General features: G+C 33.0%; 7 protein-coding genes across 12 annotated transcripts; 2 read left to right on the forward strand and 5 right to left on the reverse strand.

Moving 5' to 3' along the window:
* Nucleotides 1-17,381: 17,381 nt before the first annotated feature.
* On the reverse strand, nt 17,382-46,120 carry LOC124359567 (gastrula zinc finger protein XlCGF57.1-like). Of its 4 annotated transcripts, none has more exons than XM_046812430.1 (6): nt 45,838-46,120; nt 43,946-44,326; nt 41,066-41,182; nt 38,392-38,462; nt 36,231-36,287; nt 17,382-19,213 (listed from the first exon to the last, which is right to left on the reverse strand). In XM_046812430.1, the coding sequence occupies exons 1-6, from the start codon at nt 45,864-45,866 to the stop codon at nt 18,132-18,134; spliced, it is 1,737 nt and encodes a 578-aa protein (XP_046668386.1). In that variant the 5' UTR covers nt 45,867-46,120; the 3' UTR covers nt 17,382-18,131. The 4 variants fall into 4 exon arrangements, with proteins under 4 accessions (XP_046668386.1, XP_046668385.1, XP_046668389.1 ...); XM_046812429.1 differs by having other exon boundaries at nt 36,231-36,285; nt 38,387-38,462; XM_046812433.1 differs by lacking the exon at nt 17,382-19,213 and adding an exon at nt 24,952-26,966 and having other exon boundaries at nt 45,838-46,118.
* Nucleotides 46,121-71,841: 25,721 nt separating this feature from the next.
* LOC124359568 (diuretic hormone 45) lies at nt 71,842-355,203 on the reverse strand. The gene is made up of 7 exons (XM_046812434.1): nt 355,093-355,203; nt 336,469-336,529; nt 89,511-89,550; nt 81,101-81,356; nt 79,120-79,346; nt 78,007-78,090; nt 71,842-72,173 (listed from the first exon to the last, which is right to left on the reverse strand). Exons 4-6 carry the CDS (start codon nt 81,344-81,346, stop codon nt 78,024-78,026), a joined length of 540 nt encoding a protein of 179 aa, XP_046668390.1. The 5' UTR covers nt 81,347-81,356; nt 89,511-89,550; nt 336,469-336,529; nt 355,093-355,203; the 3' UTR covers nt 71,842-72,173; nt 78,007-78,023.
* Nucleotides 112,782-177,024, forward strand: LOC124361067. Its single transcript, XM_046815100.1, has 3 exons — nt 112,782-112,972; nt 175,709-175,941; nt 175,994-177,024. The coding sequence occupies exons 1-3, from the start codon at nt 112,782-112,784 to the stop codon at nt 177,022-177,024; spliced, it is 1,455 nt and encodes a 484-aa protein (XP_046671056.1).
* A 46,056-nt stretch (nt 355,204-401,259) lies between the features above and the next one.
* On the reverse strand, nt 401,260-422,621 carry LOC124359569. Its single transcript, XM_046812435.1, has 6 exons — nt 422,364-422,621; nt 415,800-415,866; nt 410,694-410,869; nt 409,086-409,247; nt 405,669-405,823; nt 401,260-404,885 (listed from the first exon to the last, which is right to left on the reverse strand). Exons 1-6 carry the CDS (start codon nt 422,398-422,400, stop codon nt 404,796-404,798), a joined length of 687 nt encoding a protein of 228 aa, XP_046668391.1. The 5' UTR covers nt 422,401-422,621; the 3' UTR covers nt 401,260-404,795.
* A 5,834-nt stretch (nt 422,622-428,455) lies between these two features.
* Nucleotides 428,456-455,312, reverse strand: LOC124359570 (presenilins-associated rhomboid-like protein, mitochondrial). 2 transcript variants are annotated; one of them, XM_046812437.1, is made up of 9 exons: nt 454,886-455,312; nt 453,550-453,754; nt 449,196-449,299; nt 443,353-443,515; nt 441,225-441,320; nt 440,022-440,146; nt 438,028-438,129; nt 431,914-432,011; nt 428,456-428,592 (listed from the first exon to the last, which is right to left on the reverse strand). In XM_046812437.1, the coding sequence occupies exons 4-9, from the start codon at nt 443,495-443,497 to the stop codon at nt 428,502-428,504; spliced, it is 657 nt and encodes a 218-aa protein (XP_046668393.1). In that variant the 5' UTR covers nt 443,498-443,515; nt 449,196-449,299; nt 453,550-453,754; nt 454,886-455,312; the 3' UTR covers nt 428,456-428,501. The 2 variants fall into 2 exon arrangements, with proteins under 2 accessions (XP_046668393.1, XP_046668392.1); XM_046812436.1 differs by having other exon boundaries at nt 449,192-449,299; nt 454,886-455,302.
* Nucleotides 455,313-457,429: 2,117 nt separating this feature from the next.
* Nucleotides 457,430-493,986, forward strand: LOC124359571 (isocitrate dehydrogenase [NADP], mitochondrial-like). Of its 2 annotated transcripts, none has more exons than XM_046812438.1 (10): nt 457,430-457,589; nt 457,722-457,838; nt 473,339-473,451; nt 477,212-477,356; nt 477,567-477,901; nt 478,144-478,247; nt 479,252-479,409; nt 485,052-485,145; nt 485,478-485,588; nt 490,179-493,986. In XM_046812438.1, the coding sequence occupies exons 2-10, from the start codon at nt 457,736-457,738 to the stop codon at nt 490,369-490,371; spliced, it is 1,356 nt and encodes a 451-aa protein (XP_046668394.1). In that variant the 5' UTR covers nt 457,430-457,589; nt 457,722-457,735; the 3' UTR covers nt 490,372-493,986. The 2 variants fall into 2 exon arrangements, with proteins under 2 accessions (XP_046668394.1, XP_046668395.1); XM_046812439.1 differs by having other exon boundaries at nt 457,451-457,609.
* Nucleotides 493,987-495,945: 1,959 nt separating this feature from the next.
* On the reverse strand, nt 495,946-504,705 carry LOC124361068 (photoreceptor-specific nuclear receptor). Its single transcript, XM_046815101.1, has 6 exons — nt 504,594-504,705; nt 500,080-500,235; nt 499,472-499,567; nt 499,232-499,366; nt 497,945-498,208; nt 495,946-496,218 (listed from the first exon to the last, which is right to left on the reverse strand). The coding sequence occupies exons 1-6, from the start codon at nt 504,703-504,705 to the stop codon at nt 496,001-496,003; spliced, it is 981 nt and encodes a 326-aa protein (XP_046671057.1). The 3' UTR covers nt 495,946-496,000.
* Nucleotides 504,706-516,336: the final 11,631 nt, after the last annotated feature.

Genomic DNA, 516,336 nt, shown 5'->3' on the forward strand with positions numbered 1-516,336 from the left:
CCTTGAATGTTTTGGTGGAGAATAGTTAGACTGGAGCTGTTTGTAGTGGTTTTAGTTCTAAAAAATTGGAGTTTGTTTTGTTGAGGGGGCCTGAGTGCTCGGTGATAACAGTATTTTTTGTTTCAATATGTAGAGATATCGAGTCTTGTGTTTTTGGCTGTTGGATGAGGAGCTGATGCGTTGATGTTGGAACCGGAGGGACGCCGTTGACTAGCAACGAGTCGCTTAAGGCCTCTTTGTGATTTTAACCCTTCGTTATGCATTCTTTATAGAAGCCTATATGCTTTACAAAAAATGATTCATAAGATTCCTCCTTTAGCTTTACTTTGGCATTTATGGGGGGTTTCTTGTTCCACTTCACTTTAGAGTAGGAGTTTTCTAATGTTAGTTCGACAGTATTGGTTTTTTGCATAGCTTTTGCTACTTGTAAAGAGACGCTGTACAAAGTGCTGGAAGGTGATGTCTCTCCAGTATCATTTAGCTTTTTGTTGCAGGTTTTTACTACATCTGAATTCTGGACATAATTATTTGATGTCTTTAGACTGTACAGTCTGGGGTTGAGGTTGGGTTTTTAGTTGTTCAACAATCCTTTCTACTTTGTCTTGCCTCAGTTTCAGTTGGGTCAGCTCTGTTAGGAGAAAAGAGTTGGGGGTCAAAGTTTGAATTGATGGGGTATTAGCAGTTTGAACTAGTATGGGCTCAGTTTGGGTTTCGCAGTGTGATAGTTGTTTTGAATTGTCATCCAACTTCTGTAGTTGTTTTTTTAAGGACGTTATGACACTGTCTTGTTTTTTAATTTTATTTTCATAATCGTCAATGAGAGCCATTTGATCTTTGTCATGATCCTCAAATATCCGTTGAATGTTTGCAAACTGATCTTTTCCGTTTTCAACTTGCTTGTCTGCGTCTGCAATTATTTGCTGCAAATTTTCAATCTTTAAGATAAAGTTTTCTTCCTTATGTTCATGTTCTTCAATTATTCCTTCAAGACTGGTGAGTTGCAGCTTAAGTTTAAGGTTCTCATCTTTCAGTAGGTTATTTTTCTCTAGAAGCATTGCTCCTATTTTAGCAGCCATTTGTAGATTATTTTCATCATCCTGCAAGTCATTTTGAAGCAGACTCCTCTCTAGTCCTTCCAGAGGTTCACTAGATGTGTGAACTTGAATTTCTTTTGGCGTTTCATCTATACAACAATGGTTTTTTATTCTGTCAGTTTTTAGGGTATTTCCTGTTTCTTTTGTACTCTGAATATTTTCTAAATAGTATTCTTCAGCTTCTATGAGGGTTTGGTTGAATTTGTTATTCCTTGTACTCTGAGTTTTCTTCTGTCCATATTTATGTATGTTTTCCGCATACAGCCAGATATCAGTTTCTCTAGCCTTGACAATATCTTTAGTTCCAAAACATGTGACTTTGTATTTTGGTGTCTTTGTGGTTTTGTCAATTTCATTCACAAGTGCAGGCCATTCTGGGTATCCTTTTACTTTGACAAAGACCACATCACCAGTTAAAAATTTTGTATTGTCCTGTGAGTACATTACAGTATGTGTCATGTCAGAAAAGTTTATATTTCAATTTAATACATAATAACAATAACATGGGTACACAATTATTTCAAGAGATGATTCTAGCAATAATAAAATTATTATTATTATTTTTTTAGTCAATAAAAATTAAAATGCATAAATAAAGAAGATATGCAGTTGTTAAATTACAACTTGTCTGGATGTTTTTAATGTAATTCATTAAGGTTTAAGATTGCCCTCAGGCAGTACTTGTCTGCCAGTGCACACAGACTGACAGTCGCTATAATGTGTCAGCAGTCACATAAGTGTGATATGTAGTAGTGTAGTGTCTCAGATGAATATTTCCAAACAAATCACTCAAAGTGGGAGTTCATGTTAAGAGCGGATAAGCCCTCCAGGCAATGATTTATGATATTGTTGGATGTGATCTAGACTGGTTTGCACAGGTGTTCCAATACGTCACTATCTGATCTCCAACTGACTAACGTAGTATTTCCTTTTTGTTCCAGTCGTATTTTATTTTACTATTAATAGCAGTTTAATTTTTCTTTAAAAGTTATTTATTTAAAAGTGTGCTCCATTAAGTTTTGAAAATTATATTGATGTTTTCATATTATTGCAATCAGTTGAATGTGTCTATTCTTCTTCATTCAAGCAGACAAAAAACTGTCACAAAACCATGTGGGTTTTGTAACATTTTTTTTTGTGAACCTTAAATTTTATAACAGAGAGTAAGAGTTAGATTTTATTAACTTTGGCAGAGAGGCCTGATCAACCTGGAAAATCCATATAAGCTGGCTATTAAACAGCTGCAGCTCCAGCTGGCCAAACAACAATTGACTACTACTTCCTGTTGGACTTTGTTACTGACTGTCAGGCTTCACGAGGCTTATCCTCTCTCTCTCATGGCGCCCTCGGATAGTACCGTTAACAGTTAACTCTACTACGCCGTTAACTTGTGAAAACCACACCTACCCTTCCCACCCCCTAGACTGAGCAAACTGGGACCGCTACATTTGGCGCTGTCAACGTGGGACCTGGCTTGTGTGGGGACTAAATATATTTGTGATTTTTTTTTGTTCTGATGGTGATTGATATGGACATTATGGTTGGTTAACTTGTTGTATATTGCAACACTTTTGTCGGTACTCGTAATTATTAGTGGTTTTGTTTACTGACTGTTACACCTCTATTATCTTTTCTTAAATTGTGTGAGTGTTCGTTTTTCACTTTGGAATTTGGTTTCTGCTGTCACCATGAATGCATATTATTTACGTCGTCATGAAAATGAATATGAGTTGAAACTTAGAGGTTTAGCTACTACAGGAAATGCAAATGAATTGAGATCCAGGCTCTCTCAAGCTTTTCTTGATAATGTTGAGATTAAGGAAGATGTTATTAGTAATCTAAATGCTGAAACCGAACTTGAAGAATGCGAGGAAAAATTCAATGACCTGTCAAAGCTAGTTGAAGATTATGAAGGAAATACAAAAGACAATGAATATCGAAGACTTTCTGCCCGCCTTTGGCATCTTTACTTGCGAGTGGAGCGTATACCTGTGGATCTGGACTGGGATAAAGACACAGCGGAGGAGCTGGACGGTGCTGAAGAAAAGAAGGCAAGTGAAGATACGTCAGTGAATACTGCGAAAGAAGGTGGCACTTCCCAAGGTGCCAATACAGAAACTCCACCCTCTCAAGGAAATGTAAATCGGAAGAATATCGCACAAGAAAAGCACCTTCCCCCTCTTGGACATGCTGGACAAGGAAAATCTACTATGGTTGGAAATAGGAAACTGAAACCTGATGAGTCATGTATAGAGGCAGAAACTGCAAAGCCTATACCAGTCTTCAAATGGGGTTTACAGTTTAGTAATGGTCCTGGCCAGAGCATTGGTGCATTTTTGCAGCGGGTTGAGGAACTTCGTCATGCTCGCGGAGTTTCTGAAGCTCAACTTTTTAGGTCAGCAGTTGATTTATTTACCGGCAATGCTTTAATTTGGTATCGGTCGACCGTGGGCAGAGTCAATTCCTGGGAGCAATTGTGTATGGAGATGAAACTTGTTTTTCAGACGCCGGATTATGACGATATGTTGCTGCAGGAGATTATGAACAGAACTCAAGGCGATCAAGAGCATATTGATCTTTTCATTGCTTCTATGGAGGGTCTTTATGGTCGTTTGTCAAATCCAATTCCGGAACCCATCAGGCTTCGTCAGATTCTTAAGAATCTAAATCATTATTTGCAGGACAAACTCTGTATGTTTGTGATCTCTTCTATTGATGAACTCCGACAAATGGGACGTAAGGCTGAGCTGGGAAGATTGAGAACTACAAATAGTAGGCCTCCTCCTAGGCCAGACACTGTCTTAGAACCTGATCTAGCTTACTCTCGCACTGATAATCGCAAGAATTCCTCAAATCATCAAGTTCATGCACTTAATAAACCTACGAGTTTTGCCCCAAGGAAGTCCAAATGTTGGAATTGTGGTGAGGAAGGCCACATGTACAGTAATTGTCCTAAAGGGAGGCAACTTTTCTGCTATGGCTGTGGGCATGCTGGTTATCGCAAAACAACCTGTCCTAAGTGTAGTTCAAAAAAACGGGGTACGAAGGGAGCCTCCTCGGGCATCTTAGGAGTACCTCCCTTATCTCATTTACCGTCAACCAATAAGTTGTCCAATTGTGATTTGGCTTCATTGCCTAAAGGTATAAATTTTCTGATTGAAACTTCCGCTAATGATCCGCGACCTTATCTACCAATTCGAATTTTTGGATTTAGTTGCAAAGCATTGTTAGATTCTGGAGCTTCAAATACAGTGATCGGAAGAGACCTGATGTGGATTTTTGATAAGTTCCCGGCAAAAATTCGGCCATTGTCCAACCAATTTGTAGAAACTGCTGACCACCAGAAACGTAAGATTATTGGAAGAGCCAACATTCCTATTACTCTCGCTCATAAAACAAAACATTTATCTGTCATTGTTGTACCTTCTCTATTTCAAACAATTATTTTGGGGATAGATTTTTGGAATGCTATGCATATTGTTATGGACGCCTATGAGAAGTCCTGGGAATTTTCTGAGAACCCACCAACACGAGGACAGATATGTGCAATTGGTCTACAAGACTCTACCGTATTGACTACGTCACAAAGGGAAGACTTAAATAATCTTTTGGAGAAGTACTTTTGCAATCAAGGAGAGAAATTAGGAAGAACCCATTTAGTGCAGCATAAAATTGACACTGGAGATGCTTCTCCCATAAAGCAACGCTACTATCCCATGTCTCCCGCTAGATTGCAGCTTGTGTATGCCGAACTTGATAAAATGATTGAACTGGGTGTTGTAGAACCTTCAAGAAGTGCTTGGTCCTCCCCAATCATACTTGTGGACAAACCTGATGGTGGTCAAAGGTTTTGCGTCGATTTCCGGAAAGTCAACTCAGTCACTTGCAGAGATGCTTACCCCTTACCTCATGTCACTTCGATTTTGGATCGCTTAAGGGATGCCCAATACTTGTCTGCGTTGGATATCAAAAGCGCTTACTGGCAGATTCCCCTTGAAGCTTCAAGTAAAGAGAAAACTGCCTTTACAATCCAAGGAAGAGGTCTTTTCCACTTTAATGTTCTCCCATTTGGACTCCACAATGCACCAGCCACCTGGCAACGATTGGTTGATAATATATTAGGGATGGACTTGGAACCTTTTGTCTTTATCTACCTTGATGACGTAATAATAGTCACACAGACCTTTGAGAAACATCTTGAAATTCTGGAAGAAGTCTTCAAGCGGCTAGCAGCAGCTAATCTAACCTTAAATCAAGACAAGTGCCGATTTTGCCAACCTGAACTTCGATATTTGGGCTATATTGTCGATGCTAATGGCCTGAGAGTTGACCCTGAAAAGGTGAAAGCCATTTTGGAAATTCCTACCCCTCGCTCAGTGAAGGAAGTCCGTGCATTCTGCGGTACTGCAAGTTGGTATCGGAGGTTTATCCCAAATTTTGCCTCTCGTCTTTATCCTCTTACTTCAATGCTGAGGAAACATAACAACTTTAAGTGGACCATTGAAGCTCAGAATGCTTTTGAAGATATAAAGGGTAACCTTGTAAAATCTCCAATCCTTTCTTGCCCAGACTTTGGGAAGGAATTTACCATTTCTTGTGACGCTTCGGCTGTTGGTGTTGGAGCGGTACTCTCCCAGATGTCAGAGGAAGGAGAAAATGTGATTGCCTATGCAAGTCGGACATTGAGCAAAACTGAGCAAAAGTTTTCTGCTACAGAGCGGGAGTGTTTGGCCGTCATTTGGTCAATTGAAAAGTTCCGCCCTTATATAGAAGGAGTTCACTTTGTTGTTGTAACTGACCATCACAGTTTGTTATGGCTTCATAATTTAAAAGATCCTCAAGGAAGATTGGCACGGTGGGCATTACGTCTTCAACCTTTTAACTTCACTTTGCTGCATCGCAAAGGTAAAGAACACGTCGTTCCGGATCTTTTATCTAGGAACCCATTAGAATCTGTACCTGCAGAATTTATCGTTGATTCCCTCACTAACTGTTTTCCGATTGGGGACAAGTGGTATCTGAAGATGATCGACTCAGTAAAAGAAAAGCCTGACCTTTACTCTTCATGGAAAGTTGTCGATAATCAGCTCTGGAAGTGTGTCCCTTCATCTACTTCGGTTGGTGATGAGCAAGAAGATTGGAAGCTAGTTGTACCCAAGGATCAGCGTGGGAAACTCTTCAAACAATTTCATGACGCCCCTACATCTGGACACTTGGGCACGTATAAAACCTACCACAGACTCTTACAGAAGTACTATTGGCCTAAGATGAGGAAGGACACCGCAACATATGTCTCTCGCTGTAGGGTGTGTCAGCAAGCTAAGTCGGCTACCTTAAAGCCAGCAGGACTTATGGGGTCTCAGAGAGTAGTGGACCGACCGTGGCAGACAATAAGTCTGGATCTGATGGGACCTTTTGTAAGATCATCAAGAGGTTACAAGTACCTGATGGTAGTGGTGGATTACTTCAGCAGGTATACCCTTCTGTTTCCATTAAGAGCAGCAACTGCAAGACTTGTTGCTAAACATTTGGAGGAAGATGTATTCTTGGTATATGGGGTTCCTAACATTGTGATTTGCGACAATGGATCTGAATTCACTGGTCAACCATTTCGAGATTTGCTCAAGGAATATAAAGTGAAGAGTATCTACACTCCTAGTCATCATCCTCAAGCAAACCCAACGGAGCGGGTGAACCGAACTATAGGGAACATGTTGAGATCTTATGTTGGGGATAATCACCGCAATTGGGATATTAAGTTACCTCAGATAGGGTGTGCCCTACGAACGGCAGTACATGAGACCACTGGTCATTCTCCAGCCTTTCTTGTATTCGGACATGAGATCAACTTATCGGGTGAGGGATCTGGGAATCTTGGTGAAGAAGATTTGCCTCAGCTTTCCGATGCAGGTGATCACCTCCAGAAACTGACGCGCTTGAATGAAGTTTTTAAGGAGATCAAAGAAAGGCTGAAGAGGGCACATGAGATTAATGCTCAACGATACAACCTGCGGAGGAGAGAGCAGCAGTTTAAAGCAGGTCAACTTGTATGGAAGAGGAACTTCACCCAAGCGGATGCAGTCAACTACAAGTCATCCAAACTCTTTCAAAAATTTGTTGGGCCTTACCGAATTAAGAAGAAAATATCTCCAGTGACCTATCAGCTCCAATCAGAAGATGGGCAATTCATGGGCACCTGGCATACCTCGGACTTAAAACCTTATCTTCAGTAACGGATGAAAATTTGGGAAATTTTCTCATGAGAGAGGGGGTGGTGTAACATTTTTTTTTGTGAACCTTAAATTTTATAACAGAGAGTAAGAGTTAGATTTTATTAACTTTGGCAGACAGGCCTGATCAACCTGGAAAATCCATATCAGCTGGCTATTAAACAGCTGCAGCTCCAGCTGGCCAAACAACAATTGACTACTACTTCCTGTTGGACTTTGTTACTGACTGTCAGGCTTCACGAGGCTTATCCTCTCTCTCTCTCATGGCGCCCTCGGATAGTACCGTTAACAGTTAACTCTACTACGCCGTTAACTTGTGAAAACCACACCTACCCTTCCCACCCCCTAGACTGAGCAAACTGGGACCGCTACAGTTTTTCACTGTATTGAAACTTGTTTCATTTAAGTGAGTTTAGATGGAAAATGTAAATATAGCTAAACAAAATTACTTACTAGAAATATACTTTCTTACTTAGTTGTAGAATATTTACTGTCTAATATGATGTTTATTGTCACCATTCTTTAGAAAAACCACCAAATATGCAGACACATAGATCACTGTTTCACTAGATTTCACAAGAAAAAATAAACTGGTAGTCCCATTCTAATGTTTTTAAGGATTGGACCATTTTATGACCAATAAATAATTTTGGAAGTTACGCATTAAAACTTCGAGAAAATGCCAGAAAGTAAAGAGCAGATACAGTTAACTTCGTTACTATAACTTACCTCAGTAATGCTAATGTTTTTGCATAAATTCGGAATGACATTCCTGTTGTAAGCAATATGGATATATAATAACTGTTACTGAACTTTGCAGAGTTTTAATTTCACTAGCAACAATTTTTACTAAATCAAATGCATGAGAGAAGTTAGAGGGAGAATGTGTTTGGCTTCAATGAAGCACCTAAAGTAAGATCATGTAAGGATCTTTTTATCTTGGCATGGTGATGTTTTGCTCACTATTTAGATGGAGATTTTATCAATGCATGAGACTTTTGTTGTGATGTTATTGATGATTTGCTACATCAGGCTTTTACCGATTAGCATAAACTTAAAACGTTTTTGTAGTGTTGTACAAAAATTATAAAATTCCTCCAAGCTAATCATTTTAACCAATACCCGCAAAATACTTGTTAATTTCGACTGATGAAAAAGCTATATTCCAACAATCTGTATCATTGTCCAACAACCTTCTGCCATAAAAGAAATACAAAAAGATATTTAATTTCTTTCTCGTGTAAGTACATTTTTTTGTTCTTAAAGTGTCATTTAGTTAATATGCGTTTTGCATTAAAACACTTGTGCATTTGTTGTATAAACATATATTTGTTTAAAGCAGTTTTCCTTTGTTATCTCTTTTATCTTACGGTTTCTCTATGAGGATTTTTATTTCACACTTTCTTGTTATGGATTAGTCTTATTGCAGGTGTCTACTTCTCGGACAGTATTGCATGTTAAAACATTGCTAACTTCATCAACTATGGTTATTGGTTCAATCTCTTTCCAATCTGAATCGTAAGGCATTCCAATAAATTTTGACAAGTCAGTGTTCACAAGGTCTGTAAGCAATAAATGTCTATTTAGACCTGAACTCATTGTACAGAAGATCACTGTACACAAACTCATGATCTGTACTTTCTCATGAGTCAATAATTATATGTGTATCATATGGTGGAACTTTGTATGTTTTGACGCTTATTACTGAATAATGTGATATATTAATGTTAAAAACTTCTATGTGATGCGAGTGGTTTCAGTTATTAGTTTTATCATGGTTAATGGTCTCGTACAAACTCCTTAATAAACAGAATATTTACATAGAGACCACCCAGGTTAATGGAATTCTTTATGGTCAAAGGAACAGACCATCCACACTGGAACAGATTGCGGATATTTGAGGCCATGAAACACTGATTACTTGGATGGTAACAGTAAAAAGGCTTAAGAAAGTGATAAAAGAGACAAATTTTCAGAAAAAATACTGATTGCTTCTATAGTTCAATTTTAAATAAAAAAAGATGTCCACAACATCTATCCACTTTTCTTGTTTTCTCATTGTTTTTATTTATTTATTTCTTAAAAACATTACAAAATTATAAATTTAACTAAACATTATTATAAACTAGTATTATTTTTACTATATCATCACTTACCTAAAGATTCAGGTTTTTTATAATGAACTGTGTTATAAGGGATGATTTGCACTTTTGCAGGACCAATATAACTACTTTGTTATAAGAACCAATCCAGAAGCTTTTGCAGTTTCATTCTTTTTTAATGTCAATGTAGTTTTTATTGTTCAAAATTTCCTTAGCTTTAATCGTAAGCTATTGCACAGCTCAAAAATTGTCTTGGTCTTCTTTTTCTGTTCAATTTATTTCTTTTACTCGTGATAACTTTTCTTCTGCCTCCAATTGTTTTTCTCTTTCTAATTCTTTAGCCCTTGTTCTTTCCTCTTCATCTTTCATTCTTTCTTTTTACAAAAATAACTAATGAGTAGAAACTTTAGCGAACTTAAGTAGTTCTTTGGGAATAACATTGTTATGACGTTTGTTGTAAAATTTTCAAAACACTTTCCACATTTAAATAGGCTTCCAGTGTCCACATAGGCATTTGTGATTTTTCATCTGACATAATGTAGCCGGAGGTAGAGAAATTCCTTCCTACATCTGCATGTCCATTTGAAAGAGTTAATAGGAAATTTCAAACTTCCATAGCTGTTTATTGACTTAAAATTTGCTCCAGTGGATGTGAATGGGAACATTTTTTAGATTCGTCTCATTTAAATCAAACTTCGTTTTCTCACACAGGCTCAGCTCCCATTAATTTTGAAGCCAACAATGTCAATATTTTTCAAGGATAAATAATTTAAACTTTTGTTACAACACACCAATTTTTAGATTCAAATCTGCTTTTGAATTAAAAATACACAAAATGTTTCAAATAAAAGATCCCTTCCAAGTTATAATAACCTAAGCTTTATGAAGAAACTGACAGAAACACCACTTTTGAGTTCTTCTTTTATCTTCTCCCACCTACTTTTTTTGCCCAATTAATTTTCCCTAATTCAACATTGAAAAATGTTTTGACATAAATTTGTCCAAGTAATTTAATTATTTTGTCCTTTTTACTCATAGAACTGAGTAATAAAATAATCAGGTAATTTCTTTAAACAACATGCATATCAGAGGGTTTTCTTTCTGGAAACAAAAGATTGAATCTGTCATATATTTTGGCACAACTCAAAATGAGCAAAACCTCTGCTTTCATTGTTTATTGACTGAACTGTGTTTGATATTTTCCTGTATTCATCATGTACTTAAAAAATACCCCTCAACTGCAGGGTATTGTTTTATTAAACGCTCATATTACTTCTGCAGACTTAACCACCTTGAAGGCACATGTTTTACAAATCTGTGATGTGGAATATTTTGTTTAGCTTGAATGGCTTTACAATTTTCTAACTTTGATCGCCAGCTAAAAAAATGGTGAAGTTGAAGGCAAAGATCAGCTACATCATCTCCACATTATCCTAGTCCTTTGCTGAAAGCATTGTGTACAATATGAATGTTAAAAGTGCCAATATTTACAAGGTTTTTATTATATTCAAGTTTTGTTGTCCTTTGGCCTATACGTTTTTATGTTAAAATTTGGTTTATCACTATGAAACATCAAAAGTTTGTTTAAATCTAGCTTGGCATTTGTTACACTTACAAATAGATTTCCAAAAATATCAATGGCTTCAGATTTCCTGTGGAAAATGTTCTAAATGATGGCATACAATTCTGTTCTGGCTGTTCAACCAATATCAGATCATAGATTCTAGTTCTTTTGAGTTTCTAACAATTGTTCTTTCATCAAACAATAAAAATAGTGGTTTTCAAAATTCTAGAATTTGTATATTTTTACCAAGTAAATATCTGAATTTAGTACGACTCATAGTAAAAAACTCATATTAGCTCTCACAAGAGAAAATATTTTGAAAAATTCCTGCGTAATCATATGATTTAGCAGAATAATTACTTACAACACACTTTATCACCCACTTTAGTTCAGCAACTCGGTTTCCTTCAGCCACATTGTAAGATTGAGACAATCTCGAGATACTTGAGACCTGGGGCTCTCAGAAAAGAAATGTGCTTCTTATATTAAAAACTTTACTAAAAAAGAAGGCTACCTGGAAGATGTTAACAGTGAAAGAAAACCAAACAAAGAAGAAAGTTCAGGCTTTAGTTTTATTATTTACAAAGATCAAAGAATAGAAAACCCTATAGATACTGCCAAACACTTTAACCATTTCTTCTCAACAATTCCCATCACCAAAACCTCATCAATATCTACAAATCAAAACCCCACTTACTTCATTGAACTTACATAAATTGAAGAAACTATTGTATTACAGGCTCATTGAAACCAAAATCCTCTTCTGGTTGAAATGGAATATCTTCAAGAATACTAAAATTTTATAATCATGAAGTGGCAACACCTCTTTTGTACATTACACGATTATCTTTACTTCATGCCTCCTTTCCACCTAGAATGAAAGTAGCTAAAGTTATTCCTCTACACGCACAAAAAAAAGTAAATATTTACTTGAAAAATACACAAAAATTTCGTTGATATAATTTGATTCCACAATCATTGAGAAATTGTGCTTGCTAGATTGTTTAACCATGTACAATTAGACAACCTCCTGTTAGAGAAGCAACATGCTTTTATCAAAGGAATGTGCAGTATAACAGCGATAGTTGGACTTTTAAATAGTAAATAACATTGAGTCTAGGAACATGCTGGTGGGGATACAGGGCAATCTATTAAAGCATTTAACTGCCTAAACCGTTACATGAGTTATCAAACTATTCAATCTGGGAGTAAAAAATACAGTTTTTTCATGGTTTTCTGTTTACCTAGAGGGCATACTGTAGGTGTTCAGGTGGCTCAGACATCCATTGCAATTCCAAGATCTAGTGATCTAACTTATGAACCATAGTTTACAAGGTTCATTTTAGGTCCTGTCTTGTTTAATAATCCTGTATTTTATTTACTAATGATCTGTTAAATATTGTAAATTCCTATAGAAACTTGATAAGGTACACTGATGGATGCTTTATTTATGCTTTTAACTGACAAAACTAAACAAAGTCCTACAAACACAAGACTGTGTTTACAAGTGTTTCTTATGAAAAACTGTTTCATCTCAAACTATTCTAAACATGTTAAAACTTCGATTATCGGAAATAATAATAAGGGCTGAAAATGTTTAGGGTAACCCACATTTCCAATAATAAAAGGTTTATGTATTAAGGTTATGAAGAACTTCTGGGAAATATACATGGGTATACTCAAATTACAACATTAATGTACTGTTTTTGTAATATGTATAGAACAAGAATAATAGTTTACAGAACTTTTACAATATCACATTTTGCTCCTGAAAAAATCAGGGGTAAAAATAAAAGACATTCACATTTCTACTATAAGACAAGCACTGAGCAATAACAGGGAAACGGATTTTGTTGCTGCCAGCAGGATTGGTGAGTGTGACACTGACATCCCAAGATGTTGAAGGGGTGGAGGCTGCAGTTTAGGGGAATGTAGTGATGATGAATGATCTGCTGACAGTACAGTTTTGACTGGATGCATGGCAAGTGAAAGCTAGGATGGTATTGAGAAAGGTTTTTATTGCTCTTTTTTGCGAACATTTTCCTGGCGGTTGAGGTGCTGTCCTCTTTGACACCCCTCGCAATAAATATTGTGTGTATAATATTAGGGTTGCCATTTGCTCAAAATAGTTTGTTCTTTCTGTAGCTACTTGATTCAAGACTAATGGAACTGTTTTCACTACTTCTTAATTCGTTTCTGATAACCTGGATTTCCGAAATCAGGGTTTTACCATAATAATTATGTTTTAAATGTCAAAAGTAATTCTTTTATCAATGTAAAAAATTACAATATAAATATATTATATTTTTAATACAAACAAAAATATATATGTAAATATATTAAAGAATATTTCTTTTTCACATCACATAGATTTATAGGCTCCTCCTCCCCTAATAATACAAAGCTCTCCGAGCACACTTGATGTTTTGTTCAATTATACAAAAGTGTTAACCAATTGTTTGACAATTTTGTAATAAAGTGACTAGTTACTACCACCCCTGCTACAAAGTGTTGATGCATTCAAGCACTCATAAATCAACTTTTCAAAACACTAACTGCTTTTTCTTTTTTGAATAGCATCCATGACTACCAAGGTTCTCTTTCATTGTATGTTCTGCGTCAAAAAAGCCACATCAAAATATACAAGTCTTTAATTGTTCATTAAAGCTACTAACTTATACTGATATGATATCTTGTATAACAAAAACACAAACAATTAATATAACATAAGATTTATTGTTTTACCTGAACAACAGGTCTGCCATGCTGTGAGGTGCCTCACACTTACCCCAGCTCTTGTTATACACACATCCATCATTATAACCCTTAACAATACTATTAGTACCATTGTGTATATGAACAAAATTAGGCTGGTTTGTCATATAATTCACTTCATAAGGTTATATTTTATATTAATTAATTTTTCACACAGTATACTCATTCCTCTTCTGATCTTTTAATGTTATCCCATCATCACTATTCACTTTCTGTTTAAAACTTTTAGGATCAGCATAATTTCTATTTTTGGACAACATGTAAGTTAAAAAAGATATTCAAATGGTTAAAAATGTTAAATTTCATTCTCTTTATAGAAAATCCAAAAGAAATCTGGGGAAACATTTACCAAAGATAATTCAAAAATAAATTGTATGGAAAACAAAACAATGTGGTGAAAAAGACCAGCCAGTTACTTTACGTGTAAGAACAACCAACTGTACAAAGGAGTATTTCATATTAAAACAAAGTTAAAATGGCAAAAATAAACAGCACATTCACTCCAGAGCTTACACAAGCTGACAATGTTGCTCACCTCAAGACTGTACACTGTACTGCTTAGGAGCCAAAGTATGTTTATCATCTTCAGTGCACGATGAGTAACAAGTCACTTTTGCCACATTTAATGAGTATGGGAAGTAAAAAATATTGTTATCCTTACTCTGGTACATTTTGTGTATTTCATCAATTTGTTGTATTTCCCAAAATAAATTTTTCTTACAGATAAATAACATTTCTAATATTGCCACTAGTAATCCACCCCACACCGGTAATAACTTTAATAAGTTATAACCAAATGTTCAGTTCAACCTTTCTCACCCTGAGTATTTAACCACTGCTATTTGCAGCTCTATTTGTTCACATTATACATTTTAGTAATAACTGTGAACAAGAGCATATGAAATACTCAGTTGTTCATAATGATTTAATAGCATTTTGGCTAGAATAGCTTAATTATTTGGAACGTTACAGACTTTATTATTAAATGGACTAAGCAGTTTACAGGGCAGTGGCAATGGTTGACCTCTGATATCCTCTGTAACAGTACTGCAGTAGCTTGTGCTTTTTGTATCTACAAATAGTATAATGAGGAATACAATTATACTGTCTACCACAGTATAAATATTTTTTTAAAGAGAAAATGTTCTGGTTAAAATATTTGTATAGCTCATTTGTTTTTTAAGTAGCCAACTATGATTTCTTCAAATACATGTTACAGTTCTGATCAACACCAGTTTTTTGACTGTATTCTCAAAGGGTTGAATACAGGGTTGAATATAAACTCACTTCTCGGGATTTGTTACAATACTTCTGACATTATATGGGACAGAATATTTAATATGAGTGATATTTTGTGTTTTGTACAATTTATTAAGAACCCAACAAGAGTCTTCTTGAAATTGAGTTATTGTTTCTCAGACTATCTGTCTTATATTATTAATAGAAAGATCCTAGAGACTTGAAACATGGTACATAGGTTTCTCGTGATCCAAGGTTTGATCTATTGATTTTGAGGTCATAAAGTCAACAAGCAGTCCGTCTGTCTAACTGTGGGATCACTGTCAATATAACGGTTTTATAGACTTTGAAACTTGGTATATGGGTTCCTCTTGGTCCGAAGAAGAACCCTTTTTATTTTGAGATCACAAGGCCAAAGTGCAGTCTGTCTTCTGTGCGATAACGTTTGATAGAAAGATCCTGTAAAGACTTTAAACTTGGTTTATAAGTTACTTTTGGTCTGAGGAGGGGCTCTATTAATTTTAAGGTCAAAAAGAAAAAGGGTGATCTGTTTGGATATGCTTTACTGCTTACGTTACATTCTATGGGTTCCTTCGATACTCTGTTGTATTGGTTTATTAGATGTACGAGGCATGTTTTTAAAGTAAGTACCGTTTTTAAATTACGCCGCCGCAGTGCTGCAGTTGCCGTTTAGCGTATCGCATAGTGTAGCTACATCAGTTGGGAAGCCACAAACGCCATTATGACGCCGTTTGATCGAGTCTTCGTTTGTTTACGTGATTTTAAAATGCTGCCGACTATTGAGAATCCCACCGACTGTGAAGTGCGTGCTGTGATTCGTTTTCTGTGTGCTAAAGGCATAGAAGCAATTGACATTCATCATAAAATCATTGAGGTTTATGGTGAAATTAGGTCCTTCAAAAATGGCCGCACAAACGTTCATGATGAGGAACGAAGTGGGCGACCTCCAATTATTACCGATGATCTCATTCATAAAGTGGACTGTAAAGTGAAAGAGAACAGACGGTTCACAATTTCGTCCTTAGCTGAAAAATTTCCTGCTGTATCAAGAAGTGTTCTCTACGAAATTGTGTCCGAACGTTAAAATTACCGGAAACTGTGTTCACAGTGGGTACTGAAAATGTTGAATGATGAGCACAAAACCAAACGATTGGGCAGTGCATTGAGCTTACAGTAACGAGGACGATGATTTTTTAAGCCATATCGTTACAGGCGATGAAATGTGGGTAGCATACGTTACACCAGAATCAAAACAACAGTCAATGGAATGGCGGCATTCAACATCCCCTAGGAAAGTCAAATTCAATCAAACAATTTCTGCCCAGAAAATCATGTGCACTGTCTTTTGGGACAGACAGGGTGTGTTGTTGGTCAATTTTATGCTTTGTGGTGAAAAGATTATGCAGCCGCGTACTGTGAAACTTTAAAAAAACTGCGCTGTGCAATTCAAAACAAAAGGCTGGCATGCTGAGTGCAGGCGTCGCTTTGCTCCACGATAATGCTCGTCCACATTCAGCAAATCGAACGCAAGAGCTCATCACTTCATTTGGCTGGGAACAATTGGACCATCCTCCATACAGTCCCGATCTAGCGCCTAGCGACTACCATTTGTTTCTGCACTTGAAGATGCATTTTGCGGGGAAGCGTCATTCCAATGATGAAGAAGTAACAACGTCTGTACAACAGTGGTTGTCCAGTCTGACGGCAAGCTTCTTTGACGACGGCATACAAAAGCTGGTCCCAAGATACGACAAGTGCCTTAATAATAATGGAAATCATGTAGAGAAGTAGAGGAAAGAATGCTCTTTCAGGTAAATAAAGTTTTATTTGAAAAATTTACTTGTTGATTTTTTTTATATCAAAACGGTACTTACTTTAAAAACATGCCTCGTACATTTTGATTTACTACGATTTGAATAATTTACTAGTTCAAAAGTTAAGAGAACATGTTGAATTTTGTTGTATATTCCATACAACTATTAAATATAATACCACTTCCTTCGAGAAGTTGTTTCTTTATTTAAAGATAACTTCATAGAAAAAAATCAGTCAATGTGCTGTTGTGCAAGAAATCATTAAGCCAGATGATGTCAAATTTTGGCTATATAAGTCCATCCAACACAACAATTAAGATTTTACACTTCTTTATTGGTATTATTGGAACATTCTTCTCCAAGAATATAAAAGAAACAGACTTGACAGTAGTCTAATAAAAATAAAATATGAATCAGTAATATCAAATATTTACTAATACTGAAAATAATAAAACTTAACAATAACAAATTCAGTAACAAATAAATAATTATTGATTTGTAAAATAAATTATAACACTTTAAGTTATAGAAATTAACACAGATATTAAATAAAAATATTTAACATTACTAAAAATTATACATAATATTTTAACATCACAAATTAATTTTTTGATTGTAACATTAATTTTTATCGTCTGTATATAAAAGTAAATTTGGAAGAATAATTCACTTCATGTATTAATAGCCATGAATAACATGCACTTGATTCTAATTTACAAGCTATCCAAATGACAGTAAAAGAAGTGATTTTTTACACATATCTTGAGATCCATTAAATTCATTTTAAAACTGTTGTAAATATTTCTTATATTTAAAAAATTCTTGGACCTCATAGCTCTTAGTAATTTTTATTGAATTTACTATTATTATATTTACATTGTATATTGAATCTGAAGAGAAAACTTAATAATATACATAAATATACTTATATTTGGTATCATAATTTACATATACAGTCATTCAAATGTGCACCATATTGATTAACTATACAATGTTGATAATAAATAATAAAACTAAACAGACTAGAGAAAAATTCCTTAATATAAAGTAATCTTAAATAAATAAAGAAATCACATCATGTTGTAAAGCTAACATATTTGTTAATTATTCTAATCATTTTAGTGGATTATATTAATTTGAATATTCCTTTAGAAGGAAATAAAAAAAGACTTTCAGATATTTCATATAACATTACAATGATTTTTGAAACATCTGTTTAGAAAAACTGAAAAACATAATCAATGTTGCTTCACAAATCCCTTGTTTGAAAACTAAAAATTATATTATAGATATTAAAACTGATCTACACCAATAGAGGAACAAAGCCTATCACCATGTATATTTGATATGTGATTTTGAAGGGATTTTGGCTGTGAACATTTGAAATCACACAATATACAAACATATGGCTTTTCACCTGTATGTACTCGCATATGGGACTTTAAATTATAAGACTTGCGACAGCGGTAGCTACACAGCTCACATTGGAACGGCTTTTCTCCAGTGTGGATGAGCTCGTGACTACGGAGGTGTTCCATACGGGCAAATTTGGTGTCACAGAAGCGACAGGAGTGAGGTTTGTCACCAGAGTGAGACAGTAAGTGTTGTTTTAGAGTGCTATTTTGTGCACACTTATAATCACATAAGTTACACATATAAGGCTTCTCGTTCGTGTGGATCCGTATGTGTTCTTTGAGAACTTTGGATTGGTTACATTTATAGCTACAGATGGCACAGGAGTACGGCTTCTCCTGAGTGTGGATGCGGATGTGCTGTTTCAAGTAGCTGCTCCTGGCACACGAAAAGTTGCAGTAAGTGCAGGCGAACGGCTTCTCTCCCGTGTGTGTCCTCATGTGGTCCCGGAGATGACCTGCGTGCATCGCTTTGTAATTACACTGATCACACGGGAACGGCAGGTCACCGGTGTGTGTCCTCACGTGTTTCTTTAATGTACTCGGGTTTGCGCACTTGTATTCACAGCCCTCCATCTCACATTTGTAAGGCATCTGTCCCGTGTGAATACACATGTGGTCAACTAAGGACCTCGCATGTGCACATTTGTAATCACATAAATTGCACGCATACGGTTTTTCTCCCGTATGTTGTCGCATATGGTTTTTCAATTCATTTGATTTTACAAATTTACGGGGGCATTCAGAACAAGCAAAGTTTTTCTCATTGGTGTGTTTCCTACAGATATGTTCTTTTAATGAGGCAGACCGTTTACATGTATGACCACAAAAAACACACAAAAACCTCTTCTCATTACTGTTTACCACTGGTTTCTTGGGTTTTACAATTTTCTCACTATTCTGGCTCCGCTTTCTAAGTTTATTGGTTTGACTCTTACTGGCTGTCTTCTTCTTACGCTTTCCTGTAATAGAATTTGTAATATTATTATTTAGGATAAGACCAAGGGCAAATTATGATATACAATATTATTTTTATTTAAAAAATCAGTTATACATTTTGATATGACAAATTTAAGTATGTAAGTTTTCAATACATTTATACAGTTATACATTTCACTAAGTTATTAATGTTTTACAATGTTTTGAATAACTGCTAAAAATTTACTTCCAGGAGCAACAGTTTGTTTCAAGAATCTTCAACAGTATGCTGGTTAAAGAACATATAAAATTACCTTATAAATTGTTATACACTCCCATGTTACCTTATCTAAATACTTATACAGCCGCATGTGTAACTCACTCACTGACTGATGGATAGATACAAATTCTAACATAGTTCTAGAAGTGCTGGAAACTTGAAATTTGGCACGCAGGTACCTTTCACAATATGACCCGGAGGAAAAGTCTGAAAACCGGGAATTTTTAATTTTAAACCCCTCAAAAAAATTAAAAACCGGTTGAAACTGGTTAAAAACTGGTGTAGTTTTTTGCTTTCGAGCCGTCTAGTGACTAAACCGTTGGTAGTAGCTCAAATCTAATTTTTAAGGGGTTTTAGCAAATTTTATGATCTACAGAATGGGCACATTATACTTCCCTGCATCTCTACCGGTCGACCCTAAACATGCTCTCAAATTCGAAAATATTGTCAAATTTTGACGATTTTCGCTTGTAGATTTTTGTTTGAGGCTCTGTAGCGTCTAAACCGTAGGTTGTAGCTCGGATCTGATGGTTAATCGTTAGTGGGGAATGAAGTGCTCTACAAAAAAGGTCTAGTCACTTTTTGTCCTATCTCGTGTGGTTAAGCGTCAAAACGCGGGAACGTTTGACATTCCAGAGAGTTTTTTGCTTAAAATAAAGTTTCGAGCCTGATAGTGGCCGAACGGTAGGTCGTAGCTCAAATCTGATTGACCCATCAAATTAGGAAATTGGGCGATCTACATAAAAGGACCAGTGACTTTTTGCTCTAACTCCAGTGGTTCAGCCGAAAAACGTGATTATGTGCAATTTTTTTGTAATTTTTACGTGAAACTTTTGTTTTCGGGCTCGATAGCGGCGAAACCATTGGTCTGAGATCGAAATAAGACAAGCGTTAAAGTTAGGAAATGAGGTGATCTACAAAAATGTGCCAGTAACTCTTTACTCTATCTCCATTGGTTTGGCCGCAAAACGCGTTTTAAGTATTGGTTTTTTAAGTTTTACGTGACATTTTTAAACTGCCCAGTGCAGCCTTTTGTCCTAAGCTCTGTACTGCCTAAATTATAGGTCGTAGCTTAAATCTGATGGCATAATCGAAAGACAAAATTAAATTTCTGACAAGAAATGTGCAGTCACTTTTTGTCATATCTCTAACGGTTATCTAAATACTTATACAGCCGCATGTGTAACTCACTCACTGACTGATGGATAGATACAAATTCTAACATAGTTCTAGAAGTGCTGGAAACTTGAAATTTGGCACGCAGGTACCTTTCACAATATGACCCGGAGGAAAAGTCTGAAAACCGGGAATTTTTAATTTTAAACCCCTCAAAAAAATTAAAAACCGGTTGAAACTGGTTAAAAACTGGTGTAGTTTTTTGCTTTCGAGCCGTCTAGTGACTAAACCGTTGGTAGTAGCTCAAATCTAATTTTTAAGGGGTTTTAGCAAATTTTATGATCTACAGAATGGGCACATTATACTTCCCTGCATCTCTACCGGTCGACCCTAAACATGCTCTCAAATTCGAAAATATTGTCAAATTTTGACGATTTTCGCTTGTAGATTTTTGTTTGAGGCTCTGTAGCGTCTAAACCGTAGGTTGTAGCTCGGATCTGATGGTTAATCGTTAGTGGGGAATGAAGTGCTCTACAAAAAAGGTCTAGTCACTTTTTGTCCTATCTTGTGTGGTTAAGCGTCAAAACGCGGGAACGTTTGACATTCCAGAGAGTTTTTTGCTTAAAATAAAGTTTCGAGCCTGATAGTGGCCGAACGGTAGGTCGTAGCTCAAATCTGATTGACCCATCAAATTAGGAAATTGGGCGATCTACATAAAAGGACCAGTGACTTTTTGCTCTAACTCCAGTGGTTCAGCCGAAAAACGTGATTATGTGCAATTTTTTTGTAATTTTTACGTGAAACTTTTGTTTTCGGGCTCAAAATTAAATTTCTGACAAGAAATGTGCAGTCACTTTTTGTCGTATCTCTAACGGTTAAGCCACAAAATGCCTTTGAAGTCAAAAGTTTGAATTAATTTGGAAAAGTAGATAAAGTTTGTCAATTTTTCACTCCCAAACCAGTAATCTTAAGCTCGGACATAACATTTCCCCGGTAACATTACCCTCTGGGAATTTCCTGGCATGGCTATATTAACTCCTGAGCAACCCTGTAAAATTGGCACACGTGTGTCATTAACCCCGGTAACATTTACCCCCCTCCGGCGACTTCATGGTATGACCAGATAACCTCCTGAGTAAATTAAACCTCCTGATGTGTTAACTCCCCCGGTAACATTATACCCCCCCAGGCAATTTCCTGGCATGACCTCACGTCCGAATTTTACCAATCACCAAATCTCTTCACCCCCCTTGGGAAGTTCCTGTTATGACCAGATCACCCCCTGATGCCTTAACCCCCGGTAACGTTACAACCCCCCCAGGGAATTTTCTGGCATGTCCTCATGTCTGAATTTTACCTATAACCAAATCTCTTAACCACCATTGGGAAGTTCCTGGTATGACCAGATAACCCCCTGATGTCTTAACCCCTGGTAAAGTTACAACCTCCCCCAGGGAATTTCCTGGTATGACATAATGTCCGAATTTTACCTATCACCAAATCATTCTTATCCCCGAATTTGGCTAATACACGAAAGGGGGCCTGGGGGCGTAGCCCCCAGCGAGCCGAAGGCGAGTAACTTGTTATACACTCCCATGTCATGGGTATATACAGGTTATTATAAAATTGTCAAGTTTAGCAAGTGTCTTACTATTGAATATAAAATAATGTAAACACAATCACAACCATTAGACACAAATGTTTCAATAAAATTCATAAATAGTCTCTGAGAATACATACATACTATTCTGAATTTAAACTATGATTATAATGATTGTAGGAAATATTTAAGATATATGAATTAAATATATTGTGAATATATAACATAAAGCATAATGTATATAGAATAAAACTAGATTTAGTTCTGAATTAAAAGAACAATTAAAACATATAAAAATCCATGTATAATATATTAATATACAAACTGAAAAACTTTGACATAGGCTAACTAATATTATGAGAAAAAACAAAATCTAAAAAGAATATGGCAGAAAAATATCAAATTCTAGCTTTCAGATTTTCTAGCTTTTTTGTTCAAAAAGAAAATCCCATTCTTCTTATACTTTAATTTATACTGTAATCCCATACCTACACTGTAATTTATAATTTTATTTTTTAAGTAAATAGTGAATTAGGTTATGACATAATACATCACAAACTAATGATGATTAGTTTAAAAAATTAAACAATATATAAGCCCAGTTATAAAACCTTGAATGATTACTTCGAAAAGTCATAAAATGTACCATAAAATCTAAATAAGGTGTACTTGATTTGACAATCTGGTTGTAGAAATATAGAATATATATATATATATATATATATATATATATATATATATATATATATATATATATATATATATATTGTAGGGTTTACAGTGTTGTTAGAAGTACGCACAGTGCACGGATCAAATTTATGTTGTTTATTTTATTTAAGGGGGGATATATTACATATTCAAGAGAATGTGTATTTATAACATAAATAGCTCAGTACATTCATTATTTATTAATACTATATTATTGTATACTTACAAACACTCAAATGCACATGTAGTAGGTTTTTCACAACAATAACAAGTTTAATTAAACAATTAGGTCAATGCAGTAAATTGGTTGACAGTCGATAAACATATTTATAACCCTTAAAAAAGTTTATTTTAGAATGTAAGAAAAATAATAAATGAACATTGTAATCTCCACTGATTGGTACTTTCAAAGCACAAACTTAAAACCTTGCCATTATAGTGTTTTTTTTTTTTAAACAAACTGTTGAATATTGGTTAGGATTAAAATCTGAAGAAGTGGTTGCTTGAAATTGAAAAAAAGTCTTAATATTGTATGGACCATTGTGTTGCTTTCTTGATGACCTATTCGAAAGATTACAGGCTGATGGAAAGGTCTTTAAATGAGCTTTATAATATTTACTACTTTTTATATGATAAAACATTTAATATTGGCTTGATGTGTGAGGAGAGGTAGAAAATTATATTCCTAATACATGCATTAAGGCTGTTATTTATTTGTATTGGATACTAAATATTATTTTGATCACCCCTTCTCCATTACCTCTTCTAATGAATGGTTTAATGTTCATTTTGTGACCTTTCACTTCCTCGTTTATCTAGGTTTTTTTCAGAGTTTCACCAATAAAAAACTAATAAAGAAAATAATTAAAATTTTAGATTTGTAAAAATAAGTTTAGTGTAATTGAATATTAAACCTTTCACCACACTGGCTATCATGTCAGTAGTTAAGTCAGCAATAAATTGAAAACCTTAAGATGTCAAAACTAATTATATAAAAAGTTATTATAAATGATAGACAATTTGTAGACCTTTTGACTCTTTTGATTTTTCAAAGTTCGTTGTAAGAAATACCCATAAAATTGATGGTGGCAATGACGACCACCTAATATTTTCTCAGTTGCATGGATTCATACTAATTAATTACTCAACACATGTGTGGTTCAGCTTAACATTTGATATTACAATATCCTAACTGTACCAAGTTGTGAAACCCTCAAAACATATTACTGTAATAAATATTAGTATTATAAAAAAACCTAACAGTATTCTCAAAAACATTATAGTATTTGGTTCAGTAGGCAAAATACAAGCTGGGATGAGATAAATAAAATTCTTTGGTTTAAATTGTATAAATATTGAAAAAATAAAAAAAAATAATAATTTATTTAAAATATTCAAACTATTACATTAGTTAGATATTTCTTGTAAAGACTGACATTAAATAATTTAAATTGAGTATAGAAAATGGTCCATTAATAGAATTTTGTATTCTGTTAGTGATAATTAAATGTGTTATACTATTACTACAAGTATTAAATTATGGTTTCACGTTTTATAATTAATAATTATAATGCTTGACAAATTTTTGTTGCACTGTAATGAAGCCATTATCAATTTCATAATATCTTTAATTGTTAATTTGTAAATATATTTTATTTTTATTAGCATCATGTTTTTTTCTTAGTATAACACAACGATATTGAGACCTTGTCTATTGCATAATTGTACTTAATAACATACAAATTTTCTGAAAGCAGCGTGCTGCAAACCACATGTGCCTGAAAGACTAGGGACTCAAAGTGGTTGTTTTAGGGCAAGTGAAATACCACGAACTGAGTTTATTTGTCACAGTATCATGAGCAGAAAAATCTAAAACTTATCTTAGATCAACGTACTACTGTAATTTAATAAGTATGATTCAAGAAATGCGAATTTAATATAATATCTCATAATTAATATGATGTGCGTGTAGTTAATTTAATAGTACAATAGAGTGAGAGGATTTTAACATTTTTCTTTAAATGCCTCTTTAAAATTATTTTTAAACATGATAATCAAAACAGGAATTAATGAGGCAATTAATTGTCAAATAATATTTATTACAATTTACTTTAAACAAATGTACTCTAATTAGACAACAATACAATAAAACTAATCAAAATTATTAAAATAACTTAAAACAACAACATGTTAACTGTAAAGTCTACCAATTTATTAGTCACAAAATACACCTAGAGCACCTGCTCGAAAATAGTCCAATGGTAGCTGATTTGTTTAAACCCCCCTCTAAGCTTTGTGCCAGTTCTAGGTGTACGGAAAATTACTGATCCAACTCTGATGCCACAAAAAATCATCAACTGCTACTGTAAACAATATATGTAAATTTGATTTCATTTATCTGTTTCATTGACAAGATGTAAATGAAGTAGACAGTATACAACCATAGCCAAGTCATAGTAGGGACAGCTAGTGGTTAACAGCAATAGGGCAACACTGTCTCAAATGTCATCGGACTATTTTCTAGCGGGTTAGTGAGATTTGTAATAATAATACGAGTTACTTGTATAAAATATTTTAAAAATGTAATATAATAACATAAATATAATGTAAACATATTTTGGTATGTTACTAATAAATAATATATTTTCAACTAAATATTAACTCTGTAAAACTAATTTACAAGAAATAAATGCATTTTATTAAAAGTTGTTACACTTTATAAACTGTTTTTGTACTTATGCGAACGTTCAAGTATTTATTAAACTTCAGATGACGTGTAGAGTAAACATTAAAAGGGACAGAAGAATGATGCCACCAGAGCACTGGCAAACTTGGAGCTACTAAATGCTCAGTCAAAAGAAGAAATACAATAGTAGTAACCAAAAGAGGAAATAACAGTGGTGATTTGGTAAAAAAATCTTTACAACAAACACAGTTTATTGATTATTAGTTCAAAAGATTTTCAATGTTAGTAACTATGTGCAGAGATATTTCTAAAAGTTAATACACAGTTTCGAGGCAAATTCATTAAAAAAAGTCTATTTACTATATTTGGTTTCAACAAAAACATTGATAAGTTAACTGATTATAACTTGACTAGTTCAGTTTGACTTAGAAAGTAACCAATATATCTGTCTATGGAATCACCAGTCTAGCTATGTTGTTTTTGTGTATTTAGTTGTATCCTCTTTTGAATGCCATCTCTTCTTGTGATGAGTAAGGTTCCGCATACGATTGAAACTTCTATTACACAGTGTACAGTTATATAAATTCTGATCTGTATGTTCAACTAAATGACGTTTTAACGATCTTTCCTGTCTAAATCTCGCTTCACACATTGTACATGCATACGATGATGCATTTGAATGCACATTTTTTATATGGCTCTTCAACAGATCTCTTTCGTAGCTTTTATAATCACACTTTTCACAAAAGAACTGTTTATCTCGTGCGTGCCTTTTTAAATGTGCTTTATAGTTCCTTAACAGTTTACCCTTGTAATTGCAGAGTTCACAGGCGTAGGTTTTCTCCTCATGATGACTGGCAATATGGCGTTTCAATAATGTACTGTACGCACATTTGTAACTGCACTGGTTACACTCGTACGGTTTCTCTCCCGTGTGTACTCTCAGGTGATCCTTGAGTGTACCTTGGTTCCGGGCTCGGTAGTCGCAGTGAGGACACGGAAATGGCCTCTCATCGGAGTGAGTACGACTGTGCCTCAGGAATTCACTCTCCTTGGCGAACTTGCGGTCGCAGAGTTTACATGAGAACTGCGCCATGTCCGTGTGATACACTGTGATGTGCTGCATAAGATAGCTCTTATATCGGAACTGTTTATTGCAGTGTAGGCAGTGTTGGATCCTGTCCCCAGTGTGTTTGTGGATGTGCTCGATCAGTGAGCTTCGTTGTGAAGTTTTATAACCACAAAGTAAACATTCAAAGTTCCTATAGTGTACTCTACCACTTTGTGAATCTATAACTTTTTCATTTTTCCTCCTAACAATGAAGTCAGATGCCAAAAACTTCTTTGATGCCTTCGGAGATTTTATGTCAATATTTTCTAACCTCGAGCTTGACGCTTTATTATTATCTGAAATAAAAGTGCCTATTGTTATAATATAGAACTAAATCAGATAATAGTTATCAACCTAAAATAAGCCAATTTATTAATTTGTTAAAAACATAAAGAAATTAAATACAACTAAGCATTGTTTGTTTGTTAAAGATTGTGAATTAAAGAGAGTATTAGTTTGTTAATGTTAATCATGTAGGGATAGATTTACTGCTTGAATCTCTCTCATTTACACTTTTCACATGAACCGTCTCTTTCAAATCTCATCATAAACCGTTTTCTTCTTCAAGAATTCTTAAATAAAATCTTAAATAAGAATTCTCTGTCTGTGTTATGAGACAACTCCAACTCACTAATAATAAAACTTAATCCTAACGGTTATGCACTTGTCATGACTATCATCCATGTTTACCAGTTCAAACCGAGGCAAAACAATTATAAAACAAATAAAACCTATTATATATCTGATTTAAAATATTTAAGCATTGCATTGGAGACCCATTTTCAGTAGAGAAATGTTTAACAGATTCTGGCTGTGCCAGACAAGTTCACTCACTTATAAAAGTTAATGGAGAGGAGTGGATATTGTAAAGTGATTGGCAGAACTGAAAAAATCAGCAATCAATATGATTTCTTTATATTGCCATAGGCTGCCAACTTTTTCATAATATAATGCTGTCTTCTTTGTTGAAGCTGTGTTCGATTATTGATAGCCTCTTATCATCTTTGAATTTAAAAAACCTTATTCCTTGGTATCGAACTTTCATTTATTACATTATTTTGCATATATTTTGTTTTGTCTGTCTGAATGTGATCATGAACTGGTAAAGATATAATTCAAAATCATGGGTCAACTTGTTACCTCAATGTACACTGAGCCACAACTAAATAGAATTTCATTGACTTCAAGTGCACCAAGTACAGTTGTACTGATCCCACACAACTCTTAATATATTGAGCATTGAACACAGTTCTGATATATTTAAATTTCCAACATTTTTTATCAATAATCATTACTATGAAAGTGAAAGGAAGATAAGTTATATTAAAAAGTTCTTCAATTTGATTTAAATATAACAGTGGTTCATTCTGATTTATACATTTTTTATTTGTTTTTTGGACTTATACTCCTGTTAGATTATATTCTTTAAAGAATATAGGTTATCTAAGAAAAGAGGATTAGATTATCAAAATGTTGGCATCCTGTGCTAAAAAAAGCCATAATGATTTGAGCTCCGCCAATCGCAATACAGTACTATCCCTCCACTCATTTTTAGTGCATCATAAGTTCAGTGAGTTGTATTTTACGATCTCTTGATTGAAGATGACTCTCCCCAGTTAAGATAACAGCACAAAATGCATTTGTTAAACCAGTAGAAAAGTTCAAAATCAGAAAGTCAAAAACAACGGAATGCCAACTTTGTTTAATTTAGGTTATAATTAAAATATCTAACTATTCATCTTTTTGGGATGGGGAAAAAGATGGACCCCTAATATATTTCTTTTAAGGAGATCATAACCCTTTGCCACGGTTTGGCATTATATGATCTCATTATGTTGTTGGAAGTCCATATAAGGTATGGCAACAGTTGTCATGCTGTTTTATGGGGCTAAAACTCATTAGAGAACATTTTTAAAAGTTATTTTTCTCTAAACCTACTGTAATAATATTATCATACTTAAAAAATTATTTTATTGCATAACTATTTGTTAAAAAAGTAAATTTGCAGTGTTTTTATTTAATATTTCAATTAAATTTTCCAATTTTGCAATTGTTTTACAATGTATTTAGCTATGCAGTGCTTTTGACATATTCTCCCCTAAGTATTCTGAGTAAAGTTAAAATTGAGACTCTTATTTTTACTGTATTTATTTTCCAACTAACAGAAAAAACTAGAGAAAGAACGTCTCTGGATAATTAATATTATTAGTTTATAATAGTTTATTTTTGTAAAAATAACTCAACTAATACCCGATCATAGAGGTCTGCCACAATCTAGCCTATTGAGTCACAACTCTCTGAGTCAGTTTTTTCATCACAAACCCATACCAATAAATTTATGTGAGCATCTAAAATGAATTGTCGTGTCTGTCAAAAGTAAAAGGACACTACCAAAGTACTAATACGTATACTCTAGTACTTAAACCTTTGCTAAATTTAATAATGGTATGCTATTATCATATAGCAAAAGAAAAAAAAATTGTTGATGCAAATTAAACCTCTCTCTCTCTCTTTAATACAGCGGAGTCCACAGAATTTTTTCTGTTTATAAAACTCACTTAAAAAATAGAAAAAAAATATACAACACAAGAAAGGATAAAGCTAGACAAATGGTTTTAGGCACATAAATAACCTACTAGTTAAGAAATGTTTAGCTGGTCTAAATTTTTTTAATTTGTGACAAGTCTGTCACAAGGTTAAATTTGAATTTTTAAAAAACTTCCCAATTAACTTAAAAACAGTGTAAACTAAGATTTGACATCTGTTCATAGAACACAAAGTTCTAAAAACTGTTTTAAGCAGTTATACAAACTCATGAAATCCAGATCTACATGGCTGTGAAGTTTTAATTTTAAGTTGATACATTATAACACTAGGAACTTTTAAGTAGAACATTTTCAAAGGAAATCAAATTTAACCTCGTGACAGATTTATCACAATTCTTTAAAACTTTTTCCAGCAAAACATTCCTTAAATAATAGCCTATTTATATGCCTAGAACCATTTGTCTAGTTTTGTCCATTCTAGAGTTAAATATGTTTTTATACTATTTCTTTTCTTTTTTAGGTGTATATTTCAAACAGAAAAAATGTTGTGGAATCCACTGTATTAAAGATATGAGGTCTAATGCGCAAAAAGAAATTTGTCATGAGCTATTGACAATAGCATAACATAATTAGATTTACCAAATGTTTAAATACTAGAACCTATGTATTGGTATTTTGCTAGTATCCTTACACTTTTGAAAGGCACTGTATAGTGGGAAATCTGAATGAGAGAAGAAAATGTGGCAAATGCACTAAAATGAAATATTATGTTAGTGGCACGTCAATCCTAAAAACGATTAAGGGGTTAAGTCAGATCTGGGAAACTCAATTAATCCTAGTCATTACTTCACCATTGTGAAGAAGTTACAAATGCGTGTTGTTTTAGCCCACTTACTAATTTAACCACATAAAGGAGAGTTATGGTATTATCTTTCATAACAATCTATAGAAGAGGTTCCAATTTATAATCCAAATAATAAACAATAAATATATCCTCTTTGCTTGTGTAAAATGAATGCAGTAAACGGACATTTTCCCTCCTTGAAATTAAGCCATGAAAAAGAAAACAAATATGAATATTTCTTTGCTTTGTGTGAAGAGCTGTGACGACTGAATAAACAGCAAAAGAAAGATTTTTCTTCTTTGTATTGATGCACACAAAATGCAGATTGTAGGAACTGTTTATTTTATATAAAATATTCTATTAAATGCTTGCAAACAGATTATTTAGGAGTGTTATTTTTTAATTTCAAAATACCAATGATATTATTTACGAGGGTAATAATTCGGAAAGTAAGCTCCGTTTTTTTATTTTAAAAAAACCACAACAGATTTTTTCATAAAACTTGTTTTATTTGATTCCTGACATCAATTACTATTTTTCTACATAATTTCCACTTTTGTTTAAACACTTGTCATAACGATCTACAAGTTTTTGAATGCCGGTGTAATAGAAGTCGGCCGCCTGCGACGATAACCAGTCTTGTTAACCACTTTAACCGGTGACTTCGAGTGACGTCACCCCATCGACTGGCGTTTCGTTTCTGGGGTTATGTGGGAAACCCATGTCTCGTCACCCGTCACAATGTGGTCTAAAAGGTTATCACCTTCCTGATGATATTGGATAAAAAATTCAAGAGCAATACCCATTCTTCTTTTTTTGTGTTCCTCAGTAAGCAGCCTGGGAACACAACGTGAGCACAATTTGCGAAAATCCAAAATTTTAAACAATGTGCTCACGTTTGGAAATTCTATTGCTAATGGAGAAACAGTAAATCGCTGATCTTCACGAATTTTTTCATCGACGGCTTTCACCAAATCTTCGGTGATCACTGACGGCCGACCTGATCGTGGTTCGTCATGGACATTTTCCCGTCCATCTTTAAAACCTCTCACCCACTTCCGCACTTAGCTGTCACTCATTGCATTTGGACCGTACACTTCACTTATCTGTCGATGAATATCCGCTGCTGAAACGTTCCTTGCTGTCAAAAACCGTATCACAGACTGTATTTCACAGTCGGCGGGACGTTCAATAGTTTTAAACATTTTAAAAAGGCACAGACAACAGCAGACTACAACGATTTCACTGAAAATGGCGTCGTTCTGCGCGCAATGCATGTCGGGAGTCAGGGCGCATGCGCATTTCGCTGCTCGCTTACTGTTTGTCTGGTTAACGCGAATCGGACCTTACTTTCCGAATTACCCTCGTATTTTACAATATTATACTTTGAAACAAAAATAAATCACTAATTACAAGGACAAAAGCTTGAAAGATGAAGATACAATAAGTTTACTTTGGTTTACAAGTTGGTAACGTTAAACATGGTCTTATATCTGCCAATTAAAGTAATTGTTGTAACTTAGTACATGTTCCAGCTGTCTGTATCTCTTGTCTGTGTTTCTTGTTCACAAATATCGTTCTCTTGAAATGTTTTAGTCCTTATGTGTTGTTTTGCAGTTCCTAAAGCATCGTAAGTGTTCTGAATTAATAAGTTAGATCATATTTAGTAACAGTTTTCTATTTTTACAGGAAACTATTGAGAAACTTTCTCATGTTCACCTGACATATTTAGTCTAATTTTTTTCTAAATTGTGATTCTTATTATATTATTTTGCAACTAATTAGCAAAGGCATACTAAGAATTGTCTATTTATAGTAAATTCATTTCCTCACTGATTTTTAGACATTTGGTTTTTTTTAATAATAAGCATCTACTAAATAATTACCTTTAAAAAATAAAACATAATTAACCTGTTTCATAACTGTTTTGTTTTGCGTCTAATTCGTGCTGATCCAAATAATCCCATTTCATGGTAAAAACAATGACACAATAGTATACCACTTAAATGGAACAAAGGAATCCTTGTTTCCAAAGAAACAATGAAAGTACATAAAGTTACAGAAGTGTTGAACAAAATAAATACAAACAACCGGCCTGTATCAGACTACAATCCACATGATAATCGCGGCTATAAACCAACACACCTGATCTGGAAATTACTTTTTCAAAGTGCTTGGAAGCAACTAGTTGTCACAAAGTTGATTATTTAGATTGTATCAACTTATATGTTAAGATTTATTTCTATTCGGCTTTCAGTGAAATATTCTATCTATTGACACAATAAGTGGCAGTTACACAGTATGCAGGTCTACCCCGCTCTGCGAGTGTTAACGGTTAAGTAACATGGAGAAATTAATTTAATATTTAACGTAAATGGAAAATTACCTAACCGGGACAACGCACAGTATCTTGGAACAACGCATCATATTTATTTTAGTTCCCAGAAAATCCGTGAGAATGAATGAGAGTGCTTGTTTGGTCTTCCCTTGTAATGCTAATGGCGTGACACATCGAAACAGTTGTTGCCAGTCACAACATTAGTTTTTGTTGGCTTTGACTGCCTGCACGCACATTTTAGTCTGCCGTCTCTATGCCCGAAGCAGGTAAACTCGCTTGTGAAAGGCAACAGCTGTTCACGCATTGTTTGTACACACCTTACATACTGTAAAGGTGTACTGGAATAAGTGATTATTTGCTTTGGTTTTGTGACTTATCCCAGTTATTAGTATTACTATTATAAGTATAACTTAGTGTGTGGAGCTTTTAATACATGGTGTGTTAAATATTACTTAAGGCACTAACTAGCATCTGTGTGTTTGTACAAATATAGATAACAAATGTAATGTAATGATTTACCAAAAGATGTGTTGCTATGAAAAATAAATGCTACAAACACAATAATACATCGTGTTTATCTTACAAGAAATGCGTTTTATAAATATAAACTGATTTGACACCTTTTAAAAATATATTTCATTAATTACTAATAAATGTAGCACATTGTCATTATACGAAAAAAAGAATATTTTGTTAATTATAGCAATGATTAACTGATGATAGATTATTACTATATGATGTCATTATTTAAAATAATACATGTCTATTTATTATAACTAAAACCTAAATGGTCAAAGTAAAATTTTACAAAGGAATATTCATAATAGAAAAATAATGAAAACCCAAACATAAACACATTATTTGTAGCAGTTGTGGAGTTATAATGTATTATAAAACGAGAGTGGCCTAAAATTGAATTACCACTATATATTTTGATATATAATAAAATATATTTGGAAAACCCTTGTTCAAAGAGAATTGAGTATTTCAATATGACTAGTAACAGACAGGAGTTTCATGTTTTCATAATGGGATTGTTATTACATTACCTGGTGATTGTAATGTAACAAGTTTTACACAAAATGAATAAATCTGATACATCATTAAAAATATATTTTTTGTGTGTGTAGTATTGTTGGATTACAAAATGGTCTGCCTAGTTCTGGTTTATAAAACACAATTTTAATTTTAAATATGTAACAAAGAGTATTTGTTTTTTCAAATATAAACACAATGATTTTTTATTTGTGTGCTTTTTTTAGTGGCGTACACTTTACACAGTATTGTAGTATATAATCTTTAATTCAAAATGAAATACAGTTGAGTCTCACATAAAATGACTACCAACTATACTATCTAAACTTCTGAGTTAACCAAGGTATCAAAAAACTTGCACAAAGCATTATACAGTGATGTAGGGCAGTTCAGGTATCATGTTAATAATGCATTCACCATTTTACCATTATTTACCACAATGGCAAAAAGTGATGGCTTTAGTGTGTACTGGTATGCATGTTCAAAACACATTCATAATATTGCATTTCAACTATAATGTCCTGTAATTTTGTAAATTATAATAGTGACAGCCTCCACAAAAAACGAAAACAATAAGATTTTTAATATTACAAAACCACTTTACTGCATGGTATGTCTTTTACACACTTGTTACTTTGCAATAAAGAGCAGAAACTATATATTTTTATAGACAATGTTTTTGTGCAGAACCTTAACCCTTTCCGCTCGTATGTCGGACGTTGTCCGACATTGCTATTTTGCCGTTCCGCTCGTATGTCGGACGCCATCCGACATTGCAGTGACGTCAGCTTTACTTTATTTTTAGCCGGCCTACGATGTTTCCGATTGGTGCTGCGATCGCACAGCATTCTCAGGAACTAATAAATTACAGCTGAACTACGATTGGTCGGCTGCTGATTTATTTTGCTTTGTCATTGTAGTCACGTTTCCTAACCAATTTTCAGATGCGTTCGCATTAGTGACTCGATATGTCATTACCAAGAACCTCTTTTCTTTCTGATTCAGAAGTTATTGCTGAATTACTTAATTAAGGCAAGGATAATCAAATAAACATACAAAAGCCAACAGTTATCTGTCAGTATAACAAATATATGGGTGGCTTGGACCAAGCAGACCACTATATTGCTTCCTACAAATTTCCCCGTAAATCTCTGAAGTAGTGGAGAAAGCTATTTTTCTGGATGTTGGAAGTGGGAATAGTAAATAGCTTTCTCTTGTTCAACACGAATAAACAAAACCATGGAGAAAAAACAATTCAACACAGGAATTTCAGAGAAATCCTTATCACTGAACTTGTAGGCCATGTCCGTAACCTATGAGTTTGAAGCGGGGTCGTCCTTCATCAGTAGAAAAAGAAGAAAGGCTAAACAAACAACCTCACTTTCTTGCAGCTCATCTAACAAAAAAAACTAAAGACTGTGCTGTTTGTAGCAATAGAAAGGTGCCAGGAGGAAGAAAGGAAACACTTTACTATTGTAAAACATGTTCAAAAAATCCTGGTCTTCATCCTGCAGAGTGTTTTGAACGATACCATACCATGCTAAAATATAAAACTTATTAGTGTAATTATCAAATTTTATATCTCTAAAATATAAATTAGAAATAAAATAAAATTATTATACAATATAATAATGTATATACTTTATTGACTTCCAGTTTGCTAAAAATGGGTTTTTACTGAAAATATGCTAAAATAAATACGAGCTGAGGGGGCAGACTAGTGAAAAAAATCCGAGTGGAAAGGGTTAAATCAAGTATAAATATAACTGAATAAATGTAGTTACAATTTTACTAATCATTAATAATTTACTATTTAAATTTTAACAGTCTCATCCTAGAATAGTGAGTCTGCAGCTATACACTTTCTTGATACTACCAGTTATGTAAACAGTATTGAAAATTTGAGTAAACACATAGTGTTAACATATAGCATTTTACTTGGTCTCATTTTATACATAATAAATTAAATAAACATAGGTTATCAATCTTGATTTAATTTGGTACTGTTGGTAAAAGCTATTTGCCAAATATGAGACACAACTTTTATGCGAGTGCAGATTTTCAATATTTTGCACTAATATATAAGAAAAGTCATACTCAGTACTTACTTTTTGGAAACTTGGCCAGTTACACTTGTTCCTATTTACATAGCGAACAATAAAAAAGTAGCATAAAAACATATTAAGATCAAAGGATTAAAATTTTTTTATTAACAGTAAAAGAACTAAGGAACAAAAATATTTTGTATATTTTCTTTATTTAAAATTTTCAACATATTTTACTAGCCAAATAAATATTTTAAGTCATATCCTCCTACTTATCTCCCAACTCGAAAATACAAAAATTATCCCATTATATATATATTTTTTTAAAACATTGTGAATTATTGTGGAACAGTACACAAATACCAAACTTAAAAATATTTTACTCTCAGTTAAAAAAAATTATGTCAGTTATACAGGTACTCACTTTTTTTTAAACTTTGTATGTTTGTTCCTATGTACATAAGGAAATTATTTTTTGTTTAAAGATTTTAATATGTTTTATCATTCAAATATATAGGCCTATTAAAAGTTATAGCCTACTTTTCCCCCTGCATAATAAAAATCATCTCATTATGTTTATTTTAAAAAAAGTTATGAACTATTTGGCTAAACATTATACAAACAAGTTCTTGGCACTGACAGCATCACTCTTTAAGAAGTGCTTGGCATACTAAGAGTTAAGATGTATTAATTTTTTCTTTTTCAAGACACCATATGATTTAATATATTAGTCTGTGACAATTTGCTCTTACCATGTGAATTTCCAAGCGTAGAACCAGCTCCTTTTCTCTCAGTCTTGTCTGAATCCTACATAACAAATGTACTTTTTAATGTACTCAATCACATTAAAGAAATGTATAAAATTAACACTAAAAATTCAAATGATTAAGTTTTCCATATTTTTCTCCAGAACATGTCTTGTGGGACCAGCAATAATTGTACCTGCTGAGAATGGGAGAAACACTGTCACATAGTGTCGCTATCCAGTGGGGAATAGAAACACTGTCACATAGTTTCGCTATCCAGTGGAGAATAGTAGAAACACTGTCACATAGTTTCGCTATCCAGTAGAGAATAGTAGAAACACTGTCACATAGTGTCGCTATCCAGTGGAGAATAGCAGAATCACTGTCACATAGTTTCGCTATCCAGTGGGGCATAGTAGAATCACTGTCACATAGTGTCGCTATCCAGTGGAGAATAGAAATACTGTCACATAGTTTCGCTATCCAGTGTAGAATAGTAGAATCACTGTCACATAGTTTCGCTATCCCGTGGGGCATAGTAGAATCAGTGTCACATAGTTTCGCTATCCAGTGGAGCATAGAGAATCACTGTCACATAGTTTCGCTATCCAGTGTAGAATAGTAGAATCACTGTCACATAGTTTCGCTATCCAGTGTAGAATAGTAGAATCACTGTCACATAGTTTCGCTATCCAGTTTAGAATAGTAGAATCACTGTCACATAGTTTCGCTATCCAGTGGAGAATGGTAGAATCACTGTCACATAGTTTCGCTATCCAGTGGAGAATAGCAGAATCACTGTCACATAGTTTCGCTATCCAGTGGGGCATAGTAGAATCACTGTCACATAGTGTCGCTATACAGTGGAGAATGGTAGAATCACTGTCACATAGTTTCGCTATCCAGTGTAGAATAGTAGAATCACTGTCACATAGTTTCGCTATCCAGTGGAGAATGGTAGAATCACTGTCACATAGTTTCGCTATCCAGTGGAGAATAGTAGAATCACTGTCACATAGTTTCGCTATCCAGTGGGGCATAGTAGAATCACTGTCACATAGTGTCGCTATCCTGTGGAGAATAGAAACACTGTCACATAGTTTCGCTATCCAGTGGAGAATAGTAGAAACACTGTCACATAGTTTCGCTATTCCGTGAGGCATAGTAGAATCACTGTCACATAGTTTCGCTATCCAGTGGGGCATAGTAGAATCACTGTCACATCGTTTCGCTATCCAGTGTAGAATAGTAGAATCACTGTCACATAGTTTCGCTATCCCGTGGGGCATAGTAGAATCAGTGTCACATAGTTTCGCTATCCAGTGGAGCATAGAGAATCACTGTCACATAGTTTCGCTATCCAGTGGAGAATAGTATAATCACTGTCACATAGTTTCGCTATCCTAGTAGAGCATAGTAGAATCACTGTCACATAGTTTCGCTATCCAGTGTAGAATAGTAGAATCACTGTCACATAGTTTCGCTATCCAGTGTAGAATAGTAGAATCACTGTCACGTAGTTTCTGTTGTGCCTCATTGAGTCCAGTTGTGTACCTTCCTAGTTTATCTTTAGTTATAATTTCTCACTAATTCACTGTGGTTTTTTATCTGTTTCAGAACAGTAAAATAGTAAAAGCAATGTCCAGATTCTATTTGTTTACATTTATCTGATGCTACATTCTCTTATTTAGTTCATTAACTTTTACATAGTTGATGGACGTGATATTTATGGATTGCAAGTGACAATTAGAGGATACATTTTTGTGCAAAATTGTGAGATTTTGTGAATGAATAAAGGTATGGTAATTCCGATAATGATGAACGATTTTGCAGATAAAGACTGTGTAGGCTAACAGCGGCACTGTGACATGGCATATAAAAAAACAAAAACGTTTTGATTCATTGTCTGATAAGTTTTTATTATGTATTTTTAATTGTCTAAAAATATTTTAAAATGTTTGTTTGAAAAAACAAAGGTTTTACTTTGAAAATTATAGCCTATCCACTTTAGGAAATCTAACATACCAAACAAAACAAAACAAACCCCACTCTTTACTAATAGTTGCGACGTGACTACTGTAAAAAACCCACATACTAGTAATCAGTAAAAGGTCAAACAATTTTTAATATTACATAAAAGTTTAGATGTCTAATAAACAAACCTCATCATCATCATCATCATCTTCTCCATAAGATACTTCTGCTAAGTGGTAGGCCCCTCCATCAGAGTCGTTATTCCTGTGAAATATTTACATTTAATAATAATAATGATTTTCCTATGATAAAAATGTCTAATCACTATGATTAATACTGAATTATTAATATTTCTTGTTGATAGTTTTAACCAAACTATCAATACTTTCTTATTAAACTTCATCAGCCCTGCTTCAATACTGTTGCACTGGGCAAAGAAGACTAATTTTTCTCTCATGTATAAGTATTTTACATTGTAATCTATTGTTTTAGAACACTGACTCTTAAATCCTTGTATATTTGCTCTTAAGCTAATATAATAAGATAAACTGAACAGATGAACAAAATTAAATGGAGATGAAAACGGTTATACAACATCATTGGATGTGGTCAGGGAGCATAGAACAAATACTGTTTATATAAGAATACAACATAATGTTTTGTAAATTTTATATATGATTTTAATATGGAAAGGAAATTGATCAGCAACCTTGCTACTTTTGGTGGAGGTTGAAACTAGAGGGAGGAAATTGTTAAGAAGACCAAATGATAAATTTGTATCTCTTTTTAACCGTTACCTTCCCATTTTACTCTGTAGCTTTAAAACGGAAAAAAGGAGGATAGGGCACAGAATGAAAAAGTTTTGCCACAATTTTCACGAAAGGTGGCTGCAGAAAGAGCTGTACTTTCTTCTGCTATATAAATTATCAATAATTTTGAACAATTAAATACAAACATTATTAACCCTATCTCAAAACTTATGTTACATTGCTTACTGTTTTTGAAAATAGGTTGATCTCTAAAGAAATAATATCTTTTATGGGTAAACATAATCTTACGACTTCATTTATACTTATGTAAGCATGGTAGTTAAAACAAAAATAAAATGAAATAGTACATTTGAATCTTAAGTTATTTACGTATGTACAACATATACAAAGTTTCATTTTTCGTACAGTTACTGGAATCTAGTCTGTGTTTGTGGCCTCTCTGTCGTACAAGTCTGCAAAGTGTTTGAGCAGATGGTAGGACTTAGGAACAAAGAAATGGGGTTTTTCGAGTTTTTACACTCACATACGGCAAACAAGCGGAAGATTGTGTTGGGGAGTTTTTCGAGTTTCCGAGCAAGGCAAAATACATCACCAGATAGAACAACAACCTCTCTGTCTGACTCACAAAATTGTGAGAAACATTTACTAGGATATCACGTCTGCTGTATGGTCTATCAGGTTTACCTCAATGTCAGAATAAACTTCGTCGTCACTAGAAATAGGATGATCCAAAACGAGCTCTCTCAGATCACATAATTGGTCTCAAGAGCTTTTATCCAAAAGGAATATCTAAAACTATAAACTAAGAAAACTAACCCACAGTAATAACAACACTAAAACACCATAAAATAAAATTTTCCACTAATACTATTAGATATGTAACTTAAAACACAAAACCTGGCACTTGCTTCGGTTTAATAACAACAACATGGATGATGCATCAACGCAGCTGACATGTATTACGTTCTCATCAGCTGTCCGTTGAGAACAAGGTTCGATGTTGTACGATAATCGAAGTAAGAACAATAAATTGGTACTTTAGTAAATACTCTGCCAGAATATATAAAATACCAATCATTTATGTGACCTAAAAATTTAATTAACTGTACATGCCTACTTTGGCGACGAATATTCACTGTGGAAAAATCAGACGGACCTTAAGTGATGAACATTCTTTTCATGTCAGCTGTGGGGTTTATCACAATTCGTGTACAGATAGAGATAAGAATGTAAGATTAAATGTCCTTTCTAGTCTCTCTCATGCATTTATGAAACAGCAGAATAATTGTTCTAAGTACAGTCAGTTAGTAATAATTATTGGTAGGAATCAGTTTAGAAACAATCACAATTTAAAAAAGACATATAAATTGTGATATGTTTAATGTTTGTCACATATTGTTTATATTTGATCATTTTATTTACAATTATTTTCCATGTTCAAATTTTAATAATTAAAAGCTTAACTTTCACGGTTTATAGTTTGTCTTTATTTTACCACAATTTTAATTACTTGACTTAAGATTTTGAGAATGTTCTAAATGGAAGAGGTTGGAATGTTCCACTGGTATTATTGAGGACAGCTTAAAACTACTAGACGAATTTAATTTTTACCTATACACACATCTTCTGCTGTCCTACACGACAATTATTCTTCTCTAGTTTCTTCTTATTACTATTATTGAATATAAAACAATTATTGATACAGTTATTATTCATACTATTATTGCACAGTTTATTACATTTAATTTATTATTTCACACTTTCTCTTAGTTGATACAGTTTATTTTGTTTTTCCTTTTTAAGAATTTCATAGTTTCTATTAGGGTAGAAAATATACTTCACTTGTTTTTTCTTGTTAAATTAATGTGTTTTGTAGTATTAGTATTTTAAATATTAAAATTTAACAAGAGACCCATCTCAATAGATGTCACATCTAGCTAAATGCTGTAAAGTTGGTTGCTAACTTGGGTTTACTTCATGAATTTGTTTTTGTAACAATTGTTAGATATGCCAAAATAAAACGCACTTTCTTCTTATTATTAAAGAAATAATATTGAATAAATCCCAATTTCAAGAGAAATTTAGATGTTTACTTACATTTCAGCTTCACTTTCGTCTTCCACACCATCATTCTCTTCTTGACTGTCAGAACCTTCGGACTCAGAATCCTTCTCTGCAACATCCTCCTCCTTTTTAATTATTGATGAAGGAAGCCTAAAATAGAACACACAATACATATCATATGTTATCCAATACAATGTATCAAAAAGGAGTTTCTTTTTCAACTAAATTATGTTACACTAGAATGGTTCCTGTAGTACCATAAATTATGTACTGTACTGGTTCTAGAGCATTATAAGGTGACTGCATCTTGTAGCTTTCGTTGCTATAGGACTTAAGCATCTGATACATTCCTTCCTGTTAATGATCCCAGACTATGAGAGGTATTGTCTCAAAGTTCTCTATCTTCACAAGCTTGTAGTCTCTCATCGGTCTTGACCTCTGGGAGTTAATGAATTTAAAACTCTTTGACTCTTGTAATGCATTGCCGTCAAATTAGGTATAGAAATATTTTTACCCTAGAGCTCCTCTAGAAATGATCCACTAAAAGAGCACAAAGCAAGAGATCTAATGGTGATGTAAACAACACGGGTGCCCATAGAAGGTGCTGTGAATTATTACAATGGAAAAACATTATTAAAAGATACATCATCTCCTTTTTTGAAACAATTTTCATAAATAGATTGATTGATATTAGATTAACTGAAAAATATGTTCACTAACTACTTATCAAAATTGTAGTGCTATTTGAACAGTGCCTTCTGAAAGATGGTAGTGCAGTGAGTGAGTATTCTATGAATGTAGAGAGACTTCAGACCCTCACGAACGACAAGGCAGAGTAAATAACTCAAGGACATTTCTAAATACTCATCATTAAAGTATAGTTTTCACTCTGTGTGTTAGGATGTTGGTGCAGCATTGAGCATGAGTATCCAGTAGTACGCAGGCATTTCGAGGCTTATCAGCAAACACAGGCAGGCCACATTAAACCGAACCCACAGTAATCCGAACGCTGCATTACTTTGAAGAAATTTTTTAGCCTCCACCAAATGAAATATTACCAAGTTAAAATCAGAACATTTTTGTAGTAAGTATATACCCTTTATATTTTTTTGCTTGACTGCTATAAATAATACAAATACTATGGTTAGTTTGATTCGACTACACAGCATGTTAGTTGGTCAATATTGACTACTACCTGTAGCCTATGTGTTGTCCCTAGGGTGTTAATATTGTAGCTCGTCACTTACCTTTCACTTCATGCCTTCTTTTTTAATCACAAGATTTTCTCCATTAAAGTGGCTTTATTATTTTTCTCAATTTTATATGCCTAATTGGTTTATTTTAGTTTACCACTTTAACTAAAACTACAGAAAAATCATAAACTAGGCACTATGTTTGTTTACAATTAAAATTCTTTAGTTTAAATTAATTTTTTTATTACTTCTTTTAAAAGCCATTATTAACCGAGGTACTGGTGACATTCACCACAATATATTCCATTTATGTAAAAATTTATGGTAATAATATCCATATATATATATACATACATTATAATTTATATACATTTATTGAGAATCTATTTATGTACATCTACACCAAGTACGACTTATATATTAAATAAACATTAGTGATCGTCTGTTTACCGTTGAGCAGCTAACGTCCGCACATACATCCAGCAGATACACTGGTGTTGACAAATGTAGAGATAAAAAACACAAATTTCAATTAAAATATTATTTATATACTATGTAACTTTGTTACTATGTGTTTCTAATTGTTTTTATACACAAAGAACTACAAAAACACCTTCTAGCGCTTGGTAAATTGCATACTGCTCACCAGTTGAACATAAATAGTAATTTGATTATCTATCTCCATTTCCTCGTATAGAACTATAAAAATGTGTTAGCGATTACCAATTTGTGTACTGCCGATCAGCTGTCGAATGACTTACTTATTCGAGATTCAGCTTCCACATATCATTAGTGATATTGTAAAGTCGTGATTTTCCAAGAATATTTTAAGCACTCCGATTAGTATTGGAATAGAGTGAAAAGAGCCGCGGTATCGAGAATATAAATTGATCTGTCCCTAGTAAAAATTCCAGGCATGTTATAAACATGCTTTTCTAGATTCCCATCGTTGATGGCAGCCCTGGTTACAGTCCCGCGAACATATCATGGCTACAAATATATCCCACTGCTGGCAAATATATAAAGAATGCATCAGGAAGTTATCTGTTATGGAAGTTCTCGAAGTGCGGTTAATTCGCGATCTGTACAATAAGTAGACACCAGTAATGAACAAAACCTTCCATAATTGCCCCCAGAATACGAACACGATTAAAGTTATCAATTATACTGGCTCTTAAATATTGTGTTTGCCTTTATAATGCAAGAATGGAATCCCATCACAACACAACCATAAAGTAAATGAACACACAAAATGCTGTGGTTCAAGTCACAACATGTTCGTTAGATTAATTTTAGTCATGGACTTCAAAACACATCATGATGTAAGGCTCCTCATACAAGTTGGAATGTTTGGTTTGAACAGTTCTAATTGTCCGAGACCGATCGTCATGTGTGCGGAAAAATCATTCAGATAAATATCTGATCGGAGAACTGATGGGATTTCGAACAGCCGGCGTTCAGCCATAGCAAAGAAAACCCCTCTATCTTGATTTATACCTCCAATCTGACAAACTAGCAAAATGTACCCGTTTGGAAAACCGCACTCAGGTGTAATAGATATCAATAGAGATGCAACATCTATGTGTTATGTGTTTGTTATATACACATAACAAGAGAAATAACTTTTTTAAATAAAGAAACTTTCTTCATTGTTATGAATGTGTTAAGGCAAATATTTGTTGAACTACAAGTAAAATTAGAAACTAAGTTTTTTTCATACCAGACTAAATGTTCTTCACAGGACTCTTCTTTGACTGAATGATTACTGGAACTGCCAGGAAGAGATTCATTTATCGAAGCGTTTACTTCAACTTTAGTATTCAATAATACAGAGTTTCCTTCAGATGATTCTTCTTTGACTGAATAATTACTGGAGTTTACAAGTACAGATTCGATGGCCAAAGACTTATCTTCGACATTGAGTCTTGATAAATGCTCAGTGCTTGACAAATCTTGTATAACCAAAGAATTTTCTTGTTTGTTTCTTGATTTATCCTGTTTAATTGTAAGCCTGTCAGAATCCGTAGGTACTACACTAGATGTTTCTTCTTTACAAGTAGACTCAATAGAGCCTTTGTTATCACTTACTTCCGTTACAAACCTGGAAAACAAAACAACAAAGATCATTCCTGGATGTGATGTCTATATTTGATTTATTTCAATGCTTTTAATTAATACAAGTCTACAGCAAAGTGCCATGACATTAGGGCAAAGAATATATTTCTTTTCATTTGTGCCAATTCAGTGGCAAAAGTTTACTGTGAAAATTTGATTTAGGTATCAAAATTCATTTTTATTAATGGATTCATAATTAACAAACTTTCAACAAATACAAACTTGGTTATATAGAGTATAACCTCAATGTTGTTGCTAGCTTTACAAGAATAAATATTACTGATCATTCCTACCCGTTGTAATAAACAAACATCACCAGTTGTTACTCTAAATAATGATGTACATTTGTTTTCATTTGTATGGTTTGCAGACAGCATATAAATCAAACAAACAGTAGTGGCCAAAACTACGTCATAACGGGAAAAGCTAGTGGTCAGTAGTGATATACCATGCCGGCATCAAATGTTATCACACTATTTTGGTACACTATTTATTGAATTTTGAGGTAAAACATTCAATAAATCTTTTCTAAAGCAATAAAAATAAACTTTTCTATTTTTAAGAATGCAGTCTAAGTACGGTACCATATTACAACATAAAAAGATTAAATGGACTGTAACATATCTCAATATAAAACAAATTTAATTGTGATCGCATATGTTTTACAGTACAAATTGTTGTATCCCAGAGTCATTAAACTAATTACAATATTGTTATGTATTAAAATAACTAAAGGGTAGAGTACGATAAGCGGACCCGGTATTTTATATCGAAGAATGTAATCATCGATACCTAACATTCGTATCTCAAATCCTAGACTATCAATCAATATAAGTATACTCCTCAATACAATCATGTTTTATATTAAAATATTAATTTAATATTTACAGTGATTAAACAAATTATTATAACAAAAATTATGAAAACTGAAGACAACCATATTTGCTCCTCTCACAGTTACAGTTGTTTCTACCCCACAAATTTCACATAATGGGTTTTTCGGTATGAGTCCGTGTATTTTTCTAAAATTGACTGCCACTTTTAATGATCAAATGTTACTTATGGAAAATTGAAATATTACCTTACCTGTATTATTTGAAAGTGTTTACAGCTGTTGATATAGATTATTTAAGTTAACTGTTCAAAATAATTAATCGGTATCGATTGTTATGGTCAAGTAATATCGTTTGCCAATTTCAATATAAAAAACCGGTCTGCTTATCGTACCCTCCCCTAACTAAACATAAAGTTAACTACACAAAAAAAATGATAACGGTGAAAAAGTATAGGCTATGGAATGATAGATGTTTACTTCCTACTGGTCTATGGACAACTAAACTAGGTACTGAAAGGTTAAGTTTCGTAGCAGCCCTAAACTTTAACTATATTAACCGATTTCTTTGAAAATGGAAAATAAACTTAATACGTTGTGAAAGATTCAATTTTACCGATTGATAATAGAATTTTATTTGAGATATCACTAACACTACGTTTCACCTGTAGCAAGTTAATTCTTTTTCTCCCATTAAGTAAATTGATACTTATTTCTTTTTGGGTTTTTTTTTACAATATTATGATCACTTAGTTAACGAAAGGCCTCTCATTTTCTAATTTACAGCCAGCAGATTTCTAACTAGAACACCATTTCATTAGCACTGACATACAAGATTGATACAATATTCCAAACGTAAAACGACTGACTGACAGAAGTTATCAGCCAGCAATCAATAGCCTAATAGCCTACACCTGCAAGCTGAAGCTACACTGTGGAAATCATAGACCATAGAAAATATTATAAGAAACCATTCACTTCACAGCGCTCATTTTTGTGATAAGAAGTAAAAGTTGCAAAGAAATAAGAAGATGTTTGAATCAACTTGTTACTATTAATGCAAAATTATTACTATTATCGTTAATATATTGTATTATCTAATAACGTGAGGAGAGCAGATATAAATTAAGCTGAATATGACAAAACTTTATAAACACATACATCTTTGACTTTAAGGGGGAATGGGCTTTCCATCCACTTGAGGATTTTGTAACAGAAATTTTTTGTGGTAAAGCTAGTTCTGTGCAGCTAGTTCTAAATAGTTCAGGTAGTCAAAATATTCAATGATAAGGAGTTGATGATTGTATAATTGTTAAAAAGTATAAGCATTGAAAGAGCCAGTCTTCCCGTATATGGGTGATTTTTTTCTTCCCTTATTTAAATGATCGATCATGTTCCTCATTAATAAACGACAATAATACAGTAAAAGACCCGTTTCCACTGAATAAGACGCGTATCTCTTAAAATTCTCGATATAGTTCATTAAAAACAAAAACAAATTGAGTTGTAATTGTTAAGTTCAAATATTAACCAAATTTTAGGTGAATAATATTAAAATACATTTAGTATTTACTGAATATGGTGAAATAGCATAAAACTGCCATTACTGCAAGTATCTAATACCCAAGTATCTAGTCTGATTCTACTCAGTGTGGTGATCTTAACTCGTCTGGTTAGATTAGGTACCGTACGTTACACTGAACCATAGAATGTTGTAGCAGTATGATCGGAAGCATTATACGTTATCACAACATTCTGTAGCCTTTAAGTGAAAAGTAAAAATTGTTAAGTCAAAGTTGAGGCTGTCTGCGAAGGCCCCCTTTTATCAATCAGCCTTGTTATGGGCGCAAGAAAAAACAATATTGAGCTTACAAGAAATTTGAATCCCTCTATTTTAATTAGAAAAATCTGACATACTGCTTGTTGTTTTACATTCTTTGAAACATGAAACCCAAAATTTTAGTTGGGTTGTTAGTGTGACGTACAATATCATTCAAGGTATGTTAAATATCTCACCTGAAATGTTGTCATATCGCTTAAGAAATAATCTCTTTCTGCTACTGTCCTTTCACACGTCATCTTAGACCAATACTACTTGAGGGAGTACAGTATATAAGGATCTCCACTCATCCGTGGAGGATAAATATTTGATGTATATTCTCAGTATGAGAAGTCATCCGTTGTTGGCACCAACAGTTTTTATGTCTACTAGGTAGGAATTTCTTGAATTTGTTTGGTAAATGGTTTTGTAGAGGCTAAAAGGAGGTCTGGGCTTCTTCACATTGCTTGGCGATGAATGTGCTAAGAATGTCACAATGAACAACTAAGTACAGAGAATACACACAAGTTTCATTGGAACAATTCATAACGTGATCCGCCGGCCAAACCAATTACTACTACGAGCACTGATTAGATCTACCACAGAGCTAGGAACTTTTGTTGAACGGTTCTAGTTATTTACATCAGTAAGATGGCTAGGTTTCCTAATTGTTTTTGTTCTTAAATCCTACCGAATCGGAAGTTCTAGGTTAAAACTGCATCCACTACTGAGGATTACGGTTGCTTTGTTGGAAGCCAGTACGTCGTTTGATAGTGTGACCCAACTCACTTGGGTTAGTAACACTGCTAGAATGTCAGTGGATTACAAGGGTACGTTCCCTTTTAAAGTGACAAGCCAAATATTCCTATGATAAGCAATGTTCACTAGAAGATACTCCAATTGCCAGATATATTTTAGAATAATTTGAGTTTAAGTTTGAATAAGTGTTTCCGTGCCCTCAAGTCAAAGGGTAAAGCAGTTTTTTATATTTACTAATGGAAAAAACTTAAACATTTATGTAATAATTTATGATGTTTTATTTTAAAGTTTCAATTTAAGTTTCAACTTAAATTCCATTTTATGACGCATGCAATGCAATTGTAACTATTGTTAATGCAATAAAGAGTATTATTATTATTATTATCATTATCAAAGGACAGGATATGTCAGAGTTCAAGAGCTCACAAAGTTTGGGAAAATAAGCTCCAGGGTGTAGGAGCTTCCTATATTTCAGAGTGTAGTTTACATCAAAGAAGCTTTCAGTGCCAGGATTGTCAAGTGTCTGTCCTGTCCTACTAACTGCAAAGAAAATCCACCTGAACGTTCTAGCAAGGGAGCCAAAAGTTCTTGTATTGTAAGGAAATTTATAAAAGTACAACTGTAAATAATTGACTATTTTGAGAGAAACGTCTAGAAAGCAAAGTTAGCACATTGCACAAGTTTTAACAGAGTAATAACATAATATTTATGAATTACAATTTAGCACCATTAGGTAGATGATGGATACTAGAAGCACCCGTTTCTGGAGAGCTGGGTTGGGTAACATAACGAAAGAGTGGTTGTAGACAACATTTTGGAACCAACTTTAAAGTGGGCTTTCATTCTACTTTTTTATTCTTTAAGCATGACCAACTGTATACGGTTTGCGCTCTTACAACAAACAGTAAACAGGAATTCGATACTCAACATTTGATATAAGGAAAAATATCTTGGAAAACTACCCCTAGTCAAGACAAAATCTTGACAATAGTCTAAAAGTACTTAACAGTAATACCATCTCGGACGTTTATAAACATGTATTACGTCAAAATATCATAAGCAATCTGCATATAGCCTTACAACTAATAGACAAGTGCGCCGGACTCGACACTCAATATTTGCTCAGTATTGCCACCTCTAAGGAAAACTATTACTGTAAATGTTTCTCAATAAATAATAGTGCTGGAAAATTGTCCCAAATGTTTGAACTTCACAGTTCCGTTGATTATTTAATTTTCTTGCCATTATTTGCATGAAGGCCTATCGATGGCACGGTTGCGATTCGGATTTGGTGAGATCTGTTTTATATGTCTCAAACTGGATTTTTAGCCCTAAAATTAGAAAGTGAGACAGTTTTTACAAGTACTAGTTGAATCACTCGAACTTATATGCAAAATAACCTGACATTTGAGTACACAGATCCAAATAAATCTGTAGTATGTGAACTATTCTAGGTCAGTGGGGAAGAGTCATAAAGTTGAAGTCAGTAACATTCTTAGTAAGAGCACATAACACATATGTGCTTCTACATATGTTGGATTCCTACGAGTATTTTGAAAAGGAAGTAGGAATATTTCAAGTACATACACATTTCATTCTTAATACATAACTTCAACATAATAGTACATATTAGATTTTGAAGAAGCACAAACATTATAATATTAACGATTAGTTTAATTCCCTAAAAGGACAGATATTGCTACTTCGCGGGTCCCCGGCTCTCAGGCTTTATACCCTCCATTTGGTAGTAGAGTTTAATCTCCTACACTGGCCTGGATGTTACTCGAAGAGAGAGGAAAGTTCTCAACCTTTAACTGAGTACGTTGTAACACAATGGCAGCTGAAATATGCTGTCTATCTGTGTATAAAGAGACGAAGCAACGTCGAAACACTTTCAGTGGGCGGTGTATCTATCTATGTCTTTGTTATAACTTGGTTTCCCAAGCAAGCCAAAGTTGTGTAGCAATTGAGTAACACCCACTATGTCCTAGCAGTCAACTAAATGGGATGGGGTATAGCTTTTGAAGGAAACAATCCGTATCAACTCTGAGGAGTTAATTCAACTTAGATTACGAAAAAACTATGTCTAGTGAGTAAGAGGACCACTCGAGCACAACTGGGCAAGGAAGGTTTTCTTCCTATGTAGCATGAGCTGCGGGTGCTAGAGCTGCGTCGGCACGTGCTGACAAAGTTACCACACTGATGTTCTATGTAAGTCCAGTTTATTGGTCTGTAGAGAAATTCCCATGCAGATTCTGTCCATGTGTTGGGTACGGCTGTTACTTCCTCAAGTCGTAGGTTGAGGAAGTCCCAGATGGGACACAAGCTCTTGAAATTCTTTATAGCGTTTCGAGATGTCTGTCTCTCGTCAGTCGTGCGATGAAGCGCGAGACCCTAGGATCACGGGCGGAGTATCTGCGAAATATAATAGTTGGTAGTCATAGCCAGGAAAGTTTATTCGTTCTAGGGAAGAATGAATATATGGAAACGTAATTTAAAATCTATATCCTCGCTCTCCAAACTCTGTTTGCTACATCATCCTGTTTCTTTGTTCAGTCTAGGAATTTTATAAATTACTAGCGGGCCCGGCGCGCTTTGCTGCGCATTTCAATAATTTTTTGCAAAAGTTGCCCGCGGCTTCGCACGCAATTTCCCGTTGAAAACAGTACACTATATTCACTTATTCTTTTTCTATCACATTCTAAACATTGCTGAGATAATTGATAGTCGTTCCATCGTGAGCCTCTTGGGCGTATTATGAAGGTATGTACCATATTCCTGCCTCTATCTAGCTGTTACCCACGGCTTCGCACGCAAATCTTAAGAACCGAAGTCCTTATATTACTTAGTAAATTTTTTTTTACTATAATAAATTTTAGATTAAATTAGTTATATCTCCGATGCCACGATTGAGCTTGCTTTGTTGTCTCGATCGAGAGAATATGTACACACGGAGTTTTGAGAACCATACTTCTGTCAAAAAAAACAACTAAGGTTGATTTTTAACATTCTTTATATTTGTAGCCAACGTAAGATAGTAATTATGATATCTGCATTACTCTTCTGATCAAGCATGAGCATGGTTTATATTAAATAAATATTGCAGTTAAAGGTGAATTTTTACGTCAAATTTGAATTGTATTATCTGGATAGTAAAGTCTATGTTTAACAGTGATTGCAAAAACAGTTTAAACAAAATTTGTCGTTTCTCTTAAGCTTACTCTATGCTTTAAAACTATAAGTGTAATATATGTTTACAAAGAACAGCTGATTAAAAATTTGAAAAGACGTTAACATATGTTTGCTGCAATGCATTTCTTATGGGTATTTCTGTAACCAGTGGGGCGGAATCCTGAATCGGGAAAGGGATGGGCATAGCTTATAAACCTTCTCCGTGGAAAAATACATATACGTACAAATTTTCATCATGATCGGTCCAATAGTTCACGATTCCATAAAGGACAAACATACAAACATTCATTTTTATATATATAGATTGTTATATAACTAATAGTATCGTATCCCTTGTCATCAGTATCATATTTATAGTTTTTAGTTAACCTTTTAGGTAGTTGTTATGGCCCTGTTGTATAATTTATTCCTGAAAAAGTTTCCTCCTGGTTTCAATCCAATAATTTTGAATTAATAACACTTGTAAAATATAAATAGCGTGTAAATGACCAATATAAAACTCATTAAAACTTGTTACAGCTTCAAACTTAAATTTGGTTCATGAAATTCATTGAAACTTGTAATTTAGTCTACAACAAAACTACATTTCTCATTAATGTCAAATCAAATCATGTATTTCCATTAATCATTCGTATGAAATAAAGATAATCAATTACAATTTTTATTTGAATAACAATAATACAACACTATCAATAATATTATAATACAGATAAGTTAAGTTAGTTTAGGTTAGATTAAATAATAAGATATTTATTATTTATATAATGAATATATTTTCATCACAGTTTAAAACTCTTGAATACTATAAAATATACATTGTTCTATATTCAGATAATAATTTATTACTGATACTATTGAGTGGAGAGAACTGAGCAGGTCATTGATGCAATGAGCCTTCCTCACAGCGTGTTTTTATTATATATATATATATATATATATATATATATATATATATATATATATATATATATAAAATACGTTTTTTTTGGATTAACAGAATGTTTGAAATTGCAGTGAAACTGCCCTATAAAACCACATGCAATGTGTGATTGAAATAATCCAAAATAAGGTATTCTCAAATCTTCCACAGAGACAATCTTTTAATTTTCATAGAAAATAACTGACACGAGAAATCCGTTTGCAGATATTTCAATATGTTCAGATCAATTTAGTTTACCGTCATCAGTGAAGATACCTAACAGTTTCTCTGATCTTGCAGCACGCTGAGTCTGATTCAAACTAATAAAAATATTGACGGTGAAATCCAAATATTTGGCTTTTTGAACTAAATATAATTATTATAACTTATGTGCAGTGCTGTGTGTTTCATAATTAATATATTTATAGAGTTTGATTTTGTATAATTAGATTATGATTTACTTCCAATTTCCAACATACATTTTATTTTTGGTCGAAAATAGACTATTAGGCGATCTTTTATTTTGACATCAAATGCTCCTGGGGGAGGGACAGGTCCCGTTCCTCCCCCTCCCCACCGGCGACCCCTGATGGAGGCAAGAGTACACATGGCAACAAATTTGATAGCTGTTTTGCTCAGCAATAAGAAAATGTATAAAAAAAAGTCCTATAGTCATGGTAAGGACCAAAATTTAAAATTATGAGACCCGTAATATTTGAAGATACAAGGGGGTAAGTTATCAAAAAATAGTTTATTTTTATTTAGCTTGTCATAATTATGAAAAAATAATAAATAGGGCTATAAGAACTAAAACAGAGAACCTCAAAAATCTGTACGTAAATCTTGTGAAGTCATACATCAGTTGGTTAGTATGTTTGGCTTACAGGATAAACGAAATTGTGTGTGAGTATTTACATACAACAATTAGAAGGTTTGTATAATTAATTTGCAAGCCCAATTAGTGTAAAAAAGAAAACAAATTTCTTATCATTAGGATGGTAATACACTGAAATACACCCAAAATGTAATGCACAAGCACAAGGCGTAGCATTGTATTGTAAGTGCTTAATAAAAACGTAACAATCTGGACCTAAAACGAAATGTTCTAATAAAACTGTGAAGTGCACAGCCAGACTATTGCTTACGATTGACTTTAAAAGGTTTAATGTGTTTACAAAATATATACTTCTTTTTCTTTCTTTTTCCTTCCACAAAACAAATGGTTATTGATTTAACGTTTTCCTTTGTTGTGATAGGTTTTATATGTCCAAACTATACTCCATTAATACTTAAATCTTATTTAGAACTTGTACCATGTTTCCTTGTCTGAGTTGCTAAACTTAAAACAAATCAAGCAAACTCGGATTAAAAAGTGTTTTAAAGATCTAAGTTATCACTTATTCTTGTTTCAAGTTTAGAATTTTAAGCTTGAGTATATAAACTTATACCCACAAGGTCATTTCAAGCTTAAACAGATGTATCTTAAACAAGCTTAATCAATGGAAACAGGCTCATTTTCAGTATGTTAGAAACCAATTTTGTGCGCTTAAAAATCTATCTTAAAAGTTGAACGATTGAAAGCAGATTAATTTTATGCTTGTTTCAAGGCTGTGTGTGCTGCGTGCTAATTTCTATCACCTCAATAGAAAGTTAGAAAATGTAATAAAAAGAGTGGTAACATAGTTGGTCACATAGTTCATGTTTAACAACGCATCAAAAGTAATATCATACATACATATATGATAAACTATATATATATATATATATATATATATATATATATATATATATATATATATGATATAGATACTGTATACGTATACAACAACATTTTATGATAAACTCAATGAAAGGTTTATTTTTCTTATTCACATGTATCATCTATATGATATAGAACGTATATAGAACGTATAAATCTATATTTATACGTTCTATTTACATAACAATTTATATCACACTACATTATGTTATATATATATGAACATGAATTAACTGTGGAAGCAAATTAATTTATTTAAAAATAAACTTTAAAACATTTATCAATCTAATAGTATAACTACACATTTTTGGAAATATTCAAAAACATTTACACATTATACATTTTAAGAAATTTTAATACTAATGTTTGTATTATAAATTGTACAAAAGCCTTTCAAACATAGAATATATAGCATCCATTCTTTTAAGCACTTTTTTCAACACCACCCCTGCAACAACAGAATGAAATAAAAATAATACGAGGTTAAAAACAATAGGAGAATTGGCCATTCAGGTTTACATTTTAATCTTGATACCAATTTAGATTAAACAAACACTAAAGGGTTTTATCAGGCAGCCATATGAATAATTTATTTCAGAAAGAAGTGTTGTAAATGAATATGGAATTGTAAGTTCAAATTGAATTTATTACAGGCTGTCCATATGAGTCTTGAGTCTTTGGAAAATAAGTGATGTAAAAATTAAAAAGTACATAAAATGCTTTAAGATGTGAGAGCTTGAGTAAAATAAGCTGTTTCTCATGTCTATTTGTATAAAATTTAATGTAAGAATCAGAATTTAGAACTGTAATTGTTACATTTCAAAATAGCAAGCCAAACCAAAAGTAGACTGACAGCAGGCTCTGACTTGAAGCCACCTAGAGTCACTGGCGTGCACGCGGGGTGCCACAGGTGTACAGGCATCTGCCAATAAGTTGATTTTTTGTTACATAACTTTTGTGCAAAAACTATACTATTATTGAATTACAAGAGTCAGACTCGCCGGTAGCGGTTTTACGTATTTTATTGTTATGTTTGTAATGCAAGGTTCCTCCATGTCCTTACTGCCCCTCCTCGTCACTACTTGAGTGGTGTAGAGTTCACTGAAAAATATTACTGTGGTTTGTATAAGTTCTATTTTTAAAAACAATGCTGCAAAATTCACAATTTTGAGTATAATTTTTAAACATTTTCCGTGGTTGGTCCCGGACTCCTCTTCTTGTAGAAATACCCCCCTCCACCAAAACGCCCAGTATGTCAGGCACCTCTAAATGACGAAACCTGCGCACGCTTTTGCCTAGGGTCTAACTCTCCAAGATAAAACTGATGTAATAACCCTGAACATATATAGTTTGACCAATGAAAATCAGACACATTTACAAGTCAGTATTTAGTTTTATTTTAATTATAATCCCTCTGAATGAAGTACCGTCTATCTTATTATTGACAAGAAAAATCCCTTAATTTTGACAATAATAGACTAATAATACATAAATGTATATAGAAATTAAACTATTCTACAGATTAATTATTAAATGCTGAGATTAGCAAACTAGTACAGCCATAGTGTGCAATTATATTCAACTTATACCACAACGTACTCATGGCCTACTCTAGTCGTCAAAGCTTGTTTGGTTTACTGGACAACAAGAATTGTGACATGGAATTTATAAGAACAATTGTTTTTAGCAGTAACTTCATTTTTTTAACTTTTTTAAAACAGTGAGAGCATCACTGAGGTATAACAGAAGAATTTTTTATTTCATTTGAAAAACACTAAATATAGGAGTCCTAGACAAATTTTGATATACATACCCTAATCATATTATGAAAAAGTTTAACCCAGTATAACTACAGAAATTGAATTTTTTATATAAAGTTCCTCTAGAACACAAATATATAAAACATATTTCTGATATAAGAATGAAATCTTATACCTTTCAAAAATCCCATACTTTGTTTGTTGAAGCATCATGTAGCTTTACACGATATCTTCAGTTGAAGAAAGTTAAATTATCTTCTTAATAAAGAAGCACATGTACATATTGAAAATACGTAAAATCACGGTAAAATCATAGCACCGTTTAAAAGTTATATTAATCAACAGGTTATAATCTACACTCTGATTTTCATCTTTGTGAAATAATCATAAGGTCATATGATGTATACGTTTATGGCTACTTGTATTAGTACTTAAGATTATAGTTAAAATTATTGTTATTGTAGTAACTTATTTTTAGGTGGTAGTTTGTCTGTACAAATATTCAAGTACAATCCTCGATCATCGGCGATTTCAAGGAACGGTATCGGAAGCCCAGTACTTATTTTACTTGTCAGTAAAAGGTTTGTCACAAGGACCGATGTCGTAGGATAGGTTGCAAAAGAACGAAGAGTACAATGGTTCCAGGGTACCAAATGGTTGCCAACTACTATAAACTTATTGTTGACAATAAAACCAATGGCACCAATAAAGTAATAACAACATTCTAGGAAACCAGTCGGTTGCACGCCAAAGGTCGTGGTGACCAAGGCATATCCCACTCTCTCTTGTTCCGTTAACAGAGAGTAGGGTTACAGGCTTGTTATAAACTACTAGCTGTTTCCCGCGGCTTGGCACACTTTTCGTAAGCTTTGCCCGTGTATGTGAACTTCTGGTTTAATTGAATTATATTTACAACGCCGATGTAGAGTTTGCCTTGTTGCCACGATCAAGAAAATATGTTTATGTTTATAGCCATTGTGCACGTACATGTACTTTGTTATAAAGTGGTCTAACACTCAAACTTTAAGTTCAATCAGAAATGTATCTTAAGACAAATATACATAATAACTTAGCGCCTTCAATTAGTGTTTGGCTATGTAATATACGTAACTGTCTCGTAATTGCAGTTTATAGTGTGCAGGCGCTTTGAAACCTTTTATCTTTTGCAGAGCCGCTTGGTGGTGAGTTACATCAATGGGCATAGTTTATAAACCTTCTCCGTGGAATACGTATGCATACAAATTTTCATAATGGTCTGTCTAATATTTTGCGATTCCATAAAGGACAAACACACAAACATTCATTTTTATATACATATAGATAATAATATTTAGAAAAATAAGTTGAATAAAGATTAACTGGTGACGAAATTTGTTTTATTGTCATAACAGAAGATTTGAATGCTCTCCAACAGGTAAATAGATTTACAAAATATCTTATTAATAACTGAAATGGCTACAGTATATTATTGTACTTATGAAGGGTAATCCATATTGATGCATCAATTTTAAAGAACCTCTTCCTATGGTTGGCAGTAATGAAAAACATAGCACCAGTATAAATATAACAGATAACAATGAGCGTAAAATTAGTAAACATCTTCAAAAAGAAAAAGTTATTTTGCAGGCAATAAGACAGAAACTTGCACAACATATAAAGACTATCTGTGTGCTTTCAGATGGCTCAAAAACAAAAGATGGCACGGGGTCTGCCTTTTATATTCGGCTCCTCAATATATCAGGTCAATACGCTTTAAACCCGTATTCGTTTAGGTATACAGCCGAACTAATAGCAATTTTAAAATGTATTAATATATAAATAATTTAGACTTTAATCATTTTGTTATATTGAAAGACTCGCAGACAGCAGTAAGCGCTATAGAAAAGAGCTTTGAAGGTTTATCGAAACAAAATCTAATCTTTTAAATAATATTAAAAGAAACATAGTGCCCTGCAGTGGGTTCCAAGTCATATAGGTATTTCAGGTAATGAAAAAATTGACAAATTAGCAAAAGAGGCAATCAAAGATGGCACTAAAATTGAACAATTACATATATCCATAAACGATTTCAAAGCGTACCAAAAATAATTATACTTCTCAAAAAGTAACGATCTGTTTATAGTAGTAAATAAAGCCCGATGGTATAAAGAGGTTGTTGAAACGATGCCAAAATATTCATGGTTCTAAAATGTTTAAATGAAAAGATGGAAAATAACCAACGTTCTAAGATTAAGATTTGGTCACGACAATAATTAAAAATCTATATACTATTGGTCAGTACTTTACTTCACTATGTCTGAGATGTGCTTTAGGTCATAGTGAGACTTTGGAACATACATTTTTTACGTGACCTGCATTATGACCATGCTAGAAGCCAAGGTTAAAAAAAATGAAGAATAAGTACGAGATGAATTTTCAAAACTTAGCTAAAGTTCTCTAGTCAAACAATTTAGACATTTTTAAAGAATTACTTGAATTTTTGAGCTCAATTAATAAACTTATTTAAGAAAAAATAACTCTCTGCAGACTGGTAACATAAATGTAACTAGGATAAGATGTTCCATCCAAGGAAGTATGGTGGACCCTTAGCGAGAAGTTATCCTAGATCCTTACAGGACTCCTACGTCAAGAAACAAATAGCACATTGAGGCGGCATGGGATTTCCCGAAGCCTATTAACCTAGAGCTAACAATTAGAGAAGAAAAGGAAAAGTTTGTTGTTTGCACATTTTAATCATTTGTTTAAATTATGATCTATGAAGTGCTTGCATTTTTGCAAACATATTGTAAAATATTCGTAATAAACATTCAACGAGAGATTTAAAAACTCATTGGGTGTCTAGGCAGTTTAAAAGTTTCTTTTAACTAAATTTAATACTTAAACTAGATCTAGCTTATTTAAATAATCTTACGATCTAGCAGAATGATGTTTAGGAGATATCAACACCTACCAAAGCTATATGTCATGTAAGAAATCGTCAGAGAATATCTACACATTAGGTAGATGACGATTTAGGGTCAAAATTACAAATTTGGAAGGCCAAGTCAAACGGGGAAGTAAACAAGTATAAATTTAACGTTGTACATGAATATTTTGTTTAGTTTTTCTTTAGTTCACCTTCCTCTTAGTGCAGCCTCTACAATCTGACACTGTTAAAGACTGATTCCTTGAATCTGGAGCCATGTTCGTCTGAAGAGATCGAATAAAGCCGATAACGAAGTCCAAAACGAACAATTCACATCGTTTCGGCATCATAGACACCTAGATTACAAAATATAAAATATAGTGTAAACCAGGTAAATTGACATGCTCATTGTCTCATCAGGTGAACCGATGTTACTGACACGATCTCTAAGCACGGTAGGGCAACCGAGTTTTCTACACACAACGAAGCCATGGTGGGAAGGGTTGATTTAATATAAATGTTTAGTTTAGCCCCAGTTCAGACAAGGTGAACTGGAGGTAAACTCATCATTCATATAACGAGGCATTGTATTTCAATCTCAGAGAACCTAGTTTGTTTTAAGTTTGAGAATGTTTCTAAATTTGAACTTAAAGGGCTAAGTTGTTCAAACAAAGCCTGGGTGCTGTTCGAGTGTGGTTCCGGAAATTTCAGTATTTACAATATAAGCAGTAACTTTGATAAACACGCTTCCAACAGAAATGTGTTTCAGTGCTACGTCTGTGGAAAATACACACTCAACTTTCACATAGGTTTGAAATGTGTAAATTATGAACGAAAGTTGTCTGTTTCTCAAACGTTTGTATGCAAAACCGCAATGATTTAATTTATATTATAATTTAAAAAATCACAGTTTCGTAATGTAATGAGCTTGCAAAAATATACTTAACGAACTTCAACGATTTTAAAAGAGTATTTAAAAAAAGTAGAATAAATAATGTTCAGAATTATTTTATATTGAGAGCACCATAAACTGAAACGAAAGAGAAAGTGATATAAATAGGTAACGCACAGAATGACAAGATGAACGCTGGAAGGTACAATAATTACTACTACCTAAATAACACATTCTTCTACTTGGAATACATACCACCTGACTACAAACAGAGCCTGTACCTTTGTTGATAGTTGTATTCGTCCTAAAGAAGTTCACCATAACTCTGGTCGGGAATCTCTTACGCAGGCCAGTACTGTGAGGCGATCCCACCCAAGAGATTGTGTTAGACGAGAAGGTGATGTTATTGACAAGAAAGTTTTGTTATTAACCACGACAGTGCACTTCTGTGGCAACGCCACACTGGTAACAGGTTATCTCCGTATTTGACACTGCCAAAGTAAGTCACTGACACCCTCAGCAGTTTCTATTTTCAATTTCAAAACTAATCTCAATGAAACTAAAAGTTTTTTCTGAGAAATAATAAAGTTTTTAAGTAAGTCAATAAATAAACGATTAAATATTTCATCCTTGAATACCATATTTCATAGAAAAAGAAATTATAAATAATTAACACCAACTTTGCAAATACACATCTAGAATTGACTGAATATTACCTATTTATATATTTGTATCGCAATATAGGAATGCCAGTTGGTTTAAATATGGTTCAAAATTTGGTAAAAAAGCAATCCAAATACACTAGCTTATCACATAATCAATACATTTTATTTTTTTATAAATGATTTATTAGGATTACAAAAAATAACTACGTAAGTTTTCTGTGAATTGAAAAAGCTGATAAGGTGAATGTTTTACTTCACAAGACATGCACACAAGCATTGTTGGCCAAAACCTATGATTAAACCAAAGCATGTCCTAATTTGTGAATGGTAAGATATTGCTATTTTATTACAATTTTGCCATCATTTTAACTATATTCAAAGAAACTGGTATTCCAATACATTAAAAAATATTTAGAGAAGAGTAATAATCAGTCAATTCTTAACAGATTCTGACAAATTAATAATTTATTTGAATATGATTTAAGCTACACCATTGAAATTTGGTACACCTGTTAGTAATCCCCTTAAACATAATTGTAAAAATACCAATACTATGTTAAAAAGTAATGGAATGTTTCAACTTTCAATGACGTATATAGCAGAAAATTTAAGTTTTACTAAATCAGCTATTCTTTGTAGTTATATTTTTTAATACTACAATTAATCTGTAATTTACCATTTAAAATTCCAGAAAAATGTAGAAGCATTTAAAATCCTTAAAATCGGTATGGATTTAGAGCAAAGGGTTATAATATATGTTACAAAGGAATGTATCTTGTATCTTGAGAAACGCGATCCAGGCTTGGGAATTTTTGCGACCTTTCTAATGCATTCAATCGGGTTAAACACGAGATCCTATGAAAAAAATGTGCTGTCTTTGGTGTTCAGGACTTGCCTTCATACTTCCAATCGTTCACAATTTGTTGATCTTTTGGGAATCCGGTCGGCTTATGAGGAGTTTCATTGTGGAATGCTACAGGGAAGCGCTCCTGGGACCTTTATTATTTCTTATATATTATTTTTATTGTGGTATTAATAAGATTGAATAGAGTATTTCATTATTGAAACCACTTTATATGCGGACAACCCTACTTTGTTGTTTGGAGCAATCAAGGGTGTCTGAGACAACCCAAGAGATCAAATAATGGCTGTCAAAGTACAATTTACACCTTACCATCCGCAAAACCTATTTTTCAATTTTTGACTAGAAATAAAATGCACTCCCCATAACTTTCTCAGATACTGGAATCAATTAAAAACCATCAGTACAGTTTTTGTGATTACCTCTTAAAAGCAGTTTTCTCGTATTTTCAGCCTCTGTGTGTCGTAATAATTTCACATTTAGGACTTGGTATCCACCACAGGACAGAGAAGCTCTGACAATGGTTTAATCGAATCATGGATGCTTCTCAAATGTAGCGTCTCATGTACAGTATTATTAGGCGGATTTTCTCACGTATTCAAAGTTTTCTTGGACAAGAAGAGAGTTCTTAAAATCCTTACTGGCCGATTACCTTGGACTTTTTGTAGAGGGTTTTTTAGTTCCCTCGGACTTCTGTCTTTTTATTTTCGATTTCTTTCTAAGGCCGTTGTGTACATAGTGATGATAAGGTCTGGCACTTTCAGTAAGGAAGGTTTCATTTTCTAAAGTTTATTATTACAACAAGCTTTATTTGGACGTGAAACGTTCGCAATACTTAAAAATACTAAGACTATCCATATGCACGTCCAATGAATAAATTTTGTGAATACACAAAAGTGAATAAATCTTGTAATAAAATTATAACAACACGGAACATAAAAATCTTGCTTAGATAGTATCCGCTAGTATCATCCTTTCCGGCTTAGTCGGAAGAAAGGTAGATTTCACATGTGGCTGTTAACAAACCATGTCAAAATATCAAACCATAGATACCAATGATCAGTTTAGATGTTTAATTTTGCAAAATACTGATGGGGCGGTAACTCTCAAGGTTGTCATACTAATATACGCCCGCGTTTGGATTCGTATTTTGACATCTCGTAAGCTTTGATGGTGGAAGCGGAACAAAACTTTAAGAAGTGTAACAGCACTAAGAGTGTGCACAGTTATTGTCATTATTTCTAAGTAATTTCAATAAAACTTGGTACAATTCTGCGTAATATCCCTTGGACGAGCTTGTAAGCCATTCAATTAAAAGTTTCTGTGTAGCATTTGTTTTTATTTGTTCGTAAAGCATACGTTCTGTGTTATATAGGTAACAAAAGGCATTTAATTACTTCACACTTATAGGAACTGATTAAGTTCTTATAAATTTAGATATCTTGTAAGGTTTAAGTTGGTGGAGCTTCCAAAATATTAAACATACTAATACGAGAGCCATCAAAGAGTAGTCATGGCTACATTATTGAAATAACAATTTTAAAACAATCAATTTGATATATTTAAGTGAATGCCTCACGCCAAATGTACCATTCTTTCTTTCTATTCCTCTGGAAGAGATATGCTCAAATTGATGGGATCTAACTAAAAGCCTGTTTTGAGATTCACATCAAATAATGAGCGGAAGCAGACCGTTAGAGGCAGAGTCAGCAGAATCAGCCAATAAGTATTATGCGGTGCAAATGCCATGTTGATTTATAGCTGCGACGGTGCTTGTCCAATACCATCTAGAACACGTAGAGTGAGTATTCGGAAAAATACTGTATACATGTGAGTATGCATACAAAAAACAGTAGTACTTCTAGCAGCTGAACTTAAGTTCTTTAAAAATGGCGCATGTTCGCCACATTTGAAGCTGTATTCTTCTATAGTTACTTAAAATATACTGGGCAAAGAAGCTTAAATGGTGAACACTAAATCTTAGAAAAGGTTCTGAAAAATAGTGTAACTTATAATACACATTACAAAGTTAATACTACCCTAACGATCAGCCAATACATGTACTGTAAATTTAGTTAAAAAAGGTTTTTGTGTAAATTATTAAAAGTCCGGGATTAAAATAATGTTGATGTAATGTCATTTATACGTACATTTAGTTACTTGACAGTGTTTCAATATCAAGTGAGCCTCCAATGAAAGTGTTTATAATTTGTCGTAAGTGAATGGGAGCTGAGTTCAGTAGTATCCTGAGTTTGACAAGTCAAGAGGATCATATCAGAGCGGTACGGGCGGGGCTGCTCAGCGTGTGTTTGGTTTCTTGTCACACAGATACGTCAACTAATGGACTCACTGATTATTTCTACAAGAAAATATTTAAGTAACTATTACAGCCAACTAAATATATCATGATTATCTGACTCATCAACGGTATAAATGTTTTATTAACAATAAAATACAGTGTAATGACTCGTATACTATATCGCTTGTGAACCTATCACAAACTAATTTTATGTTTTTGTTGGAAAATAACATTTAAATAGATTCTAATGAATCTGTGAATATTAATACGATAGAGATATAAACAATGACTGATCCTGCTTCCACTCCATTTGTAATTAATTCACGAACAAAATTATTGGTGGCAATAAAATATATTTAAAGTTTCCAATACTCATTCTAACTGAAATAATTAACATTTCAACTAATACGAACGCGTTATAATATACCATATAATATTTCGGTCTGTAAATGTTTGAAATAATGTAAATACTCGTTCTTGAAATGTATATTTTTATTGAATTAAAGCTTACCTTACAGTTCGCATTACAATCCGTGTAAATTGTGACATTAATATATATCATGACTAATGATCAGGTTTACTCGTACTTATAATAATGATAATGTTTTTTAAATTGTAAATTCTTATATAGTTAAATAAAAACGTCGTTTACTAAGAGTTTCAATTACAGAGTTTACAGGTTGAACAATAACTTAGCCTACTACTTAAAAAGTTTACTAATACTTTTTTTTAGTTATGCTAATTGTAGTGAGCATAAAGCCACTTTTCAAGATGCTCCGTGCCTTAAATATTTAGTACTTCTAAATATATATATATATATATATATATATATATATATATATATATATATATATATATATATATATATATATATATATATAAATATATTTAGTATATTTTAAGATTAACAGTATCTTTTACTCTATGATTAATAGCATCTAAGTCTTATGCTTACACTAATTATAATAGGTCACAATTTTGACTACGAATGTTTGCAGGGTAATTGTTTCCTGTCACAGTATAGTGTGGAGAGATATAATTTCATTACTTGTTAATTCTGCTGACATTATTTAAACAAAAATAATTTAAATTTAAGAAAATGAAAGTTACTAAAAGCCAACACCACAAAATGTTTTAAGACGGTGCCAAATTAAAAAAAATGTATTAGACAATTAGTACCAAAGTATAAATTATGAACATTTCCTCCTTATTTTTCCCCAAACGATTGGAATATATAAACAACGTTATTTATCTTGCTTCTGTGAGGTAAATTATGGTATTTAAAAGAAAAATACATCCCAGTAACTTATTCTTGTTCGTTGCTCCATGTAATGTTACAAAGAATTCCTAGAGAATTGTAATTTGGAACCTTGATGTAACCTAAGAAGATTCCTACAGCAATTTTGAGGTAACAAACACTGATTTGAAAACTTCCAATCTCCGCACTAAACTCTCTCTTTCAATGCTCCAGACGGATTCGACATTGACTCCAACATAGACTATAATTAATTACTAAAAATAAATACTGTGTACAATGATAGGTTCCCTAGCAATTGTGAGATCAGTTACAGTAATAAGAACGAAACTCGACAACTAGTTCTGTTTGGTTTCCCCATATCTTGTTTCAAAGTACTACTTGAGAAGTATCATCTGGGAGCCAAATGCAGTCTATGAAGCTGCCCATAACATCTCTGATGTAACATTTAAATAATCCAATCTCCGCACTCAAGTCCTGCCTCATCGCTCCAATATGAATTCCACATTCCCTCCATCAGGATCGTTACTAGGACGGTCAACATGTACAAAGATATATTACCTGACGTCTGTGAAGTAAGTTATGGTAAAATCGCATCTTGACATCACAATTCGTTTCGTTACTGAGCCTCATGTTTAATTATCATTGCACCTCATGACTCGTAGAGGATCATTATCTTGAACCCTAATGTAGACTAGGAAGCTTCCCCAGCAACTCTGAGGTAATATAATTTATAGTGTTTTGGAAAATTCCATGCCCCTTAAATCAAACCCATCTCGTTTACTCTAAAGCGCATTTTTGATATTGGCTCCAATAGAGTAAATTAGATATGATCGATCATGAATACTGAATAATAATGTAATAATATACCACTATGAAAATCATAAAAATTAAGTGTATACTAAAAATACTTTTGATTAATATGTTTTAACAGTTAACCCATCCTATTATACCTCACTTTGAAGGTTCTGATAAATGAACTGTGAAAATAAGAGGTCTCTAGGTTAACTCTATTAAACATACCGTTCAATGGAATTTAAAATATTACCTTTGTTCAAATTCTACTCATTTTGGACATGTTTGTTAGAAATATGAGTTATTGCTATAATTGATTTAGTTTATCAAATGCTGTAGTTTTAAGGTATTACTCGATTGGATTCAATTTTTGGGTTTTCCTCCTACCACCTATTTTGGAGGAAGTGAGAGTACTGTTCAAATATATCACATACGTCTTCATGTGATGTCTTTTCATATCCACAGTGAAGATTTTAAAATGTTTAAGCTATTTTAAAAGTGAGTGTGGGTCTTTTGAGATACCCGATATACAAGGGGTTTTAAATTTCAGAAATATTCTAAAATATTCTAGAGATTAGCAAATCAAACAGTAAAGAAGTTTAATTGGATACTTGTTATGAAGCGCACGAATAATATCTAGCTAGTTTTCTTGCCACAATATGATGTTTATATCAGGATGAAAGATCGTATACCATGAATAATATTGTAATTAAAAAATTACAAAAAAATGTGACAAAGTCCGTACCGGCGGCAGTAGTAGTTGGGCCCGGTTGCTCGATGAAGTCAATATATATTGTCAGCCTCGCACTCTATACGATACGTCGTAGATTTAAAATTAAAAGATTTATTCTGTTTATCACAATTGTACTATATCTTCGGAATCGCTCCAGTAGTATATGCGATACTGTTCACAAGCTATGTCTGACAGCAAGACATTTCCAAGAAGAAAAATCTATCTACTACAAAAGTTCTGCGTGTGCTAAGAAAAGTATTGAAAAACATCGTATGTATCAATTTGTTAATTTGGCACCAAAAAGATGTATAAAACATTAAATCACAGTAAATAAATCATAAATATGGAATAAATAAAAATAAATAAGATTGTATGGACATTAGAAATGATTATAAATATACAATTAATAATTTACTTCAAACCACGCAAAGGCAATTAGTTTATTTGATATGAAGAACAATTTTATTTGTTTTTTTATGTAAATAATTTTGTCAGTATGGTGTTGAAATAAGCAATTAAAAATGTGCTCTATAAATATGTTTTATTAACTCTCTTGTTATCTTCGTACGCTGTCCTGACACTATATCACGATGAAAAAGTAACCGATTACTAAAAGTGGTTATTAATTTTCCCAACAGACAGGTCCAGAAACAATACTCAACCCCTCTCATCCCTTGTAATTAGGCAGGGTCGGTACGAAGGTGGTAGGAACATAATCGTCCTACGCAGTTAACATGTTTTGTCTTGGCAGTCACAAGTTGGTATTTTATTATATGAATAGGTTTTTAATTAAAGGTCATGGAATCCGATAGCTTGCATATTAGATATTATTGTTGTATGTGGTACTTTTCCATTCATCACATTTATCGGGTCTTGAAAGTAACTCGCAAAAATTTGTTTTAGAAGAGTTGTTAAGCAAAGAGGACCCATGAAGAAATAAAAGTAGGTGCAGACAGGAAACGAAATATATAGTAAATGTTTCGTCACGAAACTGACCTGTTCCAGGTGGTAGATATGCCCAGATCTAATTTTGCCAGCACCATCTATAGCACTACTAGTAGGGGATTTTTGATAGTTCACGACTGGCTGCTGACGTCATTAGGGAGCTAAGGTCTGTGTTAAAAACTAAAAGTGATAATGGAATCTATCTCAAGTGGATATCGCACAAATTTTGAAAAATACTATTAATATGTCATATCTATGTCGATTTGTATGGAATCCTATGAGTTCAACAATGCGCGAAGTCCTGATTCATGGTTGAGCTTAATGTAGAATGCCTTGCTGCCTACGCGTAGGGCAACTATCAGAATACGCAGCAGAAGAATACCCATTTTAGGTCATATCACCTAAAGTATGCTCGAATGTTCACTAGGGACTGTTGCAATCAAGACATCTACAACAAAGCTTGATTTTTTAGCTATAAAATGTATTTAGTTCCTGCCCATCCAAATGGGGTTCATGGAGAAGTAAGAATAATGAGTATCAACTGAAAATAACTATAAGTGTATTTTATCGTAAATTTATAATATAGCTGTATAAATAACAGGTATTTTTTTAATAAGCCACCAGTGTGAATTGGAAACTTTTATTTATCATTAACACTTTGAAATACGTATAAACCTTTGTGTTTCTAGAGACATTTAAAGATACACATTTCTAACACTTATAACAGCTGTCGTCATCCTAGAGTATGGTGGTTACAAATTGTTTTATTATGGAACATCCAGAACTGAATGTATGAACGGGAAATAAGATTTATCCGTGTAAAGAGCATTTCCTTAGATTCAAAGTATTTGAATAGAAAATGGTGCTGTGTTCAATTGCTGTGAACATTTATTTATCAATTTTTTGTTCTTTTAGGATAAGAAGCTTATACATTGCACTTGGTCCTGTAATAACCTTAGCGCTGCTTTCGGAGTGACAGGATATTCAGGACGTGTAAGGTTAGGGAGTGGAGGACCCGTTATGTCTAGCCGGAAGAAGGGGAGGCCAGCTCTGAACCAGCCTCTCCAGTCGAAGTAGGCAGGGGGTAGCACACCCTTGTGGAGGCTAGCAAGAACCTCTGAGGTAGGGAACAAACCCCACCAACTCCAACAGTCATCTCTCACTAAACCTATCGAATTTCCCTTGAACCCCAGAATCTCGACATTTGCGGTTAGTGATGTGCCGCTCCTGGACATCCATAAGGTTGCCCAGATTTAAGTGATACATCGGTTTTTGCTGCGCCCAACTGGAAGGTATAAACCAGCCAGAAGTGAGTCCTGCTGGGTTAAACTTTTATTTACTTTAAACCTTTTTAGCTACTAAGTTTTTTTAGAAAAAGAACGTATTAATTTTTAAATACATATTTACAAATATTTGAAAACGAATTTTGAAAAGAAAACTTTGATTTCTTTTCTGAAATTTTAGACCTTAGATTTAGCGTCTAATATATTAAAATGGACGCCTTTTTAAAAGTGTTTCTTCAATGTTAAACTCTAAAATAAATCTCAACAATTTGTGCTCTAATATCTCCGTTATTAAGCTAAATATGAGAAAGTGCAAAGAACAAAAAAGTCTCAAAATTGCTTTTTGCATGGATATTAATAATAAAATATAGGAGTGTTCTATGAAAAAACCAAGTTTAATTTTCAACATTTTGAAATATATAGTTTTCAGTTCTCATTCATAGTAAGCAATACCACTTGGTGGCAGATTTAAAAGCCATTCTGCCTATACTTTTCTAATATACCTAATGGAGCAAATGTTTAAAATGATCTTTTTTATCACAAGGATTATACTCATGAAATATATTATATAAATAAAATTACTGTGCATTAAATTATAAAACATAAAAAAATAAAATAAACTTATATTAATACGCATTTTTGTGTGTAAATTTAGGATTTGTATTAAAAACAGAATAGTCCATTAAATTATTTTGGCTGCCTAAATCAGCCAAATCAACTTATGTGTGTAAACGTTTATTACCTACAATTAAAAAGCTATCAACCTTGGGAGTTAGTCGCAGTCGACAGGGACCTTTTCCAAGGAGTTCACAACTGAAAACTGATATCCTGGTGATAACTGATTTGTTCACCCGTTGGGCAGAAGCATTTGCTATCCCAGAAGCAACGACAGCTCGAATTTTGTCAACTTTGAAAGCAGAGATCTTCAGTCGTTACGGGTATCCTCGATATCTGATAACAGATAATGGTACCCAATTAATTTCTAGGTTATGGCAGAAAACGCTCGCAGAATGGAAGTTAGAACATTGAACAATTTCTATATACCATCCTCAGGCGAATCCAACTGAACGAAGGAATCGAGAACTTAAGAAATTGTTGCATATTCATCCAATAGACAAAAAACAAAACCTGGGACCAACAACTTCCACAGCAGGTCACCCTCCTGCGGAGTTGTTGATTGGAGAATCGATGCACAAAACAAGGATGATGACGTTAATATGATGGATTGGCAGAGAATGAACCAGGAAAAATGTCAAAGGAGACAAAAACAAGCACAAGCTAAAATTTAACACGTAAAAAAGATGATATTGCAGAGGAACGTAGCTTAAAACCTGGCGACTTGGTCATACGACGTAATCACGCCCTCAGCAATAAGGTGGATATCACAAAAAAGCCAAAATTGGATTGAACTTATTCGCGTGAATCAGAAATTAGGAGAGGCGTATAGATGTTTGAAGCGACTGAAAATCAATATCCATACCATCGTTTTGAAAGTGGTGGAGATGACTTTTCACTCAGTCAGTAACATGGATGGTGAGGAAGAAGACGGAGAATCTGATGTACAATATCCTTGATACAATCTCCGACCAAGGGTGAAGTGAAATATACGGACTTGAGTTAAAGACTGCAGTTATTCAACGAATTGGTATTGTATATATTAATTCACTAAGTTTGGGTGTTATACAGGTGATAGTGACGTAGCTACATTATAATAAGGTATTAGGATAACATCCCAAACTTAGGGTTTTAATGTGTAATATAAACAGCTGAGCATCGTTGAACAGCTGAGCGTAGATTGGCAGTTCTTGACATTGCAATCTATTGTAATGTTGTGTTGTGTTTCAAAGTTGTATTGAATAAGAATGTTGCTACCAATATTGATATTCTTGTTTATAGAAGTCGTGTAAGTTAAAGTTAATTAACAATACCCGACTAAAAAGGATAAAAGTATATAGGATAATATCAAAGATAGAGCACTAAATTATGAAGATTGTAATCTTCCTCTTTTCAGTCAACACCTGAATTTAAGTCCTTTGATCGCCAGGTAATGATTTTAGTAATGTTCGCTGTGACAAATCTAATCCGAAATCCTTAATGGTAGGAATTTAAATCCTACCAACAATAATTGGCTCTCTGATATTAATGATGTAATTAATGTAGTTGATTTCACCAGCAGCACTCAGTGTCTCTGATTATTGTCAGTATTGCCACGCTGTCTCCAGACAAACATTCAACGACGATATTAAACTATTTATTCTACCGTAAAATAGTAATTATGTTATTACAAAGAATGCAGAACCATTATATTCTAAATATTTGATTAAAGCAATCGGGTGATCGGATGAATTGATTCAATTTATTCAGACCAGATTTATATAATAAGCAAACAAAGGTTGTTGAAAGCGGTATTGTGGTAAGAAATCAATTTTGTTATTGTTGCCAATCAGCTGGCCAAACCCTTGTATTGTGTAGCCAGCTCTCGTCGTTAACTAAGCAGATTACATTGGAAATGAAATAAAATTGAGTGTGTGTGTGTGTGTAAAATTAATTTAAAAAGTCTCATATCATATAATAGAATCAGCGGGACATTTTAAAAACAACCTTTACTTAATACGATTCTTTTTATTTGTTCATCTTAAGATATTTACATTCTATTTGACACAAAAGACTTCTTACAATATATTTTTTTTTATATATCAAATGTTTCAAATTTTATGCACACTGAAGGGACTTTGGGAACTATAAGAACTACAGCAAAGATTAAATGGACAAAGTTGTGCGCAAAAAGACCCACAAAGCAATGTGGTTAAATGAATGATTCGTTGCGTCGCCGTTTTTTTTTATTTTATTTTATTTTTTTATTTTATTGCATTATCCATTATGTACAACTTGTATATTATCATTTATCATTATGCATAACTTCAACAGTGGTTGCATTGACGTTTTCTTAGAAAAAGTTACTGGCAATATTTTGTAGTATATATGTATGCTTACTTTGACATTGTAGTTAGAAGAAATTTCGTGCACAGCGTAGTGATCCCGTAGCAGTCGTGCCTAACTAACATTTTGCCTAATAAATAATTAACAAACTGTTAGAAATGTTAGAAATATAGAAAATGTTATGTTGCCTCTAATTGCTCTTTTTTTAATCAAAGCCTTTAAAGTTATATGCAATCAGACCTATAACATACTGGAATCTTACTTTAGTTCCTTCTGCATAACAAATTAAATTCTGCTTCTATTGTTGGAGTAAAGTACATTATACTCTATTAAGAAAAATTGAAACCGTTAATAATTTACTTTTTTTACATGATATTTTCCAGGAACTCTCTTAAACCTTGTCTTGACATACAATATTACTAATAATCAATAGCGTGTTTATAATATTATAAAGCTATCATACATTATGAATCTATATCTAGTTTTATGAATAGGCTTTGAACAGATAAACCAATTAAGTTGTCATTTAAGACTTGTGTGAAGCCAATTAGAATCCATTTTTATTCTTGATTTTTATTAAATTATAATACACATATTATACTTCAATTACAGTTTTATTAATTCTTTTAGTTCGTTATAATTAAACGAGAAAGCTACAATATATGTTTAGTTCATACTTGACTTAACATTTTGTGATATGTAAAGAAAAGTTTATCATCTCTCACTATTGGTGACTAGTGAGGGTTACAACTTTACTTCGCAATACAAAAATTCTATACTCTACAAAGTTAAAAGTGTATTTTAATTTACGGTAGCAATTTGTTTACGATCACTAACATAAATACCTTTATTAAGGTGGGTTCAAGGATAAAAGTACTATACACAAATTGTTTGAAATTATACTTCAAACATTTTATTTCTCCAGGTACAATCTTTTTACAATATCACATAAACAAAAATACGCAATACACAAAAATATTATCATATATCCATTAATAAATAAACATATAAAATAAATATATATTTATATTGTATCATTTAGCACAACTATGAAAAATATCCACATATGGGAATGGGTGAGAAGCTTCGTTAAAACCTTACTCTATAAATACAAATAATTTGATCAATAAATGTACATTAACACTACTTACAATAGAAGCTAATTTACAGATACAAAGAAACGTATCAAATGCTGAGGTGGGGTCGACGAAAACTGCGCCTGCAACAGACACGGGCAGTTGAGTTTTCATGGGACATTTAACAGGCAGAGGTCAGTCAATTACACGTATTTTTCTCCTGTTTTCTGACAGTAAAATGAAATTGCTCTGTAACATGCACGGGTCGTTGGGCTGTCACGGACATTTAATAGGATGAAGCCAGTCAATTACACGTATTTTCTCCAGATTTCTGACAGCAAAACTGCTCCTGCAACATAGACGGTCAATTGAGCTGTCATAGAGATTTTACAGGCAGAAGCCAGTCAATTACACGCATTTTCTCCAGTTTTCTGACAGCAAAACTGCTCCTGCAACATAGACGGTCAATTGAGCTGTCATAGAGATTTTACAGGCAGAAGCCAGTCAATTACACGTATTTTCTCCAGTTTTCTGACAGCAAAACTGCTCCTGCAACATAGACGGTCAATTGAGCTGTCATAGAGATTTTACAGGCAGAAGCCAGTCAATTACACGTATTTCCCCCTGTTTTCTGACAGCAAAACTGCTCCTGCAACATAGACGATCAATTGAGCTGTCATAGAGATTTTACAGGCAGGAGCCAGTCAATTACACGTATTTCCCCCTGTTTTCTGACAGCAAAACTGCTCCTGCAACATAGACGATCAATTGATCTGTCATAGAGATTTTACAGGCAGGAGCCAGTCAATTACACGTATTTTCTCCAGTTTTCTGACAGCAATACTGCTCCTGCAACATTCACGGTCAATTTAGCTGTCAGAGATTTTACAGGCAAAAGCCAGTCAATTACACGTATTTTCTCCAGTTTTCTGAAAGCAAAACTGCTCCTGCAACATAGACGGTCAATTGAGCTGTCATAGAGATTTTACAGGCAGAAGCCAGTCAATTACACGTATTTTCTCCAGTTTTCTGACAGCAAAACTGCTCCTGCAACATAAACCGTCAATTGAGCTGTCATGGACATTTGATAGTCAATTTACATGTGTAGGGGAGCCCAAGCTGGGATTTTGCGCGTTACTCGAGCGCGCCAGATAATCATGTAGGGAAAAACCTTGTACCCTGTAATGTACCACTACCATGTATGAACCCCTAATATAGGGGCGTGCGTTGAGAGCAATTCGACAGATTTGTAAAAAAATACGATGCTCAGAAAAACCGTCAGATTAAGACAAGGTAAGTTAAGTGCATAAAGAACCGTGTATATTTCAATAATATGACGATTTGAGCGTGGCAAAAAGAAATGGGTGAGTCACAAAGTTGTACAGTAACATCATCTTGAAACAGGCAAGCACGGTTGAATTTTATTTGATTTTGAAGGAAATCTTATGGGTTATGGAAAAAATATAATCTGTTCATTTTTTATGGGGCGATGTAGCTAAAACCATCTAAAGCGTACAGCTGCTGAGAACTGTATTTACTGTAGAACTACAGCTCCACATCTCTCTCTCTCTCTCTCTCTCTCTCTCTCTCTCTCTCTCACTCTCTAACGCCATCCCCACACTACCGTCTGCCATCATGATACCGTCTCAGCTGATCACATTAACATGTTTGCTGTTGTAGACTTTAGAATCTGGTAACCTTTGAAATTACGCTTTGATTTGTTTGTGTATTAAAACGATTTTGTGAATTTAATGCAATAAGTTTGACATCATTACAACAATGAGTGATGTGTGAAATGTGTACTTTGTGGAGAAGAAACGTATGAAAAAATAAACAATTTTACATAGAAAACCTTAATAAAGTATAACTATTTTGTTATATCATAAAGTGAAACCATTTCGAAGAAAAAAATTATGCTACGGTCGAAGTTTCTAATGAAACATCTTGAAACGATGGCTATCATGTCCAGTTTTACAAACTTTTTAAAGCTATAAAATACCGTCCGATTTTCAATGGAAAAATGAAGTTACACCTGAAAGTGCACAGAAATGTGATGATGCACCAGATATTGCTCAAGAAAGCCCAAACCATCTATTTTTAGCACTTCCACAATGCAGACTGATGGTGCAACAGTAGGCGAGTAAGTATTAATGTAATAGATTACCAAATAGTACATTGAAAAGTTACATTTGGGTTTGCATTTTTTAGAGGACGCAATTTTATTTTTTAAACTCAATATATTAGGGGGTTAGTAAAAGCTTAATTCCAAGTTTGTAGGGTCTCATAAAGGACCCTCACACCCTTATGGTTTGCAGGGGTCATAAGGTACTCTTGTCTCTCGGCCGCCAACGCCATCTTGAGTGCAAACGGGGTTTTATTTATTTTACAAAATATTGTTTTTACAAAAAAACTTTTTTTTAAATTTTTTGCTGCTAATAATTTTCTATAACTCTACTCATGTAACTTTTTGCCGTAAAATGAAAATTATTGAAGTTATTAACAAAAAATGCGAATATTTTGGGACAAATTTATAGTTTTATATCAATAGAATTGTACATATATATGTACATTGTTTTATTAAATCCAGTAATAAAACAATTGTCAGATTACTAATGTTCCTCCATGTAATTATCAAATTATAATTTAGGACGACTAGTACACCCAGTTGAACCGTCTGTATAAAAGTCTGACGTGCTCGAGTATTTCAATGTTGTATTGTTTTACATCTTCAAAAATCTGTCTTGACTTTTGGTAGCGTCGGAATTGTCAGACATTTAAATAGGACACTTTTTTGAGTTCACTTAACATTCCCTCTAAATGTTCGACACGCTCGAATACATTTTTTTCTTTCTTCCTATCTCTTTTTACGACAACTTTCCGCTCACTACTCGTCAGATTAATAACTCTCGGTTATCAGAAAGACATAGCGCGTATACGCTATGAATGTCTGACACGCTTGAATATTTCCACGTGACTGTTTTTCTTACATTTTTTTAAATTTGTACACGTTCACATCCCCAATAAAATGGGAAACTTAACATAAACGTTTTGACTTAGGGCCTAATTTTCACAATCTAATAGGCAATCCATGACGCTTTAATAACTGCATATTAAGCACACCAGGCTCCCCTACAATAATAATAATAATACAAATAAAAATAATAACAAGGGCAGTTAAGCTGTCAAGGAAAATTTAAGGTGTAAAAAAGTCAGCAAATTACATGTATTAATTAGCCTAGTCACTTGACAGTAAAGCTGCGCCTGCAACAGACACGGGAAGTTGAATTGTCATTGTACATTTAACAGGCGAGGAGCACTCAATCTGATTTTATGCTATCATTATATTTCTACTTTACAAACCAAACACTATTATTAAAATTGGAACGTATAAATTATAATTAATGTGGACTTGTGTTTTCCAAAATGTCTTGTCTATTTTCTTTAATTGTTAAAAATTACAGTTTTGGGAATTATACAGGTGAGTCTTCACTTCTGCGAGTACAATGAGCATACTCGCAATACAACCCATTAAGAGTCTTAAACTACAACGCCATAAGCCAATTAGCTTTTATCTAAAGTGTTGCAATCATTTTCCTAATTTGCTATTGCTTTTTAATAAAACATGTTCTTATCACAATCCTTTGTGATACATTTCTGAAGAAAGGAATATAGAGGCATTTAAAAAATAATTATATGACGAGTTTAAAATAGTATTTACGCGTCGTACAATTAGGTCCGAATAAATACGATTGCATTATTACATTAACTATGGGAAATATGATAAAAAGTTTTGATTTACATAATTGTAGTTTTCTTAAGTATAATTTTCAAGTATTTTTCTGAAATCAAATTTAGTTTGAAATGCAATTTTCCTAATTAATAAATCATTTAATAAGTTGCAACTAATCTACTCGTATACGCTGTAAAAAATCACGTTCTTAAATTTATCAGCCGTTTGTGTTTATAATCGTTTTATCTTCGCATGGTTACAACATTTTTACATTTTCTATTTTAAACGCCAATAATTATACTAACATTTTTCAAAAATTGTATTCCATGTTTCATTACAAGTTTGGTAGTTCACCATGTATTATTTTTAAACGTTGTATCCAAAGAATTGGCACAGTTGAAGGAGAATTTGTTTCTAAAACACATTTCTAACGAAAAGTAGTTTCTTGTTTCCTCAAACGATTGTTAAAGTTGAACAGAAACGATACTGTAGACGTTATTGCCAGTTTCTGCACGTGTAGTTGTGTCTTGTGTTTTGTGGTCGTTACGTTCATGAAGGGGTTTACTTTGTATAGGCTACGCTTTTAAAATTATACTTTTTATTGAAAGGGAGTAATAAGTACACATCTATAATCACTGGTGTAGCTTTTTATTAAAAAAAAAGGAGAACAGATACCCTTCCTTGATCATTCTTTATAGAGAATTCACTAGACTCTACTAACAAAATAAAAATGAGGCTAACAATCTGACTTACCAATTGATTTATATAAACAGATGTTTTTTTTTTGTAGACAGTGTAACCGGATTATTTCGTGACATGTTACGTTATGTCTACGTTATACAGACTCTAGATATGAAATATGTCTCTCTTGTAAATTATTCAATTTTTTATAGTTGCTTTTTTATGTAAGTTCCAGGTTTTATGTGGTTCTAGCCAAACACTCGGACTGACGTTCTTTTAACGTTCGCTGTTTTTCTTAGATTTTAAAATGTGCACAATTTAAATTTACTGTGAATTTAACTTTAGGTTTTCAATTTTTAGTTGATTAAGAGAACATTTCTCGTATTGGCGTATCATTGTTCTAAAAACAAACAACCAAATGATGTGTAAAATAATTCTTTTTAACACGGTAAGTCCGTATGCAAATCTGTAGCGTATTCGATACTTTAATCACATTCTATACTTTTGAATGTTTTTCTTATATGAAATATTTGTAATGTATCCACTCGTAGGAATAGAAACTATTTTGAAATCTACTCTAAAATATGTATTTTTTAACGGACCATGGTTTTAAAACGTAGTGAAGAAGGTAACTCCAGCAAGCATCAAGAATAGGTTCTAATTATAACTGAATCTAAAGTTTAAATAATTTATTCAAACGTAAGCTGCAGATAGATCATCATATTATTTCTCTACTGTTAATTAAACAGTTAAAAACCAAATGAAGTGGATAATTTAATTGGCTTCGGCTAAATAAATAGCCCCGAGGGATGCAGGAGAATCACAAGCGTCGACTAAATCTATTATAACTTGAAAACTTTAAATGAGTTTAGTCAATTATTATCTGAGTTAAATGGTTTCTTTGTTTCAGTAAATTATGAATACGAGCTTAACGATGCATGATTTCACTTATATTATGTATAAGTAAAGTGTTGCATGCATGACTAATTATAATCTTTATCACTTTTTATATGAACACTTTGATCCAAGGATTGGATTCACCCACGTGTAGTTGACGTATTAAATTATGTTGATCCTAAGTGATGATATGTTACTAATATTTAGTGTTTAGTGCCAAGAAAATGGTCGCAATCTCGACATAAGTCACATCTTCGCCATGGTTCCCTGTAGACATCCATGGTTGTCCAAAACTCAAAAGGCGACCTACCTTTTGCACATATAAACATAAATTTATATATACAAGGTGGGATTGCGTCACTCTACGTGTCACTAAACAGACTTCGTTATGAATGAGGGGCATGTCATGGAAAATTGTTATCACTATTAAACTCGATCTTCCATTTGTAGAAATTAAATTTGATGCAAAATTAAAGTTCAATAGTTGAATTTTTTTCTCGAGATATCCCCCTGACAAATAGGCTTCACTATCATTTTTTGAAATAGTAAAAAAATTAGCCACCCTAAAACTAATTGCACTATCTTAATGCCATACTAGTAGCAGTTATAAAATAAGTACAGATTAGGTGAAGCCAGATATAATACTGTACAGTGGTTCTGATACTGACGGGAGCATAGCGGGTGTCTACGAAGCGCTCGACCAGCGAGGCGGCGACGCAGCCTGTCCACTTGTTACTTCACCAGACACCAGTCTGCAACATACCAATATTCGTGTTTTAATGTTTTGTACTTTCAACTACCAAGAGAATTAATACGTGGTGTGTTTATAGAACGTAAGAGTGATAGACGGGTCAAACGCTCTACAGGGTATTCACAAACTTTTGTGGCTGATAGTACTTATTATTTGAAACAAGGTCACATAAACGTAGGTCGAGAAATGTCTCGTTTAGCAGCTAGTTGTATTTTTATTAAAAATATTATCAACTCTAAAACTAGTTAAGCGTAAAACCCAAATTTTGGCACACAGATTTGAATAAAAAAAGAGACAAGCAAAGAAAAATTATTGTGCTATTTTCTTTTAAATTTATAAAATGGTGTCTGTTGCACATTTTTAAAGTTAAATAAAAAACCGGTACAGTCATAAAATATTAACTAGACATCAACTAATTTAAAAATTTCATTAAAATTCCAACGGTACTTGTTTCAACGAAATCAGGCAATGCATAAGCGATCACGACCACTTTAAAGGCAGACTTGAACAAGACGCTTACAAACCATAGGATCCAGTTAGATATGAAACTCCCAGAATTTGAGTAAGTCTTTCACACTCCAGGGGGGAGGTTTCTCAACTCTGATCGAAAGCTGCAATTACTAAATTTGACCAGGAAGATCGCAGGAATGTATTACAATGTATCCCTGCTAAACCATCTTCCATGCCTGTCTCTAGAAGAGCATATTATTCTCTCAAGTTCTAAAAAGAAAGTAAAGGGTGGGACAGTTATATAGTTTATAAGTATGTCAACGCATTCTTCGATACTATTTTATATAAATACAAGTACATCCTCGTATATAAATGAAGTAAATGATTTTTTGCATTGAAAAAAATAAGTAGAAAAAGATCTTTTTAGTATTATTTCCCACTTAACGAATAACTGATACATGTATCGTTCCCTGATACATGCATCAGGATCCTAGAAAAAGGAATAGGTAGGTTCTTATCACTAACCACACTATATTTATTGTTTAAACTGGTGTAATAAAATGACGGAATATTTTTTCACCTGTTTGCTGCATCCTCGAGACTGTCCTCGTCCTGCTGGGCGGACACGGATCGCTTGCCGATGGTTTTGAGCCACTTGCGGTTCTCCGCTATCTTCTCCTCAGACTGACGCATGCGGCGACGCGCTATCTCCAGTAACAGTCGCTGCCGCAGCACATCCAGAGGGTTGACGATGGAGAGGGAAGGGCCGCCGCCCAGTCCGGTCCGCTTGAGTCGCCGTTTATTCTCCTACAGTTACCGGTAAAGTTAGTATTAACCCTGTTGATTATATTAGTACTGATCAGACAATGTGGTGTACAGTATATGTTTAATATTGGGAAACACTGAATATAATGACAATTTGGGTCAGTACTAAACGGGCATCTTCATACTGGTAATGTTTTTTGTAAGAAAGTTGAATGAATAATAGCTTAATCCCTAGCAGTTATTAAACAAGTGAAAATGTATGTTGAAGTAAAAATTCCCCTAGAGGTAGCATCTAGAACATAACGATTTTCAACTGATAATATTAAGTGTGTAGGTAGTTGGTGAATTTCCTAAGTGTCTTATATTTCAGATGAACAGGTAAGAACTGTAATGTATATTACACTAAGGGTGTTTTCGTTCTCAGAAGCAAAATAGCAACTCAAATTTATCCATTATTTGCAGCCAAAATAAAATAAAATACACAGTTTACAACAAATTATTTATAACGAGCCTCTACAGAGCTGTAAAAAATTATTTATTTTTTACTGAGCCATTAGGATCTGGCCAAAAGTAACCGGTTAAAAATCTGGTGTAAATTTAACTTAAACAAATAATATTTAATTCCAATTAAAACTTTTAGTCTCGGTGTTCAATTCTGAAATGAGCTTAACGCATGACTTACATATTTTATAATACCTTGAACTCTGCTACAAAACTTGCAGAAATAAAAGAGCTTCGTACATATATAAAATCACTATTATAGTGAAGTAACATATGCCGATGTGTGGTTGCGTACGATTAAAGAGGTTTCTATCGGGAAGTGATTGAAGCAATGATTGATGATGACGAGGCAATCTTTCCTCGATGCGACGCGACGGCATGTCTAAAACTGTAAACAAATCAGAATTTCAATTTTAGAGCTAATCAATTGACTGCCGAAGCGAACAAACTGATACAATGGAATATCAAAGAACCGACAAAACGAAAGTATTTATCGAATTGACAGTAACTTTTTCCAGATTAGTATACTTTTTAACTTTGCTATCCTTTGACCTTTTACATTAGTAGTACTCTTCGTTGCATCAAGATAAACATATGTACCAAGTTTAAAGTCTGAAGATGTTTTCTATGGGGAGTTATCAGACACACAGACCGACAACGATATGACTCTACAAGAAGGATCTGTTGGGTTAATAATTATATAGCAATTTATTATTAGTACACATTTCTAACATCGATATTTTGATACAAGTTAAAATGTATGAATGCGAAATATCGAATTATATTTGAATTTGTGTGCGTAAAACGAGCACAAACGAAAAGAGGTCGTTTTTACAATTGGAACATTTAACATTCTTTTTTGTAGTTGAATGTTAGCAAAAAAACCCATTTCCAAGTCCCATTTTCAAAGAAGGTGTTTGCTACATTTAAGGTTAAACCATTAAGTAACAAGGATAGAGCGTGAGATCTATAGGAAAATATTTGTCATAAATCGGAATTCCTCACACACGGAGTAGTTATAAAACTAGTTTATTATTAGTTGTGAATTATTGGTGAAACGGCTGCAAGTCAAATTCAAGTCAAAGAGTTCCAAAATGGCATGAGTATTTTATACTACTATATTCAGTAGGCCATCACAAATGATCAAGTGCATAAATTATTTTATAAACGAGAAACAGTGACAGTTTTTAATATTATGCTGTTTTGTCTGTGGATAAACTCCTAAAGTCAACACCTTCCTAGGGGAGTGAAGGGATGTAACGATTGCTTCTGCACAAAGTGAAACTACAGCTTACTTGTGTTTCCTCGTCCTCTTTCTCGGTGAGCATGTAAAGTTCAGGGTCGGTGACGCCGATCCAGCCTCCCTCGGAGGGTCGGTACTTGTGGGCGAGGCGGGGAAGCAGGTAGGAAGTGGTCTCGGAGTCTGGGGTGGGTGCCCCCAGAAACTGAGCCAGGATGGGGTAGTGCTCGTCGTTGTAGGCAGCCACGCCTGTAGTCAGCGCGCACGCCACCACCACGATGTAAGGGTGCAGCACAGCCATGCGGACACCTCTGTAACAAATAACACGTGTCTTACTACTAATTGTGACAGCTGACAACTAGACATCGATGAGATAACATGAGAAAACATATAATTTTCCCAATAACATGAATAAAAACAGAAGCAGACAAAAAGTGAATCAGTATTTTAATTCACATAAAACACTAATTCGCCATCGGTTATGATGTCGTCTAGTTAGTTAATTAAATATGACTATTAAAGCCATATCATCTTCAATGTTTATTGATTTTTGGCAACTAAGTGATTTCTATATATATAAAAGGCAAAGCCACTCATTTACTAATAATTCTTCAACGTCCGATATCTAAGAAATTTGGCACACGTGTTTCTTATAACTTAAACAAAACACAAAAGCATTTATACTACAGCAACAATACTGGGGTTGAAATGGGGTGCAATCCCTAGGAGACCTATATTTTATTTTTCAACATCCAATGTCCTCTAAATATGAAATGTGACACACGTGGATCATGCTCTCAACAGACAAACGAAATATTTTTCATGAAGATCAATCACCCATACGCGTTAAATGTGTTTCAACCTCCATTTTTTACTTCTAGATATCTTACAACAATTAAATTTGATACACACGAGTCTTCCGCTTTCTACAGACAAAACAAAGCATTTCAATAAATATCAACCACTCATAGGGGCTAAAAGCGGGTTGAAACCCCTAGAAGAACTATATTTAGTTTTTTTATTTCACTTTGTACTAAAAAGGTAAAATTTGACACATACGTGTCTTAATCTCTTAATAGGTAATACTTTAAGTCGGAAATGGATTAAAATGGCAAGAAGTAGGCATATTTTGATCGAAGTCAACTTTCCAGATGTAAGTGTATATTTTCTTGACCGGCGCAACAAAGCAAACACTACTACTACGGGACCGGAAATATCTTTGACCAGAAGTAGATCATTATAACTGGAAGTAGACGCTTTGTGATTTAAGAAGGTTTTTCAAAACAATGTATGAATATAAATTCCTGATCGATAAAAAAAAAAAAACACAACTACGACCCCGGGAATAATGTAGACCACAAGCAAATTAGAAGGGAGTGAAAGTAGACGCTTTTTGACTGAAGAGGACTTTTCAGGCGTACATACTTGATCAAGGCAACAATAAAAACACCACAATTACACCAGAAATACTTTAGACCTGAAGAAATTGAGTAGGGCTGAAAAGATACCCTTTCTGTAAAATTAGACTTTTTAGATCCAGTATGTATGGTTTGGATAGTGGAAAGAAAACAAATTCTATGGGGTGTGAAATATAATTGATTAAAACCAGTAATGCTTCTTCACGCACTAAATCTTACATAAGAGCTAGAGAGAACTTGGCTTTTGAACTTCTTAACAATGAATTATGAAATAATAGGTGCATTAATACGTCTATTTCCGATTTAAATTATCATAGGGTTCCACCATAGAGTATCATTATAAGCAATTTCACTAAGTTTTCTACAGACTTATATTCCTCCACTCTGGTCTAAAATAGTTCGTTATATTGACATTCTTGAAGCTATTCATTCAAATATTATGGCATTTTGCAGACATGTGTTTATTCCTTTGGGAGTCATGAAACTGAACATTGCTTTTTAAAATTTAACTAAAAGTCCAATTATTTCCCAATAGATAGATTCGAATATCAGTGGTCATCTTTTATTTACAGGTGTGTTTATTGCTATTAAAAAGGGTAAGCCTTTTCCTATTGAACAAATGTTGTTCAATAGGAAATCGCGTGCAAAGCCACGGGGAACTCTTAGTTAAATATATGAGACAGTATCACACGCATCTTCAAGATTTTTTAGTTAGGAAACAAGTTTTACTAATGATAACAAGATTTCGGAGTTAAGATTTTTCATGTTACAAAAACGTAAAACACTGATTTAGAGCTGGTAATTATCACCTTCTTCAGATGTCAAAATTTAAGATATAAAATTAGGAATGCACGAATGAAATTATGAAATCGAAATTTTGTGGCGAGAGTCACGATAAAATCATACTTGAGAAAAGAAAGGTTGTCATAAGCAAATATTTACCTGACACCCAGCACCAAAGTCCAGAGAAGCACATACACAATACTACACACACGGCACATTACAAGCATATTGATGTAACACATGATGCTTACACCACGGCACGTGTTGCATCATGAAGGCACGACCGACCGCGTGGCTTCTAAAAAGACAAAAAACAGGAGGGCAAGAGTTTGGTGGGGGGAGGGGGAATAGGCAGATGCGTTCAACTCTTCTTTACAATCAATAAATGTTTTTAGACCTACCTGGAGCTGTTTGTTCTGGAAGTCTTTGTCGCTTTCGAAACCTCACATTTAAGGTTCCATTTTTACTGTAAGAACTCACAATTATGCAGACCGAGCAACTTCATTTCTTATGCTTCGACTGTGAGTACTTGTTGGGTACTGCACCGAAAGAAGCACTAGTCAAGGTACATCGTGCTTGTTAAGCAGAGTAAGTTTCACTTTAAACGTCAACATATTCGATAAGTATCAACTCAGATAAATAGATAAATGATATTCAATGTTATTTAGTTCTTTTCAGTTTTAAGTATTAAACTGTAGTTAAAGTGATTTACTCACATTGCTATGGCTATTCAAATTTTGTTCTATATATTGTAAATTACGTGCTTATCTATAATATGATATAAAAATATAATTGTGTAAGTGTGCGCACGCGCGCGCTTGTGTATTACTCAATCACGTAAAATTACAGGACAGATTTTACTGAAATTTTACGTGGATATTCTTAGGGTCTCTGGTTAACATATAGGCCTGTTATTTTTTCAAAAATCCCTCTGGGCTACATCACACTGGTCTTTAAAAATGCGAAGAATTCCATCTTGGTGATCGCCCGATTCGATTAGTGAAATTGGCGTAGGACGTATGTTGTAAGTTTGGATGTGGTGTGAGTGTTAAAATTTTTAGAATAAATTATGAAATTTGCCATACAATGTGCAATTGTTACGAGTAATACAAAATGGTAATAATTTGGTTTGGCCTATAAAGTTGTATTACAAAAAAACAAATATTATTAATCGAAACAGCCTGTTAAATCATATCTATCGTCCATCAATGAGCTGGAAACAATGAATAATTCAACAGCTCTACAGGATATGATTGTTGATCACGTACTGGTTGGTCGGTTATCAATATAAATTTGTCAACGAAGGCATAATTGGCTTTATCTTACTGAGTCCTAGACTTTTCTTAAAGAGACTTTTACAAATCAGACGTTGCTGGTTGAAAAATAAATTATTCTATAAAGTTATGGATGGTATTTAATTTTGTGTTTCAAAACTTTAGCAAATGGTTTATGGTCAAAATCATTTAAAAAATTAACCTTTCGCTGAGATATTTTCATCTTATTTCCTTTATGTAATTATTTTTCTTGTACACATTGATTGCACTTTGCATTTGTTTTCATCTGTAAAACTGATTAGTTTATTTTGAATACTACGTATATTTTGGTCAGAATTATTTATCTTAATGTATACTTCTTGCGCTAACAAGCACCTATGTAACCATTGGGTACCTCGTATGTGTCATGGTCAGCTATTGGTGTAAAGCCAATGTGTAGTGAACGTGTTGCATTTTAGTTTTAAAGTTTTCTATTTGTCGTCATCTGGCGCCAAAACCAAAAACATGAGTTTAATAAAGAAATTGTAAATGTTTTAGATTATAAAGTTTGTAGCATTTATGAAATTAGAACGCTGTTAAAATCATAAATTATACATGTTTTTTGTGCTAGTTCGTTATATGATAATAAAATAAAATCTATGTAAAAATATTTAAAATACCAGAACCAAGTTACAAAATCACACGACTAGTTGTGACATAAAACGTTTTTAACAAGTTTCCAAGATACAGTTTCATTTTTCCGGACGTAACATTTTCTGTTTACACAACTTCTTTATATTTCACCAGACTTATAAATAACTTAAGGCTTCTCTAACAATGAGATCGTTGTTATGCGATTCTCTTCAAAAACGATTCTTTGTGTGGACTGATTTGTTATTCGTAAATTCATTTCAGCATCTATTTCAAGAACTATGGAAATGCAATGTCAAAGAGAAGCTTTTGTTTGTACGATACATACTAGATCATACAATCAAAAGTATTTAATTATATGTTATGAAGGTTTGAGTGATAGTGTCACAAGATCCAACACGAAGTTATAAACTCAAATTATAACTTACTATACATTTTCAACACTTCATTTTCTTAATTTATGAAAACGTGTAATAACAATTAGCCAATTGGAGCTAACGTTAGTGTTCAGCATACACGAATTTCCAGACGCAAGCGATTGGCTTACTCGAAGTCCAGGAGGAGGTAACAGCGCATTGCCTGGGGATTCAATATCTTTTTAAATTACTTTTCCAGTGGCCGGGATTAATCCCGGGTTTAATTCGTTCTCATTTATCAGCCGTCTCTAGAAAGTTTCTCCAGCTGCACTTTCCAGACATTACGTTGCACTGGTCAGAATCTCAAACGGTAGACAGGTTCCTATTTTTACCACTAGAGTAATTTATGTCTACTACTATTTATTACCAGGTCAAGGATGATGTAAGGAATCGTTCATGGCTTTAATAAAACAAATTTGAAAATTTGCTTCAGAATTATTCAGTGATATCACATCATTAACTTTGTGATTCGACCTTTATTAACTGTGCTAGTCACACGTTTATTAATTAGTGGCAATGTCAAATCATGTGAAGAAGTCATAGAAATATTTACTAATCACTTTGTTTTTATGAGATAAAATGGTGAAAGTTTATTCATAGGTATAAGCCACTTTTAAGATGAATGTTGGAAAGAAAAATCAACTTTTATTCTTAAGTTTTAGACAGTTTTACTTTTTTAACCTTTTCACTTAAAAACAAAAAAGTTTTATACTAACAAAAACTATGAACTAATAACGTCGGAAAATATTTCCAGACCTTACGTACATTAGATCCAAATTAATGTTTAGGTAAACAACTGTCTTGCACCATTATTTTCTTCAAAAAGACGAAAATACTCGTACGTTGCAAAAACTCCACACCACTTGCCGTAGACTCTGCGTAAGGGAAAATAGCGAACAGGCTGTTTATTACTTATACAAAGTTAAGCCGGTAATATAAGGAAAACATGGTGACACCTGGTGGTCGGTTGTTGTAACAGGAAGTCTGTAGGAAATGTCCCTGTGAGTAAAACAAAGGGGCGTGAAGTAAGACAAAGGTGATTTCCCCAAGGGCCCCTGACAATACATTTTGCCCCTCAGGGATAGTTTAGCCCGGTCAACTTGTGGTCTAACCTATTGCTTCGACGGGAGGAATTCGATTGATGTCCATACAGAAGGTTGTCATTCCTAAAACTATAATAAAGTAAACAAACCATTTTTATTCTTTATGAATGAGTACTATATAGTTTGTACATAAAGGTAAATCTTGGATTTGCTTATTAACTTACTGACGCATTTCTTACATCTTATTTGGCGAGATAATAGAAGGTTCAGACAATCTTAAACCTCAATAGAATTGAGCAATATTGTACGATATATTTAGTAAAGATTAACCAGAGTTCCAAATATCACATTATGATTTTTTTATCGTTACCACATCTGCTAAAGTGTATGTGACGATAATGATTAATCAACTCTCCAAGAGTAATGTATTTTTGTTTATCTCAATTTCTTCTCTACATTATTGACTTTACAGTCCTCGTGATAAAATAAGACTATTCATAAGTACGGGTGGTCACTTTGGATGCAGGCACAAAGACTTGAAGCCAATTCTGCATGAGTGACAATTCCATGGTTGTGTATTTTGTGTTTGAGAGTATCAAATGAATGCTAAAATGCAGTTAAATAGAGTATTGGATTTAATTGTGTGAGAAATCCTCGAATTATGGTATGGCCTGAAAATTCATTAATATAGAAATTTAGTACCTTACAGTTTTACTAAGAATAATAATCTGTATATTTCATGTCGTGACTTAAATTTTGCTGACTCTGGTGAATATATTCTCCTTCTATAGAAGGAGTCATGAACGATCTACTCAGAAGCAGAACATAATACTGATTATGAGATATTAGGACTGTTGTGACAATCCTGGGGTTTTCATAACATCCAGATCCCTTCCTGTACATCTCTTGCTTTATTGTTATCATGACTCTTATAGGTGGTAACCTTCTGTCTTCTTTTCTTTCTTATTGAGGATTCCTTCTCCTTCCTTTATTTACTGCTCTGTTTTGCATTTCAGCACTAAACTGTCGGACGTCTCATGCTGAAGGGTTTTTTAATGGAGCCTATGAAATAACTGACGATTTCTCACAGTAGCTTGATTATGCAGGGGTTTGGGCTGGATGAGCCTGCAATTCTTTAGTTACGCCATAACACTATGGAAACAACCAACAAAAATATACTTGATAACCTCAATCTTACTCTAAATATTCCTCTTGTTTACAATCCCTTTTCTCCTAACTATGGCCAATAACTTTCTCAGTCACAGGTAACCGTCATAATGCCATTCTCATCGATAAGCAATCATTACTAAGAACTTGACGTTGTAGAATCTTTTCACAAAACCATAACATCAACACGATGCAGAGCATCTCTAGGTCTTTAAAAATTCACCGCAGTTGTTTTTTCAAAGGGTAATGCTAACAATATCTGCCACACATTCTGTGAAAAGGAAATTCACCAGGTATTCATAGAAACTTGTATTGTGTATTCGGGATTGCTGGCCTACCTCTGCTCACGATACTAATATGTACTGCAAGTCTTTGAAACTAATACAGAGTTTATAACTGAAACTGGTTTCCAGTATTTATTGTGCGTAGAGTTTTGTTCTACAGACTTCATTGGGTTAAAGCACAACTTGAAGAGGAGTAAGAGACCTAACAGTTTGTATTGTCTCCCATATTACTACTTGTACCGTTATTGAGAGGCTTCGAGTTCCTGGAGACAAAATATCCATTTAATTGATGAGACACTTATACACGCGCATAAGGAACTCCCAATTTCAACAGTAAGGAAGGAATGCAAATGCATTCTTGAAACTACTTATACATAAATGCCTCTCGCAACAATGAATGAATTGCACGTCTGAAATATACAACCTCTCTCTGACCAATGCCACACAATGCTTCAATTAAATAGGTAGTTGCTCTTCATATAGAAATAATAACTATAGGAATCTTTGTATGATATGTAGATTTTAGTATGAGAAAATATGTCTGCTAGGCTGTTATCATTGTGTATAGTGATGTAATAAGTAAAAGCTGCTGCCAGTATTAGCCAGGCATATCTTCTTCATGATTGTATTTTGGTAAAGGAGGCAACTTTATAAACTATCGTAGGCTTGAAATATAACTTTTAAGTCCTAACTACGCCTTAGGAAAATTGGTTTAACATTTGTTTTCAAAAACAATGCAAAAAATATGATTTTTATAGTGGTTGCAACCGCATTGCAACCAGTTACGGGTGGTTGATCTTCATGACAAGTCTTTCAGTTCAGCATAAAACACATGTGGTTCAAATCTTGATATCACCGTAGGATATCAGGGGGTTGAACCCCAAATATATTTCTTCTAGGGACTGCAGCCCTATTTCAACCTCTTTATGAAATTTATTTGATTTAATATTTGTTAGTTCTGACGCACGTGTATCAAATTTCATCCCTCTAGACATTGAAATTTGAAAAAACTAAAAGACAGTTCTTTTTAGGGTCGCAAACGCATTTAAACCTTTGATTTTAAATGTATTAAGACAGGAAAAAATATAATCTAAGAAAAATTATTCTGTCTAAATTCAACCCTATCGATACAATCCAATTGGATCCCTCAAAACTAGCAAGGGTGACGATCGATTTCATCCTTACGACACAACTCCTATCGTTTTTTTAAATCCAGATTGTATGCTTATACAGTATTCTTGCCTCCTAGACCATCATATAAAGAGAGATTGTAAATTCTATCTCTTATTTATTTACAAAATAAAAATATATACATACTTTGAGATCAAACATAATTTGACAGTATAACAACATTATAAGTATTGTAATGTGATTGTACTAAATTTACTTAGTGACAAACATACATTATGTACAAATGTTAAAACTATTCAATTACTAAATTTCTACTTACGTGAAAATAATCAGTTGTGTATACAATAAGTTGGCTCTCTCTGAAACAAAGTAAACCACCATATAAATATTAAATTTATATTGAGCGATTTTGAATATTATTTTAAGACATCAAAACACACACATAACTATAAAATGAACTGTAGTGACTGTGAAAGCTATTATATTGGGCAAACTGGAAGAAATTTTAATAAAAGTTTTAAAGAACACATACAAGCTTTGAAAACAAATAAGATGTCTACAATAAAATCAGATTTTGCTGAACACTTATTGGAAACTGACCATAAAACTACACACATATTGAAAAGAACATGGAAATTTTAGATATCGAAAGGAAAGGAGAGAAATTAAACACAAAAGAAGAATTACGTATCTATCTAAATTATAATAAATACCCTAATAACATTATAAATAGTAATCTAAAAATTGGACAAATCCAATTTTTGAACAAATTAAAATATTAAATACAGATTACTGATAAAAACTTACAACTGTATCATTTAAATTTAACATATGTTTAAAAGGTCCACACGGGTTTATTTAATTGTTTATTAGTTATTTAGAAGTTAATGTACACTGATGATGGTTAAAAACCGAAACACGTGTATATCAATAAAAAGATTTTTTAAAAGGTCTTATATATATATATATATTAGTTACTTTTCACTACATTAATATATATATATATATATATATATATATATATATATATATATATATATATATATGTTTAAATTTACAGTACTGAAATAGGTTAAGTTATAATTTATGTCTTTATGATGCAATCTTTTGGTAAGAAGATATCTTTATTGGTGTATTTCGACAGCCTGTCTATTTCACATTCACTGCAATCAAGCTGAAGTTGCATGCAAATTTCAAGTCCATAGATCTATTAGATCTCTAGTCATCGTGCGGACGAAGAGTCAGACAGAAATTTCGCCAGACCCTTGAATGGATAGTTTTTACCAAAGCTAAGCCAGTAAAATACACTGTAATATATTAGAATAAGAAGTAGTTTTTATGTTTTATCTTAACTAAAAATACAGTTTTAATGATAATAGCAAGTTCATAGTGTTTCGATAACTTGAAAGTCTTAAATAAATGGCTCAAATTTATAGTTATTTTAAAGTACTTCAAGATTGTTTTGATTACAGTTCTACAATACCAATATAATAATAAAAATAATGTAGTTCTACAATAAAGTGCCAATTAATACAATTCTACGCCAGATTACAGTATTATACACAATATTGATTTTGATTAAAACAAAACAAAAATATTTGCAGGAGCTTTGTGTTCTTACTAAGAGAAGAACTCGCTTGTCAGTAACTATTTCTTTATTATTATTATGAGTCTTTAAAGTCGGATTTTGTCTGGAACGATCTCGTAGCGCTGGAAATAAATATTTGTTATTTATTTTACGAGTAGGCAGAGCATGGCAGGGTGAGTGATTGAGCTTTTCTTTGATTATAGTTTTAATTTTAGAGTCACACAAATTACAATTTTTGTTGCAGAAGTGTACAAAATATATTAATTTTAATTGTTACTCAGTACGAGTTTAAATTTGGAACAAAAGAATATATAAATAGATTTAACACGGTTTATAAAATACATATATTATTCCTATACAAAATTATGGCCGTTCTAAGTTTGGGATTTTACAAAATATTCACAACTCACATTGTAAAACAAAAGTACAGAATATAAAATTCTAAAGTGCATACTCATATCCTTATATTGCAAAATTGCAGGAATTTATACACCAGCCATTGTGTAAAGAAGGGACATCTAAGTTGAAGATAAACTTGCAAAAAACTTGCTGTTGCTGCTCGTACAAATTAATTGCCCCCTAATTAATTGGGATAAGATGTTTATAATTGGGAAGTACCCTTGGTTACTTTGTGTATGCCTTTTAGTGTGATGGAGTTACGTGGTTGGAATTGACTACTCAAAACTTTTAAGTTACCTCTGCTTTTAATTTTACGCTAAAGGATAATTTAATGAATACTTGTACTTAAAACAACCTATAAAACAGACTAAGATAATTTATTTCATTTTGAGCATTAAAAAGTGGGCATTAAATAGAAAAACTCAATATTTAGGTTCACATAAAAATCTATTTGGCACCTAACAGGCATGTTACTTAACATGTAACATATCTATCTTATTGATACAACAAACCGATATTGGACTATTAAAACAGTATTAAACTATGGAGAGGTCATAGTTGATGAGCTTCAGCTAATTCTACTTTAAATCGTCATCATGAAACACAATACCCCGTTAAATAAATACAACTATGTTTATCCGTGTATCTCATTAAGATTCTTAATTAATACTGTTGCTTGTTTAATTCAGTAGCACTATTCTTGTCAGTGATGAGTTCGTTGACGATTACTGAGTGACGAAGTGACATAGACGGCATCAGTCCTAGAGAAACAATCCTGAGTTACCTGAGCCTAACCCCACATGTAAAGCCGGCTCATCATTCATTAAACACCGCACACGCACTTCCCTTTGGGAACAGATTGCAACCTCCCGATGAGACAAAGTCAAACGAACAATAATTCCATCAGCTGGAGACAGTCAGCTTCAGAGCGTTAATTGATTTAGCAAATCGCCGCGTGTTACAATTAAGTTACCCTCTGTCGATTTCAATCTGTTCCTTTTATTCCAGAACAGTTTTATCCTTAAGTATTTAAACTTGTTCCATACTGTAGTATTTGAGGATAGATATGTAGGTCACAAAGTTCCATTTTAAATGTGCAGTTAGGAGTGTTTGGTTTAGAGTAATGTACTTATGTTGAAACTAAATTTGTACAATAAATGCAGTTCGTGCACATTTATTTGCTAATGAGCAAATGGTTTTGCTCCCTCAAGTCCTTCAAAGCTCTCTTGGTAATGATTTTAAAGTGAATTATTTTGTATATGTTACTATATGACTGTCAGCAAACTGATTTTCTACATGCGTAGTGAAGTTGGAAAAATCAGAAATTAATTTTGTTAAATATCAATAAAATGCTTGTTTTTTCATAAAATATTTCCTTTTATATTTTTATTGCCTATGCAATTTGAGTACACCATCCAAAATATCTTGAGCAGACATATGAATTAATGGTAGAAATATGCCTTGGAACCATATATAAATTATGAGACCTGTAGAATTATATCATCAGGAGCATGCATCATCAATTTGAAAGTAGCATGCGAAATGCACAATATCATTGTAAAAAGATTAACACATCTTGCAGGACAGCAGTGTACAGCATGTGTGACGTGTGGTTGCACATAGTCATATGGCCTAGTGAGTCGTATGGTCGTAGTCATATGTACGAGTTAAGCACAATCGAATTTTCATGGTTCCTGTAGAGCTACAGGGACGAGTAGAGGAGTACCCAATCCATGGAGAACTTGTGGAGGTTGACTAATAAGTAGACCGTTGCTATACAAGTCAGCAGCCCATAACCCCAACAGTTTAACAGATACATATTCTACAGAATCGGCAAACAAGGAGAGGTGACTGCAATTAAAATGGAATCGTCCAAAGAGCTTACTGATAGCGCGCTTGTCAGATATTCTGGCACGGCTCACTAGAGTCGCAGTTGTCTTCTAGTGTGGTGTTATAAACTACTCCCGGAGTATACTTCTTCAAAAGGGCATCGGAGAAGAGAATTGCCAACTCTTCTCCGTATGTTGGCAGATGTGAAATCGTCGGCAGAAGAGAGGAATGAGAGGAGAATGGGTGCATTTAATGATTAAAATCTTACCAAGTTTTAGGTTCAGATTGAAAAACGACTAAAGTGTTAAAGTTATTAGTAATTAAAATAGTTAATTATAAAGTAGTGCAGTGATACAAAAATGTGTATGAATGAGTAGTTTTTATATATATATTATTATACTTAAACACTTTTGTTATGAGCCAGGTATACGTAATTTCATAAAAATCCAATTAAGTGTATAACAAGAACAGATAAAGCTAGGGAGGAGAGCAATTATGAAAGATACAAAGTAATTGTCAAAGATGCGTCATAACTCTAATGAAAGCGCTCTATAATAAAGCAAGTAGGTACTGTAGTAATAAACTTAACTATACTGGAAAGCTTATGCTGGTAGGTTTTATTACAGTTTTAATACTTTTCAAGTATAATGTACACAATTAAATAATATAGCAATGTATTGTATGTTTTAACACGCTTAAAATTGTGTATTGTGTTTAAAATTGATTATGCTTTTAAGAAGTGTACGATAATTAATTGTTTGAACGTCAGCGAAGTCTATCACTTTGAGAGGCTAGAAAATTTAATTTCTGTATATCTGTGTGTCTCTTTATTTGTCTATTTCTCTGCTTACCCGCAAATATCTCGAAAACGGCGTTTTATATGAGTAACACTGAATTAGATGATGTTGCATGCCACTCCGAGGGATTCGGCTGAGCGTTACCGAATATTTTTACATTATCTTTTTGGGTATCCATGATGGCAACTAGAAATTAGCAAAATAGATCAATTTTGTACATGAAATAATTGCAATGATATGTGATTTTGATATGTGCCATTAAAGAGGTAATAAATAATAGAGTGCAAAGTCATAGTTATAAAATGTTGATAAGATTTGATTTCAGCGCAATCTTGCGTTCTAGTACCTAGTATCCTCCCTCCATAGTTCACCGGAAGTTGTATTATTAGGACACAGATATGAAACGTAACCCAATGAACGACAATGTGAATGATATCACATGAAGTAAGATATCTTGAGAAATGTGTCATCTGTATGTTTGAAATTTTGCATGAAACATCATTTATACATAGAGAAGATTAGTTGTAAGACGGAGCGTTATTGAAGCCAATCAATTAGTAGGCTGACACAATTTCTCTTTTGTCTGCCGGGGGATGTAAAAATTTCTTTTGTGTACGTCCGTCTATGCTCAAGATATCTCAATAATAAAATGAGCTATACATTTAAAATGTTGCACGCAACCTAAAGCCTGTTGCACAACACGATGTGTGGCGTACTCCTGCCTTGTATAATGATAAACCGTAATAGTGTTTTAAGTGAGATATGTACTATTATGAATGGACAGTATAGTTTAATTCATACAAATTATCGAGACACAACTAATTTTTATTATGCTTTAACTAATCTATCGTAGTTTTGAATAAATAGTAAATGCCACATACATAGGTTACTATTTGACCATTGCATTTTTGCAGTTTGAAAACGGCGTCCTAGATACCATTTTAAGTGTCACACACTTCTGAATTCCATCTCATGTGTTGAATTTGCATGACTTAATAAAACGTGCACTAAATCCTTGTATCGGTACATATGTCATCTTTTGGACTTGAATATTATTTTCATAACAATAGGCGTTGCTAATTTTTCTTGTGATCGTTTACTCGTATTAAAAATACCACTTTTTTGCAGAATCGATAGACCGAAAAACCAAATTGGCCAAGAGAGACAGGATTACATTACACCATTAGGTTCATGTGGTTGCTTAATTTAGTTTCTATTTCGCTTGATAGGATGTGGTCTGACTGACCGTGTCTAGTGTCCTGAGGGATTACCATTCCCACACATTATTCCAGCATCGAGTAGTCACAATCTCAATCTCGGTATACTCAATGTTAATTAATATTGCACATCTCAATCTAGTATAGGTAGAATGACTTCTAGGACTAATTAATCCTCCTAACTAATTTCAAGGAAAAACTGTAGGTCTGGATGACTTATTTGCTCCCGCTTTGCTTGAGAGGTGATAGTTCAGGTAATTGACAGGGGAATATGCAGTATGAAAATAAAGCAATGATTCTGAATGCAGGTGTCCACCCATACCATTCTGGATGTCCCACTTACGGTGGAAACCATTCTCGCTGAACATAAGTCTGTAGAGTGTTTGAAGACCATTATACTTGTGCTGTCCATATGAGGACGTAACTCTAGATGTTCGTTGGCGATATAACGGAAAGGGTATGAGCTTTCTTGTGCGGGCTTGAAGTATCTCGATCCAAAATACAAAGTGCCATAGACACAATAGAACTCCAGTCCACTTGTGGGTGAGAGAAATCGCATAAATCATATAAGATGACTAATTCTCAGACGTAGGATGACTTAGTCAGCGGGAACGGTGCTTGACTCCAGATGTCATCAGTGCGATGTTAGAGCCAGGACGGTGCTGGAAAGTGCCTTCACCGGAGAAAGCGCGCCAAATCAATTGAGTCCATGAGCGCCCATTTAATGGACAGCACAATGAATGCATTATTCCAATTCTGTCACGAATACGACATATCCCAGTGGAACCAGGAAGATCTCTCTTTCAACGGCTGTTGGATTGATACGAGGCTGTAAAGCGCTACAACCAAAGTATAGTCCAACGAAAGTACTTCATTTATACCCAGTGCCACCAAAGAAGCCCATTGAGTAATAGCCAATTGCCGATAGCACATGGTTGCCACATCGAACAGCTTGTGACTACTGTCAAAATATATCAAAGAGAATACATTTTGACGTAAGGCAATATTGTGTTTAGTTTGCTTATAAGACAGTCACCGGTGGACTATAACATTATTTCAACCTGTCTTGAACGTAAAAAAGTTAAAAGGAGTTTCTTCTTTTGCAACTTGTTAGCTCGCAAATACCCATCATACGTGTCTTTTTTGTTTTAGAGGAAATCTATTTCTTGGGGTTTTCGTGGTTTTTGTGTGTGAAGAATAATCATCCAAAGAATCGTACAGGAAGAATGGCTCTTTCAATGTTTTTACATTTTAAATTAGAATCTTCAATGCATAATTTAAAATTATATCAAATTAATTTTCCACGAACGTTTCGCAAACAGTTTGCAAACAGTTTGGTTCGTAGGTCTGGACGGACATTTTAAGAGAACTTGGGGTAAGACTTGCCCAAAAATATCTTCTTTTCCAGCAGAAAATGGAAAGATTGAATAATAGAGCTAGAAACAGGCAGCAGCTCTATTGTCTGACAGATTATCTCTGGTCAGCACACTGGGATTAGAAATAAAAGCATCTGGATACATGAAGATGATACTACAAATTAAGAGATCAGAAGAAACATAATGTGGCTACCCGTTGGAACAAATCATATTAGTAGAAATCTTTGGACAGATTTCTTCCCAAGGAAAGCGGTAGTGTGGAAAGCAGTCTCCAAGGGGAAGTATGTGAGATAATGTAATACTTATAATCAATTAATTAAAAAAAAATTCCAATAAAAAAATAAGGTTTACTCAAAAGACTATTTAAAACCGATTTATAATATATAGCAAAGCTGGCAGCTTGATCAAGTATTCATATAATTCAATATATATATATATATATATATATATATATATATATATAATATATTGGGTTTTAGTACAACCCAATCGTTGTACATTTTTAATAAAAATTAAATAAATGCACAGTATAAAGTTGAGTAGTTTAACGATTAGTTATAGAAACAAGTTTTAACGAAAAACATAGTTTAAAAAGGTTTAATATACAGACATTTTTTATTCGAATGCAAACCATTTACTTATGCTTGATAATAAATACTTATAAGTATAAGGCTTCTTATAAGATTTTCATACTAATAATTCGAGCTCTCCAAATATGTTGGAGATTTGTTCAATAATTTATTGATTCTTTATGAAAAATGCCATTAGTGTTTGCCACCTGGTGAATCCTAATTAATCTAAACTATATTTTCAAACTAATTAAAACTTATTTCAACGATTAAATTGTACTTAGTACAGAGAACTGACGTACTCATTTATGTTTATTATATGTTTTTTATCTGCTCTTTACATTATTATCATATATTCATTAATCATGTACATTTTCTGTTCTGAGAACTACAGAATGCATCTAGCAAGTAGTAGAATTGCTGGCTATTAATAGTCTGTAATGAGTTCATTGATGAGAGCATTAAAAAACCAGCCGAAGCGTGAAATGGAAAGCCAATAAAGCAGCTTTTTGTACTGGTCGATGAATATTACTGATAAAATGCAAAGCATTTTAGAATAATTTTCCATTTGTGTGATTTTGTGAGTTTTGAATTTATTTGCAATTAAATGGTTAGCTTAACTTTTCATGTATTTGCTAGTTTTTAATGGAGGAACACATTTTATACGATTTTGCATGAAGTACGAAACGTTTTAGACACTTGCAAATAATACAGCATGTTATTTTAATAATGCTTCCTTCATTTACAGAGGGAGATAATGTTGCAGAGCTGATTCCAGGTTTTGTTAATAAAATAATATATGATGAAGTAAATATTCTTAAATTTTTATCAATTATTGCCAAACCTGTTTTATTTTGTAAGATATATCAGTTTGTGAAAAGATTTAGTTTTTGTCTCGTACTACAGAAAGGACGGATAACTCAGCGCCAGATAATAAATCTTTTAAACATTTCCTAAACCGTATAGCCTCTATCGAGAATATAACATAGTCTAGAATATATAATTAAAAGCGACTACCAGGTATTGCCTAGGAAGCATCGTTTCACAATGAACAAACGGTGGGTTATTAAGGTATCTTAGAAACTCTTGGTTTACGGTTCTTTACAAAGGAAATAATTTACAAAACTTACGGTATTTTGGTTTTTTTATGAACGTTTAGGTTTTTATCAAATATTTTATACATGGGTTTAACATATTAGACATGTAATCTACAGACTGTCAAAAATTAATTCTTCATAAAGTTACAATCATCTAAAAACGGGGTTTATATTGATTAATTAAGAAATTTGCAATGAGTTATTTTGATAGAGATGAATACCAATGAGTGAAATATTATATAACTAAAATTTTGCTAAAGAATCAATTTAGTTGTGAATAACTATTCAAATAATCGGCAAAAAGTCTTTTTAAATGAACACTCTTCTCCAGTATTTTATATTCTGATCAGGTGTAAGGCGTGCTACGTTAATTGACAAAGCGGGATATATGTGGACGAGCTACATTGGAGTGTTGTATCTTTCACATTGTGACTTTATTCCTCTCCATTATATATGTATATATATAATAATATAATAAATTGAATCGAATATTGAATATTGTACAACAAAGAAATCAAACATAAGAAACGTCCCAGAATCTGTTTTCTAGTTGTCTAATTTTGAATAATAGGATGACAACAGTTCACGAGCAATAAACAAATTCATGAGCCTAAAAACCATAGCTTATAGATACAATTTTATAACAAATGTGTTAATTTAAACTTTATTTATTTAAATCCAATTTAGCTAGAGATTTGTGTTTATAATATATTGAAATATTATTCATTTTTGATTTCAATTAGTTCGTAAAATAATTTTTCACTTTTATTTCAGACGTAATATACTTAAATCATCTTTTGTACTAATATTCATTGTATATTGTATAAGACTAATAGATTTAATCAGTTTAAGTAAAAAAGTAAAGTAAAATTTGTAATTAGTTAAAGTTATTACTTACTATAATAATGTTAAATGAAAATCCAAAGATTCCAAACTTATAATAAGTAAATAAATCCAGTTTATTATAATTTTGATGTGTTGATACTTCCCGAATTAAAGCCAGGAGCTATAAACAGGTTCAGAGTTATAATAACAGTTGATAATGAAGTTTTATAGCAAACCATTACAACTTGTTGATTCTACACAGAGTCTTAAACCAAACCTCTTACCTTTAATGGACTCACCAACTCGGCACTATTGCGACTGTTACAAATGGATTCAACATTAAAATATTCTCGGTTAGAAATAAATAATAATTGACGTAATGAGATTAGGCCAGTTGACAAGTTTGACAATTTTGTAATACCCCAACTCCTCCAACAGCTTCCAAGGAGTGATTTCGAGCATATTATTGCACAATTTGTAGTGTAAAATAGCAAATTTTAATTTAATATTGACGATAAAATAGCAATAAAAGTTACAATCTCTATTCATTATTAACTGTGTTTGCATTTAGCAATTTAACGTTTTGAAAATGAGAGGTACAATGTACCTCTAAGATTCCAATTTAATCTCAAAATCACGATGAGCACAATAAATAAAATTAACTTATTTCCATGTTTAATAATGTGTTTATTTATCAAAATATTTGAGATACGAACACACATACACATGTACAAATATATATACTATTGAAATAAATTTGCTTTTTAAAATATTACACTGACATGTTTATGAACTAAGCCTGCATTGTTTTATTACACATCGATTTTATATGTTTATAGTATTATATCTAGGATTAATATTATGAATGATATGTTTACTGTTTGATTTATTTTTATATGTTTATTGTTTTATTATTTAACTATTACTGCCAATAGTTATAATAAATTTATTAAGTTTAATCAATTTAGATTTTAGAATGAGTCAAATAGTACATTACATCAATACACGTGTATTGTGTATATCAACATTTTATTCTGATTTATTATACACTAGCTGATACCCGCGGCTTTGCTCGCTTTTCGGAAGCTTTGCTGTTTCAACTGAACGTGAATAGCAATAAACATGTCAATACGTGAATCAAGTGAACGTGAAGTTCAAGTGAGTATTTCCTCGATGTAGAGTTTTCCTTGTTGCCACGATGCCAAGAAAGCTTGTCAAAAGTATATGTTTATTGCCATTGTACACGTACATGAATTTTGCACTCAAGGACATACAGATGACATACATGCATATACAAAAACTCTGCCCTAGCCTACTTTCTGGAGTACACGCCGCTTCAAGTTCACTAACAATACAATTCTTCCTGTGTATTGTATCCGATACAGAAGAGCCAAACAAATTAAATATACTAGCATCACTCTTAAGAATTTATATTTTTTGAATGGAAATAAAATTAAGAATTTTATAATATTGTGAGAGGTGTGAGCAATAAAGTCAATAAATGACCAATAAATGTTGACCTTATTTTCTCTCGTTAATCCACTCAACTTTTTTATGCATATACCTACTTTTTTCTTAGTTTTTTGCATGCTCGTTCGTGCCTCAGAGTTATTTGGGCAACGATGTTTGGATGTGTATTATATAGATTGGTTGTTATTCGCCAGTGGGAAGAATTGTTCGTTGTGCGGTGAAGGAGTCGTATACATAGTGAAATACGGGTATTACTAAAGTATACTACTAATAGTTAGTATTAATTATTATAAGTTAGTATTTGAATGTAAGTTAGTATTCAGGCAGTAACTGTTATGTTGAGCGTGATTCCTTTTTCACAAGTACTTGATATAATGTGGATCTATTTAATGGTATCTGTCAATTGATCAATTTTACGTAGCTGTGCAAACAAGTACCTTATATTAACTCGTATAATAAATTGGAAATTAACTTATCAACACAGTTTTGTTTATACTACGGTTAGTTTTAATTATCAATAATAAAAAATAATTGTATTGTTTCTAATGTGTTTATGACATGATTTGCAATGCAATTATATTATTTCTCATAGTTCGTTAAACAACAATTTAATTACTAATGACGTTCGCGGTGGAAATCTAACTTGACAAACAAGAACCAAGACGATGAGTCAAAGAGAATCTAGTACACTAGCTCTGTAAGTAAGCTCTGGCTTTTTATTAAACAACAAGCTCAGCTATTACTGCTGATTGTGAATTGTTCTTTGAGGGAGTTATCTACTTTAGACCAGTGTGGACGAATCCCTAAGTTGAAGCCCTTAGCTTTTCAGTTAACACTAATGTTGTAATAAACGATGGGGCTCGTTAATTTTAAACCGGATATAGGCATACGTTAGGTAGATATATTTAAGTTTATAATGGCTAAGAGCTTTAGATAATAAGTGAAATCACGAATGGCTCTTATTTCAGGCTTTGCACGTGTATAAGCGCTTCTAGTCTAAATGAGTGATAATTCCGATGGTGTGTTTGATTTAGCCTCATTAGCTTAATCGAGAAAATGTATAAATATATACGTATATATGTACACACACACACACACACACACACACACACACACACACACACACACACACACACACACACACACACACACACACACACACACACACACACACACACACACACACACACACACACACACACACACACACACACACACACACACACACACACACACACACACACACACACACACACACACACACACACACACACACACACACACACACACACACACACACACACACACACACACACACACACACACACACACACACACACACACACACACACACACACACACACACACACACACACACACACACACACACACACACACACACACACACACACACACACACACACACACACACACACACACATCTTTTATATATATATATATATATATATATATAAACACACACACATGCGCGCGCGCGTGTACGTAGGTTTGAAAAGCCTATATTGGTGGAAAAGCATTACTAACGGATCTTGTAATCTACTTCTGGTATAAGGTATTTCCGGTCCCATGGTTGATTTAGCGTTGGTGCTCCTGTCAAGAAAGTATATAAATGCATAGGACTAAAAATCCCATTTATGCACAAGTATGATGAAAAAAGCTTTAAGTTGGGTTTCTATAACAGTCTTTAAATGGGTAGTCAAACTTGAATAGTAACTTTGTCTTTGATATCTGCATTACACTACTGAGTAAGAAACTGTATACTTGACATTTGAACAAGTTTGCAATCCAAAATATATTTTTAATGTTATTATTTGGATAAACCATGTGCTCAACAGCAATTGCAGAAAAAGTTAAAATGAAGTCTTACTTGAAAGTAAGCTTTTCCTATGTTTTCAAGACTATAATGTTTGCACAGAACAGTTGGTTAATTTAACAGGTTCTTTAAATAAATTACTGTGTTTGCTACAATGCGTTTCAAATTAAAATTTGCGCAACTTTGGAGGACAGCTCGGCGGAGGACTGAGGTTGGACAGAAAAATCCTTTCTTAGTTTGCCTCTAGGGCACAAGATGTTTATGTACTAAATTGCATGTCTACCTTTCATGCTTTTCACTGGGTGCTGATGATCAGTCAGTCCGGATATCTCCTTTTATATACAAAGATATATCACAGTTTGTCTTGTTTATGGCTGTTATTTAGTTTATTAAAAGTAAGAAATTGTTTTATTTGGGGTAGAAAAGTTAACTTGATTGTGTTGTATATAAGTAACACAGGATTTAGTGGTCACGTGCCACAGGAGTAACACACGTTAGCCGTGAATACGAACTGACTGCGACTTTTGTGTCGTTTTGTGACCTGTATCTTAATTACTTGAAAAAAAAAATGGCATGAATTTCCAACCATTGTGTAAACAATATTTTTGGTAATTATTTTTCAAATAAAATATCTTCTATTTTATTCTATTCAGTTTGGTAATTTGTTATGAAATAACTCTGTTATTGTTACCACAGTGAACAAATTTTAGAAAAAACTTCGCAATCGTAATCAAAGTAATAAAGGAATCCAGCGACAACATGAAATATAGCGAAATGTAAAATTTGTGGAATACAGGTAAGTAAGAACTATAAGAAAGAAGAAGAAAAGTAATTACTGCTTATACAGCTGAGTGGTTCTCTCATTTAAAGCCATACAAAAGAACGTGTTCTATCCTTATTACATCCGTATAACAGAGTGTGAATAACGGCGGGGCCGGTCTTAAATCAAGTCCAAAGAGGTTCAAGTGATCGTAACCCTTTACAACTTGTGTAATAGACCGTAAACCGTACCACGGAGGCAGTGGCTCACTGTGGGTTACCGCAAGGGTCAGTTCTCCACACCACGCACTTCCTCGCTTTTTGGCTATTTAAAACGCATTTTAAATTTGTGTTGTGTTTGTGTTGTTGTGTTTTTCAATGTTTCATTATTTCTTATTCTTTATTTGCGTTTTATTTTTAAACAAATTCACATACACACACACTCCTGTAGGGTATGGAGTATCATCTACATAAACACACTTATATCTTTGTCCAATATTACTTGCAAAGCATGGTTAAATATGTAGTTGCTAATAAACGAGTAAGGGAGCAAGTGTTACTGTAAAAACAATTAAATTTTTTTAGTGAATTGTTGTGGGGCACAATGACAGCACATTGCAAAAATGAATTGCATTGAGGAACATGTACGTGTTCTTGTGGAAGTGCCGATGGCCGAGCGGTCTAAGACGTTGGACTTTGGGTCTGAGTTAGAGATAGCGCGACCAGACCTTGTACCATCGACCTTGTACTGTATGGACTCTCCCCCTTATTCTGTTTGATAAGATCCTCCCACAGGCCAGTGGCCATGAGGTCGGACAGAATAAGGCTTAAAAGGGATCGGTCTCTCCTAAAAAAATATATAATTTATTAATTGTATAATAATTATACATTTACGAGATGAAGAACATGAGAGAGTAAAGATGTAAAAAATAGTATAAGAAATATGATTTTGCAGATCCAAAAATCGAATTTGGATTTTAAGTAAACGTCCTTTTTGTACTACTCAATCAAAAGTAGTTTCCGCGGTTAGTAGAGAGTAATGTAAGAGTGTATTTAATTAAAAATTAAAACTCTTTATTAATGGTTCAATTTGCTACAAACATTGCACTAAACTGATGCGGTAAAACTAATTTAAAATATTAAAAATTATTTGAAAAGGTAAAAATATTTTAAAATTACAAAATATAAAGTTTGTTACGATTAGATCTACAAACCGAGACAAAGATTAACTACTTGAGTGACAGTAAAAAGTGTTACAAGTAGCAAAATAGTTTTTAATATATGAATAATAACGCAAACTCTAAAATAGGCAAAAAATAATTAGAACATCGTTCAAAATACAGATAATTATAATTATAACAACCCAGTCGATTTCCTATCCATTTTTGACACAATTTTATGGTAATGTTTACATACTTTATTTTGTTTAAAAAATAACCATCGTGATTAATGAACCCTAAAAAACAAATTAAGTGTATGAAACACTATTTAATTATCGAATTTAACAACTTCTTTACATAACTATTGTATTTATGGCACAATGTCAAGATACATTTGTTACTTTAACATCTGATTAACTGTAATAGATGACGTTGATGTTCAAATAAATAAAGAAAATAAGATAGCGAGTGACGTGCAAATGTGTTGCGAGCTGTAACTGAGATGGATGTTGATATGCATGAAGCTTTAACATCATTGTGTGCAAAACATGAAAAACTAAGCTATTTATGTTATGACAGTTCATACATACAGTAAAGACGTGAAGAAAAATCTAATCTAAAAAACTATTAATTTGCTATTTGAAAAACAAGAAAATAAGCAATGTAAATGTACTATATTTAAATAATATACTCTAAGGTACATATAGGCTAAGCTTCTTTTTAGAGGCGTCTTAGTTGAATTCTATATTCGGGGTTTTTAGGGAGGGTTATTGTTCATTTTACATTTAATGTTTGTAATAATCCATTTGATCACTTTTTACTTTTGACATAAATACGTTAAACTCTTTTTACTTTACACGCTTTTCTACATACATTATTCTGCAAAAGTGACTTTAGTTCTAGAAAAGAGTTTAAATATCATAAAACCATTGTTGTCACAAGATCTTTTTCAGATATTGATGTCTAAACTCAAAATACACTAATTAAAAACCATCGAGAAGTTATTCTACATTACATTTTAAATTTGATAGCAACTTTATTTTTAAGGATCATCTGAGGTCTAGTATAAAAATCCTAAAAGAGCGTTTTCTTTGCCATCAAGAGGGTTTTTAAATTAGTACCTAATTTAGAGCAACGATGGACAAACAAACTGCTATGTACATGATTGGTACCTTGTATGTGTCGTTCATTACATACAATTACAGTAACACAGCGTTGAGCTGTTTACAGTCGGTTTCTAGTTACGGCAGTCATTGTTACATCTCACAATCAAAAATTAATGCCAATTAATTATGGTTAGTTCTATTTCATTCTCGTATTACGACGTCACATGTACATATTTACTACTATACACGAATACTGTTTATTCACCTAGCTATACTTCACAACAAAACCATTGCAATAATTTAAATTACACTTGTTTATTTGCTTTTTATTTAAAGGGAAAATACAATTTATGTTTACTTAATTTATGAATTAATGGAAGTATTTCTTTCTTAGATTAAATCTTCTAGTTTAAAACTTCGACTATTGTTTTATAAATCTCAAGTATATAGAAAAACACTACCATATCTTGTGAACTAATATGATGGGAGAACATTAACTAGTGAAAACACTACTGTGTGCCCTTTATAACTTAAGCAAGCAAGTAGCAAGGTGTTCTTACCAAATTTTAAGATTGAATCAACGTATGCTATATATTACAGTATAGTTCATAGTACCTTTAAATCGGAAATTATCTGAAAACATATTATAGTATACGAGACTGTATTTTCTGGGGAAATGGGTTTTTCCTTCGTTAGCCATTAAACCATTCTTCTGATTTAGGCAAAGTTGTCCAATGATACTCCACTTCTAGTCAAGTCACATTTATATATCATACAGAGAGACATTTGAGGGTGACATACAGACATATAGCCATTATCCATTATACCATTCTTCTGATTTAGGCAAAGTTGTCCAATGAAACTCCACTTCTAGTCAAGTCACATTTATATCTCATACAGAGAGACATTTGAGGGTGACATACATCCATTAGCCATTTACCATTCTTCTGATTTAGGCAAAGTTGTCCAATGAAACTCCACTTCTAGTCAAGTCACATTTATATCTCATACAGTGATATATTTGAGGGTGACATACAGACATACAGAGTGTGTGGCTGAGACGAGGTTTTAAAATAAACACGTATTGTCAAAAATAACTGAATTAAATATAAAAAATACTCAATGAAATATATTACATTTAATAGCTTTTAAAGGTGAATTAGCCGTCAGAGCAAAGTAACGAGCAAGGAAGAATGGCGTGGTTCGGTAGAAACAGGACAATTTAATTAAATAGGCTAATGACCTGGTTAGCTCGACACCGCTGCCGTGTGGCAGACACCGCGGGGGACAGCCTCGTCGTTTTGTCAGATCTCCAAGTTCTTGTAACTAATAATTCACGTTAATTATTGTGCAAAAATTAACAATTCTCTATTAAGTCGACTCAGTGACTAGCATGATTGATAGTCACGTGATCGGCCCTATCGCTGAGCCGTGCTCTTTCCTTACTCCATATGTCGTATTTTCATATCACCTTAATTTAACGTATTAAGGTAATTACTTTGAATAAAATACAAGTAAAATGGAAGCTTTATGAGACATAAGAGAATCACTACAAGCCTGGGCTGTGGCAAAACACTCTTGTATATACTTAGTGCTGAGATACGAGTATATTGTTATTACTTCTCATTAGTATAGATGATTAATTCCTGGCGATAATAATTTTTATTCAAACTATTAATTGGCATCTCTTTACATTATTAATAAATAATAACGCCAAATAGCCAGGCATGCAATGATATGTCTTCTACTATTAATGAATAATAGAATTCGGCGATAATCATATTTATTAATTGTTATAGCCATTGTATTTTGTATACAAATCAGGCATTATTTTTATTTTTGAGTCACATAATTCATAATATTGCTGAAGCAGTTAGTTATTTTTGTGCATGTCACTTCGAAAGTAACTTTTTTAAACTGTTATTTAAACGTTGAAAGTGAATGAAAGTGTCTTGTAAACTAAACTGCATATATTTATTAGTTTTACTCGTAAGAAAATAATATAAACGTGTTTGTATGCAAGAAGGATTTCTATCTTCCCTACACCACAGTTGATATTTTAAAACACCTAAATTAACAGTCAAATTAAAGTGGTAACTTGAGTTACTTTTCAACGATCATACAACATTTGGATTTGTAAATAAGTAAGTTAAATACAAAATTATCAAAAACAAAATATACTTTATGTTATGTTATATTCAAGGCAGTGAGAACATGTAGGGTGATCCATAGAGAATGTTTAAGTTGGACACCATACTGAAATATAACGTGAACATTTTGGAATTATAAACTCATTTACATTTCACTGTAAATTGAGTCGTGTTTGATGTAGGCCTACTAACAACAAATTTAGTACATCCCGTGTGTTAATAACGATAATTGTTTATGTTCGGTTGTTAATTTTGAGTTGTATCTATTTAATGTTTTACATAATTCGTATCATATAGTCAATTTTTATATGTTTAGGAAACATTTTAACGTTATATTTCAATACAATTGAGGTTTTATTATTTAAAAATGTAAGAAAGAGCAATGTGATCTTACATTAAAAACATGTGTAAATCACAGATAGTTTTATTATTATTTCTTGCAATAAGTACTACGATAGAGATATAAAATAAATAAATACAATTTATATTAAATTATGATTATGTAATAAGAATGATTGAAAGAGTTGTGCTATGACTCCAGTACGTTGAATTAAGTGCAGAATTGTAACAGTATTATTCTTGAACTGCTTAGCACAATTTCCTGCAAGGTGTAGCAAACTGTAGAGGGTCTAGAGCGGATGATCCTCCCCAAGCCGCAGGGACAAATCCAGGCTTGAGCAGCAACCCCTAGGGACCTCTGATCCTGAGCACAATCTGTGAATCTCTCGTATTGCGTAATATCATCTGTACTTGGGACAAAATGTACAGGGGGTTCTTGACCTTGTGATAAAACACACAGTGCGGTTCCTTATTAATTGGACGTATTGAAAAAGGTAATGTTTAATGAATAAAAACTAAATATAAATGAGCTGTCTGGAAGGCGTTTCATTAATTTGAAAACCCGTAAAACGCTATAAAAATAATTTTGCATCATGTATTTCTTAGTGCATTTATTGTAACCACTTTCCAAAATAACTAAATATTTATTCAAATTCGTACATTGTGCTCAGGATTATATTGAGTTATTTTGGAAAGAGGTTACAATAAATGCACTAAGAAATATATGATGCAAGATATATAGGTGTGTTTAGGTATGCTTTATTTAGCAACTAACTATAAACGAAGTAGTTTGAGAGAGAAATTGAGCATTAAAAATGCCTTCGTCTGACGAGGAGGATGTTCTTCTTCTAGCTGCCGCTACCTGTGTTTTGTTATGTGACAGAGAACCCAGGAGGTTCTGGGTAAGGCCTTCACTTGCGTCACGAGGTGTTTATAGTGGAAGTGACCTATTCAAAGACCGTAGCTTTAGAGAGCTAACGTGTTCCAAAAGTTACGTTAAAGGTAAGGAATCGTAAAAATTACGACAGGTTTCAAAAAATGTACAAATACTTTTTATTTCACAAAAACGCCATTTAATTGCGTATAAACACTTATAATACAGCTTAGTAAACCTTTTTAAAACTATGGTTAAATCTCATCTATTAAATGGTGGACACAGCATCTTCCGCGATGCTCGGTACAGATTGGCTTGGCACATCGGCAGCAAAAGATTGACGTCATCCTACGTTTAGCTGATGGACATATTCCACAAATTGTTCGACGGGGGTGTTGGGGGACATTAACTTTGTTTGTTTGAAGAGGTGCCTTAATTATTTCAGAAATTGATTGGCGGAGTTTTCTTGGCAAGTTTGGGTAGTTCATACGGTGCTTAAGCCATGGTGTGATGAGGTCATATTGGATTTGTATTGCAAAGTTTCTCCTTGAAAGTGGTTTCGGGCCCATTTTCACCATGTTACTAGTGTAAATAACATAGGAATTTACTAGCATGATATTTATCATGCCAAAAAATACACATTATGGCCACCGCCTCGTCTTTCGGCTGCACGTCATTTGATGGCACAGTTGATCCAAAGTATCAACTGCACCTTTGGTTGCGTTGTATGTCTCAATGATTAGAGGTTTTTTGGAGTCCTTATCAATTGATGGCTTTTCATGACAAGTCGATAGAAGCAACACATTTTTGGAATTCTTGAATTTGTATGAAACCATTGTTTTTATTCCATCGAAACAAAACATACTGACAACTTGTTCTACTAACAGAACGCATAAAAAACTATTGGTAAACCTGATGATTTATGTTTCTCAACAATGTTCCTATATCTAAACGTCTTGTGTTTCCGAAACATTCCACAATGTTTATAAACACCCTTTGATCTTACCGCTTTCTACGGGAAACAAGAAACATGTGGAGAAACACCTAATTTCTGTTCCGAAACACTGTTTATAAACATTGTTCCAAGTAGTTGTTCTTTGATTTGAGGAACATTGTTCCGAAACACTGTTTATAAACACGTTTTGTTTCCAGTGTAAACGCGGCTTAATGCACATTTTTTTCTGGGTTGATCTAGATAACCACGAAAAAATTTAGAATTTGTGAGTCTCTTCCTTGTACGCAACACATTGTGTTTCCTTTGATGCTGGGCCAAAAAACGCAAAGCTGCTAAAACAAAACTTATTTCCTTTGTAATAACACATAAAAGAACCACATAATGTGAACAAGAATGTAAAATAAAATTATTATTACACCCAATGCTGCTTAATGATATATTTATTTTAGTGAAAATATTTTTTACATTCTTGTTTGCATGCTGTGTCTGCGGTCATCTGGCCAAATCTCAAAGGGAGTACTACTACATGTTGCCTTCAAAGAGTGGTTTCACAAATTCTAAATTGTTTCGGAAACGAAACATTTGCGACTCCATGTGTGATGGGCAAAACATGTTTGTATTCACTTCCTCTATTAGCCCTGAAAAAATGCGCACTTCTATTAGAATCACCTGGTATTTGTAGTTTGAGATGTTGCTATTGTTATGATTGTTAAGTATGATTTATTGCTTGTAAATGCAATAAAGCATATAAATAACGGGGAAAAACCCCTTTTCCGATAGTATCCCAATATACAGCGGCTCGTATCATCAACCTCATTCGGGATGTCACGTGCTCTTAACCTGATGTCCCCTACTATTCGGGTAACGGTAATTGGGGAATGCCCTACCTTCATATTCCATCCGCTCCGCTACACACCGGGGTATGGTGTGATATCCACACTGGCCGTTAGAAGAAATTTTCCTTTGTTCCTTTGCACCTGGATAGAAACCTCATGGGGCATTAACGGCAACCTTTCTTTATATCAGATTTATCGAAGTATCTATTTAGTTATTATGAGAGATCCCTTCTTCCTAATCTAATATAGTCTAATTAATCCCATGTGTTTTGCGTTACAGAAATATGGGTGTGTTTGATATACGGTATATGACGTAAGAAAAATAAGACTATCTCTCGTGTTCTGGAGGGATCTTAATTGCATCTTCAATGATGTAGATGACTGTATTTTATCAGTACCGTACACAATACATGAAAAAATAAAATAAAATTACTGAGAACATTCATGTTACATTTACAAATAGATTTCCAAGCCACATCTTGAAATCTAGTTGGAATCGGATAATCCTTGTGAACTCCAGCAGTCAACTGGGTACGGTAACTCAGCCGCTGACGCTCTTTAAGTTCATTTGGTACTATTTATTCACAACGGCACCGGTCTTCGGACTACAGACTGAAAACCATTAAATAACTTTACCCATACCCATGTCTTAGTAAATAATTTAATTATTAGTTCGTTCATTCGTGTATATTTATTCAACTATAAGCTAATGTCTGATATTATAATTCATTTTCATATTGTAACACATTAAAAACTATACTAGCTCGTGTACTTGTAATTATTTTCTATTTTTTCTTGATTCAGATGAAAGATATCAAAGAAAATTCTAAGTTATATTATATATTAGAAAAAACTGTTACACTCTATAAACATTGGATAAATTGCATGCCAAATGATTGTTTACAAAAATATTTATTATTCTATCTAATATTCTGGGTGAGTATAAACTTTTTTGAATTTGAGCTTGAACTCGAACATTAGTTCAGGTAGTCAAGCTCAATACTCTTGTCTGGTCCTTATTTTGAATACTAAACATATAAATTTAATTTAATATTTCACTAGACATGATTTGTTTTCAAGTTTCAGCAGATACGAAAAGATATTTAATTAGCACAAAAAAACTTTTTTTTAACTATTACAATTAACTAATATTCAAGCAAATTAATAAAGACGAATTAGACCAGAATGTATATGAACTTAGCTTTTGATTCCATGAAAAATTATTGGAATTAGTAGCTATGTACATAACACACACTTTCAGATTTAATTGTCTTATATTTGTAATAATATATGCACTATATATATATATATATATATATATATATATATATATATATATATATATATATATATATATATATATATATAAAATGAAAATCTTGTTTATTTTTTAAATTCAACCAACACTGAAATGCCTGCAAATTGTTGGCAGTGTTCTTTTTATATCAAGAATCTGAGTGCAAGATGAGAATCGCTGAAATTTTTGAGTAACTACGAACAGAATTCCCACCACAATTCTTTTAATGATTAACCTACTTGAAATTGGGTATTTTTATTCAATCTAAAAAGAATTTTTCTACATTATCATGGACGTAAAAAAGGTAAAACCATGACAATTTCTTAAAGTATAAAGCACACACACACACACGAGCGCGCGCGCGCACACACATTGCCAACAGTTGATATTGACAGTAAACACGCACACGATGTCTGGTCTCACGTGTTACGGTGTTGTCTAGGGTAAGGGAGAGAGGAAAACATACACTTTGACACATTATTACATTGTCTTCTCTGTGCCCTGAAATATTGTCGGGTGTGGCGACTCCATTGACTAGAAACAAATGTGTTTCTCAAACCACGTGTAGACACGCAGTAGCCTAGGGAAATCGCAGATTTAAAATTATTTTCAAAATTAATTTTAAACCACAGACTTTTAAAATGTGAATTTACAACTAAAACTCCGAACCATGATACACTTTTTGACTTTATATTTCGTTTGTTGTTGTCAGTATTGAACAAAACCTGCTTGTACTAAAATACAAAGATACTGAGGGTTGGGCAGAACGCGTTTGTTTGGGAGATAAGGGAGATACCTAAATGAACATCTCGAGGTGAAGAACTGAGCTTCGATTTATTAATTAAATAAAATAATAACTACTATTAGTTAACTTTAATAGTTAGTCCTAGTTAATAGTTTGGCTCTGTATTAAAATTTTGACTTGGTGATTCGAACATTGAGAATAAATTATCTGTCTTTTACCACCTTTATTATTCTAAATAGTTCATAGTTCTAGAATGATAATGCTGCATGTCTAAATAGTTCATAGGGTAAACGTGTTGAATTTTTGAAACTATATAGGAAGGAAAATTAAGGGGACCAATGAATGGAGAGTGGTCGAATAACGTGTCATGGAAAAGAATGATGAGCGAAACTCCATCCCTTCCATAATGTGCAAGAAAGGTGGGTGGGTGTTGGGTAGGCGGACAGGATGTCAGGGTATGAGCAAGACGTGTCGAGAAGGCAAGAGTGATTGGGTCATTCAGCTTATCACTGGCATCAGTGCTTCAATATTTCACGGCTCTACGACAAGAAACGTTTAGTAAACGAATGACGTACAAGACCATAGAAGACTACTCTCTTGATATTACTTATATGCGGTATCTGTTAACACATCCTATGGTCCTATGGAATAACAGTGGCTGAATTTAAATATCAAGTGAAACTATACCTTATGTTCATATTGTACTTCAGTGATGTATAAATGCAAAATAAATAATAAAATATTGCCCGCCCTCTATATTCTTGATCAAATTCCAGGCCTCCTTTCTAATAATCATTTCTGTTATTCTAATTATCATTCTCGTACACTGCTATGAAACCCTAATTAATGAAACAATGTGAATGTATCAAGTAGCAAGACATTTTGAGATAAATATAATTAGACTTTACGTTTTGCTTGAAACTTCATTACTACGCAGTCAAAAGTGAGTTTTATGACGATGTATGGCCAACGATTGTATTTGGCTGAGCGTCATTGAAGCCTATCACTTAGTAGGCTGACATAATTTCTCTTTGTTTCGGGACATGTAAATTTGTTTCTGTTTGTCATTCCTTAGGACATCTTGAGAATGAAATGAGCTTTAGACTTGATAGTGTGTATGCAAGCTCAGTGAATCCTGACACGTTGTGTGGCGTACACCTTGGTGAACTAGAGTGTCATCAGACCCAATTAAAAGTTATTCATTCCATCCAAAAATGTGAATTAAAATTTTTGGAACTATCCAAGCTTGATTATGCAAGTCTATACACTTGGTAGGCTAAACAATTTATGTAAAAGTTACTGTTTGGGAATTGAAAAACGATAGTTAAAAATTAAAAGAATGGAATCGCTTTCAATTTTCTCACTTTATATGTTGTGATAATAATCAAACGTGTAATTGTTAAGAAATTATTAAAAATAAAATATAAATATTAACTTAATTATGTTAGTTGATCAGAAATTAGGAATTGCTAAAAGAATTTATATTACCTGTTTATAATCTAATCCATTACTGAATTTAATTGGAAAGACAAAAATCAGCAAAGGTTTTCCAATATATTAACATCAGGATGTTTACAAAGGAAGAATGAATTTGCTTTGTTTCAGTATGGAAGTTGTTGAACTAGTAGTAAAAACTAGAAAACTAAATAATTTTATATTATTATTTTAAGAAGTTCTTTAAAACTTTCTTGAAGTCGTTTGTACGTGAGAAGTGCATAAATAAACAAATCGTATATCTGCGGTGTACACAAGCCGTGAGAGTCGTGAAATTCCATATTTCACGTAGAACATGTTTTAAGAAATAGGAATAATAAAATAAGAACAAGCCAATTCCTTTGTTATACTACGTCAGATAAGTATATACGAGTATATATAAGTATAATAAGTATATATATAATATTTTGCCAGATTAAGTTAAGTATGAAACAAAAAATCATAACCAATTATGGCGAGATAGATAGTAAAAAACTATATTATAAAAGTATGTACATCTATATAATAATAGATTCATCATTATTATAAAAGAGTTTTAAAAATCCTTACTTCATACATAACCGAATGATGCAATGGAATATTATAATAAATTAATATAAGGGTGTTGATGAACATCTCATTTGTGAATATCACGACTTTTCTACGAATCTTACTTACTCTGAGAATGTTTATAGGAGTATTAACAATTAATTCCAATATAGTTACAGTATTATGAATTTTTAGTTACTAAGCTATTAATATTATCATGTTTCAAGTAGCTACTATAGTAGAACTAAGCACTTCCTTTATAGTCAAATATAAAGTTCCGAAGAATGACAAGGAAAAACGCATCTACCTCCGCTTCTTCTTTCTGTGTGTTTAGTATAGGGATTATATTATACCTGAGCTGCTAAACATTATAACAATATTCTTCAAATACAAAATCTTATTAGGTAGATTTCACAAAAGCTGCCTATCACAATCGCCATTAACGGACTTCCTTGAAGATTCTTTTAATTTTGTCCTATTGTGAATATCAGAATCCAATAATACCATAATCCGAAAGTTTATATATAAATACAAGGTACAACAAAAATACCTGATGGTTTAAAAATAAAAAAAAAATATGGTTGCCTGTAAAGTCGGTTTTACGGGCGAAGATTTTACGTGACAACGTCTTTTTCTCGGTAGAATATTTATTGATATGAATATTATTAAATTGCACAATAGGAACAAGGAATTGAATGAAAATAAGAATTGCACAAATTTTAACTATAGAAATATATTTTGTTTACTAAAACATTGTACATAATTTGAAATTAATTAAAATATGTTATTGTAAATGGTAAAGTTGAATAAAACATTTACTAAAATTGGAATTTGAAATTCTTGCTAAACACAGTTAAATTCTAACTCCGCGCGTGGTGATTGGTCAGTTTAGTTCGTTTGTTTGGTCGCACTGTTATGACAGGTTAGAGGTTATAATTTGTTATTTTAAATGTTTGACTAGCAATACGCGCTGTTTCTTCTCAATCGACTGAATTACGATTGATTGCAGAGTGATTTAAACTAATAATTTACTTAACACTATCAACATTTGTCAATAGTATGACATAACCTATAAACTCAGTTTCTCAACTTTTGTGTCAATCTAACAATTAATCAATCAATCATAGTTTACGATAATGAAATATCAGTGTACAATTATTTACCTTTATTGTTGTAGTTGTTGTAAATGACGAATCTAAGCACTCCACATTTTCACGAATAAACATAGTTATCTGCTTTATCCCGTGCGGCGGACCCACAGTTATCTGCTTTATCCCGTGCGGATCCCGTGCGGCGGACCCACTGGACGGGCATCGTAACGTTACCGGGCGTTACACTTTTTCATGAGTGACTCCGAGCCGCAACCTAATTTAAGACGTTGTCACGTCAATAACAATAATAACAAGTGATACAAGATTTTTTATTGTTTATTTACATTAGGGTGTCCATGAAAATAATTTAAACTAATCAAACCGGCTAGTTTAAGATCTGAAGAAGACGCCATGATGTCCTTCTTTGACCATGCACTCTTCCAGTCTTGCACTGAAGCTTGCGAATCCCTTCTGTAACATTGCAGAAGAAATATTTGCAACCTCTTTATTTACGGCCACTTTCAATTCGACCAGTGTACGAGGTTTGTTTGTGTAATGTTCGTACGAGAGCGGTCAGTCATGCGCAAAGAAGCAACTTGTTTACGGGCCGTCCGCCGAGGACTGTCTTCCAAAGCTCATTCAATATTCTCTGGCATACGGGCTAACCTTGGACGGCTTGTCGACTTCTGTTGTAACGTTGAAACAGTAGATCTGATGTTCCTCACTCAGAGCATAATGGTGTTACGAGAAGGGACTCGGCCTCTTGGAGCCACATTAAAACGTCTACGGAACTGCCGCTGAACAACAACGCAGGAATCGCAAAAAACCACCTCGAAACTTTGCTTAGCTGACCGCTTGTGGGCTCTAGAACGCGCCTATCTTAAATACTCGCCACACACTTTTCGTCGCTCGACGCGGTCACTCGTCACTTTGCCGCTCCTTGTACTAGAAGTTACCTGCAGCCCCTTCAAACGCAATTTTGTAGTGTACTTTTATGAGCGCTAATGATACGAATGAATTATATTTCCTATGCCAATTTTGAGTTTGCCTTGCTGCCAAAATCAAGAAAGTATGTCAAAAAGTGCATTGGTATGACCATCATTAGTCTCTCATTTTTAGTGCCATAATATTACATTTTGCTTCGTTTCCCCAATCACGAAAATATACATACATACACAGGTAACAGAACCCGACTTCTGTCTAAACACAACTAAGATGGGTTGTATAACAGTCTGCATTACAGTACTAACCAAACACTGCATACTTAATATTTGCTAAAATGTACAGTTAAACGTATATTTTTATTAAAACTTTTAATTTTCTTATCTAGATACCTTCTTACTCTGTGTTCAACAGCGGTTGCAAAAAATTGTTATTACTATCAAGTTTACTCTATGTTTTCAAGTGTATGAACGGCACACTGAAAAAATTGTTAAAAGTAATTAAAATGTGGTTGTCACATTATAAATTAATGTTTACGCAGATCAGTTGATTATATTATCTACCTATCTTCCGATTGAGTCAGAAGGGATATTCTTTATTTCAATGCATCTAAGTTTTTATACAATGTAAGTTTAAATTGAAATTTACAAACAGGGATGCAGCCAGAGAGTGGAACCGTTCCGCTGTCAGAGCAGAACCCGGTCTAGCCAGCTAGCCGCTGGTGTACTAGGTTAATTGTGACAAGGTTATTAAAGATGTTTCCCATTAGCTCATTGTGTCCATGAATACTTACAACGGCAATAAGACCAGGGTACATAATATTTCTATTGAGATTATTATTATCAATTGTAATTGTCAAAGCTTTTTCTTGTTTGATAGTTGTAAGTCTCGCACAATATGGTACTGTGAAGGTGTACACCGATACTTCAAAAATAAATAGAGACGGGAGGATCAGGAACCCTTTCTTGCGAAAGGTACCTCGGTAACTTTCCCAACCTTTGATACTACAGATGATTCTAATCGCCGTCTTTTGCAATATTAAAACCATTCTTAAAGAAGGAATTTGGTGGAGTTCCCGAAAACAAAAACCCATATTTACGTATAGGAAATAGGCAGCAGAAATACACCGATCTAGGAATTTTCTTACTAAATAAGGAATGCAGGCATTTCAGTGAAAAAAATAGCGCTTGCTAATTTGGAAAACAGGTATTCAATGTGAGAACTCCATTTGAACTGTTTATCAACATGAAGCTCGAAAAAGTTTTACTGAACTCGATTCAAAGAAAGACGACTCAGTTGTTACTATGAACCTCATTTGCATTTAACCAATGCAAGAACTAAATAGTTTCAAAGTATGACAATTTTCTGTTTCCGCTATTTCGAGTTCTCCAGGGTTTAATTTGAAAGATCTGAGTACTAAATTTTCCTAATGATATAGATAATTTCATTTAGTATTACTTAAAAAATATTTATATACAGTTTTTAAAGAGTAGGTATCATTTTTTATTACTAAATTATTACATTTGCAAGTTAGATTTCGTTAAAATGTGTCATCTAATTAATATAATGTCTACTATGGTATCAATACGTTTGATATTATTTAAAATCAAATTGTATTTTTCATAACGGTTGAATGTTTAGTTTTTTCAGTTTTAGGCCTTTTGGAAGTCGCCTAGAAGAAAGCTTTGTTTTTGTTGAAATCAACAGTTGCGTTCAAGACTTTAACAGCCTCATTCTCAAAACGAGCACATCAAAGATATCATCATCTTTGCTCTTTGGCCTGTGTAGTTCTTTCACTATTTTGGCAGACTCCATACTTAAAGTCTACAGTTCAAAATTCTTTGGAATACACTTTGATCGAGGATAGACATGAAATGATCATGTTGACAATGTTTGGGCCAAAATATATTCAGGCATTTTTTGTTTTGAAGAATCTAGCCAAAATATTGCCCTACTCATGTACTGATGACGATGTATTATGGCTTGATTTACCCACGCCTTATCTATAAAATGGTACTATGTGATGCTTGTGCAAACAACCAGTTGACAAGAATATTCAGACTGCAAAAACAAGCGATTCGTATAGTCTTTCATTTGAATCTCAGAGAATCGTGCAGAGAGTCCTTCAAAATTTGCAACTGTTGACCCTGCCGTGCCTGTAAATGTTTGCAGCAATTCTGTTTTCTATGTTTAATTGTGTCAAGACAAGTGGCCAAGACCTACATTCATATGAGACCAGAGGCAGGGAAAACTACCGAACTGGCCGACACAGAACGGTGTTCATTTTATCAACAAGCTGAACAAGGCGCTCAAAACTTGTCTTAAACCCGTTTTAGCGTCGCAGGCATGTTATAATCTTAAGAAGTTTTTGGCATAAAACTGAGAGACCAGCCATTTGAGATAACACTCCGGCGCTGGAGGTGAGAAAATTTAGCGAATGATAGGAAAACGTGTGAATTCAATATTGTATTTTTTCGTTGCTTTTTATGTAGAGTGGAGGGTAAAATTTTAATATACGAGTAATTAACGCATGCTATACATGTAACCCATGTTTATGCTGTACAGAGCTTGACTATGAGTATGAGTATGACATGATAAGCTATAAATATTAAAAGTTCAATACAAACATGTAGTGTTTGTATGTTATGCAGTTTTTAGTTTTTGTAGCCAATAAAATTTCATTTTTGTACTCAGCAAATCTGTACATACCAGAATTATAACCTCAAATTGTGTTTATTAACCTGAAAATTCTGTCTGTTATACTTTGTAGGGATATCAACAAAGGGGAATTAATAACAAATTTGTAGGTTCTTCTGTTCGTTAAGTTTATAAATTAAACTTGCAAATGTATTAACTGACGTTTTATTGCTCAATGTAATAAAAATCAAGTGATCTGAAGGTGGCAATTTTCGCAGAACGTCACAAGAGCTAGATGAACTAAGACGTCAGTTGTAGAAGATTGTCAAAAACAAACACCAACTTAGGTAAACTTCTGTAATTTGTCCGGACACGAAGTTCTATTTATTAGTGTGTGGGCAGGCGAAGTTTAAACTGTCTACTGTGAGTAATATCGGATTGACTTTTCCCGGTTTGTTAGAGGAAAGTTCACTGGTTAAGAGTAACAGGATTAAGAGTGACGAAGGGAAAAGAAGAGAGAGTATTTTGGACAAGTCAGACAGGATCAAGTTAATCTTACCACTTGTCTGTCGGTCTAACGAGTCCGTGCGCGTGCCACTCGTCCCCTCACACATCATACGGCCCAGATTTCCTTTATCTCTCAGGTGCAAGTGAAAAAGAGTTTGTTTCAGCTACTAATTGGAATTTATTTCAGAAACTAATAACCACATTTTCATTTGCATAAAACATCATTATATATTACAAAATTACGGCTCTATATCTATTGCAGATCAAAGCAAACTGGTGCTTTACAAGTCATCATAGAACCTCATAGACAATAAATTCCTCCGGTTTCTGAATGAATAGGATACCCAATAAGGAGAAACCTAAATATCCACATTTCCTTATAATACCTAACAAAGCCTATTGTACAACCTCTGGAAACTTCCAGTATCTTTATATAATCCTCTTCTAGAAGCTTTTGGCTCGGGAAAACAACCATTTTATGACGTTAAATGTTCTGGACTCTGTATATTTTGTGGATTCGTGGCTTTTGAAAGATTCCTACTTTAGGAGCTTTGGGCATACGGAAATTCACGGTCTCTGGAAACTAAAAGTTAGGAAGATCCTTCCTTGGCTGTGAAATTTAGAATTGCTTAACATTGAGAACACCATACCATACGTCTGGAAGCTACTGGCGTCAGGATGTAATCTTTTAAAAGTTTCCCTTACTCTATGAAATCCAGACATCTCGAAGTTTCAAGCCATTGGGATGTTACGGCTTTTTGTATTTCGAGTGACTGAACTTAAGAATCCCTCTAGAATTCCCAACCCTAACATTTTTGGTGGGTAAAACATCCGTCTCCTGCAAATCTCCGGCCTAAAGAAAGTGCAGACCTACAGAAGCTTCAAATGTCTACTTGCTTTCTGTGTACGTGACCCCCGGGCCTTTGTGAAGACCCGGGGTCTGGAATACTCTCAGCCTCCTTCACAAAGCCTTCAAAACCTCGGCTTAAAGGGACTTATAACCTCTACGATTTCCATGCTATCAATCTCATTCGTTTAATTGAAATCATCTTGTGTCATCTAAACTCACACATGATCAGTTTTTAAAGTTATGGTGTTTAATACGTTTTGAGCATAGGAAAATAAGTGTAAATTAATAAAAAAAAACAATATTTTAATAACTTAAAGTTAATTGTCAATATGATAGACAAAATTTGCTAAAACTTAAAACATAAAGTAATGTATAAAATTGTCAAATTGTACACGTAATGTATGTGGTTGTCACAAATGTTCCCAAGAATATTCCTCATGAATAGCACAAAGTGTTATACACATACAGTGTGTCCTATATTGATGTAAACAACGAGATATATAATGAAATAAGTTTGGTTTCTACACTGAAATTACAAGTTGTAAGGTATAAATCACGAGGTAAACACATTTATACAGATGGTGAAATAAACCCACCTGAATGAAATGATTTGTATTTGCATTTTTGAACAACTCCTTGGTCGTATAAGCCACATGTGAAATCCTTTCTTTGGAGTTTGGGATACGTAATCCAGAGGGATTTGATGGTAAGATAACAAAATCTCATTCACCTGTATTCCCTCCAGCCACCCTTTAAAGCAAGCGGATCTGCGGCATGTTTTACCTCGAAAACCTCATGATATAATATTAACAAAATTTGTTTTCTAGATAACTTGAAATTAAGTACAAGTAATTTTTTCAAAACATGCTAGAAACCACGTGAAAAATAACTAAAACAATAATTTTATATGTTTAGGCTTCAATATACTAAATATTTCCTTCAACGTCTTAACAAAGGTAAGATACGTACGTTGCTGTCATCTGGAAATGTAAAATTCAAGATTGATTTACAATTGTAGTGTTTAATTTGTACAATATGATGTAATAGCTTCAAAGTTGTGTATACTCCACCATAAAACAGCCTGGCAAAATGTCTTAAAAAATAAACCACTATTCATAATTTTATGAAAAATCAGGAGTTTGGTATATGAAATTTTATTGTATATAAGTTACAATTTACAAGTTACAAGTTATAAATGTAAATACTCAACATTTTCAGCCGTTTAGTCAGACTAATTACGGTAGTTATCGTGTTCACAATTACTTCTTAAATAATGTAGTATAATATTTAAAACTTTGTATGCCCACTAGCTGAAAGATGCCCATTATCTTACGAGATATACCAAAACACCCAACATATCAGCCTACACACATACATGTTATTTTATATACATAAATTTGTAGCCTTACATGGTAGTTTTGGATTCTGGGGTTCATGATCGAAGAAATTATCTCCCGGATAGTTCGTCTTGTGACCGATTGTAATAGGCAAATTTCTATGAAATATAACTAAACAACTTTGTGCTGTCACCAGCTTTGCATAGTCATTAGAGAGATATCGAAGAGTATAAGCTTATAAGTGTTTTGTAAATGACCTAATAATTCAAAACGCAATGCACTGGCAAGAATAACCTCGAGAAATATAGATGTACTTAAGCAATAGTTTTAAAGTCAAATTGAAGTAATTACATCATTTTTAGGCACAAAAAGTGGTGGTATAGGACGTATAAAAACTGTATATTTAAATATCTTAGATTAGTAAACAATCTTTAATTATTATCAAGAAAGTCCAAGATCTTAGTCTGGCAACATTATTTTAAACAATTAGAGTTTAATCAATAACTTCATTGCTTTTACCTTGGCAAATTCCAGAGAAAATTCCAAGACTTTTTCCCGAGCCAAGGTACAAACGCTCACATTTCCACAAAAGAAAAGGTCACAGGTAAATGGAAGTAGGATTAACAGTAAAGGAAAGGAAGGAGGGGAAGGAGTGAAGTCGAGCTTGATGAAGTTAATTTCACCACTTGTTGGAGCCTTGGCCTAACGACGAGACGCACCGCTTGCTCTGTACTTGCGTGTAATAATGTATTATTTATAAAAACAAATATAAATGTAAAATATGCATGTAAAGTAAATTGTATATGTATATATTCGCTTTTTACGACATATATTGAATTTCATTGTCTCATCGAACTGAACAAATATTATTATTAACTAGTTTACTTTATTCGCCATTTATGAATTACTAAGTGTACATGCACCTTGAACAGTGCTACTGTTTTCAATTTTAATATTAAAAAATGTTCGGTATAAAAATTTAGAACATAAGAGGCTTAGAAAGAACAATTTTTACATTATATACATCAAATGCAATGGTAAGCTACCTCAAAATGTGTGGAGGAAAGTTGAACGAATTGCCGAAATCCATGAAAATGAACTAACTTCAATATTAGTTCATCCATTTTTACATAACAATAGTTTAATTTTAGATGTATATAACTGATTTTGTCTGAGCAAGAATTTTAAATTTACAATTGCACGCAAGCTTAGTACCTGCATAAGTCTAAGAATTATGCAAAATCAAATTCAATCTCACTTTGGAAACATATATTTACATAGAAAATCTGGGTATTCAACTCATAAATATTCTTTACGTACCGTGGAGACACAATGACAGATGTAAATTTACTAACAGTAAACGATGAAGTTTGGAAAATTTAATGAAGCTTTAAAACTTCACGCATTTTGTTGAACCAGGTAAACAAGATGCTTTTCATTTATAGTATGTAGCTTCTACGTAGTGCATTTTACCTTTTTATATATAACACGAAGCTTGTTTTTTCTCTTCTAGGCACTATTAAAGACAGAATTTCAGTATGGTATGTCGAGAAACCATGTTTTAAGTAATACGGGACATTATTAAAAATAAACCAAGGGAATTAAAAATAACAACAACAAAAAATATTATATGTATCGTAGCGAGGGAGTTATTGGTAATTGGTTATGGGTAAAATTCCTGGGAGGTAAATGAAATATTTGCTAATGGATTCAGGTAGCTTTCTCGAAAAAGATTTGGTAAAACTGAGTAAAACACCTCATAGGAAAATATAGAAAACCCCCACTTAAAATATGGAAAACTAAATAAAGTTAAACTCTTTTGTTCTAAATTGACAAATATGTTCTGTGTGTCTTAAATTGTTACTATCCGTTTCATTGACTTAAAGTTTTTACTAAAATTAAATGAACCATTCTGCAAAATTATTAACTGAGCAATATCCTTATTAAAGGTGTATATCTTTCACACTTAATCTATGTACGTAAGTCATTTATTGGATATATAAAAAAAATAAAACTACGTAAGTGAAGACGATGAGAATCGGATATAAGCTATACTATAAATGAATGAACCAACCGTATGACAGAGTAATATACATCAATCAAAAGATGAATAATTATGAGGCAGCCAATATGATTGTATCAGTCTGCGATTGACTGACAGGTATTTTGACCGCAATCGTTGACGTGGTCGGGATAAGGTTTGTTCAATAATATTCTAAACATAACTTCAATAACTTCTTTTAATTTTAAATGTCTTCTGGTACGTTAAAATCTGAGAAGCTAAAACCTGTTTCTATTCTTGGCCTAAGAGAGGTGATGTGTCGTACAATGCTTTACCGATGAGAACATTAGGATTAAAACATTTGAAAAAAGAATTCAAAACGTGTATAATCGGCTGAGAGTTAGCAAAGAAAAAAATTTAAAACTGCCTGTCTGTACGGACGATATTTCAAAAGCCAACTGACTTATAGACTTTTGCATGAATCTTCATTTATAAATAGGCAACATTGAGTTTGAAGACAATCCGCCGCATATGGCTGAGCGTTAGGGAATATTTTTAAATTTGCTTTGTGGGTCACTATTATGATAGAAAAAAATATGTATTATTATTTTAAAATATATTGATGTGTGTGTGTGTGTGTGTGTGTGTGTGTGTGTGTTTTACTCAATGACATAAAAACTACTAGTCCTACTGTGCAGAAAGTTTACATAGACATTTTTACTGGGCCTTGTTTGCATAAAGGCTTATTTTTGTTTCGAAAATCTTTCCTGGCTGATTATTTTTGCTATACATTTACAAAAAGTTTTGGAAACTAGATTATACTTTTATGATCACATTTACGTAAACTTCATTAACGTAAACAAAATTCCCATTAAAGCATCGGCATTAAGTACTATTATACTATACAGGGTGTTTTTGTACTTGCATCTTCATTTATAAAAAACTTATATATATACGGAGTATGCGGTAAAAATCTACTTCAATGGGGAGGTTTATATGAAAATTCAACCATGTCAAAAATTTATTTGACACTGCTGAAGTTAGGCTAGAGGTAATGATTGACGTTTGTTTGGGAACACAGATGTTTCCATACAATATGTTGCTACTCTTTTAAATACGTCTATACTCAAAGCTAGATGTCGAATACAAGATGCACTGTTATTTAATCGTCTGAACTTACCAGACAGCCCTAACCTCTTAGATAAAATTAACGTCAAGGCATAATTCGAGCTAGAGGTACTTATACGTTTGCTGTGGTTTAAATTGGTAAAAATTAGACCCTCCCTTCTCAGTCACCCATGGATCTTAACGATATAAACTGCACAGTGCTCCATGTAATATGCCGGTTCAAAGAATATTACAATATAAACCTTTTTGTGAACAAGTTTTAATTAGGCAAATCGTTTAAAAGTAGCCAAATACCTCAAAACCTTGGTCCGATTAACTTTTTGTATTCATGAGAAGGTTTCTCTTTAATTCCTATTACTTCATTAGCCACATGGGGATACAATGTTATTTGAATATTTAAATTTTAGGCTGGAAAAAGAAGGGGTGTATTGAGTGGGGGTTGACTTTTAGTGTAAACATTTTCTCCTCAAGGTATAAACAAAACTTCTAAGTTAAAAAGGACCCTGTGTATGATAGACTATGAGTCATATAGAAATTCCCAAACTAACGTACTGTACAATTGATTGAGTACACCGTTTGCTGTACAAAACTATGATTACATTGATCATGGACATTCAAACGTTAACTACATTTTAACACAATTTTCATTACTCACAAGATATTCAGGAACAAAGAGGTTCCCCCGCCTGATGCTCCCATTAATCAGCGGTTATTGGCATCAACCTCGTGGACCGGAACCGCTTTAAAACCTCCATGTGAACTTTTAGTTCATTCTACCGGAAATGATTCATGTTTTCTGTGGACTTATATATTATAGCTAATGTGATGGTCAGTAATGTACGTGAGTGATTGAAACGTTTGGGCAAAATAATGTTATTTATTTCATATCGGAGAACCGTAAATATTATATTACTTTAATTACATTTTATTCGTATGAAAATTTAAAATTCTATAAAATACCGTCATAGTATTTTAGATTGATTACATTATAATATTCTAACATTACAATAAAGAGATTTTAATTGATTAATAATACAGTAAAGAACTCACATACTTGTTTAAACATGTATTATCTAGAATACATACAGGTACAACGAAACAATCATTCGTTGAAGCAAATATTAAGCTTGTTAGTACATATAAAACATTTACGTATGTTAGGCCATGTATTGTGACTTGTTCAATTAAAACATAAATTTCTTAACATTTTTAAGCTTTGTATGAATTTATTTTGAGAGAAAACGTCTCATCTTTGCTCAGTACGTACCTATTATATACATATTGTACTAAACATTACATTTTTGTTACTAAACAAACATATGTCGTGGTTATATTGAATAGTGAATAAGTTTGCAACCTTTAAAATGACATTTTAACATTAGTGTTGCAATCGTAGTCAGTACCTTTGATTTGTTTATAGTGCATGTAACTTGCGAAAATAATGACTGATTACGTGTATGTGTGAATTTTAATAATTCACGATGTTCATTTTACGCTTCATACGACTGAAGATGGGATGCATATATTCAGAAATATGTTACCGTCAGGCTCATACTGTAAAGTATTGGAAACAAAAACTGTAATGAAGCAAATTATTTTTTAAACCGAGAACTAGAAGTCTCAACTTGTACAAACTTACCGAGAAAAGTTCAAATAGGATAGGTCAGGTAGGAATTTTAATCTCTCAATGTTTTGAAAAAGGTAAACCTCTCTATCTTCTTAATAAAGTGTCCGAAAGAGGCGTAGAGATATGGCCGATGACTAGAGTAATAATCAGTTGCTCAATCTGATCACACCAATTCCAAGAGAAGGATAATGTGAGAACTGTGGTGTCGAGTTCTGTAGTACTGCTGTAAGAGAGTATTAAGAGAAACCAATTAAATGAGAGAGACTGGAAAACTACCGGTTTCATGGAATCGCCTCGCCCATAGAGTGACACGAGTACTGGGATAAGAACTAAACGAGCGTAATGTTTACAGCGAGACTTATCTCATCATTGCTTTTATCACGAAGTAGTATATACTCTTATCGTACTCTTATATTTTCATACCGACTATATCTAGTTCTGTTCTATATTCATTATCTTAAAAGCTTAGTCTGTTCAAAAAGATTTGGATCTTCGCGTTATTTTAGCATTAGGACCGGATTGACGATCCCTTACCCACTGACCTGCAGAAATCTAGCGAACAAATCGAACAAAAATTTATATTTGGAAAATATCTAACGATTTTTGTTACATTCTGCATAGGTATTTTTACACTTGCGAATGAACATTTCGTAATTGCTTATAACATGCTTAATAACTATAAAGAAAACAACAATTTAGATTTTTCTTTTACATAAGGTGTAGGTATTACAAAATTGTTTACTACTTCCCACACTTGTTTTAATTTAAAATCTAAAATTTGTATTGATACTTTTTATTTTTCAAGGGAAATCCTTTTTCGTGCATAAAATGTTTAAGTTAAGTTAAAAATTTAAACAAGTTACGCTAAATAATAATTACGACGTGACGTTTAGGGGTCGATGAAACAGACAGAGCTTTCACTTTAAATTACTTTTTTCTTATTAACATTGGCTGAACACATACTGTATTATTGGGTTGAAGCAAAAGTCATCAATCTTACATTCTTACTTCTATGATAATTTTGATGAGATATAGGTATGAAATAGCTTTGATAAATACAATAGGGTATAGGAATATTATTACTAAGAAATGCTAGTTTCAAGAAAGAAACTTTTGGCTCATATACACGCTAGAAGGGATATGTATCCTTACTGCAATAAAAAAAGGATTCCTCTTTAGCGAAAATGATAAAAACACTTTGCTGACAATTTGATTTTTACCTTCATACACTAATAATTGTAATTAGCAATAATAGTATATTCAATTACCTTTAATCACAATTTAATTTATTTTAATTATATATATATATATATATATATATATATATATATATATATTAATTTTTTAGACAGCCAATATATCATGTATTATATAACAAAAATATAAATTTGACACGGAAATTGAAAGCAAGAAATTATAAAAGATAAATATTTACAGTATTAATCTATTCCAGGAATATGAAAATGTTATTTCAGTGTTAACCTCTCACTCATGGAATCTTTATAATTCTAACAGCTTCTAGCAGGCGGTAACTGACATTTAGTATTATACTGTATACACGGATTTACTATTAGATTCTTGGAATATTAAGCCTATCTTAAGAGTTCTATAGCGTTCTTAAACGTTTAGTTGTGAACGTGGTATATGTTTGATTTTTGTAGGAAATGTGTATATGTGAGTGAAACTTGCGTTTTACGCGTAGTCCCAATAACATTAGTGTAATACTGATTAAGATGATGTTGAAATATTTCACTATTACTCTGCCGGAATACAATAAAACACTACGGAAGGAAATAAGTAGTTTAAATTATTTTATTGCAATAAATTAATAATAGCACGAATAAATATTACTCAATGAGCAAAAAATAAGAGCATCGAGAACAACTAGTTTCTTTATAATGATCGTACTGGAATTCCAATCAAACCTGGTTTTATAAAAACTGAGTTCTTATTATCTTTTAGTCACTAGTTAAAACCGAAGTAACCTTTATACTAATAACATTGATACACATTATATCTTCTAAATAAGTACAAATAATCATTTATAAATAAAAGTCAGAGTTTAGAAATTAATATTAATTTAAGACAGTGAATTTCCCTTATTAGTAAACACCATCTTCAACGCACACACACCCAACGAAGATAATTGGAGAATTTGTCTTAGGCATTTAAATATTTTGGCTTTATATACATTCAAAATAATCAAACATGATAAAGTACAAAGGAAATTTGGGGGAAACTCTACAAGAACCTTATCCAATTCCGTCATAAACATTATCGGATTTCATCGAGAAATGCACCCTATTGTTTCAAAAATCTTATACGAATCCATCAGATGCCTTATTAAATTCCATCAGAAACCTGCACTATCTAATTCCATCAGATACACTATCTAATTATTCCTCACGATATAAGACTCGGAGAAAAATGTGTTCCAAAAGTTCAAGAAAATTAATCATCGGTGATCCTTATCTGAGGCAGCAATATCTCTAGTGAGAATAACCGAAGTCCGTAGAGATTTCTGAGACAAATTTTCATATCCACATCTCATCCTGTATTGTTTCACGAAACAGAATCTATAGTCCTCCACAAACAGGAGCGTGGTTCGGCATCGTCACTTTAATGGTCTGTCTAAACTTTCTAAAGAAGGAGTCATATTCTCTCTTACAGCTCGAGGAAGCCAAGAAAGTAATACAATCCAACTGTATATCGTTGAATGCCTTTAAGTTTGTAGCAGGACGTTTCAAGGCATTTTTTAAGTCAATAATGATATAGAATAGAATAGAATAAACTTTATTTCTCATAAATATGCACACATTCCAACATATTCAATGCAAATATACAACAAATATAAATGCAAACCACATACATAGCAAAATAATCTTGTGCATAGTACGCGATTACATAGTATATCAGTACTGACTGACCTTCACACATTAACATTCATGCCACACATACATACATACATATACCGAGAAACAAAGTATTGGCCTCCAAGGCAGAGCCTGTTTTGAGGCATTTACATAATTCATAGAAATAAAGAACTAGCATAAATAATGATTACGGGGCAATCTCCTCAAACCCATTTTGTAGCAGTATATCCGGGATACTTCAGACATTCAATATAAGCCTTTTCAATAGAAACACTCACCGGGATGGATAAATGTTTCAAAACATGTTAGTTACTACTATTTGGAGAATTTATCCTTTCTGTAACACATTCCGTATTGTTACACCATGTCGGAACTTGTGATCGCCAGATGATACGTCTACAAAACCCTAGTAGAGGCTACAGTACAACATCGGTTGGAATGACAGGGCATAGAGGAACGCGTAACACTTCTCGTAAGTTTGACATAAACCTTAAGTTGTAATAGAATAAAATACAAGGAAATCTGGTTATTTTGGGCTTAGGCAGTAACAGAGATGAGGAAAAAGTATGTAACAGCCATAGCAGCCTATGTTGCCTTGGAAGGCATGGATTACATCTCATTACAAAAGTTTTAAGCAGCAATCTTCCTTAATAGCCAGTATAAATGTAATGGTGGCACAAACGAAAGTGATGGTAAGGTGTACCAAACTTATATTGTAATATATATATATAAAGTGAGCGCTCTGTGGTGTAATGGTAGCACATTCACCCGGCAAGTGAGAGATCTGGGTTCGACTCCCGGCGGAGCAAGTACTTTTTGTGATTCAATGTTTATTGAAATTATATATATATATATATATATATATATATATATATATATATATATATAAGTAATGCATTATAAAATGTGATTTCAACTATCTGAACCACTACATTAAGCCTGTACTATAAATACCTTTACCTGGTTTTGGAATACAAATATATAATCCTTAGCCCACAAAAAATCGGGAACTTATTTTACATTATGTTAAAAGCTCTTAAAACACAGATTATAAGCTAAGAGTCAGTTTTAGAAACACAGTGAACGTAAAAGAGTTTTTGGTATTTTATATTTTTGATTTAAAATACTCATTTTGTGACAAGATTTTAGTTCTCCTTACCAACCTGATATTCAGAAGGATAACTGAAAATTAATATTTTTGTTCAAACCCAATGTTTTGCAGTAAATCAAATTGTATGTACTTGAAAGCAATCCAATTTTAACTTAAAATTTTATGGTGTTTATACAGGTTTGAAAATTGAAAGAACTAGTTCAATTTATTTATATAACTGTTCTATAGATAACATTGACCGAAGTGTAAAACAATTATCTACGAAACATTATTAGAAAAATTATTGTTATCAAAATAAATCATATTTTGTGAATGTCTTCAACAAAAATCATAATAGAGTTCATAAAGCCGATTCTAAGCGATTGCTTTCATTTTAATAACATAATCGAATTTACGGAATAGTGAATCTTTTCTCCAGAAATGTTATGCTCCATTGCATCTTTTACCCAATGCATGATGCCATTTTTCATGTTTGATCTTTAGATTTAAGAGCAGAGCCACTATACTTAAGCCCTTCGGAGATAATGCGTGCTTGTTACATGGTGATCTATCAGTAACGCCACTGTTGCATCTATCTAATGGTGTGCTGGAGGTCACCACGTATTTATAACAGATGTATAACAGATGTATAACGTATTTATATAACACGTATTTATAACAGTTGAAATGGCTACTGATAGTAGCCATTTCAACTGTTTGGCTTATAATTGGTGACAAAGGTAAGTTAGGGAAGTGATTTATAAAAACGTGGTTGTAGATATTTTTCAAACGGCGAGAGTGTATTAAATTTGAATGTGAAATTACATTTCGTTGTTCAGTATCTTTTGACATCAATCTGGCACATACAATCGTGGCTTCCCAAAAGTCAAATATTGCATATTATAAAAATACGCAACCAGTAAACATTCCGTTCCTCCAACAATTTGACACAGCAATTGGTATAGATAAACATGTACACTAAATTGTTGATCCAAGTATTGTTCATCCTACAATTATATTATGTCCTCGATTCTCTACACCAAGGCTGTTAATCCTGTAGCATTAGGCTGAATGATGAGGGTTTTCTGCAACAAGAGATTAAAGATTGGAAGTTTTTATTAAATATTTTAAATTTATTTTTTTACATTAATACATTACATTAATAACGGCAAGTTGATGTACTCATGTTTTTAAATTTATTTAATATTAGCTTGATTTTTTACTGATATTTCATTAGTAAACGGATTTATTTGGTGTAAAAATAGGGCGAACTGTAGGAAAATCTGTTCACACCCAAGAGGCTTAGGTCAACCGCGAGGAAAATTGATTTTACCTCATAGTGGTGATAGGATTTGTCGATGAACCTGATTTCATATATTTTCAATATAGTTTATGGATGACTACGCATAAAACTACACGAAAAATAGAAATACCCAGCTGCAAAATATGAAAACTATGAAAATAAAACGCACACCAAAGATTGTTAAAGTTTAAAGAACTAAAAATGTTAATACAACAATTTTGTAACTTGTGGATTAATGATTACTATTTGGATTACTATAGAGGACACAAAAAATGAGTCCTGCATTTTTAATGTGTTATCTTTTAATCTATAACCAAAATCGTTAATTAATAAATAAATATTAAAAGCCTTTAAAAAACCCCTCTTTTACCTTTAGAGTATTTTACAGATAAAATCGGAAACCCCATAATTATGTTTTATTGAACTAATTTTTGGCTTAACTCATAACTGTTTTATTGTAAGCGACAAAGTTGGACTATTGTCAGTATTATTCTTAAACATATATGTATAAAAGCACTGACCGTTAAAAACCACAGTTAAAGTATATTTGTTTAATACAACATAAAAGTTACATCACAGGATAGGCCCTAATTGAACTTTGTTTGGCTTACATAATAACTGCACAAAATCCGAATTAAAAAATAAATGTTAGTCCCAGTTTAAAAACAAGCTTACCACAATGTTAGTACTCGTAAATATAACTATTATAATTAATTCCTATAACCATAGAACATATAAGAACTTTATAAAACATCGGCATATGAACTTCTCTATAAATATAATTAATTAGTTAAATATTTTCATGCCACCGACACAGCGTAACTAACTACAGCTTAACTAACTCTAGTGTGAGCATCGTCGACCTTGAGCTATAATGAGTATTGTAAAAAAATGTTTGTTTGTCAAGTCCAAGTTTGAATGCTTCTTTCTTATATTATCTAATTCATTTATGAATGATTGACTTACTTCGGTCAAAAAGCGTTTACTACCAACGCTTGTAATCTACTTTGATGTAAAGGGGTAGAGTGAAAATCATAACTTCCAGATGTGAATTACTCTTCAATAGACTAAAATTGGTGCAGACCAAGTTCGTCAACCAGATTATGTGCAGACACATGTACGTACATACACACAAAGAACTTTTCACATCGTCCCGATAAATGGTAATAAAATTTATGATTATTTTAAATTTCTAAAATGAAATGCATGCCTATTTTGCGGTCACGTAAAGCCTAGACGTTTTGAAACCTCGTTATAGTACTTCAGAGGTATGACAATTCTGTAAATCTAATACTGAACATGGCATGCTCTTGTTTTCCAATATCTATTCCCTACATCATCATATTTTTGGTTCAGTCAAGGATTTATACAAAATTTCGACATATTTAATCAGTCGATAGGTAGAGGTTGTAGTGGAGTCATATATTTCACATATCCAAAATAAAGTAAATTGTTTAAATTGCTTAATTTTGCCATCTATAGCATACGAAATATAATACTAATGCTATAAATAACTGTTAACAGCACATCCAGACAGATACTATTTATTCATGTAAATACAAACCTGTAAAAGGTATTTTATAATGAGTAGTACTTTCGAGATAAAAATGTGTCTATGTAATATCCTGACATATAATCCTCAAATTTCGTCTAAATCTGTCCACTTCTTTTCAAACCGTCCAGACATCATTCTATACAAACATCAACCTTCGAATTTTTAATATTTTAATAGGATATGTTGTATATATAAATTTTAATTCAACAGCGAATTATTTCAGTGTGAAGAAATTTACAATTTAAATTTTGTTTGCACTGAAGCAAATGAAGGGAGTAGTAGAATGTTGAGTAGTGAAAACACCAGGGGTTACATGGATCGCAATTGCCAGACGTCTGTTGTTTTGTTTGTAATTAAAACATTCTACAAAACACAGGGATATTTCTATTATGAAAATAAAACTTTGGTCTTGATACAACTTAAAAAGTTACAAAGTTATGTTGAAAATGTTCATTCCAGTGTGTTGATGTAATCAACGTTTAAATTCATAATATTTGCATTCGAATTGTTCCTTTGCGATAATAATAAATTGTAATATTACTTATCTAACACATGATACTACTAGTAAAACACCGAATACAGTTTTATTTAAAAGTAATATTATAAAGCCGCTTCAATTATAAATAATAGTAATTTAAAAAATACTTTCTGCAGCATTTCGATATTTATTTCACAGAATTAGAGTTCAGCATATTAAGTTATACTTTCTTCTCAATTTAGATATGCATTTTGCAAAGTTAGTTTATATTAGAGCACACTTTGCGTACACTTAAGGGAGGTTACGAGTTAAAGTATTGTTTAAAGACATAGTGGTGTAAATATGACTAGTGTACAAGGACTAGTAGTGGAACAAGTTAAATGATTGTTCAAAAGTGAGTTACTTTATGAAGTTTTTTTTCGTACATAACACGATAGTGAATCCCTTAACAACCTGATTTTGTCTAGGCTGTCAAAACCCAAATTTGTAATGAGAATGGTCTACAATGAGGTATATTTGAAATTAAACTAAATTTGTTTCCTTAATAATGAAATTACTCATCCATTTTGATGGAATGATTAGCTCTTTTTGTTGGAAAAAGCTTTTGCTGTGAAAGAAATGCACAACTTATGTTACTTTAAAAGTTCCAATTATTCAGTATACAATGATTTTATTTTTATTTGGCGACATTTGTGAATCAGTTTAAGTAGAGAATATTTTCCTATCACGTAAAGAAAAAAACAATCATATTTCAGAATCATTAGGTTTGTAATTGTAAAAGTTTATAGAAATAGTACTAAAATCAATATTTCCTTTTTTTAAAATGTGCAAAAAGTTAGTATATTTATACAAATATTGTATATACTTCTAGTTTCTGAGAAAAAAGACAGACTTTTGATAAATGTTATCGTGGGTTAAAGATAAACCTATGTAAATGGGTCGGTCTTCCATATTAGTCTCAATTGGCCAAATGTTGCAATGAGAGTTTGCAAGGTATATTTTTATTAACTTATTCGTATTTTACTCATGAAGGTATTTATTTGAATATAACACTAAAACATACACACAACATTCACAAAAACTCATCCATCACTCTTGGATACACTTTTATTAATACATTGTTATATTACTATTTGTATTGTTATATTATTTTTGTGAGTATTATATTTACTATTTTTATTTTTATCTTATTATTCGTTATATTACACGTGAGCAATGTAAAATGTACCTACTAAATATTTATGGGAGAAAAGATATACAACAATATTTATTAATTTAAAATACGAGTAAATAATTGAATTTCTCAAGAAAGGATCCGCGGATGTAGGAATGGTACAGTAAAACAGCAGGTTTTTCTGGTAGTCGACTTTGATAACGGGATTGCAGTAGGGGTAATTTGAGTTGGCAATAGATCTCTCTGGCATTGTGATTGAGTAGAGGCCAATCAAAGGCGTCGGTTATAGTTAAGGTTATAGAGAAGGGTATAAAAAACCTCCGACACACGCAATTTAGTATCTTTTGATTATATTTTTGCGGTTTAATTGTTGGTATTTTCAGATTAAAAAATTATTCCTCTGCAAGTCTGCTTGGGATTTTGCGTAAGTAGCTCTTTTATGATCAAATTACGAATTTAATGTGACATTTTGTTGTCAACTAATGTTAGCTTTCTTTTACAAGGATTATTGTATATTATTTTGATACAAGGGGAAATAAGAAGATTTAAATTCCCTTAGTAATTAAAGTTTTCAAGAAAGTGCATGTCGTTGCCAGTATCCTTCAAGTGAAGTTCTTAATTTTAATATTGTTTAAACGCTACTCGCAATAACCATTTAGTATACAGCAGTCAGAATTATTTTTATACATCAAGATATAAAGTTTTAATAAATATTTTTGGGTGAAATATAGTTAAATTACAGTCTGAACTTTGGGTTTGAACCAACAATAACAGGTTGTGAAACACGTGGTACAAAGAATTCTCAGCAAGTTTTTAGTTCAGTTTTATTTAGTTTCGTTATTTTTAACTAAATTAGATTATTTTATTTTATTTAACCTTTATAGGGAAGTTAAATTGTTGGTTAGGTTTGAAACAAGAAGTTAACTTTAATTTAATTTATTTGATTTGAAAGAAGAAAATCTGTACTTGAAAAAATATTACAAGACAAGAGGTTGTTGTAATAAAATTGGTATTAAATATAAATTTTCATAACTAGATAAATAATCTTATTCAATCCCGATTTACTAAACTATTTTTAAAGTGCTTTGGTAAAGTATTGTCCTGTCTACCTACTTTAATATAGATACAATGAATTAGTTTAAACACTATTAAAGGCAGTTAAACTAATAAAACAATTATGTAAATTGATTTTGTGGAACTTTAGAATCTCTCTACAGTATTATCATTACTATATTATTGTTATTTAATGGGTAATCGCGTTTAATCGGTATTAAGGTCATTGTATTTCATACCAATTAAGCCATCTTGAATTATAAAGTTTCCTGTAATTGATATTGTCCTTAAGGTATATTTATTAAGTATATTAAAATTTTAAAATGGTATAGGTGTGGGAATAAATAAATAATACAAATATTTTAAATTGCTGTAATGTATATGTAGTTTCTTGCACAAACATAATTTTGAAGCTGTAAAAATTGAGATTCGTGTAGGCAGTCTCTCGTGTTTGTTTTAGAAAGGAATATAAAATGTTTAACATAAAAATGTATCTTTAATATAACGAATGGTTCATTTAATTCGTAGTTATGAGGTAAAGTAGAGTGTTAGGTACGATCGATACAGGGGAGAATAGTTAGGCACTCACTCTGTTTGGATGATGTTCAAGATTTACACAGAAAACACCGGACAGCACAAGCGCCCTCATAATGTTGCTGCAATATACCACCTGCATTCAACTTGCCTTGTCAGGCGCTCGAGTATACAGGCGTTTGCTGATCAAACCAAGCTAAAATCCTAGGTAAATATTTACAGACAGTTGCCGTTGCAGTAAAGTATGAACATATAAATATACATAACAAAATTAATGTTCAATGGAAATATCCGGACACATTGTTACCACAAATCTGAGAGAAAAAAGTAAGAAAAATTGTGTTGATTTAACAGCAATCACATAGTATTTGATATTGTACGTCATAATTTTGAACATTAAACAATGATAAGGGAGAATGATTGTCATAATGACTATCGTTCGGCACGACTCTATGAGTACGGAGATGATTTAATATGATTAGGGCAATTTAAAAGCAAAAATTTGCAGATGTCTGATCTGATGACACCATTTACCTTTTTCAAAGTAGATTTCTTGGAAACATTCGTGGCCAACGCTATGTCAAGTCGGTGAAATTCTGTTTCTATCAGAAACTCCCCTTTTTAATCCAACGATGCTTCGGTCACTCCAATCACTTATAAGTCTTTGGGTTAGTTTTCTGGTTCTCACTATACATAAATAATATATAAATTGTTTTCTTTGTCTGGCGACATAAATAACATTCTAGCACTTTGTATTAGTCAGCCACATAATATTTTGTTTTTGCACTGCTTTGGCTTCATACATAAAATATTTAAGTATTTTGTACTGAGTCAGTTGTCCTTTTTACTGGTCAAATCACATAATGTTATAAAAGGAAGACATATATATATATATATATATATATATATATATATATATATATATATATATATAGCAGGTATACGTATAGGTCAGTGTATATGACTGTAGACTTCGAATTTAGCATGAAGTTTAATTTCTATTTATTCAACACAGAGTTATTAATGTTGAATATCACTAGATAGGATTTGGCTAAGCGTGTGCAGTAATAATGTTACTATGCTCTTATGGGCATCCTTGATGGCAACGAGAAATTATCTGAATAAATAAATTCGTCCCATTATGAGATTTCAACATGTGATTTTAATTCATAGAGGTAAGAAAAAAATAAGGACTTTAAATCTAATGTTAAAAGTCTGTGGCAAGATTTTATTTCTACGCCCTCTTGGTTGTATTACCCTCTCCAGTTCACCAGAAATTTTATTATTCAAAAACTCAGTTATAAAAACAAAATCGCATTACATTATTATAGCGGAAAAGGGTTTATTCAATGCGAATATTGAGTTTAGCTCAATTTTACCTTTCGCTTAGTGCAGTGCGAAATCTGAAGGGATCCAAAAACGTCGGCGACAAAGACGTTCCATATCGTTCCTTGCATCGTTTGAACATCAGCTATAGTAAACATTTTGTAGTATAATCTCTATCTACTGTCAAAACGAAACAAACATCTTCGTCGCTGACTTTATTGAATCTCCAGATTCCAGGAGTCAAGTCTGCGACAATGTCAGATTTCAACCTCTGCATTAAGCGTATGGTGAAATAGAGCTTAACTCAACATTCGAAAAAAGTACTTAATGAACAAAAAATGTATCTCCAAATAAATCTCCAATACAGATGTATTGGATGTACAGATATATGTAGACTTTGAATTTGACATAAAACTTAAATTCTTTATACACAAAAATGAGTTCTATGACGTACATGTCTCACCATAGAAATCCGCTGAGCTTTATTGAAGCCTATCACTCTGTAGTCTGACACAATTTCTCTTTTGTCTGCCGTGAGGATGTAAAAATTTATTTTCTATGTCTCTCTACATAGAATGTTCTACGTCTGTACGCAGGACCTCTCGATTTTTTGCTCTATACTCGAAAATTGTAATGCAATCTCAGCAAAGCCTGCTATGCAACCCATGGTATGGAATACTCTACATTGTCTTACAAGGCCTTTTGATATCGTTGTTCTCCGACATCGTGACTAATAAGGAGAGAATGAAACTATTTAAATTGCCGCAGTTGCATAAGAATAAGAGTATTGCTCTCTTGTATCCACTTTCAGTTGGCGGAGAGCTTTTCTACACTATTTAAAACCTGAAATATTTGTAAACTGAATAATTAACATAATCCATCTGTACCAATATCCTCTAAATCGAACGCAATCTTAAAGCATGCATCAGTTACAATAGTATTATTTACTGTGAAGTTTGTTCTACTGACTGTAATGAACTAACCAGCTGTGAACCCATGTGGGGAGATAATCAGCTCAATCAATCTGTTTGCTTACGCCTAGCTAACCACTACAGCGAGTTAGCAAACATCCGACAAGGGTGATCGGCAGGAGGGGAAGAAACACGTATTTCAAGAACTGGATGGAGAGCCTGTCACTCCCATTATTGTTCTCTAAGGGATCAGACAATAGTTTCATACAAAAGCAGTAAATTCTATTGAAAATAGAGGGTTTACTTTTTACTGCTCCAATTTTTATGTATTTTTTCATCTGATAAACTCAGTAAAATACAACTTGAAGTGTTTACAGTTAATTTAAATTTACATTACATTCTAAAGGATATTGATATACTTAGTAGGGATTATTCATTTAGAGAATATAACAAAAGTGTTTAATGTTTAAAACCTACTAACAATTTTAAATGGAAAAATTGATTTAATTATTGGAAGACTAATTTCATTTTTTATAGAGAGAATTGCATTCAGAGTCACTATATTAAACGTATTTACTTTCGCACTGAACGATAAACTCTACACAATAATTGTATACAACAAAACTATACAACTCCTAGAAATTTCATGTATTTTTGAATATGGGAAACATGTATTATATAACCTAATGTTAAATTCTTCTTTACTATTTATTTAAAAACTACTATAAGCAGGTAAAAAAATTTCTTGACATATTGTCGTGGCTCTTTAACTAAATTTTAAACCTAAAATGAAATTTATAAACATTCAGAACTTTAAAGTGTAAAGTTAACTTAAAGTAAAAATTTCAGAACTTATATATGTTATGAGTAAAAATATTTTTTTTTAAGGAATTTTTTTGTAATTATGTATTTTTAATGATTATTATTGAGAAAATTCAGTTATATCATACAAAGGATGTTGAAAGGAATATGTGGTATAATTTTAAAGGAAATATATTATTCACTTGACTTATAATGTACCTATAGTTAGATAAGTTTTCTGGAAATTAAAACAAAAAGAAAATATACTGTAGTCTTTATTCAGAGAAACAGCATCAGTTCCAGGCCCATTAAGCTTTTTCATGTCTTCCAGCTTCCTCTTCTTAATTCTTGGTGTTACTCTGGCCTTTTTGGTCACCTCCTTAGCTTTTTTATCGGCCTGTATTTGCCTCATTAGATGAAACATCTTTACCTCAAGTACACAATTTGTGCCAGCCTCACCAAAGAGTTCTTGCAATAAATTTACCAAACCTAAGTAACCATAGTTTTAAGTTCCTAACAGAACTTAAACCAAACTCCTATTTTCAGTATTTTAAGTGCAAACAACACTCGTTTTGATGTCTGTGACCATAGAATATTATTAAAGAATTATTTGGACTTTGAGTCTTAAAATGCAGGCATTTCTGGAGTAGAGTTTATTTTAAAACTCTATGAAGATATGCTTCACTTTATTCATAACTGAAGAACATAAGTGAAGAATAATATATCCAACATAACATATGGTGCAAAAAACCAATTTTCAAAATGTATATTAGTATAAGAATAAACAATTTAATATCAGTAATGTGCCATACGACGTTGTAAAATTTATTTGAGTTACTTAGCAAATAGAATTATATACGAGTATGTATTGTACATCGAACTATTCATAAAATAATAAAGAACTAAAACAAAATATTAAAGTAAAATTAAATTATTTTAATTCACGTCATACCTCCATACGAAAAATTCAATATTGTTGCCTTCATCAACAATGGTTAATTTTATACTCAAGCAATAATTCTAGCAATCCGAATAACTGACGAAATAGTAGTTGCGCATTTCAAAAGATTATCAAAATACTACGACATTGAAGTAATAATCACTAATGCCTCGAGCTACGTAGTAATGGTTAGTAATCTAGCTTGTACGCTGTAACAATGTTAAAAGAGGCTAATGTGTTACGTATATGGCATGAAATCTGCAAACAGGGACTGGGATGACAATTCATAACAACTCTAAATAACAATAAAAGCGCTGGAGTGGGGGAGGGTGGCAGATAACGTCCCGCGCTGCCGCCAGCAGAATGCGCTGTCCAGCACATCAAAGAAGCTAATTACAGGCGTTTAACTGTCTATGTACTCTTCATTAACGCTCTTTGTATGTGAGCGGGTTTTACCAAGTATGACCTTGATTTTTTAAAACGTCCCCTACTTCCAAATACCTACAACTTGATTACTGGTACGGAATCTGATGTAGTATAATTTATCAACTTAGACAGTACAGAGAAAAGTTTCATTTTTTCTTTGTATGTGAGCGGGTTTTACCAAGTATGACCTTGATTTTTTAAAACGTCCCCTACTTCCAAATACCTACAACTCGATTACCGGTACGGAATCTGATGTAGCATAATTTATCAACTTAGACTGTACAGAGAAAAGTTTCATTTTTTCTTTGTATGTGAGCGGGTTTTACCAATGACCTTGATTTTTTAAAACGTCCCCTACTTCCGAATACCTACAACTCGATTACGGAATTTAATGTAGCATAATTTATCAACTTAGACTGTATAGAGAAAAGTTTCATTTTTTCTTTGTATGTGAGCGGGTTTTACCAATGACCTTGATTTTTTAAAACGTCCCCTACTTCCAAATACATACAACTCGATTACCGGTACGGAATCTAATGTAGTATAATTTATCAACTTAGACAGTACAGAGAAACGTTTCATTTTTTCTTTGTATGTGAGCGGGTTTTACCAAGTATGACCTTTATTTTTTAAAACGTCCCCTACTTCCAAATACCTACAACTCGATTACCGGTACGGAATCTGATGTAGCATAATTTATCAACTTAGACTGTACAGAGAAAAGTTTCATTTTTTCTTTGTATGTGAGCGGGTTTTACCAATGACCTTGATTTTTTAAAACGTCCCCTACTTCCGAATACCTACAACTCGATTACGGAATTTAATGTAGCATAATTTATCAACTTAGACTGTATAGAGAAAAGTTTCATTTTTTCTTTGTATGTGAGCGGGTTTTACCAATGACCTTGATTTTTTAAAACGTCCCCTACTTCCGAATACCTACAACTCGATTACGGAATTTAATGTAGCATAATTTATCAACTTAGACAGTACAGAGAAAAGTTTCATTTTTTCTTTGTATGTGAGCGGGTTTTACCAATGACCTTGATTTTTTAAAACGTCCCCTACTTCCAAATACATACAACTCGATTACCGGTACGGAATCTGATGTAGTGTAATTTATCAACTTAGACAGTACAGAGAAAAGTTTCATTTTTTCTTTGTATGTGAGCGGGTTTTACCAAGTATGACCTTGATTTTTTTAAACGCTCCCTGCTTCAAAATACCTACAACGCAGTTACGAATTTAATGTAACATAACTGATGCAATATAGATGAAGGGATAAAATTAATTGTTTGGAACACAGATATTCCGCATACAGCAATAATTGAAGTGAATTTGAATAATTTACACAAAAATATATTGCTGAGTTTTATTTGAAACAGTTTTATTAAACATAACATACTTGAAGTACGCCACATAACGTGTTGTAACAGGCTCCTCTGAGGTTGCATGCAAAATAAAAATCCATAGCTCATACACAAAATGATGACTCGAAAAATCATACTCATTTTTGTAGAAGTGGTTTCATGCAAAATTGAAAGTCTACATGTAGAAATCTCTCTCGACATATCTTACCAGATGTTTTCAGATTTTTGTTTCTACAATTGGATTTGAAATAAGTGTCTAAATAATAAAATGTAACCACCTAGTCACTATAGGATAGTGTGTGTTTTAGGACGGTTATGCTACATGTACTCACATAACACACGTTTGAATCTCTAATGGATGTATTGAGTTTGTTTACAAATTTATTTATTCTGCCATTTTATCTTTGCCATGGTTACTCATCTAAGCAATGCAAAAAGTTCGATACCGATCATTCAGGAAGCGACATGCACCATCATAGAACTAACTGTTCCTCATATAAAAATGAAGCCTCACGCACAATTTCAAGTCTGTAGTTTAGTTCGTCTTCGAGATATTGTGCGGACGGACAGACTGGTAGACAGAGGGAAAAATGTATTTCCCCACCCCAACGAGTGATACACTTCGATAAAGGTCAGCCTACAGTATAAAATTAAATACACACTACTATTAAACTATTTAGTTTTGTATTCGCTAATACCGAGTTAATACTATAAGTTTTTAAATTGGTTTCAAATTAAAGGTATTGTTGCTAAAAATGCTGTCTACGCTTGGATATTAGGTTAGCGTATAGAGCATCGATTTTACCGAGCCCTTTATTCAAGATAATCCGGGCTTAACGTGGTGGACTCTGATAGCTTTATCTAACTGATTCCAGTTGTTCTACAACATATTCGTCAGTAAGTAGTGCTCGTTACTCACACCCATGTCACCTCAAAACCTCTCCGTAACCTCTCACAGCAGTGCATCTTATATACTAAACTAACTGAAATATCATTTTGATTATTAGAAATATAACACTATCACAAATTATCACTACTCTTTCAAACAAAAACTATTAACCGTAGAGGCTTGTCGTAATATTAGCCACTTATTATACACTTTGATTGAGGTATTTTACCAGTATGTTTTTTTCTTCAATGAGAAATAGTGTATTGTATATATTTTGTATTATATATATATATATATATATATATATATATATATATATCATTGGTCTTCCCTTCATTGGGGAAGTACTTTGTTTGTTATTGTAGGTTTTAGGTAGATTTTTAATAGAAAACAACCTATATTGCAACTGCAGACATGATAGCACTGACTGAAAACTTCCACATAATTTCATCGAACATAACCCAAACCAAACACGGAATTTTTTATGTTTAAATGTACAATTATAAACTGGCAGCAGTATATTACAGATCACATCTTCTGAGGTGGTAACAGTCCAGGCTACTCCTTTTACACACTTTTTAACGAAACCAATGATAATGTTTTTTGAAACTAGGAAACAACTTATTAATATTGATACGCTAGTTGTAGATTTTGTAATACAATCCTTGAAGATTTTTCAAAAGTACTCTATCTAATATGTTTTATAAGAGTTTGAGTTATTTGTTTGTATGGTTTCAGTTTGAGTTAATTTTTTTTCATGAGTGCCAAGGCCAAAAAAGGTACTCACGATGGTAGATCTAAAAAGCTTAATGTTTAAACCATGTGTGTGTGTGTGTGTGTGTGTGTGTGTGTGTGTGTGTGTGTGTGTGTGTGTGTGTGTGTGTGTGTGTGTTTTAATATAAAACATAATCAACCAACGCACTGAAAATACATTTTAAATTTTTTCTTAGAAAATTTAAGGAACATTTTTTAAATCTAGTTAAAGTTATTTGCCATCAACGAAACAGTATTTATCGTTAGCTCCAACAATCGTTGAACTATTTTATAATTGTCGAAGTAAATTGTTCTATCGTAAATAAATGACCATTTTATGTACTCAGAGTTATTACTTAGGTACACAGTAGGTTTTATAAACTTGTAAATATTAAAGTATCATTGTTGTTAATCACCTGATTGGTGACTGGAATTAATAAAACGTCACCATTTGTAATGCATTGTGTACGATCCAATTTGTCAAACCATATATTTTGCATTTCTAAAAATTACAAACAAATTGACTGTTGATTTCGTGAAAACAGTGTCCACCAGTTTGAAATCAAAATGGATATTATTACCATGTTTCCATCATTACAGATACAATACATGTGAAAAGAATCAATTTTATAGTGTTTATAGTAAATTTTGTATACAAGTTAATATATTATTATCATTTAAAAATTACATAAGAACACATACACAGAAAATTAATTTTTATAAACACACTTTTAAGGATATATTTTTAGATTTCTCGAATAATAAAACTTAAAGTATTTATATATACTATATAAAATATATAATACATCTGTATAAAAAATGTTGTCAAGATAATTTGTGAAAGACCATGGTAGTATTAGTAGTGAAAGTGCATTTTCGAACTTCAATGCGCTTTTCCATCCAACACTGTGGATAGTTAGACGAAGTAGTGCTCGGCCGTTACGCCCCACTGCGATTGCCAATATCTCTGTCATATCCGGCACAGATTATCCAGATCAGCTCTCGGTGATTGATAATTTTAAAATTAAACTAAAAGATTGGATAAGACAGCATTATTTTGAATATGAGTTGAAGTATGTTATTGTTGAGTAAAATAAACAAAAGTAAAACAATACCGATATTAGATATGAGGGTCGAGCGTAGTTTGTACAGGAACACCGAGTATTTTAGCGTATTGGGAAGTAGCGGCAGTGGGAGGTACAATCAGTCTACTGCATCGTGATTCATAATAATAAGGGTCTGCACAGATACAATACATTGTTACCTGAAGCCACTAAGCCCTGGGCTGTGCAGTCCCTGATTTATACTGTATTTTATTACTACTAGCTGTTTCCCGCGGCTTCGAACGCCATTTTAAAAATCAAAGCAGCCTACTTAGTCAAAGCACTTATGATATAATGTGATATGGTCACCTATGAAATTTTTCAACATAAGTAGGCGTACGATCAGACACATGTTATTTTAGTGTTTATGATTAGGCGATTAGAGGTTGAGAGACTAACTCTTATATCAAGCTTTGCGCGTATAGGAGCATTTCTGGTTCAAATGAATTATACTTACTTTCGATGCCATAGCTGAGTTTGAATTTTTATCCCAGTCAAGAAAATATGTAGTACATAGATCTCAAATACCTATTTTGGTTAAAACCCGATTATTTTCGGCTATTGTGGTCTACATCAGGTCCAATATATTTCCAGTGCCATAGTTGCGTTTGCCTCGTTGTTCCGATGAAGAAAATATATTTACTTACTTAGGACCGAGAAGCCTACTTCGATCAATAAGTGCCTATTTCTGGGCGTTTAAATTCGCTTCTAGTCTATGTATTTACGGTGCCACAGTTGAGTTTGACTTATTGTCTCGATTAAGACAGTTCGTATATACACGGGTGTGTGAGTGTGTGTAGATATAGGAAAGTACTCATGTCAAGAAGTGTTGACTTCCGGTCTAAGATATTCCCATTGCCATAGTAGAATTTGTCAAGTAGTCCTGTAAATATGATATATGTAAACACGTAAGCCCACTTCAATGAAACAGCGTCTGATACAGACCGTCTAAATTAATTTCCTGTATAATGCATTTACGGTATCAAATTGCGTTTACTTTATTGTCCCGACCAAGAATATATGTACATATGAGGTAGGACTCAGAAACCTACTTATGTCAAAGAAAGGTCCACTGACTATCTTGCAATCTTGCAATCTTCTTTCGGTCTAAGATATTTCCATTGAAATAATTGAGTTTGTCTTGTCACGATGAAGAAAATATATATACACACATACTTAGAAGTAAGAAATCTACATCGTTCAAAAACATCTTATCCCTGTATAACGGGGAAATTCTTAGGAAGTTTATGTAACATTTCAATAATTATTTATGATTAGTTTTTAATTGTAGAAATCTTGTTTTTCGTACTGTAATCTAGGAACAAATTGGCTCGTTGAAGCATATTAGTGTACAAATGCCACATCACAATGTCAAAGAAACCAGCCAGTCTTGAACATGTAGACATTCTTGCACATAAACATTCACAGTTTCCCTCATGAAGGTGTGTCTTACAACAGTGTTTAGTATTTCCAATTCGTTAGATGGTTTTAATTCGTCACTGGCTCAATCTAGAATAAATTTTATACGGAATCTTTCTCTTTGTTATCTACATTAAACTACTAATCAGTCATTAGTATTATAACTAAAATGTAAAAAGTATTCCTTTGACGTATTTATCAGACATGAAATAAAATTTAAAAGTGGCAACAGCTGTTCCAGTTACATTAGAATCATGAAAAATAAATATCACCATTAAAATAATATTTAAATTAATTTAACATATACATATGGTAGTGCTATCATAAAACAGTGTTTACACAAAACAGTTGATTAGATTTATCAGGGATTTTCTATTAATATTTCGTAACTTTAGAGACCAAGATGAGATTTGTCGCTACTTTATAGACCAGTGGGGCGTAGCCCGAAAGGTGTTCGAAATAAGAATAGGCCTATTTTCATACCAGGGACACAAAGATGTCTATGTAAATTTCAGTACAATCGGTGGAATAGTTTACGCGTGAAAGTAAAACAAACAAACAAAGGCGCTTTCGCACTAATAATATTACGATTTTCCGGTATTCTGCAATATTTTAACTAACGGAACGTAATCGAAATGTTTAGAGTTCTGAGTTTTGTTTATGGCTTATGCAAGCTTGAGCACGTATCTCCCTCTTGAGTAGCTACAAACGTGATGCTGAAGGAGGCGGTCTGTAGCCTGCATCCCTGGCATGTAGCCTTGTTCACCGAGAGTTCACTGGGGGAGCCACCTTATCCTTCACCTTATCACTTGGACAGGATAGCCAACTGCATTTTCCCTGAGTGAAGGTGGTAGGAAGGATTCCTATTGAGCCGATATTTTATAATGACCTCCCCAATGCCCGTAACATATACGTATAAATATTTAAAGTTTAAAATTGGAGAATGCCTTAATTAGTAGTTCTACGTACTTTTTAATAGTATTAGTAATATTTTTAATTTTTTGATCTATCGTAATTAATTAATTATTACAATTAAATGTGTTGTTATTTTAACTTTTAAAACATATTTCCATCTCCACTGTTTAATCATTACTTAGTTATTTTTATGTTAATAGTATTTTACAGTCAATTCACGATCCTTTGACCATGAGTAGCTTGATAATAAAGACGTATTTATTTATTATGAAACACATCAGCTGAGTGAGACGTTCAGGTATACCGTAGGTGAGCAACGATAAACTTATATATGGCCCTTAAACAGTCTATATCGTAATTCAATACGGTGCCTGTTTTACGGCTCTCTTAACAACGGCACGAGTAGAGGGTGGCAAACTCGTCACACACTTATCTTATGTAAGTATATCTTGGGTAAGTCTCAGCATCACAATAGGTTTGAAAAGAAAAATAATACAATAATTATTTTCTCTTTGGTAACAAGTTCATTTAGGTAAGCTTATCAAGACCAAATTTATAACATACAGTTTAGAATTGGCACAAACATTAATTTTAAAAGTTTACAACAGTTCTATTTAGATTTTTGTTAAATTAAATGGGAGCTTGATTACTACAAAAGTATTAATTAGATACTACATAAATATTTATTAACAAATCTAAATGTTTAACTCTTATTTCAACACTATCATCAAAAACGTTTAAATCATTTCAAACGTCCTGGAATATCTTTGCACTGTATTACATACCTAACTTAAATACGGTTTCAGGTATTTAAAGGAAATGTGTACTAATGTAGAAAAGAATGTAATACGCGTAGATATACTGGTAGCAGTAACTTTAGAGAGGTATGTTGTATGCTTTGTATAATGTATGTATAATGCTCTGCCACAGTACAAGATTGTGAAGGAAGTTTGTCGTTCGGTACAGAATACTGATAAGCAAATAAGATTAGGAAGTCGAATATACGAGCTGCAGTATTGTAGACTGTGAGTTTGGACCACTTGACGTACAATGCAGGAGCGCGTTCTCGCGTTCAGGAACCGCCGCTTACACATGGGACCAGGCCACTAGACCCGAGATCCGGAATTAACAATTTACATAATAATCGGGGTTACTCAAAGGATACTAAACATTGAGGAAACGGTAAACACGGTTCCATGCTGTACAAAAGAGAAAATGTATTTCATACTGTAAATAAAATAAATAATCTTGAGGATAGTGAGGTATTTTAAAAGTAAAATTAACACAAAAAATTAAAAGAGAATAATACCCAAAATAAATATTGGTATTAGAATTACGAACATAGTGAATAAGAAAAATGTTACGATCGTAATAATATGTTAACGGATAACACGTAATTATGGTGGTTATACAGGGTTTGTCAAATCACCCGTCTGCAGAGGTTTAGTTGGGACAGATTTGCAACTAAATGGATCCTAAAGAATTTGTTTAGAATAATTTCAACTTTGTAAAAATACAGGTATTCTAAAACAGAGGGTCTTACGTTCTAATCAAAAAACTTTCACATGTAAACTCACGCATTTTGTAGATAATTTTAAAGGTCTTTTTGCCTTACATATTTTGGTGAAGAAAATATTTTATTAACTCTATTCGTTAATAAAATGACAATCTAAAGTGTATAGAAACCAATTCATTTTTTTGTTTTGATTACCACTCCAGTGATTGCAACCTACGCCAAAATAAAAAATATTTTCGATACTTCATGAGACAAGCTTTCAAATAACACCATGCATGGCTATATTTTTTAATTTCCTACTAATTAAAATTTACGTTTTTGAAAATATAAAAATCCCAATATTTTTTAAATTGTACTGGAGCCTTCCACTACATCAAATTACAATATCTAGAGTATGAGTGTTTTGAAAGTAGAATAATGTAAATAATATCTCACTTTTGATATTAATCGTAAAACTACTGTATGCAATAAATAAAAAATAAGGGTCTTCTGCTACATTAAATTAAGGGCCGTACAAAACTGAATAACTTTCACATTCAAAGTTCTTTTCTATCTCCAACCATTGCCAAATAAACTGTATTTATTTGTATCATGTCAAAGCTTATATAGCATCTTTACAAATAGCTGGGCAATGAAGAGGCCAAAATATAAACTAAAATATTATAAAACCGTTATTTACTATGTTAATAAATGTGACAACAATCATCAGCTGAAGCCAGCGATATTCTTTTCGTGCATGAAGTAATGGTGAAATTAAAATGTAATGCATTAATTATCAGCAATTATCAGTCCAGATTATAAAGTATTATTATCTACCGAGACGAAAAGTTATCCTGTTTTAGCTTCATTTCACACAGTACATTTTTCCGTCGTTGTTGTTATTTTCTGTTCTTTTTCTTATTCGAGAAATAGGCCAACCAGTTAGAAAGGAACGCTTATTGGAGACACGTACAACTGTTTTCCAAACTGTTTTCCAGAATACTATGCTTGACAGGTGATGGAAAGAATGTAGATTCTTTAAGATGTGCGCCCCCTCATTACGTTAGAAATGATCAGGGGAAACTACTAGTTTCTAAACAAGTGAATAGGAAGAGGCCTCTAGAAACGGCTGATTGACATCATATACAAATATCGACCAATAAGTCAAGATTAAACACAGAAGAAGATTTTATATTCAACTGCTGGGCTCCATAGAGAAGAAGAACTACGATACGTGGTTTCAACAACAGGATTCATCTCTGCCAGCTGGTACCTACAACCACAATATTAAATAACCACAATATATTACCCGCAGTTGTGTAATTTTTAGAGATGGAAGAGAAATGAACGTGTAAAGCCCGATCTGAACAAATACAGTTTTGTTATTAGAGACATTTAGTATTCAAAGGAATTATCAATAAACCTTTAATGGTCTAGATTGATAAGAATGGAAATAATAATATATTCAGTTGATGAATCAGCTACATACATACGTACATTTTACACTTACTAGTAATGCAAAACAACACAACTTGTTGCCCATACTACTAGCGCTGCACTGGGCGTAGATAGAAAACTTTTCCTGAAATATTTTCATTCTTTCACTAAACTTTTCTTTATAACAGATTTATTATAGTAAGAGGCGTGGGAATAGTATCTTTTCTCCGGCAAACATACGTGTTTACATATAACGACTACTTCTGCTATCTTACTTTAATTTTCAATTGATTTAAATATTGCCTTTCTTTGCTAATTACTTAGTTTGTTTAAGTTCACTAAATTTGACTGCAAATTAGAATGTTTAAGCTTTATTATTGATGAATTTATATTATAAAATATGAAAAGATAACAGAATTTTGCATATACTCCATCGTAATATGATTTTAAAAAAGAACACGACTTTTCAAGATCAAAAAATTTAAAACATTATTCCCTTCCGCAGGCATAAAAAATTACACCAAAATTTATAAATCAATTAAATTTTAACTGTTTCTGTTTCGTTGTTTTTGTGGCTTTTGTAGTTTTTGAACCTGAAGGACAGGTTAGATCCCAATCCTCAAAACATAGTGCTATACATTTTTTTAATACAGAGAAGGAATGTTATATATAACAAATATATCTGCTATCCTTTTAACTTTAAATGGCGTATTATCGACTTACATCTGTTCTTTGAAAACTTGGTAGGTTCTCACCTGAAAAATAAAACACGTATTAATTATTTCAAATAAGAGTATCGTACTATATTATATTAAGATTGTTACAACTCAAAAATAATGTTGCAGAAATATATTGAAAGTTTACAGTTGAAATTTAGAGTGAAATTGTGTTAGTGTAATAGTTTGATATAATGAGCGGTTTATCTGCTATTCTGCCCCCTTTTGCAAAGTCATAAACGGAAAAGCAATGTCCCTAATTCATAGCCACGTTACTTAGTTAACAGGAATGTGTAACTACTTGGCTCAACAGTAGGAATACTTGATGAATGTCAAACACAAGTTTATAATCAGTCACCACTCGACACAGAAATGTAGTTATTATTCAAACAAATTAAACTGTTCTGGGAATTAATGACTATTCAGGATTTAGGCTTCATTTTACATTTGAGGGGACCCTTTTAGAGTTTATCTAATGAAAATATTGTAGTAAATATTTTCAGGGTTAATGTAACTCCTATTCAATAACAAAAAATTATTTCTAACAATTTTAACCTATCATAATACTTAATTTTTTCTCACAAAAATCTACTCTATTCTCATTAAACTATCTAAAATATAGTTTAAAAGTACAGAGTGGAAACGTGTAATTAACTCAATCCTTTTAGTTTCCAGCTTTTAATTTTCACAATTCCAACAATTCTACCCGCAAGTATCGCAGATAGCAACCAGAATTACAACGAAATCCTGGTTGTTTATAAGTCAATATCTTAATAATATTATAAATGTGTACCTTTGTTTGTTTGTTTAGCTTTCACGCTTAAACTACTCAACAGATTGTACTGAAATTTTACATGGATATTCTTACGGTCTCTGGTATGAATATAGGCATAATCATACTTCAAAAATCCCTTCAGTCTACGCCCTACCGGTCTTTAAAGTGGCGAAAAATCCTATCTTGATCTTTAAAGTTGTGAAATATTAATTGATATCAAATGAAATCTGATAATCTGTTTTGACTCCTAAGTAGTGGCAAGAACAACGAAAACAGCTAGATGAAAGTTTGCTGGACTGCGCTTTTGAACAAATATACTAATTTCAGCTCTAAATGTTCTAAAATATTTCCAATGTATTTTAGAATAAAGAAAAAAACGTATATAGTCTCATAATGATAATGAACTATTTAGCAAAATTTTGTTATTAGATATAAATAAAAGTTATAAGAGTACTGCTATAAAACCCATCTCAGTTCTTTTTTCAGTGAAGTAAATTTCTCAGATCTGTCTTACGTAATATACTATTTTCTTGATCGTAATACAAGACTGTGATAAATTTTTAAAGGTTTTCGCGTACAGGAACCGCCGCTTACAGATGGGAATAGGCCAGACTTGGTTAATAAGAGTACATATAACTTATTGCAACTTTTTTAACATATACAATTTTACATAACCTATCTGAATGTTAAATTTGTCAGTGGCAATAAATATTCTTGACTCTTGAAGGCAAAATCAACTATGGTACAGAAAATACTAAAACTGGAGTAAATTACATTGGCTACAAATATACACTTTTTAAGTTTACATATTTTCTTGATCGTAGCAACAAGGCGTCGGAAATATAATTTACTCCAGAAGTGCTCATACACGTTTTGCACAAAAATGCACATTATGAAATTGCGTGCGAATCCACGGGAACTACTAGTAGAAGTATAAAGGTTATTTAATGCTTACAAGCACTGTTCACGTCACGTATTCGAGAAATTGGATAATGTTGAGAGTCAAAGTATTTAATGGTCAGAGATCAGCAAAATTCGGATTGTATTAGTCTAGTTATAGCTCATTTAAAGTTAACGTAATAAATAACCTGTTTGCAAGAGGTTCCTTCGAAGTCTTAAAAGAAAATTCAATAGTTAAACATTATAAAGTATGAATATTCAATGGATCAAACAATGCCGAACAATAAACAAAATAAAAAAGAGCAATTTTACTCAATATGCTATTTTACTTAATTGTACTAATACTCTAGTACAAGTTGATTTTTCAAAAAGGATGTTGAAATCCTGCGTAGATTTAGTTCAAAATTTTAAAATAAGAGGTTTTGAACACGAATTCGATTAGTTTGTTCCTATGTTCCATGTAAACATTTCAAATTAATAACATATTAAAACTGTAATATTCGGATTATTAGCCATTCCATATTAATAATAAAATCGAATTATAAAATAAAATAAGCGCTTAAATTTTCATAGCTGACTTTCTCTTCAAAATTTAAAAACACGCGAAGTTTTTACTGTGGTTTGGTAACTACGATGTGAACCGAAAAATTACGTAGATAGATCATGGAGCTCGTGGATCGACTTAGAAACGAATTAAGGCTTTTCGGAACCGCAGCATCTGGTGGGTTGTTCGTGGAAATCAGGAAATTAGTTTTTGAATGGGATTGTAACAGAAATGAGATCGGCACCATGCCACATTATCGATGATCGACAAAATAGACAAATAGTGGGTGCCAGGAAGACAAAAAAGGGCCGGAAGTCGGGCTTGGAATTGCCTGGCAAGGGAAATGATCGGCGTAGGTGACTTGATGACAGGCGTAGAACGGTGGGAGGATCACCTCCCAACGGGATTGGGAATTGTCTCTAAATAGCTCTCATTGATGGTCTGTGTAGGCACAGCACTTTAGCTGTGAGGATGCATGTGTTGTGTCGTATAAAATATATCTTCCTGAGCATAGCTCAATGTATTAACTGAATTTCCATTTCTCAATGCGTAACCATACAATACGAAACGAAAGAATGTGGCATACATTTGTTTTAATCTATAAGGCTACACAGGACAAGCAAATTATAAATGTGTCTCACATGAGAAAACCTAGAATATGTCTATGGTCTATAACCACAGGCTACATTTTCATATTTTATGATTATTTCAAAATTGCAATTATTAAAGAAGAAAAGAGTAAAACAAATTCCAAATACACTAGTGAGGTGTTGAATTCAATTTAGTAGCTAAAATATCCACCACATATTTTTATTTGGATTGGCTAATTCTATAATAGATAATAAAGTTTCTTAAAAATTTAGCAGTGGCTTATATAGAATAAACATTCGAAACTGTGGTACATGAGAAATATTGCTACAGATTATATATTTTATTTTGGCTTAACATAACCGGTGTACCCTAATCAACAGAAAAATGTCCATAACATTCAAAATTACACTTATATGTAATGTGATTTCACATTGTGAGTACGAGGTTTTGATAGTCTATGTTTTGACAAAATCGTGCTATACAATTTTACACTCTTTCTTAACATAAAAAAGTTTTTAAAGGAATTGTGTCAAACATAAATGGTAAGTGATATAGCACTGGAAGGAACGAAACAAAACCTATATACAAACACATCGTTTCTATTTTTTAAATATATCCATGAGATTAACAATTAATTTTTAAATAACTGTTAATGAACAAGTAAATATGAAAGAGAAAGATATACCCACACGCTTTATTTCTGTTTGGCAAAGCATATCCGTGTAATAATATTTGAAATATACGTTTTGAAAATCCAGAAAGTACCTAGGGATTAATGTAGATCTAAATAAAACAATCTCCAGAATATGGGTATTTATAAAGTAGGAGAGCGAATGCTACACATTTTAAAAATTAATCGGCGACATAAAACAGTAATAATATAATACGAAATAAAGGGAAATTCCAAGATATCTCTTAGAAGACTCCTTAAATAGGACAAGTTTTATATATATATATATATATATATAAATAAACATTGAATCACAAAAAGTACTTCCTCCGCCGGGAGTCGAACCCGGATCTCTCACTTGCTGGGTGAATGTGCTACCATTACACCACAGAGCCCTCACTTTTTACGATTCAATTATTTTGTATTTGGCCGTTTCTTTCACATATGTGTTTAAATAACCAAACTAACATATGATCGGAAGGCTAAATACCTGCCAAATGACTTTTATTTTCCTTATACTATTATGCTATTGTCCTTTATACAATTTAATATATATATATATATATATATATATATATATATATATATATATATATATATATATATATATATTTTAATATCCTAAAACATTTATCATAATAAGTGCACATAAAATATACACAATAAATAGTTACTGACTTGGTAACGACCTACTTACCATAATCCATTACGTCGTCGAGTTATGGCGGTAACGTCAGTCACATCCCTGACAGTCCTATCTTTGTGTTAACAGTTGCATATAATCACCAATATTGGCCTTCAATCAGATTTAAACTTTATAAAAGACATTGAATATGTACATTGACATTACGATCACTGTTTCAAAGATAGAGTAAAGGCCTAATGAGCATAAAAAGAATTTTATCGAGAGTGATATTTTTAATTGAACATCTAGGTGCAATTAAATCTACTAAACAAAACTGTAAGAGGTATCTAGTTGGAACTTTGCACATACATTCTTTATAGTATTCATTAATAATTCAATCAGTAAGTATTCATGATAGATACATTTTTATCTTACGAGTAAAACGTGATGTATTTAAGACTTATCCAGCATTAAGTATAAATTATAGAATACGTATGTTACAATTTCAATTTAATTTCATTATGCGTTAATACCAATAGCGTGCATAAAAGAAGGCGAGTTTCCTAATTTAAATAGCATCAAATTCCAAAAACAAAGTACTCCTATTTACCGTTATTACAGTTCTAGAACTTTATTGGAAAAACGCAGTCTACAAATAAAAAAAATAAAAAAGTAAAAAAGGCACAATTTATTTAAATACACATGAAACAGTAAAGCCTCTTTAATAGGGTCGTAACGATTTTGACTGCGCATTGTCGATAGAACAGGAAATATTCATTACATTCCCGAGTGACTCATTTGTAAAGCAAATACCAGCGTTCTCTGAGACAATCACTGTGGTGTCTCGCATTCTCCTGAGACGTGCCAGTCACGTGACATCTCGTCGTCTGTCCTGGATCTTATGTCCTCTCTGCTCCTCAGTCCGCCAGGTCACTGTACCCGGAGGCGTACTTAAAAGTGATGTTGGTTTTATAAAGTTATCAAAGGAGGAGAACAGTGTTTTCACTAACACGGATTTTAAAGTTAAAATTAAACTATTTCAAAGTGAGGAGAATGTTTATTTTTAAGGACTATTGTAACAATCTTATTTATAGTAATCGCAGTCTAGAACACATTGATAACATTGACACAGATTTGACACAAATCCGAAAATTATGTTATTTTTTGCTCCTCTTGGTGAACCTGGACGCACAAGGATGAAAGTTAAATTTGTCTCGGTCCAATCAAAATACTTTGCGACCAATGTAAAAATCAGATAATTGGACTTTAACGTTTTGACCGCAAATTCTGTTGGTCCCACTGCTATTCCCTTCTTCCCTGACCCAAGAGGAACCTGTGTACCAAGTTTCTAGTCTCTAGGTTATTTATATTTAAAGTTATCGCAGCAAGAGTAGATAGACGTACACATATAACTAGACAGATAAATACTCTACTCCTCGTTTGATAACTTTATGAAACCAACATCATTTATAAGTACCCCTCTGGGTACAGTGACCTGGCGGACTAAGAAGCAGAGAGGACATAAGACACAAAATAGATACACTATTTTAATAGTGCTAAAAGATGTTACAAAATGATATTTACATGATATATGTCGATTATAAAAAAATTCCTTTCGGTGTGCAAGGACCACAAATATAATACTAAAATACAATAAATTATTTACGTGCATGATTGCACAATTGCATGAAAAAGGTGATCAGTAAAATCTAAATATTACGATTTTTAATTACAGGAAATGTCGATGAAACGATAATATGCAGGGAAGCCACAAAGCCGTTGTTTAGTGAGTCAATTTATCTTGTTGGGATTTGTCCAGGCGTTCTAACTGAATATGCTTTCAGTAGTGTTAAGTGGTTTATTACAGTAACATTGTTCCGTTAAAACCAATTAGGTTAATTAATTAATACCCCGATTAATAACCAGGCATTGAAAAACTATTTCACTGAATACTTCTTTAGCAGTTTTAAAATATCAATATTAAAAAAAATGTTTTTAATGCTTTTATTAATATTGAAAGAATTGTAGTGATATAAATTGTCACCACAAGTTATATTTTTTCTTTTTATAAATATAACTCGGATATCTTATAACTATATATTTAACCAACTTTCCATCAAAATATCTATGACTAACTTAATCATTTGATAACAAAAGTTCCAATAGTTTACAAATACTATATTTAAAATGTTAAATACTCATAATAGTACTCATAAGACTCATTTTAGTACTGCGTTGTTCCGAACATTCTGTCGAGTTTTCAGTAAGCTTTCGCTCGACTACCATGTGAAGTAACTAAAGTATAGAACATAAAAATAATGCAAAATACATTCAGTTTTTATGGGAGAAGATAAAAAATTGTATATTTTATAGTTTATAACCAAATCAATTGTTTATTTTATATGAAAAGGGAGGAAAGTTTTATTGTTTTCAACAAACGAAACTTCCAATTGAAACCGTTTCTTAAAATACAACAATTATAATCATAAATATCAATATTTACTATAATATTGATATTTCAATAATATCAAGCCATAAACTGAACTCGTGAAAGTCAATTTAACCTTTACAGTAATGTTGTTGAGCTGCTTACATTAAAACGTCTGGTAAAAAATATTTTACACAACTGCTACGATAGAAAATCGGTTCTACAATCAAAGATTTCCAGAGAGCAGAATGAACCCAAGTGGAATTCCTCCTCGTATGATAGAACTGTGGACAAATAGGTGTATACGATGTGGATGAATATTTATTTTAAAGAACCTATTTATTGCAGTTATGTGACTTTCTGGTTTTATATTTTATCATTGTATAATGTATATTTGTCGGTAAACTATCCCACAATAACTGAGTTGAATTGTAATGAGCTATTGCATTGACTTGCCCAGTGTATATATTTACTAAAATAAATGTAAAACGTTTGGAGTTATCACAACAGGCACATTATGTCCAGATAATATTTGATATATTTTTAGTGTATTTTTAAGTCTCTTCCGTGTAGTAGTACTTTATATTTTTAGTTTAAAATACGAATAAGATCGAACGAGCCAAGTATTGTGCGCGACAACCTCACATTGTGATACGAGTGTGACAGAGCAGTAGCACCCCGACGAGAGCTATAGCGGCGAGTAACGGCCGGATGTGTTGTTATGTGCTGCAATTGGCCGCTATTACGGCTGTACTACCATCACTCACTCGCAGTAATTGGATAGCTATCCTTAACTGTATTCTATTAAATTTCCTAAATTCTGTTGCTTTAAGAGACTCTCCTTCTGTTAAAACTATAGAGTAAAACCTTGAGTAATTCTTTTCAGTGTAAATTTGGTTTGTCATACATTTTACTCATTTTCATATGTGTTATATTTAAAAATTACTAATAATTTTGTGAACAGTACGGTTCTACATCGGTAGTGCTAATGTAGGGATCTTTTTTTTTATTAATAAGTAACTCCACAACTTTGGACGTCTTGGTAGAATTGCATATTATTTATCTTACTGGAGTAACCTATTTAACCCTGGATCATAACGGTTTATTTTATTAATTGTTAGATTATATAGCTCATATTCGTTACATACAAGTCAAAGTTTGATTGGATCATTTAAAAATAGATTAAACGCAAAGCCATTACGCTGGAAAATCTTAACTGAGTATTCAAAAACTGGTGTTAAAACACCCTTGTGTTTTAGACCAAACACGATTTCGATCTCTATGAAACACACACTGCGTGAGGGTTTTTCTACACAGTGTGAACTCGAAAACTTTGGATGATTGTCACAAAACCGACAGAGTAAACTTGAGAATTGAGATTAAATTTACAAATTTAAGAACTTTTTAATTTTAAAAAGACAAATGGATTTAAGAAATTTGCAATTGTTAAATTAGTAGAGCATTGCGTTTCGAATCTATCCTCTCACTCCTTCTGGTGGTAAACAATGTGAAAGCTTACTTATTAATGTAATAATTCATGACTCATCCGTTTCTGATATGGTCCGTTTTAGTAACTAAAAACGTGTTTAACACATAAAAAGTGGATTTGTGTAAACTTAAAATTCAGCCAAATCTACATAGTTTACATGCGGGAGTATATTGATCCTTCAAATGAGGTTTAAAATTGATCTTTGTGTTTTTTTTGCAGGTTTAGTTGGCTAATAACTCATAATGAACTCTGGAATATTTCAAAATATTGTGTAATCAGAGGCAACTCACATTGAAAGTAGAAGTGTTTGTTTTATTTGTTAAAATGGAACAAATTTTTGCTTTTAGAAATTTTAATTTTATAAAGGAAAGCTGTTTCGAGTGAAATTTTTTTGCCAGATAAAGAGGACTAAAGACAATACAGACATACAGACAAGATCCAATAATAAGTTTCAGCCAAGTTTATTAAACACTGGTATGGAGGGAGAACTTCAAGATGAGATCCTACCAAATTGTCATTCATTTGTAATAGGACGAGTATGATGGAAGTACCCACTGTACTAGCTGGACGGATCGATCAAAATGGAAATTTTGCCAATAACTTTGCGAGATTGCCGTACTCAATAGTCTCAATCTGTAGTTATTTAAGCCTACTGGTAGGTTAAATGTGATGTATTCAGAGGTCGGAGTGAACCTATTTCACTGATGGAGCACTTAATCAAATAATGTAATCAAAGATATAACCCATAATTTTCACACTCTTCATACTTTTCGCAGTACGAAAGTATTTACTCTTTTTGTTTCCGATCTGGGATTGAAATAAATTGAAGAGAGACCTAGTGTTGCAATAACGAAATAAAAATTAATATGCTTATTTCATCTTCTAAAATAAACTGCTTTGACCAGTTTATATACACGCCTTGTAAATTTAGCGTTTGATCTACACGAAGAGTATTCCTATCTAAGACGATACTGAACACAACCAACTGAGCATTTATATCTAAGCTTAGTTCTATAACAATATTGACTTCGTATGCTTTTCGTATGTTTTAAAATAGTTTATGCTTTTCTAAAAATATATGAGAAGTAGTAAACAATTAAAGAATTGCGTCAAAGCCTGCTTTTTATTTTACTACACCATTTTTATAAGTACATCCTATAGAAACGTTGAATAATTTTAAAAATCCAAAAACAAATTAAAATTTGAAGTAAAATAGCCATGTGAGTATCATGCGTTTAAACATGAAGGTTTTTAAATTTTACATGAAATTACCCAATCCTGTTACTTGACATCTTGTAGCATAATTGAATGATACAGAGGTATCATTCCCATATTGCAGGGAATTGGGTGCAGAAATATTTCTCGTAACCGCGTATAAATACCTTCAGGTGTGTTTGTGTAGCCCTTGAAACCCAAGTCAAGATTCGAGCCTGATTTCATCTATACGTATGTACAGTCTATTATACAGAATAAGAGGGAGTGACATTGTTATAATCACATTTTATAAATATGTAAATATGTATTAAAATTCCCAACAAAACCTTCATCAATATTCAGTAAGGGCCCAACTTGTCGTATTTTGTAAGCCTACCCATTTTCCACATTGAGGTGACCTAAATTACTCCACAGACACTTTGTGGATACTTAAAAGATTTTGCAAAACTATCATAATCGAACGGAATTCCTGTTGCTTGACATTCATTACGAGAGCATTTACGAAAGTTGCTTGAAATCCCTAATAGTTCTTCAGATGAAACACGAATGTAGTGGAATGTGAATTAAAAATACAAGAGAATATTGTAACTAAATTAATTGTGTTGTAACTAAGAAGGAGATCATTGTGTTACTTAGTGGATACTAAAGAGTTGGCAGACTGTCCCAGGACAAAGAATTTCCTGCTTCTAACTATCCATAATTTTCTTCAGGAATGTAAATGTTGGACATGGCTACTGCATTCCTTTTATAATGCAAAGTAACTTGAGTAAGGACACGAGATAAGTCAACTCTCATTAATAATGTACATGATACCAATCTGAGATCAGTAGCTTGTAACCAACAAGAATAGTAAGTGACAGCAGACGCATAGGCGGAGAATACAGCTACGAGTACAATAGTAACAGTAAGAGCCGGAGTGGGCTGCACCGAAGTTACATCCCCTCACTTTAAAAATTAATACATTCAGCTTCAAATACATTCTCATAATATAATTCCAGATATAAATGTATAACATTAAAATAAAAAAATAACATGCTGAAAATTTTTCAGTATTAAATATTACCTAACCTCGCCAATTTTTGTATTTTTACTAAGTTATTGAAACTAATCTATAATTCAGTATTACACATAAAACTGCAAATAAAATAGCCATAATTCAATAAAATGATATTAACTCTAAAAGTATGTTTATTGTGTCCCAGAACACCGAACACTTAATAACACAACGGTCAATATTTTTCCCTTGTTTTACTGATCTGAAATGAAGGTAAAACTGGGTGAGCATTTTACGTGCCATATTCGAAATGGCACCTTCCCGGTTATCAGTTTCATACGTAACAACTAAAGTCAATTAGTAAATGTTGGCGTTGTTTAATTTTAGATTGTACGTACACTTTTAGTATGTAGTGAATTATATTACATCTTATTACATTGTATAAAGAGCTTAATAATCTGCAAACTTTGGACACCTGGTAACTAGATAGAATGCACCTAGATGTGGATCAGTAATCAAGATGGCGCGTGAGATAAGCGGCTTATGACAGACGCGGTTTATTTTTACACTTCTGTCATTTTGCTGATGGTGGCGTTGTCTTGGCACTCTCATAAGCGCCGTCATTTTGTTACAGGCAATTAATTAAATAGAACCAAAATGACTATACACAGTTTTGTTTCATGTTATAAATACAATATTCTAATTTAAATAACCATGCTATAGAAGGAACCAAAATTACCATACACAACTTTTTGCATACTATAAATAAGTTATTGCTATTTAAAATAACCATGCTGAAGGTTGAATTACGCACATGTTTTGAAATGGCAAAATAGAATGAAACACTTGTTCAAATCAAAAAGGTAATGCATGTATTAAAGACAAAGTAGTTTAATGACTGCCAGGAAAGCTACGTAAGTTGTTAGTTGACAGAAGTAGGCTGCTCACAGCCTGTATATATATGTATATATATATATATATATATATATATATATATATATATATATATATACTTTATCGCGGAAAAGGCAAAATCAACCATGGATCAAATAATACTAAGTCCAGAATAAAATTACAATGGCCATAGATATACTCTTTTACTACATTTTTTGGATCGTGACAACAAGGCAAACTCAACATTGACATCGGAATTATAATTCACTCGAACCAGCAGTGTTCATACTCGAAATTGCATGTGGAGACGTGGCTAACTTCTAGTAACCAATAAACTACTAACAACGGCTTCTTGGACTAAACTGTATATTTTAATTAGTGTATTCTGGCCGGTGGTATATTTTTGTATCTTTCCGTGGTGTTTTCAAATTTACTTTACTCTTACCACTAAGTATTGAATCGAAATTTTATCTTAATGTAAAATCAAATTTTACAAAACCATGTTTACATATTGTCGCATAATTCTCGTAATTTTATTAAATAATGTCAAATGTTTTATTTTCAACCTGTTTTGAATATAGGGGACCGAAAGTACGATTATAAGACTGATATAATTTGTTAGTCAATCTGTTAAATTCAACCAACCATCAAGTCGTACAATTTGAAACACCAAGTACAGTGTGTTGTGGTCAGTAAGTAACAAATATCTTTTAGTATAAAGAGTTTACTTATTTGTGAGGATTCCTGTGGGTGAGAGGGTGTTGTAACAAGATGTTGCCAAAAAATTTGTCACAGTAGTGTTACACGTAAGTTTTATATATACATTATTTTAACGAAGGTGAATTTTATTGCGCTAAAAAATAAATCTTAAACATTAAGTTTAATTTGATTAGTTTAATAACGCAATTTCTTAAGATTGGTTTAGCTTTGTGGCATATGTTTCACTGTTAAAATTAGCATTCATCGCCTGCTTTCAAATACATAAGCTTATAACTGTAAGGTCCAAACGAATTCAATCGTCAGTATAATTTTACGACAGACAAGACAAACCACAACTTCCCTCCCTCCCAACCCCTCACCCACCAGCCCCCACATCAAACCCACCTCCTAGCAACTCCCAGCTGTGGCTCACCACTCAATTGGCTATTAACAGATTTAGTTACTTTTGTCGTCTCTCGATGAAATCAGTTAGTTCAATAGCAATTTATCCATTCTCATAGACTGTAAATATATAAATGCTTCTCGGGGATCCTCACAATTCATCTTCTAACTCATAATAAGAACTTTTGTAATTACAAAAATTAAAGCAAAAGCAAAATATTTATTATAGTAATTTTAATTCAATTTTACAAGCAAATAACTTTAAATAGTTAAAATTAAGTTACTTTGGCATTTCTCCACGTCTATTTAATCGGTAACATGAGCGGTCTATGGGGTCGGATTTTGGACCAGCTCGGAAGTTAGAGATAGCCTAGGTTACCCTTACACAACACCAGAGATTACATAAGAAGTTAGATCCATTTAAATATCTTAACTAAAAAAGGTTGATTTTTCCATGACTGTCCCAAATAAATATTCAATTCTCGTAAACTATAAATATATAAATAAAGGAATATTGTTTTTTTACATTTATAAAATGCTACAAGATGCTATGCATACTTTCATTTTTAAAATTATGAAATTTAGAGGGGTGTTTATATATATTTTGGACACGACGTTATTTTTCTGAACAAGAATCAATTTTATTTCTATATTTAAGTTCTCTGGCATATACCGTAAACTCCTTAGGTACAAATGGGCATAGATAGAAAAATCTGGTACAAAATAAAACTTCAGACAATCAGAAATATGTGGATGATTTTTTTATGAATAAAGATAATAGCTTTAAATATTTGCAGCTGTTAAATTTATGTAGTAAATTTATATTCCCACGTAGAGGATATATCAAATCAGAATAATTTATTTCTTATTGCCATTAACATATATCCAGAATGGTCAATATGTATAAATAACTAAATACTAAAAATATTCTTGTCAAAGTTATCGTTATATCTGGTAAAACTACAAATTAAGAAATATATTGAAAAACAGTACTACTGATATTTTTACTTGTAAGGTTGGGTGGGGCACAAAAAATCAGAGATTGGTTAAAAACAGTTTTTCACAAGAAAGTCTTTTACCTTGTTTTTAAAGATGCAAGTGAAGTGCTGGCTTTTAAATAATCTGGCAATCTATTATAAATTGTAGGTCCTAAATATTCTATTGATTTGCGGAACATATTATTACTATGGTGGGGTACTGTTAAACTATTTTTATTTCTGGTGGGATATATATGATTGTGGGTAGGAAAATCGGTAATGTGTTTAAAAGTGTAAATTGAAACGGAATAAATAAAAATGAAGGGGAGGGTTAGTATATGTTCTTGGTGAAACACTTGCCTACAGCTCTCCAGGCCCCTCAACCCAAACACTAAACGAATAGCCCTCTTTTACAATTTGAATACTCTTTGTAACAGAGAAGATGAAGCAGTTCCCCGTGACATTATACCATATGACATCACAGAGGAAAAGTAACCATCATATACCATTTTCAGTGCACTACTTTTCAGGAAATTGGAAAGACACCTTCCTTAAGGAAAACAAATACAGAGTTGAGCTTCGAGCAAAGGGCCTCTACATGCTGACGCCAAGAAAAACCAGCATCCAGATGAACGGACATGAAACATACTGAATGAACCTCAATGATGTCAACCTCGTCTAAAGCAACAAAACCCTTAGAAACTGCCTGAGATCGAAAGTGAAGAATGGATGTTTTGTCAACATTGAGGAATAAATTGTTGCGAATGAACCAAGAGTTCATTTTTTCACTTGTAGCGTTTAATTGAAGATTTAACGCTATTGAAGAGTCTGTCCGAACAATGACCGTGGTGTCATCAGCGTATTGAGTGCTTCAGGGACACAAGAGCTTATGTCGTTTACATACAAGGCAAAGAGAAGAGGTCCCAAGATAGAACCTTGAGGAACACCCATGGAGACCTCAACGAAATCTGACTGCCGTACCAAAGGAGTTGGTAACATGAACATTCTGGTAACCATTTGAAAGGTAGGACCTGAACCATAGCAGGGGACAACCTCTGATGCCGTAGAGTTCAAGCTTATTAAGGAGTTTCAGATAGTTAACTGTATTGAACGCTCTCGTAAGGTCGTAGAAAACATTAGCTAGGTGATTCTGATTGTTAAGATGAATAAATACATATTTGGAAAATAGCATCGGTGGTGGATTTAGAAGGTACAAATCCAAATTGAGTGTCACTCAAAATGGAATTTCTGATTAGATGATTAGAAAGTCTGTTATTCTAACATGAATGAGACGTTCGAAGACTTTGCTGATGGTTGATAAAATTGATATGGGACGATAGTGTTGGGACTGTATATAAATCCCACGGAAATTCCCACTCAGGTGGATAGTCCAAACAAAGACTTCTTATAAAAAGTAAGTATTCATTTTCTTATTTAATCTCAAAACGAGCCTAATCGTAGTACCAAACCATTTATTACAAAATATGCAAAATGGACGATCTAAAAATATGATGGCACCGGACTCTAGCTCCTTCACGAAATTGAATAACCCGTATACTGTAGAATACTCCGTGAATTTAGTCATCACTCCAAAACAATAAAAGCATAAAGGTAAATCTTAATGCAAAATACTGTCTGGATGTACATTCCCCAAGTCTTAAAGCCAGGGCTACTGTTGGATTGTGTGTCTGAAACATCCAGTTGTTTGATCAATGTCTTTACAACCACTTAACTTTTTAGGCAATACGTAGGATTTATTCTAATACTAAGAAGGATTGACAACTCATTAAAAATTTTATACCCTCACTAGTCTCAGTCCAATGCTGTAACAGTCCTCTATGGATACAACCAAGAGTACGATTATTGAACCGCAAAAAACGCTGGACCGTAAGCATGAAGTTTTTGCATTCAATCACTGTGAAACATTTAGTCTATATATACAAATTATTGTTCGTTGTCTATTCTATGTTACAATTTCTATTGCAATATATATATATATATATATATATATATATAATATTTTCAATAAACATTGAATCACAAAAAGTACTTGTTCCGCCGGGACTCGAACCCGGATCTCTCACTTGCCGGGTGAATGTGCTACCATTACACCACAGAGCCTTTACTTTTTCCGATTAAATTATATTGTATTTAGCCGTATTTGTCACATATGCGTTCAAATAACTAAACTAACATATGATCTGAAGACCAAATTCGTGTCAAACGACTTTTTTACATTACTCAAATTTGTATAAATAGCAATAGCCTTATTTAATATTTTCAATAAACATTGAATCACAAAAAGTACTTGTTCCACCGGGACTCGAACCCGGATCTCTCACTTGCCGGGTGAATGTGCTAAAATTACACCACAGAGCCTTTACTTTTTACGATTAAATTATATTGTATTTAGCCGTATTTGTCACATATGCGTTCAAATAACTAAACTAACATATGATCTGAAGACCAAATTCGTGTCAAACGACTTTTTTACGTTACTCAAATTTGTATAAATGGCAATAGCCTTATTTAATATTTTCAATAAACATTGAATCACAAAAAGTACTTGTTCCGCCGGGACTCGAACCCGGATCTCTCACTTGCCGGGTGAATGTGCTACAATTACACCACAGAGCCTTTACTTTTTACGATTAAATTATATTGTATTTAGCCGTATTTGTCACATATGCGTTCAAATAACTAAACTAACATATGATCTGAGGACCAAATTCCTGTCAAACGACTTTTTTTACATTACTAAAATTTGTATAAATGGCAATAGCCTTATTAAATTTTTTCAATAAACATTGAGTCACAAAAAGTACTTGTTCCGCCGGGACTCGAACCCGGATCTCTCACTTGCCGGGTGAATGTGCTACAATTACACCACAGAGCCTTTACTTTTTACGATTAAATTATATTGTATTTAGCCGTATTTGTCACATATGCGTTCAAATAACTAAACTAACATATGATCTGAAGACCAAATTCGTGTCAAACGACTTTTTTACATTACTCAAATTTGTATAAATGGCAATAGCCTTATTTAATATTTTCAATAAACATTGAATCACAAAAAGTACTTGTTCCGCCGGGACTCGAACCCGGATCTCTCACTTGCCGGGTGAATGTGCTACAATTACACCACAGAGCCTTTACTTTTTACGATTAAATTATATTGTATTTAGCCGTATTTGTCACATATGCGTTCAAATAACTAAACTAACATATGATCTGAGGACCAAATTCCTGTCAAACGACTTTTTTTACATTACTAAAATTTGTATAAATGGCAATAGCCTTATTAAATTTTTTCAATAAACATTGAGTCACAAAAAGTACTTGTTCCGCCGGGACTCGAACCCGGATCTCTCACTTGCCGGGTGAATGTGCTACAATTACACCACAGAGCCTTTACTTTTTACGATTAAATTATATTGTATTTAGCCGTATTTGTCACATATGCGTTCAAATAACTAAACTAACATATGATCTGAAGACCAAATTCGTGTCAAACGACTTTTTTTACGTTACTCAAATTTGTATAAATGGCAATAGCCTTATTTAATATTTTCAATAAACATTGAATCACAAAAAGTACTTGTTCCGCCGGGACTCGAACCCGGATCTCTCACTTGCCGGGTGAATGTGCTACAATTACACCACAGAGCCTTTACTTTTTACGATTAAATTATATTGTATTTAGCCGTATTTGTCACATATGCGTTCAAATAACTAAACTAACATATGATCTGAGGACCAAATTCCTGTCAAACGACTTTTTTTTACATTACTAAAATTTGTATAAATGGCAATAGCCTTATTAAATTTTTTCAATAAACATTGAGTCACAAAAAGTACTTGTTCCGCCGGGACTCGAACCCGGATCTCTCACTTGCCGGGTGAATGTGCTACAATTACACCACAGAGCCTTTACTTTTTACGTTTAAATTATATTGTATTTACTTTTTACGTTTAAATTATATTGTATTTAGCCGTATTTGTCACATATGCGTTCAAATAACTAAACTAACATATGATCTGAGGACCAAATTCCTGTCAAACGACTTTTTTTACATTACTAAAATTTGTATAAATGGCAATAGCCTTATTTAATTTTTTCAATAAACATTGAATCACAAAAAAGTACTTGTTCCGCCGGGACTCGAACCCGGATCTTTCACTTGCCGGGTGAATTTGCTACCAATACATGAAACAAGACTATTACCATTTATACAAATTTGATTAATTTGCTAATAGATGTGGTTCAATATAAAATGCACTATGGCAATTGAGAGGTCACTGAAAGGTATGGGCGCGGCTAGCCAGAGTAACACATGATGTATTGTTTCATAAGTTACTGTAACACACTCACAACAACACTCTATTATCTCGTTGTCAGATTTGTTACCGGTAATCCCACAAGCCTCAACTTTTTTCCCTGAACTTTAAACTGCGCCTTGTACAGTTTTGTGTGTTTTCAACTGCTTATCACGTTAATTCTGGATAAGATTAACCATTTTTGGCCCACATTAAAAGACAAAACTATAAATTAATTCTGGTATTTCAAAAACAACGTGTATAATATATTTTTGAAGATTTATACAATTATGGGAAACACGGAAATGAAAGCCGAGTAATTTCGAATATATTAGTTAGAACATTTATTGTATCGTATATATAACGAGGAAGATTTTGTAGAATATACTGTCAACACTAATTTCCTAGAATTGAAATTATATGCTCTTCATTACAGCTATGGACATTTTACACTTGGCCTGAATATTACGGATTACACATATTATCGGATTAGCTTAGCGTTATCGAAGTCTAGAACCCGAGTAGCTATAATAATTTTATTTCTATCTGTTTCTCTGTCTTTCCTCTAATATCTCGAAAACGAACTTACCTATAGACCTGTAATTATGCATGAAGCTTCTTTTTATATATGAAAGATCGAGTTCGATGATGGTGCATGTAACACCGTAGGATTTGGCTGAGCGTTTGTAAATATTTGTATATCGGTCTTATGGACAAAAATGATGGCACCGGAAAAATCCCAAAATAAATACATTTATAAACAAGCTGAGTAAAATCATACGAGATTTCAACATGTGACATATTAAGACATGTAGCATTATTATATAGTATAAAGAACAAAAATGATCTAGTGAAAAGTCAATTTGAAAAGTTTTTTTTAAATGTACTCTTGTGATGTAAGACATTCTCTACCTTACAGCAACGTTTATTATTTTAACACTGCTATGAAATATAACTCAATGAATAAAGGGGTGAATTTAGTATGTGCAAGATATTTCGTGAAAAACATAAACATCAAATTTTTAATTGTAATGCCATTTCTACATAAACAAGAATAATGAGTTCTGTGATTGTACATGTGCAGCCATAGAATTTGACTGAGCGTTATTGAAGGTTATCACTGAATATACTGACACAATTTCTTTTTTGTCTGCCAGTGGGTGTTAGAATTTCTTTACTGTATAGTGTCTGTCTGTCTACATGATTTTAGGTTTGCATTTCCTGCATTGTAAAAATGTAGATTAAATAATACACAATTTCTTCTACTATATAATACTCAAGATTTCTTACTGATTAAATAAGTAAAATTAACCTTATGTATCCCTCAAAAGTAGTGTGGATTTTGTTTTTGTTACATTTTATGATACCGTTGAATAAAATTGAAGAAATATTCTGAATAAACAATAATCAATTGTGAATGATAATATACGTATAATACAATGTTTAAGAAAAAGTATTGAGGAATATGAGGTTTTAGAACTTAAGAAAGTAATATAAAATTGTAATATTTCTTATTACTTTTTTATATGAGGATCGGTAATGTTATTAAAATACATATTTTATGATATGAAGGAGATAATAATTGATGAAGAGCTAAGAGGGCTTACAGAACCAAGAGCACGAAAGGCGGAAGAGAAAAGACTGATAAATCTCCCCTATTAGTAGAGGGGGGGGGAGGGAGGAAGTAGCAAACATTCCAACATAACTGCCAACAAAATAAATCTGTACTGACTTCTTATTTTATACGAAAACCCCTCTTTAACTCACCCGCTCCTTCAGCTCTACACTTTAATAAGTCTTAGTTGAAAAGTGTGTAGCAGTCAATAGAAGAATTCACCGTTGTTGCATCCCAACCCTCCTCACTGCACCAGGTCTGAACACAATTACATTCATCAATGCAAGCAAACATTTTCAATTTTCAACCCACATTTCAAGCCTCGGTATCCAATATTTGTGAGGACTGTTGAGTTCACGTTTGTGATAACGCGGTTTTCCGCGAATCCTCTCGATTGGTTATGAAAAAAGCCAAAAGTTCTCGTTGAGCGTTTATTTAGAGCACAATGGAACCCTAATGGTAACTTTTTTGTTAAAATAATTCTGAATATGAGAAAATTTTTCAAAAACGTACAGTGGGTTTTGGCGATACTTCTGCAATTAAGATCGAGATTTTCTAAACCAATTTTAACGAGCACCTAATTGATAATATAATCTAAGTCTAGATGCAATTTGCACTGTATAGACTCAACTATATTTTTTATAGATACAAGAATTTTCCTAAGAAAGATTTATGGTAGTTCCTCCAGAAATGCTAGATTTGGTAAAACCCGAAATGGAGGGTACAGAAAGGGTTAAAAATATGGCAGTAAAATGTTTTCTCAAGTTATACCTTCTTAACTTGATTTTCCTAAACTGACCATCAGGCACATAAATTATAGTTATAATACCGTCAGGCAACTAGATAAAGATATTGAAATTCGCTATTTTAAGGGTTTGTATTTAGTCAGTAGCCGCTGGTTTAACATTGGTTTATGTGTGCGACGGTTGGTTTTAAGTTTTTTAAGTTAAAAATTTTGCTTTATGGATTATGGAAAAACTAATCATTTCATATTTTTTTCTCTGTTGATATTCTCCCATTTCGACCTCAACCTAAACAAACTAGAGTAGCTAACGGCGGATGTCTTTCTTATAGGAAATTTCTCTCAAACACCCAGACTGTGTGCTTATGTGCTAATTGACTCTTGGCTTTTGGACTATAAGAAGAACATGTGTGCCAAGTTTCATGTAAATCCGTTCTGCGGTTTTGGACATTTCATGATGAGTCAGTCAGTAAGAAGAAAACGGTATTAATTTGTTTTATATAAATCCTTTTGATACTTAATCATATACTGAGGTACAGTGATAGAAAGAGCTTTATAGCCCTAACTCCGCATCTTTAATAAAGGCATTTTTCATTTTCATTTTCATTCATACTTCACTTTTAATATTTCTCATAATTGTGACAATGCATAACAGATGAAATGTCATTATGTTTCATTGATATGAAAATTAACCCAAATCTATACTTTTGTTCCCTTAAACATTTATTTGCAGCGATGTTTCGAAATAGTGTACTGTAATATTAAACAAGCCGTCATAATTATAGTAAGTATAATAATTATAAATACTAATATATTATAACTATACGTAATATGAATAAGTAATGCTAACAAAATTGTAACATGAATACACAGAATGCCAGCATTTTCTCATAAAAGAGTGAGCTTTAGTCATAGATTTCCCTTTGAATAACACGCGAGACAAACTCGAATGGTATTAACGGTTAAATCAAGTTAATGTGATCGTGTCATAGTTATTACAGTATATCAGGGACTGGCACTGGTTCGGTACTATTATACCAAAGGGAGTGTTAGTGCGGAACCTCTACTCTACCTGACTGTCATTTTAAAGAATAATCAGCTAATGTAATCAGCTGCTAAAACATTAATTATTTACGATTTCAAGTGTCATTTTTATTGTAAATAAATAATCCAATTAAATTCAAATTATTAAGCAAAATTACACGTGACAGTTTCCGTCGAGAATTTGGAAAGATACGATTTTTTCAGTGGCAACACTTTGGTTATGGTGTTCTTGATGATTGTCACATTGAGTAAACCCCTCGATAAACAGCTTTTGTTATCTATATACTAAATATAAAATATATTGGTATGGTGAATCCTTATACGCAGGGGGTAAATGTAGTGTGCATGCAAAGTATTAGTGTAAATTGTTTTATTACAACAGTACTGTAATAAAAATATCTTCAAAGTAACAAAGTTTCTGTTATTTACGCTCATGAAAAGGTGAAGGGGGGTTTTTAGTCCAGACTGGGAGAGCGGAGCGGAGCGCAGGGTACCGGACTATTCCGGCACCAGAACACCACTGATAGCAGAGAACACCACACACACACACACACACACACACACACATACATATTGCGTGAAGTGTAACTTGTACACTTACTTTGCACAGGACCAAAGATCCAGGATCAGTCGGTATCGACTACCAAAGGACTCGCACTTGCCAATTTATTGGGATCACGTTTTCCCGCGGCTAACATGTCTGTGACGTCAACGTCAATAATCCTAGGCGGCAGCTCTGTTGGGTTATCTGCGGAACGTGTCGCATTAGCGCGGGATTACCGGGAATGGGATGACGACCGTGTACGTCGTTGTCGCACCACATAATTTCATTAAAAAGTGATGTTTCGTAATCAACTGAGATAACTCTTACTAGTTATAAAAATTAAATTACATTCCAAAAACAAACAAAACTCTCTTATTATTACATGGATAGAAACGGACCAACTTAAACTGGCATAAGCTCTCCATAGATTATTTGTTTGAATTATAGATTCAATAATTTTAAAGGGAGCTTGTTCAAAACAACAAAACACTACAACCAAACATAAACAAACCCATACAGGAAGTAAAGGTTACTAGGTGAACTTTTATATGGTACACTTTTAATGCTATAAAATGAATCGAAACGTACTCATAATATAAAAGTGTAAGATATTACACATCAAAGAAGATGTATGTTATAAAAGTTTCTACTGTGAACACAGAGAATAGATAAATTCCTGGTAATTTTAGATATAAAAATATAACTAAAAGTAAGCTATACAGACCGAGTGTGCGGATGACAACAGAACAAAACAATAGAAAGCAATCTAAAAGAACAATAAGAGATGTTGGTGTACACTGACCCTCCTGCAGACGGCCATTCAAGGACTACAGCTACTCTTTTTCCGTTGTCGAACAAATATGTTCAGTAATATGTTTGCTCCATTAGGTACGATGAAAAACATTATGTACTGTATTCAGCACTACAGTGAGGAAGATTCTTTTAATTTACAAAATGACCTTGAGAACGTTTTTAGATGGACTGCTGATAATAAAATGAATTTTAACATATCAAAGTGCCAATTGATGACTTTTAGAAGATCTCATACATGGAGTGAGTACAATTACTTTTTAAATGGCGTTTCATTGGCTACAATTAACAAAATTAAGGATTTATAAGTAAAAAAAAAATAAAATGTATAATTTAATTCTCATATCGACAAATGTGTACCGTCAGCTTGTAAAATGATGGGATTCTCATTTAAACAGAGTATACACTTTAAAAATCTTAAAACATTACAGATATTGTATAATTTCTTGGTCAGATCGAGATTGGAGAGTGTATCCATATTTTGAAATCCAATTCATGTCACACACCAAGAAGCTTTGGGGGGAATTCAAAAACGCTTCCTAAGATTTGTGACATCAAGATACAAGATACGTCTTAAAGATCTACGTACGTAGATCAAGATACGTCTTTTGTACGTCTTAAGATTAAGTACAAAAGTTAATTATGTATATATAAATATATATATATATATATATATATATATATATATATATACAATAATGTATTCTTATGAGTCAGAGCTGATATCTGGGACTAGTAATGTGTTAATTTGTACTGAGTGCTGTGAGATTTCTTCTGGAATTATTTTTAGTTTACTAATTTTTGGTCGGTTGCATTTAGAAGAGTTTTTGGTGACTACACCGTCACGACATTCAAATCTCTCACCACTGTCAACTAGCTATATGAGCTGACAGATAAGTAACGTCATAGGTCAGAAAATTGTTGGTAGTTGAGGTAACGGAGGCATGTGGTCGAGAAAGGCAGAAGAAGCGTGGTGCGTGCCCGGGGTGTTTGTATCGTGACAATCAGGCTGCGCATCGGACTACTGTAGCATTTATAATTATTTATCCTTACATTGTGTTATTTATAAATACGTATTTTGCTGTACTGTAGATAGCGGGGGTAGGGTTATGGAACCGACTGTGCGATTTTCAGTTATTTTAAAAACATTTGAATTGTGTAATATGTAGGTAGGTTTGTTACTTGCAGTGGTAGGGCTATGACGTCTCTACAAATTATATAACAGAATATTTGGAAAATAGTTTATGTTAGGAAACCCTTTATAATAATTTAGTAAATATATGCATGAAGGCGGTCAGTCACTCGGCAAAGTGACTGGGCACTGTAGTAGTAAATTACTCGTATCTCTGTAAATTTACAGACGGAGGGACCATCGCTTCAAAGTGAAATTCCACATATAAATTATACTAAAATGGTATATAAAACGTTATTTTTCGTGCAATTGGACAACGCCTAATTGATCAAACCTACAGGGTAATATTTCATGACGAACTAGTGAATTTATTGACAATTTGAGGTTAACGCCCTTAATACAAACATGTATCGGATAGTTGTGTGTAGTTTTAAGTGATCAGAGTGATACGACAAACATTATGTCTAGGCTACAGTGATGATAATGAGACACATTTATTGCGTTTAAATACTGTAAACTAAAAAGTCATTTAACAAGTCACGACATGACAAAACATGGTTTTATAATAAATTATTATACTTGGATTACATAACTGTACGCTATTATTAATTTTTATCCTTATGACCGTTTACCACCACTAACACTGACACGCTTTCAATAAATGAGGTGTAATATTATGTGGACTGTTAATATACGAGTCGTGAAATATTTCTTGCGACATTAAAAAGTTCTGAATAGCTACATTTTTTTTTTTTATTTCCAAATTTTAGTTTTTCATTTGTATCTGTCATTTTTCCCAACTCACTGAGGCCTTAAGAACAATATTAAATTTTACATACTTATTTAATTAATTTTTTCCGACAAAGGTCTTTCACTTCTTTTGGAATTACAATTCAACGATGCGATTGTTCAAAAAGTTTAGAGTTTATAATTTATGTTTTATGTCGATTTAAATGAATGGTGTGTTTAAGTTTGAAGCATTGCCCACTATAAACCAGAGATGATGCCGGTAAACCAAACGTCAACTCTAGGACGGAACTTGTTAACAGCCCTGTACATTAGTGACAGAGGAGGACAAGTCACGTAGTACTCTAGGTACTTTACTGTAAGTTATAGTTCTCCAAATATATTCATAACACGATTTATTATATGTACAAGTACGACCTGACGATGTCGCTAGCGCACGTACAGTCAATACTACATCTACATCTAACCTTCTGCTACTGGCCATCGCAAGTGCACGTATACTCAACACTACATCTACATCTAACCTTCTGTTACTGGCCATCGCTAGTGCACGTATAGTCAACACTACATCTACATCTAACCTTCTGCTACTGGCCATCGCAAGTGCATGTATACTCAACACTACATCTACATCTAACCTTCTGTTACTGGCCATCGCTAGTGCACGTATAGTCAACACTACATCTACATCTAACCTTCTGCTACTGGCCATCGCAAGTGCACGTATACTCAACACTACATCTACATCTAAACCTTCTGTTACTGGCCATCGCTAGTGCACGTATAGTCAACACTACATCTACATCTAACCTTCTGCTACTGGCCATCTCTAGTGCACGTATACTCAACACTACATCTACATCTAATCTTCTGTTACTGGCCATCGCTAGTGCACGTATACTCAACACTACATCTACATCTAACCTTCTGTTACTGGCCATCGCTAGTGCACGTATAGTCAACACTACATCTACATCTAACCTTCTGCTACTGGCCATCTCTAGTGCACGTATAGTCAACACTACATCTACATCTAACCTTCTGTTACTGGCCATCGCTAGCGCACGTATAGTCAATACTACATCTACATCTAACCTTCTGCTACTGGCCATCTCTAGTGCACGTATAGTCAACACTACATCTACATCTAACCTTCTGTTACTGGCCATCGCTAGTGCACGTATAGTCAACACTACATCTACATCTAACCTTCTGTTACTGGCCATAGCTAGTGCACGTATAGTCAACACTACATCTACATCTAACCTTCTGTTACTGGCCATCGCTAGCGCACGTATAGTCAATACTACATCTACATCTAACCTTCTGCTACTGGCCATCTCTAGCGCACGTATAGTCAACACTACATCTACATCTAACCTTCTGCTACTGGCCATCGCTAGTGCACGTATAGTCAACACTACATCTACATCTAACCTTCTGTTACTGGCCATCGCTAGTGCACGTATAGTCAACACTACATCTACATCTAACCTTCTGCTACTGGCCATCTCTAGTGCACGTATAGTCAACACTACATCTACATCTAACCTTCTGTTACTGGCCATCGCTAGTGCACGTATAGTCAACACTACATCTACATCTAACCTTCTGTTACTGGCCATCATTAGTGCACGTACATCAATACTACGTCAATATAGGGTGAAAAAAGTTCCGCACGGGCTTGATAATTCAAGAATGAATCCTGGTATAGCAATGGAACCCTGTACATCCCTACTGCGGCTATAAATGTACTTTATGACGTAACTATCATATTTTAGGCATGTCAGGGGGATGGCCCGCAAGGAGTCAGAAGTAAATCTTAAATGAGAGCATAGATCTTTATTAGTAGAGTACAATGCCACAAATCTGTCCTCAAAGGGTTCACTCTTTAAAAAATTATGCTGGTTTAGTATGAAACATTAAAAATATAGGTCCTGTTCTAGATGGTTTAATATTCTTGTCTTGGCTCAAGTTGTGAAAGTGAAACTTAGTAAATAAATACTGGGCTTAGGAAATAGTTTTAAAGGTAGTTAGTGACTCTTCACATCCAATGGAGGATGGTCTATGGTCTACAAGGAGTTCGGAAAAAACTAACGTGAGCATAGCTTAAGATGTACATTGTTTTAAAGTGTAAAGTGTAGCATCTATTCCAGTGTTTCGGAAACTCACACACAACAGCTCAAAATTCGACCACTACCTCGTCCGATCTCTCCAGTCACAAACAACCACCTATCCTACCATTGCGTATGGCGTATATCCGTTGCTATAGATACCCCCTTTAACAACTCTCCCGTCAAAATCACAGCATAACTGGTTAAATGTGAGATCCGGTCTGTTGATAGTCCGGCCCCTTGACAGCATCCTATAAATTTATATTACGAGATTTGTCTATGAGAAAGGTTTTCAGTTTTAGTTCAGTAAAAATTTACATTCATTGATTAATTTAAGTCTGAGCGCTTAGTCAAATGCTGGATCTCCTAAAATAAATGTAAATTGAACTGTTACAACTATAGTTTAAAAATATATTCATACAAACTCTTTAGTTCTCAATGTTAAAAATGAATTTGAATAATATCTACACTTATTTATACTTGCCAAAGACAGTTTACAAATCATGTTAGTGCTTATAGAAAAAGGTATTACATGATTTTTTCCAAGCGCAAAATTTAAATATTTCTAGAGATAGCAATTGTGATATATCCATATATTAAATAATAGGACATTTCCTTATGTATTTCCAAATTGCATACTGTAAAATTATATTACATCATAATATTGGAATGTTTCATTGTGGTATTATAAAGAACAGAACTACTGTATACTCAACATGTCATTTCATGATGTGTTGGACTGTTCTGCCAAGGGCGCCTTTGATGCTTCAGTCTCGATATATGTTGGTACTACTGTAATGCTAGCCTTTGTAATCCTCGCATATATTTCTGCCAAATAATGTTCACTATTTGCGTCACTCGTATAGGATTCAACACATGGATATCTTTATTGTAAATATCTAAATACTGAGTTGTAACCTTCCACGAGAAATGTGTGGTAAAGCAGATTATTATTGGTATAACGTTTGAAGATATTTTGTGTTAAATATACATAAACACTCCGAGAGTCAGAATATTAGTTTCAACAATTTTTAGTCTTTTACATTTTTTCTAACTCTGTAGCAACTTTCTTAGTTTCCAAGGCGTTACAGAATAATGCGTTTCTAATGTTGTTTTGATGAGCAGAGGATACCTCAGTGAACCTGTTAATCTTTCTCCAAAACTCTTAAGGAACTATTTGACATACACATAATTTCTAATTTATGATGGTTCTGAGCTTATTTCGTAACCATCGTTTCAATAAGGGCTAAAAACTATTGATGTAGTGTTTCATTTAAAACTGCTAGAAATTGATAAGTATACTAAATATGTGTTTTAAAAATAGAACAAATATAAATTGGAATAATTAAAACATACATAAAACGTTGAAAGTAAAAAATTTAGCTTGGATATAACAGCCTGTTGAGGTTTTATAGTGCCTGTTATAGTGAGGTACAGTGATATGTAGAGCTGATAATGTCTCTAAATTAACATCCTAATCGCAGGAGTGACGTTATAAGAAGAGTGCAACGAGACGAAATTTGGGTTTGAAGTTTGGGAATTCTTGCAAAAATCTATCATATCAATGGGGTGTGGAGGTATACATCACTGTCTAACAAAACATAAGTTCGTATATATTATTTTTACTTGCACGAATATTATTATCCTTTGTCCATTAAATATATTAGGTTATATATATATATATATATATATATATATATATATATATATATATATATATATATATATAACATAAATCTACATATATACATTAAAAGATTACAATAGTTCAATACAATAAGTGTCACAATTTCCCAACCTTTTAAAGTATGTCTTCCTTTTCCTGTACTTTGAGGTAGGTATAATATTATATTTTACTCACAAGAACGTGTGATATATTATCTGAGCATTTAAAAATGAGGGCATTCACTAACGAATTATTGTTTAGTATATCCCTATATAATTTTATTGTGGTGGAAAACCATTCTTCGTATATATTCTTGGCATTTGAAAAGTCAGGCGATTCATAACAAATTCAGATTTTCCTTGTGATTGATAGATATAATGCAAATTAGTATAATAAAGGCTAATTGATCTGCACTAAGATCCAGCAGTTCCTTCTTACAATTTTCAGAATGTTTAACTGTTCCTTCTGATTTACTTTAATTTGCAAATGACATTTTTGCTTTTGTCAAACTGAGCGAACAGTGTTGCTTTAATAGCTTCACTTTAAAACTGAAGTCTTGCCGAGGAGGATAATGAGACTGTGTCAGGTGTCAGGAAGTTCGTGAATAACAAATTAACGAATTATATTCATATTTTGTTAGTATACATTTTTCCAGTACTTGAAATACAAATGTATATATATATATATATATATATATATATATATATATAAAATACTGTTAAATAGTAATTTTAAAGATCATTAATTGTAAACGGTTTAAAATTAAAATGGTTTTAACCTTTTGTAATATAAACTGTGACTGAATGAAATTTGTTTGCACACATATGTGAACAGTATAATTAAATACGATGGACAGTTAATTAACCTTGAATGTTGCAAAATCTTGTAACCTCCTGATTTAAATCGGGGCAATATGTTGCATACAGTATTTATATGTGAAGGTTTAACTTGTATAAGAATTAAAGAATCCATCCCGAAGATTTAGATCTCTTCTGTAGGTAATAATAAATAAAGCCAAAACAAGTATCTCACAAAGGTGCATTTTGTTCCGGACGGTTTATAATTGGACAAGCTCAATAATGTAAAAGGTTCATTACCACCTTTTAATAGAGAGCAAAAGATAAATTTATAATGCACCTGGAACACCGTGTCAACTCTGCCTAAGGCAGCTCAGTTTAACTAGTAATATTTTTCTCAATTTATGCACATTTTTTTCTAGTCTGGAATTAAAATTTTGAAGTTTTACTAACATTTTTATTGCAAAAGTAATGTTTTAATGTGCAAGTTACGTAGACATATTATTATTATTTTCAAGATGTGCATGTCACCGTAAATAATTCTTGAAGAGTTTATGTAGCATTTGCTATATTGGCAAATTAAAATCGAATTAATAAACAACTATGTAAGAAAATATTTTAGAATATAAGTAGGTTTGTTAAATATAAGAAAATTAAATATATAATTCCCCAAGAAGGGTTAGTGAAGGTAGGGAAATAGTACAGAAAGACAGCAGGTTGTCTGGAAATCGACTGCGATAACTGGTTACTATAGAAATAGTACAGTTGACAATTTTCTCTAGCTTTGAGATTGGATAGTCGGAGGCCAATCAAGAGCATGGATATTGACGTTATTTAGGTTACGGAAGGGGCGGTATATAATCTCCGATTCACGGATTTTGCAGTATTCGGCTATTATTTTAGTGGTGCATCGGTTCTTTCTTTTTTCCAACCATTCAGCTTGGGATTTTGCATAAGCAGAAATTTTATATTCGAATTACGAGTTTTGTAACGGAAGTTTGTTTGGCAACAAATGTTAACTCTCTTTTACAGAGGGTATTTTGTATTACACTGATACACCTGCGTTAAGAAAAAATAGAGCATACTAAAATGTTAACGCAACATTGACAGATAATACAAGCTAAGACAAGATTTTTTCAAGTAAGGTTTATAATTTGAATCTGTGCCAAGTGTAACAGGAAGTGATACACGTAGTACGAAGAATTTTCAGCAAAGTCCTAATTTAGTTTTATTTAGCTTCGCTTAAAAAAGTACATGTTTGCTTTATTTTTTAGTTAAACTAGAACATTTTGCTTTATTTGAACTTCGCAATAGAGTTTAATTTTTAGTTCGCTTTTTTATTTTGAGTCAAGAAGTTAACTTTAAATTAATATATTTCATTTAAAAATAAAAAAAAATCCTTGAGAAAAAGTGGCAAGAGATGTGTAATCAATTAGGGATTACATTGGTCTAACACTAGATCAAGGGACCTGTTTGGACGTCTTCATCATGCTACTAACTACGAGATGAACTCCACGATTAACCGAATGCAGAGACTTGGGAATCTTGTTGTTGGGGACGTTGACTTCTTTCATGATGGCATTGCCTCCTTTACAAGAACTTCCTTGGCCATCCTAGAACAGCGTTACCCTCCTTAACGCATTTTCGTAACATAGCATGTTGTTATTTATTAATTTATTTTGTAAAAAATATTTCATTATTATAGATATTTATTTTTCCAATATTGTTATGATATTGCTTCATTTTTAAGCTGTTGTTATGTTATTGTTATCAAATTATTTATTATTAAGTTAAAAATGTTCTAATTATTTACTGGTGTTATTGCTATTTATATTTTTTATTTTAAATCGTTGTTATTTTATTATTTATTAATATAATGTTGTTATATATTATTTATTATTATATTGTTGTTATATATTATTTATTTTTAATATGTTGTTGATATGTCATTATTATTACGTTGTCTGCATTTAAATTATTATTACTATGGTATTAGTTCAAATTATTCTTGTACTATAATCATAATTATTTTGAAGTTCTTACTATTGATTATTCTATTCAACTTTTTCTACCAATTTGTGCAATTTTTGTATGTAATGGGTTTACCGTGAATGAATGAATAAATAAATAAATCTAAATATTTGGAATATTGGATAAAGATTTTATTGAACGTCAATATAATTTGCAAGTTTTATGAACTGTTGCTTAAGGGGAGCACTTCGCCCTATCTTCGTAATGTTAACATAGGTACACTTATCCTCAAGAACTACTTGAGGTATCTTCATAATTCTTTTTTTCATTTAAAGAGGCTTTCTAGGGGAACACGTGGGAACCAAAAAAAAAAATTTTTTTGGCATATACCCTAAAAGTTATATATTTTTGTTTTAACGCTTGTCAAAAACCTATATAAATATGTGTATATGTATGTATATAAATATTGAACTCAGTGAAATGTGATGTTTTTAGTGGTTCCACATATGTAAAACAGTGCTACAAACATACAAAAAAAATTTCATATTCCTACCATTTGTAGTTTTTTGAGAAAAAATGTACTTTTTGTATTGAAAAACCGCAAACTTTTCGGAAAAACACAAAAAACGGAAAAAAAAATACTGCTTTATTACCTTTTTCAGTAAATTCCAGGTGCATAGGCTGGCTGATCACTCCTTCCTGCTCCTCATATTCATCCTCCAGACTTCTTTTTAGTAAGTTTTTCTTCTGTCTAATTTTTTTCTCTATATCTTCTTGAGCTTTCTCTGCCTTCCAAATTCGCCGCCGGTCAAGCTTTTTTCATTGCTGTAATAAAATGCTGCCCTGGGTGACACTCCTATTTCTTGAAATACTTTGCATTTGCCCAATGTAGCCATCATTAAAAGCTGTAACAGCTTCATATATGCCAAAATTTCAAAGTTTTAATCTCCACAAATGTTTCTTTTAGGTATGTAGGTTCCCAAATGACATTGTTGAGGGACTCATTGGGATTTTGAGTTTTTTTCCCTTAGTACATTTGCCCAGTAGAGTTGGATTGGCTAGATCTTGAAAAATAGGTTTAATAAATGTCATTAGGTTTTCAGGCAAGTGAAAATGGCTGCCATGATCATAGTTTTCATTGGATTTTACGGCTTTGCGTACTTACACCAGGTTTCTTCATCATCTGGACATAGTCCATGTTGAGGCCTTTCATTAGAAGACATCACATGGAAAAAAACTCTGCCCAAATGGCTTTTTTTCATGTCTTCAACAGAGTTTTGTGTTGCGTCTAATTGCCAATCCGTAGTATTTTTGGAGCTGAATAATGGCAGAATCTGTTAGCTTGTTCTTGCCGCCAAGTCGTGAGCCGTCAGGGAGTGTTTTTAGTCTTAGCTTTTAGATTTTTTAATCTCGATCCCATCCGTTTCTGGACATGGCCTATGCATTCTATCTTTGTTTATGGCAGTATCACCATAGGGCTTGGCTTCGCATACACTGGAGTAACGCCTTGCTGTCTCCATCACCAAGGTATTCAAGGTAACGAGCCTCATACAATGCCTGCGAGCGCTGAAAAATTGCGACTGCTCCAGCAACTTCCATGGCTCCACTAGAACCTTCAAAGTTTGCGATACAGCCATCACCATGCGTGGTTGTTTAGTCTATTAGTGCATCTGCAATATTTAGATAAAATCTCGATGTCTAGGACCTTACCGGTTTGATAAAGATGTCCACTGATACCACTCCCAATTTTAGTGAAAGGTGACCCCCGCTTCTGCCATGAGCCATCAGCAGCTATAGCGAGGTCTCTGCAAACCATCATTATCCGATACAGCTTCTTGCACAGCACTTTGCATTGACTTCTTACACACTAACTCAGCAATTGAACCAAGTAATGCTCATGTTCATGATATCTCAAAGGCGGAGGTGTAAGATTCATAAAAGCGCAAATTTTCCTCCGCAGCCACTCTAAACCTTTGCCTATGTTAGCATAGCAATAAACCAAACGAAGATTTAGGTCATAAACATGTGTTAGGCCTATCAGACTTTGCTTCATTCTGATTAGTGTTAGGCCTGACTAATTCAGAGTTTGTCACAGTAATAGTGTTTTCACAATCAGAACAGCTGACTATAATTTTTGATGCTAGGCTACAATGTGGTTTTACTTTGTAAACAAGTTGGCCATGGCAATTTTTTACACACTGAAAACGTTACTAAGAGCCTCATTCAACAATCCTATATTAACTATACAGTTTTCAGACTCATCATTTTCATTCAATTGGTACTGTTTCAAAAAAAGGACTGACCTTCTTAGAAGATGCACTTTGAGGTCTTGGCCTATCCACATTTGGAGTATTGGTACCTCGATTGTTACTTGATCCTGAGAAACTAGGCCTAGGACTAGTTGGAGGGTTATGTTGATTTCCTTTGAAAACGCGTTTCTTGAAAGCAGGCTTTGAACGTGGCATTATAAAATTCACTACACTTATAACAAAAAATACTCAGAACTCTCCACTAAAAACTCAACAAAAAACCATAATCATTTACGTAATTTTCACTCTCTAAAAACAGAAAATGTCAGTAACCAAAACATGTATGCTACCTAGGTTATAAGCAATGGTTATAAAACAGATGTTTTTGTTGGTTAGTGTAAGTTGTTGACATAACAAACTGTCAACTGCCAACCAAATCATTGAACATGACTGCAACGAAGTAGTACTATAACAGCACCATTCAAAGTGTGACTGCTACAGGCCCGAAACTGCCTGCAGGCCTATTTAAAAAAAAAATATTTCGGACACTTCTAGTCATCATAAAAAAAATTTAATACCACCATTGTTATCGGGAAATTCCAAACTTTAATAAAAAAAAAAAAAAAAAAAATTTGTAATTTTTGAGATTTTTTACGAAGTGCTCCCCTTAATAAACAATTTTAAGGTAATGCAAGAAAATATATGTATCTCCTATGTATCTTCACCAACAACCATTATTAAATAAGTTTAAAACTGAAAACAGAAGTGAAGATAAACTAATCAAACAAGTATATAAATACACTTTAGAAGTGTCAATGAAGTACTTACGATTTATTGTTAGTACATATCGAAATCCAAATTCCAAATATAATAAAAACATCACAGTTTATTCAAAAACAGGACAATTAGTACATATTTGTCAGCCATTACTAAGATTCCACAAAGCCTACATTATTATTTCAGTTTCTAAGTCTTGCCATCTCTTGAGTTGTTATGAAACTTAAGTTGAACTATTTACATGTTCTTAATGTAAGCTATTTAATGTTCCGGATTTGTAAGTTGTGATAATATTCAAATTTTATTACTAAATAGTAGGCATACCGGTAATAGGCTATTCATCACATGGAGTACTTGTTGTGCCTATCACAAAAGAAAGTATATACGGAATCTGTCATGTAGGAAATGAAAGAGCTCTTATATATAGTGAACTGTGCTAAAGATAAACGTTTATTTTGCAATTTGAATGCAAATCCATCACAGCTGCTTCACCGCCACGCTCGTCACGGGGCTTTAATCCGGTTTTCGTATACGCAGACCAAATAGTTGGATGCCACCGGTGTTTTACACAGAAATATCCAAAAAATGTTAGTCCCTGCTTTTAAATTTTATTAAAATCACTAACTTTAGCTTCACAAATTTATCTTTACTTGATTATTAAAATACTGTTAAATAATAGAATGAAGTAGTGAAACTTAATTGAAAAGAAACATATTGCTTTTGTACCTATAAAATAAGAACAATTTCAAAATTCAAGAGCTTTTGTAACATTAATTAATTTATTCACGTCTATACTCTCGAATTGATTGAACACAATCAATAAGTATCAAATGTGGGCGAAGTAGAGCAAACACAGAGCCACACTTGTTCATAAACTTCTTGTGTAATAATTATACCAGTTCATTTATGTAATCAACTGGTTGTCTGTTATCCACTTGACGCTATTAGTAGATATAAAACCAAACACCGAAGTGGGTTTGAGTTTAACTTGTAGCTCAGTTTGGGTTACTTTATTTTATGATATATAATTTGTATTGATGAGATAATGCAATATTAGCAATTCGAGCTCTGATAGCTACTATGTAGTTCACCGCTCAGAGTTTGACAGAAAGATTCAATATTCAAGAAGGTTGCACGGGGACGACAGGGAGGATAGCCGAAGGCAAAGAATTTGTAGATGAGATAATGCAATATTGGCAAGTCGAGCTCTGATAGCTACTTTGTAGTTCACCGCTCAAAGTTTGACAGGAAGGTTCAATATTAAAAAAGGTTGCACGGGGACGACAGGGAGGATAGCCGAAGGCAAAGAATTTGTAGATGAGATAATGGAATATTAGCAAGTCGAGCTCCTAGCTACCGCTTTCACCACTCTTCTTTGTATTCTGGTAAAGTAATAGATCTTGTTAGGATTTAAAAATAAATTAGAAACAGCATGAGAAACCCATCCTATTCGTCACTAGTGGCCCACCACTTCCTATTCAACCTTCATATGATTTCTGTTATTATTAATATTTATACATTCTTATATAACTTTTTTAAATTTACTTTATATCAAGTTGAGAAAGGTTTGGTATACATAACATTTTGGATGTGTAATATTTTTTAGCATGGAGAATATTACAAAATTTGTTTGGATAAATCACCTACAATTACTTTTAAGAACTATGCAGAGATATAATACTGAGAGCTATATTGGTTTTTCCCAATAGCCAAGACGTTTGAAGACCACTATTTAAAAAAATTGGTATGTAACGTCTCATGTCTAAGAAATTCTCTAAGATACCATGCATAGACAAATAAAGAAACCAACAAATTCCAATCACCTGACTGTACCTAGCTATACAAGCTAAACATGCGATCTGATTTGTTTTAGTTTTAGTATTTAAGACCACTGGATTAAAATTTAGGTAGAAGAATATTACGTATACATTCATTTTACTTTTACCTGGTATGCGTTCACCATTTTTCTATGTGTAAGTTTTATGCCACACTTAAGGTCTACAGATTAAATGTTTTTCTATATATCTTGCCATATAATACATTACAATTATTTGATCATGAAATTAAGTTTCATAACAGAGTGTTTAAATATTTAAACATCCGATATATTAGGGAGAGTAATACAACTCAAGAGTGTATTAAAATCAAATATTGTAACCTACTTTTAATATTGACTTTCCACTTCATATTATCTGTTTGCTCCATGAATAACTTACATGTTCGATTCTGATTTAGTTGGACTTAGTTTATTTTCAAATTCATTTATTCACCTATTATCTCATAGTGCCATCATATTTACACATAATGTAAAGATATTCGCTAACGCTCAGCCAAATCTCATGCAGTGACATGTACCATCATCGAACTCAGTATAACAATGAAACTTAGTTCAATTTCAAGCCTATTATGTAATTTTTGTTTTCGAGAGCGTAAAGACAAAGAGAAAAGAATTTTTCATCCCCTCTAGTGACAAGCGTTACCAATTAACTAATAACAACAATGACACAAACTACCAATAACTCTGTCAGTTACAAAAAAGACAGTTTAAAGGGCTAAACTACACGGTCCTTCAAATAATCGAGTGATAGACTTCACTTCACTGACGCTCAGCCAATAAATAACAAATATCGCACAGTGTGCGTTCCAGAGGAGAAAATTTATTGGTTTACACGAATAATTAAAAATTTCGAAAGTTTTCTAATAAATATTACTATACATAATACTGAAAGAATGTCTTAGTATAATTAAGCCCAATTAATTATATATATTTTAACGTTTTAATCGTTGTGATAATTTTTATGCTAGATTAAAATCCAATTCTTATGATGATAGTTATTCTTATGATGAATACATACACTTGGTAAACACCAGCGGAATAATGCCAAATATACAGACTACGATGATCTACTAATCTTATGCTAAAACCATCTTCGATATGTATTTGCTTGTGTAGGCCATGTAAGACAACAGCTGACAACTAACATCATAAGACCTCGTCAGCATGCGTATCATGTTTACATTCAGCAAACTCAGCACCACCGAATTGTACGAACATACTAATGCGTGCATGTACTTTATGCTTACTTACCAATGCCAATGACAAATGTATGCAAAAAGTGTTGAAATCAATGTCACATTTATTTTATGGAGAGATTAAAGTTACGTTTGTTAACTCTAGTAAGAATTGAAATTCCTTTGAATTCAGTTCCTTTTCACTGAATTAAAAATACTAAATTTAAAGGTTTTACTCACTAAGACATAAATCTAATGTTACAAAGTTTATACAGAAAGTGCAGTCATATGTTACACATAAGTGTATAAGACTAAGCCTTCCCTCTATGTAAAAAGCAAGGAGTAAGCTACACCATGTTTCAAGTATTCGCTTAGGTTGTATGCAGATTTTTAAGTACATAGCACAACCAAACAGCGGACTTCATGTTGTTTACGTCTCATATTAAAGTGTCATATGATTGTTCGCATTTTGTTTACAAATTTATTTATTCTGCGATCTTCTCGTGGTCATCATGGCTACCCGTAAGACCAATGTAAGATGTTCACTAACGCTCAGCTAAATCCCTTGGATGGCATCGAACTCTATCTTGCTTATGTAGATAAGAAACCTAATGCAACATTTAAAGTCTGAAGTAGGTTAGTTCCTTCTCTAGATATCCGAAAAGACAGTTAGAAATTATTTTTTTTTTCAGCACCTCAAGAAAGCCTTTGCTAGCGAAAGTCTTTTAGCTAACGCTCAGCCAATGATGCAAATAACAATTAATTGGAAGAAACTACGAAGCCGCTTATGCATAACTAAAATAGGATAATCTAAATTAAAATAGCTAGAAGCTCTTTATATTTAAGTTTACTTCTAGAATTACATAAATATAAGGAATCCATTCTTTCGAATTATGTTAATAAAATATATTAGTAACTTTTTCAATTTTACGTTGTATTGGAATGTTTATAAATCGCAAATAATAGTAATAGTATTGTAAGCTCATGATATATATTTGTCACTCATGTTACTACGCCGATATTGGGATTAGTCAAAATATTATACCTGTTCATCTATTTGATTAGATAAGGTGAAATTGAAAACTATTACAGCACATAAAATATTATTCCCAGTTGTAGCTATCTTTTAATACAAACAAGACACTAAAGGTTTTACCGCTGATAAGCCCAGCTGAGACAACCCCTCCTGCCCCTCATCCCCCCACTCTACCCTCTCCCAGGGGAGCAATACTAGTTGATTCATCGTGTCATCTGATACTCTTCTGTCTTACATATTTTCAGACTCACTTTATTATCATTTTAAATTACCGTACTTAAAACACAACAAACAGCTAAGCCATAAATCACTTAAAGGTTTTTTATTTTCAGACGTGGTAGAAATCTGGAATCTGATCAATACATACCATATTTCTTAAACAAAACGAATTATAACATTGAAGAATCAATTTGTGCGGAGGCTCAAGTAAGTAATCGAGTAAGTAAGTTCAAATGAGGACGGACTGTTGGTTTTCGTCTTTAAATTAACATTGACAAACATGAGAACTACATAATTTAGAAACGTGTTTTAATACTCTACAAATATCCACTAAGAGCTTTTTTGTAGGAAATCCAAATATTATATGATAACACTCATTCGAGTTTTCTTAATTACCTCTGTTATATAATTTACATACTGAGAGAACAATACAAAATTGTGATATTACAAAACGATTTTAACATTAAATATTGAACAAGACCTATTTCAATAATTATTTAAATTATTTTTAAATATCAGTATTGTGAACTTATAAGATTTTCAGACACACAATCGTTCAGTGACAAAAGAAATCGTAACTTTACTTTTGAGATCTATAATCTGATTTCTTTCTCATGTTGCTAACTAAGTTGTTGGAAATAAATTATTATCAGCGGTGGCATGTTGCCTGTAGAGCTATTGAGTATTGTTTAGTTCGTTTTATAATAATTAGTGTTTTTATAACGAAATGCATGTTTTAGGAATTATATACAGTTGTTATGATTCCTGACTAACGCTTTGATATTTTTTAGGAAGAGGCCGATCTCCTTTTATTATTTAGGCCGTCCTCATGAGCTACCGGCCTGTAAAAGCACCTTATCAAACAGATTAAGGAGGGGAGCCTATACAGAACAAGGTCCATGGTAGTGATAAAAAGCGCTAAGGTTACAGATAGGATTTGAACCTGCACTTTCTCTAACTCGTCCAAAATTTCTATGTCTTAGACCACTTGCCCATCGACACTTACTATGTATATTTTATTTATTTCAACCTAAATCACAATGCATAAGTATGACTTGCTTATTTTATACTAGGTTGCAGATATGTGATAGCTTAGTTATTTACCCAAGGTATATAACAATATCATGCTACAGATTTCATAAAGTAGTGTTACTGATTTGTGTATCACTAAAAGTCGTATGTAAAAAAATCATGTAACCTAATCATATTTTAGTTGATTCCTTTAATCTCTTGTTAGAAACTAATGTTCTTAGAATAAAACAACTATAGAGATACTGCATATATATATATATATATAAATATATATACATAGTATATAGAAAACACCGTCATACAGTATTTAGGCCTACATAAAAATAATCCAGAAACCACTTAGTATAAAGTATAAACTAAAAGTATAATCTACTAAACAGAATCCATATTACGAGTATGTTTGACGATACGTTGCATTTAGAAGTAATTACCTTAAAACGTATACAGGTATAAGATATCATGTGATGCTTTAGGTAAGTTAAAAAAGACACACGTTAAATACGTTTGTTTCAGATTTTTGTATTGCATTTATTTCCACACACACGTATTAAAAATACTCCAATTTTAACCTCTAAAATATTTGTATGGGGATGTCGTACGAATAATTAATCAATTTAAAAATATATTTGTTTTCTATTATATGCTAGTACTGGAATAAAGTTTATAGTTCTAAGAATAATTAAAAAAGTAAAAACTAGAATATAAAAATACTTATAAAATATATTATTATTATTGTAACATAACTATTCAAAGATAAATTATAAGGAGGTTAGTTTATTTTACTTTCGCTCTGTTTTGTACAATGTATATAGTAATAATTCGTTCTAGAGTGATATATTTTTGAATTGTAAATTTTCAATGTAATAGCGTACAGTGTATTTGTTTGTCAACTAACAAGAAACAAGACTCTGATAGAAGTAAATCACGTATTAGTGAAGGAGGAAACAGTGCAATGATGACAAGAAAAACAGAGTTCTTGTCTGTCTGGTACACTCTGTGACCAGAGGATATTGCATCACGACCCTCGTTGCTGCTTGTTTGGTACTTTTAGAATTCAAAGTGTTGCAAAGGTCGTAGCTCAGCTACTTGGAAAAATGTACTTTTATTGAGGTGAAATAATGAACAAAATTTAATACTGCATACTTTTAATTTTTTAAACGTTTTTGTAGTTAAAACCAATACCAATTTTTTAATATGTTACCACAAGTATAAAAAACTAGAACCAAATGTTAAAAAAAATTGATTACTCTTTGACTACTTGTGAGAACTGCAGTTAAATTAATATTAACTTGTAGGTCGGGTTGTGAAAATAAAAAACCCAAGAAATCAAAACTAATTAGACCATACAATTAATAATTTTCCGGTCACATTAAGTAGGACCAAGAAAAAGAAAAATGTAATGATAAGAAAAAGATAACAATTACTTTAGTAACTAACAAAAACATTTTTTGGTAATAATACTTAAAGAAACAGTTCTATTGAAATATTTTATAAACTCTTAATAATATGAAATGACATTTTATTCAAACTCTTTGTTTTTCTTAAATGAAACATAAAACCAAAAAAGCTATTTAAAACATTGTTTGCAGTTTAGATCAATGTGGTCTTATTTTAAGCTGTTGTTTAGTAATTTATTAAAAATTTACTAAAATAATGTTAAGACAACTAACATTGAACACAACTATGATGTTACTGATATTTTTTAACTAAATTAAAATTACAATTACATTTTGGGATAATTTTAACAAATGTACTTTTAAATATATTTTAGGTTAATTCAGAATAAATAAATAGATAGCAAGCTATCGGCGAGCAATGTTATATTACCCAGAAATGGTCTCAGCTAGGTAATACTCTACTTTGTTTCAAACATTTTTATATTCAACTAAGAGAACATTGCGCAACGTTAGAACTATAACATCGATATGAAAGTATAAATTAATTTAAAGAAATTAGTGAAACAATTTAAGATTGCCGACTATTAGTACTATTATCAAAGTATCAGGAAAATTATTTTGTTTTTTATTTTCGTTGAGAGTGCTCGTATTTGAGTCGATGTCAAAGAACAGCTAAACCCCACCCTTATTCTAAGTAATTAATCCCAATTTATGTGAACAATATAACAATAAACATGTAGCAAGCTACCCTTGCGTTCCTTTCGTTTTAAGGCTCATTCTTATGTTTCTTTCGTTAAAATAACTTTTTAAGGAAAGGTCTTAAAGTTCTTCTTTTACTTGTTAGTAAATACGACTTAATATAAGCTGGTATGTTTAATTTATAATTATGAGTATTTTATTTTTAAAAGGCTACCATAAACAATTGTGAAATGATACCATTAGCCCATTACTCAATAAATTAGAGAGTAAATGTACATATTGACTCTTGCATTTAAAACCGCCAACACTATTTTGTTCCGCACATTTTACTCGCCAGTGATAAAATCGATTATAAACTACAAACAACATCAATAATAAAAACAAAACTGTCTAAATAATAAAAGTAATATTTAAAGAGCTCATATCATAACGCTAAAATAGCAAGTAATATTCAGAAATTTATGTTACAGCCCATGATATGCAAAGAGATTCTTTAAAGTGTTTTCTCAGAGACACTTCCTTTTATTACTTTACCTCTTTAAATGTTTATTTCATTCACAGTGTGGCTTGCACATATACATATACTTTTGCTATATCATATACATGTGAAAAACTTTAAAATGTTGTGTTTTAGTAGTTGGGACTTAAAACTTGCTGGAACACTTATTTACGAAAACATTTGCGTGTTGTGTAAGGAAAAGCTAAATAGTTGTTGTTCACCAACAATGCAATGATCAATATTCATAGTCATCATTACTTAACTGGATTATAAATATTTAAATACTGTTAAAGAAATCCTTGTCACAAAAGTAAGAAATAATCAGAAGTATTCAGAATTGTAATGGTAAATTCATTATAGATGTATCATTAAAATATTGGTGAAAATTGTTGAAGCTGATATGGTAAATTATTTGAAAGTTTTAAATTACTATTTAAATATGTTACGTAAGTAATGTTCTGATAAGATTATTGTAAAAGCGAACAACTTCACGTGAAATAAAAAAGATAAACTAAGATCCTGGGATTCATTCGTGCCGAACCTGATCCCAACACAATACACACAAACAACCTGCGATAAGCTGAGCACTAAAGTAGTTTTATAGGGTCCGCGTTGTTAAATGCTGATTCTAGAATACTGTAGCAAACATAATCTACGGCACCGACTTTGTAGAGTTGACGCGATGACGACGAATAACGTTGCATTTGTATTGACTTTAAATTATCCCAAAAACTACTTAATCACGTGTTTCTCCTTTTTTAAACATAAACATGTTTAAAAGTTGACACTTACTGTATGTATACATTTCTGTGACTCAAACGATGTTAGACTTTTATTCCTAGGTCGCGTATCTAAGAATAAAAGTAATATCCAGAACATTATATCCTTATCTCAGATGTTTATGACACTTAAACTTAAAAATAATTATCAATAATTAGTATTACGATTGTTATGAAACCAACTAGATGGTATTGGTTCACGAAGCGGGAAGGAGTCTCTACTAGTTTACATTTTTGTTTTTCTTGTCGCGGTAGTTCATACAGCGCTTTGGCTCTATAGAAATTTGTACCGAACTTGAATATTATTAATAACTTTGAGTACGATGTGATGACTGAGAATTGATAAGGCTCTCAGTAAAGCTAGCTAGTGTTTAACCCCTTAGCAGCTTAGTTTAACAACAAAAACACAGTAGTATGCGGAATTACAGCGATCATGGACATCCAACTAAACTCTATATACTTTAAACTCCGTGACGTAAAAAGACTGAACAGACGCATAATGCGTTTTATATTATAAAATACGTGATATTTGAAGAAAGAAATATCGGCATGAAGCATTCGCGACTGCAGGGGTTTTTATCTGATTTGGTTACAAATTTGTGGCGTTATGTTATGTTGCGTATTAAATATTTCAGGAACAGGGCAAATATTAGTTTAAGGCGACAGAAGCTTGTTGGCGTGGGAGTCGAGATGATCTACAGGCTGCTGGGATGGTCCTGTGTTATAAATGGCTGTCAAGGATAAGGACAAGGATATAAAGTGACCTGGCTGTGTAAATCAAGTTAGGATATAAGGTCGTTTCGGCGGCCAGTCACATTTTATTAGCTTTAGAAAGTTTTCTTCCTTATGTTATTTGAACCCTCTTTACACCCATACCACGTGAGTGACGGTGACACATTGCTGAAATAGTACTTTCGTTTAATCAATAGTTTTGACAATTATATCGTGTAAGTATAATATATAAGGTATCTATAAAATGTAATGAGTAAATATTGTAGTAAGGGTAATCATGAAAACAAAATAAATAATACGTGATAGAAGTTGATTATACTTGGTCAGAATTGAATTGTTCCTATTATTCTTATTATGGATAGGGAAAATAGTAAATTACTCTCTTGTGACCAATACTGTGTAATTTATATGTTACTGTAGCTAAACATATTAAGCGGTAAGTACATTTTTTTTGTAAATGTATAGCTTCATTTTATTCATAAAATCCTAGAATTCTAACTGGGTTCAGTTATTTTTCCTTTCTTTAAGTACTTTTGAAATCCATTAAACATTCGTTTTAGTAGCCATTAAAGGTTTTTGTTGCTTTAACAACTTCCTATATGTTGAAGAGCACGTACACAAAACGACAGACACGATTAATCGTAATGAGTGTAAATAATACCATTCATGTTGTGACACAGATTATAAAAGCCACATCTGAGACACCAAATACGTAACATTCATGTTGTGACACAGATTATAAAAGCCACATCTGAGACACCAAATACGTAACATTCATGTTACACAGTTATGAGAATGCCTTTAATGAGAATTAACAAGTCTTCAGAAGACTAAAGTGCATTCAAACATAGTTGTACGTAAGTAGTTTTAAAATTGCTAGTAAAATCACCGGTTTTAACAATATTTACAAGACAAAAAGCCTTTGTTTTACATATATTACTATCTACATTACGTGTCCTTCTGAGAATAATTATTGTTTGTTTAGTTATATTTTAAATAACATTAATTAACAGTGTTTTAATAACTAATATGAGACATATGTACAGTGGGGTATCGGGAATGAGATTCATCAGATAATAATGTTCGTTTGAAGGGAGGTTATTAAAGCAAACTAATGCAATAATATAAAAAATAATTTAAGTATTAGTTCAATGTATATAAAGAATTATTTACACTTTATGCAAATATCGGTTGATATTATTGAAGACATATTAATTTCAATTCCTATTTTTACATCTGTAGTAATATATTTTATTGACAAATTTGCAACAACACCATTTCATACCATCCCATTAATAAATACTTACCTGTTCAAGACTAGGAAAGGATAGGACTATTAATTTATAAGCAGTTAAAGCTTGAATTCTAAAATATTTACTTCCTATCATGTAGGGCAACAATCCGGGCTCATTTGAGACAACTTAGCTTGAGGAAAAAAAATAGTTTCACAGAAAAGAAGATTGCAAATCACTTAAAAAATTAAATTTTCTTTCAGAATGCACTAACAAGTAACACGCACCAACAACTAAAATATTTTATTGAATATTAGATTTCGGAAATAACTTATTATAAATGTTTTAAGCTGTAGAAAATAATATAATTGTGTTTATCAATAATATAATCTGAAAGTGTTTTAACATATTTTATACTTAAGAGCATATAGAACAACAATGATCTTGTCTGGTATGGTTAAGGTTATGTACTTTTTTTAAAATAATTTTTACTATCTGAAAGCACTTAGTAAATGTTTGCTGGAGTAATTAATAGATATATTATTGCGAAACTTCGCTTGCTATATTAGTTCCAAAGTGATCGCGCAAAGCGGTCATAAAGAGATTATAAATTGATTGCCAAACATATTTCGTAGTTTTATCCAATTTTACAACTAAATTTAACGGTTGATAGAATAAAAACTAACTAATTGTAACTTTTTCATCATTTGTTAGGCTTATAGCAACCAGCATGTCCGTTAAGTAGTTTGTTACTAAGACGTCTTATGAGGGTTTGGAGACAGTAAATAAACTTTATAGCTCCTAAAAGTAACACCTTCATATTGAACTTCATGACAGGCGGAAGAGCATTTCGTGAGGCTTTGAAAGTTTCAGTTACAACTTTAGAATTGCATGACGAGAGCAGGATCAGTCACCTCGTTTTACATCAAAGGATGAATATTCAGAGACATATCAATCGTTTCAGTGTGCTGATTCCATCTTGGAAAATTCTTAGTTTGGGTGAGAGCTAAGATTCCAAACTATAAAAAAAGTTATTAGATATGTTGCTTTGAAGATTTGAAAAATTAAATGTTCTCCCCTACTTGCACGAAAATCTCTTCTAGAGGTCTTGTACGAGTATAAACAAGTTATAAAGTTCACATCATTCTGAACATTCCAAAGATATAGTCTATCTTTTTTAACGATTGCTCCACAATTATTATGAATAAACTGAATGTTTTTAACATTGATTGTTTTCAACAAATGATTTTTTTTATTCTGAAAACAATAGTTTCAAAACCATGCATATTCCTAGTTAAGTAATAATAAGTAATAAAAACTCTTACTCAAAGTTCAGAAATAGTTCGGCTTGAGAGTAATTATCACTAGGAGGCCTGCCTATTTTTCTCCAGAATTTATACCTATAACATTTCACTCTACTCTACATTTCAATGACAACTTGGTGTAATAATAAGTGTTTCTGTAAAAATTCACAAAGGAAAGTGTGATAATCATTTACATTGCAAGAATCAGAGCAACTCTAGACAATTTATTATCAAAGCAAATTATAAACTCCGTAACCAGTATCTTTGTAATTAATTTAAAGTAAAGTAAATTTATGTCATATTTAAGAGAATGAATCACGCCAATTTTCGTTTATTTCAAGTATAATATTAAATTATTAATTTGTATTATCTCGTTTTCCGAAGATACAAATCTGGCTCTGTCGAGGGTACGCAAAAGAAGCCGTTGTAACAAATAATTTACGTTTCTACTAATGGGCACTAGAACACGATTAACGTACCAAACGTAGCTCCATCAGGATCGTGTAAGATAAATTATTACGGTTTAGATGGATTTAATTACAATGCCCATTATATATGATGCAGGAATATAGGCTTTGAGCACTTGTACGAAATGCAGTTATTACAGGAAGTATTTATATTTCCGGTTGTGGATGATCGTACATGTTTAATCGTGTTTGTATCGAACTGGGCTTTACCATCATTCTAGAGGGATCGTGTAAGATGATTTATTACGGTTTAGATAGGTTCGATACCGATGCCTCATTATACAATGGTGCAGAGTTAGACAAGATTAGCTATGAGCGTTTGTGACAAATGACACCAGTGCCGGCAGTGAACATTTGTCCATTATCAGTTAACACCGTATGTTCGATAGTACCCCTGACGTTGTGCGGTGTAAAGGCAGAATTGTCAATTTTAACAAAATGGAAATGTTTTGCAGTTTTATTTTTTTAGTTTTCATCGGCAAAACTCCGTCAAAAATATAATTCTTTTATCTGTCAATGTGTTTACTAAAACACAGCCAACGAGTTTTCTAAGAACTTGGAGAAGGCAACGGGTTCTTCTTCTTCTATGGGGCGGCCTATTGCCATGCACTTAAGCCTCAAGGGCGTTTTGCACACCACGGAAATACACCATGAGGCCGACCAGTCTACGGTTTCAGCAGTTCCACAAACCGACGAAAACAACCGATTAGGTCCTCCTGGGGAATTTGCCACCCTTGTCCAGACTACCAAATATTGCGTACCACTTCCTTGCTATTGCAGGGCAATCAAAGAGCAGGCGTTCAGAAGTTTCCTCCTGCTCGTCACACATTCTACAGAGCGGATCCTCTCGAAGGATACCGACTCTGTGAAAATTTAATGTAAGACGAGTGATTAAACTATATACAAGAAGTTTATTGTACTAGATAAAACTGAATTGCATTTTTACGTGTTTTTAACATATTAATAGTTATTTATACACTTTTCTAAACTAGCCATAGTAAATTTGATAATCGGAAAGAACGGGAAAGAGGTTGCTATCGGACTTACCAAAATTCTTATGATTACCTAAAATAAGCCTATTCGTGGGTTTCCAAGGAGGTTCCCTGCACAACCGAGATGTCTGGTCCAAGCTCTGCAAGATCACAATATTCCAATCCAAAGTTGTTAGTGAAGAAAAGAGAGTTTGTTAGTGATACTAAACTCTGCTTAGGAGACGGAGCCACCCTTGGTAATATTTCGGGCCGTGTGGTGCATACTGCTCAAAAGCATGAACTCCACTCAAAATCAAACAGATTGTCTCATCTGTTAAAAAATCACAACACACGTATGAAAAAAATATCCTGTCTCTCCGGTGGATGATCAAACTGAAGCTATAGTTTTCATCAAACACACGTGGATAACTGCCCGCTATGAATATACGAGTAGTGCGATGGACATGGCGATGATGTATTCTATAAGTATATTAAGATAGGCAAAGTAGGTATTTAGGCATTGTGCTAATCAGTGATCTAGGAGTAACTATGGAATGTCAATAAGTATCACAGATGTCAGGAATAAAACAGGTTAATCTGACAGTGGGTTTTAAGTCATACGTTTACCAACTTTTCATCACTTGATTCAAAACAGAGAAAACCAAAACTTGTATTTTTTCAAGGATATGGATAAGATGACTTTACTTCTATAAAATTCAATGAATAACTTATATAAAGACTATTATTTTGACAATTTCTTTTTAATTTGTAGTATAGATACAATTGTAGATGTGTATACAACAAATATATGCAATAATGCAACGCTGTATCTTTATGACTTGAGTCGAAAGCGGAAACTGGAAACTGACAGTAAGTGATGAAATATAGAGAATAATCTCACAGCAAATTTGCTGCTTCGTTGATTTGCCTCAATTTGTTTGTACTTAAGGCACATTGCCAGTTAAAAGAGGTATATTGAACTACTTAGACAAGCTGCATTTCGCAAATATTCCTTATTTAGCTTTCAGTATCACTTAGCAGAACATAAATTTAACATGCGAACCGAACTCGAAAGGACAGGGTTTGTATTTTTCAACTGAAACTCGTCAGAAACACAACTCGGGACATTAACAAAGGCAATCAGATAACAATAAAATGTTTCCCTTCGACGATCAACGTAGCGGACAATCTTGAGAGAGCTTTATTATTGTTTCCTTACTCAGAAACAGATGGTACTGTATCCTAGGTAACAATATTTACAAACTTGCGGTTCTCGTCTGTGACACCTACGTCCTGTCACTGAAGTGCTTGTTGCCATAAACAGAGGTTTTTCGTTTTAACGAGTGAATTAGTGACAAAAAAGCTTCAGTTTTAAAATACATTTTCAAATAACTTACAGAAGTGGTATTTTATTTTTAAACACTACATGGTATTAAACAAGAACTATAATAGATCTAGTTATTGTTTAATGCGTTTAGTTATGACGTAAGTGTCTCTCTAAAACTGGAATTTCTTGTCATATTGCTTCCAGTAAATAAGGTGTGATTTCAATAACGGAACAAATATAGATTCTTTACCTTAATTGTGATAGTGATGGTACTGTTTATACAAAAACCCCGAAGGAAGTAATTGTTGTTGAAGGGCTACGATTGCTTTGCAATTATAACCTCATTGCGGGTCCTTGGAAGCAGTTTCAAGTAAATGTCAAATTTCGTTGAGAAAATGGTTAAAAGGCACATTACGTGTTGACCATTTTTATTAAAATAAATAGTTTTTAAAATGAGCTGAACCTGTATAGACTTTTTGGGATACAGTCTAGATTTCACATGACGCACATAAAAACCAATGTTAACATAGATTTTGAACCAATTGTACTTTGTAGGTCTTCTTGGGAACCCTTATTTGTTTTGGTCCTAAATTATTTTAAATGATTTGTTTGAAGGTTATTTTTTACGATGGAAGGATTGTGAAGGAAACAGGATTTTTCCGGATATTTGCCATTGTTCAGTGAAACAAGAAATCAGTAACACTACCTTTCGAGATCTGCAATCTGATCTCTTCTTCAGGTAAAGAACTAACCTAATACATAATTACAAACTAGGTTAAAGTAAACAAATCGTCAGTAGTCACAACCACCATGTTGTTTGTCAACTTCACTAACTGTATAAACATGCACTTCATAAAAAAAACTATACAAAACACTAATCATTAAAACTGAACTACGGAATACAGGTCACAATACTTCTTCATTCGTCTACTAACCACCTATGACTAACCAGAGGGCACTAGCCAATGGTAATCGTCACGGCAGACAAAAACAAGACGGCGGATATAAAAAGGAAGGGGGACAGGAATGGGCCTTTCGTTATTATTGGTTCATGCGAGATGAACTTCTTAAAACCATATTGTGACTCCGCATTGGTTTATTACAAATATCTGATCCGTTTGATACTTTTGGTTTTCTGTTTAGTTAATTTTTGTAGAATTGGCACCCAAAGCGGCCTAATCTCGACTGATGGTTGACTGATTGGTTAGTCTGCCAATTTAATGTATGTTGCCTCAATTAATTTCCTTTAGAAGAAATGTGGTTCCCGATGTATTATGTTGGCTTCGTCCCAATTCATATGATGGTCTTCGGACCACCAATGGTGTGCAAGTTTTTACTTTTCTGTGAGACCCTTTCTCGTGTTTTATTTGTGCTCTTTTATCCTTACGTTTAGTGGTCTTTTTGTCTCGCCTATGTACTCCCTATTGCGACTACATTTTACAATGTAAACACAGTTTTTGGAATCCTGTGTGCCATTTTTTGGTTTTGTTTTTACGAGACTGTCTAAGAGTGTTGTGTGTCTTAAACGCGGTTCTAATGTTGTACTTTCTACCTACTCTTCTAATTTTCTCCGATAATCTCGGCACATAAGGGATTGACATAAACGCAAATTTATCACTATTCTGTATTCTGTTTTTCTGACTCAGGAATGATTCTTCTGGTTCGTTTGCACTTATTTATTACTAATTGAGGGTATCCATTGCTTCTGAGATGCGATTAAACTTTCTTAAATTCCTCTTTTAATCCATCTTTATCTGAGCACAAGCTCTTTGCTCTATCAAACAACGAATAGGCTACTCCTTCTTTGACAGATTTTTGATGGTTGGATCGATAATTTAAATATTTTCCTGTGTGTGTTATCTTTCTAAAAACAGTTGTCTTAAGGACATCCCCATCTCTTAATACACACACATCCAAAAAGGGAAGCTTGTTCTGGACTTCCACTTCCATTGTGAGGTGGATGGAAGGAGAAATACTATTAATGTGATTCTAAAAATTATTTAATTCAATGTCTCCATGAAAAAAAAAATAACAAAGGTATCATCCACATACCTCCACCAAATCTTCGGTTTGAACTGAGCTGAAGCCAAAGCTTTTCTCTCAAATTCCTCCATAAAGATATTGGAGAAAATAGGAGAAAGTGGAGAACCCATTGCCATCCCCTCATCTTGACGGTAAATTTTACCCTCTAATTCAAAATAATTGCAACTGGCAAGTTATGTTATATTTTAAATGGCTATTTTATAGCAGAAGACATACAGTGAACTCTCATCGCTACTCAAAATAGATGTAGTAAATAGGTCAGTGGTGCACTATCCTGACGGTGTCATTGATCTGATTAATACTACGGCGCTACGGCAATCTAGAAGAGTTTTATTTCAGATCAATATCTACATCAATTTTGTAAAGTATCTCATCAGATGTTCATTAAAAATTTTAAAATCCGTATTGGTTAGCCCCATATAAGTTCACAAATGATATATAATATGGACTTGTTTACTGTATATTGTCAAGATATTGTTTTATAAAGAAATGGAAAATTTAACCAATAAATATTATATATAATAAGCTTAGTTGAATAAAAAATCAAAATCAAATTTAAGATTTGATTAATATTAAACAAGTAGTGACTGAAGTAGCTTGAATATGACAAGTTCAATTCTGTAAAATTAAACAACGGTATTCCATTTAGATACATCATCCTGACTGTGTTTAATCACTATGGAATATAATCATTAAAATCTGTGACGTAAAGAGTTATATGAATACATAATGAAGATTAATATAATATTTATATAGTATAAATTGTATACCAATCAATTTTTTGGAATTTGTTCGAACAGTGGTTCTTTAAATATTATAGATGGAATTAAATAACTGCAAAATTTCGGCAAAAATCATTAGCCTGTGTCAGTTTATTACAGCAAATAAATAATATAGTATTATACCACTATGGAACAAAATACAATTTCAAATTTTAACTAGCCTGAAGACATTTTATTCAGAGTAACTTAAGATTTAAGTCTAAAAATAAACACTGATCCAGTTCATTATCTGAAAGAACTTGTATATTCAGCCCTGCAAGATTCATTCAACCTGAGGAGTTTTGCATTTTTAATGTCAGTGTTTGTTTGTCATTAGCATATCAGTTATTTCGAGGACTTTTGAATATTTATGTTAATTTTAAACATTTTAAATCGTTATGTTTTAAACTTTTCTATGATAAATCAGTCGTTTTGAAAGTAATAGTCAATTTCACACGTGAAAGCTTTGGATTTACTATAGTTCTTCTGCATTTATTCATTAAAACTACACATGAGTACGATTTTTTACCATAAACCCAGAATTTAACTCTTATGTGTCTTGAATTGAAGTCAAAAATAAACTGTTTCAGCAATTTTTACTATCAAATAACAGCTATTTTTAATACTTAAGTTGGTTCATAAAGTTATCATTTTTGTTACCTTACAACAGAGATCTACAAAATTTAATTGGCGTACAATTCTAGTTTTTCAGTGCGCTAACCTCAAACTTTGTTTTTGTTGCAGTACAAGTACATGACAAATAAGTCTGTTTTTTATATGTAAACTCGACAGAATAGCTCCGTAAATATATTATATTTACTCGTGGCGACTAATTGGATTCCATTAGAATGTCGGAATTGGCGAAGTTTGGCCCGAGAGTGACAGTCAGCGGCACCTCGCGCAGCAGATTGTCTGTACAAGTTGGATTGAATATAGCACAACAATCGCATTCAATCCAACGACGGTTCTGAGAGCTCCTCATTGTTACCTCTTACAAACTCAATCTGCCTTCACACCTTTACCAACTTTCTTAACAGATATATGTCGTCTATTATTATCACTCCTTGGGTCCTATGGCGTCGCTATAGATTTCTATTACCAAGTTTTACGTAGTAAAAACTACACTTTTACCAGTATTGTGTAAATAAATAATGTTTTATTTTTTACTTTCAAAAATTATATTTTGGTAAACTAGGAGACTTTTTAAGAGGTTTGAGTTTTTAACAATTTTTGGTGTCAAACAATTGCCGTTATTGTTAAGTCAAACTTCATAACATGACAATAAGATTGTTAAAATTAATATAAAATGATTTACTCATACGACAAATATTTAATTAAGTTCGTTGAAATATTGAATTTTATTGGACATTTTGTTCCTCCAATGTTTCTTCCAATATTCTGGCCCTGAGGATATAATTTTGTAATAAACTGTCTGCAATAAGTCTCGTCTTTGTATTTTACTTAACGCTACAATATAAAAATATATTCATGAATTCATGTATATATTGTATATATTATTGGTTGTTGAGGTGCTTCATTTTATCATTAAATCTACAAATTATTTATAATAAAACCTCTAAAATTGTTGTCAAGATTATTTAAGTTTCTCCGTAGAGTAAGGCGGGTAAATAAATTATACAGTTTCATTTGATACACTAATACCCAAAATAATCAGCCTAAATTTATCCTGAGGTATATTACAAATAATATTAAATGTTTTATTCTTTGGTAAAAATTCTTTTCATAGAAAATATGGCTTGAAATATAGTAAAAGATATTTCCTAAATACTGTTTGAGGTTCACTCTCTGTGACCACTGTTTTTACGATATTAAACAAGAACATTTCCTTAAAATATTAAGAAAATATACATGTTTTAGAACAAAATTATTTATCTGCAATACGAGAGCAATCTGTTGAACCTTAAGTCGTTTCTAAACCCCTAGATTTATAAATTATAAAAAGCATTACTTTTAGCTATTTTAATATCTCGAAAAACAAAGATAAATCTTTTACGAAATAAAGAGTGTATTTGTGCAAACTAGGCACACAGACAGATTTGTACGTTTGGTAAAAGAAATAAATGGGTTTTATTATCAAGATACATATATTCGTAGATTATACTAGTATATATCAAAATTAAATAAAAATATTAAATTATTTTTGCCTGAGCATTAGTGAAACCAGTCACTTTGAAGGGCTAAAAAAAAGTTCATTTCGTACGATATCGCGAAAAATACTGACCTGTAAATTTTATTTCTATATGAGGAACACTGATTTCAATTATGATGCATTTCACTCCATAGAACTTAGCTCAACGTTAGAAAATATTTTTAACTGGTCTTCTTTTATTGGCCTTATAAATAAATTATAAATTGCTGTTATAAATATATTTGTAAACAAACTCAGTATGCAAATAAGACATTTTAACATGTGACATATTAACACATGTAGCTATCCCAACACATAGATCATTTGAAGGTGAATTAGTGCTTATATGAAACGCAATTTATTGAACAGAAATGTGAATGAATCATTTCGAGAAAGATTTTATTTACATACATGAAATTTTCCTTGTAACTTCTACATGGACAAGAATAAGTTATAACTACGGAATTTGGCTGAGCGTCTTTGAAGCCTTTTACTCAATAGAAACTATACCACTTCCCTGTTGTTTACCTGAGGATGTAAAAACTTCTTTGCCGTCTAAGAATTCTTCAAATAATAATTGCAGTCGTTCTATTTGTCAATAGTGAAAATGTTGCATTGAACTTTAGCGAAGCCTGTTACGCGACATGCGGTGTTGTATTTACCTATTACCTAATTACCTATTATCTTGTAATTAATATTCTAAATAGCAACCTATAAATACTGAACATATAATCTACAAATTATTCTTTCTAATTTAATTTAGTTTAAAAGCATTAGTTAAAATAAAATACAAATATGTGTATACATATCAGTTTTAGATATAACATAAATTACACACATAGGTTAAATAGGTTAATAGGTTACTCTATGTAACTGTATTTTGGTACAATTAATTACTTAAAATGTCTATAGCAATAACATTTCATCGTGCACTATCTACTTTAAAGTATATTACAAAAACTACACGTATTACAATTTAGATGAAATTTGACATGTCTTAGATTTAAGAGTATAATACGAGTATACACATATTTCTTTCCATTATAAATACACAGAATATTAAGAAACGGAAATTAGCCGTGATAGTCTATAGTATTAGTATATATTATTTTTTATGTTTTACTCTATGGTCTTGTAACCAGACCCATACGTCTCGCGAGATAGGAATATACCGGTACTGCATGAAATTATTGTTATGTATAACTTTTACTAATTCATGTAAATTTTGTTTATATAACTTGTGGCTGGAATACTCTCACCAAAGTATTGTAGAAATTTAAGTCTTCGCGAATTGCGTTTGGAATACAACTACTAGAGAGAGTAATAATTTTAAGAATTTGGGACACATTGAAGCGTACCGTACAGTAAAAAATATGAAGAAAGTACACATTTACACTACTCACTAAAAATATGAAGAAAGTACACATTTACACTACTCACTAAAAATATGAAGAAAGTACACATTTACACTACTCACTAAAAATATGAAGAAAGTACACATTTACACTACTCACTAAAAATATGAAGAAAGTGCACATTTACACTACTCACTAAAAATATGAAGAAAGTACACATTTACACTACTCACTAAAATGCCATACAGACTATGATCTTGTGGGGCACGTATCTAAAGATACGACTATTTATTAGAATTGAATAAGCTAATAATCTAGTATAACCTAATAAATAACGCAATAACTTTTACATGTATTAAATTCAAAGACAAGCGTTTCTTAATGATTTGGGGAACAGAGTGTAGTGTTTAACAATTAATACATATTACATACCTATGCAAAATGTAACAAATTATTTGTCCAGTAATTTAAATGTTTTTCATGTTAATTAAAATTTAAAAATAATCTATCAATCCACAACAATAGCGATATTTACTTCAATTATGCAATAGCGATTATTTATTTTTATAACGGATATTGTAATAAATTTAAACACTAAAAGAAAATCTAGTATTATTATAGCCAAAAGAAGAAAAAGTTACTAGTGCTTAATTATGATAAGCAATAAAAGACCACTAAGTGTACGGCTCTTTTGGACGTTTGGCGCGTAGAAAAACTAGGCAAATACAGCACCGGTTCGTTTTCAACGTTGGTAAACTTTAGCTTCAAATTAACAGAGGTCTGAAATGTCTAACCTGCTGTGACACAGTACTGTCTCGATCAGTGATTTTCAATGGATATCTCGCCTCAATCAATAACTCCTACAATAGAGCTTCCACACATGGTTCATAAATCATATTTAAAAATAAATACAATAAATTGTTGAAAAGAGCTGTTTCTGTACCTATACGTTTAAATGAATTTTAAATCATATATGTAGAATTGCAAGATAATATATGTATATAATTAATTACAGAAATTTGTATGCCTAGTGTTATATAAATAAAATATGTATTAAATGTGTTTAAAAGGTAACAGATATTACATGTTAGTATTTATTATTAACTTAAACAACTTGAGCAATTTTGTATTTTTGTAATTTTAATTTTATCATTGTACAACAGTATATAAAATAATAAATGGTTTCTCAATGTTCTTTCTAAGCAAAAAAAAACTTAAAAACACTTTGAGGCATTATTTGTCATTTTATTAATTGTATGGCTTATACAGTGGTAACTTCCACACAGAGTACAGTGCACGCTTTATTTAACAGCGGCTATGAAACCAGCCTATACGTGCTGCTGGTTTAATGACCATAGAATTACATCACAGCAGCGACTACCCCATCCCTTCAGGCTATCATCTAACCAATTTCACTCTTACCAGACTAAGCTGTTAAAGTAAACAGAACACTCATATTTAAGAAATTTAAAATAGTTAACAGTATATCATAATCTTAGAATCCTTAGAAAAATTCAATCTTACGAAATTCAGATTGGTTTATTAAATAACATTTAGAATTCATAGAGAAGATTTATTAAGTTCTTGAAAGTCTATTATTTTACTTTTCAAAATTAATTTTATATTGTTTTTATCAGGACCAGTCATCACGGAATACACACATCTTTGTATTGATAGTTTGGTACTTTGTCCTAAATATATGCATTATTTTCAAATTCTAATCTCTACGTTATGCGCCACCTTATGCTTGACAAAATATTGCATATGACATTTTACCTGAATCCAAAATTTTGTATTGTGGTAGTAATATGCTAAGAACATTTAATAATAGATATTTCTTGATTTCAAAGTCTTGGGTTATAGTATTATCCATTATATAAGAAATAGTGACAACGTTCTTATACAAATATTTATAGCGCAACGACTCGCTATCAGACATGGTTTTAAGAAAATTTTATAAAGGAACACATGCATTTTTTAATAATATATTAAATTTACGTTGGCTTTATATGATCTGTTCAGCGATTCATATGCAAAAGAACATTTATATTCTTATATAATTAATAATTACAATATAAAACAGCACAAATTAAATACACGTCCAATAACAATTTACTACAAGTATTTCAAAGAAAATACCATGAGAACAGTTTTGCTATATTTGTCCCAAAAAATAAAAATTGTATTATTAATTCGGGCAGTGATCTAATTTTGTGCTTAAGACCTAAATTAAAACTGAAAATAAAAAGTATTTATCCAAACGTGATGAAAAATATAAATTCTATTAATTTTTAATCGTTGTTATTTGATATATACTGTACTGTTATTAATTAATTAAATTTTTATCGACATTTTTTGAGTATTTTTTTAAGGTATGTTTTGCGGATTGAGTGTTAATCTTTAATATTTGTTGTTTAAATTTTGCCAGAAGTGAAATATTTATTTAATCTTAAGTAAGTAATCAAGTTGTAATCAAATGAATTTACATTTTGTTAAGAGTGCTGTTTCTGGGTTGAATATTTGTATGCAGGTGCATCTCCATTGTGTTCATTATCTTCATGTATTTATATGTGATGTAAGTATGAGATATATTTTCTAGAAGTGCTCCATAATAAACAAATTATCTCATAATAATAAATATATTGAATTGTATGTTACATTTTGCTAAATTTATAATTAGTGGTAATGGCTTTGTAGTATATCATATTATGCTAGTCACACGTGCTTTTTGAGCCCCTAACTTTTTAATGCTCTACTAAAGTTTTTTTAATATAGCTTTTAGTTAAAAAATGTATTTTTTGTTTGACAGTAGTAAATATTATATATTATTAATTCACATCATATATAACAGCTAATAATAACTGATAAGTACTGGATGCCTACAAGTATTAACCTTTAATTAGTACCGATATTAACATACTACCGATAACTACAAATTACTCTCTGCCAGTTACAATCAAGCCGATGTAAAATAATTGGCTAAACGGTACGGTTCTCCCAATAAATCGGCTAGGCAGTGTTCGACAGTTAATAATGATATCAATGTGGGCCACTTAGGAGAGTAGTTCCGCTAAATAGCTCGGCGCTCTGTAATTAATAACAGACGGTGGATAGGGTGAGGGGGAGGGGTGTCAAAGACCCCCAAACCACTAATATCGAGAGTGTCTATTAGCCCCCTCCAATCTACAGGTCATTTAGAGCGGCCCACTGTCCCTGTATCTGCATATTATCCGGCCTACTGTACTCAAGGGTTTTATTGCGTTGTGCTGAAAATGTGCGTAGCCTAAGTTAAAAATAACATTTCTGGGTACCTCTATTATTTTGGATCAAGTGTCAAACAAACAAAATAATAAATGTTTAAGAAATCAAATATTGATGATAGGTTTTATCGGTTTAAATCTCAAAAATAATTTTTATTCAAATAATTATTATTCAATTTTATTAATTAAAAGTTACGAATTCCCATCAAGACATATCTGATTATAATTTTTTTACTTCAATACAAACAGTGGGATTGTCAACCAATATCATAGTACACTCAACTGTGCACCTGATGAGGCAATGAGAATATCTCGGATTGCACTACTTTTTGTAGTTTGGGTGTCTCTGATGTCGAAACAACCAGAGACACCCCTCTGGGTTCGTTTCGAGCTTCTTCGTTCTTCGTTGCCGAATGTTGTAGGATCCATTCAGACGAACATGACTCCAGATTTCAGGAGTCAAGCCTGCAAGAGCATCATTTTTCAGATGGTGCACATAAGAGGAAGATGAACTGGACCTTAATTCAACATTCGCATTGAATCAGCCTTTCCCACCATAGCTGTGGTATGTGCAAACAGTAAATTTGTAAATTCTCTAAAATTAGGCTCCACAGTTATAATAGTAATTTGGTATTTTGAAACAAGTCAGTGCTTCAATGTACGAGTAAATGTTCAAATCAATATCTTTTACATATCGCAAAATTATACAAATATATAGAAAATATTATTGTAATTAACTACCTATCACTCTTGTTTGATGTTTACTTCTTATTGTCATAGATTGTAACCGACGAATTTCAAATTCCTTCACTTTATTAACTATGTTACTTAAATAGTTACTAAACTCTCCTATTTGTGATAAAACGTACGTGTATATAATTTTATCGGAACGACAATAGCAGTACGTTAGAACTTTCTAACAACATTACAATGTAAGTTATAATTAGAAGTTCATATGGGGTATTCTATAGCGGTTAGATATTATATAAAACATTTCTATGTTTAAAGTATATTTCTATAGTTAAATACATATTAGGCCCGAAAATGCTCTCGTTATTCATAGAAAGATCCAAAACACTTTTCAATGTTTAACACAATAATAATTGATCACTAGTTGCGTAATAGAAAGCTTAATGGTTGTTCCTATCTTCAAAAATCTCTAATGGCTTAATTGAGTTTTGGTCAGACAGAGTTTAGAGACTTAATTTTGTTCAAATTTCAATGTATGGTTAGCATTAGTTTATCAATCTCTAACATGGTATTCAACTAACAGCTCATTACGACTTAATCTAACCTTTCGGCTATCTGGCGTCTTATTATAATTACTACTTGTAGGAAACTTATTCCTTAGCTCTTCTTTTTTGAGTAGATACTAAAACTATCATCATTGTCAATATCTGGATCTTCATTCATTTTACGAAATTGGCCCTAACATGATAACCATTTTGTTTATTTAACCTCCTAGTTTAATATGATGAAACATACATATTTTTAATTTTCGTTTAGTTACAAATTATAAATGTTGGCTACGTGTAGCACAATCTTCGTAACTATTCTTGTTTTTGAAACTGTTGGTAGAAACATTAACAATTTTAAACTTATTCTGGTACTCATTTGTTTGCATGGTTTCCTTTTGAATTTATTCTTCTGTACGCTTATTGATCTTCTCTCGCTACACTTCCAAGCTTTTACACAATATTTATTTCACGTTATTCAGTCAATGATTTATTCAAGGCGCGTATTCGTATAAACGAACCAGGAGTCCATTCCTTCTTGGAAGTATATTTTCTTTGATCGTGTTTTCAATTTAAAATATAACCTACAACTGTCTTCAGTTCTCTCATTTTTGATTGTAATCCCAACAACATCTTTTCACGGTCGTATTAATCGCCTTAAATTATTGTTTCATGTTAAAACACAACACCAATCTTTCTGGATTATGATCAAATAAATCTATTAAAAAGTAACATATATTTTGTTGGATCCACCCGAATATAAATGTAAATAATATTAGAAAATAAAATGTTGAGTCTTAACAGGATATAAAGGGTTTATTTAATTGGTTTATATAACAGTGACAGTACTTAGTTTATTAGTTGAGTTTAATGTCAATCTAAAAATGTAATGTAAATACTTCTATGCCAACACTGAGTTCTATGTAAAATAGCATAGAGTAGGCTTATACTGTAAATAATAAATTTTTTGGGTTAGCGGAACGAATTAGAGGTAAAATACAATTTCTCCTTTCACAAACAAGCAAAATTTTCCATTATTTTATTTATTATAAAATATATTTCTGTATTTTCCAGAGCGTTTTAGAAATGGGTTGTGGGAAACAAATTTTTCTAGTTATGGAAATCTGCAGATACTTGCGTGTTTTATCTAATGCAAATTACTGATGTCATTATATTAGAGGAATTCTTGCAGCATCAGTTCTCACAATACATGAAATAACGATAATATTTAAGTAATCATCTTAGAAGTACCATGTTCACCTTTGTATCGTATGGGCCAGAATGATTAGCATTTAAATGTAGAGTCCTGAACACATAGTATTCGTAGATACACATTACTGGAGGAAGTTATAGGGGCCTGCATGCATCAGGAATCAGGTGTGAGGCACGTGAAGGTTAAAGTGAAGTGCAATATTGTCTGACAAGTCACGTGACATGGCTGTCTGTTTATCTGCCCGGCTCTGATTGGTTCCTCTCTGGTCGTGTCACTTTGAACAGCTGGCACAGACTTTACTCTTCTACGTCAGACTTGAATGCTCACTGTGGGCTTTGATCACGTGTCGCCTGTCACCGTTACAAGTACATGCCGGGACGTGCACGCGAGTGTTGATAACGTGTCAGCCTCGCTTTGCGTCACTACTTATTTAAATTCAAACGTTTCGGTTGACATAACTTTTTTTAATTTGTGACATAAGTTCTCTTGAAATTCGTTATATAGATTAAGACAAATATTTACGTGAATTGGGGAGTTTCTAAAATAATTCACGTGTACGTGCGTGCGCGCGCATGTGTGTGTGTGTGTGTGTGTGTGTTTTCTGAAATATACAGATGAACGAGAACATTATACGTTCATCAGATTATTATTATTTCACTTATGTCCAGGGTGTTTATCATTATATTACAAGATCACACCAATTGAAGTCTGATTGACTTGAATTGAATTCAAGTTTAATTTATAGATTTTGTATTGGCGGCCATCTTGATTTTAGCCCTTAAGTATAATTTTAAACCTAATACACTTTAACTCCTCCATTTGTATCGTAGAAATTTGCGAAATGTTTCATTTAAAAGATATAATTAACATGTATTGTATATGTGTGCTATTCAGAAAAAATCTCGATTGTGTTGTACTGCATCGTTTTAGTGTTCATAAAATGTTCACTATGCCAAAAAAAAACTAAAAATCATCTTCCATAACAATACTGTCTAAAATAACCGTGTAAATTTGCGTGAGGTTTAATATTGTTCTCAAGGGAAAAACTCAAGCTCGTTTCACTACTCTTTATACATTTATTGTTAGTAAATTTACTATAAAATATTTTTTCTATACAAAGGGAAATTTCTTAACAAATTAATTCGTGTGCATTAATTCAGATTTCATTCAAACACAGTACGTTCAAATGAAAGACGGGAGAACCAAGCTTTGCTCACAACACTTAACTGTCACTGTATACTTTTTAAAGAACGTATTATTAAATAATATATTTATATTGAGATTTGCTATAAAAGTAACAGAAATAGTTTTATCAATACTCTAAACCTTAAGCTGTGATATAGATTACATCTTAAAACGTCTATCATTGTTTGCGTTTTAGTTGCATGTCTCATAAGGAAACAATTGTTGATTGAAGTGGCCATGCCTGACATTGGTCTACCTCAATCTCCCAAAACATCAAACAGTGTTGTTTGCCTGACATCACCACTCGACTCTGGTGACCTCAAGGCATCATTATGCCATATAATTGCCAAATTTCGAGTGGTATTTTATTTTGTACCAATATTTGTCGCCATACCTCATGTCAGTTACAATGACATGTACATATATGATCATTTTAACCTACGACATTTTATTAAGATTACCAAATATATAATAATAAATTTTACCTCACTTTTACAGAGTAAAGTATGATCCTTTCATTCTTATTTCAGTATATCCAGTACTTACAATAAATAACAAAAAGGCGAACTAAGCAAGTTATCTCACACTAACCTTGTGTTCTATATGATTGGTATAGAATCATACTATAATTCAACTGTTTGTCAAACAAAGAACGGGTTACTTTTTAAATACTGTTGTCATGAGTTAAAGATTTAAATTGAAAAAACAAGACGGACAGTAACTCCAGCCAGTTATAGGATTGGCTGTTGGAAACGTGGATCCTGCTTATTGGTCGTTGCGGTGGTGAAAAGTTTGCAAAACGTTTTTGACCACAGAGTTTGTACAAACGGTTCTTCGGTGTTATATGTTTATAATTTAAATCGTTTTACTAACAAGTCTTCGTGATACCTATTCTAAAACCTTCTAAGAATAGTTGTGGATATTCAAAATACCACTTAGAATCATATTATAATCAAGTTATAAAAAAGTATCTAAGAAAGGTAAGGTGTTACTTTTAAACAGTACGTATCTGAAACAAACGTGGGGAAAATTCGTAAAAAAATAATTTCCTATTACTTTATGAAAAATATTAGATTTCTTAATTTATAATTTATTAGAAATAGTAATTTCTCTAAAGTCATGTACGTTTTTCTGAAACTATAACTAACTCATGTACTTACTATTAAAATTTAGATTTCTATATTCAGCCTTTTGTACTAAGGTCTGGTAACGAAATGTCTCAAATTTTCACTTTACGTAACTGTCATTGATATTGGGAAGGAATTTAAAAATTCTCATACCATCCCACAATTCGATTGTACCATCTTATTAGTCATCTGTCTTGAAGATAAAAGATTATCCAAATGAATAAACTTTGATATAAAAATAACTGTTAATCAACTCGTCAATGTTTCTGTTATTTAACTACAAGAATTAAATGTATACCAAATTGCAAACATGGCCAGAGTTTGTAAAATGACTGCTGAACTGTTTACTTTTAATCTAGTAGTAATGTTTTAGTCATGATGGAGCTAATCTCTCATACACCAGGCTGTAACTCTCATTCGTTTTCAAGGATTTTAACCATTACTACCACAAGATTTGTTATGTAATCATAACTGAAAACTACAAACATTAGTACGTGTATTTTAAAAGTAAGAAAGTACACATGTTTGCTAATTATAAACAGTATATATTTGTAGACACTAATTATCTTAATGAAAAATTTAATTTAATTATTTTAAATAATCCTTAAACCAATAGTCATTATTCAGTCATTTAAAATATCAGTATAGTTTTAGATTAACTCAAAATATAGTAGTTTAGTTTTCAGTATTTTCCATCGTTAACGAAATTCTTTAGTAATTCACAGTCTCCCAAGAAAATTATAACATTATCTAACATTAAGATACAATGAAAAAGTTTATTCAATTTATCAAAACACAAAAGATCTTTATTCATGGGGGAAATGATATATAAGTAACATGACAAATAATATAAGAAAACCCTTTATATACAAAGTTAGTTTATACGAAGTAATACAAATTACATAACTTGAAATATAAGCCGTAATCGTATATACCTTAAACAAAGCTCAATCACATTATACGTTTTATAACTATAGTCTAAACTGTACATAGAAAACGTATATTTATATAATTTATTTAAGGTCTATAAATATTACTAACACGAAGCACTTAATAAGTATGCTTCAGGCGATACTCCGACATTGAGTTAAATGAAAAAAGAGTCAGTACGCAGAATTGGTAATGACAAATACAAAAATAAATATATTAATCTAAACACTTTATTAGATTCTTAACAGACAGGAACAGGAAGAGCCAAGTAATGTAGCACAGACCATGTAGACGTCGGACTGAAGTGATATTGACGAGAGACCTGGAGGTGAGCAAACACTAACCAACAAACGCAACAGCAAATATCTATCCTAGATCAGGTAAGCGCATTGTTAATGAGTCATCATATGGGAGGAGCCAGTTACAAATGGTACAGACAATGTAGACGTCGGACTGAAGTGATATTGACGAGAGACCTGGAGGTGAGCAAACACTAACCAACAAACGCAACAGCAAATATCTATCCTAGATCAGGTAAGCGCATTGTTAATGAGTCATCATATGGGAGGAGCCAGTTACAAATGGTACAGACAATGTAGACGTCGGACTGAAGTGATATTGACGAGAGACCTGGAGGTGAGCAAACATTAGCCAACAAACACAGCACCAAATAATATCTACACTAGGTCAGGTAAGCGCATTATTCGTGGGTTATCAGATAGGAGGAGTAAGTTAAATGTAGTACAGACACTATAGACACCGGACTGAAGTGATATTGACAAGAGGGACCTGGTGGTGAGCAAACACTAACCAACAAACGCAATAACAAATATCTATCCTAGATCAGGTAAGCGCATTGTTAATGAGTCATCATATGGGAGGAGCCAGTTACAAATGGTACAGACAATGTAGACGTCGGACTGAAGTGGATATTGACGAGAGACCTGGAGGTGAGCAAACACTAACCAACAAACGCAATAACAAATATCTATCCTAGATCTTGTAAGCGCATTGTTAATGAGTCATCATATGGGAGGAGCAGTTACAAATGGTACAGACAATGTAGACGTCGGACTGAAGTGATATTGACGAGAGACCTGGAGGTGAGCAAACACTAACCAACAAACGCAATAATTAAATATCTATCCTAGATCAGGTAAGCGCATTGTTAATGAGTCATCATATGGGAGGGAGCCAGTTACAAATGGTACAGACAATGTAGACGTCGGACTGAAGTGATATTGACGAGAGACCTGGAGGTGAGCAAACACTAACCAACAAACGCAATAATAAATATCTATCCTAGATCAGGTAAGCGCATTGTTAATGAGTCATCATATTGGGGGAGCCAGTTACAAATGGTACAAGACAATGTAGACACCGGACTGAAGTGATATTGACGAGAGACCTGGAGGTGAGCAAACACTAACCAACAAACGCAATAACAAATATCTATCCTAGATCAGGTAAGCGCTGAGAGGTCAGTGATGAATGATATCAGTAAGCGCATTGTTAATGAGTCATCATATGGGGGAGCCAGTTACAAATGGTACAGACAATGTAGACGTCGGACTGAAGTGATATTGACGAGAGACCTGGAGGTGAGCAAACACTAACCAACAAACGCAATAACAAATATCTATCCTAGATCAGGTAAGCGCATTGTTAATGAGTCATCATATGGGAGGAGCCAGTTACAAATGGTACAGACAATGTAGACGTCGGACTGAAGTGATATTGACGAGAGACCTGGAGGTGAGCAAACACTAACCAACAAACGCAATAACAAATATCTATCCTAGATCAGGTAAGCGCATTGTTAATGAGTCATCATATGGGAGGAGCCAGTTACAAATGGTACAGACAATGTAGACGTCGGACTGAAGTGATATTGACGAGAGACCTGGAGGTGAGCAAACACTAACCAACAAACGCAATAACAAATATCTATCCTAGATCAGGTAAGCGCATTGTTAATGAGTCATCATATGGGAGGAGCCAGTTACAAATGGTACAGACAATGTAGACGTCGGACTGAAGTGATATTGACGAGAGACCTGGTGGTGAGCAAACACTAACCAACAAACGCAATAACAAATATCTATCCTAGATCAGGTAAGCGCATTGTTAATGAGTCATCATATGGGAGGAGCCAGTTACAAATGGTACAGACAATGTAGACGTCGGACTGAAGTGATATTGACGAGAGACCTGGAGGTGAGCAAACACTAACCAACAAACGCAATAACAAATATCTATCCTAGATCAGGTAAGCGCATTGTTAATGAGTCATCATATGGGAGGAGCCAGTTACAAATGGTACAGACAATGTAGACGTCGGACTGAAGTGATATTGACGAGAGACCTGGAGGTGAGCAAACACTAACCAACAAACGCAATAACAAATATCTATCCTAGATCAGGTAAGCGCATTGTTAATGAGTCATCATATGGGAGGAGCCAGTTACAAATGGTACAGACAATGTAGACGTCGGACTGAAGTGATATTGACGAGAGACCTGGAGGTGAGCAAACACTAACCAACAAACGCAATAACAAATATCTATCCTAGATCAGGTAAGCGCATTGTTAATGAGTCATCATATGGGAGGAGCCAGTTACAAATGGTACAGACAATGTAGACGTCGGACTGAAGTGATATTGACAAGAGGGACCTGGTGGTGAGCAAACACTAACCAACAAACGCAATAACAAATATCTATCCTAGATCAGGTAAGCGCATTGTTAATGAGTCATCATATGGGAGGAGCCAGTTACAAATGGTACAGACAATGTAGACGTCGGACTGAAGTGATATTGACGAGAGACCTGGAGGTGAGCAAACATTAGCCAACAAACACAGCACCAAATAATATCTACACTAGGTCAGGTAAGCGCATTATTCGTGGGTTATCAGATAGGAGGAGTAAGTTAAATGTAGTACAGACACTATAGACACCGGACTGAAGTGATATTGACAAGAGGGACCTGGTGGTGAGCAAACACTAACCAACAAACGCAATAACAAATATCTATCCTAGATCAGGTAAGCGCATTGTTAATGAGTCATCATATGGGAGGAGCCAGTTACAAATGGTACAGACAATGTAGACGTCGGACTGAAGTGATATTGACGAGAGACCTGGAGGTGAGCAAACACTAACCAACAAACGCAATAACAAATATCTATCCTAGATCAGGTAAGCGCATTGTTAATGAGTCATCATATGGGAGGAGCCAGTTACAAATGGTACAGACAATGTAGACGTCGGACTGAAGTGATATTGACGAGAGACCTGGAGGTGAGCAAACACTAACCAACAAACGCAATAACAAATATCTATCCTAGATCAGGTAAGCGCATTGTTAATGAGTCATCATATGGGAGGAGCCAGTTACAAATGGTACAGACAATGTAGACGTCGGACTGAAGTGATATTGACGAGAGACCTGGAGGTGAGCAAACACTAACCAACAAACGCAATAACAAATATCTATCCTAGATCAGGTAAGCGCATTGTTAATGAGTCATCATATGGGAGGAGCCAGTTACAAATGGTACAGACAATGTAGACACGTCGGACTGAAGTGATATTGACGAGAGACCTGGAGGTGAGCAAACACTAACCAACAAACGCAATAACAAATATCTATCCTAGATCAGGTAAGCGCATTGTTAATGAGTCATCATATTGGGGGAGCCAGTTACAAATGGTACAGACAATGTAGACACCGGACTGAAGTGATATTGACGAGAGACCTGGTGGTGAGCAAACACTAACCAACAAACGCAATAACAAATATCTATCCTAGATCAGGTAAGCGCATTGTTAATGAGTCATCATATGGGAGGAGCCAGTTACAAATGGTACAGACAATGTAGACGTCGGACTGAAGTGATATTGACGAGAGACCTGGAGGTGAGCAAACACTAACCAACAAACGCAATAACAAATATCTATCCTAGATCAGGTAAGCGCATTGTTAATGAGTCATCATATGGGAGGAGCCAGTTACAAATGGTACAGACAATGTAGACGTCGGACTGAAGTGATATTGACAAGAGGGACCTGGTGGTGAGCAAACACTAACCAACAAACGCAATAACAAATATCTATCCTAGATCAGGTAAGCGCATTGTTAATGAGTCATCATATGGGAGGAGCCAGTTACAAATGGTACAGACAATGTAGACGTCGGACTGAAGTGATATTGACGAGAGACCTGGAGGTGAGCAAACACTAACCAACAAACGCAATAACAAATATCTATCCTAGATCAGGTAAGCGCATTGTTAATGAGTCATCATATGGGAGGAGCCAGTTACAAATGGTACAGACAATGTAGACGTCGGACTGAAGTGATATTGACAAGAGGGACCTGGTGGTGAGCAAACACTAACCAACAAACGCAATAACAAATATCTATCCTAGATCAGGTAAGCGCATTGTTAATGAGTCATCATATGGGAGGAGCCAGTTACAAATGGTACAGACAATGTAGACGTCGGACTGAAGTGATATTGACGAGAGACCTGGAGGTGAGCAAACATTAGCCAACAAACACAGCACCAAATAATATCTACACTAGGTCAGGTAAGCGCATTATTCGTGGGTTATCAGATAGGAGGAGTAAGTTAAATGTAGTACAGACACTATAGACACCGGACTGAAGTGATATTGACAAGAGGGACCTGGTGGTGAGCAAACACTAACCAACAAACGCAATAACAAATATCTATCCTAGATCAGGTAAGCGCATTGTTAATGAGTCATCATATGGGAGGAGCCAGTTACAAATGGTACAGACAATGTAGACGTCGGACTGAAGTGATATTGACGAGAGACCTGGAGGTGAGCAAACACTAACCAACAAACGCAATAACAAATATCTATCCTAGATCTTGTAAGCGCATTGTTAATGAGTCATCATATGGGAGGAGCCAGTTACAAATGGTACAGACAATGTAGACGTCGGACTGAAGTGATATTGACGAGAGACCTGGAGGTGAGCAAACACTAACCAACAAACGCAATAATAAATATCTATCCTAGATCAGGTAAGCGCATTGTTAATGAGTCATCATATGGGAGGAGCCAGTTACAAATGGTACAGACAATGTAGACGTCGGACTGAAGTGATATTGACGAGAGACCTGGAGGTGAGCAAACACTAACCAACAAACGCAATAACAAATATCTATCCTAGATCAGGTAAGCGCATTGTTAATGAGTCATCATATGGGAGGAGCCAGTTACAAATGGTACAGACAATGTAGACGTCGGACTGAAGTGATATTGACAAGAGGGACCTGGTGGTGAGCAAACACTAACCAACAAACGCAATAACAAATTGTTATCAGATAGGAGGAGTAAGTTAAATGTAGTACAGACACTATAGACACCGGACTGAAGTGATATTGACAAGAGGGACCTGGTGGTGAGCAAACACTAACCAACAAACGCAATAACAAATATCTATCCTAGATCAGGTAAGCGCATTGTTAATGAGTCATCATATGGGAGGAGCCAGTTACAAATGGTACAGACAATGTAGACGTCGGACTGAAGTGATATTGACGAGAGACCTGGAGGTGAGCAAACATTAGCCAACAAACACAGCACCAAATAATATCTACACTAGGTCAGGTAAGCGCATTATTCGTGGGTTATCAGATAGGAGGAGTAAGTTAAATGTAGTACAGACACTATAGACACCGGACTGAAGTGATATTGACAAGAGGGACCTGGTGGTGAGCAAACACTAACCAACAAACGCAATAACAAATATCTATCCTAGATCAGGTAAGCGCATTGTTAATGAGTCATCATATGGGAGGAGCCAGTTACAAATGGTACAGACAATGTAGTCGTCGGACTGAAGTGATATTGACAAGAGAGACCTGGTGGTGAGCAAACATTAGCCAACAAACACAGCACCAAATAATATCTACACTAGGTCAGGTAAGCGCATTATTCGTGGGTTATCAGATAGGAGGAGTAAGTTAAATGTAGTACAGACACTATAGACACCGGACTGAAGTGATATTGACAAGAGGGACCTGGTGGTGAGCAAACATTAACCAACAAACACAGCCCCAAATATCTATCCTAGGTCAGGTAAGCGCATTATTCGTGGGTTATCAGATAGGAGGAGTAAGTTAAATGTAGTACAGACACTATAGACACCAGACTGAAGTGATATTGACAAGAGAGACCTGGTGGGGAGCAAACATTAGCCAACAAACACAGCACCAAATATCTACACTATGTCAGGTAAGCGCATTATTCGTGGGTTATCAGATAGGAGGAGTAAGTTAAATGTAGTACAGACACTATAGACACCAGACTGAAGTGATATTGACAAGAGAGACCTGGTGGTGAGCAAACATTAGCCAACAAACACAGCACCATATATCTACACTAGGTCAGGTAAGCGCATTATTCGTGGGTTATCAGATAGGAGGAGCCAGTTAAATGTAGTACAGACACTATAGACACCAGACTGAAGCTATATTGACAAGAGAGACCTGGTGGTGAGCAAACATTAACCAACAAACACAGCACCGAATATCTCCACTAGGTCAGCTAAGCGCATTATTCGTGATTTATCAGATAGGAGGAGCGAGTTAAATGTAGTACAGACACTATAGACACCGGACTGAAGTGATATTGACAAGAGAGACCTGGTGGTGAGCAAACATTAGCCAACAAACACAGCACCAAATATCTACACTAGGTCAGGTAAGCGCATTATTCGTGGGTTATCAGATAGGAGGAGCGAGTTAAATGTAGTACAGACACTATAGACACCGGACTGAAGTGATATTGACTAGAGAGACCTGGTGGTGAGCAAACATTAACCAACAAACACAGCCCCAAATATCTATCTTAGGTCAGCTAAGCGCATTATTCGTGATTTATCAGATAGGAGGAGCGAGTTAAATGTAGTACAGACACTATAGACACCGGACTGAAGTGATATTGACTAGAGAGACCTGGTGGTGAGCAAACATTAACCAACAAACACAGCCCCAAATATCTATCTTAGGTCAGCTAAGCGCATTATTCGTGATTTATCAGATAGGAGGAGCCAGTTAAATGTAGTACAGACACTATAGACACCAGACTGAAGTGATATTGACAAGAGAGACCTGGTGGTGAGCAAACATTAGCCAACAAACACAGCACCAAATATCTCCACTAGGTCAGGTAAGCGCATTATTCGTGATTTATCAGATAGGAGGAGCGAGTTAAATGTAGTACAGACATTATAGACACCGGACTGAAGTGATATTGACAAGAGAGACCTGGTGGTGAGCATACATTAACCAACAAACACAGCCCCAAATATCTCCACTCGGTCAGCTAAGCGCATTATTCGTGATTTATCAGATAGGAGGAGCCAGTTAAATGTAGTACAGACATTATAGACACAGGACTGAAGTGATATTGACAAGAGAGACCTGGTGGTGAGCAAACATTAACCAACAAACACAGCACCAAATATCTACACTAGGTCAGGTAATCGCATTGTTAGTGAGTCAACAGAGACAGTTCGATATTGCATTTGTTCCGCAGATATATGTTGATAAAACAGTCTGTTGACACCGTGTCATTATTAGCCTAGACAATAAGTGTCATCTACGAGAAATTCCTCGAATTAGGAACTCTAGTAGATGAGTAACCTGTTTAACACTACCAACCCTACCTCTTTGCGAATACCTGCCACCCATCTTTGAATACGCATTTTTCAAGTTTTTGGAGCAACTGTCTTAACTTCTTTATAATGTGTTTGTGTTAACTCCTAATGTGTTTCACAATGCATGTGCTAAAAAAGGTTTGGTCTTATTTCCTCTACATTTTATGGTTTAGTAGCAATTGATTAAACTCTTTTTTTATTATTTCCATTTACTGCCTACATCATAATTATTTTTGAGAAGTTCTGCTAAACACTAATCTCAAGATGATGATTTAGTCAGATCTCCATACATCTATTATATGATTGAATGAAGCGTTAGTGAGGCCTGTCTATCACTCGAGGTGGTTCATTGTCAATTTCATTCTTCTGCACATTTATCTAGCTGGATGTCTACATGTCGGAGACAAGCTGACATATTTACTGGAAATTGTTTCATTAATCTTAATTTCCATACATGTAACACCGATTTTGATATTGGAATACGTTACTATATCGGCTTTGAGTGACGGTTATTGAATAACTTTACATTGATCTTACAGGTAACTGTAATGGTAATGATGAAATTGTAGAATAAATAGATTTTGTATATAAAACGAGTATTATCATATAATATATATTAATACGTGATATATTAACAAATGTAGCTTATTAAACACTGTTATGACATCTTTCTTATTGAACAGTGTGAATATATTTTGTGACGTGATTTATTGAGAAAGGCTTCACCTGTAGATTTGAAATTTGACATAAAAATTAATTTTTTCATCCAAAAGAATGAGTCATATGATGGTGCATGTTTAACCATGGAATTGGGCTGAACATCATTGAGCCTATCAATAAGTAAGCTTGTCCAATTCAACTTTTAAGTGGGGGATGTAGACAATTCTTTTCTGTACGGTTGTCTTTCGTTCTACAGTAATAAAATAAGCTGTATGTTTGAGATGCTGCATAGAACCTCGGCAAAGCCTGTTACGTAGCACGTGGTTGGCTTACTTCTACCGTGTATACTCTAGTACTGAACTAGACAGTAGATCGCCTCAATCAACCTGTGGCACGCCCGACACACTTTTCGTAACTGTGAGGCCACGACTTACTTGTCATGTTAAAATATAAAACTTTTTATCGTTCACGCAGTTAATGATGTTTCTTTACGTATTTTAGATAAAAACAATGTACGTTTTTTCCATATTTTCTATTATTTCGTATAGTTATAGTTCGGAGAAGCTTTGGATCTCACCCTTCCTATTTAGGTTGTCATCGTTATCACCACCTATCACCACACGTTCCCTAAACCGACAGCTGTGAAGTTACAGTTGTTTTTTAATACAAGTTACAAATTGTATTTCAAATGTAATCATTTTACTTTACACCCTACATTTTATTATCAATATAACTTGTTGCACACAGTTTTCATTGCATTCTTGTAAAAGTATAAGGTAATGAATCTTATAATGCTACTTTACACTGTTAATACATATATACAATATTATAGTGGTGTATAAAAATGTTACCAATACCATTCATGTTCCGTTGTGACTTGATGTTCGTACACATCTAACATCATAAACCTTCATTCCTCTATTAATAGTTGTTTCTACGAGCAGATTTGCATGTATATTATAAAAATGCAATATACTAAAGTTTGAGTCTATTTTAATAACAAAGTTAAATGTATTTAAAACATGAGTTCACGCTATTAAAATGTTTAATGTTTATGAGTATACGAACACATTGCCATTTCGCTTAGAGTCTAAGTTCTAGGAAATAAAAATATCGATTCATACGAAAAAGTTTAATTGTTTTGATTTAACTCGATATAAATCTACTTAAATTAGGACAATTACCGATGACGATCTGGAGGAAACTTTATAATAATCATTTTACAACTTTCTTGTCAATGTGCAAGCGAGGCGGTGAGTTGATTGGCTGCTTCTGGGTTTCATCAAATATTTTGAATTGGAAATAATCCGAAACATTATTATCGAATTAACTTTGAAATATCTTTAAAAATACATTTACGCCACATTCTGGAAATCTGAAATAATCTACACTAAATCAGCCCTACAAGTGATATATTATGTGTAAACAGACGGCCAGGTCCATTTATAATCTGTATAAATTACCATGTATTGATCTGTAGCATTACAGTATGACACAGTAAGGCCAAGACTCGTGCAGTATGGCTGGTATAAGTCCAGCTGATTAGCAGAAGCTGATCATGATGGTGTGGACAGTGAGCTGATTATGCCAGTTGATCATGACATTAGTTACACACTGATCACGTATGTACTGTAATTGCCGTCCACAAGCCGCACTGGGTTTACAGAATCGGTCAGACTACAACAAATTCCACTCACGTTGCGGTCGTGATTATGTGCTCATTTATTACTTCCTAACAAAATATTAAAACCATATTTAGTAAAAAAAAAAAAAAAAAAACATAATTGTACGCTACAGTCTTTATTCAAAGGTTACTAGTAGTTTAAGATTTAATAGTAAACTGCAAAATTCTAATTTATAATTAACTAGCTGTTTCCCGCGGCTTTGCACGCTTTTCGTAAGCTTTGCCCGTGTATGTGAACTTCTGGTTTAATTGAATTATATTTACAATGCCAATGTAGAGTTGGCCATGTTGCCACAATCAAGAAAATATGTTTATAGCCATTGTGCACTTACATGTACTTTATTATAAAGTGGTCTAACACTCAAACTTCAAGTTCAATCAGAAATGTATCTTAAAGACAAATATACATAATAACTTAGCGCCTTCAAATAGTGTTTGGCTATGTAATATACGTAACTGTCTCGTGAAAGCAGTTTATAGTGTGCAGGCGCTTTGAAACCTTTTATCTTTTGCCGCGCCGCTTGGTGGTGAGTTACATCAATGGGCATAGCTTATAAACCTTCTCCGTGGAAAAATACGTATACATACAAATTTTCATAATGGTCTCTCTAATATTTTGCGATTCCATAAAAGACAAACACACAAACATTCATTTATATATACATAGATGTAAAACCCAACAATGTGCTATCGTGATGTGATTCGAATTGTATCCAACATTCCATGCCTGCGCAAAATATATTGTACGGGATCTATGTGTTTTTATTTTATGAATAATTGTAGCGTGGTAGTATTATTGACCTAAGTGACACTTTCACGAAACGATAATGCTAATTCATAATTTGTTTGACGTGTTGGGTATCTTTGACGGTAATGACTACAACATTACATTCCGCTGATAGAATATTAAACAAAGAACCTGTGATGGGAACATCTTCAAAAATAAAACACTAACAACTATACTAGTTGATTACTAATTTTCTATATTATGGGGCAGTAGATAATATATAACAAATATTTATATTATTACAAGATTTATATATCTACTGGTAGACAATCTTTATTTGCAATTAAAAAATACGTAAATAAAATTGTATTCATGTTTATAGCAAACAAATGTAGAGGATAATTTATATAATAATATATATTTACACGAGAACGGATAAAGTTAAATAAACAATATTTATACACGCGAAATTCTATAATTAAATAATCAAAATTGTAGTATATACGTTTCAAATTTCATAGTCAAGAAAATATATAATCTTAAATATAAATTTGCTGCACACTTTGATGCTTTGGTATATATATATATATATATATATATATATATATATATATATATATATATATATATAAATTTAACTATATATGAATGTATAAAAATGTAACTTAAACAGTGAGTGGCTTAATTTCAGGCCACTCTACTGTATCTAAATAGCGCACTATCTGAACAAAGGGTTATACCATACTCCAATTCTAATGTGAGTTATAATAGCTAAACATTAAGCTGGATGCAGTCAACTGAGAGGCCCATACTTTTGCCATTATTTTTCTTTCGTCAAAACTGTAAAATTAGAAATCTTTCGATGGAATTACTGTTAAAGTCTGCTATAAATTAGCTCGATAAACATCTATTTTTGGGAAAAGGAAAATATTTTATTATATTAATATATTTTTATTTTAAAGTATTACTCAAAATATGATCCAATCTAAAATTATTCAGTTGGCTTACCCCTATTTTAAGGATTGGCTGTTAGTTTTTAAATCCATTCAAACCTTCCTTCCCATGTATTGTTATTATGTAACACCGCATACATTATAATTGATTCTCTAATTACAAATTACCAATAAAATTAATAAATAAAAATAATAGTTTCCATTGACATCTACGCATTTAAACTTTTAGAATGTAAAATAAGTAAACCAACAAAGTCTTTAATGCAGTAAAGCTATTAACATAAACTATTTTCATAACTTAACAAATGTCATTAAAATATTTATACTATTCAATAAGTTTATGTACTGTGCATGCAATACCCCCATCCTACCTTACTGTTCTTGTAACGAAAGGTTTCAATTTATACTGCAATTTATTACTTTTAAACTAAATGTTGTACAATTTAATATTTAATTTGAAATTGTAAAGTAATGTTTTGTGTTCGGTTAACAACTGAACCAATCACGTTTTAGAACTACGCATCTACTAGAGTATAACTAATACCCCACCGTGATATTACTGGAAGTTATTATTATTTAACTCTCAATTTTTTAGTCAAAACTTTGAAAAAAAACTCGCTGAAATTGGGCACAATGGTATAGGTTTAATATTTTTCTTATTTTGTTGCAAATACATAAATGTTCAAAAGTTGTCTTATTTTGCTTCGTCGCCTATGATTCAGAACTACAGGTTCAGCTCTTATCATGATTGTTAAATAATTACTTTAGTATTGTTGCTAGAAATACAATACACACTCTCCCACTGCCGGGGTCAGAGGTGAAGGCAGCACATTGTTGATGGAATTGCTAGGTACGAGTCCGTCCCTCGCACTCAACCCATCCCTCCTTCGCTCATTCTATTACTTTCTCCTTACGGGGTTTGTTTTCCTTTTAATAAATTAATTTTAAGATAAACTGTCTCTGCTAATGAAGGAGGAGGAGCTCTTCTTATTGGAATATCAATTTTCTATTATTTTACAAAAGAAAACTCACATAAAAAAACTCACATAAATTGTTGATTCACACCTGATGATGACATCTTCGATGTCTAAAGGCCTCGTGGTAAAATACACAAATTATTATTGGAGAATTGTGAGTTTTCTTTTGTAAAATAATAGAAAAATGTCTCTGCTAATGTTCTATGAGCCGAGAATCTGCACGGTGTAATCACACAATCTGCATGATCAACACAGGAATTACTGCTAAGAAGGAAACCGATCAAACGTCTTGATAAGTCAACCAAGAGTCTCAAAGGGTTAACATTATGACCCAATAATTTGTTTCTCATGTCATATTTTCAGCTTGATATCTGAAAGTCAGCCACATAATAGTAGTTGTACCTTCAAACAACTGAAAAGTTACTTTCAGACAAATATTCGGCCTGTATGCTATAACTGACCTCAATATTTCTTAACATTGAATTTCCGTGTTTTTTTTTTATACATTAAGTACTCCCATTCCTCACTTTGAATAAAATATAAAACTGAATCTTAGTTTTTGAAATTTTTTCTCAAAATTAACCTCAATTAAAAGTAGCTACGTTTGTATTAAACAGTCACCATCTTCTGGGTTATCTTTTACAAGAACCTCAGCAGACGAATCTTTCACCTTTTTTTAGAATAGTGAGTATGATCAAAAAGAATTATGGAGGTTATTGATTATATTTGCTGTAATAATATATTTGTTTAATAATACAATTCTATTAGTATTCAGAACAATATGAGAGAACCAGCAAGAGAGTTGCTTATGTAATTTTTAAATAAGTTTCGTGTTGGTGAAAATTTGATGCAATTTGCAGAACATGAGAAAGTGAGTAATCAGGGACCTGCCCTGCGTAATGAGGGCGAGTGTTAATCCTACTTGAATAATTCGTTAGGGGAGTTGAGCTGGGTACCCCGTACCTGTGCATTGGTGGATAATGCAATACAAATACAGTAACTGCAACGTAATATTTATGATAAAAAACTGGTTGTGCAAAAAGAAGTTGATTTTAGACCAAACAGTAGAACTGACTTCTAAACCCAACTTAAACGACTGATTATAGATTCAACAGTAGATACTTGTTATTAGATTATTAAAAACCACGGTGTTGAGATGATCAATAAGTGATGAATTTAATCTATAAATAAAATTGCATCTTATTGCGAGCGTTACTCAAACTTGTTTCAAGTTGACAGAAATACAGACTGTGCAACTTCATACGAATTACTAGTACAGTTAAGTAAAATAAATAACCTCATTAGATAAAAATAACAAAGTTTTTAGCTGGGTCTTAAATTTTATGTATGGAACATTCCTTAAACTTCCGGGTACACCAAAAGTACCTTACACACATCATGTAACTTATACATGGTAGGAGCGAAATAGTTGAAACTTCGTCTACCCATTGCCAGCCTAACTCGCGGTAGCGAAGGCTAGGAAGATTTCTTGCGACATCTTGCAAGGGTGTTCCATTCGCTCCAAGTCCCATCCCGATGCCCTTGAGGGGGACGCTGCTTTAGCACCCCCTGGAATAAGCACCCCCTCGCTGGCTCTGACGTCACGGCAGGGGGGTGCTAATTCAGCGCACGGACACGGACCAGGCACGGAATTAGCACCCCCCGACTACAAGTGGGGTGCTAAATCAGCGCATGAACATGGTCGAGGCCCTGAATTAACACCCCCCTGTTCCAAGGGGGTGCTTATTCAGCGCATGGACATGGCTCAGTCACTGAATTTAGCACCCCCTAGCATTTAAGCATTCAACAGCAAAAAGGATATTTATCTTTTACATATTCAATTCAATCATAAATATAATAGTTGTTATCTGGATTTTTTGTGACGCTGCCACTTATAAGCTACTATCTACGATTGTTTTGCAATTTCCGATGAACGATTAAATAATATAATAATCAAATATGGCTACTTTCTCTTAAAAAATACCATAGACTTAATATTACATAATAATGCTCCGACTAACAAGGCTAATAGACCTTAGCACTCCTCCCTCTCATACGCATTGTCATATTTGTGTAATAATTTTCACTCATGACTTTGCTTTCTTAATTTGTTCTATATATCACATATTAAAATAATAAATTAATAAATCATATCCTTCATTTATTCTACTTCAGTTTATTTCTTTCAGTTAATATGTTTGTAAATTTAATTAACTAACGCACTGCTATATATATCTTTAAAAAAACATAAAAATTCTCGTCGATTCTGAGTCGATTTTTGGAATATTACGGAAGGTAAAAATGTAATTATGGTTTTTATACACAATTAGTCTAGTATCTTTGCTGTGTCATTTTTATTGTACAGGTATTGAGTACTGGGCGTCCATACCAATGAAAGATCTAGTCTACTCATAGTTCTAGTTAAGGGTATTCACTGAGCATTAACAGGTCAAGCTTAACCCAATCGTGAAAACTCAATGAAACATGTTTTCTACATATAATTAAAAAACTATTTATTTGTATATGAATCCATAATTAAAGTATTTATTTCATTTAATAGCTTCACGGAAATGGAATCTTCTTTTTTTAGTTTAATTAACTCAAATTTTAAAAAACAATTACAACAAATAATTTTGTAAACAATTTAGGCTCGTATTTTAGGCAAAATAGTTCACTGTCACACAGTATAGAATTTTTCTCTGCGGCATTTTTGTTTCATATTTAATTTTAATTACATTTCAAAATTAGGTTTTATAGAATGAAACAGATGAAGTATGAAAATTACAGTTTTTGACTTGTCATTTATTACAGAAATAACTTTTCAGTACCTGCCCTTAAATAATTACTCGTAACCATCTGCAGTAAGAAACTAGATTATAATTTTTTATCTTATGCACTATTAGGCGTACATTGAAATCATCTGCACAATGGAACAGCTACATAGACTTAACACTACACAAAAATCCGTAGAATGGTACTCACAAAAATATCTTAAGGTTACGCCCATAAGTTTTTACTATTGCTTACGTGTAAAATATCCTCTATAGAATCATGCCTAACTGTTTTTCATGATTAAAGAAATATATAGAAACATCAAATACATTTCACATGAGGCTACAACTTGAAGATACATTATTAGTTTATGAACTTAACACTGTGATAAAAAAACTTATGGATGAGGCATTGGTGGCTAGAATGAAGTATATTAATCCGCAAAGGTTTCTTCCTAACTAGTTAATGTAAAAAAATGTTTGGTCGACTTCTGTCCATTTTACTTCTAGCAGATATATCCCTCTGGTAAAGGATTATACCCTCGATTAATTATTTTTTTTATAACGGTATCGGATGGTAATTAGTGTAATATATTACGAGAATGAATAATAGAATTCATATTGGGACTTTCATATTAAATGATATCATCTTATTACATGTAAAATATTCTCACATATATGTTTTGTTGCTCCTTTTATGAGTAACCCTATTGAGTAACCCTATGAGGGATCGTGATTTTTAATTACTTTAGAACATCAGTTCAAAAAATCATGGAATGTCGCATTGAAATTCAAATTGGAATATTTTCCAATGACCATAATTTATTTCATCAGTAGTATGCCATTTTTTTTAAAGACATGAAGGAGATGTCTATGACCAGTTATTCTACAAAAATTCCGTACGAAGGGGCGGGTATCAGCTAGTAAACATTTTAAAAACTTGAAACTCGTTATTTTTGCCTTAACATCGTTGCTCGTTATATATCGGCCGACTACCAAATATGAAATATATAGAGTGAAATCAACCTGCAAATATCGATTGTAGGACTGTAGGTCCACACATAATTTTGACGAAGCTGACGAAACCCGTCCGTGCACTACCGACCCTACTTTTCAAACTGATGTGGCCGTATCGAGTGGTTGGAGTAATAATATCGATGTTATTCTCAGTTGTTATTCCTATATTAATACATAACTTATTATGTATAGTGAATTTGTTTGATGAAATTTCCTAAAAAAATATAAGAAGAAATCAAACAATGTTTGAGTGTACAGGTGTGGCATATTATACTCTCTAGGTAACGGATAATTTTACACGAGTAAAGAGAAAAGATAAAGTAGAACACGGTAATGATGTATGGACAAAAACTGAAAATCATCGCCTTTTTGTATGCAGTTAAAGAATATTTAACTATTGTGTGTTACATTAGTCAGACGTGCACTTCTAACCCCATGTATCTGGAAGTTTCAAAACTTAAGGATGAACATTCTTACAATATTGTAAAAAGAAGAGTGAAATCTCAGTGAAGTCTTTAATAAAGCGTCTATAAAAAGGTAAAATTTAAAATTACACTTCAGCTTAGCTGTACTTTTATTTTAAGGCTATTTATATCGGAAAGTGTAGAGAATTTTGTTACACTCTAATTTTCAATTCGTTGTAATTTTTTATAACTGATTTGTAAACTAGGTAGTAAACAGATGTATAGAAGCATAAATATTACTTCATTAATAATAAAAAAATACTATACAAATATACATAATATTTCATTTTGTATACAGTAAACTTTTATGTTTTTTAATGTTTATTTTCCGGGTAGAACAAAATCTTCAAACCTCGGTTAGAACAAACTTAACAACGCAACAAATAGCAATATTTACTGGTACATTTAAGCATCTACGTTTAACACCGTAATCCAATAGCATATCTACAAACTCCGTATAAATTTACAAGCCAAAAGTAGGTCCTGAGGTCTTCCATTTAAAAACAAAATATTAAATAGACATTTAATAACTACAAAGACATTTTTAATTTTTGGTCTAGGTAATCAACATGTATTAGAGTGTTTTTTTCTGACGTTTCAATCAAAAGAAACTTTGTTTAGAAATAATTAATAATATTATGACCACAGTTCAGCAATGTAATGTTAAAATCACTTGATTAGAGCAGCTAAAATCAAAACAGCTGATTGTTGCAGCCCACATTCAGTCATATAATAAAGGTGGATACTGTTTGGTAATTGGTTTTAAAAAACAGTAATTGGTTTTAAAAAACAAACTATCTCCCTTATTTCACAACCAATTTTTAAAACTTGGTATCGTTAGATTTTTTATTAAATTGTGTAATAATTTAGATCTTTTTTTACCATATATCGCTTTTAAGATATTTACGCTTAAAGATCTTTTAGAAATCACTATTTTGAAAATAAAGCTTGTAAGAAATTTAAATTTTTTGATTTTCCTTAAGTTTATAAACGTATATACAAAATTTTAACCTAAACAATCCATCAAATATAAATAGTAAAGTAAAAAAGGCAAAAACAAAACAAAATTGTGGCTATTAGAGTAATTATTGAGTTTTTAGAAAGGTGAATATGATTGTTTTTGCCTTTGGTCCATGAATAATGTCTGAAAATATTGATAGAGATTGTGGAACACTCTCTATAATAATTTTATGTACAGAGTGTCCTGTAATTCTTAGGACAAGTCTATATACCCGCAACTGCTCAGGTCATGGCAGACGCATTTCAGAATATGGAAATAGATCTTTGGTGCTTAGTTTTACTATCCGTCAGTCTTCGTGTTTTTTATAGACAAATTCGCTTTAATATCTTAAAACGAATAAACAAATCCTACCTAATTTGGATAAAATATTTTGGTAATAAGGACAGTTATAAAAAATGTTCATTAATACTTTCGAAATGGCAGCCATTAAATCTGATTAAATTTGAATGTCCTTAAAATCCAGCAGGTATACAAGAATAAATCTGATCGTGGATTGTAATCACAAATCCAATTACTCAAATAATATTTCAAACAAATATGAAAATAAATTAACATCAGCTTTAGAGTATCGTATACCTATTTTTTATTTTTTGTCATTTATTATGCAAAACATTTGAAATTCATGTTTTTTTCAGGCCTATCTAAGGATAGAATTGAATCATATATTAGATGTTTAATGAATTTAATTTAAATATCTGTTGGTTTTAGGACATATTTATTTACGAAAATTTAGTCAAGCGACAATCAGATGTATTTCAAATAAAACCGCTTATCTTTGATTTTGTCATCTATAAAAGCATTATTGTCTGAATATTACTGTACGATTTTTTTCTTGTTGTTTATTTATTCTTAATATATAACAGATAACTTAGTTACTTTATTTAGTTTTTTTTTTTTACATATATTGTGAATAAATTTAAGCTTTATGATAAATACAACAGTTTATTATTGTTAATGTAAGACGTTTGTTTTTGTCCTTCATTGTTCATAAAGGCGTTCATTGTTGATAAATTTTGCAATATCTCTAGTAGTGTTTAATTTATTAGACAAAAAAGTAGCTTGGCAACAGATATTAATGTATTTCCTGTACTTTAAATAAAGGGTCTAAGATGTGGGCACAATTGGCATAAGATAGTCTAGAGCTGCCGTTTACTCGATTTTTGTATTGTGACCTACTCGCTGAGAAACTCAATGTCGACAGTGTTTTGTTACAGAAAATCTGTGCATATTATATTTTATATATTTGGTCATTAGATTTGTGATAGAACCCTATCAAATTCATTTTTCTTGCAATATTTTAAAAATAATTGCAGATTTTAAGAAGTTAAAAGGTAAAATATTTTAATAGCCACTATATTTGAAAGTATTAAAGATAACATCATAATATATTTTTAGCCGCCATAAAATTTTGACCAAGACTTGGTAGGATTAAATATTATTTTCCTTTCAGATTTTCCAAGATATTCCATTTTTAACAACAACAAAAAAAACGCACACTAACCGACAGAGGGGAAATTAAGCAATGTAGATCCATAATACTCAGTATATAAATGTATGTTTTGACCTAAGCAATAACGCTTTTGAAAAATACGGTAGTATGTTTATTGCTACGCGTTTTAACATTGTTTTCAACGTTTTTTTTTAATTATATTTGAACTAACTGATATGGATATAACTGAATGATATTGGATTCTTGTAGATATAAAATACATATTTAAATTGTTTGTCAAGTGTATTTGAATTATACTATTCAGTTTAAATAGTATAATTATGTTTATGATTGCGTCCTTAAAAAAATAATTGGCTCTTAGCCGTCACAAAATTACAACTTCACGGTTCTAAATTTTCCCGCTTTTGATTGGTATTCGAAAAATTGAAATAAATAAATAATTGTTTTTTAAAGTGGTTAATAAGTTGATATAAATCTACGACCATGTATATTTTATTACACATGCCGGATTTAAGCAGTATCAGTTCCTCTGCATTGTTCGTACCATGATTTCAAATTAAATTTACTTTAAAATAAACCTGTATTTGAATGCCTATAACCTAGTTTTTACTTAAGTATATTTGATGCATACTATTTTTACAATTGGTAATGAACTGTTTGTTTTTGAAATATTAAGTAAACCACAGCAATGCAGTAAATATACTCATTGCAATATATTTAAATTATTATTTTTATATATATATATTATATATATTTTATATATATATATATATATATAATTTTATTTTACTTTTATTGAGAAATAAATCACAATATGGTTAAACGTTTATTATTCTATCTTTTGGGTAATTATTCATTCTCATCAATACGGCGCTGATTTAGCAGCCCCCCAGATTCAAAGGGGGTGCTAAATCAGCACATGAACATGGTCCAAGGCGCTGAATTAGGACCCCCTATTCGAAGGGGGTGCTAAATCAGCACATGAACATGGTCAAGGTGCTGAATTAGGACCCCCGTATTCGAAGGGGTGCTTATTCAGGGCCTGGACACGGCCACTGTGCTGATTTAGCACCCCCTTTCGTGACGTCAAAATGACGGTCAGTAGCGAGGGGGTGCTATGTCCAGGGGGTGCTAATTCAGGCGCACCCCCTTGAGGCCCTCTGGCAGTTTAGGTGGGCCGTCACTCGTCAGGCTTCCCCACCCTGTCCATCCGCACAGACAACCGCCTGTCATACAACATCTGGTTGTGAAGCCTAGAGATGGCTTGGCCAGCCTCCACAGGGTGTTCAAACTCCACCACACCGAACCCTCGACTCTTGCCTTCTTTGTCAACACTAATCTCAGCATTGTGCACGCGTCCGGCCAGTTTGAAAACGTCTCTCAGTTTCTTGTCATCCACTTTGTAATCCAAATTGGCTACAAACACCCAGGTACAGTTCGAGGACTTTAGCTGTGCGCGTGACCTGGAGTATGTGGTGATGGGCGGGAGGGGTGGCGGGGTAGCATTATGCGCTGCGTCCCGAAAACATTTCCTTTCACTCATGGTTAAAACCCTCCTTTCAGGAGTCGTATTGGCCCAAATAACTCATCGCACTCGCCACAATCGGTCTGTTTTGTGACAGTGCTGAGTGTATAGCTTGTGCTTCGCTTTTACCGATAATGTCTGTTGAGTTAAAGTCAAAAGCCTATTCATAGTCAGGCTCGCGAAATTGTGAGTAATGTTTATACATTTATGAAGGAAGAGGCAGATCATCAAACTGTTAAAATTCCGTTGTCAAATTCACGCCAAAGAACTACTGCAGCAACTGGAGTGTCAGAGCGAGTTGTGATTAAAATAAACAGTTAACTTAACAAGTTGAAGGTTAGTAACATGTGTGAGGCAAGTTTTACTACACCAAACAAAATCCGTCAACGATGTAGAATAGTTGACAATTTCCATGTTGAAGAACATCGAATACCGACTGCAAAACTTTTGAGGGAGGCGCTAAGGGACAAAATATATTTCCAGGGTTGTGAGAAAAGTTTTAGGTGGGTATTAAAGGACCTGGAATTTACTTGGAGAAGGACGGCAAACAATAGGAAATTATGATTTGAAAAGCCAGAAATCCGAGAGAAGAGGATAACATACTTGAGAGCGTTGAAAAATTACAGGGAGCAAGGACGCCCCATAATTTATTTAGACGAATCTTATATACTATAGTCTCACGTATCTAACCAAACTTGGTCAAATGGCTCAAATGAAGGGTTACACGTGCCGATTTCCAAGGGCGAGAGACTAATAATTATCCATGCGGATGGAGAGAAAGGGTTCTTGCCCAATGCTTTTACATGTTGGAAAGCAAGCAACCATAGTGGAGTCTACTACGACAATGTGAATGGGGACATTTTTATGAAGTGGATAAAGGAAAAAGTGTTACCGAATTTAGAACCAAATTCAGTACTAGTAGTCGATAACGCGCCCTACCATGACATACAAATTGATAAAGCTCCTACTTCAAAAAGTAGGAAGCAAGATATGAAGTTGTGGCTTTCAAAAAACGGAATACCATTCTGCGACGATATCTTTTTATCCTGAACTCTACAAACTTGTGCAGCTATATAAACCAAGGCATGTCCGGTACGCCATGGACGAAACTGTTCAACTACAGGGTCATGACATCTTACGACTTCCGCCGTACCAGCCAGACCTCAATCCCATTGAGTTAATTTGGGCCGAAGTCAACATCATGTGGTTATGAGAAATACATCCTTCACTATGTATCAAGCTAAAGTTCTATGCGAAGACAAGATATTAAGTATGGGCGCAGAAGAGTGGTCAGTAAAGTGCAAGCACGTAGAGAAAATCGAAAGGGACTATGCAGCCGCAGAACCCCAGATTGACAATATTATAGAATCCCTTATTATATCAGTTGGTTCGGATACAGACAGCAGTGACAGTGACCCAGAAGAGGAGGACAACTTGAGTGGAATTGAAGAACTCCAATGAAAAAACAATCATTGTAAGTAACATTTGTTATTAGAAAATTATATTCTAGCATTTAAATTAATTAAATATTATTGAAGTGATTGTAAATAAAATAATAAGAGAATACCAAATAATAACAATAATAGGACTTATCCTTGTTTTTCAATTGTTATATTGTTGTTTAACGTGTTTTTGAAAATAACGTATGTGTGAATAATAATCGGCAAATCGAAATCGTGAGTTTAAAGACGTTAAGAGATTCTTGCGCCTTCATCTCAGCGGCTAGCACGTAAACTCAACCCGCCACACAGATAGCGTTCGTTTTTTGAAAGGGTAGTATTAGGGCTGCACGAGCACAGCTAAATTCCTCCAACTCAAATCAAATTTTTATAGAAATATATTCAATCCAAAGTTCGTTATTATAGGTTTTCAAACAGATAGACGGAATAATCACGAAAAAAAATCCTTCAAAGTTCGATAGTTTGAATGTAAAAAATATCAGAGTAAAATTGAATGGTTCTTATTATCAAGATGAATTACACAATTTAAACATTTCCGGAGGTCTTTTCAGAATTATGTATCAGATGTATCAAGATTTTAAGAAAGTTTACTACAAAAATATGGAAATGTATCACAATCCCAAAGAATTTATAGCAAATAGACCCATTTATGTCATTGATACAACAAAGAGTTTGACAAATATTTCTGGTTCAAAGAACGATATAATTATCAATATGGATTTTCAAAATGCTGTCACAAACGCGATTTGTTATGTTGTTGTCTCTGAAAAATTGCTTGAATATGACTTGATTAAGAATGACCTTAGAGAGGTAATATTTTAAGAAAATTCCCGCCAGTGCTACGCTTGGGGACGTCATTTTATATTCTTAGAGAAAATATTGGAGCAGGTTTTTGGAATATTTCGATATAAACATTATACTTCTACAATTTACAAAGCGTTCCACTCTTCATCATTCCTAAATTTTTGAATCACTGAAATTCGAGCAAGGAATACGGAGAGAATACTAAAACCAATACAGGGAGAACACGTATCTGATAATAACCAACAAAATCAATACAAAAGTGTAAAGAGCTGTGGAAACAGTACAGAGAGATTAAATACAATACACTGTTTAAAAGACCGTAAAACTATATATTTCCAACAAATGTGAAATTAATTTAATCTAAACACTTATTAAATGCCGGATTTTATAAGAATATTGGCGATGCAATCACAATTATTTTCTAAACTGCTAGTAGGCCTACCAATGTGCCGTTATCAAAAATAAAAATAAAAATATAGGACTATTTATGACTATTTCATTGATCCATAGTAATGCGAGCTTTAATTCAGCTACAACACATATGCAAATTTTGAAATTTTCAATAGAAATTTGAGTTTTATCAAGTGAAAACTGAATTACTGAAAGTGCCTACACAGTTAGAGAACCAAACAAAGGAGCAATTTCCCTAATTAGAAAATTTGGATGGGGCGTGTCTACCACACAGAATTGTCAACTTATTGAATACCGCTCAAATTAAGCTACCTTAAATTTGCAAAATATACATCACATTGAAGTGTGAGTATGAATATGTCTATTGTGAACTTAAATCTACCTTATTTATATGAATTTTCAAGAAATACAAAGAGTGTAACTGATTTACAGTATATTGTTTTGTAAAAATATTCTATTGAAATTAATGATATTTCACAATATAAATGTGGGCTCGAATACATTAATATTATCTTATTCCTACCAGACTTTCAATTACATCCCCAAAATATCCAATTGTGTGATGTGTGAAGTTCGGTGTTATTCAAGTGTGTCTGGGGTTGACGTGTGAACACCATTGAATGTTTGGTTCGGCCGCTTCCCGCTACGCCGCGCTGCGCTGCGCTTTGACCATTCATTATACTCTCTGGAGGCCGAGATTGGTTCTGATATGAGGTAATATTCCAGTAAACCTGACTCATGCATTTGATGGGCATATTGTGCTTCTATGAATACCAATATCTCGAACACATCCGTGGTGATGAACAACATTAGGGAAAATGGGAAGTAGAATACGACAAGGAATAAAATATTGAAATCTCGAATATTTATAAGGAAGGCATAGGTCTTTTTACTTAAATATTTAATAATATAATAAAAGTCACAGTTTTGTTCGATGTATTAAATAAAATAAATTAAAAATCTTTAACGACCATGTTTTTAAGATCAAACGAGCCGAAAAGGAAAGATTTCCCAGACATTTTCCATCTTCATTGGTAGAGGGTGGAGCGCGGTAATTTGCTGATTTGGAAATGGAATAAAAAAAATTATGAACCTTAGAAAAAATTATTTTTTATTTTAATTATATAGAACAGTAAGGGAAATTTTAAATTACATGGTTTTAAATAATGTATCTGGTAAATGTCGACCTTCGGCATCCACACACTGCTGCATACGTTTTCTGAAGTTTTCATTAACTCTAACAAGCATGTCGACTGGTATTCTGCCAATTTCAGCCTCAATATTGTTCCTTAGGTCTTCCAAGGTGTTGGGACCTTCGACTTCAGGTAACCCCAAAGGAAAAACTCGCATGGGGCTAAGTCTGGTGAGCGTGCTGGCCAGTTCACATCACCCCTCAAAGAGATAAGCCGTCCAGGAAACATTTGCCTCTAACAATTCATGGTAACCCTCGCTGTGTGTGCAGTGGCACCATGCTGTTGGAACCATGTATCCTCTAATTGCATTGCCTGAAGAGCCGGCTGAAAAAATCCTGTATCATAGTCAAGTACCGTTCGGAGTTCACAGTTATGGCACGACGGTTATCCTGAAAAAAGTAAGGGCCAATGGTGCCTACTCGTGACATGGCGCACCACACAGTGACGCGGTCCGAATGCAGAGGTCTCTGGTGGACTTCTCTGGGGTTTGTTTCACTCCAGTAGCGCATGTTTTGCTTGTTGACACACCCACTTGGGTGAAAATGTGCCTCATCAGAAAAGAAAACAATTGCGTCACGCGGTATAGTTGCAAGCATGTCTTCACAAGAAGTACGCCGTGTCAAATAGTCCCGTGCTGACAATTGATGGGCCACGCACATTTTATACGGGTTAAATCTCAGTTCATCATGAAGAATCCGGTGGAGAGAACGTCTTGAAATGCCAAGAGCAAGTGATTGCTTCCGAGCAGAGCGTTTTGGAGATTGCAGTACTGCTGCTCTAACTCTATCGATGTTTTCCGGTGTTGTAATCCTTCTCTGAAGTCCCCTTCATACACATGACACATTCCCTGCTGTTCTGAATGCAGTTACCCAATTTACAACTGATTGCCGACCAGGAACACGTCCGCGTGGGGGGAACAGCAAATCGTAAACGAAAAGCACGCCGCACTGCAATGATCGAGTGGGCATTTGAAAAATACGCTTCAACACAAAACGACCTCTCCTCTCATGTCCACTGCATGATGGCAACTGGAACGCGGAGGAATACGAATCTCCCGTCAGCCACTATAAGCCACGCTTGCTCTCCCTTCTCTTCGACCAACAGTGCCGCCACAGCCTGCAGTGCAAAAAAGCAAATTACCACGCTCCACCCTGTACAAGAACCCAGTAATGGTACGTTTCGAGATCTGCAATCTGATCGCTTCCTCAGGTGGATAACCAACCTATCACAGAACTACAAGAAACTACGCAAACTACATAACGTTTTAATACACATAAGTCAGAAATCACAACACACATGCTGTGTGTCAACTTCATGTACATTATCACTGAAACATGCACTTACCTGTAAGTAGGCATGCGGTATATCGTACAGACGCACGTGAAGTTACCGTAGTTCACCAATTTGAAATGAAATGAAATGAAATGAAAATTCCTTTATTTAAACAGGCAAAGTTAGGGCCTCATGGCCCTTTCTTACACTTAACCTGTCAATTTCGTTCTCGTATACGAGGTAAGTATATCAGAGTCATGAATCCCACACAACTGTTTTTGCCAGAGGATGTAGGGGATAATTTTAAATATAAGTTTTATAAACAGTCTAGTATAATTCATTTACAAAAGGAATATTTAGGGTACATATCATATGATTAAACGTACAAAACAGATGTTTAAATTTTAAAAATTTATTATGTACCAAATTTAAATTTATATTTCATTATCCACTAACTACTCATTTCTTTTCTTGCTCCTAGTTAATTACATTCTTTCTTCACTTGCAACTAAAATATTTATTAGTATTACACATGATTAGCACTAATAACTTTCTAATTAAACGAAGAGGGAAAATACAATATTCAATTAATATAATATTAATTCAATAAAACTTTATAAAATGTCTTCGAGCAACTTATTCAAATAACAAGAGTGAGTTTAATAACTCAGAATATAATAAGTACATTAACGGAAATACGTCTCTAATTCAGTTGGTTTTACTAAAATGAGCGCGTAAGACCGGAAGGTGAAATGAGGCTCATTAAAAGCCGTAGTCTCCGTCAGGTTCTTAAATTTTGTTGTAAATTGTTATTACTTTATAGACACAGTTATATATCAAAAGCTTTTCCTTTTTTGTGTGTTCCCTTATTTCCTTTATTCGTTATCGTGTATCTAAACAAGTGCATTTGTAACCGGCTGGAGGTAAAACTACGACCATTACTCCAATTTCCCTTGCTCCCGTTTTGGTCATACGATCAAAAGTCGTAAAATCCACGTTCTGTTACAAGATTGGAGAAATGGTCATTTCACACGAGATCGCCATGACACGGTGCCGTTGACGACACCAGGACAATCCTGAAAAATTCAGTCTATTGTTTCGCAGCGTTCCTTTTATTACCTTAGAAGTTTTAAGTTAGATAATTTCTTTAATAATTTTATAGCCATTTTTTAGCTATTCTGAAAATAACTAAATATTGTTTTATTACTTCTTGACAAGCAAAGGGTTCAGGACAATGATATGAATATTTTAAAGTATATGTGATGAATGACTTATGGGAAACGAAACCTTAATAAAATAAAATAGAAGGTTTTCTAGTTAATTCTTTTTAAATATTGGTAACCAAAGCGGCTTAACCTCAACTGAAGATTGGCTTAGCGTTTGGTCTGCTATTTTTATGTATGAACCTCAATAAGTTTGCGTTAAAGAAATTCTCTTGACTGTGTATTAAAACTTTATTCCATTTCATGTATTGAATTTCAGATCAGCAATGTTGAGCATATATTAGACTTACCCATGTTTCGTATTTTCTTCATATTCTTTAATTCTCACATTTAGTGGTATTTATTTATTTCTCAACTTTCTATTCCCTACTACAATAGTATGTTTTTACTGTAAACACAGCTTTTTGATTCCTGTGTAGCATTTTTTTGTTTCAGGGTTATGAGTGTTTGTCTAACAATGTTTTGTGTTATAAAGTTGTTCTAATATTATATATTTTGTCTACATATGGGATTGACATGAACGTGACTTTTTCTTAGTTTTCGTTGTCTTGCTTAAGGGTTTTTAAATTTTTTTCATTTTTTCCTATTTACGACATATTCAGGGTATGAATTCTTTATAAGATCCGTTTCAGCATTTGTTTTATTTCTTCTTTTAACCATATGTGTCTGATCACTAGAGATTTTCTCTGTCAAACAAAGAGAATGATTTTTCTTCTTTGACAGATGTTTTATGGTTTTATTGAAAATTTAGATACTGTCGTTTGTGTTTTCTTACGATAAACTTTTGTCTTAAGACGACCCTATCTCTTACTATACACAAATCCCGGAAGTGTCATTCTTAGTAATCGTATTTCGTACATACTTTAATAAAGGTCTGATTTCAAGATATCCCACTAATTTAAATTAAACTTACTTTCATATGAAATGGTTGAATTTTCTCTCTTTTTAACTGTCTTCAGAAAAAATAATGTAAAGAGTTGTGACTATGAAATTTGAAGAAATAACTCAATAAAATGCTATGAAAAATGACCCAATGAAACAGTACAACAACAAAATATATTGCAGCACTTTAATATATAAGATTCCACAGAATAATCCGGACCTTTTAAGTACGTACCTCACTTTCAATTCTTAGTTATACAACATGCAAATTAGCATAATAAAATAAAACTAAAAATCCATTACCTCGAACACGTCAATGGACAGTACCTAGTAGATATTGTTGTTGTGTTAAAACTAAAATACGAATATAGAGTAAATATTACAATTAAATAATTTTATTTATTGGCCACAAGATTTTTTTATACTGTTCACAAGACTGATGATACGTTTAAACTTGTGTAGTTGAACCAACTGGTTCTTCAAAAGCAACACATAATAAGTTACAATTATACCTCTGATATACTTTAAGGCCTTTTATTCTTAGAGCTCTCGGCCTCTATCAGCTTCCTGTTGCTGGGATCTCCTAGACTTCTAGATCACTCAGATTGAGAAGCTCCTGAACATAGCAGCTTTTAGCTTCTAGGAACGTTGGAACTATGGATAGTCCCATCCTCTGAGAGCTCTCAGTCCGTTAGAACTCTCCACCACTGTAAGCTACGGATCTTTGAGAGTTCAGGAGCTTCTGGTTTCTGGTGTCACGTGGAATTTAGAAGCCAAGCATCTGTATGGCTCTTATCCTACGGAAATTCCAGGATTCTTACAGTTCTTCGTCTGTGATACTTTCCCGGCTTTGGGAGATCGCAAACACGGGACGCTCTCGGTTTTGAATAGCTCTCGGCTTTCAGATAGCTTTCAAACTCTAGAAGATCTCTGGTCTTAGGATGTTTCTTGATTATGGCAGTTCCCAGCTTCTCATGGAGGTCTTAGCCTCTGGGATGTCTCAGCCTCTAGGACCTCCCAGTCTCTGGGAAGTCTCGGTTTTCGGTAGCCCCTGGCCTCTGGCAGGTACTGGCTTAGGGCAGCTCTGCCTAATGACCTTTCAGCCTCAGAACATCCTGACATCTGGCGGTTCCCGGTTCTCAGCAATTATATGCCTTGTAGTTAGCAAATTATAACCAGATGTTTAGCAGCCCCTGGCCTTTAGCATTTCCTAACCTCCCGTAGATTCAAGCCTCTGGCTGGTACAAGCACCGGCTTTTGAGAGCTCTGCTCTGCTCTCTTTAGATAAATAACAATAACTTTATTCATATTTATACCAGAGAACGTCCATACCAATATTTACGATTAAATATATAAAACTGTATACATAAAAGGCTTCATCTCAAAGGACACTGAAATCCATGCTTGGTTAACATCATACAAAAATAGCTTACCAACAGTGGAAAAATATATCATTGTCGTCTATATTATTGTATAAAACGTTTTTTCTCTGAGTTCTCCGCCTTCTTGACTCTATATCCAGTTTAACCTCCCATTGATTTGAATCTGTTCTATAGAACATATGTTTCAGTATTTGTTAAAATATGTTCAACCACAAGGTGTCTTTAGCAATTGTAAGGAAAGATTGTTCGTTCCTGGGGCTCCACCGCCTTCGATCCAAATGGCTCAATAACAAACTTGACCCTTGTAGAACATCACTACCAAGTTTTGTAAGGATGGGGTGCGTCACAACCGTGATGATACAATTGTGCACATGTTTACATACACACATTGCAACAGGTAGGTTAGAAATCTACCTTAAATTAATAGTGGAATGGCTGTGTTAAAGTCCAATGTTAAAACTGAGTTCCACAACACATTTTGTTCGTGATAAACTCCTTAGCGAATAGGAAACGTAAAGACAGAGTTCCCACCCAATCACACAGGTACCAGTTTCAACTAATCAACACTATATTGATCTATATGTAATGCATAATATCAATACAATGCTATATTGAGCTAATATCGAATGCTATCGGCTAATATTAACACAACAATGATTAGCATCTAATTACTACACTGACTTTGATCCACGTACATTTCGCAGCAATTTTTCATTCGTGTTCGACCAAAAGTTAGTTAATTACGCTAAAATATTACATGTAATAGTAAAAAAAATATAAATATTTTAGTTATAAAACAAAGAACATAAATTATAAAACCATTTATAAAGATTTTAAATAATATGTTAAAAATAGGAATGTGTACAAATTATGTCAATGATCCTTTTAGAGAAATGAAATAAAACAATATAAAAACGTGAGTATTTACAAAACATATTAATTATTCATAATGATTTATAGTAACTGAAATTATTAACTTCATACATTAAAATCTCAGTAAATCAGAAATACTGAAATCGCTTCTTTTAATAAAACCTAATTAACATCAATAGCCAAAGAGAAGAACTTCTGTAACAAAATACTTGTGCTAACAAGGCCTTTTGCGTGTTGCAGGAAGGCAACGGTCTTTTATGTTACTTCATAACTGTAAATAAAGAAATGGTTATATTGCTAAAACAAATCTAAGGAAAAAAATACTTTTTAAAGCCATTCCAGGTTCTATAGAGGGTTTTTAATAAATATATTAAATTTTAATACATTTAAGTTATATATTTTTCTAAAAACACACAATCATATTCCAAACTGTATTGCATCCTGTATTGAATTGTAAGATTAGATTTATTATGTAAATAGGCTTGTCAACACCTGTCCAAATAACGTTTACCAAAAATTACAATTTCGTGGAAAGCAATGGACACCAATAGTTTCACAAGAACAATTTTTGACAGAACTAGGTTACTTAAATAAATGTGTACGCGTATATCTGTCTTCAACAGGACAATACAAACTGTGACGATGGAACTATATTATCGAACCAGAAATACTCCTACACGCGCAAAACCTGAAATAAGATTCGGACATAATGTTGATTAATCTCTGATCCTCTTAACAATGAAAAATGGAATCACATCTACTTAATATGCGCGTATTTACGTTTTTAATCATAATATTACAGTGCTTTAAATAAAATACTAGGAGGTTCCACTTTATATTCCACTCCACTAGTTTTAAATTTAAGTGTTACTGAAATCATGGAATTTGGCATAGAAATTAGATTTATTCTATTGGTACTTATGAAAACTGTTTTACTCTCCGTCTCTAAGGCCTCAAAATACAGTTCTCTAAATTTAATATCTGATAATTCAAACATGGATCATAGGATAGGAATATCTGGCAGTAACCATCACTTGTAACGAGTAATTGTTAATAAAATTATAATAGTGTAAGTTTTTAAATTTTAATATAAGACATATATTTTGTGCATGAAACATAAATATCTGTCTGTGGATTGAAAAGGCCAGAGGTAAGACTGTCACATTTTTAAGATATCACACACTGGCTTGGTATTTGCATAGACATCGGATCATATTATACCAAGACAGCTCCTTATTTTCTATCCGATACCTTTCAATCAGATAACGTCTGGTTTAGAATAATATTTGGAATAAATAGTTTTTTTTTAATTTTCTCATAAACTAACAAGAACCGAGTTTTTTTTATTTTTTGCATTGTTTTTTGATGCTGGAAGTACAAAAAATGTTATAAATTCTATAAGGAATACCGAGTTATTTAATTAGCAATTACAACTTTTTTTAATGCCATTATTGTGGTATCAGCACATTTTAATACATTATTAAAATGTATTACTGGGATACGAGTGTTGATGTGTGTCACACTAAATTTGTATATGACCATAAAAATTTTGATATTTGAAGTATTGTCAAAGCTACATATGTATATAATATCAGAAATGTTCTGTGTCATACTGGCGAATATTTTCTCAAAAGAAGCGGTGAGTATGACATATTTTGGTAAGATACATTAATTTTATCGTATTTAAATGAGTTTAACTTCAGGAACTGACTCGAATAATATTACAGACTGAAAATCTCTAACTAACATGAGGTGTTATGAACAGGAAATAACTCAACTTGCTATTTTGAGATGTCAATTGGATAATCATACATGATTTAATTTGATTCGTATTATGTCTGAATTATTTCAAAAGTAAACGAAATTTAACAATGGCGAGTTTACGTTATATTTCGTACCCGTATCTAATTGTTATACGTGTTATGGAGTTTTAATAATTTACATATTATTCTTGTTGTATAACGAACAGAAAAGATAAACTGAGTTTTAACGTGTGTCAAGGTGATTTTAAAATTTCATTCAGCCACGGTTAATTTCAATAACTCAATGAGATGCAAATAATTAATGAGCACATTTGCGCGGTGACGTTAACTTCCTAGTTCCAACTTATGACTATCCTTCGTTACGGTGTATTGCTATTCAGATAGAATCTCGTCAAACGAATCGGTACCTACAATGACAATCCTATCACAGTCCCGCTGGTTTATTGTCAATACCAACAATCTGCTCTGATATCTGGTTTCAAACGTGTTGCTCTCGACGATGTTACAATCGTACATTTCCCAAGTCTAAAAACATTGAGATTAACTTCCAGTTGTGTCTACTCACAGAAGAAATTTTTGAATTTCAGAGAAATTACTTAAATAACTGACATAGTACTAAATAAAAATATGAATATGCGTTAGTTATTGAGCACTACATGGAATAACGTATATGGCTATTTTGTATTATACTTATTAACCTGTTATACTCATTTAAAACAAAATTGAAGTGTACCCCATGTTGCGTAATAGGCTTTGCTGACGTTTAATACAAAAGTTGAAGTCTACAGATAATTTGATTCTCAATGTATTGTCCTGAGATATATGCTTTGTTACTAACCCTCAGCCAAATCCCACGGTTGAACATGCATCATCACCGAACTCTATCTTGTCTATATAAAAATAAGCCGACAATACAGATTATTGAAGAACCAGAAAAAATTAAACAAAAGTCTTACCGACCAATCGAACAAAGTAGACGCATCTTTGTAAGTTAACATGTTACATGTTGAAATTGTAAATGACTATATTCAAGTTTCTTTACAAACTAGTTAGTTTTAGGACTTTATCATTGGTATCATATCTAACAAAGTAGACGCATCTTTGTAAGTTAACATGTTACATGTTGAAATTGTAAATGACTATATTCAAGTTTCTTTACAAACTAGTTAGTTTTACGACTTTATCAATGGTATCATATCTATCCATACGACCAATGCAATAAATATAGAATTAGTTCATTTGGATAGATAGACATATAGGATTGAAATTTATCCATTCCCTCCAGTCAGCCAATGATTGTACAGACAACTACTTGGAAGTAACTCATGTAATTACTGTATAATAAGTGAGGAAAACTATAACTAGACTAAAAGTAACAAAATAGTGTAAAAGTTCATAAAGAAACACAGAAGCTACACATTTCACGTAGTTCTATAGTTGAATGGACATTCGAAATTGTATAGATGTCTACGCCACAAATACTTTCGCTTTGATTAGTATAAAAAAACTATTAAAAAAATGTCATGTAATATTTTTAACTAGAGCTGTTAACGAGCTAAATTAGAAATTAAGACAAATAGGGGAGTTAAGTAAGTTCCTAAACTAACCAAAAATGTAATTGTAATTATACTAAACGTAATCCCGTATGCTTGATAGATAAGAAGGGGGCAAAAATGTAGGGGCAAAACTTTAATTGTGTGATATTTAAGAGGGAAGAAGCAACACAAACTTTTGAAATACCTTCAAAGTTCAAATTAAATCATCTATGATTATCCAATTGACATCTCAAAATAGCAAGTTGAGTTATTTCCTGTTCATAACACCCCATTTTAGTCAGAGATATTCAGTTTGTAATATTATTCGAGTCAGTTCCTGAAGCTAAACTCATTTAAATACGATAAAATTAATGTATCTTACCAAAATATGTCATACTCACCGCTTCTTTTGAGAGAATATTCGCCAGTATGACACAGAACATTTCTGATATTATATACATATGTAGCTTTGAGAATACTCCAAATATCCAAATTGATATGATCATATACAAATTTTAGTAACATACACAATTAATGTTCGTATCCCAGTAACACTTTTTAAATGTGGCTGATACCACAATAATGGCATTTAAAAAGGTTGTAATTATTGTTAGTTAAATAACTCGGTATTCGTTGTAGAATTTATAATATTTTTTGTACTTCCAGCATCAAAAAACAATGCAAAAAATAAAAAAAACTCGGTTCTTGTTAGTTTATGAGAAAATTAAAAAAAAAACTATTTATTCCAAATATTATTCTAAACCAGACGTTATCTGATTGAAAGGTATCGGATAGAAAATAAGGAGCTGTCTTGGTATAATATGATCCGATGTCTATGCAAATACCAAGCCAGTGTGTGATATCTTAAAAATGTGACAGTCTTACCTCTGGCCTTTTCAATCCACAGACAGATATTTATGTTTCATCCACAAAATATATGTCTTATATTAAAATTTAAAAACTTACACTATTATAATTTTATTAACAATTACTCGTTACAAGTGATGGTTACTGCCAGATATTCCTATCCTATGATCCATGTTTGAATTATCAGATATTAAGTTTAGAGAACTGTATTTTGAGGCCTTAGAGACGGAGAGTAAAACAGTTTTCATAAGTACCAATAGAATAAATCTAATTTCTATGCCAAATTCCATGATTTCAGTAACACTTAAATTTAAAACCAGTGGAGTGGAATATAGTTACTACCAGATATTCCAATCCTCTGATTCATGTTTGAATTATTAGATGTTAAGTGTAAAGGACTGTGTTTTGAAATGTATCGGATAGAAATAAGGAGCTGTCTTTGTATAATATGATCCAAATAGAATATTTCTGTAATTTAAACGCTCACCATTTGAAAATTTTCAGAGTTATGGGAAATAAGCAAAAATAAATGTTGCTTGAAACTGCTTGAAATTTTTAAGAAAAGTCATAATTTAGAACTATGATATAAAATACCCTACATGAAAATATTTCCCAATTGCGAATCACCCCATCTTGAAAAGTTTTATTTATTAAGACTGGCTAACAAACTCAACCAAGTTATGTGCAAAATTCTGTCTCTGTGCCAAATTTGGTTTGAAACAATAGGTAGTTATCGTGTCCAAAAGTATTCTCATAATGTTTTGTGCTAGTTAATACTGTGTACGCCCGCTGTCTGGAAACCATACATGGTATCAAAAAACGGATTTCAAATAATATAAAAAATCATAAAGTTTGTGACCAAAGTGAAGGAAAAATTTATGTTGCTCTAACATCACTACGTTTTGCATTATTCTAATAGAGTGAAATTAAATTTTAGACCTACACTGATTATGTTAATCCAGCCAGGACTTTGACTTCCATTAAGAGACTTCGCCTAACATGTACATTTAAAGTCTGGGAAGTGAAAACGGTCGACTAAGAGGTCACACTCTAATTAGTAAAACACCTCAATTTCCTCTGCTCTTGTAATTACTTTTAACACACATATAATTAACATAATTTAGGTTGACTTGTTCTTTCATTATTTTCACTTACTTCCTTTCCTTCAGTTCACATGAAATACTTTGTGTTTTTAATTTCTGTTCTGGCTAAAAGACTTTGGCATATGAGATGTAGTATTTTGTTATCAACAAAATGTGCATAATAAGTGATGGAATGAAGTAAGTGGATATTAGAATGATTTTTATGTCTATAAAGTTGGATATGGTTTAACTAACTATAACTTCCTGGTATCTCCTATAAATTCCATTGAATCATTTATTGTTTAATTTAGTTATTCTCGAAGTGTAGTATATAATATATTGCAAGGTATCTCTCCACTTGACAGTAGTGCAAATTATTAGTATATACATTTATATGAGTAGTTTAAAGAAATATATATATATCAGTTATCGTAAACAGAAGGAGATTTTTACCTCCGCAAATTGTTTAGTTTTTTTTAACAAAAACATAACAAATCTAATAAATTGTACGTGAAATAATTGTTGATGTAACATATAAGTCTGTAACCACTGATTGCCAAACAGTACAAACAACTGTACGGTCATAAGTATATTACCTAAGAATAAAGAGATTTATAATTTAATCTTGGCTTAAAATTAATTAATATATTCGATGTTATCTAATATTATTATGTCAAGCACAACACTGATGACCACTCGTCAACCGATCCTAGCTAATTCTGGTGATGGTCGCCGGATGATGGCTACATGGTTTTGCTGCAGGGTTTAGAGAGAGTAATGGGAGGGAGGAAGAACTAATTAAGTCCACTTTTTACACTTGTCAAGCGTTCCTAGCTAATTCTGATGATGGGCGCCGGATGATGACTACATGGTTTTGCAGGGTTTAGAGAGAGTAATGGGAGGGAGGAAGAACTATAATTAAGTCCACTTGTCAACCGATCCTAGCTAATTCTGGTGATGGTCGCCGGATGATGGCTACATGGTTTTGCTGCAGGGTTTAGAGAGAGTAATGGGAGGGAGGAAGAACTAATTAAGTCCACTTTTTACACTTGTCAAGCGTTCCTAGCTAATTCTGATGATGGGCGCCGGATGATGACTACATGGTTTTGCAGGGTTTAGAGAGAGTAATGGGAGGGAGGAAGAACTCTAATTAAGTCCACCTGTTACACTTTTCAAGCGTTCCTAGCTAATTCTGGTGATGGGCGCCGGATGATGACTACATGGTTTTGCAGGGTTTAGAGAGAGTAATGGGAGGGAGGAAGAACTCTAATTATGTCCACTTGTCAAGAGTTCATAGCTAATTCTGGTGATGGGCGCCGGATGATGACTACATGGTTTTGCAGGGTTTAGAGAGAGTAATGGGAGGGAGGAAGAACTCTAATTATGTCCACTTGTCAAGAGTTCATAGCTAATTCTGGTAATCGGCGCCGGATGATGACTACATGGTTTTGCTAGGGCTGGAGAGATTAATGGGAGGGAGGAAGAACTATAATTAAGTTCACTTCTTACACTTGTCAAGCGTTCCTAGCTAATTCTGGTGATCGGCGCCGGATGATGACTACATGGTTTTGCAGGGTTTAGAGAGAGTAATGGGAGGGAGGAAGAACTATAATTAAGTCCACTTCTTACACTTGTCAAGCGTTCCTAGCTCATTCTGATGATGGGTGCCGGATGATGACTACGTGGTTTTGCAAGGGTTAGAGAGAATAAAGGGAGGGAGGAAGAACTATAATTAAGTCCACTTCTTACACTTGTTAAGCGTTCCTAGCTAATTCTGGTGATGGGCGCCGGATGATGACTACATGGTTTTGCAAGGGTTGAAGAGAGAAATGAATGGGAGGGAGGAAGAACTATAATTAAGTCCACTTCTTACACTTGTCAAGCGTTCCTAGCTAATTCTGGTAATCGGCGCCGGATGATGACTACATGGTTTTGCAGGGTTTAGAGAGAGTAATGGGAGGGAGGAAGAACTATAATTAAGTCCACTTCTTACACTTGTTAAGCGTTCCTAGCTAATTCTGGTGATCGGCGCCGGATGATGACTACATGGTTTTGCAGGGTTTAGAGAGAGTTATGGGAGGGAGGAAGAACTATAAAGTCCACATGTTACACTTGTCAAGCGTTCCTAGCTAATTCTGGTGGTGGTCGCCGGATGATGACTACATGGTTTTGCAGGGTTTAGAGAGAGTAATGGGAGGGAGGAAGAACTATAATTAAGTCCACTTCTTACACTTGTTAAGCGTTCCTAGCTAATTCTGGTGATCGGCGCCGGATGATGACTACATGGTTTTGCAGGGTTTAGAGAGAGTTATGGGAGGGAGGAAGAACTATAAAAGTCCACATGTTACACTTGTCAAGCGTTCCTAGCTAATTCTGGTGGTGGTCGCCGGATGATGACTACATGGTTTTGCAGGGTTTAGAGAGAGTAATGGGAGGGAGGAAGAACTCTAATTATGTCCACTTGTCAAGAGTTCCTAGCTAATTCTGGTGATGGGCGCCGGATGATGACTACATGGTTTTGCAGGGTTTAGAGAGAGTAATGGGAGGGAGGAAGAACTCTAATTATGTCCACTTGTCAAGAGTTCATAGCTAATTCTGGTGATGGGCGCCGGATGATGACTACATGGTTTTGCAGGGTTTAGAGAGAGTAATGGGAGGGAGGAAGAACTCTAATTATGTCCACTTGTCAAGAGTTCATAGCTAATTCTGGTAATCGGCGCCGGATGATGACTACATGGTTTTGCTAGGGCTGGAGAGATTAATGGGAGGGAGGAAGAACTATAATTAAGTTCACTTCTTACACTTGTCAAGCGTTCCTAGCTAATTCTGGTGATCGGCGCCGGATGATGACTACATGGTTTTGCAGGGTTTAGAGAGAGTAATGGGAGGGAGGAAGAACTATAATTAAGTCCACTTCTTACACTTGTTAAGCGTTCCTAGCTAATTCTGGTGATCGGCGCCGGATGATGACTACATGGTTTTGCAGGGTTTAGAGAGAGTTATGGGAGGGAGGAAGAACTATAAAAGTCCACATGTTACACTTGTCAAGCGTTCCTAGCTAATTCTGGTGGTGGTCGCCGGATGATGACTACATGGTTTTGCAGGGTTTAGAGAGAGTAATGGGAGGGAGGAAGAACTCTAATTATGTCCACTTGTCAAGAGTTCCTAGCTAATTCTGGTGATGGGCGCCGGATGATGACTACATGGTTTTGCAGGGTTTAGAGAGAGTAATGGGAGGGAGGAAGAACTCTAATTATGTCCACTTGTCAAGAGTTCATAGCTAATTCTGGTGATGGGCGCCGGATGATGACTACATGGTTTTGCAGGGTTTAGAGAGAGTAATGGGAGGGAGGAAGAACTCTAATTATGTCCACTTGTCAAGAGTTCCTAGCTAATTTCTGGTGATGGGCGCCGGATGATGACTACATGGTTTTGCAGGGTTTAGAGAGAGTAATGGGAGGGAGGAAGAACTCTAATTATGTCCACTTGTCAAGAGTTCCTAGCTAATTCTGGTGATGGGCGCCGGATGATGACTACATGGTTTTGCAGGGTTTAGAGAGAGTAATGGGAGGGAGGAAGAAGGGTACGTAATCGTCAGTCCACTTGTCAAGAGTTCATAGCTAATTCTGGTGGTGGGCGCCGGATGATGACTACATGGTTTTGCAGGGTTTAGAGAGAGTAATGGGAGGGAGGAAGAACTCTAATTATGTCCACTTGTTACACTTGTCACGCGTTCCTAGCTAATCCTATTTCTACTGTCACACTAACCTGTCTTTTCTAGTGGTTTAGTGAGTTATTATTGTACGTATGCATATCGTATATTACATATTATTTATCTACATATGTATTATGTATATTATAAGTAGGTATAAGAAACGCACACAGTTGTAAAACACATCAAACGCGTAATAATTCCCGGAAATCTTATAAGAAAGTATTACATACATAAATGTAACTCGTTATTGGTAATATTTGTATGGGCTACTGTTATCCTAAGGGAACTAACATTTTTCATATTTGCCTAAAATGTCATTTTAAGTTCCAATAACCGCAGTTTATTTGTGGGTCTCCACAAGACGTTATTTTTACTAATTTTAGGAAAGTATAGCGTTTTGTATATTTATGATGAAAAATGTACAATATAAATTAATATCTGTAGTAACAATTTCTTGTCGGCTAATGTGTAGGGCTAATAAACAGTGCTTTAATAACGCATATAAGCAGATTTACTCAATAAATCATATGATTTAACAGTGAACTAATTATCAAGTTTAAAATGTAAGCAACAATTATTGCAGTATTAGATATTTTGGCTACACTGTGTTACTAGTAAGAAAATCTTAAACCGTTTTAAAACCGTAATTTTGAAAAACTTTTCAATTATATACATTTACTAGATAATATGGACTCTTATATGTCACCGCCACTGAAGAGGATATGGCGGACACGACATACATCTCAGACTGGGCTATTTTTGTCAATTAGGCATCGAACTCTAGGTTTTCCGCTTGAATCAAAAATAGAGTACGGGGATTTTAAAGCATTATCTATTTATTCGATTATAATCGTATAATGCTTATAATTGCAGTATTTGACGTCAATGATGATTTTTATTAAATACCCAGTGATGAATGCCAGTGTTAAATAATAGAGTAGTTTGTATTAAATTAATGAAATAAATAGTATTTTTGAGTCAGTAATATAAATAATGAACTATGCAGATATAGTAAACTATACAAAACAATGTGTTTGGTAAGGTAGAGAGATTATGCAGCTGTAATTTAGTTCAGTTCATGCTTGAACATTACATATTTATTGTGCATAAAACTTAAAGAACTGCACAGCCGTAGTACCCCCATAATGAATAGTTCTTGTAATTTCTCACAACACTACATTTTCTAAAATAATTTCAGTCAGTAAGTGTGCTTTGAAGAAGGCATACGGTCTTTTTGGTGAATTTGCTCAATTTTCCTGAAGTAATAGGAAAAAATGTCAAGATTCCTAGTTCTCATTAACAAATATGTGTTATCATGTTCAATTTACACTCAAGCTTACATTAATAATGTACATAATATATCGATGTACAATGGGAATGTAATGTTTTATCTCGCCAATATGCAAACTGTTCAACTTTATAAATATTTTTCTCGGGAACTATGTAAGATATCTTAACTTGTTTCATTATTGTTCCTTACATACGCTAAAATAACATTAATTAAGCAATTACCAAAATAGAAAACAATGTTTTATAGATTTTTAAAAATATACTTATTGTGTATTAATTTTTTTTAGAAATTTTAACCTATGCATAACTATTTTACAAAATATACATAGGAATTCTCAGGTTGTTTTGAGTAATATTTTTTTAATATACAGAGGTACCTATTTAATTACTGAGAAAATGTTTCCAGAGTTACAACAGCATTAATCCCATTTATGTGTAGGTCTGGGGTATGCTGAGTACAGTACTAAACTTAATTTTTAAAATAGCTTCATTAACAGGATTGTCTGTGCCTTCTTATTCATGTACATCGCTTCTAAGTGTTTCTTAATTAGGGGTTTTGGTTTAACTGACGTTTAAGCTTTAACGATAGTGATATTGTAATCATTTGAAAATTGTATTTTACAATACTAGCCACTAAGTGTCATTATAACAATGCCTTTATACGCCACCACCACAAACAGTATAATAAAATATATTTAAGACATAGATTTGTCCTACAATAAACTGAATTAATAAAAAAATCCTATGAACTAGGATTAAAAGAAGATAGAAGATATAAAAACATGTATTCAATCTTCTTTTAATCATAGTTCATAGGATTGTTTTAATTAATTCAGTTTATTGTAGGACAAATCTATGAAAACCTCTTGCGTTTAGTAAATATTGCCACTGGTTGATAAACCCCCAATTTGGAAGTTAGTTTTCATTAAAGAGTTACTTCTATGTAATCAGAGATATAGAAGGATTCTGCGTCCCTCAATGCAAACCACTCATAAAGAGATCAGAATGTGCCAAAACTCTGAAAATTGGCTTTATCTCATTTATCACTGCCAGCTAACAGAATTATCTTTAAAACATGAGTAGTATATGCAGCTACAAAATTTCTCTTTTTTCAACAATTCGGACTTTGGCGTATAGTGCTTTACCAATATGCTTATAAAATGAGAACTATTCAGCAGAAATTAAAAGTTTGGATTTAATGCTAAGCTAAAAAAATATGCATTAAGCCATAAATGAAAAAATCTGAATGTGGATTTTTTCAACAACTCTCCGACTCCCTCAAGAGTTGGTACTTATTTATGTGACCTAATATATTACAGAAAAGTCTAATTACAACCCGGAAGTTGTGAGTTTATAACGCAACATTAAAAAATGACGAGACATAACAAGGTAAATATGTTTATTACTGAAATCAAACCAAATCTAAAATAATAGTTTAAAAATTGGCTAGAAAACAATCCTAAGTATTAAAAATAACAAGTACATACTGTAAATTAGTTTCTGACGAGGGTGTAATATAATATAATATAATACAAAGTATGAGTATCTTCAAAACGGTCGTATCTTATAGATAGGATTATGTACCTGACAAATAAAGCTTATAAGTTGAAGGGAGCTTGTAAATAGTTTTCTTCATTATGCACTAACGGGAATCTTAACATTCAAACTGTTCCTTTTCAGTTATGAAGCGATAAAAATGTTCTTTCTTAAAATTATCACGCATAGTATTTAATAATGGAATATTCATTGGATCAATTGCTTTAAATCCAACAATTAAACATTGCAAGCCTATATCAACTTCAAATTCAATGAATCATTCTTTAAAAACGATAAAACAATAGTCCTGAACATATTGTCTCACGTTTAATATCTTATTATCAGTGAATTATAAGGAAAATAGACGATAAATTCATGAATAAATCAATATATGTCAAATGTGTAAAGCATTATTATTTTTTTATTACATTATTAGCAATATTACATAACTATCCATCATTTGGCATATTTAATTATGGCTGATAAGGGATCAACTAACATAATGGATGATTAAGCTTTCCAATGAAAAAAATCATTAATCTAAACTAGTACTAGTATAGTACTATATTGTACAGGTAAAAATTGATTGAGTGTATTGAGTTTATTTCTATTTATTTCCATTTTCATGGAAACCCTTTATGACGTTACAACTTTCTTATTGAATCCTTATTGCATCAATATGCTTTCTCTACTTAAACTGACAAACTCTAAACATTGTTAAAGTTAGTTTAACTTTACCACAAGAAGCTGGATAGAATATTTCCCAAGTACTAGATGTAAAAAGTAAGAATGATGAAAACGTAATACAGTACAAAAGTTGTATACAATCGCGAAAACACACCAATAGAAATATTTCCACACAATATTAGAATCTTCTGATCCATTCTTCACTATCTTGCCACCAGGCACGAAGATTAAATATCCCTCCGGCACAGTCGGAAGGAAGATATACTTTATGTGTAGCTGTTATCTTGAAATGCCCGATTGAAAATACGTAAACCGTTTGTGATGGTGACATATTATAAAGGCATTGTTATAATGCCCCTTCCGTGGCTGGTATTTTTAAATACAATTTTCAAACTATTACAAATTCACCATCTTTAAATGTTAAAAAATATTGAAATAATTATAAGTTTTAAAATGTGTTTAAAAATAGGTTTTATAAATAAATTAGTGTTTCTATTAGTCTCTAGAATGCGAGGCATTTTTCACCTATGAAAGAAAATCCTCACAACCACGTTCCGTCAACAACAGAACACCATTTCTGTCTCTGCTCAATTACCTCTTTTTCTATTAACTATTTATAGCAGGCTCTGCACATTAAGAATAGCTTGGGACCGGAAAACTCGACAACCTCCACAACCTGTCTCCTCTTCCTCTGACATTCCAGTTCCACTGTTTCTGTCTAAACAGCTGGACGTTCGATTAGCTGACCACGGCCTGCTAATCGGTCGTCGCTGATCACCACCACAGCCACCACTCACACTGTCACTGCCTTCCTTCACTGAGATCGCTTCGCCAATCGCCTCGTCTAAAAACACCTGGATAAAGGTTTTTCTACAACTTTCCTTACAAGACTTTCTAAATGACTTTCTACAAGATCAAATACATGACAATTAATTATTAAAAACAGCATTGTTGCTTATATGTTGTGTAGAAATACTATCAGAGAAGAGGTTTTCGTTCCTATTCTGAATCGCTCAATCGGAAGCCATCTACTCCTATCTTCAATGTATGAAGTTGTAATTCCATACTCTTTCGTCTTAAGATGTCTTGACATTGTGTCCTCTTCGTAAATAAAAACTATTTCACGATAAAACGCAGCAGTGACCATATCTTAAACATTACTGAATAACTTAATAAATATTCAATATGATGTGTATCTTATGAAAGCCCTCGAATCAGAAACAAATCATTTATGCAGTTTAACATGAAATTTTTCAAATAATTCAATCTTTCAAAGACAACTTTTGCTATATTTATTATATTATTTTCTTTGTTTCGAAAAGTGGAGAGGGATCTCTCTCTTGTTTTTAACGTACTGACAAGTGACAATATATATTAACGTATTATCTTGGGACAGCAATGTAGATACACCATAATCTATCTAATTTAATTTACGAGTAAAACTATGGATTTGGTTATGTTCCATTTTCCCCTCCATCCCGAAAAAGAGTAGAGTCCAAAGTTCATCATTTACTATCCGAACTTAAATAATTGGCTTGAAGATAAATACAGTGCACAGTAAAATCTTCCTTCTTCGTTGTTATTAGCTTACTATTATACTTGTTGTTAGTTGGACGGCAAACCAATTATACATCAAGATTTGGCTAGTGCATGACTTTTAAGATTTAAAAATTATTATTGTCTTGCAGATGTTCGTAAAGGGATGTGACCAAAATTTGCTGTTAAATTTCAAAAACTAATATTCTAAATTCAAACCAACTAAATTCCTTCATGCATTATTTTGTACTTATACCATTAAGGAAAAAGCTGCCACGTGACCAAATGGTCCAAAGAGAGTCTCAGGCCTTATCCCTTAAACGTGCAGCGGAAACCAAAGCAGAAGGGCGATAATATCCTACCCTTCCTCTCACAGAGGAAATGTGACGTTTGATCACAGGTGTATGTGTGTGATATCGTTACACTTTATCTCTCTTTATCTCCAAACGACCTGAAACATTTTGAGAAATCCTTGTTACTGAATAAACGCGTGAACTTGTTTTAAGACTTGCAAAACTGTGAACGCAGTATCAAATATTAATACATATAAATGAACATAAAAGTATTTAAATTTATCAACAAGGCTTTCATTCGAACTACGAATACCGTAAAATACGTTAAAATACAAAATGTTCATTTTAACTAAAATGGCAAAAAGGTGCTGTAAATAAGTACCCTGTCAAGCCCAGTTCAATATACTAAATGAAGATTTAATAGAATTCATGTACATCTTGTAAGTTTGTAATTATATCTAAAGAAATAAAACGGCCTATTTATAATTATAAGAAATCACATGCGTAACAAAAAAATTAAAAGCTCGAGTAATTATCATGGAACTATACCTTAAATACGATTTACAATTTAAATTTTTAGTGTATATGTATGTAATATGTAAAACTGTCAGTACTGTATAACAACTATAGCTAATACTTGTTAGTATTTCTTTAACGCCTTAGCAACTCACTCTGTCATTTATCTCGAATGAAATAGTATAATATCGAGTCAAACAAGTATAAAAGAATATTTTTACGGATGGATATTTCACAAAGGAAAAACCTGATGTAATTATATACCAATGGACAGGATACAAAGGTTTATCAGTTCACGAGCATCGCGTTGCCTTTGACTGTGGAATTCCTGAGGTAACCTCAATTATCTTATGTTCTGGGCTCTGGCGGTTCTCTCTCGACATTTAAATATTGTCGAATATTACAATGAACTTGAAAGTGGCTCTGGTTCAATCACGTATGAATGTAAAAATGTGTTTTGTCATATCACGTTCTCACACTTTATAGGCTCCGACTTTAACTTTTGTTCCATCTAGAAAAAAGCGGCTGTTAACTAACGTAATTAACTATCTACCCTCTACTCCAGCTGCAGGGGATTACATAAATCATTAAGCAACTTACAAAACTTAAGTGCTAATATATGGCTTACTATCCCATCATATTTAAATGTGACCACTTAAACTCGAGAAGGGCTTAGAGTAAAAATTTGTAATATATTTAAATTTAATAGCTTTAAGGGAATACATTTCCCGAAAAATCAAGTTTTGTTACTAAATCTCTCCAAAATCTCCCAAAAGTAATGAAGTACAAACTAAATCATTTACAGCAATTCAGTAATGAAGAGATAAGTTTTAATTGAGAAAATGAATAAAATAGAAAACTGTGACGTTTAAATTACGCAGGGTCATAAAACTTATATTTTATATCTTATAAATAATGGCTAAATGTGTTGCTAAGTACTAATCTCGAGAACAGCTGAACCGATTCGGCTAATACGAAAGATGAAGATAAAGATGGAGACAAATAATGATATTTATATTTCTAAGTACAAACTTTACTGACACGAAAATAGATGTGTCCATTTTCAGCAGATGGTCGACCTTTCTCGAAATTTCAACCTCTTTAGGCTAAAACAATAATTTTCATTTTAAAAATTAGAAACGGTTATATCTGTTAGTCGTGACATAAAATATATTTTACGAGTACTTACAAGAAGCCGTTTCGCACGAATAGCTGTAACGGTACCCAGACAGTCGTGACATAATATATATATATATATATATATATATATATATATATATATATATATATATATATATATTACAGAGTATTCACAAGAATCCGTTTCACGCGAATAGCTGTAACGGTACCCAGACACAGAAGAGTACGTTTGTATCTGGTAGTCGAGACATAACATATATTTTACAGAGTACTCACAAGAATTCGTCTCACGCGAATAGCTGTAACGGTACCCAGACACAGAAGAGTACTCTTTAGAGTTATAGTATCATCCATGATACAGCATGTAAGACACACATATCCAGGAGTGCTCATTCCTGTCTTGGTCATGTTCATAACACTTCAAGTCCGATACCCGAGGGCATTCCAGACCGTGTAGAAAATTTGATGGGGCATGATAAAGTCACATGGGCTATAAAGTAGTGTTTGTTGCTAACTTTAATGCACGATTACTGAACATGATATTGAACATTTTACTCTACGTTTAGGGAAAAAATCGATTAATATTTTGCTGTAAATTAAAATATCTTGCCATTTGTTTTTGTGCTTAATAATGTTTAAATACGCCCTGGTTTCACCACATTCAATCATACCCTTGGTTAAGCTCATTTTGTAACGTAAACGTACATTGGTAAAATTTCATCATAGATTTAATTATTGATTATAATAAAACCAACTTTTATGAAATTTGTCACCTTCTTGAATATAGTACTGTATAACAAAAAGGTTATCATTGGTTGAACGGAAAATATACTTTTGATACTGATTATAAACCAAAAATCTAGAATACTTAGCTAATGGTTTATTATAATGATAAATTATTATTATTAAACTAAGTCAAGATTTTAAGTTGCCCATATCAAGTAGAGTTCACACCCGTATAAAAAGCCTTATTTAGGAACAAGATTTACTTTAATCTAAAATCTCATAATTATATTTATAAATCCAAACTAATATCAATGTTTTTTTTAATTTTTAATGCTCTGCAACAGTATCATTTACAGCTAAAAACGAATCTAACCGTCAATTTCTTTCATACTTCATTCACACGTTTGAAATTTATATTCTTGTAAGATCAGACAAAGATTGTTTTATTTCTTAGATCAAAACTATATTCTTTACCCTATTTATTAGCTTTTATTGCAATTGAATCTCAAAATTTGGGTTTTTAGCTATAACTATTTATAATCTCAGAGTTCGTAGTTTTTACTCATTCTGTGTATAAACAACACCTTCTTTTACTTACCATAAAAAATTCAGCTTAGTTGGGGGAACTAATCAAAAGGTTTTGAAGTTACAAAGTAAGTCGAATTCGAAACATAATTTTCTTGTTCAGGGAAATGCAGGAAATAGTTCGATTACAATAATACTAGGTTAATGTTTTGACTGATAATATAAGGCTGTCATCACCTGAGACTTGTTATGATACATCGTTTCCCGTTGATAAAATCCCTTTGATGGATTGAAGTGTACGGTGACACGACTCTCAGTCGGGACAACAAAGGCATCTAACCAGTTCCAAGGATTCAGATATTAGGTACTCAATAACTCACCGATACCTTCCAAGTGTTCCTCATTTACAATTTCACTTACTCTTGCATAAGTTAGTTTGATGTAAGATGTTACATGTACAAGCGTTTAAAACGACTAAGACCACAATTTCGCTTACTGAAACGAAACAACCCTGCTAACTTGATTAACAGGTTATTTTTCTGGCTTCCACGCAAAAATATAATTGTTGGACCTAAACACTGTACACATGGTTAAACCTTTATCGAAGTGCTATACGTACAGTGAAAGAATGCTATAACTTTACCTAGATATTTTCAGTGTAGGTCTATATTATAACATAAACCTAGATAGACTTTGAGCATTATTATTATTATTATTTTAAGAAAATAGTGTACTTTTACATGGATAGTATGGAATTCTCGAACATTCAAGAATAAACGGTAGGATTAAACATTTTTATTTTTCAAATTTAAATAAACCACAAATCTAACTATGTCTTTCTTCCATAAATTTACTCTTGCTGTTACAAAATTAATAAATTATAATTTTCTCCATGCATTGACAAAAAAGCCTAGATAATTTCTTAATTGGTTCTTATATATTGGTAAGAATTATTTGTAGTATTTATAATTAAGTCGTGAAACTATGGGAAAGTTAAACAGAAAGATAGAACAGAAATGTTTCATAACTGTATTTGAAGATTTTAGCTATACGAGTATATGCATAAATATTTAGTGAATTCATATTAAATTTAAATGTAACCCCTTTAGGAGGTTAAATATCTTTTTATATGTTTCATGAGCTTTATCCTAAAAATACACAGAGTATAAAAATAGTTAAGTGACTTAAAAAAAATCTAGTCTAAGGATAATAAATTAAAGTTAAAATTAAAACCGAACCTGGGCTATATTAAAATTAGATCGTTGGTAACAGTATTTTTGAAGTCGATTCCCATGATTGTGAACATTAGGACCAATATCCTAATGTTTGAACATTATATGACCTGTCCAAGTAGTCAGAAACTGGTAGATTCTGGAGCTATATATCACTGTGTACCGCTATATCGAAAAGAACATGGACCTAAAAAGTCTGATTAATTACTTTAAAAGAGAATTTAAAAACACTAATTTTCCTTTTATGCCATTTTCGAATAAGATAATTTTTTTTAAACTTCTGACCTTATATGGCTTACAATAAAAATACCAAGACTACATAAGCAACGTGCGATGAAGTGACAAACTGTAGTCTAATTACCATGAAATCGCCAATAATTACGTAATCATTAGAAATAAAATTTAATTATATGCATTTCATAACCGCAATCAAATCGACAGAAATTTGGAAATAAAAAAGTGGTACAATCGATAATAGTCTTCAAATGATTTTGAAACATCGTCTGATGCTATTTCATTATTAATTCCTTTAGCTATACCTAAAAACTTATAAAAGTCACTTTTTTAATTTTTATAATATTTCAATTTTAACTATACCATATCTTATTGTAGTATTCTAAAACACATTTTAGTTGGAATTTTTATCAATTATGAAATTAATTTAATAATTGCACAAAAACGTATGAACGAGTATTTCAGACGATTTCAAAGAACATAAGAGAGCAGCTGTATGTAGATTGAGCAAACATTCATGGATTAGTTTTTTTATAAACTCATCAATACTGTATACCTAGGAGATATTTTAAATTTGATTTTAACGGTTGAACTCAATATGTAAGGGTGTACAAAAATGTTTAGCTCAGCTTATTAATTTTGAACTGTTTTATTTTTAAAGTAATAAATGCTCTTCACAAAAACATGGAATGAAAGGGGCAAAGTTTACCGCCGCTCGATAAGTCTGATCTCCTCAAGGAAGACTTGTCCCATGTGGAAATCTTAGCACAAGACTAAATTCATATAATTTTAAAAATTGTTACGATATGACTGCATTGATATAAAGGATTTTATTTTTACAGTTAAGAAAAATGTGTTTTACCATATTGAGATACAAAATTTGCGTGTTTCAAGTTGTGTTCCCTAATAGTTTCGTCTGTTTTTTTTTTTATTTAGTGTTCAAGGTATATATATAACTCTTTAGGGAAATTAAAAACATTTCGGCTCCGACACCCTTAAACTTAGTTTTGCCTCCACTCGTCGTAACTACAAATAAATGTATTCCTGATCGGATTATTGCCATGGAGAACTGTGGTTTCCCCATTCAGCTGTCTCTCGTCGTTACTGACGCATTGAGACAAGCATTGGGCTATTGTGGGTTGGGGTTCGTTGCCTCTGGGGATTACTCCAAGTGTTGCCATTCATTCATTACGATCTGTATTGTTCGGTAAATAGAGCTTAAGTCGTAAGCGGATTTTGTTACAAAAATAACGAACCGAATATATTTTGATTGTTCATTTGTTTCCCTAATGCAATGAATATAATATAATGAATTACATTTTAAAAGTCTTTCCTTAAATTGTTTCTTTTGCTAGTAACCACGCTACTACGATGTTTAGAACAATAACTTACATTAAAACTTTGTTTGACTAAAATAATACTATTTCGAATACCAAAATTTTCAAATCTGTTGTATAAAATTTAATTATTATGATTATTTTCATAAAAAAGGTTCTGGTTTACAAGAAATGCTTAAACAAATTATATTTTTACCATCGTTGCCACTCTTTTGCAAACTGTTTAAAAATTACAAAAACATGCATTAACTTACAATAAACATAAATTTTTATTCTTGTTAGAAAAAGGTTAGACTGGTTTTTATTGAATTAGCTAAATTAATAAGAGTTTTCAATTTTAGCTCGGAAGGAGAGGTAAGAAACCGATATTAACCTATATTCGTATTTAATGAATTACTTACTTAAATTAGTTAAACATTCACATAAATAAAATATACGTGGAAAACGTGGTATATAGTAAATGTTTGCCTATAACAATTTAATGGTAATGATATTTTAACATAAATTAAGTTATGAATGTGAACTGAAATTTTAAATATTTGTGATCATATTTCATATATGCGTTACAGATAATTTTTATTGTGTGCATAAACACTAATAAATAATTAATTCTTATAAAACTGGTATAAACCATAAAACTATTTTAGTCGTCTTCATGTTACCTTACAACTGACATACATGACATAAGTTTCTCTACATTTCAATTGCAATAAACTTGTATCCTTGTTTAACATTTTTTAATTATTTATGTAGTTTTTTTATAAATAACTACGACAGTACATTGTTTAGAAATAAATGTTAAAATATTTGAACAGATCACAACACTCAAGATTGTTTCTGCAAGTGAGGAATGTGTGTAATAAATATCTTTTCAAACATTCCCTAGTGTGAACACTGTAAAACATGAGAATTCTTCTCTTCTTGGACGAATGAATGTTACTTTTTATTGAATGTCATGTTATATATACCCTTTTACTAAGTGATTGTATTCATAACAACAATTTGTATTGAAAGATATAACAACATTTTACATTACAATCTGTAAAAGTGTTTTGATTGTTTACGAAGCAACAAGTTGCTACCGTAGTAAAATAATAATTTAATTTTGAGGAATTTTCATTTGAATTTTGAATAATTTAAATGAATGTAAAAATTGATGAGGAGAATGGATGAAATTTGATATTTGGATACTCGTTAACTGATTATCATGAGTTTATATTGAAATATTTAACAAATTTTCTATTTTTGTAAAGTATATAATTTTATTAACTTCACATTACAGGGTTATCTTTATATTAGAATAGTGAATGGCACTGATGATGGTTTAATATAAAAACACGTATCTTGAAATAAAATAATTTTTAAAAGGGTTTTAATTGACAATTCATTATTCTAATATATATTACAATAGTATTTTGTAATATACATCTTACATAGTATAAATAAATTGGGTGCACAAAGGTAGATATTTTTTAAATTGGTTAGTTTGTTAGTATTTATTTAGTATTTTGTGATATACATCTTACATAGTATAAATAAATTGGGTGCACAAAGGTAGATAATTTTTAAATTGGTTAGTTTGTTAGTATTTATTTAGTATTTTGTGATATACATCTTACATAGTATAAATAAATTGGGTGCACAAAGGTAGATAATTTTTAAATCAATATTAGTAGTAACAAAAACATCCGTAGGTCATATAATATTTTCAATTACTTCTTTGTCCAAAAGAGTTGTCTTGAGGTTATACAGTAAATGCCAACATTTTATGAACTAGTTGATGGTTACTTACTTACACTCTAAAATCCAGGTAGCTCTATAACATACCTGAAACAAATCAAAATTGTGTTAAGTAAACAAAATGCACATTTTAATACTACATATTCATACCAACTATAGTATATAAAAATCTTAATTATTGTAAAATACAGCAGTGTCCTGAGTGTAAAACCAGGAGAAAGACTTTAATTCCTTTGAAGCCTTGATTGAGAAGAAATTATCCTTCCAAGTACTCTTAATCCACCAACATTCTGGAACTTGTTACGAAGTGATCAGCTGTATCATTTGGCCCTAAAGTGAGTTAACCGGAGTTAATAAGCGGAAATTTTCTCAGAAAAGGACGTATATTCATTATAAAAATAGGTTGGCATAGAATTAAAATACGTAACCCTATTATTTTGAGATATAAAAGTATTAGCGATATTCTAAACGAAACCCTTGGCAACAGTTGGGATGACTGAAATTTGACGAATCTTGTCATAAACTCCCCTCTCACGTCGGGTAAAGTGATATCTCCTCATGTCGGAGGATGTATACATGACGTATGAATACAAGAGATTTAATATTCATCCACAGATACATCACTCTTCTTATGTACAAAAAGTGGAAATTTGACAACAGGACACTTAACAATTCTACTTTACTGGAGGATTACAAGATCATTAGTAACAGAATCCAATATCAATTAATACATAATTTATTGAGGCATTCCTTTTTATTAAAAAAAATAGTTTACTTATTCACTTTTTTGTTTATTTATTCTCACGTTCTAAGATACATTAGTTACAAATGATGTGAAAAAGTATACAAATTATAACTACTAGTGACATAAAAAATCCAGTAACAGACATTTCAAAAGAATTTTTGTTTATTGTCAGTAATAATTCTCTCAATTTTTCTTCTCAGTAAATTTTCTCTCAATTCACGTGAACCGTTTGAATGAAACCGGACTACAAAGGTAAATAAAAAATAATCGTACAAACGACTGCTTTGCCCGCAAAAAGTTAAAGATATAAGTATAATTTGTTTAAGTGGATATACTTAGCTTCGCAAAGGCGTCTCTAACTGAATATTGACGCTAACACCACATAAGGTAAATATAAACAGAATATCGTCTGCACAGAACCTTTTATTAAACGCCACTAAGACGCTTAATTCTCTTCCCAACTATAAACGATAATCTGGAATTGATTCATAAAACCATTAATCTTATGTTAACTGTAATCATTTTTTGTTTAAAAACAGTCTAATTCATATTTTTAATTCTATGTAGATACAAACAAAAGTTACCACTTCCGTTGTTTTAAATTAGAAAATTCTACATTTTCTTACGTTTTTTGTCAAGTGTCAGGTGTCATTTTACCCTAACCATTAAAATTGGCTAGGCAATTTCTACAACAGCTGTTAATCTGCTATAGCCGTGCAAACAAAATATTGTGTTAAAACCGACTTTTTGAATGAAGCAACATTATCCAGTATTTGTCGGAATATAATGTATAAATTTGAAGCTTGCAGCAGTTCCAATAAATGTACTCTTTGTATTTATTTCTCCATTACACCAAAACAAACTACTTATGGTTATAAATAAGTCATTGAGTTTCTTTCCATGTTAAATGTACAAGACCGCTTTCATTGAATTAAGTGCTTTGAAAGACCACACTTAATACTATTACTGAGGTAGTTTATTTTGAGTATCATGTTTGTCAAATTCTTATGTAAAGTATTGTGTATAATTGTGTCAAGATAGAATCATTCTATAAAATATCTTGCTTTCAAGTATTAAAAGTAATAAAACTATAATTTCTTTAGGCATTTCAAATGTTTGGAATTAAATTGAATAAATATAAGGTCACGTTTGTTTCGTCTCTACTCACTCAAAACAACTGTAAAGATTTAAGGGCAAATACAAGATAGATTTTTGTTTGTATTTGAGACTGAAGCATTTTGTAATAATACTGCAGGTTGTTGGCGAAAGGAATATTATGTTATCCTTTCGTTTTATAAGAAATCACTAAATATTTTCAAGTCCTTTGCTTGAAATTTGTTATTGACGATGAATGATTTGAGCAGGGGTTTTATTTAAACTATTATTAAAATTATTATATTTGCCATTATTTATGTTTAACTTTGTGTGTTAATTTTAATTAGATAAATTATGTTTAACATATTAGAAACAACTTTCATTCGTAAACTTATGTTTAAGTTTTTTTTATAATTTCTGAAGAAGAATACAGATTCCAATCTTCGAAACATTGTTTATTTATTGTAACTCGTAAGTCACGTGGTCCGTTTGTGCCTTGCGTACAACCCGCAGCTATGAAATAATTCTCTGTAGTCTATGAGCCGAGAGCCAATTTGAAATGGTGTAGGTAGAAAAAAAGGGTATCAATATTGTTGAAATACAAAATGTAAGTGTTTTTATCATTTTTTTCTGCTTTGATACGCTTAAAACAGAACATTAGATACATTTAAATGGAGTTATATCTCCTTCACACAACTAGACCAAGATACTGAGGGTTGACACATAATAGGAGGATAGCACACATGTTAACCCCTGTTCCGGTAAATACGCATTTATTTTCGATCTTAACGTTGCGGGAGATATCTCATTTTGAATATTACATGTATACATTTTTTTTAAGTGCATTCTTTTTTATAAATATTTATAAACAGTATGGCAAAGATTAAAATAATGCTCTAATTACGTTATAAAGGTTTTAAAAACTAAAACTCATTCGATGCACTTCAGTTATATCTTTAAAATGAGACATCTCTCATCATTTGAAAAATAAGGTCGTAAAGATGAATGAGGTTTAACATTGTTCATATGAGGCTACAATCAAGATGGCCACCAGAACATGCGGCACTTTGGGAGGTCTGTATAAAGTTAGGTGACGCTGATTTACCACCATTAGACAGGTAATATTTGATGGTTAAGTCTGTCAAGCTACGAAAAATTATCTGAGGAAATTTTATATTTTTAACCCTTTTGGTACCCTCCTATTTTAACTTGTACCAAACCTAACGTAACTTACTATTGATTTATTCCTTAGGTGAAGTTTCTCCATCTATGTCCATACAAACAAGGTTTTGTGCCGTTAACACAATGCAAATTGCCTCTCGGCTTCAGGAATACTGTCACCAGCTACTTAGATGAAATTTTGAAAATTATTAATTTAGAATTATTTGAAATTTTTCATCGGAGAGGTTTGTACGAGGTAAGATTATACTATCGCTTTTTTACTGTTGTTGAAGTATACATTATTATCCTTTCCAAAAACGCCCTGTGAAAGCGCACGTCATCGTGACTAGTTAATCCTGTTGATGATTACTAGTTGTAACTCGCTGTTCGCGCCGATGTAATCTCCTTATTGTCCTTCGACTGCATTTGTCACCGGCTCTGTACCGCTAGTCTGTGACTCGACAAACTATGACTGGAGCTTTCCAGCTCACAACTCATCGTTCGGTTCGGCTTACGGGTCCCCCGATACAACTACATAAGCTAATTTCACTCGATAACATTCACACAGTCCAACAGTATAAAGTGCTCTGTTTCTATAATTTGAACTCTTGTGAAATGGAGCAGAACCATTGCCACTTTCGGCATTCATATTCGACTCAATTGAGGATACTCAATAGAACTCTCAATCAAAATGCAGCTCAGCGGTTAATTGGAAACGGAGAAGACCTGCCCGGTAACCGCGGAGCTGACTATTGTCTACGTTATAACTTCTGCATTAGAACTTTGGGCGAGAATTATAAGCTTTCCAAGTTCTAGTGTAGTTTAAACTAAACAAACCAACTGAAGTGATACTCAGTCGCAAGCGGATTCAATCATTATAGGTCCAACAAAGTAGTAAATATATTACTGAGTAGCCTACCTAGGTATGACATTATCCAATATATTCATATTGTTTTAACATCGAATAATTAATATCGCTTTTACATTAAGAGTATTTTAAAGATATTTTATACATGATGATTTTAAACAAAACAAAACTCAATAAACAAACAAAATTCACGTTATTGCTATCCTGTGTTTACTTGTTGTTTGGCATTCACCCTTATAAAATATTTCACTTTACACCTCATGACGTTTGCACAGTTCGGTAACATTAAAGCTGTGAGTATCCAGATATAAACTGTTGTTCATACAAATATATAAAAGTTGTCCATTATCTAAAAGTTTTGAAGTCATTATATAAAACTTTTTGAACAATGAAGTCACATTTTAAAACTTCTTCATAATTATTTGGAGTTGTATTCGAATTTAAAAAATATCTAAATGCTGATAATTCTACTTAAGTAAGTCATAGGCCTATAAAGTTTTATTGAACTATTTTTCAAAATTTGTGACATTAAAGATTGCTTTTGACTTAAACACTGAAGAATCATCTTTAATGCCCATAGGAATATGTAAGTAAGACATGATACTTCATTTGGCTGTAATGGATAAACATTTAATCTCCGATTATCCTATTTCTAAATTACAGAAATTAAACGGTTTACAACACAGACTACTAATAACAGAATAAATCCATTGTTTCTTTGTGCATTTATGTGTAGTTTATGTGTACAATATTAATAAAGTCACGTGAAAACATATATCTCAAACATGATTTTACCTCTTTTCGATAGTATCGCGGAAAAAGCTTTTGATTCGAAACTTAAATTACTGTTATTTAAGATTTGTTTATGCTTGAAGATTTTATGTCTAAATCAGTATATGCATCCAGTTGTTTGAAATTAACAGTCTACATGTTAACCACTCAGCTCTCAAATTCGGTAAAAGATGAATTTTGAGTACGAATGATTTTCTTAAGCTGATTATGTTTAATATCAACATTCAGAAAGGGTAATGGGCTTTATGCTTTTCCGTTATGGAGACGCAATAAGCAGTGAACCCCCCAAACGGTAAGAATAGTTTCTTTAATATTCAAAGTGCGTTTAAATTCTATATAGTTCGTAAAATTATGTTAATAATTTGAACTGATATTGGAAACAAGATCTTTATGGATACATTTGAATTATGTTGAGATATATGTGCTGGGTTCAGATATTGCATACCTGGAGATATTGCAGACGGACGTGTGTTATACATACAACACTGTGTTCACAGCCGAGATACAGACAACTTCACGGTTGTAACAACACTTTAAACTTTGGTGAAACCTTTGTTTCGTGCCCTCTCTCGTTTGTGTTGCAAAAAGTTTCTTGATAAAACAGTTTGAAGTATCCGGCCCAACATTCCGATGAGAAATTTTGTAGCAGAATGATATCAACTCTGATAAGTATCTAAACAATGCTGACATTTTTACAGTGTCAGAAGACAACTCTGGAAAAGTTAACATTACGTAACTATTTCACCAAACATTCTGTTGAATATCTATTCCAGATTCCTTTTATCCACACCCTTTGTAATAAAATGTAACATTTCTCATTATTTCAAATTATTCCTCAATCATTTCAGTGAATTACATACATGGGCAGATATCTTTAATATGTTATAATATTTATAATAAATCTTTTATATGTTATTCAAATCTGATTGCAAAACTAGGGACATTTATACAATATGCCATAGAGCTGTGTAACATTTTCATATTTTATTGACACAAATTGTATTATTATTATAATATTTAGCATGGATGAGATCTATTTTATATACACCTATGTACTGGTAAAGACATACATACTGGTGATTAATTGCATTATAGTTAACAGTGATTATTTGTGAGTGAGAAGTGAGAATGTTCTTCTTTCATTCATTAAAGTACTAAAGAAATAAGAAGGAAAACGAATTGTAAAGATAAAATTTAGTTTGATTAAAACATTTACAAATTAACCATTTTAATAGTGTAAATTACTTAGTAACCTCGTTAAAGGAGAGTAGTAAACATAGATAACATTAAAAACATCAGAGCATAATTTACTACTAATCATTCGAGAACTGTACAGTTCTATATGGTATTGAAACCATTCTCGTAGATTTCTACTGTTCTTATACGTTTCTTCTTCATCTTCAATGGAAATGGCAAGGTCTGGCCAAATATAATTGAAATTACTCTCGAGCTTATAAACACTCTCTAAAAATATTATGTCTTCTTGGCCTAGACATAAAATCAAATAGAATTTGTAAATTTAGTTATTTAATATGTATGTAGCTTTTTTTCTTGATAAGAATTATATTGCATCAATGATTACAACTAACATTAGCGGAATAATAGTGATATCAGTGTACCAGATATCAGTGTTAATAATATAGTAAAAATAAAGGTTACTCAGCAGGAGGCCTAACGCTGGTACAGAAAGCATTCTTCTATTTATAATAATTCTTGTGTATATATTTTTATTTTATGGGAATAATGTTCCAACACAATGTATGGTTCCTATATTATTTCTTTTTTTCATTTTAAAGTTTGAGTAATTCGTGTGCTAAAAGTAAGTATTTTTACTACATAAAGAATAATAAAATTATATAAAAACATACACACAAAAAACTTCAATACTCATGTTTTTAATTCTTAAAAACTTGTAAATTTTAATTGTAATACTGGGTATATGAAAAAGGGCACTTTGACATTTTCTAATCTGATATGTCAGCTGACTCTTGGTTTGATGATATAGAACAGACAGATGCCTCTTCACCAACAGGCGGGATAATAAACTCTTAAAGACACTGTGTAATTTAGTGAAAAACCTATTGTAACATTCAATAAAATTCAAATTTTGAATAAGATTCCAACAGAAACCTTCGCGTCGCAGTTGCATAAAATCATAATAATAATTAAACAATGTTTATGACTTTTACTTTAATTTTTTTTAATTATGGAAAAACAATAGTTAATGAACGTGTGTTTGATTTCTGTTCATTATTAACAAAATAGGTACATTAAATACACCGTATTGGAACTATCCGCGTTTTAAAATGCATTTTGTACTGATAAAACCTACATATCAATTAATATAATGAGTAAAAATACAAAATGATGTATTATTTCCAACTTGATAGCAACAGTTCCTTTCAAGCTAAACTTTCATAAGCTTAATGTCGAAGACTAGTTTAAAAATTGAAACAATGCCGTATTGTTTACCTTGGAAGAAGTATTACAATACAGCAGTCACTGCTGCGTTCGATTAAAGCCCAACTCCAATAAAAATCGCATTAAAATCAAACGCTAAAAGTGTCAGATGGGAGAAAGCAGTTTTATTCCCATTGCAAAATTGTTTAAGCTGGAGAAATTTTGACAAAAGAAATATATCATCATATACAGATTCTACTAGCTTAAACTGAAACCCTTTGGCTGCAAATTTAATAATATCTTGTTCATTCATAATAATAATAATACCTTAATGGGTTCGCAGTAAGACTATTTTTAAATCTTTAAGTTGGTTAAAAGTTATATAAATTAACGTTCCTTCATAACAATTTTATATTGTAGAGTTAATTAAGGTTGAAGAGATCATTCTGACAACGAATTTTTTTAAAGAACTGGAATGTAACAGCTCTGGCATAGATGATACTGTTCATACAGTCGTATCAACCATTAGGCATATAGCACTCTCATGTATACCTATGCAACATAATGGGAGTCTCAGATCCTTGGTTGGGCCTGACAGTACGCTTTGGGTGCTGATGGGGGTAATTAGTTCTGTTGGGTTGTTACAAATGACTATTTTTACCAGGAGCTCGAAACCATGCAAAAAGGTAAGCTGATATAATAAATAAAGAAGCAAGAAAAAAATAAAGGTATACATTTTCTAGGGGACTCAGACTGATATTTAAAAGTAGCTGAAGGTGGCTGCAGATTGCTCAGTAACTGTAGTCGGTATATTCACTAAACGCTCAACATCTACCACCACTGGCTGTTAAACTGAATCTTATTTCTGTTTATATGTTCTGCTGTGGAACGAGTTGACCTAGAAGTTTTAAATATGATGTGAAACTTTACCTCTACTCTTTTCACCTTTATTGTACTGAAATGGTAACCCTAACCCTACATTCGCCTAATGGTGAACCATGTTGTCACCATAATAAACACATTAGTAAACAAACAGTGTATACTATGAATTTTATTATAATGATATGTTCAGTAAGTTCTCATCATGAAGAAGTTACTTTTTTGGTTGGTTAGTTTCACACAAACGTTTAATATTTTAGTTCCAGCAAGCTAGTAAAAGACTTTCTTACAAAGTTTTGTTAACTGGGACAACTAATAGATTACCAAACTTATCATTCATAGTAGTTTGATAGTTGTTACTCTTTCTTGTCTATTTCATTAGTACAAACACATTTTATCTTTTTTAATATTAAACATAACGAATGATTAATCACAATGACTGTACTATGTATATATGCTCATATGAGGTTTTGTATATGCCTCTAATAGTAGTAGTAGCAAAACAGAGGGAAAATCAATTGATGTTGGTCACTGGATAATGCAATCTCAATTTATTTACATGGTTTTTTAAACGCATTTTAACTTGTTTCGTGTCTACTTATGTAACTTAAAAATATAGTTATGTACTTAAAGAGTTGTCTTCCCATGCCACTTTGTAGCCTAGCCCGAGACGGATTCTGTTATTTGTCAAATTATTTCAATCCACTGATATTGACAATTTACCAACTATAAAAATACATTTGGCGCCTCATATTAGGAATGTTTATAATCACAACTAATTATGTGATTTTAATTAAGTGAACTGCGAGTTTGTTGAGTACTTGGACAAGTGTTCCCGTTAACTCGCAGACCACCGCTAGCGTGTCTTTTAGAATTCATGTCTTTAGGAAAACTAATGTGACCATCCTTAAATAATAAGGCTTCGGTCAAAATAATGAAAGCATTTGAGTATCAGTTTGGATCTTATCTTAATAGGTTGGCTCAAAACCTTGAGCATGAAGTATGGGGTAGCTTTAACAAGGGAGCCTAGCATTATGTCCACAATTTGTAGCATGATACTCAACATTTATGTAAAATGTCACATACCTTTCTTTATATATTACAAATCACTCATAGTCTTGCTTGGTTTTACCCATATTAATCAGTTGATAAAACGTAACACAGTTGTAAATAACTTTGCCGTAACTAATAAACGGGAACGGTAATAATTTAGTCCAGTTAAACAATTTGGTAACACGAGATAAAATTAAAATTACATTTTACAATTTATATTTCAATGAACAAATTGTTATGATGATGCATAAGGTTTTAACGGTTTGTGATTAAGAAGCATTTTACGTAATATATAGTCGCTAAATAAAGCTTCCACTAGGGCGCCTGCCAATTCTAAACTCAATAAAACGTAAACCCGAGCTATCTCACGCTACTTTGTAACAAGCTAGTTTACCGCCTCGAACGGGAATGGTTTCGTTCAGTCTTTACATATTTTATAACTATAGGTTGGTAATATAAATATAATAATTACATAAGTATAGTAAACAGTTTCACTAAATATTACAGTTACATGTAAATTATTAACTTGTATTGACTTCCTTTCCTTTCATCACATGGAAAATTGTAATATGTGAAAGTGCGATAAACAATTCTCATGAACGTTTGTTGTTTTTCCATGACTGAACTAAAATCCACTTCCCGTATATGTGTGGTGTATCCGTTAGACTACATTAGCCCGTCTTAGCTACGACGCTAAATCCCACAACTTGGCCCGTAAAGTATTCATTTTGCATATGACAATAGTTAAGCCGAGAAATTCCTGTAAATATTTATACTAATGTATTATAAAGTAAATTTTAAAAATTTATTAGTTCTTACCTTATTGCTTTTTATGATTGAAGCTAATAGAGTAGTTGCACTTTCATAATTCGGTGAAGCAATTTTTATTTTTTAAATTATCTCTAGGCTTAAAGCTAATTAATTTTTGGCTGTTTTAGACGGGTTCGTGGTCAAGGATTTCGTGGATAACATTCGTAGTAGTCAACATTCCTGGTAATCACCCCGGGAAATTCATTGGGAAATTTATTTGAGATCTTGACCTTGACATAAAGGAAGTATTCAGGGCTACTAGATTGTATTTAAAGACTATCCAACTGAAGTCAGCCAGCGATTCGCCCCAGACAAAGCTGCATTATGTTATATCAGAATATTACAGTAAATTATTGTTTGCTCTAAAAGCTAAGAGTTATTTATTGCTGTACAATCCCTGTATTTTGTTACAATGTAATCGCCTCCACGTGTATGTCTGTGTTCTAATGTTGAGTACAAACTATTGTGGAACTTGTATGAGCTAATGTTGCCACGATAAGGGTTCTCAATAGAGATGTAATAACATCTCATTTTAAAGTTCTCAACTTCTAAACGTCATGTGGCAAGCAACGACTAGAGGTGAGCTGCATAATATTTAGAGAATGTGGATTTCTTTCAATGACACTATCGATACTTGGACATATGTGACCATCCAGATGACAATGTACGTTGACGTACCCTGCTATAGCTACCAAGTTTACGGACTTAACGAGATTGAGTTCAGATTTTGGCATCCCTCTAAAAAACCGTTACTTCTTTAGTATGAATAAGAATAAGAATAATTTATTTTCACCTATTTTGCACATATTTTTTTTAAGAAAAATAAATACTTGTACAGTAAAAAGATTCTTAGAAAAAAAATTACAAAATGAAAACAATAAAAGAGAGCACTAGCTAGCACTAAGAATAATAGAGCATCATGCCAGGAATGACTACAAAAAAATCTTAGTCACATTTACATTTAATGTAGGAACTAAACAACAACAAAAAATATTAATAAGTACCAGAGAAATTATTGCATATTACATACAAGTATTTATATTAAATCAAAAGTGAAAATTTAGGACCTCTAAGGTAAAAACCTGTTTAGAGGCTCCATTGCTAAAATATAAATAACAAAGATAAATATCAGCTCTCAGAGACATTAGACATATAATAAAAAGTAATCTTCTAGTGCTAAAACAAAAGATTTCATGAGTCTAAAAAGTTTAAATTAAAGATAGCTTATACAACTTATATACAGCAATATATAAAAGAATCTAATTAACAGTTAAATAAAAAAAATTAACTTATCCAGAAAAAAACGTAAATACTACCTAGAAAAGTATGCCTAGAAAAGTTTCGCTATCCGAGATATTACAACTCCGGCTTCTAAATCACGTTTAAAAATATAAATTTAATCGTGTTTACCCAAAGTCCATAACTGACAAAGAAATTTCGATATCCAAATGGGTTGTCCAATAACGCCTCTGTTAAAGATTCATATAATTGAGCCAAGGGGCAATGAGATGGATGTACTCTCAATAACGTAATAATAATGTATGCTGTGTGTGTGTGTGTGTGCGTGCGTGCGTGCGTGCGTGCGTGCGTGCGTGCGTGCGTGCGTGCGTGTGTGTGTGTGTGTGTGTGTGTGTGTGTGTGTGTGTGTGTGTGTGTGTGTGTGTGTGTGTGTGTGTGTGTGTGTGTGTGTGTGTGTGTGTGTGTGTGTGTGTGTGTTTTGACATAATTATTGGTGTCCAATTTTATCTTGTCACAGTCCATGGATGGTACAACGAGAAGGTTCGGAGTAGGGAGAAGGATGGTGTTATGACACCCAATAGACACGATTGACTTCAGGTATTCTTGAAAATAACTTGTGCCAAAATATGCAATGGAACTCCGAAATATTTAAGAACCTTTATCGCATTATTAACGTCGTCTGCTGCTAGAAACACAAGGATTCAAACATATAGGTTTAGCTGCTGTCATTACATTTTTCAATAAGAAATATGAACTATATATGCCATTTCTTTGTAACAACAGAATATTTCTGAGAGTGCTCGTCATTTAGATTATTTACTGTGTTCTCAAAAAGCCCTTTTTTATTTTTTCTCAGTACAAAAACTAGAATTTACCCCCTAAACATGCTTAAGTTCACTAGAACTTCAGGAATGATAATTATGAAACTGTTAAGGAACGTTGTACAGCACCAAAGTTGTTGATGAAATGGCTGTTTGAGGAAGTTCACCGTCCCGTAAACATTTAAAGACATCGAAACGGAAAGTCGATACAGTTCTTTGGAAAAATTCACACCATTAGGAAACTTTATAATTTGAATAAGTAGGTTTAAGCTGTTCCTGAATAAAGGGCTTTGCGTGGACTTGCACAACGCTGCATTCTATTGAATGGAAGAAGTCTTTTCCGATAATAAGTAGAACAAACTTTTGAAGAGCTCGAGTGAAAACAGCTTCCTTAAGAAGGTTTTGATTCATTTGGTTTGTTACATTATTTATTCGTGATTAACAAATTATCTTGACTTCTTTTAAACTCTCCTCAAGTAATCAAAACCGGTTTGTGACACAAGTAGTAAATGGTCTAAACAAACTGTTTAAATCAGCAATGTACAAATTCGTGAATGAATATTAATCCACAACACAACTTACTCATATAGTAGCAAATGCATGATGTTTCACAAAATCTCATCTGTACATTTAAACAGTCCATTTTCTGCGTTAAATGTAACCACCTTTAGAGTCGCTTTGTAGGTTAAATTCCTTCAAAGTGAACACGGTGTGTTTGTAGGGTCAATTTATAGAATTTTTTTCATGGTGAAAGAAACAAATATCTCAAAATAGTTTCCTCAGATTTGTCTCTAGTTATTATTAAAACGTATTGTATAAATTGTTGTAAACCACTTCATTTTGAATGTTTGCAATAAATTGAAAACACACTAATTTGAAATTATAACTTTAGCGTAACATATTTTAAATCTTTTTTATTTGAGTTTTTATAGATTTTTTGTTTCATTAAATGAAAATATTTATTTTGTTCATTATATTTTATGAAAGTATTATATGTATATTTATATACGATTATATATATTATTATATTATTAAAAACTATTGAAGAAATATATAAGAGTCTCCAAAGGTCACTAAAATTTACTACTTATATAGACAAGATTTTGTAACTTTTACACAACCAGAGCGTTCTGATGTATTTAGGTTTGCGTTCTACATTTGCGTAAAACATTTGCGTTCTACACAGTATTTAAAATAAAAGTGAAAATCCGGATAAAGGAAATTCGTTATAAGAGAAGAGGTATTATTCAGAGATAGCAGATGCCACTGCACGGAAAAATAATAAAAGTTAGTGCATCAGTAGATTACAGGAACTGCGTCCTTGTTGTTTTACGTTTATATTCAGTTAATAACCATATAACTGTTCTCATTTTATATGTGTATATAAAATATGTATATTTTATATATTAAGTACTTAAATTTTCACATTTAAGTCAATATATTGAGTTCCACATTCTTATAAACAGAAGCAATGTTTCATGTGAAGATGTCAGACTTAAAAGCGAAGAGACAGAAATATCTTTACAAAATAATGTTTCATAATAATAGGACAAAACCAAATTCATATATATATATATAAAATAGGAATTTGTTTTTGTCATATTATTACCAAACATTATTTTGTAAATATATTTCTGTCTCTTCGCTTTTAAGTCTGACATCTTCACTTACAACATTACTTCTGCTTGTGATAATCTGGAAATCAATACATGGACTTAAATGTGAAGAAAGAGATAAAATGATTTTCATGTAACAATAAAATACTATTATGTCAGAGATATGGCAATCGACGCGACGTTACGTTTCAATTGAAAATCTATAAACGGAGAGCGAGTCATCACGGTTTTCGTTCCACAATAATTTCACACAGCTGATGTCGAATGCACTCCGCGTCTGCTGGCGGGAAATATCTGAGAGGATCTCATAAACACTTCAGTAGATTAAATTGACCACTTGATAACGGTTCGATTTCATCAACGTTTAGAAATAATTAAAGGATCGATGAATTGACAATGTGTGACTCTGCATCAGATCACTCGGCCGCAGTCTCTTGTGGTTCTGTGGTTGAGAGGTGCAATATTTAACCCTAATAAATTTCATACGACGAAAGACTCAAAACTGTTTGAGTCGCAATTAAAATACAGTGTGTGTCCAAGAGAGGTACACAGGTTTGAGTCTAGAAAACTTCAAATAGCATGATAGGTCATTTCAAAATATTTTTACATATCATCACAGCAGTGGGAATTCCTACTGTAATAATTGTCTGGTCCCTGAATACACTCTTGATTGTGGATAAGAACGTCGTGTCAGTGGAGAAAAATTGGCTGCCTTACAAGCGAGAGTAATTCAGTTTTCCTTAGAATTCAAGCCGATATTATGTTAAGGACCTACAAACGTAAATATTCTTAAGAGAACATGAGTTAGAATTTTACCAACCATATGGTGAACATTATTTTGACAGTGAACAACGGCATACAAGAAAACACAGATACGTTGCATTGCCAATGGTGCTTGTGTAGCCGGTACGGCGTTTATCGCACAACACCGTAAACTGAACCAAGCAACGTCGAGCGTGGTTGCTGCTTATATGGGTGACCGTTGAGCGATCCTATCCTTGAAAGCAGCCCTCCTGCCAGGCCATTGGTGATGGTTACTAGGTCAACTTGAAGCCGTTGGTCCCCAAGTTAATTACTAGAGAGGGCTTATTAGCACTAATTTTGCCTTGAAATTAATACATTTTTAGACTTGACCAGTTAGGGTCTCAAAAGCCCATATGATGGGCCATTAATGAATATTTACAAAACAACTTGTTTTAAAGTATACCAATACTCGTATTCTAACGTATAAACCAATTTATGCAATACGAGACTTACGAAGTAGGATTATTTCTAATGTTAAGAACTAGAATCGAATTTCAAGAAGTTAATAATGACAAGGTAGCACCTTGTTCCCCTAAATTCTTCTACCTCAGGAAGATGCCCACCCATCACTTTCCTTTCAATTACAATTGAAAGAAGAAAATTACCCATAGCCCAAACATATTTTCCTACTACAACTAAGATGCGATATGATAGTTGTTTTTAACTGGTTGGCCTTGCGAAGAACGTAGAAGAATTAGTTTTACATTTTATTAAGAAATGTATTCGGTTCATCATTAGCAATCCAATCGAAAAAGGCCCCACTCAATTATTTTAAAATTAGTTTGGTGTTGAGTAATTACCCACAAAATCCTTACCAATTAACACTAAACGTTGATTACCCGTACAAACCCTGAGAATTCAGTGTGATATACAAGAAAAGTTCAGAAACCATGTGGTGAACATTATTGCAACAGTGAACAACGGCATACTAGAAAACCTAGATATGATTTAGAGGTTTTTAAGGGAATAAAAAATCACAATAAAACCTCCAACAAGATATAATTCAATAATTAGCAGGCCGCAAATTAAGCCAAGCAAACTTCTAAACTTTTATTATGTGTTTTACTCTTATTTTGCAGTATTGTTTGGTAGTTTCTGTTATATTAACTTGTAACTATATACATTATACAAATTTTAACGTTGTATGGTTAGTATATACAGGTGTCCAAAAAGTCCCGGGTCAGTTAAATATTTTTCAAAATATTTAAAATAGAGCTACAAAACCTTACACAAAGTTACTGGACATAAAAATCTATTTTATCACATATTCAGTGATCCGCTACTTCCTCAGGGGGGCGGCCCGCTAGGAGTCAGAAGAAAATCTTAAATGTAAGCATAGGTTGATATGCATATCAAATAAAAGGTCTTTATTAGTAGAGTACAGAGCCGCAAACCCGACCTCAAACGGATAACCGAGTCAAAAATGACAGCCGTTCAAAGATGGCTTGAGTTTGCAACTTAGGTTAATGTAAAAATAAACTGATGAGCTTTTTTATTTTAACTTAACTAACCCAAAACTGTTTACAATTAATTTTTGTTGTAGAATAATAAGTTTCGTTATTTCTGAGAGGGATCGGAATCCCATCTTTGAACGGCTGTCATTTTTGACTCGGTTATCCGTTTGAGGTCGGGTTTGCGGCTCTGTACTCTACTAATAAAGACCTTTTATTTGATATGCATATCAACCTATGCTTACATTTAAGATTTTCTTCTGACTCCTGGCGGGCCGCCCCCCTGAAGAAGTAGCGGATCACTGAATATGTGATAAAACAGATTTTTATGTCCAGTAACTTTGTGTAAGGTTTTGTAGCTCTATTTTAAATTTTTTTAAAAGTATTTAACCGACCCGGGACTTTTTGGACCCAAACTCTAGCCATCTTTGAACGGCTGCCATTTTTGACTCTGTTATCCGTATGAGGTCGGGTTTGCGGCTCTGTACTCTACTAATAAAGAAATTTTATTTGATATGCATATCAACCTATGCTTACATTTAAGATTTTCTTCTGACTCCTAGCGGGCCGCCCCCCTGAGGAAGTAGCGGATCATTGAATATGTGATAAAATAGATTTTTATGTCCAGTAACTTTGTGTAAGGTTTTGTAGCTCTATTTTAAATATTTTGAAAAATATTTAACCGACCCGGGACTTTTTGGACACCCTGTATAAGGAAATTAGTATTAGTCTCTATAAGATCATATCCCTACATACATCAAAGTCTTATAATCGTTTATTACAACACATTCACGGCACGGACGTGATTACGTGATTGCATTAGTGTCATAATTTTTTGACTTGACACGAGGGTTGTGGCGTTATCCGATTTTGGCTGGATTGTGAAACAGGGTCTGGGAGGCACTGATACGGGACTTTATAAACGGCCTTTAAAATGGGGGACGACTCATATTATATCGTATAGGATTTTTACTTTGAGTCCATTAATTGTACAAAAATGTAGCTACCGTAATCAGTTCCTGATTTTATCTCAGATGTACAGTATCAATGTTTTCAAGATGGTTTTTTCTCGTCATACATTTTTACTAGGCAGAAAAATCATTAATTTTAGAGTACCAATTTCTATTTGAGTTCGGTTTGAACTGGGATTTTCCAGTGTAACTATACAAACTGTACTGTCTAAGAGCTAGAATTAAGTTGTATGTAAGTAACTACTTAAGATAGGGTTACAATAAGAGGGTACAAATATCCAAAAATTCTCAGAGGTATTACTTTATCTGGACACACTAAAAACCAACCATCAGACAAATGAATAAAAAATAAACCATCGCCAGGCAGTGAAACAAATATCGCCTATTTGGATAGATAAGGCGACTTTCAGTCTTTTTATCTCGTTGGCAATTATAACTAGTAATTTATAACTATAATTTAGGAGTGTGACGGTTAGTTTTAAGTTTAACTATACACAAATCTAACCTTTTAAAATATGTGTAATATTTGTGGGATTAAAAAAACCCCTTTCAATGCCCTCCAATTGTAACTCTAACCAATCCTAATACGACAAACTTTTATTTTCCCTTCTTAAGGTAAATTTAATCTACTTTAATTCACGATAACTATGTTATATAGACAAAAAATGCAAATTGGCTCTCTACTACCATCCATCCTATCCATGATCATATCCTTCCTATTAGTAGATAGATAGATATGACCAATTTATCTACAAAACTGTACGAACAGAAGGCATTGCGTAAACTTTTGGGAGGATTAAAAATTAATATTTGTAAATCAGTCCTCCTCCTACGATCTCGTCCTCTACTATTTCAGTTTACTGTTGGGAAATTTTGAAGAAGTTTAACCTAATTTAACAAAATTTAAACCTTTGAAGATGGGCTTCTCCAACTGCTTAGAACAACACTACAACAACTTTGAAGAGAAACTAAAAGTTTACAATCAAGGCTGATGAGACTTTCAGAAATGTCGGGTCAGAGGCGGTGTCTTTCAGTAATTTAAGGTGTGGGGATGGTTCTCTCACAAACAGTCGCTGATGAATGCTTCATTAAAATAAAATCTTTAGAAATTAATAACACATTTTCATTTTTTATTGTATTATCTTTCTAAGTTTTAATTCGTAACAAAAATCTCACAAGTAAAAGTAACCGTTAGTAAATATGAAAGTGTCTATTATCCTGTAATTTTTATATTCGAAAAACCATTAAAGTTATGGTTAATTTATTTTTTAAAGGGTCAATATTTTAGGAGACTACTTGCCAAATAAAAACAAAAATAAATGAACTGCTCAATAATAAGCACGTTTCGGTTTGTACAGCACTTCTCTAGTGAAAATAAGTAAATTAATTTTGAAATATCTAACAAATAAAAGCCATATTTTAGGAAGAACTTCTATGAGTTTAATTTTGATGACGTAGGGAACCATAATCAGTACAAAATATATGTTGTTACAAGATTTTAATATTAATTCTAACATCCTAATAATATTATAAATACAAAAAAGGATTTGTTTGTTTGTTTTGCTTTCACGGATAAACTATTCAACCTACTATTCAATTGTATGGGAACTTTACATGGACATTCCTAAGATCCCTGGGATGAATATTCTTATTTCGAAAATCCCTCCGGGCTACACCCTGCTAGCCTATAAAGAAGTGAAAACCCCACTTTGGTCTCTAAAGACGGGAAAAATGAATTTAAATAGCCTGTTAAATGTAATCGTCTGTTCTGTGTAAACATTGTTTTATGACAACACGACCATTTGTTTAAATAATTCAACTGCTATTATTAATTTGTTTATATTTATAAAGTGTAAATTCTCTAAGGAGTAAACAGCCATTGGCTTTCACGGGTTTTCAGATTTCAGCGATTACGTTGCTCACCTATTTTAGCAAGTGCCCTAAAACAAAATATATTCAGAATTTGACTCCGATAACCCCCTTTAAAGAAGTCAGTAAGAACTATTCTAGATTAAAGTTCATTGGACTGTGCTTTTTAACTAATTTACCAATTCTTGCTTTAAAAGTTCTAATATATTTAAAAAATATTTCAGTTTATAAAGAAACAAACACGTAGATAGTGGCATTGTTAATGTACTTTTAAATGTACATTTTTCGCAAGTTATAAGTATTAGATATAAAAGACAAAGTTACTGTCTAACTCTTACTATAAACTTAAAAGATAGTTATAAAATCCATCAAGTTGTCTTTTGACATAAGTAAGCTTCTATAATCATATACATATACATAAATGTATATCATGTGATATACATTTTCTTGATAGGGAAACAAGGCAAAACCAACCATCTTTGCAATTTGTCGGAAAAAGACCTCGCACAGCTAGCTACAATATCTACCCATTTGAATATTAGAAAGCTTCAAGTAGTATTTCCTTTAAATTGTAATTTGATGTACCAAGGGTCTACTACAGGAACACGGTTGTAATATTGAGACTCACCCTAATAACTTTCAATTGAAAGCAAAATTACTGAGTTATCGGTGCATATCTAAAGTTGAATAATACGTTTCAAGGAACAATATTGGAATATTTGATTGGGCAATGATTGAATCGTTTCAGTATTATTGGAATATTATTTATCGATACAAAGCTTTAACCTTGGCAAAATCTAAGATAACGGATTAATGTCGACGTTTTGGAAAACTTACTCTTGACTTTCATTTATTCGATAACTGTGTAAAAATATAAATGTAACTCTTAATATTATGAACTTCAATGATACCGGTATTTGGAGTAACTCTGAATGTATTCAATTGTTTTATATAACTGGATTTAGTATCGATCTTTAAGTATTTTATACAGCAATTCCATGTTAAAAACTTTATAATATATTAATTTGTTGATTATTCCATTAAATTTTGATTCATTTAAACTGTGTAGGTTTAAATCTTAAGAGGAACAGGTATAATTTTTTACATTACAAATAATATAACAAGTGGAAAATGCAAGAATCAGGAAAAAACTTATTATACCCAAGACATTTTCGTATTTATTTGTATCTGATAAATCAAATGGTGAAGTTTTATTAAATAATTTTATGAATATCCTGTATCCGAGATACAAAATACAAAACGTTTTGGAATATCGTTTTTAACAATCTCACTTGTAGAAGTAGACATAGAGTATTGTCACTTGTACAGTAAAATATACGCGTACGAGTGTAGAGTGTTATTTCCATACGGTATTATAGAAAAGGTGCTACGGTATTATATGAATATTGATACTTTACTATCAAGGGTTTTCCATAATTTTTTTTAGTTTATAAGCAACAATGTATTATAATATCTTTTAATAGTTCCTTTGTATGTTATAATTAACAGGCAATTTCACATTGTCATAAGTTAGTGAGGACTTAGTGTAAATAATATATTTTTCCTTCTTCAATATAATTATCTAATTTGCTGTGTTTATTTTAATTGACAATTCTTTGTTTGAAGGTAATCGACAAATTAGCGTACTCTTTTTGCCACATTTGGTTGACGAACCAAGTAAATAACAACGTCAACTGTGATTAATATAATAATTTACTAACGGGTTACTGCTATAAATATATTTATTAATTACTTTTTGTGTACATATTTCTGATCCACTCATATATACAAATGTTTTATTTATTAATTTCATTTGGAGTAAGAGGTTTTCACTGACTAAATCTATATCATACTATTTGTATACACAAAGAAACAAGTCTTAGAAAATGATTTAAATCTCTAAAAAAGTGCGTGAGTACAGAATAACATAAACTTATTAAAAACAACTGTCTGATTATGACTATTTAATTTATATTGCTATGTTAAATTTTTGCCGCACAAGAACACTTACATTTATCGGATCTAGTGTGTAAGCCACAAAACCCATATAAGGCTTACAGAAAGGCACCTAGGAAAACAGGTCATAATGGAATGAAGACACAGTCCTGTTAAAATATATGGCCAAAACTTCTCCTCCCTCTCCCTATCTACCAGGAGTACATTGCATTATACAGTTTTGTTTAAAGTATCACAACTGGAACATACATTAAATCCTGTCCAATGTAGTTTTGCGGATTAGGCTGCATATATTTGATACTACCGCAGTATAAAATAGAGATTGCGGTTGGAACCCAGATTGTTTTACATCAACACAAATACACAAATTCCCACACACAAGTGCAGGGCGTTAGGACCGGCCGCCTCTCCACCCTATTAGGTTCCTAGTGCACTTCCCAATCAAAACAAGATTTTTTGTTATTTATAAATTTATCCTAAAGGGATTAGTATATAGATTTTAAACATCTTAACAATAAAAATTATATTAAACACTGAAACTGCCACAGAGTATTGCGTAAGTCATTGTAAGTATTGAGTAAGTTATTGTAAGTATTGGATAAGTTATTGTAAGTATTGAGTAAGTTATTGTAGTATTGTAAGTAAGCCATTGTTCAGTATGAGAATTTCCCGACACTATTGCACATCCATTGGCGGCCAATCCCCTTCATATGGGCATGTGGATCTTGTGCTGATGTGATCTCTTTGTTGCCTTAGCACATTGCAGTCTAATATATAATTGAATACAAATAATGTATTTAAATAACTCTTGTTCATTTACAGCATACTAAGTCAAATGTATTGCTGTAATTTTAAATTCTGCGTGGTGTGATAAAAGTGATAACTTGTGTTATTAATCATTGTTTATGGTGTAACATTAAATTTGTTTAGCTTACTCTCACATATTACTCTTTGTAATATTTTTCAGGTAGTACATCTAGATTTAACTGTATATTGCGTTAAATTGCCAGACCTAATTAAATTGAGTAAAAGTAAACTGTGTTTCTATAAACCAATGAGTTTGTTTCGTCTCATGGACATAAAGAGTCGGTAAGATTTGTGGGTATAAAGGGATTAGACTAAGGGAGAGTTGCAACGAGGCCAGAACAAGCCACTTTGTTTGATCTTAGCCGTCTCATTGTCGTAGTTGTGGGGGGGAGGGTGTGGCTTTAGTTTGTAACCGGACTTTGTTTCTCTTTATTCCTGTGGAACCTGTTTTTCTGGAAAACTTTCTCCAAGCCACACACGCTTTTTTGGTTAAAAGGAAGAGATTAGACCTGGGTGATGTAAGTGATCTTGATCCTGTGTAGAAAAGAATTCATTAACATTTTAATCTAAATTACGTACGCATAGACTGGCAACTTTTAGTAATTTTGTCTGAGATATCTGTAAGCTAGATTACCTTCCACGCATAGACAGGGTTACAACGAATGGCTTAGACACATGAAATAATAGACTGGGTTACGAGGTTCGGCACCCATGTTGGTTACAATAAAAATGTCCTACATCAACTCCAGCCCTTTTTTGGTGATATTTTGGGACCCCATCGTTTTATTCTAATAGAGATTGTTGGGGGACTCACTTTTGAACTATGAACCAGAACTTTTGGCAGCCACTAAAAATAAATAATTTTCAGTAAATTGTAAATAACAAAAACATATTGATATTACGCAGCTATGGTGGGAAAAGCTGAATCAATGTGATTGTTGGTTTTAGCTTTATTTTACCTTTCTCTTAGCGCTGCGTCTGAAGTCTGAGATGTCTTTAATGTCAAAACGATGTAGAGAGTTAATTTTGAGCTTCATCGTCACCAAAAGTTTTTGGATCTCTTCAGACGAACATGAATCCAGGAGTCAAGTTTGTGACAGTCATACTTCAGACGCTGGACAAGGATGAAGGTGACGAGGAGCTAAATTCAACATTCCCATATTGATATCTATGGGCATGGCAATTTTCAAAACCCTCACTATGCTAAAAGCACTCATTCAAATTCTTTCGAATAAAATTTGTAATTTAAAAAACCATGAGCATATGCCAACCCTAACGTCTGTGTTATGACACTTTAGGAGGGAAGAAGAAGGTTTTTAATTTTCTATTTGACTTATTTGAAATTTACTCATAGAATTGACATTTCGTATGTGTCTTGGGTGGACTGTTAGGTTGAGTGAGACGCCTTTCATTGCCAAGTGCTGTGGATCAAGTAGAACTTGGGCTTCTTGCCTCACAACTGTCTCGTGGACCAGCTCGCGTTTGCTCCATTGAAAGCACGATCAATTTTTATTTCATCCCAGGAGCTGGGTGATGAGTTCACATGAACTACATACATATGAGACAAATTCATCAGCGTTGTACAATAAATGCTGACAAAAAGCAAAGCCAACAAAGTAGAAATGTATGTATGTACATATGCATATACATATACATAATACACAATACTTGAATGTCAGCTAAAACTATTACACATTAAATTCCTATAACTATTAGATTAACATAGTGTGCAAGGGATAAATTAAAGCAACCTGAAATCCACTATATCAAGATGGATATATGAAATGAGAAATATAAAGATTATATCAAGATATGAACTAAAGCATTATAAAGAAATCAGTCCGAATTAAAAGGCAATATGAGGATGCAGAGATGAACAAAGATATTGAATAATAAATCAGTAATCAATTGAACATTGCTTTCCATAATTTTGTTACTAAAGAAAGATTTTTATGATATTGGTCCAAAAAGTTAAAGTAGAAATACGGTGAAATGTTTCGCATCGTTACAGTCGCTGCAGTCAGCGTTTGCTGGGCGCAGATCCTCTAAAGCAAATAAAGATTTGCATAACTCGCAAGATTTACTGGAGGCCCCACAGAAATATATTTATTTGCACTTCTCTCTTTCTTTTGAAACAAATCTCAAAGTAGAAATGGATTTCAAAATGAAATCACACCAGTTTTTTATCTCAGAGCGAGACAAAACTATATTTTTTATATTTATGTTTTCCTTCAGTAATAATTACACAAAGTAACTTCGAAAAATTATGTTTTACTATATTAACTGAGTATGTCGGAACGTACTATAATGTGAAATGGAATTAAACGGCATTAAATGAGTAACACAATTTTCTCCAGGCTACAATGTTGTGTGATTCAGAATTTTACTTATTCCGGAGTTAAATCGTCGTTTAGGGACCACAGGGTTAAAATAAATATTTTTAAATTATATTTTAATAATATTTTTGGTAAAGGATACAAAATACTATACAAGAAATAATAAATAGGTATTTAAATATAGGCATAAACTAATTTACAGTATAATCACCAAATTCTACCCGGGAGGGTAGATGTTTTCGAGATTGACTTCAAGAGTGATACAGTCATAGTTTAGCAGCTAGCCGCCATTTTGTTTTTTTTTATAAAAAGATTATTATCTCTAAAAAATATTTGTGCTAAAGAAACTAAAATTTGGTATTAGGTTTAAATAAGTCAAAGGATATTTCTATAAGTGTGTTAATTTTGGTAATATTAACAAGAAAATTTATTAGAAATCAACTACCTTTTTATTAGAGTTCCAATGGTACTTGTTTCAACAATTCGACAACGCATAAGCGAGCACGGCAACTTTAAAGACCGCTTGCACAAGCTCGAGGCAACAATCAACCGATACCTCTCAACTGTGACATACATGGTTGGAGCTCCCGGCTTGTGCAAACGTGTCTTTAAAGTTGCCGTGCTCGCTTATGCGTTGACAGATTATGTTTCAAAAAGTGCTGTAGGCGTTGTTATAATAATTACTATATTAATCTGTAGTTTTATTCGTTCTATAGATATTAACTTTCTTTCAAAAATTTAAAAAAATGGCAGCTAGCGGCTAAAAGATACATTTTTCGACCTATCTTTTTATAACTTTTGTTGTTTGAAATGGTGTGTACTATCACCCTAATAAGTTTTCGAGAAACTTTTGTTAACACCCGGTATATAAATAACATATGGGGAAGATCTGTGGGTCAGCAAGCCAATGGATTGACAAAGAATGTTACATTATTAACTAGGTCTGAAAATGTATACAGTGTCTCTGCCAGTAAAAAAGAAACTCCATCAACACCAGTAATTCATTAAAAACTAAGTCTGATCTAAAAGATTAAGCCAAACTAAGTGAGATACTAGTAAATAATTCATTTGAAAATGGCATGATATCCCACTAAATTACCAACCTCCAGATACCAACTCATTATCCAAGGTCCTACCGTTGCAAGATTCTGGGTATACTGGGTACCTCGCTCAACCAAGATAAAATATCTTCTCTAGAAGCACTTCAGTTTGCTCTAGTCACCCAGGAATAATCGAGAGGAAAGAAGGATACTTTATCAATAACTTCAAGCTATTCAATAATGGTTTAACAACTTTGGCTATAACTAAGAGTTTTTTACCCTTGTCAGTAAAATACCAGCCAACATTATACTGGTATAAACTACGACTAAATCAGTGTCAAGGTTGCTAATATGTTTATGAGTCAATGACGACGTTTCATTCAATATTTGTAATTAATATTATTTAAGTAAACTCATAAGTTTTGGCTTATAAAATAATTTTACAGCTTCTATACTACATTAGACCTCTATAAGGATGAAGGGTCTTTCCTGTCATAACATGAAATTATCCAATTAATCTTTTGTATATTTGTATTAACTATTATTGTTTATTTCTGATAAAGTCATTGGTTCTTTTGTAAAGTGGTTGTTTAATTAATTAAAACTCGTTAAATCAACAAAATTCTTGAAATTATTATTTTAATAGTGTGGTATTATCATTATTATGTTGTACCGATAAAAAATCTGTGGTCTTTTCACGTACGATGATTAACCCCTGTCAGTGTGATATTGGATCCTTATTACAGGTGGAGAACTTTAGTAGTTTGTCCGCTGATTCTAACATGTCTTGTGACTAATCATGGACAGGAAACTGTCACTCTAGTGATTGCAACTCAAGTTTCCATCGTGCTGAATATGAATGGAATCACAGACGAATATACTCCTGTGACAGAGAAGTAAACGAGGTGGATTATGATGGGTCACGAGACTTCACTGTAACATGCACGACATGGCTAAAAATATACGTTAGACTTCTGTCGTTATATAGACTCGATTTACAACTAAAGTCATTTCTAGATAGATTAATCGAATTGAAATAGTCAAGAATTAAATTTCCAATGGTTTAAGAACGAACAAATTTACTATCACTCCGACTATTGTAAATTTTTTTCAGGAACTATAACTAGTTTACTAAAGTAATATTTTTGGTAGAAAATTAATTTATATAACATATTTTCACATGATTTTACCCGCAACTCATAGGAGAGTATTTGAAAACGTTGTGAAAAAACAAAAGCTGCTGTAGTGGTGGCCCCCTTGATCTTAGCCTTACAAGTGGGTCTGTTAAAATGTTCACCCTTAATTAGCGTATTATAATATTATCCTTTTTAAGGGGGAGACTTTTAGGAGATATCACGTGCTTATGTACATGATTAATACGCACGTAAGCACTTATTTTATCGATATTTTTATAGGTTATCCTTCAAAACTAAACATTTTTGTAATTAATTGTTCGAGTATTCAAACTTTATTCACCTTTCAAAATAACTTTACAGGGTTTTTATACTATCTTTAAAAGAGGTACCTTCCATAAATCAACGATCAAAAATAAGGTTTTTACCCTAAAAACCTGCTTTTACCCTAAAAAAAATATGCTTAGGTTTTGAGTGTTCTTATAGGCTAAAACTCAAGATCGTTTCACTACAGCTATTAAGTTGAGGATGTGGGAGGAGCGTACGTTTATTACTAACTGGAAATAATGTACCCCGATGGACGCAAAGCTAAGCTGTGACCTACTTGCGCTATTTTTAGACATTGGTAAATCTGTGTTTTAAAAATTTACAAATGATGTACCGAATAATTTATTTCACTTATGTTTCTTTTAGAATAGTCTGACAAACCGTAATTATAATGGAATTCTTCAACAATGATTATATTTTATTATCGTACCTGTTTCAGTTAGTTATTAATTTTAGAAATTAACATACGAGTACTAAAATTGTCAAATTTGCATAACTTTACTAATTTATTTAATTTGTAGAGGTAGAAGTTGGAAACAAGTGAAATTATACAGATATTTTTCGTATACCCCATTGAATCGCTTTTTGATGATAAATGTAAATGGACGTTTACAATTCCGTCTTGGAGGCTGATATAAAAGGTGAAAAGAGAAATTGAATACACTTTAGTTTTTATACTGGTTTACTTGTTAGCCACAGGCAGCCATGAATATATATCAAAGAGGTTATCTCGATTTATTGATATCCGTCTTTTATGTTCTATGTATTTTATTGCCAAATTTTATGTCCACATCTGTAACAATATGTAAGATTATTTTCAACTGATATTGGTTGGACGCTATCTCCAATTACTTATCATTTGTATTTGCTTACTGGTTTTCCAACCGTTTACATTGATATTACAACTACCTTCTAGCTAACTACTTCAATAAATGTAAAAGTATAAAATCATAAAATTGTATCTTGATTATGATAGGCTAGGGACGGGTATATTTTAGTATATTATGACGCACAACTAACATTAAAAAATAATACAATAATAACAGTTTTATTATATGTAATGAAAATTCTCAGAATCGTAGCTATCAGTGGGTAATTCTAATCGTGAAATACATAAAAATATTCCATTATCAATATGGGCTGGTTTATTCTTCGTGTGAGTATGAATGTTTGTTATAAACGGAGATTTGGTATCTTATTATGTACAGGGATGGGTTTGTAGCGAAGACGTCTATTTCAAAATGTTTATTTATGGATAGAGAAACCAGTGAGCGAATCAAAGTAATAAAAATACGCTTAATTAAGACAAATTATACACAAAAAAGATGTATAACATTTCCTTGTATATCGAACAAAATAAAAATATACGGAGTTTTGTAAACTTAACGCGTCGTTACAAAATTTATCAAGAGTTAAACAAAGCTTGAGAGTATCGTATCTTGTTCTCATTTATATTTACAATAACAAGTGTCTATATTATTATTATTGTACCGGATTAGGCGTCCAAGCCCCTTAATTAAGTAATTTTAATTATGCTCCAAAACTAAAATACCTAAGTTTCATAGTTTATAATTAGTTAAACAATTTAACAATTCGGATTACGACAGTGCTACTGTAATTACTATAACAATACGATGTACTTTTACCAGTGAATAGAGACAAAACTCCGGAATTAGGTGGTTAATTTCATCAGCAGTTGTCGTATTACCTTGAACGCGTCCACTTAGTCGGACAGCTCATTAACAACAACCCTCCCCCCCCATCACCTGTCACTCCCTTCCTTACAACGTTGCCTCCACTGTACAGTTGGTATACCAGGCAGACGTGGGGTTTACGTAGATATACAGCAAGTGTATCCACGCACCTTTGATTAAACTAATGTATTGTTACAGTATGTTTACTGTACACCCGATATCGAATCGTGTTCTATGAATAATGCCTAATAATCTTAAAGCCCTAAAGATGAATCTGTACACTCCATACTTACCGCCTAGTACTTAACATCTACAGCTATAGCTAGTCAGGCAAAGCTATATAACATCGACAACTACATCTAGTCAGGTAGTTGTGTATAACATCATATCTGATACATAACGTCGTAACCAGGATTACCAGGCGCAAATTCCTAAAAGGAGGACTTTTGGGGTTGAAAAGTAGGACATTAAAGCAAAAAGGAGGACAGTAATAAATATTCTTATAAACAAAGCAGGAAACATTGATTTAGAGATTATTAATAAACGTACACTAAAAATACTTACTGTATTATAATACAAATAAAAAAACTCAAATTAGGGCCTATATTTGTTTTCTTATATAAATCGAAAAATTAAATATTTTTAAAGAACATATTGATAGAAAAGTATTATTTCAGGCTATTATTTTTTGTATGTGGTATAAGATAGGATTAATTATTGTTACAATTTTCCTTTTAAAAATTATAACTGAGTTGAACTAAAATTTTTAGACTGATATTAAAATTAATTAATTACATTATTAAATAGTAAGCTGTACTAACAGACATTATATAACAAATTATCACTATAACAGTAAAATACATAATGTATTATGACAAATCATTCACAATACATAAATAGAAAATCAACGTGTAGAAGCGCCAGTGTATCTGAGCGGAGAGAAACAGCACTGAGTCAGTGACACTATATATAAAACTAAACACAATCCAACAGCACCAAATGCCATTGCGCTGCAATAACTTTTCATGATCTATCTTCGGAAATCAGAATAATGTTTTAATGTGACGCTACTATTTTGGAACATGTAATTGTTTGCCAAAAAAGCTGAGAGTTCGACCGACATAATATTCAAACGTCCTGGTCAGATTCAAACAGCTGCTCGTAAGCCGTAGGACAAGTAACAGCAGTTTACTGCAGCTACAAGATAAACCAGTAAAGCTGCAGTCACTGGGACTCATACCAGTCTTATACAAACAGACATGCATACGTACACATATAATTTACATTGTATAAGCACACTTTCGTGATTTAAATAGAAGGAGTTCTCCTACATTATGTTGAAAGGTTGAAATAAGAAGTTATTAAAATGATTAAAATTAATACAATCAGCATATTTAAAATGTGGCAACAGAGGCTCGGTCAAATTATTTAGGAATTGATAATTAACTCCAAAAATAAGCCAAAAACGTTAGTAATAACTTTTATGTCCTATCCCAACTTCCTTTAATGTTAACTTATCCAAAATGGTCTTTTATAAAATAATAAAATCTCAAAACCTCAGTTGCAGGGATATTGAAAATTAAATAAATAATGTCACATTTTACGCTACTTTGTAATCAACACATCTTGAGAAATATTCTCTGTGTATTTCCACAGAATTTACTTCATGTTATTTTATTACCACAGCAACATTGTGTTACACGTGTAAAATTTCTGTACGAAGTAATGCTGAATTGCAAGGGAACTGGACATCAAAGGACTACCTCCGTATGGGATAATAACTTTCACTTCGGCGTCTAAACTTTCTTGGTTAAATTGCGGAATGGAGCCCCAAAAAAATATAAGTGGTTTACAACATTATGAAGCACAAAGATATTATTATGAATAAATATGCCAAAAATTTAAGGAAAACAATGTATTCCGTAATTATCTCATTAGTCGTTATTCAATAGTTAATAATCTTTCAATTGTACATTTGATGTCTACTACTGTCTCAGCAAACAACACCATTATATTTTTCATAAATCCTTATTTGTTTAGTTTTGTTCTAAAGTTAAATAAATATTAACTAAATATATAAAGCATTTTTTACTATACATACACCGTGATTCTGACAGACTGTCACTAATGATGATTTGTTTTGAATCCTAATTTTATTTCTTTTTTAAGGAGAAGCCTATCTCCTTTTATGCCTTATTCTGCCCGTCCTAATGGGCCACTGGCCTGTGTGAGGATCTTATGAAACAGAATAAGGGGAGAGAGTCGATACAGTACAAGGTCGATGGTACTGATAAAAAGTGCAACGGTCACAGACATGATCGAACCTGCGCTATCTCTAACTCAGACTCAAAGTCTTAGACCACTTGGCCATCGGCACTCATTAATTCATGCATATAAGGGTTTCATTGCAATTATCAAGTTTTCCACATTGATATATTATCGATGTGATTTGTTTGCCTATATCATGTCGTTGTTGGCTTTAGAAGATTTAAACCTGAACCAATGGTCCAACTAATAGTGGTCCAAATTACGCTCCTTATGTTTCTTTGCTTTTCTGTGAAAGAACTGAAATTTTTAACAAATGCTAACTGGTGCTTAGATGACAATGAGTATGAAAATTTCCTTGCCGGACGGGAACATACATACATATTGCGGCATTAAAGTCGTAGAACGTATCCTACTTTCCAGTACTTTCCATTTCTCCAGTCTACATCCTGTAAGTTTCTGCTTGCCATAGCAATTTTAAATCCATCAACCAAGTTTCCTGTGTCGCCCTTATTTTCTTATTTGCGGCGGTATCCACAATACTTTATTCTTAATATGATCTTCTCGTTTCTATCTTTATCCATTAATGACAGTCTGTAATAACATCTCAAGGTTTATTGATTGCTAACATTATTTTCTTTAGTTGCTTGGTTAACTACCAAACCTCATCTCCATAGAACAGGTGTCGTATATATCCGAATTTTTTTTTGTCCGATTTAAAATGTTATTAGCTAACATTTTAAATCCATAACACGACTTTGTAACTATTACTTTACTCTGTCCAATATGTTTCTTTATCTCATTTTTACTTGATTTGTCTTTGGTTATATCATATTTACACCCAAACATTTATACAAATTGAGCGATCAAAGTTTCATAGTCTGGTCCCGATTTTGTGCACCTACAACCGGAAGAGCAATATTCAGTTATCTCTATACCAATTGTTAATTCTCAACCATGGCAAGCGTCGTCCGATTTTCTTACTATATATCCTCACTCTAAGTAAAAATATTCATCATCGGTAAAAAGTAAAGTGAAACACTAATTGTCTCCATTGATACCCCTACATTACGATAGGTACATTACTTCATCGCATTAATGTGGAATATAAATATATTTTAATTGGAGTTGGACCTTTAGCACAGTCGTGATGTAAACCCTTTCTGGATAGGAATCCTTTCTTATAATTTTTTACCTATTTTATTCTACTAGTCATGTCACTATAAACTTTTCTTAAACGTAAATTTAAAAGACACTGATTTCGTGCTCTGATATTTCTGAATTTTCAGGGCAGTCATTTTTTTAGCACTTGTAAATTCATTTTCATGAAAATACATTTTAATATCTGAAGATCTAATTCTGAACTTTTATAATGTTACTTCAGCTAGTATCAGATGATAATTGGGTTGCTATTATTGAATATTCAGTTTCCAAACCGGTATTCGAACTCGGAATCCTGGAGTATTACAGTCTCTCCTGAAACTGCAAACGACAAATCCTGTATGTTTAACTATAAGATAGAGCACATCTTTCAATACGTATGATTTTAACACGTCAAACCAGTTAATATGTCAGGTAGGTGCAGTGTCCACTTATACCTTCAAACTTAACCATTGTTTGATGTATAGCTCTAACTGGCTCTCAGGTCTAAACAAGCCAATCCATGAAACAGCACAGTTTATAATTGGATACTGATATCTGGGTTTAACTTGAATTAATCAATCTATTTGAATTGTGCTCGCAGTTATAATCAATACACTCATATATTTACTATGAATAATGGACTTTAATATAACACTATACTTCCTTGATTATAACATTACCATTACACATAACGTAGGTGGAAAGGTAAAACGATACATCTTCCCTTAGTGCAGCATCTGAAATCTGACGCTTTCACAGACTTGACTTCTGAAATCTGAACAAAAAAATAGAGCAAAGAAGAAGCTCTAAAAGAACTTTTTGGACCGTTTCGAAATCATAGACTCCTATACCATAAAATATAGTGTAGTATATCTGGATGGAGATATGTTCTCATTGTTCCATCAGATGCACAATTTACAGAACTTCGATGTTTAGGACAAGATCCCAAAGTAGGCGGAAGGGTTGACCCAATGTTAATGTGGAATTCAGCTCCGTCTGACTTTGCCTTCAAAAGAGGTACTGGGGCTCATCATTTACTAATAAAGATGTTATGCTTAAATAATAAATCTATCTCTTACTTTTTTAAAGGTCCTTTCTTTTATGAATATAAGCATCATATTATTATATTGACTTATGTGTATCATTGACCATTACAAGTCTCATACAATTTAACTTGTTTATACATAGTAATTGAAGAGAGCAGCCATAAGTACGTCGGTTGTGGTCACCATACTGTAAGGAGTACCTCACCAATAAAGAATTACGTTACTTGATGTATCTTACGGTTTGCGGTTAGCTACTTTCTCAGACTACGAAGAGCACAAAGGCATTACTCCTCGTGTTACAGTTTCAATGGTGAAGAGAGAGCCAGTCTGTCGATGGTTGTAGTCACCCTACTGCATGGAGTACTTTGCCATTCCCATTCAAGAATCATGTAATTTGATGTTTCCTACTGTTTACTACTTAACCAGAGCACTATCAACACAAAGGAATCACTCCTCGTGTTACAGTTTCAATGGTGAAGAGAGAACCAGTCTCGATGGTTGTAGTCACCCTACTGCAGGGAGTACTTAGCTATTCAAGAATTACGTAATTTGATGTTTCCTACTGTTTACTACTTAACCAGAGCACTATCAACACAAAGCAATCACTCCTCGTGTTACAGTTTCAATGGTGAAGAGAGAACTAGTCTGTCGATGGTTGTAGTTACCCTACTGCATGGACTACTTCGCCATTCAAGAACTATGAAACTTGATGTTTCCTGCTGTTTACTACCTGATCAGAGCACTATCAACACAAAGGAATCCCTCCTCGTGTTACAGTTTCAATGGTGAAGAGAGAACCAGTCTGTCGATGGTTGTAGTCACCCTACTGCATGGAGTACTTCGCCATTCAAGAATTATGTAATGTGATGGTTCCTACTGTTTACTTGACCAGAGCACTATCAACACAAAGGAATCCCTCCTCGTGTTACAGTTTCAATGGTGAAGAGAGAACCAGTCTGTCGATGGCTATAGTCACCCTACTGCAGGGAGTACTTAGCTATTCAAGAATTACGTAATTTGATGTTTCCTACTGTTTTTTACTTAACCAGAGCACTATCAACACAAAGGAATCACTCCTCGTGTTACAGTTTCAATGGTGAAGAGAGAACCAGTCTGTCGATGGTTGTAGTCACCCTACTGCATGGAGTACTTTTCCATTCAAGAATCATGTAATTTGATGTTTCCTACTGTTTACTACTTGACCAGAGCACTATCAACACAAAGGCATCCCTCCTCGTGTTACAGTTTCAATGGTGAAGAGAGAGTCAGTCTGTCAATGTTTAGCAGGTGACAACAAGAGCTTAATTAATCCCACCTACCCTCAGACCTCATCTAATACATTCTAATCAGTATTACTGTTTGAACTCTCGTATTAGCTGCACCATTTCCGTCTTGTCTCTATAATTCCAATAATACTTATTATTTTTATTTTCTCTAATCATAAAATATGTTTTTTGAGCCTCTCTTATCTTAGTAAACTTATACATAGGAGGTTACCTACGTGGAACTGTCATGTAACATACAAAATGTTTCTAAACGTGCGTTGGTTTGGTATATTTAACATATGCTTTCTTTATGCTAAGTTGTGAATTAAAACTTCACTAATGACACAACACAAAAACAGCCATTAAAATAGAATTGTGAAAATGTACATCCTTTTCATGAGAATTCCTTTCATTCTTGAATATTAAGAACACATGTTTTAACACCATTGCTGTTTAAATGTAACCATAGCAGTCTCTTTTATATATGTTTCTAATGCTTTTATGTGTAAAAATGTATTTCATTGACGGTAGCGTTAAAAATGCTTTTATATGAGTAAATTGTTTCAGACTTGTTTTATTGTTCAGAGCCACGTGTCGGTGTTTTATAAAGTAAATTGTCTATTATTAAAAAAATAATTAATTTTTTGTTCCCTTGTTTAAGAAGCCGTCTTGAGTTTTCATCATCGACTGTGGTTCATAAATGTTCAGTATTAAACTGTCTATTAGCAAGTTATTTGTAGTTCTTCTACTGATTTATAAACGGAATATAAACTGAATCACTCAAGAACTTGCTTTGATGCCGTTCTAACAGAATATTAAATTATACTTTATCCTAATAATAAGTATTAAGCATGAACTTTCGTATTACAAAACACAATATTAATGAAATATTCGTTTTCGTTATTGAAAATTGGTTGAAACTTATAGTATTGGAATTATATGAAATTTGAAAATTAACACTACATTATGATTTTCTAAGTTTATATTCTTCTTTGTTAATTATTCATTGTATTACTTCTATCAAATAATAAATATTAAAATAATATAATTGGGAAAAAATATTAATTATTGTTTATCTTAACAGTACAATACAATCAGCTATCATAATTTTGTTTTAGTAGATAAAAGTTACTTTTGTCATAAATCTTGCATAATTTATCATAAAAATGTTGATTTAAAATGTGATTGTTTTGTAAAGGAAAATAACTTAAAATAATATTTTTAGCCCACAAAGAAAAGTACTTTCCTGAACTTAAAAGAAGTGTATCTTCACAAAAAAGTCTTGTAATAACTCCTGACTATTAATAAATAATTGGTAAAATACCAGAAATATTTGTAAACAATAAGATTTTAACATCTATTTTTATATCCCATAAAATCTAAACATTATTTTCAAAATGGACTTTTACAAAGTTAAATATTGTGTCTAAAATATCAGTAAAAGACAGACATCATTTATAAATAAGTTACCACTTTATCATTTGTGACTGTGATGACGATAAAAATGCACCATGCTACACACTCGATTGTGTATGCAAGCAACAAGCTGCAAGTCCTGTATAAAACTGATGAAAGTCCTGGCTGCGTTAAGCGAGTTCAGAGCCACCGGACATGCCGGGGAATCACACTGTACACCTGGGATGCATTAAGCCGCTAATTATTAAGTTACTCCGATCATCTGTTATACCGCACCGGTGTGTGTTGAATTAGCTGGTCTGTTTTCCATCGCCACTCTACACACTCCAATTATATGTATATTTTGTCCTCCAGAGACACATTTTAATACTATTGCTCTTATAGTTCAACACCTACAAGTCACTCATAAATCAATTAATGGCTTTGTGTATTACATTTTACAGTACATAACTGGAAAATATATGGTTATAAAACTATTCGTCTATTTTTAAGCTTGTAGTAAATAATAATGTATGATATACATCGCAAAATAATATACGAAATAAGTGTATAGATTAAATGCAATATTTTGATGTAACGTTAATTAATAACGATTGGCAAAGTCTAAAATGTATTGGCAGCCGGTCTCTGAAATTACCAATTGAATGACATTTGCTGATTGGAACAGGTAAATCGCTCCAAGATATAATTATTAATTCAGCCTGCTACATAAATTTGAAACGGACTTTTTCCTTTTTATGGTAACTTATTTGTGATTATATGTATATTAATATACCAACTAAATAAAATGCATGCAATCTATTTGGCAATTATAGAAACTACTTTTTATTGTGCTGTTAAGTGTACGATTTATTTTGTTATACGCTTTTGCGTTTGTTATTATCACAAAAAGTCAAACACGTTTTTAACAATCATTTATTATATTTTCTGACTTTAATAATAAAAGAACATTTGAATAGAACTTTAGATTTTCTGCTCTTTAGTTAAGTTCATTCTTGGTACAAAATTTGATCTTATAAATGTCTCGGCTAAGTATGTTGTTCTTTGTTTCAAGTTTATTTTTGGCGATTGAAGGATTGTGAAGGAAACAGGATTTTAGCCGGACATTTGCCATCGTTCAGTCAAACGAAAAATCAGTAACACTACGTTTCGAGATCTGCAATATGATCTCTTCTTTAGATAAATAAGTAAGTATGATGGTCAGCTTGGTACGCCATTTCCTTTCAATATGGCGACCATTTTAACTTAGTTTTAACATTCAAAATGTCATTATTTATGAACTTAGAGAAAAGATTTTCTGGAAAACAAGACACTAAAATAATTTTATAAATAATTGTTTGGTATCTCGACCGGTTTCCAAGATATTGAATACAGTAAATCCCATGAGAATACGTCTACCAACTGAGCCGAAAAGACTATTTTATACCTGACGTGCTAAAAATGACTTTAAAATGTTGAGGTTTGTATACAAAATCATTTACGTAACATTCAAAATTTAGAAGCACGCATATGAATTTACTTCGGTTATTTACATCGGTGTTATGCAATATTGTAATCGGATAGCTTTGAAAATAAAATTACGATGTCTTTTTACTGCGTCTTTCTTTGACAAAACGAAATAAAAATGAGTCTCTCCTGGAAGTCGAAGAATGCTTAAGAATCTATTACGTTCTGCGGTATTTTCCCTCTGTATTTCGGAATTCCTCAGACAGTGAGCAGTGATGTGTTTATGGAACCCATTGTTGAGACGCTCCGCCTCGCCCTTGCATTGTTGAACACATCTTCCTCTCGTCAACTGATATCGCTGACTATTGGACAGCGGCTTCCGCGCCTACCTTACTACAAACCTCTCAATAGGTTCGTAATTTTCTTTATTTTTTAAGTTGCAGGAAGATGGAAAAAGTTTAGATATTTGTATCAAAACCGTATTTTTGAGCTTACGTAAATTTTTAAACACATCAAATATGCATAAATAAACTTTCACACGTCTCCACATTCTTTCTTACACTCTGCTAAATTTTGCATTTAATATGAAAGATGTACATCATCCTTGCCATATAGTTTCATAATGTATTGTATGAGGTTCTTTTAACCCTTTTAACTCCTACCACTACCTCGAAAATGTAAAGAATTAAATTCACATGAAAATAGAAATATTGTTGATTACGTGTTTTTGCAAGCGTTTTCTCACTAATATAAGTACGAAGTCTAGGTAAAACAGAGATTTGCATGTTAATCTCAATCTTAAGAACAAAAATTACTTAAACACGAATTTAAACTATTATCTGTTCCCTCTTCAGATGATGGAAATTATCAATTGGATATCTGGACACGAATAAAGGTTAACAAAAATATTCGTTTTGCAGATAATTATACTGAAGTTTAATTAGAGAACCAAAAACCCCACCCTCTGTATAAATTACATTTAGAACGCTTATATAATCTCTATTTCAGCACACTATTAACAGAAGCGGTGCAGTATAAAACAAAGCGAACGTATTGAAAAAACAACTACCTACAAGTGAATCCAGGACTCTTAATTTTTCCTGTATATATTTTTATACCATTTCCTAAATTAATTAATTTTTTATGATTGTTGATGACACTAGCCAGATTTTAACAGATGCCTGACCGAGGGCAGGTGAGCTACTTAAACTTACTGTGAGAAGGCTCGAGTTATTATATTTGTTACTAAAAAGTATTTTCACGATATTTTATGTTAGCTTTATCTTTATGTTCTTTGATTTTAATTTAATGGTAGTATTTTTGTCTTGACCTCTTATTCTGTCATAACTGTTATGACATTCGTCCAGAATATACACAAAACATGTTATGTTATTACCATTAATAACTACAATTATTACACACAGTGTATTACTATATGTATTTTGATATGTATCAGCAGGTAAGGTTATTACCTTCCTTATCTGGAAGGTAATCAGCTGGAGCAAACAAGACCAAAAAGACAACAATGAAATTGCCAGCTGACAGATACAGTTGGTTTATCAACTCAGTCACTTAGAAGTCTTCAAGCCCTAATTTTGCAAGTAGTTTCAGTAATGCTAGTTTATTTTGCTATGGTGCTTTCCGAGAGAGAAAGAATAAATTTATTAATGATGCGCGGGTTTGGTGACCGTATTAGATCATGTGATGAGGTAAGGCATCTGTTTAATGATACTTTTCCCAGATAAGGAAGGTAATAACCTTACCTGCTGATAAGGAATTTCCAGATAAACAATGCGATATCAGCGTTCTACAATCGATTGGGATATTGTCAGCAAACTGAAGGCAAACACTTTGAACATTTGTTATAATTGTTTTGGTAAGTGATTTGAAGTAAAAGAAGTGAAATAAAAGATTAAGTGTCTCAGTTTTCTCTAACAACCAGAATGTTTGCATTTGAAAAATTCTGTATTTTATAATCTTTAAGTGTCCGCCATTTTGTAATGCGTCAACTTTTTTACGTCAGATTTTCGCCAAAATGTTTCAATTAAAAAGAGCTTTAATTTGATGTACGACTCGACCTATGCTTCTATTTAAGGATTTTCACCAACCCCTAGCGGGACGTCCCCCATAAGCAGGATATCATGGAGAAATACATAAAATAATAGTTTTATATGAGCAAAAGCTTGATGTAAATTTTGGTTCTTATATTGTAATTAGTTCAAAAGTTATTAGACCGTCCCGGGACCTTTCAGCACCCCTGTATATATATATGCATGGTAAACCCTTCCAAAAATGATGTATTATGTATATTATTGTATGAAGAAAGTATCAAAACAAAGCAAAACATATTATCAGCGTGTTTACAGTTTTGCAGGCTTATTTGGCCAAAGTGGGTTAGGACCAAACCAGCTAAGGTAGCAAGGAGTACTGATCCTTGGGGACACATCCAGCCTTTCCTTACCGAGAGTGGAATAGTGCAAATTTAGGAATCCAAACCCGAACTTTCTAGTGCAAAGTTTACATATAACCTTCACACTACTCACAATTACAAGTTTAAACAATATATCCTCAGCGATATATTATTTTGAAATTGAATGTGTACCTACCCATATAAAAGTTATGTTATTGAAGGACTTCACACTTTTGGTAAAGAAACAGAATAAACATTAAATCTGATTATACGAAATATATTTCCGAAGAGATTTCGATACGCTATAATTATTTTGACACTTTTTGCCGTAACAATTCCAGATGATTTACCCGCTACCATTAACTTTACTGCAGCCTGTTCTGAAACAATTATTGCCGAATTAACGTGCTAGATCGGCGGGGAATATTACTCAGGCAAGGCATCTGGCAATAACCTTTTTGTATATATTTTCTGCATACAGGAGAAGTACAGTATGAGAGTAGTATTTCTAGTTCACGTAGATTTGTAAGACTGAAATTTACAAAACATCCTGTAAATCTAAAGTATCATCCAAACGAAAGGATGTGAAATTTTTACAGCACGTATATAATAATTAATAACTTGTGTGAAAGACAAACTTTATTGCACGGTATAATGTTTTTAATATTATTTAATTATAAATAATTTAGAAAATTCATTTTTTTATTAAATTTTGTGGAAAATTTGTGTTTCTTTTAAGAAATAATTTATTAAAATGTATAATTTTCTTAAATTATATATAATTGAACATTTGATTTCTTTTAAATTGTAAATTAATAAAGAAAATAAAGTGTACTATAAACTTCATTTAGTCTTTTAACTACACAGTATGGAGTTTGAAATTACTATGGAAGATTTTCCCAAATAGTATGAAGTAAGTGAAAACTATACAAAATCTAGTTATACTAACCATAACACAGATCTTTCGTAAATATTTAATTTATTGCAATTATTTGTCATCAAGCTCGCATAGCTTTCGCAGCTATGACATATTTTGTATAAACTGTCAATATTTAAATTTAGAATAAAAACTTAATCTTTCACAGTTATTTAAACTAACCGTTTCTATATTTGCATGATAGTTCATTTTATAATTATTTAATTGTATTATAATATTGATAACATCCGTTTTTCTATGTAGTGTTATAGAATATGAACGAATAAAACATACTGCCTAAATTCATGTTTTAAGTTCGCATCAATGACACAAGAAACTATAAAACTACTATTTTTAGTCATTTTTTACAACATCAAAAAATAATGTAAGTAATGATAATAATTTAGATTGGTACAAAGTCACAATGTCGTTACCTTGTGTTCATAACGTAAAGCATTTGACACACATTATATAGCATATCCTCCTCTGGTTGTACTTTCCCATCACACTTGGGATTAAAGTTTATGACCCGTATATTCTCTGCCGTAACCCAGAATGGGCTCTTTCTTTGTCGTGATACATCTATGCTTTATGCATATTCTCAGCTAGCGCAGATTACGGATTTCATTTAATCGTGTTTGGAAATCTTATTTTAGTAAATGGACGAATTTAATAAAAAAGGTACAGTTTTCCGTACACTAATTATTTACAGTGAATTTCAATATATTTAGAGTTGTATCTTTATCTTCCTAAGATAGACCATTTAAATTAATCTAGTCCTCTATCAGCTAGAATTGACATTTGTTTATAGTTAGTTATTTAATGGTTTGTATTAAAAATGTGTTTAATAATTCATAAAATAAACAATATCTTGAATTTTTTATGTAAGAGATATTATGATTAAAACAATAAACCACTTAATATACAGGATCTTCTATATGACGTTTCTGTAATTATTTCCCAATAAATAAGTAAGTCTTCTAATTACTTCAGCACTAGACATTTTAATTCTGCTGCACTATTTTTAATTTTATTGAGTGCTATAATTTTCCTTTTGTGACAATTTTAAGATACTCAATACTTGGTAAACTGTGCATATAAAAATTAGGATTATTTTCTGAAGATAATTTTTATTAGAATGCTAGCGCAGACTTACGTAAGATGAAAAGAGGGTCATCGTATTTCCCTAACTGCCAGGCTGAACTGCCAGTGATGAATCCCAATGGAGTTTGTATCTTGAACCAAAGATTAAAAAATTTGAATAAATTGAAATTCCACCTCTACGAAAACAGACCTAAAATGTTGGAAAATCCCTGTATAGAATAAAAGCAACCCTTGTTTCAAAATTGAATGTTAAGATATTACTCATTAAATTATGCCACTTCAATGTTTAAGCTTCCCTAACCCTGCCTTCGGAGAATGGTGACTATTACATAAATATAAATATACATCGCCCATCAAAAGAGATATGAAAATTATCAACCGTTAAAAGCCTAAGAGGAGGATAGAACTTTTAGGACAGCTGATACCGTATAAATTAAGTGAAACAAATCAAAGAAACAAGCGCTGCATGAAATGGAATGGAATCTCAGTACGAGGTCCCTTAAGATTTAGATTATATCTTGTTATAATATGAGAGCCAACCAACTATGTTTTTTTAGTCACATATAGTGCAACACTGAACTCCGCACATTCTAGAGGGTTCATTCTAGAAGAAAAAAACATCTCTTTATAAAAATGTTCTAATTTTATTCTCGTTTAATTAATATATTTTATTCATAACATGTATATAAACATTTATATACATATTATGAATATATTATTTTAACAGAATTATTATTTTTTTTAATTTATTTTTTAGTATTATTTTATATGTTTACTTTTAATTCTTTGATTATATACACTTTTTGTATCCTTTTTGAAAACAATAATATAGTCCAAATATTAAAGGATTTGTGTGAAGTCTTTTTCTTCTATTGTTTATATATATTTTCGAATTGTATTTGCAACGTAATTATAAATTAGAACAAAACCGGCTAATGATGACTATTATAAATTTATAGGAGACTTGTATAATTTAGTTTTTTACCCTTAGATCGAATAGTTACCCTTATTACATGTATTTTGTTGCATAATCATTTTTATTTTGACTTTTAGAAATGTTTTCGAAAATTTTCCATGTGTAGAATATGAGCTTCCTCACTGACCGTGTTTCCATTATTCTTATAGTTTACAATATCATAAAAGTTATTACTCTATTAAATGTTTGGCAGAACAATAACAAATGTTGTACTGTTCGGTTCAGCAGTAAAATGGTTTTTAGTGTATTGTATTTTGATTTTTGTTTATATTCAAATAGAATTGGTTTTACAACTTCAATGATATCTGCTTTTGCAAAGGACTTACCTTTCTGGCAGCCTTACATAAACACGTTTTCATCGTGAAACTCTAGTTAAGTGGCAAACTATTCAATGAGATAATTAGTCGTACATAATGTACATACTAAAACCCTACATCTACTCTGTCTGGCTCATTACATCCATCAAGGAGGTTGTTATCAAATTCTCGTTCGTGGAGTGTTTATGGTTTATCCATCTGTATAAAATTAGTTAGTGTTTAGCATTTTGTAGAAATTACTGCTTGTAAAATTGTAGCAACTGCTGGTGTTTCTAGGGATTTTAAAGTAAGCCAACCATTATATTCACCGTAGTAGATCCAAGCCTCTAAAATTTCATTATTTAGAACATAAAATGTAAATAAAAATTTAAAATATTAATAGATATTCTCTCGTATAAACCACATATTTTCTTCTTGAACTTCCTCTACTAATACCTCGATAATCATGAATTTGAACAGTAGTCTGGACCTATTTAAGATATCTTCGAACCTAAGATTTTCAAACTAACAGAAAAGTATTTTTGTTCTTAATAAAAATATATTCACATAGCAATTTTGAGAATGTGATATTTATGAGAAGCATTTGAAACACAATTTAGTTGAATTCTAATTAGAAATAAATATATTACTATAGCGATGTCATTGAGCGATAAAAATACAAACATACAACTACAATCAATACAACATGAATAGCAACTGTATATTACTGATAACATGATTAATTAATATAATTTAATAAAACAAAAACCAAATTAATCTCTCTTTAGAGATTTTCTCGGTTTCTTTAAAAAAAGCATAATGTGTCCGCATGACGTTAATTAAACAAATCCCGCATTTAAAAAAAGTATTCAAATTCAAAGTTATGTGATGTAGATGTATTAAAATTTATTAATGGAAATAAACACAACAAAAATTATTACCAACTAGAACTAAACAAGGTATCTGGGTTATACAAAACATTCTATTACTACTATAATGAGTGCGATAGCTTCGTATTATTAGAGAAAGCTCGATATGAATATTAGAACAAATTTACTTAACACTGTAAGCATTGAAAGCACACAGCACGTATACTGTTAAATTGTAGTACAACCATAATCAAAATCATATTCTGGGGACATGAACATTCTTAAAGTTTTATATAAACGAGGAAAGATTTATAAAAAAAAAAACAACTATAAATTAAACTAAATTTCAGATGATCAAAATATGAATACAAATCTACTGTTTTTTGGAATGCACTAATCTTCAAAGTGTTAAACAATTTTTAATAGAAAAGTTTATTAGAAAAAACATTTATCATACTGATTCAATATGTTGTCATGTATACTTATTTCGTTATAGAGGTTACTTTTAAACGTGTACAGATTTAATTTTCTCGCTTCACTTGCTGTAATAAATTTTATAAAATTAAAAACAGAGAAAACCTAAGAATATAGTTCTTTATAATTATTATAGAGATAGCCCTAAACTGTGGACGATAATTTAAGAAAACTAAATATTTCATAATTTCAATTAATTAGATATCTGATGGTTTATTACTTCTTATCAATAAATTGCACTTTACTGCGTACAAATCAACGTTTACATATTTTTCTGTATTAAGTTATGACATTATTTATCCTAAATAAAAATATCTCGGGCATGTTTCAAGTTCAAAAGTTCAATTTTGACATTGACAACAGCTCTTTATGAAACATTCAACCAGAAGTAGGTGTCCCTGATTACAGGTGTGGCAGAGCTTTTTGGTGTGAAAGGGTTTATACGTAAGCCCGCCTGTAAAATCCAATGTATTCTTTTCATTGGACAAAACAAGCGCGCTGGAACCTCTCTGAATTAGTTCAAATGAATAGAATTCAGGCTCAAAAATACATAGAGGGGTTTATAGGTGTATCCAATACTGCAAATGAATAGTTATGTTTGTTTTAAAAAATATTTAAATTGATATAACTTAAATAAATTTGCAATAAGTTAAAAATGTATAGATTAAACTATAAGAAAAATATATTTTCATTTAATGTATCTCTCATTATCTTATTGAAGATAATTATATTTATCTTCAATAAGAATTCTTCAATTGTATTAAACAGTTTCTATATTTCGGCTTAAGCCGTCTTCAGGAAATTGCAAAAAATATAAATAGGGCTATAAGAACAGAATAAACATAAATTATATTTATATATTAGGAATAAATTAAATTAAAATTCAATCTATTACTTTTTATATTAATATTTATATGTATTAAGTTCATTTAAGTTTAAGTTAATACATTATATGTATTAAAAATATATGATGATTCCTATATATGTACATATTAGAAAGGATCTGTCTTTTTAAATCTTTTATCTTTTTACAGAAACTTCGATTATGAATTCCTAAGTGAGTTAATTTCTTTGCTGTGTAGACCTTTGGAAACATTTTTATAATTTATAACATAATTCTCTATCTGAATTACAGGCACTCACAAATCTGTGTTTTATGTTGGCATATGGATAATTTCCTTTGTGATTGAACTTGAATGTAAAGGGTATGGATGAATATAGGCAGTTAAATGAATATAAACAGTAATGACTAGGTATAAAGTTGTAGATCGGCGATTTCTAATTCACCTAAAGGTAAACTTAATACCACTTGTTTTCTTAGAAATTTACCTTGATTAGTAGGGAGAAGCTGTATAATATACATCAGCCGCAGCTACCACCCCTTATAAACCAAGAATCTTATTGAACCTCGGCACTAAATAATTCAATGTAGATACGGTAGTACGTGCCTTCGTCGGCATGTCTTACATGTTCTATAAAAAATCAAATACGCATTGTACCATTTATAAATCCTCATTTAAAATATAATATTTTATGTCTAGAGTTTCCAACCTGTTTTTTATCTTGGATTTTATAAACGTCAACTTTATTAAAATACTGCTACAGTACATTATCTATCTAGTTATAATACATGTTCCTAACACCTTCACCGCGGTCCTATACTAAAAGATTGAGACAACTCTGTACATTACTAAAAGTAATTACTAGACTCCAAGTATAGACGTTATTACTTTTAGGACTTAGAATTTAAAAAAATAGTTAAAATTCCCTTTCTTGTAATTTTCAATAACTCCAGCCGTTTCAATGGTACATTGGAGTATCAGTTGTGCTGATTAATTAGTAATTTTGAAACTTAAATACACATACATAATTCAGAGATGCACAATTTCAAACCTATAAATTCGTTAGATCTGGGAAATGGAAGGACTAATATCTATAGAGTCCATCTGCATGCGTAATATTACACATTTGTTACATTACTCGGGAACAATCCCTAATGTAATAACATAACATACATTATGTACCTGTGTTAAATGTTTACGTAGAAATTCGCCAATACCGTGTGACCTTTTGAAAATGGTGTTCTATAAACCGTAAAACAGTTAATTAATTAAAAAATTGCAAAACTAAAATGCCCTTACCGCTGAAGCGACCTGGCGGAGGAAGCTGCAACCAGGTCCGGCTGAGCAACTGAACCCTTCGCTCATGTGTATCCATTACTTAGATACACATGAGTGAAGATTAGATACACATAAATAATTCCTGACCGTTATTATTTCCGGTATAAATAAATAAATGATTTATTGCGTAAAACATAAAAACAATATTACAGTAATCGTTAAAATGTTTCCAATCATTCTAACATCAAAGTCCCTTTGAAAAGTACAATATTTGCATTCACTCTCTCCCCTTCATTCGAATTTTTTCTCCACTTCCCCCGTCAGTCAACCAATAGAAAGTTGTGTGTCATAAACTCGCCTATACTGTAGAAATCGTGTTTTTTCAATGTTGATTTTAGGCAAGTTTTAAATGCCTTCAGCATGGGGCACTTTTGATCGAGTTCCGCACGTTGTTGACTAATCGAACTCTTGCCTGAGAAGGAAACGTTCCTGATCTACCGTCCTGTGTCTCCCAGTTTGGTCACCACTGCCTCTAGTTGCATAATAGTGTAAATCACTACTTCTTATGTGTTCGCTTTTATATTTAAAATTCAAGACTCTCTTCATTGCAGTTTTGCAGTAGTTTTAACTGTTCTTTTTTTAGAATGAAAATTCTGAATAAGTTTGCGCTTGTGGAACCTACCCTCAGTACCAATCCGTAAGAAAGGTTTGGGTAGATCAGACCATAATATGTCGTCATCAGTATCTGAGTTGGGCATCACTCTGACAGGAATTTATGTTTTGAGGACAAAACATAAATTCCTTTGAATAAACATGGTCCACATGAAAATCCAAAGTCAAACTTCGATCTAGGTATATTCATAGGAATTTCATTGAGTAAATTTCAGTGGTTTCAGTTTTATCTAACATGACTGTTGGACTGTAATTCAAATCTGTTTGTAACGAACTAAATTGAATCAATGTCAATTTCAGGGATTTTTTTGAGGTTGAGCTCGTTGAAATGTTAAACTGCACTGTTGAGCTCAATGAAAGTAATTTTTTCAAGTTCTTCTTGTGGTTTTGATTTAAGACAGAGAGCCGTGCATCTGTGTACTGGACGATTCACCCTTTTTGTACCGATAAACCAACATGATTTACGTAGATCAAGAAGAGTAAAGGGCTAAGTATAGAGCCCTGAGTAACCCCATAACTCAGATACTCCTCTCTCGATTTGGCTCCTGTAATGCCTACGAATATTGCGTTCGATGTCTCAGATACGATTTGAGCCACTTTGAGTGATACTCCTCGGATCCTGTAATACTCTAGTTTGTGAAAAAGGATTGTATGGTCAACACAGTTAAACACTTTTGATAAGTCGAGGAAGATACTCAAAGTATCTGCTTTACTTTAATTGCCTCTACCATTACATCGACTATACGCACGATTGTGTCTACTTCCGAATCTGAACTGGCTTACAGATATAGACTGGTTTATTTTCATGGTGTTTGTCCAGAAACTTCACATAGCGAGAAGGAAAAACCTTCTCAAAGAATTTTCTGAAGACCAGCAGCATCGAGATGAGGAAGTAATTTTGAGTTGAAAGTTCATATGTAGTCAGTCTCGTGTATGGACTTCCTCCTTACATCGAAGTTCGAAAAGTCAAATTATTCTATATATCTTTACTAACTGTCACTAGTTGTATACACGATATTGTTTGAAGCGTTATTATTCTGGAATAGATATTCGTTAATGAGATATCCCTTAGGAGAAAATTATATCTAATAGAAAATGCCATAGATCGGCACATGGCCCTGTTCCTGTAAAAACGGATAGCAAACGACGTATAAATTTTATTTAATAATTACATCCCAAGAAATTCAATAGGACACTAAATATAAGAATATTGAATAGATCAAGCTGTAAGAATAATTTTAATTACCCTACACATTATTATTATCTCATCATATTTTCACTCTGTTCAAAGCACTCCAAGTGATGTACTTTGTTTGATAACAAGATCAATTTAACTGTTAGTTTATATAAATTGTCAGAAGGTAATTTCAAAAAGGAATTAAATATTTTTTCGTGATATATTTTGTTTTATTTACTCTTTATCATCTCCCTCCTAATACGACGGTCACAACTGTACATCTATCAGATAAATATATCCTGAGAAATACATTAATATGGTTACAAAATTATATTTAGTTCAATAATGAGTCATTATATCACATAACAGATCAAGTTGGTCGTAGTGCTAAGTCAAGTTTTCTGGAATTTCAGAGTGTGGTAACTCTGTTTTCTTTCTCCTTTGACATTTATCGTACTCCAGATTAGGGTTTAAAACTTTTTAAAGTATTAATAAATTACATGAATTCTTCAAGTGTTTGAATACGTAGAGATGTTTTAGAACAAATGCCGCGTTAAGCGAGAACATGGAATAACATGAGTCAAAATCATACTCTGAAAGTCAAACAGTGTCACTCACCTGTTAAAGGTAAGTTCCACTGTCGAGTCTTACATCCGCCCCTCTACGTCATTTAAGCTCATGTCAAAGGTGCATTGACTCTTATCTCCGTACAGGTGAACTGTGTAGCCTTGCACACAGTTGGAGAAATGAGAATTGTACAAGTTGAACAGTATAAGCCCAAGAAACCTCCCCTGAGGCACTCCTCACAGTTTGACAACCAGATCAGATATTTCAATACCTAACTTAGTAACGTGACTATTATCTCCAATACATTATTTTGGCCACTTTAAAACAATTTACACAAAACCATTATGCATTTTTGCCACTAGCAATTTTATTATGAATTTTAGTCAATTCGTGTATTCAGACATTACTGATTTCTCAAGATTGTGTATTTTTAAGTAAACCATTCTATTGCAAAGATGAAAATTCATAATTCTTCGTTAGTTAACTCATATACTCTACAGTTTTCTTATTTAATACATGTTTCTCAGGAAATATGCTCATTCTAGACTATTAAAATAGTGTAAAACCTTTAAGCAAATAGTTTCATACACTCAAGAATGTAACAAACGGATAAGCAAATAACTAAGACTGTTAACCAAACATTTGGTTTCTTTCAGAATAGTTTGTCATATTTCAATCAAACTAAAATAGACTTCACATTATCTGCACAAAATGGCATGGACCTAGGTCATAAATGTTCAAAAGGTGTGACAAAGTTTTTCTAAAATTAATTTAAGATTTTATTTTTATGACTATTGCGCTGTGCAAGAAATACGGAGACATGTTGAGTAAGGAAAATCAATCGTCGTGCACGTATAAGACAACCTCCACATTTACAGCCACCCCGCAAGATTGGTAAATATAATTTGAGATCGATGCGATGAGCGATACAAACTACCCAAGCCAGAGGTCACCGGGGGAAGGCATGAGTTCACTCGAAATTTATCACTTTCCAAATACATTACGTTCAACAAAATTATACAGTACACAGAGTGAGTTTTATGTCCTGGCACACCTGGATATAATTTAAACGGCTCGAGATATATATGTGAAACCATGACCATACCTATTATAACATTTTTTTTTTAATTTTTCAATTTGTTGAAAATTTTGCCCCCCTTTTCTAAAGGGGGTTAAAGGGGGGCAACTAAACATTTTCAAATACAAACCCCTATCATGTAACCCCTCATTTTAAAGCGAATAAAAAAATAAATCCAATAATCCAAACTAGAGGTCTCTACGTTTATTTCAACAGATTTTATGACAAATTTACAATTGAGTAAAGGGGGGCAACTAACACATTTTCAAATACAAACCCCTATCATGTCTCAAGTTTTTACACACGTCTAGCACACTGTCAAACAGCCGAAGGTGAACAGTTTGAACACCTGCTACATTAAAACAGGTAACTGTTTTTAGAATTTGCGTTAGTGTTGACTCATGTTACGATAAACAGGACAAGACAGTTACTGATTTTATTATTGTAAATGTGTCATAAAATCTGTTAAAATAAACGTAGAGACCTCTAGTTTGGATTATTGGATTTATTTTTTTATTCCCTTTAAAGTGAGGGGTCACATGATAGGGGTTTGTATTTGAAAATGTTTAGTTGCTTCCCTTTACCCCCCTTTAGAAAATGGGGGCAAAATTTTCAACAACTTGAAAAATTAAAAATATATGTTATAATAGGCAGGGTCAAGGTTTCACATAGATATCTCGGGCCGTTTAAATTATATCCAGGTGTGCCAGGCAATAAAACTCACTCTGTATATACAGTATATAACGTATTAAACGATTTTAAATTGTTCTGGGAGGTGAATTTATTGAATTTTTAAATAATTTACAGGCTTTGGGGAAACCAAACTTATAGTGCGAGATACGGTGTTTTAGTACTACGGGGGCCCCCGTGCTTATGACATAAATATTGTTATTTATTAATTGTACACGGCCGTTGTGGATTTTAGAGGGTTTACGTTATATTTAACGGGCCTGTGTAGACTGTGTTATTTAAATTTTAATTATTCATGTGGTTTCTTACACTCATGCCCGATTTGAATTAGCAACGACATGTTATAGCAATGGAGGGCCGTGGCTGACGGATACTTCCTGCTACCAAACCAATCAAAGAAATTAAAAAAATCGTTAATAACTTTCGTACGAAAATGTACATCTAAAAGTAACTCATATTCTACTACTCATATAAAATCTTCATGAAAGTTTTCCATTTTAATAAGTTATTACACTTTTAAAATTGTGTATTGTTGCCATTTTTAAACCTTGAAATCATTTTTTTATGAAACGTTTAAACTTCATAACACTTATAATTATGCTAAACATTTTGAAAAGTTTCTAGCAACAACTATGTCAAAATAGATTATGCCTCTCAACTTACAATAATGATTGTGTGCTCTTGGCTTGTGCAATCATACGTTTAAAGTGGTCTTGCTCGCTTATGCGTTGACGGATTTAGTTGAAACAATTATCGTTGGAACTATATTAAAAAATTAAAATATCTGTATCTTGTAAATTGTATTTAACTATAATGGAGTTTTCTATAACCACGATTTTTTTAGTAATCACACAATTATTCTATTGGGGTTTTCTATTATTTATAGCATCTGCAAGGTTTTATATCTATAGATTTAAGTTTTAGAGATATTAATTTGTTTTAACACAAATATAAAATGGTGGCTAGCGGCTAAACGAAACATTTCTCCAGCTATAGAGCATTTGTTTGTATGGAATCATGAGTACTATCAGCCAAGAAATGTGTGGCACCCATTTCAGAGCATCCTGTATAAATACAATTTAAAGGTATAACTTTTACTAAAAAAACTTAATTAGACGTTAAATTAAGCAAGCTATACTTTATGAGACATTATTTATCTATTTTGAATTGATAATTCAAATGTTGAAGTATTATATAGTAATTTAAGGACATCCGGTATTAGTTACTGGTGGTGTTTAACTGAAATTAGGATCTGTGTCATCACTATATCAGCTATCTATATTGCAATATATTACTCAAAAACTTCGTTGTAGGTATTTTATATGGTAAATTAAAACTAAAAACATTCAGAAATCGAAAGAATACACGACATCAATAGTTATTTTAAATATTATCATTAAATAAGAAAACCTGTTTAAATTAAACTTCTCTGTTATCAATATTACATTTTTCTATTCTATGTATCAATGAATATGTTGAGTTAAATGACATTTGCTCAAACTGTGGAATAATGTCCGTGAAATACTCTAACGTATGGAGAGCTATATTCATATTTCACACACAGTTTGGCTAATTTAACATGCATTTCTTTATATGGAATTAATATGTTATATTTTAAATTATATAAGCTGCACGTCATATCAACATTATAGCGCTAACTACATAGAGAGACACAAAATTACGACTTCAGTATATTTACCTCGTTGGCTAGCGACTTTTTTTAACTAATATTCGCATGTCTAACAGTTGGTTATTAAATATGTCAAATCAAATAAATACACAACTTGGGAATAAAATATATTTATTGACATGTTTAATCCTTTTGCTGTCATCCCATTTTAACCTCCTCCTCCTCCTCCCCCCCCCCCCCCCCGGCCAAACTCGTTTGGCTCACAAACCCATATTAACATGTTAAAGTGACTGAGAAGTAACACGTTTAAATTTACAGAATTTTAGCATGCTTAAAGAAAAACTAGCACTTGAGCTTAGACATTGCAAATTGTTCTAGCCTCGTTGGCTAACCGTGCAAGCTGTGCCAATTAATTATGAATCGGACATATATATATATATATATATATATATATATATATATATTATTTATTTATTTATTTATTATAATCGAGTCCCGGCGGAGCAAGTACTTTTTTTCATTCAATGTTTATTGAAATTAAATACGTCTATTGCCATTTATACAATTAATTATTGCAAATAAAAGTTTTTTTACAAGTATTTGGTGTTCCGATCATATGTTAGTTTGGTTATTTTTAACGCATATGTGACATATACGGCCAAATAAAAAGTAATTGAATTGTAAAAAGTAATAGTTTGATGGTGTAATGGTAGGACATTCAACCGGAAAGTGAGATATCAGGGTTCGAGTCCCGGCGGAGTCAGTAACGAATCTAAACTACTAGTTGGCATTGTAGGAAGTAGAACGGGGGTTGGTGACACCTTTAGGTTTCAAGTTGAAACTGTTTTAACTTTCTTATTATCCTGCAACCTCGAAGTAGAAACATAAACGTGTAGTAATATATACATACGGAGAGATATGTATAAGTAGATTTAATATGGGATATCTAGACCACATTTTGGAGCCGACAGTAAATCAATGTAAAATACTATTCAAAAGACCATAAACCGCTTCTGCATAAATTCAGTTTAAAATACGGTAAGTTTGCTTATTAAATTTTGCATTGAATAGTTTATATATTATCTTAGATTAAAACATTATTTTAATGAAATTTATAATTATATATTTTAGTTAGATGAGGGAGGCCTAAAGTAGTTTAAAAACTTTTACTCAAATCTAAATATTTTGAAAACAAAAAGTTTCTGAAACGTGTGAAACGTTTATAGACAGCTACGAAATCATATGAAGCATTGGTAGTTCATATTTATATGTAGGGGCTGACATAATATGCACTTCCATTAACTACGGCACAACTGTATTGAAAGCTTATGTTAAACTACATAATTTGTGAGATTAATGTTTTGAATTGGTTTGCATTTGGATGGCTGTCAATTTATGGCTTCCCTCAGGTCCATTTAGTCAAGTAATTGTTTTCACTACAAATATTATTGGTTTAAACATTGTTTTCTTGTAAACTACATCCAATTAATTGATTTATTTTAAATGAAAACTACAAATAATCATTCCATAAACTATAAAAAGATTCTATAAAGTAACATCATATGTAATAGGTAATAAATAAGACATTTAAGTTTTTAATAATTGTTAATAGTGTTATTTAAAACACCTTATATTCTATTATAAATCTAAGAACCATTGTTTCTTAGTTAGCTGTAACATAAGGAGTAGGATCTACGGGGGGCTGTGGATAGAATTAAGTTTTCAACATACGAGTGTATAAATGTGTAACGTGTATGAAACTAATGTAAAATGAATTGTAATTTAAAGGCAATGAACGCAGAAAATACTAGACCCATCGCTTTGGCTTTAACAACTTAAAGCCACCTGCAATCGGATTTCTGTTGGTAATCTTTTAATAAAATGTTGCCTACAACCCTTTAGATACCATTTCTGAAGACTGAAAACTCTAAGGTTTAATTAACAAAAAACTCATTATCAAATGAATGAGTTGTTGCAGAGGAAATGATTACAACGTTAGTTATAAATTGGGTGAGTACAGCCAAAGTAATGCATGCACTTACGTTATCAAGTTTATTTTGTAGACGAGGAAAGCCTAGGGTAGTTCGTAGTGGTGGGCTGTGCCATATCGAAGTCTACCCATGTAAACAACTAATCACACATCGCTCACCCTCGAGATATTTTGAATATCAAGAAGAATTGTAACCGCTGCGATTTATTCCAGTGGGCTGTTTCATGTCATCGCCTTTATCTACATACTACCTCTTTGGGTTTCCACTATTTTTCAAACAATAGAGATAGACGAGAATTGGCTTGGATGAGTTTTGTTCAACCTTTTGTTTCTTTCTTCCTCCTACATTCTGCAGGAAAAGCATTCGACGTAGTTGTGCTCCGGGTATCTTGCGTGCAATTTGGGTACTCAAACTAGATTATTTTAAACAAATTCCCGTTACTTAACCGCGCCAGATTTGTCAATTTTTGAAAATGTTAATTCAAAATCATCTTTCATTAAAATTAAAGAAATATTTTTTGTTTGCAGATTTCAAGATATATGTAAAAATACGCAAGATTCATTAATTTACAGCCAACCTCAATCGATGTGATTTATTAAGACGTAATTTATTAACGTAATTACAACTTATCACTTTGAACTTATAAAACTCTCAAATCATGGGCCGCAACAAAAACACGTAACTATATATTTACTATTTTACAATTATATTAATTACATCAAATATGCAGTAATTGACTTCATTCAAGCAACACACAACACAAAGCATTAATTAGTAATTTTGAATACTTATCAAAACATTATTTATATGTGTTCCATGCGTTTACATTACACAAATTACATCACAAACACATAAAGTTAGAATATTTAAGTATATATATTAAAATACACTTTCCAATTAAAGATTATATATATGTTAAAGAAATGTTTATTTATATAATGTTTACTGAGAAATAAAATATCTCATTCATTTTAATAGCTCAATTAGAAGCTTGAAACGTGAGTTTCAAACAAGTTGCTTAGTTTCCTAAGCAGAACAGAATATTGATGGCGCATAAAGCAAGAGGAGTTGCTTCGCAGAGATGTTGTTCATCTCAATTGTCTCTGTTCGCAACAAACGTAACACGTCTGTATTTCTAACTTAGTCTTGTTACTCCATCATGTATTTCAAAGCTACTTTGCTTATTAAACTAATTTATAAGGATGGATAATTTGTGGATAGTTTTGCTCCAGTTTACCTTCCTCTTGACGCTGTCACAGACTTGGCACCTGAAGTCTTGTGTGATGTTTGTTGATCAAAAAAGGTAAGTGATGAAGAAGTCTAAAATAAACTCTTTACATCGTTTCAACATCAGATATACCTAGACAATAAAAGATAACCTTATCTAGATGAATAAGTATTTTCATCAGATACACAAGTGCATTTCGATGTTTTAGACATGATCTCTAAGCGCTAATAGGAAGGTGAACTAAGGCTAATCTCAAAATCAACATTGTATATACTCATAGCATAGCGAAACATCGTAGTATACTCAATTGTACACGTGAGGACCTACACTCAATTCTAGATATTACACTACATTTTGTGGTCTAGGTGTCCCTGATGTCGAAATGATGTAAAGAATTCATTTTTAGCTTCTTCGTCTCTGACTTTTTATGGAACTCTTCTGACGAACATGACTTCGAATTCCATGGGCTAAGTTTGTGACAGCGTCTGCTAAAAGGAAGAAGAACTGGATCTCAACTCAACGCCCAAATTGAATCAACCCTTTCCACTACAGCTATGTTATGCATAATTTGTGTTTTATAAAGTTGACTCATACTTAATGTTTTATTTAATAGAATAAACCATGTAAATGTTATTTAGTACCCTCTTCATAAAATCGTATCGTTGTACGTTTATCTGTCCTTCTGTGTGGTAACTCTGGATATAAAAGTCCTATAACTCGAAACTTGGTACACAAATTCCTCTAGGTTTAAGGAAGAGTACTATTTATTTTTTAAGTTCAAAAGGTCAAAGGGCAATCTGTCTGCCTTTGTAATAACTCTTTGATACTTGAAACTTGGTACATAGGCTCCTCTTGGTCTATAGTAAAAAGTTATCTTTATTCTGTGCTCAAAAGAACAGTCCGTACATCTGTCCGTGTGTGTGATAACAGTTTCGACATGTTCAGTTCAATCCTTCGATACTCTGATGAATTGAGTTTTTGTGTAATACCAGTATATTTTTTAAACCACAATAGATTTCAGTCTTTTTGTCTGAATTTGATGATACAATGTTTTATCACTATTGATTTGAGATGATTAAGGTGAGGAAAATAACTGCATTTTCCCAACAATGTGAAGCCTTATAATTCAAGTTGATTATATAATTTTGTCTGTTTCGCTCTCTATTCTTTACTGTCCTCAACAGTGTGCATTACGTTTTTAAGTAAAACATTCCAATCACTAGCTCAAATTGTTTTTGTATTCGAAAAGTCTATCGATAAGCGAGGAAAAGCATCATTAACAGTAATGTACATGCTGGTTAGTAATGGCCAACCAGTGCAAGTTTACAACCGCTAGCATAAAATAACGGAACAATATACGTTGCAAGTATAAATATATATTGCATTATATCAGGAAACTACTATAATTACTTCAGACTGTACGTTACATTGTTGTATTTAATAGCTGAAATATATTTGTACATAATTGGTTGGTATATGCAAACATATTGCTGTTACTTTTATTTATTCCATGAGTATGGAATAGTTGTCTGTTCTTTTTATTGGCTGCGCTATTGCGCGAGCAAAGGCATCACTCGATGGGCTGGAACATTTAATTTATGTCTGCTTATCTGTGTATCTGTATGACTGTCTGCACGACATCCCATAAATAAACTGACATATTTTGACATGATTTCTATATAAGCAATACGGAGTTTTATGATATAGGATGTTACTCTGTGGTTTGGCTGAGCGTTAGCGAACACTTTTACATTTGTCCTGCGGATAATCATGATGGTAACGAAGAAATTAGTAAATAAATACATTTATTTACTATATTTACTACTGTGTGCAGTCATATATTTTAACATGTGACATAACCTAACCACAGTAGCATAATGATAGACTGCGCCGTAGACTTAAAATTTTGCTGCAGCCTCAATGAAGCTTGTTATGCGACCTATGGGGTGGCTTACTTCTGCCTTGCAGTAATACTGCCCGAAGAGTCTGCATGCAAAGTCAAGCATTTTGAGTCATAATTGTTCGTAACTGATACAATCCAATTCTATTTATTTCCTTCTTAAAGGCGCGGAATGGGTTATAAATATAAATTATTATTGTGGAATAAATATTTTGTAGAATAAGTGGAAATTCCCTGTTTGGTCTTTTAAAATAAGTTCCTGGTACTAAGAAAATTTGATGATTAATTGTCTAATTATGGAAACTTGATTATGTGACTTGATAACATAACTAACCACAGTAGCCAAACTATAGACTGAGCTGTAAACTTAAAATTTTGCTTGCAGCCTCAACAAAGTTTGTTACGCGACATTGAGTGGCGTACTTATGCCTTGTAGAAATACGAAGATTTATAGCTTAGCCTCTGTGGACTCTGCGCTACTTATACTAATAAATTGTTTTGATACTTATGATAATTAAAAAAAATTTACGTTCTCACAATGACACTTCTTAGCAAACCGAAAAGATATTTACGTCGAGACAACATGAGGATAACGCAGTGGAAGCTCTAATCTCTCCAATACACTCTAAGCAGTAAGATTATATCACCAGGCAACCAGAGCCAACTTATTGGTACCTTTCCAGTTATTCATACTTAGTCACACACTGTTGTTTCGCCTACACCGCCTTTCCTAACAACATTAGTCTTCAGACCTAAGAGCCACCTGTACAGGCTGCGATCTTGATTTTAGCGCCTTATTTTTTGTAGTAGAATTATTGGATGTCTTGTTTTGTACTTGTTATTTTTCGATATGTTAATTGATTATTGAAAAAGAAATACAAAACTTGTTTGTACTTTATCGTTAAAACATACAAAACGTAATATGCTTTATAAAGAAATATAAATAGGAACTGGATTTCCCATAACTCTACGACCTTAATTAATTATATGAGACTTACGATTTGTTGCACCACAGCAGGTTCTTAAATATATCAACATGTTATTTTATAATACAACGTCCAATGTATACTTATCTCACTTACCAGTCTATGAAAGTACGACGATATTAAAAATAGCGCTCAACGAAGACTTGTATAGAAAACTTTTTTCAAGCTAAATAGTAAAATGTGGATGTGATATTACGATAATATTAATAGCGATATTGATATACCTGGCAGAGCTTTCCTGCAACAGATTCAGATGCAGCTGAATCAGCAAAAGAACAAACGAGGTGTGATATAAACGAGTTCCATCTTACACTATATCGGTGTCAGGTGACAGGGTGGATAACAGGTGATCTGAGTATCAGCGAGTGTCAAGGCTCACACACTCTCACACCTTTGTTACCAAACAACTCAGCAACCTTTCATTCTCGAGCGAGTATGAAACAAAATCAATTAGTATTCATATTAAAATAAATCTAACTTATCACACGCCTACAATCTTTATTTGTTCCAATATTTATAGTGAACAAGCTTAAATATTTATATTAAATTTCACATGTTCGCGATGTTACGGGAGAGAGCTTCGGGGTAAACCTTTCGCATTCTTCGTTTGTCCTTAAGAGTATTTGACACAGCAGTAATAGTTAGAGGTATGTGCATAGTACTGTTAACAATTTGGATTTTTATATAGAAATTTTACGAGGATTAAAAGAAAAGTGACATGAAGGGCATGATTGACATTTTTCTTGAATTTAGCTCATCTTTTTGTTAAAATTTCTTTAGCGTCAATTTACGAATTCATGCCTCAGTCCTGTTTTCTACACTTAATTCCCAAACCTTCTACTATTAATCTCTCATTAAGTAATGGAGGATCAGTGAGGTGTAGAAATAAGTGGGATCCTAGCTTCAATAAATAAACTCAATGAAGATTGCACCAAATGTCATGATAAAATAAGTGGCACGTATCTGTGGTTTTATACAATTAGGATAACAAGCTGTGAGTCACATCAACTATACAGCTTTTATAAGGAGACTATGATTCTTAAACGAAATACGGTCTGTAGAAGAGTTGAATGTGGTCACTGGTACTCAGGCATCAAGAATTAAGTCTATTGACTTAGACAATTGAAATAGATCGTACGCTCAAAAGGTATTTAATTATAAATAATTTATTATTAAAGCTGGATCCCTTTCAACAGTACAATGTGGATGGTAACGTCATTTCTCATAGTACGCGATCAGACTTGAAGATACTGTCATAGATTGTGTTGATGAGTATTCATCATTCCCTTCAATAACCAAACTATACGTTAATTAAAGACTATGTAGATCAGTTTACATCCAATAACCAAGCAAAACTCAAAGTAAAGACTGTGTAGATCAATATTCGGCGTTGTCTCAACCAAACACAATGCAAAGTAATCTGTGTAGATCATATTCAGTGTTGCTTCAACCAAACAACATGCAAAGTAAAGACTGTGTAGATCAATATTCAGCGTTGTGTCGACCAAACTATCCTCGAAGAAAAAACTGTGTAGCTCAGTGTTCAGTGTTGTCTCAATCAAACAATGCTCGAAGTAAAGGCTCGTAGATTGGTATTCAGTGTTGTCTCAATCAAACAGTGCTCGAAGTAAAGGCTCGTAGATCGGTATTCAGTGTTGTCTCAATCAAACAGTGCTCGAAGTAAAGGCTCGTATATCGGTATTCAGTGTTGTCTCAATCAAACAATGCTCGAAGTAAAGGCTCGTAGATCGGTATTCAGTGTTGTCTCAATCAAACAGTGCTCGAAGTAAAGGCTCGTAGATCGGTATTCAACGTTGTCTCAATCAAACAATGCTCGAAGTAAAGGCTCGTAGATCGGTATTCAATGTTGTCTCAATCAAACAGTGCTCGAAGTAAAGGCTCGTATATCGGTATTCAACGTTGTCTCAATCAAACAATGCTCGAAGTTAAGGCTCGTAGATCGGTATTCAGTGTTGTGTCAATCAAACAGTGCTCGAAGTAAAGGCTCGTATATCGGTATTCAACGTTGTCTCAATCAAACAATGCTCGAAGTTAAGGTTCGTAGATCAGTATTCAGTGTTGCCTCCAATAACCAGACAATACTTGAAGAACCTTAAGATTCATATTTCAGATCAGAACCGATGAAAGCGGTGATGCTTGTATGGTCGAAGTAGATTAATTTCATTGGACAAAGTAAATTATTTCATATTTTAAAATATTATCAGATTCATGCCAACTCATGCAATACATTTGATAAGACAGTATAATTACCATAAAATCATATTACTACATTGCACAAGATCATGCAATTGTTCTAAGAGACATAATAAACTGTTTGTGTGTACGTGTGAATATGCGGGCGCATTTTCAATTTGCAATCCCCCTAATCGATATTCATATTTTCGATTAGTAGAGTTGTTCAAATTACATTTAATACAACTGATTGCAATTGATTACGATTATTAATAACTTCATTTTAATTCAAATGCAATATTTTAGGAGTTTAATCATTGGCTATCAAATATTGAATTGAAACATTGAATGTAGGCGATGATTGACTAGCTGCTTGTGAAACACTGCAATGTAATATGTAGATGAATTATAAGTTTATTATTGGATTTCATCATGGTTATGACATTAATATATAAATATGCCACACAATGTATCTTTATATTCTAATAATAACAAGAGACTTTGTGATTAAATAAATTTGTTATTTCTTTGTGAGTCTAAGATATTTAATTTTATGAACTATTTTTAGTATATGCTTCAAAGTTTTATAATATCCTCAAAATGAATTCTCAAAGTAAGCAAATTATCTGAGGTCTGGAAAATACTTGTTATACTTTGTACTTTATAGGTTATTTATACTTATCAGTTATGTAAAATTATTATTAGTCGACATAATTCATATGCAGCTCCAGTGATTTCTTTCGTTTGTAACGCTCATCATTATTTAAACAATGGGCTTTCAAAAAATTTAAACAGTGGAAATTGCATTTCCCATTAGGGTATGTTTAGTAATATCCAACGTGCTATAAGAGATTTTATTCATTCCCTATTCGTCCATTACCACCCCCACATTTACAAATGATGAGATTTATTAAATAATAGATACAATAATTTAGTATAATTATTTTCTATTAATATCACAAATACTTCCTCCATTAGCCATACGACCTGAAAAATATAACTATCACCTCCTTTACACTTATGATCGTATGCGTTTGCTTTTGAATTAAGCATTAGAGTAAGCAATTCCCAGAACATAGAAGCTTTAAAACAATTTTCTATTTTTCTGTATTTCTGTTCATAGTTTAAACTCTAACGCTAAGTAGGTTATCAGTATAGGTACAGGGTGGAACTAAAACTATAATAGGCTACAATAAAACCCCCAAAATTAAGTGAGAACAGTGCAAAATAGCTGATGAAAATTAATACTTGAACAGTTCTGATCCTAATTATTTTCTGTTAATTATACAGTTCCTCAAAACTGTTTACGTTAAAAAGAAGCAAATATATAAGTGGTTCAGTTAGATGTTAAAACATACACACTACTATGTATTTTATAATTTTAGTTCCACCCTATACCTAGTTTTAATATTGTCATATATTACTAATAGCCTTTATAGAGAGAGGCTCAGTGGTGCTATTGGAACCTTTGATCGATGTGCTATTGCTTTCGTTCCCGCCAATAGTGTCAAGTGGCGGGAACAGCAATAGCATAATGACCCTCATTGTGCATAAATCAACCTTTCATGGACAAACTGCGCATTTCTGTGAAGTATGGCAAATACGACGCAGTTCGCTTACACAAAAAGGCCATTATTTATCCTCGCTAAGTGACACAAACCCATAAAAGTACAAGGCGTTGTAATTGCAAAACTCGGGAGGGCGCAAATGTAAAACTTACAATAGTCTTCCTTGCAAGAGAAAATTGGTAAATGTTTCCGTGCGCGAATTGCATTGTATTCCTTAAGCATAATATAGGCGTTGACAATAACTCTCTACAGATTATTCCCTGAATTAGATATGTCAGAGATAAGGATAAACACACAGACATAGATGTGGAAGAAGTTGGAATTTAATTGTAACGACACCCTTACGATAGTCACTGTGTTAAAATGTTGACACAATGTTTTGAGAAACTGCTATGATCCTCAGAAGGACTGTTATTGAGGAATGCCATGGTAGGCATATCTGACGAATCGAATTCGAAGCATATTATGGTAGACCAAATTTGGGCTTCTACATTTCATAATTTCTTCAAAGCCCTCTTTCTATTCATCATACACATGCTCAGCGATATCATAGTAATCTAAAACTAAAACTATATATAGATATAAATCTATCATTATCCATTAACTAATTAGTGAATTTAACCTGCAACAGATAAGCTTGAAGTGTTTATTGAGACCACATCGCGATTAGAGGTATTCCTGTAAACTACCGCCATTATAATAATATAGAACATTAATAAGGTTATTAGTTCAAGTTTACCATTGCATCATGGAATAGGGGACACTATGTAATTACAGTTGTGTGAAACACTCACAAGTACAAGTTAATGATACGTATAAAAAATTGTGTAATAAGCTGCGTATTGTGTTTTATTACACTTTGTAGGTAATGAATTTAAAAAATTTGATAAAAAAATCCATTACTTGAGGTTTAAGTACACATTTTTTAAACATTTTACCTTTACGCATGCTCCTTACTGTGTTCAAAAATAGAAGAATGTTATCTATTCCCTCCCCTTGAAATATTCATTGATGTCGACCACCTTCTGAAATATGAAATACCCCACTGTTAACTATTAGTTAGTTCCTTCGCCAGGAAAAAATCGAGCCTCTTTCTTGTTATCTCTGAGTTCGTCAAATATCTAGGGGTAACTCTGGATTGCAGGCTGATTTACCCTTTATAAGAGAAATGAACATTTAAATTATGCTTCACAAGACGAAATGGTAACTCACGATTTATTGGATTTCAAGACCCTTCTTTGGTTGGAGGTAAAACCCCCTAAATAACGTATGGCTCGCTAGTGGAGTGGACAAAAACAGGCCAAGCCACAGTTTAAGTTAATCTAGCCAGCTTCCAAAGTCTGGACTGCTTATTAATAACAGGAGCTGTTAAGAGTCGTTTTGCAACTGCCGTTAAATTCCTCTATGATTCTACAATTGGACTTATATCCACATCATGACTGAAGGATATAAATACGCTAATCGAATGTAAGTTGCGAATCACGAGAAATAAGCTCGGCTTGTAGGCTATTGCCATAGAGGTATGTGACCCGGTGCGTAACATGATATCGGACTCCATGGCATTTTGAGGAGTTATTTCAAAACACATTTAAAGATTACAATTTAAACATTAGCAAACACCCTAGAACTGTTAATCGACATAATTATGTCGGTTAATGCCGCTTTTGTGGTGTTAACCGTCAAAATTTTGTCGATCAAACATTCCCTCGTATAATTACTTTTTATAATATACTCCGGTAACGTATCGATATAATTCATGCACCATTGGATTCGGGAAGAAAATTGCTAAGGAACAGAATATGAGTTTTATTCCTCTTTGTATTATGGTTATGACGTAGCAAGCTTGTTATTTTGAACGTAAAAGAAAACGCGACGCCGTTTGTTGTGACCGCCATATTGCCGCTGCCGTTCTGTATCACTTTCGTGCCGAGCTGTGGATATTTGTAAGTTTTAATAGTTTTACGCGTGTTTTAGTGTCGTATTTAATGTGTAGTGTGTTGTTTGATGTCTTAGTAGTGTAAACATATATATTTTAGAATAAATCAATTTCTATTTACTGAAATATGTTTGAGAAATTACCGGCTTTGTGTAGGCTATGGCAAAATGACTTGGCTAAAATTCATTTCACATAGTTTGTTATTGTTTTCACTTACTAAACGTTATTTATAGCACTCTTTTAGCTCTGAAGTAACTATTTATTTTTAGTAAATAGATAGTTTTCACAATAAAATAATTATATATTTCCTGTAATTTCTTTGGTTATATATAATAACTGTTTGGGTTATTCTATATTTTTTCAATATCTTTGTTATATTTATAGTTTTCTAACTACATAATATTTCCTATTACTTATAAACCATAAATTTATAAATTTTGATATAGTACAAGCTTTAGAAACTATTTTATATTTTGTTGAATGAAAATTTTTCGCAAAATTTTTGAATAATGGCAAAATTTAACTTTTTTTACTTTTCAAAAAATAATTTATGGTAATTATTTCATTACTACTGTATATTCTATTTTATCTAAGTAATAAAATATGCAAAATAACATGTATTCATAGATAAATGTATTAGCAAAACTTGTTTTACCAAAGTCTTACGTGTACACCCGATTTTCAGAATTTATACGCATCGCTGCTTTTTGTTCTATAGCTTTACGATGCTTTCATAAATGTGTATAATGTTTATGTTTTTCTGAAACTAGATAAAATTTGACACAGAATGGCTATCTCACTTATAAATATTTCTCACTATAACTTCATTTGCTAGGTATGGTCCCCCCCAAATTTAAGAAATATGTTTCGTAAATTTTATATTTGATTAAAAAAAGTGTTTATTAGAAAATTTTTGATGGTTAATTTTACAATATAGTGCAATTCTACGTTTAATTCTGAACACAAAAATATATACTCTTATTTATGTTGCTTTTATTTTATATTTTTAATAATTTTTTTTAAAAAAAACCTTGCGCGAAGCTCCAAAACAGCCCGACACTACAGGATGAAATGACCGCCAGTTCTAGGGTTAAACAGCAAAATTACTCCGACCAATTGGGTGAAGCTCTGAAGTTGTAGCTATTTCCTATTGAGAACAGCTGAGGCAGAATCACAGTCTATGAAAAATGTTTTATTCCAGTATTGTTATAGATTCAAGAGGTTTACCGGAACAACAAAATAACGGAATCCTCATAATCGGGTATTAAATTATTTCAAAGTAATTTACTACTTAAATAAGTAACTTTATGAGGTTATTGATGAACAGTTACTACATTTCTGCACTCAAACTCCAGTTTCTGATACATCAATAATTTCCATTAAAACTTTGAAGAAGAACAGTGAAGAGAGGTGCCGTAAAATCCGAAATCCGTAACAAATTCTTAGAGAACTTTTTTTGGGGAAGAGATGATTTTCATAATTCACCTAAAAGCTCTTGAAATGTGCGAGGCCATTCTTTTGCTTCCACAAAATCCTCCTATTTTTCTTAAACATCTCAAATGTGTCAAGTAATACTTACTTTACCTTACAGTTATACACTATCCTAATAATATAATCAATGCGAATGTGCCTTTGCTTGTTTGTTTTGTTTTCACGCTTAAACTATTCAACCGAATGTACTGAAATCTTAAATAGACATACTTAGGGGACCCTGGCATGAATATAGCCGGATTTACCTTTTATTATCTATAAAATCCCTCCGAACTAGGTCAACTAGCCATTAAGTTAGCGAAAGATCCCATCTTGGTCCCAAGTTATGGAATATTAATTGAAGGAAGAGACCTATATATGTATATATTTTCTTGGCTGGGACAATAAAGCAAGTAGATCACAAGAGCTGAAATTAAGCGGATTTTTATATTACATCACAAGTTCTCTAAGTAAGGTGGGTACGTAACTGGATTTTTAAAATTGCGGGTAACAGCTAGTTTAAAATATATATGTTTAATTTAATAATAAACACTATATAGCAGCTTAGAGACGTTATTTGTATAATCTGTGTGAATATATAAAAGTATTTAACAGTATAGTACTAAAGATATGATAGATCCATATTTCATCATCCTTCCGGTATTAAGTGTTGCAAAGAGAGATATGTGCTTTTGTAAGCTCACTTTTCCTCAATAGAAATTAACAAGGTTTAACAGGGCAGTATGACCAACATGCCAGAAAAAATATTATCAACAGGGAGATCGCGTCAAACAATACGTCATACTTTATCATTATACTTGAATATAACACATATAAAATGTCTTACCTCGAATTAATACTTTAAACTACAATCTGAGTATGTTTATAATGGAAATAATATCTCTCTTTATTTTGTACTGCTTGTCTCCCACAAAGCATGCAAACACGCTCTGGTCATGTTAGCTTTGTAGATCGATTATATATTATACATAGGTGATGTAATATATTTCACCTATGACTTTCCTCATTATTTTCTGCTATGTGGAGAATAAGTTTCATCATTATTTTCTTTCTCTGACCATTGGATCAGAGAGCTCATTTATAGATTAACATATTCAATTTCTTTACTAACAGGGAGACCTTTGAAATCGCGAGCTTATACATTTTGGGGTTACATTTGTATATATTAAACTTAAATTAATATTATTCATTTTATTTAGATGTTTTAACATACACACTAATATGTATTGGAATTTTAGTTCCGCCATTTCTCTCCATTATTTGAACAACCTTGTGTAAAATAAATAGTTATTGAAATTATTTTATGTTATTTTATTATTGTTATGTTTTATTTTGTTACTGAAAGTAAGTATTGAAATAATCCTTTAATTTTATGTACGTATAAACCCGAAATTAATTTATTGGTGTTAATCTTTTTATGCTGTATATTAATAAAATAAGATATATATATATATATATATTTCTATTCCAATCTTGAAGAAAAATTAGGAATAAAAGTTTCTTAATATCTTAATGCTTTCATCATCGTTAAATTTAAGTTATATTCAAATGTTTTGATTCAATAAACACAAAACTAAAACTTGATGTTGATATTATTACTCTTATTATAATAAGCAGTAATTTAACTTTAATTAGTTTTGTTTGTTGATTTCCAGTCCGACGGAGAGTAACACTTTAATCAGAAATAGTATAAATGGGACAGTTTGCTCTAGCTGAGTTTTTGACTCATTGGACGTTGCCAAAACATAATTATCAACAATGACTCTGTTGCAAATTAATATTTGCTAAACAAGGTCCAATACATCCTCGTTTAGAACAATAAACCACACTATATCCAATCACTGCACAATATCCTTACTTATACTCAATCCAGGTATCCACCAATGGAAACTCGTACATGAGGTCAGGCCACTGTGTTCTGTATTTTAATCCATAACTTATAAAGTAAACAACGCCAGATTGTAATACTAGGTTTACATAAACATTATGTCAAAGATTTAACTGAAGAAGCAAAACTATAGAAAATGTCACTTTTATCGCTGCTAAATATTCAATGTCCAAATACCAATGCAGTGCTAAGAGATCTATGTGCCAGAACTGTTTAATACAGTTTTTACAGTCTCCAACAGAATGCGCTTGGAGTAAGATCTAATTGCCGTTTCCTACTAAATCTCCCCAGCTATTGAGTTGTTTGTTGAGTAAAATGTCACATGGCACTTAGGTATGTTACATTTTACTACGATGTTGGACTTAGATCTTGCTGCAATATGACTCACTTCATAATGTTATTGCTAAGCTGTGAAATAAGAAAGGTTTTTACAACTTTGTGAATGACCGTATACTTGAAAAAAAGAGATCATACAAAATCTGAAAGCATATTTTCTGATTTTAAGAAATTGGTGTGGATTTTTATTGCTCCTAAAAAGTTTGTGTTTTTACACTTAGTACCTTTAGCTTTTCCAGTCTTCATTATTGTTGACTAAAGATGGCACTCTATAGCAAGGCGTAATATTTCAAGGAGTTTATTGTGTAAGCAATGTTCCGAGCGGTTTGTACCGAGAGACTTTGATATTGGTTAGTTCTATGTGCTCCGACTCGGTGTTTGTAAAAGCACACATTTATGACACACAAACAATAGTGAGATATTAATCTATATAACTTACTTCATGTATGAGTACAGTTCATAGTCAGTATACTGTATGTAGACAACCTCACACCAGCAGACTTAACGCTTTGTTTACGTACAGACGCAACTGCAAAATAGGAACACACGCACACAAACACGTGAAACTAAACTCACATTGACAAGCACAGCCAGCGTGAATGCCGGTTTTCATAGTGATAAAAGAAATGCGCACCGCACTGACAGGGAGCCCCTACTGACTACTAGTAGCAGGTGTCCTAGTGACCTTGCTGGGACCGGCAGTGTCAAGGTTATGTACAATAGTAATTAGCTGATCCATGCCTTATCAGACGAGTAAAGCTATAACACAACTTTGAGAGTGCAAAACGAGCAAAATCCCACCATTTCAATATATAGGAGAGCTGCCGTATCGATAACTTGATTAAAATTATCACAGAAATATATTAACAATACTATAATAGTTTTAAAATGTTCTTTAAAAAACACGTTACAGTAAAAGATATAATACGGATTATATTTAACATCGCAACCACGTAGAGATTACATTACAGATCATTTCCTGAAGCAACAAATTATCTTAAAAAAAAAAGAAGAATTCTCTCATGCATAGCTGCAAAAAAGTATATATTTAATTTATCTATGGTATATTAAGCGATAGGGTATATTTTATATAGTTCATATTCAGTAGTTTAATCATTTACAATAAGTAATAATTGAGAATGTTTAACTAAAAATAGAAGACGTGACAACATGTTGTTCTTTTAGAAATTTATGCTTGAATTTTTTTTAATCCACTTTTTAAAGATGGCTGGATCAAATGTAACTATTTTTAATATGTGCTTTATGACTAATTTTAAACTAAAAAGTAACTAATGAATATTACTAAGTTTAGATTATTAAGATTACTTTCTTATTAAATTATTTCGAATTTAGTTATATTTTTTAACCGAGTTATTAGAATTTGTTATGCTTTTAACACTAAATATTTAATCCATTTACTACGAATTATTAATTCTAAAACTTAAAAAATAACGATTGTAAACACAATAACGCGTTTTGGTATGAACGCGTCTCCATGAAGAAACATCCCTCGGCCCCAAACAGTCTCGACTAAATACCTCTTGGTGTCAAAGGCGTCTTATTCCGTTCAAGAGTTCATGCTGAGCTCCCGGGATGTAAATCCTAAAATTATTCAGAAAAATCCTCACTTCTGATATCCAATACAGAAACTATATCGTTATTAGTAGCACTATCAGCATCATTTGTAGTAGAATAGTCTTTTGACGTATGCAATTTGTAAAATTCTTTACGTAATGTAAATCAAACATTCTTGCAGATAATTTAAGTTAGACCATAAATCATGTCTCGCTTATAAATAACAATCAGACGGTTAGGCTATGTTTCCACTTGCATTAGCTAACGTGTATACAAACGTTTACGCTTGACGAGACCGGTGTAAAATAACGCTAATACAATATTGGCTGTGTGATGTAAATCAAACATTCTTGCAGATAATTTAAGTTAGACGATAAATAATGTCTCGCTTATAAATAACAATTAGACGGTTAGGCTATGTTTCCACTTGCATTAGCTAACGTGTATACAAACGTTTACGCTTGACGAGACCGGTGTAAAATAACGCTAATACAATATTGGCTGTGTGATGTAAATCAAACATTCTTGCAGATAATTTAAGTTAGACGATAAATAATGTCTCGCTTATAAATAACAATTAGACGGTTAGGCTATGTTTCCACTTGCATTAGCTAACGTGTATACAAACGTTTACGCTTGACGAGACCGGTGTAAAATAACAATTAGACAGTTAGGCTATGTTTCCACTTGCATTAGCTAACGTGTATACAAAAGTTTACGCTTGACGAGAACGGTGTAAAATAACGCTAATACAATATTGGCTGTGTGATGTAAATCTATAGCCACTAAATATGGACACAGAATTAGCCACAGTTGAAGCCAACGGCCCTCGGCGTAACTTTGTAAACTATTGACTAAACCAGGTACCAGGTTCTTGACTACAAGTTAGCGTTGACGCGTAGAAGCAACTCTACGTAAACTCTGAGGCTTACCTGTTTAATTACTGGCAAATCGGTGATAGCAAACTCTGGACAACAGCTGAGCCGCTCTCTCCTGTAACAGATCATAAACATCATGATAACCTAGTAACAGGTAAATTGTGTCATAATCTGTTATATTTCAAATTAGCAAGCTAGGAGTCTAGAGCCGTCTTGCATTATTTAAGCGCACAAACCGATTTTCCGTGAAATCGGTAGAGAAATTTCTCCTGAGAAATCGACCATCAGACGCGCTAGTTTTGTTTCAGGTCAAACAAAACCTAAAAAAAAAACAAAAGGTTGATAGGAGGGTATCAAAATAGATACAAATATAAAATTATGTTCAGATCATATTGCTCTTATCGAAGGTACGGAAATAAAGTAGTAGTTATTCACCTGTGAAAGAGATCAGATAGCAGATTTCGAAACGTAGTGTAACTGATATCCATTATTACTGAACGATGGCAAATGGCCGGAAAATCCTATTTACTATCCGTCTATCGTCAAAAACTTTAAAGAAAGCACTTAAATACGAGTAAATGTATAATCAGCGTCAGCTAACTATACACAAAATCTTAAATTGGCAACTTTCGGTAAATTTTAATTTTATTATTATTATTTTTTTTTTTTTTTTTTTTTTTTTTTTTTGTGGTAATTATTACTATGACGGATATATATTCATAATTGTAACGTATGACCCCGATACCCACTCGTTCATCAAAACTAGTGCGGCTGACGATCGATTTCTTTCATACGAAAAATATCTTAATCGATTATAAAAAACCCCTTAGTTGTGTGTTTATAGACCGCAAATTGAGTCTCGTCTTTTCAAGTCTTATTACTGAAGTTCATCATCTTACATGTCTCTCACCATTTTTAATGTCTGTATCTAATTATTTTTAGTATTAATTTTGAAAGTATTCTAAATACCTTATGATTTGAAGGGATAAATTAAATATTCTAAATGTGCCTCATCACCAACACGTCCGGGAAAACACTTTTCATAGAACCATTTGAAGTTATCAAACATCCAACATTAATTCGTTGCAACTGATTTTAACAAAGGAATCCCTATTACACAGATGCAAACAATGCGTATTGTATGTTTTCATTGTATTTTTGCAACATTACGTCAACTTTAAGATCTTGGCGGCATAAATAAAATCAGAATTGGAAAGAGGGAAAGGTGAGATTGACGTGCGATGAAATCAATGAAGCCGCGAGAATGCTTTATAATGACATCAACTTGACACCGCCTCTCCGCAACATTCAACAGACATCACAATCTGAGCTGGAGTGTCATCAGTCATCTAGTTTTTTGTCATCGGGAACATCTTGATGACCCACTCGCGTGATTCTCACAGACTCGGATTTAATACCATAACCGTTCCTTATGTTACGATTATTTACATAGTTATATACAGTATTATATATGGCGTAATGTTTCACGAGTTTTATAAATTTAAATTTGCATCGTTAACAAAAATGCAACACGATCTAGATATTTTACACGTTATTTTTCAAGTAGCTGGGAATTACATGAACTGACAATATTGACGATATACGTCATAACGCAAGTACTGAGGAAAAGTTCAAACTTTATCTCGCAGTGTCTGTCGCTTGTCAGGCTCGCACTTACACGTAACGGGAGATATCTCAATTGTGACACTGTTTGAGTACTTTCTTGTTTATACGTCATATCGCAAGTATTGAGGAAAAGTGTTCAAACACTATCTCGCAGTGTCTGTCGCTTGTCAGACTCGCACTTACACGTAACGGGAGATATCTCAATTGTGACACTGTTCGAGTGTTTTCTTGTTTATACGTCATATCGCAAGTGTTGAGGAAAAGTGTTCAAAACTTTATCTCGCAGTGTCTGTTCGCTTGTCAGGCTCGCACTTACACGTAACGGGAGATATCTCAATTGTGACACTGTTTGAGTACTTTCTTGTTTATACGTCATATCGCAAGTATTGAGGAAAAGTGTTCAAACACTATCTCGCAGTTTCTTTCGCTTGTCAGGACTCCCACTTACACGTAACGGGAGATATCTCAATTGTGACACTGTTCGAGTGTTTCCTTGTTTATATGTCATATCGCAAGTGTTGAGGAAAAGTGTTCAAAACTTTATCTCGCAGTGTCTGTCGCTTGTCAGACTCGCACTTACACGTAACGGGAGATATCTCAATTGTGACACTGTTCGAGTGTTTTCTTGTTTATACTTCATATCGCAAATATTGAGGAAAAGTGTTCAAACACTATCTCGCAGTGTCTGTCGCTTGTCAGACTCGCACTTACACGTAACGGGAGATATCTCAATTGTGACACTGTTCGAGTGTTTTCTTGTTTATACGTCATATCGCAGGTGTTGAGGAAAAGTGTTCAAAACTTTATCTCGCAGTGTCTGTCGCTTGTCAGACTCGCACTTACACGTAACGGGAGATATCTCAATTGTGACACTGTTCGAGTGTTTTCTTGTTTATACGTGATATCGCAAGTATTGAGGAAAAGTGTTCAAACACTATCTCGCAGTGTCTGTCGCTTGTCAGACTCGCACTTACACGTAACAGGAGATATCTCGATTGTGACACTGTTCGAGTATTTTCTTGTTTATACGTCATATCGCAAGTATTGAGGAAAATTTCAAACTTTATCTCGCAGTGTCTGTCGCTTGTCAAGCTCGCACTTACGCATAACGGGAGATATCTCAATTGTGACACTGTTTGAGTATTTTCTTGTTTATACGTCATATCGCAAGTATTGAGGAAAAGTGTTCAAACTTTATCTCGCAGTGTCTGTCGCTTGTCAGGCTCGCACTTAAACGTAACGGGAGATATCTCAATTGTGACACTGTTTTATACGTAACGGGAGATATCTCATTTGTGACACTTTGCAACAATTTATTTAATTTATCAAAGACATTTAAACGCAAACTACAACAATGTCTTTTTTGCTGCACAATAAGCTTTAGTGATATATGAGTGATTAATGAGTTCCCATTATTACTGTTCAATAAAATCGGATCTCCTGTTGTGTAAAAGCCAAACTACAGATTCCCGGATTCCTACGTACTTACCGAAGTCTCTTTACTTGAATTGCGTTAAACGTCTAATCGTTGAGTATTACGGAACAAACTAAACCAGTGTTCCGGAATTGTACGAGTAAACCAGACCATTTCCTGTGGTATAACACTATTCGCGACGACACAACCCAGTGCTATAGTTTATCGATGGTTGTAACGTAGGTGAATTTTGGTAATAGCAGTATAATCTTTAGAATTATGAGAATAATACTATAGAAATACATTATCAAGTTAATATGGACTTGCAGGACAGCTCATTTAGATTAAAGGCATTGAAAATATGAACGATCACAGGCGTAAATTATTAAGTTGGATCACTTTTGTAACAAATACCATTTTTATGTAATCTCTTTTGTAACAAATACCATTTTTATGTAATAACTTTTGTAACAAATGCCAATTTTATGTAATCCCTTTGTAATAAATACCATTTTTATGTAATCACTTTTGTAACAAATACCATTTTTATGTAATGTTGCTACACTAATAAAACTATACGTGTTTACAAACAAATATGCCGCTATTCGCTCGATTGACAAATGCTCAGTATTTTAATCCAGGTTATAACCCAACAGTTGTGAAAATAAAGTTCGCAGCTTTCCAAATATAACGTTGATGTTTGTCACCTGATCGCTGAACGCGGTCTGATGCGTCACAAGCCCTCTCTCGTATCATGGTTGACATTTGTTACGTTTAAACCTGTACATTGACATTTGGTTTTCTCTAGCCATCCAATTCACTTTTTGAAGTTTTAAGCTTAAGAACCAATTTTACCTCAATACATGTATGTGTGCGTTTTATTTACATATATATATATATATATATATATATATATATATATATATATATATATATATATATATATATATAATATTACACTTATTAATTTTAAACTATTCAAAACAAATCACTAAAGAACTTTTAACATGTTTAAATTTTCTTACTCAATAACTGTCACATTCAGAATGGAAAATACCAATTTTTCCAACACAAATAATATCCCTGTCATACTTTCATCACTCAGATTAAAGTATAGAATTTCACGTTATTTGCTGTTAAAAAAGAAATATTACATCCTAACTTATATATTATTTAGGAAAGTGGTACTTGGTGGTCTTTATTATCTACAAATGACCCAAACTTACTCTATATCACGATATGTCAATGTTACGTATGCATTTCTTACCTTTCTTTAATTACAAAACCCTTCAAAATCAATTATAAAATAGGTTTAAATGTAATCTACTCAAATCGTAGACGTGATATTTGGCGCAGAATTATGGTGAGGATAGAGAAAGATAAATAGTTAGAGTCGTGTGAAGAGGATACATGACGTCAGATCGTGGGTTTACTATTGACACCAAACATCAGTTTCCCACTCAGAATCTTAGTCACGGACAGAAACATTGCCCTTAGGATTTATTGCAAAGCAATTTATTTTATTGTCTTCCTCTTCTAAAAGTGTTCAAAGATATATTTCTCTTTTGTAAATAAAAGATCTTGTATGCTTATGCAGTTACTATTAATACATAAAAATATCAACATTCGCAACTAAGTTATACACACACAAAAATTAATAACTTATCATGAAGCCGTTAAAGTACAATAGCTTGTCAAAACCCAATACGGAAAAACTGAGTTTGTCAATAAAGTTTTTCAACGTATTTTTTTATGAATTTGTAATCTACTTTGAACTTAATAGATATTAAAGCAGTGAATTCTTGGAAAAATAAAAATGAAACTGTGTCTGTACATGTATTGTAAGTCCTGATCTAAGAAATCTAAGCGTTTAACCGTCTAAGTTGTTCATGTTCTAGTTGCTTGTCTTTCCACAACAATCAAGTGTTTGAATCATAACTATACATCCGACCAACCGAATCAAGAGAATTATGGTTTAAAAATGTTAAATGTATGATAAAGTTTTTTTTTACAAAAAACTTAAACATGTAAAGTTAAACAAAAAGTTAAACATGTAACAATACGTTGAGTTAGAAATACGGGAAGATTGAGATAAATAGGGACACCAATTTATTCCGTCTCCTTATACATCACTGAAGGTGTGATATTTTAAAGTAAAGTAACTATTAAAGTTATGTTTGGGACATTGGCTGAGCGTTAGTGATGAGATAGAAAAATTTCGATTCTGCCTATTTGACCGTTTTCGCTATATCGGAAACGAACTGTCCCAAAGATTTTCAATATCCCAAAAACTGTGTTTTCTATACATATAGCACTGAGTTAGATAATGTTACATGTTACCCCATGGTTATGTGCTGAGCGTTAGCGAGAGGTTTTACATTGGTCCTATAGGCAATCATACCATGATTCAATGAGAAAATAGAAGAATAAACAAATTTGTACACAAAATATGTACAATCATACAAGAGTTTAATATTTTAAATATTAACACACATATTCTAAATACCCTAACATATACATAATATTTTTGGTTACTTGATAATTACGCTTGTATTATTGAAATACATTGCAATGAATCCTAAATTAATGAACGAAAAATATCATAAGGGAAAATAACTTGAGAACGATTTTATCTATAGACTAGAACTTTTGTACAAGACTTCATTTCTACAGACAAGTATGAGTTATCTGCTTGTCCAAATCCAACCATGGATTTTGCTGAGCGTCGTTGAAGCCTATCTCTCTAGTAGGCTGTCACAAATTCTCTTTTGTCTGCCGGGGCATGTAAATATTTCTTCTGTATGATTTTCTGTCTGTCTATCTGACCGCAGGACTGTTCTAGAATGAAATGATCTGTAGACATGAAATTTTCATGCAACCTAGACGAAGCTTCTTACGCGATATGTGATGTAGAGTAACCCTACCTTGTTAGTATTAAAGGCACAGAAATTTGGAGTTCATTCATGTTTTCACTAAAAGGGTGGTCTTATTAAAAGGGGACCACTAATAATTTTCATAATACCTATAGAATACTATATCGGAGAAAATAAAAGGAAATGTTCATTATTTTACATGCTTATCATTAAAACATATGATAGACTTTTCTTCTCTGATTACAGAATTTATTAAAATTTTAGAATAAGTATCAACGTTACGCTCAATGAACATGGAGATATAACGTACTAGAAGTGATTATAAACTGATTAAGTGCAATGGTCTTTCGGAGGTGAAATCCTATTAACATAGACTTTCTCAGATAGTCTTTGTATCTTTCATAACAATGGAAGGTTGTAGAACAAATGGTTGAAATTATTTGCTGTACAAAGGGTGCAGGAATTACAGTTGTTTATCTCCAGTGTTCTGAGATGGTATTTATGACTTCATGAGTGTTGCAACTGTTATAAGTTTCTCTTACAATTCGCAACGTTATTTTTGTATGAAAAAAGAATACTCCGTAAAATTACATTTATTTATTTTGCTGTATGTAACTTATAACAAATAAAAGGATTTCAATCTACAAATTATTTAAGTTTACACTTAAACTTTTAGTATTTAATCGCTAAATACTGTAATATTATATAATCCTAATACTAGCATTAGTTTAAATTACAATATTATAAATTCGTCAAGCCTAAGATTACACTTTAGTACACTAATACTCACATTTATGACGTATCTATTTTTATTAACAAAACAACAAACAACTTCATAATATGAAAAGAAAATTTCATACACAACATTTTTCGAGTTATTTAAATCACTGCTATTATCGTCAGCAGTGAACCTTTAACACCCGTTATTTGTGATTTAATTTCCATTTCCATTGGTTTTCTGAAACAGTGTTACAAAACAATAATATGAAAAATTACTTGAAATGCTAGTGTATACAAAAATAAATGGTCGTGGATCGATATGTCTATATAAAAATAGTCCCAAATAATGCAACAAATATTCTTCCTTTCCATCAACACTTTACAATTCTCCACGTTCAAACTATCACTGTCTATTGTAAAGTAGAGGTTTGGGATGTCAATTCTATCTAGTTTTTCTACCGCCTCTCAGGAATAAAACTTTATTTTTTCAACATAATACTATGAAAATGACCGTACGCCTTATAACGGTAACACTTTTATCAAAAATAAATTGGCTTTAACGAGTCTATGGTTTCAAAACCAATTAAGATTGACCCATTTTATTGATATTTTTAAAACTTCTTAAACTTTATCTATTTAAGTTAGGAAAAGGTTGAATGTATATTAAGTTATTTATGGAGATATACATAATCGACACGTATATAACAATTTTTCACATGAGATCATTATGATCAATTTCGCTTCACCCAGAAGTTAAAATAATATCTCTGTACATGAATGAGGGCGCATACAAAAACAAATATTTATTACAATTGAGATGTTTGTAGATCCTTACTAAAATTATAGAAAATTCATCCGTATTACAATTAAGGATGTACAATCTTCTGAGTTGTAATAAAAAGTTGTATTTATGTGCTAGTGCGTTTTTAATTTTGACTTTCTTATTAAAAATGGTTTATAAGCGATTCCTTGAGTATCACATTTCAAAAAAGAACAAATGTATCCTGGTATTGTCTAATCACATCAAATCTCCTATATTGTTACCCTGTCCATTTATAAATGCCCGATCCTCCATTAGGAAGAACTAACTATACACAGAAAGATGAGCGCATGCGTTTATGTTTATGAACAGACATTTATAAAAATCCCATAAGTTTTCAAAATCTAAGATAATCGTAAAAAATACTGCAATAATAATTATTGAAGGACAGTCTAGGTTATTACAATAAATTTAACTAGAATACATATAGAGAGGGAAAAGCAAAAGTAAGTACAGGAAATTAATAAGTTTTTAAACGTATTAAAATTTTGATGAAATTAAAGCAGCTATAATTAAAAGAACAGTCGATCTGCAAGCTCACTGTTTCAAAAGAGTAAGTTTTGGAGGATGGAAATTGCTACTTTTCGGACAATAAAGAGAAGTTTGTGACAGAATCCAACATTCAAATAAGAAAAAAAAAAAGATTAGACGTCGTTTCTTAACTGTTGATAAAGTTGTAAGAAATGATCATACAAATTTTAAATTATAAGAAAAGGATAAAATTTTACGCTTCCTTCTAACACTGCCAAATATTCACAGAACAGGAAGTCTTGAATAACAGTAGACTTGATATGTTTTGATACAGCAGGAGACTACAAGTGTGAATTTTTTCAATAAATTGTTAACTTTTTAAATTATTAACTGTCTTTTCAATCTTTTCGTCTGTAATGCTACTGTTAGTTTCTATTACTTTTTACCTAAAAAATACATAAATCGTATATAAATATAAACCATAAATTTGTAGCAATATATCTTATTAGATTTCAGTATTGTAAGGTAATGTAAGGTAATTAATATGAAATGATTAATTGGTACATATAGTACTTTAAAGCTCAGAAGTTATTTTGATTTTTTTTTATATTCTAAGCATTTTGAATAATTAAAGTTAGCTAACCTTTTAGACCATTGAGAACAAAATTGTAATAGGAATGTTTACGTTGCTACTGAGATTATTCCTTTAAGGCAGTGAAATCAGGATTAGTGGTCGGTATAATTGTTATTTTTATTTTAAAAGTCATAACTGTTAAAAATAACTTCCATAAAATATAAAAATAGAACATATTTGTATTACTCTACGAGAAGTTATAAGGAGTTATAGAGGTTTAAGTACGGAGTTTAGTCGACATTAAATGTCGCTGAATGGTGAAAGTGAATTTTTTTCGAGCTTCAGAATTACACATTTTGCAATACCTTACAACTTTAAATATGACCATTTTTTAATTAAATATAGTTTAAGAAAATTAAATATTTTCAGTAAACTATACAACTTACGAGAATCGCCAAATAATAGGATACCCTAAGCTTTACTTGAAATATTTACAACTACTTTTGGAATGATCAACATCGTTAATTTCATTGTATTGTTCATATCTGCTGAAATGTATCATATAAAGTGCTGTACCATAATGTATTAATTACCAAAATCACTCCACCAAAAAAAATCTATTTTAATACATAAATTCAAGTCTTACATCTAACTAAACCCATCTGTTTGAAATAGCATAAAACGCAATTACATAAATATTTCTCGCTGAGCGAAACTACAATCTGAAATTATTTCCCAGTGGTCTGATATCATATGTGAAACTGTGAAATTATTTGTGATCTGAAGCTGTTATAAGATATTTTACGATTAAAATATTACAGAATTAATATTCCATCAGAAGCTTTGTTGTCATTTTTAGAATAAACATTTTGTGAATAAGGAAGAAAAGTTAAGAATAATTAAATATAATGTTGACCGTAATGAACACTATAATCTATTGCAATATAATTATAATGAAACATTTTAGGATTAACGACCTTCAAATGAATTCAAATGAAAAATATGTATATTTTTTAATATTAACTTCGATTTTAAAAGTTTTTAAACAGTGAGTGCACTTTTGAATTAATTATGAAAACTTCTTTAGTTCCTAGAAAAAACAATTATACTCTAAAATATTGAGCATATTTAAAATTGTTGGACCCCTGTCAAATTTAAAGGTATTGGTAAATAGAATAGAACAATTTCTGTAATTAGATATCCATATCGATATAGTGTATGAGTACTCAGTATTTTCATTACTACAAAAATATTCATCTTTTGGGAAATATATGCCTTGATATACAACGTTATAGAACATGTTTTTGAAAAAAAACTAAGTGTACAAATATCTTGCTGGTAGGTAAAATATTTTATTTTTTCTACAAACGGTACATTTTGATGTTATTCTAAAAATTTTTAAAACTTAACTTTTATACTTTTTCAAATGGGTTAACAACACCTCTTTTGATGTTTTCTTATGAAACATATAACTTATATTTTATTCCCAAAAATGTTGTCAAAACAGAATATGTTTACTTTTTTCAATCTTTCAGAATATATATGACGTGTTTAAACAAGGAGTATGCCATAAAACGTGCACACATGATAGGCTTGCGAAGTTTTAAGTCATCTTGTGCTTTTAAGCGTTACTATGTCAAATAATTTCATATTCATTTTATTTATAAATGTATTTATTTTCTAACTTTCTATAGGTCAATTCGTTTTCAAAATATCGAACGGGCATATAGACAAAAATGATATTTTCCAGGCCCTCGATTTATAGATCCTACTTACAGATAACTATATCTCATCTAATAGTATCTCATCTAATAGTCGACCGTACATCTAAACACTGTTATAAACTAACCAAGTATTATCTATTCAAGGCTTAAAATACAATCCAAATAGGATTAATAATCTTTGTGATTGGATTAATACTTCTGTAAGATTACTTTTCTGCCTGATAAAATTAAAGGGATTAAACACCTAAACTAGGACACAAAAACAAACTTTTAAGCTGAAACGTTCTGATTCAAAACGTCACTACCCCCTCATCTGTATGTTAACACCGCTTGGTAAAAAGAGGTAAACACTGAGCGTGCAATATGCTACGGGAGGGGAGGTTCCGGGGAGGATGTTTGGTGAACGTAATATCGAGATACGTACTGTGATGGCGTTAATGTACACAACCGATGAGATCAACTTACGTTTATTAAAATTTGGCTTTCTCTCATTATTTCATGTTTACGTTTAGATTATCTTATGATTAAATTATTATAAATCTGTAGTTGACGATTGTGTAGTTGTTTTTTTTAATTACGAAACTGAATGAGAGCGATAAAAAGTGAAGAAGGAAAATAAAACGCAGTTGCAACATTCTAGTTCTCATTTCTTTCTACACAGTGTGAAAATGAAGAATTTAAATGAAACGTCTAACTCTGTGTTTGTAATACAAAATTCAACTTTAACTGTATGGAATGTTAATTACACTTGACTTATTGCCCAAACATAAAGGGAGTTAAGTGTTGTTTAAAACCATAAAAAACGGTAAACTAAACACAACTCTGACTAAAATAAAATGTTATCTTGCCTCTATATAGAATTTTGTCCGTTTAATGCTTCCTTCTGAGTCATAGGCTTTCAAATTGGATTAAAATGCTTTTATAAATGAAGACGATCGTCATATTTTATGATTATAAAAGTATAATCAAAGTAAGTGTATAAAATATAAAAGGATGTCATAGCTAGAAGTGAAGATAAGAATGATTTATATGGTAAAGGGGTGGTCTATTTCCAAAACGTACGTTACGTTAATATTTATATCTTACAGACAGATTATTATGTTAAACCACTTCTTACTAATACTGTATACCCCCTTATGTCTCAATTCGAAAACCTACAATAATTTATGAAAATACCACCTTCTACACTATTGGAAAAAGAGAAAATGAAAACATTTGTCGCAATTCGAAAACCTACAATAATTTATGAAAATACCACCTTCTACACTATTGGAAAAAGAGAAAATGAAAACATTTGTCGCAATAAAACTCAAATTGCCTTTTAGTAATAAAAAAGTTGTTTTATTTATTAATTGATATTTTGCTTGATTTAATCTATATATTTATTACGCTAATGCCATCAATTATTTTATATTCAAAATAATATTTGTTTAACTCATTAACTATATTATAATTTTTATAAAAGAAGCAAGTTAGACTGATCAATTAAACATGATCATCTAAACTTTGTTCTTGCAGGTTCATAGTTGCCAGAACCCCGCATTACGGAAACACGTAGCCTACTACAGTGTACTACAAAAACTCTTAAGGTCAAATAGTCAAATTAAAAAATATCTTTTATTGCTCCGTTACATTAACAATGCATAGTCTATTTATAAAACAGTCCTAGTCTATTTTCCAAAATAGTTTAACACTTGCACTCTGGGACTGAATGGGACCCGGCCAGACAACGCCTGTTATAAACGTATGTTTGTTATCGTGAGTTTTTTAACATTTTTATTCGGCTAATGGTGTTAAACCACTATTTTATATTAGTTTTACTGTTCAAATCTAATAAGCCTAAAACTAAATGCGATGAAGAACAGTAAATTAAGTTATCTTGTATGTGTAATGATAAAACATTATTTATAGGAACTTGTAAAATTATTTATTTTTCCTTACCTAATCTACTTATATATATAAAAAAGTTTTTGTATTAATTATTGATGAGTGGTTTGCAAAAGCCCAATATTCTTATGTTTTTAATAATCTCGCACTACAATCATCTCATTGCTTAGCAATCAAAAAGCCATACATCGTTAATTAATTTGGAATTCTTCCTAATGATATCATTTAGTTTAGTTTTCGAGGAAACAATAAAATAACACAACTCATATTTATTATTTTGCCAATTAAATATGTACCAAAAAGTTCTTCCTGCGAGGAATATCTACAATGAAAAGGAACGCTTTCGATAAACTAAATATTACGAATTTAGTCATATAAACCTAAGATTACAGGATGAAATATATGGAAAAGCAGACGTTCGCAAAAACAAATAACTGCGAGTATTATTTTCTACCGACACGAGATTGTATTGTTCCTCCAACAAGCTTTATTGCCTGTAGTTATCATAAAACTGTATACTGTTATTTTAGTTATAATATTCATTACCAGTATAATTTTAGTAGCAGAATTATTAACTAGAATAGAAAAGTTTTCTGTGTACTTGAAATTTATGCATATTTTCACGTATGAACATCGTATTTATTATCATTAACTACAAGTACACTAATCTGTATATGGTGAAATAATGGCAATTATTTTAGATTGTTAAATAAAATGTTCGAGTTCAAATAAATTGAATCGTTGTAAAAATGTTCAAAAGAAGTGAACTGCATAGTTCTTCTCTTCATTTTAAATAGAATTTTTGGATATGTAAATGAGCAACTGATATTAAGTTTGTAATATATGGAATCCGAGAGGAGTATAACTGGCAGATCACACAACTCCTCTCATTTGAAGATCACACACCTCCCGTCATCTTCCGTAAGTAAGAAGGAATAAAGGACAACGTTTAATAACGCGAAATCCCATAGCTCAAGAACTTCTGAGAATTTCCAACAATTTATAATAGCTTATAATAAGTATTGGTTACGAAGATTTTGGACTAAGATGTCTATTAGAAATTGAACGCAGCTACTTCTGCCCCTGCACAGCAGCAGGCGGGGCTGGGTCCACTACTATCGTAGAACGGCTTTACCGACGTGTATGTAAGCCCAGAGCCAAGAGAGCTCTTGAAACCCTCGGGAGGTTTTTGATAACGGGTTTAACACTTGCACTGTGGGACTATGTTTACCGGGACTGACTGAGACCCGGCCAGACAACTCCCGTAATAAACTTATGTTTGTTATCGTGAGTTTTTAAAACATTTTTATTCGGGTAATGGTATTAAAACCACAATTTAATATTAGTTAATTGTAAAAATATAATAAGCCTAAAATTAAATAATCACTACGAAGGTTGTGTCAAACCAATGCTACAAAAGTCGCATTCCAGTTGCTAGAGATACAGACACGATACACAATCGTATATTGCTGTATATGTTAAATAGATTTCATTTAAATCAGATAGTTCTAGTATATAATCCTAATGACAAAATTTCCAAATACTGTTTTGCAAATCTTCGTTGAACACGACCACTAAGTATACGCTTCGTTTACAGTTTTATCTGAATAAATTCTGCGACGCTTAATACTTGAAATTCTGTATACAGAAATGAGAATAAAAAAGGCACTCAAAACTCTGTGACTCTTCACCTTTCTAGGAGGATGTCAAATGAGGAGTCCGAGTGAGAAATCTGAAATACAAGCACAGATGAAGTCGTACATCATTTTAAAGGCTGCCACCTTACCAATCGTTACAGTCCAATATCCTAAGACAGTTCAAAATGTATGCTTTCGACCTCATAGTACTTTTCAATAACATTTGATTCTTGAAATGTATATTCATATTTAACTCAATATTTATATCGACGTAATTAATTGCCTACTTTCATTTGTACATAGCTACATTAGTACAATACTTGATTATATATGTTTATCATAAACTCCTATTATGGGTTAAAGTAAAATAAATAAAAAAAACAATAATTTTTTAAAACTGTAACTATGATACCTATTAATTTTTGTTACATTTGTTCTACTTTGTTACTCGACGTATATGGCAATGGGCTTGTGGCCATCTTCATGAGCTGTGCTAAAACCTAGCTGACCTATCATTCTAATTATTGAAAGATGGTAGAAGTCTGGCCACCATGGTTTTTGTAACAACATTGGCAACCAATCGCTATTTAAAAAAATGATTTTTACTAGGTTATAAGGTTATAAATTTGTAACAAAATATCGTAGTTTTGATAATTAAAGACATTTTTCTCAAACATCTTACGAAAAGTATTTTTATAAGAAGAAGAAGACATTCACAATGGCTGAGCCTATTATTTTTTAAGTAAAACCAACCTTAATTTTAAACCATTATTTTACAAAAAAAAAACTAAATTTTATGAGGGAAGGAGTAGAATATTTGAATTTGTAGATATGTTGTCAAGGAAGTGAATGACTGTTAAGATAATTAAATTTGGATTGGAGATTTTTATGTAATAATGTGACATAAACTGTGACTAGGATTACATTATTTTGTTTAAGTTAGATACTTTGGAAGAAGTAATGATTACCATTTTCTGTAATTCCTAACATTATGGGAAGAGTTTAACTAGACTGTACGTGATTTTCAATGTAATCAAATATCCATATCTTGAAAGCCAAAGGAAATAATTTATTTTAACCATGTTTTTTAACATGACTGAGCGTGCCTAGTCTTATACTTTAAGATGAAATTTTATTATAACAGGCTTCGTATTTCCAACTAACTAAGTGGGCAACAATTATATATGTCCTTGAAGTTGAATTGAAAAAAAAGTATTTCAGTTTAATATAATTAAATATAAATCCTGCAAAAAATATGAGTTCATAATGTAAAATAATATTATGACACAACATTACCAAACAAAGTTATGCATATCCAATGAAAATGCATTGTGTAAAGCGACAGGTAAAACCAAATGTCACTAACATATTACCCGCATTGCTGTTATAATACCGTTAGAGACTTTGTTGTCATCCCTTTCCTGATTATGTTTTCACTCAATGATTATGAAATGTCAATTTTTTAAGACAGTTAATTAAAATCCTAATAGCAATGTTTTCCATCTATAAACCTTCCATTAAATTCAATATTGTATAATTTTCCACACAGCATTTACGATATATTTGTTTTTACAGATGTTTGAACAAATATAGGTAAATAGATAATCTGGAATATTTTAACTGAGCGCTATTTTCTAACTATATTTTTCGCCTAAATTCAGAAGAGGTGTGCGTTTCTGCATGTCCGTGTAACTTTATCCACACATTATCTGGGAAACGGTATAACGAAGAACAATGTTGGTCTATTTAATAATAGATATATAACCAGCGGATTAGATTCTTTGTCCCATTCTCAAGTATATCACCGGAAATACTTAGATTCAGATCTACCCTTGTAACCTACTTCAGAATAGACTACAAAGGCTGGAATAGACGCTTTTCGACCGAACTAGGCTTCTCAGACAGAATATAGCCTGTGTATATTTTCTTAATCGGGGGAACAAGACAAACTCGGCAAGCAATACAATTATGTTTCAAACATTAATTGTCTGAACTATTATTGTATATTTGACAATTACATTTATAATTGTCAAACATACAATTATAAATGTATATTTCAGACAATTAGAAATGTATATTTCAGACAAATAAAGTTTGAAATATAATTGATTCAATCTGCTCATAAAACTGCAAAACCTGAAATAAGTGCCAGTTGCAAAATAGCCTATGCGAAGCCCATTACGGGAAGAATGAGCGTAAAAGTAATTTATCCCCCAGCACCTTTATGTCCATAAATTATGGTAAAATAAACTACATAATTTATTGATTGGAATACATATTATTTAGAAATTAATATTTCTCTTCCAACAATCGAAAATCTTATTTTCCGTAATAATACAAAGTTTCTATTATATTGTTTTTAAAAGAATAGATAAAACTAAGAAAGACTGTATATTATATCTTTGTAATAAAAAATATAATAGTAGACGAATGTTTAGTTTCCAAATATATAGACAAAGACTTTATTTAATGTTATGATAATTAAGTTTTGTTATGATAATTAATTTTAACGTTCCAGAAAAATTTCCACTTTATTTATGTTCATATTCATTGTTTGGTTTATAAAACTAATTAGTTATAACCACAATGAGGTAATGACGCAATTTAACTTAATTATGTCAAATCTCTACAAAATAGCAAAGACATTAAGTTAAAAAGAATATTACTAAAGGTCTTATTTCTTTCCGTAAACCTTAGAATGTTAGTATTACAAGCATTATATAAAATGAAAGATAATTTCTTAATATGAGGTGTGAAAACATGTCTTGGACTTCACTGGGTTGAGTGTAAGCGAATCCTTTCTCACGTTGGATCCACATTGAAACTCTAAATTTGGAAATAAAAATGAATTTTTGAGAATTCAGCTTCAAAAAGAGATTTTTATACTGGAGAATCCATTGAAATTAAATAGGAAACCTGTAACATTATTCAATATTACCTTTTCATGTAAATTGGATATTTTACACAGTCAAAATTTGTACCTTATGATTGGATTATTTATAAATTACAATATTCCATATTGCACGAAGTTTACTCAGGTTTCCAAAAATAAAGTTATACACATTTTTACCAAAAGGTCGTAGTAATTATTATGTTCAATTTTAAACAACTGTTAGAGTTGATCTATCTGTTTCGCTTGAGTGAAATGTATAGTTTATTCACAGCCCGTCTTCTCTGAAGACAGGTCTATAAGAAACAAGCCTCGACCACTTCACAAGGAATTACAAAGATAAATATTAGTATCCTAATTTCGGTTGTCTTGAAATTAGGCTTGTCGAAACACATCTGAAGATGGAGATATGAGTTTTTAAAGCATGTTTTATATGAAAAAGATAATGTATATAAATTACCATACACTAAACACATACTATATTTTAACTAATGAGTAACATAAATATATACATCCCTAATATCTATAGTTTTATATATTTCCATCAGGCTGATTGCATAATTGCCCACTATATTACTTTAAATTTCTATGATGCTTCATGGAACGAATAACCTAATCCTTCTGTGTTTTTACGGAATTATCTAGGTAATTACAGGGAAATTTATCTAACAATCCCAACCGAAAACAAATCACTGCAACTTAAAAATACAAGAATATTATTATTCTGCTTCCATAACGAATTTGTTTTGTTATTTGATACTGTCGTTCCAATGTTATAGTTATCCTAGTTTATTAATCTTTCCCGTTTAAAGTTTCCTCATACCATTAAACACATATCATTATATATAAACTTAATATAATTAAAACAATACATTTTACATAAAAATCTTTTTGGGTAAAACCAGTCTTGACTGGCATTTTAAATTTTCTATTTTAAGTAGATTTTTAATATTATTATTACAATTTCGGTTAGTTTTTTAATAAAAAATGGGGAGACAAAATTTGCTTGTCTAGCATATTTTTGCTCCCTTTCTTTTTTAGACTAACTGAATAACTTGTATTTTTAAGTTAGTTGTAAAATATCAGCAATAATTGACTCAATTTTAGGAGTGTTAGTGGCGGGTAAGTCATCTGGAAAAACAGCACTAAAGTGCGTTTGAAATATTAAATAAACTTGATGAAGATTATGAATTAATTACTAGTGATTTAGAAGTTAAATAGTTGCAAACATTCTAGTTTTCTGAAATTGTTCTTTGCATCATATAACGATAATAAGCTAGAAATTAAGACTAATGAAGTAATACTATACTAACAAAGATTGCCCATTTTTGTATTAAATGACTAAGTGAATGATTTCTCACAAAACATGTTAGCCGCAACTGTCTAATCTTGTATTCCATCGATTTAAAATATATAACAAACTTTTTCATGAAGAAAGTTCATATCTATTACAGAAAATTTATTTTAACGTTATGCCATTTTATTTTTTAGACGTTTGGAATATTTAAGCGAAATATAAAGCAGTCTATCTCTTAAGAAAACTTATCTAACATTAAATGTATAGAATTTAAGTCCTTAAACATTATTCCGGGAGCATATTATGTAATAATATTGTATACGTTGTAAAATGATAAAAATATAAATAGTTAAACATTTAAAAGTTTGAAATAACTGTAAATTTTAGTTTTAAAGGAGAGTAAATTTCCGTCATCTTCCTCGCACTCTAGCTAGAGATATTAACTCCAGTGTAAAGAAGTTATCAGCAATGACGCAACGCCGAAGCAGTTTAAACTCGTTTAAAGCAATCTTATCCCCAGTTCCTGAGTTACAGAGTTTTAGACAGATCTTGAAAGTTGTATTTACTTTGATTCTAAACGTTCGCTCTACAACTTTCGGATTTTTTATACTTAATGTTGTTATATCGTCATACAATTTTTAAAAGCGTATATTTAAATTTGTTCGATTCTCAATGGATGCCGATAGAGTACAGGGGGACAGTGAGTCTGTAGTTGATTGTATATAGAAGTGTTGCCGTCACTTACGGAGGTGCGATGCCGGTGTAGTGGTCGCTCACACAAGCACAGTCGCACTGCCGCTGTCCGAGGGTTGCTCTTATACCCCTGCGCGCGCTACTCGGCCCCCGCGCCACCGCCTCCCCTATTAGACGCGATATTAGACAGGCTAATGTGTGTGTGCCCTTGGTGGCGCCGGAGGTCTCGCCACCTACGCCGGGATCACCGGGTTGTCAAAATGCTAACTAACGTCATTTCGCGCGAGGTGCTCCCTTCAATGTCGACTCAACGAACCATTCACGTTTAGTGTACTCGACGACTCTAAATTTGTCATAGGGTGCAGGAACGGTTACGATTTTGGACTGTTTTCATATCTATGATAATTATACTTCACACTACACAAATATATTTTGAGTCATTGCAGTAGGTACTGTACCGAATGACGATAACACATGGGAGTGGTGACTTCTGAGGTCGTAGTAATAAATACAAAGTTTAATTATAAGTTCAATTTAATTAATGAAACTTACAATCACCACTTTTAGTTGGTAAATTAAATGTATGCCTTGCCACGTTGCTGCCAATTAGAGTACAAGAACTAAAAATGTATATCTGATAGGTGGGCCTAAAATATCCAATGTTCTATGGAATTATGCCTACGATATTTTACTTTATAAAACTTTAAGATTTTACTTCCCTTCGCAATATGTAGACTCACAACCCGGGCGTCGGCGTCTTGGCACGAGACATTGAAGCTGTAGTCTAAGAAGGGTTATTTCTAGTCGGTAATTACTAGAAGAGGAGTAGAAGTTATGAAAGTGGTAGCCATCTACTCAAATAATACGTGAGCTCGCCTAAAACAAATTCGCGACGGTATTAGCCATTTAATGAGACAAAAAAGTTATCACGACAACATGCTCGTCAGAAGGACGACGCCACAACTTGTATCCATTTCAATTAAGCAAATAAAAGATCTTCAACGGCAAGTTACTTTATTATTTACAACTTTGCTTTACGTTACATTCATTTTTATATTTTTGGCATCAAAGGGCTAATTTAATAATACGAAAATATAAATTTTACTTACGGACATAACTCACATACTTACGGCGAGGTGAAATCGGTCACGTAGTTGGGCTGCTACGAAGGGTTACAATAAAATATTCATACGCGTGCCAATTAGGTAGTTAGTCCGTCGATAATTTAGTTCCGGAACATTGGATAAAAAATAATATTAAGTTGTACTGGCTAACTAGGTTTTGAAATGTTGCATTATATAAAATGGAACTAACTAACGGTACAGTACCATATAATGGTTGGCAGGAGTTCATTGTGTTTGATTTTAAAACGACGCGTGCCAATTTTAAAATTCAAAATGATAAAAATTGATGATATTCAATTACAGGTACCATTTTTCACGTTAACTTCCCCGTCTATGTTGGGTTCTATATGTAATACACGCAATATGGAAACCATTTCATATTGTATGCATATTGCGCATTGTTCATGACTTCTTTCCAATTATGGTCTTCTATGGGGAAATGTTGATGGTTTCCTTACAAAGAAATCGGTATTTAAAAAGTATGGTTAATATTCATAACTTTTTACATCACCGTTCTTCTTCTCGGTTATGTTGTAAAAGGTATCATACTCCCACTAGAGAATAACTAGTTTGCTAAAATTGTCTTTAGTTCAAATTTATTAAGGGCCCAACTGAGCCTTCGTGTCATTGTTCGTCCATCAAACCTACTGCGAAAAACTCTTGAGAGAAAAATCTTTGAGCCTTGAGACTATACATAGGTGTCTCTTGGCCTAAGAAGACATTCTATTGAGTTTTGGGTTGAAAGGTAAAAGGTCAGTGCGTGTGTGCGTTCTCTGTTGGTACGTTCTAACGGGTTAGAATTACTGACTCTAATTAATTAATCGATAATTCTAACTTCATGGTTCACTTACTCCTATAAGATACCGTAGTTGAAAATCTATGATAAAATCAAACAAGAGCATCACATCTGTAACATTCTGGTTATGAGGAGTTTTCGTGGCTCGTGGACAAACAATGGTTTCCTAAATATATAATTGTGAAATAATTTAAACAATTTGTGTAACACATTCGCTTCCAGAGCTTACACGTGTAGAAATATTGCCCGATTAAAGATTGGACACTGCGTCACTTGGGAGCCAAAGTTTTAATATGATATTTAAAAAATATTGTGTATTATTTAGACTGGAACTTTTTCAACTATTTAACTTTATTTGAAGGTTTACAAATATATTCATACAATTTATATACATACATACATACATATATATATATATATATATATATATATATATATATATATATACTGGGTGTCCCAAAATTACTGGACCAAACTTCACCAAATTGTTTCACCAAACTGAACGAAAAATGTTATATAATGTATAGTCCTATCTTGCTTCGTTTACCTTAGATCGGCCATTTTGTTTTTTACATACAATTAATTTTATTCTTAATACGGGTTTACCGATTTTGTTGAAACTTGGCACAAATATTATAAACATGAACACAAGTTGTAAAAAAAATATTTTTTTTTAATCTTACGTGTATTTTTAAAATGGAGGCCATTAAAAAACGGTTGGTTTTCAAGTTATTTAGGTTTTAATATTTTAAATAGCCGAGTAGAATCTAAAAACAACATAAAATACAGGGTGTTCCATAAAATATTTTAAAGTTGGCCGCCATATTGGAAAAAATGGTGAAAACTTCCAGTCCACGTAGCTCCTGAACCATTAGAGATATTGAAAAAACTCTCAAAAGCAAAAATGTCTTATTTTGTAGAGTAGAATCTAAAGACAACATAAAATACAGAATGGTCCATAAAAGATTTTAAAGTTGGCCGCCATATTGGAACATGAAAGTCAAAAAATTTGAAAGTGTATCCCTGAGTGAAACTTATAATTGAGCAAGTTCCAAATTTAAAGTGTGGTGCTAAGTCGTGTAATTAAAAAGTTAGCTATTGGATCAAGTTAGCTGAAAACTCACCCGGTATATATATATATATATATATATATATATATATATATATATATATATGTATTAAACAATTTTGTAAAATCTTTATATGAAAGAGGTATGACTTATCTTCAATTATATTTTCAAAGTCGTACATTTTATTTCTTTTCATTAATGCCCAATTTCGGTGTATTCACTCAACTTTCTGTTGATATATATTTCAGGTTATGTTTAGTATATTTCAGACCTGAAAACCTTTAGAAAATATTGACCAACACATTTTAAAATATTAATTGGTTTATATAAAATTAAATACAAATATCATATGTTCATTGGCCATATCTTGCTTCAGCATCGTCTATCGCAGTGTGTAGTTTTGCTTTAAAATGTCCAACTTACAAGATTTAATGGTAGATTAATATGTTATAGTTCTCTCTGATATATTGTCTTACTTGGATCTAACGTAATGTAAAATTGAGTGATATCTTTCAATATAGTTTGAATGAGCAATGACTCAAGAAAACTTAGGTACATCATATTAAAAAAAAAAGAGAAATACTGCTTGAGAATTTAAAAACATGTTCGCACTCACCACATATATGTACAATGTGTCCGCAAAGTTATGTCACACTTTTGAGTACTGTTACCCGCAAAGGTATTGATATAGGATTAAAAAGTATTTTAAACAGTTTTACGTCAGTTCACGTGAGATCGACATTAGTACCATAACTCGCCCTGCACAAGTTCAAGTGAACGTTGATCTCTTCCCATACTTTGGTCAGGATTCCGGGGATAACTGACTCAATCGCAGCTCTGATTCGTTTCTCTAACTGTCAATATTTTGAATATGTTCGCTATAAACTTAACCTTTGACACAGACCTATAAATATAAACCTAAAGGGATAAGGTCAAGTGGGCGTGATAGGCAAGCCTTCCACCCACCTCGATCTATCCAACTTCCAGGAAATTTCACGAGATTACCATCCTGTTTCAAAATAGCATTTTCATTTTTCATTTGCAGAAGAGCATAATGATCTAGTATATGAAAATAGAAAAATGATAATATACTGTTTTAAACAAATAAAAATGGACTAATAACACGATCTCGGGACAGAACACACCAACCTTTTATTTTATGTTAATCGTGCTGATGTTACAAAGACCGTTCACCACATATTACTATATGACAACAATTGGTAACTAAATTAATTTTTAAAAAGTTTGTAAACAGATGTTTTAATTTAAATGTGTTTTATAGACCTGCGATAAATAATAGAGTAGTTATAAACAATTGCAAGTATGGACACACTGCAGGGGCGTACCGATGGCGGGGAGAGACCTGCCCCCTCCCCCCAGAGAATTTTGTTTCAAAATAATCAATTGCCTAATACACTATTTTTGACTAAAATACACGCACTGCACATACAATAGTTAAATTTATTTCCTAAAACCTAAATATTTGAATTTTAACGTCACGATGCAACCACGAAAGTGGGGGTAGTTCATACTATTTGTACTAGCTTCTACCTGTACCCGGTACTTCAGTAACCGAGTAGAAAAATGTACTCGTCCTGATTTAGATTCATGCGTTACAGAGTGCCCCTAAAATGGTACAGTTACACGTTCCAGTTACTGCTAAACTAGTCTGAGTACTTTATACCAGGAACGACGGTAAGTTTGTATCGTAAAAGTATCTGTACCAGTAACTTGTAGCAGGTACTTTCGGTTTTCAGTAATTTGTACTCTCTGTACAGATGACCGGTACAAAAAGTATTTTTTGCAGTACTCTCGACGTGATCACTTGTCACAATAACGAATCAGCTTCCGAGCTCTGAGCAATTGTGTACTGTGTTGGTATGTTGTCATTCTTTGTCACTACGAGGAAACACCGCCCAGGGCAGTCTGGCGATTGGCGGTAACGAACATTTACCAGTTACGGTGAGTTATCAAAACTTGCTCAATTTAATCTATTTTAAAAATTAAACGCTTTAATTAGTGATTTACAAAATTACACGATCTAGATACTGACTAATCTCCATAATGTGACCAATGCCTAATTTGGTGGACCACACCGTCAAGAATAAAAGTTAATATCGTAATTTAATAACAACTTTGTTCATACTATCCTTAAATTTACCCAGCATAATTACAATTACAGTACACGTGTATCTATCTTACATTTGGTCTTCATCGGGTCGCACGTTTCCGAGTTATGAATTTTTAAAGTTGGAGTTCGTTTGAAAATAGCCAAAAACCGTTGTTATCGGTATAAAACTGTATTTATAGTTAGTAAACAGTTTGGTATGTAGAAACCAGAAATAAACAAGCTAAATTGTAAAAGAACTCCCATTATTGTAGCTCTAATAGTTTGTGATCAACTTTCAACCTCAGGTATCTGTACTTTTTGATTCGAGAGTAGAACATCAAGATTTAGCTTTGGATATATATATATATATATATATATATTTAGTGTATATATATATAGATATATTTAGTATATATATATATATATATATATACTAATAAAATACATATACTACAATATATATACTAAATATAAGACAGATAAGATCATGATAGAGTAGCCTACACACGTGCTTCGTTTGTGCTCCGCTTAAATATTAAATTTTAGTGGTAAAAAGTTATTAGAGTTTGTTGGACTTTTGACTAAGTGGTTGTGTCGACCTTTGGGTGTGTAAGGGTAAGACAATAGTGTGAACTTACTTATCAATTGATATTAATTACTTGATAAAGTTTAAAAATGTCAGTTAACCATTCGCCTGTCAAGACGCGTAGTGGCAGTGGAGCAGGGTCCAAGGTCAAGCCACCTGCCCAGCGAGCTGTGTCTGACCCGGCCTTATCAGATAGCCCTTGATAGCAGGCAGGCCCTCCACAATAGCTGCCGTCCGGGTTGCCTTATCAGACGACAGCGTTGTTGCGCGTATTGTCCAGCTCGTGGCGACTCAGGTCTCTGAGACAGTGTCTGCCACTCTCAACGCCACCGTCCAAAATGCGCTGGCAGAAATAGAATTATTAAAGGCAGAGGTGGCGGGACTTAGACAACAGCTGTCACTTGTAAATCGGGGTTGGGCTCAGAGGGCTGATGAGCTCGAACAGTATCAGCGGCGCGACAACTTGAGGGTGTTTGGCGTGAAGGAGGAACAGGGAGAGGACACAGATGAGATGATGGTAAAAATTATTTACCGAGAGGTTGGGAGTCAGTGTTAGCCTGGCCGACATAGATCGCTCCCACCGCGTCGGAGCTGCTCGCCGGCCTGATGACCGCGGCCCGGCGAAACCACGGCCCATCATCGTCAGGTTTGTCAGCTACCGTGTACGGAGGGAGGTCTTCAATAACAAGAAGAAGTTGAAGGGGACTCCAGTGACAGTTTAGGGAGGACTTGACGCTCCATCGGCGAGAGCTGCTCCAGCAGGCGATCGCCAAGCATGGGGCGCGAAATGTCTGGACCATAGACGGCCGCGTAAACTGGATAACCTCTGAGAAGAAAAGAAAAGGGGCTCGGCTACATGGTCATTGACAATTAGTGTTATATCCCTCTCCTCATCTCCATAACGACATAAATTGAATTCTAAATGTAATGATTTAATATAGTAGATTAATGTCTTATGTCTAATGTCTTAAAAATGAGTGAATATTTTTCTTGAATTGTATGTGTGGGCGTAGAGCTGTGTGTGTGTATTTGTGTGTTTGGGTACACAGGATTGTATTTAGCAGGCATTGTATATATATATTGCGGGCATACATGTACCATGTTCTTGCGAGGTTGTATGCAGTACGTTTTAAAATTTAGTAATTTAGTAGTGAGTTTGTATATGTGTGTATAATTAAGTTTTTAGGACAACAATATAATATTATTTGTAGGAATTTTGAGTTTTATCTATGTTGTATACAATATACGTAATTATTGATTTATTCATGTTTAACAAGTAGTATTTTGTTTCTGTTAAAAAGTTTATTATTTAAATACCATTTATACATGTATTCAACTTATCAGTTATCAATTATTTTTCTCTCTCTCTCCTACTTTATTTTAGTACCACTGTATATATTTATTAGTATTATCTATGGAGTGCAAGGCTGTGTGTATTTCGTTCTCTTCGCATCTAATATGGAATATTTGTTTATTTTTTTTCATATTGATGTATTGTGTTGAAATGAAAGGATTTGTATGAATGTGTGTGTATGTGTGTCTGTAGCAGCGTGGTCTGGTGGCGGGGGGCGCGCGGCGGTCGCGGCTCAGCTGTGGGGATGTCCGCGGCTGACAGTGACTCCGACCCGGCTTCTCCTACACCTCCCCCATCCACTCTCCGCCTGATACCGCTCAAGTCCTGCTACATGAACTGTCCCCTTATCCCAAACAACTAAAAGCTGCCCATATTAATGCTCAGTCATTGAGGGGCACGTGGATGATATCAGTGCTATATTTCGGCAGCAAACTTTTGACATTATTTTAATATCAGAGTCATGGCTAAAGCCGAGTATTCCCAGTAGTGAGGTATCAATAAGTGGATACGTTCTCCACAGAAACGACAGAATCAATAAAGGGGGTGGAGGTGTTGCGGTATACACCAAACAAACTTTAAGGGTTAAAATTACTGGATGCTTCACCTCAGGAGTACTCGGCTAGACCTGAATATCTGTTCTTAGAAATTGGATTGTCTGGTTCAGATGCCCTACTTCTGGGAGTTTGTTACCGCCCTCCTAAGATTGGACATCTGACTGACTTTGAGGATGTTCTATTGCGCCTGATGCCGTGCTACAGTCGTGTCCTAATCATGGGTGACATGAACACTGATTTACTCATGAAAACACAGAACAATGATTACAAACAACTGACTACTATGTTTAATTGTTGCAACATGAACTATTGTACCACTGGACGCTACACACCACACTGCTGAATCCCACACCCTATTAGACATTATAGCAGTTAGCGATCTTAATGATATTGTTCACAAAGGGCAACTTCCAATCCCTGCAGTTTTCAAAACACGATCTTATTTTCTGTGTGCTTTCCTATAAAAACGCTAAGCCTTTTGAAAGATTCTTGAAATATAGGGATTTTAGGCGTTTGAATGAGGATGTCCTTCCTAGAAGATGTACTTCAAGCACCATGGCACTCTGTAGAAACTCAGTCGACCGTTAATGAAATGGTTGCCACATTAAACTCATTGATTCTGTCACTCTTCAACAAGCATGCTCCAATTGTTAAAAAAACGAGTGAATAAAAGGCGCCCAGTGCCTTGGCTCACTCAAGACATTTTTAAATTTAATTGGCTCAACGAGACGCAGTCTATCGAAAGCCAGGAGGACTGGTGATGCGGTGGCCATGGATCAGTATCGCCGACTCCGAAACAGGGTTAAGCAGAGCCTTCGAAATTCTAGATTGAGATACATCAACACGTTATTTGCTAATAAGAAACAGTCTTCAACGATCATGTGGCGTAATGTGAAAAAGCTGGGCTTTGGCAAGCAGCCCTCTTCAGTCCCAGTCCAAGTTCCCTTGAATGATTTAAATGATTACTTTCTATTAATTTCTCGACCAATAATAATGTTGCTCTGCAAAATTAACATCAACCAATTACAAAGTCTGCCCCCCACGGAGCATGCATATCCTCTATTCAAATTTAAGCCAGTGATTGCAGTTGGATGTCCTGCATGTAATCAACAGAATCAGTACCAATGCAACTGGTGCTGATGACATATCAATTCGACTGGTGAAACGTGTCTTGTTCGCTATACTTCCATCTCTTACTTTAATTTTTAATGAATCTTTGCGAACTGGTATTTTCCCTGATATATGGAAGATTGCCCAAATCCGTCCACTAAACAAGATCCCATCACCTGCTTTTCCGCAAGACTACAGGCCTATCAGCATCTTGCCTGCTTTATCTAAAGGTCTTGAACGAATAGTGCATTGTCAAATTACTCAATTTCTACAATCGCAAAATATTCTTAACATTTATCAGTCTGGATTTCGACAGTATCACAGTACTGAAACTGCGTTATTGAGAATTACAGATGACATCCGGTTTGCCATGGATCAAAGCAGTGCACTGTATTAGTACAGTTTGACTATTCTAAAGCTTTCGATACTGTTTAATCACACTTTATTATAGAAAAATTGAGACATATAGGATTTTCCACCGAGGTTCTTACATGGATGGGATCTTATCTAGGTGGAAGACAGCAGTGTGTTATGGTTGATGACATTAGATCTGACTGGAAGCCTGTTACGTGTGGTGTTCCACAAGGATCATTCTTGGCCCTTTACTTTTTTCACTATATGTTAACGATATAAGCAAGGTACTGACACATACGAAGTTTCACTCTTATGCTGATGACTTACAGATATATGCTCACTGCAGTGTTAGTAACATTAACCAAACTATTGAAAACATTAACTTGGACATTCAACAGATTGTACTTTGGACTGAAAAGCACGGACTGAAACTCAACTCGGACAAAACTAAACCCATAATAATTGGGCATTTTAGACTTTTGAATACAATTGACTTTAACAATGTACGTGAAATATTGGTAAACGGAGAGGCTGTAGCATACTGTAGTAGTGTCAGAAGTTTGGGATTGACAATTACGAAAACGCTGGACCTGGACCGACTAAACGTTGTAGATACCTGTAAAAAAGGTATTTGCAGCAGTGCATACGCTGAAAAGAATGCAACGATTTCTACCGCACCACATAAAGCTTTTACTAATTAAATCACTCGTATTTCCCCACTTCCTCTACTGTTGTGCCGTGGTTAATGACATGACTGTGGTTTTGAATAATAGATTGCAGAAAATCCAAAAATTATTGTTTAAGATTTTTGTTTAATTTAAAGCGAGATGAGCATATCTCACCTTATTATGTACTAATGTCAACGTTAAAATTGCAAGATCTAAGAGCTTTCCGAATCCTAATTTTTACTTTTTTCTATCCTTAAAAACCGGGTTTCCAAAATACTTTACAAACGATTTTAAGTTCATTGCTATTGAAGAAGGCGTAAGGAACACCCGCACTGGCTCGTTCGACGTTGCGAATCCCCCACCACAGAACGACTGTCTTTAATAAATCATTTGTAGTGTCTGCTTGCCGTTTGTGGAATTCTCTTCCAGATCCTTTAAAATCCTTGGAGAGCCGGGATCGGTTTGCTTCGGCTGTTAAGTTGTATCTTTTGCAGCGGATGTCCGCGGCCGTGGTGCCCGAGGATTGCTAGTCATGATTTGTTGCAGACAGAATGAATGAATGTGTGAGTGTAAGTAAATAATTTTAATAAAAATATAATGTTTTAATATTGTAATATTGTATATTTTGACTAAATTTTTGTTTAAAAGTATCATCAATATTATTTTGTAATCAAGTATTAATTTTATACACAGTATAAATTTAAGAGTGCAATTTTGTTTTTGTTAAGAGATTTGTTTTTATTTTGAAGATTACAAATGGCTTGTACTTACATATACTAATAATCAGGTTAAGTGTAAGAAAGGACTATGTAGTCCTAACTTCGCCTGAAAAAATAAAGAGAATTTTCATTTCATTTCATTTCATTTCATTTCATTTCATTGTATGTTTACTTAAGTATTTTACACGTTAAAGTTTGTATTTAAAAACAATAACATATATATTGCACTTCGTTACTTTTGTATGAGTATGTTTATCTCTACTTTATATTAGTAAAACTACAAAAAAGTTAGTAATAACACTGTATAAGAATATTAATTTTAATGTATATGAAACATTAATAGCAATAAATCTGTGTTTTCGAACACTTAAAAATGTCCAGACAGGTAAAAGCTAAACAAACCGGGATATGCTCAGAGAAACTATTTTCTTTCTTTTATACCATATAAACATTGCCAGAATGTTGAAATGTTGATACATATTTAAACACCGTCGTAAAGCAATTTCACCACATATTATTAATTTAGTATTCTTGGCTATTTCTAACAATAAGTTTTGACATCAGTGAAGTATCTTATCAAAGACGTTATTATGTAGATCATCATAATACCTTCTCATAAAGCAACATTCAGTGTACAACTTGTAAGGTGTTTTAAAGTTACTGCTCGTTACCCTTCTTTACTTTGGCCCTAGATCCGTTCAAACTGTATATTAAACAACTTCAAAGGTAGCTCGTTTGTATGGTATCATAAATACAACCATTTTCTGATAATATTACAAAAAATAAAAATATCCCCTTTCGCTTATGTCTTAATTAAAAAAATGTTATACTTAAGCCTTCACGAGTAAGTATGAAGCGGTGTTATGCTGTCTATACACAATTCGTTGAGTTCGATTCATCGGTGTCTACATATTTTCCGTACTATACCTTCAAGGATAATATCCGCAACAAAAGGAAAGATTTCATAAATATTATTTTAAACACTTTTCTTTGATACTTTTTCTAATGGATTCCAACGTAGAGATTGATTTAATTGCGTTATAACACATTTAATTAGTATCAGTAACTCGTGTTGTGAAAGAGCCAACACTGCCTTAGACTCTATTATAGAGAGCAGTATGCTGTTCAGATCCGAGCATTTAATAATTAGATATTCATGTAAGCCGCATTACAGTCCGGCAACGCCCAACTGTAAGAAGCCAATTTGCTGTCTTTCACAACGTCGTGTATCATGGACGAAACCTTACAAATGAACTAGTAAATATTACGACTTTTCAAACAAAGTAAATATTAACAATATACCGGGTGACTTTTTTAAAGTGATCCAATAGCTAACTTTTTAATTACACGACTTAGCACCACACTTTTTCAATATCTCTAATGGTTCAGGAGCTACGTGGACTGGAAGTTTTCATCATCAGTCCGAAAAAATCCGAAAACTTCCAGTCCACGTAGCTCCTGAACCATTAGAGATATTGAAAAACTCTCAAAAGCAAAAATTTCTTATTTTGTAGAGTAGAATCTAAAAACAAAAAACAAAAATACAGGGTGTTCCATACAAGATTTTAAAGTTGGCCGCCATATTGGAAAATGGCGGCCTTCTTCAGAAAATTTGAAAGTGTATTCCTGAGTAAAACTTAAAATTGAGCAAGTTCCAAATTTAAAGTGTGGTGCTAAGTTGTGCAATTAAAAAGTTACCCATTGGATCACTTTAAAAAACTCACCCGGTATAAGACACGTAGTTTACCGAATTATACAATAACACATTCTCCGTTATGTTATAAACTAGGGGTACGTCCATTCTTTCCGTAACAGTAGCAGGGAACATATAACACGCATTAAATTTACACACTTCTCTGTTTCTGGTTTCTAAAAATAGGTTATAAATTTAATCTGAAACTTCAGTTGTTGTAAGTTATGCCTACATCAACTATGATTGTATGAAACGAGTTATTAATGTGCGAGATTGCAGTTTAACTTGTGCAAACGATTAAAATATATTTTTGACAATTTCGTTTGGTTTTCGTCCAACGATAGCTAAATTTTTAAATAGCGTACACCCTGAAAATTCACAAAAAGATGAAAAAGTTTGAAAAGAACTAACATTTTTCTTATGTATTAGCATTTAATTTCAATTGCATTCGTCAAATTGTGTCCTAGCATCTCTAGGTTAATTTGGTTTATGGGTTCATTGGTTTATTAATTTAGTTAAATGTTTAACTGCATGGTTAATACCAGAATCATTATTTTTGCATTGGAAATTCTAAAAAAGAAACTCGAAATATCCATTGGAGAACTTGAGGTAAGTTGCAACATTAAAATAAAATACTATCTATGCTTTCTAGTTAATCTCGCACTGCCCCATAAAATGCAATAGTTAAAATTCAACATGGAGGTCCCAACAAACCAAAAACCTAAACATAAACAATATATTATTTCTGAAATAAATTGACAAATCCGATAGAAACCCATCTCCACGCTCCATTTTACATCGCCACTCTAGGACTGTTTACAATTTACGGAAGGTAATCTAAAGATAGAATTCAAACATGGAAACATTTCCCAGCATTTCTAAGCTATGTGACGATTATTTGAAGATCGTATTCCTTTCAATCACGCTTCTTCATAATGTAATATACTTAACCTCCAAACTGAGGTCGTACGGTAAGAAATTATAAAACTCTAAATCATTATTAAAATCTTTGAGGTAAATTATAAACATTGGAAGAAACCCACATTTAAACACAAAGATGTTAACTAACTACACCAGGAATACACTTAGCCCTCAGATCGAGATCATGTGATAAGAAATTATAAAATCCTAATCATCCTTAAAATCTTTGAGGTGAGTAAAACATGGCAACAGGGGTAAGACCCCGTCCCTGCACTATATTATTATTAAATTTAATTGCTTCGTGGTAGAATACACTTTGAATCCATATGTAGGCTATCTGGAAAGACGTAATAAAATTCTAAATCACCCTTAGAATCCTTAAGGTGAGTATTGAATATTATAAGGAACCCTATGGAATATTTTATTTCGTTACATAGAAATACATTTGGCTTTCAAATGTGGTTATGCGATTAGAAATAGCAAACTTCTTTATCATCCTTACAGTTCTTGACGTAAGTGACGAACTTTATAACAAACGCCCCATCTGCACTCTAACGTTAACTGACTGCTCCAGGACGGAATATACTTCGCGTCCAAACAGAAGTCATGCGGTTAGAAATCATACATTTAAATTATCCTGAAAATATTGTTTACCTCAGGCTCGTGGAATACACTTGGCCTCCAAATAATGTCATCCGGTTAAAAAACAATAATACTCTAAATCATCCTTAAAATCTTGAATAAAGTTGCTATGTGGAAAAGGGTTTATTAAGGATTCTTTGGTGATCTGTTGTCTCAAAGAAATTGAAGGAAATTTTTTAATAAAGATGAATTCACTTCTGGCAAAAGGCTATCAAACTACTGTTAAATTACTCTAACTATATTTTGAAAGGAAGTTTGTAAAATAATACATTAATCAATGTCACTCAGGTATTTCATTTATATTTCTGAGATATTGTACTGATAACGATAACATTTCGACAAGTTACTCCTAGTTCTTAGTCTTACGCGGCTGGTGTTATGTTATATGATTTATGGTAGTCATAATATTATACTTATCAAGTATCTTCTTTAGTGTGAGGTTTGCAATAACCAATAGGGGCAACACTGGCTCGTAGACTATTTCTGTTATTTTCAGAAATACAGTATTCGTAAGAATAGGGATTAAGCAAACGTACACTTAATTTTAGAGAAGCAGCCAAAATATTAATTACTTCTCAGTACAAAATAATAAATACTTAGGTTTAAAGATTCTTTTCGGTGATAGAAGAATCCTTCTTCTATCGTCACAATCGTGAAGATTTGTTTACAGACAGTTTTTGGAAATTTCCATCGCTCAGTAATTAATGTCAGTATCGTTAGGTTCGCGATGTGCAATCTGATATCTTGCTGAGGTAGATACCTAACCTAGTAGATAGCTAAAGTTGGTTTAACCCTTTCAGGGCCAGGACCAAATATGAGATGTTGCAAAATTTTTTCACATATCATATCCCCTTGTGACTTGTCAAAAGTGCCAGGCTAAAATTGGCGATTTTGCAGTCTCTTAGATTAAAATTTATAACTTTTCATAAACATTAGAGAATGACCTAAAAGTTGCACAAAATTACTCGTATAGATATATACTATCAACAAAAAAATATATAGGTGTAGTTTTAAGTAATTTAAAATTATGGATTACATAAAAAAATATTTTTTTAATTTTTTTTGTAAATAACTAAAAAAGGAAAAATAATTTTACCATAGGAAGCTATGTTATTATATTGTACATTTAGGAAGGAACAACCATACAAAGTTTTGTGTTATTTCTCTCATAAATAAATTTTTTATGACACATTTTGTATAAATACGCATAATTGTACTTCGTAACAAGTGATAAAGCAACTGACTCTTACACTGCAAGAAACTTAAAATAAATATTCACATTATGGATGTACCGGTAAAAATATGATTGTAGGATCCATAAGCAATTTCAATACAATTAAAAACACTATTTACCAAGAAATATTTACACAATTTTATTTGAAATTTATTTACACTTTTTCTATTTACAAATATGCTACTTACAATTTCACTCCCGTGAGATCGCAAATTGTCAGTCATTGTAACTACTACACACAATAGCTAAGCAGGTAACACTACTAATATTTACAACCACGAAATAAAATAATGAAGAAGAATCCAGCATACAATAGTACGATTACACAAAAGCATAAAGAATTAACAACAATAGATCGAGTCAGCTGATAATGTCACGTGACAATTACTAAATAAAAAACCATAGACCTCCAAAATAAAAATTAGCTTCATATTAACTATCTACAAATATACCAGGGAATAAAAAAACATAAAACTTTAATCATTTGACGTCATATTTATTTAAGAAAACGACGAATAGCAAGGCGGCAATATATTGGCACTTATCAGACACGATCTATGGCGGCAATATATTGCCGCCTGGCCCGGAAAGGGTTAATATAAACCAATCATCCCAGAGCGATGTAACACGTCTAAGACAGGAATCACAACAAACGTGAGTCAATTTCATGCACGCTGTCCCTAACACGTGGACTGAATAAAACAAACTAAAATTATTAAAACTAAAATAGAAAACAGAGGTCAATAGGCCTGCAGTCAATAATCAAGTCGTCACTGGATGGATCTACGAGTGCTTCAAACGTAAAACAGAAATTGAGCCTATCTTAATAAGGGTAGGGTACATAAAAAATACACAAAAATAACTTTCATGATAATAAAATATGGTTCTTCCAGATAAATCATACTTATTTAACCACTCCCAAGTACCAGTACTATACATACGTACATAGTGCACACATACATGTATCGGGCAGAGCACACCAGGAGCAGTCTTTGTTTGAGGTGGCGCAATAACCAAATGTTTACGTTTCGTAATAATCACATTAAGAAACAGTACTTCAATTAAACTGCCCTACCGTTTGTCCAGAACTAGTAAGCCATCCTCTCGTATTTCGACCTAGTCTTTGTGCCATATAATCTACCACTAAATTTCTGTTTATTTTGTAAAATTTTAATACACTAAAAAAGAAGAACACTGGTCCGAAGATGCTTCCCAGGTCAAGGTGGGTAAAGGTAACACAGAAACTTCCCTATATGTATCTACGTTGATGGCAGTCATTAACTGTCTCGTTCACGCAGACAATTTTGAAACAGATCCGATCACTAATTTTAGTTCTAGGACTATGCCAACACCGACACATTTTCAAATCAATATCCACCAACCTTGTGCTCTTACTAGATTAAAAAATTATCTTTTGCAGCGATTTTTTAATTATTTGGAGGATATTTTTTATGTCTGGTGTTTCTATAAATGATTTTAATACCTTCCATAAAATGTTAGACATTAGACGACAGTACTTCTTCAAACCTTATTTATGGTTAAAAATCAACAACAGAATCATTTTGATGTCGTTTCAAAAAATGTATAGACATTACGTAAGTAGCATTTACTAAACATTATAAAAATATAGTCAAGCATTATAAAACCAGCCAAAAGAGTTTTATATTTTTAATTAAGATGTAATTAGTGTTTCAGGGTATATCTACTGTGTTCTTGTACACTCACATCCACAGTTCAAAGTAAAACATTGTTTTGATTGGCGCTCTAAAATATCTGTGTACCTACCAACTTGGGATGAGTTCTGAGTCTTTAAAAAAGCAGTTAGTATTTTAATTATCAAAATAGAAATATACTTTTATATAGTTTGTATTTCAAAGTGCCAAAAGTCTCTTATGTTGATAAAACTTTTATAATTTTCCCACTGAAGTTTGCACGGCTTTTTGGGGCTTATTTACTTTATACATTTTTTTCTGATCTAAATACGTTAAAGTAATTTAATTTTAGTTTTTAATTACTATTATGTTGTTTTTTAATAAACCTTGCAGAAATGCCTATACTCGTTTCTATCCAACAAAAATTGACCATTTAATGTTCAGGCGCTTTACAAAAAGAAGATTCCGATTCTTTATCCATTATATGCCCTGGCTATCTCGTTGGATAAATAGGAACCTGTCACATTGTCATCAAACACTGGTGACACAACATTCCTATCGAAATCGGTGGTTTGTTGGCAACTACATTAATCTACTTTGGTTTCCGAGTGTGGTTTATCACCAGCGATCTTTTGATAGCCATTTGTGTCCAATATCTTTGCTGTTATAATGTGAAAATCACTGAATAATGTACCAAGTACTCAAAAATAACGTTTACGAATAGTAGAAAATGACAGTTTACATGCGATAGCTTGATCCTAAGAAGTACTCTGAGAATACTCGTACTGCATTTTCCTCTTTTGAAACATAAATCAAATAATTATAAGGATGTTTTAAAGAATGAAATACTAGTATCAGACAAAATAATTCAAATTTGCCTAAATAGCATGCCTACCACACTCAAAATCGTCAAAAATTGTAAAATTACGCACCTAAAACAAGTACACTATACACTATTTTAATATGATTTACACTATTTGGTTATTAGAACAAATTAAAGATTTTTCTAATTATAAATAATATAGTATTTATATTAAATCTATATATTTATTATACGGCAAATATGGGAAACATGATTTTACATATTGTATGAGAATTTCTATTTTAATGTAAATCAAACTACATGTTTGAGGTAGAAGTTCACAAATATCTTTAATTAAGTATACGTACCATAGAAAACTCTAATCATTATCAGAACAAAATGTAATGTTAAATAAACCAAGTTGATACATCAATGGGAAAAAAGTGAAGAATAGGTTTACGTAAGAAACCTATATTTGATGAGCAGATAATCAATAGTGTCCATCATCGGCACTTGATTCTGTCCAAGGAAGAGTGAGTGCTTCCTACAAGTGATGGGTTAAAAAAAAACTTTCTTTAGTTATTGAGTTAATCATTCTTATACAATTTTCCTTTTACTTGAAGATAATGTTTCGAAGACAGTATTTAACTATAATAAAAAACAGCATCACGTTTAAAACAGCAAAGGTCAATTTTTTTATAAGTTGCAGGAGACAAAGACAAGTTTCAAGTCAACAAGCTTTCTACATCAGTGAAATTACTGGAGATCAAACTGTAAGTCAATTTAGTCAATTCGATCAAAGGGGCATGTCCAGACTTGTAACCCAGTTAACTACATCTGGACTCTATCTATTGTTTCCTTTCCAGACTTCTAGTGTGTCCCGTGCCCCAGTACTTTCCCCATCATTCAGCGGGAAGTGTATTATTATTTCAACCTCAGCTTTAATACTGGTAATATGAAAATATGGTATTGTGCTTCTAGATTTAAAATTCGGGCAGATTAGGTAATCTTTTGGTAGTTAGAAGGATTTTCACAATATACTTGAAACTGCATATTTTGTTAGCAGCCCGCATATATCAACTGTTGAATAATGTGAGTTGTGTATATAATGTTAGATATCAAAGCTGGTTTTCGGCAGTCGGCTTATCAAGACGAAAGGTCTATGGCTATTTATGGCTGAACACAGTGTTGATCACATCAACAACCAAAATATCGAACCTCGGTACAAAATCCAGATTATATTTTGTATGTAATACATGTAAACAAATAATAGTGATCTATTTTGTCTACACTTCAATCGCCTACATTTCTATTCTCTTTCATGAGTTATTTTTTGGGTGGCTAGGTAACTCCAACAAATAGTGCCATTTGATTAGTAACAAATAAATCTATAAACCGTTCAGTTTTCTTACTAATAGTGCCTACAATTTTAAATCGTCACCTGGGATTTTCACCATAATTGTGATCTTCCATCCCACTTTCTTAATTAATACTACAACACTTAATTATTTAAGTTCCATAATTCCCACCAATTATAATAATAAGTCCATAGGTACCAATAATATAATATTTAAATTTTATCATATATATATATATATATATATATATATATATATATATATATAAGAATGATCAGTAAAATTAAGACTTTTGTTTTTTGTGCACTTCGTTTAAAGTTCTGTCGGTAAACTGTAATGATATTAATAAATAATGCGTTATACGCTAAAAGGCACAGAGTTATACAAAAGCTATACATTTTCTTTTCTATATATATATATATATATATATATATATATATATATATATATATATACTATAATTCTTCTTCTATATATATATATACATATGTATATAAAAGATAATGTTTATATTATCCCACCTGGAGCTTTCCAAGAAATAAATAATGCTTGTTTAATGATCCTTCATATTTTTGTTTTATTAACTATATAAAGTAATTCATTTCCGGGCTCACCTCCATTGTCTTTTTAATTTTCCATCAAAACTCTCCGCTGCAATATTAAAGTTGACTCCCTAGAGTAAAGGAGGCGTAATCAGTTTTCTGTATATTCTGGTAAACTCATCCGTTTGTTTGGACTGGTTCAGTCAGGTCGAAGCCGGAATTAACTGGGGAGTATAACTGTTGCTCTGTTTTGTTTTGCACAAAATAACCGCAAACGGATGTTTTTTTTATTCTCTCTTGAGCTGAAACTCTCACTTCCATTTCCTTAATATCTTTTTTCATTGAACAGTAAGCAATTAAAGTGATGTTGTATAAAACTAGACACTATTTTGTCTCACAATATATTATTACTGTTGAATCTTACGACATTCAGAATATTACGTAGACCCAAAGTAGGTCGTGTTGCTTTTTAACGATATGAGGAATTGTCTGATCAACAAGTCACTAAGTGATCAAACAATGTCTGTTCTTCCATAATCTGTTAACCAATTTTTAAGGTACATTACACCAGATATATTCCTAAAATATTTACAAACTGTACTGCAACGTCTGAAATAAACCATGAATTCGCTCATTCACAATTTCTTATCAACTGTAGCGGCCACTAACTTTCTTTCTTGACCTAGAAAATAGTCGCTCACGTGTCTGTTGTCTGGGATCCGACCAAGTCTCGCAAGTTTCAGTTAAGGCATATTAAATTAATAGGTGACTTCATTTATTAAATTAAATCAATTTTAAAATTACTGTAACAACTTTTAAAATGTAGCAAAGAAAATTAATCAAATATTAATTAAACCACTTAAACGCTACTTAATCTTAAAGAAATAAGCAATTAATCAAATCTTTCCAAGCGATGACGATAAAAAATAATGAATAAAACAATCCCATATAGGATCCAGTAACGTTATTTCTCAAACCGTTTAAACTGCTTCTCCGTTTTCAACTTGCAGCGCATACTATTATTGACTGTCTTCATAAATATATTATAATTATTTATGTCTCATTTTCTTCAACTTATTATAGAAAATAATAGTGACATTACGCTAATTAAAAATAGTAATAAATTGTTGTGTTCAAATAGTAAACTGTTGCTACACGTTTTAGTAACACATTTTGACTGCCGTCATCAATCTTCCACATCTGAGCACTTCTACTCTTTAAATGCTTCTTGAATACGTCAGCCTACCTGATATTTCGAAACAAATTTCATATTTTAGACGAATGAGGAATGTATTGTTACATAAATGAGATGTGGCTTTGTTAGACTTGGGCAGTAACACTGACTATTTTTTGGGAATGCCATTAATTAGTATCTCAACAATTTATGCCAAACCCAGGTTTACATGGAGTCTAAACCATTACTTTTCCGGTAATCGCCTATACAGAACTATTGAATTCAGTTAAATCTATACAAGTTCTATAACCCAAAGTTTACTGAACGTATGGTGCAAAATGTCTCTCTGGAACAAATTTCAATAGCTTACATAAGATTAAACACTATCTTGCTTTATTATCACTAGTAAATGATTACATATTTCCAATCTACATTTTATTCCTGTGAGACCTTTCAGAACAACAAATGAAGTTGCCTGATGATAAAATCTTTGATTCTGAAAAGCCTCGCAGGAATAAAATGTAGTTTGAAAAATATGTAATCATTTACTAGTGATTATTAAAGTAATAACTTTCCAATGCTTCAAGAATCGTCATTATCTTGTTTATTTTTATTCAGTTTTATTTTTATGAACATTTAGTCTAGTTATAGTCAGGACGAAACCTTTATGGTACATAGTAGAGAAAATGAACACATAAACATAAATAAATAGTAGCTTGTGGACGTTCTTGAGGTATCTCTGAAACCGAAAAGTACAGTATTCAAGTACCGATATAATCCTGATTTCTATTTTCCTGTTCTGGATATTAATAATAATAATATACAAAAAACCATGCATGTTAAGTTATTACAATTCAAAATATTAGTTTCAAGCGTCTTTTTAGGGAAAATATGGTCATTAGTTTTATTGATAGCAAAAATACTAAAAAAATTGTAATTTCATTAAATCATAAACCAACAAAAAGCTCCAGCTATTTTCTTAATTCATATATTATATATATTGCAAAAAATATTTTTATCTTGGCCAATTTCTACCACAGGACTTAATATTAGGGACTCACCCGCTTAAAGCTCCACAAACTCCCTTTCGGGACCGCCTTCCAAGTCACTTGTACTACGCCTTGTTCTACCAGGCTGGGCAACACCATATAGCTTTATACCACGTAGCCTACCATATATGTCATATTACCTTCTTCGTTTTCAGGATCCTAAGCAAAGACACTGACCCGAGCTAGTCAATCTGGGACAATTTTTGTATAAATGAGTCCAACCGGAAATGGTTCAGTATTGCCTATCTCAAACTGCTTCTTCTTCCCACCCTCTTCGGTTTGGTTGACATTTCAACGTGAACTTTGGCATATGCATGTATTTACATGAGAAAAAGTTGTGTCATACTTTGTGTAGAGCGAACTTTTTTTCATCAACTGCTTGCATGAACTTTCACAATTTTTAAACAGCACTTGTCTAACCATTATTATTTTACTATTGTTTTTATACAATAAACCTAGTTATTCATTTACAAAAAATAATGTAATAGACAACTAAATCATAATTTTCACATTTTATTATTAAAAAGCACTTCTATAATCCTTCTATTGGGTTTCTAACATCATTACTTTTGCGTTTACAATTTTACAAATTCGACTGCCTACTTGGGCATGTTGAACATTATATAGAGAAAACAACCCTTGATGGTTAGTGCTGGGTATTCAGAACCATGTGGATATTTTATATGATATATAAAATACTGTTATTAGCTGAGTGCTATAAAACAATCAGCGGTTACTCTCGTAAGAATTCCCGAGGTAAAATTTGAATCGACGCGACGCAAGGTTAATGTGATACTGCTACATATGCATACTAAGAAAAGGACATCTTGCACAGAGTTATGTCTTAACCTTTTAAGGTCGAACTATATAGTCTTAAAAACTACTCAACCAATTGCCATAGAACATTGTATACATGCTACCACTGACGTCACTGATCTTTCAAGTGCCTTGCACGTGATTCCTGAGATACTGTCTATAGACCTGTCACCTCTCGCTATACTGATGGAAACATGAACGAGGCTACGCGGGGCCTCTATATTCAGGAATTCGTTCCGTTCATGTTAAAGCTCTTAGTTGTGAGATAAATAATAATTTATCTATAGTTACTATTCGTGTCAAAAATTTACGGTAAATAAATTCCCACAGAATTATGCGTATAAGGGTTTTTCGTACGACCGGTTTATTCTGACACTATACATTTATTAGCGGTATAACATTTCTGAATAAACTTTTTATCTTTTGTACAGTAAAGAGTTTTTTCTCTGTTGTGATGATTATCTAAAATCTAACAAAGTTGCAATTTAGCTTCTATTACACATTTCCTTTTATTAAATCAGAAATATCTTTTTACAATCAGCGCCTTCGCTTTCGTTTGACCCCACAGTTAATGTACATAAAAATACTCTATTTATCAATTTTTATTGCAGGCTAATTAATATTGGGAAAACCATCAGTAGATTCTTCATGGGTATCTAAGATTATTTAGCGTTTGGAAATGGAAGGCGATGATTCGTGAGATTTCTCAGAGCCCAGACAACAATAAGCTTCCTGGTAGTGGTAAATATCAGTTAAGGAATTATTTTATTCCAGTACAGTTGAAATATAACTTCCCAATAAATTCTGAGTAGGTGGACGATATTTATAAACAATTTAGAATAATAACTCCCAGACATATGCAAGTTTATTGATCTTAGTTTTAAAAGTTTTCCTGCCCGGTATAGACGTGCATCTTCATTTGTGAGGTGGAAACCGGAACTTGTACTTTTGTAAAGTCGTGATCTCCGTACAGGATGAAGTAGGTAACATTGGCATTGCATGTCAGTAACTTTGGTGTGAGGGATTGACAGTCAGACTGGGGAGGATGAGTGTTGTGATATAGAGTAAGCTTAGCAAAGATAAACTTTCTTGTTTGAAAGTTTGAAGTGGATTCAAGATCCAGTTATAAACTACGGAACAAATTCAAGCTTTGGGATGAAAAAGAACGGGCTGACATCTTGATGGATAGGCAACTTACAAGTTCCTACGTAAATCTTGTGCTTATATATATTTGCAGTACAAGTATTACTTCCGTCATAGTTGGACTTAGATTTCAAATTGCACCATTTTTTCGAAGTTTTGAATTGAAGATTAAATACTTGCCTTGAAGAATAAATTCTTGTTATGGCAACTCCTATTTGGTTAGTAAAGTAAGAACAATCTAGAGGTCAGATAATTGTTTAGGTATCGTGTGGACAGACAGAGAGAGAGAGAGAGACAGAACTGAAACTAATTGAAAAAATGTATATGCTAATTGCCAAGACAACTTACAAGACGTGCAATATAACGGTTCTAATTATTTGGAGTTTTTAACTAATATCTGTTCTCTATACAGTGTGGCTATGATCTAGTTAAATATTTTGTTAAGACTAGGTCATGGCCACCCTTTATGTGGTACAATTGTATGTTAAATTATAAAATAGCACAAAGGCGTTTTACGGATTAAAATAAGCGGCCGCCACACCAAGTGTTTGACGAGAGACGGGTAGGCTGTAAAATGTCTCAGAGTAAAGAATTACTTTAATTATCATGTTTATTCGTGCCGCTGTACACAATGGTTTAATTCTCTAAGGCATGCATGGATAAAAAAACCCCTTAATAGATATCAAAACAAATATTGTTAAAAACCAACCGAAAATGAGCCTTTACATCTTGGGATATACAGATGTAATACGGGATAGATTCGCAAACGTTATGAAATAGTTCATTTGGAATTTCGTGACATTGTCTTTCAATTTCTAATTTCAATGCAGTGCCATATTTACAGATGTTTAGGCCAAATTTTGTCTCCACACCCCTTTCCACCTTGTGTTATCTGAATTTAAAATTATAATTATTTGAGTTTACTTAACATGCGGTGACAGACTATTATATTAACTTAATATAAAGCTTATAGAATGAAAAGCGTGATTTTTAAGATATTCATAACATAAATATATATTTTCTACAACTTTCATATTCATAAAGAGTATATAACGTGCAACTTTTCATGTAATGAGTTATTGGAATTTGAAAATTTGAAATTGTATATCTCCAGTTCTCTGTACCGCTTTAATATAATTGTGTATTGAATATCTACTTATTAAACAGTAGTATTTGGTAATCAGAAATTTAACTGTGATCATTCTATAAGATAAATATAATAAAGTCTCCTACATAGACCAGAATCTTTTGAGTTAGCAACGCAAAGTACTATAAAAAGTGTTATAGAAATAATAGGGTTGTATATGACATTTTAGTGTTACTAATATATCATTATAACTCAAAAGCTGATTTAATTAGGCACACATTAACTTCTGATTGGATAGTAATACGACCAAACAACATTTAGTTTTTTGAGTAATAGATATTTCTTCTCAATCAATCAAATAAATTGATTTTAGATGCACTAGTTTTAGTGGACGTTAAAAAAATTAAGGTTAAACATATCAAAGTATATTTTTTCTCAGATTTTCACACGTAAACCACAGTTAAATCAGTTTATCAGTCAAATGAAAACCGACTATTCGTCTGAAAATGGCAACTTTTTATTGTTATCTTGTTTGCTGACGCTGACATAACTATGCTCAACAAAAGTTTCAGAAACAAAACAGTCAACTGTACCTCTTTAAAGAAAACGTCTCTTCTGCACATTTTTACACCTGGGTACCATTTTAGCCCTGTTAGGTCAGCTATACATTGACAAGTGCGGGTGTTTTTGCAGCGGTAGAGAAGAGAGTGATAAGAGCCTTACTACAAAATAATAAATAACCTTACTACAAGAATAATATTGTTATTATGTATATAGTTACTTAGAATTAATTAATTTTTACCATAGTTACTTGTATCGTTTATAAATTACAAATATGTCATTCTTTAATATGTATTAATTTTCTTACTTCAGTTCTGTGCAAAAATAAAGTAGCAATGTCCGTAGTAATAATTTTACAAAACATTATCATGATCCAATAAGTGAACCCGTAGTTTATGACTGACTAAATAAAACGATTTCTTGTTGCTATGAATCGTTAATTATGCAAGATTGTTCTCTAGTTTAACGGTATTATAATTATTGGCAACTTCTCACACGCAGAGTGGGCGCCCGAGGAAGTTAGACAGTTGCAACTAGAAATAACAAATACATGGACAATTATGGTTGTGTAAAGCTGTCGAGACTCTCAACTAGAGAGGCCTCAGGCTGAGAGAGACAGAGCAAACTGTCGTCGGTCGAGTGTCTAGTGTTGGAGCAACTGCAGTGCTTCGACTGGCAATGGCCTTAATTGCTCCAACACTCCAACATCACTTCTGCTCCTAATATGTTTCACAAACTATGATTACTTTAGAGTGTTAAGGTTTAACATACACTGTACAGTAAGGTTTCGTCTCCAAAATATAGTAAGAATATCATAAAAGCCAAATTAATTTAATATAGCTAAAGTATTTTGTTATTCCCGCTTTGCAAAACTTCAAATATTTTTCTTCAAAAATAAAAAATATTTTGTCGGTACAAAAAAGGATTTATGACGTTATAAAAATTGTAACCTTTGAGCGAATGTTTTGAAGAAAATGTCCTTATTTTTTAATCATCCTTTAATTCATATATATATATATATATATATATATATATATATATATATATATATAAATATATATATATATATAATAAATAATAAAAATAATTGTTATTCTGTGGGAAAACATTTAAAATTCTTCAAAACCTTATTGAAAAGTCACAAATATATATATATATATATATATATATATATATATATATATATATATATATATATATATATATATTTGTTTGACAGGTATTTGGTCTTCCGATCATATGTTAGTTTGCTTATTTTAACGCATATGTGACGGATACGGCCAAATACAAAATAATTTAATCTAAAAAAGTAAGGGCTCTGTGGTGTAGTGTAATGGTAGCACGTTCACCCGGCAAGTGAGAGATCCGGGTTCGAGTCCCGGCGGACCAAATACTTTTTGTGATTCAATGTTTATTGAAATTTTATATATATGTATGTAGGTTTTTAATAAGGTTTTTAAGAATTGTAAATGTTCCCCCACTAAATAACTATTATTTTTAAGATTTAAAATTTCATTTACATGATTGATTTAGTTGATATAATAGTATTGCCAGTATTACGTGTTACCAAGTGATAAGTGCACAGTGTCCTACTGTATTGATGGTATTTGTTTATTTATTTTAAATTTTACTTATAATAAATTTTGTCTTTTAACAGCATTATTTTCCTTTATAAATTGATCATTATGAGACGTACACATTCGTATAATGGTGTTTTATGTTTTAGTTTAAAGTATTATAAATTACCGGAGTGATGATGCATCTTCATCGAGACAAGGGTCGAAGACGGTGACTGTGCAGAAGTCTAAACACTATTGATATCGCATTTTCGGTCACATAATATGGGTATACAAGATTTTGACTTATGTATCATAGTACCGTTTTGAACCATTCGAGTTAACTCTTTGCGCTTGTTAAAATGTGTGAACGTAATCATATTTTTTTATAGATATAAACACGACGAGATCTAGTAAACGGTGACTCTATAATAACGGTGAGTATTCATTCGACTCAAGATTGAAGATTAATTTCCAAATAATGAAATGATATACATCACAATACATTAAATAATAATGTATAATTTTAAAAAAATATGTGAAAATATTATTTTGAATAGTGAGAAAAGTATCTATGATTACGAGAAAAGTAATCGTGTGCGTGGGTACGAGTCGTAGAAAGAAGATTGGCCTGAATACAAATCAAGTTTAATCACATAAATGAGTGTATATCAAATTCTGCTCTTTGTTAAGTAAAGGGCCTGGCTGGTACAACAAATAAGGGCCTTAGTTAAAAAGTATCATCTGTAGCTGGAGGCAATAATGAGCTCCGTTAGTTCCCCTTCTAGATCTGCAATGACCAGTTTATATAAATACCAAGTTTTATGTTCTGAAAATCAGTTAATGTCTTGGTAACTATCTAATCTATTGGCATTACACGAGATCATTACAATTAGTTAACGTGAAACTTTTACAAGTAGTTAATCTGTTTGTAAGGATATTTACAGAAACTAAAGCCCGAGTTCTGTAGCTACGATTAGTTTTTACATAAATCTGCCTGGAACTTATGCAAACTCCCATGTTATCAAATAATAAAGGCAGACGATGCATAACGCCTACCTTCGCATAAGACTTTGAGAATGGCTTTTTACATAATATGTTTGACTTCTGATATAGATGTATAGGCACCACCTCGAGTTATGGTATCGATCATTAACAATCATCAACAGTAAGCAAATCATGTAAAATTTAATTAATTAAAATCTCACTTAGTTTCCCTAAAAAAAGATTAATGTTCTTAGTTTATCTAACTTCCCATGGCATAAAACTAAAGAAATTCCTAGATATTTACATGAGTTAACACTGTATATTTTGCCACTACTACAATTTTTGCATATAATCACCACAGGAATGAAGTTTTAAACTTTTTTCAATAAAGTAACTGTCGGCTCGTAATGAAATTGAAATTTCTTTTAGAAACATGAATTTTTAATCAAACAATCTTTTACTATCAGTAAAGAAAACCCTCCCAAGCTCGGCTTCAGTTCACTTTCCTCTTAGTGTAGCGTCTGCAATCTGACTGTCACAGACTTCACTCCTGGGTTTTAGTGTTAGGTTTATCTGAAGAGAGAAAAAAGTCGGCGGTGCAGAAGCTCAAAGTGAACTCTTTACGTCAGAGACACATACACTATAAAATATAGTGTAATCTAGGTGAATAGGTATTCTCATTGTGTCTTAGGTGCACATAAAAGGCAATTCACAAAAATTCGCAAGAAGTACTAAATGACAACGTCTATTCGTTCCAATGCCTACAGGACATTTTGTGTTTATCTCTTCTGAATCCATACACGACATGAGGTTAAAATAACACTGTCATTTAAATACTTTAATAATTAAATTTTTACTATCTCCTCGTTCATTTTGTAAAATACGCTTAATAAGGATATTGGACGGTAGTTGTTCTCACTACAGAAATTATAATTTTATCGATAGAATCAATTTTGTTAATCATTTTTATTAAGTACGATACCCCGTCACCATGCACCATCATAATTCAAATTATTCTCATATCTCAAAATTAATAAAGCATGTCTTCCATTTTGTTTCCAAATTTCTTCAAGAGTAGATAATGTCACAACTTAATAGAACTAGCTTCGTTTCTTATAATAAACTTGTACTGAATACAACATTTTACTTTTCTCCAGAAATGTTTGCGTATCCAGACAAGGAGTGTGCAAATAGAGTTTTGAGACTGAGATATCGTCTGAAAGAGACCATATTATTTTGAAGTCGACAGCTCGGAAGGAATTGTGAGCGCACGTTAGCTCTAGTTGACAACTTACGCAGTGGGCCGGACTGCAGCGCTCTCAGGCGTGAACGCGGGTAATTGTCTAATTCTAAAATTTACTCAACATATATGCCTAATTTTTTATCCAAAATGTTTAATTACTATAACTTAGCATTTATCATTCGTAAATAATCGTTAGTAGCTTAGATAAAGGTGCGTGTTTTTGTATTCAAACTTCATTAACATATTCACTACCAGTGTGTGCTTAAGTACTACTTTGTATACCACCGTGGTATAGTGTAAGTACAGCAAAACAAAGGTAGATGACACGTGAAATTGTGATATGATAAAATAATTACATAGTGCAAAATATTGAATTGTCTACGACGTCACTCTGTTCAACATGGATTGTGAAATAAAAGTGAAAATAAATGTGTGTTCTAATAATTAAAATAATGGTTTTTTTGGGTCTTGATTTGAAATACTAAATGATGATGCTGTATATTGAATTATTAAAAATGTCCTTAAAAATATGTTTTATATGAGGCTCTTCTAGTCTTTTGGCCCAATATTGTTAATTTTAAAATTGCTACATTCGTTTTTCCAAAGTGTTACTTTACAGGAAGTAAGCACGTACGTACTAAGTTTATATACTGTTTGTATACCGATTCATACTTACTTAGTTTGTGTTTATTTAATCTACTTGCCATTTCGTCGTTGACTAGCACAGACTAATATCGGCCACAATCTGTGACTCCAACATCATTTCAACCGTTTATTGATAGAACTCGCGGAGGACCTTAAGGAGCAAACACCGTTTTCTCTTCCGAAGCTTAAGTACAGTAATTAATTTATTACATAACAAGGCCTCGCCGCAGCCCCCGACGCCAAATACAACAGTGAAAATTTTCAGTTAGACCATTTTTTTATTTTATTAATTTTATTTTAATTTTCTGTACATGTTGTGTTTGTAAGGTTTATATTATAAGATACACTACACCACTTTGTATTCCAGGTGTTAATTGACATAATGCAAAGTAGTTGAGCTTCTAAAATTTGGGAATATACTAACTTGCGCAATAGCACTTCTTACAGAATAGATCAAAAATACGACTTTGGTGTTTTTATAAAGGTACACCCATCGGGAGAGGGCTCCTGCTAAATGAACAACCAATACAGTTGTCTCAAAATTTTTAAAAGAAGTTGAAAATTGTATTTTACAACATTATAAACAGTCTTTGCTGTAGTATCATTTTATGAACGATAAAATTATAACTAAACCTAACTCAACAACAGTAGCTGCAAATTTCAAGGTCGAGAGTGAATGCATGTAAATGAATCATTTAAATTAGTGTGACATTTGAATGAGCTCGTTGATTACAACCTTAGTGAGTGGGTGGATCTACAGGTCCCTGTAATCAGTTTAATTTATTTAACAACTATGACTTGATTCAACTCAAAACAAATCTTTTACGTCTTTAGAGACGCGTTATTCTGTAAAGTATGTACTGGGGTGCAAAAATTATATAAATGCATATTACACCACAGCCTACTCTCGATAATATAATAATCGCAGTATTAGATTGTGTTATTTCGTACGTTTGTAAATGCTATAATACATAGATATGTCTTTAATGTTTATTTAAATGTGACATGTTCAAATATGTGTGCTTTAATATAAATACTCACGGTGCACTTTAAAATGTATAACTATTTTTAAAAATACCTTTTGGTCCAACTGGGTTAGACGTGAATTTAAAACTGAAATACCAGGTTTGTTATGTATTAATAGTTTTAATAGATTAATTTATAAGTACAAGACTGTTGTCATGGTGAATCCAATGGGACACATGTTAAGAATTCTACAAAGAAAAACGTAAACTTCATAAGCTTGTTTTTTTCAAAGAGAAAAACTGCAAGTAAATACGGAAACTCGTTGCTAGTGAAGTAAAGTTAGCGAAAATTAAGGCCTGATGCAGACTTTCTCATAAAATAAAATATACAGGACCGAAATTTTCTGGACAATAATACAGAAATAAGACTGGTTGGCCTTTCTTTATTTGTATTGGCTGAGCATCAGCGAAGGCTATCTATCACTCTAGACACTGGAAATTTTTACATTTCTATCTGACTATCCCGAAAACGAACTAAGCTATAGACTTGAAAGTTAGCATGAAGCTGTAACTCTCACTCCTTTCTCGTGCCTTTAATGTTTAAATGACTAGCAGGTTGACTGTTTTAATAAACGTGTTGCTTGAGCACTAGTTGCTCAATAGCAAACGAGTTTCAGTCTTATATGCATGGAAATTGTCTAAAATGCCATGTGCTAACTCTTTGGCAAGTAAAACGTCCTTTCAAAGGTCCCACGATCTACGTCTAAGACTACGTTCTTTAGGTTGCACTCAATCATTGTGAACAAATACGATTTACTGTTTGTGTACGTATGCATATAGTCCAGCGTGATCAAGCATTAAACCGACTGGCAAAGTCGGTTATTATAGGATTGTTACAGAATCTACTGAAAATAATGACATATTAAAATAAAATACCTGGCTTCTGTCAACCAAAATTTCCGCATTTGCATTTATTCCATCATCCCCTGTTTCATGAAAACCCCTAACCTTTTCCATTTTTCAATCCTGGGAGAACTTTACAAATTGAAAATTTGTTACTAATTTTACGTCTAACACAATAATATAAATTTAAAATGTGTTTCCGTTATTCCAGAAACATATTTTTTACTGATTTTTTACTTTTACTTTTACTGATACTTGTTTACTTACTCCCGTGATTGTTTCTACCCAGGTTGGATTTGACTCAGTTTATTCGTTGGACAAGCTCTGTCTACCCTAATCGACAGTTTTCATGATTTAATAATATGGATCTCTAACCCGTGTCTAATACTCTATCATTTTACTGGTAATTGGACCATGATTCTGCACAGGGTTTTCTCTTCAAACATAATTAGGCTAACTTATTTTTTGTGGCGTTGTCCATTCTGTCCACATATTAGCATTGATCGTTTAATTAAATTATTTACAGGGATAAAATTATTTTAGTTCAACGGTAACTAATTAACTCTCGTGAATATAATATCTGTTGGTAATAAAATTACATTTTCCGGTATAGTTAGTTTTGTTTCAAATCTCAAATCTCAAATCTGTCTGAACTGTTACTAGAAAACATTACATCTATAAATTTTAAATCTGTACATTGTTCGGATGAATGTGATATTACTAATTAAGTAAACTGCTATAGGAGACCAGCTATTTAAAATTCAAATTATCAGAGCATTTCATGACTTAAAAATAAATCTGCTGCGTAATTCGTAGGTAGTGAAAGAAGGTGGACTCTGTTTCCCTTACAAAATTACTTTTTATTAGTTTTAATTGTCACTGGGGAAACGGGGATCGTAGCTGTCCCTCGCATATCGATATATAAATTAAGTCACGAGAAATCCGGCAAACCCAGAGTAGAGACGCTGATTCAATTGGAACCCACTTCGACTTGGTTAAGTGCTAGAGATTTTATAAATTAGTGATTTAACTCTTCATAAGACACAATTGTTCGCAGAGATGTACTTTGACACTAATATGACCCCCCCCCCTCCCATCACCTTGGAAATCTCGAGAATCCACGAAAAACCAAAAATAATATTTGTAACCATGTTTTATTACCAGCATGATGAGATGTTTTAAATACATCTGTAATTACATATTTTTAAATGTTCTGTTGAGGATTTGTGATTGAAAGTCTATTACGAAGTGAAAGATCAACAAGCATGACTCGACGTTCCTAAGATGCCAGCCTGGAGGGAAAGCTGAGACAAGTATGTGGACATAGCAAGTATGTTTGGCGCCTGGGGAGTTACTTTGATGGATTCCTGAAAGATATGCTTTGTGCAGAGCTTGTGCTAAATATTACGTTTTATGTGTAAAACAAATTACTTGGGAAATTAGTTCATCTAGGTGGTGTAGAGGTACAAAAATACATTTATAAAACTACCATTATTTTTATTGTGGGCAATTTAAAAACCTTAACGTGAACTTGCGATTTCTTTCTCAATTAATTTAATGTCTATGCTAGAAAAGTTTGGTAGAAAAATTGTATTACTAAGAGGTTAGTAAACTTAAGTGAGGTTCATAGTTAGTTTTTGCCGAAGACTTATAAATAGTCTTATGAGCTCTAAACAGCAAAGAACGTTTAAAACTATACGGTATGTAGACATTGTAAACTCCCACGTTAGTCCTCTAAATAAAATTAGATATCTTGAGTAAGCATTCATTAGTATATTTGTCAAACTACGTAATATGTACAAAAACGCATGGAGGGATAATGTATATTTTTAACTGAAATCTAAATTCGTTAAAAACTTTATTGATTTTACTCATTCTATAACCATTTTAATATCTTATTACAATCAAAAATCACATTTAACTAAATACAGATGTAGAATTATTTTGGCAAAGAGGTGACTTGACGTAAAGTCTTTGATAACTGAAGGCATGGCTGAAATAATGTAGACTATCCCCCTCATAGAAGCCACGTGACCTCGGCAGGAAGCAGCCAAATCCTCACTTGTACCTATCCTGAATTGCCAATCTCATTTTGAAAGCCATGGAGAAGACAAGACCTTAAACATTTTGAGCACTAGAGGTTCCCAAAATTTCTTCTCCTAGAAAAAATATCTGTTCGTTTATGGAGTAGAAGATATAAAGAGGTATGACAAGAGAGTTAGGTCACTTAAGTGTATTATAACCCTCCCCGCCCCTAGTCTCCTGTTCTGGATCATTCTCTCTTCTTAGTTAGTCAACCCTATATGGCATTAAGAGCTTGTTCTAGTGTTAATACCATTGTCATTTCATTCATCTCTCCATGAAGCATCACAATGTTGATCACATTTACATATTCAGCAGCGGGGGAGAGTCATAAATGGCAAGGTCCCTTCTTCTGGCTCGGCAAATGATAGTTCGCTGTTATAATACTTATGTTATCAATGTCCAAGCAATAACAGTGTAGGCAATCTGCTCCTCGCAATTGAATCAACTATTAATCAATTATTCATCCAATTCCACTGCACAGAACAATATGCAGATATAGCGTTAACCAGAATGTCAACCGCACATCGAATATCGGATAAGGCTGTTAACAGCCTATTTCAATCATAGTTCAAGTCTGCACTTTCTAACATAACACCGCTGTCTACCTCGTGCTTCATTGGGTCATAAGGATAAGCTAATGAGTAATGTAAAATACGTCATCCTTTCCTTTTGTAAAAGCTCTATATAAATCTTATCCTTTTTATACGTACTAACTGTTACCCGTGGCTTCGTACACAATTTCTTGCTAAATAACAGGGAAATCATTGGCATATCTTTTCTAAATAGCATTGCACTCATAATATAAGTGATGGCCATTGGAGATATTCCTATTTGAATTTCCGTGCAACCATGATATTTTATTGAACAGCTTAAAGATTTCTGTAGTATTTGAACTAAGGTAATGTTATTTTTTACAATCCACAACCTGTTTTAATACTGTGTTCTACCGATTCTTAAGGTGATATCTCAATATTTAAATCAGTGGTCAGCTAACAGTAAGATCTATGTTATTGCCTCCAACATTTCGTTTAATTTGCATTGTTACTTAATGAAAAAAGTTAACCCAAAGTCGGATAATTTTTATAGTACAGATATTTTTAATTTGTGAATCAGTTATTTGCTTCCTGAAAAGTTGTTGTTTTACATACGAGGTGTCACTTTTTAAGCGACGAATTCAACTTTATACACCTCATTAGTTATGTATCCCTTATAAGTTTAAAACACACTACTCCCTCGATGATTCCTCATCCAAAAAAATTACAATTTTTTTCTATGCATTACTTTGTGATTCCATGTGCAATGTTCAAAGACTCACACGCTCCTCAAATTATACTCATGGAAGGAATGATTTCTTGAGTTATGTTATTGTTTCCCCTCTTGTTTTTTTCCTTCAGATATTGCAAATATTCCGAGTCAAAATGTCAAGAGAATCCAGAATCGGGTACGTTACATGCACGTATTAACAATTTTGTCATTAAAAGCCCAATTAAATGTTATGTTAATGTTAAAATAACATGCAGAATAGACTAATTGGTATAAGTTTGTCAATGGCGTGATCTATAGAAAAGGATAAATAATGTATTGTCATTCATATTTGTTGTACGCTACTAATCTCAAAACGCTAGAAGTTACTCGTTTCAGTGGGGTATACATCTCAATTTTTTGTAATTTTTCATTCTATAAAACATAATTTAAACTATTAAGAACATTTTAAAACAACAATATTTAAACTGTTCAGTCATTCTCATGAGATATTGTTAACAATGAATAGCCTTTAATTTGTATGGAAAATTACACTTCAACTGCACACGCCATACAATTTAACATGGACTAATTAATGTTTTTCCATATCTTGCCAACAACATGCCTATATAGCATCTTGTCCCATCTCCAGAAAAATCGCTACATTCCTGTCAAACCATTACAAGAGTGCTACTTAATTAATAATTAGAGGGAGGAGCTGCATGATTTTTTTTCCACTGCCTTCAAGATATCTTCTCCAGTCATAGGCTATATTACATGTGTTTTTGTCCGATGTTCACTTCTGCCTTTATAAGTATATATCAATGAATACTTGATATTGTTTCTTTTTATTCAATAATCCATCAAACCCTGCAATCCACCAGCTCTCGTTGCTATGTCTGAATCAGCCAAAACTGTGTGTCCCATCTGCGTCAAATTGTTACTAGATTCAGAAGAAGGTATAGGGTGCGATGACAAATGCCATCGCCGGTGCTGCCATCGCGAATATTTCAAGATTCCTAAGTCTGAATACGCTGAACTAACTCGAAATACTGCGTTGAAATAGAACCGCTCCCGAGTAGACTGTCTTGGTGCTCTCACCAACCAAAATGATCTCTCAAAAAGAATTTATGCTCTGCCTGTCACGAAGTTAACCACGAAAATTGATAGTGTTGACAATGTGAACACTAGCCTAGATAGTTAACCAGCTGAAATAAAAACTTAATCAGAAAAGCTCAGTAGTTCGAACCAAGATGGCAGTTGTTGAAAAGCGAGCTGATGAGGTCAAAGTAGAAGTTCGTCAAATTCATGATAAGCTGGATTCTATTTTGAAAGAATTCATACTTAGAGAACTCAATGAGCGTAGGAGGTGGACACGCAATGTGATGGTTTTTGGTTTACCTGAATGCAGCAACTAAGATAAGAAGAAACGAGATAAATAAGGGGTTCAATTCTTAGCAATAAATCCAAATTCCAACACATTTAAATTTACTTTTTTTGGAATTAGGACACTTTCAAAGGACAAATTTCTCCCAGTTAAAGTAATTCTGAATTTGAAGCCAAGCCCTTAGCATCCTGAAGGGCTTTGCAAATAACATTAAGAGTACTCACAAGTACATCAGAGTAATAGTTTCTAATTACCGTACTCCTAAGGAGAAGGGACACCTCTAAACTTCGTATTGAATTGGACGAAAGATATAAATCAGATGAAAGTAACTTCGCCATCAAGTTCATCAACGGGACACCAACGATTTTAAAAAGCAAAACTAGTATGTTTCAACGGCTCAACCTGTTCTACGTCTGTCTTATCAATATGTTAATGGTCTAAGGACAAAACTTAAAGATCTAAAACAAGCACTTGGCACTTGTTCTTTTAATATTCTGCTTACTGCGACGAACCTTAGTAGCCATTCCTATCGTTCAAAATTCTGCGATGGAAACTCTTATACTGTTTATAAGGCTGATAGGTCAATAAATCATTCTAAAAACTGTGGTGGAGTTCTAATTGCGATGTATCAAACAAAATCCCAAGCTATGAACTTAGAACAGTAACTGTATATAGTCATTTTGTGATTATTCTGAGGAGGCATACTCTGGAACCGGCAGCCTAACGTCATTTCTGCTTTTCGGCAACTTTAACTTACCCTTTGTGACATTACATAAAAGGTAACTGTACGACCTTGCACAGTTTTTTGGTATCCAGAAAATTAACAACATCGTTAATTCCAATGGCGTGAGGTTGGAACTAGTCTTTTCCTCAAACTAGGAAAGAAGATGATACTCAAGTTCTACATTCACAGGATCCAGGCGTTCAAAAGAATCCGAATCATTCCACATTAACTACTTTCTGGCCCTTATCTTCATGAGTACATATCCGCTCCAGTAAGGCATATTATAACTTCAAGAAGTGTAGCCTACCAACCATTTGCCGAAGACTGGATGAATGCAATTTTGTGCCCTGCAAGGGAATGTTAACTCACAATTTGATGAATTTATTTTAATGGTTGGTAAAATTATAAAACACTACATATCTCTTCGAAGACCTAAGAGCACCATTTCCCCCACCAATGGTTCTCTAAAGAACGTATTGACCTGGTCATCCGCAAAAAGACGGTGCATCGTGATTACAAAACTACCTTTTACCCAGTGTCTTACCACCGTTTTCCCCTAATGAGAAACCAATGCAATTGACGTCTAACCATAAATTCAGGCGTCCTTCAAGGTTCAATTTTATCGGCAACTTTGTTTCTTATTTTTATTAACGACCTACTTGAACAGACTTTTTGTGGTAAAATTAGTGCATTTGCAGATGACATTGCGATTTTTTATGCGGAAAAAGAAATCGAAATTCTACATCAAAGGATTACAACTGACATATCCTTAATGCAACAATGGTGCTGTAACAATAAAATGCAAATAAATGTAAACAAAACAAAATATATAAATTTCGGCTTTATAGACTTTCATTTTGAAATTCTGCTTACATATCATCTACAGGATTGTACATAAACTATTCTATGTAAATGCCAAGCTATAGAATAGGTTAGTCATTTTAAGTATTTAGGAATCACTATTGATGAACAATGTAATTGGGGAAAACATATCCAGGAGCTGAACAGCAAAATACGATCTACAATAAGAACATTCTACTTTTTAAATCAATTCTGTGATACATTTTTATTGCGAAACCTCTACTAATCTTTAGTCCAGTCAAGACTTCAGTACAGATTAATTTGTTGGGGAGGTGCGTACAAAATTCTAATAGATAATCTTAGAGTGTCACAAAATCATATAGTGCGCATAATGCTAAGAAAAAACTCAGAGATAGCTCGTTCCCCCTATTCTAACAAATTAGATCGCTACCTATTCAATATTTGTATGTGTACAAAGTACTGAAACTATTTTATAGAGGAAGTGGAAATGAAGGTACAACCTTCCTTGAATTTTGACCAAGAAACGTAAATAGAAGAATTTTTAGAGTACGAAAAGTAAAAAAGGAAATATTTAGACTCTGCTTTCAGTACGTAGGTCCAAAATTCTTTAATAAATTACCTATTAATATTAGATCAATAGATAAATTGAACCTTTCCAGCAATAGTGTATTCAACTGGTTAACTGGGATAAATGATGTTAGGTTTTTTAATAGAGTCATTAGCTAAAGTTAAAAGTTACTGTTTATTTTATATAAAAATTAATTTTGTTTCATGTAGCAATTGTATATAAATGGTTGTTGTATATATGTATAATGTACTGTGTGTGTTATTGAATTCATGTACATGCATTGTGTAATAGTGAATGTGTTTAAATAGCTCTTTGATCTTTCTATGACAGAAGTTATTTATATATGTTTATAATATTGATTTGTTTTTAATGTACTATGTTTGCTGCTATGTTATTTGATTTGTTTGTTTTTTTTTTTTTTAATTCGAATTGTATAAAGAGGATACTAATTGTTATGTTGTTTTTACTGTTAATATTGGATAATTTTTATTCTGACATTAAATGGAAAAGTAGATATAATTATCTTTATATTGGTAATATTTTTTTTGTATTCTTATTTTTAGTTCATTTCGTAGTTTCAGGCACCTCGGAGAGTGGCCAGCATGTGATTTAATGTAACTGAACTCAAAAAGTACTGTATTAAGTTTATTTTATTTTGTTAAACCTAATCGCACTACTGGACATGTGATTAGGCTTTAGGCTATTCCTAAGATTATATTTTTGTAATGTTTTTGTACTTTTTTTAAGGAATAAATCATTATTCTCACTTGAGAAGCTTAATCCAAGTAAAGGCGGTGCTGCCAAAATACCACGTTTTGCTGATGACATGAAATGGTTCTTGGCAATTGAGGAAGAGAGGGATTGTTCACTGCTACAGGAGGCCCTAATCGAGCTTGACCAATAGTGGAGTAATAACAACATGATCAACGCCAAAAGGTTTAAACGTTATTTCTTTTGAAATGAAGCAGAATACAATTCATTTTAACTGCCGTCTGGATGGCTCCCAATTGGAGAGGGTCATGGAGATTAGGGACTTCGGAATTAATTTCTCCAGCAATCTCTTCTTTAATACGCACGTTTTCTCAACTATGAGTAGATGTAACAAAATGATTTGTTTTATTGTCCGCCCAACGAGGGGAAAAAACAATCCATTTGTTCTCAAGTTGCTATTCTGTTGCCTCATAAGACAAGGCATTCGAGGTTTATTCTGTGATATGGTCCCCGTACTCTAATTACCCATCTTCAAACAACAAGGAGTTAAGGACAGATTCGTACACGTCAATGGTACTCATCTGGGTCTCCCCATCGCAAGATCAATGCACCTGAACTGTCTAGGGTACTGGGACTCGCTCCACTGGATACCAGGCGCAGCACATAATACTGTAGCATAAGTTTATAAGGAGTGAAATAGATTGTCTGGCACTGCTGCAGTTAATATCTTTCAAAATACCAGTTGGAACCAGACCCATAGAACTCTTTGGCAGACGTAATTTCTCTACTTTGTTATCAAGCCAATTCCACAGTGACCCGAATTCAGCACTTGGGGAATACCTTGTGTAATGAAGTGAATTTCTTCCAAGACAGCTCATTAATTAATAAGAAGAGCTCTTATGTGGTTCCTTCAAAATGATAGTTCCTGACCACCCAGATCCTTCCTTGCATTCTTCCTCTCTATGTCATGTACCTTGGTGCTATGTACCTCGCTCTTGATTGTTCTAAAGTGATGCCTTTAAAAAGTCGTGCCTACTTTTAAAACAGCACAACACAGCACAAGTTCGGGTTGTGCTGGAGGTACAGTGTTGGGGCTCTAAGAATGTCATTAGAGCCAGGACTAGTGAGGAGAGCTTCTTAGTTGTGCCTTTAGAGGGACACACCAAGTGCGCACACCAGGTGGCATATCTATTTACTGCGCCACGCTTTGAAATTGATTACCCAATTGCGTTTTCTTGCGACTGTAAAATTCAATTTTGGCATTATTGTTATTGTATTTACTCTTGTGTATTATTGAATTAGTTAATTGATTATCTATCTTTTGTTATCATTAACTTTGATTAGCATAAATTATAAGCATGAGAAAGACCAGTATTTGCAAAAACCAAAGTGTACTGCAAAATGATGGGACATTCTAGAATTGTTTCAGCTGTTACAAAAGCATATCTTTGCATTTCCTCAATATAATTTTAAGTGAGTCAGTTATAAACAAATTATAGTAATTTCGAACAAATCTTATAAAACATTTATTAAAGAATTATAAGCAAAATATTTTATAATAGAGTACTTTATAATGTGGGAATATTTATAATGACCCAGAGCTAGTTCAAGGGTCCCCAACATGACATTCAATCAAGTATGCAGCTGCTTACTTGCTTACCAAAACCAAATTCGCTTGACACACTACACACACAACCTATTTATGTGTTGTTTGTGGTACTAACAAACACATAAATAGTAGCCTTGAATATATTTAATCAAGGATAATAGTTATATCACCATTAGACAACTAGATACAGACTGAAACATGACTTTCAGGCACATAGTCGATCTGTACACGGTTAGATGATTGTTATTCATTAGGGACCCTCAAGACGTGTAAAAATTATGTCATTATCCACCTGTCTGTATGTTTGTCCGTCTGTGTGATGAATCTTGACAGAAAGGTCCTACAGACTTTGTAACTTGGTACACAGGTTCCTCTTGATCCAAGGAACAATCCTATTGATTTTGGGATCAAAAGATTAAAAGGTAGTCTGTCTGTCTGTCCAATAAACCGATAAAATAGGGTCCTGGAGACTTGAAATTTGGTATGTAGGTCCCTTATGGTCAACACATATAGAAAAAAAGCGTTTCAAATATGCCATTTTGGAAAATCAAAAACTGTGCTAAGCCAGTGACATTTCGTTGAGTTTTATGGCTTACAAGTGGTATATTCTATTTCTGATATGAGCTGCTTAACAAGCAATGATAACCAGTGATAAAAGCATAACTATTCAGCTAGGAGGATGAATTTTGTTCCATTGTAACTCTACAGAATGAATTTCACAGGTATAGTAGTGATCAATTGGCTAACTAAACAAAACTAAATATTTTCGTTGTTAAATTGTATTTTATAACTGTTTTGAAGATTTTCAGAATAATTACTGTGTAAAAAATTTTCTTTGGCACAGTGGAGCGAATTTGCGGGTATTTATCGTTTGGTTTCATGAAATAACAGATTTGTCATTGTAAGCTGGTACTAATAACTACCAAGTGAATCCCCTTAATGAAGTATTGAAACATTCAGCAGAGATTGTTGGAACTTTTCCAGTCATTCATACAATAGTTATGCTGCCCAATCACAGTCCTGTCTCTGCTGGTAATGCAATATCTACTTGACAGATTTAAGAGCAAGAATGTTCCCAGTGATCTTTTACTGGCCAAATATGAACTCAGGTGTGGATATCATAATGTAAAGCACACAGTATGCAGTGTGCAATTGTCAACATCTACAGTACCGCTCAAATTAATTGGAACACAAGGTAAATGACTACGATTCTTAAATGAAACAATTTATTGACCACAAAAAATAAAAACAGCTCCCTAAGAATTAATATGTCCTCCTTTGTTTTTTATAACCTCTTCACATAGTTTTGGCATTGATTCTATGAGTTTTTTGCATATATTTTTTATTTCGTCATCATGGAACCATATTTAGATTATAGCAGTAATCGTGGATGCTTTTGCTGTACAATCTTCTTTAGCAATCCTTTTTTACAAATAGCCCATAGATTTTCGATTGGGTTTAAATCAGGTGAATTACCAGGTCCTGGACCATTATAGGACATACAGCCCCAACAATTTTTTTTAGGTGGATGTTTGGGTTTTTGAAGGATGTGAGCTGATGTCTCAGCTTCATTCCCACTTCTACGGACAAAGTTAACTTTATGTCCCTGAACAAAAAAATGTGTTTCATCAGAGAAAAGGACGTTTTTCCACTGTTCAACAGAGAACTTCTTGTAGGTTATAGCCCACTGCATGCGTTTCTTCTTCATTGCCACAGTAAGAAGCTGTTTTTCTTTGGTCGGTATGCTTTTCACCCAACTTCTGCCAACCTTCTTTTAACAGTACTAACATGAATATTAACTCCACTTTTTTTTATTTCTTCAGCTATCTTCCTCTGAGACATACTTCCATACTGATGTAGCGTAATAATCTTGCTACGTGTTCTAGATGTGGTATCCATTAATTGAGTTATTGTAAAACTAAAATAAGTTTTGTTAAACTAACACACAAACTTGCAACAATAATAAAAACTACAAATACTCCACTGAAAATTTGTACTCGTACACAAAGAATCAGATGTGTACTAATTGTTTGTGAGGTTAGGATGTAGTAAAACAAAATAAAAGTGCTATAGCAGTGATGCCAACTGTCGCATGATGAAAAGAGTGAAATTCCCTGTGTGTTCTAATTAATTTGAGCGGTACTGTACTTTATGAATAACTCTTGTGAAAGCCAATCACATAGTGTTATGTATAAGCTTACCCGCAGAGTACATCCTCCATGTATAAAACTGAACAGGGCAATTCAATCCTAGATATTTCACTGGTTTTAGTGAGAAGTCAAAGTTTTGTGCTAGTCCTGGCCAACGGAATCATGATGTGGTGTTTCTCTCATGAGACTTGTGAGTGACACGCCACTGGTCAACAGTTGTAGATTGGTTTTGTATTTAATAAACAAACCTTGGTAGAATACATTTTATCATTCTATAGGAGAACAAAGGAAGTTTTCTATAATAAGTATTAGATTGGATTTTACAAATTTATTTATGCAAAGTGACAATCATTAAGCTACATCATACAAAGTACATGAATATTCATTGGTAAATATCACTAAAAAGTGCAAATAAAAACAATTACAGTAAAAGTTGGTTAAGTGATTAAGCAGTCTTAACACTTTCACTGCCGACAACGTAATTTGACGTCGCGCAAGGAGTTCTATAGACTGCCGACAACGTCATTTGACGGCGCCGACTTTTTACAGTAATAAAAAACTCATTTAAACGACTATGAAATTCGGCATTGATAGTCATTCCGCTAATTCGATGTTTTTGTTTCTTACTCTATGTATTATAATCTATGAAAATGTTGTTGGCAGTCATCTGTAACATCGGAAAAAAAAGTGGTTTGTTTACCGCTTCGCGTCGGGCGTCGGCTATTTGTTGTCGTTCTGCTACCGTAGTTCGTCGTCTGCGTCGTTATTGTTTTTGCTTGCTATTACGTTTGTTTATGATTGTTTTGTGAGTAAATACAATGAATCGTAACAGTATTGAAGACAATCAAGTTCTAGAAGAGTTACTCAGATGTTCAAGTGACAGTGAAAGTGATGATTTATTCCAAGATGACACAGATAATGATCCCGATTTTACTACTGATGGACTTCTTGGAGATGCAAGTAAGTTTGTTGGACATTGTATTTTTACTCAAATAACAAATATAAAGCAAATTAGTAATAAAAAACATTTATTCTTGTGTTTTGTAAATAATTGGTTTATTACAGAATTTTTACAGTTTATTGTTTATTATTTCAGCTTTCTGATGAAGATTTTGATGATGTTCCTGGAACAAGTGGGCTAGGCCTATCAGACACTCCCAATAGACCAAGTACAATTGAAACTAGTAGTCATGAAAATATACTTCATCATGAATCTAGTAAGTAGATATGGTTTTGTTAGGCAGTGCAGACAATCTTTTAGGCTAATATAGCCTACTGCAAACAAATTTGTTTGATAGTGTAGGCTATTTTGTTTTCCTTTGTCAATAAAGTTTATTTTGCAATCCTTTATAATAGTCCTGGCCTATTGTAGAGTAATTTAGTTTGTTTATTGTAGGCTCTGAAGATGAAGCCATGGAAGAAAGCCTAGGCCTAGAGCCATCGTGGAAGGCCATTGGGGCACAGTACAGCTAGGCCAACTGTTCGAAGAACTCAGGCTAGACCTACAAATACATATAACTGGACTGACAATGATGTGACTCCAAACATTCCTTGTGTTTGTTGGGCAAGGTAACTGCAGACAGGTACAGTTCTGGAAGAAGGATGTTCAGTAAGTGACACACATTTTCTCATTTCATTGACAATGATATAATAACCCTATTGAAACATCAAACAAATCTATACGCCTCTCAAAAATATAAGACAATTGAGGGCAAAACAGGCACTTTCACCTTCTTGTAGGATGTCTGAGTGGAAGAGTGTGTTAGTCTACTAGAAGTAAAGAAGTTTCTAGCAATAATTATACATATGAGCTTCAGCAGCAGACCACAGATCCAAGATCACTGGAGCACTGATCCTGTTGTCTCGTGCAATTATTGCCCTAATATTATGGGAAGGAACAGATTTCTTTTGATTCTCTCTAACCTTCATTTGAGTGACAGCTCAGTCCAGCCTAAAAAAAGGAGAACCCGGTTATGACCCCTTATACAAAGTTAGGCCACTGATTGATCACGTTGCTGAACGTTTCAAGGAAACTTACCGCCCAGGGGAAAATGTAACAATTGATGAGGGGATGTGCAAGTTCAGAGGAAGACTTGTTTTCAAACAGTACATGCCCCAAAAGCCTAGCAAGTATGGAATAAAATTATATATGGTGTCTGAGAGTACCTCTGGCTATATTTGGAATTTTCAGGTTTATTGTGGGCAAAGCAATGTTGTTACACAGATTGTAATAAACTTACTGGGTAATCTTGCTGGCGAAGGGCGTACACTCTATACAGATAGGTATTACACAAGTCCAACTTTAGCTACAGCATTAGAACAGCTAAATACAGGTATTGTAGGAACTGTAATGCCAAACAGAATTGGGCTGCCACAAGAACTGAAAAACCCCGATTAGAGAAAGGTGCTCAGTTGTGTCGTAGGGATGGAAACATCTTAGCCATATGTTGGAGGGACAAAAAAGATGTCCATATGCTCAGCACCAGACACAGAGCTGAAATGGTAACCTACACAAACAAAACAGGCAAAGAAATGACCAAGCCAGCCTGTGTTGTAGGCTACAACAAGAACAAGTATGGTGTCGACTTTGTCTGACCAGCGCATGTCATACGGAGCTTTTGATCATAAATCAATAAAATGGTGGAGAAAGCTTTTTCTTTCATGTAATACTCATGTGCCTAGTTAATTGTAAACATTATTTACAATAAAGTAAAATAGAAAAAAAATTACCCATGACACAATTCATGAAAAAATTATGTGGGGAGATGGTTGTTCAAGAAGATGTTCCACCAAAATACTAACGGTAGGCATCTAAGCAGACTACAAACTGGGAAGCATTTTCTTAGAAAAGATTCCAGTGCCTGAAGGAAAGAAAAGAGCTCAAAAAAGGTGCAAGGTATGCTCTTTGATAACTAAAAAACAATCAGGCAAGGCTGCAAGAAGAGACACTTCATATCAGTGTAGCGAGTGCAAAATTGCCATGTGCAAAGAACCATGTTTCAAGACTTTCCACACTAAAAAAAATATTTCAGCATAAGTAAATTTTAATTGTAAACATGTGTAGCTATAGTGTTAGTAATGACAATTCTAAATACAGAAAAAAATAATAAAAAATATATTATGCTACAGACTAGTACATGGTGATGTTTTTTGGTCAACTTTTTATTTTTTACAAAAAACGTTATGTTTTTAAGTTTTCAACCAAGACTTTCTGTATTGAAAATATTTATGCATGAGCATCTGTGTAGAAAGAGGAAGAACTTAGCTTTAAAAAAAAATGTAAGTCCTATGGTTTTCTTATAATTAGTTAAAAAAATTATATATATTTAAAAATCGTTAAAAATGGGCGGCAGTGTAAGAAAAGTTGTCAAAAATTAGGAGGCGGCAGTGAAAGTGTTTAAAGTGGATGGAATGGAGCAGATGTCTGGTTCACTATAACCAATGTACTATAATGTACAACATTTTAACTGTGTTTACAGTTGATTTTCTAAATCTTTGATTCATGCTTATGTAAAAAAAAATTTTTAAAACATTTAGTAAAAAATTAAATGTACATATTTCTATCACCTGGATTGTGGATAGGCAAAGGGACTAACTACCTCATATACTATCCAACCTGGTCAGATACAAGCTACATGTGGATACTACCCAAATCCTAATTTCGGGATGGAAACAAGTAAAGTTGAATGCGTTGGTAAGCATTCATTGTCCAATTTGTGACACACTTCTGTACAGTCTCAGTTGGGATGAGTTTATGGCCAAAAATAAAAACCGAAGACACAACCAACACAAAGTGGTTCAGCTGAAGACACACCCAACACAATGTGGTTCAGCTATTACTATGTGTACACCACACCCTATCCAGTGACACATGAAATAGAGTTGGCTAAAAGTCTGACAGTTTTGGATACTTCAAGGATCCATAATTCTACTTTTCCCTTCCTTAGCTGGCAGAAGTGGCAAAAATAACAATTTAGTACTGTGTCAGTTAAAAATAAACTTGTTTTTAAAAACATTGTATTATTCCAAACAAATTAAAGAAAGACCAGCGTACTTAGTTCACTTTCTCATAAAATTACTAAAAAGGAGAAGTATATACAGTACATTTAGGACTAAACTTAATATATAAGAATGCAAATGAAAAATTCAAACTAATTCAATTAATTATTGTTACGTTCTAAGTGTAGAAACTTAATGATAAACACTAGTTTAACTACTGTGCCATTAAGACTAACATATCTGTGCCATAAAAAGTAAATATTTATGCTATTAGTAATTGCTTGACAGCTGCTTTGCTATGAACAATTGCATGGATTATAAAATATAAAAAATAAATTACATACCAGTACATATTTGTGTAGGCTTATAACCCTTCAGCATAGTTTTATGTAACAGTCTCGTTTGGTAAACTCACTGAGCTGCGGCCCTTTCACACTTTTGTGTACAGTTTTCCTATTCGATATATCAGTGGCACTACACCATTCCAAGCATTTATTGTCATGATAGATAAAGAATGTGTCATTCATTATACAATGGTTTCATTTTTGTTTTATTCAGTTAATTTTTTAACTAAAAAGATGGCTTAAATCAGCTGAATGGCTAAACATAATAATATATATCAAAACCTTCTACCGACATAGCATGTTTACATTTTGTTATTTTTCATAGTCTTCTATGTTGTACTTCGTATTGAAATTTGCTTCAAAAGCTACCATACACAATCCAATTTCCAGATAAGTTGCTGGGTTTAATTGTTTTGTGAAAATAATGGAAGTGTTTTATTTTGTGCTTCCAACAGGTAATCAAATATATATACATGTTAAGAGGTGTAGTGTATAGTAGTAAAAAATGTATCTCATGAGCAGAAAAACTCGCATGGCAGACAGTAGTGTGATTCAAAGAAACTCCCATGCTGAAGGGTTAAGAAAATAAAACAGTACATGACTTTGTACATAAGCTTAGTAGTTTCAAATAACTACATATCCTTAAATCGGTCCTCAATTATTCCAACTTTTAGAAAAATCAATGATTGCCAATTTCCATTGCCATTTGAAAGTTAGATTTCTTTCCTCCACCTTAATAATTGTAGTAAAAATAAAAAGCAATTTATTACACAATTCCAACATACTTAAAATTTACTGCTATTAATATTACTACTATCAAGAAAAACTAAACTAACAAAAGTCTCTGAAAATGTATGAGAATACCTAGACTTAAGAACTATCAAATCTTGAGGATAATATTACACCCATGAGTTCTACACTAATCAATATTTTTTTAGGCCTGTGGTATTAAAATTGGAATAACATGTAACATCCAAAGAAAAGTTGCTTGCTATATTCTTGCTAGCTATGAACTTGTACAACATTAGTTAATACTTTTTTTTTTATTTGTAAAACGGTTATTATTTTCATGTACACTCTCAATAAAGCAACGTTAGACACTATTTCAAGCCTCATTTAGTAGATTATCAGGTACCTTCACTGAATAAAGAATCTGGAAAAATTGGGACCGATTATTATGAACTACAGTAATAAAAGAAGCAAAAACAAAAGCAAATCATGAATAATAATAACGTGAATATGTAAAATGTTAACAGCAAAACTGTATAAAATTGATAAGAAAATAACTGACGGCTCAACAACCACTAACAACGATTTATGAATAAGGCCAGAATGGTGTGCTTAACCAACTATACTAGAGTAACGTACGCTATCGAGATGAGATTGCAAGTCTGGGGAGGTAGGCCAAGTAACAAGGCATCCAGAGTAACATATACAGTATAACATTATCAGATCTAATAAAATCATTTTAAATTAAAAATTCAATCAAAGAAAATAAACTTATATGACAAAAGATCCTGTCTTCGTAATGAATATAAATAATTACATTCCCACAACAAATATAGTTATAAACGTCCATTGTAAAATAAAAAATTGTTCATTCAAATACTAATTACTAATATATTTAAAATACTTAAATATAAAAATCTAAAAAATAATATATTTATATCTGTTTAATCTATATACAATAACTAAAAATAATAAATGGATGGAATATGTACGGTACTTTAAGTCTTTAAATCAACAACAGGAGAGTGGTAATACAATGCAAATGCAATTTTTCCTTCACGTTTTGTAACTCAAACATTAGATGAAGTTATCAATTACAACTGTGTTTACTTAATGTAAGAACTTATCATTCATAACTAGTAGTGTCAGAAGATGACTGATAGGCATTATTGTTTTAATTCCTAACAAACCTCAATTATTACAGTAGGACCTTGGTGGACCAAAGGTTGGTAATCACATCGGGAACTGGGATCGTCAGTAAGTCATGACCTCAGAAATAATATAAGTTCAATCTTGAAATTTTAAGGTATTGTTCTGCAGGCAACCGACATGGTAACAAGCATGTACAGCTGCAAATTTTCACAAAGTTCTTGTTCTATAAATATTTGTTCAGTGTTTCAAATATTTAATGATGTAATAACCTGTAGAAAAATAAATAAGTGAAAACTTGAAAAAGAAAAAAATAGAAACTTACATGGAAGTGACAAAAATCAACCAAACATAAAATATCGGAAAAAATAAAATAAAAAGAAAAAAACCAACCCACTCATGGGTTTTATTTCTTTATTTTTTGCTTTGTAATGTAAAAAAATTAAATGAAACCATCACAAACAACTTTATATAAAGTGCTGGCAGTTAATATGAAGATTGCAGTCATTTGAAAAGGCAGATGTTAGCAGTGAAAGGGTGAACTGACGTCTTGGTTGAATAACTTTTGATTAATCAAGGTCTTACTATAAAACACTAGTTGTTAATATATAGGTTTACTATATTACAGTATCATAACAAATAATTTTGTCTATAAATTATTTTATCCATTCTAAAAACGTTTGTAAAATATATACTTTTATCACTAGTATTGATATGGAAAATATATCTTTCTTTACATAAAAAGTAAGTTATTGATTCCAAATACATTGCAAGATTTTGATTGAAGATGAGCAGCTATTATTTTTCTAATAAAACATTTACATAAAACCATTACGAGAGTTGGGGTCATACATCTGCATCACAAGATTCTTGCTCTCCCGTCGTAGATCGTAAGCTCTGCGTGCATCCTGGAACCAAATTCATCAATTGTTACATGATATTTTCAGGTTTAAGTTTTCAATACAATCGGTTTGAGATTTTTGGATAAGTACTATGTTAAGAATTAAAATACGCAACTTGTTAGTGCTTGGAATTCTAGAGAAATATAATTATGTTATTTATGATAGAAAATCAATTGCTTAAAATTATTTCAAATGTTAATAACATAAAGTTTTTTATGTAAATCAATCTACAATCAAAACTTTAGATGGAAAGAGGTCTAAGCAAAATCCTTTGATTTTGTCAGGATTCTGTAATATAAACAGATTATGTGGATATATATTTCTTGACTAAAGTTTGTGTTCTTATTTCGACTACTTGTTACAAAGTAAGTTTTAAAATAATAGTTTTACATAAAAACCAATTTTTGTGTTTCATTTCAATCCATTTTAGAAAATGCAATATCAAAATTGAAACTTAATATGATGATGAGATTTCATACACTGTGTTGACTCTCTTATGACAGTCATGCCGGACAGTAATAAAGTTTGAATTGATTCATTACACATGTGAATTCCAAAAACAAAGTACATTATATAATTATAAAGAATCTTTTGAGAAGAGATTTCTATTATTTTGTTGCCTAAATGATTGTTTATGACGAGAATTTAAAACAAAAGGGTATGGTTCTGTTGCAAAAGACATATATTTGCTACTGTAGTTAGGAATTCATAGATTAAAACTTAATTAGAATAGCATTTAAGAAATAAAGTAATAAAACAATCTGGCACTTCAACAGTTAAATAACTTACCCAGTAAAGTATGTATGAAGCCAGTGTATGGATGAGAAAAGAGAATACTCCAAAATAGTAGGAATAAGAGATATGATTGAAGTTGGGATACATGAGCCAGTCACGTCTAGAGGACTGGGTCCAGAACAACCAGACTGAGAGGAATATCAGAAACGCTGAAACATAACAGTAAACTATAACAAGATACTCACAACCTTTCTGTACAGAACAAGTCTAGCATTAGCACTAAAAGAATACTTAGGGTGGCCACTCAAGACCTCTTTTTAAATTCCCGGCTTTTACCCTGGTTTTCCCGATAGAAAATTTCCAAATCTCTAGCCTATTTTCAAACCAAATAAACAATCACAACTCTTAACTCTTAAGCCGAGTGCAACGGTGACGGTTTATTGTCACCAGCTGTATTTGCAAGAAATGCCACAAAGTGCAGTACTCAAATTTCTTCACTAGTGATAAACGAGACAATTGGTAACGATTTATTGCTATTGCCTATTTTAAGCTCCTTAGTTTTTCTCTCATGTCCGTCGATGTGTCGACATAATATTGTGTATACCTAATAACTTAACCTTAACCTTAACTTAACCTTTCTGTTATGTTTGGAAAATACATGTATCCAATTTGTAAAAAAACAGAGATAACAAATAAATATCAACACAGTGCTACCGTGGGGCATACTGCAGTCCAACATTGTGGGTCAGAGGTCGGAGTTGGACAAACTTTCGGTATGAAACAATGATTTTGATGGTACACAAATCGGTTCAGTATAATCAACAAATAAACTAAATACTTTACTCTATTTAATTAATTTAAAATAGATCTACTTTAAAGTAATTAGCAGAGATTCAGGGAAATGAATATATATATTCCCCTATATAATATATACAACCTTCACCTCATTATATCATTGCTGTGCGACAGAATGCAAACGCTCCCTTCTCTGCGTTACTTGGTAAAAATCCAACTCATATTCTGGTGTACTCAAAAAAAGGGTTGCACCTCTTATCAAACTGTCAAACATATAATTCAGCGAACCGAACTATTAATCCTGTTTATAGGGTGAATATTGTACATTTTAGGCCTATGCTATCTATCTAACACATGTCATTTCAAAATACAATTTTTATTCAAGAATGAGAATTGTTCTTGATTTAAGGAGCTTTATTTTATAAGTTCTTGGAGACGGAAAAATTGTTTTTTAAATTTACCTCAGGAAAGAGGTTCTCAGGAAGATTTCTGGCTTATTCCCGGTTGGGTGGCCAACCTGATACTGCTATTCCTATATCACTTCATATACTCCAAAACATTCTTCTAATCAGGAAACAGGTATATAACACAAGACAGTCATTTACATTCCAACTGTCATTTACAAACAGAGACAATTTACACTCAGTATCATTCAAATCAAACAGAATAAAGACAACATTCGTCATAAAGCTAATTATAAAAATAACTATTTTATGAAGACTGTAAATCACAACTTGAAATATATATGCAGGTGTATCAAATCTCTCTGCACAAACTTTAGTATATTGTTGTATGGAGAAGAGGAGGTAATAACTAAATGCAACTAGTAGACTATTTCATTTTATATTTTAATGTCTCTCTGTCTGTTTATTAGTTTTTATTTTTCATTTATTTCAACTTTTAATTTCATTATAACTAATAAGATTATGAAACATTTCCAAAAAAAATAATTAAAGTTGCTAAATAAAATTACAAACCACTGTGACAGCTAGATCATAAAAATTAGTAAATAAATAATGTTGATATAAGCTTATAACATTATGCACATCTTAATTGTATTTTGTTTTAATCCAAAGAAATCTAAATCCTACAATAGATAACGATATTATTACAATCCAACATTGTAATGTTACAACCAGCTAATTAATGCAGCCAAAATTAAAACAGCTGATTGTTATGGCAGTTGATATTATTTAGTAATCAGCTTTATAAAAGCGAATCACCCACCTTAGTTATCAAATTATTATAGTCTAACTAAACTATATTACCCGTTACCTTTCTATGACATGTTGTTTTTTAGGTATTTTGCTTAGTCTTTGAAAAACCGCTATTTTAAAAATAAAGCTTGTAAAATTGTTAATTTTTTCTGTAAGTAGGTCCTTTATTTATAAAGCTATACACCGAATTTAACCTTTTACAAAAGCTGTTCTCAAAAATAGATACGATTAACACTTTCACTGCCGACAATGACATTTGAGGTCGTGCATAGAATTCTATAAATTACCGAAGTCTTCTGACGGCGCCAAATTTTGCAGTAATAAAGATGCATTTAAACATATCTATACTTCGGCATTGATAGTCATTCACTATTTCCATGTTTTTATTTCTTACACTATAGATTATGATCTATGTAATGTTGTTGGCAGTCACCTGGAATATCGGAAAAAAGTGGTTTGTTTACGAATTATTTGTCGCGTTGCGGCGACCGTTTGTTGTTGTTCTGCATTGTGGCTAATTTGTCGTCTGCATTGTTATTGTTTTGCTAGCTATTCTAGTTCTCAAAAATTGTTTTGTAACTACAATGAATCGTGACAGTATTGAAGACAATCAAATGCTAGAAGAGTTAGTTACTGAGATTTTCAAGTGACAGTGAAAGTGATGATTTATTCCAAGATGACACAGATAATGATCCTGATTTTACTACCTATCAACTTGTTGACATTATTTTTTTTATAGAAAATACATTTTTCATTCTTCCACATTTAATTTGTGGAAGAATGAAAAATGTCTTTTCTATTAAAACCTACTCACTTCCATCAAGAATACAAAGCAGAAAATTATTTTTTTACTCGAATAACAAATATAAGCAAAATAGTAATAAAAACTTGTAATCTTGTGTTTTATTATAATTGGTTTATTACAGAATTTTACAATTCATTGTTTATTTTCAGCTTCTGGTAAAGATTGTGATGGTGGCCCAGGAACAAGTGAGTTAGACCTCTACACTAAAAAAGATATTTAACACATGTGGATTTCAATTGTAAATATGTGTAGCTAATGATAGTAATGACAAAGCTGAATACAGCAAATAATAATGAGAAATAGATTTATGTTATAGACTATTTATGTTACAGTACATGGTAATGTTTTTTGTTAAACTTTTTATTTCATACAAAAAACATGTTTTAAAGTTTTAAAACAAGGCTTTCTGTTTGAAAATATTTCTGCATGAGCATTTGTGTAGAAAGAGGAAGAACTCAGCTCTAAAAAAGTGTAAGTCTCGTAGTTATTTTATAATTGGATAAAAATGTATATTTATTTAGAAATAATTAAAACAGGTGGCAGTGTAAGAAAGTTGTCAAAATTAGAAGGCAGCAGTGAAAGTATTTATGTAATGATTAACCATAACAAACTTTGTATAGAGAGAAATATATTTGGTTATTTCTATATACGTACAAGAGATAGCCTCGCATATAAAGACTATGCCTGTGAGCAGCCACTCGTAGTGCAGAATCCCCCGAAGTGGGTAACGGATGACAATCAAAGCAATGATCACCTGTGCGGCAAATACTAGTAGGAAGGCCAACGTCATCCAAGCCTGGATGGCCAGTAGCCACCCTGAAATTACAAACATTATATATATATATATATATATATATCAACTTTGATTTTTATTTACAATTCCTCCAGACAATAGAAAGGACTATCCCAAAGCTAGTAATATTTCTTTAAAACATGTTTTATCATTATTTTTAATTAAATGTAACAAAACTACAGTAAATCTTCAGTAAAACAACAGAATAACTCTTTACAGATTTACTCAGAATGTTATATTTAATGAGCTTTAATTTCATGGTTATGGGTTTTATTAGATTTGAATTTTGAAAAATATGTTTAATCAAGTCAAACAGATACAGATTTATAATTAAAATACTTAGCAATCTAAATTAAATTTTATAGAGTTCAGAAGAATATATAATTTGGACATTATTCTTATGAACTACTTTTGGAGAATTAATACGTAATTAATCTTATTTGTATTAACCTATACAACGAGTCCATATCTAAAAGTAGATTATATAGATATGATAAAAAGTGAAATAGGCAGTTTTGACAATCCATCCAAATGCATGATGTAAGATGAGGAATAAAATCATGAGGAAATAAATTACCCTTCATAATTTAGAAGAAACATAACTAATATGAAAACCCAATTCATGTTTCTGTCAATAAATACTTCCAGAAACTTAACAAAGTCTGAGACATTGACCTACAGATTATGACTGTCTACATGTCTCAACATAAATAGAATGTTCTGAGTTTTCAACTTATTTAAGAGAAAAACATCGGTTTTGAACCATCAATGTTTCTTAGAATGACGCACCTTCCCTGCCCCTTCCTCTTCTATGTCCACAACCTCCTCGCCTTCTATATGTCTGTTAACGAAATAAAATTCCATGTTTTCCTTATCTTCCTTCTCCCTGATTCAGCGCTTTAATACCCTAAATTTGTTCATAAACATAAAAAGTGTCCAACCGAGAACCCTGCTTCTTTCACCTACTTTCTTACCCAGTCTTATTTTTCTCTGAGACATCAGGGGCCGCTTCTTCTTCAAATTCTTCAGCATTGTATTACACCACAAACCAAATTCGTAATGGAAAAAGCATAAAGTCCAAATGGGATGTCTGTCTTATACATCTAATCTTTCGATTTAGGTATCCTATTCAAACTGATAACACAATTTTTCAGGATTTTGATTAGATTCAAAAAGGCAAGTGGTCATCTGTTTACTACAAGTGAGAGCCCATACTTTGAGTATCCTTAAAGTCAGAAAGTCTTAACATCAAATCTAAAAAAAGATTGGAGATGATTCTCAACTAAACGAATAATTCAGCTCAATCTACTAATACTTGGCAAAACCTATGCCTACAACTAATTCATGCATTTTAGTTAATTCCTACTCATTGAATTACTAGAGTTCAGTAAACCTTACTTCCTGTATCAATGGTAATTTTTATATTCCAAATCATGTATGCTGCACTCATAACAAGTATCAGAACGTACCTGGTAGAAGCCATTCACGAATAACATAATATTCATCACTGTAGATGTAGTGGCAGCCATCAAACATTTGATCAAACTGATGATAGGGGAAGCGAAATTGGTCAAAGCAATACTGCCAAAGACCCATGTGTTTGAAGGCACTGAACGTCTCTTCATATGACTGAACCCAGTATGGACTGCAATAAATAAATAAAAACACATTAACAATTTAACACAATTCATAATACAAATAGGGCTCTATTATCATATCACCAAAATCACTAATGGGTTTTTGTGTGAAATTGGACAAAGGTAAAACTAATTTACAATAACCATTAGTCAAAGCACTATTACTTACAAAATAAATAAAAACTATATACACATATTTTCATGAATTTTAAGAATACATATTATTTTCAATCATTCATACCACGATAGAGAAATAATGTTATTACAAAACACTTCAAACATGTTCCAATTGGCAATATTTACAATCCTCCATCCTACTAAAATTAAAATCTGTTGTAGCACAACAATTCTTACAATGTTTTATTGCAATTTTGTAATAATTTTAACAGGAGTGTATGTTCCCAGGCCCTAAATGCTGCCTCACACCGCACGTCTATCCATCCACTGGACGGATGGGTTGGATTCTCGGTAAAGATTGCTCGTCTGCTTATTAAATGGAACATGACACACTGTCCGTCCAACCGCTGGAAGATAATTAAATCCAGCAGATGGATATTCTGGAAGGCAAATGATTTCATCTGAGCATGCACACAGCATCACTTCAACAGACACCACCGTGTTAGTTCCTCGCCAAGTGGTCTCTTTATTGATCGCTGAACACTGTTATCCGTGTTATTTGAACATTTATTATTAGCTATAGCTGTTTAGAGTTGACTTATTTGATCGATTGTGATTAATTATGGAGCAGCTGATAGAAGAAGTGAGAATACCTGGAGCGCTGTCAACAGTAATCCATTGTACACCTCTCATAAACTTACTGTTACACCAAGTTACACTAAATGCCATTATTTCAATGCTTCCCTGACAGAGATTGGAACTCAACTGAAAGAGATGCAAACAAATTTAACCTTCCAACCGCTGGATGGACGTTTGCGTTGTGAGGTAGTACCTCGTGGATGTCCAAAACATAAAATCTATCCATTGGATGATGAAACATTTGGTGTGAGACCACCTTAAGGCCATATATTCGCTCTTCGAGCCTGGTACTATAGCTTTACTTTACTAGGCTAATGTATAATAGACACGATCCATTCAAGTTTAACTCTTAGCACGCCGTAGACGGAATAATCCGCAATGTTTTTAGGTCTTATAACGCCGAAGACGAAATAATCCACCGATCGATAAAAATATACATTACTGTTTTTGAAATTTATAAGCTCAATATATAAGCCACAACACTAAGTAATGTACTGGCTTGACCAAATAATCAAGTTGCAGCTGTCAGCTGGCCGCAGTAGGTTAACAATAAATTGTTTTGTTGCCGGCAGCTGTTCTCCCACACCCGTCTGTACGCCGATGACGATACTATCCGCCATTATTGACTGTCAGTGGAGCATGCATTGTGCCTTAGGGAAGTGTTCTTGCGTTGTCATTCCTTATACAAACAGTTGTAAAAAGTTATTGTTACCATGTTTTAGGGGTTATAATAAAGTTTTTGTTGTTTCTCTGTTGTGTAATTAAGGCTCATCACCCTAGTGCTTATTATGAACATACTTATAAACTAATCAAGATCAGCATATTACACTTTATTTGTTTTCTAATCCTTGTACATAGTTTTAATATTTTTCATCACATGTAGGCCTATTTAATTACTCTCTAACCTAAATTTTATTTTTATTGAAATATTCCATTATTATGAAAAAAATGTGATTATTTTAATGCAAGTATTACATTATTGTAAAATTTATTTTTTGTCGTGTGTTATTAGTCATTAGGAATGAATAAAAAAATAGCTTTAAGGAATTTTCATTTTTTCACCTTAAATGAGCGTAATCTAAAGAAATACTAAATTTATATCGGCGTTCAAAGTGTTAATACTCATAAATAAAATGGGATATGGAATTATTAAGGAGTGGTACGGGGAGATATATAACTGAATTTGAATACTTAGTGCTGTGTCTTATAGGTCAATGACACTGATTGTGTTAAAAGAACTGAGAACAATGTACAGCTAAAAACATCTGCAGAACCAGACCTCACAGAATAAAAATTTCCATTGTGGAACACAGGACATTGGAATGTCAAACGGTGTGGTTATTTTTTTATTTGATTTTTAAAAAGTTAAGGGTCTTACACAGTTATTATTATAAAATGTACAACTAGCTTAGAAAGTAACTTGACAAGGCTTCTGATCACCCAATAGAATTCACCTGGGGGTCATTCCATGTCAAACCAACCAATGTTCTAGACCTTGACCTACCAGAATTTGATGATTTTGTGTATAGAAGTTATACCTTCCAAGACTAATTAAAAGACCAAATTTTATATTTTTCTGCCTTTTGTGGCTTTTAAAAACCTCAAAAAGGCAGTTTTGAGTTTTGTCTCAGTATTTTCTAAATAATGTAGACTAAAAAAATATTTAAGTTAAAAAACTCAAATTTGTAGAATTTTACCAATTTGAAATGATTTTTAATTTGATATATCACATGAAAATGTTTTGTTTATTTTGAAATTTTCTGGAATACTCTTAAAAACGGTTTTTGAAAGACCCCCCCAAAAATTATATATGTACTGATTGCAGAACACAGTACCTTACTTTATGTACATAGCACTGGCTACTCACACCAAACCGGTGTGTACTTCATTAAAAAATTATTTTTTAAAATAAGAACCCATTTATGTCCCATATATATATATGGTATTCACATTATAACTGTCTACATACATGCAAAATCAGATTGGGACATAAATGGGTTCTTATTTTAAAAAATAATTTTTTAATGAAGTACACACCGGTTTGGTGTGAGTAGCCAGTGCTATGTACATAAAGTAAGGTACTGTGTTCTGCAATCAGTTAGATGTGAAACTATCTCTCTTTCCCAGTCAATGTTTTATTTCTAATTTGGTTAGTACTTCTAAATTTTAATATGGAAATGTTTTTAGTTTAATTATTACAAGTTTTAGATTAATTTTTTGATATAAGTCTTGTTAATAATGTTTATTTTAACAGTGTGCTTTTAGCATTGGAGGGCTATATTTTTTCAATGTTATCTCTTTCGTAATTCTTAAAAACAATATATTTAATTATCACAGACAGGCTGGATTTTTTTAGTGGAAAGTAACAGACTGTCTTTGATCAGTTTTGAATGAGAATGGTTCTGAAATGGTGTAAGATATTTACAATCGTGATGGTGTTGGTAGAATGATGCCAGGTAAAACATATCTTGATTACTTTTAGAAAATTTTAAAGAATTATATATCGCCTATTTAAAGATGTTCACAAAAAGTCAAATTAGTAAAAATTATTTTTTTCATTGGATAATTTGATATGGAATAACCCCTGGGTGACGTTATGCAGCTTTTGTTCATTGTGTATCTGGCAGTCTCAAAATCAAAATGGCCACGTGATTATATTTCTTTTGACAAAAGAATGTACCATTGTAAATTAATCACGATTTGTGTTCTGAGTATGGAGAAGAAATTATGAACTATACTGCTGTTGAAAATGGTGCCAATTATTTCATGAAGACATAAACAAAAACTCATAAAATAAGAGTAACATTAGCAGTTTTAAAGTAAGCATTAAGTATAGAATAAAATACATTATACTTAGATAATTCTTTCATAGGTAAAAGTCCATACATATGTGTTAAAACTGTTAGATAAAAAACGTTTAATAACTTTAAATAAACTGTACTTAGTGTTCTATATGGGTTTAACAAATTTCAATTGCATTATTAGTTAGTTTAATAATAATAATAATAAATGCTCAAGATTGCATTATGTTTTTAAAAAATGGTTTGTTATTTTCATGTAACTTACATATGTGTTTTTACAAACTGAAGGATTTGCGTAAATTACACCCAGGACTTCATAAATACACCCAGGAAAACTTAATTTATAAAGATATTTTTATATTCTTTTTTAACTGGTTCAGAAACAAATTTTGTAATAGCTAATAATTGTGGAAGAAATTTTGAGTTGGATCTTCTATATTCTGAAAAAAGTCAAACTAAAAAGAAACTGAACAAAACAGTGTTTTTTACTATTAATATCATAATGTAATATATTTTTTAACTGTTTCTAATACTACAGTTTTTTCTTTTAGAAAAAAGCAAATTCTAGCTTTACATGATCATAATTAATGAGTATATGAATTTATATAAATATTTACTTTGCCATTACATATTCTTCGTTGTTTTTACAAATGGAAATGAATACAAAGTGAACAGAAGCACAAGAAGAAAAAAAAGGTGCAGACAATCCTAAAATGTTTAAAAAGGTATTAATTATATATTAGGTAATCCAAAAAATAAAATAGGTGATGAGGAAAAAGCTAGAATTTATCAAATAAATTGTGACAACTTTATTTAAAATACATTGGCCAAACAAAATGGAAGATAAAAAAGAGAGTTAAGAAACATAAAACTGGTCTAAAATATCAACAACAAGAAAGTTCGACCATGGCAAAACACGCAATTCAAACTGGACAATGTATTTCACAAGTAAAATCATTGAAATAAATACAAAATAAAAAATTCTTCTGTGCTTACGAAATGATTTTTACAAAGAACTACAATGATTTTATAAATAATAAATCTGGACCTTTTCAAAATTTACTATTACTGTCATTAATCTAATTAAATATTAATTTTATACATACACATTAGACATACTGTATTTTTTATGACATGTGCTCTTATTTAAGTACTAAATTGTTTATATTATTACTTTAACCACTTTTTATTTCAGTTATGTGGGTCTGATGGTATTTTCTTTAAAAACTAAAGGCCTCACAGAAATAAAATTGAATAATTATTTAAATGTTTGTTTATAAACCAAGGAATGAATTTAAGTATATAAAAATTAGTGTTTTTCTACTAACTATGAAAATCAAAGATTTAAGAGTTACATTATTTTTAACCATATGATACCTACCTTATAAATGAAATTAGTAAGAAAATTGACCCAACATATGCAAGCACTCCTCCATAGACCAATCCATCTGGAACAATAAAATCCTGATTAAGCAGTGTTTAAACCAAAGTTGGCAACATCTGAACACATTAAAAATCATGTTTTATCATTAAAAATCTGTTTTATATTAATAATTTCTATATGATGTGTCATACTTATATAATTTACAGTATTTTATATAAATTTACTTTTGCGAACGTACAAAATCAATAAAAATGTCCCGCCACTTGGAGGGTTAAAGGAATGTCACAAAATAGGCATTAACACCAACAGCAATTAGGCACTTGGTTCGTCTTGCTACTAATCAACATTTCATTATAAATACTATCCCAGATGTAAATATATACATAACAAATAAAATCTAGATAATTGACTAAATACCTGTATGTATCATGTACAACTCTTAACCCTCCGAGTGCCACATACCCACTCCCTTAGTGCCACAGCTTTTTTGGCGTTTTTACAGTTCTCATTTTAAAAAACCGTATAAAATACAATTTTGTAAATAAATTGTTCATGTTATATATCAATGTATTCACAACACAATAAGGCATAAAAGAAGTATAACAGTATTGTACTTAACCTCTGTCTGTTTAGGTATGTAGCCCTCCGAAGTAAAAAAAATTTCAAAATTTGGCATGTCCTAACATCCACTACTCAAGATTTCACTATGTACACAAAAACACAGTTTCAAAATAGCCATATTATTCTAAATTTAATAAGTTTTTACAAATATATACACTTTGTTTATATTTAAACTAAAATCCAAACTATAAAATTGAAAACATCACAAGTATATACACAATTTTTCCCCCGTGTTTATTCAGAGTCACTGCTTTGTGATGTCTTTCTTTTTCTCTCAGGCCTAAGGGGTCTCCAGAAATGTTCTAATAAGTGGAAACATTCCCTGTGCACACCTGTATTACAGCCAGGGCACCAAAATCTGCTTCGGCCTTTTTTTTTTTGCTTTAGCAAACTGTGCACTGGTGTAAATTTGACCCCAGCATGAAAATTCGTTAGGGTCTGGTTATGAAAAACCACTGCCACTTGAAAAATCACGAAGTGAAATGTCTGAAGGTATATCAGGAGCTTTGATGTTACTTGCATCGTTTTCACTAGATACATTCATTTAAAACATCCCGAATTTCACTAGAATATTCCAAAGTATCACGATCCATGTTTGTAAAATCACGCAACACCGCAGTCAGCAGTACGCAGTTGTAACGTAACGTCAAAACAAAGTATGACGTAATGCACTGCCTCCAAAATATGCATTGTCGCGATTATATGCACTATAACAAATCTTCATCTTTCAAATGATACAGAATTTGGCTATTTTGCTGCCATTTTAATATGAATATAATACGAAGCGCTGTTATATAGTCGCGGGCGTGACTTTGGCTGTCATAATAGGCATTAATTAGTCGTGGCGGCGACGAAAAGCGTTCAGAGGGTTAAGAGTCATCTCGTAATTTTCATAATTATAATGAACACATTTTACTATAATACACTGCTATTATCTAAATTAGTTATTTGTATATCTGATAATTGGACCAAGTTAAATGTACATATAATTGATTTATTTTATTTGTAGAAACAATGGGCCTTTCTGTATTTGGCAAAGTGTGTGACTCATCTTTTTACATACAGTGAACACATTCAAGTTACTTAGCTTTTAAGACAATAGACAATATGCTTTACCAATATCATCAAGACATGTAACAGAGTCAAACAGTTTTTACAAGTGAATTCTATTATTAAATGACAAAATTCACAAATCCCCTCAACAAATTGTAGCAAACTGGAACAAGGGCTTCAGTAAACGGCGAGTAACTGACAAGGCAGGCCGGCCCTGTCAAAGGTTAGAGCCAAACCTGTGGCTACCCCACCCACAAGCAACTGATAATCAGTATGTCTCTAATCTTTGACTGGGCCGGCCTGCCTTGTCAGTTACTTACCATTTACCGAAGCCCTAGTTCCAGTTTGCTGCAATTCGTTGAGGAGATTGGTGAATTCAGATTATTACAGGTAGAGACTGATGTTGTACTGACAATGGAAATAACAACTCCATCGTTTTAGTTCGACCATTGTATGATCTATAGCAGCTGAACCCATCTATGTTCATCGGATTGGAGTCACCATTGAACCATGCTTCAGTGAGGACCACACAATGTATCTTAAGTTCCATAGATTGTAACAATTTAAAAAATGAATCAACATTTTTATAACATCTGATGTTATGGTGTACCAATCTAGGTAATTACTTGGTCAACCCCAAACTTTTTCATATTATACTACGGTCATAAGGATGTTCTCAGAAAGCAAGAAACATATAATTCAAGCCACCCAAGGCCGTCCTACAGGTTGCCGAGCGATAAGAAGGTTCAAAGTCCACGCGATAACAGTGGCTTGTGGGAGACGCGCGGAAGGCCAGTTGTGACAGTACCGTTGTGGCTAGTGGTTCCTCTGATAATCCTTTTTTATGTGACGGGTGTGAGAACACGTTACTTAGTTTCATGGTTTAAAGTGAAGATCAGGAAAAGTTAAAACATTTTTTGTACGAACACGGCCTTTTGCAATGCACCAAAGTTTGCCCTCTAGAATTTGATATTTTAATGATAGGTACTATCTCGAGGGATGTTTTTCTCTCTTTGACATGAGCGCGGGGCAGCACCGAACCGCGCTGATGGCCGGAGGCACTCGTCTTAACTCGATAACAACTAATTAATTAATTTGTAGCTCGAAATTTAAGAAATATATTATTGATTTGGATACAAATTCAGCTCATTTCAGTATTATTTTTCATTTACGTTAACTTTCCGGAGCCTAAATTGTGTTTTTTTTTTAATTTCACATACATCTATAGATTATCGTAGTAAAATATGAAAAAGTTTGGGGTTGACCAAGTAACAGAATTACAGAATTACAGAATTATACTTGCCACTTTCATTCTTTCCCTCATGAAATTTAGTTTTGACCTCCCTCACATCGACCACCAAATCGCACTTTATCAACAAGCTACTTTTGTGATCTAATATCGTCATAACTTGTTTTATTGCCCATTCAGCTCACAGTACACAATCAATCAAAGATACAGTTACCAAATATGTGAAATTTAAATTTATTAATATTTTGATAGCAAAACTATTCAAGATAACCTGTTAAGCATGTAAATATGTTAAATATTCCTTTTTAATACACGTCAAAGTATAATCCTTTAAAGTAAAATCCTTTTGTAAACAGACACACAAGTGGTGGGCTTTCTAATACCAATGAGTCAGGTAGATTAATGGATCAACCAAAACTATAATTAGTTAGGATGCTTGGGTAGACTTTAATAAGCGGCCTACACTCGTTACTCGGTTGTTTTTGCCAAATAATTCGATGTTTTTATCTGAAGGAATAATTCAATATTACGATTTATTTAACTTAGCATATGATTTCAACTTATTAGTTATAATAAATTTAATGTAAGCAAGAAGTAACTAATATTTTGAGACTTTGAAAATGGCGATGAATGAGGAAAATGTGTGAGATATTTGTCACAAGTGACGAAATTTGATTAAGTGGCTTCAAGATGTGGGTTTGGCTCCTGATAACCAATGGGGAGAATTCTTTCCTCCTTTTCACAAAAGCGGTTAGCCTACTCATTGATATATAGCTGGGCAAGTTATTAATATTATAAGGTTTCTTTGATATTTAAGTCTAGGCCATAGTTGGTTTTGTTATTTTGAAACGTTAGTGTTAAACTTGAGTATTTTTAAATTATAATTCTTGTTTCTGTATTTTATTAAAACTTATTGTGTACGAATTTTACATATTGAAGTAGGATAATATATCGAATTGTCCAATAAAGACAACCGAATAACGTGTGTAGGCCGCTTATTAAAGTCTTTCCAGATGCTTAACACAGTGTTACATGCGCAGCGGGAACGGCTGCAGTATAATAAACTGCCACCAACACAATCAGATAATGATTATCGAATGATATGGAGATATTCATGACCACCCAAAGGACTGAAAGCAAAATGTCAGACCAAATAACATAATAGATCATTTCAGAGAACAATATGGTTTGGCTAGTTTTCAATCTTAGACATTAATGTATGGATATTAATATAACTTTAAAATTAAAATAGAGAATATAATTACAACAAAACAATAACATTTACTTACCTTATTTATTTTCAAGGACAAACATGACTGCTTGTTTAAGAAAGAAGACATGTACATCACTGTTCTTGCCACTATAAGTCAATAACTCACACGTTTTTACTTTGAATACATTTTGAACTATGATGTAGAATTGAATTAAGTTTTAGGCTTAAAAATGTTAATATAGAGAAGCTATATTTTTATATGTAAGAGAAATGAATTGTTTTTAAATTGTATAAAATAACTTAATTGTATTCAAAGTACTCTTGAGCCACATAGTACTAACTATTAAGGTAGACATGTTTGATAGCATTTAAAAAATGATCGAATGATCACCACCAATAATCATAATTTCTCATCGACACATATATTTTACAACATGATCACCAATGCACTAGTTAGTTAAATAAAGAAAGCTGGCAGTGATAAATTATGAATATCTATATGTCAAATGTTGTATTCGATAGTATCAATATTTAAAATCGATATTCATCATCTGATTGTGTTGGTGCCCACTTATTATACTGTACACACCGGGACTCTCTCACTTACAAATTTTTGCTTGTGTGCTGTTTAAAATAAAGATAATATCAATAGTAAAGTTGGTATTTATTTACATTAGCGTGACCATGGAAAATGGACTTTTTTTTCATGGGTTGAGCATTTATAGCCAAGTATTATTATCACAGGTGCATATGAAATGGGGGGAAAGTATATTATTGTATTATATTTATGCCTTTCGGACATTATTGCGTTAAGGAGCAGGGGCATCACGTGATCTGGGATTCGACTTTTGCAAGCTCGAGTTAATTTTTTTCTAAAAGAGCAAGCAGTGCGCAGCACTGCGCAGCGGGCATGCATCGTTGACAGGATTAACGTATTAGTCAGACTCGTCTTTACGAATTGCTTCCACGTGAGATACCGAACATCCAACACAAAGGTGTGCCATTACCACTACTGAACTAGGAGGTTAAGAATAGACGTGGAGGAACAACGGTAGTTCAAAATGGCGTCCCTTTTTATTTGAGAAGGCGCGGAGTATTACCAAACTGTCAAAATATGGATAGTGTTGCCAGAGGTACGATAATTATCGTAAAGGTACGATAATTTCATTGATTTTATGCGCCGATAAGATACACGATGGGTAGTTATTATCGTACCATGAAAGATTTTTGACAAATTTATACAAGTAACAAACCAAAAGTGAATTTTATAACATAATTTATTATACGAACATAACATACTTTTTCATTAAGTGTGTTTGGTACGATTATTTTATATGAAAGTACGATAATTTCTCGTTGTTGGTATGATAATCGGTTTTTTAAAATCTGGCTATACTGAGTTTGAGCAGACGCGGAGTTATAGAAAACTGTCAAAAACGGAGTTTTCAGAGGACTTAAAAAAATCGTAGCTCCTTTGATTTTCGTTGCCGACGAATTTTTTCTTCAATATTGTTTTCAGGAAAAATTATAGTTTTCAGGAAAAAAAAATGAACATAGCCTACCTTTCCATGGTCACGTTAATGTAAATTGATACCGTAAAGTTAAGTTTCCTTATTATTATTTATGATAGGCCTAGTAAACCATTAAAGCAAATAAAATTGTAGAATAAAATAATTAATTTACAGTTTTATTCATAGTTATGGTAATTAACCCAACAACACACAGAGGTGGGAATTTTCTCGCTTGTAAATTATATTCCTCAATGTCAGAATTCAATTCTGCACTTTAGTTCACTTAGGCATAAAATTAAACTAAATTTTTATTCAATTTTATTTTTGTTTTTAATTTCATGTCTAAAAACAAACCCATAAAAACAAGTAAAACAATTTAAAGGTCAACTGACAAAAAAGATTCACCATACATAACACACAAGGGCGAAGAAATCCTGCTAAAACAAGATTTGAATGACTGTAGGTGGGTGTTCCAGGTCCGTTAAAATACAAAACGGGAAAAGGTAGAGCGAAAATGTCCTAGGGATTCATCATTCATTAATTCCGTATTCTGACACAATACAAAAAAATACTTGGAAACAAGGAATAGTCAGACTTTATATCACACAGTGTTAAGAAAAAGCAGCAATTAAATCTCTGCTATTATCAGGAATTTGCACTTCCCAGCCAAAACTTGAGTTAAATGGGCAGGGACTAAAAGTTACGCCTACATTTCTTAGTCAGCATAGCAATAAAATAACCATGATGAGTTTTCACTAGCCTATATTTTTCACCAGAATACTGTAAGAAAAACTAAATATCTTGGAGTTTAGTTAAATAAATAGATAACTACTTTATTACATGATAACGTAATATTTCAGTGTGGTTAGTAAATAAGCAGTTGCTTTATTAATTTCTCCAAAATTACTACTTACTTGACGCCCTATGGTAATCCTGTTTTGTTTCCAACATCTTGATTCACAGTTAACATGCAACAAATAAAAATTAATGATTCAACGGTTCCTTACAGATTGAAAACGAAGAACCGTGCTTATAACTTTAGCAAATAATAATGCAATAACTAAAAAAGAAATCGAATCATTAAAAATTAGTATCTATACTCCGTTGTTTGTGTTTTTGTTTCCAATCCCAAACGTCGTTCTCTACCGATCATAATACCACTGCCTATTTTATCAAAGTGTGGAGACACGCCTTTCAAATGGTGATACTTTCTGGAACAGCTGATAATATCTGGTTTATATTGCACAATATATACTGTGTATATATATATATATATATATATATATATATATATATATATATATATATATATATTACACACTATTATATATGTATATATATATATATATATATATATATATAAATATGTAATATATATAACAGTGTGTAATGAGAGAAATACCTGTATATACCATATGTATGAGTGTTATGTTATTATTTTGAAAAATGCAAATAATTTTCAACCAAATTTGCTAATCCTAATATAGCCGATGATTGCTGTAATTGAACAAAGTAAAGAAGAAACGTTTTATATTCGGAATATTAGTCAGTAAACTCATTAAGAATCACATTTGCCATTATTTTTTTGAAAGTTTTACAGCATTCAATTTCTGCCTATGAGCACAAAAACTTTAGAACGAGTAAACTTAGAGAGTTGATATTTGGTGTGACATATACATCAGCATTATGCCTTATATATATTTTATACATTAAACGTATATTATTTTATACATTATATACATGTTATGCATTAAAACACACCGACACGTAACAGTAACACTTTTTTCGACATCTACATAACATACGAGGTGTGTTCAAAAAGTATCGAGAATTTTGTGTATTTTCAAAAATTATTTATTTATTCGTCAATCGTGGCGTAGCGTCGTCCAGATCTGGGGAATACGGTGGCTGCGGTATCATTAGTGTGTAGTTTTTGGCCAAGAAGTTGCGTACAACCAGCGACGTGTGAGCAGGGGCGTTATCGTGGTACAAAAGCCAATTTTTGTTTTTCCACAAATTCGGGTATTTCTGGCGGTGTTTGCTTCGCGCAAATTGCGCATAACTTGCGGGTAATATTCCTTATTCACCGTTCTACCTAGTGGCAAGAACTCATGATGCACCACGCCCCTGCAATCGAAGAAAACTGTTAGCAAAACTTTCACATTCGACCGAACTTGGCGTGCTTTTTTCGGTCTTGGTTCGTGCGGCAGCTTCCATTGAGATGATTGAGCTTTGGTTTCCACATCATAACCATAAACCCACGATTCGTCACCAGTTATGACCCTCTGGAGCAAATTCGGGTCGTCGCGGACAGATTCCAACATCTCATTAGCAATGTTCATGCGATGCTGTTTTTGATCGAAACTGAGCAATTTTGGTACGAATGTTGCGGCGACCCGTCTCATGCCCAAATTATCGATTAAAATCGAATGGCACGAGCCAATCGATATGCCTAGGTCCTCGGCAATTTCTCTAACGGTGATTCGACGATTGGCCAATACCATTTTCTTCACTTCATCAATTTTTTCGTCTGTTGTTGAAGTGCTCGGGCGTCCGGCACGCTCTTCGTCGTTCACATCTTCTCGGCCTTCTGAAAACATTTTTTACCACCGATAAACGTTGCTTTTGTCCAAAGTAGCTTCTTCGTATGCCACAGTCAACATTCGGAATGCATCCGCGCACTTAATTTCGTTTTCCACACAAAATTTGATACAGGTTCTTTGTTCCATTTTTTTGAATAGGTAAAAATCGAAGACGAACAAAAACACGTGCAAGCAAAGCAGCTGTCAACAATTAACTGAACATTCAAAATGGCCGAAATTGTCAACATAAGTGAGAGACACATGTACCAACATAACTCCACAAAAAAAAAATCGAAATTCGAATATACGTAACCCGCGAAAATTCAAAATTCGCGATACTTTTTGAACACACTATGTAAACTTTTTAGTACGACTCTAGCCTATATACAGGCTGCTTGCCCATGTAGGCTAATTTGCATTATGGAATATATGTATGTTAATATGTAATATATAGTTTACTTAAATTATATAAATAATATTATCCAACTACTGTACTTAAAATTAAATTGTTTTATTTAATCACCACTTAGTAAGTATAGTAAAAGGGTAATTTACTATTTATCAACTGTAAATAAATCTAATATCTTGGTGTATATGTTTTTGGAAATAAAAAATGTTTCTATTCTATATTAAAAATTGTTAAAATCAGTCCCGATTTCTGTCTGAAAATCAAATTATGTCCCCAATATGATTCATATTCTACATGGACCAGTATGAAGAGCTGAAACAACTCGAACACAGCATGTGTTTTGTTTCCAGGATAACTTGGTACTCACAAAGTCTAAGCACACAGAGGTTTATTTTTCAACTTAATTTAAATCCTGACAACACAAGTTGCAGGGTTACTACATCCCTGTAACTAGGATAACTTGATTTGATAAAGTTCGATGCCCTTCATATGGACAAGATATCATTAAGTATATTGTATCAAGTATTCATGACCTCAAATAACTGGATGTTCAGGGGGACAGGAGATCCCTTGGCAAGATTACAGAACAACTTTAAATACTTGTTAGCAGTAGTAATGTTAAGACAGTTTTTAGAACAACGGGTTAAATCTTGGTTTCTAATCACAATCCTGAAGCAGCGTGACAAAGTAAACTACAGAGATGAAACTATTTCCTAAGGTTATAACTTACGCTAGGCATGGTATAAGACATTTTACTATTTAATCTGAGGTTCATAGTGACTTCCCACACAGAAGCAAAGTATAATCCGTCTTGAAGCAGCGATGTAGGAAAGAATACAGGGTTTCTATAGAATTTCAAAGATTTCAAAGAAATTCAAAGATTAGGGATTGAAGGGAATAATTTGTTGTTTATGTCAAGGTTCCAAGTGATCTCTAGAGATTGTGTTTTCTTCCACTTAGACCTGGAAAGATAAAATCCTTTAAGAATTTTAGAATAAGTTTCTAGGTGACCTTAATTTGGTTTATCTCCCTGAAGTAACGAGTTAAGATATAGTAAAGAGATTAAGGTTTCTTCTATGTTCATAATTTATTTTAAAGATGCTAGAGCATTTTACTATTTAGTTGTGGTTCCATAAGAATTCCCTTTTTGGAGGCGAGGTATAACCCATTTAAAAGCAGCAATTAATTTATGTAGTGCAGGGATTAGGCTTTCTGTTGAATGTCACAAAGAACCTTATGGGTGGTTGAAAATAATTCATTGTTCAATAATTCATTCAAAGTTCTATGTGACTTCCATTTTCGGTCACTTAGACCAAGGATAATACTGAAGATTTAAAAGTTTATAATGTGTTTGTGGATGACATCCGTTTGAAGAGTAAGTATATTCCAACCTGAAGGAGTGAGATATAATACAGAAGTAAATGGATTTTCCAATGTTCACTTACCTTTGATATGCTAGGAAACATTTGCTATTTATGGTATGGTGACCTCCATTATATTCTCTATCACTATAATGGATTCTAAGGAACATTTAGAATTTTATATGTTTCTGGATGGACCTCCTCCATCACTTACTTATCGTGAAAGAGTTGATCTCATCATATTCTTGATTGGCCAAAACAGAAAATTCTCTTTCTGCCTTGCAGTTGGTGACGTGTAATGTAAGAAAACGTCGATGGACACTTCAAAGTTGGGAAATCTAGTTTTCAGATCATTTTTTGTAATGTATTCATAAGTGAAATATTCTTTTGAAATCTTTCTTTTACATATACATTTTAAAGTGATGTCACTTGTGTTCCAAGCCACTATCAATATCATTAAGGATATATTTCATAGAATTTGTTTGCAGCCTGTGATATGTCTGTCCACCTTCTGTGGTTCATTTTGTAAGATAATGGAAAGTATATAGAACTTTTAGCACATGTTCAAGCTGCTTTTGGTCTTAGCAGGTGGCATATTAATGAGTCAAAGATTATGTAAACTTGAGTTTTGAAAACAGATCTTTCATCCAAGATTAGTTTCATTCAGCACCATGGCTCTCATCTGCAAAGGTTATAATTGTTCAGACTCTTTTTTTTTAGTTTGGAGATTCTAATACAAATTGTACAAACTTTTAGCTGCTTTTTCGTACTTATCAAACTCATTCCTTTTAAGTAGCTCTCCAAGGTTTGGAGTTGCTTATGCCTGCTACGATATTTAGGGTTTCGCTTTGTAAATATTAGCTGACTTTATCAAGCCTTCCCAAAATGTCATTCCAGAAAATGGTAAGAAAAATTATTTAGAATATTGAAAACTCATTTTCAAGCCCTTTAACTTCCACCTGAACAGCAGGCTTCTGAGTGGGATCTACAGTAGTGTTTATGAGTGATGCTTTAATTTCATGAAAGCCTTTGACAAGAGCCTTCACGGCATCAGATCTTGCAGACCAATTTTTATCCAATAAGGATTTCACCACAGGAGTTTTACTTTTCTCCCAAAATGTTTTAAAAATTCCTCACCTTTGAGTTTGAAAAAAAGTGAACAGGACTTGGAAAAATCCGAAAAAAACACTACAGCTTCTGTGAAACTCTCAGCAGCAGCAGAACCAACTTGGTCAGGCGAGTGTACTGCACAAGGGACAAATTCAGCAAAAGTGTTGTTGATTCTAGCCTGTAGGCCAGTGTGAGCTCCTGTTGCCGCATTATCACAGCTTTGTGTGCAGCATAGTTTAATGTCCAAGCCTAATTCTGAGATAGAACTTATAACAGCTTCTTCTATACTATACGAGGTATGCTCCATTCCTGTAAGGAGCTTAAAAAGACGTTCCTTTGGCATAGAATCTTCAATGCAAACGTAGCGTGAAACCAAAGCCAATTGGTCTGTATGTGAACATTCAGGAGTAGAATCAACTATGTGAGCGTAGTAATGAGAATGTTTCACATCATTTGCCATAGTTCGCAGTACACAATCTGCCATGACATAAACTCATCATAAATTTAAGCAGATAGGTATGACATTTGTCCTTCTCCTTTATTTCCACACCAAATGAGATGCTGAGAAAGGAAAGGGTCATATTCGGTGATTAGTTCAAGACATCCGAGATAGAGGCTGTTGGATGGATGTAGATCCTAAACTTCTGTTGTCACTCTAAAATGCAACACTAACTGAGAGAAATTTTACCACAGACACAATCCTAAGCAATATTTTCCGCCAATAATGGACATCACTGCTCATATTGGGTTGAAAGTAGTGTGCTGACTTGTAATATTGCACTCTCTTTTTGTCTCTTGATGTAAATGAGCATTAGAACAATGGTCCCTTGATCGTTATTTAATTAACTCATTCCAATGTTTCCAATCATTAAGCCCGGTACAAAAATTAGTTTTCTTGTTGGTAGGTTGAATAAGCAACACAGTACACAAATGACTTCAGACTACTGAGAGTAGAGCAATTAATCTCTAACATAAAACTCCATATTACTTCCAAGGAGTATCATCTGTCATTATTATCTTAATAGTAAGATATACAGAAGCATCTCATGAAAAAAAATTAATTTGTCTAAAAATACAAGTTTTAGAAAATCCATGCTCCGATATTCCTGTAATTTCATTAAACTGTGTTTTCATTGTTCCATGAATACAAAGAACATTGAAAACTTGTGTAATTTAATTGAGTTTTATCTATTTATTTAACATTTTCTGTGGTTACAATACCTCTCTTAAAGACTTAAAAGTTTCTTTTTGTCCTCTGTGGTGGTAATCTCATCAGGGTTATTTTAATTTTTACAATTCCATTTAGTTCTTAGTTTAAAACATGTTTATTATTGTGTTCTCATAGAAGAACAATTTAAAGAATAATGCTATAATTTAGTTTCAACTTTCTAGTAAATACACATTAATTATAATCTAAAATCTTGACCTTTTAAATAGACATTAAACATAACATTTGATTAAACAGATTTTTAGCTTAAAATGTTCTACTTTTCAATTAAATATACAGAAATATAATAATGGTGCTACCAAAAATAATAAACTTCTAAAATGTAATAAATTTTATTTTAGTAATTTATAAACAAAAAATTATTATTGTACTGGTCCTCTTAGTTTGTGCCAAAAAGAGATGAGAGGTTCCCTCTTCCTCCAGATGTACTCTTGGCCCCAGTAGTACCAGGCTCTACAACACAACACAACACAGTATCAGAATGAAGTTTGTATGAGGAAAAAATACAAACAATGTTTTAATAGACATCTCTATCCTTATCCCTTAGAACGCCAAATTACTTCCCTCTAGTGTGCTAATACAATAAAAAGAATTTTGTTTATTTGTATAAAGTTCTATTTGAATTTAGATTTCTGAAGTGTATAGAGGATATAAAACATGAATTTTTTCAAGATTTTTATATGTTTTATAATGTCTCTGACAATTGATCAAAGTTTTCATCATCTGGGTTAGCCATTTTTATAATTAGTTTAATATAAAACTAAAAAGAATTCACTGTTAATACAGAAAGAGTCATTATTTCTTATAAATAAAACTCCTATTAGTCGCTACATTACACAGAACAAAGCTTACATGTCCAGTCTCAAGAGTTGCACAAGCAATCACTGGTACAGAGAAACTTGTCAAACGCACCAGTGTACAATTCTAAAATGGTGGACAGTAGCGACAAAAACCAGTTTCGGATCCATAACAGGAAGCCAAGAACAATGAATGGAGTTCAGCTGTTGTCTGACATTGAATTAACATTTTAGTGCATTCTATCACCGGTTTTACAAACTACAATTCACAATAAAAATCAAAAACTTAAATAGGAGATATCCTGAGATACGATTTTTGAGCAAATTTAACTGCACAAGATTTCTTGTAATATGGGAAGGGTTCAAACGTTAATAGGCATATTATTTAATGTAATGGAATTAATTTAACATTTTACTAAAAGCTACAATATTTTATTACATCTTTAAGTGCTGCAGCATTGTGCATGTAAATGGTGAAAAAGTGCCACTATGTACACATTAGAACATTCACAGAGCAATACTCAAGGTATTTTCTGTCTGTGGCATTTACATTTTGCAGAAAACATGTTATGTATGTGTCATGATCCGTATTTTAATACTATTGGATAGTACTATGGAATAAAGGTCATTTAAAAATACTGTCGTATTCACTAGGTGATACTATCGAAATTGAAGCATAGGAGTATTATACTGTATTTCTTTCTCTTTTGCTTGCAAACATGTATTTATGCTTCTCATTTCTGCTTGAAAGATGGTTGGGAAAGAACACAGAGCCTTCGAGGCTCAGCAGTTTGGTTCTTTGACATCCAGACCCCTTCATCTTGCCTTTTGTTCTTTCGCATACTGAGTATAATAAAATTCAATATATTGCTAATACAATTCATTACTATACACTCCTGCTCAAAATTATCACATGCCTTATCATTTCTTCTAATACAACAATTTAAACAAGAGTTTAATATTATTTTGATATTAATTGTTTATTTTAGCCTCCAAGTACAACAGATAATACCTACAAGGGATAAAGAAATTATTTCTTTCAATCTGATGTCATCAGTAACTGAAAAATGTTAACCTTATCCCCTTATTGTTTACCTTTGCCCAGCTTATCTGTTCTTTGTTTTCAGTTGAATAGAGGAAGATATTTAATCATTTCTATCCAGATTTTGTGTAGAGTGGTTGTTTCATTTATTTATGGATCAACATTGTTTTTGAACAAATCCGAGGTAGAGCGAGGGCTCTAGTGGAAGCTGGAATTTCTTACAATGCAGTGTCTAGGTGACTGTTATTAGGACTGTCTCTCATTTCCACGAGACTGAATCTGATCATAGAAAACATGGGTAAAGCCTAGAGCAACAAACCAAAGAGATGATCAGTTTTTGAGAGTTAGTGCTTTAAGGAATCGGACTGTCACGAGTTCTCAATTACAAGGACTGGCCAGGGCTGCTCGCAACATCAATATTCCTGCTCCAACAATTTGACGCCGTCTCCTTGAATTTATCTTAGGAGGTAGAAGACCTACTATTGGCCGAAGACTAATCAGAAATCATTGAAGAGTTCGTCTTCAATTTGCTCAAGATCATCGCCATTGGGCATTGCAAGATTGGAAGTATGTATTTTTATAGACAAGACCAGAGAAAGTCTGTTTGGTCCTGATGGGCATCAATGTGTGTGGTGACGTGAAAGAGAGAGATTTTCTGAAGCCTGTGTGTCACCAGGAGAGCCTTTTGGAAGTGGGTTGATTATGTTTTGGAGTGGATTTTCTTATGAGGCTCACACAGAATTGATGAGTGTACCTAGTCCAGCTCTGAATGCTCAAAGGTATGTGGCAGACATTTTGGAAGAGTATGTGATGCCATACGCTCCCTTTATCGGTAATGACTTCATCCTTATGCACAACAATGCGCATCCACACAATGCTCGGATTGTAATGGACTACCTCCATGATGTCGGAACAGCCTCCACAGAACATGGTGAAAAGGGGTATTTGCACCAGAGATCCAGCACCTAGCAGCATGGATTAACTGGAAGCCACTGTAAAAGAAGAATGGGGCAACGTCCCTAAAGATTGCCTTCAACATCTCATTGAAGGAATGGGAAGAGTCCTATTTATATAGTTAACCAACTTAATAATGAAATTTCAAAATTTTTAAATATCTTCCTGAATTAAAATATGTAGAAGCTGTTAAATAATTATTATTAAGGCCTACTATAGTATAAGTGAAATATTGGTCAGTTCTATCACAATGCAACACCTGTATTTTAGTTATTGTTTTTGTGTTTTTAATGTATAACTATTTGTTTGATAATGCATAGATTTGTAATGAATTTTGCAGCTTACGCATTTTAGTTAAGGACATTTTTGGTGTGTTTTAAATTAAATTATTATTAATATAAATGTTTAGTTATTAAGATGCAACAATTTGTTGTTACTTTTGTAACAATCTTACAAACAAATAACTGAATTAAACTAGAAATTCTATACTCTGTAGGTGATACTGATTTGGATATCACTCATATCCCAGATGATGTTACCACCTGTCCTAAATTAACTGGACTGGAAATTAACGAATGACTGCTTTTCAAATAGCAGAGAAGATTTTGTACAATGTACCAATCAATATTTTTTTTGTTCTAAACCAAAACGTTTATTTTATTACTCTATATCTTGAACAAAATCATATTCAAAAATAAATCTATTCTATTACATTTATATGTAAATTATAACAGTTATAATAGCATTATCAAATACTTGCTTTCATTGTTATTTTCACATTTATTGTGTTTGCTTTCATTAGTATTTCATCATTAAAGACAATACAATAAAGGTTAACTTACAAGGTTGAAATTTAGTGAGAATTTCCACCTATATAAAAATTAAAAAATATAAACTTATGTCTATTGGAAGTCGCTCTCCGGGCTAGGATGTTGTCTGTTGTGCATTTTATCTAGTTGCATGATGAAGAGATCTACTTACATGCCACAGAGAGAGCCACCCAAATGTGCAGCGTGGTCAAAGAAAGACCATCTGAGCAGGCATCCCACTGTGTCCATACAAAGAAGAGCTTTTAAACCCTGTAACAAATTAAAATTCTTAAATCAAAAAGTATAATTAGTATTTCACTTCTTTTAGAAATGTAGCAAAATTAACTGTTTCAACTCTCATTTAAAAACACATATAGTTATAAAGAATTGAAGTGTATATTTTACAGTTTCACTGTATATGATTCAGACTTGCAAATGCCATATTTAAGAAAAGTTTACTAATTGTGTTTCAAAACTATGTGACTGGTGTGTGAATACAAATAAATATTCCTGAACATGAAGCTGATTGACAAAGCATACATAGCAATCAGAATCAGAATCAGAATCAGAATCTCTTTATTCACATTATCATTAAGACATGTAATGGCGTCCAATAAAATTTTACAAAGAAATATATCTTCATGTCTCTTGCTTTACAAATTAGGTTTTGTAAGTTCATAATATTCTTTCACGGTGTACAAAAGTTGTTCCATCAACCAGTTCTGGAGACTTCTCTTGAGATTTTTCCCACTGAGCCTTTTCAAATGCTGCGGCAATGCATTGTACATCTTGCATCCTGTGTATGTTGGCTTCTTGCTGTACTTGGTAGTGCGGTGTGGAGGGAGAATGAAGTCTGTGGCCCTCCTGGTGTTATGTGAGTTAAGTTCTCACCTCTTTGATTTGCCATACAGTCTGCATCTGTTATCACTGAGAGGACATATATACCTACAATGGTCAGTATTTTTAGAGACTTAAAAGCTCCTCTGCAGCTGTCTTGTGGATTTAGATCTGCTAGAATTCTGATGGCCTTTTTTTGTTGGATGAGAATTTTGTTCAGATTATTTACAGATGTTCCTCCCCACACCGCAACTCCATACCGCAAATGAGACTCAACAAGTGCAAAATAGGCTGTCCTTGCTGCTTCAGGCCCTGCAATCCACTTCATCCTTCTGATCACAAAGATTCCTGTGCTGAGCTTTTTACACAGATTATTTATGTGTGCTGTCCAAGTGAGTCCACAGTCGATAGTTAGACCAAGTAGCTTTGCTTGTTTCTCTTGGAGAGTATCTGTGCTTTTTAACACTGGATCATGCTTCCTACTAAAATTTATGTGCATTGTTTTTGAAGGGTTTATAGCCAAGTTGTTCTGAAGGCAGTACTGAATTGTTTTGTTTGTTGAGCATGATATCTGTGAGTACATTTCTTGTGCATTATCATTTGCCAGAACCAATGTCGTGTCATCAGCATACATAATTGTTTTTATGTTATTGTTGCCAAGGTATATAGGGAGGTCATTTGTAAACAGTACAAAGAAGAAGGGACCCAAAACTGAGCCCTGAGGCACCTCTCTGTTCATCAAATATGGTTTAGATCTGAAAGTTAATTTCTTGCCTTTCTCTGACGTTTGAACCACGACAATTTGACTGCGCCCTTGGAGATAACTTGCTATCCACTTTTTTGATGTGTCTTGAAAGCCTAGTGTTGACAATTTGTTTAGAATCAGGTCATGCCCCAGACAGTCAAAGGCTTTACTGTAGTCTAGTAACACAGCCGAGACATGCTTTTGTTCCTCTAGCCGATCTGTTATGTACTCTACTAGACTTGTAATGGCAGTGACAGTTGACCTTCCCTTTAGAAAACCATGTTGGCTGTCTGTGATCAAGTTTTGACTTTCCAGTTGTAATAACATTCTCTTTAGTGCAATTTTCTCAATTATTTTTGAGAAAGTGGATACAAGCGATATTGGTCGATAGTTTTCTGCCCTTGTTGCTGGGCCCTTTTTGTGCTTGGGATATACCTTGGTCACCTTTAACAGTGAGGGAAATTGTCCACTGCTAAATGATTTATTTATTATGCTAACCATAGGTGGGGCTAACTGATTTGCACAGTGCTTTACCATCTTTGATGGAACTTCATCAATGCCACAGGAGAGCTTTGGCTTCAGTGATCCAATAGTTTCTAACACCTCGTTCTCCTCAGTTAGTGTTAGGCTTAGTGTGTGGTTGCATTGTGAATGTATAATGCCTTCAAAGGTTGTTTACACATTGTGAAACTGATTCCTGCTTTCCTCCAAAGTTAAATCTGCCACTGTCGAAAAGTAGTTGTTAAGATGCTCAGCGATCAGCATCGGGTTTTCTTCTGTTTTCCAGTCTATTTCCAAGTGAAGTGCAGCATTGGAGGAGTGGCTTCTCTGCTTCTCTGCATTTATGATGCTCCACAGTGCTTTAGGTTTGTTATTTGATTTGATTAGGTGTTCATAGGCTGCATCACGTCTCAGATCTCGAAGTTTGAGGTCATAGGTTTTCTTTTTTTCAGCCATTATTTCTTTATCTCTTGTGGTTCCTGTGAGTTCATACATGTGCAATGATTTAAGAAAATCTTCTCTTAACTTATTCACCTCATCATCATACGGTTTTCTGCTTCCCCTTTGGTTTTGTCCTAGCTATTTTGTTTGGGCAGGCCAGGTTTAGGGCATTGATCACAATCTTGTGAAAAGCATTATATGCCAGCTCAACATCATGAGCATTATACACTTCATCCCAGGTTTCTTTTGCAAGTTCATTTTTTAAGTAGTCAAGGTTTTGTTTGTTAAAACTTCTTTTATATGAGCTGCCTTGTTTATTGTAATTTGTTGTTGTAGTTAGGATTCTGCACAGCTGCCCAGTATGATCCGACATTCCACCCTGAATAATGTCGAAGCACAATTTGTCCTCCGGTAGATTTGTACAAATGCAATCAATTGATGTTTTGGTTAAGCTTGTTATTCTGGAGGCTGGTAGTGGTAGTCTTCTAATTCCAAAGGTTGACAGTTCCTCTTCAAGTAATAAAGAAATGCAGTATGAAGCAAAAATAGAGGAATTGGAATGTAGACAAGAAGCTCTAATTCAAAGAAACTCCACTCTAGTTGATACTCTCAATGAGATTGAGCAGCAACTGGCAAACGAAAGGCTGCAGAAAGACAAATTCATCCAAATGTTTGAGGAACATGATCGAGAAAAAGAAACAATAATTTCAAACTATGAAAAAGAAATTAAGCACCTACAAGGAATAGTAAACAAATTAAAACTGGACCAAAAGTCTGAGTTGCCAACAGACTCCAAGGCATATACAGAGTCAACAACACAAACATGCGACTCAGGAAAAACAACCCAAAGTCCTTCTCCATCTCATCTGGTAGGTTTGGCTGAGCTAAAAATTCGTCAAGACCAAATTGAACGGTCTATGCAAGCATTGCAAATTCAATTTCAAGCCCAGGTCCTCAGTACACAACCTATACCTCAGCCACAAAGCCAATTAAAATCACCCAGAATGAAGCCATCCTGTCTCTCCTTGCACAACTCAAGCAGGAATAAAACATCTGCTAGAAGGAACCATTTTAGCGTGTCACTTCAAATGGCCAAGAGCAAGTCCCGGAATGGTAAAATGAAAAATATAACTCCTGATATTGTTCCTCAGGAAACAACCAAATACAAAGATGTAAATGGTCAATCATCTCTTCCCTCTAACTGCAATGGGAAAACTGCTATTTTTAAGCTCTTAGCTAACAAAAAAACTCCTGGAAATGACAAAACTGCGACAGTGCACACTCAGAAACTGATCACAAATCCATCCTCAACTGCTAAACTTCTAAATCCAGGAGAAACATATGAACACTTTTTTGAGCAAAACATAAATAAATACAAAACTATTTACAGTTCGTCCAACCCTGACTACGTACAGGATGCTTATTTTTTAGGAATAGAAGGCCAAAAAAAGACCAGATACAAGAAAGCGTACAAACCCAGAGTATTCCTAAACTCAAGAATGAAATATCAAGCACAGTAAATCAGCAATTTAGCATTCTACACCAAAATGTGAGAGGCCTATCAAGAAAAGTAGAAAGACTAAACCACTTCATCGAGTCTGCAAATCCATCAATACTGATTGTAACTGAACATGGCCTTGATCCAGACAAATTGAAACTTATAAACCTAAAGGGCTATAGTCTAATAACTGAGTTTAGTAGACATGTCCATAAGCTGGGAGGAGTTGCCATTTATGTTGAGGATACGCAAGACTTGGAAGTGGAACAAATTGACGTAAAGGACTACTGTCAAGAACTTGTATTTGAAGCCACACTGGCTAAAGTAAGTTCAAAAAAGCAATCATTCCACATTCTTGGCATTTACCGTCCACCATCGAGTAAAACTAAGGAAGCAATAGAGGCCATATCAAACATACTTAACCCATTGCGGATCAACGACGTGAGGGTGACGCGGAGCGAGGCGTGGACCAAAAGCACAATGACGTGACCCTCACGCGGATGACGTGGTACGGATGACTCATTTGTTTTGAACGCTTATCGCTGTTATAAGCCTCGGAGATATTTATAGTCAGTTTTCCTGGACTGGCTTCCTATCTTATCTCTGATACTCGTCCACAAATACTCCCCTCGTTATCGGTCAATAACGTTATTATTTGCGACAAATTGTTTGTCTGAGGCGTACAGTCGTGGCATTCTATTTTCCTTTGCCTCGTGTGCGTGTACGTAAATAAAATGGGTGACAATTTACGATCATCTGAATTAGATAGACTATTATTAGAAAGTGGAAGTGATGAAAGTGATATCGATAGTGTTATTGAGGATGGAGACGGTTCTATCACGCGTATTTGTCCACGTTTTCATAATTACGCGGATACTAATGTTGACAGTGACGAGCGGGCTAGTGACCATGATTCAGATGTTCAGACTATTTCAGACATTGTTCCTGGGACACCACCGGATGTGGAAACTCTATTTCAACATCATTTCAATATCAATAAAAACGCTCAAAGTAGTGCTTCCGAGGATATTTATGAATATACTTGAATATACTTCTAGTATAATATACTTGTCTAATATGATCTGTATAATGTTTATATAACATAAATAACAACATAAACAAACAAAACATGTATAATTAGCGAGCGCGCTAAGCAGGCAGGTAGGCGTGCAAACACTGCGGGTGCTGCGTTGCAATACGGATTAATTCGTAATTTAAGGCCCGCGCGCGCGCCGTTTTCACGATCCGCAATGGGTTAACCTTGTAAGAAGTGATGTAAAACCACTAATCTTAATGGGTGACATCAACATAGATAGATTGGACTCTACAAATCCTGGAAACAGCTTGGAAATTTGTAGCTAGATGTTTTGGCTCTGTAGCATACAAAAAATGAGTAACCAGCTATAATTTTCCAGTCAGAATAGACATTAAGATCACAAAGGAACTGAGCTCTTGCTTGTTTATTAAATCCTAATTTATGGTTCAATTGTATAGATGAAATTTACAAAATGTTAAAATAAAATAAATTATATTTTGCCATTTTGTTTAAGTTACGACTTTTGGTTCAATAAAGGTATAAGTTATTACTAATAAATAAATATTACATTCAGTAACTTGATTTTTAACTTGTAATAAAATATATATAAACTATTATAAACCACAAAAAATTCAACAGTAACAGGAATGAAGGACAGTATTGGACTAAGCAACATTGTCCACGCAGCTTTGTAAATATTTCAATTAAAGGTAAAGACTTACAGTGTCTGCTACAATACTGGGCTTTTATGTCAGTTCTGAAAGTGTATTATAATAAAAGGATGGTTGTTGTTTAATTTTTTGAGTGGAAGGCACCCTTCACCTTTGGGTGACATTGTCGTAAATGTCTTTATATGTTATACGTCTTTAAAGCGTTACAGACTATATTCCTAAAAGCAGCGCAATAATTTGAACAAAAGTTATATTCTGGATTTGATAGTGAAAGTTAGTTATAGAACGCAATTTAGACACATACTTTTTTATTTAGTTATTTAAAATGTTTAAAAAAACTAAATTTTCAAATATAATTTGAACAATTGTTAGGTTTTTACATTTGTATACAACTTATTCTTAAAAATGTGATATATGTTGCATCTAGAGTGCTGATTCACATAGTTATTCCAAATATACTGATCAATAGACTTAAATATTGTTTCACTACAGAAACTTTACCCATCACTTCTAGAGTTAATCTACATACAGTACCATAAGTACTCATTGACACTGACCGAGCTGGCCTCAAAGTTGAAATTTGGCAGGAATATGATAGCCAGCTTGGACTCAGGATATCTGCAGCAGAAGTAGCCAAGGATACACATCACTGCACCAGACTGGAACAAAACTGCATCTGTTGTGTATTCAATCAGATTTGTACTTACGTCAATTTCATTTTTCACAAATACTTCAATTGACTAATTAATAGACCAACTTTAGAGTTTAATCACTTGCTATTTACGTAAATGTCTCATAATGAAATCCAAAAGCCGAGAGGTAAATAATTAAAGTAAGATTTGTCTTAGTGATTGTAAAAATAGTGTAATTATTAAATACCATAATATATAAGATAATTTGCATCGCTATTGATGCATAGACTGGAATTTTATAATCAATTATACATAACACACGATTTACCACCGCTACAAGTTGAAGCATCCGCAAACACAATCTCTATTAACTTAATAACATTAAAACATAAAACCAATATTTAATACTTTTATTTTTGTGTGAGGCCTTTCGATAACAAGGCTATCTTCGTCAGAAACATCACATATTTGGCATTTTTGTTTTCTGTAATATGCATATTTCAGACTAAACATGTATAACACCGTTTGGATTCATACGTGTTGTAAAATATTTTATAAATTTGTTTAGCAAAATTTAAAAATTAGTAATTTTAAATTTTATTGAACTTTAGCCTATACTTGTAAATCTCCATCACTGATACAAAGAATACGCAATATTTTATAGTTATATAGATACAATGTAATTAGTATTAAACATATAAGTATGGGAAATAAGCGTGAAATATCTAATTCAATTTGGAAATTAAACATTGCAAGGACATATTTCTATACACTGCACAGGTAAAATTATTATATTAACTTAAGATGAATTAAAAATGTGATTATTGGGGCCATTAACTTATCTTTATCACTGGAAAAAACATTGCCATAGGACCTGTGTGAGCTCTCTCAAAATAACTATGTACAACCGTTTTCTTTTAACACACCAAGAACTTGCTAAATACAATCTTTTTCTCTTTGGGACACCTTTCTTAATCATAACAGACTTGATAGACAATGATGAAACATTTTTCACCGGTTCTCCCTCCATATGCATGAACACCATAACTCAATTGAATCAATTTCTCATACTATTTTAAATTCTGCTGCAATGCATTGTACACATTTTTGCTACCCTTCCACATAAGACCAGGGGGATACAGTATTAAAAATATATTCTGCCATGTCAAACCCATGGTGTGCAGCAGCAGACTGTGCTGTGATCCTAAATGTACCTCCCATTTACTTTTTAGCAGACATTTGGCATGTATCTTGGCTGTCAACGTTGCAGTGCTGTCTGGATACAATGTAGATCCTGGTGGGTCGAATTTTTTTAAGCAGGAAGGTGACTTTTCTCCTGAGATACAGTTTGGTGTTGATATAATTTGTTAGATTACAACGTTTCATTCTCAATTTATTTTTATATTTTATGTAGAAGTTGTGTTTGTAATTTGATATAGCATACATTTAAGACCAGTAAAATCAGCTTTGTGTATATTCAAACAACTGTTTGATGATTTAACTTATGGTAAAAATTTCATTCTATAACAAATTATGGATGTAATAGACACAATAATCTGCAAAGTTACATTTAAATTGATTGTCAGTATGAGCTAAATAAACATTAGTCTTCCTGTAACAGAGTAGGAGAGATGAGCAACCAGAGTTCAATTTTTATATGTCGTGTTTTGGTACCATAGAATATTGTTAACATTAAAACCCTATTGTAACAGTTTGAATTTTAAGATTTTGTCAGGTAAACTGGCATTCGATCCCACTTTGTGACACCTTCATTGCACTCAGCCTACCCTGACACTATGAGAAGACTAGTATGTATAAGTTGTTAACTATAAATATTCCTGAAATTCACATAAAAGTAACGTCTACAATTAATTTAGAAGTTTAACTGTACTATATTAAAATTGATAGTTTTCACTTACTGCGCCCAATGAACTTGTTGGTGACTTTATGATTGCTTTAAATAAATAGCTAGTGAATGAAGAAACCATCCCTGCAGACAAATAGAGTCCAACAAACTGCTCCCTGCCCAGAGCACTGACTGCCCCTGTCAAACACACAACACTGTTCAATACTGTTGTTCATACAGCTAAGTAATTCTAACGGATTTTCGGTGCAACCAACATTTCAAAATAGTTTTGAACTATTTTAATAACGTTGCAGTTAAAATCTTATATTTTGTAACACTTGGCCCTGACATGTAACTTCTGATATTATCAATGAATGTTAACTTACAGGGAACTAAATATATATTTAAACCATTATAGTTTTATTTAAAATGTGTTGCCTCTTTTGCTATGATTATTCAGATATTATACAAGCAATGTTAAAATGAAAACATTAATAAAATACCTATTTTACAGACCAAGTGCAACCTGAGAAACACAAAATAGCCCAATGAACATATCCTTAATATACTGAAAAACATCCATATTTTTAATTGCAAATTTTTCTGTTGTTAAATGCACAAGACAAAAATTATATATTGTCCCACTGTGGGCGAAAGGCACAGATTTTGTCCTACTGCTTAGTGGATCAGAGGTGTAAAGGCACACACGCTGCGCTCTGTTTGTGTTTAGCAATAACCATTGTATTTCTTGAGATTTCTGCTAGAATGTGTTTGAATGCTCTCAGCTAGGTCTGTTGTTTTGTTGTTGTCACAGTAATACAATAAACATCTGGTAGAATAAGCTCAGTCGTTGTCTTCCATTAGTTTTGTTTGCAAATGGAGGTCGGTAATGTGTTTTGTTCACTTCAGAGCTTCGAATAAATGTAAGTAAAATGTGTATATAATCTATTAAATGTATACTTACCTGCAGTCAAAAAGACTATTAGATTCAGTAAAAATTCAGCTCTTTTCACTGACTGAAGGATAAAAACGTCATACTATTTTTTATTACTTAATATATGACTATCAAAATTATGAATGAATGTGCTATGTGGTCAATAAAAATATTAAGAACTTTGATAGGATATGTTACATCGTGAGAGGGTGGTGAAGGATTTTTTTGTACCAGGTAAGTCCTTAATTGCCCATATAAAAATTGCCAGTCTAATCTTGTAAGTAAATATACAATTTAAAAGTAAACAACACAACAAATTCAAGAAAATACAAATTAACTTACTGTCAGAAAAGCTATGTAAAACAAACATGTTGGCTCCGAGATGCAGAATACTGTAGTGGCTGAACACAGACAGGAGCATGGGCCAGCAGAGAGCTCCTACAACAATTCTATATTTTACTAAGAAATATTTGTGGGGTACAAACAATCTGTAAACACCTCCAAGTAATGCTTCACCATACATTCATAAGAAAATACTAAATAATATATTTGCACAACATTCATGTTTAATGTACAATAGATAACAATCTGTAAACATCTCCAAGTAATGCTTCACCATACATTCATAAGAAAATACTAAATAATATATTTGCACAACATTCATGTTTAATGTACAATAGATAACAATCTGTAAACACCTCCAAATAATGCTTCACCATACATTCATAAGAAAATACTAAATAATATATTTGCACAACATTCATTTTTAATGTACAATAGATAACAATCTGTAAACACCTCCAAGTAATGCTTCACCATACATTCATAAGAAAATACTAAATAATATATTTGCACAACATTCATGTTTAATGTACAATAGATTGAAAGGTTACATAGAATTAAAAAAATTTGTCATCATTAATATTCCCAACGATTGCCAGAAATTTTCAATCTAAAGAGTCAATTGCCAGTAGCAAAATCAGAAGGTTCATAAATGTATATCTCAATTGCAACTTAATTTTCATATAATACAACATATAACGAAATTAAGTTACTCGTCCGAAATATCACTTCCAAGGATATTAGAATTTTGTTATATACAATAAAGTAATCGATATTTAAATTTTGAAAATATTTTGCACGACTTTAGACAATGGTAGTAACTATGCAACATAACTGAAGCTGGTTCCAGTCCATAAAATCTGTCAGCAATTGTTAGTCTCAAAGTTTTGTAATGGATATCTCTTGAATAAGCAACTAAAGTTTGTTATAATTTAATGTCATCTAAAACGATTTAATTGGATTCTAAAAAGATATTAGTTTGATCTCATATAAAAGTTAAGTAGGATTAAAAAGAGCAGTGATTATGTAAAAGGGTTATCCAGAAAGTAACCTCTATTTGGAAATGAAAAATACATTAGTGTAGATATAAATTTTATTACACATACCTAAAAAGTGAGAGCAAATGAAAATTCACACTACGTAGTGCTTCAGTTTTGTTCTGAAACTTAACAATGGTAAATGTACATATAACAGGGTTGCCAATAGTAATTTTATGAGAGATAGTTTTCATAAACATTACGAATAAAAATTGAAAAAGATGGCGTTTTTCACATGGAGTGGCCGATTTCAGTATCTAGTGCCAAAATGTGTGACAAGCACTTGCAATGGCCTAGGCCTCGGCACTTAGGCATCTGTTGCTGGTTCTCGCATCTCAACTAATATTGAATACAGAAGCGTTTCGTTTCTCAGACGCGGCGAAATGGTGGAACTATTTAAAACTTTCCTTATCTCACTAACAATGTTGACGATTTGTGCAGAAATGGACGGATGCATCTAAAAGTAGGAGTTGATTTTAGGTATTGGCTATGACACAAACAGCAAGGGACAATATGCGTCCAACGGTATGGTTTGTTAAATAATGAGCATAAGAGGGAATAAAATTTGCCACCCGTATTATATCAGAGCTCTTACTACTAATCAGCTCGAAGGAGCGGTTCACACGAGCAAGAAATGTGTGGACACCTCTCCAACCGAGATTCATATTTCGAGAAAGGTTGGCATGCCCACAAGGTTCAACACGATCGACTGCGACAACTGGAAGCCAGTGTGAACCGTTCAACACTACTATGTCATCACGGGACTGTGACACGCCGCTGTTGGCTATGATCTAGTAGTAGTGGTGGTTGTTTACGATTGAACTATTTCATGAAATGAAATGAAATCTGGTACACTAGCAAGACCGATCATTACGAGTCGCACGATTAGGCTTGTGCGATTCTCGCTCAGGTGTTAACCGCACCTTATGAAAGTCATGGCGATGACGCAAGTTGATTCATTTAATCGTAAGTTGTACAGATTTTCACAGTATGTACATTAAATTCACAGTTTTACGGTTTTCACAGTCGTGTGGGGACCCTGAATAAGCTTATCACATTATTGTCAATATAAAGACAGACAGATGTAGTACCTGATGCCAATCCTGCAGTGAAGTATTTAGTCATGATGGGCTGCCAACGCGGCACCATCCACGCCAGGAATACCAGAACATTGATGGCACAGATCGGTACAAACGTCTTGTCTCCAACACTCAGACTATGCCACCAGTTGTACATGTGTTGACGAAACTGACCCTGTTCATATGAAGACTGTTTATTTCAATATCAATTATAATATTTTTAAGATTTAGATGTAGTAAGTAGCTATCTTTAATTGTCTATAGTTTAATGAAAACAGTGTACACAGAGTGCATGCTTCCTGCTAAATCTATCCCAAATATTATATATAGAGTAACCAGAAATGACTCTATCAAACATCACAAGTTGATGAAGCAGGTCAACATAAGTTAGTTTACTAAGCAAATCTGTCATATACTTTTTTATAAAGAATCTTTAAATTGAATAAAGTTAAATTCAAACTTTGCAAAATATTTAGTTTAATTAAGACTAGTTTTTAAATGTTTCAGGTAAATATTATTTTAGGTTTCAATATGGCACCATATAATATGTTCAACCTTAATAACTCAAAGTTTTATGAAATATGTACTATTATTGGAGGTTACACTTTGATGAAAATTTTAATACCAAGTTTCTTTCACATTAACAAATACAATAATAACAGAGTAGTAAATGAAATGAAAAATGTCTTTATTTAATACAACGTAAAACATATTCAATTGGTGAGGTTAGGACTATTAAGTCCTCTCTTACACCTAACCATAAATTAATAAAACTATACTATTACTTTAAACAAGAGCTACAATACAGTTTACATTACTATTTTACATTCAAAAATTATAATCTCTAATTATATAAAGTAACAAAATGAAATAAAGGTTCTCTATATTATTAAAAATAAATAAATAGAATAAAACTTACAAGGAAATTAACAGACATTCATCCATCACCATTCATACAAAGCTATCGTCCCATACCCTATGCCACGATATCGTCAACCCGACGAGGCCCAAAACAGGTGAATAAATGTTAAATGTTGTGATGTCAATGTTAAATTTTGATAATAATAATTAATTAGGTGGTTATTTAATTTAAAATAGATACATTACATGTTGTTTTATTGAGTTGTTCTTTAAATTATGTTTTCTTTATGTAATGTAACCAAATACCACTTATTAAATATACAATTGGATTACAACATTTTATTATCGTTTTTCTAACTTGAACACTTTGACGATTATGCCCAATTGCCCATAGTATCTATAAAGACCATATTTCTTTCTGTGGACTGACATTTTCTGTGCATGTCATCTCTCACCAGGCCGTGGATGTGTGATACAACACACACGTTCAACTCTACATAGGAATAACCTCAAAATTACAATGAAGTTTAGTATGGACTAGTGTGTTGTAGTTATAGTGCTCAATAGAGTACTGTTTACAATGGAATGAAAAGAAGACAAGTGAAATACTCATTGATCTTACATACAAACAGTGAAATAGGCCAGATGATTTGTGGCCAAAATAGTGATGATTCTCAACTTAGTGATTTTTTTCCCTCAGATGTAGGTAGTAAGTATCACACATCTAGTGACAGTATTACTGATAGTGAGAAAAACGTAAGGTACATAAATGACATTTCACTGAATGTATAGTAGAAAATGTGGAGATTTTAATCATGAAGGTGAACAGCATGAATGTGATGACAATGTGTCTAATGTCTTTGTGCCATGGTCCTAGTAGAAAATGCTGTAATGAGGTGATTTTGCACAGGATCATAACGTAGAAATGCTCATCAATGCTATCCATGAGCAATTTGAGGCTGTACAATGATTGTGGAAAAAAATAATGTAATTCAAACTTTTGATTTTATGGGATATGAAAAAATAAACATTCAAACAGATGATATTATTTGGTCAAATTATTTGACTGCATAAAATCGCCATGTGGACCAATAAAAGGGTACCAATGATTTGGGGATACCCTCTAACACAACTGCATACTTAATAAGTAAGAAGTTAATCTTTACTAGTGGCAGTCATTTCACTTGTTAATGGCAGGGTGTTTTTGTGTGTTGCGTAAGGTATTTTTCTTTTTATATTTAAAAATACATATATAACAGCAACTATGATGTATTATGCATTGTTTTTTTCCAGAAAATATTGGAGAATAACATTCTGTTCAGATAACATGAATTTATAACAGTTGTATTTTTGTTTTATATGTAATTTACATATTTTTAGGGTTTTTTACACATATTTCTATTCCAACTTTATAACTTCAAGCTAACAAAAAGTTGTAAAATATTATGTAATTTTTTTAAATATAAAGCTTATTAGGAATACATAAAAATACATATGAAACCAAATGATAACCTTTTCAAGTGAAAAGGTTGGTTTTTAAATAAAATTATAATGTATTGTATGTTTTTAAAATTCATCATTGGCGCGATATGGAGTATAAGTTAGATATAAACTTTGTTTTTGCTATCTGCATTACACTAGTGATCAAGTACTGTATACTTAATATTATATAAAATTCAAATGTAAACAGATGTTTACTGCACTTTGTAAAACTTTAGTTGAAAGTGTCATTAGTATCAGTTAAATTTGGATTATTTAACCCATTGCGGATCACTGATGAGCTGGGCTCGTCACGCAGCGGCCAGGCAAACGGCACGATGACGAGCTCAGGTGCAAAAGCGGTCTGCTTTTAAGTTTCCCTCCAAATAGTTCTATAAATGTCTGATAGATCGGGTGATCGTCTTCACTTGTCAATTAAGAGTGTTTAATAACGGTCTATGTTTAGAGTTTTCAAAAGTTTTATAAATATCCTACAGATCGCAGTTGTATGTCGAAGTTGAAAAATCATTCATATGAGTTTACTCTCTGCTTTATGGCGCTTCTAATTGGGTGTTTTCCTCAGTTGTTATTATAATACTTTTGAGGTTAGTAACACAGAACTAAACGATGCAGACGTACATGTTGGCGGATTTAGTCTAGACAATGGCCCAGATGTTGTAATCGCTTCGCCCGAGCCACTTTATTTAGACTATGATTCAGACATCATCCCTGCCACCCCGGAGCCTTGCTCGCGTGTTATCGTTCCTACATCACGGATACCCCGTCTTCCATCTGAACGAATACCTTCACAGCTGAATTTTCTAGTATAAAATAGCGAGTGATACGATGTGGCGCACCATTGCTATTCGTGCGCCGCTGACCGTAAATTAATTCATGCCCGCGTGCCAAAACAATAAGATCCCCAATGGGTTAACATAATTCAAAAATATTCTATATTCCAAGTAACTTTCCCAATCTTTCTTTTCATATAAACCTTCCTCGGATTTCAATGATTATTTTACAAAAAGAATTAGGCGAATTAGTCAAACTGTTCTTGAGATTGGTGCTTAGCAATACATTTTGTGATAAATTTTTATTCATAAGATTTACGCTACGACACAACAACAGTGAGTACAAACTCACTAAGCAGAAATTTGTTAAATGCCAAAATGAAATAGTTTTCACCAAGTGGAAAGTTAAGCCTTTGGGTTCGAAAGTCAAACAGCACTGGCCACACCAAGGTTGGAGACAGCTTGCATTAGTTTTGTTGTAGTTTGTCCTTGCAACTCTTATGGCTAGTACAGACGACCTCGCTACTTTTATTGACAGCCCGGTGGGGCCATATTTGTTGTTTGCCTCCCCAGATCGGAATTATTTTTCCATTTCCTCCGCGTTATTTGCATATTTATTAAAAACGTTTAAAGAAGAAATGAAAAATGATTTTAAATTTATTTTTATTGAATTTCTGATACAAAGATAAACATACATTTGGGAAATAAACTCATATACGTATATTGCTAACAAGTTCGCTGCGGGCCACTGTTCGGACAGTCCCGTGACCCTCGCCAAAACTGCGAGGCACTGTCCGGACAGTGCTGATACGCACAATGCATTGCTTATTCGTTTCGCTTGTCACGTGCTGCGATCTTGGGGGAATTGTCGGAAACTTTTCAAGCTTGTTCTAGATGAAATATACTCACTTTCTGATACGTCAGTTCGTCCTAGAAATGCGGGCCTACTGTCCCGACAGTGCCAGCAAAACAGCTGAAATTTCACATGTTTATTGCTATTATGAACCAGTAGGACAACAATAAAACACGTGTTCCTAATTTCTTTTCCCTTGTGTTATTGTTTTCGTGAGTAGACATATTAGCAGCTAGGCTTGTTTACAAATTGTGGATAGGTTATTAATACTAAATTAAAAATAAGGTAATCTTTTACCGGTATTGCGATTTTACGAGTATCTATATGTGTGGTGTCAATATTTTGATTGTACACAGTATACACATATATTTTGATTTTTTGTATACAGTATGTATTGTCTCCTTAGTAAATTCATTTAAATGATACTTTTATTTGTTTTACTGTGCGGACAGCACGCGTCGGCGATCTGCACAGTGGGCTCTGTGGGTGTTTTACGCTATGTGCAGGACTACTGTCCGGACAGTAGCGTTGTCTAGCAACGGAAACTGATGCATATCAAAGTCGATTGAAGTATTCTTGTTACTTTTGGACATCACACAACACATTTGGTAAGTCATAGTTAAATGTTATATAGCCCATCATATGTTAACATAAATGATGCCATGCCAAAAATGCGGGCCACTGTCCGGACAGTCCTGATGATTACGAACGCATAAGAACGTAATATAATCGAATATCATTATTTTATAGCGCATCAAACCAAAATAGCGCCAATTCAACGAAAATCGCAAGTTCGAATTTTGCCGCATATCGGGTACATCATTGGCCGCTCTTGCCGCAGCGAACGTGTTAATAAAGATATGTAAATAAAATGTTATAAAGTAGGCTTTTACAGTTATGTTATATTAAGACAACTATTTTACATTTAGCTCAGTCTTAACATTTTTTACAGAATAAGACTTTTAAAAATACATACCTATGTGTAGTCAAGCATAGTTAGGAGATGTCTTTTAGTAAAATTTTCTAAGTTTCTATCACTTCAGTGTATAGGCCCACAACACGTCATTTGTCTTATTTACAGTCAGTGTTTAGAGAAGAATTATAGGCTTATTTCAAATTTACTGCTTTACAAAAAAATTACTTAAAATAAAGCTGCTCGATAGATTTCAGCACTCACCATTCATTATAAAAAAAGAGAAGATTAGAATATAACTGCTATGTTTAATGGCCAGTGGTGCTCGCCTTACGAGCTATGGACGTATTATATCTTGGCCAGTACAAATGGACATACGAGCTGAGATAACATTACAGCACAAATTAATCCACGCTTTCGACAAAATGGCAGCGGCTAGTAGAGCTGGCCATAAGAGCTCTAAGGCCAGATTATAAATAATGTCTCCGAGTGCATAGGGTTAATATTAACAGATGCTATTTCAAAATCAATAAACAAATTGCTACATTGTTTTATGGATATTATTAAAGTATTTCATAGATGTACATAACCTATATTTATCAATATTTCTATATAACAAATTGTGATTATGTATTACATGGTCAATCTTGTATGTACTTCACAAAACAGACACAGGAGAATATGTAATGTACCGTACTAAGAGAAAAAATATTGGGAGAAAGACTAAATTTTGCAGGTTCATGTGGTTATCGAGAATTGCAAAACAAACCTTATCATTATTTTCATGAAAAATACCAACAAAAATTACAATTGAATAGCTAACTTAATTTAAAAAAAGATAACCATAATGAGATTTTAGGGTGAAGTACTAAATTATTTAACATTTCAAAAGCAGCTGCATGCTTTTATACACCCTTTAACAATTTAATACAAATTATTAAATTAATCACTTACATACTTGGGAGTGTGGAATCCGCCCCACCACCTCTTGGCTTGGATAGCCTGGGACCTGACATTCTCATACTGCCATATGGCTGCCCCGGCCATGCTTGTTCCACTCACCTTCAACATCATACACTCTTTGTTAAAAATCAACTTAACTTATTCACAATATCTTCTTTTCTTTAAACACCTGTGTTCTACAATACTTAATTTTAAATTCTATTTGGGTCTTTTTGAAAAATGTTATTACTCCCTTACCTCAAAGGATCTCATAACCCACAATTTAGATCTTTTATATATTTTATATTACGCAGCCTGTAGATAATAACCAAACTTGGGACAAAACATTTTTTTCCAGCGGCATTACAATTTTATTGAAATAAATCAAACAGAATACAGTACAACCCCGATAAGTCGACCCCGTTAACCCGGAAGTCCGGCTAACCCGGACCGATTTTCAATTAAAAAATAAAAAATCAGACAAACATTTCAATAATAAAAACGTAATATTTTTGAGTGGTATAGTATTTGTGAATCGATGTTGCATGAGTATTTGATGCGACTGTACGACAGTGAGTGTGTGACTCATGGCACACGGCGGTCATTGTCCCGGATTCTCAGAAACAATAACAGACGCGTATTTCCCCAAATCCTCACCCACGTGTGGCCCCTCAGTACCGGTTCCTACCTCGCTCCGCTCGCTTGTGCCCGTATTGTGTGTGTAGTGTACTGTATTGTTTGCTTCTGTTCTGCAATCGTGCTTCAGATAGTGTGCTTCATTTGTATTGTGCGTTTGTTTTTATCTATGTGATGGCAACAAAACGTAAAAATGTTGTAGTGACAATGGAAAAGAGACTAGAGGCATTAGGTAGGATTGATAAAGACGAATCTTTAAAAACGATTGCAGCATCTTATGGTGTCGGTACATCTACAGTATCGGATTGGAAAAAAAAGGACAAAAATCGAAGAATTTTGTTTCAAGATGATAAAAAACAGTTTGGGCAATTGGTGCAAAGCTAAAAAAGCTAAAAACGAGACTCTTGACGACGCTTTGTATGTTTGGTTTTGTGTGGAAAGGGAACGTGGTGTGCCAGTGTCTGGGCCTATCACTCAAGTAAAGGCAATCAAGCTGAATAAACAGTTGCCTGATTGTGAACCAAATTTTACTGCGAGTCAAGGATGGTTGGATAGGTGGAAAAAAAACGGCATGGTATTCGCCAACTTACTATCACAGGAGAAAGTCTATCTGGGGACAACAGCACTGCTATTATTTTAATTGCTGATGACTATAAAAACAAGTTTTTGGATTTTGTTAAAGAAGAAGATTTAACGGCAGATCAAATATATAACGCCGATGAGACGGGTCTGTTTTACAGAATGTTGCCGAGCAAAACTTTGACCTCAAAACTGAAAAAGACGCAAAGGGATACAAACAAAGCAAAGACAGATTGACAATAATGGCCTGCAGCAATGCTTCAGGGAAGCATAAATTTCCTCTACTCTTAATAGGAAAAGCGAAAAATCCGCGAGCACTGAAAAACGTAAATTGGGATTCTCTACCAGCTGTCTACAAGTCTCAAAAAAGTGCATGGATGGACAGCAACACTTTTAAAAACTGGTTTTTTGATTGGTTTGTTCCAGGTGTGACGAAATATTTAAAAGATTGTGGGTTGCCAATTAAAGCTGTCCTAATAATTGATAATGCTCCTTCACATCCGTCTGCAGATGTGCTGGTCAGTGGGGACATTACCGTCAAGTTTTTGCAGCATAATGTAACAGCGCTATTACAGCCCATGGACCAGGGGGTTCTCGAGAAAATCAAGAAGGTTTACAGAAGACAGATGCTAAGCACAATCATTGACAATGAAGGAGAACACGGTGTAGTTGAGATTCTCAAAAAATTTAATGTGAAAACTGTAATGTATATGATTGCAGAATCTTGGGAACAAGTGACTAGAATCAGCTTAATTAAATCTTGGAAAAAACTGTGGAAGGGTGTATGCGACTTGCCTAAAAATATAATTCAACCAGTGGGGAACTATAATATGGAAAATGACTCTCCAGGCGATGTCCAGCCCCAAGAACTTTTGGATATGTTCCAAAATATTAATGGCTACTCTGAAGTCGATGAAAATGACATTACTCTGTGGTTAGGGGCAGAGAAACATCGCCGGCTGAATTGCTCATGTTGAAGAGACTGCGGGATCGCACAGCACGCAAGCGGCAGACGACATTGGCAAAACCAAAGCTGACTGAGTTTTTTACCAGGAAATGAACAGTTATAATTGTACTGTAAGGATTAATAATAATTAAATGTGCATATGATTGATGTTTTTACAATTATAATGGAGTTTATCTGTAAGTACTCCGTATTTTATTAATTTTTACCTAACTTAATTCTCCGGCTAACCCAGATTTTCGTTAACCCGGATTTTCATTAACCCGGATCGGCCGCGGTCCCGATTAATCCGACTTTTCGAGGTATAAATGACATTGATACTCAGAAACAATGCCCATTGATGTAACTCGCCACCAGGCAGTGCTGCAAAAAATAAAAGTTTTCAAAGTGCCTGCACATTAAAAAATTCAACTACATGACAGTTACCTATATTAAATAGCCAAACACTATTTGAAGGCACTAAGTTATGATGTATATTTGTTTTTTAAATACATTTCTGGTTGAACTTAACACATTGGAGTCTGGCTCGCTATTTGCTGTTTTTATAACCCGGTCTGCATAAATTAATTGGTTTTCAGATTATTTTTTTAGAAAACTGTTAAATATTATGTATAAGATATTATATTTTCTTGAAAGTTCTATCTTTCCTCTTTAAAATGATATGTAAAACTGTATTCCTATAAAATCTAATTAATTTTAAAAAAATTTCAAAACTTACATTTTTGTAAGAAAAATAAAAACTCCCGCATGTCTTGTGTTACTTGTAAACTAACTTTTGAATAAATAAAACAAGTAATTTCAATTTTTTTAAAGGCATTTACTATATACACATTTACAAATAATTATTTTAATTGCCAAAAAATTTCAAATGCTATAAAAATGATTGTTGTCATAGACAGACTGACGACGCGCCAGGCCACGTCAGTGGATAAACAAAAGCCTCAAGCGGGTATGACGTAGTAGCGCCTAGCGGAATTTTTCTGAACTAACCATTAAAGCTGGCTTTCTAATACAGCAGACGGCACTCGAATATCACTCGAGCAACTCCGTATATCAATCGGCAAAGCTGTGCTCGAGTCACGCTCGAGCGCCGGCGGGGGGTTTAAACAATGGCGCTCGCGTCTGGCTCGAGCGTAGACTCGAATGTGTTAAAGCTTGAATGTTAGATCACTTTATAATAAAGTACATGTACATGTACAATTCCTATAAACATACTTTTGACATATTTTCTTCATCATGGCAACATGACACACTCTACTTCGGCATTGGAAATATAATTCACTTGAACGAGAAGTCCTTATATGTAGGCAAAGCGTGTGAAAAGCGTGCGAAGGCATGGGAAACAGCTGTTGTCATTGGTAATATCTTTAAGTAATATGAGTTGGTTGATGCTGAAAAAACTATCATATTACACAAATGACAAGACAGTTGGTATTGAGTGAGTCAAGGTAAAAAATATGACATAAACTAATTTGTATTTTTAACTTTTCCGCTAAATTCCCTTTTTGATTGTAACACTGATAATCAATCCCTTAGGCTACTTATAGGAATTCTATCGATTTCATAAAAAAATTAAGTAATGTTCTAATACAATGTCAATTTTTTTCTCGCCTCTTGGACTATAATAAAAAAACTTCAGTTGGAGTACACATGGTCCACATTAGACTGAAGTTACAGGTGGCAAAAATGGACCAATCAGAAACAGGGATGGTAGTGGTAAAATAAATGCCTTCTGGCACACCCTTATTGTGATTTGAATTGAAACCCTGGGGTTATCACTGGATAAATGAACTTATCTTCAAAATGTGTAATCAGTAAGGAGATTGTAATATCAATGGTCTTCACTATCTCATTCATTATTGACAATAATGTGTTGTGGTGATTGCCATTGTAACAAGTTAGAGCTAGTGGTACAAATGGGATCCTGAAAGGGGACTATACCTTTTACTCAATACTCCTAAGCAGCTGACTACTTCTCTCAGCACACCAGACTTGGATAAAAACAGCCTATTTTATATTTCACTAACATAATAATTAGTTTCATACATATAATTAGGCTGTTGTTAGTCAGTGACTCTTTTTAAACAACATTCAGATTGTAAATTAGACATTTAAACATTTACACAATCATTGCATATTATATAATATTCTATTTTATACATTGAATTATAATTCAAACTTGTTTACTTACTATTATTGTGAAAGCCAAGGGCTTCCATAGCCGGCTTAGAGCATATTTGTCTTGGAAATGGTTTTCTATTGAATTTACCATTTGTCTTTTTCCTGGCCATCGTGAATGATTCCAGTTAGATGTTTTTAAAGTACTTCTCAAGTAGTAAGGCAACTGTAATCCTGGACTTTGAAGTTTTCTTGTGTTATGTTTCCAACGGCTGCATCTAAATTAATAAATGTAATAAATTGGATAATATTCCTAAACATTAATCTTACAACTTTTGAAATAAAAACATTATAGTTAAAGATAAAAGCCATTATTACAAAGATAGTCAAGCTAGAGTACAGATCTTGGGGATGATTTTACTAATCAATGTAAAAAACTAGGTCGCTTATCATACTCTGCCTAATTTTCACTTTAAAAACTATATGAAAAAAGTATTTGATTATTTACTTCAGAATTCTGTTATGAACCTAACTTGGAAAGAAAAAAAATCTAAAATATATGTTTGTCACATAATTTTATGCCATTTCCATAAATTTAGTGTATACGACTTAAACATTATATATACATATTGTCATTTAGCAGTGATTATGACACAGCTGTTTCAACAGCAATCATTTTGTTGGTTGCTGCATTAGAACTTCTGCGTCAATCCAAGTCGTTCAATGTTTGTTGAAATTGTAATACATTACTTTCTTTTATTATAACACGTAATTTGAGTGTGAAATCACACTGTTCAATATACATTTACATTACCTGTAATGTTTATTTGTTGTAATGTAAATGTTTGTTCACTGATACCATTATTTTTCACATTAATTAATCAGTATTGGTTTGTTATATTGATGGTTATAATTTAATAATATCGTTTGTCAATATCTATATAAAGGATCGGATCCATTTATCATGTTCTACACACAAAAATAAATTGACAAAACATGTTTAGATTAGCGGATACTCTAAAACACTCTGGCACTACAGTAAGTTTAAAAGCCACTTCTAGAATTAATCAGTTCAGGCAGAAATTCAATCATAAGCATATTAATATATTTATAAGATGATGTAATAAAAAATGTAATAGACTTGTATATCTCTATAATCACTATCTTTGACATAATACAATCAAAGGAGGTGATTACAGAGATACACAGTCTATATTATACTTTTTATTACATCATCTTATTCAAATAATTTCTTTCACCTGCTGTTACACTAATAAGGGTAGGATTTTATATAATTTTGGTTATGATGTATATAAAATCGTCAAGTTTCTTTTAAATAAGTAATCTGATTCTGGAAAAACAAAATAAGTCAAACCATGAATTAAAACCACATTGCATAAGAAACTTACATGTTTAAACAATTATCTCTGACGTGCAAGGACGTTCTTAACAGACAAATAGACATTACAATAGCCTATATGATCACAATATTTAGAAAAATATCACTTTCCTGACAAATTTGATATATAATGCATTCTTAAATAAATTTCAGCATAATCTCTATCCCCCTTCTTATCAAACGCTGTACACAATATGCCTAAATTTTATAAGAAGCCAATTAAAATTACTTTTCCTTCCGCACAAAATAATACAGGTTAGGATTATGTTGGTTTTGGTTAAATAGATATGGAACATATGAACGATAACATAAACATAAAAAAGAGACGATTTGAAAAAGGTCAAAGACACACAATCTATTATTGTAATTTGTTACTATAGATTTGATATGGACAGTCAACGCTATAGATTAGATTGGTAAATTGTTATCATGAGGGAATAGTTTTTTGATCTTACGAGACTGAGACCAGAGAATCAACGCCAGATCGGATTTTGATCAGCCCGGGCGTTTTTCCTGTTTTCAGTTAAGGCCTAAATCTCAGTACACACAAATCTTTAAATTTCAACAGTTGATGTCAAGAAATTTACTAACTGGGTTCGATTTCGTGATTCATTAAATGAAAAATTTGAATTTGAACAATTCGTTGAAAATTGTTGAGGATTTAGAAAATGTAATTACTACTTTATTGATTGTTTGCAATGTTCTTCAACAGTTTACAAGATAGGCTTTTATTACACTACTTATTAGAAGATTAAGTATAATATGGCAAAACAATAGAAATGCAAATGGTAAGGCAAACTTCAGCAGGGCTGCTCAGCATCTGAAAAGATTATTGTTTAATTGAAAAAAAAACAATGGTTTTTAGAATATACCCAGTCTCTCCCAACAACCGAAGCTACCGACTATTCGTTATGGAAAGTAACTTAAAGAGTTAAGTAGCCTAAGATATCCACTCCCCCTACTTTAAAAACCGATGGAACTGGGTTAAAAGTAACATTGAAAAATCTGAGGCATTTACAGAATATTTCACCAATATTTTCAAAACAAATTTGTAAACATTGGTCTCCTGGCTATGATTTTACTACAGGGAAAATTCTGAGCTAACTCCCAAGAAAAGAGATTACATTATTAACATGATTACTTGAGAACATACTGAGCCCGGAACACATACTGGTTCAATTTAAAAGAGCTCAACTAATTGTCATCCCAAAACCAGGGTAGCCTCTCACTCAGCTGACCTTATGCAGACCAATAAGGCTCTTATCTAGTATTTCAAACTGTTTGAAAAGCTTCTTCTGAGAAGACTACAATCATTAATCGATGGAGATTCTGTAGTATCTGCTCATCAGTTTGGTTTTAGGCAAAACATGATACAACAGAACAGGCCCATAGAGTAGTTAAATGAGAGTAGTTAAAATGATACAGGAGAGCTTAGACAATACAAGTTATTGTTCAGCTGCCTTTATAGGTGTAGGTCAAGCATTTGATAAGGTGTGGCATTCTGGTCTATTATATAAAATTAAAATGTTTTTGTCCCATTCTATTTTTCCAATACTAAAATCATATTTTCCCAGCCGATATTTTTAAATAACATATCAAGATGTTCTTATTTAGCTACATTCAATAGAATACAGAATTCCTCACGAAAGTGTACTTGGCTAATGTATATACTCACTATATATAATTGGCCTCCCAGAAAATGATCATACTCAAATTGCAATTTTCACAGATGATCCTGCAGTTTTGTCGGTCTATAAAGATTGTATTCGAGCATTCATTACTTACAACAGAGCTTAGGTGCAATTAATAATAAATGGTTTAAGACATGGAGAATTAAAATTTACAACAATAATTCAGTTCACATAACGTTTACATTAAATCAAAATCTTTGTCCTTCAGTTACAATGAATAACGTTAATTTAGCCCAAGTAACTAAAGTAAATTATCTAGGCATGGGCTTATACAGAAGGCTTACAAGGAAATCCCACATTTGGGCGAAGAGACAGCAGCTAAATTTAAAACCAAATACAATTAATTGGCTTCTCAGATTTAAATCAAAGTACGAAGAACAAGTTTCTATTATCCAAATCGATCCTAAAACCTGTATAGGCATATGGTCTGCAGTTATGGGCAATTCAAATTTCTTAAAAAAAATCAAATCCAATAAAATTTTACATCAAGTTTTGAACACCCCAACAGTTAAAGAATAAATTATCAAATTCAGTTACAATAGAATTATCTTTCAAAATTATATCATCCATACCACCTTTAGTTGGTGTGTCCAGACTCCACCGATCTGCTATCCTGGAACTAACTTTAAGGTTCTTGAATTAATTATGTTAGTGTTAACGATGGTTAACATTTAACTCAATTTTAATTGTTATTGTTGTATCTATATATAATATTTACTTATTGTTCTCCTCAAATTGAATAGATTGTTCATAAATTTTAAAAAACGTTGTTAAGAAATGATGTTTTTTTTATATTCTATGATCATAATAGGATGCTCTTCATCTTCACTTTGAACTTCTTATCACCTACTAAATTCTATCTCCCTTTCTCCCTCCATAATCCATAGACCATTGGAATCGGGTGGAATTGAACCGTGGCGTTACCATTCATAGTCCATCCATACATCTTCGTCTTCGTCTGGGTTTGGTGGTTTGATGTGATTTCTGAATATAGAATCTAACACTGCCCACTCCTAGTCTCCTGTAAGCGGTTCATTATTATTGTACGTGTAAATTATGACGTACTAATATTTAAATGTAGATATCATAACAAAGGAATTTATATTTTTAGATATATTTTACTAAACTTTTAATAAATTGCTCAACATTTTACAGGTTATTTGTATACAATGGCAACTACAGTTACGAAAATTGTCAAAGCTGTCACACAAGTGTCAACAAAAACGTCAAACAGTGGAGTTGTTCCAGTCTTCATAGCAAGCCGGCGAACATGTGAGTGTTTTTATTTGTTTTCTTAGTTATACATTTTGCAGTTGCATTTTGTTATGTGGAACCTTAAAATTTTATACTTAAAATAGGCTCTATAAGAACCAATAATTTTGAAATCAGTTCTTTGACGGGCATAAAACCCCCCAAGCTAACAGCCCTTGGCTTGAGCAAACTATTTGTGGAACTGAATGCCAGAGAACAGAAATAGCAAATTATTGGTTGGAAAACTTGAATTGAAAAAGACTGAAATAAAAAAAATTGTGTATAGCCTTTTCAGGGAGGCCTATTTTGGTCTAATTAATTTACTGGATGTTTGAATTTTTAATCTATTTCTTCCAATCTGAAGAATTTCATCTGTTAACCCTAGATATGGTATGCCCATTTGTTCACATTCCCAGTTCAATTTTGAAATCTGATATGTGAATAGTCACAATTGAAACAATTTTTACAAATGAATGAAATAGCTGGCTGCAGTATAATAAGAATTCATCACTCGAGTGATCGTTAATATCGAATTATCAATTTTCATGAGTAAAGAATCCTTGCTACACAACTACTTCTACCAAATTACGTTGTATTTCAAATTACTGTACAAAAAGAGGTAATGTTATGGTGAATAAAAACCAATCTAGGATATGATTTTTACTATTTTTAAGGATAAATGTGTCTTGACACAAATAAAACGTGTCCCATAAATACTCCTCTTGCTGACATTACAGATCTTCAGTATTAGAGTCAGTAACAGGTTATTTAGTGGTAACCTATTATCGGAATACTATTGTTTCAGTAACAGCTGAGCTGAATGATTTGTTCTCATAACGATTTTTGGTTTTGGGTCACTTTGTTGCCATTAATAGCCCAGGCTAATTTCATGTAAGCATTGAGGCATAACTTACATTATCAATGGAAATATTGGTACTTTGGGATTATACCGACCACACCCAGACATGAATCGTTATTTCACATTTCGTTTTCTACTGATTACTAGATTAGCGTAGAACAATATTTCGTCAATATAAAACAGGAATTGTCTTATCGCAAACCCCTCCCCATCCTCAGACAGAGGTCAAAGTCGAGCGTCTAGTAGATAACGTGATTGCAGTCTCGCCGCCCGTTCAGCTGGTGCATCGCTTTGTTGTACTTCCGTGTTTTACCTCTACATTTCTCCAAACACAAAAATTCAACAAAAACAATCATTTACCAAACTAAACTCTTTATTAAAAAAACACTAAAAACTTGTTTTTATTCTTGATCACATTCCGCCACCCAAAATGCGAGTGCCTCCGGCCATCAGCGCGGGCCTTGGCAGCACCTTCGGTGCTGCCCCGCGCTGATGTCGATGAAAGAAAAACATCCCTCGAGATAGTACCTATCAGTAAAATATCAAATTCTAGAGGGGCTAATCAGAAATATAAATTGAATTGTAATGGAAAGGCAATTATGTACCGTGCAAATCACGTGATGCCGCGCGCGGCCTGCCGTAATCAGGATTCTCGAGAAAGATAAGATAACAGCGACAACAATACCGATCACAATACCTGGAAATGCTTGTAAGTTTGTAATTTTGTAATTGAAGAGTTGTTTTTTTCGTTCTATCATGTTTGTTTCTATAAATTTCTATTTTTGTGTTCTTCATACTAGTGTGGTCGGTATAATCCCAAAGTACCGAAATATTTCACTATGCAATGTTATTATGAGACGATATTAGTAGGTTTAGATTAGACTATTGTAAATATGTTACAATTTAAACATAACCTTTACAAGCGGTTACGTGATATCTGAGTTTGAATTGGGTATTATCTCAAGGGATTTTATTCTCTCTTTTTTTTGCCAGCAGTGCAGGGTGGGTGCCACCAAAGCTCGCACTGATGGCCAAAAGCATTTCCAATCGACACTTCCCGGTCTTATATCATGTCATACATCTTACAACGTGATGTGATGTCGAAGAAGTTGGACGAAGTAGCTGAGCGTAATCCCAGATAGGGTTCTAAACTGGGGACTCATATAGAAAGGGTCATCGTCAGGGGAAACGGTCTTTAAATCAATGCAGACGTGTCATAGGTGGGTCTTGGGGACTTAAGCAGAGGCTTTTGTAATGGCTTTATGTTTCTGTAGTCAGACCATCTGCACTAATGTATGGGGCTGTTGTCTGGTGGCCAAAAACGGAGGCCAAGATGGCGGTAGCCTGTCTGGCTGACATCCAATGGATGCTTGCCTTGCTATCACTGGGGCTTTTCCTAGTGCGCCGGGTGCAGCTCTAGACTGTTGCCTCAACCTTGCCCCTCTGGACATTGTCATTCGGGCTATGGCCAGGAGGAGTGCCTACTATCTTCAGCAAGCGAGACTCTGGTCGGACTGCAGCAGTGGGCAATATAGAATTAGCATCCTGAGTCGCAGGGATGCTCTGCACATGATCTCTGATCAGATGCCACAAAAGTTTTCCTTTTACAAACTGTTAATATCATAAATTTGTTAATTGTGATACCTTCTAGGGACGATTGGTCAGAGGGAAGGAAAACTCTTCCACCAGTGGAGCTTGAATGGTTTACAGACGGCTCTAAAACATAAAGCAGCACAGGCACTAGAATTGTGGGGGTGAGACTATGCAGGGAGCTGGGGGTCCCTATGGGTTCTCATTATACTGTTTTTTCAGGCGGAAGTCGCAGCCATTATGGAATGTGTTCATGAGAATCTTCGTCTGCATTATAGGAGTAAGACGATCAATATTTTCATGGGTACTCAGGCAGCACTGATGGCGTTGGACCCTTGTGTGTTTAAATCCAAACTTGTCTGGGATTGCTATCAAGTTGTTTCTTCCCTTACCAGAATCAACAATGAGACTGTTTGTTGGGTTCCTGGTCATAAGGGGATCCCTGGGAATGAAAGAGCTGACCCTGGCCAACCGGGGCTTTGCGTCAATTATGACAGGCCCTCAACTTTTCTGCTGTATTCCATGGTGTGAATCCTTTGGGGCTGTCTCAAAATGAGTTCACGCTGAACATAAGAGAAGGTGGAGGTTGCCTCCAGGCATGAGAATAAGCAAAATGGTTCTACAGTCGCATTCCTCCAGAGTGGCGTCTGACCTTCTATCACTAAAGAAATCGATGTCCTCAGGTTATAGGTCTGATCATGGGACATGGTCACCTGAGGAAGCATCTTCCAGAGTCGGCATCCTTCAGGAGGTTCCGCTCTGTAGAATGTGTGATGAGCAGGATGAAACTGCCGAACACTTGCTCTTTGATTTTCCTACAATAGCAAGGGAGCGGTATGCCGTCTTTGGTAGTTTGGACAAGGGTGGTGAATTTCCCCAGGAGGACCTGATAGGTTGTTTTCAGCGGTTTGTGGAACTGCCGAAATCATAGACTGATAGGCCTCATGGTGTGCTTCCGGAGTGCGCAAAAGCCCCTTGAGGCTGGCAGTAGGCCGGCCCGTAGAAGAAGAAGAGCCCATTTATAAAGTTATTAGTTCATCAGTCTAAGGTATATTGTAGTGAGTTAGTTAAATTTTTGTATACTAATATGCTACCATGGTAACTGCTCATAGGAACATAATAACCCAACACGTTATTTTGTAATAGGTTTTGACAAACAACAATATGCTACCACGGTAACATGTTACAGGAGCGTAATAACTCAACATGTTATTTTGTTATAGGTATTGACAAACATAACTATATCCAGTTTCCAGCGGCCATTACTCGAATACCACAAATTATTTTGGAATATTAATGTCGAACTGAATTACGTTAGAGACTTTTAAGATTTAATATCTCTCAAATAGTGTATAGTGAAGCTATAGTTTTATTTGTTAATGAAATATATGCATATTAAATTATACAAACTAATACAACTTTCTTTATTTAAAAGGGTAAACAACCCTATATGACAGCATTTAAATCATTCTAATTGATGTTCAATATTATAGATTACTTGAGTGTTGGACACTTATTATACTGCAGCCAAATAGCCTAATGTATCTATAAAAAAAGGAGTTTCCAATGTGTTCGAATAAAAAGGTTTTTTACTCCAATCCATGTGTACAAGAACATTGTAAATAGAAAATAAACATCTGTACTTTAATTTCACTAGTTTAGAGTAGGGCAACAAAAGTTTTGATTGGTTATTCTAGCCTGATTGTTTCCTAATTGTTGATACTTTTTGTTATACTACATTTAATTTATGTTTGCAATACCAATGTACAGCAGACAACCATAAGGAAGTATCAGAGGTGTTCTACTATAGTGCAGTCATTGAAGTGAAAAATACGATCTTACCTCCGAATTTTTTTACTGTGAACCGATTTGCATGAAATTTTGGAATAAGCAAAGCTGAACAATTTGCTACTGAATTGGGGAAACAAGATTTTAAGGCTAGTTCAGGGTGGCTTGACGGCTTCAAAGATCGCAACAAAATTTCGTTGAAATCCATTTGTGGTGAAAGTGGAAGCGTTAATCAACAAGAAGCCAATCAATGGAAAACAGATTTGGAGAAGATGATTCAGGATCAGGACGAAAGGGACATCTTCAATGTTGATGAAACGGGATTTTTTTTTAATGCACCCCTGACAAAACACTCGCATTTAAAGAAGAAAAATGCCACAGAGGAAAACTGAGTAAAGAGAGAATTACTCTCCTGGTTGGTGCAAACATGGATGGATCAGAAAAGCTGCCTTTACTAATGATTGGTAAGTCGGCTAGTCCCCGTTGTTTGAAGAACGTCAAATCAAAACCAGTGGAGTATGTGAACAGCGCAAGAGCTGGGATGACCAGTCACCTTTTTGAGAAATGGTTGTTGAACTTAGACAAAAAGTTCATAAAAGAAAAACGAAAAGTTATCTTGTTTATAGACAACTGTACTGCGCACAACACGATTCCAGTAATGGAAAATGTTAAAGTGATTTTTTTCCCTGCGAATATGACTTCGGTTGTCCAGCCTATGGACCAGGGGATCATAAAAAATCTAAAACAGTTTTACAGACGTTTGTTTATTGGTTGAGTACGTACTGACTGAAGATTGTGACGTCCTAAAAATCAAGTTAGACATTCTTCAAGCCTCTCGCATGTGCAAGAAAGCTTGGGACAAAGTAGCGAAAAGATCAAACACTGCTTTAAAAAAGCTGGTTTTGTAAAAAAGGAGGTCGACGCTGAAAAAGCCAACGACATTATAGCGGAAGCGGTACCTTCAGTTGACGGTTGGGAGGACGTCATTACTGACCCTGCCATCTCGTTTGAAGATTTTGTCAACGTGGATGAAGATGTTGCAGTATATGGTGAGATAACAGACGCGGAGATCATCACTGAAGTGCTCAACAATAAACAAGATGGCGACATGGCATCGGGTGACGAAGAAGGCGAGTCATCAGTTGGGGCGGAAATAAACGTTCCGAGTGCGGCCGCAGCAGCACATCACATCATGGAACTTAGAGGTTTTTTTTAAAAGTAAAAATGACGTAAATGAGTCTATTTTCAATTCATTGAATATGGCAGAATCTTTGAAAGACTTAACTTTAGAAAAAAAGTGAAGATTTCCGACTTCTTTCGAAAAAATAGTATTGTACTGCATAATGTTCCTTATCACCATTCAACTTATTTTCTTTTATCGATAAACATATACTGTAATTGTGTATTTTTTAGATAATTCATGATTCAATTTTGCACTGTTTTACCATACTTTGCTTAGTAGAAATGCACAGAAAAACATACATTTACAACCACTCATGTTATTTTCAATAAAGGTTTTCAGCAAAGATGTGAAGTGTCATTATTTTAAGCCTTTAATTCTTAACTTTTTTAATTTGAATTTTTTTATTGGTCCCTTGAGATTTGAATTATCCAAGTTCCACTATATTTCTAATCAATAAATAAATTTGGTTTGATAATCTGATCATTTGGTCACTGCATATTACTGACACTTAAGAAATTTGAAATAATTCTCTCTAAATGTTTACGTTCATCCTCTGTTATTACCAGAGACCAGATGGTTGTCTTCAATGCAACTTTTAAAATTTTGTATGTAGTTCAAGGTTTAGGCTAATTAGTAAAAGTCTCCAGACAGGTTTAATTGTTGAAGTTGTTGTTTTGTAAAATATTGTTATAAAGAACAAAACTATCAAAACCAACTTTAGTTATTTTGGATTTATTTGATTTATTGCTGGCCAACAAAATGCATGACAAATGCATGTAGATTTGGATTAAGCATAACTAGTGTTTGACACTTCAACGAAAACTTTACTGAAGGATTTGTATAATAATATCTGAAGAAACCATTAAAACTTCACGAATCTTTAATTCTTTAATAACTTCTTCCTAACACGTAAGAGTTAAAAAGATTGTGATTTTTAGTTGCTAAAATTGTTGCTAACCAGAAAGTTAATTCTGGTCAATAAAACTTGCTAATGAATTCTATTATATGGGAGCAGAACATTTTCCAAAACCTGTTACCACAGTATCACGCTTTACGCACGTGTTCATAATGAGGAGAAATTGTGGCCCTTACCTGTGTGATATGTAAGTTGTTAGTATGGTTAAACTTTTATTCTAATTCAGAATGGAATAAAACTATAAGTATGTCAAGTATTTTAGGTTAAAATTTAAACATCTTTTGACATTTTTACCTAAACACTACTATTACCAAAGTCTTGTCATATAAACTTAAAAATCTCAAAGGTATGAATATTGTTTCTAAAAGAAGAAACGTATTTCATTTATTTGTAAGCTAATGTTGAGTTGTAAAATTCTTGAGAAATCATCAACTACTGGATTGTTGTTATTAAGTAATGAGTTGGTGAGGTCAGAAGAGTTGTACTGTCGGGGTCGGGGCGGGGGCGGGGGTCGCCTCTTCAACTTCCTATCTGCCTTGGCCTGTGGGCAGAGTTTAATTGCCCACTCACTAATCTAATTCCAACTTTTGTTATTTCTCACACATATTATTTATCATTCATGTTGATTTTTTTATCTCAAGTTTTTCACATTATGTTATTATTTATCACACATGCAATTTACTAAGCTTCTTTCATTTAAGGCTCGTCTAGATGTACTGTACTTAATTTTGTCTTTCAATAATTTTCACAATAGTTGTAGTATAAAAATATATTCTCAACTTATATCAGATAAAATATATATATATATATATATATATATATAAAGATATTCTTATACAATTAGGATATGCCCGACAGTCAAGGTATGTCTGGTATTTTTAACCTTTACACTCCTAGTAGATATACGGTAAACACATCTCTAGGCAGATTTTCTCAGCAGTCAAAAATAAGAGGATTGAGATTTAAATAGGAGCTTAATATGTTTATTGAAATATTATCAATGTGATATATATAAGTTAGTTGGTGTCTTCTGTAGTTCACTATTGGTCTCTGCTCTGGATGTCAAGTAAAACTGTTATAACTGTAATCTGTGTTATTTTTTACTACCATGCTATATTTATTGTATTATAATAACCACTATGATGCCAAGTAAACTGGTTTTAACTGTAATATTATAAACACAAAAGAACAAGAAGAGCATTTATAAAGTATAAAAAAATTAACTTTTTCTTTTTTTTTGGTTTCAATCATTCAAGTTAAACAATAATTTTACTAAAATGCTCTTAGTAGCTACCTATTTCACTAAATATTCGCTATAATTCTAAGGAAAAATTATTAATGTTTAAAGTTACTGTACTATAAATTACATAGCCTAGATTAAATTCTTTAGATTATTTTACTAGACACTAATTTTACATATCATTCCATATTAATAACTCCTCAGAAAAAAGATATCAGGAACATTGGATACATTACACAAATATTAAATAAATCTTTGAATTATTTATTCTTTTCTGTTTCTCTCAATTTTTAAAGCATTTAAATAGTAGATTTTTAGAATGTCCACAAAATGGGTATCTGTTTGGTTGACGATTTTCTGTTTTAACCTGAACTGTTATCTGCAAACTAAATTTTCAAGTTTGTAAGTATAAAAATTAACTAGGATTTAGATCTGATAAATACAGTGGATGTCGTTATAAATTTAGTTCATATTATTTCATAATAATTTTATCAATCATAAGTGTACAGAATTGTGCACATGCATAATTTTGATGGAACAGGATGTTTTTCCAAATGAGGATGTTTATCCTCGATTTATTTGGTGTACTGGTGAATACTCTATAGTTATTTTTGCCCTTTTGCAAGGTTATCAGAGTAGGTAATTCCGTGTACTCACCAAAAAACCATAGTACTCAGTAGGTTGGTCGATTTGCCATCTTTACCTTTTCTAGGCCCTATTTGGCTTAGAAAACAGACTTTTATTATTGTTTGTTTTTCTTTTGAGTGTATTTTTTTCATAAAAGTTGCAGACATACAAAATGCTCAGTATTGCAATGAAACTGTGCTACATCAGACTAAAAAGTCAACTAATCGATTGTGTGTTTATTCTCCACTTGGAAGAAATACCAACACTAATCTTAATAAGATTGTTCGCCTCAAAAGGTTTTACATTTAATCAGAAACAAGGTTTTGAGTAATTTATGAAAAAAGGATAAAGAAATAGTGAGACCAGAATTATGTATGTATATATTTTTATAAACAACATGGTTAATAATGTTTAAGATTATATTTGAAATGTAAGGAATGTTGAGAATAAAATACTATATAATAGAGCAAAAAGTTTTTTTATATAATATTTTAGGAATTTAAAAACTAATCCTGCAAGTCTTAACAAAATGTGCAGAGCCTATATGCTGAACCACTAGAGAGTTAAATTTTATTGCTGTTATAGTAAACAAATACATAACTATATGGTTACCACCAAATTTAGATTTTACAGCCAATCTTTTTGCTATTGCCTTTAGAAGGCCTACTATCTCAATGGGTTTATTGTTATTAATTGAATCATTGGGTTTTTTTTTATCAAGCAATCATGTACTTTTTTCTCATATCCAACACTAAAATTACTATTATACTTAAAGTTACCCTAGTCAAAGACATTGTCTACAACCTGTTATCTGAAGGTCATTGATAAAAATGTTGTCTAAGGCTTATCTGGCAAGAGTTGCTTTGCTTAACTAAACAGTTGCGTAAACAGGCCAACAGAGAGTTATTTGAAATTAGTTCTAAAAGGAATATAACAGTAGGAAACCAATGCCAGTAGAGAATTTTTAGTTTTATTTTAGAGTCAAATAAAATATCTTAAAATGATAAACCTGTATGTTGTGAACAAAGGAATTTCTTCTTTATAATGTTTCCATTAACTGGTAACATGTTTCCTCAACAACAATAATGTTTTGAAATAGTTTAAGTGAGACCATAACTTTGTTAATTTAATTTTTAATATATTAATACATTTTAATGCAAATTACTTTGTATGACAAGTCTGATTAATTATCTTAATATTTAATTTTAGATTTATTTTGTTTACTAAATCAGCTTATTGCAATTGCCCTCATGGTAGTACATACACAACATTTCTGCTTAACTTTTCCTAACATGACCCCCAGAGCCTAAAATCAACCCCTGTTCTAATATTTATATGGTGTATAAAGTGACATGTAGAAAGTGTAACTGTCGCAAAATAAGTCCAAACAATTTAAACTTGGTACAAAAATTGATTTAATAAATATCTTAGCTAAGTCCATTGGCCAGTTTCTTACATCTTTTCATTTTAAGTAGTGGTCATTCAAACTTAAAAAAACTTCACAACTCCTAGAGAGAACCTAGAGAAAAGAAAAAAGTGTTCTGGAATGCTTAAATATAATATAATAAAATAACTGTTTGAGATACTGATTGCATGTAAATGTAAATCCCATAGAAATTTCGTATTGATAACTGGCAAAAGAATTGCAGAAACCAGTACAAAAACTAATCTTATAAATATATCGGCTAAGGCCATCGGCCAGCTTGGTACACCACTTTGTTTTACAGTAATATGGCCTTTCAGATTAAAAAAGAATTCACAACTCGATTATTTAAAGACCTAGACAAAATGAAATATATATTTAGAAATGCTTATAACATTTCTAAAGTTTTTGTTGAAAAAATTATTTTGTGTCTCGAAATAGTTTTCGAGTTATTAAGTATATGTAAATTTAATCTATATATATAAAAATGAATGTTTGTATGTTTGTCCTTTATGGAATCGTGAACTATTGGACCGATCATGATGAAAATTTGTACGTATATGTATTTTTCCACGGAGAAGGTTTATAAGCTATGCCCATCCCTTTCCCGATTCAGGATTCCGCCCCACTGGTTACAGAAATACCCATAAGAAATGCATTGCAGCAAACATATGTTAACGTCTTTTCAAATTTTTAATCAGCTGTTCTTTGTAAACATATATTACACTTATAGTTTTAAAGCATAGAGTAAGCTTAAGAGAAACGACAAATTTTGTTTAAACTGTTTCTGCAATCACTGTTAAACATAGACTTTACTATCCAGATAATACAATTCAAATTTGACGTAAAAATTCACCTTTAACTGCAATATTTATTTAATATAAACCATGCTCATGCTTGATCAGAAGAGCAATGCAGATATCATAATTACTATCTTACGTTGGCTTCAAATATAAAGAATGTTATAAAATCAACCTTAGTTGTTTTTTTTGACAGAAGTATGGTTCTCAAAACTCCGTGTGTACATATTCTCTCGATCGAGACAACAAAGCAAGCTCAATCGTGGCATCGGAGATATAACTAATTTAATCTAAAATTTATTATAGTAAAAAAAAAAATTTACTAAGTAATATAAGGACTTCGGTTCTTAAGATTTGCGTGCGAAGCCGCGGGGAACAGCTAGTTTTAAATAAATTATTAACCATCTGAACCCTATGTGACAACAGAAATCTAATGTACAAGAGTGGGGTTATTGACATTGTTCCTCTTAAAGATAATCTCAACTTGTTGTGAATAAACCTAAATTTCATATCAGTAAACATTAGTGAGTGGTTTAACACTCGAAGTACTATACAATAATAATTGTTGATTATTGATACTTAAGATTAGCTTCAAAGGTCAAGATTTACTAGTGACATTCATTGAGGCAATACTTAATAAGATAGGTGTATGCTAGTTTAATTACGGGTTTCATTTTATGTCATACTTTTTAAATATTTGTATAAATTTCATTCAAGAACCCACCCTTTTAACCTTTTATGTTAAACTTTAAACTAATTTAATTTAAAAATTTAAAAGACTTTGTACTTTAATGGTTTAAATTTATAACATCAAAATATGCATGTTTTTATTTTTGGAATAGTAGATGTTTTATGTCATCATCATGTGACGTTTCCGTTATCACGGGTCGTCGTACACAGCCTCCTCCACTTTTGTCTGTCATTCCAGGTCTCCTCTTCCTCCACCTGCATTTTCTGTAGTCCCCTTCTCTCTATGTCTTTCCACACTTGGTCCTCCCATCTTCCTCTCGGTCTTCCTTTTGGTCTTCTTCCTCTTTCCTCCTTCTCCAGTGCTATTCTAGGCATTATATTATCTCCCATCCTCTTCACATGCCCCATCCACTGTATTCTTCTTCTTTCCATTGTCTCTTGCAGTGAAACTACCTTCAATCTTTCTCTAGTTATTTCGTTCCTTATTCTATCTCTTCTTGTAGTCTTTTCTATCCCTCCTCTTAAAAATCTCATTTCTGCAGCTTGCAATCTGCTTAAATCATTTTTAGTCCACGTCCACGTCTCTGCTCCATATAATAAAATTGGTTGGAAATAAGATTTATACATCAATACTTTTGATTCTTTCCCAATGTTCCAACTCCACACAATCTTCTTCACCATATTGAAAAACTTTCCACTCTTCCATATTCTGTTTCCTATCTCTTCTCTTATTGTGCCCCTATCTGTTATGATACTTCCCAAATAACAGAAATTCTTCACCTTTTCAAGTCTTTTTCCTTCAACTAACACGTCTTTGTTATTTCCTTCCCTTCTCTCTACTACTTTCATTACTTTACATTTTTGTATGTTCATCTCTAAACCATATTTCTGCGCCACTTTTGCCCATTTGTTCAACTCTCGTTCTAACTCTTCTTCCCTATTTTCCCATATCATTATCTCATCCGCATATGCTATCGTCTTAAGTTCTTTTGCTCCTCTGTTTCCTTGTACTTCTAGAATAATTTCATCCATTATAATATTGAAAAGGAAAGGTGACAATATGCTTCCCTGCCTTACTCCTCTCTCTGTTTTAAAAGTTTCCGTATATTTTTCTTCAATTCTCACCCTGTTTTTACACATGCCGTATAGGTTCTTTATTCTTACTACTATTCCCTCACGCAATCCTCTCTTTCTCAATGTTTTATGTAAGATATTAAAATTGATCATAGGCAATGCATTTAAGGAAAGATAAAAAATAAACTTATTTATCTCTTCCTTTATCACACATGAGAAATATTAAAAAAAAAATTTCAACTGTCTTAAAATACAAGTTTTACTAGAAACTCAGACTCACAAGTTTGATTTTCAAAAATGTAAGCATGGGTCAAGTTATATATGTTTTAAACTGTGGCGTTGGACAAATTCCTGCTGAATAACAGGAACATAAAACATATCCTTTATAAATGGTATACCAAGCACTCATGAAATAATGTTGGTCACCAGAAGATATTTGTATTTTCTAATCCACTTTAGAATAATTGAACCTTAAGTACTTGTAAGAATATGACTTTGAGTCAATAACTTTAACCCTCCCATTGTTTGCGGCTGGAGCATCGGTCGATAAAACATCACTGAGAATATTAACGGCAGATCTCGTAGTTGTTAGTTAATGCTCTGTTTTTTTGTCTCAGTAAAGCTGTTCTTTCATACATATTTTTGCCCTGAATGTTATTGTGAAAACCATAGGAGTTTTCAACTAAACTTAGACACATTTTGAGTCCCTCTGGTCAAAGGAAGAAAAGGAATGTAAGAATGTAATAACCCAGATTCTGAACAATATCACTTTTGTTGAGTGTTCGGTTCCTCCAAATTTCCAGTTTTTCAAAATATAAAAAATTGTATATATTTCTTGTAAATAGTCTATATTTGACACAAAAATGCTATTTTAACTTATTTTGTTAGTTGTACATTTGTTTTAGTCATAGTGCAAACCTTTTTCAGGGTTATGGATGAACAAATACAATTTGTAAAATAGTGGACAGTAAAATGTAGCTATGCAGTTTAATTATATGTATTCTTAGTAATAAAATAATATATAACAATAGGTATTTATGATAAAAATAATATTTTTATGAATTTTTTAGAGAATAGCTGTATAATATGAAAAATATGTCTATGTCATTTATAGGTAATATAGTGAACACTAGGAGGGTTAAATAAGTGTTTTGTTGGCCTGAAGCTGGTGAGTGAAACTGTTTTCTTAAGCACCAATGAAATAACTAAAATTTACATGAGATTTAATACTAGCTCCAAATATTTCAGTAGCACTTAAACTAGGTTATTTTTGGCCAGTGAGGGGAAATCTTAAAGTTAGAATCCATATATTTAGTAATGAGGGCACATTTAATATATAATGATGGAGCCGTATGTAAATTTTGAGGCAAAAATAGTCATAATTGAGGTACATATTATTTTACTGTTTATATAAAATTTCAACACAATCGTACTTAGTTAGCTTTTGTGTGACAGAAACACAAACATCCAAACTATTAAATCTTTTGGTTAAATTCCTAAAATAACACAACTGCCTGCTTTGCATTCCACCTGGCTTTCTGTACTCTTAGAAAAATAATAATAATGCTTTGAATGAGTGGATCACAACATATTTTTGACAAGCTTCAGGTCTTGTCTGTCTGTAAAGTGTGTATAACTTGGTCAGAGCTTGTCGAATCCAAATTTAGTGTACCTCAAGGCAGTGTACTACTCAGTGTGTTTATTTTTCATCATATTTAAATGACCTCGTCCAGAATCTCACCATGTTGAAAACTATGATGTTTCTTTGACTAGAAATCACAATATCATATAGACTTTGGCATCAAAAAGACAACTTCTGTAAAATTTTTAGGCTTGACAGATATGTATATAAAATTGTATTATAGTATTCCTGCTTTGTTATAAATTGAGCTGAATAAATTTATTATCATCTTTTACATCCGGAGGCGTTGCTAGAAATAATGGTTTATTGTTTCTACTTGTTTTCTGTTATGTCCTATGTTATTGAAGTGTAAGGAGGATCCTCACATGGGTTCAGGGTCTTACTGGAACAAAAAAAAACAGTCCGGATTCCGGATTATCAAAGGACTGTTCTTGTAAAGGAGTCTTCCAGTCACTAGAGAGTTTAGACCTCCCTTATATTACACACACACACACACACACACACACACACACACACACACGCACTCACGCACGCGCGCGCACGCACACACACATATGTACATACATATATGTATATAAATGAATGTCTGTATGTCCTTTATAGAATAGTAAACTGTTTAACCAATCACTATGAACATTTGTATGTGTATGTATTTTTCCACGAAGAAGGTTTATATGCTATGCTCATTGATGTAACTAGCCACCAGGCAGCTCTGAAAAAGATAAAAGTTTTCAAAGCCCCTGCACATTATAAACTGCAATTACGAGACAGTTATTATATTAAATTGCCAAACACTGTTTAAAGGCACTAAGTTATATATATAAATAAGTAAATTTTTCTTTAAAATAAATTTCTGGTTGAACTTCAAGCTTGAGTGTTAGACCTCTTTAGAATAAAGTACATGTACAATGGCTATAAATGTACACTTTTGACAGATTTTTGATAGACCTCATGCCAGTTCTCTTTTCCTTAATAAACTGCCTGCTGAAGTCCAAAATAAAAACTTAAAGAGCATTCTGAAACATTTTTCATAAAGAAGGTATTCTTGAGGGTTTTTGAATCTACCTACCTGAGACTGTTCTTTATCTCCTCTTTAAAAGGTAGCATAGTTAAGTGAAATTTTAATGCTTGTTTTTAAGTTTAGAAATTAAGATATTTTTTTTGGCATTTGAAATGTATGTCTTTTATATACCAATTCAGAAAATAAATGATTGATTAATCTCTTTATTGAATTATCTGATGGTGATATAACTATTATTTATGTGTTTTAACGGTCAGTTTTAAGTGTATCAGGGTAGGATAAATATAATCTGAGTAACAAGTTTTTGTTTCATATTTTTTCCTTTTGGATACCCTTCTATTCCAATGGCCAATGGCGCTGTGTAGCGGGTACAACGGTTATCGCAAGATAACCGTTTCAAGCAACGTCGAGCGTGACTGCTGCTTGGATGGGTGACCACTGAGCAATCCTGTCCTTGCAAGCAGCCCGCCTGCCTGGCCATTGGTGGTGGTTCAGAAGTCAGAACAGTGACTATATAAAAACTGTGATTGTTATCTGTTACGTATAGATCAGATTTTACATTGTTCTTAGAAAATATGTAGCTGCCCTTATTTAAGTCCAAAATCTACTTGTGTAAATGGTATCATCTGTTTTAACATCTTGTGTTTCAATTTTCTGTTGTGTTACAGATGGAACTGCTCGTATCCAAGCTCAGCGACCAGTGGTGGAGATGGATGGTGATGAGATGACAAGGATTATCTGGGCCAACATCAAAGAGAACCTTATCTTTCCATATGTTAAGGTAGGACCAATAAATAAAGTAGCCATAAGTCACTTGAATGCAGGTTACAGTAGTCTTCTGGACTCTACAAATATTTTACGGCGTGAATGATAATGCCAAAGAAGGTCTTTCCTCCAATTTCTTCTTTTATTGGACACCTGATATTTGTAGGTAATTAAACTTCAAGGCTCTATTAAATACTACAGAAGTAACAAAGCAAGGGAACTTACCTCATTCCAGTTTGAGTAATACACTGTACAACTTTGTTTTACTAAACTCTAAATTCTATGTTTAGACAATTAAAGGTAAATATAATTTATTGAAAAAGAAATTAACGCAGCAAAAATCTAATTTTTACAATAATAAAATTATTAATTCTGACAATACGAGCAAGACAATTTGGTAGGTGATAAGTTCAGAAGTAGGGAGAAATAAAACCAAAATTAAAAATATTGCAATAAAAATCAGGATAGTGAGAATGGACAGATCCTACTGAAACATCTGATCATTTAATACACATTTTGTGAACACAATTGCACCTAGTTTAAAAGAGCAAGATTTGATAAATAGTGGGTCTACTAAAATAACCATTACTAACGAAATAACCCTGCAATTAGTAATCAATTAGTTGTGAGTAGCACTTTTAAATTCAAATTTCTCAAATAAGAATCCTTTTGAAAAACTCAACTGAGAAAGCCCAGAAAATATATATAGTGCTGGATTTGATTAAAAAACTATCTCAATTATCACTTGTCAAAACAATAACCAATCAACAAACAAGAATAAGTGAAACAAGAAATCAGTAACACTACGTTTCGAGATCTGCAACCTGATCTCTTCATCAGGTAAAAACTAATCTAATACATAATTACAAACTAGGTTAAAATAAACAAATCATACCAAAGCATTGTGGCACGACTTCGTAGGTGGTTAGTTGTCGAATGCAGACGTATTGTGACCTGTATTCTATACTGTAGTTCAGCTTTAATGATTAGTGTTGTGTATAGTTTTTTATTAAGTGCATGTTTTAGAGTTAGTGAAGTTGACAAACAACATGGTGGTTGTGATTCCTGACTTAAGCGGCCCATACACTAGACGTGCAATGCACGCCGTGCCAAAATTGGAAGAAACGTGCCAGTGTGTGGAGGTCTCCGTGCTAAGCACGCCGTGCATTGCATGGCACGATGGCAATCAAGATCGGTTTGATTTTCGGCGTGCCGTGCCACCTACCGCCGTTCCATCCTGCAAGTGTGTGGACCAGTCCCGCGCCACGTGCTGAGAGTGGAGTGTCTTTTGAGGTTGTTTTTCGTTCTCTCACGGCAAATACTCTCCTATATTTACCATTTCAACTGCTGACACACAAACTTTTCTCTCTCCTAATTTCTTGCCATTATTTATAGATTCGTACAGAAATCACCATTGTTTGTGGCGAGTGAAGTGTAAAGAGTACTCAAATAAAAGTCTAAAACAAAATGCGTATTTAGACCTAGTGGAACTGTGCAGAACTGTGGTGCCTGATTGTACAGTTGATTATGTGCATGTATGCATTATGTAGCACGACAATACTACACAATATCACAGTACCACAACCAACTTCTAGCATGACACGGGACTGACTAAACTGTCAGTGTGTGGGGCACAAAGTGCCATGCCAAGCACGGCGTGCCAGTATAAAAAACTGTACGGCGTGCAATGCACGTCTAGTGTATGGGCCGCTTTAGGTGTGCCACAACGCTGAACAATGGCAAATATCCGGAAAAATCCTGTTTCCTTCACAATCCTTCCATCGTCAAAAATAACCTTCAAGCGAAGAATAACCCATACTGTTTACTATTCTTTCATATCTGGAATTTTCCCAGAAAAACCAAAAATTGCTAAAGTTATACCAGTATTCAAGAAAGGATATAGTCAAAATATTATAAACTAACAGACCGGTTGCTTTACTTTCAACTATATCAAAAATGTATGAAAGAGCACTTTATGATCAAGTTATCACTTATTTAGAAAACAATAGTTTGTTTGAAAATTCTCAGCATGGTTTAAAAAAAAAATATTAGTAATCACTGCTGCCACAGAATTTTTGTGAGTCAATAATTGATGCCATAGATAATCATCAGAAAGTGGTTGGCGTTTTTATTCTCCTTAAAGTTTCAGGCAAATCAGTAGAAGAAGTTCAAAGAACTGTAAATACTGATTCATCATCCTCTTCAAATTATCGATTTTCAAAACTAATTACAATTAAACCCAGATTTAACAATGTCATAACCTTCCAGACACGTCAAACAATGCCACACAAATACATTGTATTAAACATGAAAACAAAATTATAATATCAGGGCTAAAAATTGTTTAATTACTTATCACCAGAAATTGAATATGAAACTCAATTAACACGCTTTAGATAACAATTTTTAAATTGTAATGGCTCCTAATAAATTTTCTGATTTCTTTTATAGTTACTAACTATTGTTGATTTTAATGTGTTACAACCCAAATAAGCTTAATGCAAAATTTTGGCTTTTATATTCTTTAATTTTAAGTTTTTTAAAATTTTGAGTTTTGGGCATAGTGAATTTTTGTATATACTGTATACAGTATATTAGTTTACTTTAGCATGTTACCACATATGTAAGCTTTTAAGGAAACACATTATTAACACAATAGTATATAAGTTAAGTTTTAGAAATAGTATAATTAGGTTATTGAATTGTATATGCCTTTGTCATGTGTAACAGAAAAGCACCAAATGTTTTTAAATATCACTTAAGTAAAATATTTTTTGTCTAACTTTTTATTATATAATTGAACTAAGCATAAAAGAAATAAAACCTATACCTTGTTAAGGAGCATTTATTAAGGAAAAACAGTACAAAAATTATCAAGATACTTTGAAAAATAAAAACATTATTGTAGTTGTATATAAAACCGTACCAATAGGTTGAAAAATGCCTTAGCATTTGTTATTGTTTTATTTTTTATGTTGCTTTTCTATTTTGTTTTGTTGTCTTCATCAGTTCTTTTTATGGTTGTAATTAGTTTTAGCAACTGATTGGCTCTTGAAGAAGGTTTCAACCCTTGCCATAAAGACCACACAAAAATTCTACAGAAAAGTTAAATTTCTGTTGTATCAGGCACTGAAATCAGATTTGCTCTTTCATAGTTATTCCTTACTATTGAGCAAAAGTTACATTATTCAGTAACATGTATCAGGTTATCCTCTAAATATAAAAATCTTCAGCCCAAGAACAAACATTAATGGATATTTTGAAGTCGTAAAATGCAAGTGTAAAAAAGTAAAAATGTTATTGATTTTTGCATTGTGGTTGTATTGCAGAATGACATAGTATGATATGCTAAATCTAAGATTTAAGGTATTGTAAATATTTGATCTATGAATTGGGAGCATCTTGTCAAAGAGGCATAGTGTTGTTGCTACTGAACGCAGTAGTGTAACATTTAAAATATAGTTGTGTTCTTAATACAAACAATCATGTAAAGTTTAAATGTTGTTCTTTTTAAAATTACATTTGCATTGTTAACTATATTAACATTGACCTAGCAACACATCATTTATGGAAATGGTGTGCATAGTGGAGGTATAGAGCAAAAGTAGTTAGAGAAAAATCGAGTGCACTCTAGCAGCATTATTATGCATAATCAAATTCTGTATATAATAGAATTGTATAATTTACACTTGCTTTCATCTAGTACTAGGTTACGTTTGCTCTAAAAATCAATATTTGTGTTTCTTTCTAACCTTTTAATTGCAATGGTTCAATAGGTAGACTGTGAATATTACGATCTGGGCCTACCATACAGGGATGCCACAGATGATCAGGTGACTATTGATGCTGCCAATGCCATCAAGAAGCACAATGTAGGTATCAAGTGTGCTACCATCACCCCTGATGAGGCTCGAGTTGAAGGCAAGTCACAACTGATAATTATACTAAATTAGTAAATAATTTTACGACTCTAATTTAAGATTGATTTAAATGTGGCCTAAGAATTGAAAAAAGACAAGTTTTTTAGATTAAATAATTTTTGAGCATTTATCAGCCAAAAAGCATTAATTAAATTAACTGCTAAGTATCAGGAGAAAGTATAAATTTTTAATAAAACATTTAATGTTTCAGAGTTTAAACTGAAAAAAATGTGGCTCTCACCCAATGGAACTATCCGTAACATCTTGGGTGGAACTGTGTTTCGAGAGCCCATTATCTGCAAGACTATCCCACGTATTGTGCCCGGGTGGACCAACGCCATCGTAATAGGACGTCATGCCTTCGGTGACCAGTACAAAGCACTGGACACCGTGGTTACAGGACCAGGCAAACTGGAACTGGTCTACACCAGTCCTGAAGGCAAGCAGGAGAGGTATCCTGTGTTTGACTTCAAGGGGCCTGGAGTCGGCCTGGCAATGTATAACACAGATGAGAGCATTTCTGCATTCGCTCACTCCAGCTTCCAGGTTCGATCATTCAACAGTGTTTATTAATTTTTTATTTTACCATGAGTTGTTTGCCTTTATAAAATAAGTATTTATAAAGTTGATCAAAAATACCTGATCTTTGAAGATAAGATAAGACTCAGATCAATTAATTTCCCCTTCTATAAAATATATTGTAACTTCTAACATCTTTAACTTGTTTAGAACTAAAATTTCACTTTTTAAGCTTATTATCTTTGGTATAACACAGTATATCTTTGTAGGTAGCATTGGCTAAAAAGTGGCCATTGTATTTGTCAACCAAAAATACAATACTCAAGAAATATGATGGGAGATTTAAGGACATTTTCCAGGATATTTATGAAAAGTAAGTAACTGCAAACTTTTTGTTCTGTTTATATATTAATTTGCCCGTTCAAAAATAAACCATAATTATTTACAATCTTAACCCTTTTAGGACCAGGCCAAAATTTTATGTGTAAAAAATTTGTATATATTTTGGTTCAAGTTCCAAAAACTGCGTACATGGAAAATGTGTGAAGATTTTTGTATGCTTTTGGGAAAATAATCGTATCTATATAATTATATACTCAAATCTGCTCTGGATTTTTTTATTTACATGTAGACAAAATAAGTTGTAATTAATTTAAATTAAGAACCATTGAAGTTTAAAATATTTTATACATGGGAAATGTTATATTTTGATTATACAAAATTTTTAAGTGCATCAAATTTTAAAGCTCTAGTATTTCATATAAATAATCTGTGAATACATAATCCAATTAAATATATCTGCTAAAACAAAGCTTTTATCATGATTACACACATAAAACCTTATAGTCTACTTAAAAAAACAAAACTGGAAACATTCTTGTTACTACTCGATAACATTCTGATGTGTGTAACTTAATGATCATTCTGTAATTTGTTTATTTACATTTAATATGTATGTAATTAACAAATTGTTTCCTTACACTTTATTTACTTTGGCAATTACAAAGAGAAATGCAAAAGCATCTGCTACTAAAATGTTAAAACTACAGTATTATAGGCTATGTAGTAATAAAACCCCCAGAGCTAATGTGTCAAGCAATAAAAACCGTAAAAAATATTTACTTGTTAATTTATTTGCAAAATACCCTATACTCATCCTCAAGGATCATTTAAAATTCATGAAAGCTACCTATACTAGCACACTAATTATTACTTATAATTTAAAATGTTACTTAGATGTTTTGTCTATGTTTAAAAGTTTCTAGCTGGCATTGGTTTTATAATTCATACAATAAAGGTATTATGTTGTTCTTACTTTTTGGACATTACTACGTGTATCAATGAATATTTTGACTTATACATTTTTATTTGAAACAGGCAATACAAGGCAAGTTTTGAGAAGTTGGGCATTTGGTACGAGCACCGGCTGATAGACGATATGGTAGCTCAGGCCCTGAAGTCCAGTGGAGGGTTTGTTTGGTCCTGCAAAAACTACGACGGGGACGTTCAGTCAGATGTGGTGGCCCAGGGTTATGGTAAGTTAATGTTGCCTTAAACTAAACTAACATTTTTAGTGGTGGATATGCATAGATGTATACAATGCTAAATTTGATTTACTTACTCTTACTCTTACTCCCATGGCCATGGATACCCTAGGTGGTATTTGGCCTCGCCAACCAGCTGCCTCCATCTCCCTGTCTTCACAATCCCCCTGACCCGCTCTCAATTTCCGCAAGTCCTTCTCCACCTGGTCCTTCCAGCGATTTTTGGGTCTACCTCGAGGTCTTCTTCCAACTGGATTGTGTTTCCAAACCTCTTTAATCAATTTATCATCCTCCCTCCTCATCACATGGCCTGCTCACCGAAGTCTCTTGCTCTTTGCTTCTCCTACAACGTCTGGAGATTGAAACATCTCTCTGATTTCTTGGTTGTGCCTGATTCTCCATCCATCTCCATCTCTAATTGGTCCGAAAATTTTCCTCAAAATTTTATTCTCAAATGTAACCAATCTCTTTTCTGCCTGTTTATCTATAATCCATGTCTCTGCTCCATAGAGAAGAACTGGTCTTATAACAGTCTTATATATTCTTAATTTTGTTTTGTAAGACATGGATTTGTAATATTTAAAATATTATTTTAAATATTAAAAATAAAATTTAAATATGTAATATAACATAATATTTTAAAATCAAAATAAACAAATTTTGATTTTAAAATATTATTTAATGCGTACATGCTTCTATTTGCCAAATTTATTCTATTTTGGATTTCTATTAGTTCATTACTCTTTGAATTAACTATTGCTCCGAGGTATTTGAATCTTTCAACCTGTTCGAATTTATGGTTCAGTATTTCCAAATCTTCTCTACCATTATTTCCTCGCCTAAAATAAATCAACTTTGTCTTAGCGTCGTTACTTTCTAGTCCTATTGACCGGGTTTTGTCTATTAATATTCCTGTCATCTCCATCAGTTCATCTCTGTCATTGGAAACTAACACCACGTCATCCACAAATGCCAGTGCTCCCATCTTAGTTCCAATGCTTATACCTAGTTTCTTATTTCTTATTTCTTTCAACGCTTCTTCCAGGGCTAAATTGAACAGTAATGGAGGGAGGCTGTCTCCCTGTCTCACCCCTGTTTTTACCTCAAACTCGGGTGAATATTCATTTTCCACTTTAACTTTGCATTTGGAATTTTCTAAGCTAAGTTTTGCCATTTTCGTTAGTTTTGTAGGTATTCCATACTGCTCCATTTTTTCCCATAGTTTATTTCGATTGATACTGTCATAAGCTTTCTGAAAGTCTATGGATAATCCATACAATGCTCTATCAAATTCCCAGTGCTTGGCTGTTGATTCTTTTAGAACAAATATTTGATCGATGGTCGACCTTCCTTTTTGAAATCCTGCCTGGTGATCTTCAATTATTTCTTCTGTGTACCCTTCTAATCTTTTCTGTATTATTTTTGACAGTATCTTGTATGAAGTATTCAACAATGAAATTCCCCTGTAATTATTTGGCTCTTGTTTGTCCCCCTTTTTGTGTAAAGGCACAATTATGGCTTCCTCCCAGTAAGTAAGGCATCTCTTCTTTTTCCCATATGTCTTCTATAAGCAGTTGAGACGCAAGTTCGATACCTCCAGACTCTAACATTTCGGAAGTTATTCCATCGCTTCCTGGTGCCTTGTGGTTCTTAAGTCCTCTAATTACTTCCCGGATCTCTTCTAATGTGGGTTTTTTTACTTCAGGTTGTACATTCTGATACACTGGTATGTCCATATTAATATTATTCTTAACTTCCCCATTAAGTAAAGCTTCAAAATAATCCTTCCACACATTGAGAACTTCATTTCTTTCTGTCGTGATCCTTCCATTTATTTTGACGCCATATGAACTTGGTGTGTATCCCTTCTTGATAGTTTTAATTGATTTGTAAAAGTCTCTTGGGTTGGTGACATAATTTGTCTCAACTCTTTCTAATAAATTGTTAATATAGTTCCTCATCTTTTTTCTTAACATTTTGGTGGTTTCTTTCCTTATCTTATCAAACAACATTCTATTTTCCTCGGTTTGTCTTTCTAACCATATCCTTTTACTGGTGCATCTTTCTTCAACTTTAACGCTACATTCTTCATCAAACCAAGGTTTTTTTCCTTACTTTCCTTTTCTTTCCACACACTTCTTTAGCTGTTTCCTGTACTGCCTGTTTTAGAGTCTCCCATCTTTGATTTAAATTGGTTTCTAATTCGTTACCCTGTGTACTTTCCTCCAACACTTTGAATCTGTTTGTAAGTTTCAATTTGAATTCTTCCGCTCCTTTTTTAGTTTTCAATATTTCCACCGCTTGTCTTTCACAAGCTCTTTCCACTTTACTTTTTACCACCGCTATTCGTTGTCTAACTTTTACTAAAACTAAATAGTGATCTGTGCCGCACTCTGCTGCTCTTAGACTATGAACATCTAAAATACTACTCTTCTGTCTTTGGTCTATCATTACATGATCTATTTGGTTTTTGACTATTCCATTTGGAGAAACCCAGGTTTGTTTATGAATATTTTTATGTGGAATAGCTGTGCTCATTACTTTAGAATTTGTAGCTTCACAGAAACTAAGGAGTCTTACTCCATTAGCATTGGTTTTCTCATGTAAGCTATGCTTACCTGCCACTTCCTTCCATGTATCTTTGATTTACTTAAACAAAATTGATTAAGAAAACTAGTATTATTTGCATTTTTTTATAACTTTGTAAATATCTGAAAAAATATGTATGTCTATATTTTATAATATAAGTAACTTCAAATTTGTATTGCGAAAAATCCAAAATATAAATTTGGTTCCAAATATTATGCTTATTTCAAAAAAATGATATTATGTAGTATTATGAAAAAAGTATATGTGTATGTAAGTTCTCACTATTATTTAAAATTTTCTAAGGAACAGTCAATAAAAAAATAGAAATACCTGTAAAAAATGCCCTCTAGCAATGTATCTATCATTCTGTTATAAATTTCACTAAAACTTAAACTTTCTTCAAAATTTTCTTTCATTGTCCCTGAAAATAGAAAACAACTAAGATGAAATGAGTGATGAGAAAAACTATGTCATAGAATACAAACTACACAGATCTTGTAAACACAATGAATAAACATACATGGAACTCGCATGATAGACTTGACAGGGGTATTTTACAAGAAATATAAAGGAGACAAATTAAAGTTAAAACCAGCAAAACCAGTATTATTAAGTAGATTACTAATTCTTCTCTGCAACAATTTGATTATTTAAAAAGTAATTAGAAAATACTCCTTCACGTAAATAAGCACTTAAGTGTCGAAAGATTTATACTATTTACGGCCTACAATACTTCCAATGTTAAAATAATTAGTTTATTTAAGAGGAAAAACATCCAAATTCAGTCATTGATATCAACAGTAAAAATTTTACTCACAAAAACCTTCAGCAAAATGAATTACAATTAGCAGGATATACAAACATAGTGATAATGAGAATGGGAAGGAATGGATAAAGATAAGAATACAATGTTAAAAGTTATTTCAGGTAATTATGATGTATGTAAATTGTAAATTCAGGTTACTAATGTGTTTTAAGGTGAATATAAATAAAGTTTATGCGTAATGTGTGAATGAATAGAGAAGATATAGCCTTGTAGTTAACAAAGATTATTAGTTTAGTAGCTATTACAGCTAATTAATAGCTAACAATTTCAAATTACATCTGACTCACAGTGATTCCAGTCCTTGCTACATATATCAATAGCTGTTTCTAATTCAATTTCAAATTCATTCATTTACTGCTTAACCCTCCGAGCGCTTTTCGTCGCGACCGCGACTAATTAATGCCTATTATGATGACCAAAGTCGCGCCTGCGACTATATAACAGCGCTTTGTATTATAGTCATATTAAAATGGCAGCAAAATAGTCAAATTCTGTATCATTTGAAAGATGAAGATTTTTTATAGTGCATATAACGACAATGCATATTTGTGGAGGCAGTGCATTTTGTCATATTTTGATTTGACGATACGTTACAACTGCGTACCGCTGACAGCTTACTGCGGTGTTGCGTGATTTTATAAACATGGATCGTGATACTTTGGAATATTCTAGTGAAATTCGGGATGTTTTAAATGAATGTATCTAGTGAAAACGATGCAAGTAACATCAAAGCTCCTGATATACCTTCAGACATTTCACTTCGTGATTTTTCAAGTGGCAGTGGTGAAAAGTACGAATCGGACCCTAATGAATTTTCAACCTAGGGTCAAATTAAGCCAGTGCACAGTTTGCTAAAGCAAAATAAAAGGCTGAAGCAGATTTTGGTGCCCTGGCTGTAATACAGGTGTGCACAGGGAATGTTTCCACTTATTAGAACATTTCTGGAGACCCCTTAGGCCTGAGAGAAAAAGAAAGGCATCACTTTCAATTTTATAATTTGGTTTTTAGTTTAAATATAAACAAAGTGCATATATTTGTAAAACTTATTAAATTTGGAATAATATGGCTACTTTGAAAATGTGTTTTTGTGTACATAGTGAAATCTTGAGTATTCGATGTTAGGACATGACAACATTTTGAAACTTTTTTTACTTCGGAGGGCTACATACCTAAACAGACAGATTTTTAAGTACAATACTGTTATACTTCTTTTATTCCTTATTGTGTTGTGAATACATTGATATGTAACATGAACAATTTAATTACGAAGTTGTACTTTATACGGTTTTTTATAATGAGAACTGTAAAAACACCAAAAAAGCTGTGGCACTAAGGGAGTGGGTATGTGGCACTCTGAGGGTTAAAGATTGACTCCTTACTATTGAGAGGGGTTAGTGCAGATATCAGGTGATATACACAGAGTTTCTGATACACCCTAGTAGACCATCCTCAAAGTATGGTTGTAGTCTCATTAAAAATTAGTAGTTGCTTTATACCAAATTGATTTTTAATATTTTTAATCTAAATATATTTTGACCTCCTAATATTCAAAACCAGCTTTGAAGAATAAGAACAAATGTTTATGAGTTCGAAACATAGTTAAAATATTCAATGTCTTTATTTTTTTGTAATTGCCTCAAAAATGGTTTCAGTTTAGTAAAATATCTGAAGTTTTGTTCAAGTTGTAATAAATCTTTTGTGGGGGAAAATGTATTAGCTAATTAAAAAGAATGTGTTTAGCAGTCTGCAATACCCTAACCAGATTTCCTTAATTGAAAAATTGAAGATGCTATCAATTGTGAGCTGTAAGTTTTTAACCCATACAAGACGTGAGCACAATTTGCTAAATAGAATGGTGTAGTTTTCCTATTACCATTTAATTATAATCCTCGTAAAGGGGAAAAAGGATATAATTACGTATTTTATGAGAGTGGTTTGTTAAAGAAAACTGGTAAAAAGCAAAAAGACTGGTTCCAGTGATCTGAGAAACTTGCTATTGTTATTGGAGAAACCACTGAGGACAGGAAGGTGATGGCACGTGGGTGCTACACTTGTAATAATTCATACAATGCAGCTATACCAGTTATCTATAACAATAATCAATTTTATAGACTTATTAATTTTGCTATTTATTTATTCTTACTATATTTAGGATAGGACTATTAGCAACATATCAAGCATTGTTTTATTATAAATTAATTTTTGAATAATATTGTAGGGTCTCTGGGCCTGATGACTTCAGTGCTCATGTGTCCGGACGGCAAGACCATCGAGGCTGAGGCGGCTCACGGCACGGTGACTAGACACTATCGGTGAGTCTCAATACTGTCTTTCACTAGACTATCAACAACAATTTTTTATGTTGTTGAATAAATACTTGTAATAAATGACCACTTGAAACTGTATCACGTATGGTTTTTCTGTCAAAACAACTGATTAAAAAATTCACAATGTAATAACACTTAAAAAGGACGTGTGAAAGTCAACAAGTTTATCTCTTACATTATTTAAAATCATATTTAGTACATTAATAAGTTATAATTTTACAATAATATTAATATTTAGTATTGGGAAAGATTTTACTATTTTAACCATAGAAATCATAAAGCTTATTAATTACTTTGTACATGTCATACTTGTCCAGACAATACCAGCAAGGCAAACCGACTTCCACAAATCCAATTGCCTCGATCTTTGCCTGGACCAGAGGGTTGGACCACAGAGCCAAGCTGGACAACACTCCAGACTTATCCAAGTGAGTCCAATTACTGCTATACAGGGGGCATGTTAACTGGTGTCTCAATAAATAAACAGCAGGAAAAATACAGAGAATCATACAAGGAACTTGGGAATTGAAACAGGTGGACAATATGTTATATAAGTATTTATGTAGATAGAAGTTTCAATTTGAATAATGACAGCTATGTGGTACTTATAACATATCAACTACTTCAGATATTGTTTAATTATGATATATTTGTTTTATCTCACCAAATATCTTTGTGCTTCCGAATTAAAATACACTACAACAAATCGGTTGTGATAACTGAAACAAGAAAGACAAAAATTAATCCCATTTATGAACTGAGCTCAGAACAGACATGTATCAAGTGAAGTGATAACAATGTTGTGGAGCATCAGTTGTAAACACTGTTAGTCTCCTTATTACACTACACAGCTGTTTATCATTACAAACAATAACTGCTGTAATATATAAATCATGTCTTGATTTTTTTTAACACATTGTATTGTTAAATCAGTGTCTAATTTTTCTTTGTACGATTACAGAAGGACAAGTCAATGATTGATGATTACAACAAAATAAACTAATCTTAATAAATTAAAACATCTGTGTGCTGATAAAATATTATCATATCAAATTATACTACTTAGTCTCAAAAAATTAAAAGAAATAAATCATTTATTAATTAAAAAAACTACTCTTAAATTTCTTGAAAAACAGACGTACTGCTCTCCTCAAGTAGATATTGGGGAAGCCTATTAATTATAAACAGAGATACAGAGCCATGACAAGGCACCCTCTCCCAAGCACTTGACCATGACCAATGATAGCTAGGATGTTCCTCCCTCTCCTGCCATAGTGTTAGTTTGAACCTTCCAAATAAACTTCTGTATTGTTCTTAACATACAATACCTCATACCCTATTTACCATGCCACTGTCATGATACTTATGAAAAAAGGAGGGTACACAAGACTGCATATCATCCACCTGCCAAATGGGATCCACTCACTTAGGGATTATCTTACTTTACAGCCTCCAAAAGATAACCTCATACCACAAAAGTGACTCAACATGGCCATGATAAAGGTCAAAAGGATATCCCTGCTAAATACACAAGACAGGCAGCTAAATCCATAAAATATGTTGTTTAATCTTATGGCACAGTTAGAATGGTAATCCAAAGTGAGTGCTTTATCCAAGAGTATCAAGGAATTTTAACTTGAAAAGGTTGACACTAATTTTCAACGATTCTTTCATTTGATTTGATTTGTTTTGGAAGCTATGGAATAGAGAAATGAAGATATTGTGCTTTTTATTGATTCAATTTAAACCAATTTTGAAAGCCGATTAGAGATTGATGGCATTTATTTTAAAATGTTTCACTTACGTGTTTCCTATTTCCTTAACACGTTCACTGCGGGTGAGGTCTCGGGACCTCAAGTGGAGGGTCCGGCGCATGCGCATGAGGTCTCGGGACATCATGTGCACATCACTTCTTTCTTTCATTAGTGTGTCCTTGGCACTCACGCGGGATGGTTGAGGTTATGTTTGTTTTGTTGTATGGGCTCGGCACGTGTAGTTACACTTCCTGTGCTCGGCGAGTCTGTGGAGTTTTATTAAAAATAAACGTCACAAGTATGGAATCAAGTTGTATACATTATGTGATCTCCATGGATTTATGCTTACATTTTTAATTTACTGTGGAATTTTGGACGATATGGGAGGAAAAGGGCACGCCGCGAATGTTGTTCTGAATCTAATGAGAGAAAAACTCCACAACAGTCACAGTCTGTATATGAATAATTATACAGGACATTTGGGTGGCTGGTAGAGATGTATATATAATTTATTGTAAATACCTAGTCATGCATATATTTTAGCTTTCTCCCAATATTTCTAGACATAAGAGATAAAATGTGTTTTTCATGCAAATGATAGTGACAAATCAGGGGCTATGGGCGCGTGAGGTTCCGGGACCTCAAGTTTTATAAATTGCCTAAATGAACTTTTCTGGGCTATAATTGAATATATTTTATCTTTCTGAAAATAATTCTATACATAAGAGACAAAATGTGTTTCCTTTGCGCAAGTGATAGTGATAAGTCGGGCGCTGTCTGCGTGTGAGGTCCCGGGACCTCAAGTTTTCAAAATGGCCAAAATAAACTTTTCCAAGCTACAATCAACAAAATACCATCCCCAGTCTATAAGAAAACGTCTAACGTTAAGTTTAAACCAAAAATATATTTTAGAATATTGGGTACGTAGTGGGCTGAAATTCAGCAGTGAACGTGTTAAGAAAATAAAAACAAAAGGTAAAGTTCAGAAAATTCTTGGATAAAACCTGGAATTCTGATTTCAAGAAATAAACTAAAATTGTATAATGAAATATTCAGAAACTCTATAAATTAAAAGCTTTCTATAGAAATTACGAAAATATGTATAAAAAAGTAATAACTGCTGTCTCTAAGACAGCCTGGAATATTATAAAAAATTCAACAAATAAAGCATTTTCAAAATCCATTCAGCTTGATGCTGATAGGATAAAATGAATCGATCCAAATAATAATAATAGCTTTACAATTTAACAAATTTTCTCCTCAGTAGTTACCTCTCTTAATGTTGACGATAAATTGCAACTGGATACAATCGCCACACATACTTCTGCTTCATCTATGTTTTACCTGTTTTAGCAACATTTTTTAAAAACTGTTCCTGGACCGATTTTATATTCTTGAAAAACATAACATTTTGTCTGATCAACAATTTAGTTTCAGACCAGGAAAGTTAACTGTAGGAGCGATCACACAACTTTTAGATTTTATTATAAAAGGCCTTGAGACTCATCAAAGTACACTCAGTCTTTCTTGATCTCTAGAAAGCATTTGATACTTTAATCATTGTATATTGCCACACAAGCTGAAAGGATGTGATATACAAGGGATAGCACACCAGTGGCTCCACTCTATTTGACCAGCAGAAAGAAGTCAATGTGTTCAGGTCCAGAAAGTAGTATCAAGTAGTATTATAATATACCAAGGAGTCCCACAGGGCTCTATCTTGTGTCCTGTCTTTTCTTGATTTATGTGAATAACATTCATGTATCAGCCTGATATTGGGAAATCATTAAATACGCAGATGACACAACTCTCTTTTTCCGGGCTGAATCTTTGACTTCTTTGGAGATTCAAACCTTCTTTGATCTCAATTTCTGCATTCAAAATTTCCTGATAAATAATCTCAGGATTATAATAACTTCTTTATTCATATACTTATGAAACCCCAACAGAAATTGTGAATAAAATTTTTTGGAGGAAATTGATTCTGCTAAATTTCTAGGATAAAGGGTTAACCTGGCAATTTAAAATTGAAAGTGTATGTGCTAAATTGGCATCTGAAATTTTTGTCCTTCAAAATTTATTAAAGCTTTGAACGCTTGATGTTTTAATGATGCTTACTACGGATTAGTAGTTCCATACCTGTTGTACGGAATTTCTCTGTGAGGCAGTTGTGCCGTATCAAACTTGGAAAAAAGCATTAAGACTGCAAAAACAGTGTTGTGTCGAAGTCCTTTCAAGGAGCTCAACTTGCTAACTATACCCAGCTTGTACATTTTAGAGGCTTCATTTTACCCTTCCGCAGAGTGAAGGTTGTTTATAAATACTTCCTTGTCAACCGCGATAAGCACAGAGCGTATACCGGTATTTCCAAGGTCTTATGTAAACTAAAAAACTCCAAGAGACATAATCTGTAATATCGGATATAACTGTATTTGGCGTTTTGGTCAAATTCTACCATTCTTAAATATCCTACTACGGTGTGGGATGGGTTAAATGAAATCAGAGTTTAAAAATAAATCATTAAAGTTAATTGGACCAGATAATAATTCGTAAGTTACAGAAACCTATTTATATGACTAGAAGCTAACGAGTATACACAGACTAATCCTCTCTCAGAGGATTTGAGAATAACTACAGTAGTTGTTGTAAAGTAATATTTAATAATTGCAGCAGTAAAATTAGTTAAGTGTTTATTACTATTGATTTTGTCAGCTATAATTCATTGGAGAGTCAAAGATTATAAAATATTAAATACAAACATAATCTGTTAAGTATACACATAGTTTTGGGGCTAAAATCCCTAGTATTAAATTCAGCCTAAATTGCTCATTGTGCATCCAAATTATGAAGTTAAATTGTACTTTTGATTTTGTATTGATTACTATTAATCAGCACAAGTCCACAACCACTTAGTGTTCACCCTTTGTATAACATTTAAAGCAGATACAAGGATGTATACAGCAGAATTTATTTTCTTGTAATGTTCACCCAGTTATTTGTGTAACTTCAAACTGTATCCTAGTGGGAGTGTAAAGAGATTATGAATTTTAATTATACTTTTGAATTTGTATTGATTACTATTGGTTAAGCACAAAATATAACACCCTTGAGAATAATTTGAACTAATTGATTGTGAAAAAATAAATTTTATATTAAATGTAACTAAATGTACTGCAACCTTTAAAACACTAACTGAGATTCTTGGTAAACTACATTATAAGGCTTTGATTATTCCTGATATCTTGATGGTGGAATGTGTTACAGGTTTGCAATAGCCCTGGAAGAGGCGTGTGTGGAGTGTGTGGACTCAGGAAAAATGACCAAGGACTTGGCTGGCTGCATCCATGGGCTGCCCAATGTTAAGGAAGGTATGTACTTGTACACTGAAGACTTCTTGGCAGCTATTAAGGAGACCCTGGACAAGAAACTCAAGAACCGTGGAGTGCGAGCCAACTAAACATTCCCAATTGTCATTCGGCTCCCATCACATTTGTAACACCTACTTCCTTCTGTCATTAAAGTTTACTGCAAAGTAATGTGATTCAGTAAGTGTTACATTGCCTATATACTCAGAACACGATGCAGGGTGTTAACTTAATATATTTATAAAATTAATGATGTATTTATAGGAGTAAGCAAGAGATTAAAGCACAATTAGACTTGGTACTTAAGACTACCAAGTCTTTCTTGGTAGTTTAAGACTACAGATCTCACAAAATCGGTTTAGCTGTTACAATGCAAGAATATTCTAAATACTTTTTCTCGAACCTTACAATGCAATCAAATACCTTATAAAATGTATGCAATTGTTTACCAGATACGCACAAAATACACTAGTTATAAATAATTATTTTAATGATTGAATTAAATTGAAAAGAACCATCAAGATAATTTAATGGAACGCCCAAGACAGCCATAAATTCGACAAACAGCTATTACCAGATTTGGTATTATTGTGTTTATTTGTGATTGTCTTCATTGCTTTTTCTTCCAATTTGTCAGAGTCTTCCTATTCTTGAGCCCCAACATTATTACAGCATTAAAACATAATTACGGTATAATTTGTTGGTAATGTAGAAGTTGTTTATGTATTAAACCTGTCTACCTCATGTTGAGGATATTTTCAGTATCATTCTTTGTGTCGACATTTTTCCAAATTATATATTTAGGATTATTTGTTGCTATTGAGCCAATACTGATGGAGAGACTGCATTGATAGGAATGTTAAGTGGAAGTGTTGGAGTGTTATTTCTAAAGTACAACAAACATGTTTGTGTATTTATTTTGGTGCACTTGCCTCTTGTTCGATCTTGAACTGGAGTCTGATATTTGGTCTTAAATAATTGAATGATGCAATTTGAACTTAATAGTGCATGAATAAACATATCAGAAAAAAAACTCCTTTCTAATATGGTAAATTCTAGAAGGCTGCTGACATCTTTGATTGATATTGTAAGTTGTGCATTTTCTTTATCACAATATTAATGTGTTATTTGCATTTAAGCTATTTTAACGTAGTATAATACTCCATTTATATTTTAGTAAAATTCTCTTACTGTTTAAAAATATAATTGTGTCAGTGAACTGAAATGCAAAGAAAAGCAATTGCATTGCTGTTAATTAGGTTAGTATTATTAAATATTAAATTTAATAGTAAAGTATTTTAGTACATGCAATTTTGAACATTAATTTATTTTAATATTTACTTTCAGATCCATATTTTTTTGTAGATTCCTTGGATATGGAGCAATCATTTGATTTACTGTCAGTCTTAGGGCTCTTATGCCTCATTCTAGAATTAATGCCAGTGTTCCGTACATAAGTGACTGTTAAAATTGTATTCATTTTTAGCACATAATAATTAGTTATTTAATTAAATAACACTAGTTTAAATGTTATAGCTCTTTATACTCTTATGTTGTACAAAGATAAAAATTCCTTTCTACAAATCAAGAGATACATTTTAACAAGGCTGTTCTGTATTTTAAGTTTATCTTAAAACTGATAAATAAAATGATTTGTTTGATTTCTATATTTCCAAACTGACAACCTTTCATCCAAACCTAAAAGGTTAAAACTAAGAGATTGGAACTTAACTTTACAAAGCTAGAGATGGTAAAGTTCCAAAATTCTGAATTTTAGCATACTTTTATTTTACAGCTTTTTATGGATTTTGAGTATTTCAAATTTAAGTACACATTTCAATTTATGGATCAATAATAAGATAGAATTCAAATATGGTAAAATCCCAGTTAACCACACTAGGATCAATTGAAACTGTACCATGAATGAGGCATGTACATAAATAAGTAACCAAGCAGAATAGATTATATTCAACAGCAGAACATTTTGCCCACCCTCCGCCTCAGGTCAGAAGAGTGGGTGCGTGTGTAACACATCGCTCTAGCGACTGGCTGGGCATAGAACATGCCCTTGAGATGGTTCACACTCCCTCTCCCTCACCAACCGCCACTGCAGTACACCGGCCACCTCCTGCTGTTCCTATTTGTCAACTCCCTTGCTCCTACCACCATTTTCAAACTATAGCTTACAGAAAATGTTTGTACACAATTTATTTCTCTGATGCACTCATTCTAATACGTTATTATAAAATGTAATTGGTTTAACTGAAAAATTGGCTATCCGAAATGGCAGCACCCTTTTATTTCAGTTAACCGGAGTTTCACTGCATTAAATAGAAATTGAATGTAATTCGCCAATTTGCTGCAAACTTTATAAATTGAAAACATATACTCTAAATAGAAGTATACTGTTACAGTCAGTTTTGTTTCCCAAATAGTCTAGATGGCAAGAACCAATTTGCATTGTATAAACACAAACCCTTGTTTTTCAAGAAAACATTAGTTTGGTAAGTAAGAGTTGAAGTGGGATGGTATCGAAAGGTTAAAATATCATATAATAATTTTTCTCACGTTATAATTTTTAGATTGACACATTTAAACCATCAGATGTAAATAATATTTTTAAAACTGATAAATAGACTGAACACAATTTTCAGCCAAAAGTCGGTCTATACACGGTTGACTAATGATGATTTAACTTTTATTCAACAAAATACTAAGTTGTGTGTTTACACAATGCAAATAGACTCTTATCAAGGGAGTTAGTGATTTGTACCTGCAGATTCATGCAATTAGTTATAATAAAAAACCAGAAGAAATAAAATTTGTGCAAAACTACTTTAACACCTTCAAATTAAACAATTAACCAAGTTACTAATATTCAATATATTAGTATCTATATTATTATATATAAAATACTACGTAAAAAGTAAATCATTTGACGGGAAACCCCAGTGTATTCCCATAATGGTAAGTGGCTGGCTATATACGATTTCTTGTAAAACCAGAATAAGATAGACATATTGCTGCTGATACAAATGCATTCCCTATGATACCAGGCTGGTGAGTTCGAGCTATACTTCCCAAGCCTGGTATTCTGTTTAGCTTTGGATAATACAAACAAATCACTAAATCACAAGCCTAGTGTATGTAATATTTTTATTCACATTTTACCATTCTTTTGATTTTTCCTCATACTTTTTACGTACTTGATCTAGTTTTTTTATTAGTTTATGATAGCCAAAACGCCAGAGATTTAAATGAATTACGGCACCTGCCATGGGTTGTACAATAAACTTCAATGGGGTACGTAATGATGGTAATATGGTAGTTTTGTACATTATTTTATCTACGACTTTGTATGTAGGATATCTAGATACAATCATCATTATAATTTTCTCGATAATGAAATCCTACAAGAGTATTGTCCCATAATGGCCACAGTTTATAAGTTGACCATACTTGAAGTCAGTCGAACAGCTCTGCAGCCAATGTATTATAACCTAGGGATTCAAATTGTATGTTAAATACTATATACACACAGTTTTAGAGCCTGTTATAAGGCCGTAAGAAAAAAGTCGTAGATAAATTATTATTAATTCTGGTTTATAAAGATTGCACTGGATGCAATTTTTATTATTTATGGACTGAATGTTGTGCCAATTTTAATACTGACTATATTAAAAATATATTAATTTGTACATCTTGAATGATTTTCTTTGTTCTCCTTTTAATCCTCTTCATCAGATTCTTTATGTTTAATTTGTTTAATTGATAATCAGTGTTTTGTATTGTTAAGATCTCAGACTGAATTAAATGTTATACTCAAAAATTGTATAAAGAACTGTTGAAATTGCTGAAATTCTTGCCAAAATTAATTTTAATCTTCATTTACTAGAACATTGTCAATCGGATAGTATAGTTGATATGTGTTCTATGGGTTGCAATTATAACAAGAGAGTAATATTACTTACCAAAATACCAGATTGTATTGTACAATTTTATATTCCTGCCGGAATTTTACCTTAAAAAAATAAAGTACGAGGGCTATTCAAAAGTAGATTACGTTTTGCTCTGTAGCCCCTTGGGACAGGACTATCGTGGACATTTTGATGTTAGGGCGTTTCTCCGTTCAGTGGCTAACCAGCCATGATAGTGATAGGTTAATGTTACTTATTGCTTTACAATAGCAGTTTAAAATATGTGAAGCAATTGAAAATCTCACGAGTTGTGAAGTGCAGTCGGTATACTGGTTTTTGTCGGCTAAGCACAATAAACCAATTGAGATTTATTGCCATCTTTGTAAAGTTTATGGTAACAATGTGATTACTGATGGTGGAGTACGTCAGTGGTGCATTAGGTTCAAAAATGGCTGAACTAACATGCATGATGACGAATGAAGTGGACAGCCAAGCATTGTGACCGACGAAATTGTCTCTAAAGTCAATGAGAAGATCAAAGAAGAGTCCAGATTCAAATAACACTCACTTAGTTCTCCTAAAATTTCAAGGAGTTTGTTACATAGAAATTAGGTGACCATACATTTTGTGCAAGATTAGTGACGACACATGGCAAATCTGGCTCAAGAAGTCCTGGATGCTTTAAAGTAGGAGTTTCTTCCACATCAGCCTTACAGTCCGGTCTTCAGTGCCTTGAAGACCTGGCTCGTGACATAGTGCTTTGTCGACGATGTGGAACTTCGGGAGGGTGTGACTACCTGGTTGAAATATCAAAACGTAATTCTTATTCTGGATAGCCCTTGTATATTATATTACAAGAAAAATTTCATCAGTTAGTTGAGCTCACAATAAATTAAGACATACAAACTGCTGAGACAAGGTATACAAGTACCATTTAAGTTTAACTCATTATAGGTAACTGGTTAAAAATTCAACCAGAGATGTAATTCCCTTCAGTGCACCTAAAATAATGGTTTTTTTGAGTTAACACTTATTGGTCGATATTTCAACCGACAGCTATAAAGTTCATTGGAAAATGCCCTATCAAGTAAACATGGCTTGTTTTATCAATGGATTAATACTGGGAATGTATGGTATTGCTTAGTCCGATGTGTGCTGTGACCAATTAAGGAAAATCCTAACTACTAACCAGTGAGAATTATTGGCCTTGTGTCTGAAGATCATGTTGGAGATTTTCGAGTTCACCCACTGCACATTTTTGCACATTTCACAAATTACAATAATTGTGTTTTGTTTAGTTGTTAATAATTCAGGTTCTCAAAACATAATGGGTTTGTTTGGTTTATTGTTTTACATTACAAGACTAATTTAGAATTGAACAGACGTATACATGGAAAAACATGACGTCAATAAAATAGATTATTTTCAATCAACCTGTATAAAAATTTGACAATGTGAAGTTAAATGAGTAAACAATTTTTTAATGATACTCACACAATATGTTTCTAACTCTTATGAAATAAATCTTATAAAATGTTCATCTCCTCAACCGAATGCCCCACCAGTAGTAAAATATTTCACTATATACAATACTTTATTACTGTTACCCAAAGTGTTTGGGTAACAATACATAAGTTTTATATATTTAAGCTTATGTATCTAAAACTGAATAATAAAACCGTATGTATAGTTAGGTATTTATATAGTGGAGAAAGAATTTTATAAATAAATTATACTCTACACTAAATTTCAAAATAAAATTTATTGTTGAATAAAAGTTGCTAGCACTGTGCACAGGGTTAACTCATATGACAGGAATGATGTGCTGGATGGGCACTGAGCCTATGACAGGGTTCAGCAGTAGAGCTCTGACAGTAGCAGCTGGCACACTGTGTAGAGCAGGCATTATCATCAGTAAGGTGGAGTAGCGAGCAATACTGGTGTGATGAGTCAGAGATATCTGGGTGTAGTAGTAGCAACTGCTCATCTCTCGCTGTACTACTTCATCCATTAGCATTATACCTAATGTGCAGGCATATAACTTAGTAGTTGCAGCAAAGTGTGTAATCATGTGAAGTACACATTCAGTTATCTCATTGCATTAAAATCTCCAGGCCCTAGAGAACATATATATATAGAATAGAATTCTTCATTTATTCACCAATCGTACATGCATTCGGCCCCGCTAAGTTAGAACTTGTCAGCGGGGTCCACTAATACAAGGTTTTGTGATATGCTAGAGGAAAAATACATAAAATTGTTATATAACATAAGTGCTAGAAAAGTACAATCCATGCAGACTACTACTGGCACAAGTGGGCAAATCCATGACAATGATCAAAAGTGGCTACTTATATATACATCTTTACTGCTGTCAAAATTGAAATTAATCTAAAGATTATCGGCACACCACATGCAAAACATAGCAATGTTATATTGCAGTTCTAAAATAATTGTTATAGCTTACATTTATTATATTTATAATGATTTTATATAAAAATCACGTGAGTGTATACCCCATGCAGTGTTCATGGAAGGGGATGAATTCCTAACATCCTCCACCCACCGGTCTCTCCCACTACAAAAAACTGAGTTGGACCAACTGCGAATCGCAAGACTACAGTGTATGGTGGTTACTCATACAGACTATTCCGTTCTAACCCACCCTTGGTTTGTGAAGGTTATGAATATATATATATATATGTATAATATATATAATTAATAAAATTTGTATAAATGGCAATAGTCTAATTTTTTCAATACAAATTGAATCACAAAAAGTACTTGTTCCGCTAGGACACGAACCCAGATCTCTCACTTGCCGGGTGAGTGTGATACCACTACACCACATAGACCTTACTTTTTACGATTCAATTATATTGTATTTGGCCGTAATGAGCCAGATACTATACATTGCTACCTAAAAATTCCCAAATGCAGGATTATGTCATTATAATTATCGGAACAGCCATTTTCAACATATAATACTGCAACAATAGACTTTCTAGGCAGGCTAAAAAATTAACTCTAATATTATCTCAAACTGCTCTACACAGATCATGTTTAAAAAATGTGTTAACCCTCCGATTGACAGAGCTCATCAGTTGAGATTACCAATCTTGAACTGCGGAGACTACAAATGTTTCTAAATATTTGCCCCACAATACTGTATTTACTGAGTTACACACAAGAATTGGTGAATCTCACTATTAAACATGCATTAGAATATTCTTATATAGAATTAGAAGTTTATAATTCTTAGCAGTGCATCACTTGTATTACAATGTAATATGCCTTCCTAACATGCACACATTCACACATGTTTGAAAACTGTCTTCTGAAGCACTATAAGTATTATGTTACTGTAATATATTTAGATAATACCAGTCATTTAATAAACTTTTAAGTGAGATATTTAATCTAGTCCTTGCTTAATTATATAATACTTAATTGTTTTATAAAAATAATAAGTTTATGTACAAAAAAATGTCCCTCCTGTAAAGTCTGTTTTTAAATTATCTCTCCCATTTTTCAACACCCACAATAATTGTAATGGCAAGTATGCCCTGTGACTCATTCGTGGTGGAGTTTTATGAATTGTTAGTGGAGTTATACTTTTATTTCAAGATCTAAATCTTGTACATAAACATATAATGCCAAAGACTTGAAAATCCCAAAAAGTTCTGTAAAACCCAGCATCCTTGAATAAACTATGGTACAGCTCGGTATCCAATCTGTTGCAACTGACCGTTTCTACACAGTACGAGGGTCTGAAGCATGCTGATCTCGATGGGGTCTGGAGCAAGCTGTCGGCAGGCTAGCAGCAAGTGTGTGATGTCACAGTCAGCTGAGAGAAGCAGTGGCCAGCTGACTGCTTGCAGCAGAAACAGCTGGCTCCAGGTGTGACTCAGCACCACGTCCTGGAGTGTTCGAGGTAGTTCACACACAGCCGGAGACATACGGGCTTGCCGGATACTCAACAGCAGTATTCGAGCTGCCATTTCGTAAACCCCTGACATCAACATACAGGTTTTACAATGTAAAGTAAAAACTAGTAGAAGACCTGCCTGCTTGTGGTCAACCCTGAGCTGGCACCACCCCCTAGATTGTCGAATAATTAATAGTATGTCTCATTATATCAAGAGAAGGTTCTACTTCGTTATCAAATGTACACTTAATTTAAATACAAACATGGCCAGTGATTTTCAGAGTGTTCAACTGTAATGGAAGAGGGTCATGAGGATTTAGATAAACGTAAATAAATAAACAAGAAACGTAAATAAATATAACGTAAGTACTACTATGAATATTGAAACGTAAATTGAGTATTATTCAACGGCTATCGGAAAGTCTAGCACATGTAGTACGATCCGATCTTTTCGATGGTGAGGCTACGACAGTGGGGTAGAGCATATCAGAACATGTTCGTATCAGTGCTTATTAGTAGCACCTGTTGCCATTAGAACAATATGCCAGCAGTGGTGTTATATGTTTTAATGCTGTAAAATTGTATGCAGAAACTATTTATAGCTAAATGTTTATAATAGTACGGTATGTTCAGAAACTAGTTTGAATTCTACTCAGGAAGTAGCAGTACTTAATAAATCGAGTCAAACACAAATAATCATTATACTAATAAATAAAAAAAATTCGAGTAAATGGCTATACTTATGTAATAACATATATGTTTATATATTAAAAGCTTTTGTATAATCAAATAGGCGGAGGCTATCTACTTCCCATGCATCTTTGGTATAATCTTAACTATACACATAGCCCAGGTCATCCTTATGTCGTAAACAAAATAAACAAATGTAAGAATAATGAAGCTTGAAAAAATGGTAGTTAGTTTATGGATTATTGTGTATCACGTCTCTCTCATATGCAATGGTCATGTAACAAAGCACTAGATATATTGTACAAACTTACACAGGAATAATGCATTTGACTTTGACTTGTAACTGTTTCCCTGTTATTAACATTAGTAGGTATATTTTTATTATGAATGAACTAGTATTGTTACGTTGCAAGGTACCTTGTGACAACTGAGGTCGGTGAGTAAATTGTCGAGAATGAGTCACAGATCTGAAGGCACTTCTGGTTACTCCAGAGGTGAGTTTCGAAACTTTGCGGGAGGTCGGTTTGCGTGGCCCTCGCTCTTCCTGAACAGCTGAAACCGCAGATGTGTGTCATTTAACAAATACAAACAACGTGAGAGCAATGAGCGCTTGGTTGAAAGATGCAACTAAAGCATGAATACCTCCACTACACTCACCCGAACTGTTCATGTGGACCAAGAAACATCTCTGGAGCCGACAGAAGGGACACCAGTTCCTGCGAGCCTTGTCTACAACACAGGTTCCAGTCCCGGCTGCGTGCACACAAATACCTGCATGGCTACATGTAACTAACCAGTAATCTTCATCAGCCATTCACTCTTATAGTCGGTAAAGATAGAACGTTTAGCTTGTAGTTACAACATTTAGGTTTGTCACCAGGTCCAGGTGTCAGATACTTTGTTTAAGATACTCGAAGGAAAAAGAAGCAGCAATGTTATTGGAAATATCACGAAATCGGATAAATAAATTAAACTATTAACTGATCAAGTAAATTTACATTTAATAAGTAATATACTAATTGGGAAATATTCTCCCCAAAATCAATTTCGTAATAAATTTAAAATATCAGTTTAAATTCATAATTTGTTTCACATTTTATAGTTTGTACGGAAAAAATCAGAAAATTAAATTGGCATTGCGATCCCCTCCAAGTGGTGGGTGAATCATTGTATTTGACTTACCGAACAATTGCCTAAGAACTCCCACTTAATTGAAACGCACTAAAAACTTACATCAAATCTTGAAATACAAGTTATAAACATACCGATGCAGGTGTAGATGATTTTCTTGCGGATGCTGCGCTTGAAGAAGCAGGAACAGCCGTCGCAGCAGAAGACGCCGTAGTGTTTGCCGTACGCCTTGTCCCCACACACACGGCACGGCACCGGTACGGGCAACGAGCGCCCTGCAACTACTGAGTCTTGTACATTTCGTTACATATCGTTTTTAAATCCTGTAAAGTGCTGTATGTTGCACATCTAAAGTCCAAACACTGTGGTAGGTACAGATAATGTACAAACTCACATTGCAATGTTAAATTATATGAATAAATCAATCCAATGTTTACTAAAGAAATTATATCGGCAAACGATCCAATTTATGAATTTTCTTCAGACAAAGTGGTCGAAAGAATTAAATTTTAAAAGAATAACATAATTAATTGAAATACGATACAACTCAGACCTCCCCTATACCTTGTTTACTAGCAATAAAATATAAATGTTTTATATTTGATAGAATTTCTTATGTAAATTTGAAATATTTTTACTGTAGCTAGTCCGGTATTGTCATTTAACGTTGTGTACTTTATCTACTCCAGCCTTGCTATATAACACTTTCACCACAGGTGTCTGTATATTATATTTCACAGTAGGTTGTTATGGCATTATCATGAATCTTCACGTGGAACTGGGAGTGTTAAACAGATAATATGATCAGATACCTTTGTACGATTACTATCTAGGCTTATAACTCATGCAACATGATTTGAAAGCACCAAGAAATGGGCATGAATTGTGGCATCATCTATCATGTCACTCTAATGCTCTCATCGTCATATTTTCCCCGTCGTTTATGAGGGTGACAAAAACATGTTATAAAATGAATAAATATTGTCAAGGCACACAGTTGAAGGAATAGGCTATAAGGACAAACTACACAATTATTGTAGGAAACTAAGGTACATTTTAAGATTACGTTGTTTAAGTTATGACGCTGTATTCCGGAAAAGCATATTTTATGTAATCATTCAGTTATAAAATACGAAAGAAACTGAATGTATCTCTAATTTTAAGACAAAGGTTAAGAGAGTAACATTTTTAACATTACGTTTCTGTTAATATGATACTGCTACTAACTTTTTTAAATTTCACTTTCTACTTCTGAAAGTTAAGGGAGAACATTTTTTTAGAGTAAAAACGTTTTGAGAAACTGTGATAAAATTCATTATAACTAAACGTACAGGCTAAACTGCAGGACAAATGTTGATAAGATTTATCACTTACAAACTTTGATAACATACCAAAGCAATACAATGTTTATACGATTTCTACATTAATAGTCCGTCATCAAAATACAGTGGTGAAAATTGAATCTCATTTAAGATACTGGTTAAGATTCTAAATTTACAAATTATTATTTTGGGTGAACAATCTTGACGTTAAACAAGGAATAACAACGTCTCAAGTCAGTGTGCAAACCACAAAGACAACGAGAAACTTAGATCACAAGACTCCAATACAGTGTAGAATACAAGTGTCTGGTCGTGTAGACACTATGGAGACAACGATAAACATGGAATAACAACGTCTCAAGTCAGTGTGCAAACCACAAAGACAACGAGAAACTTAGATCACAAGACTCCAATACAGTGTAGAATACAAGTTTCTGGTCGTGTAGACACTATGGAGACAACGATAAACATGGAATAACAACGTCTCAAGTCAGTGTGCAAACCACAAAGACAACGAGAAACTTAGATCACAAGACTCCAATACAGTGTAGAATACAAGTTTCTGGTCGTGTAGAAACTATGGAGACAACGATAAACATGGGATAGTAACAGACGCCTGGGTCTGCTAAGCGTTACGTAGCAATATTTGACCAGTTAAAGTATACTATGTTAAAACTGACCGACAGACAGTTACATAAATAAACTGAACGTCGCCATTAGTGTATATAGTTAGTTGACGCTGCTTTAACGTTTGTTTCTGTGTCTGGTGGTTGTTTTGTCAAAGTGTGTCTAACTATTAAAAATATTATCTGATACTTATGTACTTCCCATTTCGATCTCGACCAAAACTAGCGCGCCTGACGATCAATTTATTTCTCATGAGAGATTCCTCTGTCGATTTCAAGTAAAGCCATATTGTGTGTTTATACAATGCAAATTGGCTAAACATTGGGTTTTAAATATTATTAATTACAACTATTGTTTGCCAAGTAAATACCATTAAACTTTTATACTATATAATGTCATAGTAACATTCATAGTGATGTTGTAATAAGAAAACGAATGCCTATTTCATTGATTCAGTTAAATTAAATTGCTATATAAATTACTAATTCTGAAATGATTCTTCTTTTATCTTTTGGACTGAACTGTTTTAAAAAGAACCCTTAGAAATTAGTGAGCTGTAATTAATTCTCGAACTATCCCTCTCTAAGTCCTTTTTGGGTGTTCGCTGTGGTGTGTTCAGGAGTCATTCTTGTCAGGGGTGAATCTCCTCCTAGGAACATTCTCAATTCGTAAGGTCCAGCCGTACTGACGACCTTTATGGTCTATATCTTTTAAGAACATTGATAAAACATATTTTTGTTCTTTATTTTGAATTATAAGGTTGAAAAAAAAAACGTTTTATTTTAACGTACGTTGTACGCGTAGAAATAATCCAAATATATATTTAAGTTGATGTTGGTACTATTATCAGACATTCAATAATTAAAATCACAATACTTAAAGTTCTAACGCAGAATAAAAAACATAAAAAATAAATTTTCCATTAAGTAGCCTCAAAGGTATTGGTTGTTTTATAGATGTCCATAATTTATAGTAATATGAGAAATTTAAATAGTCTTTGAAATGAAAAAAAAAAGTTTTAACATTGTCATTATGGATAAAGAAATTAAGATTATTTCAGTACAGTCGACTTTTAATAAGGTGCAACGTACAAACAATAAAATCCTATACTTAGCCTAAGGTACTAGGAATGTGAAAGAACTTATATAAATACTTCGAGGAAGAAAATACGTAATAAAATATACATAAATAGATGATTGTGGGGACAAGAGTTAAATTCTGAAAACTCACCCATTTTTATTGTAGAATCTCGGAATGTACCGTCACACAAGGCCTCCTTCCACAATTTTGCAGATTACTGAAAATGAAGTAATCAAAGCACTTACTAATTGAAGTGTATAAATGGTATCCAAACATACTTACAAGTACTCTAATTGTAATTGAATTAACAAGTTTTAACGCTCCTCGAATAAAAGTATTTGTGGGGACAGCAACATTGTGAGCCAACGGTGGGTCTACGTATTAACAATAGACGCTATGATCCACCTACTGTGACTTCTCGGTTATTTTTTACTTTGCAATTACCGATAGATTAGATTGTTACGAACGTAAGAACAAACACGAAACGAAGCTGATACATGATACACGAGAAGTATTTAAGGACACGGCGGACAATAAAAAAAAACAGTTTTCGAGGGAAGTGAATGTAATAATATTCCAGAGAACTCCTCTATTTCACATTTCTCACATATATACTTTTGATAATTTAAAAATCATATAACCTAAACCTCAATTTATAGGCAAAGACACAACGTGCACTTTGATACCCGTAAACTTTGTATGATCTAGGATCAAAAATATTACAAAATTGAGTGCGTTTTTAATGAGATTAACTTTGTATAAATACACTTGTTTTATAGTTACACGAGTTTGTCTACGTTTCTTGAGTTCTCCCTTTTAACTATGTGCCAAAGACTTACATATAGGCAATAATAATATTATCAACAATCTTTAAAGTTGTGTTTTCAGAGAGGTCTGTGCAATAATTATAACCTAACAGTTTTTATTTACTTTTAGATACCGAAAAAAACTTTCCTTTAAAAATAAAATAATATAAACCAGTACAATATGTTAGGGACAAAAACGCTATATTTTTGCAAACCTTTGCTGCTTTTACATACATAAATATCTGTGGATATCTATACATTTTATCTAACTATAGCTTTCTGAAAGAAAATTTAAAAGGTTTTAAAAATGAAAAAGGTTTTTAAATTTATGGAATAAAAAATTACTTTTCAATGTGTTGCATTCTATATTAAACGTGGTGTATGGAGGATATTCATAAAACGTTAACCTTACTAAAAGTTTAATTTACAGATTTTTTTTTAATTACAGTTTTTCATACATGTTACACTCATTACATTTTGTTTACAGCGATATTTTTTTTATTGTATGGTTAAAAAAATTCACATCCACCAAATGAATATAATATTAGAAAAGTCAACTTTTACATTAAGAACATTTTCCCATGCATTAAGAGTTCAATAGAAATGTTATAAGAATATGTGCTAAAGTCCCAATAATGTATTAATTAAGTTCCAACCTACCTCCCACTACAATAATTTTTCAAAAAGAAGTGATATAGTATGTTTTAATTGACTTAGGTTACACAACTTTTGTTATTGGTACGCGATTACACACTGTTGTAATAAGGCAAGTAGTGACGTACCTGAATGAACGGAGGAGGCGTGAAGAATGACTGGTCAGCAGGGGCAGTGACGATGGTGCAGCGGGGGTGGTTCTGGGGGCGGGCACTGACTGTCTGTCACCTAGCTTTGATTCTCGAGCTCTGACAGTGACCAAGAGTGCCATTAAGTATGTAACACATAGCTCGGCCCTACCTAGCAGCCGATCAGTTCTGAGGCAAGCGTTACTGTCGTTTACCTTGCTTTAATTCTCGAGCTCTGACAGTGACCAAGAGTACCATTAAGTATGTAACACATAGCTCGGCCCAACGTAGCAGCCGATCAGTTCTGAGGCAAGCGTTACTGTCGTTTACCTTGCTTTAATTCTCGAGCTCTGACAGTGACCAAGAGTGCCATTAAGTATGTAACACATAGCTCGGCCCAACGTAGCAGCCGATCAGTTCTGAGGCAAGCGTCACTGTCGTTTACCTTGCTTTAATTCTCGAGCTCTGACAGTGACCAAGAGTGCCATTAAGTATGTAACACATAGCTCGGCCCAACCTAGCAGCCGATCAGTTCTGAGGCAAGCGTTACTGTGGTTTGCCTTGCTTTAATTCTCGAGCTCTGACAGTGACCAAGAGTGCCATTAAGTATGTAACACATAGCTCGGCCCAACGTAGCAGCCGATCAGTCCTGAGGCAAGTGTTACTGTCGTTTGCCTTGCTTTAATTCTCAAGCTCTGACAGTGACCAAAAGTGCCATTAAGTATGTAACACATAGCTCGGCCCTACCTAGCAGCCGATCAGTTCTGAGGCAAGCGTTACTGTCGTTTGCCTTGCTTTAATTCTCGAGCTGTGACAGTGACCAAGAGTACCATTAAGTATGTAACACATAGCTCGGCCCAACGTAGCAGCCGATCAGTTCTGAGGCAAGCGTTACTGTGGTTTGCCTTGCTTTAATTCTCGAGCTCTGACAGTGACCAAGAGTGCCATTAAGTATGTAACACATAGCTCGTCCCTACCTAGCAGCCGATCAGTTCTGAGGCAAGCGTTACTGTGGTTTGCCTTGCTTTAATTCTCAAGCTCTGACAGTGACCAAAAGTGCCATTAAGTATGTAACACATAGCTCGGCCCTACCTAGCAGCCGATCAGTTCTGAGGCAAGCGTTACTGTGGTTTGCCTTGCTTTAATTCTCGAGCTGTGACAGTGACCAAGAGTGCCATTAAGTATGTAACACATAGCTCGGCCCTACCTAGCAGCCGATCAGTTCTGAGGCAAGCGTTACTGTCGTTTGCCTTGTTTTAATTCTCGAGCTGTGACAGTGACCAAGAGTGCCATTAAGTATGTAACACATAGCTCGGCCCTACCTAGCAGCCGATCAGTTCTGAGGCAAGCGTTACTGTCGTTTGCCTTGCTTTAATTCTCAAGCTCTGACAGTGACCAAAAGTGCCATTAAGTATGTAACACATAGCTCGGCCCAACGTAGCAGCCGATCAGTCCTGAGGCAAGTGTTACTGTCGTTTGCCTTGCTTTAATTCTCAAGCTCTGACAGTGACCAAAAGTGCCATTAAGTATGTAACACATAGCTCGGCCCTACCTAGCAGCCGATCAGTTCTGAGGCAAGCGTTACTGTGGTTTGCCTTGCTTTAATTCTCGAGCTGTGACAGTGACCAAGAGTACCATTAAGTATGTAACACATAGCTCGGCCCTACCTAGCAGCCGATCAGTTCTGAGGCAAGCGTTACTGTCGTTTGCCTTGCTTTAATTCTCGAGCTGTGACAGTGACCAAGAGTACCATTAAGTATGTAACACATAGCTCGGCCCTACCTAGCAGCCGATCAGTTCTGAGGCAAGCGTTACTGTCGTTTGCCTTGCTTTAATTCTCGAGCTGTGACAGTGACCAAGAGTACCATTAAGTATGTAACACATAGCTCGGCCCTACCTAGCAGCCGATCAGTTCTGAGGCAAGCGTTACTGTCGTTTGCCTTGTTTTAATTCTCGAGCTGTGACAGTGACCAAGAGTGCCATTAAGTATGTAACACATAGCTCGGCCCTACCTAGCAGCCGATCAGTTCTGAGGCAAGCGTTACTGTCGTTTGCCTTGCTTTAATTCTCGAGCTCTGACAGTGACCAAGAGTGCCATTAAGTATGTAACACATAGCTCGGCCCTACCTAGCAGCCGATCAGTTCTGAGGCAAGCGTTACTGTCGTTTGCCTTGCTTTAATTCTCGAGCTGTGACAGTGACCAAGAGTGCCATTAAGTATGTAACACATAGCTCGGCCCAACCTAGCAGCCGATCAGTTCTGAGGCAAGCGTTACTGTCGTTTGCCTTGCTTTAATTCTCGAGCTGTGACAGTGACCAAGAGTGCCATTAAGTATGTAACACATAGCTCGGCCCTACTTAGCAGCCGATCAGTTCTGAGGCAAGCGTTACTGTCGTTTACCTTGCTTTAATTCTCGAGCTGTGACAGTGACCAAGAGTGCCATTAAGTATGTAACACATAGCTCGGCCCTACCTAGCAGCCGATCAGTTCTGAGGCAAGGGTTACTGTCGTTAGCCTTGCTTTAATTCTCGAACTGTGACAGTGACCAAGAGTACCATTAAGTATGTAACACATAGCTCGGCCTTACCTAAAAGCCGATCGGTTCTGAGGCAAGCGTTACTGTCGTTTACCTTGCTTTAATTCTCGAACTGTGACAGTGACCAAGAGTGCCACTAAGTATGTAACACATAGCTCGGCCCTACCTAGCAGCCGATCAGTTCTGAGGCAAGCGTTACTGTCGTTTACCTTGCTTTAATTCTCGAGCTCTGACAGTGACCAAGAGTGCCATTAAGTATGTAACACATAGCTCGGCCCAACGTAGCAGCCGATCAGTTCTGAGGCAAGCGTTACTGTCGTTTACCTTGCTTTAATTCTCGAGCTGTGACAGTGACCAAGAGTGCCATTAAGTATGTAACACATAGCTCGGCCCAACCTAGCAGCCGATCAGTTCTGAGGCAAGCGTTACTGTCGTTTGCCTTGCTTTAATTCTCGAGCTGTGACAGTGACCAAGAGTGCCATTAAGTATGTAACACATAGCTCGGCCCTACCTAGCAGCCGATCAGTTCTGAGGCAAGCGTTACTGTCGTTTACCTTGCTTTAATTCTCGAGCTGTGACAGTGACCAAGAGTGCCATTAAGTATGTAACACATAGCTCGGCCCAACGTAGCAGCCGATCAGTTCCTGAGGCAAGTGTTACTGTCGTTTGCCTTGCTTTAATTCTCAAGCTCTGACAGTGACCAAAAGTGCCATTAAGTATGTAACACATAGCTCGGCCCAACCTAGCAGCCGATCAGTTCTGAGGCAAGCGTTACTGTCGTTTGCCTTGCTTTAATTCTTGAGCTGTGACAGTGACCAAGAGTACCATTAAGTATGTAACACATAGCTCGGCCCAACGTAGCAGCCGATCAGTTCTGAGGCAAGCGTTACTGTGGTTTACCTTGCTTTAATTCTCGAGCTCTGACAGTGACCAAGAGTGCCATTAAGTATGTAACACATAGCTCGTCCCTACCTAGCAGCCGATCAGTTCTGAGGCAAGCGTTACTGTCGTTTGCCTTGCTTTAATTCTCAAGCTCTGACAGTGACCAAAAGTGCCATTAAGTATGTAACACATAGCTCGGCCCTATCTAGCAGCCGATCAGTTCTGAGGCAAGCGTTACTGTCGTTTGCCTTGCTTTAATTCTTGAGCTGTGACAGTGACCAAGAGTACCATTAAGTATGTAACACATAGCTCGGCCCTACCTAGCAGCCGATCAGTTCTGAGGCAAGCGTTACTGTCGTTTGCCTTGTTTTAATTCTCGAGCTGTGACAGTGACCAAGAGTGCCATTAAGTATGTAACACATAGCTCGGCCCTACCTAGCAGCCGATCAGTTCTGAGGCAAGCGTTACTGTCGTTTACCTTGCTTTAATTCTCGAGCTCTGACAGTGACCAAGAGTGCCATTAAGTATGTAACACATAGCTCGTCCCTACCTAGCAGCCGATCAGTTCTGAGGCAAGCGTTACTGTCGTTTGCCTTGCTTTAATTCTCGAGCTGTGACAGTGACCAAGAGTGCCATTAAGTATGTAACACATAGCTCGGCCCAACCTAGCAGCCGATCAGTTCTGAGGCAAGCGTTACTGTCGTTTGCCTTGCTTTAATTCTCGAGCTGTGACAGTGACCAAGAGTACCATTAAGTATGTAACACATAGCTCGGCCCTACCTAGCAGCCGATCAGTTCTGAGGCAAGCGTTACTGTCGTTTGCCTTGCTTTAATTCTCGAGCTGTGACAGTGACCAAGAGTGCCATTAAGTATGTAACACATAGCTCGGCCCTACTTAGCAGCCGATCAGTTCTGAGGCAAGCGTTACTGTCGTTTACCTTGCTTTAATTCTCGAGCTGTGACAGTGACCAAGAGTGCCATTAAGTATGTAACACATAGCTCGGCCCTACCTAGCAGCCGATCAGTTCTGAGGCAAGCGTTACTGTCGTTTACCTTGCTTTAATTCTCGAGCTGTGACAGTGACCAAGAGTGCCATTAAGTATGTAACACATAGCTCGGCCCTACCTAGCAGCCGATCAGTTCTGAGGCAAGCGTTACTGTCGTTTACCTTGCTTTAATTCTCGAGCTGTGACAGTGACCAAGAGTGCCATTAAGTATGTAACACATAGCTCGGCCCTACGTAGCAGCCGATCAGTTCTGAGGCAAGCGTTACTGTCGTTTACCTTGCTTTAATTCTCGAGCTGTGACAGTGACCAAGAGTGCCATTAAGTATGTAACACATAGCTCGGCCCTACCTAGCAGCCGATCAGTTCTGAGGCAAGGGTTACTGTCGTTAGCCTTGCTTTAATTCTCGAACTGTGACAGTGACCAAGAGTACCATTAAGTATGTAACACATAGCTCGGCCTTACCTAAAAGCCGATCGGTTCTGAGGCAAGCGTTACTGTCGTTTACCTTGCTTTAATTCTCGAACTGTGACAGTGACCAAGAGTGCCACTAAGTATGTAACACATAGCTCGGCCCTACCTAGCAGCCGATCAGTTCTGAGGCAAGCGTTACTGTCGTTTACCTTGCTTTAATTCTCGAGCTCTGACAGTGACCAAGAGTGCCATTAAGTATGTAACACATAGCTCGGCCCAACGTAGCAGCCGATCAGTTCTGAGGCAAGCGTTACTGTCGTTTACCTTGCTTTAATTCTCGAGCTGTGACAGTGACCAAGAGTGCCATTAAGTATGTAACACATAGCTCATCCCAACCTAGCAGCCGATCAGTTCTGAGGCAAGCGTTACTGTCGTTTACCTTGTTTTAATTCTCGAGCTGTGACAGTGACCAAGAGTGCCATTAAGTATGTAACACATAGCTCGGCCCTACCTAGCAGCCGATCAGTTCTGAGGCAAGCGTTACTGTCGTTTACCTTGCTTTAATTCTCGAGCTGTGACAGTGACCAAGAGTGCCATTAAGTATGTAACACATAGCTCATCCCAACGTAGCAGCCGATCAGTTCTGAGGCAAGCGTTACTGTCGTTTACCTTGCTTTAATTCTCGAGCTGTGACAGTGACCAAGAGTGCTATTAAGTATGTAACACATAGCTCGTCCCTACCTAGCAGCCGATCAGTTCTGAGGTAAGGGTTACTGTCGTTTACCTTGCTTTAATTCTCGAGCTGTGACAGTGACCAAGAGTGCCATTAAGTATGTAACACATAGCTCGGCCCAACGTAGCAGCCGATCAGTTCTGAGGCAAGCGTTACTGTCGTTTACCTTGCTTTAATTCTCGAGCTGTGACAGTGACCAAGAGTACCATTAAGTATGTAACACATAGCTCGTCCCTACCTAGCAGCCGATCAGTTCTGAGGTAAGGGTTACTGTCGTTTACCTTGCTTTAATTCTCGAGCTGTGACAGTGACCAAGAGTGCCATTAAGTATGTAACACATAGCTCGGCCCAACGTAGCAGCCGATCAGTTCTGAGGTAAGGGTTACTGTCGTTTACCTTGCTTTAATTCTCGAGCTGTGACAGTGACCAAGAGTACCATTAAGTATGTAACACATAGCTCGTCCCTACCTAGCAGCCGATCAGTTCTGAGGCAAGCGTTACTGTCGTTTACCTTGCTTTAATTCTCGAGCTGTGACAGTGACCAAGAGTGCCGTTAAGTATGTAACACATAGCTCGGCCCTACCTAGCAGCCGATCAGTTCTGAGGCAAGCGTTACTGTCGTTTACCTTGCTTTAATTCTCGAGCTGTGACAGTGACCAAGAGTGCCATTAAGTATGTAACACATAGCTCGGCCCTACTTAGCAGCCGATCAGTTCTGAGGCAAGCGTTACTGTCGTTTACTTTGTTTTAATTCTCGAGCTGTGACAGTGACCAAGAGTGCCATTAAGTATGTAACACATAGCTCGGCCCAACCTAACAACCTATCAGTTCTGAGTCAAGCGTTAACTGTCCTTCAGAATATTGTATTATACTATAAAATATATTGTAAATTTATTGAATCTATTTATTGTGTTCTAATAATCAGCCAATTCAAGACTAAAGCTATCCCATATTAAAAATTTGTTGGTATTTAGATTTAAAATGTTAAAAATATTGAAAATGTGTTGTTAAAGTTTGTACGAATATGTTAAGGAATGCATATGTCAATTTAAAGTTACTAATGTTTAAATATTATAACTTTTAGTCTTCAACTTGTTTCAGAAATGTATTGATAGTTGTAGGCCTACTGAATTTTGTGCCAAATGATTTAAGAACAAAATTGTTATTAATATTTATAGTAAATAATGCAGATCAGAATATTTTTTAACGGTTGAAGTTTATTTATTGATTTTTCACTTCGTTAAAGTATAAAATTAATTCTGATTTTGGAACATCACAGTTGAGCTAATGGTTTATAGCTAACAGAACGTTGTATCGATTATTAGTTAAAAAGGTGTTATGTATACTTTAGATAGTTTTATTTAAAAAGTGATCGACTTCATATTAATAAATGATATTTACCCTCTGATTGTTGAAAACTTACTTTTATTATGATTGTTTAGTTTAAAACTCACTGAAAATGTTAACAGAATTTTGATTTTTTATTTGTGTACATTTTTTTTGATAAATAATTTAAAATATCGGGAAATTGAAGCACATGACTTCAATACAATCAAGTAGCTGTCAATCACGTGCATTTTAAAAAGATATATTAATAAATTTTCGATACATAACTTCAGCTATATACAAATAGACCACTAAAGAGAGTAGATTACTGTGTGTTAATGAATTTTAAACTGCTAATTTATAAATGCTACTCGTATAAATGAACGTTATACCAATAGAAATTAATAAAAAAAATGTGAACGCACATAATCGGTAGAGTGTCAGTAAGACTGCTCTGACTGGTTCTGGATTGTTGTTCTTGTGACGTTTCTCATTTCCAGAGAATAACAACCAAAACATTTTCCACTCATTGTCTTATTATGATTGTAAAAATAATGGCAACATATATAGGCTAAAGTAATAAAATACTCCAGGGGTTGGTTGATGCATTTAATTGTGAATTTTAACAATTTTGAGATTTTAAGCAATAAACCGTCAGCGAATACCTAGTTCCATTATTTTGAAAATTATTATAAAAACCATACACTTGTATAGGTATCTCAAAAAAATATTTTATCCGCTTAGAAAAATATTAAATCTCAAGAATGTAAGTAGTTTAATCAGGGAATATTGAGACGCTGTATTAGGAAAATAACAATATTCATTGAAATCTAAAAATATATGCCTATGGCCAGCTATGATTTAAAATTAAAATTACTTGAAGTGCTTGTAATAATACGAAGATCACTAACTATCTCTAAATATGAATTTATCCGACCATAACTAAGTTGTAGACCGTTAAAAAGTTTTCTCTAAAAACAAAAATGCGTACATCTTTAAACAGGGCGTTATTTCAACATAGCAAATCACAAAATGTTTCAAGGTATGAAAATTGATTATTTTGCCACGAACCATATGCTTATTCAGCTACGCTTAACAGTTCATTACATACACTTCAAAACATTTCTCACGAAAGTAAAATAATGCCTGTCAACTCATATAACAGAATTCATTCCAAATTGGTGAATAGAACATTAAGTATTGTAAGCACAACTATGAATTAACATGTGGAAAAATGAAAAGAATATAGTGTCAAAAATAGACATATCGAAGTGAAATATGTGAATGGTACCTAAAATGTAAACATTGAAAGAAAATCCCGCACCGACTAACAAATTCTAAAATAACCTTCAAACAAAGAATCTAAAATAACATTGTTGATTCCATTACCATTTTCACGAGTACATAAAAATATCTGAAGACAATACGTTAATAATTTTAAAATCTTGACTTTTTGAACATGTCTTTCAATTATGTTTTCTGGATATCTTTTCAAGTTTCACTTGACTGAAAGCGTATTTGAGATATCTAGCCGAAAATATATATAAATTTAAAGTTTTTGTAAAAAGTGTATATAATTGTTATAATCGATGTAGTAAATAAAGTGATATGACAGAATATCGAATGACCCGCCATAACGTAACAGTAAAGCCTTTGCACAGATGATCAAAAGGACTGTCGTGCTGCCCTCTCACCTTTTGACCCGATTGTAGGACTGTAGGTCCACGCCTAGTTTTGACGAGGGTGGCTGACGTCACTTTTCTGCAGGGTAGGACAGTTAGTCCACCCGTGGACTTACTCTCCTACTTTTCAAAACTGACCTGGCCGTGCATTAGTTTTTCTACCTGCATTCATTCTTCATTCTGATCAGTGATGCTTCCACTACATTCGCACAGCGTTGAGGCAGAAAATGTTAATAGTTTACTCAAACCAAAACTCAAGCTATCACATATTAAGTGGATTACTAATTGAAATTATATATAAACAAATTCCACATAGCATTATATTACTACCTGAGTAATTCGGCATTATCCTAATCTATATATATAAAAAATGAATGTGTTTGTATGTTTGTCCTTTATGGAATCGTGAACTATTGGACCGATCATGATGAAAATTTGTACGTATATGTATTTTTCCACGGAGAAGGTTTATAAGCTATGCCCCATCCCTTTCCCGATTCAGGATTCCGCCCCACTGGTTACAGAAATACCCATAAGAAATGCATTTCAGCAAACATATGTTAACCTCTTTTCAAATTTTTAATCAGCTGTTCTTTGTAAACATATATTACACTTATAGTTTTAAAGCATAGAGTAAGCTTAAGAGAAACGACAAATTTTTGTTTAAACTGTTTTTGCAATCACTGTTAAACATAGACTTTACTATCCAGATAATACAATTCAAATTTGACGTAAAAATTCACCTTTAACTGCAATATTTATTTAATATAAACCATGCTCATGCTTGATCAGAAGAGTAATGCAGATATCATAATTACTATCTTACGTTGGCTACAAATATAAAGAATGTTTATAAAATCAACCTTAGTTGTTTTTTTTGACAGAAGTATGGTTCTCTCAAAACTCCGTTTGTACATATTCTCTCGATCGAGACAACAAAGCAAGCTCAATCGTGGCATCGGAGATATAACTAATTTAATCTAAAATTTATTATAGTAAAAAAAAAAAAAATTTACTAAGTAATATAAGGACTTCGGTTCTTAAGATTTGCGTGCGAAGCCGTGGGTAACAGCTAGATAGAGGCAGGAATATGGTAGAGGTAAAGGTGGTAATATGAGCCCCTACTTTCTTTTTTGTAAATAATAATTTTATTTTTTTATTTTTATCAAATTATTTGTGTTGGACTTCAACTAGAACTTTGGTGAATATATTTATAAATAATGCAGTCAATTAATTAAACATAAAGTGAAATAAAAATAAAAAAATCAAAACAAGACGTATTGTTAAAAAAAATTTCTGTGCTGGTATTTATGAGCCCCTAAAGTAAATACATGGAAAAGAGTGTTAAAAATGACAGTCATACAAAAATATCCTATATGAAAATTGTATTTTATTAATTACAAAACTTAACAGTGTAAAAAAGGTGTAAACAAACAGAAAATATTTTATGGTCTGCAAAAGTCACAAACATACACATCTTTTTCAGCCCCAGCCACAATCATTGTGTGCCCACATTTCACACATCATGCACTGGATCCACAGTTCTCCTCGATGATCGGCTGAGTAAAGTCCTTCACAAAACATACAGGGCGTATGCTCATCTCCGGATTATCAACACTCCCACAGGCATTTCCAAAACTGACTCTCCGGAATTGACGGAGCAGTCCGATTCATCTGAGTCCTTGTCTCCGAAAATTTTTCTGTTTTACAGACTTGACAGTGTTTTTTGTCTTTGTTGCAGACTGGATTTTTTCCTTTTTCCTTTTCTCTGATTCTTCTTTTTTAGCGTCAGTCAATTTCTTTTTTTCCGCTGCTTCTACAGAGCATTTTTTGTAGGGTGATGATGTGACCAGAGCAGCTTTTGACGGTTTCGGTCCTTTGTTTGAAACTTTTTTCTTAGGTTTGGGTACAGGCCATATATCCTTTGGTGACACAGCAGTTGTCGAATGTTGTTTGTTTTCCACATTCACCGATGGACCTGCAAGGTCTAGGTCTTCAGTGGACGGTCGAAATAAGGTGGATGTGATGGGTTGTAGGTGGGCTTCGGTCTCGGGCGGGTTATCCTCACTTAGACTTTGGATAATCTCTTCAGGATCATCGACGTCCTCCTCTGAGTGTTCAAAGTTGTGTACCATTTGAGGCTGTGTCGGCTTTCTCTTTCTTGCTTGCAGTAGGGTTTCCATGTCGAATGTCTCTTCAGATGATGGTGCAAAGTCTGCAGCAGTGAAGACATTCCTGTTGCATGGATACAATCCGGTTGTTTTAAACCCATTCACAGCTATCGACCCTGTCTGGCAAGCTAGGTACGCTTGTCCTAGAAGCTCTGCAATGTCATAGGGTCCCACTCGTTTTTCGCCATGTCGAATATACCGGCGTATTTGTTCACTGTAGTGGTGTTTTAGTGGCCCCAGGAATGACTTGTCTAACGGTTGTAGCTTATGTGACGTGTGTGGGGGCAAACTAATGATTGATATGAAGTTATCCCTCGCAAGATTCACAATATCTATGTTTTTTGTGTGAGAGTTGTGACCATCTAGGATCAGAAGTACAGGATCTTCTTTTGTTTGGCTTAGTCTTCTCAATAAAATGGCGTAGCCAGTCCTGTAAACAGTTTTGATTGTATCCACCCTGAAGGGTGGCACCTACCAATCGCCCCTGGTGGAGCACCTTTCATAAGCAGATCTGTCATGTTTTTTCTTGGAAAATTAACATGGGCGGAATGAAAGTGCCCCCTGCGCTCATGCAACAGATGACAGTCACAAGAGAGCCTCTTTCAGCTGAGCTAAGAGCTCCCACTTGTCTCTTTCCACCCCCGTAAACCAATCACTCTGGGAATTTTACTCTGAACCACAGATATCCCTGTCTCGTCGACATTGAAAACTCTGTCGGCTGGGTATTTGTGTTTTTCCTATACTCAGCTTCTAAGATGTCGAAGAAATTGTTTACTGCCTCTTCATTGAATCCATTTGCCCTTGAAAATGAAGTTGCTGAAGGTTTCAATACAGATAATACATCCTTGTGCCGCCTCATAAAATGGTCGAACCAAGCCCTACCAGCTAACCCCTCTGTTTTTGAACGGATTTTTTTATCCCGTTTCTTACACAAAGTTGGTAAGCTATTCTGCGAACATCTTGTCTGGTGAGACCGTAAAACTTGCTCTCCATCTGAAGCAGGTACTCAACAAGCTCCATTTCCA

Source organism: Homalodisca vitripennis, chromosome 4, assembly GCF_021130785.1.
Source record: "Homalodisca vitripennis isolate AUS2020 chromosome 4, UT_GWSS_2.1, whole genome shotgun sequence".
Lineage (NCBI taxonomy): Eukaryota > Metazoa > Arthropoda > Insecta > Hemiptera > Cicadellidae > Homalodisca > Homalodisca vitripennis.

Coding starts and splice junctions, on each gene's coding strand:
- LOC124361068 (XM_046815101.1), bottom strand. CDS start 504,705: ATGGCACTCTTGGTCACTGTCAGAGCTCGAGAATCAAAGCTAGGTGAC. Junction 498,209..499,231: donor CCGACCTCAGTTGTCACAAG/GTACCTTGCAAC, acceptor TGTTGATGTCAG/GGGTTTACGAAATGGCAGCT. Junction 496,219..497,944: donor CCTCGTACTGTGTAGAAACG/GTCAGTTGCAAC, acceptor CCTGCACATTAG/GTATAATGCTAATGGATGAA.
- LOC124361067 (XM_046815100.1), top strand. CDS start 112,782: ATGGAAAAGAATGATGAGCGAAACTCCATCCCTTCCATAATGTGCAAG. Junction 112,973..175,708: donor TCTACGACAAGAAACGTTTA/GTAAACGAATGA, acceptor CGATGTCGCTAG/CGCACGTACAGTCAATACTA. Junction 175,942..175,993: donor ACTGGCCATCGCTAGTGCAC/GTATAGTCAACA, acceptor GGCCATCGCAAG/TGCACGTATACTCAACACTA.
- LOC124359569 (XM_046812435.1), bottom strand. CDS start 422,400: ATGTTGGAAACAAAACAGGATTACCATAGGGCGTCAA. Junction 409,248..410,693: donor TCGTGAATGGCTTCTACCAG/GTACGTTCTGAT, acceptor TTGTAATTTCAG/GGTGGCTACTGGCCATCCAG. Junction 405,824..409,085: donor TATATGCGAGGCTATCTCTT/GTACGTATATAG, acceptor GTTATGTTTCAG/CGTTTCTGATATTCCTCTCA.
- LOC124359568 (XM_046812434.1), bottom strand. CDS start 81,346: ATGGCTGTGCTGCACCCTTACATCGTGGTGGTGGCGTGCGCGCTGACT. Junction 79,347..81,100: donor AAGAGGACGAGGAAACACAA/GTAAGCTGTAGT, acceptor CGGTAACTGTAG/GAGAATAAACGGCGACTCAA. Junction 78,091..79,119: donor CTCGAGGATGCAGCAAACAG/GTGAAAAAATAT, acceptor GGTATGTTGCAG/ACTGGTGTCTGGTGAAGTAA.
- LOC124359570 (XM_046812436.1), bottom strand. CDS start 454,941: ATGTCTATTTGTCTGTTAAGAACGTCCTTGCACGTCAGAGATAATTGT. Junction 449,300..453,549: donor CCTTGGCTTTCACAATAATA/GTAAGTAAACAA, acceptor ATGATGTTGAAG/GTGAGTGGAACAAGCATGGC. Junction 432,012..438,027: donor TCAACTTTGAGGCCAGCTCG/GTCAGTGTCAAT, acceptor AATTTGTTACAG/GGTTTAAAAGCTCTTCTTTG.
- LOC124359567 (XM_046812429.1), bottom strand. CDS start 45,866: ATGGGAGAAAAAGAATTAACTTGCTACAG. Junction 44,327..45,837: donor AAAGAATTAACTTGCTACAG/GTGAAACGTAGT, acceptor TTTGTTTTCCAG/GTTTGTAACGGAAGTAAGTG. Junction 41,183..43,945: donor TGTGAAGAACATTTAGTCTG/GTATGAAAAAAA, acceptor GTTCTATTTTAG/GCTTCCTTCATCAATAATTA.
- LOC124359571 (XM_046812438.1), top strand. CDS start 457,736: ATGGCAACTACAGTTACGAAAATTGTCAAAGCTGTCACACAAGTGTCA. Junction 478,248..479,251: donor TTCCAGGATATTTATGAAAA/GTAAGTAACTGC, acceptor TATTTGAAACAG/GCAATACAAGGCAAGTTTTG. Junction 479,410..485,051: donor TGTGGTGGCCCAGGGTTATG/GTAAGTTAATGT, acceptor ATAATATTGTAG/GGTCTCTGGGCCTGATGACT.